General features: G+C 39.5%; 3 protein-coding genes and 2 pseudogenes across 6 annotated transcripts; 4 read left to right on the plus strand and 1 right to left on the minus strand.

Moving 5' to 3' along the window:
• Positions 1-59,416: 59,416 nt before the first annotated feature.
• Positions 59,417-66,828, minus strand: VIM (vimentin). The gene is made up of 9 exons (XM_037161780.2): positions 66,104-66,828; positions 65,375-65,435; positions 63,034-63,129; positions 62,785-62,946; positions 62,170-62,295; positions 61,628-61,848; positions 61,138-61,181; positions 60,663-60,748; positions 59,417-59,776 (listed from the first exon to the last, which is right to left on the minus strand). Exons 1-9 carry the CDS (start codon positions 66,670-66,672, stop codon positions 59,735-59,737), a joined length of 1,407 nt encoding a protein of 468 aa, XP_037017675.1. The 5' UTR covers positions 66,673-66,828; the 3' UTR covers positions 59,417-59,734.
• Positions 66,829-91,546: 24,718 nt separating this feature from the next.
• TRDMT1 (tRNA aspartic acid methyltransferase 1) lies at positions 91,547-138,770 on the plus strand. Of its 4 annotated transcripts, none has more exons than XM_037161811.2 (11): positions 91,547-91,649; positions 106,861-106,970; positions 120,268-120,344; positions 122,438-122,509; positions 123,131-123,196; positions 124,474-124,543; positions 125,881-125,964; positions 127,333-127,676; positions 130,378-130,435; positions 131,483-131,612; positions 138,343-138,768. In XM_037161811.2, the coding sequence occupies exons 1-11, from the start codon at positions 91,586-91,588 to the stop codon at positions 138,441-138,443; spliced, it is 1,176 nt and encodes a 391-aa protein (XP_037017706.2). In that variant the 5' UTR covers positions 91,547-91,585; the 3' UTR covers positions 138,444-138,768. The 4 variants fall into 4 exon arrangements, with proteins under 4 accessions (XP_037017706.2, XP_037017707.2, XP_037017708.2 ...); XM_037161814.2 differs by lacking the exon at positions 91,547-91,649 and adding an exon at positions 107,166-107,225 and having other exon boundaries at positions 106,884-106,970; positions 138,343-138,767; XM_037161812.2 differs by lacking the exon at positions 125,881-125,964 and having other exon boundaries at positions 138,343-138,770.
• A 17,776-nt stretch (positions 138,771-156,546) lies between these two features.
• On the plus strand, positions 156,547-419,724 carry CUBN (cubilin). The gene is made up of 67 exons (XM_053665793.1): positions 156,547-156,811; positions 157,201-157,330; positions 158,215-158,310; positions 158,885-158,923; positions 161,180-161,281; positions 161,948-162,051; positions 168,222-168,348; positions 169,274-169,436; positions 171,378-171,509; positions 172,389-172,484; positions 177,288-177,406; positions 177,824-178,010; positions 179,132-179,244; positions 181,883-182,117; positions 184,564-184,745; positions 186,550-186,712; positions 187,793-187,980; positions 198,901-199,045; positions 199,271-199,449; positions 202,548-202,713; positions 203,048-203,264; positions 206,371-206,501; positions 221,414-221,606; positions 222,906-223,066; positions 223,481-223,662; positions 224,481-224,637; positions 227,005-227,192; positions 245,430-245,580; positions 268,342-268,523; positions 278,543-278,717; positions 280,192-280,361; positions 302,877-303,036; positions 304,751-304,864; positions 306,749-306,859; positions 308,186-308,314; positions 310,096-310,228; positions 316,082-316,287; positions 317,097-317,281; positions 318,862-319,054; positions 322,281-322,478; positions 329,174-329,320; positions 331,773-331,963; positions 332,118-332,301; positions 336,616-336,790; positions 337,962-338,140; positions 339,323-339,532; positions 340,155-340,295; positions 341,682-341,863; positions 346,197-346,368; positions 347,452-347,658; positions 349,399-349,548; positions 351,362-351,483; positions 352,012-352,237; positions 353,823-354,010; positions 360,692-360,848; positions 362,272-362,421; positions 373,099-373,299; positions 375,731-375,860; positions 379,453-379,670; positions 396,714-396,922; positions 405,185-405,347; positions 405,695-405,900; positions 408,617-408,764; positions 409,671-409,852; positions 413,232-413,397; positions 415,711-415,946; positions 418,468-419,724. The coding sequence occupies exons 1-67, from the start codon at positions 156,699-156,701 to the stop codon at positions 418,573-418,575; spliced, it is 10,863 nt and encodes a 3,620-aa protein (XP_053521768.1). The 5' UTR covers positions 156,547-156,698; the 3' UTR covers positions 418,576-419,724.
• LOC119061327 (uncharacterized) lies at positions 343,221-343,335 on the plus strand (annotated as a pseudogene).
• On the plus strand, positions 413,429-415,703 carry LOC119061234 (V-type proton ATPase subunit e 1-like; annotated as a pseudogene).
• Positions 419,725-427,876: the final 8,152 nt, after the last annotated feature.

Genomic DNA, 427,876 nt, shown 5'->3' on the forward strand with positions numbered 1-427,876 from the left:
ATCAATTTCAGGAATATTCAAAATAGTATGAGACTAAGAACCAATGTCCTATAATACCCACGTTCCAGTAAAAATTCAGCAGAAAACAAATTTTTCAGTTGTGGAGAAAACGGTCGACCTATCCACATGAAAACAACTGAAGCTGGTTTCTTGCTTAACATTTACATTAACATTTGCATTGCCATCCTGAAAGCTTGTTGAAGTTATACAACAAGCTCAGCTAGATTTACATTTGCCAAAAGTCTTTTGTGAAAAAGAACGAGTGCATTCTTTGTCTCTGTTTCCCAGGTGGGTCTGTAGCTGTTGGGAAACCTCAACAACTCGTATTTATCTGCTATGAGCTGAAATTCTGCTTCACTATCTCTAGTGTAGTCAGTAGGTTGTGAAGTAACGGGAGTGGATTGTAGCATTTTCTCCCTGGCAAAGGGTGACCTTCCCCAGGTCCCATTGTGATGTGCCAATAATGTCCTCCTGTTTAGGAACAGAATTTTAAAAATTTTTCTAAAATAAAATAGACCATGATTTTTTATAATGTAACATGTCGGCTATGAGGATTGTAAGTCATAAGTCACGGTTCTTTTTGTTCTGTGTTGGTGAATTATTACAAGTTTTTATCGTCACTAAGATAAAAACAAAAAGAAAAACCTACTCCACCTCTTATATTTATAGATGAACCACTGCCAAATCTAACTGTGATAGTCTCGAGGAATCTCCAGGTGTAATGAACATTGCTTAAATGTAGTTAGGTGGGTTGGGTTTGATCTGCTCTTACACCTCAAGTGCATCCATGGGCATTGCAAACGGAAAGTCTGAGTACTGGTGCAGGAGAGCACTAAATCTTTAGTTCGTAGTCCAGCTCCTGACACCACATGCCACCGGTTTCTAAGGAAAATACTATTTTTTTCTGGATTCTATTTTCTGTTTATTGTGCAGCGTCACTGGTCAATGTAACTGAATAACAAGATTCTAAAAGGATTTCCATCCAAATACAAAGGTAAGAAGAAATGGCCAGTGAAGCATACATGCTTGCAAACTGCTGTATGGTCCCTGGAAAGGACTCCATAAACAATTGTATAGATTTAAGTTTTACCTCATAGAATAGTCCTTGAAGTCTCTAGAGTTTCTCTCCTAACGAAAGGAAAAGACAAACAGATTGTCACTTTCATGAAAGAAGATTTCCTTCTGCATGTAAATTCCACTCCTGTAAATTTGTGGGCTCTCAGCCAGTTAATCAGCCAAGGACATTTTTTGAGGACTTTCTATGTATAGAATGCTGAATTAAGCCATAAATCAGACCTGTTTGGGGCTAGATTTTTTCCCTTGCTTACAAAAAATTTACCAGTTAGATACTATATCATGTCAAGTACCCTAAATCATTCCATGACTCTCAGGAAGCTTTGGGAAATTGGAAAATTTTGTGGATGATGTGTCTGTTCACATCCTAAATAGCTACTATAGAATGATAGTGACAACAAAACATTTTATTTATTTAACATGACATGAAAACCCATTGTTATATTATTAAACACCATAGGAATTGCAGGAATTCAAATAAAATATCTGAAGCATTTGACCTAATGAGACTACTTCTTTCTTAATCTTGACTTTTAAAAAAGGCATGTAGAGCTGCTGGGTGAACTCAGGTTTCCTGTTTGCTCCAGGCTTCAAAAGGCTGACTCCACGGCGGGGTCACCGTTACCCTCCTGAAGACACATGAGCAGGGAAATATCTCTGGTCCATTGTCTTTTAAAAAATTTTGTATTGTTGTTCAGTTACAGTTGTCCCCATTTTCCTGTTGCTCTTCCCTGCCCTTTCCACCCCCTGCTCCCAAGGACAGTCCCTTCCCGTTGTACTTGTCCCTGGGTCCTTTGTACATGTTCCCTTTCTCATCTGGGTCATCATCTTTCTAATACTATTCTGCTCTTAACAACAACACAAAAAAGTGAGTGATATATGATAAAGATGCGTCGCTCATATAATGGAGAAAAGACAAACTGGTTGGCTGGTGGCGCTGGAACATGCCCTCACTATACAGAGAAAAATTCCTACACCGCATGATAGAAAAAGTTGGACTGGAGGTAGATTAAAGATGGATTCAAGGGTAAACTGTAAGGCTAATAGAACTAAATGTTAGTGAGAGGCTGTATTTCTTAAATATAACCCTAAAATAAATTTTTAAAAACATCATTTAAGAAATTATGTCCATGACTATATTTTCTAGTCAATGAACAGCACCTTAAACAAAAGGCATGAGCTGGTGACAGACTGGAGTAGCTTTTAACGATGTGTAAAATTGATGACGTTAATATAGAAACAATATTAGAAACTGCAAATCAAGAAGCAGAAAACAGGAATCTCAGTATTAAAATGAACAGAGAATGAGAATGTGGTCTACAAAAGGAAATGTTAAGTAGCTAAAAAGATACAGAGTGATGTTTCAGCTTACTAGTAGCTAAGAAGTAAAAAATTAAAAGGAGATATATTGGCAAGAATTAGTAAGATAATTAATTCTAAATGCTGGTGGAAGTATAAACTGATTGAACCGTTTTGGAAAGTAGTGTGGAAGTACCGAGTCTGTCAAATGAATTCTTTGTCTGTCCTGTGGCCCAGCCGTCCCACCTTTTACATACATGCCCCGGAGAACTGCTGGTAGGGGTCCACAGGGCTGCCGCTGAGATGCTGACTTCATTACTGTTCGCGGTAGCAGGAAGTTGGGTGCACTGGTGTCCATCTCTGGGGGAGTGAATGAGTTACCTCTGATAAATCTGTAGTATGGAATACATGGCTGCAGTTAGAAGCAACTTACTGGACGTGTGTAGAGCAGCTAGGATAGATCCTTAAAATACAGCATAAAGGGGAAAATAAGCTGTAGCATAATGCCACTTAAATACATTAAAGTCTGTACAGACATATGTCCACATATACATATACATATTCGAGAACATACGTGAAACACTAGAAGAGTGCCCATTTAGGAGAGGGCAGTGGGAGTGGTTTTAGGGATAAAGGGAAAGATAAATAGTAGCACAAGAAAAGGGCCCGCAGAGACAATGGCTACTGAGTATACCGTGAACAAAGACCCTAATGATGAACTCAACTCTCAGAATGAGGCAAAAATAAAATAAAGTAACAGGTTAGTTTGAAAAGAGCAGAAGTTTTAAAACAACATCAAAATAAAGTTTCTGTTTTCCAAGAGGATAGGACAGATGTCCTGTGGTAGAAAAATAGTAGTGCTAAGGAGGTCAGTGACAGAAGAGCGGAGAGGCACTACAAATGACCAAGAGAAGAAAATACGTACTATATGGCAGTGAACATTTGTGTTATGCCAGTACTATGCAGGGTACTTTATATGTGTTATTATGTTTAATAGAGCAAGCCTTTGGATATAAGAGTTCTGTCCAGAATGTAGCCAGCCATGCAATATGAAAAATAGAGACATTTACTGAAGAAGACGCAAGATACAAGAAACATTGTACATAGGACAACGACACCTCAGTCCCATTCAAAGTAGGCGCCTTGGGACCTCACACAGTTCTCCCAATCTCCATTAGCTGCCCCATTGCATTTTTCTGAATCTCACTGATGGTCTGAAATCTCCTGCCTTTCAAAGGTGATTTTAGTTTTGGGAAAAGCCAGAAGTTGCAGGGCACTAAATCTGGGATGTAGTGGGGCTGAGTCACCTGGGTGATTTGATGTTTCACAAAAAAACTCTGCACAGGACATGATGCATGAGGGGGCACATTGTTGTGATGAAGCTGCCAATCACCAGTTGCCCATAGTTGCCCACCTGTGACCTTCTAGATCATCCAAATAATTTCCATGGAGAAACGTTCAAGCTTAATGCAAAATGTGATGCAGATTCATTGCTCTACTCGCTCAGTCATTTTAAGTGTGATACCCACACAGCACTCATGCTCACTTAGTGATGTCTACCATCCCCACTGACTAGTACAGTGAAGTCGTTGTTGTTCACATGTGCACATTCCAGTTCACTGTCCTTGGCTGCCAGGTTATACCAATGCCACACAAATGTTCTTATTGTGTTAATTATGATCAGACTTTTTCTGGACAGACCTCATATTGTTATCTGTACATAAAATAGTCTTACTACCACAAAATATGGAAGCTGAGATTGAGGTGGGCGAGTAACTTCTGTAAGGTTACATTATAGGAGCAGAACTAGCATTCAGACTCACATCAGTCTGGCTCTACTGAGACGTGTACACCCATGAAACCAGCTTTGTATAAACAACGTGCATCCCATCGCCCCAAAATGTTTTCATGTGCTGCTTTCACTCAGCATGAGATCCATTCGTGTTGTTTGTATATCATCAGTTTATTATTTCACTTGCTGAGTAGAGCCCTGTCATACGGACGCACCACAGTTTGTCCACAAACCTGCTGATGTGCATTTCAGTCATCCCCAGGTATTGCCTGTTACAAATACAGCTACCGTGGGCATTTATGTACGAATGTTTGTGTGGACATCTATTTTCATTCTTTGGGGGCCAATATCTAGCATCGAAGTGGCTAAGGCACGTGGTCAATGTATGTCTAACATTTTTAGAAAACTACCAACAGTTTTCCAAAGTGTTTGTGACACTTCGTGTTTCTATCAACAGTGCATACCAGCTGCAGCTGTCATATTTTTCATAAAATTTGGTATGATCAGTGTTTTACTTATTAAAAATTGTTTTAAAAAATTTCAGTTATATATAGCCTGGATCAGTTGGTTGAGTGTTGTCCTGCAAACTGAAAGGTTGCTGGTTCGATTCCTGGTCAGGGCACATGCCTGTGTTACAGGTTTCGGTCCCCAGATGGGGCACATATGGAAGGCAGCCAAACAGTGTTTTTCTCTCAAACCAGTGTTTCTCTTCCTCTTTCTCCCTCCCTCCCCCTCTCTCTAAAAATAAAAATTTAATTAAAAATATTTTAATTAGAGTTGACAGTCACTAATATAGTACATTAGTTTCAGGTGCACAGCCCAATGGTGAGACATTTATGTAACTTATCGAGTGATTCCCATGATAAGTCTAGTACTCACCTGACACCATACACAGTTATTACAATATTATTGACTGCATTAACTATGCTGTACTGACACCCTTATTTTGTAGCTGTGGTCAGTCTTTTCGTTATGGTCAGTCTTTTAAATTGCATGGGACATATGTATGTCTCATGATTTTAACTTGAATTTCCCTTATAATTATTTCATATGTTTATTTGCCTTTTATATATCTTTTTTTGTGTGGCCTGTTAAACTATTTTGACTACTTTTAATTGGATTGTCTTTTCATAATTGAGTTATGAGAGATCTTTGTACATTCTAGATACAAGTCTTTTGTCAGATATATGTTTTACAACTATGTTCTCTTTGTGGTTTGCCTTTTTATTTCCTTAATAGCATCTCTTGCATAGCAAAAGTTTTCAATTTCACTGAAGTCTAGTTTATTGATTTTTAAATTTTTTGTGTGTCAGATTGAAGAAATGTTTGCCAAACCCATGGTCACTAAGATTTTCTCCTACGCTTTGTTCTAAAATGTTTATAGTTTGGCTCTTAACATTTAGTCCTATGAGTCATTTTGAGTTACTCTGTGTGTGTGTCTATAATGTGGGACAAAGGTCAAAATTTGTTTTGCATCCAATTGTTCAAGTACAATTTGTTGAAGAGAATTTCCCCTTTGTAATGGTGTGGCATCTACAATGAAAATCAGCTGATTTATGTTTACTTATTTGTGGGCTCTCTATGCTGCTGCCTTGATTTATCTGTCCTCGTACCTCATAGCACTACACTATCTTGATTAATGGAACTTTATCATAAGACTTGAACTAAGACAGTGTGAATCCTCCAATTTTATTCTTTTACTAAGTTTTTCTGGGGGGAAGGAAAGGGGCTACTCTGGAAGACTGCGTATCAAATTGTTAATCATATTTTTCTTACATGTTTGGTAAAATTCAGCAGCAAAGTTATCTGGCTCTACAATTTCCCTTGAGGGAAGATTTTAAATTACGAACAATTTCTTAACAGATACGAAGCCATTCAGGTTGTCCGTTTCTTCCTGAGATTTGGTGGTTTGTGCCTTTTGGAGAGTTTATCCTCGTCATCGAAGGTCTGGGTTTCAGTGTCATAAAGTTGTCCGTAATATTCTCTTATCTTTTCAATGTAGTCGAGTCTGCAGTGATGCCTCCCATCTCATTTCTCATTTCAGTTATTTGTGTTTGTTATCTCTCTTTTGTCCCTTAGATGAATGCTTAGAGGTTTATCAATTTTCTTGGTCTAAAAGAAGTAGCCACTGAGCTTTGTTAATTCCTGCACTGATTTTTATTATTCCCTTGCTTCTTCTTTCTTGGGGCTTCATTTACTTTTCTTCTTATAGTTGTTTAAGATGATTAATGTGAGGCTTCTTTTCATTTTTAACATGGATTTTCATGCTGTAAATTTTCCTGTGAAAACTTGAGCAGCTTCCTACAAATTTCATGTATTCATGTATTCATTTTCATTCAGTTCAAAATACTTTCTGACATTTGGTGTCTTTATACCTTGGGCTTTTCAGTGTGTTACTTAGATTCCAAATATTTATGGATAGTTTTTGGCATGTTACTATAGATTATTTTAAATTAATGTCAGTGCACTCAGTGAGTGTGCTTTGTATGCTTTGAATTCATTTAAATTCACTGAGACTTTATTTTTATGGACCAGAAGATAGTCTTTCTTCATAAACATTCTATGTGTACTTGAAAAGAGTGTGTACTCTGATGCTGTTCAAATTAAATCAGATTGGTTGATATTGCTGTTCGAGTCTTTTCTGATATTTGTGTGCTTGTTCTATCAGTTATTAGGAGAATAATATTAAATCCTTGACTCCAATTGTAAATTTATCTATTTCTTCACACAGTTCTATAAATTTTTGCTTCATGTATTTTAAAACTCTATTAGCAGATGCACAAATGTTTAGGATTATTATGTTCTCTGGATAAATGATCCATATCATTCTGAAATTATCTTCTTTACCTCTAATGGAATTTGTTCTCTGAAATCTACTTTGTCTGATATTAATATAGCCATCCCGACATTTTATATAGAATTTGCATGATATCCCCTTTTTTTTTTTTACTTATTTTTATTGTTGTTCCACTACGGTTGTCTCCATTTCCCCCCATCACCCCCCCCCACTCCAGCCATTCCCACTTCCCACCCTTGATCCTCCCCCACTTCGGTTTTGTCCATGTGTCCTTTATAGATGTTCCTGAAAATACCGAATGATCTCGCCTATAATGTAACCTAATCAACAAAATAAACAAGCAAGCAAAATAGAACCAGAGACATTGAAACTAAGAACAAACTGACAGTGACCAGTGGCGAGGTGGGAGGGGATAACAGGAGGAAAGGGGGAAGGGTTTTCAGGAACATGATATTTCTTTTTTATCATTTTACTGTGAGTGAATTTGTTTCTTTATATTTAAAGTGGTTTTCTTACAGGCAGCACATAATCAGGTCGTGCTTGTTTTTTATCTAGTTTGAACATGTACCTTTTACTTGGTGTGTTTGTACCATTTAGATTTAATGTCATACATTTTATTTCTGCATGTATTATAAACCACAAGATACCTTACAGTACTTTTTACTTTAAACTGTCAGTTATCTCTTTGGAAAATTTTAAAAATGTTCCTACTTACCCACCTATTTACCACTTTCAGTGCTCTTCATATTTGGTGTAGATTTAGTTTAATTGCGGATTATTTCTCTGAAGGACTTCCTTTATAATTTCTTATAGGGCTGGACTGCTGGTAATAACTTCTTTCAGATTTTGTATGTTTCAAAAGTGTTTACTTCACTTTCATTTCAAAAATATTTTTGTTGAGTATGAAGTTCTAGATTAACAGTATGTTATCTTTCAATATTGTAAAGGTGTTGCTCCACTCTCTTCTGAATTGCCTTGTTTCCTGCAAGAAGGCTATTGTTACTCTTACCTTTGTTCCCATGTAGATACCGTACTTTTCCCCCTTTGGTTCCTTTAAAATTTGTCTTCCATCACTTATTTTTTACTATGCACTTTTAGTACTATGCGTGTTGATGTACCTTATGTTTTTGTCCTTGAGTTTCTTCGGCTTTTTGCATCTGTGGGCTTGTAGCTTTTATCCAATTTGGAAAGATTTTGGCCATTATTTTCCAATGTTTTTTTCTGCCTATTCTCCTCCTCCCCACCCCCTTTTTTAGGGGCTCTAGTTAGACATATGTTAAACCATTTGAATTTGCTCTGCAGCTCGCAGATTCTCTGTTCATTCATTGCTTTCCTAGTCATTCCTCATTCTAAATAGTTTCTAGTCCTATATCTTCAACTTCACTAATATTATTTTTGCAATGTCTAATTTTGTGTTAATTCCATCCAGTATGTTTTCCATTTCAAACATTGTAGAAGTTTGATTTGTGTTTTTTTATATCTTGCATGTCTGTATTTAACATGTTTGATCATTCCTCTGCCTTCTGGAACATATGGTATATATATACATCCCTTTTAATGTTCTTTACTTCTAATTCTATCATCAGAATAATTCCAGGCTCTGTTTTACTGATAGATTTTTTTCCTTCAATGTGAATTGTATTTTCCTACTTCTTCGAATGTTCGATACTTTTTTTTTTATTAAATGCCAGATATTGTGAATTTTACTTTAATAGGTATTGGATATTCTGGCCTTTCAATAAATATCTCAATATTTGTTCTGAGAAGAAGTTAAGTTACTTGTAAACAGTTTGTTCCTTTCAGAGGTTTACTTTTAGTTTTAGTTGGTGGAAACAGAACAGCACTTATTCTAAGGCATTTTTTCCCACGCAGTGGGAATATACTTGTGAGTACCCTACTCAATACCCTGCACTGCTCGGTTTTCCCTTTTGTCTAAGGGAGACACACATTATTCCTTGATTTTTAAGTAACGGAAGTTGTTCCTTCTATTTCTTGGGGTGATTGTTTTCTCAGATTCCAGTAGCTTTCTTGCTGGTCAGTACTCAGCTAAAGACTAGAGGAGAATGCTCTGTGGAGATTTCTCTCTGTGATGTCCTTTCCACTCTCAGAGTCTGCTGGGCTCTGCCTCAGTTTCCCTTCCTCACACTGTGGCCTGGAGACCCTCTAGGCAGTGAGCTCGGACAGTTGTTGAGCTCACTTCTTCTATTTCCCCTTTTGTCAGGCATCATTATACTGAGTTGCCTAATATTCACTGTCTGAAACTACTGATTCATGTATTTTGTCCAAATTATGTGAATTGTTTAAGGCAGGAGGTTCAGTCCCTATTACCCTATCTTATTCGGAAGGAGACATTCCCAAATGGTTTTATTTTTATAGTGTTTGCCATCTGTTTTTTGTTGTGGTTGCTGGAAACCTCTTCCAGGATTTCCCCTTGCTCGTCTGAAATTTGTACTCATGTTTTTAAACCCATGGTTCTGTGATAGACTTTATTATAAGAATATAATAAAAATCTTCTATTGAGTACTTACTTTATACTTGGCACCTATATGAGAACTTGGCTTACATTATCCTACCTTATTTAAACCTACATATACAAGGTAGATTTTATTGTCTTTATTTTATGTATAAGAAAACTGAGGCTAAGAAACTTCCTCAAGGTTATATAGTATATAAGTGTCAGAGCAAGTTTCAAATTCAGGTTGAATGTCCGAAGACTATGCGCTTAATCAGTATTTTATCCTCTGTTTAGTTTTATTGTTGCTAATGTTGTTTTATTTCAAAAAATAAAACTACCCCAAATTTTCAAATTTCAGAATTTTACTTTCATCAAATTTGGTTTTACTTTATAAGTTGCCTCATTATTCTTTGTAAGTTTCAATTTTTAATTTTTCTAAATTAAGGAATTATGACTAAAGCTTATACTATAAATTTTGATGTATTCTATTATATTCACCTTAAAGTTTAACTTTTGAAGTATCTGATATGTTGTATTCTTTTGATTTCCTTTTAAAATGAGCATTTAATATAATAAATTAATTTATTTTCTTAGCCTGATTTTACTTTATTTGTTTTAAGGTGTGTGTGAGTATGTGTGTTACCTAGTAAAGTACTAACATATTATTACTCCATTCCATGTCTTTTGAGGGTCTCAAAGAGATTTAAAATTCTTACCTCAGCTATTACAATGTGATTTTGGGAGGTTCATATCACCAGCCTCACCTGATATAAAAAAGTGATCAGTCAAAAATCAAGGCTGTTAAAAATTTGCAAAGTTAATAGCCAGGAAACCACACCTCAAGCCTGATACTTATTGAAAGATTTCACGAAGCACTGTGCATAATACTTCACATGTATTATCATGAGTTCTTGCAAGTATATGTAGCTATCAATCTGATTTTCAAAGATGAGAAACTGACTTAGGAAGATCAAAGTGCAGTTAGCTGAAAATATCAAAAAGCACTCTCAAACTGGCTAAAATTCTATAGAGATCTTTCCCCACAAATCTGGAGGTGCAGAGACAGGTAAGTAAGAATTTTGGTTCTGGCTCCCTCTCCCTGCGAGTGTGTCTCTATCCAGCTTATATCTGTGTGTTGACTTCATTTTAAGGCTGGTCGTTGAACAAAAGCAGTGCATTCGGGACTCATGTGTGGACATCTGTACATCTCTGAAGAAGACCAGAGGGTAACTTCTTGACACTAGCTCAGAAGGAGGAAGAGCTTTTCCCAAAGCCCCAGCAAAAGTAATTGTTTCTTACTAGTTGGAATTGGTCACATGTACAATCTTGAAACAATCATTGGCAAAAGTAATAAAGGGAATATGGAGTTAACCTTAAAAATGTATCCTGTCTCTGGGATACATGGGCATCAAGGGGAACAAGTATGTATCTGAAAAAACTTAGGGTTTTGTTGGAAAGAGGGAAGAGAGAAAGTGATGTTAGATGGGCATCTAACCGTGTTTGTTACAAGTAAGTTTCCCTGTGTCAGATCCTGAGTTGGAACCCAAGTAGTCCTGGCTCCGAATTGCACAGTCTTTCAAATCCTGAAGCTTCTTAGTATGCCATCTTGATCATGGAGAAAATATTTAGTATGCATTTAAACTTTGTTTAATCCTCATCTAAGGATATTTTCATTGCTTTTTAGTGAGAGAGGAAGGGGTTGGAGACAGACACAGAGAGAGAGAGAGAGAAAAAGAGAGAAATGGATGTTGGAGATAAACACCAATTGGCCCCAACTGGGTTTAGAACCCACAACCTTGGAATGTGCCCTAACCAGGAATTGAACTCATGACTTTTTGGTTTATGGCTGACACTTCAACCAACTGAGCCATACTGGCCAGGGCTCAAACTTTTTCCATGAAATTAGTCACTATACATTAAACACATTCACTCCAGAAGTAATTGTTATATGAATGATGCCTTTTGAACTTTCTCTTTGGGCACTGATCTCTCCTCTGTGTTGATCTAAGGGTGATTTGTGGGATCCAGCATTCTCATTTGTTGTACGTGGAAGACAGTGCCTTGATTAATTTTCAAAAAATATATGAAATGAAATATTTGCTCATGTGTGAAGTCTTAGTAATAGCTAACAAGACTTTTTACTTTTATAGTACACTTTCTGGCCTTACTGATCTTTGGCTAAATATAGTGGTATTTTAACAGCTTTGCATAAAAAACTCAATACTGATGCCTTTTCAGAATGGTAGCCTTCTCATTATGTGGGGGCGACTTCTTTCTCGAGGTCCCCCCGGTGCCACAGACACGCGTAAATGAGTAAATATGGCCGAGACATGCCAGATCTGTTTCGGGATGGAGGCGTGGGTTGTGGCCAGTTTCTCTGGGGAGAAAAAGGCACAGAGCACTCTCTTCCATAGCCTTTTATTGGGTTGTAATACACAGGAATACAGGACGACAAGAATCAAACAGTAGATAACATTACAAAGAGATCTGAGGGCTTCAGAGTCTGAGTCAGTGTCTGTCAGGGAGAGAGTTGCAGAAACTTTGGGAGATATACTCATTTCCTCTTGGACCTTTATCATATGAATGAAAGCACTCTTAGTAGAGCAGATTTCACAGGTTTATCAGCAAGTCTTTGTGATGCCAGATTTCCCCCCAGGACACTCTCTAGCAAGGCAAGGAGCTGCACCTCTCCCCAACAGGTATTCAGACTTAAGGGGATTAGAGCCAGGAAGCACTTCCCCCAGAGAACATGGGGACTCAGGCTTTGACAAAGCCGGGGGGGCAAGAGTCCATTGCTCTTTGTTGCAGCCCCCCCCCAGTCCTTCCATGAAGGCCTCCCAAGTGACGGAGTCTGGCTTAGGGTGCGCCCCGCTGTGAGGAGTCTTACCCGTCATTGACTTCCAACTAAGCTCTGGGGGCAGGGAGAGGAACTGAGGCAGTGTTTACTACCAGAGACAGGCTTTGTCTCCTGTGGCTGGCATTCCAAAGTTCGTCTCTCACCCTTAGCCACAAGGGGTAGTGATACAATTCCTAAAACTAGGCAGAGCGGTCTACAACATCATTAGGTATTAACCCAAGTTGCTCTTCTATGAATCCTACAAGTTCTTATATATTAGCAGCACTACAGTAGTTCTAGTCATAGACGAACTGTTGATCCTCTGGCATTCTCTGAAGAGAATGCGTCCTTCCATTTTGCGTCATTAAAGTAATAGCTTATTGAAAGTTTCTTATTAATAACAAATGTTCTGGTTTGCTTGGGTAGGCCAGTTTATCCCCTTGCATTCTCTGAAGTGTTCTGTTTGAATGGTAACATATGTGGCCACACACATTATTTGAAATTAAAATTTAATAAACAGGATCAGTGGGGCTGTACCTTATAATTTAGTCAAAAGTTTAAATTAAGGTTCTAAAAACTCTTTGCCAGAGAAAACATTTCCACCTCTCCAAGATACAAGAGAACAGTGGTGCCTGGTCTCGCTGGAGTGTAAAGGTCATGAGAAGTGCTTAAATTTTGAATGCTCTTTCTCTCCACAGTGAATGGATTTTGTTTTCTAAATGTGTAGCTCTCAAGCAAGCATATAATTAGAAGGCTATGTGGATGGTTCCAGGACTCCCCCGGCCATTCTAATACCAACTTTCTCTGAAGGCTGTGAATACACGTAATGTCCTTTCTTTCTTAAGCTAAGAAATGTTGATAGATTGTCCTGGCCACAGAATATGTTCATAGATTAGCATGTTCAATGTTTTAAAGGCAGGGCAACCTGTCATTTTCATTATTTTCATATAGTTAAGTCCTGTCATTGTCAAAATATTGGTGACTAGAATTAGAGTTAGAACTGAAGTTGCTAGAGTAGTTATAGCTCTCAAGAGGATCTGGAAAACAATCCATTGTGTGAAAAACAGCACTTGATTTAATTATAGCACTGGTATCTCCTTACCCAAGAAGAGGTGTTGATACTTATTTTCTTTGTTGATTACATATTTCCTCCACTACCACTACAGTGATAACAGTAGATGGCTTCTTCATCTATAAATGCCAGAAAACAATGAGCATTGTTACTGCATCTAGGAAAACTTAAAGAAACATTACTCTACTTCTTGTTTTTTGTCTGTCTTGACTTTTAAAAAAAATGCCACAGTTTCTGCATAAATTTTAATGTCTCATGAATTCTTCATCCATTCAGTTTTAATAAATGTCTTTGGATACAGATGGTTGTCTTGTAGTTAAATAGAGCACTCCAGTCATGGCATGCTATATAATGTTTGCATTACAAAAATTGAATGTCATTGCACACTGACGGTTATTTAATAAAGATAATATCAGCCCTGGCTGGTGTAGCTCAGTGGATTGAGCGCAGGCCTGCAAACCAGATGATCGCGGTTCGATTCCCAGTCAGGGTACATGCCAGGGTTGCAGGCCAGTTCCCATCAGGGGACACATGAGAGGCAACTATACACTGATATTTCTCTCCCTCTCTCCTTCCCTTCCCCTCTAAAGATAAATAAATGAAATCTTAAAAAAAATAAAATAAATAAAGAAAAGATGGCAAAGGAAATAGACTTCCGAGAAATCCAGGAAGCTCAGAGAGTCCCAAAGAAGTTGGACCCAAGAAGGAACACACCAAGGCACATCATAATTACATTAGCCAAAATTAAAATAAATGAAGGAGAGAATTCTAGAAGCAGCAAGAGCTAAGGGGACAGTCACCTACAAAGGAGTTCCCATCAGACTGTCAGCTGATTTCTCAAAAGAGACCTTACAGGCAAGAAGGGGCTGGACAGAGGTATTCCAAGTCATGAAAACCAAAGATCTACAACCAAGATTGCTCTACCCCAGCAAAACTTTCATTTAGAATGGAAGGACAGATAAAGTGCTTCTCAGATAAGACCAAATTCAAGGATTCATCATCACCAAGCCCTTACTATATGAAATGTTTAAAAGGGACTTACCTAAGAAAAAGAAGATAAAAAAGATGAACAGTGAAAGGACAGCAAACTCACAGTTATTAAGAACCAAACCTAAAACAAAAGCAAACTGAAGAGGATAGCTAGATCAGGAGCAGAACCATAGAAATAAAGATCACATGGAGGGTTAGCAACAGGGGAGTGGGAGGAGGGGAAGGGGGAGAAGGTACAGAAAATAAGTAGTATAGACAGTAGATAGAAAATAGATAGATGGGGAGGGTAAGAATAGTAGGGGAAATACAGAATCTAAAGAATTTGAGACACATGTTCATGAACTAAAGGGGGAAATGGTGGGGGAGGGGTATGCAGGGTGGAGGGGAAGGGAGGGGGGAATAGAGCAAATGTAATGGCATAATCAATAAAAAAAAATTAAAAAAAAAGATAATATCAGCATATTTTGTTATCATAGTGGATATCATGCAGGTATTAAGCTACTTCTAAGATGTGTAATTAAGTATAAGTAGAAAATAATTTTTAAGATTTGTACTAAACTATTACTAACTTTTTGAGTTATTGATTATTTCATTAGTTTTCTGAGGTTGCCACCAGTGTTATTCTCATTTTATAGATGAGAACAGTGAAGTTTCAAAACATAGAAACTCAAACTAAATTAGACAGATGATAAGTGGAAGACTGAGGAACCTACATTTTTTTCTTAAACTCTTTATTTTTAAATATTTTGAACTTACAAAAAACTAGCAAGAATAGTATAAAAAGTACTTCATACCCATAGTCTACACATAGAAGCCAGCTCTTTATTTGAAGGGAAAGTAAAGATATTACGATCCTTTATCCTAAATCAGCATGTATTGTCTATGAATAAGATCATTCTCTTACGTAAGCACACAAGCACAGTGTAACTCCTAATGGATTTCAGGAATCAAATTTCCTTCATTATCAATGCGAGATTATCTCCCTGCTGTAGATGAAGAGCATGATTGTGACTTATGAATGTGACCCTTCAGTCAGTGCATCGGTTATCTTCCTGAGAATGATGTTTTCTAGTTTAGGGCATATTCGTAGTTAACTAGTGAATGCTATTTTGAGTTGTCAGTATTTGCAGTCTGAAAACTGTTCACAGAATTTTTATTATTATACCTCATTTTGAACCAATTTTTTAACACCTATATAGCCTCTGGATGAAAATTAGAAAACCGAGTATGAGATAGGAGTCATTGGGTTTCTTTCTCCACAATGTTATTCAATACAATGACTGCACTGAATCAAACAAAACAGAACCCTTGGGTCTTCAAATGTAGCCCTGACCTGTGGGGCCTCAGTTGATTGGATGTTGTCCCACAAAGCAAAAGGTCACCAGTTCAATTCCAGTCAGGGCACATGCCTGGGTTGTGGGTTCAGTTCCCAGTTAGGGTGTGTTGAGAGGCAAGCAGTCCATGTTTCTCTCACACATCAATGTTTCTCTCCCTCTCTAAAAATAATTACATTAAATTTTTGTTAATTCTCTGACACCTGTACTCCTTAAGAAAACATTAAAGTCATTCATTCTTGTCATGGACTTTCTGAGGGTTGTGACTAAAGACTGGAAAGTTTTATGTCTCTCCACCTTTCACTCCCCCACCAGCAGAACGATGAGCCTGCTTTGACTATTTCCTTGAGCAGGGAATTCTGAAGGGTCCCATGGCATGTATTCTAAAGATATTTCCTTTTCCTCTCCATAACCTGTGTTGGAACCAATGAATTCTGACTCCATTAAATTTCCTGTGTTCAACCACACACCTATTAGTACCTTGTGATCTCTCAAGCATGGCCAGGCAAGATACGAAACCCAACCAGCCCCCTGCACTATTCCATCACAAATGACAAATTTGACTTTTAACTCAAGTTCCTCAGTGGACATGGTGTATGGACAATATTAGGTACACGGAAGTATGACCTGTCCTTTTCTGAGACTGCAAAGCACCTTTGCCTATTAATGAGCACTGTGAAGTGGCATTGCTGACAGTAAACACGACATCTGTCTTGCCTCAGACATTTCGTATGAGGTAGATTCCTGAGGAGACAGTGATGCTCTGATTCTATTTTTCATATATCTAAGGTTTCACAGCTTAAATTGGTCAGATTCTTTACATTTCCGGTGTTTTCACTCGGTATCAGATCCACTAAATTTACAAACACAACCCCCTTCCCCTGCGTAACCACCTGCCAGGTCCCAGAAGAGCTCTCAGGGACGCATGCTCTCAGGGGCTTATTGTCCTCATCTCTAAATTTCTTTACTTCATTCTAAAAAAAATCAACAAACCAGTGGAGGGTATTTTGTCCAAGATAAGAAACAAACATGCAAACAAAGAAAGAGGACATTTTAGAAGCAAAAAAGCACTTCAAATAAGTTTAGATACTGCTAATTATTTCTTCAAGGGGCCTTAAAAACTCTGGAAGTAGTTGGCTCTAAATTATAAATTAATTTTTTTTTCTTCAACATTAAATCATCTAACAGGTCAAATTAGTTCAAACTTGAGGAAATGAACAATTGGAACTGTAATAAGAAAGCACTTTGTTTTTTCACTGCTACATTTTTCTCGATATGAAATATGTGATACTGGTTTTTGCCAAGTAGCCATACATAGTTCAACTCATGAGATTTCATAAGGAAATTCTTCTGGAAAGCTGCCTTTGATTGCTATAAAATTTTCTTTTATTTCCTGTCAGCTTGACTTCTGAACTGTGTTGAAGTTTTGCTTCTCAAAATGTGATTGATAGAAAACCAATTTTAAAATCTAGCATTCTGTTATACATGAACACTAATGTCCCTTTCACTAATTCTCCTAAAATGAATAGAATGTCTATTATGCTCTGGTTCCTAGAGAGACAAATATGGGGCAGTTTTCCCCTAAAGAACTCAGATTCCAGGGAGAAGACTAGCATGTTTAAGAATTTTAATATAATGCAGTGGTCTGATCAAAGATAAATGCATAGGCAGCTATACAAACACAGAAGAGGTGCCCTAACCGTGCTGGTTGCAGAGTGGTAGATGAAGATTTTACCGCCCACTTAAAAGTGGATGCCTAGTACTAGGCAGGGATTCTGCAATAGACTCTTGCCAAACTTAATTTCATTACTTTAATACTTGGCAGCATGAGTGTTATTGGTCTTTTCATGATGCACTAATTTCAAATGTACTCCTCAAGTGAAGAGAACCTCTGCTATAGGTTTCACTTTATTTAAATTTTTTTGTTCTCTCTCTTTAGGACTCTCAGTTTCCTCATCTTCAATGTGAGATTAATAAAAGTCAGGACTGTGACGTACGGCTGTGGAGTCTGTGCACCGCACAACTCCAAGAGGCACCATTTACATACATCAGTATGTGAGTGGCACCCCCTGGAGTTGTGCGGTCATTAGCAGTATCCACTGTGCCTACCCATATGGCTTTGAGGAACATTAAATGATCCACGTACAGTGGTAAGCACATAAGGATTCAATACATACAGCCATCGCTATCATCATCATCTCACATACATCCCTTTGGTACTTTTAAAAAAATTGTAAAAGCTAATGATATGCAAATATAACTTTTAATGAAATAAAGTCAATATTATATATTTAAAGAGAGTGCTATGCAATTGTATTTATATTGCAATTAATCAAGACAATATACTGTAAAGTGTCATACTTTTTTCTCTTGTATTATATAAATGACTGTCTTCTATTTTTTATTTTTGAATGGAGGAATTTTAGCAGGTGCCTTGCATTTTTCCTTCATTATTTTTGTTACAGTGTTCCAGACCCTATCACAGCAGGTTACCCTAGGCTTTAGAAATTATATAGATTGTTGTTATTTTTCAAAATAGATTAATAGTAATTAGCTTCCAAGATACAGAAGAATGGGGTTTGAAAATATTAATTAATATTTGAAACTGACAAAATTAATGCATTTGTGCTGGCTTTTAAAGTACAAATCTAATGTTAAGATATTTCAGTAATTATTCTTTGTGCTTAAATCCTCGAAGAGCTATAAAGATCCATTTGGTTCCATTATTGGTCATTTCTTTAGAACTCTATACCTGTTATTAATATTTTAGCATTTATATTTTATAATAAGGTGCTATACATATTTTTGTGTTTTCACTGATGTAAATTCAAAAAGATTATTTGTCTAATGAATTTCTTCAGGTATTTAAGTTCACAGACTGTTGCTAAGTAGAATATACTTACTGTCTTGCTATTTGCCCTTCAGGAAATTTCTGACAATACAGCACAATCACTTTGATCAGAAAAGCATATCAAAAAGTTAAAGACCTGCAAACTTGAAGTATGTGATACAGGGTAAGGCAAGTGAGCGTAACAACAAGCCTCAAAATATACAATGGTTCAAAAATACTGATGTTCATTTCTAGTTTGTGTGAAGTTGATCATTGGTAAGCAACCCACTACCAAGCAGAAATTCTGACTCTGACTCTGCCTTTCATGTTCTGCTGTCTTCAATACATGATTTCTGAATTTACCCATCCACATCTATCAAACAGGAAGGGAACAAACGTGGAACAGTGCAGATTTGAGGGCTTTTTATGGGCCAGATCTGAATATGGTCCCCGACACTTCTCCTTGCATGTCACTGGCAGAGTCACAGGGCCATACCTACTGCACAGAGGGTAGGAAATGACAGCTCTGTGTATAGGAATGAACTGGAACAGGATTGGGTGAGCAGCTGGAAATCTCGTGAAATCAGATACCTTTTTTGCACACTTTTCCCCCACATGCAGAATGTACTTACCCTCTCCCCACAGGAGGACAACCCAACGACCAAAAGTAATATCCGTTTCCTAGTAGACCTTAAAGACCAGAGTCTCTGGGCGGTGAACGATCTTCTCCTTAAGGCCCAGGTGTGGCTTTTGTCATTTTGAAAATATATAAATGAAAGGGCCAGTTATCTGCACCCTTTGCCCTCAGGGTCAGAATAACCATAATAAATTATCTGTAGGAGAAAAGAAAAGACTAAGACACAGAACAGTCACTGGTCCAATGCAATAATGAAGTCCTATGGGGACTGGACAGGCAGAGTAAGGTCCTTTTCTTTGAAAGACATGAATTTTACCTTGGTGTCTGAAGCACCTTGTTAGATATTTCCCCTATTAATGACCCCTAACATAACCTTCTAGGAGGTTTTTCCTTGTTCATTTTTTCCCATGATTATATGTGTGTGCATGTGTATGTGTGTATATATATTATATGTAAGTATAATATATATAACACAATATGATACATGTTATATATAATATATAACGTACAAATATGTATATTTGTACGTTATATATTAGCAATGTGTGTGTGTATGTGTGATTTCCTCTTTGGGGGATATATGTTGCTTATATGGTCCACTTCCTCCTTGTATAAATTTGGGAGAATAAGGAATGTTTTAAAGAGTGAACAGTAAAAGGTATTTCTTTTATTCTGGGTTCACAACTTCTCTGGCAATGTGATTCCTTCAAAAACTTGAGAAGCCTTTGATTTTTTACTTCCAGTCAATTTTTTGTGATAGTAATGAAGCCCAAGTTTTTTTTTTCCCCCTGGATCTAATCACCAGGACTAATTTTCTTACTCCTTTTTTTTACCTTTCTCTCAACTTTTTTTTTTGTTAGCTTGAGGCCAGACAAAGAAAGCATGGCAGCCCAGAGGGCGGGAAAGCCTTGGTAAGCTGAACCAAATGTTAGGCCAGGCTGACCGCACAACAGCTTAGACAGCAGACCGAGTACTCTAGCTCTAAGGCAAGAACTTGGAAAACAGAACACTAGGAGTGTTAGTTGTTCCCACTTATATGTGGTGAAGTATCACAGGGAAGAAATGGCTGGTGTGAGACACAGATGATGGAAGAGAATAGAGTGAGACCATGAATCTGGAAAGATGAGACAGCCCTTGCTTCTGGACCCTTTCAATAAGAGGCAAGACCAATTCTTTTTCCCCAAATACTGCCATTGGCCAAACACCATGATTTTAAAGAATTAAATGCTGTTGCTAACTACTTAGTTTTAGTTGAAACTTCAACATTCACAAATATAACTTGTAATTCCCAACTTATTTAGTGATTGTATAAATGGAATAGGCATGTAATGAAATCTAATGTAATCTTCATTCGAAAATATTCAATTGCCCTTATTATAATAGTCATCCAATTTTAGTAAGTGATGGAAATGTATTATCTCCATCTACAAATAGACCCACGCATCCACACTCATGCATTTGCACGTTCACAAGCAACCACGTGTACACCCAAGTAAGGGCCCTGTGGCCCATTAGCAGTGCCACTGAGAAAGACAGATACCTGGGATACTAGGAAAGTACATTAGCATAAATTACAACAACTGTGTTTTCTACCAATTTACTGTTTTAGTCTATTAACTGAGCACACTTGAAATCTCTAATTTTTGTCTTTATTGCTAGTGTATTCCCATTTTACTCTAAGAAAAGTGACAATAAAACAGCTACCACTTACTGAATGTAATTGAGTTAGCATTTTATTTGTATCATTTAACTTTCTCAATTGCCCTCCTCTATACATACTATTATTTCTCTAGTGGTCATGGTTATTTTGATTTCTATCAGCAGAAATTCACTTTAAACTATCTAAAAACAACAAAAAAGAGATTCACTAAAATGTACTATCTTACGCAAGCACAGTTTGGCCTCATGTGTGAGTTAAGCCAAGCAATGGGGAGCCATTGGATGCCGAGACAGCCACTGCAGTCACTGCTCACAGTTTCTGAGCTACACCCATTCTGATCTCTCCCTCTGACTCCTTGTCACTTCCGTCTGTGCTGTCTTTCTCGGCATCTCCTTGCACACATTTCCAGCCACAAGCAGAGACTCAGTGACAGCTACTCCATCTCAATGACAGCTTCCAGAGATGAGATCAGATGGTCCTGGTGTGAGTCAAATGTCCATTTCAGGCAATAGTCACACAGCCCAGAACGTGGCCACTGATACCACAGTCAAAGGAAAGGCATAGAGGAGGGGCCGCACTCAGAAACCAGGAGCAGTCTACCCTGAGCTAAGCAAGACACGCTAAAACATATGTGAACTGCAACCACCATTCTAAAAACTAGGAAACTGAGACACTGCAAGGCCAAAGCTGCTAGCAGGGAGAACCAGCAGGATTTCAACCTGGGTCTGTGTGAATCCAAAACTCACCTTGTTGAATTTTTACTCGGCTCACTGTGAAGAGTATTAATTGGCAGTTCTCTGAATGACTGCCTTCTGTTTTCACTATCCGGGTTCAAGTGTGTATACATCCTGAATGAATAAATATCCTAATATGTCTGTAGCAATTGTTATTAGGGATTTTAGTAAATTTTCAAGGGACTAGTTTTCTCCCTTAGGATTTCTCCAACACTAATACATGCTGAAGAAATAAAAACAAGTAAGACTTAAAAGCCTTTCTATTAATTTATTTTCCCTCTAAACCATTTGCATTCCCCCAAAATTAAATATTAAAGATATTTAATTCTTCAATAGGCAGAAATGTAACCCCATTGAGTAGATATGGTTCTCTATGAAGTGACACTATTTAATTCTGGAGGCTGGTTATTGGCTGATGTTGGAGCCTTGTAATTCTCCTTCATAACCAAAATGAAGAAATGCATTTTGAGCTAGCTGGCTTCCTAGTTATGATACTTCTGCTCTATAAGGAGAAGTGAAGGTTAGACGAGGGTGAGATGTTTGCTGTCATCAGGAGACTAAGACTTTATGACTCTGGAAAAACAGAAGTAATAAGAAAAAGAACACCAGGCAAAGGATTCTGTTAAAAAATGATTCCATTTCTAGTCTTACAAGGAGAAGCGATTCTGGTCTGTGGTGCTTGAACCTGTCTATATGGAAACAAGCTGTCCCATAAAATCAGCACAAATGCATACACACAATGGCTCTTGGTATGGATTTACTATCTCGTAGGGCCCTCCAGAGACTGCACCACAACTGCTGAGGCTCACTGTACTCAGTACCCTGTGTGCCAGGTGAAACGATAGGCCATGCAGGCCTTCAGCTCAATCTTGCTGTCAAGAGATTTTCTTCAATGTGTTATTTGACTTCATTCACTGGGTGCAAAGCAAATATTTAAGGGGTGAAGAGAAGGAGCAGTCATATTTTCTTAAAGGATTATTCTCTTAGCTGATAGTAGCTATCAGGGGACAGAAGTTTCACAATCACCACTATCTCCTAATAACTTGCCCAGTGGCTAAATCAGATTTGCACTTCTATTAAAATGAAGGATTAGTGGAATTGAAGGTGCTGAAATGGCAGTTTGATGTAAGCTTCTATTTTCTGTACTTTAAGAGAGGCAAGAGTTATCGGCACTGGATGGAACACAAAGGTGTCCAGCAGAATGCAGAATGCTGGCAGCCACGGGAAATGGATTGTACACAAAATAATCCTAACAAGCTCTAAACTCTGGATAGTCTAAAAATTGACACTGCTACTTCATGGATCACGGTAATGGGATTGAAGAATTCAACCAAGTTCTCCAGATTGTTCAGTGGTGATAGGAATCTGCGGTGTTTGACTTTCAAAGGTTTCTATGGATATTTTGGTTTGCTCCACACTCAATGCTCCTTTTTGTTTTACAAGGAAATAAAATTTTCACCTCCCTGTTGTGGGGACAATTTTTGCACCCTCAGGCAGAAGTTCAGTAGAGGAATTCTTCAATTTACTTGCTCTGGCTTTGGCTTGTAAAGCCTGCAATACTCATAAATTTTCAGTTCATGTGAGCTTTCTTGTACACAATTTGAAAAATTCTACTCTGTATGTCTTGGATGAAGTGAGTCTTCTGTGTTGTATATGAGGTGGTGGGAACTAAAAATTATTTATTGATTCATAAATTTATAATGTGATACAAGTGATGGGTAGAAATGAAAGACTAAGTGTTTCTTTTTTAAATAAAATAGCACTCAGTAAAAAGTTCCCTTTTTTTCCTACCTTTCTCAGGCTAGACAATGGTAATCCTGTCATTCTGAAATATAGTATAGTTCAAAGGAAATAGTTCTCGATTTTTAGGTATATATATATGTGTGTTTGAATGTGTGTAAGACACTGCCTGTGTTTTTAACTGATTCTGTTACTGTTACTGTGTGAACAGAAATAGTAAATGCCACAAAGAGCCGTTTGACCAGATAAGTAATATTGACACCAGATTGTAAAAAAGAATTATGCCTTATAGCTTTCTAATTCATTCTGTGAAGCCTTTGGGGTAGCAGCACTTAATCGATAGTTAAAAGAAGTGTGATGTTGTGATTTAAAAGGAAAAAACTAGATATTCCCCCCCACCGTGTTGACCCGGCATGTCTGAAAGGATGACTGAGGAGGTGGATCACTGGGACTTGCTCCGGGGCTGTAGCAGCTGCGTGTGTTCACCTGTCTGACTTGTGCAGCTGACACGGGAGTGGAAGGAAGAGTTGAATTAGTTTATTCAAACTACAAATATTTACTGAGTGCCTTCTGTAGTCTGTGCCCACTGTTCACCTAACTTGAACTCTTGCCAGGTACATGGTTAGATTCTAATAAATGTCTAAAATTACTGTTATACCTGCATAGCATCAAATGGAATGTTCCTCTGAGTGGCTTGGGGAATGCGACATAGATTAAATACACGCTACTGCAGATTATTGGACTCCCCTCACCTCCCGCTGCGATGAAAGAGGAAAGTACTTAGGCAGCAGGTGAAACCTCTGACTCCCGAGTGAGGAAGACCCACCGTCGGGACGCTCTGCTGCGGCCCAGCCCTCCGAAGGGGCTGAGGGCAACCGCTGAGTAACTGCAGCTGAGGACGTCTTGACTTCACACCGTGAGGCATTGTGTTAGAGAAGTGATATTGCAGAAGTAAATTCCTGCTGTTTTGTGTCATATATCTCTAGGTCCCTCCAAGGCTGTCAAAATTTTGCACCTTTCCAAGAAAAAAATGAGACATGGATCTTATGTTCAAGAATCTTACAAGCTAGTTAGGGATTAGGAAAGGCTGCAGAGAAAAGGGACCATTGGAGGTGGGCCTCTCTCTGAGGTGGATATGCTTAAAAATAAAATAAAGTCTTGGTATATTTAAAAGTAAGTATGAAATTGTTTAAATAATAAATGCTAATGTCTTTCATTAAGACTGCTACAGTGACACTCCTTGTCTTTTAACGCCAGTTGTAGCAGAGCTCACCAGTAAGATTTCATGAGGTCTCTTTCCCACCAGGTATTTTAGAGTGCAGTTTACGTTAACCTGGTTTCCTCTCCTTGTTCCATAGATAAGGAAACTACAAAGTTATAAAGTTATATAAATCACTAGGGGCAGCCGAGTGACAAGTGAAGAAAAAAATGTTTCACTGATGATGTCAGCCTGTAAACCACTCAGCTGCTAGGTGGGGATTTATGTCTTCGCAAAGAAAAACCATTAGTGTATATAGCACAGTGATTTTCAACCGGCGTGCCACAAGAATTTTTAAAACATGCAGTGTGTGACTGTTTAGTCAGGAGCACTGACCACCTTCCCCTTAGACTGTCAAATAAAAAAATGACAACAACCAACACAGAATAGCCATCTGGTGGGAATGCCCCATCCTGAGCCATAATACACAGGTCATAGATCAGAGCTGCATCATATCGGTCATGTTGCAAAACAAGGTTGCATGTGACTGGTTAATTCTTGGTGCCAGAAATCCTTACATACAAGTATAGGCCCCTGATTTTTTGAGTCACTTTGGAGCAAAAAGGGTAGGTATTTACTATTATTATTTTTTGAAAATCAATCAAAATTATACCCATTTTTGTCATATCAGAAAATAATATGATATATTTTTTGGTGTGTCACAGAATTTTTGTAATGCGTAATGCCAGGAGATAAAAGAGATAAAAGAGGTTGAAGACTGCTGGTCTGGCACATTGCCCTACACTATTTTCCTAACACATTTAGTGACCTGTTCAAAAGCCTTCAGTGGCTTTCCCTTCTCTAGAGAAGGTCTAGGGAACACTAGAGTCCCAAGGTGCTCCTCATTCCAAAAAAGAGGGTGGTTGGGGGCTCTATGGTTAAATTAAGGTCAAGAAACATTTGCACCACATCTTATACCGGGGGACCAACTGTGCACATTAACACATGGGAGGATCTGAAAGATCCAAAGTCAGAGTCATTGGACTTCATTTATTGCAGTGTCTCCTATACTTGATCACAGAGTTCTTAACTCAGCTACATTTAAAAAATATTTCACAGCATTTGTCTTGTTTAAGAAATACTTGCTTAGAGAAGAAAGTAAAATTAACTGCATGTATGTGTGTATGTTTGTGTATATATGTGTGTGTATGTGTATATATATATATGTGTGTGTATATATGTGTGTGTATACATATAAATACACACATACATACCCAGGACAGTGAATGAGTCTGAGGCCAAGCAGACCCAGACTAACACACAGACAAAACTATGGAGAGCCAGGTATGTCAGCTGCATTTATCAAATGCAATCATCTTTTCCCTCCAGAGAATTGAATGTTATCTAACATTAAACTCCCATATGTCCTACATAATGAGATATATATCAAGGAAATCTGTTCTGCTTCACAAATATATTTGCCTAATCAAATGAAAATACCATACTATTTTGATTACAATGACTTCAAAATATTTTGTAAGTCAAGTTTCCTCTTGCTATTTATTTTTATAATTTTTGACTAGTCTCAAACACTTGTTCTTTCATATAAACTTGGATTATTTATTTAAATTCCAAGCAAATTATATTCATGTGAGAATTGCACTTATAAACTATTTGAGACATTACAGCTTTGTCTTCCCACGGTGTGGCTTTTCATTTATTCTGTTTACTTTTATGTCCTTCATTAAAACTTTATAGTTTTGATTATTACAGATCATTTGCAAAAATAAATTGATTTTACATATTTTAAAATTTGATACAATTGAGAATGCAATTTTCCATATCTCAATTTGTGGCTGATTATTATGACATGGAGACAATTATCACGATAGGGATTTTTGTATATTTTTCTCGTATCTGTACACTGTAAATAATTCCTGTATTAACCTACTAGTTTTTGTTTTTGCTTTAACTAGGGCTTTGCGGTGTTTTAGGTGCACAGTCTTATGCAGAGCGAAAGCTTTTCTCCCTCCAAACACATTGTCGTCCCCACCTGCGTTGCTGCACCAGACTTCCCAAAGCAGCGCTGTGTCTCGGTGTGAAGGGCAGGTGTCCTCGCCTTGTTTCTGGTTTTAATGAAAATGGCTTTAGTGTAGCACCGTTCGGGTTGATATTTGATATTGCTTTTGTAAGCAGGATTTACCTTATTTATGTAGCTCTCTTCTATTCTTCCTATTTAGAATTTTATTAGACTAAGCTGTTTAGTTTCATCAACTGACTTTTCATCATCCATTGCTGTGCCGTATGGTTTCCTCTTTCATTTGCTAATATAATGGACTGTGTTGATAGATTTCATAATATTAAAACATCCATGAATTTATGAAATAAGTTTTATTGATCATAATGTATTTTATTTCTTTAATATGTTTCTGGATTCTACTTGCTAATAGAATGTTTTGCATTTGTATTTTCATAAAATTGGTCTATATTTCTTTTTCCTTTCATTCCACTTCTATCTGTTTTTAAATAGAAGTTACCATATAATGGCTTCATAAAATAAATTTGGAAGACTGTAATCTTTTTTTAGGGTCTAGAATTCTACATACAACACCAAAATTAGACTTTTTATCGTTGGAACTCAGCTGTGACAGTAGTACTGCTGTCGTTTTTATGGTAAATCGTTAGTCATCTTTCCAATCCACTTTCCAGTAACTTGTTTGATCTGGAATCAGTCGGAGAAGTTTATATTTTGCTCAGAACATATACATTTCCTCTAGATTTTGAGCTTTATTGCTATGAATTATATCCAGGATTTTCTTAAAATGATTTTATTGTCTTATCTGTTTTTTATGTTTTCTTTCTCAGTTCTAATCCTGTATATATTTTATCTCTTTTATTTGGGGAAGCAAGTTATTTTATTTTTAACAGCTTTACTGCAGTGTAATTGATACACAAAAGCCACACATACTTACTGTGTACAGTTGAGTTCGAACATAAACATACATTCATCACCTTCAAAAGTTTCTTTTCTATCCACACCCTATTTTGTAGTAAAAACATTTACCTTGAGACCTACCGTCATATCAAACTCTTCAGTATACCATACTGCATTGTTAACTACAGGCACTAGGTTGTATAGCAGATCTCTAAAACTTACTCATCTCATATAATTGAAACTTCATACCCATCGAACCACAACTATCCATTTCCCTCACCCTCCAGCCCCTGCTAACCACCAATCTACTCTCTGCTTCTGTGAGTTTGACTATTTACAACCCTCATACAAACAGGAGCATGCAACATTTGTCTTTCCGTAACTGGGTTATTTCACTTAGCATAATGTCTGAGTTCATGTGTGTTGTTGCATTTGGCAGGATTTCCTCCTTTTGTTAGACTGAATAATCAGACTGAATTTCCATTATGTGTATATATCACATTTTCTTTATCATTTATTCCTCAATGGGCATATCTTAGCTATTTTGAATAATGCTGCAATGAACATGAGAATGTTAATATCTCTTCATGATACTGATTTCAATTCTTTTGGATAAATATCCACAAGTGGGATTGCTGGGCCATATAATTTTTCACTGTTGAGTATGATGTTAACTGTGGACTTCTCACAGATGACATTTATTGTGTTGAGGGACATTCCTTCTACACTCAGTTCATTGAGGTTTTTTTTTTTAATCGTGAAAGAATCTTGAATTTTGTCAAATATTTTTTCTATATTTAATTATGAAATCATCTAATTTTTATCTTTCAATCTACTAATATAGTTTATCACATTGATTGGGTTGCATATATTGAATTGTCGTTGCATGTCAGGGATAAATCTCAATCATTGTGTGTGATCCTTTTAATGTGCCATTTAATTTAGTTTGTTTGGTTTTATTAAGGATGTTTGCATTTATGTGCATTACCAGGGACACTGACCTGTAGTTTATTATTGTTTTTATTTTTTATTTTGTTGTTGTTGTTATTGTATCTTTGACTCTGGTGTTGGAATAATGGTGACCTTACAAAATGAGTTTGGAAGTGTTTTCCTCTTCAGTTTTTTTGGAAGAGAATGAGAAGTATTGATGTTAATTCTTCTTTAAATGTTTGGTAGAATTTACCAGTGAAACCACCCAGTCCAGGGATTTTTTGGGGGGAGATTTTTTATTATAGTTCAATCTCATTATTAATTATTGATCTGTTCAAGTTTTCTATTTCTTCATGATTCAACCTTGGCAGGTTGTATATTTCTAGGAACTTAATTCATTTATTTTTCTGCTATTCAATTTTTGGCATATAACTGTTTATAATCATCTCTTAGAATCCTTTTTATTTCTGTGGCATAGGTTATAATGTCTGTTCTCTTTCTTGATTAAGCTAAGGAGAGTTTATTTGTTTTATTGGTCTGTGGAAGAACTAGCTTTGGGACACATTCAACCTATTATGAGGTTTTTTCTCTTTCTCTTTGTTATCTTAATTTTCTTTCCTGCTATTTTGTTTTTTACTTTGTTTCTAATTTCTTAAAGCTATCTTACAATTCTTTCATTTATTTTTTATAATCATAAAGGTATTTGTGCAGGAAGGTGCTAGCAAAGCAGGTCCAGCTGCTCAAACTTTGGACATTCCCAAGAAGGGCCTGTCTCCAGGCTTGGCCTTTGGCTTGAGGCTCTGGGAGATGAGCTCAGAGACCTTGGCATGTTCCACCTGACCAGTATGTGTTCTCATGCCTCTGGCCTTGGGTCACATGGTTCCAGTTTAATCAGGCAGTTTCTGTTGTGATTTTTTTGTGAATGTGTATTTTTGCTCTGGGGAGCTGGAGCATGAAGAGCTTACACAGAGGCCAGTCACCTAGACATGTGTGCCTATGTTTCTGACCCCCCCCACTAAAACCCTTGGACACCAAAGATCAGGTGAGCTTCCCTGGTTGGCAACACTTAGCTGGGAGAATGAAGTAAGTCTGTGTTATTGCACTGAGAGAGGATATGTGAAAGCTTGCACCTGATCTCTCCTATCATCAACTCATACAGTTTTTCCCTTTGCTGATTTTAATGCATATATTTTCCTATAATAAACCATAGCTGTGAGTCCTCTGAGTCCTTCCTGTGAATCATGAAGCCTGAGAGTGGCCTTGGGGACCCCTGACACAGCATGCCAGGTTATAATTTTCCACTGAGTATAGTTTTCACTGTGTTCCAGAGAATGCAGTGGTCTTCCCTGTATCACTTCCTCTTCAGTTCGTGATCTCATACTGATTATTCTCTTCTATCCTGTGGGAGACTGTTCGGTATGGTGTAAGCCTAGCTCCCACTCAGAGATGCACAGAACCCACACCCACGGATAGGTTCTCCCGTGGGTAATCAGGCCTGCAATATGCCTAGGCTGCTTTGAATCTTGCTTTTTGCTAAAAACTCCCTCACCCAGATTTGTGGCAAACATTTACCGCAAAATAACGTTCTAAACCTTCCAAGGACCAGCGTAACCAGTTCAACCACTTTTGTCCTTTTCATTTGCATATATCCCTGTTCTGTGATATGGTTAGTGGCCTTGGCTCCTTTGTTCTCTGTTAAAGGTACCACTTAAAGCAACCTGGGCATAGTAAATGCGGAACATCATGTAACATGCTGAGAAACCCAAAAAAAGCCTATCATGGGGAAGGCTTTGGCTTTTGCTCCCCTTGAGAAAAGCCATGCTGTCCCTTTTCCCCCACCGGACTCAGTAGTTTGTGTGAGTGTCTCATTTCATCCATAATGACTCGGACTCTGCAGGTCACAGTGTCCACAACACTATCCAAAATATATTTAGAAGAGAATTTCTTATTTTCTGAGTAATAGAGGCATATTTTTATTTTATATCTAATTTTATTAGATAATACTCAGAGAATGGGATCTTTAAAATTCCAGTTTTTGAAAATGTGTCTGTTTTTCTTCTTTGTCAACAAATACTCCATAATCAAACACAATTTTTTTTCTTTTTTTTTATATATATTTTTTTAATTTTATTTAGTTACTTTTCAAGTACATTTTTTTTTTCTCTTCCCCCCCCCCCCCCCGCCTGGTCTCCCCCCCTCCCTCCCATTCCCCCCCCCCCCAGTCCTCATCTCTGTGTCTTTCATACTTGTTCCTCAAAATCCCTCCCCCTTTTTCCCCTTAAGTTCCCTTCCCTCTCCCCCTCTGGTCGCTGCCCACTTGTTCTCTATTTCAGCGTCTTTGTTTTTATTCTATTTGCTTGTTTGTTTTATTCTTTAGCTTCCTGTCAAAGGTGAGATCATATGGTATTTGTCCTTCAATGCCTGGCCTATTTCACTCAGCATAATGCTTTCCAGTTCCATCCATGTTGTTGCAAAAGGTAGTAGCTCCTTCTTTCTCTCTGCTGCATAAAATTCCATGGTGTATATGTACCACAATTTTTGGATCCATTCATTTACTGATGGGCACCTAGGTTGCTTCCAACTCTTGGCTATTGTAAATTGTGCTGCTATGAACATTGTGGTGCATAGGTTCTTTGAAATTGATGTTTTAGGATTCTTGGGGTATAATCCTAGCAGTGGAATTGCTGGGTCAAAATGCAGGTCAATTTTTATTTTTCTGAGAAAATTCCATACTGTTTTCCATAATGGTTGTACCAGTCTACAATCCCACCAACAGTGAAGTAAGGTCCCCTTTTCCCCACACCCTCTCCAACATTTGTTGTTTGTTGCTTTGTCTATTATAGCCATCCTGACTGGTGTAAAGTGGTATCTCATTGTGGTCAAACACAATTTTTTACTATTATGTGAAAACAAGATACTGTTTCTTCACAGTTAGAGATCCTATCTCTCCACTGCTTCCCCCCATGCACTTGAGAGAAGATACATTTAGAATACTCATATTTTACTTTAATCTCTCCCTCTCTCTCATCTCCTAAGTTTTGCTAAATTTATAACTTTTAGTGCAAGACCATTAGCATTTCATTCACATTGTGTGGAGGAAAGGAACTTTGCACTGTAAATGGATCAGGTCTATCAGAAGCAGCTTGAATTACTTCTGTAGCTGTTAGGAAGAGATGAAAAAACAAAAGCTTTCTGAAAAGCAGAAGAAGGTGCGGTGTGTTCGATTCATTATCACAAGGCCAGAAAGTTCACCTTCAGAGTGTAGGTTATTGTTTATCACCGGTCTGATGAGTTCATTTACAACTGAAGTGAACAAAATCAATTTCCCATAACAATGTTTTTAAGCTTTGTGGTTAAACCATTATATTTACAAGCCTGATTGCCAAATATTTCTATTCCTCAACAAGTCTTATTTTTTTCTCATGGCTGTCAGTAAGTATAAGGACAGTAAGTAAGCATCTCTGAGTAAATTTAATCTGAAAGACCATGAACCCTTCTGAGTAGTTTTCTGCACTGCTTGTTTATTTTTTTATTTTTTGTATATTTAAAGTGCTCTAGAAGTGACCATAATGTAGATGTATTTCACCATTCTCTTGTCTCGCTAAAAAAAAGCGGCATCAATACAACCCTTGAAGACTTATGTCATCAAGACTAGTTTCCTCTCAAGGCTTCCCATCAGTTAAGATTGTAAATTAGATAATTAGATTTCTACAACTAGGGTCAGTCAAAAAGTTAAGTCTCTAATTTCTAATGTTTGTATTCTACCCTTCTTCATTTAGATTTAATAATTTGTCAACTTTAATGTTCATTACTGACCACTGTTTTTCTTCTTTCATCTGTATCTTCTGATCTTAATTCTGAATATTTTGTTGTTTTTCTAAACATTTTTTCTTATTGTCTTTGGATTAGGTTCATGGAATATATTTTTAGAGTCCTTGCATATTTATACACAAATGCCTTTGTTTTTTGTGAGGGGTGGATGACATCTTAGATAGACACCTGTCTCTTGGGTTGCCAGTGTGTTCTTTTTCCCAGTAGTCTTCAGGTGTCCATCATCTTCCATGGTCATTCTACAGATGAACTTAATGCCAGCCTAGTGTGTTGTGAATGTGTATGTAAATTATTATATTTTCTGTCCAGTATCTTTTAAAAATTTATTTTGGTTTTAGAATCCAGGAATTTGACGAGATATGCATAAGGATGCCTCCAGAACTCTCGGCAGCAAAAATCTAGATTCATTTGTTGTTGTAGGCTAAATAATTCCCCCTCAAAGATGTCCTAATCCTCCGAACCCATTATGAATAGGTTATATTAAGTCATAAGGGGAAATTAAGTTTTTAGACAGAATTAATCAGCTGACCTTGAGATGGGATTATCCTGGATCATCTGGGTGGGCCCAGGTTATCACAAGGGTTCTCATAAGTGAATGAAGGAGGCAAGAGTGTTAAAGTCAGGCAAAGACTGAAGATTGTACTGCATGGCTTTGAAGATGGAGCAGGGAGCCAGGAGCCAGGAGCCAAGGAGTGTGGGCAGCCTCTAGAAACTAGAAAAGGCAAGAAAACTGATTTTCCCCAGATGCCTCCTAAAAGAAGTCAGCCCTGTTGACCTCTTGATTTTAGCCCAGAGACCCATCTTGAACTTCTGCCTTCTAGAAGTATAAGATAATAAGTTCACATTGCTGTAAGCCACTAAGTGTGTGATGATTTCTTACAGCAGCATTAGGAAACTAATACAGTTGATCTGGCATCAAGAAGGAAGTTGCCTCTTATTGGCCTGGTCAGAGGCTTTGCTCCCATCCTCCAGGTCTGCTCATGGAGACCAGGTGCCAGGCTGTGCAGAGACAGTGGAACCTGTAGTCAAGAGGGGAGGACAGTACGAAAGCACTCAAGGTGTCACCTTTCTAAAATCCTCGTCATTTACCTTGTCGACCTTACGCCTGCCATTCTCTAGCACAGTACCTTCACCTTATCTCCGGACTTCAATTTTCCAGTAAAACTAAGAAAGTTTTTGTGTCATTTGTTTGAATATTTATGTTCTATTAGGTTATAAATGTAGAGATTGCAGGCAAAAAAGAGGGAAAGGGAGGGAGAGAGAGAGAGAGAGAGAGAGAGAGTTAGACCCAAAAAGTAAACAAAGCCATGATCAGGAATTGCTTTTGTTGTATGAGGTAAAACCAGTAGGACTATGGGTCAAAGAGATTTTGACATTTTCTGAACACTATGGACCAAGAGGTCCTTTACCAGAGGTAAGTAAACCCATAAGTGGGAATAATTAACATGACCTAGAGTACAACCAAGAGTAAGCTAAAGAACAGAACTGAGTGGATGGGGATAAAGTGAAACCGAGACTCCTTGTAGGGGAATTAAAAAGCAACAGATCAAATTAAGTAGTCCAGCACACCATTTAGAATTTGGAATTTGCTTGTTAATTAGAAATCTTGCTCTCTCTGGCAATAATTACTGCTGACTGGAAAAAAACTTATAAATGCAGTAGTTACTCTTTTTAATGGAGGAAATGCACTCCCACTTACTGAAGGAAATGTATTTCTCTATCAGAAGTATGTGTTACAGTGGGCACCATAACAGAGGGCATAGGAATATGTGTCAGGATCAGACAGGAGGAAAACAGCAGCTTAAGACATGCGAGTAAAATAACACCAGGTGTTCAGGAAAGAATAAAGTACCTATTGGGGAGGCTTTGTTTGGCAGGGAGAGAATGGTGTGGTGAACAAAAGGAGAGGCAGCCACCAGAGATGGGTCAAGGCTAGATGAGCTGGGAGGGGCCCCGTGTGAGCTTGAGAAGGGAGTGAGAGTTGGTTGGCAGAGAGTCAGCAAACTATGGCCCATGGGCCCAATCCAGCCAGCTCGTTGTTGTAAAGGAAGATTCATTGGAACACAGCACACTCATTCATTTAGACATCATTTACGGACTACGGTGACAAAATCAAATAGTTGCCATAAAGACTGTATGGCCCACAAAAGTGAGAATATCTGCGATCTGGCTCTTTACAGAAGCTTGCTGGCCTGTTGGTTACAGAAAGGTCTCTGGTAGTAGCTCTCAATAGAAATATCAGTGTTAGCCGTGAGGTCCATTCTAAGTTGAAACTAATAAGTTAAAATTGCCCAAGTTAGTAAATAATTAACTTTAAAAATGTAGTTAATTTAAGGTTATCTTCATGAACAGCTCTGGAGTGGTTTCTCTGGAAAAGAAAGAGGTTCTTACAGCTACTCCGCAGACCGGGGTGTTTCCTGCGTAGCACTGAGTGTGAGTCACATGATAGACTAGACCCATCAGTCACGAATATCAGTCAAAAAGACAAAATTGAAAACTGTTTACCTAGAGAAACCTATGTGAAGGGGTTTGGGATTCGTTAAAATGTTTTAAAGGTGACAGTGAGGAAGAGACCTAGCATCTTTCTTCCTTAGCAGCGCAACCTGGAAGAAGATGCTCCCAGCAGCCCCGCCTCCTTCAGCTCCGGAGCACGTCCTCAGGTTGCCGTTTGACTTCCCTTTCCCCTTGTCATCCATCAAAGTCCAACCTCACGTTTTCATTCAGATCAGCGATTTTCCACCTTTTCCATCGCGTGGCACACATAAGCCATGAAAATTCCACAGCACACCAAAAAATGTATTTTATGCAGCTCTGACAAAAATAGGTATAATTTTGAAAAAAATTAAAAATAATAGTAATTACACACCATTTTTACTCCAAAGTGACTTTTTAAAAAAATAAGATACCTATAATTGAAGAGTGTAAGGATTTCTGGTAACCAAGAATTAACCAATTAGATGTAACCTTATTATGCAATGTGACCAATAAGATGCAACTGGACAGCTGTTGTTGTGTTGGCTGTGGTCATTTTTTTGGTTAGACAATCTAAGAAAGAAAAGGTCAGTGCCCCTCACTAAATAGCCAGGTATTACATGTTCTAGAAATTCCCATGGCACACCAGTTGAAAATCATGGCTTTAGACCAGTCGAAAAGGCCTAATGGGATTTCAGGAGTCTCCTGGATTCTGAAAATGTTATAACCAAAACAGTTCTAATAGCCACGGCTGGTATAGCCCACTGGATTGAGTGTGGGCTGAGAACCAAAAAGTCACTGGTTTGATTCCTGGTCAGGGCACATGCCTGGGTTGCAGGCCGGGTCCCCAGTGGGGGCACACAAGAGGCAACCACACATTGAAGTTTCTCTCCTGCTCTTTCTCCTTCCCTCCCCCACTCTCTAAAAATAAATACATAAAATCTTTACGAAAAAAGGTTATAACAAAAGTCTCAAGTTGTGGGCAGGGAATGTTGTAGAAAGATGCAGGGTGGGGAGAGGTATATAGAATAAAGCCTTTAAAAATGCAGTGTCAGGTTGGGCAAATGTTTCAGAGTGAATTGTTTTCTGTCAGAGTCTCTTGGAGTCTCTCTTGGAACTTTCTTGATTTGGGTCGCAGGGAGGGAATGAAAAGAACGAAGGTGTACAGGGGCCTGGAAAACAGGATCATCACAACCTTTTCCCACAGCGGAAGTGGGGAGGTGAAGTGAAGCCATAGATGGGGCCCAAGGGTGGGAATTTTAGAGACATAATAATTTTATGAACTGATGGACTATTTACCTTCAGCTAGACCATGGCAAAGAGAAACTGGACGTCAAAATCTGTCACTCATCTACAAAGCAGATCCTCTGCTTCACATGACATAGAAAGCTGATTCATCAACCTTGGCCTTGTGCTTTGTGTCTCATACATATGAATTCCAGCTGCCTTACAGGCGAGGCATTCTATCCTGTCTCGCATCAAATGCATCTGTTCCAGCGCCTAACCACATCTTTCGTATGGCACTTGATAAATTAGTTCATTGCAATTAATCACAAGCATCTCACAAATGATCATTTACCCAGTGAGTAATGCTGGTCCTGGTGGTTAATACAGAGAAAAGATTTCATTCCTAGAGGAAGGGGGGATCAATGCTTCGTTTGTGAGGACTGGAATGATTTTGGTGTTCACCTCCATGAATGTATTGTTTCTAATTTTCCCTTAAGCATATAGTCTAAGAAAGGAAAAAAGTAAGAATTCAACATGCATTTTTGAGTTCATGTTAGCAATATTTGAAGTGAGCCTGGAGGGCAGAGTCTTTGTTCACTGTCTATTCCCTGCACATGAAATAGTGTCTGGAACTCAGTCAGGACTGGGTATCTTTGTTTTCATTATATGCATGGATTTTTTCTTGTGATTTTCTTGCTATAGCATTAACATTTTGAGTCAAATATTTTGATTTTTTGAATGTCTTACTGCAACAACAAAGAATTCCTTACTAGCTATTAACATATATATCAAATTTCAGATGCTAATAAAAACAAAAATGGGGGAGACTGGCTATGTTTGAGTTCTCATAAAGCTTTCATTTACTTCCTGGCTTTATTATGTTTCATCTTATTTTTATTCATTTTGCTTATCAATTCAAAGATAGCATTTCCAGTGTTCATTTTCATGGGAAAGCCCATGAGATTTGCACAGTTACTGCTTGTTTAGGGAAAACCAAGCAACAAGTGTCCCAACATATAACATATTCCTGAATTTACACAGCAAGGATCTGGTTGGTAGAGAGGGAACATGACATACCTGAGGTCATTTACACGAGTGGTGGGGAGGAGGTGCTAGAGGGCGGGCTTCCAAGGAATCTTCACTACGCCTCATTTTTTTTCTCCTTAACAGGAAATAAATACATGACAGTGGAATAAAATAAAGCTAGTATTTTAGGGTTATTCTGAGCTCATCTGTTTAGTAAGAAATAGGACAAGCTTTATTTTTAAGTTTTTTGGGAAATATGTAAAAAGTGCAAAAATATAAATGTGCTTCATAATTTTGACCTGTGACAGCAATGGATGTTTTAGGGTTCTGTAGGAGGGTTGACATGTACCCTGGCTAAACGAGCAGAAGCAAAATTCTTCCTCAGGCATTTGCAGAGTTAGTTTACCTCCAAATCTGAGATGCCCACCCACCTGAGATTTTTATATTTACAGTTCAAGGTAGATGGAAGGAACATGAATCAACAAAAATATGGAATTAATTAATTCCAATTAAACAGGTTGTAATTGACTTGTGTTAGACCAACGTATGTATATGACTTCAGATTTTAAAATAAACAAAATAGTGATAATGTGGTTTTAACATTAACTTGGAGACCATAGGCTGAATTTTAGAGAACAGAATAAAAATTTTAAGTTTCCTTAATAAAACAAGTTGTAAAGGCTCCCACTTCTAAATAAAGGAAGGTTGTGTTTTATTTCAGTTCGAGTTTTTCTGTTTGATCATCTCTGCCTCGACTCTTTTTTGGGGTGTCAAAATAAAGCGGGATTTAAAGTCCAGTTACAATACTGGGCTTTCTCTACCTGCAAAATGAAAAGTTTGAAGGAACTGTAAAGGAAAGTCATTCAAACTTTGAAATTCGTTTCATATAAACTTTTCAAAAAGTCATTGTAAATCGAATGGAGCTCAAGGTTAAGGAAACAATTAGAAGGTTTGGAGGAGAGGGAGGAAATTGCTATTTTGACTGAGCCCATTTCTCTCTGAATAATGCTATAATTTGGGTTTAATCTTCTGTGGTTATGTGGTAATGTGGTTTATTACACAGTATGGTTTAAGGCTTCCTCAAAATATTGAATATTTTTATGGAGTTTTCAATGTTCTAACTATAGATTATATCATGGTATAATGGTTTTTATTTCTGAGGTTAAAATGAAACTCTTACTCTTGAAGGAAGAAAAATTCATCATATTGATCCTTCTCTACTCATGGCATAAACCTTGTACCATCCTAGGAAAACCTAGTTGCTTCATTCTTTTATATTAAGAGTGTTTTGACATAAAATGTGTTTAATTATCCAGCTAATAGAGCAGCAGTGTGTTCTCGTGGGAAATGGGGCTGCCCAGCTTTGTCAGGTGCATTTGGAAGGAAATAATTGCCCTCCCTGCACATCATCTCAGCTAAATGGATTTCAACTCGTCTGAGATATTTTATGCACCATAATCACATGAACTTGAAAGGAACATAAAAGTTGGCCAGTGCTGGCAAATCTCTTCATCCTTGATTATTTAAATCTCTATTCCTTTCATTTCCCCCTGTGAGTTTTCACACTTCTGTGGACCGTGAACCAGTCTTTTCTTTCCAATGCATTGGTCATCAGAAATTGTGAGACACTGATAACTGGGTGAAACACTGATTGCTGATTTCCTAGTGACTGTACATGTATCATTGCCTCCTACGGTTCATATCGGCTGTTCCCCATATTGCAAAGGGAAGCTGCAGTTCGGTGTGGTTCAATGACTCCCACGTCAACCCTGCAGCTGGTGGGAGACACAGACAAGAGGCCAGTGTGGAGCTTCAGGCCTTGAGGCTCATAGAACTGCCTCCATCCATATATTGAGTTTTTAAGATGCCCACTATAAACCGCCAGCAGTGATAATCTATGTTAATCATTATGAGGGCTGGACTGAAGCTTCAACTTTCTAGAAGCATTTCCTGTAGAGGGTCCCTGTTGTATCACACAAGAGCATTCTATTTAATCTTTCAGTGTCATCCAGGAATGAGAATTCTTTATCCTAGATAGTCTCCAGAAGATCCTAAATTCTTTAAGCCACAGAAGAGCTGTCCTGAGGAGGGCCAGCAAGCTACCTGAGAGATTAGTTTGTTGGAGAAGGAAAAAGGCCCAATTTGCTGACTTTCAACCACCCTATAGTAAGCCAGGCACTAAGCTGATTAAACCTCCAGCTTCGTGGTGTGCAGTGGAGACTGAGGCTCCGCCAGTTGTCTGATTTCCATTCTCCTGCTTCAAGAGCGCATTTCTCTTAGTGCAGTTTGGACAATTTTGTCTCTGGGATCACTGCCAGCTGCTTCCCACTGACCCTCATTCTGTGCCCTTTGGTGCTTAATAGTCCCATAAAAGGGCTTCCCTGTCTCTTGCCACTAAACTCTCTTTTCTAAAGGATATTTAATACCTAGACTGTTGTGGCACATGGACATTGTGCCTGTGTCAAACAACACATTTCTTAAAAAGATGTATTGCCATTGTGAAGTTCCGCAGCCTATTCAGTTGTTCTTCACATGATGTGTATGTAGTAGATGGTGACTGGTGGAGGGGCATTTACTTGAGATTGTGAAGCTGCTTTTGGCAAGCACCAATTTAAGACAAATTACAGAGATTTATAGGGACGACACTGAAATCAACTACATAGTCTACAAAAGTGAGGTCAAGAGAAGCTAGTTCAAACTGCTTGCTTCATCCAAAAGAATCGTGTTTACTTACCTATAAATGTTCTTACTACAAAGCCCGCATCCATTAGCAATGACTCTCCTTGATGTTTTTCACCTGTGAAAGCACATCTCCCAGAATTAATGTCCTGACATTAATTTCTAGAAAATATCAGCTCTGAGCCAGGTTATACCCCAAACTTAACAGAGCCAAATAAAGGCGAAAATGAAGGAGGCAGTTGAGGAAAGAGTTCCTGGAATAATTCACATCATAAACCATCATGGAAAAAAACAACTGAATTTATTTCAAGCCAGAACAAGCTCTGAGGCTGACCCCTAGATGACTGGATATATATTCCCTAGAGTATAGTTTGATACCAGGTGGTGTGATTCCTCCAGTCTTGTTATTTCTCAGGATCACCGTTGCCATGCAGGGCCTTTTGGGGTTCCACGTAAACTTTTGAAATATTTCCTCTAGTTCTATGAAATACATCATTGGAATCTCAATGGGAATTTCATTGAATCTACTGATTGCTTTGGGTAACATGCACATTTCAATGATGTTAAGTCTTCCTATCCATAAACAGAGTATGTACTTCCATTTATTTGTGTTTCAATGTCTTATATTTTCCCAAGTACTGGTGTTTTCACACCCTTGGTTAATTATATTCCTAGGTATTTTATTGTTATTTTTGACTCAATTATAAATGGGATGGTTTTCTCAGTTTCCCTATCTGATAGTTCATTACTGGTGTATAGCAATGCAACTGATTTTTTAATATTAATTTTGTATCCTGCTACTTTGCTGAATCCATTTATCAGTTTCAGTAGTCTCTAGCTGAAATCTTTAGGGTTCTCTCGGTAGAGTATCATGTCACCTGCAGATAATGACAGTTTTATTCCTTCCTTTCCAGTTTGGATGCCTTTAATTTCCCCCTCTTGTCTGATTGCTGTGGCTAGAACTTCCACTACCATGTTGGGTAAGAGGTGGAAGGGGACACCCTGCCTTTTCCCCTGTCTCAAGGGAAACGCTTGCAGGTTTTGCCCACCGAGTAGGACGCTGGCTGTAGGTTTGTCATATACGGCCTTTACCATGTGCAGGTACAGTCCCTCTACTTCCACTTTGCTGAGAATTTTGATCAGAAATGGGTGCTAGATTTCATCAAATGCTCTTTCTGCACCTATTGATAGGATCATGTAGTTTTTATCCTTCATTTTGTTTATGTGGTGAGTCACATGAACTCATCTGCACATTTATACCAACCCGGCATCGCAGGAATAAACCTAGTCGATCGTGGTGTATGATCTTTTTAATGTATTGCCAGATTTGGTTTGCTGATATTTTGTTGAAGATATATGCTTCTTTGTTCGCCACGGATATTGGCTTATAATTTTCTTTCTTTGTAGTGCCTTTATTTGGTTTTAGCATTAGGGCCTGATAAAATGAGCTTGGGAGTCTTCCCTCCTGTTGAATTTTTTGGAATAGTTCTGACTGGCCTCTGGCGCTGGGGTCACACTTAGCACAGTGGTCTCTACCCCAAGATCATTAACACACTTACTAAAAGGGCTTTTTCTTTGTGTGTTTTTAACCCATGATCACTAATCCATCTGGAATATGCTATTTCAGATAAAAACAAACGAAATATGTGAGCAGACACAAAAAGGTGCCTATCGTAAGATTCCATGGATAGGAACTCCCTGAATAGGTAAAGGAAGGGAGATGGAGAGCAGGTCAAGGCCTGCCGGGGGCAGGAGGGGTGGGAGTGAGTCCTTCTGGCTCAGGTGTCCCTGTGGGGTGCAGGAGCGTCCTGAAATCACAGTGGTGGTGATGCTTGTGCAGCTCATGAATGTACGTCATGCCCAGGAACAGCACACACAAATTTAAAATATAAACAGTATCTTTTATTATTTAAAATGAGCCACACCATGAAAAAACAAAGGATAAAAGAAAGAAAAAGGAAAAAGAACACAATAAAAAAAACCCAAAGAATCTCAAATAATAAAAATAAATAAAAAACTGAATTATGCCATGGAGAAAATGGAAAACATAACAATGAAAGCAAATAAAAGAAGCAGGTCAGAGAATGAAGGTGAAACAAATTCAGCAGGATCAACAGGAAGCCCTAGAGCTGGCCCTGAGGCATTTTACAGAGGCAGCTCCTCTGTGGCAGGAACTAGGGCAGGTTCGAGTGAGGGAGGGCACTTCGGCAGGCCCGGCGGGGCCTCACGCAGGTCAGAAGAGGCTGCACAGGCCAGCCCAGGCTCCAGAGTGGCACGCCCACTGGAGGCGGACAGCCCTCAGGGTCTGGAGCAGCCTCCTGCTCTGCCCCTGTATTGGGCTCCTGGGGATGGATGACAGGGGTTGAAGCAGAAGCGGGCTATGCCTCCTGGGCTGGTGCTGGAGTTGGGGAAGAGAGAAGGTCGCCCACAGGCCTGCATTTCCATGTGTCTCCCCCACACAGAGCACGGTCAGAGCCCAGCACCCACCCCAGGACGACCTCCGCACAGGCAGTCCAGCACACAGGCAGTCCGAGGCCGGTCTTCGCTCCTGGCCAGCTGCTGCGGTGCTCACTGTGCGTCTGGCACTGGCGCCTCCCCATAAGTTCCCACGTGCCTCCGCCCCCATGCCACCCCCACCTCCACCACCTTCTCACCCTTGGGCTCCGCCTCCTTGGGCTTCACATCGCCCGGCCGTGTGTGTTTAAAGTGGGTACCGTGCTCCTGGCTGCAGTCGGAAATGGTGACCTGGCTGTGGAACCCTGGCAGCTTTGGGGGTGGTATCCAACCAGCCCTGGTTCCCAAGAACCCCAGGTGGCCACAGTCACCTTGGGCCTGCTCCGGCCCTTGGTTGTGTGGCACACCTCTTCCTCGCTGGTGGACACAGGCCAAGGGTCTTCATCAATCAGCTGCCATTCCTCTATGACCTGGGTGGAGCTCTGCAGTGACAGCCACAGGCAGCTGGCCCAGTGGCCTCAAGCCCTGCCTGGCCCTTGTTGCTTAGTTGATGCTGCTTCCGCCCACTGGACCTTCCGCTCCCAGATCTGGGCCAGACCTGTGTCTGCACTGACGTCCACACAGGGGAAATGAGATTCACCTCCAGGGCTCGGCATAAACCACGAGCAGAGGGCGCCACCCATAATCTACATCCACGCAGCCTGCCTTGACATGAGTGTGAACGTGATTGGCCCACCAGGCTTCTGACACCCCCAGCCCGTTCCCAGTCTGGCAGAACCTCCCCATGTGGACCCCCTTACACACACACACAGACACACACATGTGCACATACAAGATGGGGGGCATAGGGCTGCTCAGGTGGGATCAGAGTGGTGGCCTGGCCAGAACAAAACCACCCTGGACCTCCCTGTGTTAGCTCTGGGTCCCACTGCAAAAGTGGCCGCAGGCATCTGGGGCGAGTGCAGACCCAGGGCCGCCTCTTTGAGGGCCATGCCTTGGGTTCACAGGCAGACAACAGGCAAACGTCCTGTCAGGTTGTGAAAGTCCACAGCCAAATGAGCTGAGTAGGGGCAGGGTTAGAATGAGGCTGCCGGGTTACCAGGGCTCTAAGTTCTGTTGCGGTCCAGCATCAGAAAGTAATGTCACTGCTCAGTATAGCTCAGTGCAGTGAGGTCACTGCCTGGGTCCCCTGGCCCGAGCATCTCCTCAGACAAGAGCAGTGACTTCACTTCTTTTTTTTTTTGCTGAGAATTTTTTTGTATTTTTTCCATCACCATTCACCCCCCTAAACCACACCCCCACAGTCACCGCAGTCACCACACTGTGGTCCATGTTGGAGGCCTTTTTGATCAACCCCTCCACCCCCCAACCCCACCCCATTGCTGTCCTGCCGCTCTCTGTCTGTGAGTCTGTCTCTATGTCACTTGTTTGTTCATTTTGTTCATTAGACTCTGCGTATGAGAAATCATATGGTATTTGTCTTTCTATGACTGGCTTATTGCACTTAGCGTAAGGTTTTCCAGGTCAATCCATGTTTTCACAAAGGAAAAGCTTTTCTTCTTTTTTATGTCCAAGGTCTATTCCATTATATAAATGTCCCATAGTTGTTTGATCCATTCATCTGCTGATGGACACTTGGGCCGCTTCCATATCTTGGCATTTGTAAATAATACCACAACAAACATAGGGGTGCTTGTGTTCTTTTGAATTAGTCTTTGGGGTTCCTAAGGTTATATTCCCAGAAGTGGGATCACTGGGTCAAAAGGCAGATACATTTTTCATTTTTTGATGTATCTACTTTATGCTGCTTTCCACAGTGGCCACAGTCTGCATTTACCAGTCTGCATTCCCACCAACAGTGCACTAGGGTTCCCTTTTCTCCACATCCTCGCCAGCACTTTCTGTTTGTTGATTTACTGATGATGGCCATTCTGACTGGGGTGAGGTGTTATCTCACCGTGGTTTTAATTTGCATCTCTTTGATGATGAGTGATGTTGAGCATCTTTTCATATGTCCGTTGGCCCTCTGCATGTCCTCTTGAGAGAAGTGTCTATTCCCATCTTTGACCTGAATTTTTAAATTGGATGTTTTAGGATTTTTTTTTGGTGTTGAATTTCATAAGTTCTTTACAAATTTTGGATATGAAACCTGTATCAGATGTGTCATGAATATGTTCTGCCATTCTGTGGATTGTCCTTTTATTTTGTTGATGACTTCCTTTGCTGTGCGAAACCTATTGTTAATCAGAAGTAGTCTCATTTGTTTAGTTTTTCTTTTGTTTCCCTTGCCTGAGGCAATATATCAGATAAAATATTGCTACGAGCTATGTCTGAGATTTTACTGCCTATGTTTTCTTCTAGGATTTTTATGGTTTTGAGCCTAATATTTCAGGCTTTAATCACTTTGAATTTATCCTAGTGTGTGGCCTACGAACATGGTCTAGTTTCCTTTTCCTGCACGTATCTGTCCAATTTTCCCAACACCATTATTGAATAAACTGTCTTTAGCCCATTGTATGTACTTGCTTCCTCTGTCGAATGTTAATTGACTATAGAGGTGTGGGTTTATTTCTGGGCTCTTTATGCTGTTCCATTGATCTATATGACTGTTTTAACACCAGGACCATGCTGTTTTGATTACTATGGCTTTAGAGCAGGGGTCTAAAGCCATAGATCTCTGGCAACAGGGACCAGTTTTGTGGAAGACAGTTTTTCCAAGGCCGAGGTGAGGGTGGGGCAGGGATTGGAGCTTAGGTGGCAATGCAAGCAAAGCTTCCGCCACGCACCTCTGGCTCCTCAGCCCTGTTCCTAACACACCGGGGACAGGTACCAGTCCTCAGCCCAAGCATTGGGAACCCCTTCCCTAGAGTCCTAAATGAAAAGAGAAAGAATTAAAAAGAAATCAGATGAAGGACAGCTTGCCAGAGATAGAAAACTAATATATTTTTATTTTGCCTTTCTAAAAATCATGAGCATTTTTTCCAAAATTATTATTTCCTGAATTTCTGACAAAATTCATTTCCAGGAACCACAGCACAAGACACAGCAAGTCCATGAAATTCAGAGATGAACTTTTCTTAACTCTCATATTACAAGCATAGAATTTACTCTGTCTAGTAGGTGAAGGAATAGGGCTATCTTATCTACTAAGCCCTCACTGGAGGCTGGCCCTGTGCTGGGTACTTTCGTACGCACTTGTCTCTAAAGTGAAGAAGAACCCTTGGAGGGGGAGAGCAAGGGAAGATAATGTGGAATAACCAGTGTGCAAAATGCCTGCTTGAGTTTACAGCTTTATTGCAAGATAAAGGCTATGGTCTTAAACTCGAGAACAGTCTTTAAGATTCTTCCCCTCTCAGAAATATTATTTCTATTTAGACAACTAATGATCCTTAAAATGTCTCATCAAAGAAGGTACAGAACATGTTTAAAGTGTAGTGTTGTTTTTCCTTTCTTTTTCCAGGTTATAAACATTTGACATTTAGGAAATGAAGTTCTAAATTTATGAAGCACATAACATTTTTTCAGCTATGCTCATAGTATTGTAAGGTACCAGATTCATACATAAATATATCTTATCAAACAGATTTTCATTAATTGGTGTGGTGGTACTTTCTTTCTTCCTTTTTTTGGGGGCGGGTGTAGTGTTCCATTCTTAGAAAGGGACATGCATGCCTGATTCACAGAAAATAAAGTGACTTTCAAATTAAAATCTGTAAAAGAAGAACAACCACTTTTAATTCCTTACTTGCCTTTGTCAGTGCCTCATGTACATTGCACAATTATAAACTACAGTTTGAATTGTGTTGGCTCAGCTCATTACAAGAATGTTGGCAGTAGCTTTGGCAAAGAAGAAAATGCAAAGTAAATGCTAAGCTCCTGTGCAGTTAGTCAGGGTCTTGGTGGCAAGAGACAGAATCCAACTCGGACTGTCTTAAACACAAAGGGAATTTGTTGGAATGATAGGAGAGCTGGGGGGCCAGGCTTGGGAAGCAAGCAGGAAACAGGGAAGCGTGGGAACAGTGGACAGCGAGACCGGTGCAAGGGGATTCAGTGTGGTCTAGTCACAGTCATCAATGACGAGGCGATGACTGTGAAAGTCAGCCATCCCTCTGCTTGCCTAACGCTCGCCTTGGATCTGCAGTCCTGCTTTGTGGTGTAGAGGCAATGGGTTCGGTCACACAGAAAAATTTCCATAGAAAAATAGGAGGATTCCTAAAATGGAGAACAGGGTGCTAATAGGGTAGTTTGGGTGTTGGACAACCTCTTGAATGGCATAAGTTCCCAACATTCAAAGATAAGCTTATTTGAGATTGAGAATATAATATGTTCTTACATTTCATCTTACGTCTCTTCCTATAGCAGTGACCACAACATGTGGGCCTAATTAAAAAGAAAAGAAGAATCTTGGATATCATCTAGTTCAAAGACCTCCTTTGACTGTTACTGGGAGGTACTGAGAGACAGACTTGTCCAACATCACCTCAGGGGAAGTAGCAGTGTCAGAACTTGAACCCGTGTCTTCTGAGCCTACAAACAGTGCCTTTATCAGCTAGTCATGCTGATCAAGTCACAACCACCCAAGGTCAAGTTGTAACTTTAGTGGTGAAAACACAGAGCATTTCACTTGCTCAATACAATGGTACTGTTTTGCTCTGCAAAGTTCTGAGAGTAAAGACTCCCTAACTTCTGATTTCAAGGGTTTTTTTCTCCCTAACTCCATAATCTTAAACAAGTTACATACTCTCTCTGAATCTCTGTCCTTTTACCTGTAAAAAACACAAATATACTCATCCTTCTTACCTTATGACATTGTTGTACGAAATAGTTGTGATAAGACATAAAATATTCTGTATGCTTCAAAAAACTACATGTGTGTAAAAATACTTTATAATACAATTTAACCGGTTACAATAATAATGACTTTTACAAAAGCTGAATCATAGAGTTACCCTGTGACCAGCACTTCCTGTCTCCATTTTATGGTTTACTATTCCAAGGATATTAATTGATTTACCCAAAATGCCATGTATCCCGAGAAGTCAGAAGCCTGAGAAGCTTTAGAACCCACACCTCCTGATTCGGAGTATAATGTTTTCCTCACTGATACTAATAGCAACTGACTCTAAGAGCTTATTATCCATGAAGAACACAACTAACATTTCTCATCCCCACATCAGCCAAGTAGGTTATAATTTCCCTGTTGTGCAGATGGATCCTGAGGCCCAGAGGTATCATATAATTTTGCCTGAAGTTATCCCAGCTGGTGGTGGAAATTGGATTTAAAACTACTGTCTTGCTTCCTCCAAAACCTTGTTCTGTGCAGTGGCGGGACTTTATTTTGGGAATAAGGAAAACAGCAACTCTGCTATTTCATCATGAACACAGTAACCATCCTATCGTCTGCTGAGCAACATAGTACATGGTCTCATCTGTGTTGTCTTGTTTGACTTTCACATACTCCAACCTTGCCCAAGACCTTGCAGATGGCAAGGTAGCAGGTGGCAAAACCAGGATGCAAACTCGCTTGTGACTCCAAACGTGAGGATCTCAATTGCTCGCTGCTGCCAAAGTCTGTAGAAAGCCCGGAGTTGACATTAACGGCTGGCGTTTAATTTACCAGGCCCCTCCTGTGAGGGCGGTTTTGATTTAGAACCAAAATACTTAGTCTCTCTCAAGAGAAGTGGAATCCATAAATTGGAAAGGGCTGAGGATGAAGTTTTCAAGTTTTATACATATCCAAATTCGTCTGCACCCAGAGCTTTCTTATGAACTCTTTCATCTATGAATTAGAGTAACTGGCGTTTTCAGAACTATTTACGCTCATTTAAAAATTTTTCCTCGGAGAGGAAGACAATTGATAGAGGCCATTTCAACACTCGTGGCCACCAGAGGGCGTCGGACCTCACAGACCTTTTCTCCTCCTTGCACCAGGAGGCAGCACTTGGGAGAGTACTGGCCTCTGACTGATGAATCAGAACCTGCGTTTTAACAAGATTCCCTGGTGATTTGTGTGTCGATTCAAGTTTGGGAACTAATCTCCTAACTCTAGTCTGGTTCAGTGAAGAACCAAATGCTCCCAGAATTGTTCCAGTCCTTCAAATATAACACCGCCATTTCTGAGTATTTTAAGTGCGTATTCCTTTTTAAAGGATTTTATTTATTTTTAGCCACAGGCAAAGAGAGAGAGAGAGAGAAACATCAATGTGTGGTTGCCTCTTGCATGCCCCCCACTGGGGACCTGCCCTACAACCCAGGCATGTGCCTTGACTGGGAACTGAACCAGTGATCATGTGGTTTGTAGGCTGGTGCTCAATCTACTGAGACACACCAGCCAGGGTTTGTGTGAGTATTCTCAATCCTCTCTTTCAACTGGAAAGACAGAGATTCAGAGATATTAAGTAAATTGGTAGAAATCACAAAGCCAAGTGAAAGGGTCCTGAATTTGAGCAAAGGTCTGTCTTCTGACTAAACACTATCACGTCCCATTGTTCTTGCTGCTTTTGGAAGCACTTTTTGAAGGGGTATGCTTTGAGAGCATAAAAAGTTAGTAAGGAACATGGTTCATTTTGCTCTTGTCTCGGTGACTAAAGTAGAAAATTTAGCCAATGATTATCTATCCCATAGATAAAATGACTAAAGTAAATAATAAAAAATTAGAAATAGTCTTATTATTAATAATAACTTTATTTATTTACTTAGAATAGTTCTGTGTTGAATCCGTTGTATTTTTTAAAAATATATTTTATTAATTGTGCCATTACAGTTGTCCCATTTGGGGAAATGGGACAACTTCATTCCCCTCCACCCTGCACACCCCCTCCCCCCACATTTCCCTCCTTTAGTTCACGTCCATGTGTCACAAATTCCTTAGCTTCTGGATCCGTTGGATTTTAATCCCTCTAATTTCTAACAGCTGCATGTGGCCCTTGGGAGAGGCCTGTGGCTCCTAGACCCACCAGTAGATGTCAGTATTTCTTCGGACACCGCAATGACCTCTCAGGCTTGCCCTAGCATTCTCTGTCAATGGTTCACTTTTGAAGAATGGGCAGTGGGTTCTTCTACATTTTCATTTTGTTGGAGCACTCTTCTGAGATAAGTATCTCCAAGGGTGTTAATGACCCCAAAGAAATTCTTTCTCTGTGTCATACACAGAAACATACACACATTTTGTGGGAAGATACAAATTAAGGATTTTCCCCCATGATCTTTCTGTGCAGAGGTTGGGAAGAAAATATTTGAGGATACTAAAGGCATATTTTATCCAGCCCTCTGGCTGGTGAATCAAGCCCACCTCACTCTCCAGGAATGAGGCGACCACGGCAAGCTGAAGGCCGATCCAAAGAGAACTGTCCTTTGAAGAAGGTGACTGGGGAATGAATCAGCAGGACGGAGAGTTTGCTTTGAATACTTTTGGTCAGAGTTAGCTTGGGCAAGACAGAAGCTTCCTACCAAGGCTTTATTTATTTCTCAAATTATATTTTATATGCACATTTTTTCTGGGACCTGTTTCAGAGAGTTATTAAATGTGTAAGAAGGTTGAATAATTTATCAGGTTAACAGAAGACTAGAATTTAAGTTGACAGGCATTTGATTTTAGATGCTGGTGTTTGATTTGTGTGCCTTTTTCATGCTCTCGCTTGGTGGTGGGGGAACAATAACAACCCTCTTCCCAGCTGAGGGCTTTTTCTTATTTGCTTTCTGGAATGATCCTGCTGCTTAAAAAACAAAAAACACCTTTGCTTTAGAGTACCCACATAAAGTCATTTGACAAGTACCTGAAGAGACTAATATCCCTGACAAGGGAAGTGATTAGTAGCTTCTTGGTGAGGAAAACGTCCTGAGAGGGATTAAATAAGAGAAACACTTTCTGAGTCATTACCTGCTAGACAGGTTAAAATATCAGAAAAAATACGCTGCAGCATTCACTTGGGCACCAGGTAATGACTTGGTGGTTCTGTAGACTTCAGATGCTTGGGGCGGCACATTTCAGCCCTGCAGAGGCCTGATTAGCAAACAGTTCTACTTCACTGCAAGAAGATGGTGTAATCCATTATTAGCTGGAGTATTTAGAAGTGCTTTAAGGTCATATGCCTGTTATGTAATTTAGCAATTATGCCAATTAATGGTGAGATTCATTCTGTTCAAGGATTTTGGAGATGAGCTAGCGCCTCTCAGAACTCATCTATTTGTAATCCGGGTTTGGGACTTTGCTGGTGGCGGTGCCCCAGGATGGGTGAGAGCAAACCCTTCGGGTTTGGAGTCAAAGCACGGCTTCATAATTTCCTCGCTGGATGACTTTGTGAAAATTACCTGTTTTCTTATCTGCAAGATGGGGACTATGTAAATCCTATGATTAATAAGATTCTTATGAGTTTTTAAAAAGATTTTTAAAAATTTATTGATTTGAGAGAGAGAAAGAGAGGGACATGAGTTTGTTGTTCTACCTATTTATGTGTTCCTTGGCTGATCCTTGTATGAGCCCTGACCGGAGAACAAGCCTGCGGGGTGGGGTATTGGAACAGTGCTCTCACCAACAGAGTGCACAGAGCCAGCGCTGTTGTGAGCTGTAAGGGAACCAGGACATCTTTCCTGTCACAGCCCCTAACCACAGATGGTTTTAGGTAGATGTGGAGGAGGCTGTCCTGATGAAATCTGATGTATGTATTCAATGGTCAAACACCAAGCACACACTGTGCCAGGCACGTGTGAGCTGAGTACTGAAGATACGGCCGCAAGCACGGCACAGGAGGTTCCTGCTGGTGTGGAATTCACACAGAAAAGTGATCAAGCACACAAACACCCATGTATGTAATGGCATTGTGGACAATAATAAGTGTATTGGAGAAAAATACGGTAGAATAAAGGGATAGAAAGTGAAGAAGAGGGGCTGGAGTGCAGGGATTGAGCTAAAAAGGAGAAAAAGAGAGAGAACTCAAGGCCACAGACAAGAGCATGGTGATTGTGGGGAGGAGGGGGTGGAGGAGCAGGTGGAAGGAGGTATGGGGCCATAAGTGATGATGAGAAATAAATAAATAAATAAATACATAAATAAATAAACAAACAAACAAATAAATAAATAAATAAAGTACAAAAAGAAAGTGAAGAAGAAGGTCCAGGAAAGTCTCTCTGAGATATAAAAGGAAAGTGGTCATTTCAGAACTCCAGCAGGCTCTTCATGTCTCTAAGGAGAGGTCATCAAAAGATGAATGGGTAGGTCACAGGATTTCTTTCCTCAAACACAGAGTCAGGCATAGTCTAAACAGAGAATTAAAAAGGGGCAGACACTGCTCTGTCTGATCATGTAGCATTATACCCTCACTGGAGGGTCAGAGGAATCTGCACCTTATGCTCTATAGGGAAATAGTCTTCTTTAGCAAGAATGATTGTGTGGTCCTAGAAGAGATGACCATGGAGGTTCCAAACTCCCTTCAAGACAACTCACTATGAAATGTAGCTGATGATGGTCTCAAGCTGTCACACTCTGGGATCCACCTCTGCATTCACGCTCAGTCTGTGCTACCCCGAGCCTGGCCCAGCTGATGATCCAGCATGGTGTTGTGTGTGAGAATAGGACCATTTGCCGGCTGCAAGATTCCTCTACTAGAAAACTTTTTCCCCAAGATTCCCCACTGGGCCAACCAGCCTTTTTTTTTGAGTAGCATTGTAATCTGAGACTCTTTTCTTTTTCTTGTTTTTTGAAGATTTTATTTATTTATTTATTTTTAGAGAGAAGGGAAGGGAGGGAGAAAGAGACGGAGAGAAACATCAGTGTGTGGTTGCCTCTTGTGTACCCCCTACCAGGGACCTGGCCTGCAACCCAGGCATATGCACTGCCAAGGAATCAAACTGGCAACCCTTTGGTTTGCAGGCCAGCACTCAATTCACTGAACCACACCAGCCAGGGCAAACTGAGACTCTTATTAACCCATTCTCCCTTCCCTCTGTCTTTTCCCTCTTTCATTTCTATAGACTGGAGAAGGCAAGAATGGAGGAGCAGAAGGCTAGTGGCAGTCCCCCAACACAGAGTTTTGATCTGCCCTGGCTGGTGGCTCTGTTGGCCGGAGCATCATCCCTTACACCAAAAGGCTGCAGGTTCCATCCGTGATCGTAGTGCATTCAAGAGGCAAACAATCGATGTTTCTCTCTAAAAAATCAATACATATATCCCTGGGTGAGAATTTTTTAAAAACTTAGAAAAAAGTGTTGATGCCTTGCTCAGTTCTCAGACTGAGCCAATTTTCAGACCTAGAATACATTGACTAAAGAGGTAGCTGGGTCTCGAGGAGAAAGAACCCTGAAGTGTTGCAGAAATAATTCCTGTAATTATTTTAAGTCCTTCCTCCAGATGGGCCTGCAATTGTTTACTTGAGTGACTGGAAGGAGGAATATCCAGACCTTTTGAGGACTTTCTAAAAAAGATTTTATTGATTGATTTTTAGAGTGAGAAAGAGGAAGAAAGACAATGAGAGAGAAAGAGAGAAACATTGATTTGTTGTTCCAATTATTTATGCATTCATTGGTTGATTCTTGTATGTGCCCTCATTGGGGCTGACCCTGTAACCTTGGCATATCAAGACAATGCTCTAACCAACTGAGCTACCCAGCCAGAGCTTGAGGACTTTTTGACATGAGATCTGAATTGACGAGGGTATCCAGAGATCCAAAGCAGCACTGTGGCTCCTGCTGGAACAGAGAGTTACGGGGGCCAGGGAACAGATAGAATTCTGGAGAAGGCCCAGCTCACAGGGGTCCACAGTCCCACCACTGGCTATTCTCCCCGACTCTGAGACTGTAATTAAGATAGACTTGCTAGACTGTTGGAGCACTCACCCATTGAGACCGTGGACTACAAACTAAGAGAGATCATTCACTGTTAGGAGAGGCCAAGGGGGAATCCATGAAAACAGCCAGCCTTCTCCACACTCCCAGCCAAGACAGTAAACCACAAACAGTATCACCTCCCAGGGGAATGGCAAAGATTAATACCACCATTAAAAAACAAGGAATGCCAGGGTGATGGTCTCAATCATGTCTTCATTTAAGTCACCAGTCTGAGCCTTGCAGAAACCAGATGCATCCAGGACCATGACTGTGACTAACTTGCACTCTCAGCCAAGTAGCAGCCCCAGTTTCAGCTGCTGTGCCCGACGTAGCATTATTGCTGATGCAGATTAATAATGCCTCAGATAAAAGGTGCACAGCCAATGACTTGGCCAATGTGGGGCAGAGGTTGTTTTTCCAGTCCTATCAGAAAGAGTTGACATTCACATGGGGTGGATGGGAACATTCATTTACAGTTTTACTCCGGAGTTTTGTTAGCTCTCCCACCCTCAGTCGTTGTATAATCCAGAGAGATCTAGAGCATCGCATGGATCTGCCACACCAGTGCCATCAAGAGGCAGCTGGTACCCTGGAGGCCTTGTGTAAAAAACATGCACCCCAGGGGGTGGGAGGTAACCCCTGAGGTCACTTCAGTAAAGCATTGGGGTCTGGCGGTCAGTATGCCTGGGTATTCCCTCCAAAATGAAAAACAGTTACTGCAGCTCACATCCTTTTCTCCAAAAGAGAGAATACAATACCTATCAGATTTCTTTGGGCCATGGAAGCACCTTGTCCCTCATAGGCATGCTGCTCTGGTCCAAACACTAGAAAACTTAGGGGGCTGCCTGCTTTGTGGGGCCCAGAGCAGGGAAGGGCCCTGCAGCAGATGCAGACTGTAGTGCCAGGCCCGCGATGCTTTGGTCATGCAGTCCTGCTGACTCTGCGGTCTTGGGCAAAGGCACAGTGTATAGTTCATGGAAAGCCCTAGTGAGAGAAAGGCTACCCACACCTCTGGATTCTAAAGGAAGATTTCGTCATCTGCAGTGGAGAACTGTTTGTCTCCAGAGGAACAGTTCTCATTATGGGCCCCAATAGAGAGGGAAAGAGCACATCCAAAATTGGGTCTGTCCAGGACCAGGCAGCACAAGTAAGCTGCTGGCCCCGGCAGCCCAGACAGCCATGTCACTGACTGTGGTTGTATTAGTGCCCCTTCCCCGGCTCACCCCTGCAGCCATGTGTGGGCGAGGCACCTTACAACCAGCTAGAACTCGCACTTGGTTTACAGATGGGTTGGCTCCGTTTGTGGGTATAAGCTGGGAAGCCTGATGGGTCTGTGGCAGCCACATTCAGAGGTGGCCTTGAAAGATTGTGAGGGGGAAAGACCTAATGAGCAGGGATGCAAGTAGGGCACCTGGCATACAACAGAGGTGGCCTGAGGCGAAGCTTTATGGAGATTCCTGGGCTGAGCACAACGGAATGCCAGCTGGCCATGGGCCTGGAGAGAAAAGGAACTGGCCTGCTAGACACAGGAGGGCTGGAGGAGAGCCACGTGACAGGCATCTGGGAGGTGCACAAAGTATGCAGACTTGTGTATCTCATATGAATGCCCACTAGAAAGCATCCCTTCACACAAGGGACACTGAACAACAAAGTTCAGGGAAAATGACTTGGCCGGCTGACATCGGCCGGTCATCGCTGTGGATCACCCTGGACTTGGAGCGGTGGTCGTAGGAGCAGAGTGGTCTCCGTGACAGACTCAGCGGCTATACACAAGGGCCGATGGCATGGACACCCACTTGCCAAGGCAATCTAGCTGCTGCCGACTCTGACTGGTACAATCGAGAAAGCCTGCCTGCTGCTGGGCCTTTTTTGGTTATAGTTTGAGGGGTCCTTCGCCCTTAAAACGCATGCTTCTCTCTCTTCTGGTCAGCTGGTTGGATGTTATACTTCATCTTCTCTAGCTTTGGCCTAAAGACAGTAGTCTATCCCTGGCAGGAAGGCGTTTGCAACATAGTTTTAGAACACATGCACACAAACAGTATTTGAAATTTAAATTTATATCATTCTGATGGGCTCAGATTTTATGAACTCACCCTGTATGTACAGATATCTATTAAAAAGAAGGTCCGTTAGCCAAATTCTGTGAAAGCGGAGTTGCCGTGGCATAGGCCGCTTGGTAGTTTTTCTCATCAACTATTTTAGAGGGTCGTTTCCATTACAAAATCTCACTTGTCCATTCTAGTGAAAATCATAAAATAGCATCAACACAGCATTGTCAAGAGAACCTTATGATCAAGCCGGGAAATGTCATTCTCCCGTGGTACTGAAGTGCAGGCCTCGGTCTGAGTCTGTCGAAGTCTCGACTGGAACAGACTGGAACTGCATGGATGCCATCCTGCTTCCACTTTGCTGTGTCAGTCTGAGGTGAAGGAACTAAATGGCGACTCATGGGCTTTCGAGGAGCCTGCGCTCTAACAGCCAGAATGATTTGCTGAAGGACATGGCAATTGGAACAAAAACCGCCTGTTTCTGTCAAACCCCATGGGGAGAAACATTTTGAAAAGTATTCTGCCCTGAGCTGATTGCATTGTTTCCTAGGCAGTTCATCCTATCTACCACCTGGGGACAGCTTCCTACCCATCCATTTCTTCTTCTTGCAGTAAACCAGTTTCCGATCAGTGCCTCACAGAGGGGAAGAGAGTTTATCTGGAGGTGCTGAGGGGAACATTTGATTAGCTGACTATGCCCACGGCCCTGCACACATTAGAGTATGCAGGGGTGGTTAGTACATTGTCCATGTTTCAGTGGAATTGGAAGATGGGGTTGAAGTAGGTAATGCATGGGAAGAGAAAGGATTTTGCTACTGTTAAACCTGATGCCTGCTTCCAAGAGCTGATGTTAGGTTATATATTTATATAAAACTAATTTTGTTCACAGATGGTGAACAATTAGGTATGGAATTTGTACAGTGTGAAAGAAATCCTTGCGAACTCTTAAAGGGACTTGAAAACCATTCAGTCACCATGTCTTTTCCTCAAGGAGGCACACGCTGCTTCAGGTTCAAGATAAAAGTGGCCAGAAAGAGAATACTGGTCCCACACTGCAGAGAGCCTTCAGGAAAATCTTTAAAGATCCTTCTCAAAATGCTTTTTCAGTTAAAAATAGAACAATGCTCACTCTGTCAGAAAGTGAATTTTCATGTACTTGGTGTTATGGACTGAATGTGTCCCCTCAGCATTCACTCGTTAAAAGCCCTGAGCCCTGATGTGATGGCCCCTGGCGAGGTCTTTGGTACTGAGGCGCCTGTGGAGACAGTCAGAGGGAGGTGGGGTCGTGGGAGCAGGGGCTCAGGGCGGAGTGCGAGCTTTGTAAGAGAACAGAGAGCTAGGTCCCTCTGTCTCCACCATGCAAGGGGAGAGCAAAAGGGTGGCTGCCCGCAAGCCAAAAAGTGGGTCCTTACATGGCACCAAATCTGCCAGCGCCTTAATTTTGGACCTTTAGCCTCCAAACTGTGAGAAATAAATGTTTGTAGGTTAAGCCACCCAGTCTATGGCATTTTGTTGTGACAGCCCAAACCGACTAAGGTACATGAGTTTATTTTAGGGTGCTGTATTACATTCTCCTGACGTCTATCACTGCACCAATATTACACTGTTATGTTTCACTGTAGCCCTATCCGGACATACCTTCCTATCTTGATGCGTATCTTGCTTTATCTTATTTAAAAGAGTGTCTTATCTCTTCTTAGACTTTGCTTTCCTTTGCATATAATTTATCTGTAGAGAGTTTTGGGTTAGCCAAATAAGCAACAATAATATGATTTGCAATTAATGAGAGTTTTATCTTTTTTCTATTACTATACCTTTTCATTCTTTTTATCCCTATAGTATAATATTGGATATGAGCAGAATAGTGGGTGTCCTCGTTCTCCTTGATCTTAAAGGGAATAGTTACATTAGTTCACCATTGTTTCTGTTTACTCGTGGTTTCTTATATCTATCTCATATCAAGTTAAAAAGGTCCTTTATATTTCTAGTTTTCTAAAAGTTTCTATAATAAGATGTTCACTTTTATAAAATGATTATTCTTTATCTATTAAGCAGAACATATGGTTTTCTTCTCTAATATGCCAAAATGTTAAATTATGTTAATTATATTAAAATAATCTTGTATCCCTGAGCTATCCCCTATATTTACTATTTTTATATATTTATAGGTAAGTTTTTTCAATCTTTTGCTAGATTTTTGTAGCAGAAAGAAAAACACGTCACCTGTTTCAAGGAGCGTAACTGAGGGACAGGAGCAATATCTGTGGGGCGTGGCTACACATCCCCGTGGCTGACAGCACCTCTGTTCTGTGCACAGAGTGCACCCCGCCAGCCACTGCCCTGTTTCAGCCAGAGGAGCCTGTCTCCAGTGCTGTATGTAGGGAGGGCCCTGCAGCCCTCCCAGATCCAGCCTCATGGTCTTCAGAGTGCATTGCTGTAAATACTTTGTCAAGGACACAAGCTCCTGTGCAAGGACGCAGGTCCACAGGAGCTACCCAGACAAGTATGAAGTGCGACCGCCACTTCAGTGAAGGCTTTCTGTGGTAGGGTGGAGTCAGCCTGTCCCTGTACTTTGACAACGTTTTGGGGTTGTAATATGATGTACAGCATAAATAAGTAAGCTTTATTTCTAATTCCAAGTCAGCGTTGGAGAGAGCCCTATATCCCAGTCAATGGCAAAACCGAATTTCCAAAATCAAGCCCTCAGTTTATACCATCTCTATATTAAACACCCCCTTTTTTTCTTTTTGAATGCCACAAATTTCCCTACTTTGACCACTGCTCCAACATGCAGTAACCAAAACCACGTTGCCATGGCAATTGCCTCTGTCTTCCTTTATCTCCTTACCTGGAGTTCTTATTCCCACTGATTGTCAGGCCGCCTTTCACGCCCTCCTGACAGTTGCTGGTACGGTGATCTCCACCTTATCCAACCAGTTTCTCCTTGATACTTTTAGTCAGTCCAGCCCACAACCCTGTTCATGGAGCAGCATTGACAGCTTCCATGTTGCATTTCTGACACTGTCAGAAGGAAGCAGGAGGGCCTGTGGGACAGTGAATAGAGCCTCGGGTGGTTGAGGTCCTTGGCCTTCACCTTCACTCGCCACTCACTCTCCACACCCAGCAAGGGCTGCAAGTGCACTTTGCAGGTGCACCATTTGTCTTTTGTACCGTATTTTTTACTGTGCCTTTCCTATGTTTAGGTATGTTCAGGTACAAAAATACTATTGTGTTACAATTGCTGCTCTATGCAGTGTAGCAACATCTTGTACATCCAAGTTCATAGCCTAGGAGAAATGGGCTGTACCATTTGGCCTAGGTATGGCAGGCTACACCATCTAGGGTTGCACAAATGTGCTCTAATGACAGTACGGCTTAAGGACACATTTCTCAGAATGAATTCCCACCATTAAGTGATGCGCGACTATAGCTGATTTCCTAATAGGAAGCAATTAACTATGGAAAGAGGTCTTAGAAGAAACCAACCCTGCCGACACCTTGATCTTGGACTTGTAGCTTCCAAAGCTGTGAGAAAAAATTGGGTTTATGCCACCCAGTTTGTGGTGTTTTGCAATGGCAGCCGAAGGGATTAATGCACTTTATCTAGCTGAAGTCTTGCAGGTTGGAGAGCCTTCTTGCAGGCATGTTTTATTCTTGCCTCCAAACAAGAGCTGGTGTCCTCCCAGCCCTGCCGCCCCTCCCTTAGCCACTCCCCCACCCCCTCTACTGCATAACTCACTCCTAGTCTCACCAACTCAGAGAAGAGATTGTTTCCTGGCACCTCCTGGAGGCTGCTCTTGGGAAGGCGGGTCCCACACCAGGCATGCTGTGGTCTCACTCACCTGCCACCTCTCCCACCTGTCACTGCCGTGAGGAAATTCAGCAGGACCCGATTTTCACACTTCCATGGACTTCAGTTCCCCTGGTAACTTTTTTTAAGACTTATCTTCATGTCATCACTTCCTCTCACTAACCCCTGCTTTACCTTTTTTAATCAGATTTTTTACCTTTTTGTAACAGATTGTTATTAAAGAACCAAGCATTAATCTTTGGTTTCACCCCAAGTGGTGAGAACATAGTTTCTATCAGTTTTTCAAAATGGGGGACTAAGGAAAACGCTAATAATGAAAGCTAGAAATTTAAAAAGGACTTAAATAGATTTGAATTGTACGAGGTGGTCTCCTGTGAGGACCCCTATGAAGGGCTCATCTCTGACAGTCACAGAGAAGGGGGCCTCTCACCTTTCCCCTCTCAGCGAGGCAGATTCAGAAAGAACTGTAAGACTCAGCTAAATTCATTTTATGAAAAGAGCTACCATCACTTTTGTACCTTACTTTATTATGTATCATTTATTTGTAAATGAAAAGAAGCAAAATCTACCTAAAATGACCAATAAGAAATATACCTCAAACATAATTAAGTTAAGCTACTCTTGATTTTTTTGTGTCAAATTAACAAATAGGACCAACAATAGTTAACTAAAAGACAAGAGTCCTATAAAATTGAGAGAATTGTATAGATATTATCAAGTAAATAAGACACCAAGAGTTTTCCAAAGATTTATTGAAGCAGAAACAAGTTGGTTGGATACTGGTTGGAAAAAAGCAGTTTTTATGGTATTCAAAAATACTTCTTAAAAAGTATTCTAGCACAAAGTTTCTCTGTAAACTAGATTATGGTGTAAACTTTTTTCTAAATCTCTTAGGAGTGTTGGGCCTTAAGAACTAGAGCTTATTCCTATTCCAAACCTATCTTGCGCTCCTGAAAAACTGCAGAAAGGCACTTGAAAGCTGTTTCTTTAAGATATGAACTTCTTTTTTATTCTTGCTGGTAATATATTGCTGCACCAAGTGTGTGCAATTTTTATTCCAGATCCTCGTGATGCTGAGAAGTTTCATTGATGACCTGTTAAAAAAGATAAAATTCAAATAAAATATAATACCACACACTAAAGACTGGATTCACCCATTAAGTACAACAAAGAGAATCCTACTAATCATAGGTCACTTATTGGAAAAGTTGGAAGGTTATGGTGGTTCTGCGTTACAAGAGTTACAGCCAGAGGGACAAGTAACATTTCAGACACTCTTCACCTATAAGCAGAGTAAGTATCCAATGGAATGTTATGACTAACAAAATGGACACTTGAAAAAAAACAAAAAACCTATGCTTATGAGGAAGGATGCTGTAGTAATTCTATACAGCGAAATTTAAAAGCAATAAAAATATTTTAAATTCACATGCAAGTGAAGATCACATCAAGATTACAATAAATTTTGACCATTTTTAAGTTTTTGGTGCACTTTCAGGTTTGTGTGCAAGGGAAGATGACGATAAATTTTGCCACTTCTTTGCTAGCACAGTGGTGACTATTCTAACTACTTGATTGTACGGCATGGCCTCATATCATGTAGCAGGGCCTTTGGAGCGTTTGGGGAAGGCCACCTGTCCAAGGTCAAAATGTTTTCTTAGACTAACGAAATAGTTCATAAAGCCAGTCTAGAAAGTAACTCAAGGAAGCCGCACTCCCATTTTAGATTAAGGGCCATAGAAAACTGACTAATTTCGGACTGCAGAAAAGATCGCCATCTGACCTTCAAACCCAGGAGCCAAATACTTAGTCGGCTGTGCACAGCACTGGGAGAAGAGGCCTGCTCTCTTTCTAGGAGGCACGAGGGAAACTGAAAACTCCCAAATCAGCGGGCTGTATCTGAGATGGACTTACTGACTTATTTAAAAGGCTATCAGTGCCTATCTGAGATTACTCTAGTATTGACTTAAAGATACCAACCTGTCCATCTCTAGTTTCAACGGTCTTAATCAGAAGTGTCCTTTTTGAGTGGGTGTCAACCAGAGGGAGCGAATCCAGGTTGGTCTCTGAATAAGGAAAACAGGCCCAAAATGAGTACAAAAGAAATTTCAAAGACACAAGTCACCATTTTCCCCGAAGAGTTATCATTTTTATTCAATTGTAAATTTTAAGCAATTGTTTAAAGCACCTCTCCCCAAATAATTCTGAAGACTGTCACCTATCTTAACACGTGACACCCCTGTAGCATCAGGGCGAGGTCGACTCCCATAGCGTTCGCTCCACTAGGAGGAAGGCCGAGGGTGTTTGCATAAAAGGGAATTTTGAAAATCGTGGCTGTTTTACAGAACTTTCTCTTACACAGCATTTTTCAACTATCATTTTAAAAATAAGTGCTTTGTGGACAGATTGGTAACAAACTGCTGAAAGTCTTCATAAATGGCAATCAAGTGCTTACCCCTCAAGTTCAGGGAAGAAAAGTTGGGAAGAGGCAGAGAAATCCTACAAAAGAGAAAGAAAATCTGTGAAATGTCTGAAACAAATTTATACACTCTAGTTTTCATCAAATAAAAAAATTAACTCTTGTATTTCCCAAGTGAGGGATTAGCGTCAGAAGCATTTTCTCTGATGGATCTTATCAGTACATTTGAATATTTTACGGCAAGCGTTCATCTACAGGGGCAGGAGCTGGAGGCCTTACAGAATAGAGAGGGCATTGGCTTTCACAGAGTCCTGGGTTCAAATCCCAACTGTGCCACTGATTGACTAGGACAGGATACGCAATCTCTCTGAACATAAGGTTCCTTATTTATAAAAGGTGATAAGCAGCTACCTTGAAGAAATTCTCTAAAGATGAAATGAGATACTGTATGGAAGGTGAGTGGCATGACACTGAGCAAATGGCAGCTGTTACTTTGTGCACATACATGTGCAGCCTTGTTTTATACCTGCTCTCCTCGCCTTCCAGCAGCTTCCTGTAGGTGGCGATCTCAATGTCAAGAGCCATCTTAACATTCAGCAGGTCTTGGTATTCACGAAGGTGACGAGCCATTTCTTCCTTCATGTTCTGAATCTCATCTTGCAGGCGGCCAATAGTGTCTTGGTAGTTAGCAGCTTCGACAGCAAAGTTCTCTTCCATTTCACGCATCTGGCGTTCCAGGGACTCATTCTGCGAGAAGTGAGAAAGGGCTTCCAATGTTACTTCCCAGAAAAACCCAGCTACTCCCAGAACTGTTTCCCTTAGTGGCAAGTGGTGAACACTCCAATTGCAGGTGCAGAATACAAGTACCCACTCCCTTTTTAATAGGAACAATAATAAGCTAAAACCTGCAGATTGCAAGTGCTTTTTTAATCTGTCTTGATAACTCATTTTCTTTGGATGAAAATAATACATTTCTCTTTATCTGAAGTTTTAAATCTCGCCATGAGCTTGGTCAACTGACGGGATCCAAGTGCGTTATTCCCCCTTTTATTGCAGTGTGGTACTCACAGTGCCTTTAAGCGCATCCACTTCACAGGTGAGGGACTGCACCTGTCTCCGGTACTCGTTTGATTCCTGCTTTGCCTGGCGCAGGGCATCATTGTTCCGGTTTGCAGCCTCAGAGAGGTCAGCAAACTGTCGGAAAGAAATGGGAAATGCAGATCATCAAGGGGCTTGATTCTATTTAAGATTCTACCTTACCTGAGAAAATGAGAAAGCCTAAAGGTCCCAAACAAAGGCATGATACAAACCAAGCTTTACAGTTTAAGTTCAAATCTCAAGTCTGCCAAAATGTCTCTAAATGTCCGTTTTGAAAACCAGACAAAAAACAGTGGAATGCTGACGCTGATGGTTTCAGTAGAAATCCACTCAATTACCCATATTTTAGAAGAGCAGAAGGCAAGGGCATGGTGTTGGGGTTTACTCTGAAGTAGAATCAAGGAGGAGTAATGGGAAGGGAGTCTACTGTGATTGGTGGAGAGGCTGTCGCAACAAATAAAACTGGACGTTAAATAAAACCAGCTTTCTGACTAGAGCTAAAGGGTATTTAAGGAATCAGACAGGTTCGGTGTTTGCAGAATACAATGCACTTCTTCTGTTCTAGCCACAGTGACTTTTTCATACCTTGGACTTGTACCATTCCTCAGCCTCCTGAAGGTTCTTGGCAGCCACACTTTCATACTGCTGACGGACATCACGCAGCGCAGCCGTGAGGTCAGGCTTGGAAACATCCACATCGATTTGGACGTGCTGCTCCTGGATCTGGGCCTGCAGCTCCTGGATTTCCTAGAGAAAAGACAGACAGAAGGTCAGCCATGCCGAAGATGGTGGCAGCTTCAGCCACATTTATTCATGGGTAGTGACTTCCCTTACCTCATCATGGAGTTTCTTCAAAAAGGCAATCTCTTCTTGCAAAGATTCCACTTTACGCTCAAGGTCAAGACGAGCCAAAGAAGCATTGTCGACATCCTATTTTGAACAAAGGAAAGATGGGATATGGACGATATGCAAGCCTATGGTTTATCTCACTTATTTTAAATTAACCACCTGAGCTGATGTCTTTTCTATAAAAAGGATCCTGACCAATTTATGACCTTCGAATAAGCTTATAAATCACCCACTGTCAATACACTATGTTTTTCTTGTCATTAATAAATGTAAATTGTGACCCACCATGTTGTATTTGAGGTAGTTAATAGCCAATTTAAAAATAAGTAAATGTATGACAACACAGTAAACTGTACTCAATTATTATTGAACCTCCATTATACTAGTAAAGGTTTTTTTTTTTTTTAAATCTAGAAAACCCATGCCGTAACATCCAAGGGTTTTTTTGGTCATGTCACAGAATAGCATGGTGGCAGGAGGTGACCAGATCTCATAACTTCATAAACAGATGTCCATGTAGAACAGAAATTCCCACATGCAAAGTTTCGGTGTAAACCTCAACTCTTTTTTTCTCTCCTCTAATCACCTGAAATGAGTCCGTATGGTCCAAAGCAAAAATGTAGTCGTCTGACATGAGTTGTAATTTTGCAACTCAGATTTTCTTCTCAAGGGAACACCATGAGAATTTTTATACCTCTTGCCTTATAAGCAATTACATTTGGAGTACAGTTTACAGCATCGGTCTTAAAATATTAAGACACTTCTACCACCTTAATGGAAATGTGAATGAGGAATTGCTGATGATAAACAAAAATCAGGCTTGGAGAAGAAATTATTTTTGCTTGTTGCTAAGCCCTAAAAAAGATATAAAAGATAATTTACTAGTCTCTATAAAAATGTGATGTGACATTCTACCTCATTAAAAAGAATGAGAATGTCACCTAATCCCTAAACAGACCTTTATACTAACATTGCTTTATATTAACTCACTACTCTGCAGAAAACACTACAGATGTAATGACTGTAAATGTTCAATGACTAAAATGAACCGTACATTGCTATGTTTAAATTAATTTGGCAAATGTATTTCTGCTTCAAATGTTACTCTAGACTTTTCATATGGGAGTGTTTTTACAATTAATCTCAATAAGAATAAAGCTATGCTAGGAACTCTTCCTGCTTTTGAATTCTAATTTTCTGTTAAAAAATCCTTTAAGTCCATCTAACTAACTTTGGAGGAAAAAAAACAAAACAAAACAAAATCTCTTTAAGGTCCATTCTTCAGTCTTAGGGTTATTCTTTATTTTTGGAGAGAATACTAAATAATGTAAGGATCCAACAAAGAAAGGCTTTCCCTAATGTGAAGTGTTACTGTAGCTTTAAGAACTACTGACATCACATACTTCACAAGTCTGGGTCAGATATTAGATAAGGGATGTTAGCAAATACTTGTGTCCAATTAGAACTGTGCTTACATCATTACACATTCAGTAAGAAAGTAGCCTGTTGCAGAGCTTCTCTAAGAACACAAAGACTCCTATTATTTCCCTCCAGAGCCACCACACTAGCCAGAATGCCTGTATCTACATTCCATAGTGAAGCCCAGAGAAACCATTAATACTTTTCAGCCAGGCGACAGATGGCTCCTTTTCACCCTTATTAGATCACGAAATAGTTATGCATGCTGATACTTCCATCTAACTTTAGCACAATAGAACTTGCAGAGAAGAAACTTGCTGGCTTAATGCCAGTGAAACGAAGTTTCTTATGCTTCAACACGGTTAACATTTTTAAGCACAGGCCAGAATAGGGCTTTTTGTGGCCTTGTAAGAGTTAGCTAACTTAGCCAACCGCAATCTAACTCAAACTGGAACTGCTCGAAATCAGAATATCCATGTGTTGCACAATCGAAATACAAAAAAATTTTTTGGAAGAAATCTGGAAACAAAGTAAAAAATTAGACTCCATGCCCTCAGAGACAGTTTAAATCATCCAATAGTTTTTATCCTGAGAAGCCCCACTCTGGGGCCTTTTTGCCACTAGGGGGCCTTGTGCACAGATGTGCAGTTTTGTACTATTTAAACTTGGGGTAACTTTTATCTATCTATCTACCTATTTATTTAATTGTTTATGTCTTTACAGTTGTCCCATTTCCCCTCTTCGTCCCCCTCCACCCAGTCCGCCTCCTCACCCTTGTCCATGGTTCCTTCATACATGTTCTTGGACTAATCCCTTCGACTTCTTTCAATCGGTCCCTACCTCCCCCCTCCCCACAGTGTAGGGTGGGTGTGGTCCAGTGCTGGTGAGTGGGAGAGGATTTACAAACCTGTCTGAAGGACTGCAGTGTACCCTCAGCTTCCTCTCTCTGAAGCATCTCCTCCTGCAGCCTGTAACAGTTGCACATTAACCAAAAGTGAAATGGGAAACCACCGCCAGGGGTGGGGTGGCCACACCCAACCGCCCAGCTGCAGTTTTGCAAGACAGAAGTTGATGGGCAACCTCGCAGGCAGCCAGGGCTAAAACTTGCAGAGTGGTAGTTCTGAAAGCACTCTCCGCAAGTTTTAGCTGGACTTGGGCCGCAGCGTGAAAAAGCAATCACGGTCGCTTCACTGACCTGCAGGCGAAAGCCGCCACCCCGCCCCCCAAGAGCCTCGGCAACTCTTTGTCTCCCTGGTCGCACAGCCCTCCTTTCCTCCCTCCCCCACCCCACCCCGGCTGGCAACCCGCCCGAGGGGCCAGGAAACTTTCTAAGTTTGGAGATACTGCGCAAAAAGCCTTCTACTACAAAGTGGTATTCAAGAAATCTGAAAAACTGAAACGGGCGTTCTTAGGCAAGGAGTGGGGGTAGAGGGGAAATACTAACTGTAACTTCTGGGTTCCTGGCGGGGCTGCGCCACAGAAGCCACATCCCCGCTCCCCCTCCGTCTCCACCCCACCCCCACAGCCACAGCCAAATGCATCCCCTAGGGCGTGGCAGCTCCTCCGTCGTGGGGTTACTGGGGGCGTTTCCCCCCTTCCTCCCTCCCTGGGCCCCCCCGCAAGGGCGCAGCCTTACTTCTCCCGGAGCCGCATTACGTCCTCCGCCAAGTTGTCGCGCTCTACCTCCACTCGGGCCTTGTCGTTGGTGAGCTGGTCCACCTGCCGGCGCAGGTCCCGCATCTCCTCCTCGTAGAGGTCCCCCAGACGCGACTTGCCCTGGCCCTTGACATGCTCGAGCTCCACCGTCAGCATCTTGTTCTGCTGCTCCAGGAAACGCACCTTGTCGATGTAGTTGGCGAAACGGTCATTGAGCTCCTGCAGCTCCACCTTCTCATTGGTGCGGGTGTTCTTGAACTCGGTGTTGATGGCGTCGGCCAGCGAGAAGTCTACGGAGTCCTGCAGCAGCCGCACGCCGGGGACACTGCTCCGCAGGCGCACCGCAGAGGAGCGCGTGGCGTACACGCCTCCGGGAGAAGAGGCGTAGACGCTGCGGCTGATGCTGGGGCGCAACGCGCTGCCCAGGCTGTAGGCGCGGGTGGACGAGGTCACGTAGCTCCGGCTGCTGCTTGGCCGGCTGGCGGTGCCTGGACCGCCAAACATCCGGCGGTAGGAGGACGAGGACGAGGACACGGACCTGGAGGACATGGCTGCAGAGGGTGGCGATGGGCTAGGCGCAGCAGCGATGGGACTGGCTCTGGGCGGAGAGGCGAGCGAGGCGCGCTGGGTGTGGGCAGTGGGAGCGGTGCTGTGTCTCTGGAGCTGAGACCCTGGTGCGAGAGTGGCAGAGGACTGGACCCCGCCCAGGGAGAACTTTTTATAACGTGCGCCTTCCCTCCCACTAGCATCCCAGCCAATAGGGACCCGGCAAGTAGCGGGAAGGGTGGGCAGCGGGTTGAGGCTGGGGCTCGTTCAAGTCTTCCTCCTCCCAACTGCTCGGCTCTGGGACTGGGCACAGTGCTGCTAGTTAATTCTTAGTTGGACTGGGACTTTCGGGGGCTTTCCGGATGCTGATGACCCCACCTCTGCTCACCCCAGGGTGCTGAAAGAGGCGGGGTCGTACGATGGTGGGGGGAAAGGGCCTAACACTGGATCAAAGGGGTCCGGGGCGCAGAAGTCTGGGAGGACGCTCGAGGGTGGGAGGGGCAGGCGGCTACTGGGCAGCAGTCAGGCGGTGTGGAGGGGGTGGGTGGGGAGACCCGGAGGCAAAGGAACAGGAAGAGGGGGAGTGAGGGATCCATTAGATGGGAAGGCTCCGAAAAAGAAACAAAGGACCCTTGGATTGAAGCGCGTAGCCCAGGACTCAGGGTCGGTCCTGCGCAGACTTGTGCACCGTGCACTTCGAAGGGGGGACTGCTTGCGCCCGCTTCTCTTTTCACCATCTTGTCTTGGGGTTCCTGTTTAATAATCTAACGGGCTTGGTTCGGCTTTGCACCGCTCGAGCTGCTGGGCGGCGGCCGAGTAGAGCCCGCGGGATCAGGGTGGGGTCGCTGAGTCAAGCAGTGAGTCACCTCGCCCGCTGCCCGCCAAGGCTGAGGGCTCCTAGCGGTTCTCAGGAACCGTTAGACAGGATCTACTGAGGTCTCCCCGGGCTCTGCGCCAGGTTTGTTCCAAGTTCTACCCAACTTTAATCTGGGCCTTTGCTTTCTTGTGTACGATTCGCCTTCAGAAGAAACTAGAGTGTCTCGAAGTTCTTATGAATTCACCAGAGCCTGATTTTGCTCCAACGTGCGGACTTCTTAGCAAGAAACTTCTGCAGACTCTGCATAGGCGTCCCTGACCGGTTTTTCTTGCTAAGTTCCCTCCCACCCTTCCCTTCAGTCTCCTTTCATAGCCCACCTCCCCCTACCTCGCCCAACCCACAGCCCATGAAACCACACCCGGCTTTGAACACTATCTGAAAGTTCTGGGTGAAAGAGGAAATTCAGAGTCTGTGGTTTCACAATCAAATTCAGTGATCACTGGTTTTTGTATTACAGTGGAAATCATTGAAGGTATATAACCCGCACCAATTATGGAATTAATTAGGTGTTGCTTTAAAACTCCAGTTTGCTTAATGAAAGGCAATTATATAACTCAAATGTCAGAATGTGGGGGGGGGGTGGAATTTACATGTCCATTTTAATTCAGCAATGCCCAGGGTTGGATCCTGGTGACTTGACTGGGAAATATCACAAGGCATGTTGGCCTGTTTTCCAGAATTCGTGCAGATAAAACTGCAGACCAAAAAACCTCTGATCCAGGGCACTAAGGCAGTGTTCAGATTCCTCAGATCCGCCACCAGAACCTTTTTAGGTAAATCACTCCAGGGCCGTTGCTTCAGTGTTAGTAACATGCAAAAGAGAACGGTCCTGCCTAAAGGCAGATGGAGACAGCCAAGGCAAGCAAACCAGTCTTTTCGTTATTTAATTTAAAAATTGCAAGGTTTTTGTTTGTTTGATCTTTTCAAGTATAGAGAGCACTTAGGGAGTACAGAAAGAATGAACTCCAAACCCTTTTGAATCTATAGTGAATAGATAGGGGGAAAGGTAAAGTCTTCCCCTCTGGGGTACATACTGGAGGTTACCTGGCATTTAAGAAAAATGGTGTAGAATCAAATGAGGGGTTTATTCTACCTTTTTAGTGTGAACCACTTTTAGGCAATATTTTTCTTAACTCACTTCAGTTATCTGGTGGGTGGTGCTGCCAAGGTCACTGCAGGCCCCTTTGCTGTTGTGGATTTTTTCTTTATTCTCTTGGTTGGAGGAGGCTTGAGTATTCCAAGGAGCATTCCATGGGCCCTGTGCCCTGGCAGACTAGCTGAAATGCTCCATGGTACCATTGTGCTCCCTGGGAGACCTTTATTCCTGCCGCAGCTCAGCACATGTCGCCATTGTGAGTTCGCCTAGAACCCTCAGCATAGAAAAGGCCATCTCAATATGGGGGAAGACCTTACTCCCACCTGCAGCGCTGATCCCAGGGCAGTGCTGTCGGAGGACGCTTGTTGACCCACTCACCATGGAAAATGAGGGCCAGGATCTGGTGTGGTGTGGCAGGGTGCCACGTTGGTGACCACAGCAAGTTCCTTAGGGCCGCGGCAACTTCCTCTGGGATGACCTGGCCCTCCTCACTGTGTCAGGGGGATCCCTTCTCCTCTCTAAACTGTGCCCTCTCTGTTCTCGGGGCTGTGATAATGTCTACTTGCACTTGTAGTTCAGACGGCTGTAACAAAATACCACAGACCAGGTGGCTTAAACAATAGACATGGATTTCTCACAGTCCTGGAAACAGGAAGTCCAAGATCAAGGTGCAGGTGGGTGTGGTGTCTGATGAGGACTTGCTTCCTGGTTTGCAGAGGGCTCCCTTCTTGCAGTGTCCTCAGGAGGGGGAGAGGGCAGCCCTGGATTCTCCCTTTTCTTATAAGGGCACTAACCCAGCATGGGGCTCCACCTTCCGCATCTCATCAAAACCTAATTACCTCCCGAAGCCCTCACCTCCAAAAACCATCACATGGGAGATTAGACCTCCAACATACGAGTTTGGAAGCGGGAGAGGGACACAAACATTCAATCCACAGCACTTGCCACAGAGCACGTGCACGAGGGTGCACACAAGCACACAGTGTTCGGTGTGTCTTTGCAGTTAGAAATTGCCATACCTTGGGGTGGCCTGAAGATGTCAAAAGCTCTTTTACTCACTTGTACAGGCTGTATGAAACTTTGGGGAAATTAATTTCGTTGTGAAGTAAATTGTACAGTGCCTGGCACAGTGCCTCAGCCAGTGGGTGACAGTCATCACTAAGGGCTGTCACTGTGTCTGAACTAACGTCCTTGAGTGTCAGAACCAACCCTGCTGTAGATGCAGCCCATGTTCTTAACTTATGGTAGTAAACAGTACGTAGGCGTAGCTTTCTCAGTTTTCATATTTCTTTTTTTGATTGCTGTGAAAACCTATCTCAGGAGTATTTTTAAATGCTGGACTGTGAAGCTCCTTCAAACACTGCATGATGCAAGTTGTGTATAGATAAGGACAGAGTGGTACGATTTGTAAGCCAGGCATCAACATTACCAAATCTAAAGTACCGGCAGTGATTTTGGAATTTGCAAGCTGTGGCAATGTCAGTTGAATTGGGTGATTTGAGCCGACAGACCAGCCAGCCATGGGGAGAGGAGCTTAGTGGCCTGTGGGAGCTTTAGGAGAGCGGGCGCAGGGCCAGCTCCTAGCAGGGCCGCCTGGGAGGAATGTAACAAATGAGAACATGGAGTGAGGTGGTGAAGGGCATGGCAAAACCCAAAAGGCATGGTAATAAAAGTAATCATAATAATCAATACTGTGATATATAGTACCGTGTTCCCAGTGGATGACAGGCACTTTGCATGCATTTAATTCACCCTCATTGCTCCTGTAGCATACTGCAAGATTGCTTGGATCACTCATTTTGCAGATGAGAAGCCTAAGATGCAGGCTAACAATTTGATCATGGGCTTCTAACTAGTAGGGGACGGGGGGAGGAGGCAAGAATTTGAATGGAGGCCTGACTCCAAACACACTTCTCTTTGCTCTGATGATGACATTCTGCTTACTATCAACCAACTCAATTCACACATATTATTTAGAGCCCTGCTGTGTTCCAGGAACTAGAAAGATAGAATAATTATCAGAATCTGTTGTGAAGGAAAAGATTCCTAGAGGAGTTTGGCAGATTCTTAGAATATCATACTTGATGTTATTCAGATGCTGTAGCAGGGACGACAAGGGGGTTTGGTTTTCACCTGCACTCTAAATTCTTACTCTGAGAGTTAAGCATTTTCACCTAGATTCCTTTCCATCTCTTCGGAGGTATCATATCCAGAACTGGACGTCGCGCATCCCACACCCTAAAACCCCAAAACCACAGCAGCAACTTCCCCTCTTAACTTCCTTGTCTAATCAGGGCAACACAGCAAACTAACAAGATTGGAAACTTTCGTCATCATCGCCACTTCCTTAGTGTTGGATCAGGCAGACCCAGTGAGTGTCCTGCCCCATGGCTTCCTAATCCACTCCTTTTGTGTTGTCACTCATCTAAGCCTTTTGTACCTCGTCCCTGCAGTACTGTAAGGGGCTTCCCTTCCTCCAGACTCTCCTTACCCTCACCATGGGGCCTGTCTTCAAGCTACAACCCCTTTTCCTTTGTAACTGCATTTGTAAGACCCTGAAGATCCAAAGCGAACCAGTCATTCCCTCATTAGAACATAAGCTCCATGAGGACAGGGTTTTCTCCCTTTTTTTTCACTATCCTATTTTCAGTGCCTAGAGAGAAGCCTGATGTATTTATTGAATGTATGAATTGATGCAGGAGTAGTTCAGAGAGGGAAGGAGGGAAGGAGGCTGGTGTGTGTATATGTCAGACAATATTCTAGGGAAAAAAAGTGATTAACAATTTTAAAGATGGTGAAGGAACCAGAAGTTTTGCTGCAGAGCAGGCTGAAGTGCATGGCTGAACTGTGGCCTTTAAACGCCATGCTGAGTATGCACATGCATCTTTATTCCCACTGCCGCCCACCCGACAGCAGTGTCAGTGGGGGGCCCCAAGCTTCTCTCTTCCACCAGTGCACCACCTGTCCCCATGCCCAGGTCCTCGCTCATACTGCACTCAACAGGCAGGTGTTGCCCATTTTCTGCCCTGCCTGCGATGCTTCTTACTGTACTCAGGCAAGTGAGAAACGTCTAATGTCCCACGGAGCTCCTAACCTTGTGAAAGGACTAAGAAGCACACAAAGAGCTGTAGTGCACAGCAGAATGTGGTGAGGGAGTGATCTGATGGAGACAAGAATGAAATACTGAAGGCTTCCAATGGAGAAATGCTCGTATCCATTTGGGGGCGATAGGAAAATGTAGTTAGAATAGGTGGCATTTGAGGAAAGGGGATGATTGTTACAGCTTACCGTGGTAAAGAAAGGATGTTTAAAACTAATGAGACAGTATAAGCAAGGCCTGCATAGATGACAGAGTTCTGGGGACATTGAGGCGATCGCGGGAATCCCAGCGTGGCTGGAGCGTGGAGCAGTTGTAGGGGAGAAAGGGAATCGAAAGCTAACTTGAGACCACGCAACGGAGGACGAAATGCCAGAGAGAGGAGTTCGTAATTAATGTGGTGGGCGGTGGGAATTCACTGCATTTGTGGCAAGGAGAAAGGCATGCTTGTAGCTGCATTTTTAAAAAGATCGTTCTGGCGTGCTGCGGAGAATGAACTGGGGAGACCAATCTGAGGGCTGCTTGCAGTAGACCAGCTGAATGGTGAAAGGAGTCTGACCTTGGGGGACACAGTGATAACAAAGGGGGAATGATCATTAGAGGCTGTGAAGTTAGAGGACAGGCAAGTAACAGGACTCTGAGCCTTCCCAAGAGAGAGAGAAAATGGAGGTGTTAGACACACAAAGAAAAAATGTGGGCGGAACATGAGTTTGAAGAGAAAGATAATTCTTTGGAATCCCTTTACCTGGAACTGCCTTCCCCTCTAGTCTGTATAAAGTCAAGCTTCATGGGAAAGGTTGGGGATAAAGGGAAGCATGCAGTTTGACCCTTTCTAGTAGTTCTAGTCTGTTGACATGTTATTACTGATCGCTTTATATTCTTCCTTATCGGATGTGAGTGAGTGGGTCCGGTCTCCACGGTTGATGAGAAATCAGGGGCTTCTTCAGTTTCCTCTAAAACAGTTTTTTTTTTAAGTTTAGAGAAAAAGAAGCTTAAAGACAAACTCCTAGGAATGTCTTTGAATCTTTTTTTTGTAAAAACACAGATTATAGTTTCCCATAGAACTATGAGTAACTCATTTATAATTTCACCAGAGTCTGATGCACAGTTTATGACGAAGGAAAAGGCAGGTGGTAGGTATGTACATGGCACAAAAGGTGTTAATGTACAGAAAACCTAGTGCCCAAAACATCAAATCAATGTCAGACAAGGATGTGAAGCCGCATTTTCAGTTGTGGTTCACCTGATCCAAAACACAAAGCAAAACTAGCCTAGTTCTAGAAACCAGACCTCATCTGAAAGAGAACTCAATGGTATGGTCACAGTTTAGTGAGACGAGCACCGAAAAACCGTGCCAGCATCTGACCCTCGGCCCATAATAATGTTTATACTGTTTTTCAGGGCAGAGAAGAAGGTCCTGTCACAAGAGAGTTTGCCGTGTGCTTTGGCGTCCTAGAAGTTTCCTCACCTATTAGATGAGGTCCTCTAGTTCCCAGATGGTGGAAGTTTTTTTCAGGAGATATTTAGGTGACGGGTCTGATGATAACCAGTGTTTAATAGCACAGGTTTCTTTTAAAGAACTGAACAAGTTAAAAAAGTAATTTCTGATTTGTGTTTATGGTCACCTGTGAAGCTGGAAAGGAAATAAGAGTATCTATATAGTTAAAATCTCTTTCCTGTATGTTTGGACAAGTAAAGTAAGTCTGTCCCACATATCTCAGAATTGATTAATGAATTGACTGATCTTTCCCAAAATTTGGGGGTGCTTTTCGGTTCTGGCGTACCATAGTCATTTAGCCAGTGAAATGACATGCTTCAGAATCCTGAACATTCGGTTTACTTCTGAATGCGTTTTATCAATTCAACAGTTTAAACTTCACCCCTTCAAACTTTGGTCTCTTATGTATGCGTGTGCTAACAAAGATCATTAAGATTTATAGAGGTTTGGAAAAAATGTAATAAAGGAATTTGTTACTGATAAAAAAGATTTATAGAGGTTAGAAGTGAAAAATCAACAGACCAAGCGTTAGAAAAACTATAAACACATAAATCAAAGTAACAGTATGTGATGCTGATGTGGCAAATGGAAAACCCATGCTAATCACTAGGGAAGCTTTAAATGTGGGTGGTTTTTTAGATGTTGATGTTTAACCTTTTCCTCATAGGCAGCTTTCTTTTTTTTTAAAGCAACTAACATATCACTTGGGACTAAATTATGCTGTTGGTTGGGAGCTAAAATGTATTGTAAAACTAAGGTCACATGAAATTAAAAAAGTGTTAATGTTTATCAGTTGTAGGATAATCCTGGATTCCCATGTGTATTCACATAAACTAGTCTTGAGACAAATTAAATAAATGTATTATGTATTGTGTTGAAATTATTATTCTTTGCACTCCTGGCATACCTTTTTAAATGGGAAAACTGAGACACAAACGTGTGTGCAGATGCATGCAATTATGAGCTCGTGCCCCAAAATGTCCTTGACTGCCTTGCGGTGGTTTTCAGAGGGGCTACCTGGGTGGGATGGTACATGTGCTTGTAACTGTGTATCATGTCAGTCTCCTGGGTGGGTGTGCTTGTCCTCATGGATTCCAGGCACTCTTGTGCCAATTATTTAGGATGCCTTAATGATAAAACTCTGCAGAGCTAAATATGATTAAAACTTATTAAAATTACAAGAAATAAGTAAAGACAGACTATTCGGAGTAAACTGTAGCAGAATAAAGGGAGTAACAGCCCTCTTTACAGTTCCATTGCAATGGTTTCTAAAAGATTGTGTAAGTTTCATATTTCTAATTAGCTAAGTATTGGATATATGCCCTGTACTGTGACTCGTATGGATATGTGGAATAACTGCAAAAAATATTACAGAAGTTGAGCTTAATATAGAGTCATACATTTCTTCATAGCATAAATTATGAAAAATTGTTCTGATACAATATTGTAACTTATTCATTTGTCCTCTCTAGAACTTCAGGAGGTTAGACATGTGTGCACAGATATTTGCATGTCTAGGTCAGTGTTTTTATTTTGCCAACTCTGGGTTGCTTTTCATCACCCTTGATAACCAGGCGTACTGTGGTTTCTTACTAGAGTCAGTCTGACCCAGATAGGAAAGCAAAGTGTGTGATCAAGACGACTTACATATACTGAGCCCCAGTTGTATGCCAAGTGTTAATTTATTTGCCATGTGTTAACTTATTTAATCCTCACAACAGCCATTTAGACATATGAAGAAAGTAAGTAACATTAAATTACTTTCTCTGAAGCACAGAGAAAGTAGGTAACTTACTTAAGTTTGCACAGCCAGGAAGTGGCAGACCTGGGATATCAACCCAGGAGTTCAGGTTCTAAACTCCACACTGAGAGCTTCACTGGGCTGTGGTACCTCACGTGCCATGGGGTTTTTGTGCTACTGTTGGTGACCTCCCCGATCTCTTTGGCATTCTTTTCATGGTATCTATGCATCTCTTTGGACTTTTTTTTTTTCCTGTCCTATTGTAGCAATAGACCTCTTTGTGATTTAGATAATACAATGCCCTTAATGAATCAAGTCATTTGTTCAAATGTCATCGAGACATTTATGGACAGTTTTAGGGGTTTTCTGTGGGGATCTCATTTTTTAATTCTGACTCAACCCACCAGAATGATTTCATTCATGGCATATGACTCCTGCATACAATTAAATGAGTAAAAATCCTTAACCACACTTATTAGTGGAAAAGAAAGAAAATGCCCAGAGTTTTGGAACACATAACCCTAACCCATAGTTAACTCTCTATGAGTTTGAATTTTAGGGAAATTTATTAGCATGTGGGGTTCTAACATTATACCATCCAAAAATCATGAGAGAGTTGTGAGAAATGAGAGGTTCACTGAAGTACAAAACAACCAATATTCTCGAGGCTGAACTAAAGCAACATTACTGGTTAAAATTTCTTGCACAATACTAATCTCATTGCCATTGCATGTAGGGTTTTCCAAGCTATACTCATTAATACTAGCTCTCTTTTAAAGTAGAGCATCTTTAAAGCACTTCACACACATGCAAGTGCAAGAGCAACAAACAGTTGCAGTCCTTTTAGATCTAAGGGTAAAAAAGAATGCATGAGAGTGTTAAGCGATCTAATGAAATCCTGACCTGGTACTGGCTCAATTACTTAATAGGTTGGATTACTCTGAAGAGAACTAGTGACCCCCTTCAGTCCATATATTTTGAGTCCCACTGCGTGCCAGGCTCTCTGCTGGGTGCTAAGGACCCAGAAATGAACCGAGCACCTTCCTTGTGCTCAGAGCGCGTCTGATCTACTTCTCTCTTCTAAGTCACTTTGTCTCCAAGCCTTGCGCGATCATCCTGTCACATGGAGACCTACTTTAACATAGCTATTCCCCCTTAAAGCTAGAGTGAAATAGCACTGACTTTTACTCTGAAATCCGTGGAAGTGTAAAGTCTCCTGTTTTGTTGTGCCTGGTAAAAATATAGCATAGTCACTAGTTGCTGGGTTACTACATAAAACACAGGCCCCAAACTGCAGCAAGGAAGAGCAGTTAGCAATTAAATAACGGAAATGACTAGTGGGTTTGAAACTCAGAACACTGCCCGTGTATTTCTTAGCATCGTTGGGCATCTAGGTTACTTAGGCAACTTTTATCACTAAGGAAGTAGGTCTGGTGACTCATGCTCACACAGAAGGGCTTCTTTCAAAATCAGTGTATCCAGTAACCTCACCATTATGCGTGTGTTCTTTTTCTTTGGAATGGGACAGAAAAAGTACACTTGAATGACATAGGTTTATTTTTTTAGCATATTATTCACTGGCTGGCCCATATTTAAAAATTTAATGGATTCATGGTGATCAAAGTAAAAGGTCAGTAGTTTTTGCAAAATATTGCTACATTAAATACAGGTAGAACTAGCAGCTTGTTTTCCAAGCAGAAGTATTATATATCATAATAATATTTCTTGTCAGCTTCATTTTTATTTACAGTAATAGTGTTTTTTAAAATACTAGTCACCCATTTGATAAACTAGAATCCTGAAGCATTTATTTTTCCAAGGAGATGAAAAAATGGAATTAAAGTCTCCCCTGAGAGTTGTCAAGAATGATAATTATAAAATTAAAGAAACTTGAGGGAAACTCCTTTGCCAGCTTCTCTCTTCAAATTTTCTCTCTGCTTGATGTTTCAATGGTATTTGCTTACTGACGATTTTTTTTTTCTGTGTTAAAAACGAGTGGAGAAGTGGTGGAAGCAGTTAGCAGTTCAGAGAGTTTTAGGTTGGTCATGTGTTTGGAGGGCTCTGTGGAAGAACATACTGTTGACAGTCAGAGGGAAGTGGGAGGCAGTGCCTGCCTGGCTCCCGGTTTGGAAGGGAGCGCTCGCTTTTTCTCCCGTGGGCCTCAGGGTGCCAGCTCTCAGTGGGCTCAGCCTGCCGTGGGCCTGAGTCGTTGTCACAGCTTTTGTCCTAACGCCACAAATCGTGCTGTAAGTCTCAGATTTTAGCCAGTGTAACTTCAGCTGTTTTCATTTTGCTTTCTGTATAGCCCTTTTCTGTTTTTAATTTTGTGGCTGGCAAAGCTTGAAAAGACAGTGAGTCATGACAACCATTCTTTCCCCTCCAGATAGAAGCCTTCCATGCAGGGCCATGGCCCTGAGAACCATTTGTGCACATTGGGAACCATAGACACTGGAGGCTTTTCTGTGGGGGCCCGTTGAGGGGACGTGTGGGAGAAGTATGAGTCCTGCGGCTCCCAAAGTGTGGTCCCTGACCAGGAGCATCGGCAGCACCTGGAAATCTGGTAGAAATGCCCGCTGTCCTTCCCCACTCCAGACTGACTGAATCAGAAACTCTGGGGGCGGCGCCCAGCTATGCGTGTTTTAACCACTCCCAGATGGTTCTGAGAAATGCTCAAGTCTGACAACTATTGTGCTAGTGAATTATTAGTATTGTGGCCGTGGTGAGTATGAAAAAATACAGGGATTGGAGAGTGGGCACATCAATGAGGCTTTGCTTATGAGTAGATGAGGAATAGATAGAAAAAGTATTTTACCTTTTGGAAGTCTAAAAAGAGTTAACTAAGAAAAAGCCTGAAGGTTAATTAGCAGAACTAATTGCTTGCATGAACCTTTGCTTTCTCAGAGAAGGTCAATCTCTCAGATGACTAGGTTGCTGTGAAATATGTTGGCACAGTTCTGAAATAATCTCTCTAGTGAGAAAAGGCATGCCTTTTATATTAGAACATACATTCAACCCCACGTTTTACAATTATATAAGATTCTTGTGTTTCATTAAGTAGACCAACTTGGGCGCCTCTTGAAGCCCCAGTGTGGACATCTGAAAACCATATGCATTGTTACTCTCCATGAATTATCTCATTGGAATGAGGTGAGGGAGTCAGTATATGTAAGGGGATTTTTGAGGCACATGGAGCATGGAAAAATGCGAAGTGTAAGGCTCAAGGATCGTTAATATAAACATTGATGGTAAAGAGGGGTTTAGAAGTTGACACAAAAGTGGGTTGGTCTTTCCCCTTCCCTCCGACACTGGCCCTTTTAGTTCTGGCTCTGTCCAGTCTTAGTTTTCGATGTTAAGTAAAAGCTTTTAATCTTAGTTTCCTCATCAAACACGTAATATTAGTGATACCCACTCAGAGGATTGTTGTGAGAATAAAATTGGATTAAAATACGAAAATGCAGTTTTTTTAAGGTCAAACATTACAAAGTTTATATATTGTTCTCAAAGTCTGGATTGAGGACAGTTTGTGAGTGTTGACATAGTGACATCATCCAGAAGTTTGGAATAAGTGTGTATGTCAGCAGATCGTACAAGTACAAAAAAAATAGCCATGTTTACTTTTCTACTAATTCTTCTTCAGTAGAATGTTTCCACTTTTTCACAAAATGGGGGAGACCTACACGCTTTATTAAAGAAAGCAAGACTGGCATTTTTTATCCTTTGAACTGAGAGACGACACTTTGCTCATTCCTCCGTGGGAAGATGGCAGACCCCGGAGTCAGGCCCTCCACTCACTAACGGTGCGGCTGTGGTCAGGCTCCGTTCCCTCGTGGGTGAAGTGGGGGTGATGATACTGCAGAGCGGTATGAAGATGAATGAGACAGTACATAAGGGACATTGCAGAGGGCCTAGCCCAGAGTGAGTGCTCAGTAATGCGGGTGGTTGTTAGTGTTAAACTCCGCATGGAGAGGAGGATAAAAGCCTGTGTCTGAAAGTCAAGGGCAGGGGAGGATAAAAGGAGAAGCTGAGGGAATGGTTAGACTGCTTTACAAATGAAAATTCAAGGAGTTCCTGTGACTATTCTGGTCACTCTAATCACTAACTCAGAAGATTAATCACGTGTTGTATAATCTGCATGTCCACATAATAATCAAAATTTCAATCTTGCTTTAAAGTTACATGTCTTCCCTCAGCATGAGCGCTGGAGGCAAGGAGCCATAAAAAATGGGAGTACCGGATGTCCCCTCCCCTCCAAGCCCCTCCTCTCCACACCCCTCCCCTCCCTTCTCCTCTCCTCTTCTGCTCTCCTTTGCTCCCTCTCCCACCCATCCTCCTTCCCTATCTCACTAACTAAGGCTTAGAGTTCGAAGACAGAAGAGGTTAGGGAGATAAAGTTCCTACTTGGCAAGTACTGTTGATGATCTAGTATTGTTTACACCTCCATTTTCAGCCTGCATTTAAAACGCCCATTTTCTAGCAGGGGCTTCTTTGGAGACTTCTTGTCATTGGGACGTGTCTCTCAAAGTTCACTGGACACACAGAAGTGCATTTTTATTTTGGCTTCCACAGCACCTAGTAGTTTTTCAGAAGTGCGCTCCTCACTTCTGTTTGCTATGGTATCTTCTTTCCAGTGGGTGATGCTTGGACGGCATGTGAGACGCCAGCTCTCTGTGCATGGCTTAAGTCTGGTCCAAGGGAAATGCCGTGCCCTCTAAAAGTCAGAGGCCACTCTCTAGATGGTAATGCACTAGGTAAAATAAGTCAGACAGAGAAAGACAAATACCATATGGTCTCACTTATATGTGGAAGCTAAGGAACAAAATAAGTGAACAAACAAAACAGAAGTAGACTCAGATGCAGAGAAGAAAGTGAGGGATGTCAGGTGAAAGCGGGGTTGGGAAACCGGGTGAAAAAGGTAAAGAGGTTAAGAGGTACAAATTAATAGTTACAAAATAGTCATGGGGATGTAACGTACAGCACAGGGTATATAGGGAATGATGCTATAATAACCGTGCATGGTGCCAGGTGGGTCCTAGAATAATGGGCGGGAGGCCACTTTGTAGACTATATAATTGCCTAACCACCATGCTGTACACCTGAAACTGATATAGAGTAGTGTGGAGTGTCAACTGTAAATGAAAGATGAAAGAAAAAATATCAGGGGGTAATGAGGAAACAATCTTAAACTCCGTGTATGGTCCCGTGAGCAGAAGGGCTCCATAGATCTGGGGAGAAGCTTACTGGCAACTTTCTCCAAAAACCTTCATCTTCAATAATCTCCAGTTTTTTACCTTCCACACGGATATATGGTTGTACAGTTATGAAACTCCTTCTGGAATCTTCCTTCAGAAACATTGCATTATACTGTTGTATTTCACTTTGTAATTGGTGTCTTTTAGTCAGAATTTGCACTTCAACTCCTCTTCAGGGTGAAAGGAGAGGATCACTTAGGTGAGCTCTGCCTTTGCAGACATCCCCCCAGAGTTGCTGGTGCCTGAGGTGGGTTCCACAGGCCAGGACTCTCTGGGGCGCCCCTGCTAATCACAAAGTATTTCTTGAAATGTGAGTGAGTGGTCTTTTAGACGTTGACACTTAATCTTTTCCTCACAGGCAGCTATTTTTTAAGAGACCGACATATCACATGAGGCCAATTTATGTTATTGTTTTTGCAGCTAAAATACATTTAAAAACCATGTTCACGTGAAGTTAAAAAACTTTAAACTTTTATCCATTGTAAGATGATCATGGATTCCTGCATGCATTCAAATAAACTACTTGAGGCATATTAAGCAAAATATACAAGGTCTGTCCTATGTCCTGTGCACTATGTTCCACGCACCATGAAAAGACATTTATTAAAGAACATAAAGATAAAAGAAACCTTGTACTTAGGACAGTGACACCTCAGGCCCCTGCAAAATAGGCACCTTGGGACCTCACACAGTTCTCCCAGTCACCATCAGCTAGCTACCCCATCATATTTTCCTGAATCTCATTGACAGTCTGAAATCTCTTCCCTCTCAAAGATGATTCTAGTTTTGTGAAAAGCCAGAAATCTCAGGATGCCAGATCTGGGCTGTAGGGGGGCTGAGTCACCCAGATGATTTAATGTTTCACCAAAAAATTGCAGGAGATGTGATGCATTAACAGGTACATTGTGGGATGAAGCTGCCAATCACCAGTTGCCAATCACCAGTTGCCTAGAGCTGTGGCCTTCTGAATCGTCAGAATAGTTTCCATGGAGGAATGTTCAATCTTAATGTAAAATTTGATGCAGATTCATTGCTGTACTTGCTCAGTCATTTTGAATGTGACAGCCACATAGGACACATGCTCACTCAACAGTGTCTACCACCCCCACTGACTAGTAAGTACAGTGTACTGTACTTACTAGTGTGTGAAGTCGTCATTGTTCACACACACACATTCCAGTCCAATGTCCTTGGCTGCCAGGTTACACTGATGTCACTCAAACCACTCTCATTATATTAACAATGGCTGGCCTTTTTCCAGACAGATCTGGTATTTTGTATTGTCCTTAAATTATTATTTATTCGCATCGCAGGCATAACTTTTTAAATATGAAAATTCAGCCACACACGTGTGTTCTGATATATACAATTCTGAGCTTTTGCTAAAAGTGTCCGTGATTGCCTTGTGATAATTTTGGAAGTGGGTACCTAAATAAAATATGAATATGGACTTGGAATGTCACCTAAGTCTCCTGTGTTGATGTGCAGGTCCTTGTGGACCCCAGGTACTGTTGTGACAGTTATTGCACAGCTTCCTGGGAATCTGATAACTTGGAGTGTTAGGTACATTTCTCTAATAATTGTCAATATCAGTTCGGTTATTTTTGAAATGTGCTTGATTGGCATGGCCAATAGTAATAATAAAACATTGGCACAACTTTGAATTAACAAATGAAGCAAAGTCTGTGATTTTGTTACCGATTATAAAAAACAAGAGGAGGGTTTTATATCTTGAATATTTTTCATTTTATTACTTTGAATATTAATATGCAAAGATGTGTATTATAACGTTCATATAGTTAAAAACTGAAACCTCTTAAATGTCTATTACTGAGGGAATAAAGAACAAATTGTTGTGGTTTATGTACTATAGAAACAAGTTGGGAAAGCTATCGAGTGAGCCATTAAAAGTGGCTGTGTTATAGGGGTAAGGGTGGAATTTAAGTTCTGTAGAAGGATGTGCTTTTTCCTTTTTTTAATAAAGTATTTTTAATACTTTAATAATTTGCTTTGCCCCTCCAAATTAGCATGTATTATTTCTAAGATTCAGAAAAATCAAGATAACACTGAAAAGCTGTATGTTTCTTTGATATAGTGAATGAACTTCAGAACGGGTAATGGTAAAATGTTGGGTGAAAAGGAATCAGGGTATGAAATGCATACACAAGACTGAGTTTGGTAAAATATAATTAATGCAAAGACCAGAGGGAGACACATCAAAAGGTTAGCCACAGTTCTCTCTCGTGGTTTTTAATTTTTTAATATGTTTCTTTATTTTCCAAATGATTGGTAAAAAAGAAAGGGTACAAGAGAGGCTTTTACAGCTGAGCTGGTCTTTCAATACGCTGAGCACTTCTGATGTGTGTTTGTTAGGACTCTTCCACTTTTAGTGATAATCAAAAATCTGTTTTTCAAATAACAATGTCTCATCTTTATAGGGAACAAGTCATGAAATGGAACTACCATCTGAAGGCTCCGGACTTTAAAACTGTGAACTCTACAAGGATATATAAATAAGGCTTTTTGGTGCGTTCTTTGCCCACCCTACTGGAGCAAGGAATTAGTTCTAAAATGAAAGGAGTAAAGAAAGAAATAATGTGCAGATTCCTGACATTCTTTCTGAACCAGAATGATTTTTAACCCCTAATGTGAATTTTCCCCTCCAAATATATAATGACTCTTCTTTCACTTATTAGTTGATGCCTTCCAGACGTTAAATGAACAAATACTGAATGCTTTCTTTCAATTTCTCCTTTAACAATGTGATTGTGATTTGTAAATAAATCTGTTAACCCAGAAATTATTGATCACTGAGCAAATTACATGAAGTTTTTTCCTCTTAAAAAGATTCTTCCTAAAAAAACAGAACAATAAAAAAGAAAAACTGGGCCCTGACTGGTGTAGCTCAGTGGATTGAGCGCGGGCCTGCAAACCAGAGTATCGAGGTTCGATTACCAATCAGGGCACATGCCTGGGTTGCAGGCCAGTTCCCAGCAGGGGACACATGAGAGGCAACCATACATTGATGTTTCTCTCCCTCTCTCCTTCCCTTCCCCTCTAAAGATAAATAAATAAATAAATTATAGAAAGAGAAAAACTGATAGGCTTAAAATGAATAAGCATTTAAAAAATTCATGAAGTTTTTGAAACAGGCCTATCTTATCCTTTATTGTTGATATTATCCTATTATATCTTAAAATATACTTTTGCCATCTTCCAAAACATAGTCAATTTTAGTCATTATGAATTCTTTGAATGACTAAACATAGAACAGATCCCTTTGGGACTTGTACGATATTTTAACTTCACATTTGTTACCTTAGATGGAAATGAAACACTGATCCTCTTGATTTGGAGAAATAAGTTTAACTCTGTAATACAAGGGTTATTAGCCTCTGGTGCATTCCAGATGTGAAGTTGTACTTGTGTCGTTGTACTTAGGTTTACATAAGTGACTGAAAGCTGACAAGGTAAATTCTAACAATTTTAAGTAACCACAAAATTGGTTTATTTTTTTCTTACATGGGGAATAGATACAGTAAGGGCAGTACTATGGATCTGTTATTTCATAGCAGTTACTTTTATCACTATTGGATCAAATGAGAATGAAACTAATTGATACTATTGTGCATCTAAGCTAGTACTTAACTGGCAAGGGTAAAATAAAAAAACCCCAGGGAGGACTTTTCTCTGGATTTTGGTTTTCCGGTACTGACAACTGTAGCAATTAAAAAAAAAAAGACTATGAAAAAGAATAAGGGCTTTTATAGATTGTGTGTGTGTGCATGTGTGTGGATATGTGGTGTATGTGTTTTCTTTTCCTGGACCTGCTGGATGTGGTGTGTGGGATTTGGTTACCTTGAACAGTTCTGAATGTTTGGAGAAGCAGAGCAAAGTAATAACAGCTCCCAAACTTATTACATATTTTTCTCCTCTAGTCCCATCATGGGCCTTGTTTTTCCATCTGAAATAATGAAGGCTATGAACAATAAGAAAACAATAAAGACATATGTCTTGTTAGATACTATGCAAACTAGTCTCTTGGTAGCACACCCTTTTTGAAAACATACTAGGAAAGCAATTTTCTCTGTGTAATTTTTAGAAAAAGTAGTTATATCTTATGTATGACAAAGTTGTTAAGTGGAAGGAAGTTCTATACATTACCTAATCTATTCAATTAATAATTGAATACGGACTACCACTTTATTAACACGTTCTATTCCTGTTTCATAGATGAGGAAAATGAATACTGGAAGCAGGATTCATATGAATCCATCTGTTTTAAGGACCATGTTTCTTGCACTGTACCCAGTTGCCTATGCAGGAGTGACTGCGAAGAGAGCTTATTATAAATGTCACTAATTAGTCTTTGAGATTTTTTCTTTTTTGTGGAGCAGAATTAACCTTTTTATCTGACTTGTATAAAATGCATTGCCATATCACTTCAGGCAGTTCACAAACTGAGCTCACAAACTGCCTGAACTCACACCCTTCACTGAGCTCACAAATTGCCTTCATGTCTCAGGCCAACTTGTTTGTTCTCAGAAAGCAATGTATTCTTTTGACTAGGGCTGCTTTCGTCTGGGCCCTTGGCTGTGCTCAGGGCACAGCAGGCATGTATTAAGTTGTGGTTTTATGGAAAGGCCTCTGGAAGAAACCTGAGTTGGAATTCCCCTTTCTCCGCCTAGTCGTGGGCTGGGGTCATGTTACCTAATCCTTCTGGATCTCTGTGTCTTCATCTCTAAAACTGAGGTCAGTGGTTTGTGTCCATGTCTTACACCTGCAGGATCACTTAAGGCAGCTCTCGGGGTTGTGGCGGTAGGTGATCTGGCTTTGTTCCAGGCCTCCTGCTATCCACGCTCCAACCACACAGCAGCTCCGCGTGTGCATGTGCATGTGTGCTCATGCTACTTCTCTCTGTCTGCCCTGATTCTAGATGCCATTTTGTTTGAACAAAGAGCTCTTTTTTCAAGTATATTTTATTGATTATGCTATCACAATTGCCTCATTTTTTCTCCCCTCTGCCCTCTTCTGCCTGGTACTCCCATTTCCTCCACAGTACCCCCCCCCCACTTTAGTTCATGTCTGTGGGTCAGACATACAAGTTCTTTGGCTTCTCCATGTCCTGTACAGTTCTTAAGCTCTGCGTGTCTATTTTGTGCCTACCATTTATGCTTCTTATTCCCTGTACTTTCTCCCCATTCTCCCTACTCCCCATTGATAACCCTCCATGTGATCTCCATTTCTGGGATTCTGTTCCTGTTCTAGTTGTTTGCTTAGTTTTGTTTTGGGGTTCAGTTGTTGATAGTAGTAAATTTGTTGTCATTTTACTGCTCATAGTTTTGATCATCTTCTTTTTCTTAATAAGTTCCTTTAATATTTCATATAATAAGGGCTTGGTGATGGTGAACTCCTTTAACTTGACCTTATCTGAGAAGCGCTTTATCTGCCCTTCTATTCTAAATAATAGCTTTGCTGGGTAGAGTAATCTTGGATGTAGGCCCTTGCCTTTCATGACTTTGAGTACTTCTTTCCAGTCTCTTCTTGCCTGCAGGGTTTCTTTTTAGAAATCAGCTGATAGTCTTATGGGAACTCCTCTGTAAAAAAACTGTCTCCTTTTCTCTTGCTGCTTTTAAGATTTTCTCTTTCTTTTTAATCTTTGGCAGTTTAATTATGACTAGTGTGGCCCTCTTTGGGTTTAACTAGTTTGGGACTCTCTGAGTTTCCTGGACTTGTATGTCTAGTTCCTTCACCATATTGGGGAATTTTCCTTTCATTATTTTTTCAAGTAATTTTTCTTTCATTTCTTGCTCTTCTTCTCCATCTGATACCCCAATGATTTGGATGTTGGTACATTTAAACTTGTCCCAGAGGTTCCTAAGCCTCCCTTTATTTTAAAAAAATTCTTCCTTCTTCTTTCTGTTCTGGTTGAATGCTTATTTCTTCCTTTTGTTCCAAATCATTGATTTAGGTCCAACTCCTTGAATAAGAGTTTTATATCTAAAAATAGTGGGAAAAAAAACCTGAAAAGTAGTCCTTCTAGCTTGGGTGAGGGGAATTAAGTTCCTTCCAGCTCTCATTTCCCATGAGTGTATGAAAGCAGTTTTAAAGATAGAGAACTTCCTATTCAGACAGGAAGGGGGAAGGAAGAGGAGAGAAACACAACCTCATCCCCTCCACACCAGCCAGGGCAACTATTCTTAATTTAACTAAAATACAATATTTAAAATTTGCTGCAAACCATTAAAATTTTTTTTCAGAAGTAACCCCAAAGAGAAAAATCAATGTCAAAATCTTTGAGTATTTTGAAATGGAAAAGTATGAGACAAATTTCATGGTATCTACGCTTTTTTGGCAAAATATCTATAAATATATTCTTCTTGATTCTAGTTTTGGAAAACATTGATTTATTTTTCTTCTTTAGAGGTAAGTGTAAGATAGTATTCACAACCAAAAGTCACTAGAATCTGCTTCTCAACAGAAAAGTAGCACTTCTTTGAGGCATCACGAGGTTCATCATTTGCCATCTGTTCTTTTTCTCTTGGAAGTTTATCATGCCACTGAGAGAACATGTCTGCTGTTTCCTGTTTCTTTTCATTTTTGACAGTCTAGGAGTAAGGCGACTGGACACCAAAGAAAGAAGACAAATGTTTGATCAGAAGGTCTGCTTTTTTGAGTTCCTTTCATTCCATATTTTTGGGACATTTATTTTAAAGAAGGGTTCAGTACGCAATAAGTAAGCAATTGCTGCACATTTCAACACTGTTCATATGATGGGCTACCCAGAAAGGCTGTAACTTCAAGAGACTGCCACTCTAGCAGTTCTGTCCCACAGAACTTCCTGTGGAGATGGAAACATTCTCTATCTTTGCTGAGTAGTGCAATAGCCACCAGCCACAGGTGCTCACTGAACACTCGAAAGGTGCCTAGTGTGCCTGATGAGCTAAATTTTGGAAGCAAGTTGGACTCAAATCACCAAATATGACTAGTGGCTACCCTATTGCACAATGTAGCTGTAGAGAATCAATGAAGTTTTGTTCTTATTTTTGAAATTTTTAAAATAATGCTATGCTTCAGGAGTAAATGGTATTAGTTTTTCTTAATTATTGGCTCCGTTATGATCAAAATGAGTACAGATTTTTACATTTTTAAAGTTTCAGTGAAAAATTTCTTTAGTGCCTGGCACATAAAAAAGTCAATAAATGATTGGATGATATGAATAGGTTCTCTCTCACTCCCACCCCAGATCTCCCCAACTCATATACCCTGCTTTTCAGGCGACTTGAACAATTTTGCCCTAAGATTTCCAGACCCATAGACCTGTAAACCCACAGGTGGCAAACACAAGGTCCGCAGGCTGAATCCAGCCCTCCACCTTGTTTCTTCCTGGTGGCAATGCCAAGCTCTCGCTTAACTGTCACAGAGTAGTTACATCTATACAGTCCTAAAATTATATTCAGCCCTGGAAAACAACCAGGAGGCTGATGTGGCCCCTGGTGAGAATGAGTTTGACGCCCCTGTGTAAACCCATTCGCAGTTCTCCTACTCTTCCCAGGGGTTAAGAGCTAGAGACACCCAATATCTCTCTTACTGGGTGTGCTGCTGTCTTCTCACTTCCCATGCGTATAAGCTCAGCACCCCCTTCAGTCATGCCTATGGTTTCCAGACTTCCAGCCTTTCCTTCACTCTGGTCCAAGACCTTGCTTCTCCTCCCACAAGCTCACCTAGGGTCTTTGAAGTCTGTGGCCAGCTGGACCACCCCGTAGCATGCTGGTCTGACCTTGTTGAGGACCCAGTATTCAGTTATGGCTCCTAAAATGGGCATCACCAAACTGCAATGTGATTGACCCCAGGGATCAGAGTCATGGCACATGACGCAAGTGAAGGGACTGAGAAGGCATCACTTAGAGAATGTGATTGTAGAATAGTGTCTACCATTGATAAAACATACATGTATATTGTGCTAGGCTCAGGGCTAAATGCTTTCAATTGTCATTTAATCCTCATAGCAACCGCACATTCTATTTTTACACATTTTAGACATTTGCTAGGCTTTGAGAGGTTAAATGACTTTCCCAAAGTCAAAAAGTTAGTCAGCGACAGATCTGTGATTCCTATTTATACTCTTTGGTTCTGAAGCTTGCAGTTTAGCCACAGTTCATTACAGAACAGAGAGTTCTTTAAAATCAGTGCAGAGGGCAAAACTTAAAGGAACTAGATTTTAGGTGACTATAAAAAAAAGAAAGGGTTTCTAATACTTCAGGCTCTTCACCACCACCTCCCTCTGTGAAGTACACTCTGCCTCTCCTTATCTCATTAGCAGCTCACAAGCTAAGGACTAACCCCAGCTGATCAGAACTGCCATAAAAGGTATTCTGGAATAAATGGAACTCACAAGTGGTAGATGAGCCCTGTAGGCCTTTCCAATTCAAATTTCTTTTCTTCTGAGTATAATTCTTCTCTCTTCAGGACATTTATTGCCAATTTACTCCCATATGAGTACTTTTTTTTCATGCAATTCATAGACCATTCTTTTTTGTGTGTAAAACCAGAATGTAATTTATTCATTATTCAAATTGGCATAAGTGGGGTATGCTCTTCCTGTCGGCGAGCCTGTACAGGAATCCACATTACATTTCCCAGGGGAATAAAGCATTGTCTGGATCATGGAACCCCAAAGAGGTTGGCAGAAAAGTATTTCAAGCATTTGGGAGACATTTGTTTAAGTTTGTTAGATATTAATGATCAGAGAAAAAACAGGCAGGAGAGGAAGAATAGAATATCATTAAATTTCAAGTTATATAATGATCCCTTAAATAATTGAATGTATGCTATTATCATTTTAATATAACCTTTAGAATTGTACTGTGCCCCTTAATTATTTCTGATATACTTCACATATGCCAGGTGACAAGTAGCATTTTTTTTACAAGTGCATTTTCTCTATTTGCACCGAATATCCTGAAGTCCAAATTTTGATATTTGTACTTTCAAAAAGTGTTTCTCTGATGAGCATGTAAGTTCAAATAGTTTTATCATTGAGGATAACTTTGTGGGAAACTATAGGATTAGAAACTTTTTTTTTTTTATCTCTTGAGAACATTTGGGATTTTCTTTGGGAAAGAGTAATCAATGTATTTTTTCTTTCTAAAATGTATCTGCCCACCCTACAGTCATCCTCAACTAGTCCTGATTGTGGCACCCTTTCCACCCCCCAATTCACAAAATTGGGAGAGAATGCATACATAATTCAAGGGCCTAACATCTACAGATGCTTCCATGGAGACAGTTGTAAATTGTGGTTGTGGAGAAAGTTTATATTCTTGAAATGATTATCATGCAGGATAGGCTTTAGAGGAGAAACACTCCATAAAGAGAGAATGTGGCATATAGGAAGTCAAAAGCGGGCTAGAGAGAACTGAAAGGAGTTAGTGATAGAAGCAGGTGGGTTCTGTTAGTGATAGGAGCAGGGCAGGGCATGTGGATTAAGGAAGTGAAACAAGCTGGGGGTTCTACCCTGGGAGTCCAGAAGGAAGGTTCCACTTGAAGTGTGGGTCTTGAAGAATTCTGAGCAGGGTAACGAATGTAAGCAGTAAATGATGCTTGGGGAATGTTGAACAGTCTGGTTTGTAGAGAGTTTAAGGGCAGAAGGAAAAGTTAAAAAATGTAAGTTAAGTCTGGGATCCTGTTGTGAAGATTCTTACCTATCAGAATGAATAGCTTGTAGTCAGCCTGTGTGGGGATGAGATTCTACCTCCTATCCTAAGGAAGCTGGTATTTTTTATAACTCTCCCACATATTTCAGTCCTGTCTGTCCCCTCCAGGGTAAGATCCTTAATCAATTTATTTGGACTCATAGCACTAATGATAAACAGATTCTAAATTTATTTAATATGTTGATCACTGGCTGTGTATAAATCACGGTGACCAAAGAGCTCCCTTTATATGTCCTGATATATATTGGTGGTACTGATATTATATAATAAATATTAGGAAAAATGCTTCATGCATTATATATGTTAGTGTGTGATTTCTTAGTTGTTTTAAGAGTACATTTGCTTAAAGCAGATTTTAAAAATATCTACTTTCTAGATAATTTCAATTTGAGCAGATAATTAATGTGGCCAAATCCAGACACCCTCTTCAAGTACTAAGACAGCCACAGAAACCTGGAACTGCATGGCTCTCAGCAATCATTTCCCTTTCTTCCTTCCCCTTTATTTTGCAGATGAGGAAACCAGGCTCAGTACAAAGTCACACACAGCCAGTTATTGGCAATGCCAGGGCTGAACTCAACTTTCTGCTATCTTTCCACCACCCAACCCTCCTTATATGAAATAAGTGACCAATAAATGCAAAACATTTAAAGGCCAGTACATAGTTATAATTTAAATAATCATTGGACACATCAAAATGTTCAGCAATTCAGATAACAGTAGTCATACGTTTTAGTTGTTATATTAGCACATGTGTAAAGTTTCTAACAAATTGGTTAACTTATTAAAAGTGGTCCTTCCTAATTTTTTCTAACAAAACCTGTGGCTGTAATGGGAACAATGGAAGGCCGCTTCACAATGAGAACATTTCCTCTCCAGCATATGGCCATTTTTTTTCATTTGTAACACAGCTTCTAATAATTTCATCACTGGACCATCTGGGAGATACAAGGCCCTAGCATTTGGAGGTCCTTAGTTGTCCTACATTATATATTGATATCAGATCCTATATTGGGGGTATTTCCCAAGCTAAAATACAATTAACCCCACTAACAATTACAGCAAGCAGCAGGGCTCTGCTGCACACTTGCTATTTCCACACTTGTCACTCTGGGACCTTCCCTGGAGAAGAGGCTGATCTGATTTATCTCTGTAACCCAAGATACAGGTTATGGGTAACTGGTTATGTGTGCAAGCATAACGGAAGAAATGTGGGAACAATTCAGGCATTCAAGGGAGTTTCGGAAAAGCAGCAAGCCTGAAAAGTGAGTTTTTTAGATTCAAACCTTTGTTAATTTATTTTGAGTAAAAGGCAAATGTTGTCCCTCCATTGAACTCCAGAATTTTCCCTCCCAAAGCCCATGAAAACACCTTAGAAAGATGATGAAGTGTAAACGAGGCCACGGAGTAGCTGCTCTTAATTTGGGAGCCCTCTCTGTTATCTACCCTTTGTTCTCCAGCTGACCCCTGCCAGCCCCCAACCACAATGCTGCCTAGTGAAGCCCTCACCCTGCGGTGTTGGAGAGAGCGGAACTAAAAAGCCGCGGAACTCGAAGCCTGGGAGCAGTGCAGACGGAGGAAGGAGAAAATGAGGGACCGGCAGGCCTAGTTTCGAGGAGGTGGTGGCTGCGGCAGTGTGGGCATGGAACCGTTGCGGGTTTTGGAGCTGTACAGCGGCATTGGGGGAATGCACCAAGCACTAATAGGTGAGAATGCAGAGCGCCCTTCCCTTTATTCCCGCGTGAGCACTTCTCAGAGCTCAGGCTCAGGGAGGGGCGGAGCGGAGCTGCACGACGCCCAAGGGGCGGGGACGGAGGAAGGCGGGTGGGGGAACTCGGTTGTCCTGGAAACTGTTAGCAGGCCACCTCTTCCAGCTGCTTCAGGCCAAGACTCCCTTCTTCCCATCCCGATTCTTGTTCCCAAGGGCAGTTGCGGCACCTTACAGGACTCATCTTGTCAGTTTGTGAGTCCTGATCCGCAAGGCTAGGCTATAAACGCCAATTAGAATGAAGCCCACAGAGTAGAGTGGTGAGGCCCCTGCCTAGTGCCAATCCCCAAATCCTAGTGTGACAGTAACCAAGGGTCTTGGCAAGTTGGTCTCCGCCCCTTGGAAAAGTAACAGTGGGGGAGGGGAGGTCCCGAGCAGGTGTTCTCTTGTGAAGCAGGGCTTATCAAAGGGTTAACTAAAAGGTAAAAGGGAGAAAATGCAGATGACTATAATTGAACAACAATAAAATAATTTATGAAACAAAGAAGGAGGGAAGTGGAAATGCATTAATTGAACGAATCATGTATTCTGAAAATGTTTATGATTAATACACAAGGCATATGGCTAGATCAGAAAAACACAAACAAAAGCAAAATAAAATAAACATGAAATACTCAAATAAATAATAATGAAACTTAAAACAAATAAAAGGTAGAAGTTGGTGAACACCAAGAACTGTAGGGGAAGCATAAAGAAGTAATCTGGTCACTTCCAATCACTGTAAATGCTTGGAACATCGTGTCTAGGTTACATTTAGGTATGAGAAGAGTTGAGTTCAAACTTAGTTGCAGCGTGACCTTGGACTAGTTCTTTAATATTTTTTAATCTGTTTCCAGGTTTTAAAATGTGGAGAGTAATTCTTTCAGCTAAGGAGTCTTTTGAGGAGGGAAGACAAACCGCATAAAGTGTTTAATAATGCTTGGTGCATTGTAGCCACTCAAAATATTATAAATTGCTGTTATCACTATTGGTTTTACCTACCTCATTCATTTTGACGTTTTAAATTTTTTTGGTGCCAAGTTGGAACTGAAAAGGTTTTTTGTTGTTTTGGGGTTTTTTTGTGATATTCACTAAAAAATATGGATTGAGCAACCTCCTGTTCTGCACCAGGTACTGTGTAGGCATTGAAGATACAGCAACAGATTTTAAATGTGCATGTTTATACTTAAGTTACTATAACAACCACAAAACTGAAACTTCCCTGCTTCCTGATTTAGTATAAGGGTAACGAGGTTGATACGATAAGACGTGTAGTGGGTTGAGCTTGTACGTTTTCTGAGAATATCTATTAAGTTTTGATTCTAGACTATTGTCAAATTTTTATTACCAATTATTTTTATTAGCAATTATTATAGTTCTCTATATTCAGTTGTCATATCATAACTTACTATCATGCTTTTACTAAGCATGATAACTTACTAAAAAAGAAAACTCTGGTACTATTTGCTTCTTTAGTTAATTTTATAAGATTGTACAATGTCAGCATTTTCCCCATATTGTGAACTGTGATTTTAAATGTTGCTTAGTACTTTAAGCTATAATTCAGCCACTCCTGAAGTGTTGAATATCAGATAATTCCCCGTCTTCTTTGCAAGTAAATGTGCTACAGTTAAATCCTTGAGCACAAATCCTGATTTTCTCTTTAAGTATGTTTTCTAAAAGTCAAATTAATTTGTACAACAAAAAAAAGACTATGTACCAGTTACTAAGTCAAAAATTATTAGTATGAGTATTTTCTCAACTACATAGTCATTGGAATTTGTATTATACATTTTTAACTTTTGCTAATTTGATAGGGGCAATTGTATAATTTTAATTTGAATTTTTTATTAATTAAACACTTAAAACATTTTCTCTCCTATCAGCCAATGCAACCAGAATTTGTACTGTACACATTTATTTCTGTTACCACTGCCACCACCTTGAATCTAAGCTATACCATCTCTTATTTAAAATATTAAAACAGTTTCCCAACTTCTCCCCTGCTTCCACCTGCCTCCACCCCTATCTCCACATAGCAACAGAATGCGCTTTTTGCACAGTAAACTGGATCATGTCACTTTCTTGCTTAACTGGCTTCCATTCGAGGTTAGGATCACAGTCCCCTCTTCTCACTAGACATGTGAGGTCTGGCTTCTGTCTGCCTCTTCAGCATTGTCTGCCACTCTTCCCCTAGTTCTCTTTTTCAGGCCCGCTGGTCTTGTTTCTCTGTATTCCTCTCCATTGTGGCCTTTGCTGCAGGCTCCACCCAGAGTGCCCTAGCCCCAGGCTTGTCCACAGCAGGTGTGTGGCCTCTACGGAGTTGCCTTCCTTGGAGGACCCTGTGGTCCACAGAGCCTTCCTGCTGCCTCTCTGATGAATTAACTTTAGGTAATATGAGGTTATTTAAATATCTCAGCTACATTTTTCATCATCTATATTGAAAATGGCCATATATCTAATTTTGGATATTTTCATGGGGAATATGATGGGAGGGTGACTTTTATCTTACAGTTCTGGAGGTGTTGCTACTTAAATACTAGACAGTGTTCATCTTATAAAATCTGTGCTAGTCTCATAGTCAAAATTGATTAATGTGGATTTTTGTCACTATTAGGAAGGTTCAGTATGTTAGCTGATCATTTTATAGTTAACTGATCATTTTAAATTCTTTTTTTTGAATTGTCTGTACTTGAAGTGTCTATTTTAATTGTTTTTACTTTCAGAACTTGGATTTTGTAAGAATCAATAAGACTGACTGTACTACTGAAAATATTATGTGCTTTTATAAAAGACATTGGAGATTACAGGTTACAGATAGTTTTTCTACATACCGGTTTATTTATAGTATGTATATAAGCTTAGGTAATTGGGTAGCCCCATAATGGTGCCCTGGCTCCCCAAATTGGGACTCCTGCCACTATTGCCTCAATTTAGGACATTTAAAGAGAAGTGCTTCTATTTTGTAGATAGTTAATTACTCATTCACAAAGCTTTTGGCATTCATGTTACTCTGCTTGCCAAGTTGGAATGTGAAATGCATTTCCTCATAGTGACAAATGATATTTTAAGTGTGTTCTTTTGAGTGCCTGTTAGAACTGTTATTTTCAGTAAGAAAACTCAACCCAAACTGGTTTACATAAAAGTTGTAAGTACTCCTGTAATAGTGAAGCCCGAATGTAAGCTTGGTTTGGGGTAGAGTTCGAAAATGGGGCTTAATTCATGTCACCAGAAACCCTATATATCTCAGCCTTGTTCCTTCTGGATTGAGTGTATTTTTATATACACTCTTCTCTTGTTGCATGAAGTAGCCTCTGAACTTACATCCTTCCAAGGTTAAACTCAGTGAGAAAGATCAAGTATCTCTTCCTAGTTACCCAAGGAAAAACCAGCCATTCCCTCTTGTGCCTGATTATCTTGAGTTCTGTGCTCATCCTGAAACCACTCTGGGAAGTCGTATTGGGCAGGTGCTTCATGCTTTCATAGAAACTGGGGGTGGAAAGTTTGAGGCTGCCTGAGCTACTCTGACAGATAGTGAGGGAAGACCCCCAAAGAAAATCTGGGACTGTTACCAGAAAAGGGGGAGTAGATGCTGGCAAAACAGAACACAGATGTCCACTCATGTTCTCAGTACCTAGATGAGTGCCTGGTGCCAGTACTATCATAAATGCTGACTGCTGGGCTGCAGCGCTGTTGGTGCTGTGTTTAAGATGTTTGTAAGATAAGTAGAATTTTCTAGGCTATTCTGCAAACTTTATTTCCAACGGAAATATTTGACTTAAATGTCAACCTATTTAAAGGTGAACCTTATGGTACACATTGATAACCACATAAGTGCAGGCTTCATAGAGAATCTTTAAGCTAGTTCTGTTCTCAGGAATAGGATGTTGAAGAGGATAATCAACAGTATTCAGGCGCTGATTTTAGAAATCAAATTCACTCTTACTCATGCATCTCTTTAGTCAAGAGGTGTTTATTGAGGGCCTGTGGGCACCATTTACGGCAGTGTCTGGGTAATGAGAGTACCCAGACGCATGAGACATGGCTTGTCTCCGTCAGATCGCATAGTCTAGTGAGAAAGACAGTGTCCTGGGGTAAATGTGAAGCTTCCCTTCTGAAAGCTTCCTGGAGGAGTGATGCCTGAGCTATGTGAATCCCGAGGGACCAGTAAGAATGACCAAGAACTTGAGAGATGATGTCAGAGATTGGGCAGGGTAGGATAGGTCTGTTAACCATGTGCAGAAACACCGAGATTGAGAAATATGACCCCTTTGGGACATGATAAGTAGTTTGCTATTACCTGAGGGAAAAGTGTATGTGATGAGGGTGGCAGGTGTGAACTGGAAGAGTGTAGGGTTGGTCAAGGGACAGCGTTGAGAGGGGAGGTTACATAGGTACCCAGGGGCCAGATAATGCTAAGAATTTTGGATTTTATCAGGAAGGCATTTGGTGAATTTCCAGACTTGTAAACAGTAAATGATATGGCTGGAATCTAACAGAAGAACCCTGGCAAACTTCTTAAGTGTAAATTTACTGATGTGAGTTCAGAAAAAAGGGCATTTGATACTTTAATTTTTTTAAAAAGTGACATTGTGTTACATATAGTTTATACATATAGTTTATACATATAGTTTATAAATAAACATGTCCATAGAACTCTGACCATCCCCCATTGTAAAATACACACATGCGTACTATAAACACTTGAGGTATCTGTTAGGATTAGATTTGACTGTCAATGTTAAAAACATCCAATACAGTAATTACTAAAAGGAGGTAGAAGTTCGTTTCTTTCTCACAGAAAATAAGTCTAATGGTGGTAACCAAGGGCTGCTATGGTGACTTTGTGAAATCATTCAAATCCTCATTCCTTCCAGCTCTTTGCTTTGCCAGGTCTGTGGAGTGGTCGTCGTCTTTATGGCCTAGCATGTTGCTTAGAGCTCCAGCCTTGCATGTATTCCCCAAACCAACAGTAGGAAGGCCAGAAAGCATAAGCATCTATCACCCTCTTAAAAAAAAAAAAACATTTTCTAAGAACGAGATGTACTTCTACTTACATACCTCAGTGGTCAGAACTTAGCTTCATAACCCTCTAGCTGCAGAGGGGATGGGATACAGTCCTTTATAACCAAGCAAACCAGGGCTCATGTACAGGGTGCCCTGATGCATGATGACCCAACAATCAGTGCTGAGGAAACCAGGTTTTTACAGGATTCCAGCCTCAGAGGGCTGGGAGCACTCTAACTCAGAGCCCCCCTCTCCCACAAGACCCAGCCCTTCCCTTCCTCCCCACCTGGCTATAAACCAAACACATGCCCCAAAGTTCCCCACATCCTTATCTCTTCTTAAGCCAGTTATGCAAACAGTTCTCCATCCCCTCTGGAAAGTATACTGGTGGGTTTCAGAGTCACCACCCTCTTGCACCAGCTCTCTCCTTCAGGATCTGGTTACATTGTTCTCAGCCTCCATGTGGTAGTCCGGGAAAACATGTGCCAGGTTGTATGGATCATGGTGAAGTCGGTAAACCACGTGTCCCAAGAAAGTGTCTTCTCTGTAATCCTTCAGATGTACAAAAGTCTACAAAAGTTCTCAGCATTCCTGGCCACAGTTCAGCATTCCAGGCATCTCCCAATAGTCCGTCCCTGGTTGGTTAGGCAGGTCCATCAGCTTTGCCACCATGTTCTCTAGGCAGGTTTTCCAGTGGGTCTCCTCTTTCTTACTCCATCTCCTACAAACTATAGACTGGTATGCCTGCTTCCTACACTGCAGCCCCCATGGCTGCGTCTCTTAGCTGCCTCTTCATTACTGCACCTGGCCCCATGGCAGAATCTTGACTACTGGCCAGCATGGCTTCTTGTTGCTTCCTCACTACCCCATGGTAGACCTGTCTCCTCTCTCTCTCTCTGCCTGCCCTTATTTTAAATGCTAACCCAGAGCTTCCTATGTGACCTTATATCTGGTTTGTCCTACAAGGTGCTACATTTGCCAGTTCCCCTGTATCTTTTACATTCTATTGGCTGCCATCTTTAGTCAGGGCAAGAGTGACTCATGACACAGGGGCCTCCATCTCCCCTGGCTATTTCCTGAGTCCCTGAAAATGCTCTCAAAGTCAAGTAATCCTTTGCCTGGGTGTAGCACAACTATTAACTAGTGATCAACTTGCCATAAAAATGCAAAGTATCTTAAGCTATTTCATTCCCTTCCCCCTACTCCCCAATTATGGGGTGTGGGGAATTTTTCTATATTTTGGGGCCCCTGCTTTGTATCCCATTACACTTTTACCTGGGGCATTGCCACAGTGAATACATAAGATGTTTGGTTATTGAAGAGAATGGGTAAATAAATGGGATCGACAAATCATTTCTGCTCAGATAGTATGACTAGAAATCATTGATGAAGTCAGAGAGACTGGGCATTTATGAGTAATTAAGATCTTTGAATTCTATCGTACAAAGATGAAGTTCCCTATCCATTTTCTATACCTTTTTTAAAAAGTACTCATTTGTGTAGTACTTTTAGATATTAATTTGTTTGATTAATATCTGAGTATTGCTTAGGTAGTTTGAAATGGGAAAAAGGGCAAGGGATTTGCAGATTGATATCATCAAAAAAGATGTAGCAGTATTTCACCTAAGATCTAGCTTTATCTGTGAAGTGACTGCAGTTCTCTCTAATAAGTATATATAATTAGAAGGAGAAAGTAAGCATTTGTTACAGCATTTTTATAGTTTGGTACCTACAAATCACATTTTCTCTACATCATCACTCAATATGGAAACAAACTTTATATTATTTGTCATGATGTAATTATAGATTTACTACTTTTATCCCTTCATAATTAAAAAATATTAGTTAGAAAAGGCATACTGATAGACAAACTTAACCATAGATGAACATTTTTCTTGTGTCAATTCTCTAGTTTCTAACCAGGTAATTGGGGAGAAAAAAAACAAGATTGTTGTCAAAAAATGGTAGGTAGAGAAAGATTATCTGAAGGTCGACTCTTTCCTAAATACTCATTGAGTACTGGGGATAGAAAGCATCTTTAGAAGTTTGTTTAGTTGGACTGTCTTCTATATTGGATAAGACAAGTAATAAATATCCTGGAGAGAAGAGATTCTGCCCTCTTTCGAAAAATATTTCTCTTTATATCTGTTGTTTTCCTCTTTCATGCCAGCATTTGATAGCAGGGTTAGGAAAGATTTTCTTTTTATTTTTTAAATATATTTTATTGATTATGCTATTACAGTTGTCCCATTTTTTTCTCTCTTTTATTCCCCTCCACCCTGCATCCCCCTCCCACCAGCATTCCCTCCCCTTAGTTCATGTCCATAAATCATACATTTAAATTCTTTGGCTTCTCCATTTCTTACACTGTTCTTAACCTCCCCCTGTGTATTTTGTACCTACCATTTATGCTTCCTACTCCCTGTACCTTTTCCCTCGTCCTTCCCTTTCCCCCTCCTTAATGATAACCCTCCATGTGATCTCCATTTCTGGGATTCTGTTCCTGTTCTAGTTGTTTGCTTAGTTTGTTGGTTTTTTTTTTAGGTTCAGTTTTTGATAGTTATGAGTTTGTTATCTTTTTACTATTCATTGTTTTGATCATCTTCTTTTTCTTAGGTAAATTCCTTTAACATTTCATATAATAAGGGCTTGGGGATGATGAACTCCTTTAACTTGACCTTATCTGGGAAGCACCTTATCTGCCCTTCCATTCTAAATGAAAGCTTTGCTGGGTAGAGTAATCTTGGATGTAGGTCCTTGCCTTTCATGACTACAAATACTTCCAGTCCCTTCTTGCCTGCAAGGTTTCTTTTTGAGAAATCAGCTGATAGCCTTATGGGAACTCCTTTATAGATAACTCTCTCCTTCTCTTTTGCTGTTTTGAAGATTCTCTCCTTGTCTTTAATCTTGGGTAGCTTAATTATGATGTGACTTGGTATGTTTCTTCTTGGATCCAAGTTCTTTGGGACTCTCTAATCGTCCTTTACTTTCATGTCTATTTTCTTCACCAGACTGGGGAACTTTTTATTCATTATTTTTTTCAAATAAGTTTTCAATTTCTTGCTCTTCCTCTTCTCCTTCTGGCACCCCTATGATATTGGAACATTTAATGTTGTGCCAGAGGTTCCAAAACCTCTCCTCATTTCTTTGAATTCTTGTTTTTGCATTCTGTTCTGGTGGAATGTTTATTTCCACCTTCTGCTCCAACTTGTTTGAGTCCCAGTTCTCTTCCCTTCACTGTTGGTTCCCTGTATATTTTTCTCTATTTCACTTTGCATAGCCTTCAATTTTTCCTCTGTATTGTGTCCATACTTAACCATTTCTGTGAGCATCCCGATGACCAGTGTTTGGAATTCTGCATCTGATAGATTGACTATCTCTTTATCATGTAGTGGTATTTTTCTGGAGTTTAGATCTGTTATTTAATTTGTGCTATACCTTTTGTCTCAGTGTACCTGTTACATTGTGAAGGGCGGAGCCTTTTATATTTGCCAGGAAAGGGCAACCCATGCTACACTGTGGTGCTGTATGTGGGGGAGGGATCCAAGAAGGAACAATTGTTGCTGCTTCTTGGCTTTCTACTGGCTTTCAAGTCACTTCCCCTGCTACCCAGAAGCAAATTGGGTCCTTCTGGTGCTGGTGTCTGGGTGGGTAGTTTTGTGTACATTCTAGAACCCTGTGGGTCTCTCCAGTGAACTCTCCAATGAGGCTGGAGGTTTCTCCTGCTGCTGCAATGCCCACAGGCTTTTATGGCCAGAGGTTTTGGGGCTCGATTTCTCTGCACCGGAACTGGGTTGCGCAGTCTGTCTTGCTCCCCAGTTTTTCTTCCTGATTTATCTGCACACAAATGTGGGACTGCCTGGTCCACCAGCCACTGCTTTGCTGCTTGTCCGCTCTTCCCTGGCTGCCCATCTCTGCCCCTCCCACCAGTCTGGATGAATGTGTCTTCTTTAACTCATTGGTTGTTGGACTTCTCTATAGTTTGATTTTCTGACAGTTCCGGTTATTTTTGTTTTTAAACTTGTTGTTGTCCTCTTTGGGTTGTACAAGGAGGCAAAGTCTATCTACCTACGCCTCCATCCTAGCCAGAAGTAGTTTTTCCTTTTATTAATGCTGATCTTTTAGAATTAAATTTTAGTCCATTTTCTCTTTGTATTTCATAGTAAAGATTGGAACCATGCAGTTATTATAATTGGTGAAGATCCTTTTTTATTTTACCCTAAAATCCTTTAGAATTATCTTTCCTGAAATTTTCACCCAGGTGAACCAGTATATCTCTTAAACTTTTCTCACTAGTATAATTTGTTAGCTTTAATAAAATAATAATAACAACAATTAAAATCATCGTAATTATTACTTTGTCTATTTAGTTTATAATACTCCAGTTAGAAGTCAGGCAATGAATAGGAGTTATAATAATTATTGCAAATCTACTATATACTATCTACTATATACTAGGTATTTTACACATTTTGTTTCATTTACTTTTTTTTAATCCTCACATGAGGGTGTGTTTACTGATTTGGGGGAGAGAGAGAGGAAGCAGCAGGGAGGGGAGAGAAACATAAGAAACACTGATCCACTGCCCCCACACAGGCCCTGTCCGGGATCAAGCCTGTACCTTCTGGGGTACGGGACGGCACTCCCACTTGCTCGCTCCCTGGGCAGGGCTCTTTTACTTTTTAAAGCAGCCCTTTTTGGGAACCACTATTATGTCCACTTCATTGATGAAGAATTTGAGGCCTGGAGAGGAAAATTAAATTTCCCAAGGGTTTATATTTAATAAGTGTCAGATCCAGAAACTGAACGTGAGTGTGTCTCACTCCATGGCTGTCATGACACCCACACTGCCCCACACCTCCATGCAGGACTGCTGCGGGCAGCCCCAAACGTGCTGTCCAGTGGGGCAGCCTCAGCCTGTGGAGCTATTGAGGTTTAACTAGATTAAATCAAAGTACATTAAATTACATTAAAACTCAGTTCCTCAGCTGAACTAGCCATGCAAAATCACTCAGTAAGCGCATGTGGCTGGTGACCCCCATATTGGGCAGCGCAGATACAGAATATTTTCATCACTGCAGTTCGTTACCCACGTACTAAGCCGGTGATTTCCAACCAGTGTACCACTAGATCTTTTACAACACGCAGTATCTGACGATTTAGTCAGGGGGCACTAACCTCTTTTTTCTTATATTTTCAAATAAAAAAATGACAACTGCTAACACAGCAATGGCCATCCAGTGTGCATGCCCCGTCTTGAACCATAAATATATAGGTCATAGAGTAGAGTTGCATCCTACTTGTCATATCACATAATAAAACTGCATCTGATTGGTTAACTCTTGGTGCCAGAAATCTTTATATATAAGTATAGGCACCTGATTTTTTTGAGAAATCACTTTGGAGCAAAATGGGTGGGTAATTACTATTATTATTTTTTGTAAATCAGTCAAAATTATACCTTTTTTGGTCAGATGATCAAATATATTCTTTGGTATGCTACAGAATTTTAGTAATTAGTTTATGTGTGCCATGAGATTTAAAAGGTTGAAAATTGCTGTACTAATCTATTCTAGAATGTCAAGTTAAGTCTAATTTGAACTACCTATTAAACTTTCTTTTGGGGACCAGATTATGTCCCTGGAAATTGAGGCTCCCTGCAACCCCCAAGGCTATATAACTAGTAAGGATAATGCAGGGTGTGCAGGGCTGTGTGGCCTCTAGCAAAATTGCCTTTCCTCTTGCTTTTCTTCTGCACAGGGAAGCTTACGGTATGGTGTGGGGGGAGAAATGGAGGGAGCACTATGGGTATTGACTCCTTCATTATGCCAACACCATTTGAAATGGACTTTTCTAGAGGCCATTTCTAGAGGCCATTACTAGAAAGATTTCTTATACTTTAATATCTTTCCTCATGGTCCTCTTCAAGATTCATGGCCTCTGCTTTTCTTTATATTATCTTATATAGCATCTTTCTTTTTCTTTCTATGTAAACTCTCTCAGTGTACCTTTAAAACAACATTCATGTGACATTCCACTTCCCCAGCTCTATACATACATCTATCTATACATCTCACACAGTCCCATCCACTTTCTGATTGATGGGCTCTTGTATTCAGTCAGAACTTAGTAACAGTGATCTAAAGTATGTCTTCACCCAAAGTAAATTGGTTAGGGTTGACTACTAGGTAAACTTCTAAGGATTATTTTTTTCAAACTTATTTATTTTATTTAATTCATGGAAATAATTTACTTATTTTTTAAATGAAAAAACCTTAAAAAATGGAACAAGAAATGTATTTCACTAATAGTGATGAAATATTTGGCAATGATTTTAAATTTAGAATCCTTGCGAGTCTGTTTTTTTCTTAGTACTTTTTTCTTAATTAAGCTATTACTTTAAATGAGAGGAAATAGACATTGAAGGTATTCAACTAATCTTGCACTTGACAACTAGATGTCAGTGTTAATATACCTGATTAGTTGTCTCAGGTGTGATTTTGTGGAGGTAATTCAAATAATTACTCACCTGTATGATCCGAAAATAAGTCATAAAGAAGGAAAAGGAAAAAATGTATTTTTTCTTTTTATTACTATTGATCAGAGGTTCTTCCCCATAACTTTTCCAGAAAGACTGATGAAAATAAGAAGGAACTTTATTACTATTCAAATGATGTGTGTGTGTGTGTGTGTGTGTGTGTGTGATTCTTTCCCACTTTAATAAGAAACATATTTGAGAGCAGGAATTATGTGTGCATTGTCAGTGATATTTCTGACATTCACCTAAGAGTTTCTCTTATGTAACTAAATCTGTCTTTTTTAGTTCACTGATCATAGCAGTGGCAGCAAAATACCCCTTATTCTTTCCTTGCAGATTCAATCTGACAACCTTTTAAAATTATTTATTGGGAAAATTATAATAGCATAATCAATAAAAATACTTTAAAAATAAAATACTTTAAAATACTTTAAAAATAAATAAATTAATTAATTAAAAATATTTATATTGCATTTTTCTGACTTGAGTGTCTCACGTCACTCAAGCAGATCCTAATTTTGCAAAAGCCTGAAACACGCGCATCAGTCGTTGCAAACAGTGCGCTGGTTTTACTGACTTAAATCCCCGTTGTTCCTGAGAAAGAGTTTCTGGTTCATCTGTTCTCAAATCACGACATGAAACAATCATTTGGTGATTGCTGTTTGTCAGATTTTGTATTTCCCAAGCACATAAAAAAAGAACAGAAATTAATTATTGATTATAGTACAGACCCAGCACATCACTACGGATTTTCAACCATGCCGAAAGAAAGAAAAAGTCATATCTACCAACTCCAGGCACTCTCAGTTTGCTGCACATAAAGTGGAAATGCAAGCAGGCTGCGTCTTGCAAATCACAACATATTTTATTTAGTAAAGCAGTACAATAGTTCTGTAAAATTTATTTAATTCTGAGCTCTTAGGATGGTTAAGTAGCTTAGTTCTTGACCTGAATGTCCAGAAGGTATTAAGACATGGAATGTGCAAAATACATTTATTGCAGAAGATACAAGAAACACTGTACATAGGACAATGGTGCCCTTCAAAATAGGCACCTTGGGACCTCAAACAGTTCTCTCAGTCGCCATCAGCTGCCCCATTGTATTTCCTGAATCTCATCAACTGTCTGAAATCTGTTCCCTTTTGAAGGTGATTTTACTCTTGGGAAAAGCCAGAAGTTGCAGGATGCCAAATCTGGGCTGTAGCAGGCCTGAGTCACCTGGGTGATTTGATGTTTTACAAAAACACTGTGTATGAGACCTGATGCAGAAGCAGGTTCATTGTTGTGATGAAGCTGCCAATCACCAGTTGCCCATAGCTGCAGCCTTCTGAATCATCTGAATAGTTTCCTCAGAGGAATGTTCAAGCTTAACACAAAGATTGTTGCGGATTTGTTGCTCTACTCACTCAATCACTTTGAACGTGACAGCCACACAGTACACATGTTCACTTAACAATGTCTAACACCCCCGCTGACTAGTGCAGTGAAGTTGTCACAGTTCATACATATGCATTCCAGTACATTCTCCTTGGCCGCCAGGTTACATCAGTGTTGCACAAACCATTCTATTATGTTAACAATGACTGGACTTTTTCTGGACAGACCTCATAAATAAGATTTGTGATTTTACAGTGATTTTTTAAATTAAAGATTTTATTTATTTATTTTCATAGAGGTGGGGAGGGAGGGAGGGAGGGAGAGAAACATCAAATTGGTTACCTCTCACACTCCCCCGACTGGGGATCTGGCCTGCAACCCAGGCATGTGCCCTGACCGGAAATCGAACCAGTGACCTTTCAGTTCACAGGCCAGTGTTCAATCCACAGAGCCATATCAGCCAGGGCCAGTGATCTTTATATACTTTCTTTTTGTTTGTTTGAAAGCCTTCCTGATTTATGTTTCAAGATCTCTCTAATGCTTTCAACAAAGATACAGCTTATAATTAAAATTTATATTATGGAAAGTAACTAGTTGTTGAATTTACACTCAATTGTAAGTAGTTACCTATGATATTACTAACTGGATCTCAGAGTTTCTGGAGACCTATATGCAAGGCGGTAGGGGACCTAGGAGATGATTGGTCCTAGGCTGGTGTCTTGAGCCCAGTAGGCATTTAGTATATATTTGCCTAGAGACATACATGCCCTTGGTTTTTCTGTGGCATCGTCTTCTCTAGGCCTCAGTGTGTGGTTGTGATTTCCGAACGTGTGTGAGCCTTCCCCTCTTCCCGACTCCTGTTTTATTTGCAGATGCCCGCTTCATGAACCCTAGCTTCTCATATTTCTTCCTTCCTTCCTTCTTCCTTCTCCCCTTCCTTCCTTTCTTCCTTCCTTCTTTTTTATATATATTTGGGCTATCCAAGCTGTTAACAGCAAATGGGTATTAAAGAAATATGGTAGTTATTTGGAGCTACTATGTAGTTGTATAATATTTTCTCTGATTGTTTGCCTAAGAAGTTTCAAATACTTTTATTTTTAAAACTCTTTGCATTTTCTTTTGATTTGTAACAAGATATACGCATAGCTGATTTTGTGTGTGTTTGGGGGAAGAAAGTGGGTGATGATTGCAAAATGTAATAGCAGCTTACATACTTCAAATTTAGACTGCCCTTTAAAAACTATGGCAGAATCTGAAAAGCATTTTGAACGTGCTTTTCTGTAGCAGAAAGACAGTAAAGGCATGCCCTTGCAATGCTTTCCCTTACTCTTCTCATAGTCTCTCTTGGTCTGTCCAAATTTCTAATATTTGGTTCATGAACTTTTCATATTTGGGCACCAATGAACTATTTCTCTCACTAAAAAACTTACCTAAATCTTAAACAGGTGAATTTTGTCATATGGGAATTATGTCTCAGTCAGACTGTTTTTATTTAAAAACAAAACAAAACAAAAAACTTACCTTGAATTTACTTGAAAGCATTTCAGTGATATTGGGAAGCAGCTTTGTATTCATGTTAGAAGTAGAGCAACAAATGGTAGTTATTTATCTAAGGTTCCAAGTGATATGGCTTGTACAAATGTACTTCTCTTTCCTATTTTTTGTGTAACTTAGCATCTATATTAATGGAGGGTGAAAGCATATATATATATATATATATATATATATATATATATATGAGATAATGACTAAAACACTTAAATCTTACATTGGTACTGGAATGCAGTTAGAGAGATGAACCAGAAACACTAAATATTTCACTTCATGCCTAGCCTGGTCATCAGTTGACAGTTTGAGATCCACGTAGATCAGCGATTTTCAACCTTTTTCGTCTCCTGGCACACATAAACTAACCACTAAAATTCTGTGGCACGCGGATCTGACAGAAAGTACGTACAATTTTGGTTCATTCATGCTCGATGGCTACTGTTGTGTTGGCTGTTGTCATTTTTGTATTTGGCAGCCTAAGGGCAGAGAGGACAGTGCCACCAACAAAATAGGCACTGCTTGTTTTAAAACTTCTTGTGGCATAGCACGGTGCATGCCTACACCAATTGAAAGTCGCTGCAGTAGAAGATTGAGGAAGTGAGGAAATGTGCTTAAAAATTCAATTTTTTGACTAATCTCTATTGTGAACAAGTCAATATTAAGGACTTTGCATTTGAAGATATCCCACTTCTCCTTACAGAAAGCTGTGTACCTGCACACGTGGTGGCTGCCATTGATGTGAACAATGTTGCTAATGAAGTATACAAGTATAATTTCCCTTACACACAGTTACTGGCCAAGACAATCGAAGTGAGTAACTATTATTATTGTCTTCATCAGTATATAGCAAGGAAAATCTGATTGACAAAGACTGCAAGACGCTAGTATCCAAATTCAAGGATAAGTCATATATAAATGAAAAGTTTAGGAGAAAGGAATTAATGTTTTATATTCTATAAAAAGATAACATGCTATTTTATTTGCCTTATTTTTTTTAATTTCCAGCTTGAGAGACAGAGAAAGACCAAGACCAGTGTTTTGGTCTCTGACAGACAGGATTGAAATGTAAGAAGATGCTTGACTTCTAAATACTTGGTTTTGTAGTTATATTAAACTCTGTTTGACTCTTGACTTTTAAGCAATACTCATGTACTACGTATATGTATAATATAGCAGGAGTGAAAACAAGGGAGCAGTCACTGGACATTACTTTTTGGGGGGAGGGGAGGAGGAAGGACGTTCGAAATTCATTTTCTGTCAGACAGCATCAGCAGGGTAAACTACAGTGATTTCTCTGTAGATCACACGTTCACAAGGCATCATTAGCTTAACAATGAGAAAGCCTCCAGTGTGTCTTTAGTACTATCCACAGTATAAATAGGTACTATTATTGTGTTCACTTACAATTTCAGAAAGAAAGGCACAACTTGGCAAAAAAATTGCTATTACTTATTTTAGCCAGCCTGTCAAAGTTAAAGGTGCTATTTCACATATGATAAGCTAAGGAGAAGTATTGGACACTGAAGTCCATTATTTTTAAAACAATGATATTTTTTTTCTCCCAATTTCATGTGAAAAATTTTGCATACAGATTTCTTGTGAAATCGTCATTTTTTTTGTAACGAGTGTCCTAATTTAATTGTATTATATTAGCATAGAAGAAAGCAGAATGCTTTTTTCCCCAGAAAACACAGTTTTATACAGAAGAGCAATGAAAAATTGCTCTTTTCATAATATTGCTCATTGCTCTTTTGTCTTTTTTTGTTTTTTAAGCATTTTTAATTTAATTATTGTTCAAGTACAGTTTTCTGTCTTTTACTCCCATCCCAGCTCACCCCCCCATGCTCCCCACCTCCCTCCCATTTCCACCCCCCTTAGTTTTTGTCCATGTGTCCTTTATACTTGTTCCTGTGAATCCTTCCCCTCTTTCCCCCGAAATTCCCTCCCCTCTGGTCCCTGTCAGCCTGTTCTGTATTTCAGTGTCTTTGGTTGTATTTTGCTTGCTTGTTTGTTTTGTTGTTTAGCTTCCTGTTAATGGTGAGACCATACGGTATTTGTCTTTCACCGCCTGGCTTATTTCACTCAGCATAATGCTTTCCAGAATAAATTGCACCCAGTAGAAGGTGAAGTGTGAGTTTTGACCAGTTCACGCAACAGTGGAGCCACCGCCATCACAATCCACACTTAGGACACCCATCACCCCTGGAGGGTTCTTAAGTGCCTTGTTTCAGTCAGTCTCTGACCCCAGCCCCAGCTCACCTCGGACCTGCTTTGGCACTGTGGATCAAGTTTTTGATTTCTAGTATATCATAAATAAAACTCTTATGTGTAATTTTTTGTAACTTTTATTTAGTGTACTTTTTAGTGTACAAAAATTTATCCATGTTTTGTGTTAATCAGTAGTCTGTTTCTTTTTTATTGCCGCTGAGTAGTATTCTGTAGAATGGAATATTATATGTTATAATATCTACTCATGATGTAGATGGACATTTGGGTTGTTTCCAGCTTTAGACTATTAGAAAAAAGTTCTTACGAACAGTCATGAGCAAGCCTTTGTGTAGACTTTTGTTATGTCTTGTGGATAAATACCTAAGAGTAGGATTGTTGGGTTATATGAGAAGTTTCTTTTTTTTTATTTATTTTTTTAATTGATTATGCCATTGCAGTTGTTCTATTCCCCCCCTTCATTCCCCTCCACCATACCCCCCATCTCCACCATTCCCCCCTTTAGTTTATGACCATGTGTCTCAAGTTCTTTAGATTCTATATTTCCCATGCTATTCTTGCCCCCCAACTATTTTCTACCTACAGTCTATGCTACTTATTTTCTGTATCTTCTCCCCCCTTCTCCTTCTCCCACTCCCCTGTTGCTAACCCTCCTTGAGATCTTCATTTCTGTGGTTCTGCTCCTGATCTAGCTGTCCTTTTAGTTTGCTTTTGTTTTAGGTGGTTGTTAATAACTGTGAGTTTGCTGTCCTTTCACTGTTCATGTTTTTTTAACTTCTTTTTCATAAATAAGTCCCTTTAACATTTCATATAATAAGGGCTTGGTGATGATGAACTCCTTGAATTTGATCTTATCTGAGAAGCACTTTATCTGTCCTTCCATTCTAAATGAAAGTTTTGCTGGATAGAGTAATCTTGATTGCAGGTCTTTGGATTTCATGACTTGGAATACCTCTTTCCAGCCCCTTCTTGCCTGTAAGGTCTCTTTTGAGAAATCAGCTGACAGTCTGATGGGCACTCCTTTGTAGGTGACTGTCCCCTTAGCTCTTGCTGCTTCTAGGATTCTCTCCTTCATTTTAATTTTGGCTAATGTAATGATGATGTGCCTTGGTGTGTTTCTTCTTGGGTCCATCTTCTTTGGGACTCTCTGAGCTTCCTGGATTTCCTGGAAGTCTATTTCCTCGAAGTCTATTTCCTCTGCCAGATTGGGGAAATTCTCCTTTATTATTTGTTCAAATAAGTTTTCCATTGGTGGCTGTTCCTTTCCCCCTTCTGGTACCCTTATAATTCGGATATTGGAGCGTTTAAAGATGTCCTGGAGGTTCCTAAGACTCTCCTCATTTTTTTGAATTCTTGCTTCTTCACTCTTTTCTGTTTGGCCATTATTTGCTTTCTTCTGGTCCTCTCCATTGATTTGAGTCCCAGTTTCCTTTTCATCACTGTTGGTTTCTTGTGCAATTCCATTCATTTCAATTAGTTTCGCCTTCATATGTTTCTCTAATTTGTGGCTATAATCAACCAGTTCTGTGAGCATCCTGATCACCAGTGTTTTAAACTGTGCGTCTGAGAATTTTGCTATTTCTTCATCGCTTAGATTTATAGGCTCTGGGGCTTTGAGATCTTGAGCCATTTTTGGTCTTTTTGCCCATTAAGTATGAGGAGCGGAGCCTTGGACTCTCAGGTCGCTGGGTTGTGATGTTGTATGTGGGGGCGTGGCCAGAGCGGGGAAATGGTGGCCCCCTCTGCTGTTTTTAGCTGCTGGGTAAGGAGCAGAGCCTTAGGTGGTTCACCAGGGCCGGGCCACTCGGAGTCGCTGGGTTATGACGCTGTATGTGGAGGCGGGGTCAGAGCGGGGAAATGGCGGAGCCCTCTGCTGCCACTCGCTGCTGGGGCTGCTGGCTCTCGTCCAATCGCCCACTCCCTCGCTTGTCTATCCACACACGAATGCGCGACCACAGTCAACCCGCAGCCCTGCTCCCTCACTGTTTCCCTGCGGTCGCTCGCTGAGTTGCCCACCAGGTCCAACCCTGCGCCTGGATTCCACGTGCCTGAGTCCGTCTGACCGAGTTTTCCTGTGCAACCCTGCTCCTCCAGCTGCTGGTTTCGCCCCTCTTACTGGTCAGGCTGAAGAATTTGTTGTTATCAGACTTCCAAAAAGTTTAATTTTTTGTGTTCTGGCTGTGTTTTCTGTTTCTAATATTTAGTTATCTCTAAACTTGGTTGTGTGAGGAAGCACAGCATCTCCACCTATGCCTCCATCTTGGCGGAAGTTGAGAAGTTTCTTTACCTTTATGAGAAAATGCTAGTTGTTTTCCATTGAGTTTGTACCCTGTTACATTCTCAAAATCAGAGTTGAAGTGTTTTAGTTGTTTTGCATTTTATCAACACTTGCTATTGTCAGTCTTTGAAATTTTAGCTATTCCATGAGCATATGGTAGTATTATGATTTTTTTATGGTATTGTGAGTTTAATTGCATTTTTCCGATGATGAATAATATTAAGTATCTTTTCATGTGCTTATTGACCATTTCTGTCTTGTATGATGAAATTTCTTGCCCAGTTTTTATTTGGCGTATTTGTGTTATTTAGTTTTAAGAGTTAAGTTTTCTGGATTCAAGTTGTTTGTTAGAAATATGTATAACAAATATTTTCTCTACTTTTGTAACTTGTCTTTTTATTTCCTTTACTAAGTTTATCAAAGTTCAGAAATTATTTATTACTTTTTTCTTTTATGGGATACTTTTTTGTGTTCTAAGAAATCTTTGTTTACCCCATTTTCTTCTGGTCTACTTTTCCTGATTTTAATATAGCCACTTCCACTTTCTTATATTAGTATTTGTGCATATATACTTTTCGTGCTTTTAATTTTATCCTGTCTGTGTCTTTATATTGAAATTAGACTTATTGTAGACAACATATAGTTCAGTCTTGATTTTTTTACTTATCTTGGGAATCTCTGCCTTTAATGGGAGTGTTTGTACCAGTTGCTTTTAGTTTTGTTGTTAATATTGTTCGACTTAATTCTGCTGCTGCCTTGTCATTTCTTTTCTGTTTTTCCAATCTTTTAAAAAATTGTACCCTCTTTTTCTGCCTTCCTTTTGTTTTTTTAAAATATTTCATTGTTCTCTACTCTTCCTAGGTGTATCTTATTATGTATCTTTTATTTTGTTAGTGACTATTCTAGGGTTTACAACATGTATGTTTAATTCATGGGAGGCTACCTTCAAATATCATTATAATACTTCATGTATAAATTATAACAGTGTACTCTGATTTCACCTTCCTGCCTATCTTGCTGTTGCTGTCATGCATTTTACTGCTGTATGTGTTAGAAACCCCAAAATATGTTGTTATTGTTGTTTGGATTAAGTAGTCAAATATTTTTAAAGGGTTTTAAAAGGACAGGAAATATTTTATATTTACCTGTGTTTCCACTATTTTCTGCATGCTTCATTTTTTATAATCAAAATTTTCATGTGATGCAATTTTTTTCTTCCTGAAACTCCTCCATTAGCATCTCCTGTCATGTACATTTGGCAGGTGACAAATTATCTCATCTCTTTTAGAGTAGAGAAGAATTTTATATTTTTCTATTGTGAAATGTAATTTTCATTGCCTCATTGGTTGTATTCATTTTTCAAGGACATTTTCATACCATTCTATGAATTAAAATTTTTTTAGCACTTTTCATTGTTATCACGTTTGCTTAAGTTCTGACTAGAAATTATTATCTTTTCATTTCTCCTAATTTATTGTTTATTTCTCTGGCTGCAATTCAGATTTTGTCGTTATCACTTATTTCCACAAATTTTATTTTCATGAGCTTTTGTACATATTTCTTTATTTATACTGCTTGGACCTCATAATGCTTTTCTTGTTTCTGATTTTTATCAAATTTGGGAAGGTTTTGGCTGTTACAGCTTCAAATATTTTTTCTGTCTCTATCTTCACTTACCTCTAATTTATATGTGTGCTTTATGTATGTGTATGTATATCTGTCTGTGTATAAGTATTTTTTCATATTGTTGTTCTACTAGAAGCACACTATATTGCTGTATCTTCAGGGTTTTGTGTATTTTTTTCATTGTGTAATTTTTTATTTCAGATTTTTTTATTTAATTCTTTTTGTATTTTCAGTTTGTCTCGTTTATTTTCTTTAGGTCCTTGAATAAATTGATAATGTCTGTTTTTAAATCTTGGCTAATTTCATCATCTTTTTCATTGTTGAGTCTGTTTCTGTTGGTAGATTCCACCTCATATTTTAAAAGGGATAGAAGGTTAATGGAGAACTTAGGAGTAATGAGAGGCTTTAAGGATTTTATGTTTAATAAAACAGCATATACTGATCATTTGAACATTTGCTTTATGCAAGGCATTTAGCTTTTCAAGGGAAGACAGATATAACTAAGATACAGTCTTTGTCTTTCAGAACTTACTATTTAGTGCAGAAGTTGTACACTGTACTCTTTGAGTGGACCGATTGAATGTAGCATAAAAATACATTTCTGCTCCAAAACTTTATTCCTTTTCCTAATAGAATAAGAAAAGAATAGAAAAGAGGGGATGGAAAATTATTATTAGTTAAAATAGGATTTAGTCATAAGCCAGAACCCAAAGCCATGAAGAACAGTGTTAGTGTCAGTGCAGTGGAGTTGGTACGAAAACTTGAATGAGGAAGGCAAAACTGCATGTCGACCTCTGTGTGTTTTGTGCAGATTCAAAAAGGGTAGAGTGGCAAGGGAGGAAACCAACATACCCAGTAATTATTTGTTCAGAATCAGAAGAGACAGTTAAAAATTTAAATCTCTAGGCTGAAAGGGTCATTGCAACCTCTGCACGCTTTCTGCCTGCCCTGAATGTGACGTGGGCTAGGGACAGAGGCGAGCTCTTAGATTAAAGGATAATGCAGGTTCTTCTAGGAACAGTGCAGCCACAAACTACCTGAATGGAGCTGCTGCAGTTTCATCTTGTCTTTAGCAAACTCCTAGGTTCACATGTAGAATATACAACAGAAAAATAACATTAAGAAGCAGAAGAAAATGTCAAACACGTCTATGGGAGCTTGAAGTACTAAAATAAAACACAGTATATGCAAAACAAGAACTCAAATATATGAGTATATAAAGTTCAAAAAGCATTAAGACAATAAATAAGGCTTGAAAAGTATCAGTGCTCTGAAAAAAACAAAACAGAGGAGAAAAATGAAATTATTATAGAATTAAAAGTCATGTCAGAGTAGCAAAAAGTAAAACGGCTAGTGCTGCAAATAGGTCATGAAGGGTGGAACTTGAGAAAAATAAAGTGAAATGAAGTGAAAACAATACAAGTCAGAACGTTGCAGAACAAATGATAACTACTGAAGACAAAAGTGATCCATGAGAAACTTAATTAGTGCCCTGAAGATGATAAAACAAATGTAACAAAAATATTAACAGAAATAGATGAAAAATTTTCTAAAATAAAAACCTACAACAACTCATGAACTGTACTACCCACAGAGCTTTATTGAAAAAAATTACTTGATTACATAATCTAACAAAGCAAGAAATGAACTGAAGTAGAAAACCCAGGAATGAAGCTGCCTTGTTAGGAAGAAATTATGGTTAGAAAACAGAGTGAAAATGTAAGCCTTTGCAGTGTAGAAATAATAATGTAATCGGAGTAGGAAAGGAAAGTGAGACTTAAAAAGTACATTTATTTTTCAAAATTAGATGAAGCTATAGATTTTTAGGACAATGTTTAGTGTTATTGTAAGGCGCTCAGTTGAGCTGGGAACTACTGAACTTTCAGGGGTTAGAGTAGCTGATTAAAGCAACAGGGCAAATGAAAGAGTGAAACCTTAATTACGTACTATGGTGATAAATGCAAGTCTCTAAAAAGCAGAGAAAATGCAGACACCCCCATTTTATTTCTCCATGTGACAGCACACTAGTGGAGATTTGGTGGGTCAGCACAGATGTGGGGTCAGTTCCCTGTTGAGGGAGGGAGCCCTTGATGTTGGGGGAGGGCTGGGCACTGGGGATAAGGCTAGGTGTGGAAAGTGCTGTTAGTCAAAGTGGGGAGAAGTATTTTCAAGGTTTCTTCCTCCTCCTGCAAGGAGTCCTTGGCAGAAATAGAGAGTGCCTGAAGAGCACCTCTGCCCAAGGTCTCTGATAAAGGGACCTAGGAATGCCAATATGTGGAGAGCACGACTGGCCCAGGGGCCTAAGACCTTGGCTACAGCTGCCCTCAGAGGCCGCGGTGCACTGCCCTGCCCCAGTTCTGCAGCTGCAGGCCAGCGGCATCCCCAGTGAAGTCTGTCCCCTGCCAGGCAGAACTTCTGTAGTTGTCAGTCATCAGGCCTGAAAAATCCTGTAGAGATTTTCAACCAGGAGCAGGAAGGACCCTTCTGTTACAGAGAAAACTAGTAATAAAACTCAATCTGTGATTTATTTAGGTAGAAAATGAGAAATTCTAAGTCACTATTATGTAAACTTTATGTGAGCACAAACCTTGTCTGCATGTTCATTTTCGTATTCCCAGACCTAGCACAGTGCCTGGCAATATAGTGGGTCCTCTGAAATACTAGCGAATTATGAACATTGTTTAATGAACAGCATATTATCCTTAAGAATGGGCAAATACCAGGCAAATGCCAACAAAGGGTAAAGAGGGGTTTCAGAGTTAATATTAGAAAAGATGGACTTAAAGACGTAAAGCATTTAAGAGTCATAGAAAGTTACTTTTTAATGATAGTGCAATACTTAAAAACATTTGTCATGAATATTCATGTACAAAATAATATCAGGGTCCATAGGGCATGAAATGGTAGGAAATACCCACTCAGTAAGCTTTATCGAATGCCTATTATATGCTACAAAATAGGCAAACCATTGCCATTGTCTTATGAAAATGTAAACTCAGAAATTCTGCGTCAAATATGACCAAATGGATCAGAAGCACATTGAAAGAATAATAAAGCATAACCAAAATGGATTTTATTTGGGGAATACAAAAGTAGTTTAGTATTCAGAAATTCTATTAATATTATGTAACATGTTGACAATTGAAAAGAGCAATACTATGTGCTAGGAAACAGTTGACAGAATGCAGTGTCTTTCTGATCATTTTCAGTTTCTCTTAGTAAAATTAGAGCAAATGAATACTACCACAGGATACATGTGACACTGATTTTACGTGTGCATGTGTACATGTCTTTATATGTGTTTAAACACACACATATGCATATCTCTAAACCCAGTAACACGTTAAATTGTAAATCCTTAAAAAAGCATTCTCATTAAAATAATAAATAAGACAAGGATATGTACTATTATTTAATATTGTTGTAGATATTAGCTAATGCACTTACATAAGAGAAGTAGTATATGTTAAGGAGGATTTCAAAGAATAATTGTGTATGCCTAGAAATATAAAATATATTGTGCTACAAATAGTATAAGGAACTATTAATATATTTATTTATTTATTTATTTATATTTTTTATTGATTATGCTATTACAGTTGCTCTATCCCCCCCTTTATTCCTCTCCACCCCACAACCCCATTCCCCCCCTTTCGTTCATGACCACGTGTCTTAAGTTCTTTAGATTCTATATTTCCCATACTATTCTTGCCCTCCCCCCTATCTATTTTCTGCCTACCATCTATGCTACTTATTTTCTGTACCTTCTCCCCCCTTTTCCCCTCCTCTCCCCTGTTGCTAACCCTCCATGAGATCTTCATTTCTATGTTTCAGATCCTGATCTAGCTGTCCTTTTAGTTTGCTTTTGTTTTAGGTGTGGTTGTTAATAACTGTGAGTTTGCTGTCCTTTCATTGTTCATATTTTTTATCTTCTTTTTCTTATCTAAGTCCTTTTAACTTTTCATATAATAAGGGCTTGGTGATGATGAAATCCTTGAATTTGACCTTATCTGAGAAGCACTTTATCTGTCCTTCCATTCTAAATGAAAGTTTTGCTTAATAGAGTAATCTTGGATGTAGGTCTTTGGATTTCATGACTTGGAATACCTCTTTCCAGCCCCTTCTTGCCTGTAAGGTCTCTTTTGAGAAATCAGCTGACAGTCTGATGGGAACTCCTTTGTAGGTGACTGTGTCCTTAGCTCTTGCTGCTTCTAGGATTCTTTCCTTCATTTTAATTTTGGCTAATGCAATGATGATGTGCCTTGGTGTGTTTCTTCTTGGGTCCAACTTGTTTGGGACTCTCTGAGCTTCCTGGATTTCCTGGAAGTCTATTTCCTTTGCCAGATTGGGGAAATTCTCCTTTATTATTTGTTCAAATAAGTTTTCCATTGGTGGCTGTTCCTTTCCCCCTTCTGGTACCCCTATAATTCGGATATTGGAGTGTTTAAAGATGTCCTGGAGTTTCCTAAGACTCTCCTCATTTTTTTGAATTCTTGTTTCTTCATATTTTCCTGTTTGGCCATTTTTTTCTTCTTTCTGGTTCATTTCCTTGATTTGAGTCCCAGTTTCTTTTTCATCACTATTGGTTTCCTGTGCAATTCCATTCATTTCAATTAGTTTTGCCTTCATATGTTCCTGTAATGTGACTAAAATCAACCATTTCTGTGAGCATCCTGATCACCAGTGTCTTGAACTGTGTGCATCTGAAAGTTTTGCTATTTCTTCGTCGCTTAGAGTTATATGCTCTGGGCCTTTGAGATCTTCCTGAGCCATTTTTGGTCTGTTTGCACCCGTTAAGTATAAGGAGCAGAGCCTTAGGTGTTCACCAGGGTGGGGTTGCCCACATCACTGGGTTGTGATGCTGTATGTGGGGGTGGGGTCAGAGTGGGAAATGGCGGCCCCCTCTGTTGCCTCCTGCTGCTGGGGCCTGCTCGGTCCTGGCTCACTGCCCATTCCCTCGCTGGTCTATTTATGCACAAATGCGTGACCACAGTCAACCTGCCGCCCTGCACCCTCACTGGTTCCTCCTGTCGCTCACTGGATCGCTCACTGGGTCACTCACTGGGTCTGCCCGTTGCAACCCCACGCCTGGGATCTGCGCGCCTGAGTCCATCTGACCGAGTTTTCCTGTGTAACTGGCTTCACCCCTCTTACCGGTCAGGCTGAAGAATTTGTTGTTATCAGACTTCTGAAAAGTTCAGTTTTGTGTGTTCTGGCTGTGTTTTCTGTTGCTAATATTTTGTTGTCTCTAAACTTGGTTGTGTAAGAAAGCATGGTATCTTCACCTATGCCTCCATCTTGGTGGAAGATCTCAGGAACTATTAATATATTTAATAGTTAACTAAAAATAATATGAAGAACAATTGGTACATTTAATAAGGAGGCTGGCTACAAAGATTTGATAGACAGCAGTTTACTGCATATAAGCAAAACACATTAGAAAATATAATAGAAGAAATTTCTATTTATAGTAGCTAAGTGAAAGTTATAAACACCAAGAAATAAACTTTACAAGAAATATGCATGACCCATACAGAAATAAAAGAGATTTGAGAAGCAGATGTATATTGCACAGGATGACAACATTGTACAATTTTTTTCTTTCTTTTTCGATTAACTATATATTCACTAAAATAGTCAGAAGTTTTTTTCTAATCTATAAAGTTTTCTACTGAAGTTTAAATGAAAATTAAGTGTAAGAATAGCCAGGAAACATCGGAATAAAGAAATAGAGAGACAAATAAAACTGCTCATTAATATGTGATAAACATGGTTGCCACACTGAGTTAATCTAATGTCCTATGAAAGCAAAGCTATTTTCATGAACCTGTATTGCCCGTTTATGGAAAAAGAATAGATTTTCATCAGCTTTATAATGTCAAATTACAGTTGATCCTGGAACAATATGGGGGTCAGGGGCACTGACCCTAGTGCATCGAAAATCCACGCACAGCTTTTTTGCCCTCTCTGGTCCCCCATTCAACCTTGGCTGCTGCAATCAGACAGACAGAAAGTATGAGAACCCCCTTTTCTTGGGTCTGCATTTAGCAGCAGGCAGTAACTGTAAAACATGCATCACATACAACTTTTAACTTTCCAAAAACTTAAGTTTTCTCTCAGTATTTGTGAGGGATTAGTTCCAGGACCCCACTGTGTCTATCAAAATGTGCAGATATGCCACAGGAATTTTTAAAACATGCAGATGCCTGACTATTTAGTCAGGGGCACTGACCTCTTTTACCTTAGACTGTCAAATAAAAAAATAATAACAGCCAAAAACAATAGCTGTCCAATGTGAATGAAACAAAATTGTGCCTATTTTTTCGTCAGATTGGCAAAAAATATAATGCATTTTTTGGTGTGCTGAAGAATTTTAGTAATTAGTTTATGTGTGCCAGGAGATCAAAGAGGCTGAAAATCGCTGGCACAGATCAATGCATATGGCCAGCCCACCACATCTGTGGACCCCCCAAGTGCAGTGCAAAAACAGTACAGTTATTTATTTTTAAAATTCATGGATAAGTAGACCCATGAAATTCATACCTATGTTGTTCAAGGGCCAGCTGTGTTAAAGATAATTCGTATATATCCATAACTTGAATCACAACACATTTATTGACCTAGAATGTGAGGCTAAAGAAAGTTGGGTGGTGTGAGTGATTGTGTGTTACATAACTGCTCTATCGTTTGGATTGTACTATAACAATTCAGTTTTCAAGAGTCCTATAACTTTGTAATTTTTCATGTCTAGCTGTATTGGAGATGTTAGCTGTGTTTATATAAGGATTCTCCTGATGTAAGAGATAGTTATGTAATTTTTGCTTTGGTTTTAGGAACTTAGCTGTAATCAGTCCACATTTGAGTAACAAAATCAATGAGTTGCGTAGCACACGACTGTGCTGACAGACTGACTAGAGTGTGATGTGCTGTCTGATTGTACCGCCTGCCGCATGTTTCTGACGGACTGTTCGCTGTACGACTTCCAAATTGTTTTTTGTTAGGACCCAATGTTCCAGAGGTATTTTAGAAACTTATATTAAATTTTGATTTCATTTTACATGTATATCTTGAATTACTTAAAAGCCTGTGAGTTGAAAGTGGTAGACATGTACATTTAAACTTTAATACAATGGAGACAACTACTGTGCTCCCCAGGTCAACTCAGTCTTTACGGACCTCGGAGTAAAGCTCTTCCTGCTTTATGTGTGTACTTAATTCCTCGGACATGTGTCATCACCAGGAGTGGTATGACTCTGGGCTTGTCGCTTTAACTTCCTGGTTAAGAGTGCACACTAGGACAGCTGGCAAACTCACGACTTGTGTTTCTCTGTATTTTATCTTCTGATATATAGAACAGGAGCAAAATAGCGCATTTTCCAACTGCTTAGCTCAGTAGGGATTATTTTGATGAATTTTATCTACAACCTTCTGAAGGTCTTTGAGTAGACACAACTAGAGAACAATATGCTAATTTTGCATAACTGACTACAGGGCCAGTTTCCACTTGGTGCTACAGTGACAGAGACACACACAGAAGGGACGGTGACTACTCAGGACATCCCGTTTCCTAAGTAAAAAATTACTGATGGGGAGGTGCTTAACATTTATTTGGCCCTATGCTGAAAATCATTCGCTATGAAATAAAGTTCTCCATGTGTGACTCTGGAAAACACAGCAGTGTGTTGGTGGCAGGAAATGCCAGGGGCCCAGGAAAGGACTGTTAGGGCTCTGCTTGGCTGGCTCTAGGGCTCAGGGAATGTTGCTTAACTTTTTGTGGCTTTGGTTTCTCCACAAGATTGCTTTGGAAAATTAGTTTAACTGAAGTTGATTTGAAAAGTAATGTGTTACATAAACTTTTAGGTATTGTAAATGAAGCTATTAACTTATAATTTCTGATATATTTATAATTAGCATTGGTATTCCTTTCCCATTCTATACCTTTTTACATCCCCTCTCCCCCAAATGTTCATTCCTCAGGGCATTACGCTAGAAGAGTTTGACAGATTATCTTTCGATATGATTTTAATGAGCCCTCCCTGTCAGCCGTTCACAAGGTATGTATAATAAATACTTCTCTGTTGAGAAAGTGCTTTTGAAGGACTCGTTAAATCAAATCATACCATAGTTTTGAGCATGGACACTTTGAGGGACATCACCTGCATTTTCATAGTTTTAAAATTTGTCATAAATAATTTATTTTACCTACTCATATTTATAATTCAGTGTTAATTATGAAGAAAATAGCAATTACTGCCACATGAGCAAAGCGATTTGGTCAGTAGTAGATGTGCAGTGACCACATGGGACCTCTTTTATACCTTCCTAAGAAGATACCATCACAGGCCACTGAACGGGAGGGGTACGTTCGGAGAAGTGCATGGCCAGGCAATGCCGTCCCTGTGTAAGCGTCACGGAGCGCACTTACACGCGGCTGGGTCACGTGGTTACGTGCTGTTCCTGCCGCTCCCGGGCTACAGGCCTGTACAGCACGTGCAGTACTGAGCACTAGACCCTTATAACACAATGGTAAGCATTTAGGTGTCTAAACATATTAAACCTGGCAAAGGTACAGTAAAAATTTGGTGTCAAACATAAAATATGGTATACCTGTATAGAGTATTTACCACGAGTGGAACTCGCAGGAGTGGAAGTTGCTCTGGGGAGTCAGTGAGTGAGTGTGAATGAATGTGAAGGCCTAGGGTATTACTGTGCACTTCTGTAGGCTTTGTACACACTGTACACTTAGCTACTCTAAGTTTATGAAACAACATGGATTGAATCAAACAAAAGAAAACGATGCAGCCAAGAGACATGGTGAAAACGTTGTATTCATGAGGCTGTTGCCAGCGTAACCTGGCGTACTGTTTTACAGCAAACTTAGCTTAATAAGTAGAAAGGGTACACTCTAAAATGATAAAAAAGTATAGTATATTAAATACATAAGCCATTGTTTAACCAACATGGTCAATTATTATCATTACCAAGTATTACATACTATACATAATTATATGTGCTGTGCTTTCATAGGACCGGCAGTGCAGTAGGTCTGTTTACATCAGTAACCCTACAGTCAGGTAAGGCATTGCCTATGTATGATGCTGTGATGGCCACAGCATCACTAGGCAATAGGGATTTTCAGCTCCATTATATAGCCGTGTGCTGGCAGTAGCAGTAACTGATTCTGTACTGCTGTCACCACTTGGATGCTGAAAGGAAAGGGTCAGAGTGAGAACAACACAAGATTTCTGAGAGCTCTGTTCAAATCCACTCTAATCTCCCATTTAAACCTCAGGCCCACTGACGGTTTTAGCCTTGCTGTCAGGTATGAGGAAATGGACACATGACATTAGGTAACTTATTTAAGACTATGAGGCTAGTAAGTAGCACGGTTCTCTGTTTTCTACTCCTGAGGCCCAATCCCAGTCTTTCCTCCTGCTTGATAATTTGAATCTTTAAAAAAATTTTTTCACTTAAAGTTGGCATTAAAAATTATTTCATATTAGTTTCAGGTATACAGCAAAGTGGTTAGACAATTAACTATTTTGAATCTTATTTGTAAGAAATAATTGCTAGTCCAAATACTGCCTGTGTAAGTGATCTGTTTTGACCTAGTTAGTGTAAGTAACCAAGTTGCAACTCCTGCTTGTAGAATCAAGACTTCAGCTATCTTAAGTCTCTCCTTTTTACATTGGGCAAAATTGTCTTAGTTTTCCCTACTACTTTGATCTGCTTAGATGATATGTGTTGCCAACCTACCCAAGCAGCTCATTCGTTGACTGGAACTTCTGTTGTCTCATCTGGGGCAGAGCAAACATTGCCATCAGCTATTGTGTGTGTGTGTGTGTGTGTGTGTGTGTGTATCTTTCCTAATCCAAGTTATTTTAAGGGGGTAATTGATTTTATTCTTCACCACTGACTTCTTGGATTTTGCCTTATGGAAGTCATTTGGCATATTGTTTGGTAAAAGTAAATTGTAAGTGTGTTTATTAGGTAAACAAGGCCTTCTGAAAAATTGAATGAATAAATGCATTTTGTTCTCTGTAGCCCAACTAATTTTAATTCACTTGGTTTGAACTTTTTAACTGTGATCTGGTATGTTTATGTAAGATTCTTGATAAACTTGTGTGTGCTTTCTCAACCCCTTTAGAATTGGTCTGCAAGGTGATGTGACTGATCCAAGGACAAGTAGCTTCTTATATATTCTAGATATCCTCCCAAGGTAAAACCTTAGATTCCTGTACAAACTTACCTTAAGTTTAAAACTTTGGACCTGGAAATGTGATGTTGGTCATTTTATAGGAATTAGCAGTGCATGCTGCCTCAAGATACTGTGCGGTCATTTATCCTCTGCCATGACTAATACAATAACTGCAAGTGTTTGCTGATTCCACAGTTGCCACTACAGTGAGTGACAGGGAATTATAGCCTAATAGCTGAATTCCGTTGCCTGTGCTCACGGTATTAATGCAGCTGAAGCTTTTCTTGGCAAATGCTGGTACCCATGGTCTGGGAGCTTGTGCCAGTCCTGGGAGTGACAACGCTGTGTATGTGGCGGCTCACTGAGTTGCGGTGTAGAGGCCCTGTGTGAAACCACGTTTGAGATAAACTCAATGGAAATTAATGTTTCAGATGTTAACTTTATCAGGTGTGCTATGATTAGGGGGAAAAATGAATAAAATATGAGTTGTCTTCATCCCTTATACAGTTCTTTTATTAGAAAAAGAGAGTTCAGGAAATTACTTACATCGTATTTCCCACAGTAAGGATTTTCTTTATATCTTACTTCTTAGCAATGAGATTTTTGGAATTCCATTTGTTTTTGTTTTTGTATTTTTTTTAGATTACAAAAATTACCGAAGTATATTCTTTTAGAAAATGTTAAAGGTTTTGAAGTATCTTCTACAAGGTAAAAAATGTGTTTGTCTTGTGTTCATCTTACACATAGTATAAGTACATTAAATAGTATTAAATATAGTAGGAACTATTGTGGAATAAAGATCTTAAAAATAAACATGTACATTCTGACATTTTATATCATGTTATATATTTTATTCAGAATGTTGATTTTGACTAATTAATAATATGAAGCATCACAAGGTTAAGTTTAACTGATTCTTTCCCATTCTGATATTTGAATTCTTCCAGAATGAGCACTCATTTTAATGAGAAGCTATTTCTCAATTTTAACTGCTTTTTTGGTGCCTATTTCTTTAGAAGCAGGAATGTCTTCAGTGAGAATTGGTTGTTAAGATCCATCCAAATTGTTGCAAATGGCAGTATTTTATCATTTCTTGTGGCTAAGTAGTGCACCATTGCATATATGTACCACATTTTTTTATCCAGTCATCTATTAAAGAATCTTGAGAATATCATGTTAAACAAAGTAAGTCAGTGAGAGTCATATGATGTCACTAATGTGTGATATAAAACTGAAAGCAACAAATCAACAAACATGAAAAAAACAAAAACTTATAGACACAGACATCAGTATGGTGGTTACCAAAAAGAAGGGGTGGGGAACCAGATCGGTGTATGGTGATGGAAGAAGATTTGACCTTGAGTTATGGTCATGGTCACACAGTGCAATATACAGATGATGTATCATAGAATTGTGCACTCGAAACCTATACAATTTTTATTATTTACTTACCGCATCTGTTTTATTAACTAGTGTCACCCCAATAAATTTAATTGACAAAAGAGAAAAAGAGATTCGACTTTGTGGACAGGCATTTTCCGTCCTAGAGTTAGAGGGGAGAAGCAAGCCCTGTGTCAGGGCCCTTTCCCATGGCAGCCCAGATGGAGAGAACACACCCAAGTTTTTGATTCAGCTGCTGTCTCTAACAGTGTTGCCCCATCTGATTTGCTACAGATAGTTCCAGTTCACATAGCAAATCTATTATCAGTAGATGAGTGATTCTATTTCTCACCAGTTTGGATAAATTATTTGATAGCTGTATTTATTTATAATTTGAATTATCTCCTTTTTTGGTGGGAATGTAATTTATGAAGTACTGGACTTAATAAAGACCTAGGATTATTCTTTCTAAACAACTTGAGTGGAGGTACAGTTTTCACTTAAAATGCAGTTTTATGTATGATATTTTACCTAAGAACTCCATTTTCACCTGTGGGATGAAAGCTTTTCTTTTTTCTTTCCTTTTATTTTTTTTGTCTTTTCAGAGACCTGTTAATAAAAACAGTGGAAAATTGCGGCTTTCAGTACCAAGAATTTCTGTTATCGCCAACCTCTGTAGGTACCAAAATTATAAATTCTTACATAAATTTTTTCAAAGGGAATTTGAGTCAGTAAGAAGAATGGATCTATATGGATAATATAGGTAAATCTTAACATTACTTCAGACATGGGTTTTACTTTCAAAGAATATGGTGAATCTATAGGCTTATAGATTCACTTACATATTTTTTATGAAAAATATATAACTTGAGGCTCACAGAGAATATATTTTTCTTTGCACACAGAAAAAAAAGATGTTTTGAAAAATATGTGAAATACAGTATTACCAACTATGTGTGCTGCAGCTTAGTAATGCCTCAAAATAATCCAAAATAGAAAACAAAATGAACACAGGATAATTTGTAATTCCTCTGAGGGGCATACCATTAAAATGCAGACATTGCTTGTATTTCATGGTTAAGAAATGGATTATGATAGGAATTTAGTAGATTTTTGATATTGTAAGTATACTGTCTATTTTCATCTTTTGTTTATTAACCTGTTATCACCTTTTACCTATTTTACAATTTTTTATCCTAACATTAGAAGAAAACCCATTTCAAAAATTAGATGTCTGTATTTTTGTTCTTATTTTTGTTGTTGTTACTGAAACTAAGTATACCCTAAGACTAAAATCAAGTACATTAAAAAAAAAATTTGGTGTCATTCACAGTGACTTCTCTGTAGGATCAGAGGTATCTGCCTGCTTTATGGTCGACCCAAATTGCGGGGGGGGGGGGGGTGATAGGTGCCCTAGTTAATAAGGGGCTTGTAACCTTTATCCATCTTCCTCTTTTCAGTCTGTTCCTTTATTCAATAAATTTGTATTGAATGAACACTTACTTCCATGTGGAACTATCTTTAATGGACTATGTAGGCTAATGTTATACTTTAAACCTAAAACTAAATTAACACCAATATAAAAAAATTAGATGTCCAGCTGTGGAAATTGGCGATATACCTGACCTCATATTTTATTTCATTTTTATTGCCTTTTACCTTTAAAATTTGATGAATCCTTTTTTAAATAAAATGAGATTATAAATAGCTAAGAGTAGCTGTATTTTATTTTTTATAGGTACATATTACAATAATGAATGTAAAAATGTCTATATAACTTCTTTCCTGGGAAATATAAAATGAAAGTGACTTACAGACATATAATTTATCAGATTCAATCTTTATTTCATGCAAAATAAGGTATATAAAAGCAGTTTAAAGGGTTTAAGAGTTGGTGCAAAGGAGTCTTCCACAACTCAGTAATAGAATTTATTTGTAGCAGAGGCTAAATGTCCCTCCCTGAGTTTCTTTACTAGGTGCTAACAGTTGATTCAGATCTCTTTAATTTCCAGCTTGGCATTCCAAATTCAAGGCTACGGTATTTCCTTATTGCAAAGCTTCAGTCAGAGCCATTATCTTTTCAAGCTCCTGGTCAGGTATTATTATTGTTGTTGCTGTTATTTCATTATTATTTATCTATTGGAAATATATCTCAGTGTGCTAATATATTTCAAAAACTACATTGTGGAGATTTTATATATATATATACACATATATATGTATATATATAAATAAGCAATATATATCAATATATATTATATATATAATACAATAAGATATACATACATATATCTTATTGAACCTGTGATGTAGACCATGCCCTAGGTCTATCCCCTAGGCATTTCTTTCTAATGATGCCAGTTTTATTGCTTTAAACAGAACACTTTTGTTTCATCATTAGAAAAAAATGAGTTAAAAGTTTTTAAAAGTTACCATTAATGCTGTTATCTTCCTTTTCCTTCTATAATTTACCTTCTGACCATTGACTACTTTGCGTCATAATTCCCCCAACAAAATCCATTGACTACTTTTGATAATTAAAAAAATGGCTTAAGAGCATTTTCATGCATTGGTTGCATTTTTGTTGAAGTCAATGCAATTTAGCCTTAATTGATTAAAAGAGGTAATGATGGTACAAACTAAAATAAAATGCCCAGTTGCTATAATAGGATATCTAATTATATAGGCAGTTGTACATGCTTCTGTCAGAGTTTGTCTGAATAATAGAGCTTCAGTGGTTCAAGTGAAGCTCTCCATAAAGCATCACAGGTAAGAACTTAAAGTCATATCCTGGCAACAGGGTCAGTAGTGTGATTTCAATCCCTGCAATATAATATCAGTACAGTCCCCTCCCTGTAGTGGGCAATTCCAAAAAGAATGTATAAAATATATTAACAAAGATTCATCATTGAAAATTTCTGGAACTTTTTTCCCCCCAAAATAAGACTTTATACACGGTTATATGTTTTGCAGGAACAAGTTTTTCCTTATGGAACTCAGGAGTAGAAATAACCTTTCAGGGTGAAGGTGGTTTTTTATAGTTACTAATTTTACTTTAGATCATGGGTATGTTCTAGTTTTTTTCATTGATGAAGGGGTAAGGCAGGCTTTTTTCCAAAGCACAATTTCTAGAAATGCTAATGTTGCTTTCTAAACTTTTTTCACAGATACGATGTTTTACATTTATTCAACATACTTGTGTTACTTTGTTGAATTTTTTATTAATAAATACAGAAAGTAGTAATTCCATGAAATAAATCGTTTGCAGCCAGATGACACCAAAGCTGTATGAAGAAAAACTTGTAACAATTTGTATAAATACAAGTAAACCACAGTTTTTATCTTTTTAATGACAAATTTATAAGGGCTAAAAGATTTTTTCATATAATGTTGGCTAGATCTTATTAATTTCCTTTATTTTTAATAAAGTTTTGGATAATTTTTATATTTTTGCTTAATGCTAGATACTGATGGAGTTTCCCCAGATTGCTTTTGAACATCCTCAAAAACATGTGGTAGATGCAGGAAAGAAAATTGAAGGAAAGAAAATTGAACCAAATGTTTGCTTTGATAGCAGCAGACAGTGTTCTGGAAAAGAAGCCGTTCTTTATAAGCTTGAAACTGCTGAAGAAATTGACCGGAAACATCAACAGGACAGTAATCTCTCTGTGCAAATGCTAAAGGATTTTCTTGAAGATGACGCTGACATGAATCAGTACTTTTTACCACCGAAGTCATTGCTTCGATACGCTCTTTTGTTAGACATTGTTAAGCCCACTTGCAGAAGGTCCATGTGCTTTACAAAAGGGTAGGTTTCAAAGAGACTCTATTCATAGTATGTCCACAATAACCAGGTTTTTATACCCATTGTTTTCCTTAGTTCTTCTCAAATCAAGGAGCATTTTATAAAATGTTTCTGCTAGAATGATTTTTCCCCTTAATTGCCTGCTTTCATGTTCCAATAGAATGTACAAGTAAAAATTCCTTTTGGCAGAACATTATGTGCAGAACCCACAGAAGTGCTCATAAAAGATGATGCCGTTTGTTTGGTGACTTTCATGTGAGCGTAATTACCCATGGTGGAAATGTTGTTTGTAAAGATGCTGAATTGCTGATTTTTAGCACCGTTTTTAATGGTACAACGGACCTCAAAAATTTATATCCACTCATAATCAATGTAGAAGAAGAAATTAAATTTTAGCATTAAAATATAAAATTAAATCATCTGGCATGTGTTAGAGTACATTTTAAATTTATTCAGTTTTGCCCCAGCTGGGTGGCTCAGTTAGCTGAAGCATTGTCCCGTATGCCAAAAGGTTGTGGTGTCCCATCCCTGGTTGGCCCACATACAGGAGGCAATTGATCAGTATCCCTTTCTCTCGTTCTCTCCCTTCCTTTCTTTCTAAAATCAATAAACATATACTTGGGTGAGTATGAATTAATTAACTGATTTTATCCAATTTTAAAAATAAGTAATATATTCTTATGGTTCACAATACAAAAGTTACTAAGATTTTTTAAAAATATTTTATTTATTTTTTAGAGAGAGAGGAAGGGAAGGAGAAAGAGTGGGAGAGAAATATCAATGTGTGGTTGCCTCTCATGTGTCCCCTACTGGGGACCTGGCCTACAACCCAGGCATGTACCTTGACTGGGAATTGAACCAGCAACCCTTTGCTTCACAGGCCCGTGCTCAATCCACTGAGCTACACCAGCCAGGAAGGTACTAAGATTTTAAGATTGCCTTCTGCTCTGTCTTTTGGCGATTCAGTTTCCCTCTCCACATGCAACCAGTAATTTCAATTTACTGTCTAATCTTCCAGAGGTAGGTACTATGTGTGAGGGTGTATTTAAATATACATGTGTATTTTACCCCCTTCTTTAAGTAAGTGGTAACATATTGTATCCATTATTATGTGACCTTTTTTATTGCTCAATATAAATTGGATATTATTGCATATAAGTACATAAAGAACTCTTCTATTGTGTTACCACCTGGCTTGTTTCACTTAGCATAATACTCTCCCCTTTAAGTGGAACCTAATCAACAAAACAGACAAGCAAGCAAAATATAACCAGAGACATTGAAACTAAGAACAAACTGACAGTAACCAGAGGGGAGGTGGGAGGGGATAATGGGGAGAAAAGGGGGAAGGGTTTCAGGAACATCTATAAAGGATACATGGACAAAACCAAGGGGGGTTGAAATACGGAGAAGGGGATGGGGATGGCTGGGAGGCAGTGGTGAGGGGAAAATGCAGACACTGTTGAACAACAATAAAAAAATAATTCAGAGCCTAAAAAATAAAAGCATAAGATGAAAAACAACAATAACAACAAAAAGAACTTTTCTCATAGGATGGATATATCAAAATTTTTTTACTGGTTATCTTTGGGTTATTTCTAAATGTTGATATATGTTTCATCAATTACTTAAAACCTAAAAGGAAGGGAAAAATTAGGTCTTTCCAGAAAATGTTATAAAAGATCTCTGGCTCTGCTTTGTTAATGCCATTCAGCTTCATTACATAAGTAGTCATGTGATTTGCAGCTTCAGGCCTTCTCTTTACCTGCTAGCTGTCTGTCTTGCACCAGGCACTGTGCTTCTCACATAATCATACCAGACTCATTCTGGTTTTATCATACTTTGGCCTTGTACTTCCAGGGGAATGGGTTTATTGCTTTTTATTACCTTAAATGACTTCACTCACCTGTTGTCTATTTCCAAGTCCAATCGTTTTTTTTTAGGATTCTAATAAAATAAGACATTAATTTTGTAATAAAAGACAATCTGGAGATGTTTTTGTAATTATATAGTATGAAAGAAGCCTTACTGTAAAAGTCTATTTTAGCATAGATAATATATATATACATACATATATAATGACATATGAGAAAACAATTGTTCTCCAGTGTGAATTTTTCTTTAATTTATATTTAATATTGGTCTGTTGGGAAAAAAATAATGATAATATGTTGAACAACCAGATTGGCAATTATCTTAGGGAAGAAATATTAGTAACATGTTGTAAGTCTCATGTTTGCCATGGTCCCGGAGAGCAGGGTCTGTGTTTGCGAACAGACATGGTGGCTCCAGCACTGTAAGAAAGGGCAGCCCCTTAATTCCCCCACATAACATTGGTTTAAGTGGAAGGGGTGCAAACTGAGTACTATCTGTATGTAGATTGGTGACAAGTGCATGCTTACTGGTGATGAACCTTAAAAAGTGATGGTACACAGAAATGACAGTTGATACTACATGATTCAGAATATATTTACACTATTAACAAAACTATGCCAAGTTTAGTCTTTGGGAAATTTAAATAGAATGCTGTTATATCCCTCACCTAGTAATTTTCAATTACCAAGCATATTTATGTGATGATATTCAGAATGTTTCAGAAGCATATAATTATATGTAAGATTGGTTAATTTATTCAGTAAATATTTTTTTAAATTTCTTTAACAAATACATTAGATGCTATATAATATTTGTGTTAATTTTTCAGTTATGGGAGGTACATAGAAGGCACAGGATCTGTGTTACAGACCACAGAGGACGTGGAGGTACTGTACGCATGCTTTAGAATTAAACGATTTGAACATTGCTTTAAATAGAATGCTCAATACTTAAAATTTGATAATGCCAAAATAACTGTACATATGCCACTGGGAATTAATATATATATATATATATAATTTATTCATATTTATATTCAGGTATTGTAATTCTTTATTCCAGAAAATTTTCTTTTTCTTGTTGCATAAGTTTATGTACAAAAATATTTTATGTTTTTATTTTGTTTTTATTCCTACCTTTTGGATTTTTAATTCCATAAAGAATAAATTGACATGCATTATTTCTCTAAAATTATGCATACATATTGTGATATTGGACACTTCCTTTGGAGCACATGCTATAAAACTGACTTTTAAGGAAAGAAATCTGTGTTTTAGCAAGATATTTTATTAATACTTCAATTATAAACTCTTTGTGGTGTCCTGGTTACATATAAACTTAATATATTATAAGTTTTATACTTTTGAATAAGTTTGAAATGAAATCACATTATCTTCTTTTAGGCTGATTTAATCTCTTACTAAAATTTACCCATTTTTTTTACCCAAAAATCTTATCAGAGGCATGATTGTCTGTATTTATGAAATTATACTTACTGAATATATTTTATCATTTTAAGAAAATAATTTAATGAAATTGATCATAAACAGTAAACGTTTTAAAGATATACTTGTTGAGCATTATAAAATCAATTTCATGGTTGATCGAGTTTCTTTTTTTAAATCTTTCCCTATACATCTTTTATGTTATATCATTATTTGTTGTTTATATTTTTATAATTTAATTTTTGAGGGATCAAAAATGACAGATCCTCTGCAAGTACCCTGATCTGTTGAACATTAGCTTTTGTTTATTTTCTAAGTTTATGTCACTACCAATGAGCCAGTTATATCGTTTATAGAGGAGACATTTTTCCCATGCTGCCTGTGTGGTAGCAGACTGTATGGCTGGCTTTTTAAACTGTCTCACAACGCATGATCTTAACAAATCTAGCTGCATTCCCCTTTATCAGTTATCTTGTGTTTTTCTTACAGATTGAGAACATCTACAAATCTCTTACCAATTTGTCACAAGAAGAAAAGATTAAAAAATTGTTAATGCTCAAACTTCGATATTTCACTCCTAAAGAAATAGCAAATCTCCATGGATTTCCTCCAGAGTTTGGTATGTGGGACACAAGCTTTCATTTATTAAAGGTCACCAAATTCATCAGGGAGTCATATGGGTAGTTTATGAAGAAACCCTTGCTCAGACAGATAGATGGAAGAAACCTTTTTGCTTTCCTGACTGTGCAGTTTTGACATTTGTCTTCCCTCACCCTCGCACATTCATTTATAACCTGCCTCAATCCATTCCATTCAGATTCAATTCCTCTTCTCCCTCTATTCCATTAGTGGTCCTGAGTGATTTTCAGGCACTGAGGGCCGAATCAGCAATTCCTCCCCTCTCCCATGGATGGATGTTAACAGTACCTTTTTTCCAGCTTATTTTCTTGTGTTTAGAGGTTCTATTCTAATAACCCAGTACTAAATCGTGTGAAAGAAGGCCGAGAATTCTTTTTGTATGAAGAAATGAAAAGGTGGTTGAGGAATTTATTATTTTTGTGTAAGGGGTTTTATTCTCCTTAAAGATGCATTCTTATCAAGTATGTGCCTTTGTCCTTCCCTACAAGGTGTAAGTGGAGAAGGTGGAGAAGTGGTCTAGGAAGGAGCTGTCCTCATGGGAAGAAAGGGTAACTGAGGAGCACAGATGCCAGAACCGACAAAAACGAGGGGATCCCCAGAACAAAAATAAGATAGACGCAGTTCCAGAGTAAGACAAGACCTAACTCATTTGCAGTGCAGGAATTCCAGGGGTCGTTGTTATTAAGAGATGGGACACATTGCCATCGCCTCTCAGAGCAGCCCTGCCATTCCTGACCCCACCTCCTTGGTGCCCTTGCTCTCCCTCTGTGGACGCCTTGTCTTAGGTGGGGTGGGTACGTTCCCATACCTGGCTCATGAGAAGGTGAAAGCCCTTGAACATGCTTCCAGGGCTGCACAAGGAGGTCATGTGTTTTTGACTCTGCCTGCAGTTTGAAGGCAGAAAAGCCAAACTATCAAATCCAATGTTGTTTTAATAGTGGTATAGTACTATTCCTGAAGCACATAATGAGCTGAATGGGTTATGTTTTAAATTCTAAATAATGATTTACAGAAGAAGTTTTAGAACACATCCTTCTGTACAGTGTGAACAAACTGCTAATATAATTTGACCAGCTCTGGGTAATTGATTCTCTCAGCGTAGTCACAGCAAACAGGTTTATTTTGTACTCTGTCTTTTTCTTGGTGACCTCATTCAGTCACAGATATCCTAGGGAGTGTTATTTAAGAAAAACACAGACTTTCCTTGTCTTAGTTTATGTCGCAAAGTGAGTGAGAACATCATCAAACAAAGAGCTGAGGATTAAACTCAAGAATTTAATTCCTAGTCTGCTTTCCTTGTTTGTTTTTTCTTTTTTTAGAATGAGCAAAGGTACTTTGAGTAGTACTAAAAAGAGAAAAGAGATTACTATCTAATAACAACTGATTCCTAAGTTCTGTGTGAGTGCTTTTGCCAACAGTAGCCATCACTTTCCTAGTACTAAAACAGCATGGACGCCAGGGTCTGACTGACTGAGTTTGAATTCTGGCTCTACCTGAACCACTCGCTGCCTTAGTTTACACATCTGTAAAATGGGGATGGTGCACCAAATTCATAGGGTTGTTGTGATAGTTAAGTAAGTCAGTATTTGTAAAATGTTTACACACTGACAGTAAATATAAAATATAAGTGTTAGCTTTTGTTTTGTAAATCATAAACATTTATTTGTTTTTATAGCCTTTAGTTCATATATATATATATTTCCCATTACTTAAAAATTTTGGATGGGTGAAATATATGTGTAATACATATGAGAAAGCCTTTTTCATTGTTTACCTTCTTTTGAAACATGTGATCTGTTTGTGCGGCCAGACTTGCCCTGATGTCATCAGTAAGTAGCTCTGTGACAGAACCGCCCTTCATGTGTGCTTTTGACATTATTGACTCCAGCTCCACAATGGGCATTGTTTGACCTGCCTGCTGCTGGCATTGATGGGTTTGCATTGATTTTTCCGTACATTTTGTCCTGGTGCCCTTTGTGGCTAATGGCATGCATTTGTGAGACAGCAGGCTTTGGAAGAGAAGAACACTAACCTACACTTACTAAATGAAAGCTGCTAGCTTGACCTCACTAATTCTATGTTTTTGTTTATGAGGATTATTATTATTATTATTATTTTTAATGTACATAAGCCTTTTAAAAACCACCTTTAAAATTATGTAATTTTCCCATAACCTGGATTACATTTTAATATCTATATTTATATATAAAATGCACATATGTAATTTTTACAAATCTGATATATATTTGTAAAGACTTTATTTATTTTAGAGAGGGGGGAAGGGAGAGAGAAAGACAGGGAGAGAAACATCGATGTGAGAGAAAAACATTAATCAGTTTCTCATACTCCAGACCGAGAACCAAACCCACAAACCAGGCATGTGCTCTGACCAGGAATTGAACTGGTGACCTTTTGCTTTGCAAAACGACACCCAACCAACTGAGCCACACTTTGCAGGGCCAAATCTGACTTATTCTCAAACTTTTCTTCCCCTCCAATGTAATCTTAATATTGCAAAAGATTATCCTATGATAATCCTTTTGTAGATATATTTGTACCTGTGGCTACTTTGAACTTACTAATTTTTGAGATGACTAATGTGCTTGCCTAAGACATACTATCTTTATAATAGCAATTTTATGATTATGCTTAATTGCAAATGTAATTTTATTATGGCAATCACAGTTACTTTATTGTAAGTATAATGTCAAGTGTTAATGAAGCAACTTTATCCTCATCAGATATCTCTGCCTTTTGGTCCTCACAAGTATATGAAGTTTTGCTATTCTTAAAGCTCTTCAGTTCATTCTTTTTAGTATGTAAATTCCTTTTCTTTTATATAATTGTTATGTCAAAGGGTACTGAATGTGAATATCCAGCACTGTAACTAACATTATGCCATACACTCTGAGGCACACACAGTCTTTTATGTTGATACTTACAAGGCTTCGTTCCGGCAAATGTAGTGTCTGTGGGCCATTTTGTTTTGAAAAAGAATGTAGCAAACAGAAGTTTCCCATGAGAAAGTCAGTTTGTGCAAGCAAATTATAAAAAACAACTGTGTGGCACCTTTATTATCCAGAATATATAAAAAAACTCCTACAATTACAATAAGAAGAATCATATTTTTTAATGGGCAAAGGATATGAATAGACAATTCTCTGAAGAAGATAGACAAATGGCCAATAAGCACATGAAAAGATGCTCAACATTGTTAGTTATGAGGAAAATGTAAATTAAAACCACAATAGATACATACCATTTACATACAGATACAATAGATACAGAAAGACAATAACAGTGTTGAAAAAGATGGAGAAATCCCTGTACCTTTGGGAATATAAAATTGTATAGCTGCTTTGCAAAATAGTCTGCAAGTCCCTCAAGTGTTAGAAATAGAGTTCTTGTTTGACCCAGCAATTTCACCCCAGGTGTATATCCAAGAGAATTAAAAATAAATGTATAAACATAATGTTCATAAGAGCATTGTTCATAGTAATAAAAAAAGTAGAAACAACCCAAGCTTCTGAATGCATAAATAAAATGTAGTATATCCATACACTAAAATATTATCTGGCCATAAAAAGAAATGAAGTATTGGTACATTCTGTAACATAAATTAACCTTGACAATATTATGTTAAGTGAAAGAAGCCAGAAACAAAAGCAGCATATTGTATGGTTTCATTTATATGAAATGTTCAGAGTTGTTGAATCCTTAGGGACAGAAAGTAGATTACTGGTTGAGGGGCAGGGAGGGACAGTGGTGAGGGACTGCTAATGGATATTGACTTATTAAAAAATTGAGGTATGATTGATATAATATTGTCTCAGTTTCAAGTATACAATGATTGGATATCTGTAAATTGTGAAATGGTCACCACAGTAAGTCCAGTTAGCATCTATCCCCATACATAGTTATAATTTTTCCTTTTTTCCTCTCGTAATGAGGGCTTTTAGGATCTACTCTCTTAGCAGCTTTCAAACAGGGAATACGGTGTTATTAACTATAGTTGCCCATGCTGTACATTACATCTTCATAGCTTACTTATTTTATAGCTGGGACTTTGCACCTTTTTATTCTGTTCCCCCGTTTTGTTCCCCCTCCCCTGCGCCGTCACCACCAGTCTTTCCTTTGTGTCTGTGAACTTTGCTAAAGAACAAACCAAGCAAGAAACAAAGTTTCTTGGTTTGTTCTTTAGGTTCCACATATGAGTAAGATTATACAGCATTTGTCTTTCTCTGACTTACTTCACTTAACATAATGCCCTCACTCTCCAACCATATTGTCACAAATGGCAAGAGTCCACTGTTTTTTTATGGCTCAATTGTATTCCACTGTACGTACTGTATATATGACATTTTCTTTTCCATTCCTTTATTGGTGGACACAGGTTATTTCCGTGTCTTAGTTACCATAAATAGTGCTGCAGTGAATGTAGAAATGCACATATCTTTTCTAGTTAGTACTTTTGTTTTACTGGATAAATACCCAGAAGTGAAATTACTGGATAATGTGATAGTTCTATTTTTTGATTATTTGAGGAGCCTCTATACTTTTCCCACAGTGGCTTAACCTATTTGGATTCCCATCATTGGTGCACAAGAGCTCCCTTTTTCTACATCCTTGCCAACACTTTTTAGTACTTGTCTCTTTGAAAATAGCCACTCTAACAGGTGAGATGAAGGAACATCTCAGTGTAGTGTCGATTTGCATTTCCCTGATGCTTCGTGATGTTGGGCCTGTGTTCACGAACCTGTCTACTATCTGTATGTCTTCTTTGGAAAAATGTCTATTCAGATCTTCTACCAATTGTTTTATTTCATTGTTTGGTTATTTTGGTTTTAGTTTTTGCTGTGTAGTTATATGAGTTCTTTATATATTTTGGATATTAATCCTTTATCGCATTCACAGATATTTTCTCCCATTCAGTAGTTTGATTTTTGTTTTGTTTTGTTGAGTGATTTCCTTTGCTGTGCAGAAGATTTTTAGTTGTAGTCTTTCGTGTTTGCATTTGCTTTTGTTGCCTTTGCTTTTGGAATCACATACAAAAAAATTATTTGCAAGACCTTGTGTCAAGGAGCTTACCATCTGTGTTTTCTTCAAAGAGCTTTATGGTTTCAGGTCTTAATATGTTCAAGTCTTTAATCTATTTTGAGTTAATTTTTGTGTACAATGTAAGATAGTGTGGTTTCATCCTTTTGCATGTGGCTGTCCAGCTTTTCAAACACCAGTAATTGAAAAAACCATCCCTTCCCCCATTTTATCTTCTTGCCTCCTTTGTCATAAATTAACTGACCATACATGCATTGGTTTATTTCTGGGTGCTCTATTCTGTTCCACTGATCAGTGAGTCCATTTTTATACTCATACCATACTTTTTTGATTACTATAGTTTCCCAATGTAGTTTGAAATTAGGGAACATGATGCTTCTAGCTTTGTTCTTTCTCAAAATTGTTTTTGCTATTTGGGTTTTTTGTGGTTCCAAATGAATTTTATGATGGTGTGTTCTTTTTCTGTGAAAATAGCCATGGGAATTTCATCAGGTATTGCATTGGGTCTGTAGATTGCTTTAAGTAATGCAGACATTCAAACAATCGTAGTTCTTTCATTCCATGAGCACAGAATATCTTTACATTTATTTTTGCCTTCTTCAGTTTCTTTCTTCAGTGCCTCACAGTTTTTACAGTATAGGTCTTTCACCTCCTTGGCTGAATTTCTTGCTAAGTATTTTTTAAATTTATTTTTATTTTTTAATTAATTAATTTAATTGTTGTTCAAGTACAGTTTTCTGTCTTTTACTCCCATCCCAGCCCACCCCCCCAGTGCCTAAGTATTTTATTAATTTTGATGCAGTTTTAAATTGGATTGTTGTCTTAATTTCTCCTTTTGGTAATGCATTATTAGTGTATAGAAACAACAGATTTTTGTGTGTTGATTTTGTATCTGCAACTTTACTGAATTTGTTTATTCTAACCATTTTTTGGTTGAATAGTTAGGGTTTTTTGTATACAATATCACAAATCATCTACAAATAGTGATAGTTAACTTCTTCCTTTCCAATTTGAATGCCTTTTTTATTTCTTTTTCTTGCCTAATTGTTCTGGCAAGGACTTCCAATACCGTGTTGAATAAAAGTGGCAAGAGTGGACATCCTTGTCTTGTTCCTGATCTTAGGAGAAATTGTTCAGCTTTTCACCATTGAGTATGATGTTAACTGTGGGCTGGCTTTCTTTTTCAGGTGATTAAAATGTTCTGGAATTAAATAGTGGAGGTGTATGAAAAACTTGTGACTATACTAAAAATCACTGAATTGCACAATTCAAAATGGTGAATTTTATAAAATGTAAATTGTATCTTCACAAGCCTGTTATTAAATGAAACAACTGTGAAATAATGGTAGCCACTGCTTTTCCTAAAGTTCACGAACATGCAGATTTCTAGGAGTTCTGAGGATGTTAAATGCAAATGTGTGTGTGCACTGTGCATAATATGGTATGTAATGTGATATGACAATATCATATCTAGTAATACACTGTTACATAATATTATTGGCTCTAAATCCTCATTTGTTAATTGATCTTCATGGAGACCCTAGGGACTTATTTATGTATATGATCACTGTTCTTCTACTAAAGGATATAATCCTTTTATCTCTGGAAGTTATTATAAATGATTGTATTATTAATTGTTATCTCTCTTTTTCTAGGATTTCCTGAGAATGTAACAGTGAAACAGTGTTATCGTCTACTTGGAAACAGTCTCAACGTGTGCGTAGTAGCTAAACTAATCAAAGTCCTATGTGAATAATTTTAAAATGACTCAAAAAGATGGTCACAGTATTCCATCATATCCAAATGGTAATTCTGAAATTCTAGTTTGAATTAGCTTTGATGAAATTCAACTACATTACCTTGTTCTCTCTTTAATATAAAACTTGAATTTATCACAAAAAAAATGACAATTTATTCCCTTAAGTTTACACTAGTGTGTTTTGTAAAGTGAAATTGTTGTTATGCTTTAGGTAAATATACTTTCATATGAAATTGTTAAGTATATATGTAAAATATTTTTTATAATATGGTATAAACAAATTTAGGAACATTAAAATTTTAATGTTGACATCAATATTTTATAAAATGTCATAATAGGCATATTATAATGAACCTGAGAAGTTGTATACTTTTGTGTTAATTAAAGAAATTGCTTTATGAATCTCGTCATTTTTTTGTCACATGATTATTCCTAATTCTGAAATAATGATTTTAATTCTAGTCTGTTTCAAATATTGAGTGGTTTACTTAATTTCAATACCTTAAACTTTCCTTTATTTTATTTAAATGCTTATAGTATTTTAAACCAAATTATCATCACTCACCTTATATAATAGTCTGATGAAAATGTCAGAAAAATAATCTTAAATTCTTGATTACCACTCCATCAGGAAGCCACAGAATATGTGGGTACACATTATCTTTCATTCTCCCTCCGCTAAAAGGCAGAACTCGTCCCTGCTTCATCTGTGCATATTTCCATTAGTCGCTGTTACCAGAGCTTGTGTTGGTCTCTCTTCTCAGCTTCTTTTTGTAGTTGAATCTGCCATTTCTAGTCAAACTAAGTCTTGTATCAAAAATTCTTTGGTTTTGATTTCAGCGGTAAAAGCAAGTGACAGATGGAGGAGAAAATAAACAGAAATATGAATAGAAATTGTATCACAAATTTTAATTCATATTTTTATCCTTTAAAAAATAATTTGATATGGAGAAATTGAAACCCTGTGCATTGCTGGTGGGAATGTAAAATGGCACAGCAACTGTAGAAAATAGATGACAATTTCTTTAAAAATATATAGAACTACTGTATAACCCAGCAGTTCCACTTCTGGGTAGTACCCAGAAGGATCGAAAGTGGGCACTGGAACAGATATCCGTCCATCAATGTTCATAGCGGTGTTATTCACATAGCCAAAAAGTGGGAACAACGGTGTGTCCATCGGCAGGTGAAGGATAAACAAAGCACAGTGTAAACCTTCAGTGGAATATAATTCAATCATAAAAAGGAAATTTTGACATATGCTACAATGTGGATGAACCCTGAAGACATTATGCTCAGTGGACTAAGTCGTGCACTACAGGACACATTTTGTATGACTCCACTAAAATGAAGTATGTAGAAGATCCAATCCACGGAGAGAGTAAGTAGACTCGTGGTTTGCACATGGGGTCCTTGGGAACGGGAGCTAGTGTTTAATGGCTGTGGAGTTTCTGTTCCGTGTGGGGGAAAGTTCTGGACATGGGTGATAGTGATCCCAGCACAACAGTGGGAATGGGATTCATGCCACTGAACTGTGCACACTTAAAACCATTAAAGTGGCAGATTTTATGTCATGTACATTTTACCACAAAGAAACAACAAGTACTCCCCATCACCAGTTTTTTTCAGAAGAACCCGTAGACAAATATGGATAAAGGGCAATTGTAGGTCAATGCATATACAGGTATGGGCAAAAGTAGGTGTACAGTGTGAGTACGCAGAACACAGTTTATACCTGTATCAATAATGCTATTATAATAAGCTTGATCTGCACATCTTTCCTTGCAAACAGCTGTAAATCAACTTTTGCCCACCCCTATATGTATCCGTTCTCACCATCTACATTTTATGTGTGTGTGTGTGTGTGTTTAAAGACACACCTGATTACCATTTTATAAATTCCAGTATACAACCATCTGAAATCACTTTGGCATACTTTTACTAGGTTCTCTTCATTTCTGAAAGATCTTTGTTGATAAAAAATTTCACAGTTTTCTTGTGATTTTGCTGTAATGATAGTGTCCTGTGCTCCAGTGAGCAGTGTTACAGAAAGTGGGTGTTGAGTTACAGGCACTAACTACAAACAGGAAAGCTCTGCGGAGACGTATGGTACCAAACTAGAAGACGGAATGTTGCTTTGTGAGCTATTTTAAACTGCTGCAGTATAGTCATGGGCAGAGAATGATTCTTGGCTTTAATTCATACTTGAAAATATACAATGGCAAATATAAAACTCACACTTTAATTTATATATACATGCATAATTTAGAAATGTCATTTTATTGAATGTCTAGCAATAACATTTTATTGAATTTTATTGGTAATATGCATAAAATTTGCAGGGAAATTTCTGATATTTGGATTTCTTATGTATTTATTTAATATTTTAAAAAATATAGCCTCTTCTTTCAAAAAGAATTATATGTAATTAAATCTGTGTCATTTCTAACATGATTGTTCATTCTCCTCTTTGCATCCCTTATGTTCTTTTAACTGGCTTGCCAAGCAACTTTACTTATTAACCTGCCTTCTATTTTAGTAGGTTTTTCAGACCCCAAAATAATGAAGAATAAAAGATAATCAAATGGGATAGTGCAAACAAAGTGAATCATAGTAGAAAATGATTTTGAGGAGACGATTGGGTAGTCATCATACAAGAGCCAGAGCTTGCTAATCCTTTAGGAAGGGTATCTCGAAATGTTTTTTATTTCTTTTGGGTCGGTATACTTTCACCTCCTCAGGAAACTTACATTATTGTTTCTTCCTCCTCTTAGATATTCAGACTCAGCATTTCAACCCTTTTTAGCATTTACTATGTTCCAGTCTCTTCTGTATTAAAAACAGTGACCACAGTTAGAAAGCTGCTAGATCCTATATCCTGTATTCTTTGATCTCTTCCCACTGATAGCCAGATCTCTTAGACAGGTTATCCACAACTTATCCCCACTTAGACATCTCTCTGCTAACGCTTCCACTGCTGCACTGTAACTTTGGCCTTGGTCAAACTACCAACAGAGCATTTATTGTTATGGTCAGGGATCTCTGTGTGCCTGAGGCTTTCAGTCCTTACATTTTCTGACTTAGCTACAGTTGAAACTTCCTCTTTCTTGTTATAGTTTCTGCCCTTGTCCATTATGGCATTATGGTGTTATGTTATTGTTTTTAATTAAAGTAGAGTTGACATACAATATTATATTAATTTCAGGTGTACAACATAGGAATTCAACATGTATACCTGAATGCTTAGTGGCAGGCAAGAGAGCCACATGACAGACAGGAGGGTGGGAGTCACCTGGAGGGATCAGCTGACCCCCTTCGGAGGACCCTGAACATTGTGTTCTGGCTAATAATTCAGTTCTGCACAGTGGACATGGCCCCATGCCTTAGAGAGTGAGAAAACATATCTAACCACCAGCCAACTCGCTCCCCATCACAAGGTAGAGCCTTTAAAAAAAAACAAGTAGTTGAAAATAGTGAAAGTTTGAGGGACTACCCAGCACTTAAAAAAAAAAAAACACCAAGGGTAGTACATAGGCTCCCTTAACAAAAATCACAGTCTCTCTTCCAATTTCAACCTACTTCAAGTCCGAAGTTAATAAATTAGAGGCTTCTGGGGGTAGAGAAATGAAGCTGAGGACAGATGGGAAGGGTTTAATTCTGGCTATGGCAATGCCGAGTGGAAAAGAGAACAGACTGACCACTGTCAGAGGGGAGGGGCATTGGGCTGGGTGAAGAAGGTGAAGGGATTAAGCAAAAACAAACAACAAACACCCCAGTCACAGAACCTTATGGTGGTACCAGAGAGAAGGGTGTGGGGGGAGGTGGTAAAGGGTAAAATGGGGGTAAACGGTGAGAGGAGGAAACTTGGCTTTGGATGGTACACAGATCACGTACCATAGAATTGTACACCTGAAATCTACATAATTTTATTAACTAATGTCATCCCAGTAAATTATTTTTTTAAAAGGAAGGAACTACTGTGTGGTCAACCTCCAGCACGCACTGAGGGGCCCGGCCCGCAGGCTTGCTGTCGTGTCTGCTCCCAAAGTAAAGGAGCCCCAGTCGCGCTTTTCCTTTTGATAGCTGTTTTTCAGAACTGAAATTTAGAGTCCAGAGTTTCCCAAATAAGGCTCCCAAGGACCTAATTTTAAACCTATAAAAAGAAGTAGTTAAAGTGTGTTTCCCTGAGTTGATTATTTTATTGAAAAGAAGGTTAACTTTTCATAATTTGGTATCCAGCTTGGAACTGTGACTATTTTCAGCTACCCATTGAAAGCTTACTTACAACTTTGGACTTTGAAATTGAGTGAGGGTCATACGGTCTCAGCAGTTTTTTCATAGCCTGTGATTGAACTCATTATGTAACTTTCCAAGAGAGCCTTTGAACCTGCCTGTACTAGAACTCCATGTCTTTCGGCTTCTGTTGAAGCGTGCTGCATACAGCCATGGTGTCAACTTCTTAACATGCATTCTTTGATCCACCTCCAATCCAGCCTCTTCTTTCTCTGTTTATCACACTCACCAAGATATCTAGTAATGCCTATAGTATTTCATTTTATTAGAAGGCAGTAAGAATGCTAAACTTGTTCTTCAACTTCAGTTTATACCAGTGAGCCTGCCTGCACATTTTCCCCTCTCCTGTCATTCCTTCACCATGTTTCTAAAATTTTAACTTAAAAAATTATGCTTCTAAAACTTTAGTTTTTAAAAGACTTCCTTCCCACCCTGGCCAGTGCGGTTTAGTTGGTTGGACTGTCGTCCCATACACTGAGAGGGCGCGGGTTGGTTCCCGGTCAGGGCACATGCGTGGCGTGGGGTTGGGATGCCCAGCTGGGGTGTGCACAGGAGGCGGTCGATCAGTGTCTCTCACACAGGTGATTCTCACTCTCTGTCTCTCTTTCCCAAGCCTCTTCCCCTCTTTCTCTCTAAAAACAATTAAAAACATGCCCTAAAATGAGAATTTAAAGTTTTTCCCCTAGCCTCTCTGCCTCCATTTCTCTCTTTAGGACTTCTAAGAACATTTCACATGAAGATACTTGTGCTCTTCAAAAATCTTCATGAAGCCATGGCCTCAGAACTATATTATTATTTTTGTTTTGATTTGTGAATTTATTTTTTAAATTTATTTTTCCAATAAATATGAGCACATGCAAATCACTTTTTTGGCTTCTTACTCCCCAAATTCTCAAATACATTGGCTTATACTGACCATGGGTAAATGCAGGTTCTGAGTCTTACTTTCAACTACATCTGACATTCACAACTCCCCCTCAAGCACACCATTATTTGATTCTTAAAGCTTTTGAAATCCTAATTTTCGTACAGATTTGACTCTAGACACAAACTTTCACAAAAACTAGAAGACAGGAAGTTAATTTTCCCAGAGAGCTCTCCTGTATAGCCCCCCGGTGTCCTCGTGTCTCGGCAGTACACACTGTGGTTTCCTTGTCTCCTTCAAGCACTTGCTCGGTATTTTATTCTGTTCGCATCTTTATTCATATCCAGGCAGATTTAAATTATACGAGTGTAAACAGGGAACATGTTTATTTAGCCAAGTCTGCCCTGTAATCAGATGAGATCATAATCTAAAGAGTATAAAGATGGAGAGAGAGAGAGGACTGCAGAGGTTTGTGTTGAATTCTGTTTCAGAAACTCAGTCCTCGGGAGGGGTCCTCCCCCCATGGTCCAAACACTTTTCTCAGAGATCTCTCTCTTTCCTACAGCATTTATTTTGTCACCCAAGATGCTCAGATGATTCCCGATCTGATATGTTTCCTAAGCCCTATTGTAGAACTTTCTTTTTTTATTGTTGTCCAAGTACAGTTGGCTCCACTTTCCGCCCACCACCCCCTGCCTCCCTGCCTATCCCCGCCTCCCACTCTCATCCTAGAATTTTCACGCTAGGACATTTTTAGCTTGAATATCTTCCTGTCACATCAAATTTAGTATATTTGAAAACAAATCTAATTGTCCTCCATTATAAAATTGGTTCCACCCATGACGACCTTTAATATTTTTCTTTATGGTACAGTTTCTGTGCCCATGTCCCAAGTTCAAACCCCATTGGCCAAGATCATCTTCACCTTCTTTCTCCTCTATTTCTGTTAAGAAAGTTGCCTTTGCAAGAAGGCCTTTCCCACTGAACCATGGTTGGTTTTAGGAAAACAGAAAAAGTCATTTAAAAAATCTTGATATACACCTGTATGTTTGCAATCAGATTTGTGTGCTTGGCTAGACATGTAGACATTTTACACATTTTAGCCTTCTGAATTTAACCTAGCATGAACATCATTTTTATTGAAATAGTTACTTAGCTCACTTAGCTAGTTCCTTACCCAAATCCAGTTACATTTCACACACACAAACTCCCAAATGATTGAAAATACCTGGTGGGATGTGATGTTCCTAGTGTAGCAGCTACAAGCTGAGTGGGCCATTTCAGTGCTGCTTTCCCAGTGACGGTGAGTGTGTATGGTCACGCTCAGGTTGATACAGTAGCTGCCTCGAGGCCCTCGCGCTGTGGAGTTTAAACAGTGCCTGCAACTCGGGAGTAAACACTCGGGAGCGCTCTCTCCCGAGAACTACATGATTTGCTACTGCTGCTCCCTCCATACACACAGGAATAGGCAAGTTTACTCAGCTTTGACACACATGATTTTAAAAACAATTCCAGGATAGCACTTGCACTGGGCTTTAGGGGTACATACTGAAGAGCATAGAAAACATATGTATATACATAAATTTGTAAATGAATGTTCACAGCAGCATTATTCTTAATGGCCCAAAAGTGGAAATGGCTGTTATGTTTATCGATGACAAATATGTAAGTAAAATGTGTACATCGTACAATGGATTCATTCTCAAAAGGAGTGAAGTACTGATACCTGCGGCAGCGGACAAACCTGAAAGCAGCATGCTAAGCAAAAGAAGCCAGACACAAAAGAACAGGCGTAATTATACTTTATACGCAATGTCCAGAATAGGCAAGGTATATGTTAGTGACTTTGAGGAAAGAGGAAAGGGGGGTTAAGAATGGTACAGGATTTCTTTGGGGGGTGATGAAAATGTTCTAGAATTAAATCATGGTGATGGTGGTACAACTGTGAATATACTTCAAAAAATCCCATTGTAACCTTAAGTAGATTGAACTTTATGGTAAAATGAATTGTATCTCTTGTCTCTGACTGTGTGTGTGTCTTTCTCTCTATGTGCATAAAACCTTATACAACTTTTTACACTTATTGTTAGGGAGACCAGGTAGTGACATTGAATTAGGCTCATGTGAAATAAAGAACAAAGGAAGGGACACGATTTTATGCGTGTATATCCTATAACTCTGTTCAACTATTCATTGGAAAATAGATTGGAGTAAAATAATAGGTACTGGTTAAATGAGGGTAAATGACTTCTAAGTTTTCCTGTTTATACTTTGCAAATTGAATACTTGCAAAGTATATACTTGCAATACTTGCACATTGACTACTTGGAGGATACTGTACTCCAAGTATCCTCCATAGACTCTGATCCTTGTGAACTAGCTTTCCAGTCACTGTTCCATTTGCGTTCTGTGGATTGTAACACAGTCTCCTTCCCACACTGTCTTCCTCCAGGACGACAGGAGACTGTATCTCGCCCAGTTCTGTCTTTTCAGCACCTCTCTCAGATGATGGCAAATTCTGGGCATCTAATATATAATTGTCCAGTTGACCTGATTTGAATATGACTATGCTGAGAATTATAGCAGAATCATTACAGTCTTTTATGACTTGTTGGACTCTGCCAGTCAACCTAAACGAGAATTGCACATTAGGTGTTACAGGAAAAAATATTTAATAATAGAATTGTGCATAACTCCTAGGCGATTGTTTGTGTGTGCTCTAAACATAGCCTAAGAATTGTTGACACAGCCTAACTTAGCAGTGCTTCTGTAATAAACATAGCCCGCGCCACTATAAAAGAAAAGTTACAAGGGGCAAAGGCTTTGGGTTTTATGGGTCTTAGCATAATGGACTGAAAAGCCGAGAGGTGAGGTCATCTCATCTTCTTCCTGCCCTTGATGACAATCCCTTAACTCTTTCCGCAGATCTGTGTGGCACTTCAGTTTACAAAGCCCCTGGGAGTGACGGCCCTTTGTTAGGCATCCGCCTTGTTAAAACTCCTCCCACCATAAATCACGTCACTGAAGCAAAGCCTCCCCCACCAGCCGGAGATGCCTCTGCACTGCTCCCGTTCGTATCTTTCCAATTAAAAGCACAGGAGGCAGAGCTCCACAGCATGCCAAGTATCCTTCAACTCTTCTTTCTTCCTTCCCCTCGGTGCCAATCCACCTGCCCCACCTGGTCTCTTCCTCTCATTAAACACAATACATTGTTATAACAATTCATTTTCCTCTTTTCAAAAAACCCAATTCCGTAGAAGTTGCAATTGTTTATATACCACCTACAGTTCTATAGTCTCTCACGTTGAAGTGTTAGTGTGATCTGGCCTTTTCCTTTCATTACAGTCTGAATGGTGAATACAACTTCCCCTATACTGCCTTGTTCAGGGAATTTTAGGAGTCACCAGGTAGGGAACTTATTTTGTTCCTTTTTGGATGGTGGGGATAGGGATGTGGGGAGCACTTAGCCATAATAACCCCGGGCTTGAGTGAATCCCGCGGAGGGGCTGAAGTCCCGGTGACTAGCGCTGTTGGAGGTGGGGCAAGCCCTTCATCTCCTCAGGGGCTGGAGCCACTAACTAACCCCAGCCACCATGGTTCCTGGGCCCGGTGCCCTGTCCTTCCCCAGTCTCTGCCTCACAGTGCCACGAGGTTTCCCAGTCCATGGTTGATGTTTTCTAGAACTTGAGTAAATACGTAGATTTCCTGTGTGTGTGTGTGTGTGTGTGTGTGTGTGTGTGTGTGTGTGTGTGTGTGACCTGTGCCAGTAGCACACCTGTGGTCCTTATCCCCTTCTGCATTTCTTGCTCTGGATGTGAATTTTTTAATGATATTCTCTTTGTTTATTATTTTATTTCAAAAAAAATCTGGAAATAGAAGCAGAAAAGTTCTCCAAACTCTCGATAATGTGTAACTATCTCCCTTCTCAGGAAAATCTCTGCCAAACCCGAATTATCCAAATGGTAATGATTAACACATACTTCTTTTCATTCTACTCGAGGATAATTACAATCATTGCAGTAATGAGCACCGGGAACAAATGCCCAGAGTTTGTTCCCTGAGTCAAGACCACCCTGTGTTCAAACAGATCGAGTCATCGCAGTAGTGAATTTGGCGATGTCCCCGGAGGTAATGCATGTCCCACGAAATGAGCAAATTAATAGTCTTAAACTTATATGAATTTCCGTAATTATGTAATGTGTCATGGAAAATGAGTAGAAAACTGGAGCAATATTTTATTGCCCAGGAGTTTTATAGAGAATCACAAAACTGGCATATGTAAATGTGCTGTTTAAACAATGTCATGGCCCCAAAACAGAGAATGAGTTAAGTGTTATAAAGGTTAAAAGAGTATTATATCCACAAATGTTTTTATTAGTGACTAAAAATGCAGTTTAATTCTACAGTTAATGTTTTAAACTGATGTGAAAGTGCAAAGGGAGTAAAGAAAGCACCGAAGCCAGACTGAAGCTCTGAAAGGAGGTGTGGGCGGGGATACAGGCGGGCGGGTCTGGGCACTCTTCCTCCAAAGCAACTCTCCGCTTTGCCCTTCCCTCCTCCTCTCAGGGCTGCCTCGCTGACCCCGCCCCCCACATCCAGCTGGCCTACCAGAAATACCACAAAAGGATTATGTCACTCAGGACATGTGGGCAGCCCCTACTGAATCAAAAAGATTAAATAAAAATTCTTTAACCTGCCACTTAACGCCCATAATCAACGCCTCCACCTTCACTCAATCACCTTTCTCTGAAATGACCTCCTGGACTTACAGAGCCACTCTGCTGGTAGTCTGCCCAGACTGAGTTTAGAATTTAATTTTTGTTTGGTACATGCTGTTTTCTAAACAATGTATTGGTATATACTGTCTACCACTGTCACACCCATCTTTATAATGTTGCTTTTTTACAGCCCTCTAGATTTGTACAGATGCCTTTCTTGCAAACCAGAGGAGGTTGTGGCCTTTATTTCTTTTGAATTTCCCTTATCGTTGTGGACATCATATGTCTGCAACAAATGCTTACAAATACTCTGAAACAACGTAATGTGGATGAATCTAGCAGGAATAAAACATCCAAACTGGGAATACTGATGTAGTATTGAGGTACTCTCTGAGAAACTGGAGAACAGAGGAAGAACAAAGGACTAAGTAGAGTCTACACACAAAGCAATAAAATTTCTAGTAAACTTTCCACATCCAGGTAGAAAACTGAAGAATTTTTTTTTCTGAACAAAATGAATGTCCCTACAGGAAATATGTCTTCAAATATTGACACTTGGGATTCCCCAGTGAAATTCCCTGCTTGTCATTCAGTCACCTCACGATAAAGGCTACTAGTTATGGACATCATGTGCACACAGAGCTCGTCATTCAGTCTTGGGTGTCTTACTCCTAAATTCAGAGGAACACATGGGATCGATAGACACCTGAGGAAAACCTCCAACAAGGAATAGAAAGACCTAAATGAGCCAAGAGGAGAAAAAGAACTTGGAGAAATCAAAGACTATGATGTAAACTGCAGAAAACTTCAAAAAGCAACTATAATATTTTTAGAGTAATAAGGGAAAATGTTACAATCATGAAACAAGAAGAGTTTTGTAATTAAAAGTAAGATAGGAAAGTTTTAAAAATCAATATAAAATAAATTTAAATTGACATAAAATATAAAAGACAAATACAAAGAATTTCTCAGAAAGTAGAACAAAAGGAGATAAAGAGGTAGAAAAAAGAAAAACATTATGAAAACTCAGAAGATGAGTCTAAGAAAAGCAGAGAAGCAGAAAGGCAGCTGCAGTGAGGGAGGGACCACGTGGCTCTCCTGAGGGAGGTGCCATCAGCCTCTGGGGCAGGAGGGAGGATGTCTGCAAAACCCGGATTAGGACTCAGTAGTAGGTCTGAGGTTGAACTTGTGATTTGCACTTCTGACAGGCTCCTGAGATGCCTGAGCTGTGTGCATGGAGTGAGGCTGGAGGCAGCAAGGGGTGGTGGATGTTTCTCATGTAACTGCAATCGCACCTGAACTCACAATCTTTTCTCCAAAATCTCCTTACCCTAATTATTTTCTTATACTCAAAACTCCTATTGTTACAATTCTTTAAGCAAGAAACCCGAGCCTCAACGTGCCCCCTTCCTTAATTGCTCAAATATTTCTTTGGTAGATCCGGTCTCTAGTATATCTCCCACCATCTTCTACCCTCTCGGTCCCTGTGTGGGCTGCGGCCTCCTCAGGTCACATCTCCTAAACTGTCCTCCAACCTCCTCACTGACTCTGGGTGTGAGATCTGGCCCATGGGGATGCTTGTAAAATGCTAATATGATCTTGTTAATCTACTGCCTAAAATATTCTCATAATTCTCCATTACTTTAAGATAAAATCAGAGCCCATTGAAATGTCATTTCATGGTCCTTCTTGCTCTGACTTCCTATCCATGTGAAACATTTAATCTCCTACAGACACACACATTGCTGTAACCATGCTGAGCTATTTTGTAACTGGAGAGCTTTGGATGTGCCATTTTTCCTGTCTGAAACTTTGGACCCCACTACTTTGCCTGGAGAACTACTCTTCATTCTCTAAGTCTCAGCTGGTCTCCTGGGAAGCCTGCATTGCCCTTCCCAGGCAGAGTTAATTCTGTTCTCTATTGTTTTCCTGGTTTTTTTTGTTCTTAACATTTTTCTGGTTTCAATAATCCCTTCTTAACCAGCAATTTCCGTCATGTGACATTCTGGCATATTGGGACTTACTTTCATGCATATTTTTGATGACCACAGAATTTTTAGTAGTGAATTGTGAGTTATTTGTCAATATCATTTGTTTGTTGTTCTGGGGGTTATTAAAAAGATTGGGAACTCAGATGAGAAAAAGGAGGTGAAATCTATGGCACAGAAGGAGCAAAGGTTGTGCAAAGTGGTCTCGGAGAAGTTAAAGGAAGAAGAAAGAAGATCATTCTGGTTTTATAATCGAATTCTGCTGGTTTTGTATGGCGGGAAGGAGGAAGGGAGGGCAGCTGAGACTTCTGTAAGAAGAGCTGTAGAGCTGGGTGAAGAAGCAGGAAGGTAAGACCAGGAGGCAGGGTTGGGAACAGAAGTCAATCGGTCATGAGTTACTGATGAGCAATACACTGAACCTACAAATGGAGAAACGGGCACAACCCTACTTCCACACAGCACGTGTAACACCCGCGACAAAGCAAGATACATTTCCGAGCACCTTGTTGAAGATACAAAAGACAGGAAAGTCTGGTGGGTAGAAACCAAGAATACAACAGACCCCACTATAAACATAAGATGTGTAAACGTCACTGACAATGTTAGTGTTCCGAATTAATCATTTTATTTTAATCAATGCAAAAAAGGTGTGTGAGGGTTTTCTTAGGTGTATACTCACACTCGGATCCCCGCCCCCTCCCCTCCTCCCCCCGGGAACCCAGCAGCTTCAGAGCAAACCCTCCCTGTGGCTGTTTTCTCAGTTTCGCTTTAAGGAAGAGACCATTCCCTTTGGGTTGGCTGCTCTTGACGACTCTTGGATTTAAACCTGATCTTGCTCTCCACCCACCCACATGGAGTTCTTCCTTGCTTCCTGGAGCCACCTTGCCTGGTTGTCAGACATCAGTTTGCCTTTGCCTTGCGTACCTACCTGCAAGTCAGTTCTCGTCTTCCTCATTCAAAGTCCCTAGTATTTATCTCTATTCTGGAATCTTTTCTATGAGAGATGAGGCACCCCTGATTTCCCTTGTACCCAAGATTGTAAAGTCAACTGTGAATTTTATAATTTTTTGCTTTAAGGAACTAAACCTGTGTGTTGAAATAGGAAGGAGAGGTACTATTATATTTATTTACATGATAATAAGTTTACATTTAGTGTATGCATTATGCACCAGAGAGACCAACTGTGCCAAACACTTCATATTTCATACACCTTCAGTGCTACTGTAACCTCCCTGCTGGTGGAGAAACAGGGTTAGTGTTCGGGAAGTGAGGGAAGTGATTTTGAACCCAGATGAATGAACTTCAGAGCCCGAGTTCTTAACCCTTCAACCATAGGATCTTCCCTAGACATGACTTCAGTGGGAAAAATCTGCCATGGATTCCGCTTTGCACTTCTGTCATTTTGTAGCATGGCTAATACCTAAAGGGCACAGACAGAATATTTGTGGAATGCATTCTGGATTGGGGAGGAGACAGGGGCATTTGTCATTAATGAAGGACAAGATTTCAGGCCTCTAGAATGTTTACCTTGAGGGAGGGGAGAAGGGAGATTATTCACCTTCTAAATCTGAAGGTCATGGCTTCTAAAGCTATTTGAATTTGTTTGCCAGAGAAATTCCAAATAGGGCAGGTAAACAGAATGAGTGATAACGCCGCAGACACAGTAACTGGTTTATATTGCTGTCTCCGTGTCCTCCTCTGCAGGTGGTCTGCCTTGTCCCCTGATCTCTGCCAGGCTTGAGGAGGTGAGCTGCAGGAAAACAGCCAGGTTCTGCACCAGAAGTCAGTCAGATACTGAAAGAATATTTCTTTCCTTTCTTTCTCACATATCAGCAATTGAGAATTGTATGTCCAGTCTATGGCCATACCACCCTGAACGCACCCGATCTCTTCTGATCTCGGAAGCTAAGCAGGGTCGGGCCTGGTTAGTACTTGGATGGGAGAATTGTATGTCCAGATTGGGAGCAGAGAAATTACCTACTTTTTGTTTTATAATACATATATTATAAAACAAAACAGGAAAATCCGGTAAAAGAAGTTCTTATGGAGATCCTGCCAGTGACCCTTTCTATTTCACTAAAAAGATTTGCTAGGTGCAGGAATCTTTAAAAAAATATAATCCTGAACATAGTTACGTTCTGAGCTCAGGGAGTTAGAATTGCCCTTTGTTGAAAGATTCTTACTGATTCTATTTTATCCTAAAGTTGACCAACAGTTCCTGATGTTAAGCTCTCCCACCACTCCTAACCCAAGTTGTTAAGACTTTAGACCAGTGGTGTCAAACTCATTTTCACCAGGGGCCGCATCAGCCTCACGGTTTTCTTCAGAGGGCCGAAGGGAATTTCAATCCTAAAATCTATACAGTCCTAAAAGTATTTAGGCCCTTTGAAGGCAACTGGGAGGCTGATGTGGCCCTTGGTGATAATGAGTTTGACACCCCTGGTTTAAACAAAACTTTGTCTAATATAAAAGAAATGTATTCAACTTGAAATACCATTTATTGTTATTACGCCCATTTCTTAAAACAACAAAATAACAAAAAACTCATTTGACCCCAGTATCACCTCACATAAGGAACAACTTGCCAGCTATTTTCCCCCCTTTTTTTGTTGAGGCGAATAGAAGAGGTGTAAAACAGTGTTACACTTGTCCATAGTATTAAATTGCACCTCCTTGGTAGGGGGGTATTGTGTAGATACTATCTAAAATGTTACATAGCACCTCAAAGATTTTCAGACCGTTTTTCTAAATTTGTAAAACCAATGGCTCTACATGCAAAAAACATGGGAGAGTAAATTTTATTTATTTCATTTTATTTCTTAAGAGAGTAACCAATTCCCATCCCATCTTTTAATTCTAGTTTCAGTTTTTAAAAAATTATAAAATATACATAACATGAAATTATAAATTTTAATCATTTTTAATTTGGTGGCATTACATAGATTCACATTGTTGTGCAGCCATTATTACTCTTCAACTCTAGAACTTGTTTTCAGTTTTCCAAAGTGAAATCCTGTTCCTATTAAGCACTAACACCCCACTGCCCATCCCCCCAGCCAGACACCACCATCCCACCTTCTGTCTCAATGACTTTGATGACCTTAGGCTCTTTAAGCAGAATTGTAGAGTATTTTTCCTTGTTGTCTGGCTGATTTTTGTTACAATTAACCTCTTTTCTTTTTTAAGTATATTTTATTGATTATGCTATTATCGTTGTCCCAATTTTTCTCTCATATATTGCCCTCTGCCCTGCATCCCCCCCACCCTCCAGCATTTCCTGCCCCCCTTAGTTCATGTCCATGGGTTGTACATATAAGTTCTTTGGCTTCTCCATTTCCTATACTATTCTTAACCTTCCCCTGTCTGTTTTGTGCCTACTTATTATACTTCTTATTCTCTGAACCTTTTCCCCTCATTCTCCCCCCACACTGGTAACCCCTCTACTGTGATCTCCATTTCTGTGAGTCTGTTCCTGTTCTAGTTTGCTTAATTTTTGTTTTTTGTTTGTTTTTTAGGTTCAGTTGTCAATAGTTATGAGTTTGTTACCATTTTACTATTCATAGTTTTTCATCTTTTTTCTTAGATAAATCATTTAACATTTCATATAATAAGGGCTTGGTGATGATGAACTCCTTTAACTTTACTTTATCTGGGAAGCACTTTGGATGCACTTCCATTCTAAATGATAGCTTTTCAGGATAGAGTCATCTTGGGTGTAGGTCCTTGCCTTTCATGATTTAGAATATTTCCTTACAGCCCCTTCTTTCCTGTAAGGTTTCTTTGGAGAAATCCACTGACAGTCTTATAGGAACTCCTTTGTAGGTAACTGTCTCCTTTTGTCTTGCTGCTTTTAAGATTCTCCCCTTATCTTTAATCTTGGGTAATTTAATTATGATGTGTCTTGGTGTGTTCCTCCTTAGGTCTAATTTCTTTGGGACTCTCTGAGCTTCCTGTACTTCTGAAATTCTATTTCCAGATTGGGGAAGTTCTCCTTCGTTATGTTTTCAGATAAGTTTTCAATTTCTTGCTGTTCCTCTTCTGCTTCTTGCACCCCTATGATTCGGATGTTGGAATATTTAAAGTTGTCCAAGAGGTTCCAAAGCCTCTCCTCATTTTTTGAATTCTTGTTTCTGCATTCTGTTCCAGTTGGAAGTTTATTTCTTCCTTTTGTTCCAAATGATTGATTTGAGTCCCAGTTTCCTTCTCTTCATTGCTGGTTCCCTGTATATTTCCCTTTATTTCACCTGTGTAGCCTTCATTTCTTCCTTCATTTTGTGACTGAGTTCAATCAATTCTGTGAGCATCCTGATTACCAGTGTTTTGAACTGTGCATCTGATAGGTTGGTTGTGTCCTCACTGTTTAGTTCTATTTTTAGAGCTTTGAACTGTTCTTCCATCTGGGCCCTATTTGTTTGACTCAGTGCACCTGTGACTCCGTGCACCTGTTACGTGGTGAGGGGTGGAGCCTTAGGTATCACTAGGGCAGGGCAACCCTTCTTGTTATGTTGTGGCACTGTCTGTGGGGGAGGAGTCTGAGAGGGAACAACGGCGCTTGCTTGGCTCTCATCCGACTTCTCTCACCTTCCTCCCTTCCTACAAGCAGATTGTGCTCTTTCAGGTGCTGATTCGCAGGTAGGTGGGTTTATGTGTGTTTTAGGACTCTGTGGGCCTCTCTAACAGACTCTTCTGTGAGAGTGGGAGTTTACCCTGTTGTGGCAACTCCCACAGATTTTTTACAGCCAGTGGTTTTGAGTCTTTAGTTTCCCACCCTGAAAACCTGGGTGTCATGGTCTGTCTTATTCCCTCATAGTTCCTCCTGGCTTATCTGCACAAATGTGGGATTGCCCACATGGTCTGGCCCCTTGCCTTGCTACAGGCCCTGTCTGCCCTAGCTGCCCATCTCCACCCCTCATACCAGTCTGGATGAATGTTTCTTTAATTCCTTGGTTGTTGGGCTTCCAGGCAGTCTGATTTCCTGGCAGTTCTGGTTGTTCTTTGTTTTTAAATTGGTTGTTACCCCTCCTTTGGTTGTGTGAGTAGGAGAAGCATTTCTGTCTATGCCTCCATCTTAGCCAGAACCCAGATTTCTGGCTTATTTTACTTAGCAGAATATCAACCAGGTTACAGCATGTTTCAGAATTTCCTTCCTTTTTAAGGCTGGATAATATTGCATTGTGTATGTACATAACACATTTTATTTATCCACTCATATCTGTCAATGGACACTTGGGTTGCTTCTACCTTTTCACTATTGTGAATAATGCTGCTATGAACATGATGGGAAAGATGTCTTTGAGTCTCTGTTTTCAATTCTTTTGTGTTTATGTCCAGAGATTGCTGGACTATGCAATAACTCTGTGTTTAATTTTTTGAGGAGCTGCCATACTGTGTTATAGTGGCTGTACCATTTTTCATTCCCATCAATAGTGCGCAAGGGTTCAATTTCTTTTTACATCCTCACCAACACTCACCAACATCCTGTTCTTTTCTGTTTTGTTTTATTTTTGACTGTGGCTATTGTAATAGGTCTGGAGTGGTATCTCATTGTGATTTTGATTTGAATTTCCCTAATGATGAATGATGTTGAGCATCTTTTCATCTGGCTGGGGTTTTTTTTTGGCCATTAGTATATCTCTATTGGACAACTGTCTTTCCTTTTTCAATTTCTTAATTAGGTTATTCGTATCTTGTTGTTGTTTTTGTTCAATTACAGGAGTTCTCTATATATTCTGAATATTAACCTTGTATCACATATGTGATTTGCAAATACCTTTTCCCATTCTCTGAGTTGCCCGTACAATCTGTTGATGGTGACACAAGTTTTTCACTTTGAAGTGGTCCAGTGTACCTTTTTGTTGTCATCTGTGCTTCTGGCGTCATATCTAAGAAGTCATTACCAAATCCCATGTCATGAAGCTTTTTCCCTATGTTTTCTTCTAAGAGTGGTATAGTTTTGGCTCTTAGGCACTTGATTCATTTTGAGTTAATTTTTATGCATGATGTAGTGTTAAGAACTTCATTCTTTTGCCTGTGGATATCATGCAAAACTTTTTTCAGCACCATTTGTTGAATGGTGTGTTACATCTTAAGCAAGGAGTGTTTTAGTGGGTGTTTCCAAAGCAGCTTGTTACCATTTCAAAGGTCAAACAGATAATGATTAAGTTGTACATCACTTAAAAGTTGAAGAGTAAGGAAGATCTAAGATCATTTACATCTCTCAGGAAGAAAAAATAACAGGCTTCTAGGGCAAAGAAGAAAGGGCTGAAAAAGTGCAGGACATTCCACAGGTCAAAGTACATGTGCCTGGTTTACCTTCTCTGAACTCGCACTCTCAGTTGGTTGGAGAGCCTCTCTCTTACCTGACAACCTGTGAGGGTTGGTGAGGACCATGTCCTCACCTTTTCTCTGCAGCGTGGTTATTTTATTGACAATTGCAGAATCAAATGGTGGAGATGAAAGACTTGAGTTGCAGAGACAGAAAAGGAACACTGATCTCCAACAGTAAGTAGACACACATGATTATTTCTGCTGATAGGCTAGGGTAGTTCCTCATCAATTTTCACAAAGCAAAGGTGTAAATTAATCTTGAGGGAAATAATGGTATTAAAAACAAATAGGGAACAACATTTGGGTTGATGTATGGACTTATTGTCTTATCCACAAATAATTTCTTTATCATTTTGCAAATAAGACAAGTGTGCAATTACTAGGACATATCTTTAGGAAATTTGCAGAGAAAGAAATGACAGATGAACAGGGAAAATTTGCTTGAGTTGACTACAAAGTGGAGGTATATGCCATTTATAGTTATGCAGTGAGAGACTTCATTTTTTGGATTTGAAAGTTATATGTGCTAATTACTGATGCATTTTCTGGTTTGAATTATATAGGCCTCGAATGGTTACAGAGAGAGGAAATTTAGTGTTTCTTACTGGGTCCGCTCAAAACATTGAATTTAAAACTGGATCCCTGGGGAAAATTAAATTAAATGATGAAGACCTTGGTGAATGTTTACATCAGGTAATACATTGGAGATATATTGAAGTAATTTTGTATATCCATATATGGCCATATAATTGAGCAATTCTATATTAATTTGGAATCTTTAGCACAGAGAACAGCATTGGAGGGAACACAAGTCTGTGTAAAGAACAGTGCCCTTGGGTTAATGACGGGTAAAGAGAGTAATGCTAGTAATGTGCAGGCTGATGTACTCTCATACAGAGAAGGCGCAGAGGGTAGCACTGGGAGGAAGGAGAGGGACCAGAGAAAGGAGGAGAAGTGACCAGTTCACTTCTACCACAGAGCAGAATTAGCCAATTGCTTTCCTGCCTTACGGAATTTTTAGTGTTCACTGCTACATCGTGCTGGTGTATCCGTCGCAGCGTAGAAGCTGGCATTGTTTTAGGCTTCCTGTGGGCTATCCACTGTGACCAGGACTTACGTGCATTGTCTCATATAACCCTCACAGCTGGCCCGTGAGGTTGGCTCGATTATGACCCCATTCATAGGGGACGAAAAGGAACCCTGTAGCAGTTCTGTCACCTGCCCACGAGCACAGAAAAAATAGCTGAGCCAAGATCTAAAACCTCAACTATCTGCTTCCAAGCCAGGCTTTTAACAAGCACTCTAAACTGTTATTATGGGGAAAATATGCAAATGGAAAATACCTTCATGAATTGTTGCTGAAAAAGGTAAATGGAATTATGCCCTGGCTATTTTAGCCTGATGTTTATTATGCATGGCATTGTTTGGGTTTTTATAATAATAGGCAAGATCTCAGTGCTTAAAATAAAATACTACTCATTTCAGAGTTTTACTCCTATAACAAATACATAAAATTTTCACCAACAATCTCTTCTTCCTCCTCTTTTTTTCCTTTTCCATCTTCCTTTTAAAATTAGATCCAGAAAAACAAAGATGATATTACAGATTTAAAAAGGAGTACAATTGGTCTGCCTCAAAATATTTCTAGTCAAATTGATCAGCTTAATTCTAAGGTAAGTCTTACGTCTATACCATTAGAGCAAATGGGTTCTCCTTAATTCAACTTCATAAGTAACCATTCTGCAAGATATATGCAAGCATTGTGTCCTCTGTAGAAATTTAACATTATAATTATGGACTTTTTGGTTATATGACACACCTCTAATAGAGGCTGTGGATGTGGTGAAGGGCAGAATATTGGAAATGCTGTGGCTGGGACTTGTTGCATAAGTAGCCTTGATCATGTTCTGATAAGAACCTTCGTATTGGAGAAGTGGGTGAATCTCTACCATTTATACAAGTTCCCATAGGTCCTGTGTGCAGAAAAACAATGAATCAACTTATCAGTGGTTGTAGTTCTTTTTAAAAGATGCCTTTAAAGAACCTGTGTGATGAGAGAAAGTAGGAACGAAGGGAAGCTTGGCGGGGAGAGAAATGAGGGGTCATGGCAATAAAAAAAGAAAGAGATAAAGTCCGTCTTTAAAGACAGATAAACCCAACAGTTTAGGGAATTACGTCAAGGGGATACCATTTTATATAAAATGACTTTGAAGCAGTTAACGGATGCTCTTTTCTCCCAATTTCTAGTTTGTAGATCTTCAGAGGAAATTTCAAAGCTTACAGCAGGTAAGTCCATAACTACTACATATCTAATTTCTGTTGCTTAAAATACACTAGAATCATGGATGGACCTAGCATTATCTTAAGGAGGATAAATGATTAACATGGAGGACTTTTATTTTTCCTAAAATTTAATTCTTATCATAGTTCATGCTCCCCAGGATACAGACGAGGAACCTGTGTCTCAGAGAGACGAAGTGACCATACCAAGGTCACTGGGCTTGTGAGGCGTGTGGGCCTGTGAGGGCTTCTGACTCTGAGTTCAGCAGTCCATGTGTCCTTCCCCGTACATGACACCTGTTAAAGGCGTGATGGCAGGCTTATGTGCGCTGCGCCCGGTTGGCTCGTGATCAGCTACCTGCTGATTCTGGGACCCGGGGCCAAGTTCTGAAAGGTCGTGTCCCTCTATAACACTAAATTCAGAAATCCGGGGTATAATACAAAATATTTCAAATGTCCTTAAAGTGCATTTGCTGTTAATTAAATTTGAGCAATTTCTAGAGTATACCTTCCATTACTTTACTACATGCTTATGAACTAGTCCTTGTAATTCCAGGCTTTTCCCCCTTTTGTAAGTAGTTGGCACTTTTAAGAGTTTAATAGAAGCCATAACCTTCTACCTAAAGAAACAAACAGAATGTCCCATTTATATTTTAAAATTTAAACAAAAATCAGGAGATACCAGGTTCACAATTTCTGCCCTAATGTTCTTGATCTGTTTTGATTATACTTCAAATGTTGTCTTCTACTTTGGTGTTTTAAATTTGGCAAACAATTCATGTATTCCTTTTGCCGACTTTGATAGTAAACTACACGCTTAGCCTTGACCTCTTAAGGGAGTAATTGAATGAATGAAAATGGACAAACAACCACTCCTATGGAGTAAGACATGGCACTAGAGTTTTTAGTCTCTTAGAGTGCTTCTTTCTTCGCACCAAACGTCAAGGACTAGAGGCCATGATCGAAATTAGCTCCGACTGCCCCTCTGGCCATCCCCCAGGAAGAATTTTTAATGATATTTGAATGTAGGTGCCTTTATCCCTGGGGACAAGGCCAGTGCTCTCTTGCACTACCATCTCCGCTGTTGCCCATTGTCTTCCTCCTGACCACTTACTGATTGCATTTCCCATCCGGCCCGAAGGCTTTTGTGTTTCTGTTCCCCAGACAGGACTGCTTTTGTACACCAACAAAACTTTTAATGAGATTGTGGTTAGCATTCTTAGTAATGTCTTTTGATGAATAGGACCAATTGTGGTACTGGCACAAAGAGACAAATAGAATAATGGAAGAAGCATAGTCCAGAAAGAGACCCTCACATGTACAGTCACCTGACTTGTGACAAAAGTGGAGAGAAATGCAGTAAATGGTGCTGAGACATGCAGGCGGCGATCCTCTGGCTCCCTGTCTCCTGTCAAATGAAAAGAACAGACTTCGTGTTCTTTGTGAGCTGCTGAATATTTTTTTTAAATGCCATAAATAATTTGCTCCTATTTTAATTTTTAAAACACAGAATTAGACTATAATTAGGTAGAAATGATAGAACACCTATCCTTGCCTAATCACTTGTCCTCTCTAAAGATAGTTTCTTTGTCCCCCAAACCATCAGAAATCTTACAAGATTGGAACCGGCAGCTGACCTGTTCCCCAGGTGTGACAAAGACAGTCTGTCTGTGAACCTGTCTGAGAGTAGTCACGTGAGCCTGAGAGGGGAGGGTGTGTCTAAACTGGTCACATTTTGAACAAAGGGACTTGGATGAAAAGAGTTCAGTCATCTTAGCCCTCGGTGAAGGGATGACAGCAAAAGATGATCATATTTCAAATGCTTATCTGGGGGTACCAAAGATACCAGTAACGGCAAAAGAACCGGAATTTCCGTTTTATTTTCTTAGCACAATAGGAATGGCCATTCTTATTCTCACACCTGAAAACTTCACACTTGTCCACCAACACTTGTTTCTCTGGTGAACAGTGCTTTTCTGGAGAATAGAATGAGAATCCTCTCGCCTCCTGCTTTATCCTGTGCACAGTTAAATGCATGTACACAGAGAGGGACTATGAGTAGGACCTCTATGAAACACTTTCCTCTTCACAAGAGGATCCATCTGTAGAAGAACTGAAATCACTGGTTGAATACCTGAAGGAGGGCCCTGAGCGGCTGCAGAAAAATGCGTTTTGCACACATGCCTGCACGGAAATGCCATGAACGGCTCCCTGTGCAGGCCTGACGGCCTCGCTGACCGCCCTGCCCTGTCTTTGTTTCAGACAGTTGACAAGAGGGTTTGCAGCAGCAATCCCTGCCAGAACGGTGGGACCTGCCTCAACCTTCACGATTCCTTTTTTTGTATCTGCCCTTCACAGTGGAAGGTGAGTCGCTTGGTCTTTGGTTAAAAATGATGATGAGTCAGCCCCTATGGTTTCCTTGGAATCACTCAGATGTGTTTAGTTTTCCATCCAAAGTTTCTAGGATTCTGTGGTCTTCGGAGTCAGAATGAATTACACTGTGTATGTCAAAATCCAAACAATGGCAAGAAAGAATATGGAGCCCACTAAATGCCAAGCCATTTGAAGGAGGGGTTCAGCTGAGCGGATAACCACATGGAGAGCATGCTATTTCAGCTAACATTAATTTAAATTACCTAGTATCAAATGTACGCAACAATCTGACATAGCCAAGTATGTTTTCTTGCTCTTCTCTATTAATGGTGAAAATGTTCCTGATATGCACATTAAAATAAAATTGTTAAGTGAGTATTCCTAGCATAGCACCATGGTGAAGTGAGAATTAGTTTGTATAGGATTCTCCTTGTGTGACTGGTACATTTTTATAAAGAGCTCTTTGGCTCTGTTAGGCAAAGTCTGAGTTCCAGAGGAAGGATAACCAGAGATTAATATCTGTGTTAGTATTATTATATTGGGCTTGACTGAGGACTTTACTGTCCAAATAGCAGGTCCTCAAACACCGCACTTGAACGTGGGCCCCAGATGCCTCTGTAAGCTGTGGCACTCACTCTGTTCCTTATATGAACGCAGGGTCCTCTGTGCTCAGTGGATGTTAATGAATGTGAAGTTTACTCAGGAACACCCTTCAGCTGCCAGAACGGAGCCACGTGCATAAACACAGTAGGGAGTTACAGGTAACTGTGTTTTTTTTTCTTTTTTAAACAGACAGCATTTATCTTTCATACTCCTGGGTCTGTGGATTGGTCACAGGGACTCTGCTGCAGCTTAGGTTTGATGTGCACATCTCCTTCCTCCGCTGGGGCCTGAGGAGCAACAGCAGCCTGAGGCGTGTCCTCACGGCTGAGGTCAAAAGCCCCCAGAGGGTTAAGCAGAGACATTTAAAGTCTCTTAAAGCTTTGGCTAAAAGCTATCACTTCTGCGTATTTAAAAAATATATTTTAGTGTGTGGTTTCGAAGGACTAAGAAGTCCTGTAGTTAAGAGGCATTTGAGATTAACTATCTGTATTAGCAACAAAATCAGGAGCTCCGTGGTGAAATGCATGGCTCTGATTTAAAGTACACAGAATGATTTACATAGAGGAAGAAAACCCGTGCATCCTCAGCTCCCAGCCCACAAGGGAACCCTCTCTCTGGAGGCCTCGAGGAACTGAAAGAAGGTCACTGTGGCTGGCAGAGAGGAAGGATGGCAGGGTGGGAGATGAGCCTGGGTTCGAAGGGGCAACCTTTTAGGAGTTTTAAATAGAAGAGGGTGCGGATCAAAATGGGGTTCTAGGGAAAGTACCTCTCAGGGTGGTCCGATCCGAAATTCCTAACTGGGCAGGCAGGTCACAGTGGGTCGTCAGGCAGGTCACTTCTTTAGGAAAAGGCTTATCTTTGCCTTAGGCAAGCCCCGTCCATTATTCCTGTGCATCTAGGTTAGCACACCTTTGACGAGCCCCCTTTCAGATCCCCCAAAGCTTGACTACCTTCAAAACAGTGCATAATCTTAACTATCCTGTAATCCAGTTCTTGTTTTTCTTTCTCCCACTGTCACATAATTGTCCTTACATTGTCTGCTTAATCTCAAATGCACAAGAGAAACTGCAAATTTATTCTGGTGAGCATTTTCCTTCAGTCTGTTGAGACTTGCTTCCAAGAATATCCAGGTTTGACTCGAATAAATTGTTATAAAAAATTCCTCATATGTTTGGACATCCTTACATCAACAAGGGCTACCCCACCACAGCAGTGAACCACTGCTGTACTCAGGCAGTGGACTGAGTAGGAATACCTGCATTCAGTATCTCTATGTGTGCGTAACAAGGGCAGCGATTGAACTGAGGTTTTTTCAGATAGTGAACTCTCACTCCCTTCTTCCTTAGTCACAAGGCCCTGGACCACACTCACCATGTACCTCCTGCCTTCTCTCCTTACTGACTCTGTCTAAGGGCTCGTCCGCACCATCCTCCCGCCCAGCTCAGGCACTGCCCTCTCCGGCAGACTTCCTCCATGTTCCCATCCAATGCTAGGAATGCTGGCTAGCACATTCTCTTTTTAAATAATCAAGTCCAGAAATTTACGCACATCAACGTCAAACTTACTTCTGTATGGTTTCTTAAAAATCACGTTCTAAAAAAATCTCTCGGCATTATCTTTCTCATATATTGGTTGGTCTAATATTCTGTGATTATTAAGAGATAAAGAAATTGATTTCATTGTGGCACGAATGGTCTTTCTTGACGAGGCACGAAGGGGTGTCATCTCATGGAGTACGGAGTGATTATTTGCTCTCTTCCTAGTATCTCTGCTATCCTGAACTTCAGTTCCCTCAAAACAATATTCCTTCTGTTCTTTCCAGCAAAAATAGTACAGTCATTTTGTTTTTCTTTCCTGATTATCTGTAAACACACTACTTTTTTCCCCCAGAAAACAGTCACAAACCTTCTGTTTTTCATTTAATTAATTCTTTTGTTCTTTTTATCTGATCTGAAAATTTTCCCCTTCTAAGTTATAAGTTTAACTCATTGAAACTTCTGATAGATATATCTACAAGTTAATCATTGTGGGAAACCCAAATTAACCACATTTAATTTAAGTTAAGCATTATATTATTAAAGAGCTTTTTGCTGTCAGAATTTTGTTTCTCATTTAAATGATACCCCCCCTCTTCCTTACCCCCTTGCTTTTATAAACATTAAAGCTTGGACAAGATCCAGAATGTGGGTCTAATCTTTACTCTCTTGAAAGCAGTATCTCCTGATTTATGTTTATGGACATTTATCAAGGCGAAGTGCTGTTCGTAGACATTAGTGGCAAATGTCCCAGCTCCTAGCACTAATATTTTATTGCCTTCCTGATATCTATCTAGGAATGGCATGGATATTAGCTCTCACTCTGGTCTTCCTTTACCATCACTGTCTCCTGGGGTCTCCCAAGCCAACGGAATATCAAAGATGTGCAAGTGGGATGAGATCCATAGAAACAGGGCAAAATTGACCCCCCTCCTCTTCCCTGCCCCTGCCCCCAGCCCAGCACATTACTTCCCTGCACCAACCCCCACCCTCGCCCCTGCAAAAAGAAAAGAAAACCTTGAACACAGCAGTTGGCTGCATGCCAGGCGAGAATTCATTGTCAGATACAAATGGGAAAGGGGAGGGTGTTAGAGGAGGTTTTCTGTTGAGGGCTGCCTAAACAATAAACAGCAGATTCAACTTTCAAGAGCTATGCGGAGCTCTCACTTGAACCCACCTATAAAGGAAAGCCCAAGACTCATTGTGCTGACTCTGTAAACGCTCCTGGTTTCTAATCTCTGCCCTTGGTAGCTTCTTCTTCTTGATCTGAGATAGTTTAAGGAGCCTCAGGAAACCCACTTGGTTTTCTACAACATCAACACTGTAATTTAGGCATATGATAGAGACCTTTGAAGGAATAAAGTACAAAGAAAAATGTGCATGAGAAATCCTTGCTTTCTGTTTGATAATGAAACAGCAATCACTTAAATGCTTCCTGGAGTTCTATTAATTATGTGAGATCAAATCCTTGTTAATCAGTAGCTTCTCTGACACTAGTAACCCCTTTGGGAAACTTCAGGCATTTGCTGACTTAAATTTGAGAGGCTACTGAATAATCTGGAGCTGCAACAATAGGGTCACGGTGGGCAGAGTTTGCTCTGGGTTTGGGGCCTCCTTCCCTCTCACTCTGGGAGACTGAGGAGTTGACTTGGGGAGACAAAGGAGTCTTTATGTAGGGGATTATAATTCCTACTTTGAAAGATAAAGCACTATGCAAATGTTAGTTAACTGAAAACCCTATTTCATAGGAACATTTCTGGTTAAAATGATTTTTTAGAGTAATGAAAGTAGGGCAAGGAGTAGCATTGCCTGTTTCTACCTAGGAGGTTCCATGACTCTGGGTCTTGCCCTCAACTCCTTGGCTAACAGATAATAATATTGAGCCATTCATAATGCTGCCATTGCCTCTTTGTTCTGAAAAACTGATTGTTATTGCTCCCTGCTTACTTTGGGTTAAGACAGCCTGTGGGCTCCAAATTTGCCATTCATGCCTGGTGTATATTATATATCTTTCTGGTTCAGATTGAGAAGACTTTCTAGAAAAGCCTTGAATTTGTTGTTGAATTTGTTGTTTTTCTCTAGGAGTACAATGATGACTAAAACTAGCATGTTTTATTTTATTTATCTCTGGTGGATTTTTATTTATTTATCACTGGTGGATTCTAAAACAGTGGGGAGCTGATACCATGAAGATGGTCTGTTTTTAGCTCAGGTGGTAGTTAGGTATTAAACTCATTATCTATTTCAGTTAGTGAGTTATATTAATATTGAACCATGGTCTCTAAAGCAAGTTAAATTATGACCGTGAAAGTATATTTGACCTCTCTCTATTGCCAAGTGCACTTGCAGTGTTTTGAAGACCGAAAAGCCTATTTTGTTCTACCAGAGCCAAATCAGCAGTAGAAGGTGTCACGAAAGTGACATGTATTACTCTTTTTCTTTAAAAGCCATATCCAGATACTTTGAGAATACATTTTACATACCAACCCTGTTATGTGAAAAAGACATAAAAAGGGAAAGACTTTAACTAACTTTGCCTTGTCTTTGCAGTCATAGCAAGGAAGCTAATTATGGGGTTTCTTCCTCTCAACCAGTCTTCCTATCAAATAATCTAAACTTAAATAAAAGAAGTGTACTTGTAGCTGTTTAGAGAAGAATATAGGATGAAAACTAACTTAAATCCAAGTAATAATAGCAAGGGAGAAGGAAGAGAGAGAGAAAGTGAGGGGATTTGACTGCAAGTCCATGAACCAGAATCTCCTCTCAAATCTGAAGTCCTTTTCTAGTGGTAAAGCACTCAGGGATAAGATGCACACAATTTCCTAAGCACTTGCTACAGGGAAATGCCTGCAGATCCCAAGATGAAAACAGTGTTTATAGACTGGCACTGCTAAGTTACAAGAAGCAGACGGTGAGAGTGATTGCATTGCTGAGATGAGCAGTTAACAGGCACCATCAAGATTTAAACCTGGGCAGCCATGTCCCATGAGGCCAGAATCCTCAGATCTCTCACATCTGATAGACTCAGAAAGCTAGTAAATGTTTGTACTAAAGGTTTAAAAACTTTTTGGCAGGTGGAGGTGGTGATAAAACGACTTTTAGGAGGGGAGCCACCTGGAAATATGTATATATGCTTGTCTGAAGCTCTATAATCTCTAAGAACCTGATTAACTTCTCTGAAAGAATAGTCTTTCTAAGGATGGGAGAGAGGAAAGGGATAAGAGTATGAGAGGGAGAGTGTGGGAAGAGAGAGGAAAGGAAGATAAATAACTTTCGGTAAGGAATGAATAATTGAATCTTTTTAAGTTTAATCATCTATTGCTATTAAACTATGACCTTATGTTAATGAGAAGGGCAACCCCGGGATGCTCAGAAATGTGATTTCTTATTGGAACAACTTTTACACAATCACATATTGGTGCTGCAAATTGCATGGGACCTATACATACCCAAAAAGTATTCATTTATCTGAAATTAAAATTTAACTGGGCATCCTGTAAGTTTATTCGTGAGGTCTGGCAATGCTTCATGTGAGTGCCTGAATGGTACTCACCCTATTCTTACTTTCCACCTCTGGCAGCTTTCACTGATATCTTCTTCCCATACCCCCCATGGCACCCCCTCAAAGGCACCACCCCAGCAGCTGTTTCTGGGGTTCTCCACGGGCGCACCAAGTTCTGTGCCCAGAGTGTGGCTCTCGATGCCTCTCAAATGGCCAAACCCTCACCTCCCGCACTGCCAGTCACAAATTTGTGTCATCTGTGGACATCAGCTGAACTGCTTCTGCATCAATGCATGTTGTTAAAAGAGCGTCTTTACCTCGTAGAGTGGCCCCTTTTCCAGAGCCCTCAGAGATGAATTCATGGTGCATGTTCATCAGGTCCTTTCCATTCCTTGTCTCTGGTCCCTTAGCCCCAGTAGTCAGTTTTTTCCATGAGGTCAACACTGTCTAAGTCAGGCAGGCACTGACCCTGGGCCAGCTTCCTCTCTATCCACCATACTGAATTATGTATAACTAAGATTGGGCTCAGCAACTCCAGCTCCCCCAGGTGCCATGCTCACACCCTCCACATCCCCTCTGAAGGTGCAGTGCAGGTATAATGCTCATTCAACAATTTTAAGAATTATACAAAGCTTAAAGAAAAAACAATTTTGCCTATTTCATTATTGTTAACTGAAATCTTCTTGTAACAAAGCACCCACCACCAGCTTAGGTATTAGGTAATAATTACACTTCATGAGTTAAAATGTGACTCTGGAAGAAATGTTAACTACATCTCATGGGTAGAAGTGTTGCCCATTGCAATATAATAATAATTATCATAAATGTGGGTATTACATTGCTTGTTGGGTTGTACAGTCCTAAAGAGCATTCAGGAATGTATCAGTTCAGTCAAGGTCACCTGTGAGTACCAGCTGGTCCAGCTGGACAAATGATGAATGGACTCGTTGATCTCTCCCTTGGCCATCTGGAACAAACTATCAGTTTATTGATGTCTGACCTTTGAAAAGTGTGATGATATGATATCAGAGAAATTTATGGTGGCAGCATCGCCCCGATAGTGAGTCATGTCCCTCTCACACTGGATTTGAGAGGGTGACACATTTCCTAAATGCACTGCTTGACGCAGAGAAATTTTCTTTCAAGACTTCAGCTGGTATATATGGTTTGCTGATTTACGATTCCCTGTGAACATCATTGACTGGCAACTGGAATTATTTTTTCATTGATGCTAAGGAGAGGCGCTCACTGTGACACGAGCCCTGACATTGTGCTCTCGTGTAACCAACAGGTGCCTCTGCTCACCTGAGACACACGGCCCCCAGTGTGCCTCCACCTACAACGACTGCGAGGGCGGCTCCAAGGCCCTCTGTGTCCATGGCATCTGCGAGGATCTGGTCCGTGTGCACCCTGGAGAGGTGGGTTCTTTCCACGCCGTGACTTCATGGAGGGAGTCCGGGTCATTTGTCATCCTGGGTGATGGTACACAGCACGGTCCTGTGAGGCTGCAGAGAGGAAGTTACTTCCTGCCTTAAGCAGGGTGCTGGTGAGGCAGGGGATGAGAGTTGTCCATAAACAGAAAGGTGAACCCAGAAGTTAAGACTTCATTATGTAAATTTGCGAACATTTGTTGTGATGCTTTCACGCGTCTCTCTGTGAGACAGGACTGTCTCTTGGCGTTGTGGGTTTTAGCAGTGACAAGACATGGGAACATAAAAGGGCCACTCTTGTCAGCACCGTGCAGTTTTAAGGAGCCTGGATATTTTTCTGGCCCCTGCGGCTGCTGCAGACTCTGTGAACCCACTTCCCTGCGTGCCCTGCTCTCTGGGTCCTCACAACCTTGACTCCTGACCCTCAAGGTTGCCCAGGTCCTGTGGCTTGCATGAACCTTCAGGTCTTTGTTTTTAGTTCTTTTTTTCCCTACTTACATGATGGAAAATGGTTCCTTTCCAATGATGGCAGATTGGGGGGAAGGAGAGACTTGCAAAAAGGAAACAAACAGAATTGATTTTCCAAAGTCTGTGCCTACATGGGTGTTTTTCCCTCTAAAAACACAGAGGGCTGAGTTGATTGACTTTAATTATATTGACTTACAGTCCTTGATTGTTGTTGCTCTTTCCCCGGCATCTTTGAGGCAAATGATAGGTTTCCCTTACTCTGAAGTAAAGATGTTTCTCTTTTTGCACAGTCTGGTCTAAATGCTTAATCATACGGGAGGAAAGGAGAAGCCGCTCAATTGGCCTTATGGAAATGAACGTGAGGGGTAAACACTCCGGGGCTTGGAGAGATTTTCAAAGGTTTTCTTGCTCATTTCCCTGATTGTCCTTATTCACATTTTGTCAGCCCAAGTACAGCTGCATCTGCGATGCTGGCTGGACATCCCCGCCGAACAGCTCGGCCTGCACGCTGGACAGAGACGAATGCAGCCTCTGGCCGGCGCCTTGCTCAGCACTGGTGCAGTGTTTCAACACGCCAGGCTCCTTCTACTGCGGGGCCTGTCCCACAGGTATGTGAGCACATCCCCGCCCAGGCAGAGTCACCGTGCCCATTCTGCCCTCCAGCCAGGCAAGGTGCCAGGACCAATTCCCTTCCAGCGCTGAAGGATAAGAAGATGGTTCTTCGGAGGTGTTCCAATCCAGTCTCATGTCATCTTTCACTAACTCCCACCCCAGACTATCTTCCGGCTTTAACAATTCAACAACAGAAATGGGAGGTTTGCCCAGGCTGGGCTAGAGTCAGGCACTGAGTGCAGGGTTAGCCGTAGTTTGTGAGGTCAAATGTTTTGTGTTGCCATCACAAAACCGGCTACACTTGAGATAAAAAGACATGTGCTCTAGTCCACTCTTTGTACTAGCCAGATATCTGTTAACTTGGGCAAATTATTTGCTTCTTAATGTCCCCAGTGGAGTTCACTAGTTCTTATCTGGGTGTGTCATAGAAGATCCCATGGCCTTGCTGTAAATAGGGATGTCCAGCTCCACCAGACACACAGGGACGGAGTCTGCAGGGGAGGTCCAAGGCAGAGTCCCGAAAAACATGGACTCTGGACTCTCAGACTGCCTGGGTTGGAGTCCAAGTTTCATCCCTTCCTATATGGGATCACTTTCACCCATTTAATGCATATTTGTTGTCTACCGACTCTGAGCTGGGTGCACTGGTAATAATTAACTGGAACTCAGAGGGCTTACAGGGCTTGTCTGCGCTCCTTGGGTGTTCTTAGAAAGTGGAGCACAAAAGGAATATAATAGCAGCTATTCTTTTATGGAAATGTCATTAAGGCACTGTGCTAAGCAATTTTTAATTCTTGCAACTACACCCAAAACAAGAATGGTAGCAATTAGTATTATCCCCACTGTAAAATGTAAGAACTTGAGACTTCCCAAGATCACACAGCTTATAAGCAGCCAGCGTTCAAATCAGATCTGCCTGACTCTGGATCTGAACCTTGCAGCGTCAGACCCTGCAGTTCTGATTTACCGAGGACCCCCTGCCCCCAGTGCTTTATTTAGTGGCTTTTGGTTTAATGCATTCATGTGAAATATTTGAAACATTCCTATAGTTTTGATTATTTAAATTATGAGTAATGAGACTTGTAACAATTGAGTAAAACAGAAATGTTTGAAGCGATGGGATCTTCCCTGTTTTCACCTCCGGTCTCCTTTTCAAGAGACCAGTGTTAGCAATTTGTTCTCGCCCCTTCACTCAAACAAAAACACAGACACACATGCAAGTCAAAAATAAAAGAAATCTTCCCCCAAATTGCACTCAATCACAGTCTGCATATTATCCTAAAATTCTGTACTTTCACTCATTATTTCTATGCGTGTGTGCATGTTATTAAACACAGTTCGTGCATTCAGGGGTGTAGATAACTCATAATGTAATCAGCTGTGCCCGTCTTGACCACGGGGAGTTTCTTCCCCATGAAACAGTGCAGCGGACATCTGCTTGCCTATATTTCTATATACCGCAGTTTTATCACTGTGGAGTAAGTTTTACACAGTGGAACTGGGAGTCAAAAGGTATGTATTTCAAGAAATTCAATGAATACCACTAGATCTCTTTCCATACAAGTTTTGACTTCTGACTAACAGCATATAAAAGAAGTATCCCATCTGCGCACCTCTTTGCCAGAATATGATTCTAAAAGTTTAAAAGGGTCGAGTCAGGGGGTGCCTGGACAAGGACACTGTGGGGGACGACTGACGGTGGGAGAGGGGCAGTGGGAAGGGCAGGGGAGAGTAACGAGGAAAACGGACAATTGTAACTGAACAATAAAAAATTAAAACATTTTCTTTGCCAATCTGATAAGTAGAGTATATCTCATTTTAATCTATAGTTCCTTTTATTTAATTAAGCCAGTTTTTAAAATATGTTTTTGACTATTTGCTTTTCTTCTTTGTTGACTCATCCATAGAGCTAACTTTTCAAGTCTTTATGTTTCTAGGCTGGCAAGGAAATGGGTATGTTTGCCAAGATCTCGATGAATGTGAGCTCAATAATGGAGGCTGTTCGGTGGCCCCACCTGTTCAGTGTGTGAATACACCTGGGTCTTACCACTGTCAGGCCTGTCCACCAGGTACGACGCCAGATACAGGCAGTTCCATCACAGGGAAACCATACTTTTGAAAACAGAACCTTTTCTTCTATTTTAATATGACTTCTGTCTAAGGAGAGAAACTGAATAGTTAGGAAACTTTTATTTAACTTATGGATTCTGGGCACATTAGTATAACTGTATTATGAGAAAGAAATAAAAAAAGTTGAATATCCAAGGAAGACAACAAATTTAAAAATTGTGAAATAGCCTACCCAGATAATGTAGAATTTGAAATATTTTCTGTGAATCACAGACCTACAGCTCCATTGCCCCCACAAATAATTTATTAGTATAATGTATACATGAAGTGTTTTACATGTAAAGTTGACTAAATAACAGGCACCATAGTAGGCATGTGATATGTGTTAGTTTTCTTTCTCTTCTGGAAATAACTCTTTACTGCTGTTCTCTAATCTAAATTGAGTTACTCTCCAGGAAGTTCAAGGAGTTCAAAAGGATTAACTGAAACACTGTATGTTTCATTAACACAAAACAGCAGTACTTTGGACTTCTACAGTAATTTAGCTTTAAGATCATCAAGTCACTGTAATGTAAAAATGTCTACATTTTTACTCTCGGCACTTTCTAAATCTACAAGTAGTTTCATACACCTTTTATTTTTATTTTGTAATTAGAAACAACCAATAACATTGTTTCTGAAATCAGGTTCCTAATTCTTGTTGTTTTTCTTAATTATGGAATTTTGTGTATGACACTTTAAATTTACATTTTCTATTGGATGGTAGAGGGTCTCTGGTGGGTCTGGTTCATGATACTTGATTCTTGGATTGGGGTTGGGATTCTTCCTCTTCAACGACCTTAACACCCTTTGCCACGCCCCATTCTCCCCGCGATCAGGGTACCAGGGCGACGGAAGAGTGTGCACCCTCATAGACCTCTGCTCCGTCAACAACGGCGGCTGCCACCCGCACGCATCGTGCTCCTCTGTTCTAGGTAATGGCCCCTCGCTCACTCTGCTTTGGGGCATTTTAATATAATCTTAGAAAACAAATCAGCTTTTTATTTTTATTTTATTTATTTATTTTTTTACTGTTTATTTTTATTTTATTTATTTTTTAAATATATTTTATTGATTATGCCATGACAGTTGTTCTATTTCTCCCTTCTTTCCCCTACACCCCCACCTCCACCATTCCCCCCCTTTAGTTTATGACCACATGTCTCAAGTTCTTTAGATTCTATATTTCCCATACTATTCTTGCCCTCCCCCCATCTATTTTCTACCTACCATTTTCTATGCTACTTATTTTCTGTACCTTCTCCCCCCTTCTCCTTCTCCCACTCCCCTGTTGCTAACCCTCCACATGATCTCCATTTCTATGGTTCCGCTCCTGATCTAGCTGTCCACTTAGTTTGCTTTTGTTGTAGGTATGGTTGTTAATAACTGTGAGTTGGCTGTCCTTTCATAGTTCATATTTTTTATCTTCTTTTTCTTAGATAAGCCCCTTTAACATTTCATATAATAAGGGCTTGGTGATGATGAACTCCTTGAATTTGATCTTATCTGAGAAGCACTTTATCTGCCCTCCAATTCTAAATGAAAGCTTTGCTGGATAAAGCAATCTTGGATGTAGGTTTTTGGATTTCATGACTTGGAATACTTCTTTCCAGCCCCTTCTTGCCTGTAAGGTCTCTTTTGAGAAATTGGCTGACAGTCTGATGGGAACTCCTTTGTAGGTGACTGTCCCCTTAGCTCTTGCTGCTTCTAGGATTCTCTCCTTCATTTTAATCTTGGCTAATATAATTATGATGTGCCTTGGTGTGTTCCTTCTCGGGTCCAACTTCTTTGGGACTCTCTGGGCTTCCTGGATTTCCTGGAAGTCTATTTCCTTTGCCAGATTGGGGAAATTCTCCTTTATTATTTGTTCAAATAAGTTTTCCACTTTTGGCTGTTCCTCTTCCCCTTCTGGCACCCCTATAATTCACATGTTGGAACATTTAAAGATGTCCTGGAGGTTCTTAAGCCTCTCCTCATTTTTTTTTTTGAATTCTTGTTCCTTCATTCTTTTCTGTTTGGTCATTTTTTCTTCCTTCTGGTCCACTCCTTTGATTTGAGTCCCAGTTTCCTTTCCATCACTATTGGTTTCCTGTGCATTTCCCTTCATTTCACTTAGTATAGCCTTCATTCGTTCCTCTAATTTGTGACTAAAATTAACCGGTTCTGTGAGCATCTTGATCACCAGTGTTTTTTTTTATTTTTTATTGATTATGCCATTACAGTTGTTCTATTCCCCCCCTTCATTCCCCTCCACCCTACCCTCTCGTCCCCACCATTACCCCCCCCTTTAGTTTATGACCATGTGTCTCAAGTTCTTTAGATTCTATATTTCCCATGCTATTCTTGCCCCCCCATCAATTTTCTATCTATTGTCTATGCTACTTATTTTCTGTACCTTCTCTCCCCTTCTCCTCCTCCCACTCCCCTGTTGCTAACCCTCTTTGAGATCTTCATTTCTATGTTTCCACTCCTGATCTAGCTGTCCTTTCAGTTTGCTTTTGTTTTAGGTGTGGTTGTTAATAACTGTGAGTTTGCTGTCCTTTCACTGTTCATGTTTTTTTAACTTCTTTTTCTTAGATAAGTCCCTTTAACATTTCATATAATAAGGGCTTGGTGATGATGAACTCCTTGAATTTGATCTTATCTGAGAAGCACCTTATCTGTCCTTCCATTCTAAATGAAAGTTTTGCTGGATAGAGCAATCTTGGTTGTAGGTCTTTGGATTTCATGACTTGGAATACTTCTTTCCAGCCCCTTCTTGCCTGTAAGGTCTCTTTTGAGAAATCAGCTGACAGTCTGATAGGAACTCCTTTGTAGGTGACTGTCCCCTTAGCTCTTGCTGCTTCTAGGATTCTCTCCTTCATTTTAATCTTGGCTAATGTAATGATGATGTGCCTTGGTGTGTTCCTTCTTGGGTCCAACTTCTTTGGGACTCTCTGGGCTTCCTGGATTTCCTGGAAGTCTATTTCCTTTGCCAGATTGGGGAAGTTATCCTTTATTATTTGTTCAAATAAGTTTTCCACTGGTGGCTGTGGCTTTCCCCCTTCTGATACCCCTATAATTCGGATGTTGGAGCATTTAAAGATGTCCTGGAGGTTCCTAAGACTCTCCTCATTTTTTTGAATTCTTGCTTCTTCACTCTTTTCTGTTTGGCCATTATTTGCTTTCTTCTGGTCCACTCCATTGATCTGAGTCCCAGTTTCCTTTTCATCCTTATTGGTTTCCTATGCAATTCCATTCATTTCAATTAGTTTCGCCTTCATATGTTTGTCTAATTTGTGGCTATAATCAACCAGTTCTGTGAGCATCCTGATCACCAGTGTTTTAAACTGTGCATTTGAGAGTTTTGCTATTTCTTCATTGCTTAGATTTGTAGGCTCTGGGGCTTTGAGATCTTCCTGAGCTATTTTTGGTCTGTTCTCACCCCTTAAGTATGAGTAGAGGAGCCTTGGACTCTCAGGTCACTGGGTTGTGACGCTATATGTGGGGGCGTGGTCAGAGCAGGGAAATGGCGACCCCTCTGCTGTTTCTTGCTGCTGGGTGAGGAGCAGAGCCTTAGGTGGTTCACCAGGGCGGGGCCACTCAGGTCACTGGGTTATGACGCTGTATGTGGAGGCGGGATCAAAGCAGGGAAATGGCGGTACCCTCTGCTGCCGCTCGCTGTGGGGCCTGCTCAGTCTCGTAGTCTCACCGCCCACTCCCTCGCTTGTCTATCTATGCATGAAAGTGTGACCACAGTCAACCCGCAGCCCTGCTCCCTCGCTGTTTCCCCGCGGTCGGTCGCTTGCTGAGTCGCTTACTAGGTCCAACCCTGTGCCTGGGTTCCATGCGCCCGAGTCCATCTGACCGAGTTTTTCTGTGCAACCCTGCTCTGACAGCTGCTGGTTTCACCCCTCTTACCGGTCAGGCTGAAGAATTTGTTGTTATCAGACTTCTGAAAAGTTCAATTTTCTGTGTTCTGGCTGTGTTTTCTGTTGCTAATATTTAGTTGTCTCTAAACTTGGTTGTGAGAGATAGCACAGCTTCTCCACCTATGCCTCCATCTTGGCGGAAGTCTCTGATCCACAAATCATCTTTTTAAAACCAAATTCCTCTATCCTCAAAATTTTCATTTTGATCTTCAAATAAAAAATTAATCCATGTTATAAATCTATATATTGGGATTTTAAAAAATGCAACAGACTGCTCATTTATGATCTATTCTAATTTAGCGATTACTTTCCAAGATAATTAGTCGGCTAAGTTCATAACTGTATTTCAGCAAGCAGGAAGGAGAAGAGGAAAATGGACATGTCCACTTCCTTTAAGGATACTTTTACTTCTATGCCATTGGCCAGGACTGAGCCTGGTGGCTAACTCTGGCTGCAAGGGAGACTGGGATATGTAGTCTTTATTTCAGGTGCCCATACCCCCCAATTAAAATAAAGAATAAGGGAGGAAAATATGGAGTTTAGGGAGATAAGCAACAGTGCCTGCAATGCTGTGTAAAAGAAGCTTCAGCTCCTATAATTTTTAAAATGTATATCACTAAGCTTTCTCTCAGAAATGTATCAATTTATATACTCACAATAGTATATGAAAATATACATTTACTTCACCCTTAACTATAATGAATACTATTGTTATTTTTTATTGTAGTCAATTTTATAGGCAGAATTTTGACTAAATCATAATTAAGATTTTTGATTACTGACAATTTTTTTCTATTTGTTCATGTCTTTGCTCATTTGCTTTCTTATTGATTTGTAAAATTTTATTATGAACTTATCTGTTTTATATTTCACATCTATTTTTCCTGGCATGTTGTTTTTATTTTTTCATTTTGTGGTGGTATTTTCTGTTTAGAAGTTAAACATTTTATGCCTTCAAAAAGGTAACTATTTTCTGCCTTTAATTAGGCCTTCCCTACCAAACAAACCCTTTAAAAATATTCAAGTATTAATACATGTTCTTTTATATATTTTTTGTTTTATTTTATACATTAAGGTCTTTTATCTTTTTAGGATTTACTTTTATCCATAACATCAAATAGAGATCTAGCTTGTTATTTTTGTCCAAATGGGTGGCTTCTCCCAACTCCATTTATTGAATAATGTATCATATATTTTGCTATTTCAAGATACCACTTTCATTTTTAGTAACACGTTTTATATACCTATATGTATATACATAGAAGAATATATATGTGGACATACACCTGTGATTATTTAAATGTTTACTAAATGATTAACAACATACTATAGTAGTTAAGAGCATGAATTCGGGAAAAAGACTACTGGGATTTTCATTTTTCCCTCTGCTCCACCATCTTCTATCTTTGTCTGCATCTGTAAGTGACGATAATGAAGTACCTGCTTGAAAGGATTAAGTTAGTTAATAGGTGCACAGTGTTTGCAGCAGATGGAACCATCATACTAATCCTCTTTTCTGTTGTCAACCCTTCTGTGATGAGAGACTCCTCTTTTCCTTGGTGTATCTCACATGCGTGTGCAACTCAGGACCATGGCATATGGGCCAGTGTCAATTTGTATGTAAAATGTCAAAGGCATGCTATGCCTTTCTTATTTTTAAGATAAAAATGGAAAAATAAAGATTCTAGTACATTCTCCTTATACCTTGTCTTACCCGCCACTAGAGACTTTGAGCATTTCTTGTCTAGACAAGAAACCCTGAGTTACGTCACTGGGTTTGAATCAAGGAGTCCTTGTATTTACACTTCCACTGTTGTTTCTGAACAGGTTCCTTACCTCTCTGTACGTGCCTCCCGGGATATACTGGAAATGGCTTTGGCCCCAATGGATGTGTGCAACTCAGTAATAGTTGCCTGAGTCGCCCCTGTTTAAATGGACAATGCATCGTGAGTCCTTTATTCTTTCTGAGGAGATAGAGTATTTGAGAATACTTTTAGATTCACATCTATGCAATACATTTTTATGATTTCCTAATTTTAAGGTAATGATTGAGCTTAAGATAAGGAACCATCAATAACTTTCAGATGAAAGGCAGATAATAACTTTAGTGCCCAGGAAAAACTATTGAGTTAATTTTTTTCTCTCAATGATTTACAAAGTAGTAAAACAAAGCTCCAACTTGTACTTCAGTATTTAGCCATCACCAGTTAAATGAATTAATACAGGTTAGGCTACTGGAAGCTGATTGTGGCTCAGCACCTGCTGCGTATATCCTGTACCATCACTTTCCTTTACTATTTGGGCAGATTGGAATTTATTGTCTATCCAGTTGTTTTATGACATTACATTTTTTCTTTCCTTAGGAAACAGTATCCGGTTATCTTTGTAAGTGTGACTCAGGTTGGGCTGGTATCAATTGCACAGAAAACATCAACGAGTGTCTGAGCAACCCGTGTTTGAATGGGGGAACGTGTGTCGATGGCGTTAATGCTTTCAGTTGTGAATGCACACGTTTCTGGACTGGATTTCTCTGTCAGATTCCCCAGCAAGGTATGCTCAGCATTTCTTCTACCACAGTTGCTCACAGCTTAGACTTATCAACATTTAATGTGCTGTACTGCAGAATTCTCAGCTGAACCTACTTTCTTGTCTAGTTGCTTAAATGCTTAGAACTATTTCTTGCAAAAATTGTATAGAATTCATGAGATCAATGTATATCTCAATTTAAGCCAGAGGTACCTTTACCTCAAAGGAAAAAATTGCTGTTTTCATTATGTCCGTTCTGAAAACAAAATATGCTAAGGTATTGTAGTTTTCTAAGTTTGAGTTTTCTCTAGAACAGCCATTTAATTTTCATGACAATATTCCACTTAGTCATGTTACTCCTCTGCTTTAGAATACACTGCTCTCCCCGTTGCCCATGAAATAAAGGTCGGGACTGTTTTCAGTCATCTTCTATAACCAGGCCTCGTCTGTCCCCCTTACTTTACTTTTCATTAGTTCTTTAAACATACTTTCTTTTAACCCAGACATCTTTCCTTACTACCTGACCCCATGTGCTGTCATGACTGTTTCTGCCTTGTTTTTTTATTCCAAATATTTCTCCCTCCAAACCTCTCCAAAAAGATCTGTCCCTCAGGAGTGTGTCACATTCAGTTTCTACCACAAAGCCTCTTAACTTCTCCACTCCTCATTACTGTTCCTGATTCCGAGTCAGCACACTGACTGAGAATTCACTGTGTGTTTAGGACTGTGGTAGACCCTGCGGGGAAATAAGAAAGCATAACATACTGTCTCCACATATTAGCTGCTTATGTTCCAGTGGAGGAGACAAGACTAATACAAAAAATGTAGAGAAGAGACAAGAACTAAAGATGAGAACAAAATGGTGTGGGGCCAAGTATTGCAGAGGTAGAGAGAAAGAACAGGAAGAGGCCAGGAGTTCATGGCAGAGATGAGGAGACACAAAGAGGACTTTGAATAAGAGGCAGGATTTGGGCAGATGTCCAAGGAAAAAGGGGACGGGGGAGAAGAAAGAATGGCAGGGCTTTGTATCGAATGTTAATTACTCAGACTTGTCTAGGTATTTTCTCAGCAGGGTTAGAGCTGCCTCGCCTGCCTCTTCCTCTACGCAGTCTGGAAAGCACACTTCATCTTCTTTTCCTTTGCAGTCTGTGGAGGGTCCCTCTCAGGGGTGATCGGAAGCTTCAGCTACAAGAGCCCCGATGTTGGTTATGTTCATGACATTAACTGCTTCTGGGTAGTTCGAACTGAAGAGAGAAAGGTAAATATAGTGTCTCCTGCCCAGTGTAGGTTTCATTTGTAGATATGCCTCTGTAATATACAGGTAGTACACAAAATACATAGTGATAATTCTTCATTTTTTGAGGATTTACTAAATGTCAGCCTTTGGGCTAGGCAACTTAAGTGCCTTTCTCTAATCATATGGTAACTCTTTGAAATAAGGAATAGTATCCTCATTTTATAGATGAGAATGGAAATTAAAAGAAGTGTACTGATTTTTTAAAAAAACACTCCTAAGCTGATAATTGGACTAATCGGATTTCAGTCATTTGTTTCTGAAGTTCTTGCTTTGTCCAGTGTGGATGATTCTCTACATCGGTGGCTCAACTGCAAGCCAGTGATTTGCAGAGACGTGTTCTTACTGAGACAGTAGTGTTTGAAGATGATCACCCCATGATGTTGGTTATTGTGCAAAAATGGGAACTGCTATTAAGAAGATTTTCTTATCAGTGTCTTCTCTGAGCCACTGCCTGTGCCAAAGTCCTATGCTAATTGTTCCACAGATTATATCATTGTATTTTTAACTGTAATAACCCTCAAAGATAGGAATTATCTATATATTGTCAGTTTACATATAAGGAAGTAGAGCCAAGGACAGTGGAGAACTTCATCCAGACGTTATGTGGTTTGTAAGTGGCACGTGGTCACTTGAACTTGGACCATTCAACATCAGTGATTCTGAACCTGAACTGCTGTACAATCTCCAAATTAAGATCTGAACCTGAGGTTTATAATGCTTTTATCCCCAATATTTATTATTCAACTTCCCCAAATATTTATTTTTCAGCTAGCTCTTAGGCTCATTGTAATAATGTTGTACTTCTGAACAGATATGATTTTCCCTTGAAATACTGTTAACTTTTTCCCGCAATATTGCAGAGGTCATTGTACAAGGTCAGGAAACATTTTTCTTCTGTTGAGGAAGGAGAACTCTTTGGAGTCAGTAACCCACAATAGAATAAGCTCCAAAATCAATTTCCCAGTGATTATGTTATGTGAATTTCCTTCCTTCCATTTAGTTTTCATGAATTCTATTTCCTGACATTGAAAACAACTTTCCTTCAAAAAATTTTGTGAAAATTTTTGATATTTTTAAAGAAAATTTATGCCGTCTTTCTTTATTATTGTGATTCTATATATTTCTATCCCCAAACACAATTTACATATTATAGTGAAAATTATGTAGAAATCAGGATAGCTGAATTCATGAACATTTGTTTTATTTTTATTAAAAATACTTCAAGGGCAAACATGATGTAATGTTGGGTAACAGATATTAAAAATACCCTATTACGAATTTCGAAACTATTCTGACTATTCATCCTTTTTCACTAGACTAATGCTGTTGTGGTTTTATATCATAATGAAAATTAAATTGAACAGCCTTCTTTTGGTTCTTTGATCTAAATGAAGTCAGTACAAGATCTTTTACATGTAATTAACTATAGTACTGTATTTTTCTGTGTATTCTAACATTTTAACTTATAAACACACTTTTGTGTTTATTTTCTCCTACTTATATGCTCAGAACTCTGCAGTACTTTTGCCCATTCTCTGCTTTCATTGCTTATCTCTTATGATATGCAACACCAAAGACAGCAGACTTTACACATGCCTCCACCAGCCTACTCAGTCTATACTTGAGGTTGTCAGTCTGTGCTGAGCATCAGTAATCTGGGTGAAAGATTCAGAGGTCCCCAAGCAATCAGTATCTCTGGGGTCAGTGATGAATATCTGGTGTGGGCTACATGTTATTCAGGCGATCAAGAAATTAATTCTTGTGAATGATAATATTAATCAGTTAAATTTAATTGATTAATGGACTATTAAGTCCATTAAATTTAACTGTTAAGTCCATTGTTTCCCTCCCCCATGGGGAGGACGTAAGAGGAAACCACACATTGATGTTTCTCTCCCTCTCTTTCTCCTTCCCTTCCCCTTTCTGTAAAAAGTAAATAAAACCTTAAAAAAAAGAAATCTAGGCAAATCTATGTCATTAACCCATTGGAATTTAAAATTTCAGTTATGCTGGAACGAATGACATCTTAGAGATCTGCTGAACAGCATAGTGTCTATAGTTAATAACACAGTATTCTGCACTGCAAAATTTGTCAAGAGAGTAGATTATGTTCTTACTATAAAAATTGAAAGACACGGAGAGAGAGAGAGAGAAGGAAAGGAGGAGCGGTGGATATATCCATCACATTGATTGTTGTGATGGTTTCACAGGTGTCCATGTATGTCCAAACTCATGAAATTTTACACATTAAATATGTGCTGCTCTTGGTGTATTGATTTTACCTCAATATAGCTGTAAAATCTATTTAATTAACATTAAGATTTTTGCGTAATTGGTTATGTATTTGGAGGGAAAAATAGATGGAATCGTACCTCTCACATTTTGATATATGTTGGTATTAGCTGAAGATAAGTCCAAGTAATTTTTAGCATAAGTCATTTAACCAATAGAATCCTCATATGTATGTGTGAATACTTAGGAAGTTTTAGATATATCTTTTAAAAGTGACTCACTATAAATGCTTCCTAATTAGTGGGAGACATGCTTTAGAATTAACACCCACTTGAAAAATAATCTCTTGTGACCTTTATACTTTTAGGTGCTGCGTATCACTTTCACTTTTTTCCAGTTGGAATCAGTGAGCAATTGTCCACATGAGTTTCTTCAGATTCATGATGGAGATTCCTCTGCAGCATATCAGCTTGGAAGATTCTGTGGCTCCAGCCCCCCCCATGAACTCCTCAGCAGTGACAATGCTCTCTATTTCCATTTCTATTCTGAACATTTAAGAAGCGAGAGAGGCTTTACAATAAGATGGGAAACACAGCAACCAGGTAGGTATAAACATGGAGAAAAAGGAAGCAATATCTTGAGGTTATTAAATTTCTTGATCAATATTTAACTTTTAGATACATTAGATGTTTGAAGATCCAGTGTTATATAATGTCTTTATATCAATCTACAGTGAATATATATTTGACTTTGTGTTCAGAAATAATAAAATGTGGATGAAATTGAAGGGATTAAAAGACATGAGTTTTAATGGGTCTCTTATGAAATTATCCAACAGCATTTTTTAAAATGTTCTTCTTTTTTAAAATTTTTTTATTTATTTTTAGAGAGAGGAAGGGAGGGAGAAAGAGAGGGAGAGAAACATTAATGTGTGGTTGCTTCCAATGCACTCCCTCTCAGGGGCCTGGCCCACAGCCCAGGCATGTGCCCTAGACTGGGATTCAAACCTGTGACCGTTTGGTTCACAGCCTGGCACTCAGTCCACTGAGCCACAGCAGCCAGGACCCCAATAGCATTTTTATAATCTCAACAAGTAATTTACTGCAGGGGTGTTACCTAGGACACTGACCACTCCTTCCCTTAGTATTTCTTATCTTAATGACTATCTGATAATTTGTTTTTTGTGGTCTATTTAAAACTTTTTTTTTTACTATGTGATTTTTAAACATATAAAAATAGAAAAAACAGTGCATCAAAACTCCAATTTGTTTATAAATAAATCTGTGGAACTGTTTCTCAAATTTCCCATTTTTTTTCTGTTGGTCTATTTATCCATCCTCGTGCCACATTGGCTTCATTAATGAAACTTGAAGTCTGGCTGTATGAATTCTCTAACTTGTTCTTTTAAAACATGCTAGGTCCTTGACATTTCCGTATAAATGTTAGAATCAACTTGTCGATTTCCTGCACAGTCTGCTGGGATGTTGTTAGCAACGCACTGTGTCCAGAATCAACTTGAAAAGAAATGACTTGTTAAAAATTTTCACTCTATCAATCCATGAACTTGGATGATCTCTGTATGGATGGATTTAGGTCTCTATTAATTTACCTTAGCAGTGGTTTATGATGTTGGTGTTTACTTATTCCACATCTCTCGTTACTTTTATCCAGATATTTGATATTTTATATTATTGTTAAATGACATTATTTTTCTAAGATTTACTTTTATATTTGTATCCTTATTATAAATCAGGTTGAACATCTTTTCATATGTATTTTAAAGGCTATTTGAAGTTTTTCAGTGAACTTGGTTTATATCCCTATTTTTTAAAAAGCTCTTCATAGGTTAGGAATTTAATTCTTTGTAGTGTATATTGCATTTTTCCCACTTTGCCATTACCATGTTACTTTACTTATGGTGCTATCTATTTTTTAACCATATGGTAATTTTTTAAGTACTAAGTTTTGAAAAACTCTCTTCTTCTGAGCAACTGAGATGGTTTCTCATCATAAACAGTGAGAATCATGTATCTAATTTGTTTCACTTTTTGCGTTGGCAGCAAAAATTTTGTCTAAATAACCTGCATAACCATGTAAATCTCCTATCTTGTATATTTGAAATGTCATAGTATTTAATTATTTTCTAATTTATATTTATGGCTGTCTAGATTTTTATTTAGTGTTTTTATTTTTTGATTTTGCAGTGGCACTTCTAATAAGCCGCCACTGGTTTTCTGTTAAGTAAGTGTGGGTATTAATAAAGAAGAGATTCTCTAGTCATTGATAAGCAGCTCCGCAGGGCCGGTGGGGTGCAGTGGAGGCGGTGGCGGAGTCCGTGTCAGAAAGCCCCGCCCAGGCCTGCACTCGCTCCGTCCATGGGGCAGTGGCTCAGCGGCCAGAGACAGTTGAATTTCTCCCCCCGTAAAATGGAAGTTTTAACTGTATCAGTGTTAAGAAACCTCAAATGAAAGTTGATCGGGTTTGTAGGAAGACATAGGGACTGACAGAATTTGTAGCATTTTTGAAGAATTAATGTACAGCCCCGACTGGTATGCCTCAGCGGATTAGGAGTCATCCCACAAACTGAATCAAACCCACATGGGTTCGATTCCTGGTCAGCGCATATACTTATGTTGCGGGTCAGGTGCCCAGCTGGGGGCACGCAAGGAGCAGCTGGTCGCTTGGTGTTTCTCTCACACATCGATGTTTCTCTCCCTCTCTTTCTCCTCTTTAAGAATAAATAAATAAAATCTTTAAAAAATTAATGTACAGAATGACTGTCCCTCAAAGTTTAAAAAGTGAATCTATCATCCCATTAGCACTGCATTTTAAATCATATAATCATATGATAGCTGATAAGTGTAAAGCTCAGTGCATAGGTGATTTATTTATTAATGTTTATAGCTTTATCAAACAAGAAAACTGAAAGCCTTGTTTAAAACGACAGTTATTTAAGTGAAGCGGTTCTTCTCACAGCAAGGGCTATGATAATTCCATGGGACTTGTAGCTTGCACAAAATGTAAAGTTACTGTTCTTTCTTCTTTTAGAATGTGGAGGTATACTGACTGGTACTTATGGGTCTATTAAGTCTCCGGGGTACCCAGGAAACTACCCCCCAGGGAGAGACTGTGTCTGGAAAGTCATAACCAGCCCTGGCCTTCTGATAACGTTTACTTTTGGGACCTTGAGTCTGGAGCACCATAACAACTGCAGCAAAGATTATCTCGAGGTAAACAATTGCATTTAGATAGAACGTATTATGATATGATTAGAACTCAGGGAACTATGGTGTGGTGACGCCCAGGGATGGCCACAATGTATTAGTAAAAATTGGATGTATTCTTCAACAGGCAGCTAATGTCTAAGTCTTACTCAGTCCTTTTTCTTCATTGTGCCAGATTGTTACTTCTTCTGAGTTCCATTTGGATCTTGCTTTATTCCCTGGAAGCTCAGTGCACAGGGAATCGCATAATTACTGAAATAATCCCTCTGTAATGGCTATCTTCTCCAATGCAGATTTAAATCTCCAGTTGTGTGTGGTCAACTGCTAAGGTATTTTACGAAATGACCTTAGTGTTCCATGAAGAAAAACAGTAGTGGTTGTGTTGAAAGGAATTGATAAACCAGGAGCCTTGCTGGAATGTATCGAGACATTGTCATTGGGAAGAGTGGAGTCAGCTTGTGTCCCGCCTGCTTACCATTAATAAACAATTAAAATGTGGGAAAAGAAGAGTCTGTTATAGTCTAATACCATAGGCATATAGGCATATAAAAATATGCGCTCCACATTGTAAGCTGAGAGATCATTGAGAAGATTGAGTTCTTATGTTGTTTCTGTCTTATCACCATCAACCTCAGTGCCCTTTGCAGTAGTGACAGGAGTCAATATGCTTTTCCAAGTCCATTAGAGAAGAGTATGATTCTGTGGAATTATTCATGAGGATGGAAGGGCGGGAGTGTCAAACAGGGGTCTCCACAGGTTAAAGTCTCCGTAATGTGGCCGCTGTAATGGACTTGGCACCTCTGGGAATGGCTGCCTGGAAGAGCACCCTCTCCCTGGAAAATTTTGTGCAGATAACCTTTTGAATGTTGACATTAAAGTGAACTTTCTTGAAATTAACTTTCAATACATTTTATCAAATTAAAATTATCTTTTCAATTCTGCAGATTAATTCAGATGTTCATAATAGAAAGTATCAATCACTCTGACAATATTTAAAGGCCTCTCATTTCTCAGTAAGCTCTAATATTTCAAGGAATGAGTTAAAGAGAGTAATGCTGCCTTATAACTTTGTGACAATGGTAAAAGTGATTTGAATGGACAAAATTGGCCACATTAAAATACTATTCAGTCCTTTGCTGCCTTGGTGTTCTATGTGATACCCAGTTTGCAATTATGACACAATTACAGAGAAGTTAACATGATTATTTCGTAGGTTAAAAACCAACAGTTAAAAAAGGATTTGATTTCTAAGGTCACATCATTATCGTTGTGGCACTTGATTACTATTAACGTTGTGTCTTTTAAATTTCATTCATCCCTCCTTCCGTTGTTGCTAATCTGACTTCACTTCCTTTCACCTCTGGTCCTCCCCAAAGCAAGCTGTGAATCCGTCGGTGTGGCTAGCATTCCTTCTTCTAAGGAATATATTAGAAGAAGGAATATACTTTCTTTGTATATATTCATTTTCTTCTTTTAGATAACTAGCAACTCACAATTTTTAAAAAATAGCTGGGAAGAAAGCCTAGGAGAGAAAACATTGAGATCAGTAACATTGTGAGAAAAATTCAAAGTATATGTCCAGCCTCTGAACTGGAATTCAGACAGAAGATAAGGCATCAGGGATGGCGGGAGAAGGGAACTACCCTTTACTGAGCCCCCGGCTTGTGGTAGACACCTGTGAGAATGGAAAACCTCCCGGAGCCATTACTTCTAAACGATGGGTTTTCTGAATCAATGTACAAAATCACTCGGTTTGTTACAATTTGTCCATTAGAGCTTAATGATTCATTTTTTTTGGTGGTTGTTTTAGATTCGAGATGGTCCTTTGAGTCAGGATCCTATTCTCGGGAAGTTCTGCACCACGCTGTCTGCCCCACCACTCCAGAGCACAGGTCCCTTTGCCAGAGTTCATTTTCATTCTGACAACCAGGTTACTGACCAGGGCTTCCATATCACCTACTTAACATCACCATGTAAGTAACCTGACGGCGGGGAGCCTGATATGAATGTGAAGGATAGTGCTTTGCTTATAGCTGATTTATTTTTAGTGTGATAGTGCAGATGACTGATTTTCTTAGACTAATAACATGTGTTCATAAATATTTTTGTCATAGTTCCAGAAGTTGTTTTCCTTTGTCTTCCCAATATTCCATTTTCAATGCTGTAACATCCCTCTGTTCCTAAATTATGGGGTCCATTTTATGGTAAGTATACGTGAGGCACTTAAAATTAAATGATTCACACATCAGTTTCCTAGCTGTTGTTTAGTGTTTTGTTGAGAGAGATGTTGTTCATGAGAGAAATATAGTCTGTTTTGAAATATGTCAGATTTTATAGCTAGCATGCCTTTAATTTGCATTGATACCTTAAAATAAACCAACATCCCAAACAAAAAGAATCCAATGAAATGCTCTACGATTTTTATTGTAGGGCTATAGAAGATTTTGTTCCTAGTGTACCTCACGGTGCCTTGATGAGAATTCACAGGAAAAACATCATTTAAGTCTCAGCACCAGGAAATAAACAGGGACATCTTTTTACTGGTCCCCTTTCTCTGTTTACTTTTGCTTAAGGCTGAGTCAGCAAATGACCTGTAATTTCTGCAGTCCACACCTGTTTTCTGTGTGTATCAACTTTCCCCGGACTGCATCTTGCTATTCTCTATCCATTATTCTTTTAATCTGATTCATTTGTCTAGTTGTACATTTTATGTTGTTACATGTGTATTAAAAGCAGACTCAGATCTTTTTGGAATGAAGGAGATTATAAATATATTTAAAAAGCAATTTGTAGAAGAGGATGTTAGATTGGAATTTAGATTACACATCTCTACATCCATTTCTTTAGGTACAACATGGCCATCCCACAAACACACGTCAAACTGAAAATCTTATAATCAGATATGGTGTATAAATATGTAAACCCGTATAGGGTGAATAAAGTGCATATACCATCATGTGTGTTTGTGTATAAGTTTTTCAAAATTGTATCCAATACCTGGGAGCCAGAGGAATGTCCATCCACATGACCTTCTCCTTTTCCATTCTCTTCAGCGGATCCGCCTTGTGGAGGGAACTACACAGACCCAGAGGGTCTTCTCTCTCTTGATTTGTCTGGACCTTTTACTCACCACCAACATTGCGTCTATATCATAAACCAGCCCCTGGGAGAACAAATACAGATCAACTTCACCCATGTAGAGCTGGAAGGCCAGAGTGGCTGCTCTCAGAGTTACATCGAGGTAACTGTTAACTACGTATTGGGTGGCTCTTAGATGGTATTTTTGGAGAACATAAAAATGTTCTAAAGAGCACTGGTTTTCAAATGGTAGCTGGGATGATCTGGGTGTTAGAAAAGCCATTCTCTACCCTATTTTAGACAGACTGAGTCAGTGCCTTGGGGGCGGGCTGGCCATCTATCTTTTAACAGACCCTCCAGGTAATTCTGAGTCAGGTGGGAGTCTGTGAACAACAGTTCTAGAGAGGATGGGAGACTTTGCCAAAAAGAGATCTATGGATGGTGAAAGAGGAGATTGGTGATGGAATACCAAAGGACAAAAATGAAAGCTGACACAAGAAACTCATAAAAATGCTAAATCATAAGCAATTAAATTGAGCTCTGATAACTAAGGTGACTTCGAATAAGTAAGAACAATAGGGTTTACTAATGGGATACAGATTTCAGGATCCTCCAGGACAATTTTATTTATGAGAAAACTCAACACAGAGAAGTAAAAACATTTGTCTGGGTGAGCTAGTTAGTCAGTGGCACAGAGTTAAGTTAAAGCACCGAAAAACTCTTGTTTTAAAATTTAGACTTTTTTCTTCATTCATTCTGCTTCCTCTCCTCTGAAAACCTTTAATTCTGATTTGAGTGTGTAATAATTATAACAAAAATATCTGAAACAAAAGGCAGTTTCTCTTTATCTGGCTTAGTATTTCTTTTGCTTAATTATTGATCAAGCCACAAATTGAGGTGCTGAGCAAGAGAAACAAAACACTTTTTGCTGGATGCAACCATTTTGTATAAACTCAGAGAGGCTGTGACGATTTTGTTTGCTCATGTAGGTTAAACCAATTCATGTTACTAGGAAAAACCTAACCCCTTGCACTTTCTCCTTCACATGAGAAAGGAAGCAGTGTTTTAGTAGCACACAGTCTGGACTTAGCAGAAGAATGGGGTACATTGGCTAAAGCACAACAGCAATATTTTTTTATATTGAGATTTTTGTCTCAGATAGTGAGGTGAATGTGTATATTCATTCAATTTATGTTTTCTAAAGTCTCTTATAAAGTGTACTGAAGTTTTATGCTGAGGAGCAATTTTAGATATTTTTATGTAAATAAAAATTAAATTTCCAACTTTTTTTTTCACTTAGCAGTAAAAGTAGCTTGCACTTAAAGAGTACTTATGCAGCAGGTGCTATTTAAGACTTTAAAATACTGTAGTAGATTAAGTAGATAGCAATTACTGGTATCTTACTGCCTGTTGGGAATGGTATATGCTTTCCATGAATTAATTCACCGAATCTTTGCAGCAACCGTCATTCCTGTTTTCCTAACAGGAAACGGAGGCTTAGAGAAGTTGTTACTTGCCCGTGGTTACATGTCTGGGGAGTGAGGGAACCAGGAGTTGGACTTCATAGTTCCAGGAGTGCTGTTCTCCAGTAAGGACAGAAACGCAATAGTGTGGCTGTGACTGAAAAAGGTGGCTTGCCTTCCTTGTGGAGGGACCTCGTGTGGATTCCCAATTTTATAATTGGCCCCCTGGTCACAGGACTATACCATGGCACCAAGAACAATGGTTTTCTCAGACCAGCAAAAATGTAACTAATTTTCAGGGAAATCTGAGTACCTTTCCATTAGGTTCTTTATGATGATTCTAATGGCTCACAGGAGTCATCAAAGCATCTGAAATGATATACCCTCTCTGACTGTGCAGTACACTTTAATTGAATTTCACTAAGGAGTTACATGAACTCATAATTGTTCAGAAAACTTATCAGAAAAAAATCATGAAAGATAAAACTTGGGTAAAACATTTTGGCAGAATGTTTTGTAGCCAGGAAGGGATTAGAGTTAATTTCTTACTTAAGTTCAGTCATTTGATGACTGTATGGCCTTGGACAATTCTTTATCTGGATGCTGCAGATCCTACTTTCATAAGATGCCCTACCTGTTCCTCCAGCCTTCCTGAGGATAAATCAAAGAAATGAATGATAAAAGAAGCTTAAAGAATGAAAAACATTATGAAATGCAACATTTTCCCAAGCCAAATTCAAACTCTTGCCTTGGACTTGCCAGTTGAGAGACAGCTGACGACACCCTTTCCTGGGGGGCACTGACGTATCTTACTCTGATGTGCACACACACCTAGTCCTGACCAAGCTTCCCTCGATGGTTTTTGATGAAAAAAATAAAAGAGTTCTATTGTTAGAAGGACAGGTCATGTATAGTCATGTGAATAATTGGGTGGACTTTTCCATGTCCTTGACCATCCATCCGAAGGGCATACAGCCAATTGATTTGTAGGATTTTAGCACCATCAGGAGCCTCAGTGGTCATCTGATCTGGAAACTGAGGTCACAAAGTTCAAACTCTCATTATTGTCACAGTAGGATTTAGATGTATCTCCCTGGGATTCTAGATAGACATATATTGACTTAAGTCATAGTTCTTACCATTGAATCATGTCTATCTGTTGGGATAATTTGTGAACTAAGCCCACTTTATACAAAGTACATCGATTTTTATTTGTATCCTTTAGACAGTGGGCATGAAAGAAGGTGATACCTAATACAAATGACATTATTGTGACTCAATACATTGTTCCCCAAAATGGTGGTTTTATTTTTAAAAGGTATACCCGAAAAGTGAAATGTTTAAGCAAAGAAAAAAAAAAAAGAATAATGGTATTTCAGATACATTGGTGGTTTGGAGGGGAGTTGACTGCCATTTACTAACTCTGTTTGTGACAGAGTGAATACAGTGAAAACTTTTGGAGGAGTGAAGAACAAAGAGGGGATTCCAGAGAGATGTGAATTTTGTTTTGGTGTGACTGGATGTACTTCTAGAACCCCAGATCTAGATGTGGTCCAGATAGCTGTTCCCATATGAATGTATCCTTAAAATGTGTGGTTTTGAAAGACTTACTTTTTTGCTCAGTAAGGGAGCTCCATAATAATTTGAGAATTAAATTTAACTACAAAAGATAATAAATGTGGTATTGCTCAGGTCCATATCTTTTTCCTTTTAACAAGAAGCACATATTTATGTATTAATCATTGAATTTAATATATTTCTTTCAACTAAATTTTCTACTGCTAAAAGCACACATTGCCCTTGGGTGGTGTGATGTGAGTGTAACAAGAACAGAGCACCCATTCTATCATCTGTTTTTGTCTAAGAGAGCTTTTATATTAATGAAAATAGTATTACATGGAAACATGATAAAGAAATTCAACTCCATTTTACTAAAGGGACGATATTTAACATCAGAAAGCCTCAGTTTCCTCACCTGTAGTAGGAACAGTATCACTCTTCTTAGAAGCATTAAAAGAGGTCATTCATTCATTTGTTCATTCTTTATGTTTTTACCAAACAACTTAGACACCAAGAACTGTGCTAGATGGGTATGTAAAATAGATAGGTATTAAAGCATGTAAGCACACAGATACATAATTTTGAGTAGGGAAAAATATGAAGGAAAGAAGCAGTACTATGAGAGAATAACGGGGCTATTGACTTTAGTTGAATGGCCAGAGGTAGCTTCCCTCAGGATGTGGCATTTGAGGCCTGGAACTGTGAAGTATTAGAGTAGTTAGCATTGCAAAGAACCAAGAGAAGGAGGAATCCAGGCTAGAGGTGCCAACGCAGGCTTGGAGACTTAACTGAGGAAAAACTTGATAAAATCCAAGAATTGAAAATAGATTAGTGTGACTGGAATCACAAAGGAGAGGAGGAAACAGACAAGAGTTTGGTAGGAGTTTGATCTTTTATAGCTTTGTAACTGTGGATAGAGAATTTAGCTTTGCTAAATGAAAAGGGAACAATTAGAATGTTCTTAGTGCATTGCTTCACATACCAGGAAATAACTATGAAAAATGATGATGATGATGATGATGATGATGATGACGATGACGACAGGGAGGAGAAGGTGATACACCAAAGTTTGAAATCATGTAGGATCAAACTTCTATGCAAAACTAGACAAGTATTTCTGGATATAGATAAGCAGATTTTTAAAACATCAGATAAAGGATAAGTTTATTGATAGAGATGTTAGAGGGGGTACTGTCTCATGAGGCAAAAGAAGCTTTAAAATTTTAACTATGAAATCATGGGAAATAATAATAAATACTGAAGTATAACAACCTAAGAAAATAAATTTTAGTCATCTCTTATCCCTCACCATTCATTCTCTTGTTTTGAGTGGTGTCACATTCCCTTGCCTGTGCACCCACATTAACCCAAGGCTAGTCTCCAGGGTCATCCTTATTTTACATAAGGGTATTTCATTTCAACCCAAAGCTCACTTCATGAGAAGCCACAGGTTAAACACTACCGTATGGCAGGGTTCTGTTTTCAACCCTTGGTTGGGTCAAGCCCAGGTGACAGCACATTTGGCTTGCTTTAAATTAAAATTTAATACTAAAATAGATTTTTGAAATTACTCTGTAAAAACAAATTTGGGTACATAGCAGATAAGAGCAAATTAACTCATGCGTTGGTGACTTTGGAACTTGATCCATTGCAGATGTTAAAGCTTCCCACACTGACTGGGCTCTAGATTTCACTTTTAAAATTATAGATAAGTTGTGCTTTTCTGGCCCAGTTAATTTTAGTTCTTGCTACAGGCTCAAAGTCATGGGTCACAGGTTATAAATTGGGTCTCTGGGCCTGAAACAATCAGTGTTTACTAGATGAATAAGGTGATGATCAGTGGGAAATCTGCATCTGGTCGGCAGAACACCAGAACATTGAATTGGTCCTTGTCATTTCTTTGCATGTGAGATCCACTATAAAGAATGGATTTGATGTGATACTACAAGTGACTCTGGCACCTGACTTCTTAAGAAAGGCTCTGTTATTTTAAAACATGTTCAAATGACTCATCTTTCTCTAGATGATACTCCAATAACAAGTGCTCAATAACAATATAACAAATCAAGAACAGTAACAAAAATTTCTGCGTCTTAAAACAATGTCCATTCACTCTTTGTTCATGTTAGCCTTGGTTGGGGGTCAGTAGCAGCTCCTTTGATCTGTTCTCTGCCCCATTGGACCCCAGAACCCAGGCTCTTGGTCCTGTGAGCAGGGTCAGTAAGAGATCATTGAATAACGAACTGACTCCCAAAGCTTCTACTTGGAAACTGTCCATCACTGCTGCTCATATTCTGTGAATAAAGCAAGCCCTGTGGCCAAATCAGTGGGCAGGCTAAGTCTTTATTTTCCATGGGGAGACACTGTAAGTCACATGGCCGTGAGCATAGGGAAATAATACAGTCTATTCCAGTGCACAGGCACAAAGGGAAGAAGGTTTTTGGGGAGGATAAGGGGTAGGGGGAAGGGGGATTGCAAATTCTTAAGTCCTAGAATATTGAATGCAAGATGTGTGCTACAAAAGTATTTGGGGTCACTTTAGAACATTTAATGAATTTTATTTGAATGTCTCTTTCAAAGAGGTTGTGGTTAAGGTATTGCTATGTCTGGGATCCAGAGAGAATACTGGCTTTCAGAATTAATGAGGTTTCATTTTCACACAGAGAGAAACCGCAGCCAAAATCAATTGTGCCTGTAGGTTTAGAGCCCTCGAGAACTGTAAGTTCCTCTGCAAACATTTGGACTGCAGCTGCCATTCTCCTTGCTAGTGCCCTTGAATTTCATTAGTGAGGCCCAGGGGAATGGCCCACTTGAGCTGATTCTGATGATGTTGGCTGTTTTTCTTCTTCCTTGTCATCTACTAATGGGCAAAATAGAAAAGAGACTACGCTCTTAGCAGAAGCCAATGGAACTCTGGAGAATTAGAAAGCAGGAAGATATCTTACTCTGTGTTTCATGCTTTCTGGCTTCTAAAAACTATCTGCATCCTACCCTGCCTTAAAATTAGTGAATCAGCAAGTATTCTAAATACCTGTTTATACAGTTTTGCATTGAGGTGCTTACGCAGATGCTGAGATTTGCTTCTTTCAGAGCTTTGCTGGGTGGTTAGAGAGATATTTAGCATACCTTGACAACAGTGTGCAACGAATTTGTGTCACAGCTCACAGAAGGGAGCTGGTGTGGTGTGAGTCAGTGGAGAGGCATGTGACTTTTCATGTCTCTGTGAGGCTATCATATGGCTGTGCCATAATTGATTTAATCACCCTTCTATTATTAGACATTTGGAATATTTTATTTCATGTTGCTATAGAACCTACTTTGATGTGGATCTTTGTGTATCTGCCTGTATCTCAAATGATTTCCTTATGGGAGTGTGTTAGAGGGTCCAAAACTAAGAACATTTTGAAGACTCTTGGCACACACTGTCCAATTATTTTCCAGAAATTTATACTTCCACCAGTTACAGATAAGAGTAACTGTGCTACTATATCCCTGGCAGCTTGGAGTATCATACATTAAAAATCTTCCCTCTACTGCCTGTTCCCCTTGGCCTGGATAATCCTTTAAATCTTTTTAAAGGTTTTTCTGCCTGGAAGTATCCCATAATCCCTTGTATGAATTCAGAGTTCTTGGTTGAGTGGAGGGTTCTTTATACTTTAAGATCTTTTTATATCGCCCTTTCACTGTTGTGAAATGAAACCCATAGATGATATAACCTCAATATGCACATTTCTATAAAAATGTGAAGTTATAAGGATAAAGTTTAGGATAAATAAATTAAAAACTTTGTATTTATTTTACTACGTTAAAAGCCTGGGCAGGATGCCCCTAACAAAGCGAAAGCAGTAAACTGTTCCCTGAGTCACTGTGAGTGCCAGGCCACAAACCGGGCTGACGTGGCCAGGGAGGTCGGTGACAAACTTTCTGAAATGGTGACTAGCTCTTGGCAGATTTCCAGAACAACAACAATAACGACAAAGAACTTCTCTTGATTTACACTTGAGTTGGAATTCTGGAAAATTCAGTGTGTATTATAATTGGACAAATATATTTTGTGTTCACCAAGTAAGAGAGAACTAGATTCTATACTTGGTAGTAGAACTGTCGCTTATATGAACGTCACACAGGACATAGGCGAGACCTTGTTGTATGTGACTGTCTCCCACATTTCAGGGTATTTTGTATTTTTGGTCCCCAGCCAGAAAATGCCAGTAGTACCCCACCACTGTTGTGTTAATAATTAAAACAAAAACAAAAAATGCCTTCACAGATTTCCAAAATCCCTAATTATGATTCCTATTGAGAACCACTGTAGAACAATAATAGAACACCCCGCACTTTTTCAAACATGGTGGTCATGGTTTAGAGCAAATAAAAGTGGGCTTGCTTGTCGTAAGTTCCTTGAAAATAGTGACCCTTTCACAGTGCTCTCCCCAGCAAAAGGGGTCGGCAGTTATTGATGCCTTGACAGCGCTCATCAAGGGAATGAGTTAATATTTAGATGACTAGATCTTCCAAAATAATTCTCTGTGAGGAGTAGGTTGTATATCCATGGAATAATTTCAAATTTTGGTGAGGAAGCTCTTGTGTTAGGACTAACAATAGTCCACATTTTCTATTAGTAAGCATTTGGCTAGGGGGTTCACACTATTGTCTTGTCTGTTTGCTTCGACAACTCCTTGAGCTAGGCTTAGACTCACGACCTCGTTCCAGGATATTAAGTGAGGAGTTCTGTGACGGAGATGGGCATGGAGCCCAGGTCCACGTGGCTCATAGGTAGTGGTCACGGCCACTGTGCTGTAAGATATTTACTATTGATTAGAACAAGTGGTCTTTATTATATGAACAACATTTTCTTTTGATCCTAACTTTCTAAGTTTGCTTTGTAATAAATAAGATGCTAACAAACTTTTTGACATCTGCGGAGATATTTGGTTTATCTTATCAAACCTATTGTTGAGCTGAATTTGTAATTTGTCATTTCAGGCAATCATTACATTACATTTATTTTCATATTTGATTTGGTATATAAGCCTAACAATGGTGTGAACTTGTTTTTCTACAGCTGGGATTAGGGTTCTTGTTTCTGTTAATAAGTGAGATAGGTACATAGTTTCTATTTGTATTTATTTCAGGACTTGGTAAAAGGATTCTAAGAAAAATTAGTCAGGAATCATTCCATGTTTGAGGGTACCTTAGAACGAGTTATATATGGGAATTATCTGCTCCTTAAAAGTTTAACTTACCAAGGAAAGCATATTCTGTGATAATGTTTTCAATTTTACCTATGCCTTCTTGTCTATTCAAATTTTAGTTTTCTTCTCCTTGAGATAATTTTAGTAATTTATATTTTTCTGGAAATAACTCTTTCAAGCATTCAACAATATTAACATAGAATTATACATAGAATTATCATATTAGACAAATTTCTCAGTATCTGCATTCATATCATCTTTGTCATTTTTAATTTTGTGTCTCATGCTTCTTTTTTCTTTACTTTCTTTTATCTGTATTACCAAATATATGTGTTTATATTCTCACGTTCTAACCTTCTTTGAAAAACAGTTCTTGAATATATTCATGAATTCTTTTTTATTTTATTATTAGACTTTAATTTTATTTTTACTCAATTATTTCACATTTTAATACTTTTTTCTAATTAAGTTGGTTCTTTAGATTCTCTCTCCCTTTTTCCATGTACTGTTGTTTTTCTTTCAATAACAAAAACAGTTTAGCCTATGACTTCTTTTGATTACAGATGTGGCTACAATTTGCATATTTTGATATGCTGTCTTCTCATATTTTTGTTATTTTCTTTTTATTTTATTTTATTTTATTTTTTTATTTTTTATGATATATATTTTTTAAATTTCTTTTTTTATTGATTATGCCATTACAGTTGTTCTATTCCCCCCTTCATTCCCCTCCACCCTACCCCCCCGTCCCCACCATTACCCCCCCCCCTTTAGTTTATGACCATGTGTCTCAAGTTCTTTAGATTCTATATTTCCCATGCTATTCTTGCCCCCCATCTATTTTCTATCTACTGTCTATGCTACTTATTTTCTGTACCTTCTCTCCCCTTCTCCTCCTCCCACTCCCCTGTTGCTAACCCTCCTTGAGATCTTCATTTCTATGTTTCTGCTCCTGATCTAGCTGTCCTCTTAGTTTGCTTTTGTTTTAGGTGTGGTTGTTAATAACTGTGAGTTTGCTGTCTTTTCACTGTTCATGTTTTTTTAACTTCTTTTTCTTAGATAAGTCCCTTTAACATTTCATATAATAAGGGCTTGGTGATGATGAACTCCTTGAATTTGATCTTATCTGAGAAGCACTTTATCTGCCCTCCAATTCTAAATGAAAGTTTTGCTGGATAGAGCAATCTTGGTTGTAGGTCTTTGGATTTCATGACTTGGAATACCTCTTTCCAGCCCCTTCTTGCCTGTAAGGTCTCTTTTGAGAAATCCGCTGACAGTCTGATGGGGACTCCTTTGTAGGTGACTGTCCCCTTAGCTCTTGCTGCTTCTAGGATTCTCTCCTTCATTTTAATCTTTGCTAATGTAATGATGATGTGCCTTGGTGTGTTCCTTCTTGGGTCCAACTTCTTTGGGACTCTCTGAGCTTCCTGGATTTCCTGGAAGTCTATTTCCTTTGCCAGATTGGGGAAATTCTCCTTTATTATTTGTTCAAATAAGTTTTCCACTGGTGGCTGTTCCTTTCCCCCTTCTAGTACCCCTATAATTCGGATATTGGAGCATTTAAAGATGTCCTGGAGGTTCCTAAGACTCTCCTCATTTTTTTGAATTCTTGCTTCTTCACTCTTTTCTGTTTGGCCATTATTTGCTTTCTTCTGGTTTAATCCACTGATCTGAGTCCCAGTTTCCTTTTCATCGCTATCGGTTTCCTGTGCAATTCCATTCATTTCAATTAGTTTTGCCTTCATATGTTTGTCTAATTTGTGGCTATAATCAGCCAGTTCTGTGAGCAACCTGATCACCAGTGTTTTAAACTGTGCGTCTGAGAGTTTTGCTATTTCTTCATTGCTTAGATTTGTAGGCTCTGGGGCTTTGAGATCTTCTTGAGCCATTTTTGGTCTGTTTTCACCCCTTAAGTATGAGTAGCGGAGCCTTGGACTCTCAGGTCGCTGGGTTGTGACGCTATATGTGGAGGCGTGGTCAGAGCGGGGAAATGGCGACCTCCTCTGCTGTTTTGCACCACTGGGTGAGGAGCAGAGCCTTAGGTGGTTCACCAGGGCGGGGCCACTCAGGTCACTGGGTTATGACGCTGTATGTGGAGGCGGGGTCAGAGCAGGGAAATGGCAGCGCCCTGTGCCGCTGCTGGCCATGGGGCCTGCTCAGTCCTGTAGTCTCACGGCCCTCTCCCTTGCTTGTCTATCTGTGCAGGAAAGCGCAACCACATTCAACCCACAGCCCTGCTCCCTCGCTGTTTCCCCATGGTCGGTCGCTTGCTGAGTCGCTTACTAGGTCCAACCCTGCGCCTGGGTTCTGCGCCCCCGAGTCCATCTGACCGAGTTTTTCTGTGCTACCCCACTCTGACAGCTGCTGGTTTCGCCCCTCTTACCGGTCAGGCTGAAGAATTTGTTGTCATCAGACTTCCGAAAAGTTCAATTTTCTGTGTTGTGGCTGTGTTTTCTGTTGCTAATATTTAGTTGTCTCTAAACTTGGTTGTGAGAGAAGGCACAGCGTTTCCACCTATGCCTCCATCTTGGCGGAAGTCCCTATTTTTGTTATTTTCTAATAGCCCAAATTATACATTTATTTTTCTTCTTGATATTGTATAAATTATAAGGAAAACATTTTTGCTTTTGAATCTAATGCTTTTGGATCTTTTTGGCATAAGATTTTGTTATCAATATGTAGTGTTATTCTATTGCTCTAAAAATGACCCACTGACTACTTTTAAATATAATATAAATATGCAACCCAACTTAGATTATAACTGATTTTAAATCTGTCATTTGCCCCTCTCCAAAGAATACCACCCTGCCAAGGCAATATTTTTATGATTAGAATTACAGCTCTATTTTATTTTTTTTTATTTAGGTTCGAGATCATGATACCTTACTTGGAAAAGTCTGCAGCAATGGAACCCTCTCTCACATTAAATCCATCAGTAATAGTATCTGGATCAGGTTTATAATCGATGCTTCTGTTGTAAGAGCTGGTTTCAGAGCCATTTATCAAGTGGGTAAGAAAAATTATGCTGTAATTTTTTAATGTATAATTTCCATGATTACAACAATTTTAATTTCTTGAAATACTTTTGTCATTTTACATTCTCAAGTGGCAACAAAAAAATTCTAATAGTCATGTCACATTTCATTATATCCTTGCACATAATCAGAATTTGTAATAAAATTAAGGGCAAGGGCCATTTTCCTGACAAATACCGCTCTCATTTTCGTGTTTGCAGCTTGTGGAGGTGAAGTAACTGGAGACGGGCTCATCCGCTCGCCCTTCTATCCTAACGTGTATCCAGGAGAAAGGATCTGCAGGTGGACTGTCTACCAACCCCAAAGCCAAGTAGTTCTTCTCAACTTCACTGGCTTTCAGATTGGAAGTTCTGACCATTGTGATACAGATTATATTGAGGTAAGTGTAGACCACCTTTGAATATGTATGTTTGGTTGGATATTATTAAAATATTAAAGTTATGTATGTTGTCTTCAAATCAGTTACATGAAACAAAACTAGTTTGTACACATCACTATTTCTTATGAATATACATGTAAAAATCCTCAAAAAAAATACTAGCTAACTGAATCCAGTGGTATATAAAAAGAAATATACTCTTGTATACCATGGCCAAGTAGGATTTATCTCAGGAATACAAGATTGGTATACATCCAAAAGTCAATTAATGTAAAATGAAATAAAGGAAAAAGCCACATGATTACCTCAATAGAAGCTGAAAAAGCACTTGACAAAGTCCAAAATCTTTTCATGATAAAAAAACACTCAACAAATTAAGAATAGAAGGATACTTCCTTAATCTGATAAAGGGTATTTATTAAAAAATACCAATCGAATATCATATTTAATGATGAAACACTAAGTGCCTTGCCCCTGTGGTCAGCAAAAAGACAAAGTTGTCTTTTCTTACAACTTCTATCCAACATTATACTTGAAATTCTAGCTAGGAAGTTAAGCAAGGAAAGCACATAAAATGCACCCAGAATGAAAAGGAAGGGTTTACAGTATCTCTATTCACAGATAACATGATCTTGTACATAAGAAAATCCTGAGGGGTATATGCACACACAAACTGTTAGAACTAATAAGCAGGTTCAGTCAGTTGCAGGATACAAGATCACAGTGTCAAAGTAATTTCTTTTTCTGTATACTAGCAATGAACAATTGGGAAATAAAATCAAAGAAATAATTCCATTTATAGTAGCATAAAAAGGAGGAAGATTGAAAAATACATCTTTTAAAAGACATGTAATACTTGTGTTCCAAAACTACAAACCATTGTTGAAGGATAGTGAAGACCTAAATGAATGCAGAAGTGTCTCATGTTCATGGATCAGAAGATTTAATGTTGTTAAGATGACAGTACCTCCCAAACTTATCGAAAGCTTCAATTCAATCCTTATCAAAATCCCAGTTGGCCCTTTCGCAAAAATTGACAAGGTGACTATTAAATCCACGTGGAGATATTGTACAAGGGAACTAGAATGACCAACGCATTCTTGAAAAAGCAGAACAAAGGTGGAGGACTCACACATACTGACTTCACCACATAAATCAAAGCTGTGGTACTCAGGAAGTGTGTTATCTGAGTAAAGATAAAAATACAAAACAATGGGACATAAGTGACCAGAAATAAATCCATACCTTTGTGGTCAATGGATTTTTCAAAAGAGTGCAAAGACATTTCAATGAGAAAAAAATAGTTTTTTTGAACAAATGGCGCTCGATATTTACATGCAAAATTATAAAACTGGACCCCTTTCTTACCCCATTTACAAAGATTAACTCAAGACGAATCATAGAACTAAATATGGGAGCTAAAACCATGAAGTCCTAGAAGAAAACAGTAGTAAGTATCTGTGACTGGCTTAGACAAAGCCTTCTTAGATATGGCACACAAAAATACAACAAAAGAAAAAATAGAAAAATCGTGCTTTATCAAAAAATTTAAAAACCTAATTTTAAAAATGCAGAAAGAATAGGAATATATTTCTTGAAAGAAGATATACAAATAGCCAATAAGTACATGAAATATGCTCAGCAGAACTAATCAGGGACATACAAGTCAAACCTATGGGGTGTGAAGCACCACCTCTTTGTACTTTGACTTGTTTACAAGGACTAAGAAATTGGAATCCTTTTACATTTGTGTGCTGCTGGTGAGCATTTAAAATGGTACAGTTGCTTTGGAAAAGAGTTGACAGTTTCTCAAAAAGGTTGAACATAAAGTTATCATTTGATCCAGCAATTTCATAAGTATATGAGGTCTGGCCAGAAAAAGTCCACCATTGTTAATATAATGAGACTAGTTTGCATGACATTGATGTAACTGGGCCATCAAGGAGAGTGGACTGGAATGCACATGTGCGAACAATGATGACTTCACTGTACTAGTCAGTGGGGGTGGTAGAGGCCATTGGGTGAGCATGTGTACAGTGTGGACATTGCATTCAAAATGATTGAGCTAGTAGAGCAATGAATCTGCATCAAATTTTGCATTAAGCTTGAAACATTCCTCTGTGGAGACTTTTCAAATGATTCAGGAAGCTTTTGAGGATGGTGAAATTAGAGCAGCTCAAATAAAAGTGTGGCACACACTCTTCAAAGATGGTTGAAAACCTACTGGGAGTGATCCATGTTCTAGAAGACTTGCAATTACCCAGGTGACTCAGCCCTCCAATAGCCCAGATTTGGTGCACTGTGACTTCTGGCTTTTTCCCAAACTAAAATCACCTTCGAAAGGGAAGAGATTTAGACCATTGAGATTCAGGAAAATATGGCAGGGCAGCTGATGGGTGATTCCAAGAATTTTGCAGAGTGTTTTGAACAGCAGAACCGATGCTGGGAAAACTGTGTAAGGTCCCAAGGTGCCTACTTTGAAGGCGACAGAGGCATCATTATCTATGTACAATGCTTCTTGTACCTTGTATCTTCTTTAGTAAATGTTTCTATTTTTTATATTACATGGCTGGATACTTTCTGGGAAGACCTCTCATATACCCAAGGGAACTAAAAAATGTGTCTGCACAAAAATTTGTTCCTGAGTGACTACAATCATTATTCACAATAGCAAAATAGTATGACAATGTAGGTGTGTATCAACTAATAAAGGAATTAATGAAGTGTGTGTTACCCATGAATCGGAGTGTTATATGACATTCAAAAGGAATGAAGTAATGGCACATAACTTGGAACACATTTTGCCAAGTGAAAGAAACTAGTCACAAAAGGCCACACTTTGTATGATGCCATTTATCTGAAATGGAGAAGAGACAATGTATCGAGGATAGAATGTAAATGAATGGCTGCCTGGGGCAGAGGTTCCAAGGGGATGGGGAATGACTAATGGGCATGGGATTTCTTTTGGGATGACAAAAATATTCTGAAATTGACTTTTACTATATTAATAAAAACATTGCAGAAATCATTATCCTTAAAGCAGTTTTTCAAAATAAGTATCTAACAATGAATTTGAATATATCTTTTTTTCACCTTAGATTGGTAGCAGTTCCATTTGGGGTTCTACTGAAAATAAAAAATATTGTGGCACAGACATACCTTCATTAATAACATCTACATACAATTTTCTTTATGTCATGTTTGTGAAAAGTTCTTCTTCTGAAAACCATGGTTTCAGTGCAAGGTTCAGTTCTGCAGATTTGGGTAAGCGATTGTCTCTTTCTTCTACTTTGTCTCTCATGCTTATATCAGAGTAAGTAAATAATGTAAATAAATTATTATAAAATTTTTATCTGTACTGTATGTGTATAGTCATCTATACTATAAATGTTGAGCGTGTACTCAAAGGCAAACTATGTATTTCTTAATCAGTATATATTGGTAGTTAATTGATGTCTATTAATAAGAGAAAAACCAAGTTTCTGAAGCAATGTATCAGGAAAGTTTTTCTTTTTGAGCTTTTAAGAGGTTATGAACAAATCATTTTATTTGAATACCAGGTAGCTTGTTCTGACAATTATTATTTTTATTTCAATAGAATGTGGAAAAATTCTTACAGAGCCAACAGGAATTATTCAAAGTCCTGGTCATCCAAATATCTACCCTCATGGTATCAACTGTACCTGGTATATATTAGCCCAACCAGGCTACCTGATAAGTTTGATATTCAGGAGATTTCATCTGGAGTTTCATTACAATTGCACAAATGACTATCTAGAAGTTTATGACACTGGTTCTGGAACATCTCTTGGGAGGTAAGATTATTTTGTTTTGTTTTGTTTTCACACAAAACTTTCCTTGCTTCAGTGAAGGGTGTTAAAATTCACCATGTGGTGTTATATAAACCAGGTGTGTTAACATGCTTCTCAATGACCATTTCTACATCAGTACTCTGTCACCTTGGCCTTTCATAATTAAGTTTTGACATCTGTGTGTACCCACGAACCCATCACTAAAATCACATCCATTATCCCCTAACCCTTCTTCCTGCCCAAGGTCATTTCTCACTTCCTCTCCTTATTCCCATCCTCAGGAAACCCCTCACCTGCTTTCTACCACTGTAAGTTAGATTGCATATTCTGGAATTGGAATCATACTGTAAAATACTGTTTTTTTTTTCTGGCTTTTTCTAGTCAGCATAATGTTTTTGTTGAGCTTCATGGATCTGAGGGCTTATCATTTTATCAAATTTAAAATATTTTTGGCCATTAGTTCTTGACATACTTGAAATTCTGTATCCCCTTTCCTGTGGGGACTCTGATTACTTGCATCTTAGGCCACTTGATGTTATCCCACAATTCATGAATACTCTGTTTATTTGATTTTGAGTCTTTGTTCTCTGTGTATTTCATTTTGGAAAGTTTCTATTGTCAGGTGTTCAACCAAGTGCCCTAACCTGTCCTTCTGCATTATCTGTTCTGCTGTTTACCCTGCCCCATGCATTTCTCATCTTACACATCATAGTTTCCATTTATAGAAGTTTAATTTGGGCCATCTTTTCTATCTTCTGTGTTCCTACTTTGCACATCAATTTTTTCCTCTAGCTTCCGAAATCTGTGTTACAACCATTAATGTCCTGGACTGCTAATTCAGTCATCTGTGGCATTTCTTGCTAGGTTTTGCTTGCTTGGTCAGTCTTTCTTCTCATGACGGGTTATATTTTCCTCTTTCCTTTCAATGTCTGGTAATGTTTGATAGGATTCCAGACATTTTCAATTTTGTGTTTTTGTGCAACAGACATTATTGTATTTCTTTATGTATTCCTGAGCCTTTTGCAGGGATGCACTTAAGTTATTTAGAAACAGTTTGATCATGTCCAATTTTGCTTTTAAAGATACCAGTACATGTTCACCTTCACTGCTACTATTCAGTGTCTCAAAAGCCATTGTTTTATATATTTCCATTGTTCCAGGAACAAGGTTACATCCAGCCCCTGTTATAATACCTTTGTTGGAAATAAAAGTCTCCTGATTTTTAATTTCTTTTTCTTCTATTTCATTTTTTAATCTATTTTTAAACATTTTTCCTTTATTATTTTCTTAAGCTTTATTTTTCTCTAGCTTTTATTCTTTCTCTTCATTTTGTCTTATTTATCTCTATCTTTGATTTTTCAAATCATTTTTATGGTACTTGATTCATAATCAGTGAAAAATACAGTTTTGTTGAATAGCATAAAGTACTCTAATAGTCTTGCCCAATTTGGCAGACATAGGCAGGCATATACAGAGACATTTAGAATACTGATTAGCAGACTGGCAGATCTCAGCGGGGAGGGGTGGGAGTGGGGCTGGAAGAGAGTAGGTAAAGAACATGTATGCATAGCCGTGCACACTGCAACAGCGTGGAGAGGGCCAGGGGCAGGGCTGGGGCTGGTTGGAGGAGGGCAAAGGGGAAGGAAAGAGGGGAATCCATAATAGTGTGAAAATTAAAAATCAATACATAAATAAAATACTAATGAACTCATCTATATTTCGATCAGGATATCAAGTTTATTTTAACATTGCAATGGTATTGTTATACACTTCTTTTTCTCCTTCAGAAATTAATTAACCCATTTCCCATATTCAACATTTTGTCATATTTTGGTTTCTGTTTTTCCCCTGTCATTGCATTTGGTTACTTTTACCAAGTGTACTTCCATTTGTGATTCCTCTTTTTTAGCTGTTTCTCCTTACAGGTGTTCCTCTAGAAAAGTTCTTGTGGTGTGTCTGTGATCACAGCTGTACTGTTAGCATTACTGGGATAGTTCTTCTGTGTACGATTGCTCTTATTCAGCAAAAATGTGACATGGCTTAGTAATCAAACTCTTAACCTTTGCATAGGCTAGCTGTTTAAAGATAATAGAGTCTACCTGTACAGGGCTTACTATTCTAGGCAGTCTTCTAAGTCTTTTATATACAGTATATTAATTCATAAAATTCTCAAAACAACCCTATAAAGTAGGTACTATCATCATCCCCAGTTTAATGAGGGGAAAACAGCACAGAGGTTGAATGATCTGCTCAAAGCCATAATGACTCAAAGTGATAGACCTGACATGAGTTTATGCTTCATGCGTTTATGATCTAATGGTTTCACTTTGTTGTGAAAGTTATTACCGTATTTTTTGGACTATGAGATGCACTCTTCCCCACCACCCCAAATTTGGGAGGAATAATAGTTGTAATGCTGCTTTTGAGTTCTGCTTACATTTACATTGGTGAAATATTATGTTATTTATGTTATTAAATATTTTACCACATTTTTTGCTTCAATTTTTTTTCTACATTCCTCTTCTAAAACCTAGGTGAGTCTTATGGTCCAAAAATACAGTACATTTCTGTTAATAAGTTCAATAACTTACTATATATGGCAACCTAGTATAGCTTGTGATTTCTAATTTCACTAAACTTATAAATGACAACTCATGTAGCTAAATAAACATATAAAACTGTTTCAGGGATCCCTGCCCTGTGTGGCTCAGTTGGTTAGAGCATCCTCCTGTAACCAAAGGGCTGCAGGTTTGATTCCTGGTCAAGGCATATACCTAGGTTGTGGGTTTGATATCCTCGTTCTGAGAACATACTGACGGCAACCAATTGATGCTTCTCTCTTGCACTGATGTTTCTCTCTCTCCATTTCTCTTTCTCTAAAAGCAATGAAAAAAATGTCCTCATGTGAGGATGAAAAGCAAAACTGTTTCAGGGAAGCAGTCATGACTAAGGTCTTCACAACTTTTTAAATGTTTGTGCCTAAAATATATTTGTAATTTTGAAGGGCAATAGGGGCTATTATTATTACTTTTTTACATATCTTAATTTTGGTTTATCATTTCAAGTATACTAAAAATTTAAACATATGTTCTTTCTTGGTTTCAAATAGATACTGTGGAAAGTCGATCCCACCCTCTCTTAGCAGCAGTACCAACTCACTGAAGATTGTGTTCGTGGCTGACTCTGACCTTGCTTATGAAGGCTTTTTAATAAACTATGAAGCAACTAATGCATCCACAGGTAACAAAACGGCATCTGTATGCTTGGTTACCTTCACTACATCACAAAATAGTACTACGTGAATGCTTTGTTCCCAAACCTTTGGCAGGCAGCGAGGGCCATATTTAGAACAAAGTATAGTGACTTCAGTGTCTTCCCGATTAAACAAGGGAATAATGATTAGACAAGAGTATTGTAGCAGTGTTAAATTTTCTAATTTTGATCATTGAAAGGTGGTTTTGTAAGAGAATGTTTTTGCTCTTAGGAACTGTACACTGATGCCTTCAGGAGTAAAGATAAGCAGTGTCTTCACAATACTTTTCAAGTGGCTCAGAGAAGAAGAGAGTGAGCAAGTCAGAGAAGGGAGGGGGAGACAGGGAAAGCAATGGGGCAACATGCAAATACGTAGTAAATCTGGGTAAAAGGAATTCAGGAGCTCTTTCTTACCATTTTTCCTTTAAAAATATGACTATGATCTTTTTTTAAAAAAGGTTTTATTTATCTTTTAGAAAGAGCAGAAGGGAGGGAGAAAGAGAGGGAGAGAAACATCAGTGTACTAAAGAAACATTGATTGGCTGCCTCTCCCACACCCCCTCCTGGGGACCTGGCCCGAGACCCAGACATGTGCCCTGAGCAGAAGTCGAACCAGTGACCTTTTGGTTCCCAGGCTGGTGCTCAATCCACTGAGCCACACCAGCCAGGGCACAGTTTTTCTATGAGTTTAAAGTTCTACCAAAGTAAAACCTCTCTCTTCTACCAAAGAAACCAAACACGTGTTTTGAGAAATTAGAGATAGAACAACAGTAGATAAGAATAAGTGCTTATTGCATGGAATTCTATGGCAGGAAATGGAAGCTTTCTTGGCAAAATATATATTTCTACATTTGACTTCATAAAATTAAACCTTTTCAGCATTTATACCTTTTATTATATTTTTCCTATGATTTAATTTCTCATCATTGTTTTGCTCTTTGTAAATGTAGCGTAGGAAACAAATATCCTTTGCAAGGAGGATTTTTGAGGTAATATGTAAACCAGAGAAGCCCCAACCCAAAGCCTACAGGATTTATGAAAGTGTTACGTTTCTTTAGGGCTATGTTTCCACCTGGGATGGGTACCATTGTAGAGAGTCTGAGTTTTCCTTTTGCATCATTTTTAAAGAGAGACCGAATGCTCCACAGTACTGTAGAGGGTAAACCTGTAGGAGACAGGTGCTGACTGAGCATTGCCGCCTGTGGAAGCATTGGTGCAACTCACCGCTGCTCCCTTGACAAAGGCCTGGGAGCTTCTCGTGTGCTGGATGTGCTCCCCTCGCCTAGTCCTGTGTGTGGAGAGCTCCCGGTGCTCGTCCTTTAAAGTCCTCACTCCTGTAAATAACTAATTAAGGAATGAATGAATTAATTTAAAAAACCTTCTCATTCAGAATCCCTACCCAATTTCTCATTGATTTCTCCTCAGTGTGGATAGCTCCTCATTTTCATTGCAGGCAAAACTGCTGTTCTCTGCAGTTATCCAAGTGCTATGTTTTGGTAGCATGGCTTCAGATCTCTTCAGAATCCCAAGTGTGAGAGAATCATATGCCTCTCTCTCCCGTGGGGTCCTCTCTTGGAAACAGTTAATTATCCAGCTCAAATCCGTGGGAAATTAAACCCCCAGTGATTTGAACAGGTTATTTTATACGATCGACACATTCAACAGTCTTTTTTCAGGTGTTCAATATCCAATGACCAAAACTGACTTTTCAAAAAGTTATAGTGTACACACAATTTTCCATACTTTTATAGTTTTTTTCTGCCTCATGTATTTGGCCCGAATCACACTGAATATTAGATTATGATTTGGAACAAGTCACTTGAACTCTCTGGGCCACAGTTTTCTCCTCTGTAAAATTAAGAGTTTGGATTTGATGATCTTTGAGATCTAGCTTTAATCAACTATATTCATGCAGTTGAATTTGCTGCATGAATAAACTAGCTATGTCTTAGATAACATACAAAGCAGGCAGGGACTCCTGAAAATGTTACGGACATCTTTGTAACAATATGCAAAGTGAGACATATCTCCGCAGTGACTAACGCGGCTCTGCTCACACCACATGAGCTTGTAAGGCAATAATAGCCAGTGCAGGAAGAACCAAGAACAATCAAGAGAATCTGGCAGGGAGGATGTTAAATTCTAATTAAATAATTTTTCTTCAAAAAGATAAGGTGCAGGTATAATAAAAGTAAGTCAATGAAAAGGAAAGAAGCAAGCTGGACAGAAAGGGAAATTGATACAGAAAAAGAACACAAGACAAGTGATAAAAGGGAAGAGGACCCTTAGGTGGCAGACTGCAAAGACCCCCAGTCTGCCTCCCTGAGTGCTGATCATTACTTTGGCTTTCATTTGGTCAGACAGGGCTGAAACCACAGGCCAGGCAGTGTCCACTTTCCACCCCTTGGCTAAGCCAGGCTGGTCACTGGGTGCTTGCCTTTTACACAGGGAAGAACTGGCTCGGTCTCTGGAGGCAGCTGTGGGGGTTGGGCTGGTGACAGCCAGGCGGTGGGGGCACCCTCCAGGCTGCCTGTGCCCCAGTGAGTTCCCTCCTGGAAATAGAGGTGTTAGGACACTTTCTTTTCAGTTGTCATTTTTTTATACTTTCTGCAGAATAAAACAATATCGTGGAAAAGCATTCATGGAAGCTCAGTCATTGGCTCTCCTGTTTTGTTGCTCTAGTAGGAGTTATTTTCAGAGCCATAATGACCATTTTGGGTTCTTGATTTCTAGTTCCTCTGTAACAGGTGTGAGTTTCTTGGCCAGAGTCTTGCCGGTCTTGATCTGATAAAGGTTAAATTTCCTGACTTGAATCCAGTTACTTTTCCATCTGTAGTGCAGGCCACAGGGATGTGATGTCAGCTTCTAAGTATGTGTTTGGGAGGAAAGAGATGGGCTTCTGCTCATTACTTTGACTCAGTCCCTCATCACTGTTTCTCCAGTGGTCCAGATGTGTCTGAGCAAATAGAAACAAAAAGTAATAAGTAAAGAGCTTGTGGCTAGAAACTCAAGATTTTCTTGGTAACTGATCATAAGATTAGGTTTTAAATGTTTGCTGATCTAAAGTTTGAAATATTTGAATTTTGAGAGATTACTCGACTCATTTAATTTGCAAATTTAATCCAGTAATGCAGTGTTCCCAAACTCTGCATAAGTTCATAAGAAACTTGATGTGGAATTTTCTTGTTATAAGTTTAACTGATTAGTTAACTTTACTGATTTAAATGGTGATTCTATAGTCTATCAGCATCTACTCCATATATATTAATACAGTCTTGCCAAGACAGAACTTAAAAAGTATAAAAAGGAACTGAGAGGTGTACCTTACGTATTTTCTACTTGAATATTAGATGGAAACCCATTTAATATCTACTTCAATGTTTTTCAAACATTAAAATATTTATGACTCATTAGTGGGATATGACGTTAACTTATTAGGTGATTACCAACATTTGCTAAGATTATGGAGTAGCATAGAAAGTATCAGGGTTTATCATACTAAGTGAGGTGTTATTTCATGAAACCTGTTTGCAATATCTATGAGTGCATGTGATTGATGTAAACATATTTTTATGTTGTATCAGAAAGTTTGAAACACTAATCTAATCCAATTACCTGATTTTTTACATGAGGGAAATTGAAGTCCAGAATTAAATTTATCCTCTGAAGAAGACACAGTTTGTTGGTTTAGAAGCCAAACCCAGGCAATCTAGTGATGTGGATGCTGGCCGTCAAGATCCACGTGATATGGCTTCTATGAACAAATTCACACAGACAATAGAAGTCCTGTGGAGAAAAAGGGACAGCGTGGCCGCTCTCAGAGAGAGAGGGCCCTGGCCCTTGCCTGGACAAGCTTTTATTGCTTCTCTGGGTACATTATACTGAGGATGGTCCTCATTTACTATACACAGGTTCACTGCAGGGATTAGCTTTTGCAGATAACAAAGGAAAGAATGTTGCTAATTACTTCAAAGAAAAGGATATTGTAGACCAAGGGGAAAAGTGGTTTAACCCATCACACTCCATACGTGGAAGGTTTAGCCCAGAGCTTAGGAAGTTACAGGAAGCACTTTCTGCCTCAATTCAGGGTGAGGGAGTTTTAGCAAAAGCAAGTCTCATAGCAGCCTAGGTACAATGCAGGCCTGGTTCCTCACTGGAAAACCTCTCCTTGGGCATAGATCCTGTGTGCTGCTCACTCCTTACTGTTTTTTTCTATGTGGGGGCTGAGCTACATTCCCATTCGACTTGAAATGGCTTCCTAAGATCCAGTCCCAACATCCAGTCTGTTTTTGCCATCTCTAGATTAGCTTTTGGAAATGCTTTAAGGGTGTCCAACCTTTTGGCGTCTCTTGGTCACACTGGAAGAAGAGTTTTCTTGGGCCACTCATTAAATATATTGCGGCATGGAATCACAAAAAAATCTCATAATGTTTTAAGTACATTTATAGTTTTGTGTTAAGCCGCAATCACGGCCATACTGGGCTGAATGCAGCCCACAGGCTGTGAGCTGGACACCCCTCACCCTGCACGTTGGGCCACTGGTAATGTTCAGTTCACAGCAATGGCAGAATTGTGGCAGACTTTCCTGTTTTCTTTTTTTTTCACTCTTTTTTCCCCCTTTTTTTAATTGATTATGCCATTACATTTGCTCTATTTCCCCCCTTCATTCCCCTCCACCCTGTACATTCCCCCACCATCCCCCCTTTAGTTCATGAACACATGTCTCAAGTTCTTTAGATTCTATATTTCCCCTACTATTCTTACCCTCCCCCCTATCTATTTTCTATCTACTGTCTGTGCTACTTATTCTCTGTACCTTCTCCCCCCTTCTCCTTATCCCACTCCCTTGTTGCTAACCCTCAATGTGATCTTCATTTCTATGGTTCATTCCTGATCTAGCTATCCTCTTAATTTGCTTTCGTTTTAGGTGTGGTTGTTAATAACTGTGAGTTTGCTGTCCTTTCACTGTTCATCTTTTTTATCTTCTTTTTCTTAGATAAGTCCCTTTAACATTTCATATAATAAGGGCTTGGTGATGATGAACTCCTTGAATTTGATCTTATCTGAGAAGCACTTTATCTGTCCTTCCATTTTAAATGAAAGTTTTGCTGGATAGAGCAATCTTGGTTGTAGGTCTTTGGATTTCATGACTTGGAATACTTCTTTCCAGCCCCTTCTTGCCTGTAAGGTCTCTTTTGAGAAATCCGCTGACAGTCTGCTGGGAACTCCTTTGTAGGTGACTGTCCCCTTAGCTCTTGCTGCTTCTAGGATTCTCTCCTTCATTTTAATTTTGACTAATGTAATGATGATGTGCCTTGGTGTGTTCCTTCTCGGGTCCAACTTCTTTGGGACTCTCTGAGCTTCCTGGATTTCCTGGAAGTCTATTTCCTTTGCCAGAATGGGGAAATTCTCTTTTATTATTTGTTCAAATAAGGTTTCCACTCATGACTGTTCCTCTTCCCCTTCTGGTACTCCTATAATTTGGATGTTGGAGCGTTTAAAGATGTCCTGGAGGTTCCTAAGCCTCTCATTTTTTTGAATTCTTGTTTCTTCATATTTTTCTACTTGGTCATTTTTTCCTTCCTTCTGGTCTGCTCCCTTGATTTGAGTCCCAGTCTCCTTTCCATTACTATTGGTTTCCTGTGCATTTCCATTCATTTCAATTAGTTTAGCCTTCATATGTTCCTCTAATTTGTGACTAAAATCAACCAGTTCTGTGAGGATCCTGATCACCAGTGTTTTGAACTGTGCATCTGAAAGTTTGACTATTTCTTCATCACCTGGATATATCGGCTCTGGGGCTCTGAGTTGTTCTTGAGCCATGTTTTGATCTGTTCGTGCCTGTTACGTATGAGGAGAGGTGCCTTAGATGTTCACCACAGTGGGGCCACCCAGATCGCTGGTGTGTGATGCTGTATGTGGGGGCAGGGTCAGAGAGGGAGCAATAATGGTCCTCCCTGCTTGCCCCCATCTGTTTATCTGAGCACAAATGTGTGAGCCCGCCGCCCTGCACCAGGGCCTGCACAGTCTGTCTCAATGCACGTCTCTTCACTGGTTTATCTGCACACAAATGCGCGACCTCAGACAGCCAGCCGCGCCACACCTTCCTGTAGCTACCCTGCACCTGGGATCTGGGCCCTTGGCTGCTTGTGCACCGTCGGGGTCAGGGGGATCATTTTTGCCCGACCCGCTCTGCTGCTGGCTTCGCCCCTCTCACTGGTTTAGCTGAGTGGTTCATTGTTTTCGGACTCTGTATTCGATTTTCTGTGGTTTGGTCGCGTTTATTGTTGTTAAAACTTTATTGTTTTTAGATTTGGTTGTGAGAGGAAGCAAAGTGTTTCTACCTATGCCTCCATCTTGGCAGAAGTCTCTCCTGTTTTCTTAAAATAGAGCTTTATAGTTGTCTGGTAAAATGGCCAGGAAGTGTCAGAATCACATCACATAGGGTTAAACATGGGCCCTAGTGGATTTCCCAGTCTTCTTCCCAGCGAAGAGCTCCCACCTACCCCACCCCAGTGTGTGCTCAGTGCTGTTTCTCATCAGTCACCTCAGAATGGTAGAGGTGCATCTGAGGGAAGTCAAGAAATAACTGCCAGAAGGGCAAAAGAATGTTTCTTTAGAAAAAAATGAAGAGAGAGTTCTGATTCTACTTTAAAAGTTAAATCCAGTAGAACAATGCTCCCAAATTCTATTGTTCATGAGAAACTTAGGATAGGACTTTCTCATTCCAAAGTCATGTATCAGGGGCCCACCCAGGAATTCTTATTCAAATAGCTCTGGAGGGGAGTGGTTTCACCCAGCAATTCCAATGATTCTAGTGAAACTTTGCAGTTCCTTAAGTCTCTGACAGTCAAGTCTCAGCACATAAATTGCTACGTAATTACAATGGAGATGTAACTGTGGACAGGACTGCAGCTGCTTGTGGTGGAGAGTACTTCCCACACTGTGCTGAACGAAGGCTGACGACGAAGTCAGAAGTCTTGGTTCTAGCTCCAGCTCTGGTAGCAACCGGGAAGGCTCGGGGCACGTCAGAGCCTTACTGGTTCTTTCCACCTTCAATTCTGTGTTTTCTGCTATGAGATATTCAGATATTTTTTTGCTCTGGAAAGGGTTTTTAGTAAGTTTATTGATCTTTTAACAATTTATTTTTTTAATGGTCAGAAGTTTTTATACTTTTATGTACATGGATTCCCAGCACTTCCCAGCCCAGACTTATTTACCATTTAACTTCTTAATCCTTAGAATGAAAATGTTAAAGAAAACATCTAATTGTGATATTCCTAGTCTTCTACTCACTCTCACTTATGAACTGACATTTTCTGCACAAGGAAACCAGGGGTCATTAAAAAGCATGAGATTTGGAAAGGGAGGACTTGGGTTTGAATTTGTATCTTTAGCAAGTGCCAACTGAGTGATTTTAGAACCTAACCTCCAGGAGTCTCAGATCCCTTATCTGCACCTCTCTAAAAAGCAGAGGTTATAATGACCACTGTTTCATGTAGCTGGGGAAGGTAAAATGGTACATTCTATGAATATTATATAATAGCTGTAAAGCACTGTGACTGCCTGGTTTCAAATATAATGACTGATGTCTGGGTGCAGTTGTACAGTAGGTGCTTTAGTGAGTTAGCTGATATTCCTATTCATTTGACTTGGTCATCTATGAGGAAGAATAACAAGCCGTGCCTGTGACCACCTAGCAGCAGTTTGTAGAGTGAAGTGTCAGATTTTAGTGAGGGAGGCTTCTTTCCTAAAGGAGAAATTGCATCTGTAATTTTACCTTTCCTCAAGATTCACTTTGGAAAGTGTTATATGAAATGTGCCAATAGAAGTGGGTGGTTCCTGCTTTGACTATTATTTAACCAATATCTAGAAAATTTGTGTCATGCAGACACAAAACTACTCATGACTAATTTCAGAAAGTACCACTTAGAGATTGATCCCTAATGTAATTGGATCACCATGTTATTACATGAGGCAAAGGAGGGAGGTGATGGGGCAGTCACCCACAATCTAGGGTCTCCCGAAGAAATGCATTATCAAATGCACAGGACCCCTTTGTCCTACCCGTCACCCAGATCGTGTGGCACTGATACCATCGTTGCTTTGTGGGCTGGAGGGGTCGTCCATGCCTGGGAATTTTCCCCTTTCGTAATGAGTTAAATGCTCTTACTAAAACTTATTTGTACATGCTTAATGGAGGCAGAGATACATTGTGATTTTTTAGAAAGCTATAGCTTTGTGATTTTGTAATGGTCCACAAAAAGGAAATTTGTATACTTTCTCTCTTCTTTCTTAACATTTTTTTTGAGGCTGGTAAAAAAGAAGGATATGCAAGGCTTATCAGCCATTGTCTTTGATCTTCAGAGATGTGCGTTTCCATTGCTAGCTCAGTTGAATATAGTGGGTGGAAGAGATAACACTTCTTTTTCATCTCTTTGAAAATGTTGTTAGAATATCATAAAAGGCAAACTGCCACTGGATATGAGTTTTCCTTTGGCAACATAAGTTATAAACAAAAGCCATTTTTTATGTTTGCATTTTGCATTTATGTAGTTAAGAATTATGCCAACACACAATTGTGGGAATAGATTTGATTTTAATTATTTGTGCTTATTGCAAAGTATAAGAGGAAACCAAAGCCGAACATTCACATTTCTCTGTATTAGTATTATTCTAAAAAGAGCCATTTATTCTGTCAGGGGAAGAAAACATAAACATCGTGTACAGACTTCAGCGTTGGGTAAGAGGAGTTACTAGCCTTTTAAGCAATAGACACATTAAGTTCAGTGAACCAGTGTTTTTCTCTATGTAAAATTAGATATGCAAAACTCATAACTACAACAAATTTTAATATTAAATATTCTATTAACATTTATAGCAGGTGTAACTTCAAAATATTTTGTATTGCTCTATTTTAAATTTATATATTATTGATTAGATATTTGAATTATTTAGTGGATTTCCTTTAGAGAACTCAGCCTGTTTTCGCACAGGACTTACACACTTTTAACCCTGGAGAGGTCATGGCTGATCCGAGAGATACAAATTCCTTTCTTAAATATTGTTCCATACATTGAGTACATACATCCAAGGTCATGACTAGCTGCATGTTTGTAGGTAACTAATGTCAAGCCATAACGTTTAAGCTGTAGTCTGGTTATAACGTGTTTCGTAAGGGCATGTAGTATTTGATGGTAAATCGTATCTGAGAGACACTGCGACCTCCATTCTGTGTTGGTGCCTTGAGCATGGCAATATCGTTGCAGTGACTGTTAGAGATGCTCTGCAAAGTCAACTATTAAAGATTCTGATTAATTAATGCTAAAGACGGTTTTTGCTTGCATTTTTAGCAATATCTATGTTTTCACTATTTGAAAAGCAAAAATTTTATTCTTCCTGGTTTTATATTTATTTAATATTTTCTAGACTGTAACTGAAAATAAACAAGTAATCATGCATTTTATTATATAAATATAATAAATGCAAATTTGCAGTGTTTTTAAAGCTTTTTTTATTTCAGCACATGCTAGTCATGAATGAAATTATAGTACTGCCTATGCTATAATTTTTTTGACTGTGACCTCCACAGGTTTTAATGTAGTATCAATTTTTATTTTGTAATTCTATTAGGTAAAATTCATCTGTAGTTTTAATAAATGTGTGTATCCATGTAATCACTACTCCATTCAAAGTATTTAACACTTTTATCATCCCAGAAAGTATCCTAGGGTCTCCTTGATTGATCCCTCTACATGTTCCATTTCAACACCCACAGGCCTGATTATTATTACTATTGATTAGTTCTGCCTGTTCAAAAGACAGGTATGAGTAGGAACACACAGTATCCACTCCTATGTTTGGCTTCTTTCTTTCTTTTTTTTTAAACTATTTTTATTGATGTTCTAATACAGTTGGCTCCATTTTCCCACCACCATTTTCCCCTGCCCTACCCATGCCTCCCCGCCATCATCAATGCCACCCCACCTTGGTTCTGTCCAGGGGTCCCTCATTCATATTCATATATGTCCCTTTCCCTTCTTTCCTACATTATTTCTCTCTCCCCTCCCTTCTGGTTACTGTCAGTTTGTTGTCAATTTCAATGTCTCTGGTTATATTTTCCTTGCCAATTTGTTTTGTTAATTAGGTTCCACTTATAGGTGAGATCATATGATATTTGTCTTTCACTGCCTGGCTTACTTCACTGTTTGGCTTCTTACATGTAGCATAATGCTTCTCTGATTTCTTTATGTGGTTCTATTTATAACCAGTGTTTTTTTTTATTAATGAATAACCTTTGATTGTATGGATATATCACCATTTGATTATCTGTATAGTTGGGTTGTTTCTAGTTTTTAACTATTATGAAATAAGCTCCTGTGAACATTAATATAAAAGTTTTTTGTGGACTTATGTTATCCTTTCTCCTGGGCAACACCTAAGAGTAGAATTTCTGGGTCACATGGTGATATTATATTTAATTTTATGAGAAGCTGCTTGACATTATTTCCAAAGTGGTTATATCATTTTATGTTCTTGCCTGCAATGAATGAGAAGCCTACTTTCTCTACATCTTTGCCAACCCTTGGTAGTATCAGTCTTTTAATTTTTAGCCTCTGGTGGTTGTGTAGTGGTGCCTCATTGTTGTTTTAATTTGTATGTCTCTGGTGACTAATAGCACTAAATACCTTTTCACATGCTTATTGATAATTTACATGTCTTGTTTTGTGAGGTGTACATTAAAATAGTCTTGCTCATTTTTGTGTTTTTTGTCTTGTTGTATGTTATATTTTCTGGATACAAGTATGTGCTTTCTCAGATAAATGTATTGCAAATATTTTTCCGAGTGTGAACAGCTAGCCTTTTATTTTTCTTATAGTATAATTTGAAGAGTAGAAGTCTAATATGTCCTTTTCTTTTGTGGTTAGCATGTGTGTGTGTGTTGGCTAAGAAATGTGTGCCTAGTAAAGTTGTGAAGATTTTCCCTTGCACATATTTGTATACATTTACAGTTTGATTTTTTACATTTATGTTTAGAATCCATTTTGAGTTAGTTTTTCTATATCATATGAGTTATGTACCCAAGTTTGTTTGTTTGCTTATCAAATGGTATTTCATTATTCGAACACTATTTTTGAAAGATTCTTACGTTGTATGCCGTTTCTTGTTAAACTCAGTTATTAGTTTTAGTAAACTTTTAATAGATTCCTTAGTGTATTCTGTAGTCAATCACATCTGCGAATAAGGACAGTTTTATTTTCTCCTTTTTAATATCTCTTTGTCTCCCTCTCTCTGCCTTATTTGCTGTGACCTTCTGTATTATATTGACTAGAAAGAATGAGATTAGACACACTGGTTTTATTCTTAGCCTTGAGGGGAATGGGTTTGGTCCTTTGCTACTGAAGGATGATGTTACATTTGGGTTTACATACTTCTGTTGTTACATTCCACCATGGTTTTGGACTTTCATTCTATTTCCTTCATTGGCTTTTCAATGATACCTCATGTTTGTGGATTTGCTCAAAGGCTAACAGTATATGTTCTTAACTTATCAGTAAGTTTGCTTAGAGTTAATAAGCTACTACTTCACACTTCACATCTTCTGCTGAACCTGACACTTTATATTTCACACATTCCTCTTGCCATTTCACAAAAAATATTGGACATAAAGAGGAAAAGGACACCTCGTACACAGGGGAGACCATGGTATGAATGACGCTGAATTCTAAATAGAGACAATAGTGGTAAAAAGAAAATGGAACACATCATTAAAGGATTGGGGGGGATTTAATTATCCAGCAAAAAGTGTTTTCAAATTGATAGGACAAAAAAGACATTTTTAGAGAAACAGAAGTTGAGAGAATTTATCACTAGAATAGTTATATCACATGAAATACTAACAATGTCCATCATGCCAAAGGGAAATTATACCAAAGAGAGATACGTATCTACAAAAAGAAATGTAGAATACCAGAAATGGTAAATATTGGAAAAGAATATAAAGATTACTTTTTCTTCTCATTATTTCTTTAAAAGTCAACTAATGATTCAAAGCAAAAATAATAGCAAGTTAGAATTTATAATATAAATAGAATGAAATGGTATAGCTAAAATTGCATTAAAAGGGGGCAGGTAGACAGAATTACATTATTATTATGGTTGCTATGGAGAGGGACTAGTCTAGTCCCAGTTACTTGTCATGGCTGGAAGCGGACATTTCTACAATTGAGAATTAATACACATTATAAAACCATTAAAGAATCTCATCTGCCTCAGGAAAGAAGATAGGAAGGAGAGGAGAAATGAGGGGAGGAAAGTAGAGGGAGTAATAGGGTGGGAGGAAATTAGATAGTTGTCCCACTCCTCTCACTTTTCAATACATTGTGCAATACAATTTTAACAAGTTCTTACTAGATGTGATCTGGGCCAGGAGTATAATAAGTGGAAGTCAATGGTTAATAAGGTGCTGTTTATATTTGAGGGCCTAGTAGAGGAAATATATTCATGTAAGAACAACTGCAATAAAATATGTTTGGGACTGAAATTACTGTTTGCATAAAGTTTTATTGAGCAAAAGGAAATTAATTTTACCTGAGTAGGAAAGGCTTCACAAAAGAAGTGATACTTGAATTTGACCTTAAATGATTGGTAAGAGTTTATTTGTTAAAGGGTGTGTTGAGAGAGGAGGGGAAGTTGTTAGATAAAGCATTTCAGACAAAGGGAAGTGTAAAGATCATTTGAATGCATTAGAAAATGTGTTTATCTTTGTGCCAGCAACAGAAAAGAAGATTGATATGGAAATCAAAATTTCAGCAAGGATTAACAAACAAACACCTTGATGCAGCAATAATAACTTGCATTTGGGCAAGGTACAGGAAAATTGCTCATCACTACTTCTCTCAAATTTTCTTAAATTAGGTTCCTTTACATGGAAACCTGATTATACATTCCATTCTGTTGCAGACTTATTGCAAGTTGCATTAGAAATATTCAGTACATTTGTATTTCCCCTCTGGGAGTAGAGTGGGTAATCAAGAAACATTATCCCTTTTAGTACACACGTCAGGAACAGATAATTTGCTAGATATTTGATTTATTGGCTAAAGCTATCTGGATGTTGGAGTAGTCAGTGAGTCTCAGTTCTGCCAGCTCAGCCCAGTTCAAAAAATGTCACATGGACATAATGTCCATGTGATCCATGAATTTTTATCTTAGTAATTCTTATTACTGGGTCTGAAATACTTAATCTATCACCTCTGTTCTCACTGCTCTCTCTGTCCCTCTTCCTCCCTCCCCTGTCTTCTCCTGGTTTTTGTCCTCCCTCCCTTGAAGGAATATCTTGACAAATTATACAAAAATAAACAAAAGCCATGATCAGTGTGGTGCAGGCGATTGGGCATTGTCCTGCAAAGCAAAAGATCACTGGTTCGATTCCCAGTCAGGGCACATGCATGGGTGGCAGGTTCTCCGTCCCAGGCTGGGGCATGTGTGAGAGGCAACTGGTCAATGTTTCTCTCTCACATCAATGTTTCTTTTCCTCTCTTTACCCCTCCCTTTCCCTCTCTCTGAAAATAAAATAAATAAAATCTTTTAAAAATTACAGAAAAGTATTCAAAAATATCACTGTTGATTCCTTTAATACAGTAAGGCCTTGATTGCTTGCTTCTTAAAATAGAGTAAACTAAATAGTTGGTGAATGCCTGTTACTCCAAGAGCTGTACATAGGCAGTAGAACCTGCAGTATTTCCTGTAGGTCTCCGTGCACTCAGTATCAGAGGTTCCTCTGTTCTTTTTTGAGTACGATTACACAATAGCACCTGGGGAAATAGCATACCTAAGCATCCTTTTTTTTTTTTTTTTTTACTAATGATTAAGTTAATAGTTTATTCCCCCGCCTAGACTTTCAGTATGAGATCTGTGTCTACTCCTGCACCCTACATTTATATTAGTAGGGTTTAATTAAAGATACATTAACAGTGCTTTCAAATCAATTTTCTTTGAGAACTATCTCAGATTTGGGGAGCATAAGGATTGAGTGGGTTGGGTAGTAAACATGGAGTCTGAAGGACTGACTAGGAAAGTTAAACTCTTAAAGTGTTTCAATAGAACAGTTAATATTTATTTAGGGCAAAGATTGTCCAAGTACTGTGTAAATGTTTTATGTGATCTCATTTATTCCTAATAATTTATGCTAATTTTTCTTACAACTTTCTGATCTAATCTGAAACATAATGGTGATTAGTACCATTTATCGAGTACAGAACCTGTGCCATGGCCTTTAATTGCATTCTCTCTGAGTCTCACATGTACACTTGAAGGTGGTCACCGTCTGTGTTTTAGAGGTGGAGCTCAGAGAGGTGAAGCAACTTGTCCAAGGCTCACAGCTTGTGAGCATTTGAGCTGGGCATCCATTCGTGGTCACTCTGGTCCTGAGTCTCATCTGTTCCTCACCTCACGACTGAGGTGCCTGCTTTGTCATTTCTCATAAATCCATGCTGTGGTGAAAACCATTTGAAAGGAAGCTTGTGAGAAGGACAACAGATTTAAATTACTTCTAGGCCCTGTCTCTAATTTCTGTAGTGGTGCCTCATTTTTAATGTTTATGGTAATTTGCATGAGTTAGAAAAATTATAACACTTCCAAGAACATAAAGATTTGTTCACTTTATATATATAAAACAAATTTCCACTACTTAGCTTAGATGTACTATTAATAATTGTTTTGACTTTGAGATTTCAAAAACTTCATTTTGAAATAAAATTATCCTTTGAACATTCCAGAATGGCCTATTAAAAATCAAGCAGTTTGGCATAAATTAATCGAGTATACATGACTGAATGTTTTATGAATGTAGTATAATATTTTTTATTTTCCCTGCCATGGTCTCTTTCTTCTCACAGTATGCTTGGAAGACTATACAGAAAACTCTGGTGTGCTTACTTCTCCGAACTTCCCCAGCAACTACCCCAACAACTGTCACTGCATTTACAGGATCACGGTGGGAACCAGCCAACAGATTGCGCTGCACTTCACTGCCTTCAGCTTGGAGGAGGCCCTTGGGGGAGAATGTATAGCAGATTTCATGGAAATCAGGTAAGCACCTTTATTTCATCATAATGTTTCTCGCTATTTTTATTCATAATTTTTCCTGGGAAGATTAATGAAAAAATATAGAAATTCTCTATAAAACTCCTTGTAGTACTCTTTTTTTTGTAGGATATAAACTTTGTTATTGGAATCTGACTTACGAGAAGAACAGAAAATTGTGTAAGATTCTGTGGTTATTTTGAAAGGATTCTGTAACCGGGACTATTTGAAAATAGACTCCAGATTTTATTTGGGCAAAATAAACAAATGCGCTACCACTCTGAAATTAGATACTTGTTATTGTCCAATAATTACTTTATGTAAAATCAGTTTAAATTTTAAGCTGTCCAGTGTCCATTTAGTCTATATCACAAAATGATGCTTAAACAGCAACTTTATCTTAAGGTTTTCACAGAGTTTATATGTTCAAGTAATAGAAGCCTAGGCTACTAATTTCAGTGCAAGACATATTTTCTTGAAATCTTTGCTACTTTGAAAGAAGGTGGTTAGCAAGTTGTGTTTGCAGTAGAGGTAAGTTAGCCTACCTGCTGACATCTCTCCAGATCTTTAAATGAGTTAAATTTGGCTAATCAATTTGGTATGCATATGTGTTAAATATTTTATTTAGCATTTTAAAAGCCCGGAATCTTACAGTATTTTATAGTAAATTTTATTCTCTGATATAAAGTGAAGAACTAAAAAGAAATCACAATTGTACCATATCATTCTGAAATAACATAATTATCTTAATTTACAAAAATTAATCATTGGGTTTTTAATGTTGAGTGAATCCTTTTTCTGAAAGAAGCTACAGATTGCAAACTAGAATTAAGACTCCAGAAATTCTTGAAGACAGAATTATTTTTTAAATTTTGTTATGTAAATCAAATATATATTTTAAATATTTTTTAGAAGAAAAAATTTTAAAGGAAAACATGTCAGGCTTCCTCTGTAAAATTAAACAACATTTTTGATACTTTTAATAATTCTGTTTTTTTTTAATTGGTGTTCTCTGACATTTGCCAGACACTTTACTTGAGAAGAAGACTAAACACTTTGTCTCAGTTTGCAGTTGACTATGGAAAATGTTATGCCAACCATAAATGATGGTTATTCTTCATTAAATTATTCAATACTACTTAATAAATTGAAAACTTGAAATGATGCTTCTTTAGAGTATTTTTGGGAGACATCAATTGGCATAAACTAATCTGTTTGTAATCTCAAAGTTCAAATAGTGTTAAATGTTTATACAGTAATATTATCAATAACCCGATGAATGTCCACATCTGTACTTTGTTACAGAGATGGTGGCTATGAAACTTCACCACTCCTGGGAAAATACTGTGGCCAGAATCCACCCCCGAGAATCATCTCTCACAGTAACAAATTATGGTTGCAATTTAAGAGCGACATCCTTGACTCAAGGTCTGGATTCTCAGCTTCCTGGGATGGATCATTAACAGGTAAATAGCAAAGAGCTATCTTTTACTGGTGGGTCCAGTTGAGTTGGTTTCTTGGTGTTTGCATTGTAATACTCTTATTCATATTTTTCCAGCTGTATTGGGTGCTTACTATGTGTAATAAACTTCAACATTGTAAATATTTCTGAATTAATAGCAGCCGTTTGTTTTTGAGAGACAAAGTAAGGGAGAATGTTCTGTCTCCCTGGTATATTTCATTAAGCTGGTCATCCTGGTCAGGAAAGGAAAGTACAGTGACATGAATTGGGATTCTAGGCTAGCTACTCTTTGGTGATGTAGTTGTTCTGAAATTTTGGTTAAAAAGAGGAGAAACAGTAGCACCAGTTTGATATAGAAAGAAGGTTCAATTTTACCAGAAAGAAAGGCACTGCATCGCCGCATCTCTTTCTCCGACAGGCTGCGGGGGCAATCTCACCACTCCCACGGGCACATTCACGTCCCCCAACTACCCGATGCCCTATTACCACAGCTCTGAATGCTACTGGTTGTTGAAGTCCAGCCATGGCAGCCCGTTTGAACTCGAGTTTGAAGAGTTTCACTTGGAGCATCACCCGAACTGCACTTTAGATTATCTGGCTGTATGTATACAAGTTCCAGTTGTATCATCTACTGCTTCCTCCTCGCCGGACACACATAATTACATTTATTTTTTATTTTGAGATTTGAGAGAGGGGAACATTTACACAAAATATCCACATAAACATTTTAAACAGAATAAAAAATTAAAAGAAAATTTGATGAAAACGACTTGTCTTCTAAGTATAGCCTGTAATACTGAATGACTAGGCATTTAGATTCATGTGTTAAACTATACTGAGTGTAAACTATATATGCACTAAATATTAAGCTGTATTAAATATGATTAAAAGCCTACTGAAAGCGGTTATGAGATTTATCACAATTATTATCTATGTACTTTCTATATATGCAGTGCAAATTGACCATTTAGAGGACTGCATGGTGAATTAGAAAAGGTGATTGAAGTCATCCATGTATGACTTTTTACAGTGCCAGCAATTCTGCTTTTTCCATTAAAAACAATCTAAATTAAAAAATTTATTAAAGCATTATAAATTGTAAACTATGAAATAAAAAAGCAAGGAGGACCACTGATAACAGGTATGGTCTCAAAACTATGTATTAATCTTTTATTTTTCAATCTTCTGATTTCAACCTGGGTTCACACCTTTACTACTATGTGCAGCCATGACTAAGTGGCCCAAGTTCATGGCCCAGATCTGTAGACATTTAAATGTAATTTTAAAAGATATTTTGATTGAGGGCTAGTCTTTTGTTATGTCGTATATGTATTTCTTCCCCAGTTTTTAAGAATTGTAGTTGCCTTTGCATAATATTTAAAGCCATGTCTTCTGACATTTACAATGTTTTACTAAAGGTATATGATGGCCCAAGTACCAGCTCTCATCTGCTCACTCAGCTTTGTGGGAACAAGAAACCTCCTCTCATTCGATCTAGTGGAGACAGCATGTTTTTAAAACTGAGGACAGATGAAGGTCAACAAGGAGGTGGCTTCCTGGCCAAATACCAGCAGAGTAAGTATGTATACTGGCTGCTTGATGCCTGTAGTGGGCCTTCAATCTTTTGATGAATGAAACAAACTAAAATAAGGATAAGCCACTTGTTCGAGCCATTAAAATAAATCTTATCTCCTTATTGAGAACATTTTAACTACTTGAGGGAGAAATGCTCATGCATTAAATTTATCATAGAACTAAAGCATGTGGTAAGCTATAAAAACTTAGAAGAATATTTAATATGCTGAAATAGTTGCAATGCAGCTAAAGATTAGTTTAACAGATTAATAGCTAGTGAGTTTTCATTTGCTTCAAACATTATGATCTTCTAAGTAGACATATTCCATTGTACATGCTATCTCCCACACAGTTTTTTTTTGTCTTGTACTGCAAAAGGTACTATGGGCCTTGTGAGTCACACATAGAATAGGTACATCCTTTACTGTGGAAAATCTGGTCTTTGTAGAGATGTCGCATCAAAATCTGCTTTCCCATAAGGCTGCCTCGTGGAATTCAAGTTTTGAACAGAAAGGCCAGGGGCTGAGGGGTTTTTCCTGTCTGGGAAGGTCACCTTTCTTCCCTGGGGTTCCATGACTTTTTTTCTTAAAAAAGAAGATTCAATTAGGTGATTGTGAAAGCCCCTTTCTAGCTGTAGAATTAAACTCTCCAGCCGGCTTAAAAATGAACATTCAAGAAACAAGGTTTTCTTGATGTATTACTTAATAAACACTTCTGTTTTTGAAAGTACCATTCCTTATCCCACTAAACCTAAGTTTATTAATAATTTTGACACAACTACCTAAAAATGGAATTGAAGTCACAAAATTATAATCTGAATTTACAATATCCTTTTGGATTAGTTGAGAATATTTATGTTTAACTTTGTATAAATTTGAAGATTCATATTCACTTATATCTGGGGGTTAGGCTGAATGGTAGAGAGTTTTGAATACTGTTTTAATTATATATAGTTTATTCTTTAGAAAATTCATCATTAGTGCATCAAAAGCCCTCCCAAATCTTAGCAAAGGTATATCTAGTTGAGCATATAATACTTTCTCTCATTTTATTATTGCCGTACTAATTTGTTTCTCCATTACTTTTTATTTCTATGATATTTTATTTTTCTCCCATAATTTCAGAACACTAAAGGAATAATTTAGTGCACATCAGTACTTAAAGGTAAAAATCAGAGGTAATCAGTGAGATTTTCCGTGTAATTTGCCATATGAAATTAGAGGTTTGCAGACAGTATAATCTTTGAGCACTGAAAGCAGCCCCTGTGAGTTACTGGAATCTCTTTTCCTCTGCCTGGTTTTGTTGTCACTGGGGCACACGGGACCTGTTTGTCTAACAGGTGTAACTTCTCGCAGGCATCTAAAACCACACGATCATCTTTAGAAGTCCTGTGCAGACAAAAATGTGACCTAAAAATATTCAGAGAGAAACAGTTTGAGCATTCCCCTGCTGAAGCAATGGAAGGTTTTTTGAAGAGCCACAAGTGTGCACTTTTTCAAACTAAAGTTTAGAAATGATGCTCCAGGTGTCCGCCAGGAAGCTGTTTTGTTGGAGAAATGCATGTGAACCACATTCTTCAGAGACAGTTTTTTTGTGTAATATTTTTTTTCTATTACACATCAGGCAGATGATACAAAAATATAAGTCATTAGGTTTGGCTGAATTTGGTACTGGCTGCCAGGACAAACCATACCTAGTCCTCAGGTACCTCGGGTAGTCCAGTTGAAAAATAACCAGAAGAAAATGCCACCATTGGATTGAAGACTGTTTTAAAAGTTCAAGATTTTCATTTTTCTTTAAATCCTGTACATTCTCCTATTTGCTTGGTACTTCCTGATGACTTACTAGAGGAATAATGGAGCCTTTATTGTGAATTTCATGCTGACTTTTGAATTCAACAAAGCCATGTTGTTATTCATTTTTAGCATTCACATAGAACTTTGTGTTTTTAAACTGTTGAATTTAAAGGTCAAGATTTCTGTCCCTTCTAAATGTTAAAGTTAGACAAACAGAAGCATAGAATGTTTAATACACTTCTCTAAACAAACAGATCTCTGAGTAGTGCTGAGCTAGTCAGCATTCCACCAATTCACAGGAATCGGATGCCCGTGTAACAAAGGCGATTTTCGTGATCCTTTAAAGTCGGTGATTTCACGTAAGCATTATTTCACATTTGTTCTAGTGGAGACCCTTTTGGTCTAAAAATACCACACCAAATATGTATATGGATATGTATATGCATATGTATATGTAAATGTGTATGTATACACACACACACTGTTTAAACCTAGGAAATCTCACACACATCTTGGAGTAATTTTGACATATTTGATAGTGGTTCCTAACAATCATGGTTATTTTTTCCAGCATGTAAGAATGTGGTGATTGTGAATCAAACCTATGGCATCTTAGAGAGTATACATTTTCCAAACCCCTATTCTGAAAATCTGCGTTGCAACTGGACCATCCAAGCAACAACTGGCAACACTGTGAATTTCACATTTTTAGACTTTGATTTGGAAAATCACATAAACTGCTCCACAGACTATTTAGAGGTATGTATTCTGAAGCTAAGTAAATTGCTCTCTTTTCCGATCATGTTTGGCAAGCCAAACTAGGAGTAATAATGCTTTTGCAGCACCAAATCCCTAACCCTACACACCTGTAATACACCAACTAGCCATGGTGTTTAACAAGAATGTTTCATGCATATTCTCTGCGTCATCTGAATATTTAATTTCCTAAATTATATACGCAAAGAACTATCTATGTTCTTAAATTTTATTATAATTTCTGGACTGACTGGCCTCATATTATTTAACTAATACAGAAGTAGAAGAATAACTTCTATTTTTGCTTGGTTGTTTTTATGTTCTCTCTCTATAGACAAGAGATCAGAAAAATGTTTGGATTTCATGGCCTTGTTTAATTTGCCTGGTACCAAGAATCATGATTTTGATTTTTGTTTTCACTTAAATTTATGTATATTTTAGTTAATTTTTTTTTTGTAAAACAGAAGTTTCTGTTCGTTATAATGATGACCACCAGTGACTCTCATTCAACTCTCTGTATACAATGCTATGCAATAAAAGTTGCTTGAAAATTAGGGAACTCAAAATATGAGGTAATTTGCTGTTTTTATAAGACATTTTATTTACAAGAGCCTTTTTGCTAACTTTTCAACATTTTAGGGCTATAGATTGTAAAGTGAGGCAGCTAATTTATTTTGTTAATGTAATTATGTATCCATGTATAAAACACAGGTTTACAAACTACCACATTAATTTAGAAATATTGATTTCCACTCTCACACTTCATGAAGTAATTTTACTCAAAACAATTTACATATATGTCGACATCTAGTTTTCATCACTAATAACATCACTTTTTGAGTCATCAGATATGTCATTTTCTCTCCATCTTCATTGTTATTATACAGTACGTTTGAATCCACATGTGATGCTTTCACTGGAAGTCTTTTCCAAAGTCACAAGCACCAGCTCAGATAGTACTAGAACATCTCCCCATCCCATCTGTCCACTGCACAGTGGTTCAGTGCGTTTCTCTCTAAGGTGATAGGCGACTCTCAGAGATCTTTCTTGTAAATATTTCCAACACCCAGCATTTGTAATTTTGATGACATATTCTCAGGAAAAAAATGCTTTATCCTTGTAACATTTTTAATCCTCTTTTTACCATTTCTTAAGGAAAACTATCATTGATTGAGGTTGTTCAAAGTTAGTGTATCTCTTCCAAATAGCACTTTTCTCTTTCAAAATGAAAGAGAGAAGCTTCCTGTACTTTGAGAGGTTTTTCTGAGGTCCTGAATACATGAACTGTGTGGTTGTGAGGGATAATTGTATAGGTTAAAGAAAACCTTGCCTTATATTTTGAAAAGTTCAATATTATAGAAATAGTAGCCATGGTGTTTACCCATTAGAAAGTTATATTTACTAGTATTTAAAGACAACATGACACAACATAAAACAAACAGAAGTATGAACTTGACAACAGTTTTTAAGTCCACTTTCCTTGATCTAGTGTTTAGATGGTCTTCACAGGCTTAGTAATGGTGTGCTTTTCTCAATTACCTGGAGTGGCCACTTTTTTTTTTCTGAAATTTTTTAAATTGAATTTTATGGAGAGAGGGAGAGAGAAAGAAAAAGAAAGACACGGGTAGACATGGATTTGTTGTTGCACTTATTTATCCATTCATTGACGATTCTTGTATGTGCCCTGACCAGGGATCAAACCCGCAACCTTGGTGTATCAGGACAACACTCTAACCAGCTGAGCTACCTGGCCAAGGGTGCCTTTTTTTTCTTTTCTTCACATGGTGAGATCTTGATGATTTTTTACAAAAAAAGTTGCAAAGTCGCTTTCAAAGCCCCCGTTCATACCGCAAACACAGCAGGTTATATTATAGTTTTACCAGTTGTGATTGTGTCCGTATGCCCTACTGGACTCTCAGATTAGTGGAAGTTTCCACTCTAAGGTGGAAACTGTCTTCTACTAACCTTATAACCCAGGGACTCCTTATAGAGTTGGAATCTTATAAGAGTTTAGTAAGTTCAGGGGAAATTCAATATCACAGCCATATTTTAACATCAGCCTAATGAAGCTACTAACTAATGAGAAAAAACTGGATTCCAAACTGGCCTTTCGGTATAAGTCCTACACAGTCATTGCAATTCCATCAGTTTGAGCATAAACTGAAACAGAACTGATGAGCAGCACATGTGTCAAATGCACTAGGCCCCAGGTTGTGATGTGATAAAACACGATGGAGAAAGCTGCAGTGAAGAGGGAGCTTTTGAACTAGACTTTAAAGGAGGCTTTGGCAGTGAGAATGGGGAAGAAATGAAATGAAGCCCTTCCAGGGTCCCGACTGCCAACCGCTGGACTTACTTGATGAAGGAAGAGTAGCAAGGCCCATCAGATAATTTTTGGAGGTGTTTGAAAACTGTCAAATAAAAAAATACTTGTTCCAATAACTGCGGGGCAGCTTGTGAGAGGCCCCTCATGGACCATGGTACAGGCGTGCCATCTGTCTTGTGCAACACTGATGGGGAAAGCAGCAAAAACACAGAACGAGAACCAGAAGTTCAGCAAAGCCTTCCAAAGAATGACGCTCTTGACAGAGGGAGGGGATTTTTTCCATTTCTTTAAGCCAACGGGCAATAGCAATCTGTACAATGGCTGGTCTATGATGGAAAATTTAAAAACACAAATAACCGTTAAAGGAGAGCAAGGCCACAAACACAAACTCTAGTGTTCATTATTTTAAGTAACTTGGAGTTAAAGGTTCTTTTTTTCAAGCGACTGAGCCAAGTCTCAATTGAGTGGCTGTTACTGCAGCCAGAATTGAATTATTTTGAATTAATAAAACTGAAACTATGAAAGGACTTGATTAGGTGCTGGTTGGACATTGTGTCCAACTTTGCTGAGAGGTGTGGGTTGGTATAAGCCCATTGGGAATCTACTCCATCCTTCATTATTTTGTCTTCTGGGCAAAAATAAATGATTAAGATTTGGAAATGAAATATTTAATGGGAGAAAGGGTCATTTGACTAAAGGGGTAATACCATATTGCTCATACAGTTATGGCAATTCTTCCTGTGTTTCACAACTTGATTTCACTTTTTCATTTTTATCTTGAGTCTGAGTCTGCATATGAAAGAGATTTTTTTGTTCCACTTATTTAAAAATTTTTTAATACATATTTTATTGATTATGCCATTACATTTGTTTTATTTCCCTCCTTCATTCCCCTCCACCCTGCATAGCCCTCCCCCAGCATTCCCTCCCCTTTAGTTCATGAACACGTGTCTCAAGTGCTTTAAATTCTATGTTTCCCATACTATTCTTGCCCTCCCCCTATCTATTTTCTATCTACTGTCTATGCTACTTATTTTCTGTACCTTCTCCCCCTTCTCCTCCCACTCCCCTGTTGCTAACCCTCCATGTGATCTTCATTTCTATGGTTCACTCCTGATCTAGCTGTTTTCTTAGTTTACTTTTGTTTTAGGTTTGATTGTTAATAACTGTGAGTTTGCTGTCCTTTCACTGTTCATCTTTTTTATCTTCTTTTTCTTAGATAAGTCCCTTTAATATTTCATATAATAAGGGCTTGGTGATGATGAACTCCTTGAATTTGATCTTATCTGAGAAGCACTTTATCTGTCCTTCCATTCTAAATGAAAGCTTTGCTGGATAGATCAATCTTGGATGTAGGTCTTTGGATTTCATGACTTGGAATACTTCTTTCCAGCCCCTTCTTGCCTGTAAGGTCTCTTTTGAGAAATCGGCTGACAGTCTGATGGGAACTCCTTTGTAGGTGACTGTCCCCTTAGCTCTTGCTGCTTCTAGGATTCTCTCCTTCATTTTAATCTTGGCTAATGTAATGATGATGTGCCTTGGTGTGTTCCTTCTTGGGTCCAACTTCTTTGGGACTCTCTGAGCTTCCTGGATTTCCTGGAAGTCTATTGTGTTTGACAGATTGGGGAAGTTCTCTTTTATTATTTGTTCAAATAAGTTTTCCACTTGCTTGGAAGAGGAGATTTTTATAGGTGAGTGCATATACAAGCAGAAGTGATGAATTTGGGAGAAATCAGCACAGAGGTGTATAGGAAGGCCAGGACATGTATTAGGTCAACTTGGAGCATGTGTGTGGTGAGAAAAGGAAGGGGGGGAAACTAGGAGATTTTTGTGTTATGGAAACTGAAGGAAGAGATTATACTAGATGGTGACAGCAATCAATCAGGTGAGATTCTCCTACAGGGTCACGAAAGGTCAGGGTTGAGCAGTGTCCCCTGGAGATCAGTGTGACTCTGGGCAGAGCAGTGTGTGAGGGGTGGTGGGAGCAGGAACAAGACTGTAGAGTGAGGAGGCATGAATTCAGTGTCTGACTTTGCTCAAGCAAATCATCATTAAGTCTTGGCCTCTGTTCCCCAATCCTTATCCTTAATCTCTTTAAGCGGTCCTCAAGTGGCAAGCTTCCATGGCACACCCACCTTTGCATGTTCTCTTGTATGTCAGTGTCTCTTAAAATGTGGCCCAAGACCAGATGCAACACCCCAACTAGCCAACCCAGGACTGAGTATCTGGGACGATATCACCTGGTTCATATACTTCTGGCATATGTAGGCTGAGGTTAAGTGAGTTTATTGTTAGTCAAGTCACAATGCTGGACTATATTAAGACCTATAATCTCTAGGTAATTTTTATATGAATTGTAGTGGCTGCATAGCCAACCCCAGGATATTATTCCCAGTAAGTTATATTTGACTGCTTTGCTGAGAATTCCATCACTTCATGATTCCTCTAAATCTTGATTCTCCAGTCTTTACAGCACTCGTCATTTGTATATAGGCCCTTTGGCCATTGCCCTGCTACTTACTCAAAAGTAATTGATAAAAATGTCAGACAAAATGGTGCCTGTCTCCAGTACTCCAGAATGATAGGTTTCTTTGGTTAAAATGAGCTATTATTGAACACTTTTACAATAGCACCATTCAAACAACTTGGTAATAGTAATAGCTGATCTTTATCAAGCACTTACTATTTGCTAGGTAATTATGACAGCAACCTTGTAATATGGGAAATATTATACCCATTTTGCAGGTTAGACATTTGAGGTAAATACCCAGGTGGTCCACAATCACAGAGATTACAGATGACAAAGCCAAGCTTTCTACCAGGCTCTGCGGCTCCAGGCTGATGCTCGTAGCTGTAATACCACACATCCTCTGTCTATACTCTCTTTCACAATTTTCTGTCCCCCTCAGAGGTGATATGAAGGAGTGTCCAAGAAACCCTTGGATCTACCACTTTAGTGACACCGTCACAAAGAGAAATTATGTTATTTTAGCATGGCTTTTTCATGGAGAAGCAGTAGTTATTTATTATAATCACCTCTTGGTTATTGCTGACAAATTATTTTTAGCATCCAATTTAGAATTTTTCAAAAAAATTACTGTCAATTTTACTCATCTGTGAGGTTCCAAAATAAATCTTTTCTCCATTTTGGAACTAGAATAAATTTTCCTTCAGGCCTCTGGCGGTCCTGCTTTTTCATTGTTCTGCTTTATAGTCTTGGTTGCAGGTACACACTCCAACCGAACCCTGTAGGAAAAATTGATGTTCGTGAAAGGACTGCTATTCTGAGGAAAGTGAGAAACCTCGTGACACACAGAATAAACTGGAAAGCTGGGCGAAGGCAGACATGAAGGCAGCTTAGCGACGCTCCCGCCTGTCTCACTGCCTTGTTGCTTCTCCCAGCGTTGCACACGCCATTCCCCCCTCTCTCCCTAAAAACATCCCGGGTTTCTGCATCCTCACAGTTTTAGCTTCCATACGGCCACCTCAGCCATGACTTTACATCTTTATGTGACCTCTCATCTCAAGCACTTACAACCAATCAAATCTTGCATGGTCAACAAATTACCAGCACAGGTGGCTCACCTTTTTGAGCGTGACAGCAAAAGTGTGGGTCTAGCCGGTTTGTGGACAGGGGCCCCTCCAGGCAGCACAGCCAGATCACACACTTGTCTCTGCCCACTGGTCACACGTGTGCAGGGTCTCTGTGCAGGGGTGTGGATTCTGCTGTCACTCTAAAACATTTCTTACACGCATTCGGCAAGATTACAAAGTTAGTTCTGCAGTGACTGTAACTTTCAGTGCTACAGTATACAATTCAGTTTAACCTGAAAAAATTATTTTAGAAGTTTGATTGTCTTATCTTCTAAACTGGATTTCAGTGTCTCTTCTTCCGGTTTCAAAACCACACGAGGCAAGCTTCTACTTCCCCTTCATCATGCTGTGCCATCTTCTGCTGGTGCTGGCCCAGTCCACACCTCTGCCTTTCCTTGCCCTGATGACTGCTTTAAAAAACAGACATTTCCCCCATAACTGTGCTGTTTCCCAAAGCTAAGTTGGCTGACTTGTATGTACGCTCATGAAATGGTCGGAAAGCTCTTATGTAGCCATATGAATTCTTCTTAATGGATTTTTTCAGAAGTTTTTCCTTTTATTGCTGTAATAGTTATTCTTGACTTTGTGGACTCTTTCCTTTTCCTATGGCTTGTTTTATTTCTTTCATTGGTCTATGGGCACAGATCTCCTTCTGAAGTCGGGCTCCCCCAAACCCAAGGCTTGTGACTGGTGTGGGCAGTGATCACGGGCACTAAGGAACTCGATCCTGCTCTCCTGATATTTTGGTCACTTCTGCGTTAGTAACCACCTCTTTGCTGGGCAGAATTAGTACAGGGCAGCACTTTTCTTCAATGTTTACACTCTGAGAGAAGATGTAGAAAGAATCAGGTATCACAAAGAGACATCTGAGAGATGTCTAGACAGTTGAAGTCATCTCCCCATGGTCATCCCCTTTATCTCTTTTTGCTTCCCTGTTTCCTTGGTTAAAAACTGTGGTCTCTAGTGAGGAACAGGTTGATACTAGAGGATAAAGCCCCTACGACCAGCTGCTAAATCTGGATGCATTCCAGAATCACCTGGGGATCTTGCTGTAAAAACACATTCCTAGACCTCACCCCAACCCACCCCATCAAAATCTCTGGGGATTTCAATAGGGGAGCCCCCCATCCGAGTCCGTAGCCCACTTCTATTGCGACAGCATGTTGTATCCTCGTTTCAAAGCTCTCTTCTGGGAAATCGTAGATATTTTAATAGGTATCCTCTTAACATATATCTTTGAATGCTACTAAAGTTTCTTTTTCAACAGGTCTTATTTTCCCATTGGTATAGCTGAAATATATACTTTATCTCATCAAGGCCTGGAGATGTCGTTACTGTGTTTATCTCATTATGTAGAAATGTCAGATGTACTTTCAAATGATTGAATTCTGATCCTAAACATTTTCCCCTCTTTCCTTGTTTGGCACCCTCGCCACTATTGTCTTCCCTCACATCCTTTCATTCCCTTTCCCTTTTCATGATGTCAGTTTCAGGTCCTCTTCATTATGTCCGTGACTTCTGCCAAATGCATTTCCCACTACTCTTTATGAGGTTCATTTCACCTCTTGCCAAATCCTCTTGCTGATGTCATCGTGTTCACCAGATGTTTATATCATTGTTTGTTACACTCCCAGTCCTCCTTTAAAGTACAAAATAATCCATTTAAAGTAAAACAATGAATGAAAATATCATCAATATCCGTGTTTTCTAAGTCTGCAGCCTGAGCAACATTTTCCAGCTGCGACTATAAAACATCAGGCCCCAGTGACATTGTAGTTAGCGAAGGTAATTCTAGCTGTTGTTTCGGAGAACTCTCAAATTCTCCGACACTTAATACAAGTTTACTTCTTAATCACATCTGAGTTCAGTGGAGGTATTCTTTGCTTTCTAAATGGTGATTCAGGAACCCAGACAAGGGGAGGTTACAAAGAGCTGTGGGAAAATCCTATAGCTCTTTCTGCAACAAATACTGATGGATGTTTCACCAAGATACCCAAATTCTAATAAATTGGTGAAAGCTGAATTAAACACAAATAGGGTTTGTTCCTTCATTCTGTTTGTGCTGTGGTACTTCCTCAAGTTGCCACTATCATAAATATGCATTACTCATTCACTTTTCCATTCATTCAGTTATTCAAAAGTATTTTAGACATATAGGCTATGGAAATATAACTATTTTATCATCAGTTTTTTTTGTCTTCACAGAGGAGACAGATGTTAATCAGTTGATCACACAGTACAAATTTAATTACGAGCTGTGTTATGTGCTATCAGGGAATATTATCGGGTGCTCTGATGACCTGAAACAGCAGCACCAAGCTCATCTGTGAAGGAAGTTGTCCTGAGTAGGAATAAGTGAACAAGACGTGAAGGAAGCTGGAGGTTTTACTCAGGAAAGTTGTGGTTACAGTGGGAAGGACAGATTTTGATTAGCAATGTACTACTGCAGTAGGGAAGAGGGCCCAGTAGGAACTGAATGCAACTTCAGTTTGTACAGATATGCACAGGCCAGGGAGAATGAGGGAGTTGGGAGGGCACCGGTCGGGCTCCCGCAGAGTCAGGAAGTGAAAGACTACAAAGGTTTGGACAGTGCAAGTGTGGTCAAGCCAGCCAAGTCTGGTGGAAGTTAGGCAGTGACGGGAATGAGGATTCTTCCTCCCCGGGAGGCTGGGAGACGGGGCCCTTTCCTTCCTGATTCAAAGTTTCAAAGGAATGGTTTTCAGATCCTTGAGAAAGACACTCCTGAACTGTTGGAGATACATATTCTTCTCAAAGGGTCAGTGGAAGACTCACAATTGTAAGCTCTTGTTAGTAAGTGCTCTAAGAAGGGGTGAAGGGGGCCTGCCCTCCACTGTTGGCTGGCCTCGGCCACCCTGCAAAAGTCACAGGGATTCTATATCTGAACCTAAGAAGTGTAGTAGTTAAAATCCTCTTGGCCAGTTGGAGGACTGCAGAGAAGCAGATGAGATTTTTCTATCTTAGCAGCAATGAGTCTGAGCTGCCTTTTATCACCATGGCACCTCCTTAAACACTTCCTGAGCAGATGAGTCATGCTTCCTGAACTGTCTGTCAGAGAAAGTTTACTTCTAAGATGCCTGGCATTTTGCTTAGAATTCAGAGATAAGTTATTTCAGTTCTGAGTACGACTGCTATTCAAAAACTTGCACAGACAGTGACAAGAGTATAGCAAGCAACTCCATGTCTCTATACCAGGTTTGAGTCTAGCATTGCACTAAGCTTGATCTGGATTCCAGAGGAGTTTTGAATTAAGTAAGTGTATCTCTTGGTTAATTAAGCCAAATACTTTATAGTGTCATTAAGGGTAACAAGAAGCATTTTATAAGATCCTTTTAAAGTCTAAAGTTGCCGAGTAAAATGTTATTTAATTATAGAAATTAAAAGGAGAGATATTTCAGTGTGATTAACATCCTTTCTCTCCAGAGGAAATGTTGTTCATTTTTGACCATCCCTCACAATAAAGAATTTTCATGCCATTGCGTTAATTTGCTGCAGTTAATGAGGCAAACGTACCAGCCTTCAAAGGAAAGCCTCTGCTCTCAGATTGAAAAGAAACTGTGTGTTTCCCCTCAGTAGTCTCTCAAACAGGAAGGACAGAATCAGGATGAATAATAATCTGATCTACTGATAATTTCCACACTACTCAGAAGCCACTAGAAATTGCCTTAGGTGCTCAGAACTCAAAATTGCTCTGTCCACCTTCTGTTCCTGGTGGTCCTTACTTAGCTCCACTGAGCGCGGCCACCGGAGGCAGGAAGGTGGAAGGTCTCCTCCTCCGTCTAACAGGCATACCACGTGGGTCAGAACACACTGATCAGAATGCTAGGTTGTAACCTTAGAGATGATCATGGCTTCAGTGAATTGTATTGATTACTTTAAAATAGGAAAGATTTCTAATGGTAGCATTTCAGAATTGTTTTGTTTTTAAATTGTCATCTTTACCCCTTAGGTCTTATATTTACTGTCTCACAGGCGTTCTTCCCTGCCTTCCCTGAGTTGGGGCAGAGTTGGGGTGGCCGCTCTCGGGGCCTTCCTGCTCAGGGTGCTGTGATTCCACACTGGTCTGCAGACCAGGTTCCTTCCTGTTGCCGAGTCCATCTGTAGCAGATAGTGAGGCTTTTAGGAGGCAGAATAATTTAAAAAAATGTTTAGTGTTTCACTGTAACGGTCCAGTTGGCAGAAGGAGGGCTGTGGTTCATGGAATTGAATGTTCGTGTGGCCACGGGAGAGTACGCTTGGCTTTGGAGCCTTTCACTTACCACTGAGGGAGGGAAATAGGCATTTAGGCCCCATCAGTGACTCTCACAGCTTGGGCTTGTGAGAAGTATTCGGTCCCTCAACATCTGAAGAAATTCTTTTTTAATAAAGAATTAGTCTAATTAATAATAAAAACCTACTATAAAAAAGGGAGCACTGGACACAAAATATGGTTTTAAATGAATACTGGGGAAGACAACCTTATATAATAATATTTCAATGGGCTCATTTTTATGCATAATCTTGAGATACGTATAAAAGACCATGGGAATAGATAATATAATGTTTTTATTAGACCAGCTGGGCACTGAGAATGTTATATCAATTAATTCCCAAAGATAATGCTTTAAAAATAAGCTTATCTGATCACACAGGAGTATACATATAGTCATTGCAGGAAATTTGGAAAATCTAGAAAAGCCTAGATAAAATAAAAATAACCCAAATTACATCACTGCTAATAATATTTGGTTGTATTTATTTCCTATAGTCTTTCCCTATACATTTACTCTATGTTAATATTCAGAAGGGCATCACTCTGGACATACTATTCTAAAATGACTTTCTCCCCCATGTAGCAAGAGCTTGCAAGCGTGTCTCCAGGTCATTTACTAGACAGACCATGTTATGTACAACATTGCATCTTCCAGCGTTGAAATGCAGCCACCGATTCTTATTGTAGAGCACTTAGAATCTTTTCAAATATCTACTGTTCTAAACAATGCAGGCATAAACATCTTTGTAGTTACATCTTTTACAGCTACACAATCATGAAGAGGCAATGACTTGAAGCACACAATCATGATTAGGCAGTGATTTTTAAAAACGAAAAAAAAAAACCAACAAAACCCCAACCCAACTCAGCCTCTGTGGTTTCTAAAATGAGTAATAGAAAGAAAGGAGAAATAAAAATGTATATGCACTATTAAGAGCAGACAACAACCAGCCACTGCCTGGAAAGGAGACTGTCTGGTCTGTGTTTGAGGCAGACCTCTAATTCTGGGAGACACAGAGTAACTGCGAATGCGGTCTTTCGGTGGGTTTCCTGCTGTCATGCAATGCCCAGCATTCTGAGTAATGGTTTAATTTTAGACGGGTGTTTTACATTTCCTGCCCTGCCTGGTCAGCACATGGCTGCACGGCTTTCCTGCGCCTGGGGGAAGATGTCTGCCTCTGCAGCCGAGTACACCGTGCATCGCCGTAAATCTGATTGTTGGTGGGGAAACAGCGTCAGTTGTTACCGGTGATTGGATCTCAGTTCAGCAACCTTGGTTCTTGAGTTCAGCTGAGAGAAGAATTCAGAGCCAGGGAATTCAAATCAGAGTGAAAATGTATTAAGAAAGTCACAGAAGTAGGAAAAGTGAGCCAGCTGGGTGTGGGCTCAGCAAACAAGTTACAGAGGCAAAAGGAGGACCCTTGAAGCTTAGGAGAAAGAGAGCAAAGTACACTGGGCACTAAGAGTCAAGCAGGAATGGTCTAGAGAGTGAGAGCTCGCCCTGGGCTCTTCTCTTGAAGGTTTTAAAGGCCAACACTTTAGGGGAGGTCTTAGGAGAGGATCTTGGTAGAATATTCATCCGCTGCCCAGATGTGTCCTTTCAGGGTCGTGGTCTGTACTGATTGGTCAGCAGTAGGGCAGGGCGTCATTAGTCATTGCAGCTGGTCCAGTTGTCAGCCATGGCGTCATGCGACCCGGCCTTGCTGCTTTTCTGGGCCTGGAGCTGAAACACAACTGAGACCGAAATGTCATCTGTAGTTCGAGCAAAACTGTCTCTGTGGTCAACAGATGCAAGGCTCTGCTTCTGAGGTCATTTGCTGCAGGTCAGAACTTCATTGTTCTGAGGGCTTCATGCCTGAGTAGTGGTGTAGGGGCCTGCCTGGGAGTCCTGTGAGGCTGTTCTCCGGCCCCCTTGCTCCTCCTCTCAGGCAGTCTGATGCAGGACTTGTGGCATGCTAGGGAAGGAAGGATCAGGGGAGGGTCCTAACCACATGACCAGTGGTAGCAAAGGCCAGGGAGTCTGAACTGCACACCCGGTGATGTGGTAGGGGAGGAAAGTCACCCTGGGGGCGAGGTCCTGGCTTTCCCAGTTTTTCCTGTTGCAAAACACCCGGGGCTTTCTACATGGTGATGTTCCATGCCTGGCCTGTTGTCCTTGCTCTGCTCACATCTGTCTAACCAATTACTACATAGTGGACAAGACTTTACCAGCTGGAACCATCATGGCTCCATCTAGAGCCCGCCAGGCTCTGCTTGTTGGCTCTCCTCTTCAACTTTCACCTAGTTTATGCTCCACGGTTTGGTTAGTTTTTACCCCCTGGGTTTTTCTCCATGATGGGAGCATTTTGCCCTACTCTATGGTACTTGTTTGGCAATTTCTACTGTTGTTACAGGAACAGTTCAAAACCCTTCAAATTTAAAGTAAACTCTGGAACGCCAAGTTTAATCAGGAGATTTGTGAGTAAACTTCAGCAATAACATTCTCAATAACCAGTCTAATGAGGCAGTTCCCATGGATCCTGTTATGGCTGTTTTTCCGGGTGGGGACATCCGAAGAGATACTCCAAGAATTCACCAGTCTCCACCCTGTTGTTGCTCCAGTGACTAAGCAGCTAGTGCCATAGGTGGGCGGGGCAGAAAGGGCAGAGGGGGCTGCAACAGGAAGAAACACTGGAGACACTTTCCTCACCCCCGTGTCCCTCACCCGGGCAGCCCTGGCAAACTTTCTAATGTTCCCTTCCCTACCGTCTCCCTCCACCTGACACACACACCGTGTGTACTTTTCCTCCACAATATGCTTTGTGTTGGGCTGCGCACCCCACCCATCAGGAATGGGCTCGGCCTCCCTGTATCACTGGGCAGTCTTAGCAAAGGAGCTGCAAGCCACAGCTGTCCGCTCCTCACAAGTGATTCACTGATTTGTCGCCTCCCTGTCTGCTCAGTCAGGGATGGTTTCTGTGACATGTACATAAGTCAGCTCTAGTTCTCTCTAACCATCATAGTTTTTCTCTTGAAGCTATTTCTGGACTGGGTTCTTTGGGAAAAATGCTTTCCTTTGCTTCTAACCAAGAGTAAGAATAACATTTTGAGCATATTCCACATGCCAGTCCTCGTACTTAACCTAGTGCACAATTAGTCTCATTTGCTGTTTAAAACAACCATAGAAGAACCATTGTGATGTCAAATTTATAAAGAACTTTTAATTACAGAAGTTCAGTGACATTCACAATGTGATATGTAAGCAAATGTCAGAGCTGAACAGTGAACCTGGGCCCCGATCACACTGGATATGCTCTGCTGTGCTCCCACAGTAAAATCTCTTCCCTGCTTCCACTTCCGTTCCAGTCTTCTGTTCGAGGCACCGACTTTCAAAAACTACTGTATGCACTCGTTAAATACAGTTCTGAGAAATTTAACCGTCTTCCTTACCCTGACTAGAATTTTGTTCTTTACAGTTACTAGGGGATTCCCTATTACACCTAGAGCACTCCCTCATGGCAGGTGAATTATTTCAATCACATATTAGACTCTAAAGGATAATAGTTTTGGAGTTTGTGAAGATGTATAATGGAAAATGTACCAATTTTTTTCTCAAAGTTTCCCCATATTTTAATGACATTATCTCAAGAGATTCTTGATTTAATTTATCTACATGGACTGTTTTTAATTTTTAAAATTAACACTTCACTATAGAAAATAATCTTATCCCAGAAAATTTTCAAGTAAATAAGAAAAATAATAGTTCTAAAAAGTGTGAATTAGATGGCAATAAAAATAGAAAGGGCTGAGTTTTACTTGTTACTGGGTTTCTAAAATGAGTTTTGAAGTCAATTTATAGATCCAAACTCATACCTGTGAGACAGTTAGTTACAATTTTATTCATTCATCACAAATTTTAAAAATAAAAAACAATGTAGTCATGAAGAGGCACTTGAAAAGCATGTCTCTGTTCTGAGAGCTTACAGCTTGTGTCCACTTGATTCCCACTGAGAGGACATTAGCTGCTTCTGGGTTCCTCCAGACTTGAGATCTGGTGACCTGTAAAGTACCTATAAAACCCGTAGTCTTGCAAAAATGGCAAAACAGATGTTCTGTCAGTGATGTGCTTTGGGCTTTATGCTCTCCACCCTAATATTTAGTAGGACTCCGCAAACCATTTCATACTGCAACTGGAGTCTGAAGTCACTGATGGACGGACAGCTGATGCATGTGTCAAATGATCAAACCCATGCAAAGGAAGTAGATAAAAGTTGTTAAATGTGGCCAGGCAAGAGATTTCCTTCCTCTTTGAATGTCCTAAGAGTGGTTGAGATATTTCAGGGTTGGAGAAGGACCTAAACCACAAAAATCCTAAATGAATAGACTCCTTAAAGGACTACCTGAGAACATTTTACAAAAGAGATTTTATATAAAAGCAAACCCACATTTGAAGATACAGTTAATGGCTCCCTTGAAAATATAAGCATTATTCTGAAATGACAATATTTTAGAAAATTTCTAAACACAGATATACAAATTAGATGTGCATATTCAAAATGAGATTCTCACTCTTTCTCTCCTTGATTTCTACTAGTTGCCTTTATGTGGATTTAATTCCAACCTCAAATATTTGTTCTGACCTAGTAGAATCTTTAGGCTTTCCAAAAGTAGGAAAAATCATACCCTTAGAAGGACCAATGCTTGCCAGTAGTTGCAAATGAGTCACAGCTGGAATGTCCTGTGGTTAACATTTTGCTCTGAAAACGGAGAGGGCTCTGACTGGTTGTCATGGTTACCAGTATTTGTATACTTTGAAAAATGACTGTTCCTGTTTTATGTGGTAAATTTACACTGAAATGAATTGTTGAGGTGACGTTAGCCATCTGTGTGAATACAAACAAACAAACAAACAAAAAAACCGGATTTAATGAAGTGTAAATTTTAGGAGATAAAATTGGGGGTGTGGGACTTTTTTGTATAGAGCTATTATTTTATACTAATTAATTTACTAATGTATTTGACATTATATTTAAGCATTTTCATCAGTGTTTATTTGATGTTTGTTTTAGTATCATTCTGTCCCTTGCAAAGGCAAAAAGAAACTAACCGTCCTTCATCAGTGCTCCCCCCAAGCCCACTCCCCTTAGCGCTGCCCCGTCCCGTTCACAGTGCGTCATTTCAGAACAGCTTTCCTGCCTTCCCTTGCGTGAGGTAATCCCATCCGGAAGGAAGGAAAAAGCCTCCTCAAAGTTATGTGGAAATGTCAGGTTTGTTAACCTTGCTGAGCTGGGAAACAAAAATACTGCTCATGACCTTGAGTAGAAGCTGATGTATGGTTCTTCCAGATGTCACTAGCTAGTATTTCAGCAGATCCATCAAGTTTAGAGCAACTGTGGTTATAGAGAAATCTTACCTTAAGTTGTGTTGGGTAAAAATGAAATAGTTAAAGGTCTGGTCACTGAAGTACAAAGTTCAGAATGAGCCTTTTGGAGTGGAAAACAGTGTAGCGTTTTCTTGCTTATTATGCCTGTGCTTGGGAACAGTATGTTTATTTTTGTATTAATTAGTTTTGAATTGGAATTCAGACGCTGAATGTAATAAAGTGGAGCTGAGATAAATGTCCCACAGTGAAGCAGTAATTTAGCAGTAAACAGATTGCAACATGGGCTTCCGCCCCCACCTCCACCTCCTGCGTTAGATGGTGGGGCCTCAGTCCTGAGGGCAAGGGCCTTGGTTGTTTTCACATGTTCTTTTTATGTCGCTTTATTCTTTTTCTTATTCTTGCTCCTCATTATGGCTCCTGCCAAATATCTAGAATATTAGAACTTGATAATAAATATACACTTTGAAGCAGCTGTATTAAAAGAGTAAAAAGGAAGCTAAAGTGATAAACCTGAAAAATAAATCTCATCTTTATTCCTTTGCTTAAAATGCTTAGGTTTAGTACTTAAGAGTGAGCAATGTAATGGATTTCCAAGTTTCTTTTTAAATCTCTGCTGACCACCCCCCCCCCTAAATTCTCACAAGAATGTGTGTCTACTGAACAGCCATTTTGAGAACTCAGAATGAGACAAGCCAAGATTTATAAATCCGAGATTTATTATGATCTTGGCCAGTCCCTGCCCAACTTCACAGAATGGCCACAAAGGATCTTGGTGCTTTGCTGCCTAAAAGGAACACGCTGAAATTCAGGACTGCAAGACCCTAATATGTATCTGACTCTGCAGGGCTCAATTCATAGTGCAGATAAGTGCCATTAATGTAAATGCCGTTGTGGGGAAGTTGCTGTGTTCCTTCATGGAGGATGTGTTGGGAACCTGCCTTGCACTGGTTGCTGAGGGGAGTGCAGAGGAGGTCTGGGCTCTGGGGAAGCTCAAAGTCTGCAAGGGAGATAAGGCAGGCATGAGCACAGCTAGAATACAGTGGAGGGTGACCATTCTTACACAGAAGCTCAAGGAAAGAGCTGAGGTATTTTAAAGAAACACTGACATATTATGACGGACTCTAGGGACTAGGGAAGAATTGGTGCTTTGTAGAATTTGAAGTTTTTCACGCTCAAATCAGTATGCTTCAAACAGTATTTTCCATCATCACATTTTAGTAAAAAATAATTTGGTCAATTTGGAATTTGTTGAATGCAGATTATTCATGTCTCTTACAGACACATACACGCCCTCACACTCTCACACCTGCGATGCTCCCTGAGTCTGTGATCAGATGTCTTCCACTTTGTTGCCCTGAGCTGCGCATCCTGAGGGCAGCTGGGACCAAGTGTTCACAGTGTTAGGAGATCAAAAGGGAACGTCGTGGCCTGAGTCACGAGAAAGCCAGTGTTTTTGGATCATCTTCCATGAATGAGGAGATGTGGTAGAGAGGTTTACTATTATTTTTTTTTTAGTTTAAAGCTGTGTATCTGATGAAATTATTAAATGAGACAGGTAAAGGGTGCAGAACAGGATATATATATATATATATATATAAACTTAGTGAGAAAAATGGGCAAAGAGCTAAGCAGAAATGTCCCAAGAGAAGAAATGTAATTGACCGATAAACATGAAAAAAAAACTTCAGTCTCAAAGTAACACAAATTAAGACAATTACCAAAAAACCCCACGGGTTTTTACTGTCAGCACCAGCTTTAAAAATAATAGTCATAGTTGCCAAAATTCCACTGCACAAAAAATTTCTGTTAACTGCTGGTGAGAGGATAAATTGGCATAAACTTTCTGGTAAGAAATTAAATAATACACATGAAGAGCAAAAAAAGATTTCACTCTTTGAGTCATTTCCCCTCATAAACATATTTCTTGGGGAAAATTCAAAATATTACACAAATATTTATATTGGCAAAAATATTGGAAATATCCTCAATGAACAAAAGTGATTGTAATATAAATAATGTATTACTAACATCTTATGCTATCATTCACAAAGCTTACATGGGTGATTTAATGACATACTTAGTATAAAACAGGTAACACAATAAAATATGTAGACCAAATTTACACATACACTTATATACCTCTGCACATACGCATATACATATATACAAATGAAAAAGTGATGGCCATCTAATTTCTAGTCTTAACAACATATCAACAATAATTATCTTCAATGGGATTAATTTTTTATTTTCCTTTTTCATAATTTTCTAAAATGTCTGATTTTTTACAGTTAGTATTTACTGAGAAATTCATATCTTACAATTTTAATACTGTTATTTATCGAGCATCTCTTGTGTGTCGATGTGTTAACACACCTCATTCAGCCTACTTTTCCCTTATTCTGTCTCGGGATTATACTTCAAAGGGAATTTGCTAGGCTGATATAAAACCAACCAGTATTTGGATTTCTAAATTACTTGGCTTAGAAACCAGTCCTACAACTCTTGCAATATAACTTTCTGGTTTGAATTCTTATGTTAAGCATTCTGTAGTCAACCTATTTCAGCAGATTAAACCTTAACTTTTGAGCCAACAAACAGCTTTTGCCATATGAGTAGACTTTGCCTTTTCCACCTGACAAACTATGTGAAGTTTTTTAACACTGGAAAGTTTCTCTTTGATTTTAGCTCTATGACGGCTCTCGGAGGATGGGACGCTACTGTGGAACGGACACGCCGCCTTCAGGGGCTACCACAGGCTCCCTTCTTCAGGTGCTGTTCCACACCGATGGGGTCAGTAGCCGTGAGAAAGGATTTCGGATGCAGTGGTTCATTCACGGTAAGCCCGGCACCGATGTCAGTTGTATTTTGTAGTTGCTGTTTGTCTAAGAATTGTCCCTGTTCCAGTTCTGTATTTGGAAACAATTCCATCAATAATACATGAACCTGGATAGTGGTCTGGTACCAGGCCTTAGAAAGTTTACTCAGGCGTTGGTGATTCTTGGAGAGAGAAATCCTGTTAGGACTAAGAGAGGAAGTGACATCAAAGTGGACAGGATTTGGATAACTGCTTATTAGGTATGGCAATAGATTGCTTAAATTAAGGGAAAGGAGGAAGCAGAATGTAGTTTCTAAGGATGAAGACCTGTACCTGAGTGTGGCAAGCAAATTGCAAGGTAGGATGGGGGAGTGGAATAGAATGAGATTTTATGGCTCACTCTGACATTAATGAGAAGGAATGATAGGATAGAAGGAAAGAATGAAGAGTCAATCAGAGAGAGAAAGGGAATGGCAAGGATTCACCAAGAGGGAGCAGGAGCAGAGAACATACGCTCCTGATGCACCATGTCAGGATACCTGCCACATAAGCAGGGGAGTGCCGGAGCCCACCTATGAGATGTTGGGTGGTTCAGAAGGCATATAACATAGCCCGGCAGGTGTGGCTCAGTGGACTCAGCACCAGCCTATGAACCAAAAGGTTGCCAGTTCGATTCCCAGTCAGGGCACATTCCTAGATTGTGGGCATATGAGAGGCAACTGATCTATGTTTTTCTCTCTCTCACAATGATGTTTCTCTCCCTCTCTGTCTCCCTCCCTTCCCTTCTCTCTAAAAATAAATAAAGTTTTTAAAGAAGAAAGAAAGCAGGTAGCATAATCATTTCTCTGAAGATGAAAATCCATTCTTAAAAAGAGTTCTGCAACTTCTTGACTGACGTAACATGGCTCAGTCTAAAAAGAGCCCTAATCCAGTGGTCTCTAAACATACTCCCCCCAAAGCAGCATCAGAGTCACCTGGAACTTGTTAGACATGCAAATTCTCAGGCCCCATCCCAGACGCACAAAATCAGAAACTCCAGAAGAAGGCCCAATAAACTGTCTTGACTGGTCTCCCCAGTGCTTAATGTTTGAGACCCACTATCCTAGAGTGACCCAAACTTGAAAATTACAGTCCTGGTGAAAATTATAGTGGCCATTCTCAATGAAGGCTCTAGGGCTCACTGGTCTGTTTTAGTCAGTTTGAAAGAGAAGAGGAGTTGCAGTGTTAGGCCAGGAACCACACACAGACATCCAGGCTGTGGCCTCACTGTCAAAGTCGGGGGTGAGCACCGGTGAGGGCGTGAATGTGTGTCATGGTTCACTCTGGAGGGTTGTTAGCGTGGTAGTGCATTTATTATAGGAATTTCAGTGCTATATATAACTGAATAGTCCCATTATATATTTAAGTGTTAGACATTCTGATATTATGAACTGGAGACTGAGTGTATTCTGTTAAAAAATAAGAAGGTGATTTTCAGTGTTAAAAGATATTCAGTGGTTATCCACAGAGCCACTTCTAGCTTGAAATACAGATTATAAATTCCCAAAGTTAATGAACTGTAATGATTAAGCTTGTAGAAGTTCTTCACTATCCTTTTCTCAAGCAGGTAGATTTAACCTTGAAATGTCAACCTATTAATCTTTCAAATGAAGGCACTGGATTGACTGATCTCTACAACACAGTTCATCTCCAGTATTCTGTAATTCAGAAATCATGTAATTCTAAGGACACTGGAAACAGTGTGAAAAGACCTAGAAGAAACAGGAAAATCTGGGAAAATGACCCAGTTTTCAAGGGCTAGCGGTATTTTCCAGAGCGGTGTCTCTCAGATTTGCATGTGCATGTGAATCACTTATTAAAATGCAGACTCTGATACAGGGGAGCAGAGGTCAGGCCTATAAGTCTGCATTTCTTAGGTGCTCCCACGTAATGCTCTTCTGTAGACCACGCTTGGGAGGAGCAAGTCAAGAGCAGATACTATGCTGAAGAAATAAAATGATAGCAAAGCATCCATTGAATCTAGAGAAAGCTTTGAGGTGCTCCCAGGGCTCATTATAATAACAGCAGAATAATATCTTCAATCTTTCGATGTCAGTGGGGTAAGACTGGGGCCCCTGCAAGGAAAAGAACCTTATTGTTTAAGAGATCCAAAGGGAAGAAGGGTAGGAAGTGGGGATGGCTGGTGTGTGTGGGGGGTTCATGGGAGGAAGATGGAGACAGACAACTGTACTTGAACAACAATAAAAAATTGGAATAAAATTTAAAAAACATTAAAAAATGCAAATATCTGAATTAAAAAAAGAGAGAGAGAGATCCAAAGGGGAGAAAGCTTTCACAGGAGACAGGAGATGGAAAGTTAGAAGCGCTGACCAGGAGACTGGGGCTCGGGGCCCAGGGGCGAGACTCTCGGCCCTCCATAGACACTGGGCAGGCCTGGTAGTTTGTAAGGAGCGCTGTGCCTGGGTTCCGGTCTCCAGAGTCAGGATTCCGTTGGTCTGCAGTGGGACCTTGACTGTTGCCGATTTAAAAACTTCCATAAGTAATTCAAGGATGGAGTTTTCGGAGTTGACTTTGCTGGTTACGTCTTTTTCCTCCATGGGCTGCTTCCCCTCCCCTCCAGGCTGTTCTAGTCAAGCCCCCCCCTCCCCGAGGGAGTACGGTGTAGTGGTCATTATTAACTAAACTGATTACCGAATCACCGGGTTCTTCCAGCCAGCATGCTAGACGTGGCTGACTCGTTTGCTGACAGCGCTGTGTTTTTCTTGGGAAAATATTTTTCAGTCAGTTCCATTTGAAATCTGTCTTCATAGGGGAGTCAAAGACACCCTCTGTCTATTGTCTTTTCCTGTTTACTATTTCAAAACTTTGCTGAAAATTTGTTAAGCTTGGATGCAGAATTATGCAACAAATTTTGCCAGCTGGGACCAGAACTGAAAAGAAAATTAACTCTGTGTTACTCACTGTATGTAAAATAGATGGGAAGAATCATCTTGAAGAGGATGGTTAATGATCTACATCTGTGCAAAATTAACTAATTACTATATACTGTAGTCATGCAGTGCCACAAGTATACAACGTTTATACTCTGCATCTGAACCTGGTCTTTAACTTGAGATAATAGCTTGAGAAGATTCAGAATAGATGAAGATGGGGGGAAAGGTTTCAGTGGGATACATTGCCCACTTCTTCCTCATTGGAAGTACATGGAAGACATAAATCTGATTTCCCAGTTATCCATGTGTTCCTCCCACAGATGTTAAGGAACTGTTTTGGGCCATGTGCTGTGTAAGAGATGGGGACACTGTCTCCTACCAGCAGGCCCAGGTTCTACTCTCCTCGAGCTTACGGGTGATTGGGAGAAGTAGCCGCCAAGTGAAAAGCACAGAAACAAATACAAATGGCATGTCCCCGGAAGCACACAAAAGAGAATTTGCTGCTGAGGAGGTCAGAGGAGTCCTGTATGGAAACAGGTCCTTTGATCTAAAATTTAAGAGTAGGCAGGAGTTAACTAGATGAATAGGAGAAGGAAAGGATTCCATCCACCCTATGGATGGAGCATGCAGGGCGAGTATGAGTGACCCCAGAGTCCGGAGTAGACGGGGTCCAGAGTCAAGGGCAACAGTGCTGAGCTACATGGTGGCCAGAGCGCTGGGGGTGCACCAGGCTAGGGACTGGCAGGGAGAGGGGCCCCATCCTCTCTTTATGTAAATCTGTCAGACTTCAAAGAATTGAGTTTTGAGTAGGATCTGGAAGGACTGAAGTATCATGGCATGTTGTGGGGCTCAGAATGTAAAAGGAAAATACAAATAAATACAAAACAAGTATAAAATAAATGTAAACATTAATCTCAATGTTTAAGTGTAATAGTAATGCATTTTTTTCAACTGGAAAATGAAATTACTAACACAGTTTCAATGTGACTGAACTTTTATGATAAATACCTATTACTCTTATAATCAGAAAACAAGATATCAATTTAAAAAACTACAGAATAATATAATACTCTTGAATGTGTGTTTCTGTGTGCACATGAAGGTGTGAATGTGTACACGATTCAAAGTGATCGTCTCTGCAAAACCTCTCTAATTCTCGGTCTCAGAATCAGGTTCAAGTTGCAGGGCCCACCCAGCCTGACACCTCATTTCCTAAGCATCGCTGCTGAGGAAAAATTCATTTTGCCAATTAATAAATAAATCCGTTTGCAAAATGTGCTTCTTTGTTGACTGCACAAACCTTCTATTTGCTTTGAGAAAATGGATCTAGAATCGGGTTTTATTCGTGGGCCCATTTTTAAAGTGGCGCTGTAGACATGAGATTAAAGCGTACTGCCTGGCCTTTATTCCAGCCATCAAAGGGAGTCCCACCCTGGGAAGAAAGAAATGGCCACAGTTGCCCTGCCTGGCTGAACCCTTCATAGTATTCAGTGTTGACAGCATTGTCCAGAGGCTGAATTCAGCCTCAGGGGGCCTTTGCCTGGGTTGCTGAAGGGAATAGAGAACTTTCCACAGGCTGTGTGAATAGGGGCCTCCCTCCTGGCCAGCTGCGCACACCCCTCTTCTGCCCCTGTCTCCCAGAGGCCCGCTTTCACTTGGCAGTGGAATCCCACATACAAACAAGGTCAAGGAGCTTCGTGAGTGAAAGGGGCATATTTGCAAAGGAAGAGGACCCCTCAGCTGGCAGTAGCAGGGGAAGGGCTAAGTGGCAACGGATCAGGAGGTGATGTCATCCTGGATTTTCACAAAGGAAAGGGTAGCCTTTTCTGTGGGGAGATAGATGACATCAGCCTCTCAGATGGGGGCTGGTTTCATTTTATTTTCTTTCTAGCTATTAATGAGATTTCTCAAGCCTTGAGGGTTTTCAGCAGTTGGCCTGGGGAGAATACTTTAAAAATCAAGGTCCTCCAGGGCTTGGTTTGAACATGGGCCATTGCTTGCTGGACTACCTAGGGACGTGCAGCGCTGTGTCAAAGGATTCTGTGAAAATGTATCTTTTAGAGCTGTGGCAAAGAGCCTCTATGAGGTCAGCAGTGTTTCTCGTAAACCTGCCCTCCCTCTCTCTTTCCCTCACTCAGACTCTTCAATAGTCTTTGTTCATTGTTGGCCTTTTGGGGGAGGTCCTTCTAACTTGTAATTTTTGTTCCTTTCAGGACTTAGAGTATGCGTGGGGGGTGACGTGCAATGGGGTGGGGTTCAGGAAGGTTCACCCTTTGAGGACAAAGGTTTTGTCTTTTGTAATTTTGTCATTCATTTGCCTTTTATGTGAACACTGGTGATCACTTGGAGAGTGTGAGGGTACATAGACCGGGCTCTATCAGATGTGCTGGGCCCACCCTCCAGAGGACAGGCAAGCTCGCCCTGGCCAACCATGTACAGTGATTGCAGGCACCCTCTGTAAGCAGGTATTTATCGAGAGCATGTTTTGCATTCAGTCAGTCATTCAACCAACCAACCAACCGACACATACTGATTCGCTACCAGGTTTCTGGGATCAGTAATTAGATATAGAGAGTGTATTAGTTAGCTCAGGCAACCATTACAAAAGATCTCACATTGGAAAAATAAGGAGCAGAAATTTATCTCTCACCGTTCTGGACGCTGGAAGTCTGAGATCATCGGGGTGTGAGTGGGTTTGTTTTTTCCGAGGTCTCTCTGGCAGCCATCTTGCTGTATCTCGACGTGAGTGTGTCTCTGCGAGTGCACATTCTGGTGACTCCTGGTGTGGCCAGGTTTCCTCTTCACACGAGAGCATCAGTTAGATTAGATTAGGACCCACCCTGGGGTGGAGGTTCTTATTTTGACTTAATCACCTCTATGTCCAAATACAGTGATGTTCTGAGGTACCAGGGGAAAGGGCTTCAATATGTGAATTTTGGGGGGAGCACAATTTAGTCTACAGCAGAGAGGAGGAAGACCTCAAGGAGTCCTTGACCTCAAGGAGTTAGTCCTTTAGTACGGGAAATAGACAAATAAACAAGTGTAGGAGTAGGTCCATAATCCATGACTGTGGGGGAGCAAAGGAGATCTGGGAGAGCCCGGGGGAGTTCGAGGTCATCCAGGCGGCTGTTGTACAAGAACTGGTGAGTCAGACAAATATCCAAGGCAGGAAGACATTTCTCAGTAGAAGCAGGGAAGCTTAGGATAACACCAAAGTTTTGCAACTGGCAAGTATTTCAGCTAGAACACAGAGCCTCAGTGTCAACCCCATGGTGGTGGGAATTGGCTCTTGGAAAGGTGAAGAAAATAGTGTGCTATAGCATAAAGTACAGATATATATAATACATAATGTATGTATATATAAATATATAACAGATACACAGTATATCTGTGTTATTATAATTTCATGGGGAGAATTTGGGAAAAAATAACTAAGAACATTCCTTAGAAGGGCAATAATGAACCAAAATGGCTGAGAAATACTGAGCTAAAGGGAGTGATTGAGGTTGAGCAAGACAGGTTGTCAGAGGTCAGTTGATAAGAGCCGTTGCGAAAACTTGGATTTATTACTGGGCTGTTCTGAGCCTTGCTTCTGCACAGCACAGACATTCACAATCCGGAGGTATGATGTTCACAATGAAAGTAAATTTATGAATCGTGGGTTGTGAAGATTCCAGGGCATGCTCACAAGAGCGGGGTGTGAGTCACACTGTCTGGTCCTAATCTCAGGCAGAGACCTTTCTCTCTGCTGGTGATGAAGAGCCTTCATAGGGTTGCTTCCTGCTGCGTGATGATATATAATACCCTAGAGAGAGAAATGGTAAAATACCTGTCCCAGTCTGCCTCTGAAATAACCTTATTTATGATAAAAAAAATACATTCTTTTTTCAGTGAGTCTGTAAGCAATCTTTTGACTTAGACAAACAGAGACTCTTGGGATTGTTTTATTATATTGTGTGAAATAAGATAAAAGAAATGCTGTTCAGTTTGGGTAGAAATTTAAGTACAACAGACACTTTTATGAAACTGCTCTGTTATGTCGAAACTGAATTCCCTAAGTGTTGACCATGCTTTCTCTCACATCCCCACACATGACGTCCTGTCCTGCTCATTCTAGCCGCTTCAGCCTGTTTGACATTTTGAAACTTTGTCTTTGTGATACTCTTAGAAAAAGCCAAAACATGGAGACTACAAATGAATATAGTCTTAATGTAGAACCAAGGCAAAGATTTTTGCCTTATGACTCTGTGTCTGATTTTTATTTTTGGCAAATTCTTCCTTATGCCTTTTTTTGCAAAGAAGTGCTTTATGGATGATGCTAATTAAAAATTTTGTTTATAAAGTAATTCACATTTGTAAAACTGGGATAATAGTTTACAAAAAAAAATCTTGCTGTTCTTTTTTGCCTTGGCTTGAGAATTTTTCCAGCAAGGCCCTAGCAATCAGAGACGGCATGAAACAAATGCAGACATTTCAGAATGAGTGGAAAAGCTAAATCCTGACATCACTTGCCTCCTTGACAACAGCAGAATATACACATACACGTAGTTGACCTTTGTTTAATGTTGGCCCTGAGTCTGTAACCAGTGGGTTCAATTCCCATGTCACTACTCCTTGAAAAAGTTGTAGTTCAATTTCCATTGCTACTTTTTGAAACAGTTATAAAAAGAAAAAAAAACCCTCAAGTGACCATGACCTTCCCAAATCATATATTGCACAACTTGTAATCGTCCTTGAGGTTTGGGCCAAAGGCAGGGCTTTTGGAATCTTTTGTTTGTGTTCTGGTTCCCTAGCAACAGTATCTCTCACATTGCACATACTTTCTAGGGGATTCCACACTTTTTCATACAATGTGAAAAAAGAAACCACACATTTTTTTTCACAGTTTCAAATTTTGTCGCAGTCAAAAATGACTAAACCCACACAGAACAAACATGAGGTTCATTGTAGAACTTCAATTTTTGTCCCCAGATGTTTCTTTTTTGAGCATTCATTTAAATATTGCCATATTTGTCTCTAACATTACGTATCTCAGGACTTGTGTAACGTGCGTGTCACCGTGTGCTCAGGGGAGCTGATGCCGGCCTTCGGTGGCAGGGGCTCACAAAGCAGATTGAATCTCCGGTGTAGGGCAGTGATAGTGTGCTGGAAGACTCCCTCAAATTTTATATTCTCTGTATAAGTAATGACATTAATTTGGTTTGTCCCTGGCTTTTCTCCTTCTACGTATACTTATAGACTGCGCTCAGGCTAAATAATATTGTTCCTACTACCTAAATATAATTTAAAATTTATTTTAAGACATTAGTTATGATCAAAATAAACCATGTTGCCCTGTACAGAGTGGATGAAAATATTATGTGAATGCTTAGTGCATTGACTTGGTTGACATCTCATTTATTATTATTGGACTGAGCAATTATTTTTAAAATATTGAAGCTATTTAACAGTGATGTGATCACTTTAAAATGTTGATGTCATCATTTTAAAAAGTGCACTTGATTTAAAAAATAATACCATGGACCAGGTCCTGTGGTTAGAGTTTTAAAAATATTATATCATGTCTCCTCCCATTAGTTCTCTGAAATAAGCATCATCACCCCCATATTACAGACAAGAAAACTGAGGAAAGGATTGTAGAGAAGCTAAGTAACTTCCCCAAACTCACAAATCTAGGGAGTGATAGAGTAAGAGCACAAAAGCAAGTGTGCGGTGTCACACTCCAGAGCCAGTGTTTTAATTGTTGCACTCCCCACCTAAAAGCCAGTGATCTTTTCCTACAACTTTTCACTGCAAAAAAGATTAAAGATACTATGATGAGAGAAGTTTAGCATTCACGGCAGGTAATTTTGCAACTAAATTCCCATTGAGGAAATGAACGGTTTTTAGATGGGTGTATGCCATCTCTCCCATGTGAAAAATGTTCTGGTTTTGAAGTTTTCCCACTAAAATACACAATGTATTCCTTCTTCGGTTCAAGTACCAATAATGCCTGAAAGCACATTACTTCACAAATGATGAGTTCAAAACAACAGGTGTTTGTTCTTCAACACAGCATCTGCTTTATTGGTTATTTAAAAGTACTTGTGGCCCTGGCTGGTGTAGCTCAGTGGATTGAGCACGGGCCTGCAAACCAGACAATCATGGTTTGATTTCCAGTCAGGACACATGCCTGGGTTGCAGGCCAGTTCCCTGCAGGCCAGTTCCCAGCAGGGGATGCACAAAAGGCAACCATACATTGATGTTTCTCTTCCTCTCTCCTTCCCTTCCCCTCTAAAGATAAATAAATAAAATCTTAAAAAAAAAAGAAAGAAAATGTTTAAAAAAATAAAATAAAAGTACTTGTGTTTTGGAGTTGCTCCGTATGGTTGATGTAGAACACAGAGATGGTTTACTCTGTTACCACTAGTTCACAAGGGCACAAGGGGAGTGAAAGGATAGCTGCCTGTGCCCCCAAACAGGTTGGTTTGATAGAGGTAAACAATGAGGGGTGGGGTGGAGCCCTTGAAGATTTGGTTGATTTAGAGCCCAGCCAGAGAGTGTTGTGTGGCCTGTAGGACATTCATTGGCTGGTTGGATGCCTGCTGCGTTTGCCCTGTGAGGGACCTTCACCCTGGTATTGCAGCCAGAGAAAACAGTCTCATGGCTCAGGCTCCGACAGGACTCGGAGGACCAGAGTGCATCACAACTGTTGGCAGGTGCTGCCCAACTCTGTTCATTTCTCCCCAAGGAGCAACCTTCATGTGGGAAAATGGTTAGGAGACAGGGAAAGGTGAGAGAGAGAAGGAATGTGCGGGGCGGGCGAGGCAGGGGGAGAGGTGCGGTGATGCAGAGCCCTAGAGGAGAGGCTCCTGACTTCTTTCCTGAGAGAGCACAGCGTACCAGAGTAATTACATCCGCAGAAAGCGGGATTGAATACTTTTAAATAACAGTATGAGGGGTGAACTTGGAAATCACATAAAGAGAACACATTTCCTCTGTCTTTGCCTGTTTGGGGATTTCATAAAGTAGCCTTAGGCATGACTAATTTTAGGGGACATTAGTCCCGTTGCCTTGGTCTTATTTCATTTCCTTGGAAGATATTTTTATATTTTCTAAAAATATATTTTGTTCAGAAATCTTCAATAATTAAAAAAATATCTAAGAGAGAGAGAAAGAGAGAGAGAGAGAGAGTGATTGATTTCTCCTGAACTGTAAGCAAAGAATTTCTGCTGGGAAATCATTCTTTTTTAATTTGGTTAGAATGAGTAGATTAAAAAGAAGATATAGTTAATCAAAATACAAAGATGGTAAGATTGGCTATAATTTTCTGGGTAAAAATGAAAGATTTTTATTCTTTAATATGTAGAAAATTAAAATTGATATTTTATGAAAAGTCCTACAATATGGCTCACTGAGTTACTTCTCTTTCATGGTGTGCTGGGTAGAGCACGGCAATATTCAGATTCAGGACATCTCAGAATGTCAGAAGGCTGTGATAATCTTCACTTTGAATATTCATATGGCATCTTATGTAGTAATTTCAAGGTCATTTTGCAACTAAGGACAACATTGATATTTAAGCTCCTTGTGTCTATTTTACAAGTCATTAACCTCATGTTGTGGCCTTATTCATTCACTTTTTAAAAAAATTGTCCCTGCCATGGGCAACAGATAACTCTATTCCATATCTACAACTATATGGCAGTCAGAGAGACAAATTGGTCATCATGACGTCTGGGGCTGGGATGAAGTCCTTATGGAAGACGAAACTTTCTATACCTTTACTGACTCCTCAGTGCTGCAAATCATGGTCCTTGGTTCTTGAGTTTGCTTGTTCCCTCCTAATGTGGTACCTAGCCCTAAGTTTGTCTCTAGTTTTCTCAACAGTAGACTCGCCTGAGTCAGAGTGTTTGTGTCCCCTGAAAATTCATGTGTTGAAACCTAACCCCTAAGGTGATGTAATGAGGAAGTGGGACATCTGGGAGGTGATTAGGTGACTGGGATTAGTGCCCTTATAAAAGAGGTTTCAGAGAGATTCCTTGCCCCCTTCTACCATGTGCAGTCTTCTGACCCAAAGGAGGGTCCTCACCGAACAATCAGTCAATCAATTAATCAGTCAATTTCTGCTGTTTATAAGCTACACAGTCTGTGATATTTTGTTAAAGCAGCGCAAACAGGCGAAAATAGACTATCTTCTAACCTTATGCTCAACCAGCCATCATGTAAACCTCATTGTGGTAGATGGTAAGTAGTTAATATAAGAGGGAGTAAGGTGAGCTTACAGGCTCACACACCTTCAGATGTTGCATTCACAGTTGCTATCCTTGTTTGCCTGCCTTGGGGCTGTTGACCTTGTTTATTAGGAAATGATGGGAGTATATTAGCTTCCTAGGGCTGCTATAATAGAATACCACAAACTAGATGGCTGCAGACAGAAACTTATTCTTTCCAAGTTCTGGAGGCTACACATCCAAAGTCAAGATGTCAGCAGGGCTGCCCTTGTAAGGCTTTAGGGCAGAATCCTTCTTTACCTCTTGTAGCTTCTGTCAGTAGCTGGCAATCCTTGGCTTTCCTTCATTTGTAGATGGGTAACTCCAGTCTGTGTGTCTGTCTTCCTATGGCCTTCTTCCTTCTATTTATATCTATGTCCGGATTTTCCTTTTCTTATAAGACACCAATCGTATTGAGATTCAGTTCTACTCTAATCCAGTATGACCTCATTTTAACCTGATAGCATCTACAAAGGCCCGACTTCCAAATAAGGTTACATTACAGGTTCCATGTAGACATGATGTGTGAGGACACTATTCAACCCAATGCAGGAGGCTCCAGAGCTTTTGGTAAATTTCTCAGCTCCTGGAGTCACCTTGCTTTGTATTTTTTCTTCTTGTTATCTTCTTTCTTTTTCCTCAGTAGAATTTCACATTCCTTGGTCTTCATATTGCTTGGTTTTCTTCTCTGATTTTATTGCATAATTGCTCTGACTTGTGTCTCTGTCCCCTTGGAACAATTGCTAACCCACAAAGTTCCCCCAGAAAATTGATCTGCAGGTCCTTAAGATCAGATGAATTCTGGACCTCCACCTTTGGCTCTGCCTTCAGAGAGGACTAGTCATCTGATTGTAGTCTTCTCTCTTCATAGGATAGATGCCTATCTCCAGATAGTGGCATATACTTTTATACTATTGGAAAATTAAGTGGTAAAATCAAACCAAGAATCGCTGACTTTTTATGGTACTTATACATGCCACAGTCACCTTCAGACAACTGTGGTTATTTTAAGGAGTTCACATTCTTTTTCACCTCCACATCTGTCACAAGCATGTTTTCACGATATAGTCTTTCCTATAAATCAGCCAGGCAACTGCTGGGCTAGCTGCCTACTGAGCCACCTGGCACCAAGGAACAGGCAAGAGTCACATACGGTAACGATGCTATTTGCTCAGCTTTTACTGAATGTAGGTTCACTCAAAGTAGAATATCCACATACATTAGTGTCCTACTCACACTCTAATAGTCTAAAGGGAGCAACACACACACACACACACAGAGCAATCAAGAGGGGATAACAAACCCAAGTCCCAGAGTCTCAGTCAGCAGGCCTGGGAGGCAGGCAGCATGGTGGGCAGGGGGATGTCCACGTCTTGCAAGAAAGAACCTGCAGAATGAGGTAGGTGGTGGGGCAGACAAAGTCCTCAGTCCAGTAGAGCAGAGCCTCTAGTAGCATGGCAGGCAGGAAATCAGCATGGTGTGGAGAGGCTGTCTGGTGTGTGGAGCTCAGCTGTCTCAGCATTGGTCTGGAGCTGCTTCAGTTATACCCTTGACATAGAACGCACTTCACCCTCCTGGGTCTCTTGATAAGTGTCTTGGCACCCCTGATGCCAGGTGGGGATATTCCCCAGGGGACTATGTATGGGTGGTCCTGCTCTGCAGACTTGGATGTCCTGATCATGTGTGCAGATACCTTAGGTGTGTCTCCTTGCCAGATGTGTCTAGCATGATTTAGGCAGTTTCCTTCTTGAATCAAAGCATCATGGCTAACCGACAGGATGCTTCATCTTAACCAGTGGCTAAGCCTTGGTTGACAGGAGTGACTCCATTTTTATATACTTTCTGTTGTCTTAACCAATGTCATTGTATTGGTCCTGCTCTCCATAGCACCCTACCCCTGACCTGAAAGTTTCTGTTCAAAATCACTTTAATTGCATTATTTGCATATCTCATTGCATCAGAAGTGAGGCCTGTTTACTTTAGAAAACAGTTCAACCCTGCCTTGACTTGGATCTTCCCCAAATTCTGAGCGCTTAGTGGCCATTTCACATCACAACTGCCCCACCAGAAGGGTCCTTACTGATGACTTCTCCCAGTGACCCCACCCTCCACATGCTTCCCTGGTAACTTTCAGAAGGAAAACGGACTAACCAGTGAGGTACTGAAGAGGAAGTTCTTATATTTAAATGATAGAAAATTACTAAAATATTAATCAGTCATTTTAATGAAGCATGGGAACATTATAATTTGGAGTGTGTAAGATTTATGCTTTTGTTACACTTAATGCTTTTCAACTTCTTTTAAACATTAACCACTATTTTCTAATTTTTGAGGTGTTTTCCTCAAAAGTGAGAGGATAAGGTACGTGAAGATGTCTTCTTCGGGCTGCCCTCTGTTCCTTTCCTTCTAGCCTAGGTACGCCCCGCAGTTCCAAGCTGGCTGCCCCCCTGCTGCTATTGGTGTATGGAAAATAGTTTCAGAAAAATGCCAAGTGCAAAAAGGCAACTGCATTTGAGCAATCATAGGGAAACACAGAATGTACCTTTGAAACTCTGCCTCTGATTCCATTTGGCTGTTTCATTGCTGATTTTCTTTTACTGAAACTCTTTCACTTAAAAACAGCAACAACTCCAAACCCTGAAGACAGAACATGAATTATGTTCTATCATCAAAATATCAGAGTATGCTTATTTTTAAAAAAATTATAATTCATTTCTTGCTGTAGACCAAAAAGCAAAGTGCTTGCAGAGCCTGTTATGAAACAGACTTAAGTTGTCTCCATGAGTAAACAGGCTTAAGAACAGTTTCTAACTCTTCCTCCTCGGCCTGAGTGCAGCACATCAACGTGCTTCCTGTTGATAAGGTGAGCACTTCCTTTGCTCATGACGGGGTGTTTGGAAGGAAGTAGAATCACATAGATTATCAGTCACCAGTACTAAACAGTTTGTAAGGATTAACTGATTAAAATTGAAAAATATATGATTCTCTTCAGGACATTACTTTATTCCAGTTCAACTGATGTCTAATAATGTTAATATATTAGATTTTTGTCAGATGAAATGAAAAGTTTTGCTGTATTTATTATTTTCAGGTTGCTATGGTGATGCTTTCCTCAGTAGATGAATAGAACAGTGCTCAGCACTGCCATTCCAGCACCGTAGGGCTGCAGTCCCTGATAAGGCAGAGTGGAGAGAACACAGAGCTAGGGGTAGGGGCGGGGGAGCATATGGGAAAGGATTGTGGTTTGGCCCCAGATCTTCCCTTCACTTGAGAGCTGCAAGTCCAAGCACCTGCTTGGATCCTCACTTTGTTCATCTCTAAAATGGGCCCCCCTTACAGAATGGTTATGAATTTTAAATAAGATAATAGGCTTGTTCAAAGCCCTTTGAAAAACTGAATTACCATGCAAATATGAACTATTTTTATTGTAGCTTAATGAATAATTGATTTCTTGCATCTCAGCTATTTATGGTGGTTCTTTACCTGGTATGGTCATTTCTTTTGTAGCTACAAGTATTTCTGTAATATCATCTCATATCTGGATAAACTGTTAAATTACAACACATACACAAGGATTATCATGTGCAACACTTAGCTAAAATTCTTACTTTGATTATTTCATTTAATCTATATAACAACCCTGTGAGGTTGCATACTAATCCTGTCACAAAAGAAGAAAATTGAGAAATTTCTTGTATATGTTATCATTCATTCAACCAGACAGCATGATGATGAAGAGGATTTGGGGAATCTAAACATCACCTCTTATTTTATTTCCTGGTAGCTATTGGTTGATAAAACTTATTTTATGTCTAGCCTTGTCTCTTTTCAACCCTTCTGACCCCCTAGTCACCTACCCAAAGTCAAACGCATGACTGACAATGACATGATTTTTAAAATTATTGCATAGGCTGCTTGTTAAACCGTGTGTTTTCTCAGCAGTTTCATTGGCAGATATGTTTGTACCATTATCTTTAAATGATGTAGACACCTGAGGTTTTCCAGAAGCCTTGTTGGTTCCATCTCCAAAATGGGCAGATGATTTTATTTTTTCCAACATATTTTATTGATTATGCCATTACAGTTGTCCTATTCCCCCTCTTCATTCCCCTCCACCCTGCATACCCCCTCCCCCATTCCCCCCATTTAGTTTATGTCCATGTGTCACAAGTTCTTTAGATTCTATATTTCCCATACTATTCTTGCCCTCCCCCTGTCTATTTTCTACCTACTGTCTATGCTGCTTATTCTCTGTACCTTCTCCTCCTTCTCCTCCTCCCACTCCCCTGTTGCTAACCCTCCATGCGATCTCCATTTCTATGGTTCTGCTCCTGATCTAGCTGTCCTCTTAGTTTACTTTTGTTTTAGGTGTGGTTGTTAATAACTGTGAGTTTGCTGTCCTTTCACTGTTCATATTTTTTATCTTCTTTTTCTTAGATAAGTCCTTTTAACATTTCATATATTAAGGGCTTGGTGATGAGGAACTCCTTGGACTTGACCTTATCTGAGAAGTGCTTTATCTGCCCTTCCATTCTAAATGAAAACTTTGCTGGATAGATCAATCTTGGATGTAGGTCTTTGGATTTCATGACTTGGAATACTTCTTTCCAGCCCCTTCTTGCCTGTAAGGTCTCTTTTGAGAAATCAGCTGACAGTCTGATGGGCACTCCTTTGTAGGTGACTGTCCCCTTATCTCTTGCTGCTTCTAGGATTCTCCCCTTCATTTTAATCTTGGCTAATGTAATTATGATGTGCCTTGGTGTGTTCCTTCTTGAGTGCAACTTCTTTGGGACTCTCCGAGCTTCCTGGATTTCCTGGAAGATTTCCTTTGCCAGATTGGGGAAATTCTCCTTTATTATTTGTTCAAATAAGTGTTCCACTTGTGGCTGTTCCTCTTCCCCTTCTGGTACCCCTATAATTCGGATGTTGGTACATTTAAAGATGTCCTGGAGGTTCCTAAGCCTCTTGTCATTTTTTTGAATTCTTGTTTTTTCATTCTTTTCTGTTTGGTCATTTTTTTCCTCTTTCTGGTCCACTCCTTTGATTTGAATCCCAGTTTCCTTTCCATCACTATTGGTTTCCTGTGCATTTCCATTCATTTCAATTAGTTTAGCCTTCATATGTTGCTCTAATTTGTGACTAAAATTAACCAGTTCTGTGAGCATCCTGATCACTACTGTTTTGAACTGTGCATCTGAAAGGTTAGCTATCTCTTGGTTGCTTAGATTTATTGGCTCTGGGGCTTTGAGTTCTTTTTCTGCTTGAGCCATAATGTTTTGGTCAGGTCGTGCCTGTTACGTATGAGGGGCGGAGCCTTAGGTGTTCACCAAAGTAGGGCCACCCAGGATGCTGGTTTGTGACGCTATATGTGGGGGTGGGGTCAGAGGGGGCAGTGGTGTTTGTTCCACTCTTTCTGAGATTTCTGTTCCCTCTGCCACTTCCCACAAGCAAATTGGGCCCTTCTGGTGCTGGTTCCCAGGTATGTGGGTTTGTGCACCCTCCAGGACCCTGTGGGTCTCTCCAATGAACTCTCTGTGAGCCTGGGAGATTCTCCCGGTGCCTCGACCTCAAAAGTCTTTCCAATCGGTGCTTTCAGGCTCTGATTCCCGTTGCTGGGGCCCTGACCGGAGTGGTCTGTCTCACTGCTTGCCCCTTTGCTTGGTTTATCTGCGCAGCAATATGTGACCGCGGTCAGTCAGCTGCCTTGTGCCCTCACTGGGTCCACCCGTTGCCACCCCACACCTGCACTCCTGCGCTCCTGGGTCGGTCGGATGATCTTTCCTGCCCAGCCTGCTCCGCCACTTACTCTGCCTTTCCTACCAGTCTGGATGAATGATTTGTTGTTGTCAGACTTCCATACAGTTCAATTTTCTGTGTTTTGGCTGAGTTTTTGTTACTAAAACTTTGTTGTCTTTAAACTTGGTTGTGCGAGGAGGCACAGTGTTTCCACCTGTGCCTCCATCTTGGCTAGAAGTCCTCCAAAATGGGCAGATGGTTTTAAAAACAAATTTTCTTCTGTGACTCATTCAGGAGAAACTGCATTTTAACAAGAGGTTGTAAAATCCTAAACCCCACACAAAGGGAAATAGTGCAGTGATCAAAACACTTTTCCCCCTTCCTGGTCCCAAATGAAATTAAATTTAATAGGAAAGTAAAATTAAGATACTTTATGTAGAAAGTTTTTCATATTAGACATTAGCAACACTGAAAACAACTAATAGGTAAAGCAGCTTACCAGTTTTTTTAATCCAGAGTTTTTATTAGAACTAAAACAAAAACAAATCTTGTCTCTATCACAGGAAATGGAGAAAGTAAATGAAATAAAGTGAACAGCTTTGCTACTCAATTCGAACAAGAAATTGTTGATGAGGAAGCATTGAATCATTTAGCTTATGATTCATTTCAGCATTTAGAACACATCTCTGATCTTCAGAATCACACATAAAAGGGTTTTTAGATTACCTCAGTATTTCTTTTGCTGACAATGAGTTATTATGTGTTGATACGGGTTCTAAATCACATTTTCTATGCTGTAACTGACTTCCTTTTCTGCAGCTAATGAAGTGGAAACAATACATAAATACAATTCAGAAGACTTACATTATACATTTAAAAAACTCTACCATCTATTGAGTTATAACTATTTGCTTTCATTTATAATTTTAAAAGTTTAACTCTTCATGTGAATTTATTTCTTAATTTCCATCCATAATTATATAATTCCAAGTTCATGTTCTAATGTTTCACAGTGAGCCTAATGATAGCTTGAATTTAGGAAACAAGTATCAAATAATTCATTACATATTTACTTTTTTTGTTACTAGAAAGTTTTCTAATTTTCTTGTGAATACGTTTTCTCTTGCCACTAAAAAAGAGCATAGGGAAAAACAGACACTGTTCATTTTTTTCAGTTTTAAAATGCATATTTTCATTTGCCTAGTGCTAAGTATGCACTTGTCAAGGTGTCCCAAAATCTAGGAAAAAATGATGCTACCCAAGGGCGTGAAGCATAACGGGCCGAGTGCCAGCCAGCATCTCTCATCTGTGGACGGGAAATCAGTGCCCAAGACCATCATGCTAACTTTGTGCTACTGAAGCTAACAAAGAAAGAATCTCTTTTAGTACCTCAATGGGACGATTTATTCTTATGTGTAACTTACCACCAATTAACATGAGAAGAATAAAATGTAATTCACCGATCACTTATTTTAAAATCAAAATGTACTGAAATTACTCTTTGAAAATTGAAGGAAAAGTAAAAAGAGCTGAGTGGCTTACAGGAGGCCACTGGCAGCAGCACTCTGTGTGTCTACGACGGAGTCTTTCTCGGAGACGCCAGCCACGCCTGGCTGCTGCAGCACCACCTGTGCCGCACATGTGCCCAGCAAATATTTATTGAATGAATAGTAATTGGAAATTTACTTTCATCTCTTTTAACATTTACATATTCAAAGCAGAGTTTCTACCATAATTATCAGAATAAACTCTATTTTCCAGTACTTTGTAATTTTTAACCACAGAATATCACTAAATTAACTTACACTTTTTGCATGTGAACTTTTGAATTGAAATTGTGACCTTGTGATGTGTTAAGCCTTAAAGTAGTGAGAGCACGGGGGAGAAGTAGAAGCTCCAAGAGTTTTTCTCTTCCTCTCACAGCGACACAGCATTTTCCACCAACAGGGTATCACTGCTGATAGTATTGGAATTTCTCTGTAGAAGGCACATACAAGCACCATTGATGAGAAGAGAAAGTAAAATTTGGTTATGTTTTTATAAACCTTGCTTACGTTTGTTTAAAATCTTAGGGTAAGTACACCGTGGGTCTTTAAGAGCTGTAAATGGGTAAATAAGAGAAGTACTGTAATTTTTCAAAGCATTACCAAATGCCAGGAATCTGATATTATCATTCCAGCTTACAGTGACTAGTTAAAGGATATTGGCATCCTGTTATTTGGAAAGGAATTTACAAGGAAACCTAAAACAATTGGAAAAGACAATGGAAAAATGTTGTACAAATTTTTAGATGAATCAACTGTAATGAAAAAATTGTATTAGGTGGTGCGGTGAACTGAGGCTAAATAAAAAACCAGAAATGAGATACCCGAGCTTCCCTTTCTTGCTCTCTCTTTTACATTATTTGGCCACAGAGTTCTTTTTCTCCAAAGACTTTTCCATGGAATTATTTAGTGTGATACAACTGATACCAAGAACTATAGGAGCTACAAATGTATGTTAAAAAATACCGGGGTAACAGAATGGCTTTGCTTACCTATAACCTATTTTAGTAAAAGGTTTTATATGTTAAGATGACTTATACGGGCCACTGCTTTGGACAACTTTAAAAAATGTCATTTGATGAAATATTCTGTGACTGGTGCCCCCTGGCGTTGTGCAGTGGTACTGGGAATATGTACAATCTGCTGATTTTGGCTTCAGGCATACTTTCCATGTGTTGTTGTACCAGGAAAAATATTTTCTTATCTTTCATGGCATTTGTGTTTTTTTAACATTCTCCACAGTCTATAAACAATGTCTGCATGTCTAATTTTAAACGGCTTTTTCACAGGGCTATAAACAGAAATAAAACTAGGGACTTTATAGGCCATAGGAAAGATACTGCTCAGTGCAACAGATTTAAAAGCCTAAAACTCAGAGGTTTTCAAATGGAAGCAGGAAGGTAACAACTCAAGAATCTGAGCTGGGGTCAGATTTCCTTGCAGCATCAAGATTCTTAGAATTCCCCTCAGTTCTTTTTAGTTGAATGGAGATTCTGTATGAGAATCTGTTTTTTTAACTTTAAAAAGACTGTCTTCTAAGTCACTATACAGGATGAATGTGCATAGTGGGGGCACTGCTTCAGCTTTAGTGTCTTAAAGTTCCAGTCATGGCAGTTCAGTTCATTCATGTGAGAACGCACATATGTTCGTAATGGAACTGGGGGCACTATTATGTTTAAACATGAAAAAGCCTTAGTGCAGAATAAGAGAAGGTACTTGGAGGAATTTACCAACCCATAGAGAATATTCTGGAAAAAAAATAGAAAAGGAGACCCAGCTGTGTTAACAGAGCAAACAATGTTTCTCAATCATCTTGCTATTAGGAAACAAGATAATTCTCTATTTTTTCTAATTGTATCTTTAATTATCTTCTGATTTAGTCTTTAAAATTCGAGTCTTCCTCAAATTTTATTTCTTCCATAAAGTTTCCTCTCCCTCTCCATTCTGAAATCTCTGTCTGAATTCCTATGCATGATGTGAGTGTGTGGAACAAGGGTGTCAACCTCATCTTCACTGGGGGCCACAACAGCCTCGCTGTTGCTTTCAAAGCGCCGAAATAACGTGAGGGCTGTATAAATGCAACTACTCCTTAACTGTTAAGGAGTTGGAATTACATTTGGCCCTTTGAAAGGCAGCCACGAGGCTGATGTGGTCCCTGGTAAATGAGTTTCACAGCCCTGGAGTAGAACATAGAAATTAGGTTCTCTGGCCTGACCACATGGCCTGCATCAGTGTCCTGGCTCAAGCCAGATGACCTTGGGCAAACCACTTGTTTGCATTGATTTGTTCATCTGAGAAGTGCAAATACTAATAGTACCTGCATCGTGTGGCTTTTATAAGAATTAAAATAGGAAATATGTGTAAAACACATCTAAGCGCTCAATAAGTGTGTGTGTTTACCATATACCACATTGTAGCATTTGGGTATTTGTTGGAATGATTTGTCTTAATCACCTCCTATAATTGATATATAAACACTCACAAAATATATACTGCAGTTTTTTCCCCATACCTGAGTTTTATATATTAGTTTTTATTTGTTTTTTTGGTTTTTAGATGAAAGTTGCTTGGGTCAGGATCAATATAATTTTTTAAAAGATTTTATTTATTCATTTTTTAGAGACAGGGGAAGGGAAGGAGAAAGAGAAACATCAATATGTGGTTGGCCCTCCCACGCCCCCTATTGGGGACCTGGCCCTCAACCTAGGCCTGTGCCCTGACTGGGAATCGAACTGGTGATCCTTTGATTTTGCAGGCCCACACTCAATGCACTGAGCTACACCAGCCAGGGCACATTAATTTTTTAAATAGAATCAATTTTTTAGAAGAGTTTCAGGTTCAATGCAAAATCGAGTGGAAGGTGGAGTTCCCATACACCCCTGTCTCCACACAGGTACAGCCTCTCCCATTATGAACACCCCCCACCAGATGGGGCGTTTGTTATAACTGATGGACCCACACCGACACATCATAATCATCCAAAGTCCCCAGGGTTCACTAATGTTGTACACTCTATGGACTTCATCACTGTAGGGTAAGTGGAGGCAGTCTGGCTTCCCCACCCCGGTGTCTGAGTAGTGAAGGGAAGCAGTGCTCCCATGGCCTTGGGGAGACCTGGTAACTAGTGTTCTCATAGCCTTGAGACTGGGTCCCATGAACTGTCACCATAACATGAAGTGTGCTCACGTGCACAGAATTATGTTATGTAATAGGCAGGCAGTTTCACAGCATTGTTCCCTTCTAGTACTTAAATAAGTAGAGGCTTCTCACTAGTTAGACACACGCAAAGGGACAGGTGCCACGGTGGGTGCCATGATGGGCAGCAAGGACCACGAAGTGTGACATGCAGGGAGACATGCAGCTTGCACTGTGCGTGGCTTGCCCACCCATGAATGAAGGCATGCCAGACACCCCAGCGGCTCTGTGAATATTTTTCTGTCTGCACAAATATCATGAACCTTTCCAGCCTTGAAGGGTTGCAACCAAATACCTTTGGAAGGTTATTAACTTTTAGAATCATATATATACACTTAATGTATATATTCTTATATACATAAGAATATAACTCTTAGAATCATACCTTTTCAGACTGATTTCTTTCCCTTATTAATATACACTTACAGTTCTAGACCTTAGGTCTGAAAAGCACTTAGAAATAATGTGTTAGATGCAAGGGGACTGAAGACTGAGGGCTGTGGTGTTCACTGTGGAACACTGCACACTCAGTCCACTGTGATTCTTACTAGGTAATTCTTACCTAAATATAATGAAAAAAATCTGAAAATTAGAATGACATTTAAAAAAATATTACCAAAGGTTCAATGTGGTGAGAATAAGGACTGAAAATTATTGCAAAATGATATAATCAATATATTTTTAAGTAACTTTTTAAAAAGACTTTATTTATTTATTTATTTTTCAGAGAGAGGGGACAGGAAGGAGAAAGAGAGGGAGAGAAACATCAGTGAGTGGTTGCCCCTCGCATGCCCCCAGTTGGGGACCTGGCCTGCAACCCAGGCATGTGCCCTGACTGGGAATCGAACCGGCAACACTTTGGTTCCCTGGCCTATGCTCAATCCACTGAGCTATACCAGCCAGGGCTGATATAAGCAATACATTTTTAAAGAATAAATTTAATAAGTTGTAGCCATGATTTTCCTCATTATCTTATAACTGCTTAATTATAACTATGTTCTATGGTTCTTCTCCTTAATTAGTCATGTGCTTTTTCAATGATCTTTTGGTTAGTTGAATTTTAAAAAATTTCCCAGTGGCCAGTGCTCACTTTGAACTGATTGAGCCTCGCTGTTTTAACAGGTTGCGGTGCGGACTTGTCGGGGGACACAGGCTCCTTCAGCAGCCCTGGTTACCCTAACTCGTATCCCCCCAGCAAGGAGTGCATCTGGTACATTCACACCGCGCCTGGGAGTAGCATCCAGCTCACCATCCGTGACTTTGATGTGGAGTATCACCAAAGCTGCAATTTTGATGTTCTGGAGGTAGGAATTTAGATCACTTTTCAGCACATTCCGAAATTTGGGGTAGAACTGGAAATTACTGCAAAAACTCCTAAATTTTTTCCAATGTTCAGAGCAGTGTTCTATTCTTAGAAATTTTGATGAGTATCAGCTTTTCGTGAATGGTATTTGCAGACAAATGGGATTAATGTCTCGGTTTGGATTTCTCTGAAAGCTTGATGGCGGCAGTTTAATCGGGAGTGAAGAGAGCCCCTGTGGGCAACTTGGGCTTAATCCTGCCAGGATCCTATCTCTGACCCCCTGTGAAGACTGCACCTTAGATTCATTCCTCTAAGGACACCAGGCTGAGGCACTGGTGCCTGAACTCCCACCTCCAGTGGTGGAAGAATGCACTTGGCGTTGTTAACGCCCCACACTCCCTGTCTGAGGAGCTCGTTTGGGAGAGGCAGTGGGAGGCAGAGTGTAGAGAAGAGGCACTGGGTGGGGCACTGTCAGCGGAGGCGTTGCCCACCTCACTGCAGCTGCAATCAGAGAGAGCCCACGTGGAGCAGGGTGCAAAATGCATCTGCTGCAGAAGGTTTTTAAAAAAGTGGTCACTGAGGCAGTTTGAGGCATTTGAAGATAAGAACTTTTCCAACAGAGGGTTTATCCCAGGTAATTATGATGGCCTTTGAGAATCTAATATAATCTGCTTTTCATTGCTGGGATCTAGTCATCAGGAGATTATACATATAGTGTGTATATATGTATATATATATATATATATATATATATATATATATACACACACACACACACACACACACACACACACACACTGAACTTTGACCTATCTGCAATATGTAAGGCTTCTAAGTATACACAAGAGTCCTGTCCCCATAGGAAAAGGGACTGTATAGCACATCACAACAAGGGTTCTCTGTCTGGTAGAACTTAGACTCCACGAGGGCTGGGTCTTTTTGTTTCACTGTTACAGCCCTGGGGTCACAGAATACTTGACAAATAGAAAACACTCGTATGTATTTTTGTAATGAATGAAAACATCCAAATGTCTCTGTGATTGACATACCAGTTTCCAAAGCTAGTTTGACATCCATTTTCCCATCTGAATGTTCAATAATCTTGTGAGGTAAGGGGAAATTTTGTCCGCATTTTGCCATTAACAAACAGAGGCTCAAAAAAATTGATAGGTTTTCCCATGACCACCAGGGTGGTGAGTGGAAGATCTATGAACCGAATGCATTGGCCACTCAACACACTAGGCAAACCAGCAGGAAAAGATAGAGGTAGGCAGTACACAAGACATGGAAGTGAGTGGCCTGTGCTTTATGAAAAGTTTAACACTTAAAAACTTTATTCAATTACGAAGCAAATTCCTCAAAAAGAAATAGGGTTCTCAAATCATGCCTTCACTGAGTGATTGCCATGACTAGGAATTGTGCTTAACAGCTCAAGTATCTCTAAAAGAGGATAATGCTGCAGTCAGTGGATTCAGGGACAGAGCTGACACCCATACCTTCACCTTCATATAAGTGCTGTTGCCAAGCCTTGACTCCATCTCAGAAGAGGAACTGTTTTTTAGAAGGAGAGAACAAGGTAGCAACCAGAATTCACACTCAGTATAAAGTAGGACCAACACTCAAATGTGGAATCTTCAAACAGTCTCTCTTGTTGGCAAGGACATTTCTCAGTTGCATAAACCCCTTGACACTTACAAAAGGCTGGCAGCAGACTTCTCCACAGTAATGTGAAATGTTCCAAACCTTTCATTTTCATGTTCCAAAGTGCGTGAGATTGTTGCCCACTTGGCAAATGTAAATGGGTCCATTGTGCTTTGGGTTTTGTCACACCCACAGCGTGAGGAAGTAAAGACCAGAGCTGTCCCCTGCAGCAGGCTTGGGGACAGAAGGACGGGACAGGCTCTCCGGGCCCTAGCGCTCAAGCCGGGCACTGTGCCTGCACAGAGAGGGCTGGGAGAGAAGGCTGCAGTCTGGTGGGGCTTTTATTAGGACAAGGTGGTCTCCCAAGGTTTTATCAAAATCAGCATTTGGAGGAGTATTTTGAGCCCCTTAAATATTTTGAGAGGTTTTTTTGGTTTTGTTTTTCTTAAGGCTGAAATGAGTAACTGCCTTACTTTTTGCTCAAAAACCTAATTTGACCTCTCTGAAAATGTTCCAGTCAGGTGGAAAATGTTATAATAAATTTGCATTAGTGACAATTGTTGATGTAAGAAGTGTTCATACCCGGAGAGAATTTTTATGAGTTTATTTGAGTCAAAATGTGGACAATTGCTAGGAAGCAAAATCTCAACTGGGGAAGGGCAGTTTTGCAGCTTGTTCTATACATTAGAGTTAAAGGAGGAGACGTAAGGAAGGTTGCATGAAACCCCCTGGTGCTGGATTAAAGGGGTGGGAGAAAATAAAGAGGGAAATCTCTGGAATTGAGTAAAGAGTAAAACAGAGAGCCACATACCTCTTTTACATCGGGGAGTATAGGATAGTCAATAATTAGCGTTTACAGCACACAGAGATGGTATTTAAGAAACGAGGGAACAACGAAGCCTTCTTCAGTCTGGTGCTCTGGTGTGATGGGCTGCCCTGGGGGGTTGGAAAAGGGGATCACTCTGACATTCCAAAGGTATGTTATCTTAGATGCAAAAAGACAATAGACAGGGCTCACAGCAAAAACTGACCTTTGTTTAAAAAGCTCTAGGCCTTCTTTTTTATGGCAGAGTAGTATTCCATTATATAAATGTCCCACAGTTGTTTTATGCGCTCATCTACTGATGGACACTTGGGCTGCTTCATTTTACCCTTTGTCACCGTATGGATGGACCTAGAGAACATTATGCTGAATGAAATAAGCCAGTCAGAGAAAGACAAATACCATATGATTTCACTCATATGTGGAATCTAATGAACAAATTGAACTAACAAGGAAAGTGGGGACAGACTCACAGGTGGAGAGCAGGCTGACAACTAGTGGGAGAAGGACTGATTGAGCAAAAAGGGGTGGAGAGACCGAGTAAAAATGAAAAAGGACTCAGGGACAACAGTGTGGTGATTGTGGAGGAGAGGGAGTTATATGGGGAATACATGGTAATAGAAAAAATGCACTGAAAAATTACTAATAAAAAATTAAAAAGCTACAGACCCAAGACATGACTGCTGGCCATGACCTGTTTTTACTTAGTAATTTTTATGTTCAGACCATCCTAGGGGGTTACTTTTGGTCTCGGGCCTTGCAGGGTCACCATGTAGGCCTCCCCTGAGCTCGTCAGGGTTAGTACGAGGCCCTTTTCCGTCTACACAACAAAATGACTTTTTCTATCCCTCCTACCACAGATGCTGATAATGTGTTAGCAAGAGGTTTCAAAATTTGTTACCCCTGCTATCTGTGTGGCCAAGAAACATTGACCCATCTGTTCTTAGCATGCACATCCATTACCCTTTCCTGTTCTGAGCAGAGCCCAGTAGGACCTCACTGTCACCAGGTATTGGGCGTTTTGAGTTTCACCAAGTTAAAGGAGTCAGTATTTTTCTCTCTCAAAAATCTGTGTCCAGCAAGTGGCCAGTTGCTTTAATCAACAGCCGTTTGGTTACTCATGACCCTGGAATGCTGACTTGATTGTAACAATAAATGGAGCTAACAGAGCAGAAAGAAATGTTCAAAACAGATTAAAACCATAGCCTTTGAAATGTTCTATATTCTAAGAATTTGCTAAAAAACACATTTTTAAAGCTCTAATCATCAGACCAATTCCTTTTCCCCTAAAGTTTAGTCATATGCTTTAGTCAAAATGAACCACACCCTGAAATTCTTTCCAACTTTTTCCTCTTTTAAAGAGTCATGTGCTAACTGTCAGTTTTATTTGTGGAGGACAAAAGTGCCATTTTATTGTTTGGTCGTGGAAACTCTCTGGCTGATTTTTCTTCAGTCTCCGAGAAAGGAGCTTGAACTGGCATAAGGCAGCAAAGGAAATCCACTCCTTGCAATAAACCTAGACAATTGCTCGGTGTGGACAGTTAGCTCCCCCTGGTCTCTCCGTGATGGTCTTTTGTGAGCCTAGCCCAGTAAGAAGGGAAGTGCAAGTGATGGTGCTTATTCTTCTGGGGCTTCTAGGCCCAGCTGACTCATACCCGCTATGTTTGTATTCTCAAGGGGACCCACGAGCAGGGAAAACAAGGACGATTTTGCCAACGTGCAAGTTTTTTTGTTAGAACTAGACCCTTTTGCCCAATGTTCCCTCCAAATGTGTGCTGCTTATTGGGCGTCGATGATTAGGAGGACATACTGGCAGTTTCTCACTCTGAGGATTGTGCTGGGCGAGGGGGTAGGGGAATCTTCAAAATGGGAAAGGACACCCTAAACAAGAAGTACTGTTGTTTCTCGCATTTGCATATGTGTACGTGTAAAGGGCCACACAGGGCTCTTCCTGAAGTCCTGCTTTGGATGGGACTGAGGGGACCACACAAACAGCTCCTCCTGGTGAAAATAAGCATGAAGCTGTCAGCCTGCTGCATTCCTTTGCAATTACAGTGCTTGCGCTCAGCCCTCTGTGGAACAGCAGTTTCATTCATTTTGGCCTTGCCTGCATGGCTGGGGGAACTAATCAGACAAAGAAATCATTATAGATTCAAGTCACATACTTCCCCAAACTAGGCTTGTTGTTCCCACTCTCTCCACAGAGAACACTTGAGTGTTTCCCCTATCAGTCAGTCAAAGCATCCCTGAGGCTGGGGGCCCAAGGAATAAGGGTGGGAGGTAAATGGATTGGAAAGCAGCACAGATCACACAGGTGGGTGGGTGCCGCACACAAGTCTCACTGAGCCTGGTTTTCCTGGTGCTGAACCTGAGTACAGAATTTTGAGCATACATATGGGGCAGAGGGCCTGAAAACTGTCACTGAAAATGGTCTTTCTTCCACAAATTTAAGTTTGGCAAGGCCTGAAGGTAGGGGCTCAATATCTTTTTTAAAAAAATGAATTTAATTAATTTTTAAAGTTCAAAATGCTGGATAGAGTAATCTTGGATGTAGGTCTTTGGATTTCATGACTTGGAATACTTCTTTCCAGCCCCTTCTTGCCTGTAAGGTCTCTTTTGAGAAATCCACTGACAGTCTGATGGGAACTCCTCTGTAGGTGACTGTCCCCTTATCTCTTGCTGCTTCTAGGATTCTCTCTTTCATTTTAGTCTTGGCTAATATAATGATGATATGCCTTGGTGTGTTCCTTCTTGAGTGCAACTTCTTTGGGACTCTCCGAGCTTCCTGGATTTCCTGGAAGTCTATTTCCTTTGCCAGATTGGGGAAATTCTCCTTTATTATTTGTTCAAATAAGTGTTCCACTTGTGGCTGTTCCTCTTCCCCTTCTGGTACCCCTATAATTCGGATGTTGGTACATTTAAAGATGTCCTGGAGGTTCCTAAGCCTCTCCTCATTTTTTTGAATTCTTGTTTCTTCATTGTTTTCTGTTTGGTCATTTTTTTCCTCTTTCTGGTCCACTCCTTTGATTTGAGTCCCAGTTTCCTTTCCATTACCATTGGTTTCCTGTGCATTTCCATTCATTTCAATTAGTTTAGCCTTCATATGGTCCTCTAATTTGTGACTATAATTAACCAGTTCTGTGAGCATCCTGATCACCACTGTTTTGAACTGTGTATCTGAAAGTTTGGCTATTTCTTTATCACTTAGATTTATTGGCTCTGGGGCTCTGAGTTGTTCTTGAGCCATGTTTTGATCTATCCAGCAAAGCTTTCATTTAGAATGGAAGAGCAGATAAAGTGCTTCTCAGATAAGATCAAATTCAAGGAGTTCATCATCACCAAGCCCTTATTATATGAAATGTTAAAAGGACTTACCTAAGAAAAAGAAGATAAAAAAGATGAACAGTGAAAGGACAGCAAACTCACAGTTACTAAGAACCACACCTAAAACAAAAGCAAACTAAGAGGACAGCTAGATCAGGAGCAGAACCATAGAAATGGAAATCACATGGAGGGTTAGCAACAGGGGAGTGGGAGAAGGAGAAGGGGGGAGAAGGTACAGAGAATAAGTAGCATAGATGGTAGGTAGAAAATAGATGGGGGGAGGGCAAGAATAGTAGGGGAAATATAGAATTTAAAGCACTTGAGACACGTGGTCATAAACTAAAGGGGGGATGGTGGGGGAGGGGTGTGCAGAGTGGAGGGGAATGAAGGGGGAATAGAACTGTAATGGCATAATCAATAAAATGTATTTTAAAAAATGATTTTAAAAAGTTCAAAATGCTACAATTTATTTCTTTAGGCAAACATATCAACGTACAAATATGATAAATATAAAAAATCATACAGTGAATTCAGAAACAGCCTGATTCTGAATTCCATCAGTTTTCTTGCAAGATGTCATCTTACCCATCTCTCTGAAATGAAGGGAAACTGCCTTATTTTCTCCTTTGTTCGTCAAAATCCAGAGCATCCTGTTTGGTGGTTTTTTACCTAGTTTCATATATTTGCCACCTTTTTATTTTATTCAATCCTTTTCCTTATTTTTTGATAGCAATGTATTTATTGCTTTTTTATTATTTATATTTTCAATCTTGTTTTTTCTTCTTCTTAAAGAAGACCCTTTAACATCTCATGTAATACTGGGTTGGTGATGATGAACTCATTTAGCTTTTTCCTGTTTGGAAAACTCTTTATATGTCTTTTGAGTCTGAATGTTAGCTTTGCTGGGTAGAGTAATCTTGGCTCTACATAGGTTGTTGCTTTTCATGACTTTGACTATTTCTTGCTAATCCCTATGCCCTGTAAAGTTCCTGTTAAGAAATCTGCTGATGGTCTTATGGGAGCTCCCTTGTAGTTAACTGCTTTTCTATTATGGCTTTTCAGATCCTCCTTTGTCTTTAAACTTTTGCATTTTAATTATGATATTTCTTAGTGTGGACCTCTTTGGGTTCATCTTGTTGGGGACTTTCTGTACTTCCTGGACTTGTGTGTATTTTTTCTTCTCCAGGTTAAGGAATTTTCCTATCATTAATTTTTCAAATAGGCTTTCAATGTCTTGTTCTTTCTCTTCTCTTTTTGGCACCTTCATGATGTGAATGTTGGTACTTGAAGTTGTCCCAGAGGCTCCTTATACTATCCTCATTTTTAAAAAATATTTTATTTATTTATCTTTAAAGGGGAAGGGAAGGATAGAGGGAGAGAAACATCAATGTATGGTTGCCTTTTGTGCATCCCCTGCTGGGAACTGGCCTGCAACCCAGGCATGTGCCCTGACTGGGAATCAAACCACAATCCTTTGGTTCGCAGGCCTGTGCTCAATCTACTGAGCTACACTAGCTAGGGCTATCCTCATTTTTTTAAATTATTTTTTATTTTTTGCTCTTCTGACTGGGTGTTTTTTGCTTCCTTATATTCCAAATCACTGATTTGATTCTTGGCTTCATCTTCTCTATTGTTGACTCCCTGTAAATTATTCTTCATTTCAGTTACTTTCTCCTTCATTTCTGACTGGTTCTTTTTTATGGTTTCTGTGTCCTCTTTATGCTGTTGAAGTTCTCACTAAGTTTCTTGAGCATCCTGATAACCATTGTTTTGAACTCTCTGTGTGTTAGTTTGAGTGCCTCCATTTCATTTAGTTCTTTTTCTTGTTCTTTTACTTGGGACCTGTTTCTCTGTCTCCTCATTTTGGTTTCTTCCCTGTGTTGGTTTCTATGTATTAGGTAGAGCTGCCATGTCTCCCACGCTTGGTGGTGTGGCCTAATGTAGTAGTTGTCCTGTAGGGTCCGGCGGCACAGCCATCCCTATCACCCAGGATGGGCACTCCAAGTGTGTCCACTTGTGTGGGTTGTATATACCCTCATGTCGTAGTTGAGCCTTGATTGCCGTTGGCACGTTAATGGGAGGGATTTGCCCCCAAGCCAACAGACTACAAGGACTAGCTAGGCCACTGTGAGAGTCAGCTGTGCAGGGGCCCACCCCACAGAGCAGAACTTACTTCAGCAGGGCTCTGGTGCTTGCTGAGTCCATCCTTTGGTGTGTTGTTTGTGGAGGTGGTTGGGTGGTGCTTTGCAATGGTCTAAAGCTCTGGGGCCTCTCATACATGGCAAGAGCAGTCACTGCCTGTGCTCTGCCCAGAGCCTCCCAGCATGAGCTACACAGTGATCTTCAGATGGCTGCTACTTGTGCTAGGCTTGGAGGTGTTCGGGACAAGCCAAGCTGCAAACCAAGCCTGGCTACTGCTAGTGCCAGGCCTGGGGCCACTTAGGGTGAGGTATGGGGCATACCGAGGCCAGATGCTGCTTGTCTGAGAGATTTTAGGAAAGTTTGAAGCCTGAGCCAAGGCAGGCTACTGAAAGCTGTTTGAATGGGCCTGCAAGTTGGTAGGGCAGTGTCTCTGGGAATCACCAGGGTGAAGCTAAGAGCCTTAGCCAGGTTGATGGAGACTGCCTGCTGGCTCAGAAAAGGAACAATGGCCTCCGCCAGCACTTCTGTTAGGGAGAAATATGCCCTTCCAGCTCTTGCCCTGGTGACACACAATTCTGTTCTTCCCTGTATGTCCCCAGTGCCTTTCAAGTTGCTGCCTTAGCACTAGAACTCAGAAGGAGTAAGTCCAAATAAGTTCATGTGTCAAGCCTTTAAGCGGAATATCTGGGACTCCAGCTACCGTTTGTCTTACTCAGTCACAATCCCTACTGGTTTTTATAAGCAGAAGTTGTAGGGTCTTCTCTTCTCAACACTGGAACCTGAGCTGGGGAACCTGATGTGGGGCTGGGACCCACCACTCCTCAAGGAAAACCTCCACAGCCAAGATATCCCTCCTGGTTTCCATCTGCCACATGTGGGTGTTGGATCAGTTTGTTCTGTGTCTCTGTTTCTCCTAACCATCCCGATATTTCTTCTTGTTTTACACCCTCAGTTATAAAATTTCTGTTCAGCTAGATTTCAAGCAGTTCTGAATGATGGCTGTTCCTTAGTTTAGTTGCAATGTTGATGTGGGTGTGGAAAAATGTGAATACTGCACTTATTAATACCTCCATTGCCATCTTCACTGGAAGCCTAATTTTACTCTTCAATATCTTCTGTTTGATTGTTATCTTCCCCACATTCCTCACCACCCATCCTTCCAACACATACATTGGGTAAGCAGGCCCATTGGTGACTGACCAACCCATGTATGAGGTGTGCTGGAGGCCTGGCCTGGGCTGAGCTAGACGTGCTTTCAAGATGCTGGATGTGAGACCAAGGGGACACTTGGAGGAATATGTCACTGGGGTGTCAGATTCAGGTTAGATAGACAGTTACAAATGGGAGGAGCCTAGGTCTGAGGAAAACTGAGATGGTTCTAAGGGGAACCACCCAGATACGGAGGCAGAGTGTATAGGGCAGTTTTGGAGTAGAAGTTGGATGCTTTTAGTCATGTTCCTGCGAGTGGGCATGCTGGGAGTAGGAACAGAGCAGCATTCCTTTCTTGAAGGTGCGACAGAACTCTTTGATGGAAATTACATTTTCAGTCCCTCTGAAGAAGCAAAAATATTCATTGCATGCCTAATCTTATAATATATTCAGATTTTAAGGTGGGAAATCCTAAGAATGTAGCTGGAGGATAAATAGCTTTCAATGAACCTGATGTTCACAAACAAAATGGCTTTATACTAACCCTATTCTAATGTGCCTCAAGAAGTAGAAAACCAGACTTGAGGCTGCAGCATCTGCAATGCTGAAGAAAGCGGGAAGTCCAGGGAAGGCTTGAAAAAGAGGAAGAGGGGAGACAGGGAAGGTTCTGGAATTATCCTTTCAGGTCCTCTCTACAGTTCTGGCTGATAAAACAAGCAGGAATTTTGTGGGTGGTTAAACTTGTGTGTTCCTGGGGCAGAGGGAGTGCCTTTGAAAATTCAGCTGAAGTTTACAGTTCATCCCCACCCAGCAGGCTGGGATTCCAGCTTCTAATGATAATAAAGCCTAAGAACTGGTGGTAAAAGTGAATCAGGGGAGGGCTGTGATTGCTTAAATATATCTCTTACCTTAAGTCCTTTTTTTCCTACATCACCTCCTAGATCTACGGAGGCCCTGATTTCCAGTCTCCCAGAATAGCCCAGCTATGTTCCCGGAGGTCACCTGAGAACCCCATGCAGGTCTCCAGCACAGGAAACGAGCTAGCAATCCGATTTAAGACTGACAGCTCGATAGGAGGGAGAGGCTTCAGTGTCTCATGGCAAGCAGTCCCAGGAGGTGAGTGAACCAAAGAGAAATCTAAAGGTACTGAAGCTGAGCTCTGGTTAACTTTCATGAAATGAGTAGAGTGGACAGAGGTATGGAGGCTACATCCTGACAACTTTGCAACTTCCCAAAGGGCAAATACCACTTTGGCATATACTCTTCCCTAAAACATGGGATGGAGTTTAACTTCTGAAGAGTCACAGTGTGTGTAAAAACAAGGAACATATGTGAATCCATGGTGAGAACAGGAGTGGGGGGGATTGGTCAGATTCACTTCCTCTGTAAGGACTTGTGCTGCCTGTTCACCAGCCTCCAAGAGCGGCATCAGCAAAGTGGTAAATTACTTCATGCCACAGTGTCGACCTTTGGATGTGGGCAAATGCCAAAGCTGTAAATGTTAAATTAGTGAAATCCATGGAATTACCAGGTGTTGGATAGTGACATTCTGCCTAAGAATTTAGTCATTCTGAATAAATTACCTATTGCACATAGTTTAAATTTAAAAAATTAATACACAAAATATTTTAGCAAATGTTACCCCACCCAATGACTCATAATAGCTAAATTTATTGAATGCTTACTAGGTGCCAGGAACTTTCCTAACTATTCTATAGGGTTATCTCATTTCATCAGGGTAGTCTTTATGACTACCCTGTGGGGGCCATTCATTTCATATACTCATAATAGTAATGAAGAAGCGAAAGCTTAGAGAAGTTAGTGACTTCTAGAAAATGCCAGAGCAAAATACAGCCTAAAGCTGCTTAATGATCCTACTTTTGCAACTTTAAGGTAACACAATAAGTATATCACATCTTTCCTAGAGTTGATAGCATATGAATTTAATGAGATTTATAAATATGTATTATTTACATTACCTCCAAATGATTTGCAGTTATTAGAAAATAAGACTGAATTTTTCCATTATTGGTTTATCATCATCAATCCAAGAAGTGATGGGTCATAGAGGTAAAAGTTGGTAAGTATTTGATAATGTCATAAGAATAAACAAACTGAATAACTGTACCAGGTCCAGAATATTAAATTTTAAAAGGCAGATATTAAATTATTTAGAAAAAACATATATTACTAAATGAATTAAAATTTTTAGAAGGAGAGGTGTTCTTCTTAAACTTTGCTATATTTTTAGAGAACCATGATGAGGCATTTAATGGCTTTATGAAAACATGATTTTCATAAAATCATTTACACTGATTTCATTTGCACTTTTCAATATTTTTAAATGAATTTAGCATCAGTATTTAAATTATTTAAAGTATTTTCTTAGTTGTCTTTGTTTTGTCAGAATGGCTGAATTAATGATTGGTATTCATATATTCAAAATGTTTAGTGTAGACTACATAAAAGTGGTAGCCAAATAAAGTAGCAGTCAAACAAGGTAGCATATTGTCCTAGCTACCAGGTTAGGGGGTAAAGTTTTATGGAGCAGGGAATTCCTCTCATATTGCATTGGGTTTCCTACCTACAGGTTGTGGTGGAATTTTCCAAGCTCCCAGTGGAGAGATTCATTCTCCAAATTACCCCAGTCCTTATAGAAGTAACACTGACTGTTCCTGGGTCATTCAAGTGGACAGACATCACCGTGTTCTCTTGAACTTCACTGACTCTGACCTTGAACCTCAGGATTCTTGTATTACAGTAAGTAACAGAAATTTCAAGCATTGTGTGGAGTCAAACCTGGGTTAAAAACATTGCCATCTGAGTGTATTTAGCAAATATATTTAGTCATGGGTGTTTTCAACATCAAATCATAGGAAATCTGCCAATTGGCAACTTAAATATGAAGACATTTATTTATTTTTTTCTTGCATACAGGAGGTAGAAAATCTCAGGGTTGCTTAGAAACTCAGCTTCTGATCTATTATTCTTAGTGTATTTATTGACTTTTCATTTTGTGTTTGTTACCTCATGGACAAAAATGGCTGCAGTAGTTCCACACATTTTGTCTGAGTTCAAACCTGGGGAAAGAGAGAAGAAATAGTGTTAGTTGTTTCCATTTTGTATTTTGTTAATCAAGAAAGGAACATTTGCCCTGACTGGTGTGGCTCAGTGGGTCGGGCATCATCCTGCAAACCGAAAGCTCACTTGCTCAATTCCTAGTTGGGGCACATGCCTGGGTTGCAGGCCAGGTCATCAGTTGAAGACATGAAAAAGGTAACTGATTGATGTTTCTACCAAATCAGTGTTTCTCTTGCTCTCTTTCTCCCTTCCTTCTGCTCTCTCTAAAAATAAGTAAATAAAATCTTAAAAAAAAAAGAAAAATTTTCAGAGAAACCCCCTTATATATCATTGTCCAGAATTGGCTGCCATAGATATTAGGAAAGTATATATGGAATGGAGGAATGGACTTATCATAACTCTAAATTGATTTTTTAAGCCTTTGGGAGTTCTCACAGGATTCTACTTTTCTTGATATCAGTATCTCTCTCTGCTGTTTGAACAACTCAGTGTCCGACAGGACAGAATGTACTGGGAGACGGGGTGGCAGGGAAGGAGTATGGCAGCTGATCAGATGACAAAAAGGTTCTGTTACTGCCAAAAACTTCAATACATTCTCACCTGTAATTGATGCTAAATGCTTAATTTACGAGTGAATAAGGTTGTATTCTGAGACTTTCTTTTTGGTTTTAATTTATTTTTTAACTAAATTTTTTCCATCTTTTATTTGTATTTTAGTAATACTTTATTAAAATGCTAACCTGATTTTCCTAGCTAATGGATATTTCTGTTTAAGTTTCCTGACAGATTGTTATGTGAACCCCAACTGGCTAGCTTTCAAATTTAACTCAAGGGACGTCAAAAATTGTTTTCCATTTTTCAAAGTAGTCCAGCCCAGTGGCATAATTTTGAGCATTGTTTTACAACATTAAGTCATTAATGTACTTAGAAGTTCAGGGAATTATGATTATATATTAACCTTCTAAATGAATCTTCAGAATTGAAATTAGCATAGCATTATGCAAACTTAAGGTTTAGGATATCTACTTTATGTAATGGTAACTCAGACCAACACTTCTGACAAAGACAAAAAAATATGGGTGATATTTAAAAACATCTTTCTAAGTGCAACAAAGACCTCACTAATAGTGAGAGATTCTGAGTCAACATCAGAGAGAGATGAAAGCCTGCTTTTGTCCGTGGTACATGTGCTGATCCTGAAGGAGCTGGCAGCACTTCAGAGGGCCTCTCAGGGCAGAAGGAGCAAAGTTTCAGTCCAAGGCCTGCATAGAGGGAGCCCCGGGTAAACACTCCTGAATTCCATGTGAATTGAATGCAAAACAGCCTTTACAGAAACTGCATCTTAGCTTCAAGCCACCTGAGTGGCCCCAAATCTGAAGCCATAGAATAATGAGAGGAACCCTGTACTGCTAATGCATTTAGGTATCAGACATCCAGTCAAAGTCATTTAAACCCTTCTTCAAAGGGAGATAAAAATCATCCTGCACCTCATTTATACTGATAATTTTCCCTATACAATAGCTTTGATACACTATCAAAGATGCTCAAGTATAGAGAAGACAATAGAGCACAAATGAGATAAAACATTATTTATTAACAGACAAGGAAAGCATATACACTGATATGTCAGACACTAACATCACCAGGCACAAGTGGTTAAGTGACTATGGTCACTAAGCTTAGGGAGGTCAAAGTAAAAATTTTAGTGAGGACTACAAACTATAAATAAGTGACATTGCAAGAAAAAAGAGAACTAACGGAAAATTTGTAACTAGATAAATACAAAAAGTAAAATTAAATTCACAGTTTAATTTAGTTAAATTAATTATATTAACTAAATTTAGTAATAAAGTAGAACTTTATTTTTAACATATTAGACAGGTTGGACAGAGGTGAAGATATAAATAGTGAACTGAAAGATAAATGAAAAGAACCTATCTGGCAAAACAAAAATGGATAAGCAGAAGGATAAAAAATATGGAGGAAAGGTTAAGATACACAGAGGACAGACACAAAAGGATATAACATCCATTCAATTGAAATTTCAGAAGGAATAGACAGAAAATAGAGCAGAAGCAATATTTGAAGAGCTAATGATTAAGACTTTGCTAAAACTGATGAAAGACATCATTTTACAGAAACAAGAATTCCAAGAAACCCAAACAACCAAGCAGAATAAAGAGAAGGACATATTATTAAAAAAAATAAAGACAAAGAAAGATTATTACATTCAGCCAGGGGAGTGGGTGAGTGGGAGAACAGATTACCTTTTAGGAGGTGGCAGACTGAATGCTGACTTTTCAATAGTGATAATTGGAAGCCAAAAAAAGAGAATGGGATGGTATTTTCAGTTTGGAGAAAGAAAGTAACTACCAACCAGGAACTCTGTACCTTCCTAAATAGCCTTTTTAAATGAAAGCAAAATAAAGCAGAGAAGCAGAAGAGGGGGCATTCAAGTTTGAATGGGCCATAGAAAAACTAAACTGCCTCATAGTTTTGCCTGTGGTGGGCATTTCTCCATCACTTGTTCTCTCCCTCTGTGCCAGGTAAAGTTTCTTGTCTTTGATAAAGTCCATAAACCATAGAATTCAACATACAATGGTGTGTGAACAAAACAAAGCCTAGGTCAAAGGCACACACAGCATGGATGCATTATTTCCTTCCTGTGGTCATGAGTAGGATTTTCCACCTGCCCGAGATATAAATACACAGTGTGGCTTTTCTATTCACTGCTGCCATATCTCAGCATGCAGCTGGGCCAGACTTCAACTGCAGCAAGAGAGAACAGATTAGAGGAAGTAAAACCTCAAATACGATCTGGTCACAGACATGGGGATAAGAAAATCAACCCAAAGACAGGTGCTGGGAGGAGTCCTGTCTAGCAGATAAGGTAAAATACAAAAAAGTTATAGTCCAAACAAGTTTTCGGAATCAGAGTGCAGTGTGCACTTTGTATACAGTAGTCAGAGTATCCCTGCCCGTGGGCAGATGTGGCATTCAGAAGCTAAGGTCACTAAGCACTTGAGTGACACATTGATGTACAACGTGAACTACACCTGCCATGTGAGACAGCACAGTATGATGGTTAAGGAATCTAGCTCTCTGGTGGGGTGGACCTGGAACTGAGTCTGAGTTTTTGCCATTTTGTAGCTGTGTTGCCTAGAAGAAAGTTAATTATTCCATTTCAGTTTCCTTAACTATGAGGATTATACCAGTTTGTTGTTGGGGTACTTGAGATGATGCAGGTGACCTGCCTGTCATACAGAAAGTTGGCAATTTGTGCTAGCCATAATCCTACTGATGCTGATGAGGAAACTCAGAGGTATGTTCACTTGGCCCTGAAGAGAGGAAGATGGTGTGAGCTGCGAGGAAGGGCAATGGCCTTAGGAGCCCGGACTTCCCACTTGTGATCCCAGGCCCCACGGTCTTCAGTAAAAGAAGAGTCTACCTATGATTGTTTATCATAGCACAGCACCTGGTGTTTAGTGTACTCTGGACTCAGTAAATTGTAATAAGAATCAGGGGAAGGCAAGAATGATTCATTTGAGCCTGGAAGCCAGAGAAGTCTTCACACTGAAGATGGCATTAAAGTGGCAGAATTTCCATGGGGGAAATGTAGTGAGGCCTGGAGAGGAAGCCTTCAGGGAAGAATGAGGGAGATTGAGTATGAACGCGCACAGACATTTGGGAACAGGGAGGGAGAGTGTGTGCCCCGAGTGCAGCTGTGTCGGAGAGCATGTGGAGACCAAGGGTCTATAGAAGACACCTGAGCCGGACAGACTCTTTTACGCTCTGTGAAGAATTTGAAATAATCCTGTGGATAGTATGGGGTTGATGAAAGTTTTTTGTAAACAGAGGAAAATGTACTCAAAGCACTCTTTACAATGATAAGAGACAGTTATTACAACACCATTGGCAGAGGAGGAGAAAAATGTGATAAAGGCTCTTTGGGAAGCTATGGAGAAACCTTGGGCAGTGGCCTCAGGGATGGAGAGAAAGGCCCTGTGGGAAACTCTTAGAGTGGTGTAGTCACCGAGACTTTGAGGGTAACTCCATGGTGGAGGGTGGGCTGTGTGGTAGAGGTAGAGGAGGTAAGACTGTTCTCTCGAAGGATAGGTGAATGGTGATGCCATTAACTAAGTGGGAAAGGGGTAGACTACTGAGGTTGGGAACTTGAGTTTGAAGGTCTCCGCTGTGTCCTTCATATAGTTCAGCACTTGAATTCGGTGCTCTGGAAGGTGTGTGAGCTGGTCATATCCATCTGAGGATAATTTCTGTATAGTTGGCTGGTCATTAAAGCCACAGAAGTAGGTGCGGCCACTTGTGTCTTATAAAGACAAAAGGGCCAAGTAAACTCTTTTGGAAACACCACCATTTTAGGGGCAGATGAAGGAACAGAGGAGAAGGAGACTGAGGAAGGATATGCAGAGAGGTAGATTGAGAACCAGGAGAGAATGGTAGCACAGACCGAAACAGAGCCACCAGATTTGATCTTTGATGACCTTGTAAGGACCAGGATGGTGTACGTCATAGTGGGAGACTTCAGATCACAATGGGTCAGGAGGTGCAGGAGCTTCTCAGCTTTTCCCCAGAATTATAGAAGTGATTGATATAGAGGGAAAATAAGATCAATGGAAAGTTATTTTTCTTATTAATTTTTAAAGGTTTTATTTATTTATCCTTAGAGGGGAAGGGAAGGAGAGAAGGAGAGAAATATCAATGTATGGTTGCCTCTCGTGAGTCCCCTGCTGGGAACTGGCCTGCAACCCAGGCACGTGCTCTGACTGGGAATCAAACCGCGATCATGTGGTTCACAGCCCCGTGCTGAATCCACTGAGCTACGCCAGCCAGGGCTGGAAAGTTATTTTTTTAATGATGAAAACTTAGGCATGTCAAGAAAGCAAGGTGCTGGTGGAAAAAGAACAACTGAATATAAGAGGTAAATGGAATGAGTAACTGGTAAAGGCACGATATCAGGGCAGAGACCTAAAGAAGAGACAGATCGGTCCCATAAATTTCATATTTTGGGAATGGGAAACTGAAACACGCCCATCCATAAGACATTATTGACTTGAAAATCTATTTATATAGAAAATTGAATAAATCATATACAAATTAAACCATTTTTGTTTTGAAAATTTATAAGTCACCCATACCACAAGATAAAGGATGGTGGAAAGGGACTGTTCAGGTAAATCGGGGTAGAAATCTGCTGTGGACGGTTGCCAAGGAGACTCAATCATGGAGATGGCAGGTCCGCAGCAGCTTGGAGCCAGGCAGGCAATGTCCTGGCGAGGCCGGATGCTTGGCTCCGAGTTGCGGTTGGTTGTCCAGGGATTCATGAAGGCAGGCACTGAGGCACCCACCGTCCAGTCTTCAGAGCTAGATGGACACTGGATGTGAAATGCACCTTAAAGTCCAATATCTTACACAATACCTCTGCAGTTCAGTTCATACAAAGCCAATCATTCATTCTGGGGACATGCAAGTTAATTTCATGCTCCTGTTGCTTAGATAGAGTCATTAGCAAAGGGAAAAATGTTTAGCTGCCAATAATGCTGGCAGATAATGTTTGTGTTCATGGAATTTTTAATAGACTTCGATACTACTTAATACCGAGGAAAATTGTGCTTGGAGGAGACCAGCCATCGTGGGTTTTTTAAACTCCTACAACAATTTGGATTGTCAGAAGTAGAAATATTAATTTTAACAGTCACTATGGTTAATAGTCATGAACACATAGATACATAGAATGCTAAAGTTGGAAGAGGAGAGATTAGAGATAGTTTACTGTTACCTCCTTATTTTTAAAATAAGAAAGCTGATGTCCAGATGGGCCAGCATCGACACCAAGTAGAACTTCAGAGCAGGATCCACACTGAAACGCAAGCAAGCCTGAAGTAAGAGTAAGTGTTGTGGTAAAATGTAAAAATTATAGCCTGTGTACAAGGAACTGAATAGCAGAATACAGGACAGCTGGGAAAATAGGGAGAGCGAATAAAATTAGGGTTACTTTGGAACCATTGTGAGTTCTCTTTAAGATGAACCCAATACAAGGACGAGTGAGGATTTCATGTATGTAGTGGATGGTGTTGGTGCTGTGCAGCAGGGCGGTCTGCATTCTGTCCATTCAACCTTCGGTGTCAGCTAAGTGCGGGGCCCTGTAGGCACCAGTGTCTGGGCACGGTGCTGCCACTCACTCTCTTCATGGCCTGGGGACCTTATGTTGCTCACTTATGAAATCGAGTGCCTGGGGGGCCCAGACAGGAAGAGAGAAACTGGTGAGGGGTTCCTGTTTGGAGTTGTGTTTATGGGTAGGAAGAGGAGGGCAAGGTGGGAGTCGAAGGAACAGACACTAAGGGACAGGTGGTGTCAGAAGTGGGTTCATTCCGGAGGTCACCGTCAGACTCATACACACTGAAGCTCTGGTCACCCTGAGGGCCCAAGTCCACTGGGCATCGGGAGGAGAATGACTTCACATTCCACTTGCTATACAGGACAGAGCTCTTCCTGCAGCTGGCCTGGGCCCTAAGTGGAGGCAGGGTAACCTCACAGGCAGCCCCAAGCAGACAATTGGTTTCATGGAACGAAAGGCAACATTTAGCGAGTGGAAGAAAGGAATGAACATTTATAAATGGAACAGTAATACACAACCTCCACCCCTTCCCATGCAACCCACAGCAGCAGTCTTTGTATTTCAAAGACACCCATCTGCACAGTACATGGATTACTAATAGATGTGTGGCTGAATAGAGGAGCACATTTTTTTTTAATTAAATTTTATTTAGTTACTTTTCAAGTACATTTTTTTTTATCTATTTCTCCCATCCCACCCCACCCCCGCCCGGTCTCCCCCCTCCCTCCCATTCCCCCCCCCCCCCCCCCAGTCCTCATCTCTGTGTCTTTCATACTTGTTCCTCAAAATCCCTCCCCCTTTTTCCCCTTAAGTTCCCTTCCCTCTCCCCTCTGGTCGCTGCCCACTTGTTCTCTATTTCAGTGTCTTTGTTTTTATTCTGTTTGCTTGTTTGTTTTATTCTTTAGCTTCCTGTCAAAGGTGAGATCATATGGTATTTGTCCTTCAATGCCTGGCCTATTTCACTCAGCATAATGCTTTCCAGTTCCATCCATGTTGTTGCAAAAGGTAGTAGCTCCTTCTTTCTCTCTGCTGCATAGAATTCCATTGTGTATATGTACCACAATTTTTTGATCCATTCGTTTACTGATGGGCACCTAGGTTGCTTCCAACTCTTGGCTATTGTAAATTGTGCTGCTATGAACATTGTGGTGCATAGGTTCTTTGAAATTGATGTTTTAGGATTCTTGGGGTATAATCCTAGCAGTGGAATTGCTGGGTCAAAAGGCGGGTCAATTTTTATTTTTCTGAGAAAATTCCATACTGTTTTCCATAATGGTTGTACCAGTCTGCAATCCCACCAACAGTGCACTAAGGACCCCTTTTCCCCACACCCTCTCCAACATTTGTCGTTTGTTGCTTTGTCTATTATAGCCATCCTGACTGGTGTAAAGTGGTATCTCATTGTGGTTTTAATTTGCATCTCTCTGATAGCTAACGATATTGAGCATCTCTTCATGTGTCTCTGGATATTCTGTATGAGGAGCACATTTTTGCTGTCTCTGCTCCTGCAGAGACGGGTGGAAAACTGCAGATGACACATTTGGGAATGTGCTGTGTAGAGTTCACTCCCTGGCATAATTACTGATAGACAGTCTCACTCTTTCCAGCCACATGAGAACTTAGATAATATCGCAGAAGTTTGTTCTCTAGAATTACATGCTGTTATAATGAAAAAGAGAGAGAAACTGAGTTTTCTGACTCTTTTAAAATGGTGATGGCATCGTGGAGTGCTAATGACAATCCTGGGCTTGCACTCAAGTTTCAACTAATTCGGTAATGTGTTTGCTCCGTGCCTTTAGAGTGGCCAGTTTAATTAACCTCTGGTGCTCTGCTGCCGAATGACACACACATTCTTGTTGAGGCAGCAGTGGGACCCACTGGCTAGGCCTGAGTCTGTGTGGTCAACACGAAAATGGCTCCATTATGTGTCCTTTCAGGAAAGCTGAGTTTTAAAGTGACCTCTGACTGACAGTTTAATTGCTTAATTAGAGTCTCTCTGCTAAGCCTCAAGTTCTTGTAGCCTCACAAGCTCTTATTGATCTCTGGGAAACGCTGCTTGTAGCTCAGTGGGAGAGTTGGGGAGAAATCAGCTCAGCAGCACCAGGGGGCCCCTGGAGACTCTGACCTCTGATTTCAGCATCCTCTTGCTCAGCTCAATGGAATGTCTGCCTTGTGAGAATCTGTAAGAAACAGATAAAAGCAAGCAGACCACAGTCCAGAGCCAGGCTCCCACTTGGAGAAAATGTACACTAGGGTTCACCAAGCCTCGTACAAAGGAAGGGCACATGATAAGTAACAGTTTTCTTTTCTGAGCTTGTTGTGCTGATCTAGGAGAAAGAAAGCAAAGTGTCTGGTTTAAACTGAAGAAAGCCAGATGCTACCACCCCCACCCCAAAGCTGCAGTGTCTGTTGTTATGAACAATATTTGACAATAAGTTACAGGGTGGAACAGGGTAGTTTCCACATTTTGTTTTATTTTTTTAAGACACTACCCACGATGTGTTTCCTTTTAAAACATCAATCATTTCCAAAACAGAGCAAACAGACACAGGAATAATAGGACTCGGTGCTTCAAAGGCATGGTGGAAACAATTCCTCCTTAAATATTTGGTTTTTCACAAATAAATCCAAGACAGAAATTAATCTCTTCTCCTCCTCCCGCCCCCACTTCTTCTTTCTGTCCTTCACTCTTCATTATGGAAAGTGCAGTTTCCATTTGATACTTGATGGTCTCTTTAAAATGTTTAATCTGTGCCCTGGCTGGGTAGGTCATTTTGTAAAGCATCATCCTGATGTGCTGAGGTTGCAGGTTTGATCCCCTGTCAGGGCACATAGGAAAATTAAACCAATGAATTCTTAAATAAGCAGAATAGCAGATCAATGCATCTCTCTCTCTTCCTCTCTCTAAAATCAATCAATAAAAATAAAATAAAAGCATTATTTTCTATTAAAATAAATAAAATTAATTTGTGACTTAGTTCTCATAGCCTGCTTAGCCATTTTGCATTCCAGTGCCAAATTAGTCACCAAAAGCCATGCCAGTGGTTTATGTCCCCAAAGCAAAGCGTCACGGAACAGAAGCTGCTCTTCTCAGATTTGGACAGGCTTTGTCTCGTTTGGTTTATACTTCAACTCAGAATCTCCTTAAGTGCTTGTTTATTTGTGAATAAAATGAGTTTCTTGGATTTCTTTTACATTAACGTTGGAGTTACTGCTTAGAACAATTGCAGATCATTAGCCTTTATAGTCTCCTGCAAAATTTGAAGACTGATTGCGGTAATATAGGACCAAGGGATGAGATCGCCAATGTCCGTGAGACGTGTGACTATATATTTAAATTGGTATTTAATCTCAGAGGAGCATAGCTGGAAAATATCACTGGCTGTAGAAACCAATGCTTCCCACTTCCCAACCCCGAAGAAAGGCTGCTAGAATGAGTAATATTTTCATCTCCGTCCTCCCATTTATGACTTGAGCAGCTTGGATAACGTCCTGAGATAACACCCCTTGCTATCACTTCGTATTTCCTCTATCTCTGAGCAGTTCAAATTCTGAGATGGGAATTCCATCAGCAGCGACACTACCACATGTAGTGTGTGAAAATATTTTGTGGACCTTCATCCTCAAAATTGACTTTGTACCCTCATAGAAATGATCTTTTCTGAACCCTAAATGTCTTATTCTTCACTGAATTTTTTTTTACCGTGACAAACTTGAAGTCAATCTAAAGCAGTAAACATGTGTTGCCAAAAGGAGTAAAAAGTGAAGTAAAGAGTAAAGACTATTTTGAAAGCCACATTATACCAGGAGCGGGGGGGAAAAAAGAGGCCGTGTTGGACCAGGCAGGTTGTAGTTAGACCAGAAAAGGACAGGAGTGATTTATATCTGAATTCAAGTATAGAACTGAGCATAGAAATTAGAGATATAAATTTTATTTATTCGTGCCGGGTTTATTCATTGGTCCCAGACGCTGTGCCCTTCGTTACAGTCTGCTAAATTAGCCATGCCGGGAATCCCATGCATGTTCAGGGGGATGGAATGCGTGACAGGTGCCAATGACTCTGAAATCCACAGGGGCCCCAAACAAGAATTTCTTAAATGCCACTAAGGGTGCTTTACTGTAGGGCTGGATAAGTGGGAGGGGACTTCCATTCTCTCCTTCCAGAGCTCCCATGATTATCTTCCTAGGAGGCCACAGACATCTCACTCAGCTTCATAGACTCACGGTTAACTCACTATTCTATTCTCAGTGAATGACATTGATTTTATCTTTTCAGCTGGTTTAACGATAAATGATGAGATGTCAGATGGATGGGAGCAGATGGATATTGACCAGCTCTATGCTACTCAGAATGTGACTGTGAGCAAATTAATCATGTTTTCTGCATCACAATCTTACCAATTGAAAAATACAATTGTAAGAATGATTGAATTTTTAAAAGTGTATTTAAAGCATTTATCACAGTGTATGGTACAGATAAGTGGTGGCTGCTACTCCTAATTATTATGTTATTGCAACTACTGCTTCTAGCGCTACTCAAACTATGCAAAAGGTCCTCACCTTTTTAAAAATTGGGAACCTTAGGCGCACAGAACTACAGAACTGGATTCATAATCCTCAGTCCACTGCTAACTGTCATCATTCGTTTAGCAATAGATTCATTTTGTTTTATCTTAAAGTATTTTTAATCTTAAAATATACTTAATATTTTTTCCACACATTCTTCAGTATATCATCTCAGTGAATTTTATTACTTTGTAATTTTATAATTTTGATACCTCCCAGAAGATGTAAAAATGAGTTAAGAGGAAAAAAAGTAATAGTGCAGAAAATGAAAATAGAAGCATATATTTGTATACATATATAATTTGCATGAAAACCTCAGCATTGAAGTATTGTCATACTTTGAGGATTGTAAAATATGCTGTGTATTTTGCTCTCAAGTTAAAATAGTTTTTCTTACTCCAGTTTTGAATAATTTTAACTTGCACATTTAATTGGTTTATTTTCTCCATGAGAAGACAAAAGTTCGTAAAACAAGAAGATAGGCAATTCAGTGGAAAGGTTTTCCCACCACCTACTCTCCGACAATCTGAGGGAATGTATTCCAGTTTCTAGACGTGAAAACACAAACATTACAGAGGAAGCTAACGTCTGTTTCCCCCACTCAGTCATGTGCGTGGGCTGTAAGTTATGACTTGCAGGAAGGTGACCACGAGTCACTCAGTCAGCCAGGGTTTGGGTCACAGAGGAGGGCTGTGGGCTGAAGTGCCCTGCACCACATCCGTGCCGGTCCCTTGCTCTCCACTTCTCAAGTAGAGCATCAGCGATTGCTGGTCTTTATGTAGCTCAGTTTTTTAAAGTATTAGTATGCCTAGCTTTCTTTTTGTATTACATTTTATGTTTTTGAAAGAACAACACACTGCACAGTGGCAATTATTTGGAGACTGAACTGATGAGGGCACAAACTTAGTCAGGGGGGAACTTCATGCTGCTGCAGTGACTTTGGCAAGATGTGATGTGTTCCCACACCAAGACAAGAAGAGGAGGCCCTGCAGGGCAGGTGGTGGGAAGGCATCCAAGAGATACATCAGAGGGTGAATTGACAGAACACAGGATCCACTGGACTTGGGGATAAGGGAGAGATCTAAAATGGCTTAGCAATTGGGTATGTGCTTCTGGCATTTCCTGAGGCAAGAAATGAAAGTAACGAAGGAATTAGGGGAGAAGGAAGGAAATGACTTCAGTTTGAGATGTTTACTTTAAAGATTTATGGGACCATACAAGCCATGCCATTGGATATATGAGCCTAGAGCTTGGAGAGAGGTCTATTGCAGTTGTAGATATTGGCCAATGGACAAATGTCTTGCAGATCTTAAAGCAGAAGCATATCCACGTGACTTGGTACATTCCAGTCAGGCAGCAAAAGGCTAGATTAAGTAACATTAATATCCATCTGGCTTAGATACTGCAGTACTGTTACATGAATTGCAGATTGTCATGTCTGTGTATGTGATCATTTACATGGGTGATTGGCTAAACACTTAAACATTTTAAGTGTATAGGTTATTTAAAATTTGCAAATGCTCATATTACATTTTTAAAATACAGAAAAGAGTAAGAAATTAATGCTACCCATAATTTTGCAATACAGAGACAAGGTATTAAAAGTTTGGCTGATTTCCTACACAAGCACATACATGTAAACACCCACATGCACGTTTATGCACACGCAAACACAGATGGTTTGGGTGATACTGCACATAATGTTGTATTATGCCTTTTAATTTAGCATTATTTAATACATTTTCTCTTAAAAATAATATCTTTGGCTACATAATCAATTATATAAACATACCAGAATTCAGTTAGCCATCAGCTTATTATTTGCCACTTAGATAAACATCTAGGCTTTTTCTTCTGATTATAAAAATGCTATGAAGAGCATATTTATGTGTGAATCTTAGTCTATATTTTCTATTATTTCCTCTATATAAATTCTCTTTCCTTTATTGAAAACTCTATTATGAAATATTTTAAGTACATAGAAGAGTCCAGCTTACATAATGCATGTAAAGTATATAAGAAACAAAGACACTCCACTGTCTGGGCCTGCCTAATATTAATATCTTGTCATTTACATCAAGTTCTTTTTTACCGAAAGAAAGAAATTACTAAAAGGACAGTGAAGCCCTATGTGAGGCCCACACTGACACCATTCCCCTGCCCCATCCCAGAGGGAGCCAGAGAGTTGGGGCTTATGATTCTCATGCCTATTTTGCATTAAAATATAGTTAATATACAATTTTAGTTTCAGGTGTAAAACATAGTTATTTTATGTTTTAGGCCTCATGATACGTTTTAGGCCTTCAGTACAATAAGTCTAGTAACCGTCTGTTGCCATACAAAGTTATTGTGTTACCAACCACATTCCCTGGGCCATGCACTACATCCCCATAGTGTTTATTTTATATCTTTTTTCACCCATTTCTCTACTGTCCTTCCCTCTGGCAACCATCAGCTTGCTCCCTGTATCTGTGACTCTGGTTCTGTCTTGCTTTTCTTTGGGTTCCACATATCAGTGAAATAATAGAGTATTTGTCTTTCTCTCTGACTTATTTCACTTAGCATAGTACCCTCTACATCCATCCATGTTGTCACAAATGGTAAGATTTCACTTTTTAATTTTTTATTTCTGAATAATATTCTATCTATTATTGCCTAATAATATTCACACATGCACACACACACATATATATCACTTATTTATCCATCTATTGATTACCTAGGTTGTTTTGATATCTTGTCTATTGTGAATGATGCTGCAGTGAGCACTGGGGTGCATATATCTTTTCAAATTTGTCTTTTTGTTTTCTTTGGATAATTCCCAGAAGTGGAATTACTGGATCATATGGTAATTCCATATTTATTTTTTTTGAGAAACCTCCATATTATTTTTCATAGTGACTACACTGTTTACAGTCTTACTGCATGTGGGTTTTCCTCCATATTTTTGCCAATGCTTGTTATTTGTTGACTTTTTGATAATAGACATTCTGACAGGTATGAGGTATCTCATTGTAGTTTCAATTTGCATTTCTCTGATGTTTACTAATGTTGAGCATCTTTCCATATGTCTATAAGCCATCTGTATGTCCTCTTAGGAAAGATGTCTATGCAGGTTCTCTGCCCATTTGTTACTCAGATTGTGTTTTGTTTTGTCTTGTTTTTGATGTTGAGTTGGATGAGTCCTTTATACATTTTGGATATTCACCTCTTATTAGATATGTCATTTGCAAGTATCTTCTCTTATTCAGTAGATTGTCTTTTTGCCTATGGCTATTTTTATACTTTTTAAATTATATGTGCACATCCATATATTGTTATTATTATATTATTTTTGTGTGCTTCAAAATTTTATGTAAATAATACCACACAGTACGTATTCTTCCATTTGCTCTTTTCATTCGACAATTTGTTTTTAATAGTTTTTGAAATTGTAATGCATTCAGACTTAATGCATTCTTTTTGCCATCATACAAAATTTCATTTTATGAATATACCATGAGTGATATACCCATTCACTCATGTACCCAATGCACATTAACAGTAATTATGCACTTCTAGTTACTTGAAAATTGCTTCCAATACTCAATATTTTGCTATTGCAATCATCATAACAGTGAATATTCTTGCACATATTTCTGAATGCAATCATGAAAGACCTTCCCTAGGATAGGACCTAGAAGTGAATGTGCTAGCTTTTATATTTACTCTTATGTTGCCAAATTCCAGTAGAAAATGTATGTATGAGAATTCCTATCAAGAAAGAGGAGACGCTTACTGTCAAATTCATAATATATAATCATAAAACTTTTAAGACATTGTCTTATTTGGTCCTACAGTGATGAGGTAGGCAGGAGGGATTATTGATGCCTGGTTTTAAATGATATAACTGATCATCAGAAGCTTAAGAAGTGACTTGGCAAAAACAGATGCTCCAGGTGAATTCAGGACTTCATCTAGGTGACCTGACAACAGAGTGCTCTGAAGTGCTCATAAGATTTCTGTTTCCCAGGTGTTCTGAATCTGTGCTCACAGTGCTGTCCACTGGGCCTTGTTGGTCAGATGGAAAGCATCAGATGGGCTGGACTCTGTAGGTAGCCTGTCAGTAGAAGCTGAGCAGTGTGATTTGAAAGAACACGAGCAATGTGCTTTGAGCTGAGCATGGATGTCCACATCCATTTAGGGTCCACTTTTTGAGTATTTATAAAGCTGTGTTCTGGAGTGAGGCAGGAGTTTTAGGGAGGGTGTTTGGAGAGGAACACAATTTTTTTAAAGAAAATCACTACTCTTCCTGAACCAGACTGGATGGATACCTTGTCATCCACTACCTAACCTGGTACATTAATGGATCTAATAAATTCTTGCATACTTCATGATAGCCATACTTTCCAAAGACCTAAGGGTAAAACAAAGAAAGAAGACCATGGAATTCCCCACTAGGGTAACTGACATTCATGGAGACCTTAGCAAATGGCAGGCACCACATATTACCTGTGACTCCTCACTCTGACCCCCCAAGAGCCAGCTATTGAAAGGAAAGTGAAGGTGTCACACTGTCTCGATAGCCTCCCTTTGCAAACACAATCCAGCCCACTCTGCTCATGTGTGCTCCACAAACAACACCTTAGACCTACAGAGACCTACCAGTCACTAAGTCCCATGAGCAACTTGTGCTTCCTTCATGCAAGTTTGACACAGTTCATCACTTCTGGTGAAGCAAAGGAGACTCAGCAGTCTGGGAAACCTATCACCCCCATCATATTTTAGGAATTCTTGTATGGAGAAGTGAAGAGAAAGGGCAGATGGTCACTCAGATTTCCCTTGATTGCCAGTGTTAAAATTTGAAGTCATCTGTCTCTTGCTTCTTATGGCCATTTCTTCTTTTTCTGCCTTTTATTAAGGGAAAGTTAGAATTTACACCTCTTTTATTTATTTTTCGAAAATGCTACTCTCTTGAGACTCTTTTGTATAGTTGATTTTCATTAAATATTTTAGGTACTGGTAGGTGGTTGTGCAAAAAAACAGCATAGCAGCTGAATGAAAATGTTCTATTAGACTTGTTCCATTGTTAATTTCTTCCTCAATACCACATTTCATCCCCCCATATTAGTTATCTGTTGCTACAGATTATCCCCACAACTTAATAGCTTAAAACAGCAGCATTTATAGTTTCTGTGTCAGGAATCCAAGTGTGGCCCACCTGAGTCTTCCCTAGCCCACTCACAGGGGTTTTGGCAGGATTCAGTTTCCTGCTGGCTGGGGGCCTCCCTCCCTCAGCTCCTTGCGATGCAGGCCTCTTGGAGGGCATCTCATACCACAGAGTTTGCTTCATCCAAGTAAGCAATGGGGGGTGGAAGAGAGAGTGCCAACAGGAGGGAGAGTTTCATAACCTGATCATGGAAGTGGCATCCTGTTACTTTCATTTGCAATCTATTTATTAGAAGGCAAGTCACTAGGTCCATTCCACATGCCAGGGGAGAAGATTACATAAGGGCATGAATCACTGGAGCCAAGTCAGAAGCTGCAACTCCCACAGTCCCAGCTGAGTAATCGCCATGGATTGTGTCTCCTGCTCAGGCTCCTGCTGCATCCACGTTACTGGAAGAACCTTACCCTGGAGACTGATTGTTTTTGCCTCCATAGATTTCCAGTTCTCTCCCTCCAAAGCTTTATTCATTTCTTAAATAGCAATTTAGCTATCCTTTTGTCTCACTTTAATAGTAGAGGCTAATATCTATTAAGTACAAACAATGTTCTAGGAAATACTCTAAGCACTTTATATCTTTTAACTCATTTAACTCTGATGAACAATATGAGGTATGTACTCATGTCCATCCCATTTTCAGATTAGGAAGCTGGAGGATAGTGAGGAGAGAAATTTGTCTATAATAATATAAAAAATAAAAATAAATGTATCTCACAGACATTCTCTGAGAGTCTGTGAAGGTGTTTTGCTAAATGAAGACTTTTTCTTTCTAAAAGAAATTCTGGCATCAGCTTCTAAATAATGCGTACTGCATATATAGAACAGAATGAAGAAACAAGAATTCAGAAAAATGGGAAGGGGCTTAGGAACCTCTGGTACAACTTTAAACATTTCAATACCTGAATCATAGTGGTACCAGAATAAGAAGAGGAAGAAGAAGAACTTGAAAACTTATTTGAAAAAATAATGAAGGAGAACCTCTCCAAATTGGTGAAGGAAGTAGACATGCAAGTCCAGGAAGCTCAGAGAGTCCCAAAGAGCAGGACCCAAGGAGGAACACACCATGCATGACACATCATAATTAAATTACCCAAGATTAAGGATAAGGAGTGAATCTTAAAAACAGCAAGAGAAAAGGAGATAGTTACCTAGAAAGGAGTTCCCATAAGACTACTGGTCGATTTCTCAAAAGAAACCTTACAGGCAAGAAGGGGCTGTAAGGAAGTATTCAAAGCCACAAAAGGCAAGGACCTACATCCAAGATGACTCTATCCAGCAAAGCTATCATTTAGAATGGAAGGGCAGATAAAGTGCTTCCCAGATAAGGTCAAGTTAAAAGAGTTCATCATCACCAAACCCTTATTATATGAAATGTTAAATGGACTTACATAAGAAAAAGAAGAAGATCAAAACCGTGAACAGTAAAATGACAACACACTCATAACTATCAACAACTGAACCTAAAAAACAAAAACAAAAGCAAACTTAGCAAACAACAAGAAGAGGAACAGAATCACAGAAAGGGGGATCACATGGAGGGTTATCAGTGGGGGGTGGCAACGGGGGGGGGGAAAGGTACAGGGAATAAGAAGCATAAATGATAGTTACAGAATAGACAGGGGGAGGTTAAGAATGGTATAGGAAATGGAGAAGCCAACGAACTGATATGTATGACCCATGGACATGAACTAAGGGGTCAGGGAATGCTGGAGGAGGGGTGCAGGGCAGAGAGGGATAAAGGAGAGAAGAAAAATGGGACAACTGTAATAGCATAATCAACAAAATATACTTAAAAATTCTGACATCAGCTACTGCATAATGCATACTGTAAAATAATGCATATTTCTGTTATCATTAAGTGGATAGCAAGGTGAGGTGTTCCTTTTACCTAGCTCCTTCATTTTCTCAAATGACCAGTTCTTAGGGCTGTGACTGTAGGTTCCTGTAAATCTCATCAGAGGGGGACACTAGTCTCTTTCATGAATGATTTTTGTCCCCATAGCACTTTATGCAGGGGATGACATGTGCACTTTGGAAAAGCTGACATTTACTCAAATCTCCTTCAGATTTTAAGGCATCAGTGTTAAAATTGATAAATGATTGGCTTAGCTCTAACTTCTGGCCAGAGCTTAGGATAGCGATTTTCAACATTTCTCATCTCGTGGCACATAGAAACTAAATACTAAATTCCTGTTTCACACAAAAAATATGTATTATTTTTTCTGATCTCACCAAAACAGGTACAATTTTGATTCATTCACACTGGACGACTATCATTGTCATTTTTTAAATTTGACAGTCTAAGGAAAAAGAGGTCAGTGTCCCTGACTGAATCGTCAGATATGCACATTTTAAAAATTCTCGCTGCACACTGGTTGACGGTCGTTGGCTTAGGGTATGGAGGATTCCTGGCAGCATGGTAAATGTCGTGTGTTCTTAATACTCTGGGCCTTGGGGACTGCTCTGCCGTCCTCTGCCCACCTTCTGCCTCGCATGTCCTCTCACAGCGGGCGACGGGCTGGTGCAGTCAGTGAGAAGGCACCTGGGAGTGGCGTGTAAGGCCTGGCCTGTGCCCTGTGATTGGACCTTCTCCACGGCCCCTTGGGGCCCGAATGTAGAAGGCCTGCCCAGAAAGCAGCCCCGGCTGACCTCTTCCCACTGTGAATAGCCTCTTATACCCACTGTCGTGCCTGCTGTGCATTCATACATCTAACCCGTGAGATGGAGGACGTTTCTTCCCTCAACCTTATCCTCTGTTCTTAGAGGCCATAGAATCTTATATATGTTATTCATTTACTTATTTGAACTTCAGACTTTTAGTATTTGGGGCATGGAATGTTCTCTTCTTTTACAAAGGCTCTTATTTTTGATATTATGAATGTGTACGCTGGTATCGGGAAATTCCACAGAACTCTGGATCCTTTTAAAGACACCAACATTTTTTTGTAGAAATTAGGTTACCACATAATTAGATCTGCCTGTTTTCAGAACCCCTGTAATTGTAAGTTCCAGGGACAGTTGGCACTTTTTCTTTTGTGGATTCAACTTTGAAATTTTATTTTACTAACATCAGACCAGAAAATCACTTCCTAGGCCTAGAGAACTCTTGGCAGTAGACTTAAGTAAAAATTATATATCTGTAAGTCATATGAATATGTTATATGGGTAGCCAATAGTAATATAATTTGCTAGCTCTATCTTGGGCACTCAATGGAAGTAAGGGAACATGCATATTGATAATTTCCTTGACTTTAGAATTTTTAATAAATGGGAGTTAGACTTCCCATATTTTCTTTCTTGCTTTTTTTCTTATAACTTTAAAATTAAAACAAATTGATTTGATATTAAAAGTGTTAACAACACTCTGAAACAAAAGACTTGTTATTCCAAACTGTTAAAAAAATCAGTCATCTTCCTGTAACCTGAGGTGTTATAATTTTAGATAATAACAATTCACTATGTATAACTTAATAACTCTCAAAAGTATTTTAAAGAGAAATAACATGATATAATGTTGAATTTGGAGAAAGAGCCCTGGCCAGTGGCTTGGTTAGTTGGAGCATTGTCCCATATACCAGAAGGTTGTGGGTTTGATTCTTGGTCATGGCACATATGGTATGAGAGGCAACTAACTGATGTTTCTCTCTCACTGATATTTTTCTCACTTTCCCTCCCTCTTTCCCTCTCTAAAAAGTCAATAAATATATACTCAGAAGAGGATTTAAAAGAAAAAGAATTGGAAGAAAGAATTGAGTTCCTGGCCTTTGCATTACTAGCTCTCATTATCACTTTAATAGCTAGCACATTGTTAAGTGTCTATTTACTTTTTAAAAAAATCATACAGTGATGAGAACTAAGTTAGGATGTTTGTGATAGTGCTTGTAGAGTTGTCGGTCACATTTAGGATGCCGTTGGTATATGCTGTTGATTCAGGGACATTTGGAAACCTTCTAACTTGGATCCACCCCCTGTGAAGAAATGCTTAAGCCATGTGGATTTCAACAGAGGTCCTGCAACTCCAGAGTCTGTGGAAGATGGGAGCGGGGGCTGGAAAACATACAGACTCCCCTGGAAGATGTGCTGCTCTCAAAGGATCCCCAGGCACTGGCTCATTTATGTGACTTTCTGAAATTTCCAGCCTTAACTTTTTACCTTACTGCTTACCTTTATTCATTCATTCATTCATTCATTCATCCATCCATCCATTTATTTATTTGCCTTGAGAGGATTGCAATTATTCATTTAAAAAAAAGATAATTTTTAAAGACAAGGAGTAATGTCCATCTACTCACTAGAGCTCTGAATTTAGGCACCAGTAAAGGAGACTGGTAGAAATCCTCTGAATGAGTGTGTTGTTGTTGCTTGGTGAGGGTGTCTGTAAACCTCATAGAACCCCAGTGTTCTGCTAGAGTTTAAGAAATGTTGTTCAAAACAAACAAACAAGTCACCTTAAGAGGAGTAAGTAGTCTTGTACAAGTAGTCTTGACCGAGAATCAGCTGGTGTGTTGCCAGACCTTGTAACCCCCGGCATTCCAGAAGGTAGTCTCTAAGTAGATAGTATTAATATAGCATTATTGAAGTCACAGGTTATTATAGGTATGACCTTAGGAAAGTAGAAAACCAAGTATAGAAATAAAGAAGTCTTTAATTATACCAATGATGGTAATATTTGAAAGGAGGGTGAAGTGTAAATGTCATAAGATATTTGTAATGATGTTTCATATGCTATTCCAAATACTATTTAGTGTCCAACATGTTCCAAAAGAGCAATCCTACTAGATGGAAAGTATATTTTGAATTGGTTAAGAAAATGTAATTTAGAATTTAATCCATCTTTAAATGTTGAATAAAAATTAGTTTTAATGTTTTATTTATTGGATATATGCATTTAAAATGTGAACATTGAGTAAAAAAAGTAAAAAGTAAAAAGAAAAGGATTGCTGCTCCAGAACCACAGTTATTTAAAATTTATTACTGTAAAATCTCTAGCACCCCTTGTGAGTTAAAAACTATCTTAATGTTTGATTCATGTTACTTGTATGAACTCAACTGAGAATAGCCTCCCAGTCGTACTTGGGCTAAAGAGAATGCCGATGATAACCATCACTAGACATTAAAGTCTTTGGCATGTCCTTTCCTTATATTAATGTAAAATGAACTTTACATTTTTCCAAGACTTTCTTATTATATGTAAATGGTAATTTATTTTGAATGAAATAGTATATTTTAATTTCATATTTAATGCCCCTGTGGTAGTTGGCCAGTTTATGCCTCTCTTCTACTTACCTTGCATCAGACGCAATGAGAGTTCCAACCTGCGCTCCGGAACCTTGCCGTCAGTTTCAGCGTCACCTGCTCACTCTCAGGAGTTGTGTGACTTGGCCACATTACTTAGGCTCTTTGTGCGTCAGTTGTCCTCTTGTTAAAAATGGAGGGATTCTTGGGAGGGAAAAAACAGGCTAATGTATGTGAAGGGCTGAACCCAGTTCCTGGCACATAGTAAGCACTTAATGAATAGTTGCTATTATTATAATCACCCAAAGAAAAAGAACTCATTTACCACTGGTTTGCACAGAAGAGCATTCAGAATTTCACATGGACACACAGAGTTCTAAGAAAATGAGCTAGCTTCAATTTCGCAAACCAATACAGCAATTTTGAGTGCAGGTAATGTAAACTCTATCTCATTGGTGAGTATGGGAGATCATCTTGTCCCAGGATCATACATACTGAGCAGACCCAGAGCCCAATCTATTTTCTTACTTTTTGAGGTAATTTTCTAAATGAAACTCACATCACTGTATCATTTTAATGAATTCTGCCATTTCTCTTGCTTCTTGAGCACAATCCTATGAAGTCAGAAAGTGCTAGCAAATGTTGGTGTTCTGAAAATGAATGGTTACTCATCATTAGTTTTCACTGATTTGCTGCTGTATTCATTCTTGCATCACACATTTTCAGTACGTGTTGTGGGTTTGGCCTATGATGGGACTGCACTGGAGTCGGAGCAGGACGGAGGGCCGTCCAAGCAATGGTCTTAATAAAGACACCCAGGACTCTAACAGTGGTCCTGGCAGAAACGCTCCTCCTGAAATCCCTGGTGTGTCCCTGGAAATGGCCTCAGACACTCCCGTGGAACCGTGTGACACAACAACAAAATACGGCACTCAGTCTGGCACATGTGTGGTTTTTCTGTAGCTCACCAATGTGCAGACAGTCCGTGGATGTTTAGTGTGAAGTTCTGGACCATTACTCCATTAATTTCCCTACCGTCTCTCATTGTAGGCATATGATGGTTTAAGCTCCGCAACGACCCGCCTTGCCCGTGCGTGTGGAAGACAGCAGCTGGCTAACCCCATCACCTCTTCAGGGAACAGCCTTTTCGTGAGATTTCAGTCTGGCCCTTCTAGACAGAGCAGGGGCTTCCGAGCTCATTTCCAGCAAAGTAGGTACTTGGGGGGGGGGGTGTCTCCGAGGCACAGGCCATCTGTCCTTAAGTGCCTCTCCTGGTGTGACACTAAAGGGAAACCTAGCCTTAGAAATCGGTCCCAGCTTCCTACTTATTACACAACAACTGAAATATTAGAACCGAGGAACTATGATTGGCAATTATTCCAATGATTGATCCTTTCATTTTACCATTGTCTAACCTGATTCTAACTTCCTTCCAATGTCTGTAGCTCTCAAACAAGTTTTCCAAATAACACTTAAAAGTAGTTTTAATACTAGAGATAATGACTTTTTAAAAAATGTCTATCCAAATTCATTTATCCATATATAAATTACCTAGCATTTAACTAAGGTTATACACCAGAAGGAAATATGCCTATATAAATTACAAGACTTGCTCATAATGTACTATAAAGTCAGATTCTAACCCTGGAGGCAGGGATTGCCCACAATTCTGAATCCTACCATTGTCTGCCTGTCAAGGGGGTTTTCTATTGTTTTTGTTCCTAAATCACCACTTTCCAGGTCTTGTAACTAGACTTTTATACCCATTGCCTTTTATCTGGTGATTCTTAGACATGAACCCCTTATTCCACTGTCTGAGGCAGATCCAGAACAGGAAGGGTTATTGGTCAGTGTCAACAGGCCTCTGATTTTTATTCAGATGTCCTTGTCCTTTCAGACAAGTTCAGTCTGCTTAGCCGTTTGTCTGTTTCAGTGCCCTTGCTTGCATTCTATTGTAAAGAGCCCCGGCTAGGGACAGTTTCTGGACTGAGGTCTCCCAAAGACACACTGCACACTTTGGAGCCAGACAGACTGCATAAATCAATCACTCCATGTGCTTTTAAAGAAAGAAAAGTTTCTGAACACATTTTCGCCATTTCATTAATTGCTTATGCTTTACTTTAGAGTTAAAAAAAAGTGCCCAATACCCTTTCTCCATCTTCCTTTAAAGTCCACTCAAAGGCCTTGTTCTGATTGTGCCTTTGAAAGTGGCACTGTCCATTCTGACACCGCACTGCCCAGGGGATGGAGCCCGAGCTCCCCCATATGTCACCCAAGGGCCCAGGTACCTGCTCTGATCTTTTATTAGGTGTTACCTCCAACACCCCCCAAGTGCCACATGCTTCAGCCAAGCCTGGGTACATGCAGTCCTTACCGTCCTCTGATTTTTGCTCAGGCTGCCCTCCCCAGAACTACCTCCTTCACCCCCGGTTCCCCCTTCAACATCGTCTCTTCTGTGAGACTCCCCTGACACTCCGACTGGTAGCAGGCTCCCCCTCCCGTGCTCCCATAGGGTTATGTGCTTCTCTGATAATCTCTTGGTAAAGTCTTGTTCAATTGCATATTGATTTTTCTAGAAAAAGGTGTTCATAAACAGGTTATTTCTATACATATAATTTATGAGAAGGCAGAGTAAGTGAATCAATGTCGGAGTTTTGTTGCAGTGATTCAGTCAATTCATAGCCATTTAATCTGTTGTTCTGTGTCACTCCCCACTTCCTGTAATTGAAGAATATTGTTATAAATGTACAGTGCATTGCCATTTTCTCATGGTTTATGGGCAGCTTCCTTGGCAGATTACTTCCTTGACCTGAATTTCGGAAATAAGAAAAACACCATTATATTTTCATTCATCACATAGTTGTTGTGCATTGTACGTGGGTGTCAAAAGCATATATAACACGTGTGTGTTGTGTGTTCCTCAGTCTGTGGGGGCTACATCCTCACCAACTCACTGGGCACAATATCCTCTCCGTCGTTCCCTGCCAAGTATCCAGAGAATCAGAACTGCAGCTGGACAATTCAGGCTCAGCCTCCATGTAAGTAACAAAAACAAAGAAGAAAAGGAGTCCAGGACGGCGGTGCCTGTGGGAAAATCTGTCTGTGACTAATGCTCTTATCTCCTCCGAGGGAACAATTGATGGCCTTCCTCTTTTTTTATTTATTTGTTTTTTTTGGAAGCCCCAGTTCCTGCTATGCTCAAGACCAAGCATTTCCTGATTGGGTAGGAGAGTTATTTTGCCTTGTATTCTTAATGTAAAATGTGTTTTAAGTTTCAAGACCTAACAAAGGGAAAAAAACAAACCCTATAACCTTGCTATATTAACAAGCATGTGAGACTGGAGGTAAGCAAAAATAATTGATAACCAAATAGTTTTTGACATGTGTGCACAAAAACAGTTGCTAAATGAATAAATAAGTAAGAACAATAGACTTGAAAATGAATGCCATGACTTTGGGAAGCAATGCCATAAGTGTATGGATCTTTAATCAATGTGGAAGTTAATTATGAAACTTGATCTCTCCTGTGGTGCATGTATTAAAAAAAAATCTCAGCACGGGCCTGGAAGAAACATTTAATGAGCACTTCATTATGTTGTTTTTGAAACCCTAGAATCTTCTTTTCTGGACTAGTAGTAATTTGGTGGTAAGGATTACTGTTCAGACAATTTTACAGACAACAAACCTAAGGAGACCCCTAGGACTCAAGCAAAGGGACCGCAAAGAGGGTGGCCCCCAGACTGTTATGAATCATGTTGCAGATGAACCCTGCCTTTCCTTCAGGTTTTCAGGAAAAATTTATGATTTCAGACATAATGTGAGAAAGGCATTAAGCTCTCGATTCCAATATACAATTAATGACTCATGTGATAATAGGGAAGTCACTTAAGCTAATGAGGCCCCATTAGCTAATGTAAAAAATGTCAAGTTTGGCTTAAATGTTCTGAGACGCTGTTCCTAGGGATGTTAAGAGTTAACAAAGGGTATGTGTACTGACACACATATGATTTGGAGGTTGGTGATACAGTCCTTAGCCGATTGCGGTCTGGAGTGTGGATCCCCGAAGTGAGTTGCCAGCCCCCTAGAAACTGAGCCTTGGGTACAGAGGCCCCACCACTGCCCCTTGAACTAGCTGCTCTGCACCTAGGGATAATTTATAATGAGTTGCAAAGCATTTCGATGAAAGATCTCATTGGATCAAAGGCAGCAAAACCGTGTTCTGAAGACTAGGGACCCTGGAAGAACAACAAAAGGAAAACATACTCTGGCACTTGCTGTTGAGCAAGTAATTTGAAGCTTTCTATTTATTTATTTATTTAACTATTTTTTTTTCATTGCCATTTATCTCCCTTCTACCCTCCTCCCACCCACCTTCCCAGTCACCTCACTGTTGTCAGCACTTTCTTCATAAATGACTCTGAAACCTGAGGGCCCTGGACTTAAAGGAAAACGAACAAGGCTCAGTAAGATAGGTGTGGCAGGGAGGGAAGGGTGTCTTATTTACAAGCACACATAAAAAACCCATGATGTAAGAAAGTACTGTGCTGAGAAAAATACTCAGGAGAAGAACATAGTTATGGCTGATCCAAAAATGTGTAAAGACTATTTATTCCGATGAGCTGTTCCCCACAGTCCATGGAATAAACCTACCGGGGAGTCCTCATCTTTACTTGCATTTCAGATTCTATAGGCATTTTCAAACACGTGGCCTCTGTTACCCGTCAGAGGAAACCTTCCAGCAGGACAGGTGTCACTTTCCTCTGCATCCCCTCGGCCCCTGTGCGAATCTGCTCATTCGTTGCTTCCCTGCTGGAGAGCCCATGTGTGAAATGATCAGAGGCAAAATTTCTCTCCCTGTATGTTTTGTTGGCCAGTACTTTACTAAACAGATTTCTCTCTCTCTCTTTTTTTTTTTTTTACAGTCAATCATGTCACCCTCTCCTTCACCCACTTTGGACTTCAAAGAAGCACAATGTGTACTAATGACTTTTTACAAATTTTGGATGGCAATTATGATGATGCGCCCCTCCGAGGTACTGTGTGTGGCTGGTGCTCTCTCATCTCCATCTGTGGCCTCGTCTGGGTCTTATTTATATTCTTGCATGTGTGTGTGCTGTCATTCAAGGTTAGAATGTGTCCAATAAAAAAGAAGAGCAATGTAAACCAAGTAAAGATAATTAGAGGATAAGAAACCAGGATTCAATGTGGGGTTTAAAAAACTCAGCTTGTTTATATGCAAGGATGTGACCAGTGTATGTCTTTTTTAATTTTAATTTTTAATGTTTATATAGTAGTAAAATGCAGTCTACCCCAGCATTAAAAAAACTTATGTGAGAAATTTTTAATTAATATTTGACCACAGTTCTTTTATTCAAATGAGCATTTTTTCCTGGTTTTGTCCTCAGTGGGAGCAAAAGAAAAAATCAGAAATAAGTAAATAATCTGGAAATTGGTTTGTAAGCTATCCCAGTAAAACTAAACATGGATGCTATCTAGTTCCCGAAATGTCCTCAAATAAAATGATCTTAGGTTATTTCTATTTGCTCTATGAGTGACTCATATTTGAGCATCTCATGCTGTACTGGAAGATGGGCCGGGCTCCTTCCGAGAAGGGCCTTCGTTCGGCTCATTGTTTATCCCGAGGGCCCAGGACAGAGCCTGAGACAAGAGTGGGCAATCAGTGCATACTCTCCACTCTGCACACACTTCTGATTGTACTGCTTTTTACCTATGAGCATTGGACCAGTCATGAGGGTATAGGATTCAAAAAACACAGATAGAACTCACCTTGTGCTGAATACTACTCTAAGAACTAACTAGATAGTAACTCAATTAATCCTCATACGCTTATGTATAGTTTTCATTATTTATCAATATTCTCTTCCCTCAAATGGGGGTGTGGAGGCTCAGATGACTTAAATAACTTGCCCATGTCACATAGCTAGAAGATGGCAGAGCCAGGCATTCAAGCCAGGTATTCTGGTTCTAGCATCCACACTTCTCTCAGCTATCATGTTTTGCTTTTAAGTATTACTGCATTTATTTGTGCAGATTCCTATTGTGCTAGGGATTTGAGGATTAGTTACATGTGGAGGCAGGCCAACTGCACTCTTCTTACCTTCCTCTAAGGTCCTTTATCCTGAGATGTTTATAAATCATCTCTCCTGTGTTTGTATTTATATATACTTTTTAATTCTCAGGATTGCCTCAAACACTGACTCGGATTTAAATGGTTCTCCTAATAGTGATTTCTTTACTTTGCTTTGGTTTCTCATGATTTTAGGAAATCCATGTCACTAGAAACAACGGCCCATGCCATGTCATCACTCATTCTCTTTGTTGTTACTTTCATCACATAGGCCACTACTGTGGCAGCTCCATGCCCCGCCCCATCACCTCCTTCAGCAATGCTCTGACACTGAGGTTCATCTCCGATTCTACTGTGAACTCTGATGGTTTCCATGCTACATATGCTGCATCATCGTCAGGTGAGTCCAGTTAACAAACGGCGCTCCTAGGTTAACAGGAATGGGGTCGAATTCCTGGGTTTGTGTGGGGGCGACTTCTCCGCGAGTCCCCAGGTGCCACGGACATGCCTGAATGAGTAAATATGGCCGAGAGATACTGGATCTGTTTGGGGAGGAGGAGTGGGCTGTGGCCAGTTTCTCAGGGGAGACAAAGGCCCTGAGCACCCTTATCCATAGCCTTTTATTGGGATGTAATACACAGGAATACAGGGTGGCAAGGATCAAACAGTAGATAACATTTCAAAGAGATCTGAGGGCTTCAGAGTCTGAGTCAGTGTCTGTCAGGAAGAGAGTTGCAGAGACTTTGGGAGACATATTTACTTCCTCTCAGACCCTTATCAGATGAATGAAAGCACTCAGCGGAGCAGATTTCACAGGTTTATCAGCAAGTCTTTGTGATGCCAGATTTCCCCCCAGGACACACTCTAGCAAGGCAAGGAGCTGCACCTCTCCCCATCAGGTATTCAGGCTTAAGGGGATTGGAGCCAGGAAGTGCTTCTCCCAGAGGACATGGGGACTCAGGCTTTGACAAAGCCAGGGGGCAAGAGTCCATTGCTCTTTGTTGCAACCTCCCCTCCCCCCAAGTCCTTCCATGAAGGCCTCCCAAGTGATTGAGTCTGGCTTAGGTTGCCCCCCACTGTGAGGGGTCTTACCCATCATTGACTTCCGACCAAGCTTTGGGGGCAGGGAGAGGAACTGAGGCAGTGTTTGATACCAGAGACAGGCTTTGTCTCCTGCGGCTGGCATTCCAGAAGTCATCTCTTGCCCTTAGCCACAAGGGGTAGAGATACAATTCCTAAAACCAGGCAGAGAGGTCTACAACAGGTTTGTTATTTGGGACTCTTAACTTTAGAGTTTTGAAGCTGGATTCCTGAGATCACCTCTGTGCCTAATCATACATTCTTCCAAATTAGGTTAACATACTTATGAATTCTAGCAGTAGTGAACTCTATCCCAAAACTTCTGTACACATTTATCCAATGATAGACACTCAGGGTATTTCCATTCCTTGGCTATTGTGATTAAGGCTGCTTACAGTGAACTCTGGCAGTGAGAAGAATTGACAGGAATGATCTTGGATGGCTTGCTCGTCAGAGTATTGTTCTCCACCATGACAGGTTGGTTAAGGCAGCCTCTAATTGACTGTGTCCACTTGCATCTCTTATGAATGAGCAACCACTGTTCTCCTGTCTCCCTGGCTTTGCAGTTGGGCTCGGGCAGGGTCTGTGTGTGGTCACTGAAGGCTTGATGGATGGTGGCACATGGGAATGAGGAAAGAGGAGCCTCCTGATACTGGGTCTCTCAGACTGTGCTGTTTGTCAGCTGCCTGCTTCCTTATTATTAACGTTAAGAAGCCTGAGAACAGCTAGGAGATCTGTGTGTGTGTTTCAGTCTCCTGAGAGGAAAAGGCTGGAAACTGCTTTCTGTTCTAGGCCAGGGTTGAAAGTCATCTTAGTCAGAAATACTGAGTCATTGTAGGATTAAAACAAGTCTTTTATTACATAAAGTTATAGTGCACAGGGAGAACAGCCTTTTAGAAAAAGCAACTGCAGAGAGTTCTTTTGATCTACCATACCCTGCTGCTTTTAGTTTTTGGAATCTTTTCCTTATTTTATATGACATGCATTTTCTAAAACGTGAAATGGATGCTGTTAACATCTCTAGTGCTCTTTCTTCTTTATCTTGTGGTGTCTTGTATTTGGTCTTTGTTCCAGTGCTCACTTGAATCTTTTTTCTTCCAGCATGTGGTGGAGACTTCCACATGGCTGAAGCCATCTTCAACAGCCCTGGCTACCCGGAAGTTTATCCCTCTAATGTGGAATGTGTCTGGAACATCATCAGTTCCCCCGGCAACCGGCTGCAGCTGTCTTTTATGTAAATCGTTTTTTATGGTGTATTGTTTCAGGGAATCTGCAGGAAGGAAGCACTGTTACTAATAGGATGGACAACTAATAGCATGTGTCCAAGCAACTATTAGAAAATACATTCAGAACTTTAGGAAGTCTGTTTTCAAATTTCCTCTGTTTTAGTCATAGTTTGGGTTATAAATAGTATTAAAATTCTCTTGAGAATGGTTCTAGGGTCCTGCCTAATAGTGCCAGAAGTACATGTCTGAGCATTAATTTGTGAAGTGTTCATTTTCAGAGAACAATAATTTTTTGTTTGTTTTTAATTACAAACATTTAGATTATTACCCCAAATCACTAACATTCTTTCTTCCAGCAGAAATCCTATCTCAGTTAAGCTTCTTACTCATACACCTATTCCCCCACCCCTACACCCCTCCAATCCACTTTCCCTTCTGCTCCAACAAAGAATAATTTGGTAAGTTTTTTGGAACTTTTGGAACTTAGTGGTTTAGTTGTAAAATCATCCTTATGTTCCTCAGTGAACTGTAAGACTTTACAAGTGTGGACTATGAATATGGAATTAACCATAGGACCCCACCATGATCTGAATGGTCTTAAATTAAATTAAACAACAACGATGTTTTGCCCAGCAGACAGCGAAAAGCATGTGCTGAGTGAAATGGAACACTTCAGCCATCAGTGTGGAGGTGCCTGTGACCTGCCATTCTGGCGATGAATACTTAACGAATACTGAATGATAAGACTTTGGTATTTAAGTTCACATCTTAAATTAAAAGTTATTTGTTATGCTGTATCACATATTGTTGGGCCTTGGTTGGGGTTGCTAATTCTGTTTTGGAAGGGAATATAATAAGTTAGTGTTGAGGGAAGAAGATTGTTTTGAAAACACTTGGACTATTTATTCAAAATAGTCTTGCTCCTTCTCCTAGACATGCAGTTCTATGCATTGAGAATGAATTTAAAAATTGGATTTAAAATTGGACCATGTTCAGAGATCTCCAGTTACTTGCTTTCAGTCCGTCAATCAGACAGTGCCTCCTCAGGGTACAGTGGCATTGTGTCAAAACAGAGCCCTTTGAGTGCCTGAAAGGCAATGAAAGTTTAAGTTGCCACATAGGAAAGAGAGGTTTTTGTTTGCTTTGTCTTTACTAAAAGCACAAAGTTCTGTGTGGGAATACATATACATAATTTTTACCTAATGTTTATATATATATATATGTATGTAAATATAGATAGATATCCCTTTATTCAATATTTATTAAGCCCCTACTATGTGCTAGGCATATAGTGGCAGATGTTAGATATTTGACAGTTGCCAGGAACTGGGCCAGGCACTGTAAATGTTTAAGACCAATAAGATTCTCTTTCTTGATAAGTTACTAATAAAGTAATGTCAAGAAGCTATTCAAAGCATAAGAAGATTCACTTCATCTGTAGTAGATAGATACATAAGGGCCATTCTTGAGATTCAAGATGTCAAATTTAAAAGGTATAGCGTGAGGCTGATGCGCACCAGATGTTCAGTGAATGCCAAACCCTCTCCCTTTGCCATTTCTAAAGTATCTTGAGTGGTAGGTAGTTCAGTTAAACGCAATTGGACAACACTGGGCTCTCCTGGAAGGTGGGAGAGAAACACGTAAAGCAAGTTTCACCCATTTTACTTTCTAAGGGACTAAAATCCTAATTTTTGTGTAGACAAATCTTAATGACTCAGCCTTTTCCTTTCTTATCCATAAAAAGTTAATTTTATTATTTCTTGCTACTTGCTTGAGTTTTATTTTTAAAATAAATGTTGTAGCATGCAAGATGTCCCTCTCTGTGTGGATGATAATGAGAAAGGCTTTATGGCAAGGTCTGCAAGTTATTTCTGCCCTCCTCTAAACTATAACCAGATGAGTGTTTGGAACCTTTCCTCTGGGGTGTGAGAGAAGCATATGGAATACGTCAAGTTCTAAACCTTGGGGTTTGGATTGCAGACACTGTGGTGAAATTGAGTAGGGAGAAGACTTGAAGAAATTGTGGTTGAATCTGTGACAAAAAGGATGGGGGGTGAAATATAAATTAAAAAGGAGTTTTTTTGGTAAACGAGTTAACAAAAAATATATCTCATGCTTGCAGAGTGCTTTTTGAAAGTGATTGATCTTGGTTCAACATCAAAATGAGATAATGAGAAACAGTGATGTACTATTTTTGTTCACATCATATTTTTACTAACAGATCCTAGCCAAAGTGTTTGGAGAAAAGGGAGATTGCTTCTAAAATGTACTGGCCTAAGTTTAATTTGATTCTTCTGAGTGTCATCTTACCATCACTTCTAATAAAAATGTCTTTTCTGCAATTTAGCACTGGATCATAGCAGTGTGGTACTAAAACAGAAAAGGCCTGCATTCAGTTATCTTCTGGACCAGTGCACCAACCTTTAATGTGCACACTGACCGCCTGAGGTCTTGCTAAAATCACAGCCTGATTCAGTTGGTTGGAGGGCCCTGGTTCCTCATTTCACACACACCCTCTGGTGGTGCTGAGGCTGCAGGACCATGTACCACACTTTGAGTAGAAAGGTTTAGAAGCAATTTTGTGTAAATCCCGTGCTGAGGAAAATGATCTCCCTTTCTCTCTCTCTTTTCTTTTTCCTGAGAAGTAAAAAAAAACGAAACAATTTTAGCATATTTTCTAGTGTTGATACCATTATGGGTAACAGAACTGAGCACCAAAACTCAAACCACTCCTTGCATATTGTTTTCTCTTCCTTTCACTGTACTCAACATATGTCTTCCCTAACCTTCTGCTCTCGTCCCTTGTCTCTCTCTACTTATTATTCTCAACTTTTGATTTCTTAGCCCGCAGTCTAGCCATGCTTTCAACTCTTACTGTATACATACAAGTGATTTCCAAGTATAGCCCGAGAGTGTTCTCTGAAGTCCAAACCTGCATATTGGCTCTAGTAGATAGCTCCACTTGGGTGATATACCATCCTTTTAAATTCGTTATAGCAAAGAAACAAACAAAAAAAGATATTTTTCTGCTGCTGCCTATCATTACTATTACATGTCACTGCTCTGATTATCAGACTAGAGCTCCGATTATCTAATTTTACCACCCAGAATTCCTCAATACTTTTTAATGTGGCGAAAAAACATAATACAAAAATCAGCCTTTTACCCAATTTTATGTGTATAATTCAGTGGCATTACATGTATCCACAATTTTCTACAACCCGCACTGCTCCCATTTCCAGTACTTTTTCATCATATTCAACAGAAACTCTGTACCCACTGAGGAGTAATAGCTCTCCCTCTCCTCTGCTCCCAGCCCCTGGTACCTCTATTCTAGTCTCTGTCTTTATGAATTCCCCGTTCCAGATTTCTCATATAAGTAGAATTGTATAATACATGTCCTTTTGTGTATAGCTTACTTTACTTAGCATAATGTTTTCAATGCTCACCTATGTAGTAGCATATATCAGAATGCATTATTTTTTAAGGCTGAATAGTATTCTAGAGTATTTGTGTACATATATAAATGTGGTATTATATATGAAGTTGTATATATCTTTTCATATATTTTTTATTTATTAAAGAAGTATGTATATGTTTTATTTACTCCTATATTATATATAATGGTATGCAGGTTTATTTGTTTATATGTATTATATATAGTTAAATAGGTATTATATATATTTAACATATCCTTTGGGTATATTTAATTATATGTCCTTTGCACATATACTTAGAAATGGAATTACTGTATCTTATGGTAATTCTATTTTTAAGTGTTTGAGGAACTACTAGTCTTTCACAGTGGCTGCATCGTTTTATATTTTCACCAGCAGTGCATAAGAGTTATGATTTCTCCACATCTTTGTCAATACTCATTGTAGTCCATTTTTTAAATAATAGCCATCTGAATGGGTATGAAGTGCTATTTCACTGTGGTTTTGATTTCCATTTCTCTAATAACTAAGAATGATGAGCATCTTTTCATGTTTTTATTGGTCACTTATTCTTCTTCTTTGGAGAAAGGTCTGTTCAGTCCTTTGCCATTTTTAAATTGAGTTATTTGTCTTTGTATTTTTGAGTTGCAAGGGTCCTGTTATATTTAGGATAACAGCATGGTTATGTGTTTTTATTTCTCTTGGATAAAAATCCAGGCATGAAATTTCTGGGGCACTAATTGTGTATTTTTATGACAAAGTGTCAAATACTTATTCAAAGTGGTTGTATTAATGTGCATTCCTACCAGAAATACATGAAGTTTTCAGTTGCTCCTCATGCTTAGCAACATTTGATCTTGTCAATCTTTTCTATTTTAGCCATTCTGTGGGTGTGAAATAGTACCTTATGGTGATATTTAATTTATATTGCTCTGATGACTAATGATGTAATGTACCTTTCACATTCTCATGGGCCATTCACTTATCATCTCTTTTAAAGTGTATGTTCAAATCTTTGTCTATGTTTTCATTGTTTATTTGTAGGAATTCCTTTTAAACTCCATATCTGAGTCTTTTGTTAGATATATGATTTTCAATGACCTATCTCCCCTTCCCCAAACTCTATGACTTGCCTATTCATTTATTAACTCATGCATTTAATCAGGAAATAATTTTAATTTCTATTAAGTCAATTTTATTAATTCTATAATCTTGTATGGAATCCCTTTTGCTTTCTGAGAAATACTTGCCTATCCCAAAGCTATAAAGATAGTCTGTGTTTTCTTCTCGGAGCTTTATGGCCTTAGGTTTTACATTTGTACCTATGAGAAATATTAAAATTAGTTTCTGTGCATGGAGAGAGGCAGGGGTTGAGGTTCTTTTTCTCCTCCATAAAGATATCCAGTTATTGCAACATCACTTGTTCAAACAATTTCTTTACCCATTGAATTGTCTCGACACTGTGGATTGGGTTGTATTGGCTCTATATTTGTGGACTTTCCTCTGGACTTTCTCTTCTATGCCATTCATTTGTCTACCCAGACACCAATACCACACATTCCTAATTACACCCAAATTTTAAAAGCCCGAAAGCCAAGTTTTAAAAGCATTCATTTAGTATCTATGTGTTTCAGTCTTTTTATGTATGTTACTAATGACCATTGTATGAGGTAGATATTATTTCCTACACTTCATTCCCCCATGTCTTGGTAACTGCAGACTGTAATATAAATTGAATAGGACATGCTTGAACACTAGGCTGTGTAATTACAAATGCCATATTTTTCTACCTTTCTTGAAATTGTGTGTGTGCCTTTGGTTGACATTTTACCTCTGTCAAAATTAGCTCATCATTCTGCTCCTGGCTATGTCTTTTCTTTTTAGTACTTTTCTTAAAAGTTCTCAAAGTTCTAACCAAACTGGACCTCTCATAGATTTCTAAATATGCTGCACCTTTGTCACATCTGTGCTGCTGCTGGCGTGCACTCTCTGCCCATCATTTCTGCACCTGAATTCACCCGATACTTACTTAAACTTCCACCTAGAAAACCTCTCCATCAAGGGATTACTGAGCCTGACACTCCGATGTGATGCCTCTGCTTCAAAGTCATTACACCACTCTGTAGCTCTGAATGGCACTTAGGGTATCCTCCCTCATAATGTATGCATTTTTTTCTGTATTCTTGACCAATTTTCCCCCTAAAGAGAGAATTCCCAGAAGGCAATATATTATCTTTGTAGCTCTTGTCTAGACATTTTAAAAAATTTGAATGAAAGACATTTTTGTTAGCAAAAAGTGTTGTGATGAAACTTGGATGTATTTTAGAAAGTGAGCAGTTTAGCCCAGCCTGTGGTTCAGGATAATCTCAACATTTATTCTGTCAAGTTAATCCCCCTGAATTTTATTTTTTTCTGTTCAAACAGAACTTTCCAGTTGGAAGATTCTCGGGACTGTAGCAGAGATTTTGTAGAGATCCGGGAGGACAACGCCACTGGTCAGTTGGTGGGACGATACTGTGGCAGCGCCCTGCCCCTCAATTATTCATCCGCTGTTGCGCATGTGCTGTGGGTTAGGTTCGTCTCCGATGGCTCAGGCAGTGGCACAGGCTTCCAGGCTGCGTTTGCCAAGAGTAAGTTGGTTCTATTTTAGTAATGGCTTCCAGAATGAGTCTTGCAAACTAGAAAGGATAACACTGTTTTCAAATTATGCACATACGAATGGCTCATTAAGAGCCAGTGAGCATGCTGAAGGGTTCTAATATTTTTCTCAGGCTTTAGTTCTATTGTTAAACTCTTTTCATAATAGCATGTTAGTCTTTAAGGTATTGTAGTTCAGCTTTGTTGCATTTATCTCAAATGTGTTTCATTTGATCCCATAAACTCTATATGCTTCAAATTAAAAACATTCAGTATTATGTTGGGATTGACTTTAAGTGCTCAGATATTAGACTAGGGTATTCTTTTAATAGCACAAAATGTTAAATATTTTTATTTTCTAACTCAACTTTTCCATAATTAGCTCTCTCTATATATGGTCCTCGGAAGTCAGTTTCTCCCACCTTTAAAAACATGTTTTACTCTCTTGTAAGACAAAATAAAATAGGTAAACCAAAATTAGAAAATTAGAGAATGGGGCTGGACACCCCCATCTTCCCTTTTCCCATGTCCCCTGGGGTTTGGGAATTCCGTTTCAAATGGGGAAGTTACCCTTCATTTTCACACCATGCAACTTTCTGTAGGGAGACGGAATTCTATGCACAAAGTCACCCTTCTCCAGGAATTAACAGCACAGAAACCGAAATAGAAGCAGTATTTCTTTCAGTATTCAGAAAAGAAATCACGACCAATTGAAAGGTCTTCTTTTTTCAGTGCCCCTTGCCTTCTGTTTCTTTCATTTGATTGAAGAGCTGTTCTAAGTCTCCTCCATTTTTCTTCCTAGTATTTGGCAATGATAATATTGTGGGAACTCATGGGAAAATTGCCTCTCCCTTATGGCCTGGAAATTACCCCCACAACTCTGATTACCAGTGGATAGTAAATGTGAATGCCTCTCAAGTCATCCATGGTAGAATCTTGGAGATGGACATTGAATCAACACACAACTGCTATTACGACAAATTAAGGGTGAGTTTCTAAGTGCAACTGATGGTTGTAACTTCAGTGAATTGTTATTGGCAAAATAAATCCAAGTTAATGTCTATTCAAGCATTTGCAAATTGTATGGGATAGTCTGTTTGCATTAAATCAGGATTCCCCCCTCTGAATTACCTGTACAGAGGTAATTCTGGTATTATATTTATTTGTATTTTTGTCATTATTGTAATTTGCCTCTTGAGCTTTGTCTAAGCATATATGTATAGCTTAATTATTTATTCTATTTTATATACCACTTCCCATTTATTCTTATGCTATAATATTAAAATTTGATGAATCATTTAAAAATAAGGAAATAAAAATATAAAAATTATGGTGATTATTGCGATCTAGACATTGACTACTGTATGAAGTTCATAAACACTCTTAGATTCCCTCCCCCCTAGCTTTACTGAGGTACATTTGACAAACAAATATTGTATATATTGGAGATGTACAACTGGATGTTTTGCTACATGTGAAATATATGAGTTCAAATATTTCACTACCAGACCCTTGAAGGTCATGATTGCATCTTATTAATCTTAGGTTCACAATGGCTCACACAGAACTCAGAGCTTGACAGATACTCAGTATGTGAGAAAATAGTTATTACATAATTTGAAAAACTGAGCTTATATTGTAGCTTCTGTAGAGAAATTTATGATAACAATTATAATGAATTTTTTCCAAACTATTTTGAAGAAGATGGAGGGAAGAATAGGAAATGTGGTTGAATAGCATCCATCCGCATGTGCAATTTTTAAAAAATGTGCTCCATGCTGTGTGTTTGGTATCATAAAATACATCTCTAAATAGGTACTTTAACACTTTAAGCCAAATGAAAAAGATTCATTGAGTGCTTTGAAGGTGTGCGGAGCTGTTGCAGCTACAATCCTTTTGTTCTTTACTTCAGTGCAGATAGGAGCTCCTTTAGGATACCTGCGTTCTCTCCCTGTCATTTAACCTTGCCTATTTCTGGTTGCGTGTTCTTTCCTCATTCCCTTCAAGGCCCCAAAGTAATTCAATATATGTTTTTTGTGTATGATTATCTTGGTTTCTACTTTTCCACCACAAAATTTACTGTAAGTCATACAATGAGCTATATCACATAGAATATGTTTATTAATGTAATTCAGCAGCAAAGGTACAAGTAATTTTAAAACATATTAAAATTGTTGTAATCATATACATTTAATGGCATTTTTATTTTAAAACATATATGTTTTCTCATTTATTATTTTTCCCTTATGATAAAACTATAATAACACAAGGCATTCTTTAGTTTTGTTTTTTTTTAAGATTTTATTTATTTATCTTTAGAGGGGAAGGGAAGGAGAGAGGGAGAGAAACATCAATGTATAGTTGCCTCTTATGCGTCCCCTGCTGGAAACTGGCCTGCAACCCAGGCATGTGCCCTGACTGGGAACCATGATCTTTTGGTTCACAGGCCCGCGCTTAATCCACTGAGCTACACCAGCCAGGGCTAGTTTTCTTTTTTTGTTTGTTTTATGAAGAAAATAGAGGTAATTGCCTTAATTCAGTGCTCTATTATCTGTTTTTTTATGCAGATTTATGATGGTGTTGGCATTCATTCCCGCCTGACTGGAACTTACTGTGGTACCCAGACCGAATTCTTCAGCTCCACAGGAAATTCTTTGACATTTCGATTTTCTTCTGACTCTTCAGTCTCAGGGAAAGGATTCCTTCTGGAATGGTTTGCAATGAATGCCTCCGTTGGACCCTTACCTACCATTGCTACGGGTATGTCTGGTAATAAATGAAATTCTTTTCCGGGGCTGGTTTGTGTAAGCCAGTATTTTGAAGGGTTCTATCATAATAGGAGCCAAATACATAAATGAGTAAGAAGAACAAAATCAGCCCCCAAACCCTCCTCCGTTTGCTCAGGTATTCTTTTAATTTCAAATATGTAAAAATTGTACATTTGTTTCTTAAAATGCCAGCTTTCTATTATATTTTTATATTAATTAGGGATTTAATATCCATAAGATATTCTACTGACAATATCTAAAGATCACCTTCGAGATCTCTGAAAATTTGATTTACAAATATCACACCCGCATCTGAACACAGACACACACATACACACACTAGTTAGGGATCTGCTAATAGACAGAGGTAACTGTTTCCTCTCTCTGTTTCATTTTTAATTTGCTTTAGGAAGTGCTTCACCTTCCCCTTGAAGGGGAAGGTTGTAAACCTCCATGTTTCAAGGGAAAATGGCCTAAATGTTCAGTTTTTATTTCATTATCTTTTTTAAATTTTATTTTTATATTTATTTTATTGTTTTTATAACATTTAAAAATATTTTATTTATTTATCTTTAGAGGGGAAGGGAAGGAAAGGAGAGAGGGAAAGAAATATCAATGTACAGTTGCCTCTTATGCATCCCCCACTGGGAACTGGCTGCAACCCAGGCATGTGCCCTGACTGGGAATCAAACCACAATCTTTTGATTTGCGGGCCTGCACTCAATCCACTGAGCTATATACCAGCCAGGGGTTAGCCCTGGCTCAATTTATTTTTAGAGAGATGGGAAGGGAAGGAGAAAGAGAGGGAGAGAAACATCAATGTGTGGTTACTTCTCCTGTGCTGCCTGGCCTGCAACCCAGGCATGTGCCCTAGATTAAGAATCAAACCGGTGACATTTTGGCAAACAGGCCCGAGCTCAATCCACTGAGCTACACCAGCCAGGACTTATTTTATTATCTTTAAGACATTCTTAGTTTCCTCAGTAAGCAGTGTTTTGAGAGACCATGTCTTTTCCTTTAAAAATTGTTTAAACAAGTTCGAGTGGCTTTTATGGACTTGAGGATTGATACAGAAGAAATCCAGCAGATATTTCTTGGAGGATATTCTTAGTTCTGGAAATATTTGGGACATGTTATCATAGGATCCCATTGAAGAATATTCAACTGTGAGCATACTGTAATCATAAACAGACCTTAAAAGATTAGTTTGTTTGCTTCTAATTTCTTGAGAGTTTTTATCAACAAAGATCACTGAAGGCATAACTCATACTTATTTTTATTTGATGACCCTTAGTATTCTGTTCTGAGATGTTATTTTCACCTCCTTCATAAGGTACTTTCATAACATGAATATGAATCTCTTCCTTAAAAGATTAATCTATTTATTCTAGAGCAGAGAGCCATCAGCAGGATTGCCCAATGTAATTTAGAACTATGCATTTAAGTTTGGATAGCTCTTGTTAGTAAACTTGAGTTAAGCTTTTTTATATCCACAAATCTTAAGTTGGAGAAGAAATCACTCATGAAAAATACCATATCTGCAAATACAATTTAATACTCAAAATGATAAATTTTCTTCTTGTACACATATTCTATAATTATATAATTTATGTGGAAGAGTAAATATAATATCATAAATCTTATTTTTCTTAATCAAGAACAAGGAAAGGAGAAAGTAAGAGAATAAGAGAATTTTCAAATTTACTAGTTGTCTATATGATATAAATAATTATCTCACAATGACATCACCTTCTGAAAGTTTCATTAAAATTCAGAAAAGCCTAACATTTTAAAATGTATTAGCATATTGAACATTGTATCATCAGCATTTCTAATACACAGATATGCTCAATTTAATTCAACAAGTATTTATTGAGGATTTATTGCAGATACACTGTGCTGAGTGTGCATGAACTAAAAAAAGGGAACCAATATATATGCTCGACCTTCTAGGAGCTTAACAGTATTTGGGAAAGATACAGCATTCATTATGTCAGTTAAATAACAATATAGGGATTAAATGACTAAATGACAAATCAGGTGGTGTGGGCAGCACAGAAAACAATCGAAGGAGAATAAGCCTAACGTGGGCTAGTGTCATCCAAAGGAAAACTTGTCCAGTAGAAAGAAACCCTCGTGTGTTGCTGTGGGCGTGTAAAGTGGTATAGCCACTTGGGGAAACAGTTCAGCAGTTCCTCAAAAATCAAAATACAGCGTTACCACCCTAATATTCAGCAATGCCACATAAACATTTATATGTGGATGTTTATAGGAACATTATTCATAATAGTGTAAAAGGGGAAACAACCCAAACATCAAACAAGAGATGCATGGAAAAGCTAAATATAATACATTCACAGAGTGTAATGCTATTCAGCCTTGAAATGAAGCAAGCACTGGTACAGGCTAGATGAACTTTAAAACATTATGTTAAGTAAATACTGCCAGTCCCAGAAGGCCAGATGTTGTATGACTATATTTATATGAAATGTTCTGAGTAGGCAAATCCATAGAGATAGAAAGTAGATGAGAGATTTCCATGGACTGATGGTGTGGAAAATAGGGAACCAAAGCTAATGGGTATGAAGTTTCTTTCTGGAATGGTAAAAATGTTCTTAAGTCATGTACCAGTGATGGCTGCAGAACTTGGTGAGTGTACTAAAAACCCCTGAACTGCTACTTCCAAAGGGTAGATTTTATGGTGTGCAAATAATAGCTCAATAAAGTTGCTATTTAAAAAAAAATAAAAATAATGAAGGCTGCTATTATTATAAGCTCATGTGCCGTTTTAAATATTTCAGTTTACCAAATCGAAAATTGTTTCAAAACTGCCTAGGTGTAAACTACATGATGAATAGCTATCCTAAAAACGTAAAGCTTAAAGTCCATAGGGAACAGAGTTCTACCTAGATAGTAATAGTAACAGGGTCTTCTACCTGGGCTTACTTCATGCTTAGCAAACGTTAGGCACTCATTAATGAATGGGTTGTGTGGCAAAATTAAGGTGAAAAAGTAGAATACAATGTGTTTTCTTCACAAAAAATAAACTGTGGATCACAGCTGTCTGAATCAGTGGGTCTAAAAACATATTTGTAGATTTCTTTGAGAAAATTGCTTTAATTGGCTGTTTCATTTTAGCACAGGACTGACACGGAAGTGAAAGTGCTGCTTTCCTTCCGTGGGAGGTGTTTGAAAGACGCTGCCTTTCGTCTCTCCAGGTGCTTGCGGAGGGTTCCTGAGGACCGGCGAGGCGCCAGTCTTCCTCTTCTCCCCAGGCTGGCCCGAAAGCTACGGCAACACCGAGGACTGTACGTGGCTTCTCCAGGCTCCCGGTTCCACCGTGGAGCTCAACATCCTCTCCCTGGACATCGAATCTCATGGAACATGCAACTATGATAAACTCGTGATACGAGATGGTGAGAAACATAAAACAATAAATAAATACAATAAAAAACTACCAGGTTTCCACCCTGACACATATTTAGTTACATGCAATTGTAATCATACTTATTTACTACCTTTATCCATTTGCATAGAATCTCACAGATATTATGGTCAATGGAGGCATCAAATATACTAGAATTGGCTCCAGTTTCTGAGGAACATAAGGAAACGGTGAAGTTGCCTCTAGAAAATCATCCACATACTGTGTCAGGGACAGCATTACATTCCTAGAAAGAAACACAACCTGTGGCTTAAGTAGGACATAATAGTCAGAGTTTCCAGGTAGTGCTGCTGTCTTGTTGAAAGGCTTTGGAAATATATCTTGATATTTTATACCTATGACTTTAAGATCCTAGTGTGAAAAGTATTTGTAATTACAATGTATTCAATTCTCTTTGTCTACTGAATCTCTGGGTAGAATGGGTAGAATTAAGGGCCAATGTTTTTCATTTTTTCCTCTGTACACAGGTGTGGTATTGCTATGTATTGATTGAGGTATGTGAAGAATGCTGAAAAGCAGGGAGCACAAACTATGCTCCACAGTTTGTATGGGATGGAGAAGAATAAGGAGGCCATATCCCATGACCAGACCAGTTGTCTCTCACAGTGTGGTCCCCAGACCACGCAGATTCTGAGCACCACCCCAGACCGACTAAACTAGAAACTCCCAGGATGGGCCCTAGAACTGTAATTTGAAGAGCCCTCTAGGCAGGGCCAAGATGAGGGTGAGGAGAATAAGGCCAGGACCAGGCAAAGTGCAGAGTCAGACCCTGCCTTTATAACATTGCTCTAAAATACTGTTTATCTTGATGTCTGAGGTCCAGCACCTCCTTAAATTTTGCCCCTGACTCGAGGTGCTTACTGGCCTGACCCTAGTCCCTCCCTCTGGGTGATTCTGATGGTGTTGAGTTTGAGAACTACCTTTCTGCATGGTAGATGCTGCAACTTCAAATGCTGACCTAGACAACAGGTGACATAACCAGTGAAGTGTTAAAATGGAGAACAGAAGTAAACAGGCTGCCATTAGGAATGCAGGCTCAATGTCATGGATCTCACTTTTTAGGGTATGTGAGAAATACAGAATTTTGTGTGAATTTCCCAAATGTTAAACTAATGTAAAATGCATCAGGGCATTTTTTTTTATTAAACAAACATGTGTTTGCTTTTGGCTCACAGGTGGCTAGTATGCAAACTCATGGTCCCCTCAGCCCGGATGCAATAAGTACAGTGAACACAGTCAAATGGCAAAGGTGCTGTATTTTTCTTCTGTGGAGGTTGGACCCTAAGTAAAGGTTCAAACCAGTCATACAAACAGGATGAGATAATAAATCATAACTTTCCCCCCTTTTCCTATCAACAATCAGCTACCAGCACATTGCCCAGAGAAATTATTATCTTTCCTCATATCAAGGCATTTCTGTGGATGTTAAAATTTTAAATTTCTTGTGTAATAAAACTTGTGTGTCATTTCACACCTAGTTTGAATGTTCAGAACCCAGTGGAAACTTTAAAAATAGTTTGGTAGGTAACTGCGTCAATGGGCAAATTATGGTTATTTTTTTAATCACTTTTATTGATTTTGTTCCACCAATAACTTTTCTTGGAAGCCTCAGACCTAGGGAGCTGCCCTATACTTCTTCTGAGTGACCCCGCGCAGATTGTTGAATGGCTGCATGTCTGTTTCACTGTGAAAGACAGACTAACGTCTACCTTATGAGGTGGTTGTGGGGCTCTGGGAAAGTGATGAGTGCAAAATTCTTTACAAATCTCAATTTACTTTGATAGAGATATTTCTGAAAAAGGTTTCGTCATATCCTCTTTATAGAGTGAAAGTGTTCTTGTTGAGAATAGAGCTGCTTGAGAGAGCTTGGTAAATTGAAGTATATGCCAAAACAATGACTATTTTTAATTGATTGATTGTGTGACCTATCCACATAGATTCTTTTTTGTTCCGCATGTGAGCAGGCACCCAATAAGTTTGCTCTTTCCTTATCTTTTTATTTACTCAGCCATGAAATAGTTATTGAGTGCTTACTATGTGTTAATTGCTGGGTATTTTTTTTTCCTATTTGCACAGTGTTAATATATTTTTAGAATTAAATTTTAAGTCCCATTTCAATGATTTGTTCTCTCTCCAATCATATTTTTGCTTCTGAGTAGCAAGGTCATGGAACATTTTGAAGCAAATATCTGGAGTCCATTGGCCACAAACAGTAATAGCTGGCCAGTCATCATAGCCTTGTGGCCCCACGGTGGCTGCGGACATTCCTGAGCCTCCCCAGCGAGGCCCCTGTGGCTTTCCTGGGAGAGCAGAGTCACTCTCCCACCTGCTTATTCATTGTGCAGAGTTGTCATAATTCAAAATTGAATCAGTCCTTTCAGGCCATGTACCAACAAATTTTGCATACCAAAGATTTTCACAAGCATTCCATGATGCTACATTAGACCTAAAAAATGTTAATAAAAGAAGGAAGGAAGGGAGGGAGAGTGGAAGGAGAAAGAAAAAATAGAAAAAGATTGTATAAAAGATCAGTGATCCTTTTATTCCTAGATCTTTCTCTATGATATTAAATACATTATTTAATAACATTGTTTGGGCATCTAGAGTTAACTGGCCAGAGTTTCAAACCCTTGTTGACTCCTTTGCTCTGTGCCCTTAGGCAAATTATATATCTTCTTTAAGACTGTTTCCTATGGACAAAATGAGCATACTAGTAACACCTACCTAATTGTGTTACTGTGAAAACAAAATTAGGCAATGCTTCTAAAGCACTCAAAGTGGTAATAATACAGTAATTGCTCAATAAATATCAGCTACTAATAATCTTGGGGCCTTAGTTTCCACTTCTCTAAAATAAGGATGCTGAACTGGAGAGTGAGTCACCAAATTATCTGCTAGTCCTAGTCCTTTTCTTTGATTTGTCCCACCCTTTTAAAGATCAGGTTCAATCCTGGCTGGGTAGCTAACCGGTTAGAGCATTGTCCTAATACACCACGGTTGTGGGTTTGATACATTGTCCGGGCGCATGCAAGAATCAAGCAATGAATGCATAAATAAAAATCAGGTTCATTCCTGCTACAATCCATATGTTGAGGTTGTGGAAAGCTCTCGAAATACTGCAGTATTTATTATGGATTTAGTGGGAGGGACAAACCATTTCGTGGTTATGGGGTTATCTTCTAAATCAGCTAATAAGCATTTATTTAGAGATAAGCATTGTTTCATCAGTCAGGGCAAAGTTTAGAATAGAAATCCCCAGTCTCACTGAAAGATAAAATGTACACATCTAAAATAAATACTAATATATAATAACTTCAGAATTTGGCAATACATGTGATTAGAGAATAAGTCAACAGCAATAATTTGGGGTGAAATGTGTAGCAAAGTTGCATAGCGAAGATAAATGCAAAAAAGGTTAGAGACAAAATTTAAACTGTAAAAAATACAAAGCAGCCAGAAACTGTCCAAAGAATGCTTTTTCAGGCATCTGGTATTTAGAGCTATGCCCTTACATTTGTAATTACAGATAATAACTTGTTTATTCAAGTAGTTAATAATGAGTGAGTTTTAGGTAGTAGTCAGTGACCAAAAGGGTTCATTTGGCTGGTTGTGTGAAAGGGCAAATTAACTCATGTCTCATATTCTATTTTTATTTTTTATAACCTTGAAATTCATTAATTCTCAGTGTCCGGGAATAAATAATGTGTTTTCTCAGCCAAGGAATCCAAGCCTCTTCTAATTCCCTTTGCTCCATTCTGGCTTTGACTGGCACAGTTGCTTTGACTGAACTCATGTAAGAGAAGCCAAAGGAAGAAGGGCCATGAGGTGACCCAGCTGTCCTTTGTGTCTCTGGAGGAACACAGTGTTTGAATCTACTTTTCTTTCATCTTCCACATATGGACATAAGTGTGTCCTTTCAACAGCAAAACAAACAACAAACAAATGAAGGGTGAAAACAAGAAAAACAAAAACACAAGCTGAAGCTGAAGGCACACATCTTGGCAAATGACCTTATGACACTAGTATATGATTTGAGGCCTAAGAACCAACTTTTTTTTCCTTTCAGTTACTTGACATTAAAAAAGCTTTCCCACTAAGATCAGGAACAAGACAAAGATGTCTGCTTTCACCATTTATTCAACATAGTATTGGAAGTCCTAGCCACAGCAATCAGACAAGAAAAAGAAATAAAAGGTATCAGAATTGAAAGGAAGAAATAAAATTTCACTGTTTCCAGATGACATGATAGTGTACATAGAAAACCCTATAGACTCCACCAAAAGTCTACTCAACCTAATAAGTGAATTCCACAAATCAGTTGGATACAAAGTCAATATTCAGGAATCAAAGACATTTTTGTACAGCAACAATGAATTATCAGAAACAGAAATCAGGAAAAGTATCCCATTTGATATAGCAATTAAAAAAATAAAGTACCTAGGAATAAACCTTACCAAGGAAGTAAAAGACCTGCATTCAGAAAACTATACAACGCTGAAGAGAGAAATTAAGGAACACACAAACAAATGGAAGAATATACTGTGTTCTCAGATTAGAAGGGTTAACATAATTAAAATGTCCATAATACTCAAAGCAATTTATAGATTCAACACATTCCCTATTAAAAACCAAGGACATATTTCACAGATATAGAACAAACATTTCAAAAATTTATATGGAACCACAAATGACCCTGAATAGTCACAGCAATTTTGAGAAAGAAAAACAAAGTACAGGGGATCACACCACCTGATATAAAACTACATTACAAGGCCATAGTAATCAAAACAGTCTGGTACTGGCAAAAGAACAGACACACAAACCAGTGGAATAGAATAGAGAGCCCAGAAATAAATCTATGTGTCTATGATGAATTCATACTCAATAAAGGGGGCAGAAGCGTAAAATGAAGTAAAAATAGCCTCTTCAACAAATGGTGTATGGACAGCTGGACATCTACATGCAAAAAGAAAAATGAAACTCAACCACCAACTTATACTGTACACAAAAATAAATTTAAGATGGATAAAACTTCAATGTAGGTCAACACCATACACGTCCTAGAAGAGAAGGTAGGCTGGAAAATCTCAGATATTCTACACAGCAATATTTTCACCATTATGTCCCCTAGAACAAGGGACAGAAAGGAAAGAATAAACAAATGGGACTTCATCAAAGTAAAAAGCTTCTGCACAGCTAAAGAAGACATCATGCAAATGAAAAGGGAACCAACTATTTGGAAAAATATATTTTCCCAATGATACCTCGGACAAGGGTTTGATCTCCAACATATATAAAGAACTCATATGACTACACTCCAGGAAGGCAGACAATCCAATTAAAAAATGGGCAAAATACCAGAACAGACATTTCTGCAAGGAGGATACATATGAAAGGCTGCTCAGCATCACTAACCATCAGAGAGATGCAAGTTAAAATCACAGTGGATACCACTTCACACCTGTCAGAATGGCCATCATAACCAAATCGACAAACACATGCTGGTGAGGTTGTGGAGAAAAGGGACCCCTAGTGCACTGTTGGTGAGAATGCAGACTGGTGCAGCCACTGTGGAAAACAGTATGGGATTTCCTCAAAAAACTAGAAATGGAACTGCCTTTTGACCTGGCAATTTCACTGCTGGGATTATACTATAAGAATCCTGAGACAACAATCCATAAGAACCTGTGCACCCCAATGTTCATAGCAGGACAATTTACAATAGCCAAGTGCTGGAAGCAACCTAAATGCCCTTCAGTAAATGAGTAGATAAAAAAACTGTGGTTTACACAATGGCATACCATGCAACAGAAAGAAAGAAGGAGCTCCTACCCTTCATGACAGTATGGATGGAACTGGAGAGCATTATGCTAAGTGAAATAAGCCAGGTGGTAAAAGACAAATACCATATGATCTCTCCTATAAGTGGAACCTAATCAAAACAAACAAGCAAGCAAAATATAACCAGAGACAATGAAGTAGAGAACAAACTGACTGTAACCAGAAGGGAGGGGGAAAAATATAATGAGGTAAAGAAAGGGAAGGGTCATCAAGGAACATGTATAAAGGACCCATGGACAAAGCCAAAGCAGAGTAGGACTGAGGGTGGAAGGTGGGGGTAGGTGGGGTAGGAGAAAGTGGTGGGAAAATAGAACAACAATTAGAAAATTTAAAAAATAAAAATAAGTAAAAATAAGATTTAGATGGGTGTCTAATGCACACATTAGCACTGCTCTGCAGTTACTGCCAACCCAGTATATTCTAATGTTGATTTTCAGTGCCAGGAAGCTGCCAGCCAGTTTTCAGAGAGACAGTGGTAACTGTCAAAGAAGAGTTTTAAAAAATTTAATCTTCGTTGTATTTTTTTTCATTGCCATTTAGTTCCCTTATGCTCCCTTCCTCTCAGCAATCACCACACTATTGTCCATGTCAAAGAAGTCTTTATCAGAAAGGGTAAAGGAAAAGGCAGGCGGCACCATCACAAACTGGAGCCACAGTGATGTAGTCCCTGCTATGAGTGTCCTTGAATTAGAGGACACCATTGTGTGCTAGGGGTGGCATCATTCTGAGAAAACTGTGTGAGCTGCTTTGGTCAGGTTGCAGATGATGGTGGAGGGGATTCTGAAAACATACTTTCATGCTGATGTTTCCTTTCTTTGGTCCTAGGTGACAATAACATGGCCCAGCAACTAGCTGTTCTCTGTGGCAGAGAGATCCCTGGACCCATCCGATCTACTGGAGAGTATATGTGGATCCGGTTTACCTCGGACTTCAGTATAACCAGGGCGGGCTTTAATGCATCCTTTCACAAGAGTAATGTGTTTTAAGACTGTTTGAATTTATTTTGCCTCATCTCATTTTATCTCATCTATCTCTTGCTTGCTCCCTAATATACTCTGCTCATTTTTCCATGCCTGGACACAGGTTTATTATAAGTCAGAGCACATGGGTCTCTGTCCAGCCTCTGGGTGGCTATCTTTGTATCAGGTATTGAGCTCTGATCCAAGAAACTGGCCAAGTTGTAAAAAGAAGGCCCTTCCTTCAGGTCTAGGTACCTGAGGTGGTCTATCTTCTCTCCACAGTAGGCACACAAGTAATATCTTTAAAAAAAAATTTTCAGCCTAGCTGTGGCTGGAACTAGGAGACAGCACAAAGCCATTGTACATCAAAAAAGTAATAAGTCAGAGTTATCATCAATCTAAGAAATAACCAGTCAAAGTAATACAGAAGATATCTTCATCAATCCCTCGGCCAGAATAATTCACTGGTAGGGTGACAGGAAGAGCTTGTTGGTCTTAAAAAATGAATCTGATGAGTCAGAGAGTGTGCACAGTGTATGGCAGCCTGTCATGTGTAGTGTGATTGAGACTTCTAAAACTTGACAGAACGTGGAGTCAAATAATAACCGTAAATCCAAACTAGATTAAAGCTTAAGAAGTAGTCTGTGGAATGTGGAATATCAAAAGACTCCCATGATTTTTAATCCAAAAACATAATTTTAAGGTAGATTATCAATCTAGACCTTAAAAATTCATATTCACTATTATGTATGCTTTTTGTAGAGTAAAGAACAATTGAAGATAAATTGTCTTCATCAGGGGAGGCAGGCTGCACAGTGATTTAACAGGACGGGCTTTGGAATCAGACCTAAGATAAATTTCCACCCCTGCGATATAGCTACTTGAATGCACTCTTCTGCTCTTGCTTACTGATGAGCTGTTCAGCCCCTGGCAACTGGCGAGCTACTGCCTGCTCTGGCCACTCGCTCTCCTTAACTCCTGACCTCTCACTTTACATCATGTGTGTGTGTCTGACAGCTCATGCTGTATAAAGTTGCCACGAGGAAAACTGAACTCTTGACTCCCACCATTTTCTGCCACCTCCCCCAAACTTTCTCATGACACCCTTTTCTCCATTTTAGTAAGTAAAAAGTACTTTCTTCTAGCTATCTAAGCCAAAAGGCTTGGCAATCATCCTTGATTCATCTTTTCTCACTCTATAAATCCTAATCATTAAAAAATCGAAATGGTTCTACTCTCACAATAAATCTAGATCCCCACACCTTCCCGCATGTCTGCCTCACCATCCTAGTCCAGGCATCTGTCATCTCTCCTTGGACTCAGGAAATCACTCCTTTATTGGGCACCCTGCTTCTGCTTTCCCCCACCCCTCCCCGGCCCCCAACTTACAGGGTAAGTATTGCAGATAGAGCGCGATTCTTTTAAAATTTCAGTCAGATCATGCCCTTCTGATACTCAAAACTCTTCAATGTCCTCCTTTCCTCATTAAAAATAAGTCCTTTTGGTTTCCTAAATGGCCTGCCCTCCTGCCTTTGGATCTCCCACTCTGCCTCATCCATTCTGACTGCCATGATGTATTTACCACGCACGTCAAGCCTTTTCACCAAATGTTTTCTCAGCTGGACTGCCTGTGGCTCGGCCCTTGTCTCATTCAGGTCCTGCTCAGACGCTCCCCTGACAACACGCCTTTTCTAACATCCACAGGCAGTACAGTGCCACTGTCCCTTTCCTCATTCACTTTTCTTTGGAGAAGTTAACACCATCTCACATATTATATGTGTTCATTGTATATCCTCCTCATCTGTAAAGTCGGCTTCATGAAAGTAATTTGTCTCTATTGCTTACTTAACTTTCCCAGTCTTAGCAACAACTAGTACCCAACAGTGTGCACTTGTGAAGTGCTTGTTGTGCTAATCATTTCCCACACTTTGGCATCAGTTACTTTCAAACCACATTTCTTTTTCTTTTCTTTTTATCATTTTTAAGTGAATGATATAGTTGTCTCCATTTTCCGACCACTACTTTTCCTTGTCCCAGCCACCCCCACCTCCCACCCTCAATCCTACCCCTTTGGCTTTGTCCACGGGTCCTTTATACATTTTCCTTGACAACCCTTTCCCTTCTTTCCCCCGTTATGTCTTTCCCCCATCCCCTCTGGTTACTGTCAGTTTGTTCTTTATTTCAGTGTCTCTGGTTATATTCTGTTTGCTTGTTTGTTGTATCGATTAGGTTCCACTTATAGGTGAGATCATATGGTATTTGTCCCTCACTGCCTGGCTTATTTCACTTAGCATAATGCTTTCTAGTTCCATCCATACCCTTGCGAAACCACATTTCTATTGCCTAAGTTTGAAAATTCGCAAGAAAAACAGAAAAGCCCCCAAAATCCAGTTTTAAATGTTATTTAAAGAGTTTCTTCAACTTTTCAATTAAAAAATTAATTCTCTTTGTTTCTCCTTGGGAAGGTTGTGGTGGATACTTACATGCCAACAGAGGGATTATCACATCACCCAACTACCCCGAGACCTACCCTCCCAATCTCAACTGCTCCTGGCACGTCCTGGTTCAGAGTGGTCTGACCATCGCTGTCCATTTCGAACAGCCCTTTCAGATTCCAAACAGAGACTCTTCTTGTAACCAGGGGGATTACTTGGTGGTAGGTTTTGTTTGCTGCTTTTTCTCATTATTTTCTCGGCAGATTTCATTCAGGAAATATGATGATTTCTCTCTCTTGGATGAATCAATAGAACTTCTGAACTTCATCTTTACTAATGTGAAGGAACGTATACAATTTTAATTTGTGTTTCCAGCTAAAAAATGGACCTGATACCTTTTCTCCACCCCTGGCACCCCATGGAGGAAATGGCCATTTCTGTGGCAGTCGCCCTTCATCCACTCTGTTCACCTCAGATAACCAAATGCTTGCTCAGTTTGTTTCTGATGATAGTGATGGGGGCCAAGGATTTAGGATCAGATATGAAGCCAAGAGTTTAGGTAAGTATTTTTATTGAGGATAGTGTCTGTACTTTCCCTTCCCTGAAATTGTTCAGTCTTCTTGTTTAAAGAGACTTGAGAAAAATAAAGTTTTCCTTTCTGAAACAAAAGTAATGAGAATAGCTACCCCCTATCAAGCACTTGCTTCGTGTTCAATACAGTCAATCTCTCATCATGGCTACTTTTCAGGGATGGTATCATTGTTTCCATTTTACAGGTAAGTAAAATGAGGCTGTTTTTCCCCCCAAGGCTACATAGCAAGTGAATGAACAAAGTAAAATTCTCCATAAGTATAAATTGAACTGATTTTAATGATCCCCTTAAATTCTTTAGACTTCTCCATTCTAAAATATCTAATTATGTTAGATTCACTTATAGAAACATTGTAAGAATGGTAATTGCATTGTTTTGTAATCATGTGTATGTTTTCTTTTAAATGAACACATGATCTTCTGATTCTATTATTACTCATTTAATTATATATTACAGTAGTGATATTGACTTAATTACCTTTACTTAATTACACTTGATTAAATTACATTTAATTCTACTGTAATGATTTGATTTTATAACATTTATTTTTATATGATGTTTAATTGGATACATAACTAAATAAGTATAACTTCAGACAAAGGAGTAGTATGAGTAGAGAGTATGTTTTTGCTCCAATCTTAGATAATATGGATTTGGGGACAATCCTATGATCTTCATTTCAGATTTTTTAATTTATTTCAAAATACACACTAATTTATGAAGTTATGTTTTATTATACATAAATTAATAGTTATTTTCTCCAAAAATGAGAATTTAAAATGCCAGTATAATTTCCTCATTTGGGAAAAGGAAAAGAACTAAGTCTCCACCAACAGATAAAAAAATCAACTAATCACTTAAGTAGGTTCTGTGACTACAGGCAATGTCCTTCTGTCACTTCTTAGCACACGTGGCTCTGGCACTTGAAAGGAGCCTTGAAAACTACAGCTCTGTGACACCAGCCCCTACATTATAGATCAGGAGTTTGTCATCCATGCCTGTCTCATGCAGAGCTCTGCTGCTGAGTCCTGACTGGACAGGATTCCGCCTGGTCCCAAGACTCTACAGCGTACCACTGCCTGTGTCCAGTGAAGAGACTTCAGCCCACTCTGCAGAAGTCCACTTGTCCACTTTTACCCATACTAGACTCACTCCTGAATTATATTTTTAAAGTCAATGTTTAGTGGGAACCCAGATACACTAAAGGTCTATTTGCAAACACTGTGACTTTTATTATTCCTTTGTGGACCCTCTGTTCATGCAAGAATGGTGTGGCCTTTACCTTCTCCCCATCTTTCTGACATTAACATTAGACATAGCTGGCATGGGATTTCAAAACCTACTGCTGGACAGCCCCAGCAATTTAGTCAGTCTTGTTTCTCTGGACTTTCTGATTTAACCATTTTCCCTAACTACACAATCAGCCTTCTACTACCCCATCTACCTTTCCTCCACACTTAACTTCTCTGCCACTACCATTTATCAGCCTTTAACATGGTATCTGGAAAACAACTTTTGACACCAAATCCTGCTAGTTCTATACCATCTTTCTCTGAAGATATTCCTTCAATATGGTCGACTGAGAGTTCCATGTTCCTATGATCAATGCTCTATATCTTTACCAATTAATTGGCTTATTAATTAATTACTAAAACATTTACCAAGTGCTTTACACCTTGCAAACTACCAAGTTTTGTGAAGGAGTTCACAATGCAGTGGAGGAGACAGACAAGCAAAGTACAATTAGAACATGGTGTGGTAAGAGCTAGAGAGAGGAGTGCATCAGGAGCTATGCAAACACGTAAGAGAAACACCGAGCTCAGCTTAAAGGATCAGAGGAGGCTCCAGGGAAAGTGGGTGAATAGAGATATGCTGATCAACGAGGAAAAGATGTGACCACGTATAAAGTCTCAATGGTTATGTGATAAGCACATCCGTGGAGGTGAAAGAATTCACTGCTGCTGGAGAACAGAGTCGAAAGGAGGTACATTTAATGGTGATGAAGCAGCAGGAATCATAGTGCCGGGGGCTGCAGCTGCCACCATAGGGAGCTATGATCTTAGCTAAAAGGCAGTGGGGAGCCCTCGAAAGATTTTAATCCAAAGCAGGGGTGGCACAATCAGATTAGCAACATCAGTGTGGTTGCAGCACTGAAAACACATAGAAAGGGAAAAGACTAAAGTGGAGAGACAGATGAAAGAGTAATTCAGGGAAAAAGGATTAGGCCCTGAGCGAAGGCAATGTCTGTAAGAATGTAGAAGAGAAGGCATATTGAGAGATGTTATAAATACGGAATTGAGTGGATTTTGAGGTCGGTCGGATGTGGGAAAGGAGGGAAGGGTTGGAAGGCCCCATGGATGGCCCGGAGATTTCTGGCTGGGTCGATGCTTCATTCTCACAAACTTAAGAAGTCGCTATGTGACAGACACTGTGCTGGGTCCCAGGGCTAGAGCAGTAAACAAATAAAATCCGTGTTCTCATGAAGCCTTATTTTAGTGTTAAAACCCAGATAGTAAATAAGATATACAGTATGTCACATGGTAAAATGTATTAAGAAGAAAAACAAGGTAGCGAAGATCGATAGGGAGTTGGTACGAAGGGGAGATACTATCATTAACTCATACATGGGAAGTAGATGATAAGTCAGTTAGGGACTTGGTCAGTTTGAAATCTCTGAGCTCCATCTCCCGGAGACATCCCATAGGCTGTTGGAACAGGAGTCTACAGGTTAAACAGGGATCTGGACTGAATCTAGCAATATGTGAATCATTAGCAGACTGGCTGTGTAGTAGCTTATGTCATAAAGATGAATGACATTAGTCAGAAAATTGTTTAGATTGAGAAGACCAAGGGCCCACAGAAGGACCCCTCGGGATTTCCAGCAGTGCTAGGAAAGGCCTAGAAAGAGGCGCTCAGGGACCAAAGGGGGGCTGGCGAAGGGGGTAAAACAAGGAGAGGAGAGCTTAATGTCCAAGAAACTGAGGGACGAAAGTATGAAGAAGGAAGATGTGGCTAACCATGTGAAATGCTGTGGGCGTAAGATAAAGACTTAAGAAGACCTCCGGGTGCACAACCGGGAGGCAGCTGTGGCCCCCGCCGAGAGTGCTTTCATGGGGTCGAAAAGTGAAGGGAAGATGAAGAGGATAAAAAAGGGGGTGGTGAGGAAGTAAAGAGAGCAACTGTAAATTACTTGAGCTTATAATATATAGAAAGATCAAAGGAACAAAGAAGAGTGATTAAAAGTGTAAGTGGAGGGCAGGGTCCCTGAGGAGGCAGAATAGAATGGGAGCCCCAGCCAGAGATACAGGAAGACAGTGTACAACGATACAAACATGCATTTGTAATGGCAGAAGTTTTAATGAATGATTTGATTGTAACGACCATGAAACTGAGATTTTGCAAGAATTCTGTAGGAGGCACCAGGAGCAAGGGAGTTAAAAATAATCAAAGGAATTTGCATTTTCAGGTTTCAGTTATTAAGGAGTTCTGGGTAATGACAAAATTCAGGAAATAACCTTAAGTAGCTGAATGACAGTAGAAAAAAATGGCAATAGAATTTAGTAGATCCTGTATCTGTGAGGCTAAGGTATTGGACAGGTTCATTTCATTGGCATTCCTAGTACACAATGTAGCCAGTTTATTGCTTGGTTTACTTGCTAAGATTGCCAAAAAATTGTCTGTTGATAAAATGGAAGTATTTTAACATAATACTTTGGTCTTTTAGAAAAATTTAAAAGACTCATTCATCTTCTTGCAAAAACTGGCTAATAAATTCTCTCATGCCAGTCATCTCTTGCTCTGCAAATGCATCAAAATCCTGAAGAAACATAATGAGTGAATGCTCACATAGTTGTGCAAATATATATCTGCTAAGTCTTTTAAACACATAAGATCAAGGCTCTGCATTGTTCTGCCAAACTGGACAGTCACTGGCCAGTTGCAAGTGCTAGTGCATTTACACGCTCATTTAAGTGGCGGGTAGTAGTGCGTCTGTGACATTCTACTGCACACTCTGCGTGCCGTGGTCATTTGGTTGGCTTTAAGAAAAAGTGAAACTTCCAGAGAGGATGTATGGTTTGGCAAATTAAAAAGTGACCCACTTGGTAGCTTCCTTGACAGCAAGTTCAGAATTTATTTGCTTAAAAAGTGAGTGAGGATAATTTTAGATGAAAGGAAATTGACACTGGCAATATAGATAAAAAGGTATTTTTAAATGACCATAGCATTGATGGTTTCCTCCTTCCCCAGCCTGTAGACTGATTTAACTGTGTCTCCTGACAGCCTGTGGGGGCCATATCTACATCCATGATGCGGACTCTGCTGGATATGTGACCTCCCCCAACCACCCAGACAGTTATCCCCAGCATGCTGATTGCACTTGGCTCATAGCTGCTCCTCCCGGGAAGCTCATAAAGCTTCAGTTTGAAGACCAATTCAATATTGAAGTAACACCCAAGTAGGTCATCTTCATTTAATTTTCACCTGGCCAGAGTTAGTCCTTTTTTTCAGCTGTCACATCTCAGTACAACTTCCATCTTCATTTCTGAGCAACGTATACTGCACAGGCAATCTAAGAATGCAGCAGGAAAATGTTTTAAAGCCTCTAGCCTGAAAACATTGCCTGACAGCCACTCTCCCATCAGCTGAGCGGATTCCGAACACACATCGTCCCGTGTGACCCCGTGCACATCCTCCAAGAGACACTGAGGATGGCTGTTTGAGATTTATGTGATCTGCCTTTCCTGTCGCAGGAAAAATAGTGTCTCTGTAGATGAGTATTTATTTGCCCAGCCTCCTACTGAGTGTCATAAATGATCAAACATTTGTTTAAAATGTGGAAATTTATGTTATGTGACACCAGGGGTGTCAGAAACAGGACTAAAGCCAGTACAAGACAAATTCTAATCTCTATTTAATAAGAATTCTGAAAGATAACACATCAGAAAGTAAGTCTTACTATGGTGAACACAAAGCAAATGACTACATAAACCAAAAAACCAAAAAATTGTACTGTTTTTTTCAGTTAACAAAAGTGTACATGCATTTTCACAAATAGGCGTGTGGTACAAAACATATACAAGAGCTTTTTTTTTTTTACCATTTCTGGGCATCTTATATGATGTCACTGTTCCCCTCAGTGGGCATTAATTGACTGATTGACCTTCCCAAGAAATATTGGGTAACTTCTTGCCCTTTTTTACATACATAGAAAATTCCAACTGAGACTCACCATTAACCCGACTCACAGAGCTATCAAGAGAGAGTTTGTGTCATGTGAAATGTGTTGAATCATCTTGTGAAACAAAATACTTAAAAAAAAATTCCTCGGGGGTAATTTAAGAATGACTTCTAAATCTGTAAAACTAATACAGAATATAGAAGGCAAGTGAATATTCTTCAGTGTGGTACATGTAGAACCCATATTTTTCAGCTACTAACTAAATAAAGCGTGTGTTATGATTTGGAAGAGTATTCTGAAGTAACATGGCACTTAAATTGTCTTGTTGTCTTCTGCTCCAAAAAAGATAATTTAATAATGCCCTTAAAAAAGTGAGGAAAATCTTTTTAAGCAAAATATGTCAGAGCAATTGTCTTTATATATTAAATAGAATTTTCTTTCATGTTAGCTGCACATCCAATTATCTTGAACTGCGAGATGGAGCTGATTCAAATGCACCGATAATTTCCAAGTTTTGTGGGACATCTTTGCCCAGCAGCCAGCTGTCCTCAGGCGAGGTGATGCATTTGAGATTCCGGTCTGACAGCAGCGCCACGCATGTGGGGTTCAAGGCCAAGTATTCTATAGGTAACAATACTTTTTATATTCAGTAAGAAAGTGGTAATAGAATAAATGCATTAAAACTTCTTTAAAAATATACCATTCATTATAAAAGAAATCTTTCTATCTGCCTAATTTTAGTAATTATTTTAATGATAGAGGTAAATAAAGAAGATAAATGCTTAAAACTGCAAGTCATTTATTAATTTTAATTTCTACTTTAATTTCCATTTTAAAATACTTTTTTTTACAAACTTGAATATTTTGTATTTTTTCCTAAAGTGTTTGTGAAAAACACATTCAGTTAAATTAAATTCTTATTTTTTCCTGTTATAAAATATGTATTACTTTAAATAGTAAAACTCTTTAATAAATATTAATTATATTTAGAATAATGATTTTGAAATCCTTATCATTAATAAATAATTGAGATTTTTTTCTCCTAAGCCTTTGGTGCCAAATGAGTCACTAGATAAAAAGCAAATGTCTTTTCAGTGTTTTAATTTCCTTCTTAAAAAGTGAGCAATAAGTATGCATACCAAGACTTCACTGTAATATGATGTAATTACATGGAATTGAAGGTGGGTCTGGACACCAACTAAACGTATTTAAACACCCAACACTTGCAAAGCCTAGTTGTGACAACATTTAACCTATACCATAGGTTGTTTCATAGCCTGATGCAAACTGTATATAGTTCAATCTATCACATCCGCTTAATGAAAAGTAATTGAATAGTAATTTTCAAGACCCTGAGATACCAGTGACTACAGTAAAACATGGATTTGACAATTAAACCGGAAACAGTAGGCATCAGAAACAAACCACAGCACTGTTTCTGGCAGAATTTCTACTCAGCCTTCAGAATCACCAACACAGGATAGAGGTGGGCCCTATCTATCAGTTGGTTCTTGAAATGAAGCGTAGTTACAACTAGTAGCTTTTACACAGTATCCCAAGAGAATTAGAGGTATCACAGAATATGCCTTCGACAGTCTCCCAGTCTTTCATTTCTCATTATTTGATTGCTCTTGTGTTATCATTTCTCTTTACATCAACAATAGATTTCCAATAGTAAGGGAAGCACTAACGAAACATTTTCAGAATTTTTAAAACTTCAATTCGTGTTCACTTGACACCTGAAAGTTTTCAGAGGTGCTGGTGAAATTTCTTAAAACTCTAACAGAATATTGTTCTTTGTTTTTGCAGCCCGTTGTGGGGGGACGGTGACAGGGCAGAGCGGTGTCATCCAAAGCATCGGCTATCCAACACTCCCCTATGTGAATGATTTGCTCTGTGAGTGGCACCTCCAGGGTGCCTCGGGGCACTATCTCACCATCCATTTTGATGGCTTTAATCTTCAGAACTCCTCTGGCTGTGAAAAAGACTTCGTTGAGATCTGGGAAAGCCATACCTCTGGTCAGTAAAATACGTCTGCTGTCTTTTGCGGGGTATTTATTTTCACATGGACTCATTCAGCCTTTGAAGTGTCCTCACTTCCAAGAAAAGCACAGCTATGTCTATTCTTGGCAGAGAAATACAGATGTGCCAGCTTTGCTCTCCCTTGACGCACCCACAAACAATGAGTGTCCTGAGCCGCAGGTGCCCTTCTACAGCCTACCCTGGAGACCCCACTGAGGGAACACAATGCAGGGCAGGCTTCGTCTTCCTGCTCTGACATTCCAGTGTCATATGCAGTTATTGGAGGGACATCCTGTCCTGTAAGGAGAGGAAAGGGTAATTTAACCTGGGAATACTATGCCATGGTATGAGATACTATGAAAAATAGATGTCACTTTATTTCTTCAGACCATTTCTTTAACCAAATGAGCTAGCCTTCCTCATTGTACTCAGGTGCCCAAGCCCTGATCGGTTGCTATTTTTGTTGCATTTCATATATATATATATGAATATATTGATTTTTCTTCATGTTTGGTCGGCTTCTCTTGACAGAAATGATCATTTCTTCATGGACAGGGTCTTATCTTTGATTATTCCCTGCACCTGGACATATACATACTTACTTATTTGACTCCCACAGGAAACTTACTGGGCAGATACTGTGGAAGCACCATTCCTGACAGTGTCGACACCTCTAGCAATGTTGCTTTGGTCAGGTTTGTCACTGATGGCTCTCTTACTGCTTCAGGATTCAGACTTTGGTTTGAGTCCAGTCTGGAAGGTAAGTTCATGGATTTATTTAAAGATATGTCTTATTGAGCACCTACAGTGGATAGACACTATGCTAGCAACTGATATTGTAACAGTTGGATAAAAAAAAAAATGAACCCTGTCTTCTTGGACCTTGCAGCTTAGTGGAGAGGCAGGCATTAATCTAACAGTCACAGCAATAAGTGAAAAACCACAACTGTGAGCAAAGCTGCGGGAAAGGAACCAGCACTCAGGGGAGATGGGAGGGGATTGGAGCTGTACAATGTTACATTATTCATCTAAAGGAAGCCTGCCCATTAGTGTTGCTTGGAATTTGCATTCCAAATTCCCTGAAAAACTCAGGTAAAATAAGACCTTGTCTGAAAAAAAAATGGATAATTATTTTAGCCCTATGACTTCCCTGACTCTAAGATTACTACAGTTACTGGTCTGCCATATTTCTAGGGCTGTGATGATAAATGCTGTGAACTATCATTCTTGGAAACAAAGATCAAATATGAGTATTAGAAATAGTAAGTAAATACAAATATTCTATAAAAACCCTCACATCCGTACAGTTAAGTGTCAACCAATGGCTGTTGGCAACAATTCTATGCCAGTAGGAATCCCCAGTTTGGGGTGCAGTGAAGAGGAAACTCAGTTCATTGCAAAACAGCTCAATAGTGATACAGCATGGCTGTGAGGTGACCCTGAGGCTGGCAGCCCTGAGGCCAGGCCACTCTCTGGCTGGACAGCTCTGCTGTCTCTGGCTGGTTTTCTCTGCCCTGTACTGGTCTGTCCCATTCTGCTCTGGTGAGACATCTTCAGTGTCTCAGCTCCAGCGGGGGAAACAGAGTCTTGGGTGGAAAGGAAAACTGCTCCCAGAGCCACAGGGAAGCTGATTTATATAGACAGAAGTCCCCACTGCTAGTCCCTGATTGGTTTGTTCTCATGCAAATGAGAACTCCAAATTTCACTGTTCAATTAGTTTACAAGGAACTGTCCTGATTGATCAGAGTGGAGCCACTCTGATTGGTCAGTGAAGAAGCTGATGGGAATATGGCTATGCAGCTCAGATTGCATGGGGAAGGCTCAATCCTACTGGTTGAAATAGGGCCCCAGGAACTCCTTTATAAGGGAGTGGCTCAGACTGCAGAAACAGTGCAGGCAGGCAGTTTAGTGCAAGCTTTTCCCTGAGAGGCCCCTGTGCAGAAATGACTTCTAGGCTTCTAGGCTGAGTTAGCCACTGAGATCCCTACTGAGTAGGTATCTTCTTTCTCAGGGTTCACATAAGTAAGAGCAATGATTTAGGTAGTGTGAAAATGAAAGAATAAATCTTTAATTCTGAGAACATTATTTATATAATGGGTTGGTTTGGTTTCACTGAATATTCCCTTGTTTTTTTCTCCCCCTTCAGAATGTGGTGGGGATCTACAGGGCCCTGCTGGAACATTTACTTCTCCCAACTACCCAAACCCAAATCCTCATGGCCGGATCTGCGAGTGGAGAATCACTGTGCAGGAAGGAAATCAGGTCACCCTAACTTTTAACAACCTGAGGCTGGAAGCTCATTCATCCTGCAGCAGCGAGCATGTGACAGTAAGTGTCCTGTGCAGTCAGAGATATTATATTCCATTGGTAAAGGGGTTAATTGACTCACAAATCATAGTCAGAAAACTAGGTCAAGAATATTCTCATTGTGCAACTGCATTTCAGGAAAATTCTAAGTATTTTAAATAGGACAAAAATCACAATAAACTGCTACGATATTTGTAAAAGCTATTTTAAGAGGCTATTAGAGGTCACAACATACATCAGGGTCATAGGTAGGATAAATTTTAAGAGCTAATACATGGCAAAACGGAGTAAACAGAGAAATTACACCTGTGGGTAGCACATGGCTAAATGAGACCAGAGTCACAGAACAACCCACCACCAAAAGTGTAAAGCAGATGAGTGGCCCTGCATAATACTGTTCTATGCAGAGGTGCTGAGTGACTCCTTTGAGAGACCAGGGTTGCTTGCCCTCCATGTAGCCAAGCTCAAATGCTTTGATGTACACCCTGGGCATTTTTACCTCCAGTGAGCAAAAAACAAAAGTGAGATCCATGAGTGTGAAATAAGGTTTGTTAATTGTGAAATGACAGACCTATATGCATGTTTACTGTGGTGGTGGTGGTAGATTAATATTAGCATATTTCCCACCCAATTTGTCCTTTCTTCAGGGTTTGTTATCTCAGTAAATAATATAATTTCAAACTCCTGATTGCTCAAAAACCTTGATGTATGTTTGGGAGTCTTTTTTCTCACACCTTATATTACATCCATAAGCAAATCCCTTTGGCTGTATCTTTTAAGAGGATCCAGAGTCTAACCACTCTTTATAACATCCACTATTACTACCATCACCACTCAGATTTATTTTAATGACTTCCACCCTGGTCTCCCTGCATTCTAAACACAGCAGCCACTGTGATGGGTTTACACGTAAATCAGATCACATTATTCCCATTGAAAATCTTCTAATGGCTTCTCATCTCACTCACAGGAAAATCCCACATCTTTATAATGGCGCACAGCCCTACATTGTTTTCTGTCCCTCCCTTTCCTGCCTCTGCATCTTATCTCACACTCCCAGGATCCAGCCACACGGGCCTCTTACAGTCCATTGAATATGCCAAGACCCTCCCACAGCCCCCTTCACATGCACTATTGCCTTTGTCTAGAAGGCTGCCTGGTTTATTCCTTCACTCTGTTGAGGTCTCTGCTCAAAACTTGATCTATGAAATAGACCTCAGCTTGGCCTCTCCAGTTCTCTACATTATTGTTTTTATAGCATATCTGACCAGCTGCCACTTGGCATATTTATGTGTTTGCTGTTCATTATCTGCTCCCTCACCTAGGATGTGAACTCCAGTAGGACATGTACTTAGCTTCCTTCAAGGCTGAATCTCCAGTGCTTGCTTCGGCAGCACATATACTAAAATTGGAACAATACAGAGAAGATTAGCATGGCCCCTTGTGCAAGGCTGAATCTCCAGGGCCTGGCACATAAGGAGGACAATAATTGTTGAATGAATAAATAGAAGTACCATCTTTTTTCTTTTTAAAAACAAGCCACTTTTGTTTTCCATTTAATTGTCTCCTGTTGGGTAGTGAGTTTTAAAAACATAAAGTAGTTTTGTATGTTTCTACCACTATTTAGTACCCTAAAATGATCATATTCAAGCTTAAAATTTTGCCAAGTTCTCATATTTGAAGAAAAATTAAGTACTTCTATTATACTATATTTCAGTACATTTTCTTGGCAATGGTTAACATTATGCAATTGTAACTATGTGACATAAATTCATTTCTATACTAATTTTAATCTATGTTGCTGATTATAAATACAATGCATGCTTAGTGGCTGAAATTAGAGTGTAGAAAAATAAAAATACTTGGAATTCTACAGGCACATTGTTAAAATTCTAATGTATGTACTGGCTTATTTTTCCTTTGAATTGGTTTTCATAGTTGAGATTATACTGAAGGTAATGGTTATTAAGAATCTTACCAGCAGAATTTTTACATGCTCTACAGGAAAGATAACATGAAGAGTCATAGTTTTAGAACTTAAACAACTAAAATAAAATTTACAGCGATAACCACAAATTGGGAATTATGTCTTATCATTTCCCCACTTCTGTATCATAGATGCCAAAGGCACCTACTCTCCACTCTTTTCGCTACTCCCTATGGAATTTCTGTCATTATTTCAAAATAATATTCCTATTCTGTCACTTCTTTGTTGTGGGCCTTTGGCGTTGTCTGTCTCGCCCCAGCTGTGGACCGTGAGGGCTCGGCTCTCTTCCCAAAGCAGCCCCACCACCCCAACAGATGCACACTTCACGAGCTCCCCCAATTCCTCCAAAATACTTACGTCACAGTTTGTTTAAACTGCTATTTAATGTTTCCATTACCATAATTATGGAAACACCACTTATAGCTAAGCCAGGTAGCATTTGCTTTTTAAAAAATGTAATAATAGTAATGATAGGGTCCTTTTTATAGTTTCTTGTTTTTCTATAAATTTATTACTAATTCTTTCTTCCACACACCTTCCACTCCAGACATATATCTCCACCTTATAAAATGAAGCACATTTATTATTTTCATTCGTTTTCCTTAGCAATATTCTTTCCTGAGCCTTTGTTCATCAGCTGCAAGCCTGATGCCAGCTGCATGTAGCGATTTCCCTTCAAATTTCCAAATCCCTCTCTTCCTTTCTTGGGCTGGATCCCTGGCTTTATGATATAAGAATTTCCCTGTCCTGGTTAATTTGCTGTTTTTGGAAAGGCATATGCTCTTATAGCTTCTTAAGGGTTATGAAGTGGAGATGAGTGGTAAAGAATATGTATACCTAGAATTGTACTTATTTTATTCTTATTCTTTAAATATATCATATTTAAATATTCAATATATATAATATTTTCACATACATATATGACTATTTCAATCATAATTTTGAAGTTTTTGCTTTTTTGCAGTCAATTTTCTTTAAGTTCTTGCTTCCTATTTACTATATTTGTCTCTGCCTTTGATATTAGATGTTTCCCTAAATGTCTGATAACCATTGGCTATTCATTTCTACTTAACAAGGAAGTACTCAATGGCTGATTGGAAGCTCTGTGTACAGGACTGGGGCTGTCAATTTGGCTTCGTGGCAGGCGACAAGGGAGGAAGGAGACTTGACTGTTTAATTAGTGGAAAACTACAAATGTCATTTCTACAGGTCTTTTCTCCTGGGGAGGTTAAAACTCCAACAAAGAAACATTTTCAGAATTAATGCTGAATTTTCAATATGATGTTCATATTCTTTTTTTTTTTGCAATATATTTTTATAGGTTTGATATTTTTTTGTTTGTCTGTTTGCTGTTCACTCTACTGCCTACAAGGGGATATGGGTTGCCCTTTGCTCATCCTTTATTTTCTTGAGAACTTACCAGGAAAAAAGGAAAGAAGGAAGGAAGAAAGAAAGAGGATGAAGGGAGGGGCAGCGGGAGAGAGGAAGGAAGGAAGGAGCTAAATTTCATGATAAATTATAGTAAATAATAAAGCTTTTATCTTTTGTGATGGAGTACATTCTCTTTCCCCATAGTTATTACTGTCATACTGTATGCCATTATTTGTAATTGAGAGAAATTCAAATCTTTTTAAAAAAGGAATGTCAATCACTCACTCTTTCAATTACTGTTTAGTTCCTTCAGATCTTTCTTGAACTGTGAACACCAGGCATGCTGAAACATCCGCTTGATTTTGTACAGAAGTGAAATAATACTTTGCCAATTGTTATAACTATGTATGTAACAAGTTATTGTTTAATATTTTGGAGTCAACAATACTCTAATCTACTTTTTAAAATTCAAAGTAGTAAAAGAATTGAAGCTTGGATCTATTAGTGATTAGGAAAGAATTATTGATAGAGATTGGCTTTTCAAGGCATTTTAAAATATTTGATTATACTCTTCACATCATCAGAGACTAAGATATAAGTCTTCATTCAGAACATCAGAGGTCCTGGTGCAGTGTTAGGAAGAACTGCCCATCAGTGGACGCTGTGCACTGAGATGGGAGCGTGTTGGCATTTTTCCTTCACATGTGGAGCGCGGTTTCCCGTTGCAAGGAGTACAGCAGTTTTTCATTTGTCAGCACATGGCAGGAGGGTATTAGTGCTGTATTTTCATTTAGTGAAATGACCCTGAGGCCACAAAATGTGCTCTGGGTAATATAGTGGTTTGTGGCACTGGGCTAGGAGCCCGTATTGTTCAGTAATTCATTTTAGCACAGGGTTTCCTGAGAAGGAAGTGTTTCTGAATTTGGAGTGTAATCTCCTAGGGAATATTCAGTAAGATGGACTGTGTGTCTCAGGGTTAAACTGTTTTTCTAACAGGTATTCAATGGCATTAGAAGTAACTCACCCCAGCTGGAGAAGCTGTGTAGCAATGTGAATGTAAGTGATGAGATCAAATCTTCAGGAAATACAATGAAAGTAATTTATTTCACCGATGGATCCAGGCCATATGGAGGCTTCACTGCTTCCTACACATCCAGTGAAGATGCAGGTAATGTAGGGCGTTATGAATGCATATGCATTGCAGATGTCCCCACAGCTGCTGCCTGCAGCAGCAGAGCCATCTATCTTCCCTTCAGTGATCAAGTTACACCTAGGGTCTTCTGCATAAAACAGACATATGTAACCAGGCAGAAAACCCATGATGGATAAATTTTTTTAAATTAAAAGAATAAAAAAAACTTTAGTTTTAGAAGGAGAACTGCTGTCGTGAATTAAAACTTTAAAAATGCTGTTAGAAAAGATGCTAGTTCAGTTCCGTGCAACGTCGCCATTGTAGCTGGTTTCCAGTTCTGCAGCCTCTGTCGTTCTTTTGTGCTGAGAGACCCTCCACCTCGTAGAAGGTCACTCACTTCCAGAGAGTAACTACATTAACGTAAGACCGATTTTACTGTTTCTTAGTCATCTATCTACATACACATTTCCAGTGCAAATGAGGAGGGGTTCACGTTGACATAGAGTATTTAATAATTAAGCAAGACGTGGCCTTTCTATTCCAAATATCCTTCTACTTTCTGTATTGGTGTTATTATCCAAGAGGTTTTCAACATAGGAAGATTAGAACTTAAGAAAAGACTCTGTAAGTTATTTTATTGATATGTAGAGTGTTTATTTCCTATTAAAAGGGGCAAATTAATTGGCACTGTAATGTTAAATGATCTGTTTGATCCAATTAAACACTTAGATAAGTAGAAAACTGATAAGTAGAGGCAACTGGGACCACTGTTATATTTTGATATTCTCCTAAATTAAATATTAATGAACAGTAGACTCAAATGAGAAAATATTAATAGACAGCCAAACCCCACCCACCCACCTATTCTTCACCTATGGGAAAATAAAGAAGGGGCTTATTTTTGCACATATTTTGTTCTAAACCCACTGAAACTTCTCCCCAGGTTTGCATTCATGAGCAAGCCCTTCACCCACAACCTTGACTTCACCTAGAAAAAAATGAAAGTAGTAAAAATGTCACTGCTGTTGTTGCAGAGATTGCTCCTGTATTGTTTATATCTTCTGTTACAGCATGAATTTTACTACTACTTCCTCTGTTGCCTCTTTTTTTTTTTTTTAGTGTGTGGCGGGTCCCTCTCAAATTTCCCTGGAGGAAACTTTACTTCTCCTGGTTATAACGGAGTCAGTAATTACTCCAGAAACCTAAACTGTGAATGGTTGCTCAGCAATCCAAATCAGGAAAATTCATCCATTTACATTCATTTTGAAGATTTTGACCTGGAAAATCACCAAGACTGTCAATTTGATGTCCTAGAGTTCCGAGTGGGTGAGTTCAATCAAGGCCATTTCTCCCATTTATCTACAGTATTCTGCTTACGCCTGCAGAGCACCAGCATAAGGAGTCAGATGGCTGTCGTATACGTACATAAGATCCAGGGGAGTGGTGGGCAGACAGAGCCATAACTCTGTGTGTGCTCAGCTGAGGAAAACATGCCCTGTGAACGATGAGAGAGATGAATCATGTCTCAAACCCGACCGTACGTCTCAATTGCATGAGATTTACCCAGGAGGAATTCTGGTCTGTTTTCCCTCTCTTAATGCGTTCAAGTGGTCCCTTCAGCCGAAGTCTAGTACTCAAGAGTCCTCTCCTCAGAGAGTGGAACCAAAAATGGTCAGAGTGTCAGTGGTTTACTGAACTTACGGGATTCACAAAAGTGGCCGTGGAATTCTGCTTAGTCCTTTGAAGTCAAAAGAAGTTTTGAAATGCACCAGATGGAGAAGCTGTGGGAGTTCTGTGAGGAATCAACCCAGAGCAGTCACGTCTGTCTTTGATTTCATGACAGAAAAGGCTGGAGGTGTACTTGGTAGACCAAAAAAGATGAATCCATTTCAGTTCTTTCCTATAGGCAAGGCGTAGATTATCCATTAAATTGCCCTGATTGATCAACACATGGGCACTCTTTTCCACCTTAAAAATAGAGAAAGAAAGTAACATGGTGGACCATCTATGCCATCCAAGGTTCACCAAGTTCCTGTTATTGCAAAATTTAAAGAAAAGGAGGCTGAAAGCAGTGACAGCTAATGTAGTTTTCTGATGACAATTTTAGGAATCAGTGATGGGTTTGAGAACATGGAAGACAGAATTTTCTAGAAGGAGAAATAGATAACGTCTGTGATCACAGACCCCCTACCTCAGCCAGAGAATCATGTGGGCTCTGTAAGACAGATAAATCTAGAGAAAACTCATGAGAGAAATGGAAGCTGCAGTTTGGGACTGTTCTCCATGTGGTTCTAGGGAACCTTCACCACCACCACTGGCGCAGAGCCTCCGGCTTATAGACTCAAATGAAGCAGCTGTATGTCAGTTAAATGCAATTTTCTCTCCATTCTTCCACTTTAGAGACAGTTAAAATACTATATTTTTATTGACTTTTAAGATCAGTGACGTTGTTTTACTTTAAAAAAGAGCAGGTAAGTGTGAGCTCTATAAGTGCTCTATAAATGATAATCAAATTACAATGAAAAATGATCTTCATAAAAATATTCAGCTTCAAATATGATAGTTCTTGGCCTGAGTACTGAATATACCGTGTGTTTTAGTTGATTAAATACAGTGAAAAAAATCATTAAAATTTTAAGTATTTACAACTTTTATCTTGATAATATAGTTTGTCACTTGTTGGTATTATATTTCTTACTTCCTAAAAAAAAAACAAGGCAAAACCAAAAGTTTTTTGTAAAACAATTAATTGCATCTCTGTTTAGATATACTAAGATAATTATGAAAACAAGTTGGAGCATAATGGTGCCTACATTAGAGAAAGAGGCCCATACCAGAAAAACATGCTTTTTGTTGTTGTTTATTTATTTTTTGTCTTGGAGGGTCTCTTTCTTTTGCTTTTGACAAAGATGGAGAGGAAATTTTTGAAATGTCTATTACCAATGAAAATTTTAAACGTGTTAATGAGCACTGTGAAGTTTTTTATTATTGATTCCTACTGAATTCACTAACTATATTTCTGAAAAGCTGTACAAATAATGGCATTTGATGTGTTCTTTTGTTCAGGTAATGCTGAAGGGCCTCTGATATGGAGACTGTGTGGACCTTCAGCATCTACGGTGCCATTGGTAATACCTTATCCTGAGGTGTGGGTGCACTTTGTCACCAATGAACGTGTAGAGCATATTGGATTCCATGCACAGTATTCCTTTACAGGTAAGACTTGTGATTAAGCTTTCAAACTCTGGCAATAAAACAATAGGCAACATTTTTATAATATTTTCCCTAAATATCTCATATATATTTTGTTAGATTCATTTCTAGGTTGCTATTGTTTTTGCTGCTAATGTCAGTAGGACATTCTAAATTACATTTTTTGATTGGTTGTTGCTGATATCTAGGAATTTTTAAATTTTTATATTGGTTTTTAGCCCAGAGATCTTGCTATACTTTCATTAATTTAGTATTTTAACTACAGTTATCTTTGGTTTTTGTATAAATAATCATATCTCCTGCAAATGATAGTGCTTTTTTTGCAGTCCTAATACTTCATTTCTTTTTCTTGCATTATTTCACTAGCTAAGCCATTATCATAATTTTGAATGGAAGAGATGAGAGCATCTGGTCTTGACCTTAATGTCAATGCCTGTGACATGTCATTGTTAAGTATATGGGCTGCTCTTAGGTTTTCAATAAATGCTCCTTATCAGAATAAAGAAAGCCCCTTAAATTCCTAGTGTACAAAAAAAGTTGTTTGTTTTTTTCCCCCGGGAATGAATATAAAATTTTATCAAATAATTTTTCTGCATCTATTGAAATTATTCTATTTTACTCCTTTAATATGCTAATGTGATAAGTTAATTTGAATTTTTTCTCTTTAAACCATCCTTTGATTTCCAGGATAAACCCTATTTAGTCATGATGTATGTTTTGAACATATTACTGGGTATTATTTGCTAATGTTTTGTGTTAGATTTGTATCTATGATACTTCGCTTGCACCTGAAAATTTCATCCGGGTCAGGCAGGATCACTCCTTGCTCTGGGCCCTTGAAGTTTTTCTAGTTCCTTTTCATTAATATGGCAGTCTTTTCAGATCCCCGACTTTATGTAAACTCTCAACTCTAGTTCTTGACTTTGTGGGCGTCTGAGGTCATGTGTTCTCTTTGTCTGGTCATAAGAACCTTAGACCCCAATCCCTGGGACACACATCTTGGTTCTCTATCTTCTCAGACTAATATACTTTCAGTGTGAGGTTGCCCCTCAGAATTTGAGTGCATTTATTTGTTGATTTTGGAGATCTCCTTTCTTCCCATTAAGTTCGGATATAAATCAAAATATGTTTTGGTTATAGTTTTATCTAACATTTTTTGTGCTATAATCAAATGGGAGTTGATTGGGAGAAGGAGTGAGGAGGAGTGACATTGAGACAAGCATTGTCTACTCAATTACTTATGTTGCCAGTATATTTTTCCTTTTTAGATTGAAAGAAAGGAGTCAGACTTCAGGAAGCAGTATTATTTGTGTGAAACATATCATGCTATGCTTTATATATATATATCTGTTTTTCAACTGCTGTGCTAATATACAAGTGTACTTTGATAGTTGACTGCAGACATGTGTGCTTATTAACAAATGACAAAGTCTCTAGTTATGGAAATAATCATATTCTCCCAGCTTATATTTATTTTCATTGGCCTGGCTTTTTCAGGAAAGGCTACTTTGTCTCTAGTACATTCACTATCAGTTATAGACACATACCTAATTTTGCTGCATTATGGTATAGTATTATCTTCTTTCTCCTTTGTACTAAACTTGAGTCTGTGTTGCTCTATAATTCTGCATATAGGATTTTGTTTATTTCTAATCTTGCACACAATTTTACTTTGCTCTTATCCAATTTCATTTATTTATTCATTTATTGTATTTTTAAATTATAAAATATGATAGCTTGAAGTAGTATAACATACCTTGGTTTTGCAGGGGTTTTTTTTCCTATCTTATTTAGAAGGTCACAAATCTAATTTCAGACTGTGGCGGAATACAGATAGGTGAGAGTGGAGTGATCACAAGCCCCAACTATCCAGCCTCTTATGAAAAATTGACCCACTGTTCTTGGTTGTTGGAAGCCCCGCAAGGCCACACCATCACTGTGAGTTTTGATGACTGAGAAAATTACTTCTGAGACTATAGAACTACAATATCATGTCCTGTGTGGGAACAGAGTTCTTTTAATAAGCAAATATTAGCCTTTGATTTTGCAATCAGATTGTTTTCTCTCTAAAAGTCTCTCTTATACAATGACATCTGTAAGTTTGCAATTACTGGAGAATAAGTTCTTGTTTCAAGCATTGGGAAAGCTTAAAGTGGAAGATAATTCCACACCCAGGAGTGAGGTGTATTCATGCACTTGATATGACTTGCCATCCTGGCCCACAGGATTGAGGAGTTCTCTTAGTGACTCTAGTTTGGAGAGAAACATCCTTTTTCACAATTTCCAAGAGAAACTTCAATAAGGAAAAAGGAGGGCAAGGGAAAATTAAATGAAGAGATATAAATACAAAATTGTATAAATTAAGACAAAATAAAAGGATTTGTGGGGAGCTTATCTAACTCTGGGTAGGTAAAGTCACAACTCATAAAATAACGAGTGCCTCATTGTTTCTTTCCTCTCCTGCAGCTTACATTTAGTGACTTTGATATTGAAAGCCATGTAGCCTGTGCTTGGGACTCTGTCACTGTCAGGAATGGTGGTTCCCCTGGATCGCCCATAATAGGACAGTACTGTGGGACTTCCAACCCTGGGCCAATCCAGTCTGGTTCAAACCAGCTGGTGGTGATTTTTAACTCAGACCATTCAGTGCAAAATGGTGGATTCTATGCTACGTGGAGCACACAGACTTTAGGTAAAAGAAACATTCTCTGCACTTACCATCCTTTTTCTTTGATTTAAAAAATTTAATAACTAATTCCGCAAGTGTATATTTTGTATATTCTCTGTAAGACTTGGTTCTAAATGCGGCATCTGATGTAGCAACCCCAAAAGGACGAAACAGCACCAATACATGTTTTTTCCATTTTGCACAGGCAGAAACTTAGGATACATGGGTTAATAAATGGACTAGACTGTGTAGCTAATAATTGGTAGGGTCAGGGTTTGAATAAAGACAGAGCCTGGGAACTGTGATATTAACACTTTATCATTCTGCCTCCATGGGCAAAAGGGCACAACCACGGAATCGTAAGGAATAGAAAAGGTGTGTGGGGATTGCGGTAATTTAACATTCGGCAGCCTGGAGGAAGACTGGGAAGTGGTGAGCTGATGGCAGGAAGATAAGTCGTCCACCTCACATGGAGTCTTGGCTTCCATATTATCCTTAAGTCGTGGGGAGCCAGTGAAGAGTGCTGAGCAGCAAAATAACAAGATCTGTGATTTTTAGAATGAATGCTGTACCTGTAGTATGTGACAAATAATCATACATTTGATTTCAAAGGATGTAGCATTTGAGTATATAAAGTATGGACTTCATGGAAGTTCCCAGAAGATGTAAGAACTTACATCAGATACTTTTAGTCAGGACTTTGTTAGAGCTTTGCAATGTCACACACACAGGGCAATTCTTTACAGGAGAGTAAGAGTTATTACAAAGATCTTTATGGAATGAGTCAAATTTTCCCTCATTAAAGCACTGGTTGCTGTGAAGTCAAAGGGAGCTTTTTAAAATTTTTAAAAAGATTTTATTTATTTAGTTTTAGAGAGAGGGAAAGGCAAGGAGAAAGAGAGAAAGAGAAAAATCAAGGTGTGGTTGCCTCCCACATGCCCCCTGCTGGGGACCTGGCCTCCAACCCAGCTATGTTCCTGGCTAGGAATTGAACCAGTGTCCCTTTGGTTCACAGGCCAGGGGCACTCAATCCATTCTGGCTTTTGTCATGTCTTAAGTACATAGTTCAATAGTATAAAATAATTCTAGATTTTTAATGTCAATCCATGTACTTTATTTCCATTCACCAATATTTTAATGTGAATGGACCAGGGTGATTAATGGGAGAATGTTCCCCTCCTCAAGATCGCTTTCTCTAGTCCTGTGTGTTAGAATGAAATTGCAAATGAGTAAGGACTTGTATTCTTGTTTTGTGGTAATAAAACACACAATTTGGGATTGCTGGACCACGGATTGTAGCCTCAAAGGGAGTTTATCATATTGGTATTGTCTGGAGACAGTGTAGGAGTCCATCCTGTTTGTGAGGAGGATTCGAGTTCTCAGTTGAGCTCCTGGAGGTGTGACAAGAGAGTAACAGCTGACACGTCCTGTAGATTCAGTGCACCTGACACTGACTGAGTGTTGTTTGCCTGCCCCAGAGGCCAGGGGCTCATACCTAAGGAGAGACGAGCTAAAATCCCACATTTCCAAATGTGTCTTCTCTAGAAGCCCTGGCTTCACGTTGTTATTTTCCTCCAGATTAATGACTTTTTCCATGACAATTTTTAAGGTTGTGGCGGAATACTTCATTCAGATAATGGAACCATCAGATCCCCTCACTGGCCTCAGAATTTTCCTGAGAACAGCAGGTGTGCCTGGACAGTCATTACTCATGAAAGTGACCACCTGGAGATCAGCTTTGACAGCAACTTCCTAATCCCCAGTGGGGATGGACAGTGTCAGAACAGCTTCCTGAAGGTCGGTGGGCTTGTTTATTTAATCAGCAGAACTGGGTTTGTGAACATGAACAGTTAGAGTGGAAATGACTCATTGCCTCTCAAAGTAAGAAAAGGACAATTTTGCTGCTTGGATTTCTTGAATTAAAAAAGTGAGAAATCTCGACTGTTAGGAGTTAAACTTTGAACCATAACACACATATTGCCATGGGACTTTTTATTTGCCAATACACATGGAAAGTAACTTGAGGAGATTGTTTTCTGGCCTTATTAAATTCTCATGAGCATTGATGGTTCTTCCTTTCTGTAGCAACTAAAGAGAGAGAAGACCAGAATTTGTTTTTTCTCTTATTCTCTCTGTCTCTCTCCCTCCCTCTCTTCCTGATGAGATCCTCTGGGGCAAAATGACTGTAAGGCACCATTACAAGCACCATTTAAAGTATACCATAGAAATTACAGAAGGGTAGAGAAGTGGCTGTTGTGGCCTTCACCTTGGCCTTAAAAGCCCACAAGCTGAAAAGACCACGAGAGAGACCCTAGTCGAATGGTGGCACTGAGGCAGTCAGCAAGGCTGGCTGTCTTACAGGTACTGTCATGCGGCCCTGGCCTCACACGGCCGTGAGGACTGGAACTTCATTCCGTCTGTGCTCTTTTCCATCTTACATGTTTTATTTCTAACAGGCAATGCCTTTTAGTGGGAAGAACATCAGCCTTAAGTTCACATTAGTCAGGACTCTATTCAGATCTCTTACATTTACCACCTGCATGTTTCTCTGTGAGCTAATGAAACATTTGAACTTAAAATTACTCACCCATTAAAATAATGAGAACAATACCTACTTCAGTAGGATTGTTTTATGCATTAAAGGTAATACAATATAACATAGTGTTCAGTACTATATCATCTCTCAAATTACATTTATATTTAATTAGTCTGTGCTTACTGTTTAAATAAAAATTCTATACTTATATATAAAATATGTGCATAATAAAACACACTTAATATACACTATTTCTACTTGTTTTTTTTCATGAAACAAATGAACTCTCTCTCTCATGGACTGAGTCAGCATCTAATGTGTAGATGTGAGACCTGAAAGTTCTTTCCCTGTAAATACAAATATGAAACATTTCTCTGGCCCATTTTTCCTCTGGTTGAACTGGGAGTCCCTCCAACATGGGGCCAAGGCAATGCCACCAGCCGGTGGGGGCGGGTCAGAGCCCCGCCGAAACCAGGCGGCCTGGGGAAGCGCCCTTCTTCCCTCCTGACCCGAGACTCCTATTTCTGACAAGAGATACAAAATTTGGGGGGTAAAACTAGCAAGAAGAATCCACCTATAGCAAGCAAACTTAAACCTCACACTTTATGTGAAAATTAGATCATAGACTGAAATGTAAAATATATAGCCATACACTTTTAGGGGAAAAAATAGCAGAAGATCTTCAGGGCCTAGAGATAGGTGAAAAGTTCTTAGACTAAGCATAAAAAGAATGATCTATAAAAAGAAAAATTAATTTTATCTCATCAAAATGTGAAATTTTTTGTTTTGTGAATGCTTCGGTGAAGAGTGTGAAAAGATAGGCTACAGGGAAAAAAGATTTACAAACCCATATCTGACAGCAGACTACTATTTAGAATATATACAGAACTCTGAATTCCATGAGTAAAAATACAGAATTTCTATTAGAATATGGGCAAAAGATATAAACAGGTATTTCCCCAAAGACAATATACAGGTTGTAAATAAACATAAGGAGAGATGGTCAGCATCACTAGCTGCTGGGGAAAATGCAAATTAAAACCGCACTCAGAAATTGCTGCACACTTCTCAAAACGGCTAAAATTAAAAGCTGTGACACACACGAGGTTGGGAAAAGGTGGATCGCTTATCCATTGCTAGTGGGAATGTAAAATGGCACAGGCACTCTGAAAAACAGGTTGGCAGTTTCCTGTACAATTAAACATGCACTTACCGTAAGATCCAGCAATTTTATTTGGGGGATTCAATCCAGAGTAATACCAACTGTGTCTAAACAAAACCTGAGCATCAGCATTCATAGCAGCTTCACGTGCAATGGCTCCAAACTGGAATCAGTGAAATGTCCTTCAACAGTTAAAAGGTTAAACGAACTCTAGTACATGGAAACCATGGAACACAGCTCAATAAAGACAAAGTACTGACAGACTAACAATTAAAACAAATCACTGTGGAGTTTTGCCAAGTAGAAAAAGCCAGTCTCACAGGTTGTGTAATCTATTGTCCCATATAGATAATGTTTTGGAAATGGCAATATTTTAGGAATGGAGGACAGAAAGACAGAGGTTAGAGAGCCAGGGGTGCGAAGTCAATCGTGTGACTGTAAAAGAGCGACCCGACCTATACTGGCGGTGTCAGACCTACTGAATGCAGTGGCATAGAACTTGTGTAAAACTGGATGTACACACACGAGTGTAAGTACAAGGAGAACCGGGCAATTGGCCAAGATTGCTGGATTGGCCAAGAACACTGATGTCAGTGTTCTTATAATACACTGCAGCTTTGCAGGACGTCCCTGTTGGGGAAAACTGGAATATGTACACAGGGATTTCTCTATTTCATATCTTATAACCACATACGGATCTGGAGTTCTTTCAGCAAATATTAATTTTTTAAAAAAGTTACTGGAATGATAAAATCTCACTTGCAGCCAGGCTGCATTATAGAAAACCCTTAAGTAAGCTGAAAAGTTTTGGACCTGATGACAATTTTTTAACATTTTGTAGATCTAATAGTCTGACGAGTCTTGGGTCATAGAGCCAATGACATGAGTTGCTGATGACAAGGCAGCAATGAACACTTAATAACTCCTTACCAGTATTATCACTACAACCTGCATGTCGTGGGCCAAAGGTAGAGCTGTCAGATCCATAATCAACGACTTCAGAAAGGTAGACATACGCACATGAGTATTCTTGAAGTTCTTCATTAAAGAACTTGAGATTCCTTATTAAAAGTTATCTTCTATCACTTTGCTTTTTAGTCATATTTGTAAAAATAGTATATGCAGATATTAGTAACTTATGTTCATAATTTTACTAAATGTAGATAGAAAACTTCTGTATACTGTTTCCTTGGATAGTTAAGGGAAAATTAAAAATTAAAAGGAATATTAGGGAAAATAAATAGTGTTCATTTCTTTCCTGACATATCTTTAAAATTTTTTAAATTGCAATTTACATTAAATATTATTTTGTATCAGTTTTGTATGAGCACAGTGATTAGACAATTATATACTTTATAAAGTGCTTCCCCTGATATTTTCACTACCCACCTGGCGCCATACAGAGTTATTACAATATTATTGACTATATTTCCTATGCTATACTTTTATATCTCTGTGACTATTTTATAGCTATTAATTTTTACTTAATCCCATTGCCTTTTTCACCCAGCCCCCCAATCTTCCTACACTCTGGCAACCATTAGTCTTTTCTGTATATCTATGAGTCTGTTTCATTTTGCTTGTTCATTTATTTTTTCTTTAGATTCCACATATAAGTGAAATCATACAGTGTTTGTCTTTCTCTGACATACTTCACTTAGCATAATACCCTCTAGATTCATCCATGCTGTCACAAATGGTAAGCTTTCATTCTTTTTTATGGCTGAGTAATATTCCACTATATATATATATATATATATATATATATATATATATATATATACCACAACTTTTTTATACACTTGTCTGTTGATGGGCACTTGGGTTGCTTTTGTATCTTAGTTTTTGCAGATAACACTGCAATGAACATAGGGGTGCGTATTCTTTCAAATTAGTGCTTTGGAGTTCTTCAGATTTAGGCCCAGAAGTAGAATTGCTGAGTCATAAGGCAGTTCCATCTTTAATTTTCCGAGGCATCTCCATACTGTTTCCACAGCGGCTGCACCAGTCCGCACTCCCACCAACAGCGCACCAGGGTTCCCCTTTCTCCACAGCCTCACCGGCACTTGCTATTTGTTGATTTGTTACTGATGGCCATTCAGACAGGTGTGAGCTGCCATATCATTGTGATTTGAATTTGCATTTCTTGATGATTAGTGGTAATGAGCATCTTTTCATATGTTTATTGGTCATCTGTATGTCTCCTTCTCCATATTTGTTTATTCAAGTTGTCTGCTCATTTTTGAAATTGGATTGTGTGCTTGTTTGGTGTTCAGTTGTATCCTGACACATTTTTTATCTTAGGTATTTGACAGAATATCTGTACTTTTGTTCTCATTAGCCCTGGTGCCAGGCTCCTCCCATATCTAGTAAATGGAAATATAATTTGACTTTAATAAAATGACTAATGTATGCCAGTGTTTAAAAAATCAATTGAAATGATATCACTTTAAAGAACTGAGAAATATTAGGTTGGTGCTATGAATCCATGCTGTTTCATTCTTCTTCTTATTGACTGCTATGCCAATAGAAATGTTTTTAATGGCTTGATGTTTTATTGCTTTGTTGAGAAATATTCCTGAAAATGATATGTTCAAATGAGTCATCTTGTATAATTTGATGTAAAAAAAAGTCAAATGGTCAAGGAAGACCGACCCAAGCCTGACTACTTTCTTGCCTTCTTGGTTAGCTGGGGGGTCCGGTTCTCTGCCTCGCTGCCCCCACCACTACATGCTGCCCACACACCAAGGATGACAGAATGCCTCCTGGCCTTGCTAAGAATGATTTTCCCTGAGAACAGCAGAATTGCTCCCAGTTGAGACTCTCTCAACGAGGAGGCCCTTCCCTGGTTAAACATGTTTAATAGTACTTTTTCCCCAATAGTGTGTATTCATTACCTCACATCCACATTTTCCTCAAGTGACGCAGCATTTTCTATACCATGATCTTTTGCTTAGACAACTGCAAAATCCTCCTGGAAGATCTCCCAGCAACCTTTCTTTTCTTTCTATTCTTCACATTGCAATATTTTCTAAAAGCCAAATGTCTTGTACCCTTAAGCTTCCAAGAGGCTCCTCACCATTTTCAGGACAGTGGCCTGGATGTCTAACATTTGACAGGCCTGCTTGGACTCTTAGCCCTTCCTCGCACCTTACTCGGTTCCTCTGTGTTCTTCGAACTAGATGTGCCTTTTCTTGCCCTGGGGTTTCTTTAGGCAGGCTCCCCGCTCTGCAAATCAGGTACAGCGCCTTACTGTATACTCTTAACAGTTCCATTACAGCCCCTCCCAACGTTGGAAGTTTGTATTTAAATTTGTGTTTCTATGATTAATGTCCTTCCCTAGTCTGATTAGGATAGGCTTGATTTGGAACTTCGACGCTTACCATTATTCCTCAGAAACAATTTTTTGAATGACTATATCAGTTATTTCTTTCAAAGTAGCCAAACAAACTAAATGACAGACCAAATCTACCCGGGAGTTGCTCATCCAGTCTTTACTGACTAATATCACATAGTGACCGAGTCTCATCCTTTCTTCAGGTTGAGTCTTAAAGTTTAATCTTGGCAGGAATTCTGCTTTGATTTATTTCAATGTATGCTAGTTAAATATATGAGATCTGTCCAGACAGTATCCAGCCATGAACTATGACAAATAGAGACATTTATTAAAGAAGATACAAGATATAAGAAACATCGTACATAGGAAAAATGATGCCTCAAGCCCTTTCAATGTAGGCACCTTGGCACCTCACACTGTTCTCCCAATCTTCATCAGGTGCCTTGCCATATTTGCCTGAATCTCATTGATAGTCTTACATTTCTTTAGTTTTCAGAAAAGCCAGAAGTGGCAGGGTGCCAAATCTGGGCAGTAAGGGGGCCGAGTCACCTGGGTGATTTGACATTTCACCAAAAGACTGTGTGAGATGTGACACACGAGCAGGCGTGTTGTTGTGATGAAGCTGCCAGTCACCAGTTGCCCATAGCTTTAGCCTTCTGAAGCACCTGAATAGTTTCTGCAGAGGAATGTTCAAGCTTAATGCAAAATTTGATGCAGATTCATTGCTCTACTTGCTCAGTCATTTTAAATGTGATAGCCACACAGTACACATGCTCACTCGATGGTGTCTACCACCCCCACTGTCTAGTTCAGTGAAGTTGTTGGCATTCACACACGCACATTCCAGTCCACTCTCCTTGGCTGCCAGGTTGCATCAATGTCATGCCCATTGTTCTCATTGTATGAACAATGGCTGGACTTTTTCTGGATCGACCTTGTCTGCTTGCAATTCATGTCCACTTTCTTTATGCTCCACAAAAATATTAATTTCCACAGGTTTCTTGCTTGATAGTGTTCTCTACTCACAACCTACAATTTTCCATCCACTCAGGACAAATGGTAAACCCCACATATCCCCCCCTTCTCCTGCACATGTGTGCTCTTCCTCTCCGGGCACCTAGCAAGCTCAACTAACTTTGATTAGGTCAACTAGGAGAAGGTGAGAGGAAACTGAATAGTGATTGATTTTTTTAAAAAATTACTGTCTAGCTACACAAAAATAAATAGAATGTTCTTGGAAAAATAAAAAAATATATGAGACATGCTATTAAAATGCAGCTTGAAACTATTATTCTCAAAAGAAAATATTGCAGATTTGCATTGTTTTATTTACTATTATGTTTAGGTTGATACACACCTTCGTACCATGATTTTTCAGCATAGGTGCATTAAACTGTCAACAGGAAAACCTTGAGCATTAAGTTATGTTTGTGGCTGTACTAGGTTTGGGCGGGAACTGAGGCGGCAGACACAGCACTGTTATCCACAAGCTGTGGGAACGAGGCTCCCGGCTCCATCGTCACCCCGAGAAATGCACTCACAGCTGTGTTCCAGTCTCAGGAGACCCCGGCTCAGGGCTTCTCTGCTTCCTTCGTAAGCCGTAAGTGGCACTAAAAACCCGACTTGGAGATCCTTGAAAGGGTATGGCTGCCACAGGCAGGCCTGGGGAGAGTAGGGCACTGCCCCGGGGTTGGCTAGAATGGGCTCCAAGTGGCAGTGCGGCTCGGCCACCTAATCCCGAGAGTACTCCCATCCTTCAAAAATCAGTGAGAATGGAACTGAAGTCAATGGGAGGTCAATTGAGAGTCGAGTAAGATATCCAAAATTAACCCTAAAATTCCGAGGGACCAGGAATTTGGCAGGTGCCCAGGAAACTAACAATCACTAGTCACCAGGCACCCAGCATGTGGCACATTGACTCCCTGCACTGAAATTACCTGGGGCTTTAGAAGCATGCTGATTCTAGGGCCTCAGCTGACCCCTCTGAACTCAGAATTTCCATGGGTGTGGACGGGAATGTTTTATCTCCCACCCAGATGATTCTTACGGCCAGTAAACTTTGGGAGCCACTTCTTCAGAATTTTCCCTTCCTTTTCTTACTGCTGCTCATGAGTGAGGTTAGGGGGGAATGTATCAGTGTTTAGGCCTCAGGGCCAAGGGTGTGTGCCTGTTGGCTGAACTGAATCAAGTAGCTACTAACTGCAAACCACTTCTTAGGAAAAAGTTTGACGAAAGGAATTAGAGGGAATAATGAAGTGAAAGCATCCTTTAGACTCAAATGAAAGGGTGGAGGTAATGAAAGTCGAACCAAGACCTAACTTAGGTCTTCAGTGGGCTGCTTGTATACATGTGTGTAACCGTGTGTGCTGGATATCAAGGTAAAAGGGTATTTACATACCCGTATGTAAATGTATTTACATACGTGATAGATCAGCGAGTGAGGTGGATTAACTAGTTAGTGGTGGTATGGACACAAAAGTCATTTTAGTGGTGAAAAGATACTTCTGTTTCTGACACCAAGCATTCCAGGAGTTGGGATTAGTACATTCAACCATTAACAACAACAACAAAAAAGTGGGTATTTTTGTGGACAGATTACAGTAATGGTAGTTAAATAGTATAGTTTTCTAGCAATATAATAGGGTATTTTAAAAGCACTGGGTGTACCGATGTGGTACAAATCACTTTTCATCAGCCATTTCTTTATTTACATGAACCATATTAAATCTTTGCTAAGTTATCCTTTCTTTACTATCTTAAAATTAAGTGATTTGCAACAGATTTGTGGTAAAAATTTCTACTACGTAGTTGAAAACCCTACAGCATTTTCTACACAAATATGTAATGTTCTCATTTACTTTTTAAGTGAGAATTTCATTCTCTTAGTTATTGTTTCTTCAATTTGGAGTGCCTCAGAGAACACGTCTCTATAGAATTTATGAAATTCGAGTCTTTTCCTCACTGATAAAGAGATACAGAATATGAGAACAAGTGTTTTGACATACTTTTTTCTTCCTGCATAGGATGTGGAAGTAATTTCACTGAGCCTTCAGGTTACATCATCTCTCCGAACTACCCGAGGCAGTATGACAACAACATGAATTGCACCTATTTCATAGAGGCTAACCCTGGGTCTGTGGTCGTCTTGACTTTTGTATCTTTCCATTTGGAAGGTAAGCTTATTCACATGTAAATTACAATTGATTCTTAATAAATGAATGAGGAATAAGTAGAGGCACAGTAGAGGTGATTTCTGAAGTCACCATTTGAAGAAAATATTTAAAACATCACAGGGCACCTTTGATATAAACTTGATTAAAATTCCATCCAGTGTTTTAAGAACACAGGTACCATGCTATTCCCTCCAGAAGTAAAACAAAATAACACAAGAGCTTTAATAACACAAGCCTCAAGTTAGTACCATAAGGTAAACAAGTCAGAAATGTATTACATTTAATAATAGTCATTAATTTATTCATTTACATTTGTAGTCTATGGACATAGATATGGATATACACACCCAGTCATGCACACACTATAACTAGTGAGAGAAACTATCAAAGTAAAATTTATAAATATCTGAGCTGTACTTTTAAGCATTGTTATGGGACACCCTTTCATCTCCTTTCTCTTCATTGTCTTCATCAGTCCCATATGTATAGTTGGGAAATCTCTCACCACAACCACCCCGTTGGGTTCACTACGACTCTAGTGGATGGGCTGCTGGCGGAGAGAACAGTGGAGTTTCTGGTTTGGGCTGGTCTGTGGCTATAGTAGTCACAACTTGATGTTTAATGGATGCTTTGACGCTGCAGGAGAGAGATCCTCCAAGTAGATGGCTATTTGCAACCACTCAGTCATACTAATATTTTTTACAAATTAAATTTTTATTGCTAAAGTATAACTAATCAGTAAACTTATCAAGCTACCTCTGCACAATTAAAACTTCTTTCCCTTTAGGTTGTCTATCATGGCAATGAAAAGTTAACATTTAGCAAAATGTTCTCCAATACTCAGTATCCAGAAAATTTAGGTTTCATAAAAGTGAAAATGACTTGTCAGTCCTCATACACTGGTAAATGATGCAAAGCCTCTCTCCCCATTTGATCCTTTCTCTGTGACCTCCTTTCCCTAACTTTCACAAGCTGTGGTTTGGGGCACCTGTGTTTGCTAGAAATTGCCAAGTAAGCGTGATGTATGTCCCTGTAAAAATGCAACGTGAATTTTAATATGGTCTTCTCAGCATTTGCTAGCACCAAACCCCAGCAATCAAAAAAGGTGCTCACGATATATACAGCATTAGGAGAAAGCAAAGCGGTTTATGTAAGATGATCCAGTTTTCTGCTTCCAGTAATATATGTGTGAATAATCTGTGGAGTTCTTAAGTCATACCTGAAGAGTTGTTACCACTGTGCATAGATTGTGATGTTTGAGTTCTTCTTTATATCTCTTCTATTATTTTTATATTCAGGGGAATGTTGTTTTAATAACAGGGAGAAGTGTGTGGCTTGGACTTCGTATTTGCTCTCATTAAATTACATAAACAAAAGAATGTCATATGCCAATGTCATTTAGAGTAAAAGGGAGACTGTGTCAGATGTACTATGTACAATAGCCACAGAAAAGCACCACTGTACCAGTGGGATGTGTATTGTTACAAGGGAACTCATACTTACCCTAAACAGGAGCTCCCTGACTAGACAGGACACAGGGACAGCATACACTGACTACTGGATGTGGGTTGTGGTGGGCGAGCATGGCATTTCAGATGGGTCCCCAAGGCCAGGTTGACCATTTGCTAGTCACCTGACTGTGTAAATTGCTTAATGTTTTTGATAATCACTTTCATCTATTTTTCCTTTTTTAAAATTTTTAAGCATTTTTTAAATTTAATTGTTGTTCAAGTACAGTTTTCTGTCTTTCACTCCCATCCCAGCCCACCCCCGCAGTGCTCCCCACCTCTCTCCCATTTCCACCCCCCTTGGTTTTTGTCCATGTGTCTTTTATACTTGTTCCTGTAAACCCTTCCCCTTTTCCCCCGAAATTCCCTCCCCTCTCTCCTCTGGTCCCTGTCAGCCTGTTCTGTATTTCAGTGTCTTTGGTTGTATTTTGCTTACTTTCATCTTTTTAAAATATAAAATAGTCCTTTTAAAAGTCAGAAAATGCCTATAGAAACATTTGCGAACTATACTTCATCTCCCGGCCGCTGTTTTGCCAAATCTCCAGATGTGCCCTGGCACAAGATGCCTGAAGGCAGATTCTCGGTTCTGCAGGTTAAGCGATTTCCACTTCTACTAATGGATTTGATAATCCTGACCCATTTGAAAAGACTGATTTTTAAAAAATAAGATAATATCTTTATGATAATGCCTTGTGACATTTCCAGTGTTACAAGTACTCAGTATTTTCAAACTGCTAAGTAGGTAATTTCTGACTACAGTTTAATTAAATTATAATGATTACCAGAAAGGGCAACATTAATCAAATCTTTAATTAGATTCTTATCACTAATCATGTCAATGCTGATGTTCATTCAGTAACACCAAGAAGCTAGAAATTTGTTAGCTACAGTAAATAACATTCTGCCCCTTCTAAAATTGGCCGGGAGAATCCACGTGCAGTGCACTGTGGTAAAACTGGGGACTGCTCTCGGGGTGAGTCACAGCCTCTGGTTTTCAGGAGCACCTGCCTTTCAGGCTGCTGCTGTCCATAGGCACTCAGTCCAGGGGCTGAGTCCCACGACTGAGCATTTCGGAGCCTAACAGACCAGCAGAGCCATGGCTGACCTAGGAGGAGATGAGGGTTCTAGATTTGCTTTTTTGTTGGGCTATCCTAGCCTATAAACTACTGGAAGCACATTTATCCATACATCGTAATTCGACAGCTGGTTAGGGAAAGTTTCTCTTCAGGCTGGTACACTGAGTATTCAACTCCATACTGGCGGTTTCTGTACAGGGAGGTCACAAAGGTTCGGTAACTCTTTCTTTTCTTTTTTTTCTTTTTTAACTACTTTTCACTAAAGCTGCTCTAAAAGTATGTTATGATATTTTATGTTGGCCTAAATTTCTCCAACTTTCTTCTTCTTCTTCTCTTTCTAATACTAGTCATTCTACAAACTACAGACTTATCTTTTCTATATAATTACTACTTAATACAAAAATTCCAGTGAAATCAGAAGTCATGGGAGAAATTTTCATTTGAGCATTTATTTATAAAACAACCTTTTTTTCCTGAAACTAAACTAAACACTAAAATGGCTCTTGATATCCTGAACAGTGTCTTAAATGGGAAATGGGAATTAACAAATTCAAAATGTTTTTTTTTCTTTTGTCAAAAATGAAAGCAGAAATAGACAAAAGTTAACAGGAAAGGATGAGAGAGAAACTTCCAGTGTTTGTACTTATTTTGTAATCTGATGTCATTAAATAAATACTTATTTTATTTTCCCACCCATTGAGCAGTCTAGAAGTATATTTTTGTGTTCTTATTATTCATGTGGCCAAGTAGATGCCTCCAAGTTGCTGGGGAGATTATAGGCCATTTTTTTCATTACTTTGTCAAGTAGAGAAGTTAGTAGACGTAGTAACCTAAGGCAAGTGAATACCTTCGATGTCTTGATTTTTCTATTATTAAAATGAGATAATAACATTGATTCACCTTGGTGATGATAATGAAGAGTTTAGAAATTGTTAACAAACAAATTCCTGTATATAGGCAAATTCTAAACTCAATCTTCTCAGGTCCAGAATATCTGTTGATAGGAACTGTACGGAAGAGTAGCACATTAGCACAGACAGTGGAGAGAACTGGAAAGGCAAATGCTTCGGCTCACAGTCCTCTAGGGATGGATGGCCCCAAAGCCCCCAGGGGAATAGGGCTAGATTTCTAGAACAGCCAGGTAGGAAGTCCTGTGTAATAGTTGCTTGAGTTTTCTTTTATTAACTTAGAAGAACTGGTTTACAAGCTACACTTAATATAAAGCTAAAAGGGAAAAGAAAAATTAATTTTAGACTTTCCCTTTTGCCTTTTTTCCCCACGAAGAAGCACAAAAATTGAGTTTTGTCAGTTGTCCTAGTTGACATTCCATCCCCCCATTTAATCGAAGTTTTTTAAGTGGTATTGCTCAACTACTTACCATTTCTTCTCTTTGCTTTCTCAATCATTCTAAAGAAATCAGTATGTAGGCACATTTCACAGTTCATTACCTTAGAAAGCATTGGGCAATGGTTCTTTTGAAATAGTTTCTACAGATATTTTATTCAAATTGGTCTAGCACTGGAGGAGACACTTTGGTTACGTGAGATTCTTACTTGCCTGTGTTTTAAAACTTTGGCCTGCACGCTCTATGCAGCTTAGTTTAATCCTAGTACATGCTACAGCCTCCCTCTGAATCGTACCCTCCACTGAGGTAACCAGCTACTCAGAGCACAGGTAATCAGACAGACAATAGACTCCATTCAGAGCTGCCCCCCAATTCACCTGCCTCACCTCTCCCTGAGCCCTTTGCAACTTTACCGAAAAACTTTATCTTAGCTACAATATTAAACTGTTGCAACCAAAAGAATTTTTCTATCTCTGCTCCTCTTAGGCAGCTCTGCCTCTCTATGACTCTCAGGAAAAAATTGCAATCTGAATCTAAATTCCACAAGTTTGTATAATTTTCTGAATTACTCATCCCTGGTTTCCTTTCAATTCTCTCCAAGTTCTTGGAATCATAATGGAATTCAGAATCAAACAGTGCTCAGTAATAAAGTTCAATGTAATGAAAATCATATTTTAGTATGTTGAATAGAGAGGCCTACTCATTTTAAACAATGAATGTGTTTTAAAGGTTTTTAGAAGGGTGGATAACAGTCATGAAGACAAATCATGGAGGATCATCTTACGTCTCAGAGGTTTCAGTAGTAAATATACAACAAATTAATTGCTGAAGATAGAATTAAGAATAAATGTGGCTCCTTGTCCCATGAAATGGGTGGGCTCTAGTTGGAGGAAAAAGTTTTGTTGAATTTCAAAATACTTGTCTTCCTCACACGTTATCATATGTTTCATTGAATGCTACCTCTTGGTCACAACCTCAACTCTGGTATTCATCTGGCTTCTTGAACACCATTTTATAGGCCTGACTAAGTTCCTTTCTCTAACATGCAGGCATGCTGATTGTATTTAACTGCACCTGTTCTACTTAAGAGCTTTGTCTACCTTTTGGTTAGATATTTAATTGGTTCTCCCTATGATTATAGAAAATGGTTTAATGTCATTATTTTTGCCTGTGGCATTTGTCACCAAGTGTCCTCCCACTGAAAATTCAGGCTAATATCTTCAATCTAATACAGTGATGGGTTACATAGAGCTGAGGAAAGGCTGTATATGTGAATTATTTGACACCTAATGGTATCTTTATATATCCATTTCTTGTATATTACCTTGTTTATAATAATCCTTGATATGTTCTCAGACTTTAGGTAACTTTCTAAGACCTGATATTATATAATGTATGATTTCTTGTGCAAAAAAATTGTAGGGGCACCCCACTTTAAAGAAGTGACTACTGGAAAAAATACAAGAATGTTTTAATCCATCAAGCAACTTGCCAAATATCATGACTTCCACAATTTATTGAGTCAGGCTTTGAGAATGAGCAGATATGTTTAATGGTTTATTTAGTTATTTAATGTTGTGTTGCTATCTACAAAATATTAATATCCTCTCTCAACTTCCTCTGCTTCTCCCTGTGTAACTTTCTTACTGTTAAATACAGACCTTTTATAAACAAATGAATTTTGATTATGTCTCAATAAAGATATACCACCTTTATTTTATGGTGACATTTATATAATTGAACTAGCTCTTTTGATTAATTATTTGAAAGAATAATCAAGCATGACACATCTTACCTTATTTTTCACAGTCTTTTTTACTATTTTGTAAGATAACTATCACTGTGATAGTCTACAAGGTCTATCCATAAAGTATCCAGGCATGTATGTGAAAAATAGAGACACTTATTGAAGAAGATATAAGAAACAAGAAACATTGTACATAGGACAATGACGCCTCAGTCCTCTTCAAAGTAGGCACCTTGGGACCTCACACAGTTCTCCCAATCACCATCAGCTGCCCCTTTGTAGTGTCCTGAATCTTATCGACAGTCTGAAATATCTCCTCTTTCAAATGTGATTTTAGTTTTGAGAAAAGCCAGAAGTCACAAGGTGCCAAATTTGGGCTGTAGGGGGACTGAGTCACCTGGGTGATTTGATGTTTCACCAAAAAACTCTGCAAGAGACATGATGTATGAGCAGGCCTGTTGTAGTGATGAAGCTGCCAATCACCGGTTTTCTATACCTACAGCCTTCTGAATCATCCAAATAGTTTCCATGGAGGACTGTTCAAGCTTAATACAAAACTTGATTCAGTCATTTTTAATGCAACTGCCACAGAGTACACATCGTCACTCCACAGAGTCTACTGCCCCCACTGCCTAGTACAGTGAAGTCATCATTGTTCACACATGTGCATTCCAGTCCACTCCCCTTGGCTGCCAGGTGACATCGATGTTGTGCAAACCGTTCTCATTATATTAACAATGGCTGGACCTTTTTTGGACAGACCTTGTTTATCAAGTTGCCAACAACTTAAATACAGAATAACTGAAGAGAAGGCAGTTTGATCGGTGTAAGGCCAAGACTGTGATCTAGCATCAGCAATATTGCTTTTCATTCTGTGGTTTTGAACTTATAACTTTATATATTTTTGTAGGCTAAAGATATTTTTATAAATAATGCAGAAGCTTTTCTCCCTCAGACTCACCTACTCTAAATTTTTAATATTCTAGTGGGGCTATTAGTGTCTTCACACTGAATTCTGAGGTTAAAATTAAGATATGTAATCTGGCAGTTTTCAAACTGTAAGTCTGAGTTTAATCTACTTTTTTGTCCTATGTTTCTAACATTATATTGCTTCTAACTACATAATAAGGTCATTGAAATGAAGTATTTCACACTTTTAACTGGTAGATTTATGCCCATTTAGAAGCATTTCTCTTCCAGGATTTTCAAAATGAAGGAATTCTTTGAGGCCAATTTAATAAATATATCTTGAGTTGGTACCTCAAGATTTCTTCAAGCTAGATAGGAACTTAGCTGAGGAGCCAAATACATTCCTAAAATGTCTTAAGATTTAAATTGCAGAGATATTTTCTGATAAAAATATCAATTTTATCTAAGACAGTACTTAGATCTAAAAAGGGGAGAGAATATTTTAATGTACAGATATGTAAAAAATACAAATGTGTTCACCAAGGGTCTTCCAGTTTAAAGTGGCAGGTTATCTTCAAGTTTGTTTGGATATAAATTAAAATTCACAGGAAGGACACGGGGTTATCTCATCTCCTCAAAGGAAGGTTAAAAATAGGAAGGGTGGTAATGGGCTTCTAGGCATGCAGAACAAGGACCCTTCAGAGTGCCCTGTTTTCCCCCCCGGCCTGTTGCTGCTTTATGTATGACAGCCCCATTTTCTCCAGCTGCAGCCTGGCTTCTGTCATGTGTCAGGAGATAACTGCTGATATTTTCCAAGTTGAACATCTTTGGCTTTTACTACTGACTCCCTCTTGCTAAGTTACAGTTTGAACACAGCAGATTGGCGTAGACTAGGTCTGAGTAATCAATTTATCAACAGTGCTCAGGATGGTGGAGTTCTATAAAAAAAATAAACGACAATGATTATTATTATGATGATAATACATGCTATATTGATTAGGAATTTCTATGGTATAATTAACAGGAAACTTAGCTCAACCTGATTTACACATGAAAGGTCAATTTGTTGGCTTTACTTCTAAAGACCTCAAAGTTGGGTATGCTTCAAACCTGCTTGATCTATTATTTTACTTATGTCATTAAACATTCCACTTTTTCTATTCTCACTCTGTGCTTCTCAGTATGAGCCTCACCCTAAGGCCGGTTCTCCTCCTGGCTGTGGGGCAGCTGCCCTCGCAGTGAGGGCTGCGTGCCCCTCAGGCACGTCTAGGAACAGAGCGAGCAGCTGTCTGGTGGAGTGCCAGAGTGGGCGTGGTCCAAGCTGTAACCGCCAATCGTGCTGTTGATTCTATTCCAAATTCTGCATCTAATGACCTCATGTTGGTAGCATGAAATCATCTATGGGGGAATATTTATATCATGGAAATTGGCAAATGCTGCAAATCAGAGCTGTTTTTTTCCCTTCAGAGAATTGGTTGTTACATTTACCAGCACACTACCGTCTATTCCAGGTCTTGAAATTTACCCTAATTGAATTGTCTTAGGTCACAGGCCCCACCTTGAAACAAGGTCTATCGCCTGGGGACTTGAAATTATGAAGTAAATGTATATCATGATTTCTTTAATTTATAAGAGTGTTCTGGCAGCAAACAGGTAGTCTGATTTCAGAGTTCACTATTTCATTTTATGCAATTATACAAAATATTGTGTAGTTTTGGCCAGTTCCAGTGGGGAATTTATAAGTAGGTAAATTTTGTGTGTGAGAGGGGAGGAAGGGTATTCGATATATGCTTGTTTTAACATCTGTATTAAAGAAAAACATTTTGTCAATGAGAACATGAGGAGTATTCCACATTGTTAGTCATCAGAGCAATGTAAATTAAATGTCACAATGAGGTTCCACTGTACACACCCCACGATGGCTGACGTCAAAAAGACTGACAACACCAAGTAACTGATAAACATGCAGAGCAAGTGGAAGTCTCCTACCTTCCTGGTCCGAATGCCTGCAGATACAACTGCTTGGAAGAATCCATTGGCAGTTTTTTACAGAATTAAATACTCACCTAACTTATGACCCAGCCATTCCATTTACCCAAGAGAAATAAAAACACTTTATCATACTAATATCCAGAATGTAAAAGAAAAACTCAACATTAATTGGCATATAACCAAATTTAAAAATGGCAGAATAGACCTATTTTTCAAAGAAAATATACAAATGGCCAAGTAGCCCATGAAAGGCTCTTAGCATAATTAGGGAAATGCAAATCAAAGCCACAGTGAGCTACCACTTCATACCCACAAACATGGCTACAATAAAAACACAGACAATCACAAGTGTTGGTGATTCTGTGGGAAACTGAAACTCACCGGCATTTCTGGTGGTGTGGGAAAATAGCACAGCCTCTTTTGATAGCAGTTTGATAGGTCCTCAAAATATTAAACATAGAGTTGCCATGTAAGTCAGCCATTCCACTCCTACTCATATACCCAAGATTATTGAAAACATAATATCCAACACAAAACTTTGTACCTGAATGTTCATAGCCATATTATTCACAATAGCCAAAAGGTAGAAGCAAATCAAATGTCCATCGACTGATGAATGGTTAAACAAAATGCGTTCTGTTCACTCAATGGACTACTGTTCAGCCTTGGAAGTTATGAAGTACTGACACATGCCACAGCATGGATGAACTTCAAAAACATTATGTTAAGTAAAAGCAGTCAGTCATAAAAGGTCACATATTATATGATTCTGTCTATGTGAATGCCCAAATTAGACAAATCCATAGAGGCTGAAAGTAGGTTGCTTAGGGGTGGGAGAGCAATAAAGAAGGAAGGGTAAATGGGAGTTTACTTGTAATGGGCATAGGTTTCTCTACTGGGTGATAAAAATGTAGGTTTGGGGAAAATGTCAGTTACCTAAAGTTATGGGACTGAGTCGGTAACTAACACCTTTGAAAAACCTGAAAAGGAAACTTACCTTAGAACCAGTAACTCGCCTCCTAAAAATTTATTCTCATGAAATAATGAGAAACTTACACAAATACTTATGTACAGAATATTTGTTTCGACGGTATTTTTAATCACTAACAGTGGCAAATAATAGAATTATTAAGCATAGGGGATGACTTGAACATGGTATGATGCACCTGTATGTTAGAATTTGTTATATGAATTAAATTTGATGTTTTAGAAGAATATTTAATCACCTAAAGATGCATCTTATGTTATTTTATGTCAATAAAAATTAGGTTATGAAAGAGCATGTTCAGTATGATCCCAATTAATGTTTTAACAGTACAATTTATATATAAAAGTGATGTCATAAATTGTGGTAATAAAAGGCTTTATAATTTTTCTTTATTCTATAATTTTATTTCTCTTTAGGGTGGGTTACAATATATATTTATTTATAATTAGAAAACAAAGCAATGATATATATTTTACAATCACTAAACCTAAGCTAATAATGTTTGTGTGAACATGTATATCCCCTGTTCAGAAAACATGAAGGAGTTTCTAATCGTCTCTCCGTGGCAGGAGTTCGTTATCTGTACATAGCTTCATGTTAAACGGGGTTTTTCAATAGCAGCGCTGTGGCTGTTCAGGCCGGGCAACTTTCATTGCGTCTGCGGGATGGGGGTTCGGGGCTGCGGGGAGCACCACAGCAGGTTCAGCAGCATCCTGGGCCCTGCCCGCTCCTTGCCAGTGGCATGACCCACAGCACCAGCCAAAATGTCCAGATATTACCAAACGTCTGTGGGAGGCGAAATTCTCCCCAGTTTATATCATTGAATTTTTTAAAAATGATAAAGGAAGAAAATTCTGGGTTTTTTCAAAGTGAATGTATCTATTGTGAAGTTCTGCCTGTGTTCATACACCTGTGCTTGTTTTGTGACTAGGGTAAACCTCACTTCTTCAGAAAACCAAGTTAGACTGAGACTTACCAAAATAGCTCTTGATTCTCATTTCCATTCCTATGTAAACTGCAGGAATCTTCATTAATTTTTTGTTTGAATGTTTACAGCATTGATTGTTTATATTCCATCCGATTAAAATGCTGGTTGTCGATGCTTTGTGCAGCACGCTCCGCTGTGACGGGAAGCTGTGACGGTGACGGTGTGCGCATCATCAGGGGGCGCAGTGCGGCCTCTCCGCCTCTTGCTACTGTGTGTGGGGCGGAGCTCCTGTCCCCTATTACCGTCTCTGGTCCACTGCTGGTTCACTTCTACTCCGATTCACACACCACTGACTTCGGTTTCAAGTTTTACTATCGGATAACCTGTGAGTAGCCATACCGATGTGTGAAATTGCCTTTTCTTCTTAATTTCCATAAGGAGTTCTAATTGTGATTCATAAATCATCAACTTGAAGATTCAAAGACTTTCAGGGTAAAAATGATCAATTGAGTTCATGGTCCAGAAACATTGAATATTTACATTTTTCTTTTTTAAAAAATGTCTAAAAATTCTTTCTCATGAGCTTGGCTAGAACTACTCTTTGAAAATCAAATGGAAGTTTGAAGTTTATTTCAATAGTTTCAGTTAAATGAATGTCTGCCATCTTTAGCTGTTTGTACGTTGCACTGAGATGACTTTTTGGCCGAGGCTATCTAGATGCCTATTTCATTTCCCAAGTCACTTTGCTAATGTGAAAAACAATCTTGTATACATTTAGAAAACATCTAAGAGAATATCTTTATGATCTTCTGGTAGGATTTTTCAACAATACATAAACAATGTGAGCCTTAAAAGAAAAGGAAAAAATTGATGTATTTAATTCTGTTATAATTTGTAGCTTCTCTATGTCAAAGTCAAAGTGAGAAGACAAGTCACAGACTGTGCAAAGGCCTTTGTAGCAACTAGGATGGTTTCATTCTTTAAAGACAATTCAATCAATGTTTATGTGTAAATTATGAAAATATATTTTCTTATTTTGAATAGCCTTTTCCTCTCTTGCAATGTATCTGGTTAGTTAGTTTGCTGACAGTGTTTTTCCGACTTCATCCCGGCTTCAGTGAAAGGGGCACAGAAATCTTGTAAAACCTTCATTTTTGCTTTGTCTTTACTTGACCAAACCCACTTCTAAAAGTAGAAAGTTAAATAGTTAACCTCTCAAATAAATTACTGTTCCCACTCACAGAGCAGACTGAAAATGTCAGTTGTGCCTGAAGAAAGGCCTTCGCAGCTCGTTCATATGAACTGCTACCCGAGCCCTGGGCCCCACTCATAAAGTGTTGCTGCCTGTGGCTTTGTGGGTCTGTTGGCACAGCCTGGATAGAACCAAGCAGGGAACGGCCCCTGGTTGTCTTGTTGAATAAAGAAAAAGATGGAATTGTTTTGCTTTTTTTTACAACTGTTTTTCTGGAATGTTATATCATTGCGTTATATTCTTTTACTATTCCCTAATCTCTCAGGTATTAAAATACCATGTACAAAGTTCCACATATCCACTAGGAGAGTCTCATTTAAAGAGTGTTGTTGGTAAGATTTCAAATCCTGACAAGCTACAAATTTGGGAGTTATTTAGGCTTCAAGCTTTCCAAGGCCATGTAATTGAGTACAAGGTGAAATGGAGTAATGGCCACACCAACCTGACATTTAATTCACTGCAGATGTCCACAGGGGTCTGAGCACACGATTTCTCAAGGGCCTCAGAGAAAAGCTTTCCCTGCAAAGTGGGCTCAGCTGAGGTGAAGTACATCCATAAATAAATAGCCTTAAATGGCAGCCACAATTTGTTTCTCATTTCTAAGAGATATAAGTGGAACATATCCATTGATAGTTTATAAATCATAGAAATGACATCAAAATATACTAACCCCATTCTAATTTTGGAATCACAAAATAGAATAAATATAAACCTTTCTCACTGCAATGAGAGGAGGGCACTCTCCAACATTAGGCTGCACAACCTGATTCTCCTTATATACAGGTCCAAATAATAACAATAATTTTGTATTTTTATAATAGGTTTATCCTATTGTTATGGCTGTTGTTTTGTTGACTAATGGCAGTAAGTCAGGGCTCTGGGCAGTTGATTGCTGGAGTCAGGGTGGGGAGTGGGCTCAGCTTCCCCCGGCATGCTGGGTACCAGTGAGATAAATTTGGTCAAGTATAGTCCTTACCAGTCTCACATCTAAATAGAAATACAGAGGACCCAGGAGCTATACAGTTGAGCCCACAGAGAGAACTGAGCTCAAATGTTCCAAAAATGGTTTCCAATTCTTCACCTTTTAGTAGTCTCTCTTTGACAGTGGAAATTTGAATCCCTGTTACTGAGGATTTCTAGATCGCCGGCCTTCCCAGATTCATGTGCCTGTAATGTGCCTTAGATTCTACACACCTTTGCTAAATTTCCAGTTATCACTATGCTCCCTCTGAATCTGTGAATTAAATGTAGAGAAAGGACAGTTATGTCCCAACATATGAAATGTTTTTTCTCAGCTGTTAATTTGACTCAGACTTATTCTGTTTCAAGATATGCCTTAAAATATTCTCTTCTACTTCTGCTCCCTCACGGTTTCCTCCTTCCACCTTGATGAGAAAATCAGAATTAATTGTAAACATAAGGAAAGGAGCTTGACATGGCTTTAAGAAAAGTAATTATTATCTCTCTTAGAGAGAAAGATACAATAGTAAAGATTATCTCAAAGTTATTTTTCCATGGTAAGAGTACTAACTGTTCCCTGCACATTCCCTGTCTTCTGTTGCAGCCTGTGGTGGTGCGTTCAACTTCTCCACTGGGATCATCTCCAGCCCGGCGTACTCATTTTCAGACTACCCTAATGATATGTCCTGTTGGTATAACATCACCGTTGGAGACAACAAAGTGGTCCTGCTCAAGTATGTAAAACAAATTTACCTCCTTAAGAAAACCAATTTAGCTCAATTTACAGCAAGGTATTCCTTAAAAATGGTGAGCCTTGATTCTCATCAGAGGGGTAGAGAAAATGTTAACCTGGAAAATGGACTTCCTACGCTTCACACACGCTAATAGTGCATGGTTAAGGGGGGAAAGAGGCACTCCACCTGTTAAAATGACTCATAATTTTCCAACAGTTTCAAAGGATCTTCAAATAACAGGTGTAAGGTTTTAAGCCTATCTTGAAATAGAAGGTGTGGGGAGGGTAAGAGAAAGCAGTTTCCATTTCTTGGGCACTTACTATACTCATAAAAAACACTTTAACACTTTCTGTAATTCTGTTATTTAATTATTAAAACAGCCATATGAGGTATATATTATCAATCTCATTTTATTAATGGGAAAACTGAGTCTCCAGAAGGTGAAATAAGTTCCCAAATTGATACATTATTCATTGAAGAGTCAATATGTGAATCCATATCCAATTTCCTCCCCAAACTGTCCCTAATATTTCCCTGTTCTATCTCTGAATGGGCAAATGTTCTAACTACTAAAGAGGTTTACTTTTGTGTATCAGAACACCTCTAAATCGGTGCTACATGAGATATCCGACATCAGTAAAACTCTCCCCTAATCCCACTTACTCCCAGGTCGGCTGAAGGAAAGGCAGTCTCCAGTTCTCCAGGGTGACAAGGTTCCGCATGGCTTTCACCTTGGGTGGAATGTTCTAGCTCGGTGGTCTGGTGCTACACAGCATGTGGTGGAGAACCCTGAGAGTTGGCGTAGTTCACAGCAGCTCAGTGGGCTAGAACCACTCCCACCTCCCTCCCCCCTCCAAATCATGAAGTCTCTGCAGTTTCCCTCCAGGGGCCTGCCATACCAAATGCATTCATGGATGTAAGACAGGTCTCATCAAGCTTGATTTGGTTCCTGGATCAGACAGAGAGTAAGGAATCGATAGGCAGGACCTTGAAGGAAACTGCAGATCTTACCTGGGACTACTGGTAAGGAAGCTGTGCCCCAGAGCCAAAAAGTCCTTTAAATCCTAGGAACAAAGAGAGATAAACAAAAATTGCTAAACGACCAGGAGCAGGAGGCCTGTGAAGGGATCACTTGCCCAGAAAGGAAGCGTAAGCATGGTTCTTGTTATTTGCCATCATAGCACAGTCTTTGTTTCTTACATGGTAGGATTATAGTTGGTGTGCGTGTGTATTTTTTTTTTCCTGTCTGGGCTCCGAGCCTCACTCTATATGAAAGTTCGCATCGGTATGTTTGGACAATTATTCATTATACATTCTAATTTTTAAGAGCCCATGTTCTATGAAGCATACCATTCTAGGTGCTGCAGAAGTTGTAGGGATCAGTAAAACACAAATCCTTCCAGCAAGGCTCTCAGCAGATGCCAGCGCATCTGGCTTTCTGTCAGTGAGATTCTCCAGGTAGCGTCTGTGTTCGCCGGAGAAAATGATGCAAAACAAAAGGCCAAAATAGCTCTGTTTTAATTTTTAATTTTTCTCTGTATATTTATGGTGTGGAAAAATCAATGTGTTGTCTATAGAGGATAAAATGAATATAATGTTTGGGAAATTACCTAGCTATTGTTCAGCCCTCAGCTTCTGTTACAAGAACATTCAATGTTCCAAGTGGTTAAATAATGTTTTTATCTTGTTCTCCCTCCTCAGTTTGAACAAATTTAGCCCATCAAACATTTTTGGAAAATATTGATTCTTTTTTTCTTAAAGTTCTTAAAAGGAACTATTTTAATTGTTAGATATTTTCAAAATATTCTGTATTTTTATGTTATTTATTATAACCACTAGCAAAAAAAAAAGCCTATGAAAGCAGAAGAACATAAAAATAAGGACAGGACAGCAAATAATTTGAACAGATTTTTTAAAATAAGCATAGTGAACATGCCAAGAAAAACCATGTAGAAAGGTCTTAAAAACTATGTTAGGGACATGGCCTGTGTGGCTCAGTTGGTTGGAGCACTGTCCTATACACCAAACGTTGTGGGTTTGATTCTCCAGCATGGCACATATCTAGGTTGTGGGTTCAATTCCCAGTCAGGGCATGGAGGGGAGGCAACTGACTGAGGTTTTTCCTCTCACCTCAATATTTCTCTCTCTCTTACTCTCTGAAATTTAAAATAAAAATGCTATGTTAGGCCATAATAAAAGTTAGAGGTGCGTCTGTCAGAGGTGTAGGTTATAAGAGGTAGCAAGCAGCACGAGGGCACAGTAGTATAACTCAACGAGTTTAGTTCTCACTTGTAGGAGCGTGTCCAGTGTGACCTGCCTGAGGCTCAGCTCATTATGGTCACTCAGTGGCTCAGGCTGGTGGAAACTTCATTTCTGCATTTGCATCTGAGATCATCACTGCAGTAGGCAGGCAATTGTGGTAAACTGAGTAGTAGGTTCATAATATTCTTCCAAAAAGTAGTACCTACCACTCCTGAGACTTGCTTTGGTCATGGAAATGTATATCTCAGGACCATGTCAAACCTCAGAGTGTGCACAGTAGGGCAATCCTAGCAAACACTGGCGGGCAGACAGTGGGCCTACGTGGCGTAGTTCCCGGGACCACCAGAATGATCTTAAATGTGAGTTTCTGCTTATGTCAGTCATGGAAGATTCAAGAGAATTGAGTTCATTCTTTTCTACCATTGACTTTAAATTTTAGAATTTATTTTATGAGAAATAGTTTATTTCATACTCCTGATTTTCAAAACAGCAATAATGATCACTTGTTTTGTGTTTTTTTTAAAAAACATCTGTTATCTGCCAGACACCGTGGTTTGTTTTTGCGTATTGTTGTGGTTAACTTTACTATAAACTCCAACTTTTAAAGGGGGAAACAATGACTGTAAGAATGAGGATGGAGCTCTGATTCTAAAACCAGTGTTCCCTCCACGGCATTAGCGCCCTCTCATAAGTAAAGAACAGATGATAGTACCACTTAATGGCACAAAATAACAAGAGAACAGAGTAAGTGCTAGATTGAAAAAAAGGTTTTATTTGTTTCTTTAGAGAGGAAGGAAGGGAGGAAGAAAGGGAAAGAAACATCAATGTGAGAGAGAAACATTGATCTGTTGCCTCCTGAAGATGCCCCAACCCAGGCATGTGCCCTAACTGGGAATTGAACTGGTGACCCTTTGCCTTGCTGGACAATACCCAACCTACCAAGGCATGCTGACCAGGGCTAAATGCTATATTCTTAATGAGACTGAAATGAAAATATATATATATATCAGTTCAACTTGTCATAACTTAATCTCAAATAGACTTAATATGTCCCTGACTCTAAACTCCTAGGCGTCCATATCTAACTCATTTTTATATCCCCAGTGCTTACCACACACTTTTTGACATATTGAGGTCACTTAAAAAATGTTGGCTAATTTTTTTAATGGATTAGTAAAATAGCGTTTTGTTTCTAATATTTCCTATCAAGAATAGCTTGCATGTTCTGCTTTTAGCCTTTGTCTTTTGGAGGGAGGGGTCAGGAAATAAAGGCACTATTTACTATAGATCCAAGTGGAGAACATCAGTATTTACAAGGTTCATTTCACAGGTTCAGTGACTTCAATGTGGTTCCCTCCACCTCCTGCTCCCAAGACTACCTGGCAGTGTATGATGGTTATAACATCAGTGATCCCCTTCTTGGCAAATTCTGTGGTTCCAAGCTTCCACCAAATGTTAAGAGCAGTAATAATAGTATGCTTCTGGTGTTCAACACAGATTCATTTCAAACAGCAAGAGGTTGGAAGATAACTTTCCGGCAGACATTGGGTAAGAATTATGGGCATGTAAATCTATTTTTCATGATGCTTACTTCTTGCTTTATTTAATTTTTTTCACCTGGCTAAAGTTGCTTTTTCATTTTAGGTTTAGGGGAATATGTCACATGAAGTTTTGGTTTTTTATATTATGTGTAATATATTCTGAGGGTTTTTTTAAATCACTCAACAAATGTACTTCTCTAGTTTGCTAAGGTGAAGTCTATCTACACAGCCATCTCACATGAGCCCTGAGCCTTCGTTAATCACCCATGGGAGTGGTAGAAGTGGAGCCTGAAGGCAGCCCAGGGCCAGATCATGAAAGAAGGCTCCAAAGCCTCGGTCAACTTTATCCTTGAAATGCTAAAGAGCCTTGGATAATTTTAGGTGAGGACTAAATGGCCAGATGACTCATGGGAAGAGCATAGTGGTACCAGTGTGGAGAAAGTCTCAGGGGGCCTTCTGACCTGAGAAGGAAGAAGCTTATCATAGAATTCCAGATGGCCAACGCTGAAGACTCAAACTAACACAGCACGAATGGAAACGAAAGAGAGGGCAGAGGTCGCGGGGATACTCAGAAGGCACCCTGGACAAACGGCATTTGGAACTTGGTACATGACACAAGGACATGCCCCGTTGATGCCTTTTTATGAGTAACTTGGATAGTGGTGCCTTCGGAGACTAAGTATTTAGTTTGGAGCATTTAGGGTTGGGGAGGGCTCATGAGGTACCTAAATTAAAAAAATATAGGAGGAAGTTGAAGCTTGGGAAACAATTTGGGCTGGAAATAATGATCTAGGCACTATCTAGAGGTAAAAGGAAAAGCTAAATGTGAGGATAAATAAAAATAGCACCTCGGTTTAGCCCCACTGTGTGTGAGAAATAATTATCTCTATAAAATTAACAAAGGACTTTAAATCCTATAAGGTAGCTAATCAATCCTCTGTTTATCTATACTCACAGCATCAGTGGCACAATCTAAGATAATTTATATTTGGCTCTGGAAAACGTTTTGATTCTTCCATTTGAATAGAGGTGTGATTGATGTTCTGAAAATGAATGGCTCACCAAACAAATTCTATATTCTGTGAAGTCTCAGTGAAACCTGGCAAATTTTCTACCAAAAGAATCCTGACTTATTGTTCAAACTCTTTATTTCTCTTTACCGCCTGCTGTGGATAACCCTCATCCCTCTGATTCAAAGCAGAGCTTACCTTGAACTTCTATGCATCTAGCGTGATTTGTGTGTGTGTGTCTGTGTGCATTTCTTCAGGGAAGCAATTAGACATTGTGTTTCGAAGGCTTCATAGTAAGCCACAGTCATCATGATAAATTGAACCTGAAAATCACTTCCACCACCTACCCTACTTCTCTCTCCCAACAATGACTTGAAAGCAAATCTCAGGGGCAGAGAGTGTTTCCTTCATGGCACTGCCTGAGCGAAGTGCTGTACAAAATCCAAGAGGCTGTTTTGAAAGAAAAATTAATTTTCCCTTCGCGATTGTTTTTATGCAAAAGAACTCATATACTCTTGCCTTTAGCACAGACTTTAGAATCAAGTGGCATATATTTGCATTTGTTCTTATTACCTGCTTTCAAGTTGTTTTTCTTCTCCCTCCTATTTGTCCCCATGACCATTGAAGAAATAGTCTTAAGCACCTCACACAGTTATCATCTGCAGGAGGCTGGCCAAGTTAGCTGGTGTTCTCCAGCCTCATTAAATCACTCTGTTTTTCCGGGCAACAAAGAAGTCACTTTCGGAATTATTGTGATTTTTACTGGCCTGAAATGGCACAGGAAGAAAAATCTTACACTGTCAGAGGCGCCATTCGCCCATGAGCACTAGACACTTTAAGTCAATTGCTGTTTCCCTCTGATCACAGTCAGAGAAAAGGCTCAAGTGCAGAGAGCAGACGTGGGGTCTCACCACTTACTGGCATTGCGCCACCGCTGCACCTCCCAGTGGTGACTTTGACCTCTTTTTCATCCTTACACTCCATCAGCTCCTTGGAAATATTTGGGTAGTTCTAAGTAATTTTTAGCAATAATTTTTAATTGAAAATCTAAATGTTATAATTTTGAATTGTATGGTGTCACAAAGCTTTCAAGGCCACACATATGAATTAGACAATCATTCTGCTTAACTCTAATCTTGTTTTGTTTGTGTTTTTGTGTTGTGTGTGGTGAGGAAAAAGGGAGGGAGAATAAGAGGAGAGTGAATCCTAGAGTTTACGGAATCGTTTAGTTATCCATCTGGATACAAAACTTAGACTTGGCTAACGGGATGACCTTCACGCCCATCTCAGCCACTCAACCCTGCCCCGTGTTTCCACCAGCGGGGAAAGCAACCTTGTGGGCCAGAGTGGATTTTGTTTCCACGGCTGTCAGGTCAGCCCAGGAAATGGTATCTTCACTGAGTAAATCATTAAGGGAAAGAGGAGACCATTTTAGTCTGCAGCATCTCAGTTCATCTTGATTAAAACACTAGAGTTTTGCAGTTTTGCTATTTAGATTACACACTTGGCGATTAGAAACAGTAGCTGTAATTGATCAGAAATCAGTGAAGAGCCAGCTCACATAATTATGTGATTATTAGGTAAATGTCTCCTTGTGTGTGTGTTCTATTTGTATTGCCACTGGGTCTGAATGCATTTTGGGGAAGTGTCCCCTTGTTTGTTATTAATTACTAACTATGCAGTGAAATGAGGTCTCATTCTTTCTTGGAACTGCAGCTGCCAGGGGCCCCCCTAGTGGGGCCCCCGTGCAGGAAAAGCAGAGCAGGCACTTCCTGGGAGCTGACATCCCACTGTAATGGAAACCCATCTTCCCCTTTCCCGCTGCACTCCGACACCGCATGAATAATGGATCACAAATGACTGATAACCAGCAAAGTCATCATACTGGGCCTTGGGGATCTGTGAAACCCTGGAATTATCTGCAGATCTGAGCATTTTTTCTCTAGAGACTGCAGAGCATTCATCCAGTTGTCAACGGTGTCTATAATCCCATCAAGTTTAAAAGCCATCAGTCCTGTGGATTTGGAGAAGGTGGGCATTCTCCACAGTGCAGAATCGACACTTACAAGTACCCTTTATTCTTTTAACTTGTTAGTTGAGTTTCTGCCACTCCTTTACCACTGAGATCTGCTTTGATTGTGACCTTGCTCACCTGCATCACTCGTGAAGCATTTTAGACTTGTGAACATGTTTTTAAACCTGCAAAGCCCTCCCATCCTCTTACTGTACTGGTATGTGACTGAGTGCAGCTCAGTCAGTCTAATCGAGACATGCTCATGACCTTAGACACCAAACTTGCAGATACAGGATTAGACTGAGGATTTACAGTACATTTATTTACTGTGTATCACCACAGTCATTTCATTTGCTTCTAAAGTAATGTATTCTATAACAATTTGGCAAAATGTCAAGGTCAAAAATGGAACTTAACCCAATTAGGTATGACATCTGTGAGTATTTGGATCAGTGAATTGCCAAGGAGAATGTGAAGCATGACCCCTTGTCAGGATGACATGTCCTAAAAGAACAAAGCATTGCCCTGGAGAAAATGGCAATATTAGGGACAAGGGGGCATCAGGGACAAGAGATTCATCTCACCTAAAGCTGTGAATCCTGGACACATGACTAACACTCCTGGCCCCCGATTGCCTACAGCCCACCTGCTGAGGGTGAGGGCCGCTGTCTGCCTGCCTCTCTCCCCAGTATGTGTCATACAGAGGATGAGCCAGGTGGCATCAGGTCAGACTCACAGACCTCTGCTATGACAAAGGCAAAAATGCCACAGTGCATGTTTAACAAGGACAAAGTGAATCACCGTCCACAAGGTGGGAACATGCCCAAACGGCAAGAGCTGTACACTAGAAAGTAGGTGGCCAAGCCCCAATTGCTTCATTACATCCTTGCCTGGGAGATGCTTTAGAAAAGTCTCATAATAGACCTGAGCTCAATTTTATCCACTAAAAAGAACAGTGTGAAGTATTACCACTTTCTCTATCTTTTAAGAATGTGATGGGGATGAAGTAGACAATTCCTGCAAAGTACCGTACATGTCAAAGAGAATGACTTTGTATTAGAAAGTAATGTTGAAGTTCTGGTTTTCTGCAGGGCTCCCTGACCCACACCACCTCATCTGTGAAGTGGGGGAGCGGGTGACAGGTCATTTTTATCAACAGGACCACTTCATGGTACAGCAATTTCTGGTTCTTACTTATTTGTAATGGAATCTAACCAGCATACCCGAAGGTACATTTTATCATTTAAATCTGAACTCGAAAGCTAAATTCCAATTAAATTCTAAGGCCCTGCAGAGGCCTAGCATATAGTTGTCACTTCTACAATATTGGCTGTCTGGACACATTAAAGAATAACTGAATAAATTATACCTACTTTATCATTACATTATATTATACATAATATATACAATATGTCATAAATTGTATCTAAAATTGCTTCACGTTCAAAATGCAATTATGGTTCATAGAGTTTAGCTATTACTTGGTGAGTAAGTTGGATCACTTTCCCTCTTAGAGAGTTAGGATCCTGGGATCAGATTCAACATGTGGGTCAATGTGTGTCTGGTCTCTGGGTTTTTTTAAAAATATTTTATTCATTTATTTTTAAAGTGAGGGGAAGGGAAGGAGAAAGATGGAGAGAGAAACATCAATGTGTGGTTGCCTCTCATGTGTCCCCCACTGGGGACCTGGCCTGCAACCCAGGCATGTGCCCTGATTGGGAATCGAACCAGTGACCCTTTGGTTCACAGCCCACACTCAATCCACTGAGCCACACCAGCCGGAGCATCTGGGTTTTTTATCTGCGATCTGAACATCTCTCAAACATTGTGCTAAAGGAAAACATGTACCATGGCAGGGTGAAGTTGGGGGAGTGGAACAAGGGTTTGCTTGTAAGAGGGAATCAAAAAAGAGGAAAGGGAGACAAGAGAGAGCCAATGAGACTGGGGCCCCAGTGATGGAAAATACGGTCACAGGAAATGGAGAAAAATATAAAAACCTGTTAAATTTCCTTTGGCTTCTAGTTCTCTGTAAGTTTCACAGTGTTGGTGTTAAGCTTGGACCTTAAGAGGCATTCTAAAATTCCATAGCAAAACAATAAGAGAATAAACTTAAAAATATTCAGTGAAACTAAGTATCAGTGGCTGTATGTCTCTATGCACGTCTCAGCAGCGATATATAAGCTGTCAAACCACATTGCTTTTAAAAGTACAAATGCAATAAGTAGTTGAATTATAGCTTGGATAATTTTATAAGTCACCGCTCCAATAGCTCTGAGTTTAGCAATAATGGGGGTATTACTCGAAAGCAGCATGGTCTATTTATCCTCTTAATGTCATTTGCTCCCTATGATAAAGTCCAACAATGAGATGAGCTGAAATTGTAAACCCATTTGCAGAAAACTAAACTAAGCTTATTTCAGCCCTTTTTAAGTCTTGTAACTTTCACTGGTAACTGGGCTTCTCTTGGGAGCTGATTCCAAAGATAAGGTCATCTGCAGTTTATTCTCTGTGCGTTTTTACTGAAAAGGGATTTTTGCTGAGCTGAGAATGTAGAAATACCACTAAGAAATGAACACATGCTTAGTTCACCAAAACCTTACAGAAGCAATTAAACAGGGGCAAAGTTCGACATCAGCAAAAAGAAAATAAAAGGTTTTTATTAACATGTATTCCAGCATCAAGGTCTGTGGTCCCCCAACCCTAACATCTCCCCCCCCAAGTAAAGGGCCAGACTGCTGCCCCTGGTCTTGAATGGGAGATTGTTGCAAGATGACACCAGTTGGTATGGTGGAGACTAAGCTGAGTGATAGAAGTGACTTAATGGTAAATTATAAGATAACACTTTGAAAACTATTCAGGTAAACAAGAGCTGGGAAACAATTATTCTTTATACCTTAAGCCACAGACCTCCTTAAAATGTAACCCAGTTTTATCTCAGATAATTGGATGTTTGGGGTTAAGTTTTTGTAACTGTAGATTCCCTAATCATGATTCTTACTGGTTCAACCTGGCTTTGCTGTAGTGTTCCGAGGAGCATATAAGCAAAGCATATCTGACTAGCAGTAAACACTTCAATGATTCTTTGGCTGTAAATCAGTGGTTTAGAAACAAAACATTATTAGGACTATAGGCTGTATTCTTGTCTTCATTTCAATATATGAAAAAATCTATTAACTTTGTGTGGTAGCTCTATGTTCTTCTCACTCTCCAGAAAAGACTTGTCACAAAGTCCCAGGGCATGGTGATAACGACCCCCTGTCACTGAGCATCCACACAAGGCACTGCACATAGATCATCTCTTGTAACCCTTAGACAGGCAATAAGAAGTAAAGAGATTAAGCCATTGTCTGCAGTCAGGCTTCCTAAGAGGTAAAGCCGAGCTTTGGGCCAGGGAGCACTGCCTCCCCAGTTCACTGGTTTCCCACCACTGTGGCCATCAACAAATTAACCGGGGGATGGAGGGAGATTCTGGGGGAGTTTTCTGAGAGGCAAGTCATTTCTTTTTCTTACACATTTGGGTAGGTAGAGCTGCTTTTCTCCACTTTTAGCTTCTCATTTGACATTGCCTGCTTTCTCGTAGTGGCATTCAAATTTGTACCTAGTCCCATATTTGGTACTATCCTATTGTATCCAAATATCTCACATAACTGTATCAGTCACTCTTTCCTCCTGTCCACAAAGAAATATATGTATTTAATAAAGTATATTATTTGTAAGTAGTAGAATGTGGTATAATTATATTTATAACATTTATATACTATAATTATATATTATAAATAGTTATATACTCTATAATGTATATATTATATAATAAATTTATTATATAATATATACTATATTATGTTTATAATATAAACCTTACATAATATACATTTATAATATAATATATTTTATAATACAGAAATTTAAATATAGTATTTATATTATACATACTATTTATATTTATAAATATATATTTATATATGCACACTATATGTGTTTTATGATATAATATATTATATTATAATGTGTATTATATATTATATAAAATATATAATATATAACACATAAGTATATAATTTATAATATACAATATATAAAGATACTTGGCTTTACTACATATATATACTATATACTATATATGCAGTAAATAATATATAATATATATTTTATATATATATGAAGTAAAGCCAAATATCTTTCTGATGTTGACAGACAAATGTCACGTATGTCTTCCGGGCTTTCCATGGCATAATGGTAAAGTACACAGTTATGGAAAGTATAACTGACTTGGAATATAACAATAATAAATCTCTGTATAACAAAAGAACTCTAGTCCAATGATGGCCTCCAGTGTAGTAAAATTTCTTACCACAGGATTTTAATAAAATGAAGGCATTTGGACACTTATTTTTGTGATTGGTATTCTAATCATATAGTTTAACTTACAGATTGGGGAACTAAGTTGCAAAGAAAGTGAGTGACTTGCCGAGGCCCTTCAGTGGTCGTGAGCAGAACTGGGAATGTGACCCCCGTGTCAGTTAAACAGTACTGCCACCACAGTAGTAAAAGTCGAAATATCCTCACAACCGTGCACAATCTCATACATCAACAAGAACAATGGGACAGTTCCTTGCTCCCATTAGTATTAAAAAGCCATTGGATGCTTGGTTGACTTTAGGAATTCTACATCTTTCTTATTGTGACCTATTTGATGATCACTGAGCAGCACATTGCTATTTTTCCTGATCTCTCTAAACAGAACGTTTTTAATTTTTTGATAACTTTCGATTTTGTAATTGCCAATGTTGAATAAATAGAGTTTTACTTTTTTAAAATGGCATTGCTACACACTGTGTCCTGAATTTTATAAATTATTAAATTTGCTCTGCCTCCTAAAATCTAATACTCAGAGATTAAATTTTCTTAAGTAACAGACCTCTGATATCATTTATCATTGCAAATTTTTAGCTAGAGAGGCAATTTTCTACTGAAAACCTACCCCTTGGGCAGCATTTTAAGTCTTTTGATGACTCTTTTATTGTTGTCCCAATCACCATGTTTTCACAATCAAATATCTCATGAAAGGCAACTAAGCCAGCTTTCAAAACAGGTTGATACATAGAACCAAAAAGTCATTTGTTTTTTAAAAATTATGTATACCTACATATATTCATACACATGTACATGTACATAATGTTGATAATATAGTGACAGCTTTAGAAATTAAGAAGTATATTTAATTTAAAAATTTCCTTTATAAACTTCTACTAGAAAGTAAAGATCCATCTGATAAGAGCTATTTCTATTTTCTATTTATTTCTTTCTTGCTTGTTCAATAATATTCACCAGCTATATTTTATTCAGGCAATGAGCTTTTCCCTATTCTTGAGAAGTTGACTTAAGTAGAATGGTCTGCAAATAACCATAAATTTGGTATGGTAAATGCTTTTTAAATTTATTTTACTTTTTAATTTTTTTATAACCTTACATTCTTTTGGTTTTTTTTTTAACATTTTGTTTATTTATTTTTAGAGGGGAAGGGAAGGAGAGAGGGAGAGAAATATCAATGTATGGTTGCATCTTGTGGGTCCCCTGCTGGGAACTGGCCTGCAGCCCAGGCATGTGCCCTGACTGGGAATCAACTGCAATCCTTTGGTTCACAGGCCGGTGCTCAGTCCACTGAGCTAAACCAGCCAGAGCGGTAAATGCTTTTTAACAGAAAAGAAAAGCCTGGTGATACTTTGGCGTGCAGTGGAGGACACGGGGTTGTTAGAGAAAGCAGCTCAGAGACTGTGAGCCCCAAGTTATTGTGTAACTGACATGACTAAGCTCTGGCGCCAGACTTCCTGGGTTCACACCCAGGTCCTGTACATCCCAAGTTTGACCTTAGGCAAATCACCTGTTTTTTGTCTTGATTTTCTCTCCTATAAAATGAGCACAGTGATAGTAACTGTCTCATAGGGCTGTGGTGAAGATTAAACTAAACCAGACATTCTCTGGCTCTCATTTGGCATGCAATACATGTTAGCTATACAGAGTTATTAACTTGGAAGGGTGAGAGGGCCCTCACTGGGAAACAGGCATTCTGTGGGGGAAGTAAAGCTGGCACAAAGTTACAGATGCTTTGCATTGCAGAGGCTACAGACTGACCTACGCATTGTTCGGTGCTGCTTTGGGATATAAGGTGGACAACGATAGACCCTGAGACAAGAGAGAGAAGCAGGGCTAGCGAGGGAGGCTCTGCCTCGTAGGCAAAGTGGAGCCATTGATTGTTATGAGCTGAAGAGTACTGTGATCTAGTTAGATTTGTTTTAGAAATCACATTCTTGCACATGTGAGGATGATGTTTTGAAGTAGGGGCAGCAATTTTAGGCAGGAAAAAATTAGGAAAGTATTGCAATAGTTAAGCAGGGGATGACGAGAGTGGTGGCAATGGGAAAAACAAGAAGGGGATGGAAGGGAGAAATACTAAAGATGTGGAATCAACAGGACACAATCGTGTTTAGATAAGGTAGTGAGGAGACAGGAGAAAATGATGATCCTAAGGTCTGGACAACACGCCACTACCAAATACAAAATTAATAGAAAAGGACCAGATTTTGTAGAAAAAAATAAGAATTTTTTGTTTTGGTATGGAGAATTTGGTGCCTTTAGGATATCCAGTTAGTGTAAGGTAATCTGACATGAGAATTAGAAGGAAGCTCAGCAGGAAGGTCTGGGAAGAGGTTCGTCCTTGTCCACACGGCACATACACAGTAACAATTGTTGTATCTTCCCAATGAATTAACTTGTATCATTCTGCAATTTCCTTTTGTAATGCTTCTTACCTTACTGTCCACTTTCTCAGATATAGTACAGCTTCCCAAGCTTTCTTTCAGTTCATGTTCGCATAGTATATTGTTCAGCCTCTTCTCTGTCAACTTTTCCCTATCTCAAAGAATATATTTGTATTTTGTTTTGTTTTATCTTTCAATCGAAGAATTTAATGTGCTTACATAGGATAAAATTACAAACATTATTGGATTTAAACAGACCATTGTATTACTTGGATACTTTTTGTCCCAGCTGTTCTTAAGGGTTTTTTTTAAAAACTATTCTTTCTTGCATTTTTAATTGATCAGTTTTATTACTTTTTAAAAATTATTACTCATATATTGTTTTACTCTCCTTTTGATTGTTATGTTAGAAATTATAATATTCACTCTTGACTCATTAGAATCTAACTTAAAACTAGTTGTTTTACTACTTCATGATAAATGCAAGGACCTTAAAATCTTTTAAATTCATTTACCCACTTCCTGTTTGGTGCTATTAGTGTTAATTATATTAATTCTATGTACATTTTACTTATTAAAGCATTTTCACTGTTTTATGCAATTAGTAATTATATATACTTACCATTGTTGTTTTTTGCTTCCTAAATTTCTATGCTTCCATATGGGATCAATTTCTTTCTTTTAGAACTCCCTTTAGTGTTTTTTAACTTATTGCAAAACTCCTGGTTACATTTTTTCATTGTTTTTCTGAAAAAAAAACCTCATTTTGTCTTCAATTTTGTGGGATTTTTTTGCTGAATGTAGATTTATAATTTGGCATTTATTTTAGTCCGCACTTTAAGATACTATTCCATGTCATCTGGATTCTATCATTTTTATTAGGAAGTCACTGAAGAGTACTTTCTGTGCTATCCACACTTTGGGGCCAACAAGCCCCGTCACCCCATTCTGGAGAGCCTGTTCTACATTGAGCTCTCACTGTGTGTGTGTGTGTGTGTGTGGTTACTTTGGCCAGAGTTAGCAGATGGTTTGCATTTCCTTAATGGTGAACATTTTCATGTGTCCTTTTGTCATGTGTAAATCTTCTTTGCTGAAATATCTGTTTGTATCTTTTGCCTATTTTCTAATTGGATTTTTTGTTTTTTCACTATTGGGTTTTGAGAATTCTTTATGTATTCTGAAATAGTAGTGTTATGTGGTTTACAAATATTTTCTCCCAATTCATAGCTTATTTTTTCATCCTCTTAAGAAGCCCTTTCTTAGCACAAAAGTTTTTAATTTTGAGAAAGCCCCTTTACACACACTCACAATGCTTTTGGTGTCAATGGTAAGAATTCTTTGCCTATCCTGATGTATTAAAGATTTTCTGCTCTGATTTCATATAATAGTTTATTTTCATGGTTTACAGTTTTCATTTTATGTATATGATCCATTTTGAAGTAATTTTTGTTTGATGTCTGAGATGTATAAGGCAAACTTTCTTTTGCCTTATAAACTAATTCCCCTACTTTATTCTTCTTTGTCAAGATTGTTTGAGCTATGCAAAGGCCCAGGCCTTTCCATGTAAACTTTATGTAGACTTTTCTATGTTGATGGAAAAATCTTGCTGGGGTTTGATAGGAATTGCATTATACCTATTCATCAATTTGGTAATAATAGTCATTTCACTCTGTTGAGTTTTCCAGTCCTTGAACACATATGTCTCTTCATTCATGTAGACCTTTGATCTCTTTTACCATTTTGTACTTTTTAGCACACAGACCCCATAGGTGTTTCACTGTGCATGCCTAAGCATAGCCCTGTCTTTGGAGTAACTGAGTGCCTCGTTTTGGTTTCCGTATGTTTGTTGTTAGTGCATATGGATGTGATTGGTTTTTGTGTGTTGTCCTTATAGCCAAGTTTTTGTCAAATTCACTGTAAGTGTTCCAGGAATTTCTGCGCAGATTCCTTGGGAGTTTTACACCTGCAGGCAGAGGCAGCTCCACTTTTTCCTTCCCAGTGTGTGCGTTGCTTTCCTTGCCTACTACACCGGCAAGAATTCCCAGTGCTGTGCCAAGTAACAGGTGTGAGAGTAAAACATTCTTGCCTTGTTTCTAATTTTTCACAAGTAAGTATTATGTTAGCTGTAGAACTTTGGTAGATACTCTTTGTCAAGTTGAGAAAATTCCTTTTATTCCTGGTTTGTTGAGTGTTTTTACCATGAGTGTGTGTTAGATCTTGTCAAATCCTTTTTTCTGCATCAGTTGGTATGATCATATCATTTTCCTTAGTAAATCATGTTTTAAATTTCAAAGTTGGCAAGAATAATTCTCACGGAATGCCAAGGGACTAATGATACATACTTATGGTGTTTTCTATAAGACCCAAAAAAGCAAAATAAATTAAAATATAATAAAATTATCATTATCCTAAGTTTTTTTATACATTGCATTACTCTTTTCCTCATGGCCTTAGCTACTGATTAACTGCTGAAATTATTTTTCTTTTAGTAAATCACCTTTCTTTTAGTAATTTAGTTTTATGCAACCCAAATATTACCAGACTAAATATACATCGTAGGTTAAATTAGCCTGGGTTTCAAATTAAGATATGTAAAATAAGTCAAATCAGGTGACATTACTAAAAACAAACAAATAGAAAAAAGCATATAACTTATATTACAAAAATTCTTAAGAATTTTTTTATAACATAAATATAATACCTAAAAGGTTGTACATGATTAAGTTTAGGGAGTGAAATAATAAATTCAATTTATGTTTTTTTACCCTCCCCTGAAGACATTTTTCACCCACACTGGGGATTGAACCTGCAACCTTTTGGTTTTGGGATAATGCTCTAACCAACTGAGCCAAATTGGCCAGGGTAATTCAGTGTACTTTTAGAGAAAAAGACAAAACAGGTTCATCTGTAACCTAGTTGAATTTTTAAAACAAATTCAACGGCTTTAGGGCGGTCGTATACCGCAGCTAGAAAATCATCAGCTCTCTGGGTTCACCCCCATTTCTCTAAGGCAACAGTTTTCAATGCTTTTATGTTCTGTGCAAAACTGAGCATCCTTCAGCTACCACCTACAGCTGCAGCTGGCTCACCAGGGAACCGGAAACTGCCTTACCTCAGGCCAGTCTTTATCGTAGGTATGTCAGCCACCCACCATTTGTGTAAGTAGAAGTTATCTAGAGATGGATAGAGATGCCGTCCAGATGACTTCAACAAAGTATCAGCCACATGTAATGTCCACCACAGAAAATGTCAGTTCTCAAGATAATTATTCAGAATTGTATCTGACTCCACAAAGTCTTCAAAATATTTTTTTTTCACATAGGTAATATAGCTATTTCTTACCTTATCAGATCTATCCTGTCTGGAGCTTCACTCTGAAGTTTAATAATTGGAGAGAAGTAATTTTAGGATTCAGTTACTGATTTTTAATTAAGTAGATCTTGACCCAGATCTCACTGCTTACTACGGGTTTATATTTCCAGTATTTTTGTAGCCAAACATCTTCTTTGTCTTCTGTTAGAAGTGCTTCCAAGTTGGCGAGGAGGTTAGGGAGACATGACGAGTGCTTCTGATGCGCCCTGACTGCCAACAGAGGTGCTGATGGGTGGGAATTCACTAGACAGCAGAACACTGTGTAGTAACAAGGAAGCTGATGGATTTATGGTGCTAAGCCACATGACAAGGTTAAGGTCTAGTAGTAGTTTTTACAAAAGGAATTTTATAATGCTAGTATGTTTATCAGTAAATAAATATCATTTTCTTATGTATGAAACTTTCATAGTCAAAGTTCCCCTATTCTACTCAGATATTGTCAAAATACAGCAACAGTAATGCAGTGATAATGCTTTTTGGTGGAAAACCCTTTTTTTGTTAATTATTCATCTTTATGTTTCTCAAAGACACATTTATGTTCACATTTTGCCGTTGGCTGAGCAAAAGCACAGAGCATTTGTACTTTATATGTTTTAATATAAAAATGGGGAAAGGATACAGAATAATATTGAATGTGAACTATAACCGAAAATTTTTTAAAAGAGTGGGCGGATCAGAGCAATTATAACAATTTTCTGTGCCATATGAATATCAAAGGTGTTTAGTCATATGTTACTTTACTCATGTTACTTACACACTTACTTCAATCATTGGACTATTCACTCATAATATTATATTTGCTTATAATCATATATAATATAAATTATATAATTCATGTAATGTTTTATTTACTTAATTATTTGACTGTTTTGGAAAGGATTGTCTTTCAGCCCTTTTTATTTTTAATGTGAATTATTTATTTTTTTAATTTTGTGTGCATATTTTAAGAATTTAAGCAAATGTGCTTTATTGCACATTGATCACTCAAGCTATTTATTAGTCAGCTATTACCACAATAAGGGCATATAGCAAACCACCCAAATTTTAGTGGTTTGTGCCTGCAGCGTTTATTTTTATCGTGTACATGTCTGCAGACTGGTCTGCCTGCAGGTTAACCGCACTTGGCCCAGACTTCAGGCTGGGTTCAGGTGGGCTCTATGTCCACTTTCTCTTTTACCAGCAGTCACCTGCGGCATGGGCTCTGGGGGAACCACAGGAGTACAAAAGGCCAAGCAAAAACAGAAGCCCATTTAAGGCCTCTTTTCACTTCATGACCACTAATGTCCCAATGTCTGAAGCAAGTCATATGGCCAAGCCTAACATCCAGTGGACAGAAAAACGTCTTCTGCCCATTCTAGTGCACTTCGAAGAGAGAAACTGAAGACAGAGGGCATGGAGAACTAGGAATCGTCCTATCTACCACTCAGTCTGGGCCAACACATGCCAACGACATCTGGATGCTTGCTCTGGGGCTCCCCGGAGGAAGGGCCTTTCTATCTTAGGACATTACTATAAGTAATAGTGGCAGTGGTGGTGGTATTGTACAGTAAGTGTGTTTAATGGCACTTACTGTGCCCAGCTACAACTATCATTCTGCCCTTATTAACTTAGTAACAATTAATAAACAAGTAGTGATAAAATATAGAGCTTGAATTTTTAAAAATAGCACTTAGTTTTCTGGAGCTGATGCACTAAGAGAGTAAAGTCAAGCAGCCCCATTTTGCTGCAGACAAACCTCCAACTCTTCCTGGTCCCTTGCTGCCTCCAGGACAACATCTTCCTATCTGCTGTCGTCTCCACCAGTCCCATACCACCAGGGACGATTTTAGATCAGACTTGACTAGAAAGTGCATTCTGACTCTACCATTCCTCTGACCAAAAACCTTTCAAGTGGACCTGACTATCCACAGAAAAAAAGTCTAAATATCAAACTCTGTGCTCTGTGTGTTCCATCGAGGCCCTCTGTGGAACAGCCCATGCTGTTTCCCAGTCTTACTCCTCATCATTCTCTTTCAAGTCTCTATTGTTTTCACAGACAGAATTCTGCTTTCCTGTGCATATGATGGAAATTCTTGTCCACTTAACATTTGGTCATGAGGATCTGTCAGCCTGGGATTGCCAGTGCCATCCCATCGCTACATGGTCTCATCCTATTTTTCCTTTAAGACCCAGATCACATATCACCTCCTCCTTGAACATTCTAGATCATCATAGCCTGAAGTAACCTCCCCCTTCTTGAAGACTCACAAGATTTCCCTGCCTCTTTCATGGCATCTATCAGTTTCTAAATTGTACTGTCATTATTTACATCCCATCATTGCTGTTAGACTATTATTCATCTTCTTCCCACTTCAATGCTAAATGTATTTCCTTGAATATTGAAACAATATTTATTGAATAAATAAATACATGTATTAATTAATTAATACCTTAAGTAATTGTTCTTCCCTGCTCTGCGTGTCAGTAAGCTTAAGTGGTTTCCTTAAGTAACAATTAGTTGATTCTGAAATAAAAGCTGTGCAAGCTCCATCTTTTTTTTTACTTTGCAGGCCTGTTTAATATAAAAAGAATTATTAGAGTTAAGTCATGAAGCATCGTGCATGGCTTTGGTTTCAGAATAATTTTGTCCTAAATACCATATATGGAAATATCAGAAAATGGTCCTTTGGAATTAGTTCAGTTCCAGGAAACGTCTGTGCAAATAATCTGTAGTTTGACCTGACTCAGAAGCAGTGGACAAGACAGTCTGACCTACTGGATAATGCGTCTCTCCTGAAAAACACTGCGAGTGGTGCCCTGTGTGGTTCAGGAGGGCTGCCATCGTGGTGTTTCTGGCCCAGCTTCAAGTCCAAAATCGTAGTGCCCCCCCCCACCAGTGTTGAAAGCAGCTCTTTCACTTTGAACAGCTGAGTAAATGGAATGAGAAAAACAGGGAAGACCAATTTCAGCGCAGTTTAACTTTGAAAGTAGTAATGTTCTGTGTGGAGAGCACGCTTTGGGAACATTACTTTGAGCACCTATGTAGTCCCCAGTCCTCTTAGGGCTATTTTAAGTCTAAATCGTCCTCATTATTTCTTTTGAAATTGCCCATAGTTTTTCTTCCTTTTATGTTCTTCTTACATCATTTCTGAGGTATTGGCTTAGGCTGTGAAGTGAATGAAGCTAAATCCAATGTTCTGAGGTTTTTCCATATTTTTTTTATAGTGGATCATTTAGTTATCTCAGGGGTATGTTTTAATCTTTCTTTTTTTAGTCTGAATTTCAAAATTTTTATTTCAAGGTAAATTTTTTTCCACTCGAGGTCTTCTTTAGCTTTCCTTTCTTTTGGGGAAAGAAACAATTACATAAAAAGTGTGGTTTAATATAAACTGGACCATAGTATTAAATGCCTCTCAGCCTCTTTCTGACAGATTATTTAAATAAATGGTTTTCCTGGCATGTTGGGTAAATCTTCATAAGTTCAACTTGCAATTGGATAATGTTCATAAAAGCGGAACATACAAGTAAAACATGTTCATAGTTTCTACCAGTTCATTATGGAGAACACTATTTTCTATAAAATTAGATTTTTTTTGAGACTAGAGAAATCATTAATACATCATATCAGCAGGTGTAAAAATGCAGACAGAATCAGTCTGGTCACCTGCTTTTCTAAGCAAGTGTGTGCAAGTGAGAAGAAGTGGATTGAGGGGCTGGCGCGAGGGGTGGGGAGAAAGTAGGTAATGAAGAAGTTAAGGCAAGGAACAACCACACCTGCATAAGGCCACAGCAGCCCACTGGACAATCTGGTAACATTTGTGGAAGTGTGAGAGAAGAGAGAAATGATACGACTTGGTAAATCTGCCATGTCAGTCTGTTCTCTCCGTCTGCTTAGTGAGATCTGTACTTGACCACAGGGCCTCAGCAAGGATGCGGCGGCTACCTGACAGGCCCGGACCAGACCTTCACCTCTCCTGATTCTGACTCAAATGGGAGATATGACAAGAACTTAAACTGCATATGGTTCATAATTGCACCTGTGAACAAAGTCATTAAACTCACCTTCAGTACATTCACTCTGGAGGCAGTATCTGTTATGCGAAGATGCACTTACGATTACGTAAAGGTAAGGCTGTGGTATTTCTTAGCCCAGTATTCTAATCTGGACTTTCATATGGTGTATTCCCCGTTATGCTACACGGGAGGTTTTGAAAATTGTGAGTACCAGTAATTTTTAAAATGGCCAGTTCTTCAATAATACAATGTATAGTGTTATAGATGCTCTATTTTCATATCATATTAATCTTTAATATAGACAAATCAAAAACTTTATGTGAAATCTAACATGAGCTCTAAGATGCACTGTTTATCCATGCCTTGTAAGGCAATGACTTGTGGAATCAGCTCACAGAGAAAGAAATACTCACAGGACATTGAAAAATCCTACATATAAACACTTACCCCTTAATATATCTTTTTAAAGTTTATATATTTACTTTTTATATCAATTTTATATGTGGGAAATATCTCAGTTGTAAAGTCTCACTAAAAGTAAATCAAGAGACTTCTCAATTTTTAATGACTTCAATATTAAAGTATTATATATTATCAAGCTATACAAAGTTAAATTAAAATTTCTAAATTGTGTCAATCAATATATACTACTGTGTTCTTTGGGGCAGGGAGAACAAGTAAGGCAATATTTCTGACCATGAGGAGGTTAAATCTGTTTACCAAATTAAGGGATGGCCAAGCAAATCAATAATAAGCAATCAGAATAGTCAATATTTAGTGCTAACTAATGCATTGCATTCAGGATTGAAGCAATGTGCAAATTTAAAAGGTTGGAAAGTTCATGATATCTAGTGAGAACACGACAGACTTTACAGAGTGAGGGATAACCTTATTTGAGTCAGGAGAGAAGGCATAGAAATTGGAATGTGTATGCTCTCAAAAGAGTGATGAGGCTGGCTTTGTTAGAGCAGAATATTGCTAAAGAGTAGCAAGAAACAGGATCATGTAAGTGGAGGAATACTCAGGTTATGAAGGATCCTGAAAGTCAAATGAATGAATTTAGACTTTAAGCAGTTAAATGTAGGGAGTGATTGGAGGTTTTCCAGTGAGCGGTATGTTGAGGGCAGAATTTAAGCCATCTAATCTGGGATCAGGATCCAGGGTGAATGATCACAGGGAGAGTCTGGGGTTAGCACCCCATAGCGTCACCGTTATGTCAGGGGGGGTGCAGAGATGGTACAGATGACAAGCCTGGTGCAGGAGAAACTTTTACATTAAAAGTCATGTTAAAGTTTAAAGAAATTGTTTTTTTTTAAACAGGGAAGGAAAAGTCATAGGTGGGACACAAAGTGGAGCGCTACAGGGCGTCTCCTGTTGTTAGGTATGGTGCTACACATGTCTCCTGTTGTTAGGTATGACTCTACACACGGTCTCCTATTTTCACTGGGAGAGCGGAAGGAAGTCCTTGTTGTTGGCAAGAGACTGTGCTTTTTAAGGGACTGGAGCAGGTTGGCTCAGAACAAGGCAGACCCATTGCATTGCTGTGGGCAGAGGGTGGACCAAGGCCCAGCAAGAAAACAGACCAGAGAAGAGACAGCAAAAGAGCACTTCAGAAATCAGGGGAACCGGTGACTTCTTTTAGGGGGCTGACCCTGGGACCAAAAAGCCAGGCCCCTACTCAACCCCAAGAAAGGTTCATAGTGAGGCAGCTGGAGAACAAAAGGCAAGAAACACGAGTCCTTGAAAAATAAAAAACAAACAAACAACAACAAAACAGCCAGGAATAGTGTAGTATCACTGAAGTTGAGTTGAGAGTCATTTACCAAGGATGGGTAGGCAATATTTTTGAATTGTAAATTAGAGGCCAAGAAAGGTTAAGATGAAGGAAAAACTCATTAGACTGGGTGACAAGCATTTAAATAAAGTACTGGCACAGCAGCAGGCTCAGAGGGAGTTCCTGAAAAACCAGCGATAACAAGATGTGTCAGTTCAGGTTGAATTCTTCCTTCCTGAGGAAGGGAGACCAGAATGGCTGGGGGCAGCAGTGAAGTTCATATTCAAAATGGTGCAGAAGTTCCCTTGGTTTTTATGGAGATAGTATTAGAGACAAATAATACAGACTCAGACCCAGTTTTGTCTCCCCGATTTTATCACTGCATCTATTAAAAAACAAGCAGAAAAATCACAGAACCATACCTATGTTGCAAGGTTATTCTGCAGATAAAGATAATGTATGCTAGGTTGTTCGGCTCTGTGCCTAACATGATTTAGAAACAAATTAATTTCTTTGTGTTTCTCTTTGTGAAATTACAGATGGGCACGAAGCTATACAGTCTCCTTTTCTTAAAATAGTAAAAATAATTGATTTACATATACATTATCTTAAATATAAATTCCTATAGGGTGTTTGGGGTTTGGTCCTTCTAGGAAGATTGGCAAGTTTTATTCTCAAGATTCATTTCTATATAGAGGATTGTGACCTGATGATGTCATTAAAACAACTAGTACTTTCAGGACAGAAACAGCAATGTTGAAAACAATGAGTTGTTTTCTAGCTTTGAGATGTAATTTTTTTTTTTTTTTAAAGAAGTTCTGTTCAGATCTACTCTTATTTTCCTTCTTGGAACAGCAGTGTTCCTCACTTGGCAACTTTTTCAGCACTAAATGCAGATCAAAGAACAGTCTTGGAAGGGGACGCCTGGGGTGTCTTTACTGAAGACAGTGTCTGTGATAAATGGGACATTTGATTCCTTTTAGATTGGTTCTTAGATATTATAATCAAATCAGTTTTTAGAAAAGCTGTTTTAATTCAATTCTGTAGGTAGATATACAAGTGAAAACTGGCCAATTCCATTATTCATTCATAATTATATCTCTATTGTTTTTAAAAGGGTTGACTTGGAAAGTCATTAACATAGAGAATTGTGTTTCACTGAGTTGTTGCTGTTGAAATCAACATCACGTCCATTCCATGGAGAGTCATGTCGCATCATTAAGTGCAGAGCATTGCCGCCTGCACTAGAGATGTGGAAAGGTAGAAACACAGTTCCTCAATGAGCTGTAGAGTGACAAGAGCAGACATGGAAGCACAGAAATTATTATGCAACATGGTGAAATGATAAATATGAAAAATGTAGAGAAGTAGAATGGAAGAGAGAATGATGGATATCATTTTGGGGTCAGGAGAGGCTTCCTAGATGCTGAGCCAGGCTTTGGAGGAACATCACAAAAGCATGCTTCCAGTGGAAGGCTGGTTACCATAGGGAAGGAAGGATGGAGCGGCTGTCAGCTCAGCCCAGCTTCCTGATACCAATGTACCCATCCGTGAGGAGCAGTGAATGAAACGGCAGGCAGGGCTCATACCTGGGACCCCAGCTGGTGTGTCTGTGCCAGGAAATACGCAACTAGCGGAAAAGAGATGGCTTCTTCCTAACATTTCCACCAATATTTTGTAAAACTTTTTGACCATAGAAAGTGAAAGTCATCTATGCTATAGCCTACCCATATACACAGTTTTAAAAAATCAGTGTAAGGTACTAATAGCAATGAAAAGGAGAAATAAAAAAAATAGTATATTAAATAGTGCAGATTTCAATATATCAATTCTCTGACACAACCGCACTATCAGATGATAAATGGTTGGATTCTTCTTCTATGTGGAATCATGACAAATGTAAAAGCATAAATTTAAACTAGTATTTATACGGCAGCATCACCTTCTGCAATATGAATTTCTAAAATGGTGGAAAAACTAAAAATAGTTCTAAAGAAAATAAAGAGTACTTTTTCTTCAACTTACACAGCTGTTGGATTCTTGGAAATTTGGTGAATATTAAAGGTATGCAAAAATATTTTTGTGTTTATATATTGAATTAATTTAGGTTCTGAGATCAAATAGTTATAAAACAGTTTTTTATACATAAATGTCTGGCAGAACATTCAGTTATGTGGGACACGGAATAAATCTTCACTTTGCACAACTTTTTTGTGAATTACTGATGGGATTCTGCCATCTGGCTGCTGAATATTAAATGTCAGTTATAGCACCAAATTATTGTGATGACCCCCAATCACCGCAGTTTTGCAAAACACTCCCCAGGGGACAATAGTCTCCCCACTGAGAGCATCTACCTTAACCCACTGGGCTTAATCATGCGGTTTTGGATCAGTCCCTGGAGAGGGGTGTCCATCTGGGGAGGAGACGGATCCCCTGTCTATCGAGGCCTCAGGTGTCTTTCCTTACGAGGCAGTACCCAGTGTTCGTTCATTCACTCATTCATTCATTTGGTAAATGTTTATTGGAGCACTCATTTTGTTCCAGACACTATTCTAAGTACTGCAAAAGAATATTGAGATAAAATTAATAATAATAATAATAATAATAGTTTTAAAACTTCTACATTATACAGCTAATTGTTTTTTTATTGCTGTTCAAGTACAGTTTTCTGCCTTTTGGCCCAACCCCTCCCACCTCCCAGCCTTCCCCACCCCCCCCTTGTTTTTGTCCATGTGTCCTTTATAATTGTTCCTGTAAACCCTTCACCCTTTTCCCCCATTGTCCCTTCCCGCTCCCTTCTAATCACTCTCAGCCTTATACAGCTGATTCTAATCATTGCTTCTAATCATTCCTGAGACCACTGGGACCAGTATAACATTGTCCCCAGAAGGTTCTGAAATAGATCGGAGTTCAGCCCTAAACCTGACAAATCACTGTGTTCTTCTCTCCTGTCCCCAATTATGTCTAGCCATGTTGTCAAGCAGACTCTTACATAGGCTCCTGAATAAAGTAAAAGAATTTGTGAATATACTCTTAGATGTAATGTAGAGATGCTTCAAATAAGAACATAAAGATCTTCCTGTTATCAAATTTCTATGAAAATATTAAAAGATTAAAGTCCCTCCCAAAATTAATATCTGAAATGAAGCTAAATCAGAAAGAACTGAAGTCCAGTGTCAAAAGTCTATTGCCCTTTTGCCTTAAAAGTTCATAGAAATTAAAATTCAAACATTTCCTTCCCCACCTTCTTTTATTGCTCAGATTAATGGTTGACTAAATGCAGGATCAGGTAGTAGTTGTAGTCAGAAGCTGTCTTCTCCTAAATTATTTGTACAGTTCCTTCAGGGTCTTAAGTAGATTCTAATATGCTCCACTATCAGAGTTTTAAGAGCTGAGCAAACACAAAGTTCTTCCCAAAACTTATCTACATCCACAAGACTGAGGACATAATTTAAGCTCCTGGTCTGAAGCAGCCATGCCACGTAACATATGCGGCCACAGTGCAGTAAGTCGCAGTGAGTGAGCGCGCAGCTCCTGGGGCACCGTTTGCATCCCAGTCCACATGACTCCCGTCTCCAGCACTGTACAGTGCTCCTGCCGTTGCACAGTCTGGAGCTGCCCTGCCGGAGTCCACAGTGGAGATTTAGTCGTGTCAGGGGGATGGGAGAGCAGATGGAGAAGATCTCGGCGTCAGCTGAAAGGAACTCAAGAGCCCATGTCAATTGTCTGGAGGCTACAACCTGTCTATTTCAACTCAATAAAGAGAAATCTTATGGCAGCGAATGAACTAATGCAAATACCAGCTTGAGGCTGGGCATTCTGCAATTCCCTTCTATCACTTTTACCAGCTATTTATTCAAAACCCAAACCAGATCTTATAACTTCTACAGCAGAAGGTGCAAACCCCTTTGAATGGAACATGGAACTCGGTTCTTGTCCCACTGTACTTCCCCAGTCCCGAGTCTGTCCTCCCTTGCAGCCAGTCTCCAGGCACACCGGAAGGTGGCGAGCAGCGGAGACGTGCTGTGCCTCTGTTACTTCTGTGGCCTTCCTTCCGCTTCACAGTCCATCTGGTTGGGACATGCTTCCTCTTCTGTAGGGCTGGAAGGTCTGCACTTAACATTTAAACAACAGCGAGGTCTTTTGGACTCCATCATCTGGGTTCCCCTGTTACACTTAATTCTTTTATTGTAGCACTTATTTTTCTTTATTTTATATATAAATCATACATACACAGATACACACGTACATGTAATTTGTGGCTCTCTCTCTCCCACTAATTTGTGAGTGTCAAATTAGTGTCTTGAATGTATGGAAAGTGCCTTATACACCCTGGTATGCATAGGACCTACAGACAGTACATAGAATAAAAATGCTCGCTAATACTAATGTGCTGATAAAGGCAGCAATGTTTAAAATAAAAGTTTAACGCACTTGCCAGAAAAAGTACATTAGCTAAAACTGGCCAAATTACTCATAGAATGAGGGGATAGACAACTGTTAAATCTCCAGTCCTACATTTACTGAGATTGTGTTTAAGCAGGTGAGACAGTGCCATCTGGTGGTAAGTTTTTTCTTCTGTTTATTACGAAACTACTCTTTAACCATTTCTATTTTGTATATTCCTAGCATTTTAAAATACATTTCAAAATAATGTCAGTGGCCATGGTTATCCTGAAGTTTATAACATACCACAGTTCTTTTAGAAATCCAATATTTTGATCTCCACACATACTGATTTTAGAAACACTATGAATATTACTCAACTGGAGAAAACGTTGTTTTCTAGTAACTGACGGAAGTCCAAGTACCCACTGTTTCAACAGGCATTTGTCCAAGGCTCTCATGGCTGGGACTTGCTCTGGGTGCTGGTGATACCACAGTGAATGATCAGCCTTCCCTTCTGTGGCATTTACAATCTTGTAGGGAGAGAGGCCAGAAAAAGTAAATAAACCACAAGTAAGATACGTTTTGATTATACTAAGAACATAGCACAGGAAGGCATTGGGGAAGGGCCACATTGGAGAGCGCTGGCCTCTCTCAAGAAGTGACATTTGAGCTGAGATCCCGTGAATGCAGCCTGTCCTCCAAGAGCTGAGGAGAAAAGGTTCTGGCAAAAGAGCAGCCAGTGTAGAGAGGCCTGGGGCTTAACAGTGACTTGCCCTGGGGTGGAGGAGCTACAGGAAGCAGAGGAGAGGGAAGGGGCTGAGAGCAGGCCTGAGCCAGACCAGGCAGGGGCTTGCAAACCCCCATAAGCAGTTTGGGTTTTCCATTAAGTGCAATGGGAGTACACTGCAGCATTTTAGGCTGAGTGGGAACATGATCTGACTTAAGTGTGCCAACACTCAAACAGCTTGGTGGAGGAGAATACTATGGCTGCTCCGTGGAAACACATCTGCCAGGAAGGTGTTACGAGAATAAAGGTGAAGGACGATGGTAGCAGTGGAGAAGGAGCCCTCTGGGATAGGTTTTGAAGGTAGAGTGGGGTAGATGGTGGGTAGGGGAAAAGAGACAGGAATCAGGAATGACTGAAATTTTAGGCTGGAACTGTTTACTAGTGTAAAGAAGACTGGGACAGAACAGGGTTGCAGGGGGTGGATATTGGGAGACAAGAATCAAAGCACTTATTGATTTATCAGCTATTTATTGGGTGTCTCTTCTGTGCCAGACACTCTTAAAAACAGGGCCAGCAAAGCACAGAACCAACAGCAGTCTGTGCTCTCGTGGAACTTGTGTTTCCTGCAGAATGGAAGACAATAACACATGTGATGCAAACAGCATGTGGAGGTAATGCACGTGCTGAAGAAACCGTGAAGCAGGGCCGAAGAGAGAATGATAGCGAAGTTTCCGTTTTGAATAGGGTGGCCAGGGAAGGCCTGCTATGTCAGTGCTGTGGGGGTAAAGACCTGAAGGAAAGGGGCGCAGACCATATGGTGATGTAGGAGAAGAGCGGTCCAGGCAAAGGGAACCACAAACACAACAGCTGCGAAGCAGCTGTGTGCCCGATCTGCTCAAGGAGCAGAGAAAACCAAGTGGGGAAAGTAAGATGGCGATTGGAAGTTCAGGGGTGGAGCCAAGAGCAGACTCTATTAGGCCTTCAGGCTCAATACTTGAGTGGTCTAGCTTTTGTGTTTAGTGGACGGCAAGTGAGGTGGGTTCTTAGCAGAGTGGTGACCTGGCCCGACTTACACGTGAACCGTATCCTCTGGCTGATGCATTGAGGGCAGGCTAAGGAGGGACAAGAGTGGAAGCAGGGCACTCCGTGGGGAGGCTGCGGTGAGAACCCAGGAAGGGCTCGACCAGCAGAGTAGTGAGAGCTGGTGTGAGGATAGTGCTGGGATTGCCAGCTGTCGTGACACGTTATCTTTACAATCATACATTACTTTCACAATCAGAAAACAATGCTAGACATCATACCAGGGTTTTACTGAAATTCATTCTATTATAATCGATTAAATAGCTATTTTGTGAAATCTAGCTCTAAGAACATCAATGTAAGATCCTCAATCATAAGCTATTAGGACTTCACATCCATTTTGGTGTAAAACCTGCGACCTTTGTGAATAGTGGAAAACTAACGAACCCTTTTCCTTTCAGTTATATGATGGGGACAGTGAAAATGCCAAGTTGGCTGGAACATTTTGTGGTTCCACTGTGCCTGCTCCCTTTGTCTCTTCTGGTAACTTCCTGACAGTTCAATTTGTCAGCGACGTAACTGTAGAAAGGGAAGGATTTAGTGCTACATATACCTTCATCAACAGTGAGTAAACTGAGACATTTTAGTATATTATGAAATGTGTGTGTTTTATGAACTAAAAATAATGTCATGCTTATATGTAAACTCAATGTTCATTACTAAACTCCATGTTCATTATCATCTAAATTCCATGTCAGTTACTAAACACCATGTTAGTTACTCTGTGTTTAATTCATGATACAAATTTAGTACAGACCTTAGTCAAAAATATATATTCTAAGTTCTTCACAGAGCACTGTAAATATAGCTCCTTTGTGCTAGAAGCATAGGGAAGGCAGAATTTTAAATATTTTATGTATGAGACATGAGTAAAAGTCATCTTGAAAATTGTTCTTTTTTTCTCATCTCAGTGACTTGCGGTGGAACATACAATGCAACTTGGACCCCACAGAATATTTCATCCCCCAATTCCTCCAACCCAGACGTCCCTGTCTCCACCTGCACCTGGGTCTTCGAGGCCCCTGCACACCAGCAGGTGGAGATAGCTGTGTGGGCATTGCAGCTGCCCTCACAGAACTGCCACCAGAACTACCTAGAGTTTCAGGACGCACGGGAGGTAATAATTATAGTTTGAATGACCATCACCTTGGTGACCTTTTTACCAGTACTTGCAAAACACTTGAAATAATGAGGATATAATGAAATAAGTTGTCAAAGTTGCTTCTAGCGTAATGTGTTTTTTAGCTATGCAGGAACCTTCTGTTTAGGTGTTAAGAAATCTGGACTTGGACTTTTGGTCAGGAGCTCTTATGCTTTCTCGTGCGTAAGAAACATCTGGGTGTCTTGCTACGAATGCATGCCACTGGGCATCTCCCTGAGAGACTGACTGCCCCACACAGCCCCATCGCTCTGAACTTTTGATGGGCATCTCTGCTGTTCTGATGCTGGTTCTCCGTGGGCTATGCTGGGAGAAATGTGTCTATAGTCAGTGGAATCTGTGCATAGGGTTAACTGAAGGGGTCAGTGCAGAAAACAGGGAAATCAATTAAGAGGTCAGAGGGCCCTGGTCTGGTGGGACTGCATTTATGGTGATGCAAAAAGAGAAAAAAGTTGTTCAGCTTAAAAAAGAAAGATGACTCCAAATTGCCCACGGGACAGGACATTGAGGGGACGGTTGGACAGGAGGAAGTGTGATAGAGGTAGCAGGCCAGAGATGTGACTGTCAGCACCGTATGAGCCAGGGGTTAAAAAGACAGAAATGAGACTGTCCAGGGGACATGCGTAAAGCAAGGAGCCATGAACGGAGGGCGGACGCTTGGAGAGCATCCGGGAGGGCCTGGACTGTCTCACTGCAGTTCGAGATCAGTTCATCCGCCCAGTTCACGTTAGGAGCGTCATGTTCAACCCCTCGTGAACTGGCTGGCAACAGTAGAGGGTCCAGTCTGTCTCTTTCTGAGTTTTCAAGTTCTCCTCATTCTAAATATGGGCTCCCCTGTGCTGCCCACATATCCTGGTGGAGGTGGAGAAATTCATTTGGATTGACTCCAACATGGAGAGAGGTTTGAGAAGTACTGGCTGCTGTGTAGATGCTGGATTGGCTGAGTTATTATGAAGCAGAGATGCTGAAGTACATCCTGTGTCCCCACGTGGTCAAGATGCTAGGTTATCATCATCCCATTGGTTTCCGGAACACTGTCTGTGTACCCAGTGGTCCTCTTCCTGGAAAGAATAGAGCAAAATGGAGGAAAATCCTCTGGTTAAAGCTCTTTCAATTTCCCTTTGCTTCACGAATCCAAATGTCCCAATGTGGATCAGGGCAGACCACCCTCTGGGTTCAGACATGCTACTTACACGACCCAGACAGCCCTGTATCATAGTGACATCTAGTGTGACCTCAAATAACACCCAGTATCTGCCATGAATGAATAATGTCCTTTAACTGAATGAAGGAAAGAACAAAAGGGTTCAACCTGAGTGGGGAGGGAGAAAAGATAAGAAATCGGTTGATAAGAGAGACTGGAAATCTCAAGGTACCCAAGAGTAGAAAGAGAAGGTATAGCTGGAAGATCACGCAAGAATGATATGGTAGAGGCATTACAGGTAATAAAAAGAACAGACTGGATAGCTGGCATTGGGGTGGGTAACCACAGAGAGTAGAGATTAAGGTCACTGGTATTAAGGAATGCAAATTAGGATGGTCAGTGGGTTTTCTGTAAGAACACTGAAACCTCCAAGCATTCGTAAAATGACTGAGCTGCAAAACCACAAGTCTTTAATTAAGGAAGGGGAGTAACCAGAAAAAAGGTACATGAGAATGATGAGAAGGGAATACCTTCAGCTGGATGTAGAGACCCTCAAAGGAGAATTAGCTTTGAGGCAAGGACATACGCTGCAGTGGGCTGCCTGGAAATCCCTGTCCTCCACCCTCATCCCCGCCCATTCCTACTCAGTGAACTAGAGTGGGGGAAAGAAAGGCCTCTACCAGGAGGCTGCTGGAGACCCAGGTTTTACTCAAGGCCACAAGTGGAGAGATCTAAGGATGTATATAGGAGTGGTTAACAGTGCAGTTAAAGTTCAGAGGATACAATAGGCAAGGTTAGGAAAAGACCAACGGCAAGGGACAGGGTGGAGGAGAAGCACAGATCAGTAACCGGAGTTTGTAGCAAGCAGGACTGGGGAGTGGGCCTTCCAGGAGATGCCCAGGGACTACAGGTGTGAGGAACATACCTATGTGAGAGGTGGCAGATGTTCTGACTTGAAGTCAAGTTGTTTTTTTGCAAGGACTGATAGGTGTTAGACTGCATTTATCTTATCCTCTTGGGAAGTGATGAGGGCTGCCCAGGAGTTACAAAGGGAAAACAGGGACCTCATTACAGGCGCCAGTAGCCACTGGGGTTCATAGAGGTACCAAAGTCTCTGGTTAGATTTGCTAAAGGGTAGCAGGGCTAAGAAGCAGGGCTGGGTTAGTTCTATGGAGTTCTGGTCTATGGAAAAACCCCATAGGAGAACTGTAGTGAGCTCAGACAGCGATGTGCTCAGAGCAAGGGCACAGACCTTGGCTGTGCGGAGAGAAGAAGGATCTCATTTGCAGGAGGCAAGTATCTGTCTGGTGCTTTCAGTATAAACTTGACCTCCCACTTTCTGTCCCTTAAAGAATGTGAGATAGTTGTGGATTCCAAGGCCCATGTCAGTCTTATTGCTGAATGCTTCAAATACTATAACTAGGTCCATGGCTGAAAATCTAAGCACATTTTATATGTATTTAATATCTCCTATGGCCTATTCTCTTTTGAAGCAAAATCTAATGTGATTTGCCTTCCATTTCATTTCAGAGTAATGGACATCCAAGAATTCACTTCTGTGGCAGAAATGCTTCGACTGTACCAACATTTTATTCCTCTACGAGCATTGCAGTTGTCATTTTCAAATTCGAGGTTTTCAATGAAAACTCTAGAGTGGGTTTTACCTACCAGATTGCAGGTGAGCCTGGAACTTTATGTTCTGTGCAGAAAATCTGCTGTCATTACAATTACTGCCACAGTGGGCTCCTGTAGGCACCTCAGGGCTTGTTAACGTGAACCAGTCTCATACGAGCTAAGATCCCCCGGTGGAAACCAGGCCTGGTTAGGCAAATTACTAAAGCTGGTTTCCCAGTAGGTAAAGTGAATATAATAATATTTAAAATGTTTAGTATACCAGCATATTCTTCAAAGTTTATATTGTTGCAGAGTTTTAAGTTATACCAGTTATTTTATTAACTATCCAATTGAACATATATAGAAATCACTGTATCTTAGGAAATTATTTTGTCAAAATCAAGAATTTTTGAATGGGTTACCTGATGACTAAAACTGAGAAGTTTATTTCCCAAGAACACTTTATTTCATGTTCATTTCAAGACTGACTGAAACTAACACTTCCTTTGATTAAAACAAACAAATACAAACACTCTGGGTATTTTTATCAAAAAAATGGTAAAAAAACAGCAACTTGCTGTTTCTATCAAAACATATAATTCATTGAAGGTTTTAAAGGGAAATCCTCAGACTATCTTGGATGTAGAGACTTTGCTCTTGAAAGAGTCTACATGTCAGCCAACTCCCCCTCAATGTGACCAGGACAAGCACAGAGACTTCTAGAATATTCGCCCTCAGAGGCGAGAGCTCCTATTTCACGTCTCCCACGGGGTGTCCCTGCTAACGAGACACCCCACACCAGCACCGGAGCTGTCCACCTCTCCTCCGGGGGGCTCGGTGATCTCAAGGGCAAATGCAGAGTCCAGGGTAAAGCGTTTAAATTTAATCATTTACGAATTATTCCTGTCAGACGGAAAGAACACTGAATATTGGGAGACATACATTAATTGTGAATATTGCTTTCTCAAAGATTGTAACAGACACTACGAGAAGGCGTTTGGCCACCTGGAGAGCCCTGGGTGGCCTGGTAATTACAGCAACAACATGGACTGCGCAGTGACCCTCACGGCCCCGCAGAACCACACGATCTCCCTCTTCTTCCACTCCTTCAGCATCGAGGACTCCGGGGAGTGCAGACACGATTTCTTGGAGGTAACATGCGTGTGGCTCTCACGTGAATTAATTACATCAAAGATGATGGATCGCTTCAGGTTTTTCACCCTTTTCTCTGCTACCACTAAAAATACATCCTTTACTCATTTCATGAATGTATTCATTATAATTTCATTCCATAAATACTTACCAACATCGTCTGTGGCCAGGCACTGGAAGGAAATCCAATAGGGAACAAGATATATTCAGGGCTCCCAGGAGGCTCACGGTCCAGTGGGAAGGACAGACAAGAAATAGTCAACTGCCACTTAATGTGCAAAGGACTAACACTGTCACTTTGGGGACAGAGAAGGCTTCCCGGGTGGCTGATGTGGGAGTTCAGACTCCAAGGACCGGAGGAATGTCTAAGTGCTACTTTGGGGGCGGACCATGGCACTGATGTTAAGAAGTGTGCTTCGTGTGGAGATGAAAGTAGAACCAAACAATACTAAATTGTTAGCCTAACATCCCTGACATCAGTAAGTGTTGGGGGGTCTTCAGTGTTCTCTAAGGAGAATGACTCCTTGACCACGAGTTTGGCAGGGGCAGGAGGGATGTGTTGTCCTTCCCCCCCGACCGCTACTGGAGAGCTCTATCTGGACAGTGTCCACTTTGCCCTGTGCCGCCCTCCTCCCACCCACCCTCCACTGCTTCCCCGACACCGCGGGAGAGGAGCCTCCTGGGCCTGGAGCAAGCAGAGCCGTGCTGCTCGGGCTCTTGCACCCCCATGACTCCCTGCAAACCAGAAGAGCCCTCTGCATTCCTCCTGCGCCCCTTCACCCACGTTGTGTGAGTGGGAGGACCGTTAAGCTGTTATTCGTGGGGAGATGTCCTGAATGAGCCTATGACTGACGCAGACTGTGTGCGGAGCTTGGCGCCTCTGTTTTCCCATAAAAATCCCAGGGCTCCCCTGGATGTCCTTTGCAAACTCTGTGGCAAATGAATTTATTCTCAGGAAATAAATTTATATACGCAGGGGATACTGAATTCCTCTGTGAATTGAGTTTGAATCTTAACCTTACTCAAGTTCTCTTTGTTTCATGTACATGAGAGTGTTTGGTAAAGTTTCCAAAGTTTGTTTGCTTCTTTACACCTGTTCTGGAGTTTTATTTTCCTGGATAGTTCTCCCCTATAATCGTCATCTAGTCCTTTTTTCACGAATATTCATAACCTACTGTGTGACAAGTGAGGGAGCAAGCTCAGGCCTTCATCTCGGGCAGTCCTTGCCGTGGTAGGGAACTGGAGGTGACGGAAGTAGCAGGGAACAGGTGAGGAGAGAAATACAGTGTTGGCGTGTCCACCGGGGTGTTGAACTCAGACCTGCGGACCTCGCCCACCACAGAGTCTAAGCATTTGTGTGAAGTGCCAAGCAGAAACAAGGGGAGGGGTTGGGTACAGATAAAGGACAGAATGACCTTGTCGTTTTGAGTTCCCCCACAACTGCCTCCCTCTCACCTCAAGCCTGAGTGGACCGTTACTGGCTGGGGTTAAGGCCAGCTCTCTGGCATTGAAGGGTGAGAACTTCTCCTCCCAGCTGCCCTTCCTCACCCTGTAGAGATGGGTCTGAAACTTTCCGTCCAATAAGCAGACAGGAAAGTGAGACATAGGCCTATCAAGTGCAGCTGTACCAGCAAAGCCTCCGCACTCCATCTACGCCAACTACGGCAGGGACGGAAATTTCTCACTGACGATTCCGCCTGTATTAATACCATACGAAGGCCAAACCCAAGACCACATGTGGAGGTTTGCATTTGTCTTCAGAATTTTTTCCTCTCCTTCCAGAGTCCTCTAATGTCCCAGAGGTGTCTACCACTCTCATGGTTCCCGTGAAGAGAAAAATGGCTACAACAAGTCATTAGCATGCTCACTAGGAATTAATATCTCACTCTTCCTCTCAGAACATCAGCTTTCTAAAAGACAGTCAAAAGGAACAAGACCCAGAGCCAAGAGCATAGTGCTGGCCAGTCTGGTCTTTCAGCATGCTTGGGTATGGCACCGCCTCCGTCTCCTGGCAGATAACTGGCTGCTCTGTCCTCAGCAAGGCACTTCGTTTAAACACTTAGCAGAATACTCCAAAAAGCACCAGAAAGGCATTATTCTCTCCCATGGGCTACTGCACAGACCTAGAAGGAACCTCTGCAGATCAACACAACCCAGCAAGATTAGTCACTGTGCCTCTGAGGAAACTCTATGACTTAAGACAATCAGCAGTTGACCAAATGTTAAACTATGAAATTATAAAGGCAATGGGGAAACTTCCGAGATTTGAGTACACCTATCAGTAAAACCATAATTCAGACATGTCGAGGTGGCTCACCCCCGCACGCCTGGCGTCCTCCTCGGAGTCGGGCTGGCTGAGCACGCACAGCAGGAGCCAGGCGTGAGGGCAGTGTGGCTGGGTTCACAGTGTGTGTGTGGGGATACACACGCCGACTTATTTCCAGTCTTTATGTCTGTCTACTGCATGCAGTCCAGTAAAAAATCTGTTCAGCTACAGAATGTGTCTTTAAAATACAGGGTGGGGCAAAAGTAGGTTTACAGTTCATATAGAACGTAATACAATAATTAATAAGTAATAATACAAGAATAAACTCTGTTTTGCATACTCACAACTATAAACCTACTTTTGCTCTACCCTGCATGTTTTAATAGTCAGAAATTTTATAAATTTATGGAGTTGTCTCCTCTTTCCACACAAACATTCCTTCTCGTTGCACACTATCTCATACAAGGAGGGACCCCAAAATGCCAGTATCACTTTCTGGAGGGCAGGCCTCTTGTAGTACAGGCTTCCCCTGCTAGAAGAGTGTTCTAGGAGCCCATCGGTATCCGTGTGCCAGCTGGTGGTGTTGTGAGAGGCTGCGTTTGGCTTCAGTGAAACTTTTTGGGAGATTCTTCCAACACGCTTGCCCATTTCACGATTGGTTGACTTATGAGTGCTCCTGCTCACACTGTGCTGAGTGTTCAGCAATTTCTGACTAAAAATGGTGTGACCCCTGTGCCCCAGCCTCCCTATTCACCCAATCTTGCCCCAAGTGACTTTTATTTTGTTTCACCTGATGAAAAAAATTCCTCAAAGGGAAACGTTTTGTTGATGTGAAAGAGATGAGAAAAAGGGCAGAAGCACTGACAGGCATCGAAATCGAACAGATTGAAAACGGTTTTGAGCGGTGGAATAAAGTGTCTCGATAGGTGTGTGGCATCAAATGGAGGGTGCTTTGAAGGTGACTGAGGTTTAAACATGTGAGAATAAATACACAGTTTTTTTTATAAATTCCACTTTTGGGGTCCCCCCTTGTACGCTAATGCATAACAATACTAGATTAAAGAAGCAAGTATAGCACACTTGAGAATAACAGTGCATGACTCGTTTTTGAAGGTAAGAAATGGAAGCGAGAGCAGTTCGCCCTTACTTGGCACCTACTGTGGGACGCTGCTGCCGAGCCCCATCTTCTCTCACAACAACGAGCTCTACCTGCGGTTTAAGAGCGACGGTGCAACCTCCAGCCGTGGGTATGAAATTACCTGGACCTCGTCACCCTCTGGTGAGACACTGACACTCTGTACGGTACAGTAATGTCGGCGAGAGAAACGCCACGTGCCTGACAGGAAAAGGCCACTGAAATGACCTTGTCTTTTTAGCCATCTGTATGCTTGATTATTTTCTGATAAAAATAGAGATTTTTAGCAATGAAACACAGTTCCTTTTCAATTCTACTTTTACTCATTTCTGTATATTACTATATATTTAAGAACATATATATATATACATGTAAAGAAAAGATAAAATATAAAGATTTTTAAAATTCCCCTATAAATTCTGATTTCGTCATATTTGTAACATTTGGTTTGACCATCGCGGTAGTTCTCTGAGTGTTAAAGAAGATTCACCCAAACGGTGCATTAGTAACACATACTTGTGAGCAAGAGGCCGCAACGCTCCTTGTAGTTCCAGCTGTTTCTTGGCGGCTAATTGCTTCTTTTAGGGCAGTAAGTATCTTTCTGCATTTTTGATTGATTGTGTATCAAATAACTGAAGGAAACTGAAGTCATGTCAATAACTTTAACTCAAGAGAAGAAGAATACTTTGTGAAATGTCCTCAGTATACCTAGACACTTTCAAAATAAGAATGATAAAAATGACTCATTTTAAATATACTGAGGACCAGGTGGGACCGAAGTGAGCAGTGGGGCAGTGGCCGGCAGCCCCTGCTGCGGCCAAGGCGCACAGCGGCCCCACAGTGCCTGTGGTCCTGCTGAGCACGTTCTGGAGCATCCCCCACCTCCTGGTGCCTGGGTTCATTCCTAAAGGTCCCAGCTGGGTAGCTACCATCACCACGCTGGTGACCTGTTCAGTTTGCTGCTGTCTCTTTTGGCCGATTGCAGTTCTGGCCCAATTCAATCCTCTCCTTGGACCGCAGTTGAAAAATCTGGTTGCTCAAGTACCACTGGCCTTGAGAAGGAAGACCCGCCATCTGGTCCTGAGCCACAGAGGTGGAGATGCAAAATCACCTCTAGACCCAGGCCACCTTCCTTGACTCGCCTGGTTTGGCCATCAGCTGCCTTAAACATTCACACCACAGTTGAATACCTCATTCAACAAAGCAGTGTTTTCTCCTGTTACCAGTTTTACACCTTGGTGAACTGGGTGTCTCCTTAATCTAAACCGTGCTGATGGCACAGTTTCTGCGCTCTTCTGAGACTGAAGGTGCCGCTCTTCTGAGAAACACGCACTGTCTCCGTGCAGCCTGTGCATCCAAAGGGGGCTCCTGCCTGCTCACAGCACAGGAAGGTGGAGTGTTTAACGGCTGTCTCGTGACAGCGAGACTCCAGTGCAGCGGCCAGTAGGAGAGCGCATTCAGGGGGAGATCCATCCCGAATGAATTACACCAAAGTATATTTTCAGGATGAATTTCTTACTTCTGCCCTCTTTGGGAATAAGTTATTTTCCTGCTTTCTGTGGAAAATAAATAAATAAATAAGTAAACAAACAAACTGAGGAACAAGAAAAGGGTTCTGTCAAGGCGATCATAGATAATGAAATCTTGGCACCTAAAGATACCTAAAGATGATCGGAGTGCCCTGACTTTGCCGATGAGGAAATAGGACACGCACTTAATGAGCTGCCCAAGCGGCAGACTCTGGCAGAGGAGGGACCCAGCCCGGCTTTTCCTTGTAGGCCCTGCGCCTTCTTTTCTCGCAGTTCCATATCTGGGACTCCAGGGCTGTCTGGTCTAAATAATGATTATTTTCATATACAGGTTAACAAATGCAACGAAACAACACCCATACTTACAGTGTTTTGGCTGTACGTTTGTCAGTCTTGGATCTGTCAGTCGTAAGCCCGATAAAGTCCCTGTCATAACAGTTACTGCTCAAACCTCTGAAAACACATTTATTTTGGTTCAGGCCCAGAATTGTACTTTTAATTGACTTCACCCACATCATTATCAAGAACTCGCTGCTTGTGGAGAGAGATCTACACCATCAAAAATGCACAGCAACTTAAATTACTCTCCTCTCCTACAGTTATTTAATCCAGCTCTTGAATTTCCCTTGGGGTTCACAGCCCACCCTTTTCAAAGAGCAGACCTGGAGGAAGTAGTCCCTGAGTCATGTACTGAGGGGAAGGACTATATGGTGGAGAAAAGGGAGGGGGGATGTGAAGAGGGAGTTGATGAGGGAGTTGGCAGGATTCCGCCCCAGGGAGAAACGCGCAAAGGGTTGCCACCTCCACTATTCTTGCAGAGGGTCCCAGCACCTGAAGGAAACACCAGCCCCATCTCATTACCTTGCAAGTGTACTGAAAGACTCCCGGTGTGCTGTTGTATCAAACCTCCTGCAATTATTTCTTGCAGGCTGTGGTGGTCCTCTTTATGGAGACAGCGGCTCCTTCACCAGCCCTGGCTATCCTGGCACTTACCCTAACAACACTCACTGCGAATGGGCCGTCATCGCTCCTGCTGGAAGACACATCACAGTCAGCTTTAACTTCGTCAGCATTGACGACCCAGGAGACTGTGTCCACAACTACCTTATACTCTATGATGGACCAGATGTTAATTCTCCATTCTCCGGACCGTATTGTGGCACAGTGAGTAAAGCAAGATTTTAAAATTCCCGCTTATCATATTTGAATAATGAAAGTAACATAGTTTATACCTTTAAAGGCAGACACAGGTGAAGTAAGTACAAAGCACAATGTAGTTTTACATATTCCGTACACTTTTCTGATTTTTCTCTTTTGGGGAGCACGAGTGCCACCTAGTGGACATTGCATTAAGTTACTGGTAACACAGTTACCAAGCTCAATTGTGGATTGGAATTACCTATACAGTTTTCCCTCCTTATATCGCGGTTCACTTACTTCAGCTTCACAGACCTTTAAAGGCAACTGTGAGGATTATGTGGCCCCTGGTAAAAATGAGTTTGACACCCCTGCTGGGTAGCTCTGTTCTTATAGACAGAGTTAATTACCTGGGGAGCAATTTCAGTCACCTGGCCCTTAGATTCTGAACCACCGTTGTTCATGGGGAATCACAGAAAAGACAAGTCAATGTTCCACATTCAAGATTTAGAAACTGACTGGGTCTGTGATAGTTAGTTGAAGTTTGCAAACATTTCAAAAAGAAGGGAAAGAGGCCATTTTAGCACCATTAATTTATATCCACATGGCTTTTTTTGTTTAGGTTTGTTTTGTTTTCAGTGACTTTCAAACATACAACCCCCTCTGCTTCCCACAGTGGCAGTTCTGTGATGAGGAAAGAACAGCGATAACCTGGACTTTTCCAATAAAAGAAAACTGAGGCGCTGAGAGAACGTAACTGCCATTTAAACCAGTGTTACATTAAATCAGAGTCTACAACTAGATATGTCAGTTTTTTGAAACTGTGGGTTTTGGCAATATTTTACCAGTTTTACATTTTTTTGATAAATGTGGGCATCATTTTAAGAGTAATTGTTTTCTTTTAAAATTAAGGACACCACTGATTTCTTTAGCATTCCAAGACCAATAAAATCAGTTTACTTCCAAAGTGGAGGTAAAAATCACTCTTTAGGTTAGCAATCATATGATGATTTGAAGATATTGCTTGTATGAGAAAACAACTGTCGTTGGTCACGGAGAAATCCTGTGTCACTCTCAGTTCTAGAATTTAAACATGAAAGAATAACAGGAAAAATTGGGAAAATCAAAGGAGGCTTTAAAACTTTGGTTAACTGCCCTGGCTGGTGTAGCTCACTGGATTAAGCATGGGCCTGTGAAGCAAAGGGTCACAGGTTTGATTCCCAGGGCACATTCCTGGGTTGCAGGCCAGGTCCCTACTAGGGGACACATGAGAGTCAATTACACATTGATGTTTCTCTCCCACTCTTTCTCCTTCCCTTCCCCTCTCTCTAAAAATAAATAGAATATTTTTAAAAATGTTGATTAACCGTGCACACTTGTCAGTCAGTGTAAAATAGTGGAAATCTGGGAGCAGATTAAAATGGAAAGAAAAAGCTGCACGCATGTAAGAGTATATGATATTGTCTATACCTTGCTATAGCTCTTTGAAAAAAATTCTCTGTGCTGCACTCACTTGGATAATCTGCTGTCTGGGAAATGTCTGTCTTTCGATGGCACTTGGTGAGGAGTGCTGCCGTGAGGCCAGCAGAGCAGAGGGGCAGGCCCCGGACTGCCGGCTCCGGGGCACCTTGGCCTGCTCCGTAGTTCACCGACTCAGTTGGTTCATAGTTTGCCTGCTCCCATTAGAGTGGAGGTTCATGAGAGCAAGGCCTTGTAACGGTGTGGTTCATTTTTTATACCCACAGTGCTGGAAATAACGCCTGCAACATGGAAGTCTCTTGGTAAATATTTGTTAAGTGAGGGGTTAGAAAAGGAAAGAAAGCTGAGATCCATTTACTAGCCCCAACCCCAAATACACATTGTTCCACAGAAAATGAAAATAAATCCTCAAAGAAAACTGTGGATATTAAGGGGAGAGAACAATATACTTTACTCCTATGATTGTTTTAGTTGCAAATATAAATACTGTATTTTGCCACATATAATGTGCACTTTTTTGCCCAAATTTTTGAGAGGAAAATAAGGATGCACATTATACGTGGGTATAATGACTACATACTATAGGTATAATGATCCATGTATAATATGCACAAAAGCACGAGTGTGAATTATACATGGCAAAACATGGTAAGTATTTTTCAGGAAAATTAAAAAATTAGTGAGAACTTGAATTGGAAATTCCATTTTTAAGGACAATTTTACTGAGCTATAACTCATGATTATGCAGTATATAATTCAGCAGTTAGTAGATTGAAAGTTGTGTAGCTACCGTCACTACAACCAAATGTAAAACACTTCCACTGCTCTTCAACCCCAGAGATGGGAACTCCGTGTCTGCAATGCCCCATTTCCATTCAGCCCCTGACTGCAGCAGTAGTCCGATATAAAGTACGTACATTAATTCTTAGCAAGATCACTTCCAGACACATGCGACAGTTTACTATATATTTGGATTGCTTTATGTGGTACTTTTTTACTATGCTAACATTTTTTTAATGTTCAAATTTATGAAAAATGTAACTTGTTCCTTCTTTTTCTTCAATTTTAGGACACTAACATAGCCCCCTTTGTGGCATCCTCACATCAGGTCTTCGTAGAACTTCACGCAGAGTACGCAGCGCGCCCCTCGGCGATCCTGTTGACTTGGGACAGCTGAGCGCGCAGTGTCAATCAGCCCCGTGGCTCCCCTGCGGGTGCGCCAGGTGGCACCCAGACAGGGCTCTGCCACCCTGGCCTGTGACCCCCACCTGCACCACTGACGAGAATTTTAACATTTATGTTTTCCACCAAAGGATTTGTGGGATCAACATTTGTACATTTTTTTTTTAATGTAGAATGTAGTTTTAGTCTTGGCTGTGCTTGTTATCCTTCATTCTAATATTTGAGCTGCAATTTTCTAAAATTCCCTGAAGAGTTGGAAATAATCATGACATATATGCTGTAAATTTTCAAGTGTGAGTGATAAGATAGAGGCATGATTTTCTCTGTGAATGTCCAATTCGGTGTAATAAATATTGTTGAATTGTACACAAATAGGCTGCATTAATTCTTAACTCATTCAAATTTAGTTTTCCACTGTAAGTCGATATAAATTTTCAAGTTGAATTTTTACATTTTGACAAAGTATGTGAATCCTTCAGGGAAAGAACTTGGGAGCCAATTGGCTGCATTTGGATTTAATTCTACTAGTTAAGAGTTTACTTAACTTCTCTCTGCTTCAGTTTCCATTAAGTACCAGCATTAACTGTTCCTAGTTTAACAATACAATATGGTATGTTTTAAATAGTTAAACAACACATTTTACAAACTTTTCTGCTGCCTTTAACAAAGCAAGAGAGTTTATGCTAAACACGAAGTTAAGTCCCACTAAGAACACGGGACCAAGGGAATGAGCAAAGCTGTGGGAATGTTTTACTGTACTGTACTCGCACTCAGATGCCACAGAAACTATTCCTGCACAGCGTAGAGATCTCCATAAGTAGGACACTTTTACCTTAGAAACTTCTGCTTCGTCTGACTCTGTATTATGGATCGAGGCACGAACTTTATGGATGAAGTGCTGTCGGAAGGACCGGAGAATGCAGTGGGGAGCGCCACAAAACCAGAGCGACAGATCACTAGAACGCTCAGGATGGACTCTGACCGGGGTTGGTAGAAGATCCTGCTCTTTTCTCTGACAGTGCATCACAAGATACAGAATAAGGAGAGACTTTAACCATAACCTATGACATGATGAAGGAGTTTCATTGGAAAGCAAGATTAACATATGCAGCTGTCAAACAATAAAAGATAACTTGCTCTTACATTACATCATTGGAGAATGGTTTCTGCAAGAATCATCTTCAGTCAAAGAAACACGCTTTCCTAGGAGGCATATTATTTAGGAGGTGTATGTAAAGTTGAAGAAAGCATTGTCAATATTATGAAGTTTAAAACTGAAACTTCAAGCTGGAAGAAAAAGAATATTTTCCCCCCTTCTGTAGGTCGTCTTTTCAATTCATTGCTGTCTCCTTCCCAGTGAAGAAGCTCTTTGGTTCAATGCGGTCCCACTTGTCTGTTTTAGTTTTTGTTGCCTGCGCTTTGGGTGACTTATCCAAGAATTCACTGCCAAGACTGGTGTGGGTCTTCTTCTCTGTGTTTTCTCGTAAGAGTTTATGGTCTCAGATCTTCCATTTAAATCTTGGATCTATTTTGAGCTAGTTTTTGTGAGTGGAATAAGATAGGGTTCAGTTTCTTTCTTTCTTTTTTTTTTTTTTTTGCATGTGGTTGTCCAGTTTTCCCATCATCATTTATTGAAGAGATTGTCCTTTCCCCATTGCATATTCTTGATACCTTTGTTAAAAATTACTTGGCCACAGTGCAGGGGGGTTATATCTGGGCTCCCTATTCTGTTTCACTGATCCCTGTGCCTGTTTTTAATACCAGTATCATACTGTTTGATAGCATTGTAATGTAACTTGAACTCAGTAAGTGTAATGCCTCTAGCTTTGTTCTTTTATTTTTCAATTATAAATTATATTCAATGTTATTTTTTGTTAGTTTCAGGCATACAGTGTGGTGGATAGGAAATCATATACTTTACAAAGGGTTCCCACTGATACTTCCAGTACCCACCTGGCACCATACATAATTATTACAATAGGATTGACTATGTTCCCATTTGGTACTTTATATCTCAGTGACGATGTAGTAACTACCAATTTGTATCTCTCAGTCCCTTCACCTTTTTCACCCAGCTCTCCAACTCACCTCCTCTCTGGCTACCATCAGTCTACTATCTGTATCAATGAGTCTGTTTCAATTTTGTTTGCTTGTTTGTTCTAATCTTTAGATTCCACATATAAGTGGAGTCATATGGTATTTGTCTTTCTGTGATTTATTTCATTTAGCATATTACCCTCTAGGTCTATCCATACTGTCTCATTGGTAAGGTCCATGTATACTGTCATAGTGGTACAATTTCATTCTTTTTTGTGGCTCAGTAACATTCCATTGTATATACGTACCACTGCTTTTTTATCCACTCATCTATTGATGGGCATTTGAGTTGCTTCCATATTTTGGCTATTGTTAATAATCCTGCAGTGAACCTAGGGCTGCACATATCCATCAAATTAGTGTTTGGGGTTTCTTCAAATATATACCCAGAGGTCAAATCACTGGGTCATAAGACAGTTCCATTTAAAGATTTTTGAGAGAGTTCCCTACTCTTTTCCACAGTGGCTGCAGCAACCTGCATTCCCACCAATAGTGAACGAGGGTTTCCTTTTCTCCACATTTTCTCCAATGCTTGTTTCTTGATTTACTGATGATGGTAATGATTCTGTCAGGTGTGAGGTGGTATCTTATCGAGGTTTTAATATGCATTTCTCTGATTTGTGATGTTGAGCATTTTTTTAATGTTTGTTGGCCATTTGGGGAAATGTGTATTCAGGTCCTCTGAGTATTTTTTAATTGGATTGTTTGGGGGGGGTTTGGTTTTGAGTACTATAAATTTTGGATATTAACCTCGTATTGACTGTATCATTGGCAAATATGGCCTCTCGTTCAGTGGGTTGCCTTTTCATTTTGTTGACAGTTTCCTTTTATGTGCAGAAACTTCTTAATTTAATGTATTCATTTATTTTTTCTTTTGCTTCCTTTGCCTGAGGAGATATATCAAGAAAAGTATTGCTATGAGAAATGCCTGAAATTTTACTGACCAAATTTTCTTCCGAGTTTTTTATGGTTTTGAGTCTTACATTTAAACCTTCAATTCATTTTGAGTTTATTCCTGTGCATGGTGTGAGGAGGTGGTCTAGTTTCACTTTTCTAAATGCATCTATCCAATTTTCCCAGCACTGTTTGTGAGTAGACTTTCTTTCCCCCATTGTGTGTTGTTGCCTTATTTGTTCAATACAAGATGGGGCAGAAGTAGGTATACAGTTGTGATTACACAAAACAGAGTTTATTCTTGTGTTATTATCTATTAATTATTGTATTATTTTCTGTACAAACAACTGTAAACCTACTTTTGCCCCACCCTGTATTAATTGAACATACAGATGTGGGTTTATTTGGGGGATATCTATTCTTTCCATTGATTTATATGTCTGTTTTTATGCCAGTACCAGGCTGTTTTGATTACTGTGGTCTTGTACTATAGCTTGACATCAGGTAGCATGATTCCTCCAATTTAGTTCTTTTTTCTCAAGGCTGCTGTAGCTAGTCAGGGTCTTTTGTGGTTCAATATAAATTTCTGGGTCATTTCCTCTAGTTCTGTGAAATAAACCATTGATATTTTCATAAAAATTGCATTGAATCTTTAGATTGCTTTGGGCAGTATGGATATTTTAATGATGTAAACTCTTCCTATCCATGAGTATGGTATATGTGTCCATTTATTTGTATTTTTTTCTATTTCTTTCTTCAGTGTCTTATAATTTTCCAGGTACAGAACTTTTATCTTCTTGGTTAAATTTGTTCCTAGGTATTTTTTGCAGCAACCATAAATGGTGTTGTTTTTCTATAGTTCCTTTCTGATAGCTCATTATTGGTGTATAACATTGAAACTGATTTCTGAATACTTATTTTGTATACTGCTACTTTACTGAATTCATTTATTAGTTCTAGTTTTGTTTGTTGTTGTTCTTTTTCATGGACTCTGTAGGGTTCTCCAGGGTATTATATAATGAGTTTTACTTCTTCCTTTCCAATTTGGATATCTTTTATTTATTCTTCTTGTCTGATTGCTGTGATCACCAGATTAGGGAAATTTTTAGTTTTTATTTCTTCAGTTAGGTTTTCATTCTGTTCTCTCTTCTCTTTCTGGTACACCTGTGATGGAGATGTTATGACTGATGTTGTCCTAGAAGTCCCTTAAACTATTCTCATTTCTAAAAAATTATTTTTTTCTGCTTTAATTGGGTGTTATCTTCTACATTCTTTTATTTATATTGCTTATTTGATCCTGTGCTTCATCCAACCTGCCATTTATTTCTTTTAGTGTATTCTTCCTTTCAGATAGTCTATTCTTCATTTCTGACTAGTTTTTTTTACAGTTCCCATGTTTTTTTATGCTTATTATCTCTTTGTTTAAGTTCTCACTGCGTTCGTCTACTTTTCCCCCAAGTTCCCTAAGCATCCTTATGAACATTGTTTCGAACCTTACATGTGATAGATTGCTTGCCTCCATTTCGTTTAGTTCTTTTTCTGGGTATTTATCCTCTTCTTTCCTCTGGGCCATGCTTTGTCTCCCCATTTTGGCTGCATCTCTGTATTTGTCTCTGTATATTAGATCTGCCATGTCTCAGAGTCTTGATACTGTGGCCTTATGTAGTAGGTGTCTTGTGAGGCTCAGTGGCACAGTGTCCCTGATCACCTAAGCTGGATGCTTCAGGAATGTCCCTCATGTGGGTTATGTGAGCCTTCTCATTTTTAGTTGAGCCAGGATTGCTGTTGCCTGTCATGGTTGTGGTCAGTTTTCAGACTGGCTGAGAATGAGCACTGACCCCAACTACAGTGTATGAGCTGCTGCACAAAGCAAACTTCATCCCAACGGGATCTGTTCTCCCTTTGGAAGTGCTGCTTGTGGAGCCTGTTTGGTCAAGCTCTGATGTAATCATAAGACCACCATGGGCCTTGTTCATTCTGGGGCCTCATGGAAGGGACTCCAACATAGGTCAATATCAGGCACTACATGTGGTCAGCCCTGGGCTACCCAGTTGGTGCTACAAAATGATCCACAGTTTGTGGTTTCCTCTGCTGGTCCAGGGTACAGAGAGAGGAGCCGAACTGTGGACCAAGGATAGCTCCCACCAAGTCTAGAGGCAGGTCAGCTAAAGGCCCATGGCACTCTGAGATTCGCCTCCACCTGTGGGATGCTTGGCCACCCCTGGAGTCTGCCTGGACCCCCTTGAGAGCTTTCCAAAAATGTCTGCATAGTAGCCCCAGGTTGACTGCAGCCAGCAGTCTCCTCTGCAGGGTATAAGTTTGCAGTAAGGGGCCACCAAGGGTTGGAGAGGGTGTGCCTAGTAGATCTTTCATGTGGAGACTACTCTGGTCAGGTGTGTTGTGGGAAAATTGGCCCTTACCCAGGAGCCTCACAGTTCAGTCTCTCCCTGTGCTTATACCCAACATCCTGAGTCTGCCCAAACCTCCTCCAGAGCTCTCCCAGGAAGTCTGTATTGCAGGCTCCGAATGGCCACAGCCAGCAGAATGCTGTTCAGGTCACAAGCTCAGCAGAGTAGGGCCACCAGGAGTGGGAGGGTAGGACTAGTGTAACTCCTGTGTGGGGATGATCTCCACAGAGAGGTGGGAGGGGGAATGGCCCCTAGCCCAGAGCCACACAAATTAGTCTCTGCTGGTGCCTATCTCTGACACCCGTTAAAACTGCCCAGTCCTCCTCAAAGCTCTCCAAGAAAGTCTGCATCATGGGCTCTGGCCACAGCAAACAGACACTTCCACGGGGCTCAAGCTCAGCCGGGTGAAGCAGCAGGGAGTTGGGAAGATAGGGTTAGTGCATTTCTCTAGGACAGTGCCCTATGGGTGGTAGTGCTCAACCCAGGAGAGATGATGTCTGTAGGAGGCGTGGGAGAGGGCCTTAACATAGTGATCTAAACGGTTGTTCCTCCAACCCTCTCCTCAGAAACACACAACCCAATCTTTCTCTGCGTGACTCCAGTCCTCTCTGAGTTGCCTTCTTTCTAATAAAAAGGGTAAGTGGCTGAGAATGAGATTCTGTGTCTTGGCCCTTTCAGGGGGCACTGGGTTCCTAGAAGAGTACTGTCTCATCCTGGTGGACAGAATCCACACTGATTTTCACATCCAGATGTTATGTGGGCTCCTCCTGGTTCTCATGCTCTGAGCTGGGTAACTGGCATGGGGTTGAGACACCACACTCCTTGGGAGGGACCTTTGCAGCTGAGGTATTCATTCAGATTCCCAACCTTCCCACATAGGTGCAGGGCCAGCCTGTTCCATGTCTCCATCCTTCCTGCTAATCTCCATGTGGCTTCTTCTGTAAATTCTTGATTATAATACTCCAGTTAGTCTTCAGTTGGTTTATTCAGGTTGATTGTTCTATAATTTAGTTATAATTTTGATTTGGTCCTGGGAAGTGATGAGTGTAACTTCCATTTTCTCTGCCACTATCTTTGGAAGAATCCAGCTTTGTTCTTTCTGTCTTTGGAAGAATCTAGCTTTGTTCTTTCTCAGGATTTCTTTGGCTATGTGGAGTCTTACGTGGTTCCATACAAATTTTAGGATTGTTTTTTCTATTCCAGTGAAAAAATACCACTGAAATTTTGATTGGGATTGCATGGACTTTGTAGATTGCTTTGGGTAGTATCGACATTTTTCACAATATTAATTCTTGCAATTCAAGAACAGAAGGTATTTTTCTATTTATTTGTATCTTCTTTAATCTCTGGCATTAATGTCTTGTAGTTTTCAATGAACAGGTCTTTCGCCTACTTGGTTAAACTTATTCTTAAGTTTTATTGTTGTTTTTGATGGAATTATTTTCTGGATTCTTCCTCTAGATAGTTTATTGTTAGCATGTAGAAATATAACTGACTTTTTAAATGTAAAACACATGGGTTTTGAGGGATGGGGAAAATGGAGGTCTTAGTTGGAAGTTAATGGAAAATGATATTCCACATGGGTCTATAGGAGCCAAAACAAGTACAAATTTAGAGGAAAAGAAATGTCTGCTGTTTGCAACTGATCACACGCTGAACTAAGAAAGTTTCATGGTCACCTTCTAACCCCGTCCCACTGTAGGTGAGAATGGGAACTTCAGACACCCTGTTTGAGGAAGTACAGGACAGGTGACAGTAGCCAAAGCCAAACAACTCCTCCTCCTCTGGCTTCCTCACGATCCAGCAACCAAAGGACTATTGCCAATGTAGCAGGGGCTTTAGGACCTTGTTCTAGCAGTGACTGATGGCTATTTTGATTCCATTCTCCTGGTAGCACCCACCCCTATCCACTCATAGTCTGGGAACCCGGAACCGAGAGGGTATGTGTGGTGGGAGTAAGGCAGGCTTCCACTTGCCATCTGATCTCTCCACCCTCCGATTCCCTGTCTCCTGAAACAACTGGACATAAGCGTGAAGAACAGAGCCTCTTGGTTTTCAAGGTTAAGTGTAGCCATCACTGGTCAAAGTCACCCTTATCTGGCCTTCAGGGTACTGGCTGGGATAGCCCAGCAAGAGGCCACCACAGGCTCTCTCCAGACCAGTGGCCTCTCCTGGCACTTCAGGTGCTCTTGTGAAGAGTGGCCCAGGGGACAGGTGGGTCTGGTGACAGTTTGAGGGTATAAGATGCCCAGGATATAGGTTCAACTCCACTTAATGGAAGGATTTTGATAAACATCTGCCAATCATTTACCAAGGGGACACTAACTTTATTAATACTATTAAGAAAAATGAAAACTAATATCTATCTACTTGCTCTATGCCAGGCATCATTCTCATATATCACTCACTGAAATAGAATACTAAGAACCATTGACCCATTTTACACATTAGAAAAATGAGGTATAGGAAAATTATATAAAACTTGAGCAACAAAACTGTAATTCTAATCTCAGCAACTGCCCAAGAGACCTGAAGACCTCCCAGAAGACCTGAAGAATTAGGTGTGGATTAATTAAATACAATAGTCAAAATGTTTTCATAGGTCCACTGAAGTTATTTAAAAATCGGCACTGTTAAATGACCTAGAAAAAATTTAATGTAATTAAAATTTTAGTTTTGCAAAACTTAGAGATTATACCAACATCAAAATAATGTTAGTGGAAGAAAAAAATTTTTAACTTATTGAGACACAAGTCACCCCAATGGCTACCATTTGATGGGGGAATTGTTGGAATAATTGTTGGATATTTGATGAAAAATTTGCTTTTCAAATTCTAATTTGGCAACTTTATATATGTCACTTAAATATGGAGTTTATTAAAAATACAGTTTACAGAATAAGAAAGGTGCTTTTTAAATTAATGATTTATATAGTAATGTATGTAAATTGAGCCACTGTCATAATCCAGCGTGCCTCATGTGGAATCTTCCATACTCTGTGACTGGCCCACTCTGGGGGGAGGGTAGTACATTTCTCCTAATGAGAAGTACTGAAGCATGGGCTGCCTGTAAGCAGAACACTTGGCAGTGATACTGCAGAAATGATTTAAACTCTGATAAATACTGAATTTTCCATGCAGGACTGGCTACATCATTGGTAAAACTCAGTGCAAAAGCAAAATGTTTTTAAATTATTAAGCATTTCAGGAGGGTGACAGCAGAGTCCATCTAGGCATGGAGCTTTGGGTAACTGCATGGGTGGCATATCCAGGGAGCTGGGCCTGTTTCCATATTATAGAAATCTGGAACTTAGGGATACATTTCATAAAGAATTGCACTAGGAAATTGAAAAAAATGAGAGGAGAATTACAAGGGAGTGAAAATTTCTGTAAAACAAGATGTGAATGGAAGCATGCTGACAAATGAAACAGAAAGAAGAGAAATTGTAGCCAAAATAATTTCAATAGAGAAATGCAGCAAAATCTGGAATCAATTTTCCAGGTATTATCTCCACGAGGGGCTGTGAGATGACCCAGAAGTAATAGAACAGTACTAGCTGACCCAGAAGTAATAGAACGTAATAGAACAATAGATCATTTCCCTCCACCTGCAAAGACAGTCTTGTGATTACTTGCAGGAATAACACTGGGTTCTGAACTCTAAAGAAATTTAACAAACAGCCCCGGGAAAATGAATGCTGACTAGGAGGGAAACAAATGCACATGAACATAAGAGCAAACACACCGGCTATCTAAATCCGCTCAGACCTTCATGTTTAAATATGAAAGGACAACCAAGAATCGTCAGACGGAGGAAGAATTACAGCAAGAAGAACGGGAAAGAACTAAATAAACATACATAAAAAGGGATACTTGAGAGAACATAATGTAATAAACA

Source organism: Artibeus jamaicensis, unplaced genomic scaffold (genome assembly GCF_021234435.1).
Source record: "Artibeus jamaicensis isolate MK-2021 breed Jamaican fruit bat unplaced genomic scaffold, CSHL_Jam_final contig_426, whole genome shotgun sequence".
Taxonomy (NCBI): domain Eukaryota; kingdom Metazoa; phylum Chordata; class Mammalia; order Chiroptera; family Phyllostomidae; genus Artibeus; species Artibeus jamaicensis.

Coding starts and splice junctions, on each gene's coding strand:
- VIM (XM_037161780.2), bottom strand. CDS start 66,672: ATGTCCTCCAGGTCCGTGTCCTCGTCCTCGTCCTCCTACCGCCGGATG. Junction 61,849..62,169: donor TGGATGCGCTTAAAGGCACT/GTGAGTACCACA, acceptor CACTTCTCGCAG/AATGAGTCCCTGGAACGCCA. Junction 61,182..61,627: donor CTGGAAGGCGAGGAGAGCAG/GTATAAAACAAG, acceptor TCTCTTTTGTAG/GATTTCTCTGCCTCTTCCCA.
- TRDMT1 (XM_037161811.2), top strand. CDS start 91,586: ATGGAACCGTTGCGGGTTTTGGAGCTGTACAGCGGCATTGGGGGAATG. Junction 106,971..120,267: donor TACTGGCCAAGACAATCGAA/GTGAGTAACTAT, acceptor TTCATTCCTCAG/GGCATTACGCTAGAAGAGTT. Junction 127,677..130,377: donor TCCATGTGCTTTACAAAAGG/GTAGGTTTCAAA, acceptor TTAATTTTTCAG/TTATGGGAGGTACATAGAAG.
- CUBN (XM_053665793.1), top strand. CDS start 156,699: ATGTCCTCACCTTTTCTCTGCAGCGTGGTTATTTTATTGACAATTGCA. Junction 316,288..317,096: donor CCAGGCTGCGTTTGCCAAGA/GTAAGTTGGTTC, acceptor TTTTCTTCCTAG/TATTTGGCAATGATAATATT. Junction 322,479..329,173: donor TAAACTCGTGATACGAGATG/GTGAGAAACATA, acceptor CTTTGGTCCTAG/GTGACAATAACATGGCCCAG.